Source organism: Thunnus albacares, chromosome 4, assembly GCF_914725855.1.
Source record: "Thunnus albacares chromosome 4, fThuAlb1.1, whole genome shotgun sequence".
NCBI classification, from domain to species: domain Eukaryota; kingdom Metazoa; phylum Chordata; class Actinopteri; order Scombriformes; family Scombridae; genus Thunnus; species Thunnus albacares.
Window position 1 is genome coordinate 16,826,489 of NC_058109.1, and position 466,001 is coordinate 17,292,489.

The 466,001-nt window shown below is 40.1% G+C and overlaps 24 protein-coding genes and 4 long non-coding RNA genes across 56 annotated transcripts; 20 read left to right on the forward strand and 8 right to left on the reverse strand.

Annotated features, from left to right (window-relative positions):
• Positions 1–3,239: 3,239 nt before the first annotated feature.
• Positions 3,240–85,097, forward strand: foxj3 (forkhead box J3). Of its 3 annotated transcripts, none has more exons than XM_044347681.1 (14): positions 3,240–3,526; positions 36,335–36,426; positions 38,084–38,430; positions 39,127–39,635; positions 63,172–63,246; positions 66,895–66,978; positions 68,494–68,595; positions 72,489–72,617; positions 74,484–74,658; positions 76,582–77,097; positions 77,711–77,812; positions 78,420–78,611; positions 79,848–79,940; positions 80,047–85,097. In XM_044347681.1, the coding sequence occupies exons 4-14, from the start codon at positions 39,315–39,317 to the stop codon at positions 80,157–80,159; spliced, it is 1,902 nt and encodes a 633-aa protein (XP_044203616.1). In that variant the 5' UTR covers positions 3,240–3,526; positions 36,335–36,426; positions 38,084–38,430; positions 39,127–39,314; the 3' UTR covers positions 80,160–85,097. The 3 variants fall into 3 exon arrangements, with proteins under 3 accessions (XP_044203616.1, XP_044203619.1, XP_044203618.1); XM_044347684.1 differs by having other exon boundaries at positions 38,088–38,430; XM_044347683.1 differs by lacking the exons at positions 36,335–36,426; positions 38,084–38,430.
• A 1,065-nt stretch (positions 85,098–86,162) lies between these two features.
• On the forward strand, positions 86,163–94,505 carry LOC122980593 (fibrous sheath CABYR-binding protein-like). The gene is made up of 4 exons (XM_044348732.1): positions 86,163–86,328; positions 87,410–90,166; positions 90,518–90,627; positions 91,463–94,505. Exons 1-3 carry the CDS (start codon positions 86,256–86,258, stop codon positions 90,619–90,621), a joined length of 2,934 nt encoding a protein of 977 aa, XP_044204667.1. The 5' UTR covers positions 86,163–86,255; the 3' UTR covers positions 90,622–90,627; positions 91,463–94,505.
• A 2,316-nt stretch (positions 94,506–96,821) lies between these two features.
• Positions 96,822–113,878, forward strand: prdm2b (PR domain containing 2, with ZNF domain b). 4 transcript variants are annotated; one of them, XM_044348491.1, is made up of 9 exons: positions 96,822–97,225; positions 98,614–98,672; positions 98,780–98,897; positions 100,918–101,021; positions 101,285–101,437; positions 102,714–102,840; positions 105,530–105,634; positions 106,725–111,292; positions 112,134–113,878. In XM_044348491.1, exons 3-9 carry the CDS (start codon positions 98,783–98,785, stop codon positions 112,149–112,151), a joined length of 5,190 nt encoding a protein of 1,729 aa, XP_044204426.1. In that variant the 5' UTR covers positions 96,822–97,225; positions 98,614–98,672; positions 98,780–98,782; the 3' UTR covers positions 112,152–113,878. The 4 variants fall into 4 exon arrangements, with proteins under 4 accessions (XP_044204426.1, XP_044204424.1, XP_044204425.1 ...); XM_044348489.1 differs by having other exon boundaries at positions 96,822–97,089; XM_044348490.1 differs by having other exon boundaries at positions 96,822–97,030.
• Positions 113,879–115,323: 1,445 nt separating this feature from the next.
• Positions 115,324–229,882, forward strand: kaznb (kazrin, periplakin interacting protein b). Of its 10 annotated transcripts, none has more exons than XM_044348869.1 (15): positions 115,324–115,501; positions 116,529–116,633; positions 118,475–118,635; positions 119,651–120,270; positions 120,426–121,214; positions 121,332–121,427; positions 143,844–144,001; positions 171,989–172,196; positions 206,851–206,958; positions 221,995–222,186; positions 224,167–224,303; positions 224,677–224,847; positions 226,215–226,395; positions 226,561–226,694; positions 228,237–229,882. In XM_044348869.1, the coding sequence occupies exons 5-15, from the start codon at positions 120,986–120,988 to the stop codon at positions 228,405–228,407; spliced, it is 1,785 nt and encodes a 594-aa protein (XP_044204804.1). In that variant the 5' UTR covers positions 115,324–115,501; positions 116,529–116,633; positions 118,475–118,635; positions 119,651–120,270; positions 120,426–120,985; the 3' UTR covers positions 228,408–229,882. The 10 variants fall into 10 exon arrangements, with proteins under 10 accessions (XP_044204804.1, XP_044204805.1, XP_044204809.1 ...); XM_044348870.1 differs by having other exon boundaries at positions 119,651–119,853; XM_044348874.1 differs by having other exon boundaries at positions 119,651–119,764.
• A 1,142-nt stretch (positions 229,883–231,024) lies between these two features.
• On the forward strand, positions 231,025–234,569 carry LOC122980652 (kazrin-A-like). The gene is made up of 7 exons (XM_044348879.1): positions 231,025–231,450; positions 231,564–231,682; positions 231,774–232,005; positions 232,271–232,372; positions 232,846–233,012; positions 233,195–233,291; positions 234,255–234,569. The coding sequence occupies exons 1-7, from the start codon at positions 231,349–231,351 to the stop codon at positions 234,414–234,416; spliced, it is 981 nt and encodes a 326-aa protein (XP_044204814.1). The 5' UTR covers positions 231,025–231,348; the 3' UTR covers positions 234,417–234,569.
• A 2,146-nt stretch (positions 234,570–236,715) lies between these two features.
• tmem51b (transmembrane protein 51b) lies at positions 236,716–246,184 on the forward strand. Its single transcript, XM_044348880.1, has 3 exons — positions 236,716–237,014; positions 243,423–243,855; positions 244,840–246,184. The coding sequence occupies exons 2-3, from the start codon at positions 243,437–243,439 to the stop codon at positions 245,300–245,302; spliced, it is 882 nt and encodes a 293-aa protein (XP_044204815.1). The 5' UTR covers positions 236,716–237,014; positions 243,423–243,436; the 3' UTR covers positions 245,303–246,184.
• A 2,576-nt stretch (positions 246,185–248,760) lies between these two features.
• Positions 248,761–282,924, forward strand: skib (v-ski avian sarcoma viral oncogene homolog b). The gene is made up of 7 exons (XM_044349530.1): positions 248,761–250,045; positions 278,799–278,912; positions 279,160–279,263; positions 279,364–279,608; positions 280,095–280,369; positions 280,484–280,714; positions 280,811–282,924. The coding sequence occupies exons 1-7, from the start codon at positions 249,152–249,154 to the stop codon at positions 281,018–281,020; spliced, it is 2,073 nt and encodes a 690-aa protein (XP_044205465.1). The 5' UTR covers positions 248,761–249,151; the 3' UTR covers positions 281,021–282,924.
• LOC122981038 lies at positions 276,898–279,431 on the reverse strand. The gene is made up of 3 exons (XR_006403149.1): positions 279,347–279,431; positions 279,119–279,214; positions 276,898–278,437 (listed from the first exon to the last, which is right to left on the reverse strand). It is a non-coding gene; the product is annotated as an uncharacterized LOC122981038 (long non-coding RNA).
• A 1,288-nt stretch (positions 282,925–284,212) lies between the features above and the next one.
• On the forward strand, positions 284,213–295,131 carry plch2b (phospholipase C, eta 2b). 2 transcript variants are annotated; one of them, XM_044349959.1, is made up of 21 exons: positions 284,213–285,533; positions 286,643–286,789; positions 287,667–287,910; positions 288,083–288,212; positions 288,955–289,125; positions 289,778–289,871; positions 290,020–290,223; positions 290,342–290,462; positions 290,551–290,722; positions 290,814–290,924; positions 291,020–291,103; positions 291,260–291,357; positions 291,448–291,536; positions 291,662–291,847; positions 291,966–292,073; positions 292,156–292,280; positions 292,409–292,493; positions 292,581–292,727; positions 293,419–293,498; positions 293,585–294,653; positions 294,788–294,905. In XM_044349959.1, the coding sequence occupies exons 1-21, from the start codon at positions 285,182–285,184 to the stop codon at positions 294,802–294,804; spliced, it is 3,834 nt and encodes a 1,277-aa protein (XP_044205894.1). In that variant the 5' UTR covers positions 284,213–285,181; the 3' UTR covers positions 294,805–294,905. The 2 variants fall into 2 exon arrangements, with proteins under 2 accessions (XP_044205894.1, XP_044205893.1); XM_044349958.1 differs by lacking the exons at positions 284,213–285,533; positions 286,643–286,789; positions 287,667–287,910; positions 288,083–288,212 and adding an exon at positions 288,669–288,827 and having other exon boundaries at positions 294,788–295,131.
• Positions 287,941–290,220, reverse strand: LOC122981304. Its single transcript, XR_006403209.1, has 3 exons — positions 290,142–290,220; positions 289,045–289,107; positions 287,941–288,102 (listed from the first exon to the last, which is right to left on the reverse strand). It is a non-coding gene; the product is annotated as an uncharacterized LOC122981304 (long non-coding RNA).
• On the reverse strand, positions 294,914–302,493 carry si:dkey-183j2.10 (glutamate receptor U1). Of its 3 annotated transcripts, XM_044349961.1 has the most exons (11): positions 299,836–302,493; positions 299,321–299,397; positions 299,057–299,145; positions 297,854–297,885; positions 297,576–297,755; positions 297,162–297,385; positions 296,872–296,969; positions 296,457–296,674; positions 296,111–296,330; positions 295,768–296,012; positions 294,914–295,496 (listed from the first exon to the last, which is right to left on the reverse strand). In XM_044349961.1, exons 3-11 carry the CDS (start codon positions 299,139–299,141, stop codon positions 295,392–295,394), a joined length of 1,407 nt encoding a protein of 468 aa, XP_044205896.1. In that variant the 5' UTR covers positions 299,142–299,145; positions 299,321–299,397; positions 299,836–302,493; the 3' UTR covers positions 294,914–295,391. The 3 variants fall into 3 exon arrangements, with proteins under 3 accessions (XP_044205896.1, XP_044205897.1, XP_044205895.1); XM_044349962.1 differs by having other exon boundaries at positions 297,854–297,876; positions 299,321–302,493; XM_044349960.1 differs by having other exon boundaries at positions 299,321–302,493.
• A 509-nt stretch (positions 302,494–303,002) lies between these two features.
• brpf3a (bromodomain and PHD finger containing, 3a) lies at positions 303,003–312,992 on the forward strand. Of its 2 annotated transcripts, none has more exons than XM_044349080.1 (13): positions 303,003–303,794; positions 305,335–306,858; positions 307,087–307,243; positions 308,333–308,464; positions 308,598–308,726; positions 308,832–309,144; positions 309,259–309,606; positions 309,736–310,278; positions 310,369–310,423; positions 310,553–310,641; positions 310,848–310,945; positions 311,092–311,246; positions 311,339–312,992. In XM_044349080.1, the coding sequence occupies exons 2-13, from the start codon at positions 305,354–305,356 to the stop codon at positions 311,520–311,522; spliced, it is 3,708 nt and encodes a 1,235-aa protein (XP_044205015.1). In that variant the 5' UTR covers positions 303,003–303,794; positions 305,335–305,353; the 3' UTR covers positions 311,523–312,992. The 2 variants fall into 2 exon arrangements, with proteins under 2 accessions (XP_044205015.1, XP_044205016.1); XM_044349081.1 differs by having other exon boundaries at positions 303,006–303,794; positions 310,872–310,945.
• Positions 312,993–314,772: 1,780 nt separating this feature from the next.
• Positions 314,773–322,628, reverse strand: mon1bb (MON1 secretory trafficking family member Bb). Of its 2 annotated transcripts, none has more exons than XM_044348154.1 (6): positions 322,540–322,628; positions 321,138–321,232; positions 320,427–321,020; positions 318,958–319,750; positions 318,030–318,177; positions 314,773–316,124 (listed from the first exon to the last, which is right to left on the reverse strand). In XM_044348154.1, exons 2-6 carry the CDS (start codon positions 321,214–321,216, stop codon positions 315,897–315,899), a joined length of 1,842 nt encoding a protein of 613 aa, XP_044204089.1. In that variant the 5' UTR covers positions 321,217–321,232; positions 322,540–322,628; the 3' UTR covers positions 314,773–315,896. The 2 variants fall into 2 exon arrangements, with proteins under 2 accessions (XP_044204089.1, XP_044204088.1); XM_044348153.1 differs by lacking the exon at positions 322,540–322,628 and adding an exon at positions 322,417–322,533.
• A 347-nt stretch (positions 322,629–322,975) lies between these two features.
• On the forward strand, positions 322,976–326,329 carry tcta (T cell leukemia translocation altered). Of its 2 annotated transcripts, none has more exons than XM_044348160.1 (4): positions 322,976–323,060; positions 323,819–324,046; positions 324,130–324,181; positions 324,960–326,329. In XM_044348160.1, exons 2-4 carry the CDS (start codon positions 323,836–323,838, stop codon positions 325,000–325,002), a joined length of 306 nt encoding a protein of 101 aa, XP_044204095.1. In that variant the 5' UTR covers positions 322,976–323,060; positions 323,819–323,835; the 3' UTR covers positions 325,003–326,329. The 2 variants fall into 2 exon arrangements, with proteins under 2 accessions (XP_044204095.1, XP_044204094.1); XM_044348159.1 differs by lacking the exon at positions 322,976–323,060 and adding an exon at positions 323,087–323,713.
• A 223-nt stretch (positions 326,330–326,552) lies between these two features.
• Positions 326,553–331,138, reverse strand: glyctk (glycerate kinase). 4 transcript variants are annotated; one of them, XM_044348157.1, is made up of 6 exons: positions 330,916–331,138; positions 330,678–330,760; positions 328,093–328,479; positions 327,861–328,012; positions 327,601–327,776; positions 326,553–327,509 (listed from the first exon to the last, which is right to left on the reverse strand). In XM_044348157.1, exons 3-6 carry the CDS (start codon positions 328,446–328,448, stop codon positions 326,619–326,621), a joined length of 1,575 nt encoding a protein of 524 aa, XP_044204092.1. In that variant the 5' UTR covers positions 328,449–328,479; positions 330,678–330,760; positions 330,916–331,138; the 3' UTR covers positions 326,553–326,618. The 4 variants fall into 4 exon arrangements, with proteins under 4 accessions (XP_044204092.1, XP_044204091.1, XP_044204090.1 ...); XM_044348156.1 differs by having other exon boundaries at positions 330,893–331,138; XM_044348155.1 differs by having other exon boundaries at positions 330,678–331,138.
• Positions 331,139–335,142: 4,004 nt separating this feature from the next.
• Positions 335,143–340,366, forward strand: wdr82 (WD repeat domain 82). The gene is made up of 9 exons (XM_044349409.1): positions 335,143–335,540; positions 336,778–336,875; positions 337,949–338,015; positions 338,136–338,235; positions 338,347–338,463; positions 338,575–338,730; positions 339,054–339,123; positions 339,452–339,594; positions 340,129–340,366. The coding sequence occupies exons 1-9, from the start codon at positions 335,380–335,382 to the stop codon at positions 340,156–340,158; spliced, it is 942 nt and encodes a 313-aa protein (XP_044205344.1). The 5' UTR covers positions 335,143–335,379; the 3' UTR covers positions 340,159–340,366.
• A 928-nt stretch (positions 340,367–341,294) lies between these two features.
• On the forward strand, positions 341,295–349,857 carry LOC122980946 (twinfilin-2). Its single transcript, XM_044349408.1, has 9 exons — positions 341,295–341,667; positions 345,750–345,928; positions 346,854–346,949; positions 347,077–347,181; positions 347,340–347,354; positions 347,592–347,717; positions 347,818–347,968; positions 348,472–348,593; positions 349,108–349,857. The coding sequence occupies exons 1-9, from the start codon at positions 341,571–341,573 to the stop codon at positions 349,273–349,275; spliced, it is 1,059 nt and encodes a 352-aa protein (XP_044205343.1). The 5' UTR covers positions 341,295–341,570; the 3' UTR covers positions 349,276–349,857.
• Positions 349,858–359,403: 9,546 nt separating this feature from the next.
• On the forward strand, positions 359,404–361,749 carry cish (cytokine inducible SH2-containing protein). The gene is made up of 3 exons (XM_044348897.1): positions 359,404–359,771; positions 360,434–360,597; positions 360,763–361,749. The coding sequence occupies exons 1-3, from the start codon at positions 359,752–359,754 to the stop codon at positions 361,257–361,259; spliced, it is 681 nt and encodes a 226-aa protein (XP_044204832.1). The 5' UTR covers positions 359,404–359,751; the 3' UTR covers positions 361,260–361,749.
• Positions 361,750–361,890: 141 nt separating this feature from the next.
• hemk1 (HemK methyltransferase family member 1) lies at positions 361,891–368,496 on the reverse strand. Of its 2 annotated transcripts, XM_044348895.1 has the most exons (11): positions 368,126–368,485; positions 366,706–366,879; positions 366,518–366,609; positions 366,338–366,431; positions 366,107–366,235; positions 365,140–365,204; positions 364,957–365,006; positions 364,766–364,871; positions 363,058–363,153; positions 362,661–362,771; positions 361,891–362,439 (listed from the first exon to the last, which is right to left on the reverse strand). In XM_044348895.1, the coding sequence occupies exons 1-11, from the start codon at positions 368,186–368,188 to the stop codon at positions 362,376–362,378; spliced, it is 1,044 nt and encodes a 347-aa protein (XP_044204830.1). In that variant the 5' UTR covers positions 368,189–368,485; the 3' UTR covers positions 361,891–362,375. The 2 variants fall into 2 exon arrangements, with proteins under 2 accessions (XP_044204830.1, XP_044204831.1); XM_044348896.1 differs by lacking the exons at positions 364,766–364,871; positions 364,957–365,006 and having other exon boundaries at positions 368,126–368,496.
• A 280-nt stretch (positions 368,497–368,776) lies between these two features.
• On the forward strand, positions 368,777–373,579 carry nprl2 (NPR2 like, GATOR1 complex subunit). The gene is made up of 11 exons (XM_044348894.1): positions 368,777–369,151; positions 369,904–369,995; positions 370,133–370,301; positions 370,410–370,518; positions 371,318–371,454; positions 371,768–371,865; positions 372,180–372,216; positions 372,588–372,681; positions 372,825–372,942; positions 373,030–373,172; positions 373,249–373,579. Exons 1-11 carry the CDS (start codon positions 369,071–369,073, stop codon positions 373,314–373,316), a joined length of 1,146 nt encoding a protein of 381 aa, XP_044204829.1. The 5' UTR covers positions 368,777–369,070; the 3' UTR covers positions 373,317–373,579.
• Positions 373,580–374,537: 958 nt separating this feature from the next.
• zmynd10 (zinc finger, MYND-type containing 10) lies at positions 374,538–380,568 on the forward strand. Its single transcript, XM_044349259.1, has 12 exons — positions 374,538–374,762; positions 376,418–376,526; positions 376,620–376,736; positions 376,821–376,874; positions 377,055–377,207; positions 377,319–377,407; positions 377,853–377,947; positions 378,084–378,256; positions 378,737–378,862; positions 378,943–379,064; positions 379,162–379,287; positions 380,076–380,568. The coding sequence occupies exons 1-12, from the start codon at positions 374,674–374,676 to the stop codon at positions 380,173–380,175; spliced, it is 1,353 nt and encodes a 450-aa protein (XP_044205194.1). The 5' UTR covers positions 374,538–374,673; the 3' UTR covers positions 380,176–380,568.
• A 385-nt stretch (positions 380,569–380,953) lies between these two features.
• Positions 380,954–392,324, forward strand: LOC122980443 (ras association domain-containing protein 1-like). 2 transcript variants are annotated; one of them, XM_044348471.1, is made up of 7 exons: positions 380,954–381,232; positions 382,524–382,876; positions 383,907–384,031; positions 390,309–390,413; positions 390,504–390,789; positions 390,911–391,026; positions 391,146–392,324. In XM_044348471.1, the coding sequence occupies exons 2-7, from the start codon at positions 382,558–382,560 to the stop codon at positions 391,290–391,292; spliced, it is 1,098 nt and encodes a 365-aa protein (XP_044204406.1). In that variant the 5' UTR covers positions 380,954–381,232; positions 382,524–382,557; the 3' UTR covers positions 391,293–392,324. The 2 variants fall into 2 exon arrangements, with proteins under 2 accessions (XP_044204406.1, XP_044204407.1); XM_044348472.1 differs by lacking the exons at positions 380,954–381,232; positions 382,524–382,876; positions 383,907–384,031 and adding an exon at positions 387,567–388,072.
• A 98-nt stretch (positions 392,325–392,422) lies between these two features.
• tusc2a (tumor suppressor 2, mitochondrial calcium regulator a) lies at positions 392,423–396,531 on the forward strand. 3 transcript variants are annotated; one of them, XM_044348474.1, is made up of 4 exons: positions 392,423–392,902; positions 393,410–393,652; positions 395,560–395,680; positions 395,776–396,531. In XM_044348474.1, the coding sequence occupies exons 2-4, from the start codon at positions 393,504–393,506 to the stop codon at positions 395,839–395,841; spliced, it is 336 nt and encodes a 111-aa protein (XP_044204409.1). In that variant the 5' UTR covers positions 392,423–392,902; positions 393,410–393,503; the 3' UTR covers positions 395,842–396,531. The 3 variants fall into 3 exon arrangements, with proteins under 3 accessions (XP_044204409.1, XP_044204408.1, XP_044204410.1); XM_044348473.1 differs by having other exon boundaries at positions 392,423–392,650; XM_044348475.1 differs by having other exon boundaries at positions 392,678–392,821.
• Positions 396,532–398,404: 1,873 nt separating this feature from the next.
• Positions 398,405–400,892, reverse strand: LOC122981384. Its single transcript, XR_006403227.1, has 3 exons — positions 400,695–400,892; positions 399,195–399,233; positions 398,405–399,079 (listed from the first exon to the last, which is right to left on the reverse strand). It is a non-coding gene; the product is annotated as an uncharacterized LOC122981384 (long non-coding RNA).
• Positions 400,893–400,977: 85 nt separating this feature from the next.
• On the forward strand, positions 400,978–405,160 carry hyal2a (hyaluronidase 2a). Its single transcript, XM_044350081.1, has 4 exons — positions 400,978–401,237; positions 401,619–402,588; positions 403,173–403,262; positions 404,031–405,160. The coding sequence occupies exons 2-4, from the start codon at positions 401,662–401,664 to the stop codon at positions 404,421–404,423; spliced, it is 1,410 nt and encodes a 469-aa protein (XP_044206016.1). The 5' UTR covers positions 400,978–401,237; positions 401,619–401,661; the 3' UTR covers positions 404,424–405,160.
• A 427-nt stretch (positions 405,161–405,587) lies between these two features.
• On the forward strand, positions 405,588–419,495 carry hyal1 (hyaluronidase 1). Of its 2 annotated transcripts, none has more exons than XM_044350247.1 (4): positions 405,588–405,843; positions 406,169–407,079; positions 408,906–408,995; positions 419,076–419,495. In XM_044350247.1, the coding sequence occupies exons 2-4, from the start codon at positions 406,171–406,173 to the stop codon at positions 419,400–419,402; spliced, it is 1,326 nt and encodes a 441-aa protein (XP_044206182.1). In that variant the 5' UTR covers positions 405,588–405,843; positions 406,169–406,170; the 3' UTR covers positions 419,403–419,495. The 2 variants fall into 2 exon arrangements, with proteins under 2 accessions (XP_044206182.1, XP_044206183.1); XM_044350248.1 differs by lacking the exon at positions 419,076–419,495 and adding an exon at positions 411,824–412,636 and having other exon boundaries at positions 405,592–405,843.
• LOC122981502 lies at positions 410,222–411,642 on the reverse strand. The gene is made up of 2 exons (XR_006403255.1): positions 411,179–411,642; positions 410,222–410,815 (listed from the first exon to the last, which is right to left on the reverse strand). It is a non-coding gene; the product is annotated as an uncharacterized LOC122981502 (long non-coding RNA).
• A 445-nt stretch (positions 419,496–419,940) lies between the features above and the next one.
• On the forward strand, positions 419,941–423,761 carry LOC122981053 (hyaluronidase-1-like). Its single transcript, XM_044349558.1, has 4 exons — positions 419,941–420,051; positions 420,409–421,316; positions 421,418–421,507; positions 423,316–423,761. Exons 2-4 carry the CDS (start codon positions 420,411–420,413, stop codon positions 423,643–423,645), a joined length of 1,326 nt encoding a protein of 441 aa, XP_044205493.1. The 5' UTR covers positions 419,941–420,051; positions 420,409–420,410; the 3' UTR covers positions 423,646–423,761.
• Positions 423,762–466,001: the final 42,240 nt, after the last annotated feature.

Sequence of the window (466,001 nt, forward strand, 5' to 3'; positions counted from 1 at the left end):
AAGTTTGATGTCCATTTGCATATTGCAACTCTGTGGCTTGGAACTGCAACTGCAGATCCTGACACCAGCTGGATTCTTTGGTCTTTTACTGTCAGTGCTACCAGTGGCTTTAAGCAGTGATACCTCTGCCGCTCATGGCATCTTTGAGGTAAATGGTGTTGAGGCAGTATAGTGCGTCAGTTACTTTCAGTTACTTTCTCACTTTCATATGATGTGTCAGACTTTGTGAAACATTTGCATCACCAAGAGGGTAGAAGGGGGATTTCTGTAAAAGGGGATCTTTTGGTCTGGACTCTCCCACTGACTCAGCAAAGTGTCACAATAGAGAAACTTGATGGTTTGATGCTGTTCTGGAGTATCTGGACCTCATTAGATTCTTTTATTGAATAGTTTTAAATATTAGGAACTTTCTCAGAGATGCTGGTTGGATCTGGGTGCATGCTCCATTGCACATTGTTTTCCTTATAATTTGCATCAAACATCTGTGAGTTTTTGGTGAGTTTTCTACCTTGAAGGAAGACAGGGATAATCCAATTTCAATTTTCTTTTTACAAAATGAAAAGCAACATTATACTGAATAACTTTTAAATATCAAGTAAAGTCTTATGTAATTTCTTCTGTCATTCCCAGAAACTACAGAGTTTACAAAAAACCTCATTTAATTTCATAATTCATAATTATAAACCAAAAGAACTACTGTTGGTTGTCAATTTCTATTTGATTTACAAAGGTACATTTGGAAAACCAAATTCTGCACCAGGCAGCTAAAAGAAGAAATTATTATTAACTTTCTTTCTTTCTACTTTTGGCTTTTTAAATATGTATCTAAATAATTTAAATTTTATTACTTGATAAGTTGTGTTAACATTTGATCTAAAAATGCAACATTCTCATGAATTTGCAATTTTTTCACAAGTTAATGGGGGGAAATTGTTGTCCTGAGACTGATTGGGAATTTATGGTTTAAATAACCTTCAGACAAATTTTATAAACCCTTGTTAGTTTCTCACATAATCAGCACGATCGATGCCTGTAAAGAAACTTGTTTAATTTAACCATACTGTAGCAAATTTTCAGGATTTATTAACAGCAGTCCCTATTATCAACCAACAAGGGGCGCTGTTGCACCGCTGAATAGACAATCACAACATTTGAACAGGAGACTGTAGTTCATAATACTGCTTGTTGATTGTATTGATTAACCTGTGATCAGTTTCGGCACATTTTGTTGATATAGATGATGTTATGTTTATAGAAATAGCCTTTGTTAAACTACTTCTTAAAGACCAGTTAAAGGAAGTAAAGTAAGAGCTGGTTCAGGTTTGAATAAACCCATCTACCTGGAATCCTTTGTGTCTTGCACTTGAAGCACTTGAAATAGTTTTAGGTTGTTTTCTGTTTGGTTGGAAATGATGCATAAAATCAAACACTGGTCAAAAGTCAGTGTTTGGTGCAAACTATAGACATCTGATTGGGGAATATTTAGTATAGTTTATAGTTACCCATAAAATAAAAACACTGCAAAGAGATGTGTTGTTTTTTTTAAATATAGGATAATATTTTTCTGGATTATTGTTTTCCACTGAGAGCCTTTTTCAAGATACCAATGTTCTCTGGTTTTTGACAACTTTATACACTAATACACTAACTGAAACTTAAGTTGAGTCATATAAGTGGAGTGAAATTACAACCAATTTAGTAAAACCATACAGAATTCTTTTAAAATCTTACCAATAACATTTTTCCATTCTTTGACAGATAGACTCATGTCTATCAGTCTTCTTGACATAAACCACATCTTGTACATACAGAGATATGGAGGGGGGTGTGGGGAGTGGTGGTGGTGGTGGTGGTGGTGGTGGGGGGGGGGGGTTATAATAAATATCACAGTAATAATGAAATATGATGCAGACACTAAATTCAAATATACCATTAAATGAGGTAAGAAAGAACAGTTAAGACCAAGGTCATCATGCACTCATTCGACTACTTAGTACCAGTGCGTCCTTAGTAATTTCCCTCTGAGAATTTAGAGGTTTATTAAGTAATCTGAAGTGCAGTTTAGATTTTACAATGAGCATTTAGACATGGTGGGTTTTTAAAAGGTGAATGCAAATAATTTTTATACTTTACTGCATTGAAATATGACCACACAAAAAAATAATGAATGAAATAATTCAGTGTGTCAGCATCAGGATTTTGAAACAGCATTTAGATCATAGTGTAGGAAACTCTGGGACATATTACTGCATTGAAAGCGAACAAATAAATAATTGCTTGAGAGACTAGAGACAATTATTTTTTAGGTAGTCTCTTTTTTTAGTTACGCAGTGTTGTGGAGACATAAAAATATCCACATAACAGTGGTCTATGGAACAAATTGTGCAATAAATCTTTTATACATGCTGTTTCTACCATTGTCAAAGGCAGTAACATTTCTAGTGCCTAACATCAGCATATAAAGAATATTGACAAAATGGGGGCCATAAGATATATATTTTAAAGTACCACTTTCCAATAAGGCAACCTTTATAAGGGGTTTGTAATTTGCAACTAATGGCTTCCTAATAAATAACTGTTTTATTGGTAATGAGCCATTAATAAGAACAACTTTTTGAGGTTGCCAGCTTGTGTGTGTCATCCAACAGGATACTATCTTTCTGGGGGAAAAAACCTAGAAAGTGTGAACCTCACATGTATTTATTAATGGATTAGCATTTACCATTAACACATAAAACTGCATTAAACAGGAAAGATAAACACCGACCAAGAGGAATTTTCCACAACCTGGCAACCTAAAAGTTGCTCTTGGCTTTAAACTAGTAAATGATTTATTACTCATTAATAAAGCCTTTAGTTTCAACTTATAAAGCCCTTTATAAACGGTGACTTATCAGAAACTGGCTCCCGTGTGGATTATCTTCTACTTTCTGCTGCTTTTATGCTGCGATGCTGACTTCTTTTATTGTGTCTTTTCCAATCCTTCACTTATTAAGCTATATTTTACGCTAGAAGGCACTTTGGGTCACAATCACTCACAATGCAGTTGGTTTATTGATTAAGTGATTGATAGTTCACGTGTGGGCGCAACCCCGGCTGCTATCTCCACTGCGGGCTTGCGTTATACCGCGCGCTAGTTTCTGTGGCGGCAGGGTTGGTGAGGTGAGAGGGACAGAAAAAGTCTTCATGTGCGTTGTCGTATGTGAAAGTAGTTCCGGGCATTTAACCCAAACGAGAGGAGGGGGGGGGGAGAGTCCCGGATGTTGGCTCGGCTGCCGAGAGAAAGGCGAACGGGAGAAGGCGGAGAGAAGCTGAGGAGGGACGCCACGGCACCGCAGGCACACCGGCGAAGCTACGGCTATAGCGGGTCTTTGCACAGGACAATACACGTCAAGAGCACAGGACACTCCCGGGGGTCCCCCCGATAGCTGTAGAAGAGGAGGTGGAAGGAAGGGGAGGGGGCAGTTACTCTGAAACTACCGTGAGGATTTACAGAGAGCCGCCGTCACAGCAGCTTTCTCCCAGAGTAAGTGAGCTACACGGGCATGGAAGTTGAACTAAGGCCCACGAAATGGACGACTTTAACGGGGAAGTGAGCTGCACTGAAGTTCTGGGGATTGAGCCCGGTGAACAGGCCCTGACACACACGGCTTTCCGCTCGCTGTGGCGGGGCGTGCTGGGGGGGGGGAAGAGCCAGTCAGTGTTTCCCCTACGGTCGGTGTTAGTACACCCCCGGTCGGTGTTGCTGTATAACTCTCCCAAGTTGACAGCTCTTGCGTTAGCCTCGCTAGCACCGACGTGCAACCGGTGACAACTGACAGGGGCAACTTTGACAGCTAGCTAGCCAGTTTTGGTTGCCGGCTAACTTTAGCTGAGCGTTGTCAGTGCTTTCTCCTGGGCCAGGACTAGGTGTGTGTGTTGGGTTTTTCCTCGCCTTAGGTGGATATAATGACCTATATCCCAGCCCTCCAACAGCTATCGTTAGCTAGCTGTTCGGTATGTGAGACGCTGTGTGTCCAGCATGAAGTGTGTGTGTGTGTGTGTGTGTGTGTGTGTGTGTGTGTGTGTGAGAGAGAGAGAGAGAGAGAGCCCAGTGTCATTTGGCTTTTCTGCGTGCACCGATGGTATTTGACTCACAGCTGTTGCAGTGTGTTTTCTCGTCTGTCAATCGTCTGTTTCTCAGGCGGCTAATACATTCCTCCAGAAAAAAAAAAGATCCTTCTATGTAAAACTAGTCGACCTGTGCGAGAAGGCGGAGGTTTGTCATGTTGGCTGGACACTCAACAAGTGCAAAGCATGTTTTCAGGTGAATTTTGTGCCGCTGAATTTGATCTCGGGGGCTGCCTTTTTTGCCTCTGGTGGTGTATGTACCCTTGGCACAAATGGTGTTGCAGCTAGATATGAGGTCCTGTGTGCAAGACATTTCTCAGGGCATTGCTTCCCTTTGCTTTGATGTTTCACCAGTTGGTGTGTGTGATCGCAATAGGGCAGACACTTTATTAGTTAATGCTACGACTTTAAACCTCTGTGGCATTTGCGTGCAGCTGTGTACAAAACAGTGTCCTTGCTTTATCCTTTACGGCCTTTTTTTTATTTGAGGATGGATGACTGAACTCCCCCCGCTGTCAACTTGTGCAAGTTTTTATCAATGAAGTCACGGTGTTATTTTAATGATCGAGGTGCAACGAGGTGAAATTTATTAGATGATACTCCCATACTTTAGTTTATTTTGCCATAAAGTGAGCATCAAAAGGGTGAATTTATGACTAAAACAAAACATTATAAAATTCCCCACGAACATCCCAACCCTTGCCAGACCTTATGCTTCAACCAACAAAATGCCCATAGTGTTAGTCAGCACCCACAATCAAAGGTCAGACCTGGTTTGCTTCTTAATCACCCATCCTTTAAATAGCAGGCCTACAGCGGGCTGTCTGGATTGAAGCTATCTGTGCATGCAGCTATAGATGACACATGGTGTTTAAGTTTTGATGTTACTCCAGCCAGGTAAGCAGAACCTGTAGTTTCATTTAACATATTTTATCTAGCAGTGCATATGAGCATTTGTCTTATTCTGTGAATTGTCTCGCCACTTTCTGATATTCTGATTGATTTTCAAGAACTGATACTTACGAGGCTCCATGTGCAGTTTACTGTTAATTGCCATCTCATTGCAGTGTCCTCAGTCTTGACACTGACAGATGTTAACCCCTGCACTACAAATACTTTGGACTTTGATGCCATTCATAAAAAAAGCAGATTTTTAGAGAGAGTTTTGCTTTTGTGAGCAACTATGTATAATAAAGCAGTGGAATAATTGGTATACTGTAGGCAGCAGAAGTGACGTTTTGCTGTTGTTTGCTGGCTTGGCTGATAAAGAATAGACGAAGTGTGTAGATAAAGTGTGAGCTTTTTACATATTGCATGCAGAATCACGGCATATTTGGTCTTTAGAGCATTGCTGTTCCATCTATCTGAGCTTATCAGTTCATAAGCAGTGTGGTTAAGATGTGGCAAAAGGGAAAAAAAAAAAGATGTTGTGGCAAGGGGCACGAGGTTCCTGTTTTTGCATATTTCTTGGGCGATTTACTGCACAGACATTTTCAGATATTTGACGATTCGTCTTTGCTGTTTCACCTGCGATTGCGCCAAGCAGAATTTGTGACTTCTTGTTGATAGTTTTTTTTTTTTTTCAATCAACCTTGAGGTTCTGATAAATTCTTCAGTTGTGAAGAAAGTATAGAGACGATTACGCATCTGTTTATTCTGACAGTAAGTGATAAGTGTGAATGGGAGGATGTGATGCAGTTTCTCTTTAGTGGTGGTTTTTAGTCTGCAGTGGTCTTTGAAAAGTCTATTGCCTAATGGCTTAAAAACATGGCATCTACACCTCCAAGGTCTTCTTGTTTTTTTGTGTACAGACGTGGCGGCATATTCATCCATCTGAAAAAAAAAAAGCCTTTATCATCATTTGTCGAAGACAAGGATTATATAGAATAACTATGTTGATATTTCATCATTGTGCCACGGATAATGTTCAGCGGGGGGGGTGATGGCGTTTAATTTAGTAGATTAAATAGAATAATGACTTAATATGTGACTAATTTGGATAGATGTCAAGGGTCAGCAAGCCAGTAGAGCAGTGTGAATTTAGAACGGGTTTCTACTTTTTTGAATACCAGCACCTCATTTGGAATTCAGTATGTGGCCCCGTGCCTAGCCCCGACTCACTGAGAGGCTTTTTAATTTCTCCCCTTGTTGAAGTGATTATTCAAATGGCCATCCGTGAGATGCAGTTATCAGACTCCTGGTGGTAGTTGAGCCTGTGGCAACATGAATGCCCATCACAGCCCACCCCCCCCCACCCCCCTTCCCTCCCTCACCACCCTGTGTAGTTGGACAGCACCCAACAGGTACCCTCTGTAGCAACCCCTATTAGACCGCCACATCTTACCCCTCAGGCTGAAAACCTATTGTGTTAGGCGATTGGCAGATGGCAATTTATTCATGAGGATGCTGGTATATTTTTTTGGCACGGTGTAGTGGTGATGCTTTTGGTCAAAGGCCTGTGTTTTAGTATTTTTATGATGACTTATTTTTGGTTTGAATCTGAATAAATAAGAAAAAGAACTTTATTGATCTTGAAGGAAATCCTTGAAGCAGATGAAACAGAAACAGGGTAGAGAAAGACATTTCTTAGTCAAATCTAAATACTATGTACAATAAATAAAAATAAAATGAATAAAGAGTAAAAGATAAAATAAAAAATACAATAAAATATTTAGGTTGCTACTTACACAGTACAGCTATAGACATGTATGTGGCAGTGCAAAATAAAAACAATGTAGTTGTCAGCGACAATTTATATTAATATTGAATGATAAAATTAATTATGGCCACAATATTGATAGCAGAAGCAAAACCTGATACTGCATATTGCAGATATAGCACTCAATGTAGATAGTAAATTACTTCCATCCAAAATGGGCTTGTTTCAGTTCTTCTCTACTCAGAAATGTGAAGTTATTTTAGGTTGGAGTTTCTCCCCCCCCCCCCCCCCCCCCCCCCAAAAAAAAACAAAAAACGGATTTTCCTTTTTCTTTTCAACAGCTGCTTACACTACACGGAGGCGAGGCCGTCCTCTAATGCAGCTGAGTCCATATGACAGGACAGTTTTGAAATAAAAAACCCCCCCTCACACACGCGCACACACTCTCCCCCACATATCCAGTGTGAAGTTTTGCTCTCATGGAAGCCGTGTTGGTGAGGAGGGACTGGTTCAGTCTTCATTAGCAACGCTGTGCATCACTAGAATGCAGATGAGCTATGAAGCCATTCATCTGCTGGAAATGCCTCCCTGATTCCAATTTGAATCTTGTTTGCAGTCACATTGTGTGAGCCCACTTCTCCATGTTAAAGAAGTCTCTTTATGTGAGAGATCAGAGGGGGATAATTGCACTTAAGTGAACCTCATTTAGTGCTGGCCAGAGCAATTACTGTGACTGCAGTTATAGGCGTTTTTTGGGGCCTGGAGCAGCTGTCATTGAGTCTCTGTAGCTGAGATATCAAATAGTGAATAGAATGACATTGGCATGGCATCATGGGAATGTCAGATCCTTGGATGGATTTTAATTAGTTTTTGCAGGTTTTTGCTCAGCTCTTTTTTTCTTTTTTTTTTCATCTGAAGAAAAGCATAATTAAAAATGACTATTAGAAATGCATCATTTTAGTAATGATTGAAAATAAATTATTCTCAAGGTGCTGTAAGGTGAAAAAAGCCAGCACTCTTTCTTCAGGCAAAACCCCCTGGGCTTGAGGGAGATGTTTTATCATTAATGTTATTCAGGAGCCAAATTTTGAGTTTTGCTCAGCTGGGTGCTTTAATCTATTTTTGCTGTAAATTAATGAATTTTTAAAGAGCCCCTCGCTGGATACGGGTGGATGTGGGAATGCAGCACTGGTTCAGTTTTCAAACGAGCCCCTACTCCACCGTCACCCCCACCCACCCTCCTCACGGGATGGAGAGAGCGAATTTACTGAAGCACTACACTTTCATTTTTTATTCATCCAGCAATACACTGCCTAGTTCTCCTCATCCCACCTCCTCCCAGTCTGCTGAATCCGTCAGCGAACTAGTCCTATATGCTCCAATCCATGTTCTGGGTTGGAATTGGATGTGGACTTGAATCAGTTAGGGAATCATGTGATGTTTAATTTAACTGGTTCGTTGCCTAACGTTATTGGCACATTTGCTCAGATGCATGTTTTATCTGAAAGTGTTTAGCCATTTATTTCCCCATTCTGACTAATCAGGGCACTTCGATCTACAGGGGAACTACTGTACCTACCCACACTAGAGCTTGCTGGGTAAGTTTAGAAAGTGTAGGAGAAAATGGTGGTGGTGGTGGTGGTGGTGGTGGTGTTGAGGGGGGGGTGCCGCCGTGCTCCTGTAGTGCATGGCGGTTTCTGTGACTCATTCCAGCCACATGGTAGCAAAAAAGATTGATAAAGTTTGTGGCAAGTTTATTGCAAATATTCAATTTGATCTTATCTTTGTATTACATTCACAGCGGAAGTATATTAGCATAAGTGTTTATGTAAAAAAAAAAAAAAAAGATAACGTCTTAGGCGGTTCTAGTGCACATGCACAAATGAAATCAGGGCCTACAAATCAACTCCATTTAAGGGCAGTTAATGTGGTGCTTAATGGGATGTAAAACAAAGACGATTTAAGAGTGAATTCAGTATACGTATGTGTCATTTGAGATTTTACTTAGTCAGGTGCTAAGAGTCCTAAATGAATAAGACTGACTTGACTTTTGTATGTCTTGAAGACTTTAATAATTAATCATATTGTATGCTTTGTCCTTGAGTTTTGATAGGCCCTCAGAATCGGCATATTTCTCTTAAGCTTTTTTTTTTTTGTTTGTTACTCAGTAAAAGTAATTGATATGCTTGTATGATTCATACTCTTAGGAGACTTTCGAGCTGCGTGCAGGAAGAAGAGCTTACTAAGCTGACACAGCTTAAGTAATAAGAACAGAGCTTTCATCATAGTACTTGGTAACTGTTTTAATCGTTACAGTGGCTCCTGTGGCAAATACATAATTCACTTCCAGGGAAAACGGCAGAATAATCTAGAGACAGTATTAATTAAGAAGAGATGTTTGAATGGAGAATGGTAGCACCAACAACTTGTGAAACTACTCAGCCTTGTCTTGTGTATGAGCAACCACAGAGCTGTTATTTATGACAGATCATAGAAATGAGGGCAACAGCTCCTGAGCTCCACCAAAACCTCTTCAAGAAATTACATTTTAATAAAATAATATTCCCTGATGTTACCTTCAGCTCCCTACTGTGGACTATATGCATGACATGACAATTTAAAGGTCATGTCATGGCAGCGACAAACGAAGCGTCCGCCACAAACCAGACGTGATTGAATATCGTAATCTCACTGTGGGGTGGTGGTTGGTGCGTGCGTACGAGCCCGAATAAACAATGCATGTTGTCTGGAGTTCATGACTGTTACAGACATAATGACTCTTGACTCAAAGAGATAGGAGAGTTGTCTTGTCAGCCACAAATTTACAGCCCAGGAGTGTCACTATACGCCCAAGAGTCCAAGTGAATTAGTACTTGCTTGTTAACTTCAACAGTATTAGTATTCGTTAAATAAGTGTGATGCAAGTTGATGTTGGATATCATAGGTTTATTGGTGCACTTTTTACAGTGAGTACTGTGTGTGTGTGTTCATTGTTCAGCAACAGTGAAGAATTTCTCACATGTCTGAACGTCAGTCTGCAGACTCGGAGAGGAGAGTCAGACGGGGTCAGGTTTAATTAAGTCCACAGTCCTAAGACTGCTTTGTAAGGTTAAATAGTGGAGTCTCAGGATGTGTTTTACTGCCACATCACTCAAGTTTATCTTCTGCTGACAGTAAACTCGCAGGAGATTGATCATTTATCATGGAATCACAAGACAGGGCGCGTTTCAACAGCCTCGTGTCGGTTGATCAGACCTGAAGTCTGTGTGTATTTTCTCCATTTGTTTTGTGATTTCAGACAATGTTAATGTGGGCCGGTCCAGAAATAGCTTTATGTAGAAGTTGGAGACTGTGTGTGATGTGGTGTGTGAAGCTCATGATCTGTAGGGGCGAGTGCCAAGTTTTGCAGATGTGGTATTAGTTGGGAAGGAGCTGTGGTGGATCTGTTAGACCCGATGATTTAACGCTTTTCTTCATACCTCTTGCCTGTGCCTCACAGTCCTCTGCATGCTCAGCAGAATCGCACGTCAAAACCTCTCTCTGTTGTCGTCATTTGCCCCCTTTTTTTTCTGTGTGAAACCTGATGGATTAGCTTTTGATGTAGTACTTGGAGTCTCCATCTGTGATTCAGAAAACCCCTAATAGAAGCCAAGGATTCACTCGCTGGAGTTGGAGGAAATGCTGAACTGCGTGGACCAGAGAACCCACACAAGTGATGACTCGCTCTTGCCCCATCATTACCACCCCATCTCTCTTTCTTGCTCTCACACATAGTCTGTCTCTTGATTATTGTTTTATTTTGTGTCCGCGCTTCTTTTACTTTACCTCTCTCCGCGCCATACTCTCCTGTGCTCTTCACTTAGCAAACAACACGTCTGTAGAGAATTCTGAAGAATGCATCTTGTTACTTAGATGAGTCATACTTCCTCTGGCCTGCATGCCTCTCCCTCAGGGTGGATGAATGAGAGGGCGGAGAGGTTAGCTGGAGGAGGGGCTCAGTGGCTAATGCGACGTGGTCTGTGCCAGTTGCTCAATGTTATTAAGAAAGTATCTGTGTGTTGGTCACAGGACCTGAGATGTGCACATCAAAACGTGGTTGTCCCTAGGTGGCTGTGTGCCTGACGGGTTCGACCGGGCTAAGTCACCTCCTTCAAAAAAAAACAACAAAAAAAAAAAAAACTGTTAGGAAATCTCAGGCTCAGCTCTGACCCCACAAGTCAGCCACTCTGCCAAGGTGCCTGTGGCCCTGGGAGGAAAGCCCGGGGCCTCGGCTCTGGAAAGGAGTGAGGCTGCACCTGCAATCTGAGAAATCACTCTGCGTTACTGAAGGAAATTTATATGTTGGGATGAAAAGACTGTAGAGGAGTTTGCATGCAGTTACTAGGCTTAAATGTTCCTCAAGAGGCCTGACTACAACATAATTTTACGTGTCTAAATTTATGACATCGCATACAGTTAAGTGTGTAACATTCCAGTTTTCTGGTTTTAATTCCCTAAACTTAATATCACATTGTGTCATAAAATGCGCAGAGTTACAAGTAAACTTGATTACCTTTTTATAATACTGATGAAACAGTATCAGTATAACATTAGGCTCCTCTCAGCTTGCACTCTTTCTCTCCCATACCTGCTCTTCTTGGTCCCCTGCCAAAATCTATGACTCACAGGAGACTGAGTGACCTACTTTTTAAGTCTTCTAGGAGTGCCAGAAGATCTTTTTTTTTATTTGCAAGACAATACTGTGGGTAAATATAAGTCAATTAAAATGCACTTAATGCACCCATTTTTGGATTTAAGCACCTAAAGGCTGTGTCAGCATGGCAGCCACCTCAGAGGATTCCCTTCATTATCACAAGGAAAGAAGATACATAGTAAACAGTTGAGCTTTGATATCTCATTAGAAGCAAACTGAGTTTAAGGCCGCACTGGCTCTCATCAAGCCAATTTAAAAATATAACTCATTTAAGGGCTCTTGTAATCCTGCAATATTTGTGTGCTTTTATATTTCACATTCCCAGTTTATCCAGGTTGTCAGAGATTATGGTTTCTACGTGTAGACAAAGCGTTTATCTACATGAATCAGTGAAAGTAGCCTGGAGGCCTAGTCAGTTTGTTTTAGTAATGATAGAGTCTTGGCTCTACTGTCACGGTAAAGTTTGAACAGTTGCTCTTAATATTATATGGATTAGGACAGAAGATAAAAGTTTGGGTACAGAAGCAATCTCCCAAATGCCTGGTTTACAGTTTGCCTACCTCTGAAAAGAAAACAAGGATGGGATCAAAGGCCATAGGATCCCTCAGATGGTTTGATGGTTTGAGCTGGTTTTTGATTGGAAAAAGATGCCGCTTTGCAGCGGATGGAATTTCCACTTTAATCGCTAATTGCTGTTTTTTAGTCGTGTTGTCTCTCATTGAAGCAGAAACAAGCTGTGCAGTTGAATGCGGTGTCTTGGCTGCTCTTTTCCCTTCTACAAGGCTTGGCTGCTTTGATATGTCAGTTTTGTTTTAGTCTGCCGCCTTCGTCTTGACACGATTGGCCCCGCTCGCTCCGACCTCCTGGAAACCCCCCGGCATGCCCGCCCCAGGGTGTGTGTTCAGTCATTTATTCGGCTTCCTCTAAAAGACTGCCATGCCTTCACTTCCCTTCTAGTTTCCCTCCTCTTATTAAGATGTAGAAGGCAGAGCAGCGTTTGGTCTGAAAGGCTTAGTGCTGGGGGGGGTTACTGGTGTGTACAGTGGGGGGTAAGGGAGGGACTACGAGCATGGGGACTTTAATGACTTAATGTGCACTGTACAGCCCGGCCACACTCCAGCTAAGTTCTGCAGGCAGCTCACAGTGCTCCGATTTCTGTCTTTTTGTGCGAGTCCAGTCAAAGAAAATCAAAATGATGCTCTGACAAAAGTGACTATAATTGGAGAGGAACACATTATCAAGACTTTGGTTAATGCTGATTGCTGCTTGGGTTTATGCCTGATAATCCCTATTTAGTCATCCGAAATGACTGCCTTTTTGAAACCTCTTTTTTATCTTGTCTTTTCTCCAATGAATTTTGTCATGTTTTTGCTTCTTTTTAAGAAGTCACAGTGGTGAACCACTTTGACCACCACTCTGGCATTTTGATTTCCCTTTTTTGTTTTATCAAACATTTTGCTTTCAGTGAATACCCTCCTGGTCTCTGTAAAGCCCAAGCGTGAAATTTTCCAATGGCACACCTACGTTATCACCTGTATACTAGATGCTCAGTCTGCTGCAGTGGCATGTCCTTGTGTTTGCTGCCTGTGTGCTTTACTAGAATATTGCTACTGAACCAAAAGGCAGGGTAGACACTGGTGGCGATGGTGCCAGTTCACTTTTTCTGGTCATGGTTCCTGCGCAAATCTGGTCACACCCAAAAATTTTCTTTGGCACTACACATAATTTGTCATGGAACCACTGATCTCACAGGAGTCACAGGACATGCAAATAAAGCCGGAACAAGCTGCAACAATGAATTTTAATTAACATTTTGAATGCATTTCAAGGAGAGGTCATAGAAGTCACCAAAAGCTGCACAGTGAACACATACACAGACATTAATTATATTTAATAAACGCAACTGCTAATGATTTAAAATAACTTAATATAACTAGATATATTGTAGCTGCAAATGACAGTGACAGCTCTCGCGCCTCTTGACTGGAATCATCCGTCATCGCCAAATCAACATCTGATCTGACATGTTGAGATTTATTTCGTGTTTTGAAGACACATTTGGAGAGAGCGCCATAGGCCTGATGTGAAACGTTGTACGCTTCATTTTATGTATGCGTTAGCTTCTGGCTGTGATAGTTTGATTTACTATGATTAGACTACAATGTGCAACATACTCTACTTTTAGTGGCACTCAGCCTATTATGACATCAGCCTAAAGTAGAGATTAAAATAATGTATGTTTTTACTTTTTTATCATATCTTGAGCCATAATAAACATTGTGGCTGCTCTGTCCATACATTGCAGCAATTGCTAATCTGTCAGACGTACTGCATAAAAATAATAATGACAGCTTGAACAAGAAATTGCTTTTGTTGTTAAACAGGAACAGCCGACAAACTATAATCCTTTTGTCGTACAGTAGGTTTAACTTATGACATAAATCAGAAAAAGCGCCCTAATAAAAAAAGTCCCATTTGAGTTTGTGGGAGTTGCATGTTTGGTTATAAGCTATATGTTGTGGTGGCAGTAGGATTCTTATGACGTCAGTGCCACCCCAACCACGACCGCTGCCACCTTTGAATCTGGGAAAGTTCAACCCAAACAAAAAAAGCTTTCAAGGTAAAACGCTGAACTCTCATTTCTGAATAGCAGCGAACACATTTATTTTTTGTGGTTTCACAGACACCTCGACATTCAGTCAAGAGGTATCAATTGTGTTCATTTGTATTTATATTAATTTATGATACACCCTACTAGAGGTTGACTGATATGTTTTTTTCAGGGCCGATACTGATTATTAGTAATCAAGGTGACTGATATTTGGAAGCGATATACATTTGTAGTAAAAATTAAAATCTTGGTGTCAAAGCTTAGAATAACACAAACTCCAGCACAAAACTTTGTTGAAATGCCTTTTGAGCATATGTTTAATTAAAACACAGCTTTTCAACATTATTTTAAAACAAAAAAAGTGCAGCAATCTCCAAGCAGCATTTCTCATAAAGTTAACTGAAATTCGAAATAAATAAATAAATAAATAGCTCCCCCAAAGTTTTATAAAGTAAAAATAAATAAAACTAGCAAAACTTAAATTTGTACTGAAATCCGAGTCTCAATTAGTAGTCCCAGCTCAGCAGCACCAGATTGTGGTGCAGAAAGCAGAGTTGCTCAGCGTGCTCTCCAGTGACCTTCTTTGCATGTGTTGCAGACTGCCTTCCCTGGTGTTGGCTGAGTGTAATACTCCCAAACTGCGCTTTTAGACCTTTGCTTTAGTGCGTTCATCTGCAATGAGGGTTTAGAGAAAGAGAGAGAGTTAAAAGTGGGGCCGCAGGCTGACATATGTTTAACGCATGATTATGCTTCATTTATTACAGCAAAATAGCTTTGGAAAACCTTTAGTTGGTTTGTTATTTAAATGTTATATATTAACAACATGTGATAGCAGGGATCCTGTCATTCAAAACTAGGATATTTCATTACTAATGATTACTATAGCTGAATATGTACAATAGCAATAGAAGTGACAACTGTACACCATCCATGCACTCCGTGTATGGATTAACAGGCCCTAGATGCAGTTCCCTTACATCTAAAGTCTCTTACAACAATATCCTGCATCTCTCCACAAGAAACAGAGTCAGAGACGGCTTCAGGACACACTGCAGTAACGTTACTAGTAGTCGTGGGTTGAGACTGAGAGTATGACTGGCCCCTGGTAAGTGACATGTAAGAAATACGTTATATCCTATCAATTTTTTTGCTAGTCAGCTGGCTAAATTATGGATCAACAAATGAACTTGTTGACGTTCCCTATCGCATTCAAGTTAGCTCTACGAGACTCAACATTAGCTTACGTTATTATGACCATCCGCTACTTATAACATGTAAAAACACCAACTCATACGGGCGAGTAATGTTACTTTCACAATATAGTAGCTAAAATAAGTTCCAGTTGCACTGGCACCAACGTTACTCAAAGATATAGCTATCGCTACATAAGTAAACTCAATTATCTCGTTATAGTTTACTGTATGTCACTGCAACAAAGTGCATTTTCAGTGGTGTAACTGGGAAACTGGGCATCATCATAATCATAAGATTGTGATGTTTACTGCAACTTTAGACCTTCGAAACCCAGCTCTGCTCTCGCTCACTGGAGCTCCTCCAGTCTACAAATGCGTCCTCTGTGCCCGTCTGTGGCACAGCAGCCTTCAGTGTCAATAGGCTGTTACTCGTGACGTGTAACCAATCAGACAGTGCCGTGGGCGAGACATTGCTCGAGACCACAGAGTGGTGACTACAGCTACAGACAGAGAGAGGCGGCTACATCAGAGCCAAAATAGGACATTTTTAAATTAATTTATTTTATCAGCAATTAGATAAAAAAATAAAGATTCAGATAATTGTAAAAATGTTGAATAATCAGATCAAATAATCGGCCAGCTCGATAACCGGTTGACCCCTACACCCTACACCTTGTTATTCGTCTGGACACTTTTCTGGTAGAATATTGTGTTAAAAGATAATTTAATTTTAGGCAGCACAGTGGACAACCTCTGGGTTTGTGTTGGGGTAATAATCATGTTATAATATCTTCAAATATTCAGTGTCCAAATAGAGTGTGTTAGTAGTGATGAAGTTGTTTTCTATCATCTGTAAATATATATATATATATATATATATTCTCATCCTAATGATGCAACTTTCTGAGAATATGGATCTGAAAGTCTTGAATCAAAAATACTGTCCAAGTTCTCATTTTTGATTTCTCTTTATTTTATTTATCCACTTAGTAAGCAGTCATATCCTTATGAGTCATAGTGTTCGGAGTAGGAATTTCCTCGTCGATGAGGCAATAAATGCATTTCCAACAGCACAATTAGACTGTTCATAGCAGCAGGATGTGTTTGTTGATTTAAAGTAAATGAATAAAATATGGACATGAAATATGACACATAAAACATGTTTTCTGAGTGACCTTTATCTTCCATAGTTTGCAGTTCAGTAAGGGTTAGTGCTGCTTTACTAAAAGTGAGGTCTGTGGTCATTGGGGAACAATACAGGTCAGGTCAGCGGCATAGGTCTCTCTGCCCTTCTCTTTCACAGTGACTCATGTCTCATGGCACATGATGCACCACTTTCACCAAGTGAGTCATCCTGAACAAGAGCACCTCATTTGAAGTGGACCAAGAACAAAACTTGGACTTTTATTCCCTTTTATTGTGGTTTTGCTATTTTTTTTTTTTGTGTGTGACAATTACTCACTGCTGACCAAGAAGCTGACACGCTATTTGTGTTTGTGGTTAAAATTTGCAGTGGTTAAGGAATGAATGGTAGTATCAAAATGAGTTAGTTTATGCATTTGTGCATTGTAAAATGCTATTTTACCAACTTTTACTAAAAATGAAGATGATGAGTCTGAAACGCCCGTCTCACTCCAACCAGTGACTCCAAACAGCCAGTCAGTCATTCTTTCAGGAATTTTGTGGTTTTAGTGTTTTTACAGTTAAACCACATGCGAGTAGAGCACGGTGTAGATTGCTGTAGTTCATAGAGGTTAGTCATATTAACAGCTACAAATCCTGTGAACTGTGATGAAACTCCGTCTTCCCTCTGCTGTTAAAACTAGAGGCCTGTGATATGGTGATATGCCCTCCCCCCCCTTTCTTTTTAAAGATTATTTTCTTTTGGCTTTTTGCCTTTATTTGACAGTCAGTGCAGAGAGAAAAAGAGGAAACACAGGCAGTGTTTCCCCTAGGTTGACTGCGTTGTTGTCATATGCAGAGGACATATGAAAAACTCAAGACAGAGACTCATCAGCCAGACATTTCTCCGTTCTCTGTTAAACAGCGGCTGAGACTGACACTAAAATGAGAATTGCTGGTCCACCTTAAAAGTCAGTCCACCTTCAGTGAGCCTGGTCAAGTTAAGCTAACGCATTGTTGCTAACTTTGGGGCTAACCCCCTTCAATAGGTGTGTATTTTATTTGTCTTGAGGAGCTGCAGCATTTAGTAACTGACAAACAGTCTGTACTGTACATTTACTGTCAGATTGACAACTTACTGCTAAACTTTTCCTCTGCTCCGCTTGTGTTCACGTCATGTTTCTGCCGCTCGCCCTCTGCGCTCGCGCAACTACACGCACACATTTACACACACACGCGCTGCCTTATTGCCTTTGAAGAACGAAGAGAAGGAGGATGACTAAAGAAAATCCACAATAACGTAGGGTGTTGCACAGTGTGCGAGTGAAAATCATTAGTAGCTCGTTGATATTAATGATCGTCTGAAATTTTAGCAATGCGCCGCTGCTAAATGAATATAGGGAAAACACTGACAGGGATCGAGAGAGGGGTGGATATGGACACAATTATTATCACAATAATTATTAGAGGAGAGCATTATTTCTAATGTTACAATGTTCATTATATATTCAAAATCACATGGTTGGGTTTAACTATAACAGTTTCCCGTAAGGCTCCAAATAACGGTTATTTTCATGATCAATTAATCTGCAAATATTTTTTTGATTAAAATAGTTAAGTTGATAAAAAGGTCAGAAAATGGTAAAAAACAAATAAACAAACAAACAAAAAAACCCCAATTCATTCAAGGTAATATCTTTAAGTTGCTTGTTTTGTCTGACCAACAGTCCAAAACACATAGAACAGTCATCATGGACATTTCCACGTCTTTGTATATATTCTGGGGCTCTACTGGAATATTTTTGCATGATTTACAGTTCAAAAAACTCCCTATTTATCTGACACTAGCTTTTATGCAGCCCCTCGCACTTCTTTTCCCCTTTCTTAGATCAAAGTTGCAAATGAACTTTTGCACACTGTCTAACTTGCGGTGCAGTGGTAGTCATTGCAAGTTAGACAGTGTGCAAGGGTTTGTTTGCAACGTTTTGATTCATTCGTCCCTCTCCTACGCATCTATCTCATGACAGCGGGTATGCACAAACAATATGATGTCATCACAAGGAGGAAGTAGCGATAACTTTGCAAGCTAAGCATTCAGAGCAGGCTGAAGCCCGAGCTTTTGACTTGAAGGCAGCATTTTTACATACGTTTACTTCATGTTTTGGAACTTTGACTGTGTTTGAAGGTCGAGTCGGTCATTCTGGGAAACGGCTGTTGATATTTGAACTAAACACCCAAACAAATACACCCCTCCCTTCATGCTCCTTCAGAAGGTCTGCCTCCCCAAATTCATGGATGCACCTTGCCATGGCAAGCTGTGTATGAACACCAGTTTTAACCAAAACACAGAACAGACAGCTAGCAGACCGTGAGGAGATGTTCGCTGAATTTGACAAAAAGTGTATTGAGCAATCTCTCTCTAGAATCACTGACTCTACCTTTTAACATAGACATACAACATCATAACAGTATATAAATGACAGAAAATCACATACAGCGTGAAATGTCCCCTATAAGTTACAATGATATAAAATAGAGAAAAGCAGATCCTCAAATTTCAGAAGCTGGGACCAGCAGGAAAGCCCAAGAATTGTTGGCAGTTAAATCAGTTGAGTAATGGACTTGTCGTCTGATTACAGCAGCGCTAATATTGTACAAAAAAACCCCAATATCCTACACTTAAAAAAGCTCTCAAGTATTTAAGATTGCATGGTAAGACAGAGTTTGTTAAAACTGAAATGATCTCAACTTGAGAATTTGGTCTTGATACTATTATAAAGATTGTTGGAAAAAAATTACTGAATTATCACCCGGCTGTCTCACAAATTTGCTGAAATAAAATCATAAGGACGGGTTTAGAGACCAAGATATGCAAATGAAATAGATGGTCATTGGTCCTGGGTGGGATCTCAGAAGGATTGCTGACTGATGAGACAGTAACATGACTTGTGGTCTCATCCTTCTCAGCTGAGCAGGCTTGATTGGTAACATGCAGGGAGGGAAGCAATGCACTGGAAGGTAGACTTCTGTGTTTCAATTTGTTTCCTGCATATTGATAAATTTAAACTGAATACTGTGCAGCGTAAATTCTTTCCGGGGCAGTATCTTTGTGTTTGTTTGTTTGTTTGTATGTGTGTGCATGCGTATGGCCCCTTTAAGAAGCCTGCATTTGTTTACTGGCTGTGTCTGGGGCCCAAAGTGGAGCTCTTTCTGTCAGATGAGTGAAGCTCTGCAGAGGCAGCCACTGGGAGTTCTGTTTCATCTCCTCTCATACGGCTCCGGAGCAGACATGCAAATCCGCTGTAATGAGCGCAGCCTGTGTGGTGGTGGTGGTGGTGGTGGTGGTGGTAGTGGGGAGCGAGGAGGGAGGAGGGGGGGGATGAACTCAGGAATTTAAAGTGGAGAGAGGGAAGGTGGGGGAAAAGGTGAGACTCTGACAGCCGTGCCAGATAGCAGAGCACGAGAATTTAAGGGGTTTAGGAGAGGGTTATGTCAGGATTGTTGGAAGTGACAGGAAGTCTTCTCTTTCAAATCAAACATTCATTAGCCTGCTGTGGCTGCTCTCTTCCCTTTGCCGCTGAAACACTGAGGTAAAGATGCAAATGGTGCCACGTTAATTAGCCTTATCTTTTACACCAGCAAGACGTGGTGTGAAAAAAAAAAAAAAAAAAAAAAAACAACAAAAAAAAAACCTCAGTGCATGATCATCATCACTGTTTGCAAATGTAATGAGGCTTTTGAATGGATTCTGTTAAAAGTTTAGCATCCTAAAACACTTGTTAATGTAATCCGAAGATCTGTGTTTACATTTTACAGTTTTCTACAAGTAGGTAACATGTTAACCTATCACTAGGGATGGGTATTGTTAGGATTTTATTGATACCGATACTGCTTATTGGTACTGATACTTATTGATACTCTAAAGACATGACATGAAAAAATGTGAAAAGATTCAACAGTTATTTATTTATGACATATTTAATTAGAAGTGCTTAAAACCAGCACTGTGTCCTAAGTTAATAACTACACTTATTTTTATAACGATTAGTGCTGTACTCATCCAAAGAAAATCTTGGCTGACAGAAACTCTACCTACTTTTCAACCAGTGGATTTGTCAAGGGCGGCGACATTCATGTTATATAGTAAACAAGCAAAGTTAGCCCTCTGAGCTAATGAGTGCTATCTCCTTAGCGGTAGTGATGTCATGGTGATATGACATGGTGATGTCATGGTATTGGCAACAGTTTTTGCCAACACTAGATACTTCTTGACAAACAAAAGTCAGAGACTATTTTGTATTAAGTTGCTATGAGCTGTAAACTCAGCACCTAAGCAGAAGGCAGAGGATAACGTCATCTTGGAGCCTGACAAGCCCGGGCAAGGCCTCTCTTCCTCCGGGCATTGGCAACCAGCATTAAGGTGCATTTCCAACACCTACGTCAGCTATGTTAGAATGAATTAACATAACAACATAAATACCGATAGCAGCGCCATTTGTCCAGGAGCTTATCAATATTTTGGTATTGACCAGTTAGGAACCGGTACCAATTTAGCACCGGTTCTTGATACCCATCCCTACCTATCACTACAAAAGACGTTTTGAGTGACCGTACCTCTTGATAAGAAGGATCACACTACTAATTTCAAGATAAAATCACAGAATTGAAGAAAACTCAGTTGATTTACAGTGGAACGTTGACTCATAGTGTTTCTACAGAAGTTTTCTTACCCTTCCCTACTAGACGTGAGTTATGAAGATGGTTGGGTAAGGTGCTGTGGACATGGGTTCCTTGACTAACGTGAGGATGCAGCAGGAATATTTCACCTGTCATCAACGCTGCAGTCCGTGAAGTGTGTCATAAACCCCATTAGTCTGTGCCGGGCTGTCCAATAGCTTTGTAAATGTGATTTTATTCACTCATAAAGAATTAAATCCCCAGTCAATGTTGGGATGCGTTGGCCTCGGTCTCCATCCAATAATGTAAAGCACTCAAGACTTTTGATGAGCTCTGCAGATCGATTGGAGGTTAACAGCCACTTCACATAAGCTGACACCTACAATATGTCAAGGGGTCTTTAACCCTCTATAACTATTCATGGGGCACAGTAGTAAGACTTGTGGTCCATTTTGACCCAGAAACTATAAGCCTCAGGATCTAAAAGTGAAGAACTAACTCATGAGGATTAGGCAAATTACACCGATAATGGATTAAAAAGCTTTGTCTGACACAACAGAGAGTTGTAATGTAATGTTGTGCGACATATTGGAAAGGAGATGTGCAGAGGCTGAAAGAGAAAACCCTAGAAAGACTAGACATCCATCCTCAACATAGAGAGGATCTGCTGAGTGTTTAGTACATAATCAGATTGAAGCAATTGTCAAATACAGTTAAGTTTCATTTCTCACACATGCTGCTCTTTGCTTATTTACTCTTCTTTTTTAAACTAGTCAGCTAAATAACTGTTCATCAGCAACATTAAAATAATTTAATTGGTATCACTAGTCCTAATATTAATGAAAGTGACAACCCGTGCTTTGTTGCTGTCAGAATGAATGCTATACACACTTGTAGTCTGAGGCTTTTGTTTGTGGCGTATTTCTCACACCACAAACAGAAATACAAACTTCCCACACTGACAGCAGGGACTTTTGGAGGTCTGGAAACTTAAGTTGGACCAAGGTTCCTGTGGTTGATATACAGGTAAAATACCCGAGTCTCTCAAAAAAGCTCTTTGCCGTCAAAAAGTCAGTATCTGATATTAAATGAGACAATAAAGTGATCAGTGTCTCGAATGTTCTGACATATTTGATATTAACTGACTAAACAGATGCCAGAATCAACCAATTTCACAAGCTGATAGGGAGGCTGTTGACCCATCGTGGCCAAAATAATGCTAGAGCAGAAATTAAATGTCAGCTGCCCACACAGCGTCGACACCTTCTTCCTCTGAAATTAGAGGTTCCCCATTGGAAACACCACAACCAATTTCACAATATTACTACAGTATCTCCTTCTGCTCCAGGCTGCTGTCAGACAAAACTCTCAGATTGTTGCCTGGCTGCGTCTTCACACTGAAGGGAATTCCTGTGTTACTTCTGATGGGCTGGGCTATCAATGGGAGTGCTGGGTGGGGACGTCATCGGAGTTCCTCAGGCTGTCTGAGGATGCTTTGGCCTTTACTTGTCACAAACTGACTAACAGGTTGAGTATTGCTCATTCTCAGTAAACATGCGTGCTGAGTGGTAAATGAAGTCAAGGGTTACTCGTGTTGTTTACAACAAACTGAGCAACAGCATCAGTTTCATTGTAAGTAATATTGAAATTTAGGTTGAGAATGTGTAATATTTGTTGTTTAAAATGATAGATCTAATACAGTTCAGTGTTAGGATTTAGCCAACTAGCAATCTTTTCCTTTTTCTACACACTTGCAACTTTTTAATAATCTAGGCCCCTGCATGTAGTCTTAGTGTTTTGCATATTGCCCAATACATCTGATAAGAAAAGTCTGATAACATGGTGCATCCATGTGCTGGTGCGAAATAGCCAGTATCTATCTGGTTTGATTTTGGTAAGTGTAAGATAAGGAGTGTAAATGATAAACCGTAACACTTTTCAGTAATGTTTTCATTTTTCAAATAGCTGCTATTCTGTAGCAGTGTGGTGTTCTCTGATAAATCTAAAAATTGTAGTTTTTCCTTCAACACCTAAAGCATTTTTTCTTACTTTTTTCTAGAATCTGACCAAAATCAATGTACATAAGAGATGTGTAATTCAAGGCCATAAATTGTGTTGGATGATAGATATATATCAAGTTTAAATTTGTCATGATTTGTGCATATCTTCGTTTCTCTGCTGTATCAGGATGGCACGTGTTGCTGGCTTGCTCATTTGTGACTTGTGCCCAGATAATGCCAGGAGCAAATCCATCATTTGCCTGATATCTCCTTTTCAGAGGCATTAGTGGTTTAGTGTCACTGTTTTTGAATTGAAACCAAATCTTGTCTTGTCAGTTAAGAACTGAAAGCCAACAACTTTTGATTCACGGCCTAACTCACGTTTCTGCTGTTATTATGTGTAATCCTCTGGATTTATGTTGACCTATTGTGGCTCTTGTAAGGCAGTAACCTCATAGTGATGAATCCTTTTTTTTTTGCCAGGAGGTATTTTCACTGCAGAGCTTAAACCAACAATGACTGCTGCTACCTCTCCCCCATCCACACCCAGATAAATAGATAAATAGCAACATTGTCTCCAGGAAACCAAATTAATTGAAATGATGTGGACCGAACAGGGTGAAGAGAACAGGTATAGACAGCGACAGCTGTCCGTTCCACGTGTAAACAAATTTCTGGTCTGTCATACTGTGCTGTAGCAGGCCTCAGTCTCATATTTTACTCAACTTTTCTCTTCTTTATCAGCAGTAGACGAAAACAAGCTTCTCCAAAATTACCACGGAAGTCATCTGGAGAATGCCCAAGGAATTTATTAGCTTGTATAAACACAGACGATTCCTAGTGACGTAAGACAGCACTGGTTAAATTCAACAGCTGATTGGAGTGTCTTCATATTGTGTCCTGCAACACTGCTTAGACGGTTTCTGTTGTAACCGTCTCTGCACGTATGTGATTTAATTTGATTGAGCAGACGGTTGATCAGTCGTGCTATATTCTAGGAGTGGGACAAAAAAATTCATATTGAAACATATTGCGATATTTCCACTTGCAATATGTTATCGATACACCGGCGCCAAGTATTGATTTTGATGCAAAGAAGCAAAATGGCAAAAATGGCTCCAACCGTTCCATTTTTCCATATTTTGACGTGATAGACGGAGTAGGCACGGCTGCATGTAAACAGGAATATTAGTGGAATATTCATTTTCATTAGCCATGTAAACAGCTTAGTAGGAATATTGTCATTTTTGGAATAAGGGTAAAAAGAGTATTTTGTGCATGTAAACGTGGTCACTGTTGTGATATTTATACTGAAGCTACAGTCATCAGTGTTCTGATATTTATACTTGGCGGCATTTCTTTTCAGTGAAACAAATGTACTGTTAAAAATTGTACATTATTGACTATTTCCTGCTCTTTGAAATATTTTTTCTTTCTTCAGTTACAAATATTGTGATATATTGTTGATTATTTCTTTGTGATATATCGTGTATTGCAGAATTGCCTTTGTTGTGATATATCGTTATCGTGGGAAGAATATCTTGATATTATCATGGTATTGTGAGTTCATCTGTGAATCCCACCCTACTATATTCCACTTGGCTTTGTGTTTGCATGTATATGTTGATGTGTCATTGTGTGATAGTGAATGAGTCTGGAGGTTAAAACCTGATACTGGCAGAGCTGTCTGTTCAGCTACAATATCTTAGTAAAGCAGAAGATGGAGCACCAAGAAAATATGAAACTACTGACCTGTGACTTCTAATCCCTCTAATTTGTTCTGTGCCGTGTTGTTGTGCAACTTCCAGTGCAGACTGCATTATCACTCAGGGGAAAGGTCATAGATTTATGCCGGGTGGCCGCCCCTCAGCAGCCCTGAAAACCTTGATCATAGATTTCTGTTATTTCCTATTTCTGCTATTTCTTGTAGAGGTTGTGCATTCAGTAGACGTGCGAAAGCCTTACATTTGTCACGTTCATGTTCACTCATGTAGTGTTTACGTGTTTCATCTTAAAAAGGCATGTCTCAGTGAGAGTGTACACACTGCATGTTATCGGTGGGCTGTGTTATTATCTGCAGGTACAGTATGACTCTAGGAGCATTTTAAAGAGCCTGTACGGAGGCGCAGTAAACCAGTGAAATGGGACATGAAGAGTCAAAGAGCAGAGCTTCAACAGCTTAATGATGTAGAGGCATCCAGCTCCGTCAGGCAGTAAACTCTTTAATACGCTGTTAATTATTTCTGAGAGATTGAATATTGATTAAAAAGCAAAACGATTTTAATTATAACCCCAGCTCTAGTGCCATCCTAAATGAAGACAATTTTAAGGCTTTACGTGAGAGGAACATCTAACAACCTACCAAAACCTCAAGCTATTTCAACTCTTTTGAATTTTGTTTTTACTTTGTATTTTATGGCTTTGAAAGTGGAGTACTCTGTCTTAGTTAAACTGGTGTTGTTGCTGCACCTCTCAGCTCCAGCTTCAGAGCTGCCAATGTTGATCCACTGTCTAAATTTGAAATTCATGACCTGATTCCTGCTCTGTGTAGCACTCTGAGAACATGCATTGCCCACCCAGGTAATTCCTTTAAATCACGCTCGGGTAAACCTAGCATGGTTTCTTTTTAACACATCTCTGTTGCACTTGAAAATGAGGCTTATACACGGCTGTTTCTGAGAAGAGTGACATGCCACATTATATCTGAGTTCAATAAGAGGACAAAAAATCCTTCTTAGCTGAAACGGTACTGTTTTATCATTAAGTACACACTGTATGTTGTAATTCTCATCACATTAAATATTTGAACATGCCTTTCACTTGAGGCGCAATTGATGATTTTTCTCAACCGGTTAATCGCTTAAAAATGTCATAAGTTAGTGAAAAAAGCCTGTCACAATTTCCTAAAGCCCAAGTGAACATAATCAAGTAGCTTGTTTTGTCCGACTATTAGTTGAAAATCCAAAGACCGTCAATATATTATCATATAAGACAAAAAAAAGCAGCAAATCCTCACAACTGAGAGTTCAAACCAATAAATGTTTGGCATCTTTAACAAAAGAAAGATTTAATCAGTTATCTAAATATTTGCAGATTTATTTGTTGTCTACCAGTGAAGCGGTTGTTTCAGCCCTAGATCAAAACTACGTTTACTTTTGTCCGTTTAAACCATGAAATAGCTGAATTGTACTCCCAGGTGGACCAAAGCTCTCTGGCTATGAGTTTGCTTTGGGCGATGGAGTGAATAGCCTGCTGCTCCCAGGCAGACAGACCCAAGCTAAACTTCCCTCACTGCTTGCCTCAAACATCGGCTTAATATTTAACATTGATATTGAACTAGATCTAGCGAATGCATATGAGGATAGACCCTCAAGACTGCCACCAAATTGCTTGCCCTGCCAGTGCCTTAAGTGATCTATTTGTGATTCAGCAGCAGGATCTTGCTGGCTGCCAGGCTGGCAAGGAGTCAACCTCCCAGGGGGAGTGTGTTAATGTGGGCCCCCAGGCCGTGGGACCAGGGTAATTGGGTTCGCATGGTCGGTGTCAGGGCACCCCTGCCACCTCCAAAACAAAGGCCACCTCCTAGGCAAGCTGTTAGGGACAGAGAGACAAACCCCTCCTGATCACTGCACTGATTCACTGGAAAGGCTTATTCAATTACTGGAATGCTGTATGTGGGGATTTTTTTTGTGTGTGTGTTGACCTGCAGATTGCACAATGAGCTGAGGGCCCTATGCTTGCGTGTGCTCCCTTCATCTGTCTCTCTCTGTTCTTTTATGTATATATGCATCCACCCCACCAAACCCACATTAACATGTAAAGTGGCTGACTGCTGAGAGCATCTCGCTAATATCTCTAATATGTAACACTGCTGCATCTATCCACAATTTCTCTCTTGGTTTGACAGTGTCTGCATTCAGGGGTCATAAACCCTGTTGCTTGCTTTGTGGCCTCTCCAGACAGCCTGAAGCGGCTCAGTTGATCCACAGCCAACTCCCAGATCCTCCACTACTCTGATCCTCCGTCCCTCTGCCTGGTCTGCCTGCCTGCTGCCTGTCTGCAGCAGCTGGATGCATTTTCTCTTTACCACGTACTTAAAAGACCTCCCTTTGTTTGGCACTGACTAATAAGACAAAGGTGCCTCTCTTGCCTTTTTAGGTTCAGTGGGTTTAAAGGAACTCAGGGTCTAGCTTGGCTTTGTTGACAACTCTCTCCCCTCAGCGTTTAACTGCCCCACAGCCACAGTTGCATTGCGCTCCCGATTGATTGGCAGAATAATTATGGACTTGATTTGTTCAACCACAGGCAAAGTGGGATTGAGGGAGTAGGGGAGCAGAAAGAGCATGTATACCATTTTTTCTTTTTTAAGAGTACAGCAGGAGAGGTCTGCTTGCCTGCCTCTTAAAATCCAACTTTAACACAGCATAGCCCACTAATAACACTGAAACATAGATTGCACTGTAAAACACAGACACTCTTGCACATACTGTTAGCAGCGAGGAGGCCCCGGTTGGCGCCCGGCTCGGCTGTAGGCTGCAATAAGCTGAACAATGTGCTCAGCCGCGTGAGCGGTGAAGCGATAATTGACACATCCTAAAAATGCAAGTAAGGAGTGGGTTATTAATGCTTTCTTCCTGGGAGTGGTTTCAGCGGAACCATTAAGCCTTTAATTGAGAAGGAAGACTGACATTAAAAGCTGTTGCCTTGGCATTGCTGTTACCTACTTTTTGTTTTCTAATGAAGATGAGGCTTAGGGTAGTTTGCTGCATGATTACATTGCAATCACAATACACAGGCACACTGCTATTTTAGTGTGTGAGATCTCAAAAATATCTCCCTAAGTCCTTTGCCTCAAGGGCTGGAAAAAGTGAGGAGTCTCCTTTTGACTGAGGGGCAGGTGAGCAGAGTTCCCACCCCTCCCTTTTTTTTTTTTTTATCCCCCTTGCAATCGCTAGGAAAACAAGGGCTTCTCCCACGCTGGATATAAAGCCGTTGATATGGAAGGTATGACCTGGGTTTCGGTCGAGAGTAAAGATGCCAAAGGCTTGTTACCAGGTTACATCACTGTTGTTGTTGTGAGTGCATGTGCCAAATCTTCAGGCATAACAGAGGGAGCACGCTTAGCGATTCCCCTCCCTTTTGCCAAGTTACCATCACACTACAGGAAGATTCTTGTCATAATAAGGTGTCTCTGTCTCTCTCTCTCTCTCTCTCTCTCTCTCTCTCTCTCTCTCTCTCTCTCTCTCTTTCTCTCTCTCTCCCTCCCTCTCTCCCTCTCTCTCCCTCCCTCCACACACCAAAGTCTGGGCAGCATTTAACAGTCAGTCGTGTAAATATTTATTGTGGTCTGTTTGAATCCTAGTGACATTGTTTTTAATGCAGCGTTCAGCACGTCTTCAGTTCTGTGGCAGCATATACGGCAGTACAACCATCACAGGTCCTAATGGTTGCGTCTGTGTAGCTGAGCAGACACATGCTGTTGGAGTGTTACCCGTGACGGATCCATGACTGCAGTAAAAGGGGATTAATCGCGGAAATTGCAGATAAGTGCAGGAGAGCACTGGTCTGGTACCTATCAACAGTCCTGTGTCTGCAAGTGGGAGTGCGTATGTGAGCTGAATAACCTACTCTTTTCTCAGAGAGGAAATGATGACAGTAATGCACAGGTATTCAAGGGGAAGTTGTTCTAGGTAGGCAGATAGATGTTCTAGGTAGAAAATAAAATAGGCTAGCTGTGGTGGGATGTTAATACGTTTGTGTGTATTTGTGTGCACGTAGGTGTGATTTCATAGACATCTGAGTTGAAACCACAAACTGGAAACTCAAAATGGCACATTACAATCTATGAAGGAAATTACAGTGAAAGTAGAATAATCCTTACGTTTGATAAAAGCAGCTGCACTTGGTGCCAGTGTACTCAAAATATATCCCAAGAGAAATACCAGCCTATCAAGAATCAATAGCAAAAGAAAAATCAGAATATTTGTAACAGTGTATTAAAAATGTATTACATAAGTACGTATGATGATATATTGCTAAAGCTAACTGATTCAGGTGTGGTGAAAAGCTTAATTAATTTGAATTTGTACTTAAATAAATCCAACACTGGTGGAAATATTTTATTTAATTCACTCTAATATCTGATCATTGGAAGTGATCCCAGGGTAAGACAAATAGTTTCCTACTATGTTTTATTACTACAATGGGCTACTTAACAAAACAGAGCTCTTCTTTTTCAGAACCCTTAAAAATTGATGAGTATAATTTAATTAAACACTAAGACATTGATTACAGAGTGTGTCTCCAACCAAAAGCAATGTTGTGACCAACAAGGGAATTGATAATTTGGGAATGATCACATTGTTTGAGTTGATTTTTAGCTCTAATCATGCTAATATTTAAACTAGAATATTTGTAAAAACCTGTATTGAATCATGTACATAGTGCAGGTGTCTTCTACTTCTTATTCAACATGGGTTCAAGCCCCATTTAAAGTGTTATGTTATTGTTACATTATTATATTATTATTATAACCAGCTTAGGCTATATGTAAATGATGTAATGTGGCATTGGTCAGTGCTGTGTGTACGTGTCCCTATTAAAACAAACATACAAAAAATAGTAAATGTAGAAGTAAATGGGCTCAAATCTACCAGAACAGGTGAAAATCAGATTATAAAATGCTATTTGCAGCACAAACATTCTATAGTTTAACCATACGTTGTTTTTTTTAATTATTATTATTGCCTTCAGGGATTCTGGCTGATCATTGTAAACAGACTTGGGTAAATGTGTCATACTTACTGTTCATACACAAGGTCAGCAACTGCATATTTATACAGTACATGCGGCTGCTAAAAAGTGCAATGTTGCTGCAGTGTAGCTGTGTTGTTTCTACACGGATTACACACGGTGAACAGTGCAGACAGAAGAAAGGGAGCTTACTCAGGCGATTGGTAATGTGACGGAAATCTGTATCTTGTTCACTTTGAAGTCAAGTTGTTGGGTCACACTAAGCAGCTTCCCTTTTTTTAAGAAAAGTGGAAATTATGGCTAACAGCTAATATTTGTGTCGTCGCCATAGGCTGCCATAGTAAGCACAGACACAATGACACAGGGGACCCATGTCAAACAAGCTGTGTTGACTCATTCACACCAGCAACAAACATGGATTTTTTTTTTCCCCCCTCCCCTAATACTACATCTGAATCTGTCCTTTCTGCCTTTGCTAGCAGTTAGTCCGCTACTTTCATCCTTGCATTTTATGGTCCTGTATTCACTTAGCTTACAGGTAAACTGATTTGGTTAGTCAATCACAGCACAAATTAATTCAGTCGAGTTTATTGACCTCACTTTATTAAACAGAAATGGCAGATGAAAACATTAAGTGTGCATGCTGTCTGTTTCGGTTAGGCTACTTATCCTTGACTAACATTTCCTGTGGGGTGTCATGTCATGTCTTTAAATGCTGTTCCCCACTGGGAATGTGTGCTGCAACCAGATTTTTGTTTATGTGATTTTCTTTTAACTGAGAGGACCTGGAGTGTAGTTCAAACAGTAAAACCAGCTTTATTTACCTTTTTCGTTTTACTTACTTCCCTTTAGTGTACATCCTCTACTTCTGCTTCAGTCAGTAGTTCCCTTTGTATTGCAGAATGTCTTTTGCTCAAAGCTAGAAAGAGAGAGGGTGTTAGTTTCATTCATAAGGTGAATAAGGCTGAATTTGACTAGAGAGGCGGGAGTTTATTATATAATATTTGATATTTTGTGGGTAGGTTATCTCAAATCTTGCAAATAGGCTTGTCTTTTAGTAATCACAGATGAGTTCATCATTGTTGTTTTACATGTAGGGGAATTTTTAACACCAAATATTCAATATTAAAGGAGGATACTGTAAGATGTGACAGTTTTAACATTTCTAGCGATTCTAGTGACAGTTTAGCATCCATTTTTGATGTCCTGGGTTTCAGAGCTTCACAACAGAACACAAGATATCAGCATTTTTTTTAATGAGCCACTATAAAATAATTTTAATAAAGGCAAAATTGAGCATGTTCGCTAAGATGGATTACCTGTCTCAGCAGGTGTCAGGTCTTCTGCAAGGTGTTTTTCATACTGTACCATAGAGTGCAGAAAAAAAACACTTTCAGTGATTTAGAAACACCCACTGTATTCTCTGGAAAAAGCTCAGCGGTTTCATAAAGTATAATGTTACATCATTCTGTTGGGACAGGTCTTGCAAACAACCTTTGGCTATAAATGCTGTGGTATGTGGCGTTGGCCAACGCTGTGTACGTGCTCCTATGAAAATAAACATACCAATTTTTAGTCAACAGGCTGAAACATTGCACAAGCTTGCTAAGGTGAACTATGTATTAGCAGCACATACATTTTGTAGTTTCACCACTTATTATTTTTCTTTACATTAATAATTTAAGGGACTCTAGATGATCTGCAGTGTTATCAGCAGCTCATGTGGGTTTACTTCCCCTATCTACCCAATCAACATTGTCGTCTTGCAGCAGGAAATGGGGGGAAATTTGTTAAGAAATGGTGGAAAATTGGTAAATAGTAGAAAGAACAGGCCTTACATCTTTTGTAGTAAATGTTAACTGCATTGCATTTACCATAAAGCATCAGTCTGTAATCATGCAGATGACAATACGTTTAAAATGTTGCTCACTGAACACAAAACTTATTGTAACATCTGTATTTTACACACATTAGGGTTCTTATCTATGATTATATTATGAAACCAGATCAGTCAGATTCGTCTTACGAGGGTGAAAAAGCTTGCGTTCTGAACTGACTTTTCCTGTAGTTTTACTGAAGCAGAATAATGTAGTCAGTACAAACTGCATGCTGCACCTGCGCGCTCTATTTAGGGAGGCTGTTGATTATGTTTGGTCACTGCTGGACAATAGATCATCACAGTAAAAGAATTGATGCAATAAAATAATAATTAAAACATGGAACACTATAATTACCATCAGGCTCTTTTTGCTGTGGCAAGTTGTAAAACCGGTTAACGTCCCATCCCTGTTGTAAGTGAAGGCAAAGAAAATGAAAATGATATGCTCTCCTTGGTGGTAATGAAGCATTTACGTGGACACGGCAAGAAACTGTAACACTAGATGTTGTTGCTAGCCAAAAAAAAAGAGACACACAAGACAAAATCACTAAACATTTCCTGCGGATGTGCTGCATTCTGGTGGATGATATTTACAGTACTTACCAATCAAAATACCATGGTACACAGTCATTTACAGCTGCAACGATTAGTCAATCAATTCATTAGTCGATCGGCAGAAGATTAATCAGCAACAATTTTGATGATAATAATAATGGTATTAGTCATTTTTAAACAAAAATGCCAAACGTGCTGGTTGCATCTTCTCAAATGTGAGGATTTGAGGCTTTTATGTGTCATACATGATAGTAAACTGAATATCTTTGGATTTTGGATTGTTGATCAGATAAAACAAGACATTTTCAATTTTATAGACAAACAATTACTCGAGAAAGTAAATAGATAATGAAAATAATCACTATTTGCAGCCCTAAAATAGTTGCAAAATCCTAGAATTAAAAAACATGTTATGTGTCCAAGTCATAAAGATGTTCCCATGTGATCATTTCGGTAAAATTGGGGCAGCTGTGGCTCAGGAGGTAGAGCGGGTCATCCACTAATCGGAAGATCGGTGGTTTGATTCCCGGCTCCTCCAGTACACATGCTGATGTGTCCTTGGGCAAGATACTTTACCCCAAATTGCTCCTGATGGCTGTGCCATCAGTGTATGAATGTGTGTGAATGATTAGTTTCCTCTGATGGGCAGGTTGGGACCTTGCATGGTAGCCCCTGTACCCATTCAGCATATGAATGTGTGTGAATGGGTGAATGTGATTTGTAGTGTAAAAGCGCTTTGAGTGGTTGGAAGACTAGAAAGGCGCTATACAAGTACAGTCCGTTTATCATTTACCAAAATATAACTATATTTGGATGCAGGAACTGTGAACTCTAAAGTTTCGATGTGAGAATTTTGTCATGATATGATTATGTAAAAAGCTTATAAATTGTTACATGAACAATCGCCCAATAGCTTCTTTGAAAGTTGTTTTTCTAATTTAGGTTGCAGCAGCACACCAGAGAAACCTTGCCCAGTCAGACCAAAACCTCCCGTGTGAATGAGTTTGAACCTCTGCACGTAAAGCTTATGCTAAAATTAAACTGGTTCGTATGATATTTGTCTGACCACATCCGAAACAAAAGCATTTGTAGCTGGTCCAAATGGCTGCGATGTAATAAAGGGCTGCCCTTACACAGAGAGAGAGATGGGATTATTGTTCATTTGGGGATAACAGCACACAGCCTTTCCTCCTAGGCATTCATGGTGTGATACAAGTTGTGAAGAATTAACAAAAAGAGAGATCTTGAACCCTGCTTACTTTCTTCCCCTTCACACACTTGGCTAATCATGGCCTAAAGTCTGTGTGATTGTTGTCGGTTTCAGAATCTTACAAAAATTGTTGGATGTAGCCCTCCCACCGTCAACATCGAGATGGTGTAAGGGGAGGAGGTTTTCGGATGCTGTTGGATCACACTGAGCACTTAGTTTAAAGCATACTGACCCAATTACAGATATATACATACAAACACACGTAGACACTTAAAACCTCCGTACTTCCCAGTTAGAATTAGATTAAGTAGCTGTTAATCATTTTACGATATAAAATGTTGAAGACAGTAAGTGTCATTCATTGTAACAGTATCATTCTTGAAATATTAATTACATATTGTTAGGGGTACTAAAAATTTTAAGTGCTTGCTAATTTTGCAATAGTGGGCATGGGGAACTGCATTGATTTTATGACGCAGTTGCTGACTTGCATCTCAGTACGCACTTGCCAAACACGATGACGTTGACGTAATCTAGTATGTTGTGTTGAGTAATCCCTGGTTGTTAGTCAGCTTTTTGCCTCATTGGGAATTCTTGAATAAAAGAGGGCCTGGCACATGTTTAATAATCATGCTGTCAGTTTGATCGACTTAAGCCTAGTCCACACATACACGGGTATTTTTGAAAACATTGCTTTTTCTATGCGTTTTGCCTCTTCATCCGCATGCAAATTGCATTTTAGATCACTGAAAACTGACCTTTTGGAAAACTTTTGGCTTGTGACGTCAGAGTGTGCGGTTATCTCTTTTTGTGTAGACGAGGTGACATTTTGTGCAATGGAGGATGTGGCCAAAATAGTGCTCATTCTAACGTTGCTAACAGGACTTTTTATGTTTACACATAAATTTACACTTCCTCTTCCACTATATTGAGGAACAGAGGTGTCAGAATGCACCATTGCAGGAAGTCTACTGGAAATAGCTTTTTTTGCAGGCTTCTGATTGGCCAACATGGCTTTAGGGTTTTGGTTATATCACTGTCTGTTGGTTTGGCACGTTCTTGACAGTGTTTCTGCGTTTTCGTTTCGACAGAGGTGTGTTTTTTTTTTTTTTTTTAAACTGTGCTTGTATGGATTCTTGTGAATGAAGAAGGGAAAAACCCCGTTATCAAAAATACCCATGTACGTTTGGACTAGGCTTTAGTAGCTGAGACACAAAACACAATCACTGATTTGCTGTCAATGCTCTGTTGGCAGCAGAAACGATAAGTCCTGTCAAGAACTTAAATTAAGATGTTTCAAAAAGGCTTTCAATTTCTCATTCAGAATTAAATCTGCCATTAATCCCCGGAGGATAAAGAAACTTTGAGTGTTGAATAGAGAATGAATTTGACCGTCCATTTCTCCCTCTCAGCCCTCGAAAATGCTCTCAGTGCTCCACTCTAAAAAACAAATTAAAGTTGAGAGAGGGATAAATAATTTTTCTTTTTTTCTTTTCTCTCTCTCTCTTTTTTTTTTTTTTTTTTTTTTTTTTAGCGGCAGTGACAGTGACGGAACCCCATTTTCCTACAGCCAGATCAAAGCGGCTTCGTGTGTGCGTGGGATCACAGTCTGCTCCCTTTGGGCTCATAATCATAATGTCTGAACTCGTGGCCCCGATGCAGACGCTGTTGCTACTTCTGCTCTTTACCAGGCCTGATGCCAGCATCACTGTGCCCTTCACACCCTCCCCTACTGCTCCATCTCCCCTGGCTTTTCTTCTCTAACTCAGACAGTCCTCTCTGACGCGGCAGCAGGCTGGGGCTTGTCCCTGCTCTGACTGTCCCGCAGCCTGGTAGGTTAATGAAGGCAGCAGGGGGGCCGCCTTACTGCCTGGCTGTGTTGCGCTTCATCATTCCTGCCGCAGCCCAAGGTTCTCTAATTAAGACACTGACTTTGCCCCGCAGATTATGTAGCAGCTGGATCATTAGCGTGGAGGGTCAAATGGCATGCATCTCCGTGTAGCGGGCGGAGTGCCTTTCATCAACCCTTGCCTCTGTCAGCTCACCTCCGGCAGCCACCAGAAGGGTCTGCCTGCTTTCTCCTCCTTGCTACCCCCATTCACACTCAGGGTTCTGTGTTTACACCGAGGCCACCAGGAGTTAAAATTTTACAGATACTTACACTGAGCTGCCAGTTATTCTGTACACCTACAGTAGCTAAATCTACTGCAGACAGCTCTGCAATAATCTTTATGAAGATTATATTCAGTTTTTTCAACTCTGCATCACAGGAATGAATAAAATCCCTGGTCATTTTGAAGGCTGTGGTTTGTAGTGCTGTTGAATTGTTTGCTTTAAATTGAAAGGTGTTGACAAAGTATTAGATATGCCTCAAGAAGGAGGTGACACGTTCTGCATATCCTACATATCTCTCAATGTCGTTAACAAGCAAGTGATGTCTTCACTGTAGCAGAATAGGTTAAGATTAGTGATTGTTGCTGAAATGTCAGCTTTTTATGGAGCTCTATCTGTGGTGTGAGTGTTGAATATTTCAAACTAGAAAGCTCTGCGTTGTTTATATTAACAGTGTGGTAAACGTTTAATCATATGTACTGCAGACTGAACTGTGATCAGTGTCTTTAACATTAACAGCGAGATGGATGGAGCTTGATTTAAAGGTGTACGTTAATAATACATTTGGGCCCTTTTGAGTGATGTTGCGGATATTCAATTAGGCAGGTATATAGATACATATTCAAAATCTAATTTGTTTTATATTTCAATAGGCTGCCATTCAAAGAGGAAAATTACCGCCATTAGCTGCCAGTGAGTCACCTTTTTATTTCAGTTACAGGGTGGAGATATTTTGTGTTTCATTTGTTTGTCTTTTCAGGGATGAGGAACTGTTCTCCCATTCGGCTGACTCACCTGTCGACAGTCGGTTAGCAAGTCTGCTCATCTATCTGTCTGCTCATGAGTGCAGAGGTTAGGAATTGCTTCTAACCTGTGAATAAACATGATCCAAGTGTTAATGAAGATTAATGCACAGTGAAAAGTAAATAACCAGTTCTTTTCCAAGTGAACAGACAGACGTGAAACCCCAAATCTGTCTTTTGAGTATCAAGAGAATTGAGAGGTGGCTGTAAAAAGTTTGTTGGATTTTTATCATTGAAGGAGAGAAATGTTTGTTTTTTTTTTTTCAAACATGGCTATTGACACTGGGAGTAAAGTATCAAAACATCTCAAACATCTTCTGCACAATAATTTGCGTCCCTTCCATCCATCTTTCATGCTTGGTGTGTTCAGAACATTCAATATTTTCCCAAAATATGGCTAAATGCACTTATTCCATGTCAAATTGTTACCCCTCTTAAAGCTCTGAATCAACAAAAGTAGCATATTCGGCCATAGTTTGTCAAAAATATTATTGTTTGAAACATGCAGATGATTATACAGATGGATAGAGCAGGAGTGAATTATGCTGCAGGAGCAGTTTGAGAAGATTGTACCTTTGGCGTTATATTTCTTCCATTAAAGACCTCATTTTTTTTAGGTGACTATAGCTGCTGTTCTCCTTTTAGTGAAGAAACTGCAATATATTCACAGCCATCTTTTGAGCCAAAGGGGGTAAACGTTTGATACTCAAAGGGTAGATTTAAGGTGAAGTATCACTTTGAAATAAAGGAAGGAAATCAAAGGAATAAAAATTTAAATGCATTTTCATCCAGAAAAAAAAAACAACAACTTTAATTTGAAACTTTACTGTGCCTTATTAACCCCAACACTGATCATAAAAGAAGATTTTAGGATGTAACAGGCAAATGTTCCAGTCCATTAATGATCTCCCCCAACTGGATTTGGTCTTTCCCTTCTCAGAATTCTGTTTGGATGTATGAAAAATGCCTTCATCATCTGGCTCTGCCTGTCTACACTGATAGCTAACCCCCGCTGTGAGAGATCAATTGAAAGGGACAACCACAAACTGCTTCTGACCAACTGCCGCCAAAGCAGTTTGTCCAATTTAGGAATTTCTAACTATTCCTGCTGTACCTCATATTGACAGCAGAAGCCCATGAAATTGTTTTTTTAAAATGTATGCACCAGCTTTTTGACTTGCTGATTAACTAAATTTCAGATTTTAAATATTACATGTGAACCGTGCCAATAGATAATTTTTGAAAAAGTTATGTTTTCATAAAGACTAAAATTATCAGTGTCATTTTGATAAATAGTATTTAGCAAAAATATTTAAGATTGATCTCGAACAGGTTGATAATGTGTGTTAAATGAATTGGATACATTTCCACATTGCACACAAATACTATTTTTGAAAGATTTGGTATTTGACCTATTGAGTGCTGTCAAGACTGTATTTATTCCAGGCCTGACAGCCTGAGTGCGCACTCAAGCTTGCACATGCACACATACACACACACACACACACACTTAATTGTGTGAGCATGTTCAGTCAAAAGAAAAATCCCACAATTTAGGAAGGATTCCTCATTCTCCTTCCTGTTTTAATATTCCCCCTCAACCAGATTACGGTGTCTTTCTGCTCAGGTTTTTTATTTTCCACAGATGCCCACGTTCACCTACGTTTGTAACTTTAGGCCTTTCTACTCTGCTCCTCTATTTTAAGACAGGGAGGGCAGTGTGCCGAGAGGGACAGAGAGACAGGCTGTTGCAGGCTGCACACCGCACAGCACGGCAGACACGAACAGGGCTGAGGACAGTTTGCAAGACGACACTGGCTGGCTTGTTTACGGCAGAGGCTCCGTTTGGGGGGGGGAGGAGGCAGTCGAGCTGGAAGGCAGGGAAGAAAGGAGAGGGGGTTTACTACCCTCAAGAGAGTCGGAATTCCTCCTGAGCCATTCCCCCATTTGGCTGGCAGTTGTGAAAACAATTGCCTGGCATTTACTCTCTCTCTGTGCAGATGGAGTCCCAGCTATGAGTCAGCTTTGAGAGCAGCAAGTGGTGCAGAAAGTGGTGGGCTTGTGATCTCCTGCACAGCGAATATAAGCATACCGCACAGAGACACTTGGTTTTTGATGTTGGACGAGCTGTTCACAGTTGCTTCCTCACTTACATTTCTTCGTGATGCTGTTATCTGCTAGCCTGGCATCGTCAGACTGATTCGCAAATGCGTATTAGTCTGGAAACTCTCAGTTCATTTTCAATTTCCAAGGGGGCGTTATGAACGGGCAGACCAAAATGCCTCTGGACGCAATTGGATAGTCCCACAACCAATCGGAGCAATGAACTGGTGACGTGACTTTTCAAATCCAGACTTAACTTACAACCGATCAGCGCAAATTACAGCTTAACGGTACACTAAAACATGTTCATGAAAACATTTGAAGTGGGAAATTGGCGGTGCAGTGACTGAATCTTAATTCATATTTGATCAGCACTGCCTAGTTTGACGGTTTGATCTGAGTTTCTTGAGGCTGGTTTGTTGCACTCTTTGCATTTTTTTCCCCTCAACTTTATTGACAACAGTCAAACTCAAACAACGCACAAACCCCCAAACCCACCCCATATTACAAAGACGGTTGTGATTGGCCCGTCCAGTTCCAGGCAGTACTGTTGAAATACATATTTTTTTTATTTCCAATGTTTAGTTGCTTGTTGTAACAAAAAGCAGTTGACTGATAAAGGCACGTCTGTCTCCTGTTTCCCCAGAGTTCACCTAGAGAAGACGCCATGCTGATGTCCTGAGCTGAGGGAGCCCCGACTTCATCCTCAACCCGTCAGCTGTCTCCATTTGTTATTCCATACCTGGTCCACTCTCCATCAGTCACCGAGCTCCAACAGCAACTACCGTCACCTCCAGTTTTTCCCCACCCCCTCCTGTCCAGCCTGCCGTCACCATGACGTCGGAGCTGGAGAGTAGCCTGACCTCCATGGATTGGCTTCCTCAGCTGACCATGCAGGCAGCCATCCGCAAAGCGGACGCCCAGAATGCCCACGGACCAGGCATGGGCAAGAAAAGTACCCTACTGGATCCTAACACCACGCTGGACCAGGAGGAGGTGCAGCAGCACAAAGACGGCAAGCCGCCCTACAGCTACGCCAGCCTCATCACGTTTGCTATCAACAGCTCGCCAAAGAAGAAGATGACACTGAGTGAGATCTATCAGTGGATCTGTGATAACTTTCCCTACTACAGGGAGGCGGGCAGTGGCTGGAAGGTGAGACAATGAGACATCTGGCCTTTATTTTTTTTTTTACAGATATGGCAGATGTTCCAAAGATTATTACCATCATGATGACTGTAGAGTTGCATTCTGATTATAGTGGGGCTTTTGCCATGAACACATACTCTGATGTAATGTGAAAAATGACTTTACATATTATTTTTAGTGCTTTTGAAAGTTGAAATTGGATGTTGTGACTTCTGCAGTGGCACGCCTACCTCGTGTGATTTCAATTGTGGAAATTCCTCTCTGACCTTTGTAGTAAGCTGTTGACAGTATTTTTAGAGTTGAAATTGATATTCCTTGACTTAAATCATTGTTTTGTGGGCACTGGGCATCTTAAACAAAGTGAGATGCCATTGGTAATCACCACTGTCACTTCTGAGAAAGCTTAGAGACAAACTATGAGTGTGCCAAATCACACTAAGTGCCTTACTCCTCCGAATGAAAAATGGTGCAGCCCTGAGAGAACCATATGAAGTGTAAAACCCTGGATTAATATTCACAGAAGTGGCCCCTATCTGTGCGAACACAGACTAAATAGCCCATTCATGGGTGGTATTATTCATTGCAGATGCCTTGATAGGAGAAGGCCATTATGCAGAAGCAGAGAGCCAGTGCTGTGTCATCATCTCAAGGAGCCCATGATATACCGAGATGAAGCTATGCTGATTGCCTTTTAAAGGGCCCAGATGGAAATTGATATTAGAATGGGTTTTCCAATCAGTCGACGTTTATTGGAAATAGAATCTTAGGCACTGCTTTATTGCAGTCAGACAAGATGTATGAAGCCCATTTCCTGGGGCGACAAGATCTGGCGTGTGTATAGGCCGTACCGAGGTGTGTGTGTGTGTGTGTGTGTGTAGGTGAGGGGGAGATGAGAAAGCATGTGTTATTGTAAATGGATTGATTTTAGCTTTTGTGGCAAGGCCTTTTGTAAGGAAATGAATTGTTTTATTTTGCAACCTTTGTTCCCTCTTCTACCTTCATCATCCCTTATTTAGTTGTCAGCAACACAGCAGCAAGTGCTGTCCGTCCCATTCTTGCGCTGAGTTACAGGTATTTTCACCCGACACTGACATCAGCCCTCTATTTTATATACCGCCTACCTTCTTTGGCATTGAATTTAACCATTCATTGCATACAAACAAAGACACTTCTCTCTAGACACTGGTACAAGGTTGTAGCAGTATTTTATCTTTGTTGCTATGTTTTAAGGTTGTTAGCTAAAGATAATGAATAACATTAAAAATTTGGAGATGTCATGAAATTCTAATGATGCCAAGTTTTTTTTAAATCTTGACTAAAATACAGCTGGTCTGGTCAACAGCACTTTTATATTTTTGGGATTTTTCTCATGCAAGAGTCTGTCAGCAACAACCTATTTGGTAGCTAACCAGCGAATGGGTTCAATCCTCTTTAGGATTAACTGACCAAGGCAAGTTTCCAATATTTGAAGTCAAGCACGTACTTTCAAGCAGTGTTAGATCATGGGAGGTGTTTTTTTTTTTTTTTTTTTCCCCTTAATTCAAAACATTACCCCATAAAGCTAAAGTGATTGTGCTCGTGGAAAATATACCTGTAGGCAAGACAGAAACCACATGTCAAATGCATGGTTGCAAGTTCTAGTCCGCAGTGAACAAAATATCGAATTTAATATGAAGTCGTTGCTGAAAGGTTTTGGAATTAAGTGTGATAATTCTGATGTACTGTAAGGGGTTATGTGGATTAAATTTAATTCATTTTATTTCACTAGGATAACCCACTGAGTATCAATATTGCTCTCCTGAGTGCATAATATATAGCATTCAATATGTCTATCCCATTAATTACTTCTGCCAAGGCCCATATAGTTTTAGATTCAATAACATTTGGTGGACAGACAGGTCTTGGATCAAGGAACAATTGATTAAAGATTTTATTGGATTTTTACCATCAGATTGTTTTTTTTTTGTATCCATAGAGATGAAACTAACAGAAATATAAAATGCTGAAAGCGTAATGGTTTGTTTTCAGTTTCAACTGTAGTGTAGGTTTGACGTAATTGAAATGATGTCTTGGGTATAAGTGCAAGTTACAGGATTAGTCAGCGTCGGTGGAGATTGACGCTCGTCGAGTACTTTCTAGTTTAGTAAAGGATTGCATAGATCAACAGATTCTGGTCTAAATGTGGGCTGTAAGTGTAGAAATACCCCTCACATTCAAAAGTGTGAAAAACCACATCACTCTAACCAGGATGCTGTATAGCACAGGAAACATTTAGAAAAGTGGTTTGAAGATGTACTCAATTGGCTTCAGCATGCGTCATAATTTTTTTTTTTCTCATTTCTTGTTAATAAGGTGTTTTCCCTGTCATAGTTTTTTTTAGTTTTTCTGAGAATCTAAATAACTAAAATAACATGCATACAATATGTATAAAATGATTTAATTGCAAGACATTTGAATGAAATCCAATAGTACTGTTTCCATGCCCGGGGCATTTGAACAAGCTCCAGTAGCCTTAGGTTTGTTCCTAATGTTTTTGTGGTTTGAGAATTTTCACAACCCATCACAAATGATATTTTCATCTATTCCCGTGCAAAAGCCTGGGAAAAGTTTCTCTCCCAATCATCAGGAGGTTACTAGGAGCTTGTACTGTTGTGAGAGCTTTAAAGCCCTCGGAGATGTGTCTTCGAAACAATGGTATAACACCTAAAACACCTTGAAATTGTGTATCATGCATGCAGGAGTAACGCTCTCCCTGCTCTGTGCCTGTTACTATTCTATGAATCCACCTATAGTGTGACTGAGTATCCTTGTTTGTGTGTGTCATTAGTTGGAAGCAAGCATGCCTGGGTGGGGTGAATGTAGGTCGGATGTAGTCATCGCTCCTCTGTTCCCCTGGAGATGTCAGTCGCAGGAATTTGGGACTCTGCACACGCATGCGTCTGTTCAGTATGATAATGCAAGCTGTGCCGGCAAGATGAGACCGGGCTAATCCGGGCACCAGCAACTCATTTAATCATCTCAATAGAACTCCATTAGCCTGCGCTTTTAAGAAATATCAATAAGTGCTGTCAATAAAAACAGATAATTCATCAAGGTCAAAAAAATGTGAAAGCCGCCTTCAAGAGTGCAGAATATGTGCTTCGCATCTATGAGCAAGCAATTAGACAGTGCTTTTCTTAACACCCTCTTCAGCTCTCTGAGGCGCTTTTGATTCATTTTTTTTGCAGGTTTGTCTAAGCGGTCTTGTGTACGATTCAGCAGCTCATATACTGTAGCATCCGTGTCCCTCTGTTCTTTTTGTGGCAAGCATGGCAAGCTTTTTGAAAGTCTGCCAGATTGCTTAAGGATATTTCAGGTAGAAAGATTCCTAAACACATATTTCCAAGAAAAGTATAGACTTTTGCTTGCAGCACTTTTTTTTTATGGTGCAGTATACTGTACTGATGTGCTCCTGATTTTTCATTTTGCTCTTTGTCTATTCACATCTGTTGCTCAGTCCTTTTCATCAAAGTCATTACAGGAAATGTAAGATGGCCCAGTGACTCCTCTGAGATTAAAAACGTAAATGGGAACAGTCCTCTCCCTCTTCAAGGTCAGAAGAACCTGTCTTTCTGTCAGGAGCAGTTTGAAATTGACCCAAAGTCTTGAAAGCATTACAAGCCTTATCTTTGCTATGATCTTTTCTATGACCTAACTTTACCTTTATTTATTTATTTATAAAGTTGATCTTACAGAGAAGATTTAAAATTTGGAAACTTTTGTATTAGTAATTAAATCAACAGAATATGAGCTAAATATACTTTAAGTACAACTCTTGCAACTTCTCCTATCTGCTCTTTCTCTTCACGGGTTGCTGTCTCGCGTGTCATGAATGGCGAATCAGCGCTCTCTCACTTTCACTACAACTGTTTGTGGTGCGATTGCTGCATAAATGATTTGCAGACATGTGGCTTCGACACACTTCAAGGAGACAGCTGCACAGAAGGGGGTATACCCTTAGTCATCTTCTACCTGCATGCATCCATGATAGGCAAAAGAGAAGACCGTAGATCAGTCTGAATGAAGTGTAAAGGTTAAGATTTTATTGAAATTACTGTGGTGCTTGATCAGTCAGACGGATGGAGGAGAGGGGATATTTATTTGTGTCTGTATCATTTTCTGACATCATCAAATTGAGTACTTTTTAGGTGAAGTCCTGTGAGATGTTCTCTCTATGATAAGTGATATGTGTCATTTTTTTTTAGCATGTCATCTTTTGAGTAACCAAATCAGTGTGGGGGTCTTAAGACAAAGGCTTAAGATATCAAAAAAACTATTATTTGATGGGAATAATAGCCATAAAACATGTGAATCAGATACATTCACTCACTCAGCCAAACGATATATCCAGGGAATACATTTAAGCAAATATTTTATTCTACTACTTTCATACATTTTAATATTTACTACATAATATTGATATTCGCAAATTATATGATCCCAAAGTAAGAATCAAATGCAAGATTTCAGGTGTTGCCCATTCATTTGATTGATGCCAGTCTGGCGGCGCACATTTGCCATGACGCGACGGGGCATCAGTCGGCAAGGCGCTGCGTTGACCATTCACATATTTGCAAATGCACATTCCTGGCAGATTATTTTCTAACATGAACCACCATTTTCCTCCATATGAAAGATGAAATGGTTGCCGCCGTGATCATTTTCCAGTGTCGTAAAATCCTGTCTCTGAGTATTATAAACTGCTGTGCATCTGATAAGCCTTCAACTTCTCAGATCCAGTACTCAAACTGGACTTCCTGGATCACATTTCGCTACAGCTGACGCATCGCTCTGGATTCCACCATGTTTCTCTTTTGGTCGTTGCCTTGGCAATGCGCATCCATTTAGGGGGGGCGGAGTTTCTGAAGGAGCATGAAGGGAGGGGTGTATTTGTTTGGGTGTTTACCTACCAACCTCTACCTTTAATCATCTGCATGGAAGTCTTCACCCCCACTGATTGTGTGCAGTCCTTCTCCAAGCTTCATCTCTGATCAGGCGGTCTGAAAATGTGAGACTCACCTCAGCTCAGCTCAGCCAGAGACAGAGTGACACTGTGTGATTTCTTGTCTGGTACATTTCCTGTGAAGAAAAAAAAAAATGGTCAGGAACAGTATTGAATAGACGACTACACATCCACTCAACGTTGACCTCCATGCTCATCTCAAACCTACTTCTGGCTTCTTGTAGGCTCACTTCAGGCAAAGTGTGTAAATTCCCCTCTGCATTTCTTCCAGGTGAAGAATGCCAAAGAAAATCTGGAGCAATTCTCAACCAGTTTAAAAATGCTTGAAATGTTTGCTCTTGAACTTTAACTGTTGAGGAGATTGTTGCTACTGGCATGATTTTATTTTCTTTCTTTTCCACACCTGTGTACAGGAAAGAGAATTAACTGGAAGACAGAGTAGGCTACTGTCGATTTCCTAACGAACATTGAATCTCCCACCGCATTTTCACTGAGGTCCATAGCTCTTACATGATCTTGTTAACAGGGAAATATAGCTTTGGTCTGTAAATCGTCCAGTGTGCAGAGATGGGGCACAGAGCTGCCTTCTGCAGCGGCCCTGGACCTTGCTTTGATCTCATTATAAAATGCAAATACACAGTACCCTAAACAGATCAAAGGTTCAACTTCCCATTGGATCTGAGGCTTAATAATAGCAGCCTGGAGCAGTTTTCTATTTTTTTAAGAAGCGATTTGGGTAGCTACTGGTCCTCCAGGACATTATTTACTCTGGAGATAATGTTCCTGCCTCTGACTTGTGACTAGCCACAGCGCAGAAAATCCCTGCTCCTGTTACTTATTTAAATTTTGATTTCAAAGATTGGTCAGGTATGAGCATTTGCACTTCCTGCCCTATCTCCCACCTCAAGCTCAGGTTTGCAGGGCCTGGAATTTGAAAGTGTAAAATTGCTGCGGTGCTAGACTCTCTGATACCTTCATCTACTTTCTTAGCCTGTATCATGATTACGCCGTAAAGCAAGCATTTAATTTTAAGCGCTTTGCTGATACTGAATTTTTCAGCAGCACTGGTGCATATTTAGAGCGCTACTCTGTTCCTTTTGTAACCTGCGCACCCCCCCACTTCCAAGATGATCCTTTTTTTTTTTTTTTTTTTTTTAAGTTCATAAATTTCTCTTTTCCAGCGCAGTGTCATGAACCTTGGATGGGGTGCAGTCTGATGAGTAATGAGGTGATACGGCAGTATTTTTAGCACTTTTGTCTCATCCTGGATTCGTTTTTAATTGCAGAAACAGCAAAAGTGGCTGCGTGCTGGCCGGGCGCTGACTTTGTCAGGTGGTGGGAGGGGTAGTGATTCACTCGGCAGCCAGTTTGATCCTGCTGTGAGGCGGGTTCCCATGTCAGGAAGCTCCAGCCTGGCCACCCGCCCACCAGCCTCACCTTGCACCCGCCTACCGGCGCCCCACCGCTCACGCTCTGGCCCTCAGAGTGGGCGGGGAGAGCAGGCTGGCAGGCCTTGGCACGGATACTTTTTGGCAGGAGCTGCTGTCCCCACACTCTGCTGAGTGAAGTGCTGACTGCAGTGCAGAACATAATAGGCCTGAGGCTTCTATCGCTTCCTCTCGTGGCCTGCAGGCCTGTGTAGAGATGTTGGCTTCAATTTTACTTGAAACTGTCTTTTTGACAGTCATGGCTATGACCTCACAGTTCATCCCATATGTGTGTGTGTGTGTGTATATGTATATATATATATATATATATATATATACACACATATATACACGTGTATGTATGTGTGTGTGTAATATATATAAAATATGGCTTCTGTTCATTTTAAACAGTCATTAACCCTTAACAGCTTCCTCCCATCTGCTGTTTTTGCTCAGCGAGATGTGATTCGGCAGCTTGTTATAAAAGCTGTTGACTATGGTCATCAATTGATTCAGTGAACTTCCTCTCCTTTGATAATGAGATCTGTTAAAGTCGATACCTGACTCACAGGCCGGGACACACCACTTATGCTGCTGCGTCCTTTTTTTTCCTTCTTCTTTCTAAGAATAATTTCTAATGCAGATAACACCGGACAATGACGGCTGTTGATTCCTGCACACATTCTTGGTCACAGCTTCAGGCCTTTGAATAAACACTTAATCAGTTTGCATTGTTGAGACATGCTCTTCAGTTGGCAATTATGGAGAAATATGAGAGACCAAGGACGTTATGCTGTTGGTAGATAGTTTTCCTGCCCTTTCCTGGTTAGTTAAGGCTTGGCCTTTGTCTTAGTTGGATAGGGGTTTGGATATGAGAACTATAGAGTGAAGTATTTAGCTGACTGGCATTAATGAGACCCATAAGAGTCTTTAATAACTGAGGGAAGGGGTCAGGATCTGCATTTCTATGTCTTTTCCAGAGCTGTCCATTTATGTGGTGACTGAGATCATCACCTCTAGCAGGCTGTGCCCTTGCTTTGTCACAGATCTGTAGCCTGAAGCGCATTTGGGCAAGAAAATCATCCCGGTGTCACAGTTAAAGTTATGAACTGCAAGGAATTTGAAGCACATTTCAGAACAACTCATAACTGGAAAAGTCATTAGCTAGTTCTTAGATTCTTCAGAGGGGAAGATGAAGGGCCATAGGGAGCTGCTCAGAAACTCTTTAGTCATTGTTCTGTGGCTAGAAAGATTTAGACAAAAATAGCACTTTGCTCTCCCTGTATTTTAACTTAGTTTTCCCAGTGAGTGGCCTTTTGCCCTTGTATCATTTTTCTACTTTCAACTTGCTGTTGCCCTTGTGTAATGTTGTGTATGTCCAGAGTTTTTAGTTCAGAGCTTAATAATGCTGAGAATGTCTGTGAATGTTGACTCGCCATCATGGATTTTCACAGGAAAGCCAGTGTTTTCATCTGTTTTCAAATAATGTCTTGTCCTAAAAGCCCAAGCAGTAATTTTGACCAAAGGACCAAATAAATTAAAGGTGTATTCACATTAAATTAAGAGCTTTTGATCTAGTCAAAATATTAGTTTTGCATTTTTGTTTATCATTAAAAAATATATCATTTTTACTCATTTATTTACAATAACTCTGGATGAAAACAAACCTTAACTATATTATACATTATAACACTATTATTCCATTTATAAGATTTAATTCTAGTGTCGGCCCCTGTATTCAAATACCATGTCAACTGAGCCTTTGTGGGCGGACCTAAAGCTGGTGACATTGTCATGCTGAGTCAGATCAATGGCGACATTCTGACCATAAGTGAGGTTAACAGTTTAATCACTGTTTTAAACCACTGCCTGCAGTATATTAAACTGTATGTAACCAAAGAGAAAACGCTAATGAAATGTGTTCATGGCCTTAAGTTGATCAACTTGGCTAAGTACGTTTTTAAATGTGAGCAAGCCAGCCTCAGTTATCCTCAGGCTTATAAAAAGGTAGCAGACAAACTAGATTGAGCAGGTGCAGCCTTCAGTAAATCCATTATTTCTTTGATAAGTGTCCACGTTATAACAACAACAATGCCCTCTGAGGTATCCTGATACAAGAAAACAAAGGACTCAAACCATTTTCTCATATGAACTCCAGAAAATGTCCCAAGAATCAGGTCCAGAGTGGCCGTTTCAAACATGTGGCACGCATCAGGAGATTGTCCATGTCGGACACGTTCTTGGTTTAGGCGAGGGGTGACGCTTGGGTAGAGTGAGCAGGAGGCAGTCATGTAGCCAGTTTGTAATTTGGTCATAAACAATCGAGTCTCTTGATTTTGGTGTCGGCCCTTACCGACAGAAGTTCCCAAATCTCTCCGGTTAGACATTTTTGTTGGCATCTTCATGTAAATGACCCTTCTTCTTCCGGTTTAGTGCAAGTCGCATGATAGAAATGTCATCATCACGCTCACTCGCTCGCTGTGAATGACCTGCTGTATTCACACATAGGCTCAATCGGACATTACGGACTTTGCACCAGGGAGCTGGCAGGGTCATGTCCGTTTAATGTCCGGTCCAGCTGATTCGGACAATCGTTTTTCTCACATACAGCTCCTGCGGGTAATGTCCGGATAACTTCAGGGTTGCAGTGCATGTGTGGAGGTGGCTTCAGTGAAGGCGGGTCTTATTTTAACACTATGAAAATATTTGACTCTGCCTCATGTATTATCTTCCTGCACTAGGACAGTCCGCCATGCGTGACCACTTATATCAAAAGCTAATTGTCTTTGCATAAACATCTATTGTCAATATCAGCAGCTGTTCTCTGTAAACGTGCTTGACTTACACTATCTGTATGCAGGCTGACAGCCCAAGCGTGTGGATACATTAGTTTAGGGACAGGTTGGGGTAAAAGCAAATCCTCACTCCAGAAAGCTGATAATAAGAAGGTAATGTCAGACTTCATGATAGAGTGAGGAGTATTGCTATTCAGTCTGAATAGCAGGCTACCTTTTTGTGTACATTGCGATTACAGATGGTGCCTTTCAACATAGCCGCTTGTATGTGCACTGATTTTTGCCCTGACAAGCAGTGGGAGAATGAAGAGGGGTACGCTGATGAATTCTGCATGCTATAAATAGAGCTCAGTCCTTGGAATCCGCCTTTAACACTGAATCTACCCTGTTAAATTCATCTAAGCTGGGTTAGACCTGCTACTGCTGGACAGAGAGGTTGATACATCCTGTCTGAGTTTTTGATTCACATGGAGTTTATATTCCTTTCCTGTTACGTGCCCTGTGTCCTTGCCAAACTACATAAAATGTCATTTTCACAAGTGTTTCAAGTAAACAAGGTGTGATGTAATATTAACAAATATCTTTTAATATGAGTGATTGATGATTTTTTTTTTTCCTCCTAGTCTTTTCATAAATGTAATTAATAATATTCATAACTAAGGTAGTCTGCTCTTCCTGAAGAACGGTCGCCTCCTGTGAAGCTTGCTGCTAATTTATCTGCCAGCACTGTATCGTGCATGCTGCGTTTCATTTTTCGAAATGAAAGGGAAAAAGGCTGCAGAACTAATTAGCAGAGGCTGGAGAAGGATCTTTTTAAAACATTGACAGCAACCTGAGACTGCTGATAGGGTCAAAGGTCTGTAGCTGATTGAGGTAAGCCCTCCACTGAATATCCACTTAGAGGGACCGGGAGCTCAGCCACTGGTCATTCACATCTGATAGATATTTTAAAAGGAGTAGACCGGCCCTGATGATTAGCATGTAGATAAAATCTGTATGGCAAGTAATTATCGTGGGAATACGTCTGGCTGATGTTGTTCCATTTCATCTTTGTTTTAATCCACACTTTCTCTTCTCCGGCAATTATTTAACCCCCATCACCTTCTGTGTCAGTCTCCCACAGCTAATGGCTCCACTCTGCTGTTCACAATCCCTGCTTTTTTTTTTTTTTTTTTTTTTTTTTTTTTTAGATGAAAGGCAAGCAGCCATGTGTCTTAACAGGGCTCTGCTGCTGCCTGGCATTAAATGCTGCTTATTGATAAAGATGTCACCGTGGCGGAGGATATGTAGGAAAAGGTTTTTTTGTCCTCTGCCTTGTCAGTGAAGCAGGATGGCTGCCTCTTATCCCAGAGAGATATTTGATCATCCTGCTGGTGCGTCCTCAGTGGGGTCAGCGGCCTGTGAGAGACAGAGAGACAGTGACACAGCTGTGGCAGCCGAGTGGAACCAGTGATGGATGACATGCCAGAATGGGCCACGCTGCCTTCCCAGGCGCCTGTATTGACAAGCACAGCTCTCGCATCTCACATTCAGCATTAGCAGGGCTAATCGCGGGTCATGCCGGCCACAGATGTGACACATGAATATTGCTCCTGTAATTGCTCATTTGTCAACGTCACATTCCTAAAGAGCAGGTTTACGCGGCTACATTGTTGAATGAAACTTGTTGTAAAGGACAAATGTAAAAAAAAGAATAAATTAAATGGGCAGTGTAACGATTTCACACTTTGTACCTTCACGCAGATTCACTGTTGCTACATTCACATGCTGAAGTGGCCCAACTCAATTCTTTTTCTGCCTCCAAGTGACTCAGATCTGTTTTTTTTTAATGGAAATATGAACAAAACAAATCATCCTTGCATATGTGGTCCTAGATCTGATTCATATCCGATCTCAGGCTATGCGATCACTGTCAGAACAGTCAGATCAGATTTTTTAACGTCTCACTTCTCTGCACTTGCACATATCGGTCAATGGAGAGACGAGGAAATTTCAAATTTGTTGGACATTCATGGAGAAGCCTCTATTCAAGGCAAACTGGAAGGAACTTATCATAACCACATGCCGGCACAGTCGTGTCATCCATGTTTAAGATTTAACTGTCGCACAAATTATTGTTGTTATTCTTGTTGGCATGCAGCTCACATTTCAGTTAAATCTGCGCATGTGTTGCTGTTAAGGACCTCAGAGGTGTTCATACCGGAGCTGCATACATGAATGTGAACCATCAACACACAAAGACTAAAAAAATCTGAATTGATCATTAAAGCCTGTTATATGTACGACGCCTATAAGAATGAACCTCACAGCATAAAAGTATCACTGGTGTTTAATTGGTGGACAGTATTTCAGTGAGACAGATTAAAACAGATATTTAGCTAAGGGCCACTTACAAACAGCATTTCTAGGGATAAACATGATGACCAGTGTAAATGATATTCATTAATTTTCTTATGGTGAAGGCTACATTCTGTGTCACTACAAATGTGTTGGCTCCTTTCTAGTAGTATGTAAATTGGTGTGTGTGTGTGTGTGTGTGTGTGTGTGTGTGTGTGTGTGTGTGTGTGTGTGTGTGTGTGTGTGTGTGTTTTCATGTGTGTGCTCATAGTGATTATAATCCAAACCCTGGCTCTAAGCCCTTCAGCCTGTGCTCCAGCAGCCGCAAGGCCACTGCCTCTCCCCACCAGTTAATTGCATCTGAATTAGTCCATTAATGTGGCCGTGTAGAGGGATGAAGGGGTGCATGGAGGTGTCTGGCCTCTTTTGACCACTGCAATGTATTATTAATGGGTCAGCAAGTCTGGCAGCTCTGCATTAACTTGGCTAATGGACTGTAGGGTGGGTCTGTGATTCCCTCTCTGAAGGAAATCAAATCTAATGCATAATACAAAAAAAAAAAAAAAAAAAGCTTTCTTCAGACTTTTTTCAGAGTTTGTTAGTGAGAGCAGCGGTTTAAAACGAGGCTTGTCTTTCCTTTGTGGATTTGCTCCCCGTTGACAGATTCCTGTGGGGAGTCCAAGGTTACACTGAGTCATCACCTCGTGTCTATCGTTGACATGTACAATAATGTACTCATGAAAAACTAAGTATCAGATCAGATTAATAGGGATGTTGGTAAATGGCTTACTTTACTCTGCTTGTGTAGTAGCCTTCAGGCTGAGTGTATTCAAGAGCCTGGGGATGAGTGTAGTAAATGTGAGTGAGCTGCGTGACAAGAACGCAACTAAGAAAATGAAGCCCTTTTATGTAGTTGATCCTTTTGCCACCAGACACCCACACTTTTTCGAAAGATATACGCAATAGCTTTTTCCGAAGTAGACTTAACAACACCAAGCAAACAATGCACGGTTGTGATGTGAGCAAACAGACTCTGGTGAACTTTTTTCCTTCAGCATGAAAATGAAATGTTGTATTTTAATCTGATGCTGGGATATCTATTCTTACTCTTCAACTAGATTAAAACTAATGGAATGATTTTTCTCTTATTTTCCCTACACAGAAATAATAGTTGTGTATAAACATCTACAATCACTATATGTTTCTCAACAATCAGCAGTCAAATAATATGACTATGCAAAGATAGGAGGTTAAGGAGTGCATGTGACAGTTTTATTTATTTGCAGTCTGAGGGTAATGTGCATATTGAGCAGCAGCATAAGCTCTATAATGTTTGTGTAGACATGCAGGAAAAATAAAAGGTCACAATGTCTGTTTTTCCTCTACTCGATACAATGTGTTTTCAGTAGACTTGTTGTGTTTTGCATTTTATCCTCCCTACATTGCATCTTACAGCTTAGTATTTAGACACAAAAATTTGCCCCTTGCTACTTAAGCCTAAAAAGAAAAGAATGTACGTTGAAGCAGCACATGAAAGACTTTCTGTGCCATTGCTTAATTTGTCTAACTCTTAAGTGGACAGTTGGCACCACCCCGTCACCATTAGTAGCTGCAGTCAGTTCTTCATTGTTAGTGGGCACAGTAGTCAGCAGGCTGCTGTGAGCCATTGTCAGAGGATAGCATCAGAGGCTCTTCTTCTGGCTGATAATTAAGTGGCGTACTGACAAACTGCTTTCATCAGATCCCTCATGTGGAACTGAGAGCATGCGAAGGCTTTCAGGGAGGATAAACCGGAGGACGTCACTTTGCCTCCAATCTTTCATGGCCTTGTGCTGCCTCTGCAGTGGAGGAGGAAGGGAGAGAAAAAGGCGCCCTGTGTAGCACAAAAGTGCAAAAGCCTGCGGAGCCAGACTCAATTTACAGAACTGTGCAAGGCGGCTCTCTTTGCTGATATTGTCAGTCTGTACTGTACCAGTTTCCCAGTTTGTCTCAAGTGACCAAGCCTACTGTATGTGCAACGTCTTTTTTTCCCATTTGAGAATCTGTCAGTTATTTTTTGTTTCTTTAAGGCTGATATAACTTGTGATGACTTCAGGCGCTGAGTGCATGGGAGTAGATGTAGCTGACGGAGTTTGAGCGAAAGAACACTATTGTGACAAAGATCCCCTTAAAACATAAAATGTTCAGTCACTATAACCTCCCCGCGCCCGGTAATCCATCATAAAAATCAAGGGCAGGATCAATGCTAAATGCTAAAAGCAGCCTCTTTGTTTTTAGATTTTATAAACTTATATATTATAAACTGCTGGCTGTTACTTAGTGAACATGTATTCCAAACTGGTGTGTATATGTTGTTAGCTGATGTTTGCTAACATTTTGTCACCACTTGTGTGATTAAGTCACTTTAAATATAACTCCACTTTTGAATTTAACAATTAGAATAATGAAAAGGTCATTTTAAATGTTATAGTAATGTCGCTATTATCAGTAAATGTGTCTGGTTTTCCAGTTATACACCAATTTTTAACTACTTTGAAGTTGACTTCAACCAAAATACTGATTAAAATATATTTTCAGTGCACAGCCCTGGTGAATCAAAGGGTTTTACTTTCTTGTTCATCCTTTTTTTTTAATCCATATGACTTTTAATTACCTAAAAATTCTTATTTGTTTAGTGTAAACAACAATAAAACTGGTTTATTTTGTTATATATCCAGTATAATATGTCTAATAACTGTTCTCATCATTTTAATATTTTGTACAGTAGCACTTATCGAGCTTGCTGTTTTCAGTATTGTTTGTTGCCCCCTTCGGATGCAGTGACCCGCTAGAAAAGTGCTACTGGGACCATTTGACCCGCTCCCAGACACTCCTGGCTCAAACACCGTGCTGATTTCCTGATTTCTGCTGGTGGATGTTGCACACTTTCATTTTATTTTCTCGACTTGATTTTAATCTTTCCATGTCTCAACCTTTGGTTCCAGTCTAATCTACTGTGTTGTATTGACTGGTTTACTGTTGAATGGTGTTATCTATCACTCGATCCTGCCAATTTTCAAAGAGGTCCGTGCCCATCACCGTTTCTCCTCAATTCTTCTTGGTTCATTGCCAATGACAACCCTGTCGAAGGTCAGAGATGCTCTGAGATAATCCACTTAAAGGAATCATGCTTCACTTCTGCACGCTGCACCGTGCAATAGTTTAGCAAGTGTAGCAACATCAGAGGTTGTACAAAGCGCTCTGACTGTGTGCGGTTTGGCTTTGAGCAAGAGAGAGTGAGACAGAGCAGGAGAGGCACAAATATCTGCAAAAGAGAAAGAAAGACAAAGACAGATAGCTCTCTGAAGGACTGATCAAATAGGCCTCATATGAGAGGCTCAGGGCTTTTGTCATAGTGTGACCTGCCATTCAGTGTTGCATTAAGTGAATTTTTCCCCCACAGCTTTTCAAATCTGCAGTGACGGCCTCCCAATTTTGAAGGGGGGGGGGGGGTGCTCGAATTTTAAGTGTAGCATTCAAGCCAGGGCTGTAACATTGAGTGCACCTAGAAAATAATGCAGAAGTTGTTTTTTTTTTTGTTTTTTTTTTCCTTTTTTTTTTTCCTTGAATTTCTGCAGGTCCGTTCCAAGGTTGGCCTCAAAGCAACAAAGCAGGTAGAGAAGGGAATGTGGATGCATGTGTCTGACTGAGATTGAGTTCAGAACATTTATATTGGAGCTTTTGGTCTCTAACCCCACTGCTACTGTTGAAAAGGGAACATCCTTGGTGCAGCATTCATAAACTTCTAATATGCCACTAGAGAACTATGAGGGTTTTGTGTTGGCTCAGCCTATTGTCTGAGCTCTATAGGATGCAGTATCCTTGGATTACCCTCAGAAAAATTACTTGGCAGCTGGATTGCTTTGCTTACTTGGTGTTGTGGAGGATTCCACTGTATCAGAGTAGTCAGGTAAGCTCTACTTTTACTTTATGACTGCAGATTTCTTTGGTTAATGTGTATCTGACAGTGGTTAATATGTAGACAACTTGGTTCTCAGGAATTGTCTAGTGTTGCTGTAGACATCTGTTAACTTGCTTTTACTCATCCAGAATAAAAGTCTGCCATTACACGTGTGTCCGAGGTAGCTTTCTTCCACTGAAGAAGCACATTTTGTACCTGCAGCCTACCCTGTCTGTCCTCTTTACCTTTCCTGCAGTTTGGATGTATGGCGCTGGCCTCTGGAAAAAATACACCTGTGGAGACTGATGCAAACCAGTGACCTCAGTTGTCATCTCAATTGGCTCCCCTGTAGTTACAGTCGAACTTTAACAGCTTTAATTCTTTGTTTTTTCCTTTGTTGTTTTTATTTTCATTAATTGCAGCCTCTAGCTCTTAAAAAAAAAAAACTTAACCAAAAACAGTCCAAGCATTTCACTTTTGCTAATGCTCTGAAAGGTTTTCGTTGCCGCCACTGTTCTCACTACTCTTGATAACATGTTATTTTTGAGTCCACACATGTAATCGCTTATCAAGCTAATTTCTCTCTTGCATGTATTGCCCTCATTATATGAGTCTGCCAGTGAAAAATGGGTTTAATTTAGTCAAATGCTCACTGTTGGGGGGGGTGAAGAAAAATACAATTTCCCTATAGTGTCATCTCCTTTTGCAGAAGTAGCTGTTGAGTTTTAATTACTATAATACCTCAGTGTACCACGCTAGATGACCTGCGTCTACATTGGAAAAGTTAACGATCATTTAGATTTTTTCTCGTTTGCCGGTTTTCTTTTGTCTTACATTGTAGGCATAGACATAGGGCTCTCTAAGCACGGTGTAAAAGGGTTATTATATTTATGACACATTTCACCTTGGCATGTATTTTTCTGCGGCAGGCAAGCAGACCGTTCATGTTTTATTAAAACTAAATACAAGTGAGTAAAGATCAGAGACTAAGGGGTTTAAAACCTAGCATGCCAACACATTACTACTAGATGCCAAGGGAGGCAGATCAAATGCCTTTGAAGATAGTTAAAAAAAATCAAGTTGAAAATCGTTATAGTTGACTTCATTGGTATTTGAGTGTGGGCTTTGGGTCTCTCGGTAGCTTTGCTAGATGCGAGAGAGCTTTTCGGTGTGTTGGGCGGCGTGTGTTGGCAGACTTCTTGAGTCTGACAGTATGGTGTCGGTGGGGGAGGGGTTGTAGTAGTCAATAAGACTTAAGTAGTGCAAAGTAGAATTAAATATGGCTTTAATAGGTGTTTTTTCTAATTATTTTTGGCATGGAAGTCATGTAAAACCTACTTGACAGCTGATACTCTAAATTCTGACACTTGGAACTTTTTTTTAAAGACATTTGTACTTTTTGAAACAGGAGGTGACAGCGGTTTTAAGTTTGCAAAGAGCTATAAGTGAAGCATGCAGCATCCTGGCACTCCTTTGTCACCATACAGCAGCTTTTCATCCAGTCAGTCAGAGGAGCCTCATCCTGATGGCCTCAGGGTCGCAACTCTTCTCGCAGCTAACAGGATTAAAACATATGTTGATTGCACCTGGACGAACTTACCTTTCTCTACCTGTGCATATGTGTGTCCAAACGTTGGGTTTTTTTTTTTTTTTTTTTTTAAAAGCAGTGCCTTGCAGAGCGAATGCTGTGGCATCCCACATGCCTTCCCACACCCACTACAAATAGACAGCGAAGGTGCTACATTCCGTGGCCTTGGTGCAGATCCCCGAGGCTGAGGAGTATGTTCTGTGTTGGTGGGCATGTCACAGGGTCCATATGAAATAACAAAGGCCTAAAAATACAGTTATCTACGTGTGTGTGTGTGTGTGTCTACTGATTCAAACCCTTTTTCCTATATTGTGTGTGTTCTTGCTTGCTGCACTCTTCATACTGCCTCTTACTGTCACTAATTCTTTTTCTTTCTGTCTGTGTGTCTTTCTTTCTTTCTTTCTCAGGTCTAAATTAATGATATATTTACTATTGCCCAAATACTACCTAAATACTTGAGAATCGTAGGATTTTGTTTTGAACATTTAACTCCATAGGATAAACATGATTTGAACATGACCATGTTCATTTTAAATACTTTATTGGAGGTATTTTAACCCTCCGTTGGGTTCTGTAGGGCTTCAGCTAACGATTGTTCATGTTATCGATAAATCTGCCAATTATTTTCTCAATTAATGTTTTTTTTTTTCTGAATCGGAAACAGGTTTATCGCCCAGTAGGGTTGCACATACAAGGATTTTTGCCTCGGTGTTGTGGTGGATAACAATCAAAAAAATGGAAAGAGAAAACGCATATAAACACTACAACCTTTTTCTATTAGATGTCAGAAATGATCATTTCCCAGAACCGACCAACAAACTCAAAGATTTCCAGTTTAGTATCATATAAGAGAAACAACAAATCCTCACATTCTACAACAAATGTTTAGCGTATTTGCTAGATGAAGGAATGAATCAATCGATTATCAAAATAGTAGTCAGCTAATTTTCTGTCACTTGACTTAAAGATTAATCAAATTGCTTTAGCTCTTATTATCTGATAGATAGGGCAATAATCATTTTGTGGCCATCCCCATTCTCTTGGTCATATTTTCTTGGTCATATTGTTTAGATTTTAATGTGTCTGATTTCTGTTATAATTCTGCTTATTGATAATAGTTTCTACTGAAACATGGTTTTTGAATAAGAAAACAAAACTAAATAAGTATGTCGAAGCAAAAGCCACCTTTATTTTCAGCAGATTAGACTATCATCACTTCCTTTTGGTCACTATCGGTCTGTCTTTTTGTTCTTCTCGCTGATGTTGTCTTATTCATTCACTCTCACTCACTCACTCAATGACCTGTTCTTCCTCTCCCCTCTCCATTCATTCATCCAAGAGATCTTATTTCTGTATTTTTTAACAGATTTAAAGCAGATATCTCAGCAGCAGCTCAAGTCTTTTATATCCTTCCATCATTCAGATTTGCTGACAGGTCAATTAGAGGTTGAGGTCCTGTCCCGCAAGCAACGGTACTTGCAAGAGTGTTTTCTTTGGTTTATCTGATTATTCATTCTCCCTTTCTCTGTACACACTTTATACAAGATATTAGATGTGGCAACACAGGCCTGTGGAATATTTTTACTCTGCTGATTTCTTTCACGCTAAAAAGCCCTGTGGTACATTCTGTCTGTTTCATTGTAAATGTGAAAAGACACATTGATTTCATACAAAATGGGATAAACTTAAACCAGGAGGAGTACTGTAATTGGACACACAATGTCACCTAAACTAACATCACCTTACTCTGAGCTGGTAACTGTACACCCTGTTGCTTTTCTCACCAGACCCACTGGTTTGAAATGTAAATTGAACTCAGGAATCATTTTTACTCTGAAATATTTGCCTTTATGAGCAGCTCCTGCAGTGGAGGTCATTGCAATGTTTAACCACTGGTTCCTGACACCATTCACCGCCGCCTATTTTCCCACACAACTGCAGTGCTAAGGCGAACACTTTGATCACAAAGGCAGCAAATCCAGCAGCATTTAAGTTCCCCTCCATTTGGAGTTTAATCTAAACACTTTAAGAGCACCTCTAGGTCATCTCAGACTCTCACTTGGCTTCAGGAATGCTTCAAGTAAACTCACTACCGGAGTAATACCTCTGTGTTGCTTTTTGTTAGTTGTGGGAAATAAAGGAGTGGGCTGTGTGTTGGTTGGTTAGAGCCCCCGCACATTTTATTTTTCCTTTGTCCAGAGGCAAAAAGTTGCAGGAAGATGGTGTGAATGTGGGAAGGCCAGGAACCTACGGGGGCATTGATTTATTCACGTTTGACGGCAGTGTGACTCTTCCTCTCCCCTGGTCGCCGGTGTTAGTCCCTATGTCATAACTGGTATGTGTGTAAACGTGTGTCTGTCCCAGCATACCGAGTTCGCTCCCTTGGGTCCCTGACCGTATGCACAGGGTGCCTCCTCCTCCCCAGCTGTGAAGAGCAGGCTTCTGACATGGCCTGTCCCTTTAGCTCACTCTGAACGTTTGACACGCCGAGCGCAGAGGTCAGCCTGACCTACTTTCCCCTGGCGGCCCTTCTGCTGAGCTGCAGCGCTCCTCAGCAGGGGGGGCAGCGAGGGCGGAGCTGCTTACGCCTCCACTGCTGTCCTGGTGTGTTAAATCACCGCCATTTGTTAGGAGACACGTTCCAGTGTGTGTGCGTGTATTTTATTTAGGTGTGTAGGAGGCATCACACATACACAGACACACACACACACACACACACACAAGCTTGTGCTGAGGTAGGATATGAAGTGCTCTGTGGGGGTTGCAGGTAGATGCTGGGCAGCACTTGGGCAGGACCCCTGCAGTGAGCTCTGTCTGACTCACTTTGTGTACCACTGCTCACACCCTCTGACCTCTTCTGCCTCCTTCACTTCCTTCTGTACTACTGTAGATCTACTTATACCAACTTATAGCCTGCTGTCTTAAAGCAAAGACTTTGTATTCAGACAGACTTGGACAGTAAATCTAAGGAGCTGCTGCTCAAATGCTGACATATTGTTAATATATGCTGCTGTAATTGGCCTTAATTTTTCATCGGCCAATCGTTGTTTTGCTCTCCCTTTTCTCTCCTACTCAGCAAATACACCGTGATCTATCAAACGCAGCGACTGTCGCTGTCATCATGTTTTCTTTTTCTTCCTCTGCTGCTGTCGTAGTATTTTAAAGTCCCTTTGTTCTGGTTCATCTCTTCCACTACAAATGACCCACCGCCTGTTAGTTTCACACCACAAATGTGTCTAAAGCGGTGGAAAGAGTTTGTTTGACACAATGCGGGACGTTCGGCGGGCACAGGGCCTGTCAGGAGGAGAAGAGAGCAGGCAGGCAGAATTCATTAAAAAGTAAACTTCTAATGTAGCGGCAGGCCTCGGCTGCTTGACTGTATCAATGATTTAGGCCCAGCAAAAAGGTCCTTAATGGATAGAGCCACCTCTCTGTGCAAGTTCAGCTGCTTCTGTCCGCCTGGCATCAAGTGGCACACACAGAGGCTGTGAGGGGAAAAATGGTTTTAAGTACTTGAGTGTGTATGGCCATTGTACAGCATGCATCACACATCCTCCCGCTCAGATGCTCCCCTGTTGAATAGGTCTCAGGATTTTAGACCGGCTAAAAGGAGAGCAGCATATCTGTTTGTCACCATCCACTATGCATGATCACACTCTGCGTTCCCATTGTTTTATTCATTTGAACCGATGTTGAACTGTGACGCGGCAAGGGACAGAGTGCAGCTGAAAGGACAGGGCCTGTATAATGGTGCCGTCACCGCAGCCTATGAGCCTGAGAGCAGTTAGGATCTCTGGTCACATTTATGTGTACTCAATGTCATGGTCGATCAGTAACACGTGTTTAGAGACGTGTCGAGTCTATGTGACCATTCAGATCTGATGCTACAGATTAACTTTTTCTGCTTAAAAGAGTTGCACGTTCTCACTTGGAAGAAAAGTTGCTATCATGTAGCTTGATTACATTCAGACCACATAAGGGATTTGATCGCAGTGCATGCCTGAGTGTTCCCATATCTGGTTTTGAGAGATCTGATAACAGTGTGACCAAAATATATTGTGGTTTGAGACCGTTCCCTGAATGCATTCTGGTGTGGTTTTAACTAGTAAGAGAGGCCATAACATTTGTTATCGAAAAACTTTTGAGCCTAATATTTAAAATAAGAAACACTACATATTTTTTTTTGAAGTTGGTTAGTTAGTAGGGATTTTTTTTTTTATTTCTATTCCTGAATGTCTTGTGTATGGGTGTAGGACATCCTGATGGATTATCACTTGTGAGACTCTGTGTCTTGTTACTCTGTCTTTTGTATTTTCTGCTGTTTTTGTGTGTTGTCTGCTACAGGGATTTAATTTCCTCAGTTCAGGTATTTGGGTGTAACTCAACCCAAAATCTTTTGAGTATCAAGCACTTACACCTGTGGTCTTGAAAGGCAGTGGTTAAAATTTCATATTTTTAGCCCCGGCTGCGGTTAGCTTGAATTTGTGTCAGTTATATTGGACAGTGGTGGCAAGATAAATCAAATCAAAATATCGGGCAGTGTAATCCAGTTCTCTGCTGCCCATTCTCACGCTCAGCATGTTGCAAACACCCACATTTTGTCAAAATTTGGTTATTTACTCTACTTCTGGTATAGATTTTAGGTAGGATTATGACATGGAAGGAACATCTTGAGCATTATTTCTGTGAAACCATGACTTGTTTGTAACATGTTGACCATAGAGTTGGACAGGATAGTAGTGGATTATGATTCAAGGGTGTTTCAATTGACATTTTTAAAGATTTTGCCAGCCCTGAAATCTTGTTTTTTTTGTTTTGTTTTTTTAACTTAACATTAATTTAGCAGGCGCTTTTGTCAAATTTGACTTGCAATGAGTGTATTCGACCTTGATAGGAGCAAGACCTAGATGTCATCAAAACCTGGAAGTGCTTCCATCTCAAACAAACAAATATAAGTGTGTTCAGTGCTTTTTAAGACATGAGATTTAAGTGCTGGCATGGAGGATTTTTTTTTTTTGGTGTAGTCTGAAAAGGTGGGTTTTGTCCTGACCTCAGACAAGAGTTCATTCTACCACTGCAGGGCCAGAAATGAGTAGAGCCTTGGCTGAGATATGCAACCACAGGGTCCTCGATGTGACTCAGAGAACTGTGGAGGCAGAGGAGAGCAATGGCCACGCCGGAGTGAAGGGTTTGATCTTGTAATGGAGGTAGGAAGGAGCAGTTCCCTCTGTAAGCTAGCACCAGAGTCTTGAACTTGAACTGGATGCAATCTGCTGAAGGTATCCAGTGTCGTGAATACATTTTTGTAATCCACTGTACTGAAAGTGAAATTCTTTGTGAAGGAGCAAACCGCAAACCTTTTTGCAGCCATCTTTCAAGCCTATAGGGGCGAGTGTTTGATAATCAAAAAGATAGATTTTGGGTTGAGTTTCACTTTCAGAAAATATTCCCTTCTGGTACAAGAACATAATTATTTTGACTATGGCACCGGTTTCCTCCTCTATATTTTCTGTTGGAGAACATTGTTAGACTTCCTTTGGATTACATTGGCATTTCAGAGTGATTTAAGTAGCAAGATTGACAGCATTACAACGAGACTGTCATTATCATCCCTCCTGTGGTATAATTGCCTATAGTGTTGAACAAGCAGCTCCCATCTTGTGCACTTGGCGGTCTCTCTCTGTCTCCCTGCCACTCTACTTATCTCCTGCATCCGTTAAACTCATCAGAGAATCCTAAAGCTTTTTAGTGTGGCCATCTGTCAATACCACTCCATAAAGTGGAGTGGAGAAACGTGTGCATTCATTGGCTCTTCTAAGCCCTCGGCTGGCCTGCCTCCAGCTGGTTCTGAGGGCCTTGCTGTGGCTGGTTAACCCAGGCCTGGAGCATCGCTCTCCAGCCCTTGTGGCTACTTCAGCCCACCTCGCCTCCCCAGTCAGGCAGCTGGATGAACCTCCCTCTTCACCGCTGTGGAGTAGCTTGTAACACTGTAATGAGTTAACTTTCAGAATGATCTACATAATTTATTTCCTGCCCCCACAGGAGCCCGCTGGAGCATTAATTAATATCAGGCCCTGGTATCAGCATCTATCCCAGTGTGGGATTCCTTCTGGCTCCTATTTTTGGCACCCGTGGAATTCGATATGTTGTGCAACTAGAATGCAGTTTGTTGGACATTGATGAAAGATATTGCTTCCTGGTGGCTTTGTACACAGATTGTGCTTCTGTATGTGTGTGTAGAGTGAAATCTAGAGACAGTTGTAGGCCAGATCTCGTGCCACTGAAAGAGGCTGACCTTGATGACAGGAGCTGTGACTAAACCTAAATGATACACGCCAACAATTGTATGTTCTTATTGCTGCTGGCAATGATGTTTTCCACGTTGAAGTTTTTTTTTTATGTGTACACTCACCTCACCACTTTTCTCTCTCTCTCTCTCTTTTTACCCCACAGAACTCAATACGGCACAATCTGTCATTGAACAAATGTTTTCTCAAAGTGCCTCGCTCCAAAGATGACCCAGGAAAGGTGAGACTTTTAAACATGAATTTGATCAATACAAGACAATGCATTTAATTATGAAAAAAAGACACATAGAGGAATATGTTTAGTTCCTACTTAGTACTCACAGCTGGCACTATTCACAGTTACCACATTTTTTTGGTTTGTATCATGCTATCTGTGGTAGAAAAATGTTACCTTTGAATAGCTGCCAGGACTCTGACAGTCTGGAAATGCATGGCATGCTCGTAATCTATTATGAACCTCCCTCCCCCACAGAATTGCATTTCCAATGCAAGGGGAGACTAGTTTTTGGACCAGCACAGACAGCAGATGTGGGTGAGGTGAAAAAAAGCCAAAGACTGGTAGAGATGGGGCCATAACAGGGTAGAAGTCAGGTCGAAGTATTTACTCAAGGTGTTAAACCTCAGGAAAGAAATCAGACCTCATTTGCTCTTTACTCAGCTTCTCGTCTCCCATTTTTCTGCTCTGTAAAAGGATTTATAGTCCAACATGTTAATTTGACATTTAAATCTCAGTAGGACCACCTACAGTTGCTTTTTCAGCCTGATTTACTTCACAATCTCTAGCGACATCAACCTGATAAGTAGTTTCCCCTGATCCACTGGGTAGTTCATGAAGAATGTGCCGATGGGCCTATATTTAGTATGATGGTGCACATAGGTCTAACCATATGTAGCCTAACCTAGATTTCATCCCAGCACTGTCAGAGCATACGCTACATATGCTTAGGGAACCGCACAAATAATTACACACACACACACACGCACGCGTGCACATACACACCGACACATGCATGAAGAGCTACGCCTAGCTGTGTAGAGGATGGGGACTGAATGCTAATTTCATGTTTTGCTGTAATCCTCTGATATTGACACTCCTGGGAGCTGCTCCACTAAATACAAAATAATCTATTGCTGTATGGATCCCATTCCAAATGCATGGCCAACATGCTCGCATCCTTAATGTTTAATTTGGAATTTTCCTCACTCCCTTCCCCCCCGAAGACAACTTCAAAGAGACGCTAGCCGCTCTTGATATGTTGCATCAATATTGTAATGTGGCAGGAATATGAGAACTGCTGGTTGGATGAGATAGGAGAGTCATGTCGCTCTCTGTCTGTCTCTCTGAGATGGTGTAAGAGATGACAGTTCGTATTGTGCATATACACACTTCGTCTACCTCGGAGGTAGAAATGCTGCCTGTGAAGGCTACCGTTAATAATCTTTATTTTAAAGGGAAACTTCCGTATTTTTCAACCTGGACCCTGTTTTCCCATATTTTTGTGTCTAAGTGACTAATGGGGACAACAATTTTTGAAATTGGTCCAGTATTGAGTGAGAGTGCTGCAGCCGGCAGCTGCGAAACAGCCTGCAATGTAATCCGACGGGGCAATAGCACACCGTTAATGTACGTCCACTAAAAGTGCTTGTTTTTGCCACTGACATGCTCAGATTATTATTATAAGTGTCTGACAACATTATAGAAAGAACCATACAGAGAGATGAAACGTTTTTCTTTACCTTTCACGTGATCTGGTCTGTTTATTGTTGTGTCTAACCAAGTCTCGCTCAAGGAGTAGTCTCGTTCTTAAGCCTCGTGAGGGTTGCGTTGTCGTGGAAATCAGCTAAATATTCAGCCATGACTTTGAAAATCTTTTAGATAACACTAAGCTACACTGGCTGTACTCCAACACAACAAACTCCTCCCGGCACTCCTCTCTCCAGCTCTGCCACGGCTGAATATTTAGCGTTTTATTTCTCTGTAGGGATCCTGTCCATAATGTTGTCAGACGCTTATAACTTATAACAATCTTAGCCTGTCGTCTGCAGTGCTCTCGCTCAATACTGGACCCATTTCAAAAATTGTTGTCTCCATTAGTCACTTAAAGACAAAAAGATGGGAAAATACCGTCCAGGTTGAAAAATAGTTTCCCTTTAATTGGTCTTATGTCTCGGCCCTGGAGTTTCTGGGATAGCAGGCGTACTTGTTGTGTTTGTCCTTTCTTGATATTTACACACAAATGGGGAAGTACGTGACATAATTTATGTTGATGTATGAAAATGAGCTGCGTCATTTTCGGGAAGAGAGCGTGTGGACTACATCTGTTATCAGGATCTGTTTTTTTAAAAAGCAGCCTTTGTTTTATGACTGCAGAGAATATTGCGGTTTTGCTATGTTGTTGCCCCAGACTCCACGGACACACTTCGCTTGGCATTGCTACAGTATATTGCAGTATATTTGTGAATAATTTAATGACTCTTTATATGTTTTTCTTTTTTCCTGCCAACTCTCGGGGGGTGGGTGCAGGGAAATGCAGAAACTCCCCTCCCAAGAGGGTTAACTTAAAGTGTTCTTCCCCCCCTAATTAAAAGAAACACGACCCAGCCTGGCTTTGTCTCTGTGACTCCTAATTGCGAAACATCTGCATCTGAACTCCTGCATTTTAACACAGAGATGGATCAGATGTAGAAAAAACATGTCTCACCTTTCTTCTTCAATGAAACCTCTTGTTGAAAACATGGGATGTATAATAAGGCTTCTGCATTTTACTGTAACTTACATCAATATGAGATATTTCCTCTTATTTGGTAGATTGTGCTGTGAATTATTCTTCCCTCTGAGGAAAATGTTAATTGACCCCAAAGCCTCGCACATATTAAAACTTAATAATAATAATTTTAACCCCCTGACAAATATAGGCCAACCCTTGCTTTTCATTTTAACAACTGCAGCAGTGGGGTATGTGAGTTGTGAAAATAACAGATTTGTTGGCTTTAACAAGAACAGGCCAATGTGTATGCAGCAGTTATTGTATAGATACTTGAGATACAGTTTGTTCTATGGCCTCTCCTATTGTTAAGAGAATTTCTTATGGAAATATCAATTATTCTCTCTGCTAAGGAAGTAATTTTAAAGGTCCTGATCTCACTTTCTCTTGACAATTGAGATTTTATCGGGGGTCATATGAAATATTAAAAATAAATTCACAACTTGCAGGGCCTTAGGGTAAAAATCTCATTTTTAACAACTGTAAGCTGCCTTGCTGTTGGCTTCGAGGAGGAACACCATTGGAAAAATAAATGAAATGGGGCTGAATGCAAAGATAAATAATGCAGCCTGGTTGTGGAATTGCTAGCTGCAGCCCCAGAGCCTGCCCCAACTGTTCTCTTCTTGATTAGCCTTGCTCAGACCTTAGAAGAAAGAAACACGGCTGGGCTAGCGCTGCCTCGATTCCTGGGCTGAGACTGAGGAGCCTTCATCCTTGGCAACAGCGCACTGACTCAGTACCTGAGGCTGAGGAAGTACAGCTTCAGGAAAGGCTTAGCATTTCACCACCACCAGCTGCCCTCACCATCCTCTCATTGAGGAGCAGCCGCAGAGGAGGAAAAGCCAAGTCTTTCTTACTAACAAAGTCCACCCACACGCCGCACAAGCTCTGAACACACTGATATCAACTCAAATAAAGGCTTTAGCAGAGCAAATTAGGCCTCTGTGTTTTTAAATAATGTTGTACCGAAGCTGGAAAGTCAGGAACGCTTGTGTGATGCCAGTAAGCAAGTGTCTCAGTCCAGTGCAAACATGGCAGGGATGTCATGTGAGATAGCAATCTGTTGTGTTTTATCAACTCACGGGTCTTTCTTCTGTCTGCAGGGCTCTTACTGGGCCATCGACACCAACCCAAAGGAGGACGCCTTGCCCACGCGGCCAAAGAAGAGGCCGCGGTCTGGAGAGAGGGTGAGTGTGATGAGAGAAACTGTGTCACACTGCATATTCTCATGAAAACACATTTTCTCTACATATGCTGTTCTTCTGCTAAAGCTTCTGCTTCCATCTCTTATTTGGTTCAGTCTTTTTTTCCTGTGCCTCTTCTTCTCCCTCAATACTCGTTTCCTTTTGCCCTCCTTTCTCTCCCGCTTTCTCCCACTCTTTCTCTACCACATGCAGACACACACATGCAAACAGACACACACACACACACAGAGACTCAGTAGGAGTTCATATCCAGACTTTATGTAACCGCCTCTCCATGCTGCTTCGCTAGCCTGTCATGAAGTGGGCTCCTTATTAATAAACTATGCCCCAGGCAGCCATTACATACATTACATTCTGCACTCACTTTTTTTAACAAACATCAATTAATGCAGAGCTGTGCACGCCAGCTATTCTGAGCGGGAGCTTTTGTCTTTAATTATGGATGAGCTTCGTCCAGCGTTACGTACAGCTGCACAGGTTTTAGTGAGCCGCTCAGATTGACCTGGCCCTAGGGCATCCCAACACAGCGGGCTCTTGACTCCTCCTTCCCCACAATGTGGTTGACCAGAGGCTACGAGGAAAGGAGGATTCTGTTAAGCTGGGGAGGCAGACTCGTCCGCGCACACACACTCTCACACGCTATTGTCTACCACACACATACACAAGCACCGAGACGACATAAAACTTAACATGCCAGTCATGTAATTGCCCTACAGCATTGAAATACTATCACATTCATTCACCAAACTACTTTTCTTTGCTGGGGAGATTTTATAAACAAGAAATACAAAGTAACAGGTAGAGTACGTTGTTTTTAATATGCTGCTCAGAGTAAGCAAAAGCTCTCCGTATACAGTTCTGTTCATTTAGGCATGACACAATAGGACGCACCATGTGAAGAGTTTTGTATTTTCTGTAGGACACATGCGTCGCGCTCACCCTTCCCCCCTCTAGACACCGTCTGCCTACAAGGCATTCCATTAAGAGTCAGACATTGAAATTGAGAGTTTGTGAAATCTCATTTATGTTTATCATGAATTAAAAATGGTATTGTTGGCAGCCAATCCTCTTATAGTAAGCAGTTTTGGGAGACAGGCATGGCAGAGTTATCTCTCACAACAGTGCGGCAAGACGAGGGTATGCATGTGCGTGCGCGGCCGTGTGTATGTGTGTGCACATGTGTGTTTGGGTGGGAGGTGAGGGTGGGGATGGGGGCTGTCTCTGTCTTTTCAGAAAGCACAGTTCAAATGTGACCTAAATAAAGGTGTTGCTCTGTCATATGAGAATGGTCTTGGGTTTGTTTGTTTTTTTTTTTTTTTCCCCGCATCTTGCTGGTGGATATGTATCTGACGCTGATCCGTGTAGAAGAATTGTCAAAAACATAAAATGGGTCTTTCCATGAAACCTGCAGTGGGATCTCGTGTGTTTGATAATTGGATAATGTTTGATTTATTTTATTTTTTTCTGCCTCCACACCCCCGCCCCCAACCCCCACAGGCTTCTACGCCGTACAGCCTGGAGTCGGAGTCTTTGGGGATGGAGTGTATGATCTCTGGAAGTGCCTCTCCAACGCTGGCAATCAACACTGTGACTAACAAGGTACTACAGCCAGCCATCCAGCCTCCAGCTCCAACACACACCTGGCTACACGGCTGCACCCTGACCCCACCCACTTCTCCAACCACCTACAGCACTATTCCCCACAGAGAGAGGAGCACTCTTGTGGAGGGGAGATACACGCACACATGCACACGCTCATATGCCTAAAGCTTCTCTGCAATGCAACCCACACCAAAATACACAACTATCTGCACTGCAGCACCGTTTTCCTCTACAACAACAGGCAGCAGGCTCTTGTTATCTCCAGTACGGAAATATGATGCTCACACTGATACTTAGCGCTTTGTAACCTGATAGACCTTACACACTCCCGTGCAGACTTGCAATAGGATACTCCTCATACTGCATGGGGTTTCTGTATTCGCACCTGTAGTGGAGGTTGACGCCCAGCGTCGTGTTGCTCGTTCTGCGGCCACATTACGCTGCCACACAACGGGTGATCACCCCTGCTGCTGGTTCCGTCTGCTCTCAGTAGTTTTTTATATATGTGTAAAAGCTTGGAAACACTTGTACATCACACAGCAAAGCAACAGGGACTGCTAGCTGTTAGCTGTGAGTGTGCTGCTCACTCTGAAATTTAAATAGGCTTTTTAACCTTAAGCTCTCATCCTCTGGGCCCAATGGGGGCAGCTCTCAGGAGTACTTTTAAAAAGCCTACAAGAGTCGCTTATTCATTTGCTGCAAGCATTACAAAAAAAAACAACAAAAAAAAAAACAGTTTAATGTGAACAGGGATGTTCATAGGAAAGAAGAGTTAGCGTGTATGTGACGGGGCCTCTTAAGCTCTGAGTTTGAGGCAAAAGTCTGAGCATATGTCGGCTTGTGTTATAACTTGTGTGCACATGTATGTAGAGTACGTTACAGAGTGTTTCTGCTTGTTTTGACGAGCATGTCATTGACAGCTAGCCAGGAGCATTGTCTATAGAGAGCATGTAGTTTTTCATGTTTCTGTAGCAGACAGATTCACAGGCCAAAGTGTGGAGAAGGATGAGCCTTTTTCCTCTCTGATTGCAACAAACAAGCACTTGCCACAGCACCGGTCTCCACTAGTAATGACTGCATAATGAGGCCATAATATAAAGAGCTGACAGCTAAGAGTTTGGATTCCTGCTGTCAAATACCTCCAGTCACATAACTCAGAAGTGTAACAAGCACAACACTTTAAAACAGCACAAATGTGACTACTGAAGAGTCAGAAAGTTTTGATTTGCCTCTTTATGTTCACTTGATTGTGAGGGAAAAACTAACAGTGGTAAAGTGAATAGAAGACAAAGTGGAATTGCAACAGATCTGAGCTAACTCCTCGGAGAGAGCTTGTTTCTCACTGTCTTACACTGTAAACACACGACAGGCCACGCCTCTTTGGTGCAGTGTGCCAAGCCACAGGAATTCCCTCTCTCTGTTTTTCTCTCTCTCCCTTTCTATTCCAGTCTCTCCCTCCTTCCCGCCTTCTCAGATAGACCAATGAGAGACGCTGGAGGGATGACTACTGAACCAGCGAGAATCTCTTTTCTCTCTTCTTTCTACCGTCGGACATTCCTCACAAGATTGTCCTGCTCTCCCTCTCTCTTTTTTTGCGCCTTTCTCACATAGACTCAGACCCCCCCCTCCCCCAAAGGTTGTGTTCTGAGGCGGCCCTCAACATTCGCGTGAATGTGATGAAACTCTGGCACTGAAGTGTGATGATGAAGGGAAAGAGAGGATTGTTGGAAGTCTGTTTGCTGATGAATAGTCTGGCCTTTTTTCCCCCCTCCTCTCTCTCTCTCTCTCTCTCTCTCTCTCTCTCTCTCTCTCTCTCTCTCTCTCTCTCTCTCTCTCTCTCTCTCTGTCTCTCTCTCTCTCTCTCTCTCTCTCTCTCTCTCTAATATCGCTTCCTTCTCTCTTCTTCTGTCTGTCTCTGTCGGCTCAATCCTGCATGCAGGGATTGTGCTGAACACTGGCTGGCATTGTTGGAGACACCTGGGCCAATCTTGCTTTGATTTCATAATCCATGTCTCATGCTCCAGATTAGGCCCCCATGTAAAAGACACCTCTGGCTTTTTACTTAATTCACTGCTAAGAATAGAACTGACTGGTTTGCCTGCTAACTAACACCGTACACAGTATTTACTGTGGAGCCACTCCTGCCTGTATGAGCATGCTTGCCTTAGTCTGTGTTTTTGTGTGTGTTTTTGTGTGTTATCCTACCTTTGTGCACATATGTAGCCACAGAAATGGGTGTATTTGTGTGCGTCATACGTTTGTGCATGATTCTAAGAATGTGGGTGAGATGAGACTGGGTGTTCGTCTGTGACGATGCGTGCTTGAGTGGGCGTCTTCGCTCAGGGGACTGTGGGGTCTGCGTAAACCACAGAGCAGTGAGGTTTTGAAATCATCACACTTTATGGGTGAGTGGAGTAAAAATAGATTGCGGTGAGGGACTTAAGGCTAAAAGCCTGTTTTATGACTTCATTACACATAACATTTATATTTCTGTGGCGCGCTATTTTTGATTAGCATTGTAGGGCTGATTTTGTAGACATGCTTAAGCCTTCAGTCTTTGCTGCTCATTGAATTCCCCTTCACGCTAATGAACACTGGAGCCAAGCCCACATTGAGTGGAGGAAGGCTAGAGTTGCCTAATGAGCTTCTCTTACGATCCTCCCCTCCCTCAGCCTCACTCCTCCTCCTTGAACAGTGTTGCGTGGATTTGCGCCCTCAGTTTCATAAAATCACGTTATTTCTATCTCATTTTACCAGTGCGGCAGCCAAGCCCCATATTAAAAGCTTAATATGATTGGACGCTCTCACTTGGCATGCGGATTCAAACCAGGATGTTAGTCAGTCAGTCAGCCAGCCAGCCAGCCAATCAGTCAGAGCAGAGAAGGCAGTCAGGGCTGTCTGGGTTTCCTTGCCTCCTCGTGGCCTCTGTGGTCGCAAGCTGCGGCTCAACAGAAAGACAAGAGGCTTCAGTCCACTGCTGCTGCTGAGGCAGGGCGCTGGGCAGGGCCAGCCCAATCTGCCTGCCTGAAGGCTACTGCCACTGCTGTCTCATTGTGCTGAGCACAGAGCCTGCTCTGTTCCACTCACAGTGATGAGCAGAAGCCACCATGCTGCTCTCAGTCATGGACGAACACACACACACACACACACACACACACATCCTAGGATACCAGGCCCTCTTCCACTGCAACACCATCACTGCATTAATACCATTCCTTTCTCACAGTACAAAACTAAACACATTCCCTATTCTCTGTGGGTATCATTATATTCAATATCTGGATTGTTCTTCTTATTATTGTTTTAATTGTCTAACGGCGCACTTTATTTGGGAAGGGTGGGAGGGCTTAACCTTGTTAGACCGTAATTAAGATTGTCGTCCTGAAGTGCTTTGGCTAGTTTCGCTGCTATATTGAAAGGTCAGTGTCTCGGCAGCACTGAAATCCTTTGTTAGCTGTCCCAAACGGATTTGCGCTTGGTGAGCAGATGTGGCTGACATCGCCAGTAGTGTGACCTTTAGTGATGGGAATGTCTCAGCTGTCTGCAGACCCCTTTACACGTTCAACAAGAACCCCTCAGTGACTGTGGGTGGTGTTGAGCAGCACCCTGTGTCTCCCACACACACACTCTCAATAACGGGAAAAAGAAAATACTCTGCCATTATGACATGTCATTGCATGCAGCACACGCACATTTCCACAGTGAATTACATTGTTAACTATAGACCAACTTTACCTTCCGTACCCATTATCTCAGAGGAATGCTGACATGCTCCACCATTAGCAAGACTTGAGATGACAATGGTAACAGTAATTTGTGTGTGCGTGTGTGTGTGTGTGTGTGTATGTGTGTCTGAGAGAAAAAAGCTAATGTACATTTATGTGTTTCAGGTGGCGTTGTATAACACAGACCAGGAAGGGAGCGATAGTCCAAGAAGCAGCCTTAACAACAGCCTGTCTGATCAGAGTCTGGCCTCTGTCAATCTCAACAGCGTGGGCAGCGTGCACAGCTATACACCGGTAAGAGCAACGTCATTCACTCCACAATGATGGGGTACATTTTTAGAGGTCTAGAGTTGAAATTCTGTACTAATAATCAGTAATCAGAGAACTTGATGCATCAATTAATTTTCAAGAAAAGACGCTCTTATTTAAAAGGGGACCTGCGATGCATTTCATTTTGCCTGCACTTTACAGTTCATACTCTCCATCCTGTGTCAGCTGATAGTGAGTCTGCTTGGATCTACTCGGGTATTAGACATATAGACACACAGGGCTACCCGACCCATTTAGATTGGACCCTGGATCATGGTCTTGGTTACAAGGATCTGAGTCTATCAAGCTGCACTGTGCACTGGTTCAAACATAAAACAACAAAGGTTCTGCCGTAGCATCTTGGTTGCTTTTCTACAAATATAGCGTGGCTGAGTAGAGTGTAGGATGGTGGTAATTTCAATTTCTGTCAGTGTTGCAGCTCATGAACGTCTCTTAGTTGGATATTTTTAACAAGATATTTATATAAATGTATTGTAAATTATGTTTTTTGAGCACTAAGCGCTAAGGCCAAAAGATAAATTCTCATTCTGTTCACATTTTTCAAGCTATGGGGGAGCCTCACTCACTAAATGAATGAAAATGAAACACCACCAGACTTAGAAAGTGTACTGTATCCCATATTTCATCTGATCAGAAAGCCCCTGGAGGTTCTGTTCAGAGAAACCAGCTGTAGACAGCAATAGACCGAGGTTCAGCACGGACATGCTCTAGAGTACAACATCAGGAAGGGGGTTAAGGGAAACAGAGAAAAATGTGCACGCTCCTGGAAGCCAGACAAAGAGAAGCGCTTCCTCTGATGTCCTCCCACCAGAGATGCCCCCTCTTTGGTGTGGTCCTCCCGCATCCTAGAGTGCTCCCTGCTTCAGGCGCTGGGCATCGATCGGCTCAGCCTGATGGATGTGCTCTCTCTCTCTCACAGCCAAAGCAGCAGCTCACAGTAAACACTCTGGCTTTATTATCACCTCTCACTCTTATCCAAGCCAGACTGTGCGCCATGCACTTCAGCAGCCTGCCCACATCTTGGAAGAGGAAGATGTTATGATCAAAAATTGGACGTGACTTCTCTTGTAAATGCTAGCCCAAAGTGGACACAGGTTAGGTCCTGCTTTGTGAAATAGCAGCGGTTTTGCATCGCTGCCCTTGTTGTGATGAATCTCGTAGGCAAACTCGTTGCCGGAGGGAACACAGCTTGCTGTCTCACACCCAGGAGCAGTGCATATGATAACATTGACTGCCCACACAAATAAATGGATAAAATGGCTGCTTATTTGTACAAGGTATTGCTATTGATTTTGTTTTAAATACATTTTGCTTTGCCACCTGAGTATTGGCTTTGTGTCCATTCGAGTTGCTCTCTTAATGTTGTGTGAGCCAAGGCGGTAAGCATTGACCTGGATTGTTGCAGTTTGTGTAATTGTGCTTTAAATGTTGTGTGACTGACACCCCTTCAGACAGAAACAAACATTGTTTACAGTGGTTCCTCAGAAGAATCAAACCACCCTCATATGTGTGTGTCTGCTGCGTGTATTCACACTTTGCATTAAATATTCTAGAGGTTTTCTGTTTTCTGTTTTTGCGGCTCCATGACCAGATGAGCATGGCGAGTATCTTTGAAAAGTATGTATATTATTGATGTGTATATTTGAACATTATAGTGCGCCTCTCTTGGCATCAGTTGTCCCTGTAGACAGTGTTGCAGATGTAGCAGAACTCTAGCCAGTGTTTTTATTTTCAGAAAATCTCACAAATTAAACATTAAACATCTTATCTTGCACTCCAATATTGCTCCATTTTGTAAATCTTTATCCTCTTCATCTCCTCTGTCCCTAGGTGACCAGTCACCCAGAACCCGTGTCCCAGTCTATGAGCCTCCAGCAGCCCCCCCAGTCCCAGTACAACATGCCAGACAGGGACAAGCAGCTCCTGTTCTCTGAATTTGAAGATCTCAGTGCCTCCTTCCGCAGCCTTTACAAGTCTGTTTTTGAGCAGTCCTTCAGCCAACAAGGTGAGTGGCCTCACCGGAGCATCAAGTGGAAACCTAATCGAGAGCCTAAGCTTCACTTATCAAGCTAGCATATTGGAACAGGATGATTCTCAAAACGATTTTCCTAATGTGGCTTTGCTCTTAACAGCTGGGCTATAGAGAGTCTTAAGCCACTAATTAGGCTTACTGAGAAGTGAACAGGTATTCAACAGACTAGTCTATAGAGCAAATCTATACTATGTATTTTCATGGTCCTCTGCCAGAGCCATGTGGAAAAGACCTCATTTCACATTCAATAGCTGAGTCTGAGAATTCATGTCATAAATATTTCATTAGAGAATATAAAGAGACATTACAGCATTTATTATATGGTTAATTCAGAATTGATACAGTATCCTTCTTGCTTTATATTTTTCAAATTACATGAAAGCTATCTGTGTCTTGTCATGTTTTGAAATGTTTTCTTGTGCAGGCTGCGTTTCATCAGAGTGGAAGAGGTTACAGGCAGCCCAAGTCCTCAGTAAATCTGTTGGATTGAGGTTCATTTGTCATAATGATGGGGAATTTGTCTGATATAATGCATAGTGGTGGATAGAGCACAGCTTTCCAAAAGCCTGTGAGTCCCAGTAGAACAAAATGCAGTTTTGCTTGTAATCTGATTGACTGATAAACAAAGAGCGCTTGACAAGCGGGTTATGAGCAAAGTAGACTGAGCTTTCTGTGTATAACCTACTTTCACAAATCAAATGCATTTCATGCTAATGTTTTCAAAGAGTTCCTCTCCTTTAATCTATCATCTATGTTTCATTAGTTGAAAGTTGTTACCTTTTTTATGCGCATAAAAGTGAAATCTCGTAGTCAGACAAGCTCTAGCAATTAAAAAGCGTAAATAATCGAGCTAGAGGATTTCACACTCTGCCGCTGTAGACAGTGAGCTAATTCACTGGCTTTGATAATAGGTAATGAGCTCGCATTATTATTCTGGTGCTGCGTTAATTGCTTTCTGTATTTCCCTGGTTGGACAATGGGCTTTCTGTGCCGATAAGAGATGCACCTTTGTCACCCCTGCAGTGAGTGTTACGTGCCGATTGTGGAGGTGCAGGGCTAGAGTCAGCTCTAAAAGCACTCCAGTGAAATAGGTTTACTGTGCCAAAGCTGTGAAGGACAGGGCCTCTTAAGACCACTCCCCGCCACTCAGATGATTGCAGTTTGGGTGTGCAGATGTTCATGCTCCAGTCATGTCTGTTAAAGAGCCGCGCAGCAGCACAGTGAATTTGTCAAAGACAATCCAGAGCCGTGTAGCTGGAGAGGAGACAGCAGCTTGGGCTCGTGAACCTCAGAGACACAATTGATGCTGAGTCATTCCCTGATACAACAAAATGGCAGCTGGTCTGTCTCAAGTGCAGAACTACTTAAACACAGGAGGCCCACATCCCATTATCGTAAGATGTTAAGATATATGTCCTTAAGTAGCCGTTTTTACTTGTGACGAACCTGGCACTCTTTGTATTTGTGCTGAAGTGTATTATGCTAATTTAGAGATGAAACAATTAGTCGTTTGTAAGCAGGTATAAAGAAACTTCCAGCCTCCCAAATGTCACAATTTTCTGGTTTTCTAAACCCTCTATGATATTAAAATGAACATCTTTGGATTATGGATAGTTAGTCAGACAAAACGAGCAATTTGAGGATATCACCTTGGGCGCTGGGAAATTGTGATGCACTGTTTTTACTGTTTTCTGGCATTTTATAGCATAGATATATCTATGTTTTATAGATCCATTGATTAATGAGAAAAAAATGATCAGCTGTTAATTAGTTGGGCTGCAACTAATGATTATTTTCATTATCCATGAATTTGTCAATTATGTTCAACTAATCAGTTAGCATATGCTATCATTTCAGTACTATTACAGCTTTTAGTTTTTGTCTTCTGTTTTCCAGGTCTGATGGGAATACCATCAGATTCCTCCCAGCAGACCCACACCTCCTGCTCCTATCAGCACTCCCCCAGTGGCACCATTAGCACTCAGAACAGCCTGTCAAACAACCAACCCAACAGCCACCCCAACAGCCACTCCGCCAACAGTGGCCAGGTGCCCCTGTCCCATCCTGCCCAAGCCCACCCTGGCCACGGCTCACCCCACGCACAGCACCTCCCGCAGCACGGTGGCCCCCACAACCAACACAACCAACACAGCCAACACGCCCAGCACAGCCAACACAGTCAGCACCAACAGCACCCACAGCACTCCCAGCACCCGCAGCACGCTGCGCACTCCCAGCACGGGCAGCACCCATCGCAGCACCCATCCCACGGCCAGCACCCACAGCAACACACGCCACACCCCTCCCAACACACGCAGCACAGCCAGCAGCACCCTTCTCAACACGGACAGCAGCATCAGAGCCTCTCCCTCCAGCCCCATCCTACCCAGCAACAGATGGCCTGCAACACAGGTACGACCCTCTGTCCGTCATTGTCTCCCTTTGAACCAGCGTCGTCATATTGTTTTCTCTTCATCCTGTTCATCACACAAACACGTGAGCGAGAGCTAAGACGAACACTTAACACTTTTACAGCTGAATCCGGTTCCTTATCAGCCCTCATTTTTAGTCATAAAGCATTGAGAAATTATTTCAGGTGCTAAACAGTAAATCATCATCTGATTTATTATCTGTGATGTTGTGAGAACAAAGCAATGCTGCATCCAGTGACTTAAGCTGCGAGAACAGCAGCCTTTACAGTCAACTGGCTCCTCCTAGTGGCCACCGTACAGTACTGAAATGCTTAAAAGCCTGAAAAACTGTTTCATTCGGTGTTACCTTTCATTCATTTGGCACTACAAGAACGCCGCACAGCTATAAAAATGTGATACAGTGAAAATACATCATCTGGCCTTATTGCCTAACCTTCAGTAAATGACAGTTTCTGCAGCGATTACTCTGCAGTTGTCTGTAAATCAAGTAATTAGTAGTAAATTTGTATTTTTCTGTTGAAACCAAAAGTAACTGTATTCTTCACGTCTCCTATCTTGTAATGTTACAGATAGTATGCTGTGTGTTTTTGCAGGTATACTGTCTGACTGGTACCCAAATCTGGATGCACTGAAAGAAAGCTGTCGTATTGCTAGCAGCTATAACTGGGCTGATGTCGACCTTTCACCTTTCCAAGGTGCGGTTTGGACACTATAAGTAGATGTGATTGCATTTACAGATACTACAAAAACAATAACTATTATTTTTTATTTGATTTATTTGTCAGAGATGAAGACTTTTCAAGATTAGACTGTTAGATGTACCTCCTGTGTACTCAAACATGATCAGAAGAAATAAACGTTTAAAGCTAGTAGCTGATAGAACTGTACTGCCCCAGCTTTTGATTGAGTGCTGAAGTGTTGACACTGTGGAGTTGATTACGAGTTTAATTAAACTGAGCTCTTCAATTAAATAACACTGCCTTCAAGTTTAATTACCAAAACACCGAGCTCAGCAGGTCAGTTTATCCAATTACAGTCTAGGATTGCAAGGTAGGATGTTTTTTTAAATATCACCCACTGAAGGTTACAGACATAATGAATATATATTGCAAGGAAAGTTTTGTGTCATGTTTTTTAATTGGTTTCTCATTTACTAAATTTATATTCTTTGGACAGTTGGTTTGTGCAGTTTCATACATTTCATTGTCACAAAGGCACTTAAGTGTAGGCAAACGCTGTCATGAGCTCTGATAGTAACTCTGGTTGTTCTGTCTATATAAATGTGTGTTTTATATTCCTCAGGATTGAGAGAAAGTATGAGACAAGCAGAGTTGAACAACTGGTCCCTGGAGCCCACCCAGATAGCGGACCTCTGCTCGTCCATCAACCAGTTTTTTGCCCGCACCGGTGTAATCCAGCCACAAGGGGCAGTGCAGTCTCCTGTTTGTCATAGCTCCATGCACCCCAACAAACCCAACCAGCACCTTGGCACAGGTTAGACACCCGCTCCTCAACCCTACGACCTTCAGATTCAGATTACACTTTGAGCACCGTAGAGTTTGTGCAGTTGTTGAGGCTGGTTTTGGTTTTATGACATTTATATCATCATATAAAGAACGCAGCTGTGTCTTTACCTCTGATGGGAGGTATTGTATCTTGAAAAATTTAAGCATTTAGACTTTGGCCCTGTTGCTTTATTATCTGTTGGTCTGCTGACCTTATTTAATGGATTTGGTGTCGATCATGACATTACCGATCCACTTCAAATATGGTTTTTTTGTCAATGTCTTGTTTTTACTAACAGTTACTTCCATTCATTCATACTTTTCATTCCTCAACCGGTCAAGGCAGATGGCCGCCCACATAGAGCCTGGTGTTACTCAAGGTTTCTTCCCGTTAAAGGGGAGTTTTTCCCTCCAACCGTCGCCAAGAACTTGTTCATGGGGGAAATGTTGGGTCTCTGTAAATTCAAGAGTACATACTAGACCTGCTCTTTGTGCCCTGAGATAACTTCTGTTGTGATTTGGCGCTATACAAATAAAACTGACTTGACTCAGACATGGGCTGCCTTTTTTAGTGCCACATCCCTGGTGTCATGTTACCCTATATAAAGATTATTCCAGTGAGTTCCACATTGTGAGGTATTCAGATTTTAAAGGTAGGAAAAAGAGCACTGGTATTGGATGGGGACTTTCTCTCCTGATTGGCATTATCAGGAGAGAAAAAGTCAGATCGGTGTATCCCTATTTATTAATTTATACTGAACTCTGAATCTTATAGGTCTTTAAAAAACCAACACACAAGCCCATTTTCTAATGTCTTTATCTCATTGACAGTAGTTGTTTCTTATAGAGCAAACACTCTGGAGTCTTGTTGCACACATCCTCAACGTGTCCGTGCTAAAATGCACCATGAACAAAATTTAATCCGCTTTTTACAAGGTTAAGTACCCACAAACTCTAAAATGTTTGTTATAAAAATTGATGACTGTGTGGGAGAAAGTCATGGATAATTTGACAATAAGTGTAGAAAAGTTTTATGTTTTTGGCATTCAGCTGATTAGAGTATCTGTGTAAATGGAAACAATCATGACATTTTTATCTGTGCGTATAAGTTTTAATTTGACAAAGCAATTAGTTTTTAAGGCTTCCCCCTAAAAATAATTGTGTTCAGATGTTTACTTGAGGTTTTAAATGTTTGGGGGTTTTTCTGTCATGATTCTCTTTTCAGGAAATCTCTACATGGACTCCAGACAGAGCATGTCCATGATGGGTCCCCCGGGATATCCCCACATGCCCCCCATGAGCAACGCACCCACTATAGGTGAGATAAAGTTATAGGAGGGAAAATGATTACTTACAGCCATTCTGTCTCCTTACACATGTCCCATGGATCTGACTCTGCTTCCTCTCCTCTGTACTTTCTCCAGGACACCATGCACAGATGAACCAGCAGCACATGATACCTACCAGAAACTTCCAGATGCATCGTATGCCAGCCGACGACATCCAGGATGATTTTGATTGGGACTCCATTGTCTAGCCCCCTAGACGTCCTTTTGCAAAGAAAAGGGAGCGAGGAGAGGAGGTGGAAGCCAGAGGAAGCCAGGCTGAGCTGAAAGGCCACAGGAGGAGGAGGAGGAGGAGGAGGAGGAGAAGGAGGAGGAGGAGGAGGCCACTGTGGGTGGGATTGCAGAAGAACATTTGACAAGCTTTGGAGAAAGACAGACTTCAGAGTCCTGATGTTTTTACAAAAGCAAAACATAACTAGAAAATGTTACTTTGAAGACAATCATATTTAGTCGGACATGTTAAAGTGATTGCTTACGTACTTGTCTAGAGACAAGTAGAACACATTCACGTCTAAACCACATGCTCCTCAGCCAGCCCTCTCCCCATCCCTAGCCAGCAGCCTTCCAAAGTCCGAACCCCTCTCCCCCTCCGCCCCCCCCGCTCCGTAACTGTTATGTGATTTGAGCGACGTGTTCAGCTTGTAATTCTTCTCGTGTTGACATTGGCCTCAGCTGCCTCGTGGATGAGTTAATCTCTCTTTTAACATTTTTTTTTTTTGTTTGTTTGTTTGTTTGTTTTTTATTTTTGTTTTTAAGAAACACAGGCCGTCTCTGTGAGTAATGTGATGGTGCTCGATGGTCACTTTTGGGAGAAAGTGGGCCCCACTGTGGCTGAGTTGGTGGTAAAGTTAGGTTTACAATAATAGAGGTTTTGAACAGGGTGTTAAATGTTTAAGCAGGATTGATATTAAAGAAACCATGAGAGAGAGAGAGAGAGTGAGAGAGAGAGAGCGCGAGAGAGAGAGAGAGAGAGACGTCACAGAAAACATCACAGCCAACCAATGTGATCAGGCAACAGACTTGTTATGGGAGTACAGCAACTTTTTTTTCCGCAGTTCTCTTTCTCAAGCACTTCAAGATGAGTGAATATGATGAGTGTGAGTTGAGTCGAAGGTGATAGCAGGGAAGTCAGATATTTTTTTGTCTTTTTAAACTAAATCAACCCAAAGTAACCTGAGGGTCATGTTCTCTGTGTGCATCATGTTGGCTAATATTTCCTCCACCAATCAGAAGCTTTTGAAGACTTGAAAAGTTCACATTTTCAAGCATGTTTTAACGGGAAAGTTAATTATTCTCAGATTAGCAGCCTATTGATTATTGAAGGAATGGTTCAATATTTAGGAAATGTACTGAAATTGCCCTCTTTTCAAGAGTGATATGAGAAGATTGATACCACTGTCATCATGCATGAGTATGAAGGTGATTAGCCTAGCTTAGCATAAAGACTGGAAGCAGGGGGAAACAGCTAACCTGTTCAAAAATACCTCTGCCAGCACTACTAAAGCTCACTAATTAACACTAAATACAAACAAACAAATTAAAAAGCTAACTATTTATTGGCGAAAAAAACAAAAATTGTTGCTTTTACATTTCTTTTTGTGGAAGGATGAAATAAATGAGATACTTGTTAATTAGTGAAGTGCTTAAAGATGTACTTTTGAACTTCAGACTGAGCCGGGCTAGCTGTTTCCCTACTGCTTCTGATCTTTATACTAAGCTAGTCACCTCCCGGCTACATAGTCAAAGGGGAACTCGGAAGTCTGTTTACATGTCTTGAGGAGTAGCATCTTCTAGAATAACACCCCAAATCTCTGACTGAACTGTCAGTGGTTGAGTTGCATTTTGGGTAATGTAGGTGTCCAGTTTTGACAAGAAGAATGTACTTTTTAAACATGTAGTGGTATCAATCTTCTAATCTAACTCTTTAAAAAAGAAAGTGTATAAGCATGTTTCCCAAAGTGTTGAACTATTCCCATAAACAAGCCATCATCATCATCATCATCATCACTCAAAAACAATGAAATAGTTTTCAAACCAGTCTTGTTTATATGTACTATTAAGGTTAATTGGGTTTGATTGTATTAAATGATTACACCTCGAATTGAGTGCTAAACATCATGAACATTTATAGTAACAGTAAAACAAAGTAAAATGTAAAGACCATTTGAGAGTAGTGATTTCAAGTTTCACTAACTTAAAAGATCTCTAAAAATGCTAACCTAAGCAGGTTCATACTAACCTCTCAACAAGCTTCTTAACTGTCCTCAGACTTTGATTGATGATCAATAGGATATGCATCAGATGTTGAACTTTCCCTTTCAAAAAGGGCAAAAATGCAAGTTCGTTTCTTTGGTTTGTAGAATCCAAATTTCTGCCTTTTTCTGCCTACTGTACATCAAAGTGCGTTTCAATGCTACAGTCAGTGTTTAATGTCACTTCTGCCATTTAAATGATGGAGATATGATTCTTGTTTTAACTGCCCAATGTTTTGTTGTGATAGAAGATTTGCTATTACACAATCATAACAGAATGAGAAATGTGACTCATTATACAGTACATACTGTGTGTGTGTGTGTGTGTGTGTGTGTGTGTGTGTGTGTGGGTTGAACATATGGTGTGTGAGTGTGTCTGTGTGTTTTGGTTTTATTGTAATTTTAGGGCTATGATTGATTGCTGCAATCATCTCTATGCTATCTATGAGCACAAAAGCAGATGCACACAGTGATTAAAGACTAGATTTGAGACGTGTTTTTGTGGGAAGGGTTTCTCAAGCACAGAACAGGGAGATTGGCTGTTCTGGAAACCTGTCCTCTGTGTCCTGCAACAAGTGGCTCCTCAATCAGACAGCTGCTGAAATTTAGAGACACTATGTTAAACAAATAAGCCCCCCGCACACTTATACTTTTTGTTGATCTTTTTAAAATGCAAAGCACCTCCTGGATCTAGAAAGCTTATCCCTCACATACTCACACAGTCATTCATTTATTAGTTCACTCACAGTTAGACTATCTGACCCCTAGTGGCAATTATGAGGCATTGTCTGCTGTTGACAATGAACAGGATTATTTCTCCTCTCTGCAATACTGCTTAACTGTGTATGATGCTTTGCATCTATGACACTGTGTGTCTTTGTTTAGAGGAATAGTTTTGGGATTTTGGGGGAAATGCGTTATTTCTTTCTTGCAGAGAGTTAGATGAGAAAATTGACACCACTCTCATGTCTTTAGGGTTAATATGAAACGACAGCCAGCAGCTGCTTAGCTTAGCTTTGCATAAAGAACTGGAAACCGGGCCAGGCTAGCTCTTTCCCTTTGTTTACAGTCTGTATGCTAAGCTAAGCTAACCAGCTGCTGGCTATAGCTTTATATTTAACAAACAGATAAGAGAGTGGTATCTATTTTCCCATGTAACTCTCTGCAAGAAAGCAAATAAGTGTGTTTCCCAAAATATTGAACTATTCCTTTAAGACAATTTAACTACTAGGAACTCCAGTGGCGACTGTAGTTTTTATTTCATATTGATGACAATCATGGATTCTTTTTTATGATAATGCATAATGTCTTTGTTATTGTGAGAAAAGGCACTTTGAAGTCTCACATGATTGTTTATTGGACATTACAGAACCATACGTTTTAACACATAGAAGGTTATTTGAAACTAGAAGCAGCCCAGTTTTATACTGTCCAGAGCTGACACAGTGCGCCTCTGGACACTGAAGTCAAGTTTTCCCTTTTAACCGTTGATACTGCCTTTCATTTTTTTAAAAATATTTTCAGCTATGGTTTTGTTTTGTTTGTTGTGTTTTCACTGCCAATCATACCTGTCCACTCCCGCTTCTTTCTACTATATTTTTTTCTGTCTTTGTGTCACAAATGTCCGCTGTATGTAGAAGATTGCCTTGCCTGTGGATCTCAATTTTTATATGTTTTGTTCAGCTGCCAGAATTTCATAATTAGTGCTCAGACAGAGCACTTAGTCAGTTGAGTGACGCAAATTATTTGAGATGCTCATCTATAAGTGAGTGTGACTCTTTTTTTAGGTGAGTGTGGGCCAAAGGACTGCAGCTGAAGACGGCAGTGAAAAAGATAATCAATGTGTATTCATTCTATGGACCTACAATAGAGAACATCCTGTGAGTCCTCGGCTTGTGTGAAGGTGAAGTGTGTTTCGGTTCTTCCAGGTGAAGATTGCGAACATACAAGCTACTCTTTGAAAAACACCCGAACACATCAGGCCAAGGGGGAAAAACATGGAAACAATTCGAGCGAACGGATGTGGCTAAAAAGGAGGAGAAAAAAAAAAAAGGTGAAGACAATGACTGGATCACAATCACAATTTTACATTACATCTGTATGTGTGTGTGCGTGTGTATTTGTGTGTTTGCTTGTGTGAGTTTAAGTTCTTTTTCAAAAGACAATTAAGTTTTGAAATACCGCTGGACATGTACCTGCCAGAGAGATTACTATTAATGGGGGAAAAAAAAGATGAAAAGTTAAAAAAAAGCCTTGTTACAATATGGGAGAGAACTGCCAACAAGTACTGCTGATTGGGGCCTATTTTATTCAGTGCTGGTGTGTCGTTGTGCTTGTACATATATGTCTTTTCAATCATCCCTTTTTTCCTCTTGGGGGGTGGGGTATCAAGGCAGGGGGTGGGTCTTGCTCATGAGAGAGAAGAGGGAAAAGAATAGAGTATTTTGTTATTGTCCAATCAGAGGGTGACAGTATGTATATATCTATATTGTATATATGTGATGAAAATGCGTTGGCTTTTTGTGTGACACTACCTTTTACCTGTACTATGGTTCTACATTCAGTGTTTCAGTGTTGATAATATATATTTGGTTTGTGTTTAATTTTTCTGTTTTTTTTTTTTTTGTTTTGTTTTTTTGATTTTGTCTTTGTCATTTCTTGTATTTTTTTCTCCTATTTGTCCTTTTTTTGTTTATTGCACGGTTTATTACTTTTTGTTGTCCAATGAGGTGACACAGCTACTCTTTGTATTCGTTTAGTGCTGTAAAATAACTCAAGTGTTATTAGAATTGTCGATACCACCGCCCACCCCACCCCCTTCCCCAATATGCATGAATGGCACTTAAAGAAATAAAATATGGTAACTTCACTGTGGAATAATGTGCTGTTTGAGCTTTTTTCCTGAAGACTTTTAGTCTCACTAACATGATCGGGCATTTGTCAAAAGCTGGAGCGTAGAGGTGACTTATCAGTATCTATAGAATATGAGCTAAATGCTAATGTCAGCATGCTAACATGCTTATGCTAAGCAGGTGTAATATTTGCCATGATCACTATCTTAAGTGTAGCACGTTAGCATGCTAACATTTGCTAATTGGCAGAAAACACAGTAGCAGCTGAGATTGATGGGAAGATCATTAGATTATATACCAAACCAAAACAATGGACAAATTGAGATTTGACCTAAATGAAAAGTTCACAGACCACAAATGTTTTCACATTTCATCCTGAGTGTGGGGGGCATGATTGTCTCTCTAAATGTCTTTGCAACCCATCCAATAGTTTTGGACACATTTGTCTCGATACCATAAATGTGACACTAGACGTAATGTCGGCCTTTAAGCTTCATCGTCTCAGAACTATAAATGTGTCCGTAAAATTTCAGTCAGTCCATAATGTTAATGTATAGATATTTCACTAGATCATGTGAAAACACTGACCTGCTGGTGGCGCCACAGGAGAAGTCAAGAGATCACAAAAATCGGTAGGCTTCTTCCTCTGGAAACAATGAACAAACAAACAAAAAAAATGTCATGCCAATCCACTGAGTAGTTGTTGAGAAATTTCAATCTGGACTAAAGTGGCTGATGGGCCGATAGACTGACATTGCCATCACACTGCTCAGTGTCTAATCAGAATACACTTGATCTAAAATCAGTTTTTTATGCAGCGTATCATGGACAACACTTTTGCTTTGCCATTTTGAAGGAAAGTTCAACTTGACTGTAGGGAAGTATCAGGACCAGGCTAAGAGAAGGCCGGTGTATATGTCTTCTGGTACAAACCTATACATGATCATGTGTCACATACAGCAAGTTTCTCATTTACCCACCCAGCCCTCAAAATACCCTCCCAGTGTTCCCATGTGGTGTGACACTTCATAACGTGTGTCCACACTAACATATTACAGTGCATATGTGCTTCACCCCTGTAGGATATTCACTCTCTCAAAGCAGGCGCACCAGTGTGACCACAGTATTGGATTTATTGGCGGTGGTTTGACTCTTATGGAAGGACTCTGACAAGACAGACATCATGTTCAAAGCTTCCTCTTTGCTCCTGGTGACCCTGGTCCTTAATGTTCAGCTGTATTCATCAGCTCCGATACGTAAGCTATATATTTTGTCTAAACTTGTAAAAAGATCAATCATTATCAATAGAAATTAGACATGGAATGGTCAATTTATGTCATGCAAAATTAATCCAGAACTAGTATTTGTATTAACAAGGAATTGCCCCTGAAGAATAATGTGGGCTTCATAACATAATATAGGCAGTTAATAATGGGCAAATGGCAAACTGTATAACATCCCAGTATCACAGTTTTTAGATACAATACATTCTCTCACACACACATACAGTATATAAAGTATATATTTGGGTACATTTTCAAATTATTTTACAAATTATTATTACAAGCAACTCAGCAGATAGCTGGAAAAAGAAGTGTCAGAATAAGTTACGGTTTGTCTTCTGTTTAATAAGGCAAACCTGTTTGGTGTTACAGAATAGGTCAACTATTTAGTCAGCCTAAGACAGTGAGGCAAATAAATAATACTTTGCATACATACAGTATTTTCCAATTACAAATAATAGGAATATGCAAATATGACCCATGTCACCCTCAGTTCACGTGTGAATCAAGGATAAAGAGCCATGTGTCTGCTTGAATGTAAAGAACATGCAAATTTATCTCAAAATACTTTCACGGCCTGTTCAATGACACACCTGCTCCTGTAGTATATTACCCAGTGAGACATTTGACCTAAACATTGCTCACTACACACCCTCCATGTTTGTATCAGGTCACAGGGAGATCCTCTTTAACTGTTACATAATTGCCCGTTGTTAAATTTGATGCCATTTTCAGAGTTACAATATAGGATTTAGTTTATGGAACTTGGGTGGGCACATATGTTAAATCTCACACCACTTCAATGTACTAGTATGTCATGCGTGTTAGCTTTCAAATCCCAACTAATTTATATGTCACATAGAGAGAAACAGAAGACATATTTGAGCCTTTTTAGCAATATAAAAGTATGTTTCAATGACTAACTTTATGGGTAAATTCTAGGACTAATTAAAACATTTATTATAATATTATCTATAAATATACAGCACCAGTCAAATTCCTGCACTGGGAAAACCAGTTCAAGTTGTTGCTGAGCCACTTACTTCTATTGCAGCTGGTGAATTCCTTCAGTCTTCAGTTGTTGCTGAAGAACAAGAGAAAGTTGCAGTGGAGGAGGGACATTACCCAGAAGAATCCATTCAGAAGAAACTCATTCCAGTTGTTGCAGGGGAATCAGCTGCATCCTCAGCAGAGAAGCTAACATCTGAGGAACAGACAGCCAAACAAGACATTCCAGCTATTGAAAAAGATCCAGAACCTGTTGTCATTGGAGATCAAGTCAATGCTGACATTGATGAAGTTGTATCTCAAGAATCTGCCCCTCAGGAACCTTTGGCTGTAGCTCCACAAGCATCTTCAGAGGAGGAAATTGCCCCAGTGCAACCTGCCGTTGCAGAGGCATCTCCAGGTGAAACTACAGTTGATGTTTCCCTAGCTGTTGCTGTAGAGAGTGAGTCTACAGAACAGCATGATCTGGAGGCTCAAGCTCCAGCAGCACCGATCCCCATCATTCCTTCAGAAGCATCAGAAGATAAAGCTTCAGAGGAAAATGCACAAGTCGAAGAAGCTCTTGCTGTAGAAAGTACAGCAGAAGAAGCTTCTCCAGAGGGACCTTTACTTGTAGTCTCTGATGAAAATGCTGAAGTTGAACCTGCTGCTTCTCAAGAACCTCTTCCTGGTGCAGAAGAGAAATCTGTTGTCTTCGACCCTGCAGAGGTCAAGACAGAAGAGGCAGGTGAAGCAGTACCTGCTGCAGAGGAAATAGTGCCAGAACAGTCAGGCCCAGAAGAACCTGATGTTATTCTTGGTCCAGAGGAACCTGCTCAACATGAGCCAGATCCAGAGGAACCACAAAAAACAGTCCCTATCTTTTCTTCAGAAGCAAAACGAGGGGAAGATGTAGAGGAACATACAGAAGAAGTAGAAGCAGCTGTCCTAGCAGTGGTGGAAGAAAAAGCCGAAGAGCCCCTTCCCAGTAATACAGAAGAAGAGGAATCTGTTGTTCTCTCTCCTGTAGAGCTTGAGACAGAAAAGGGTGATCAAGTGGAACCTGCTGCAGAGGAAACAGTACCACAGGAGTCAGCCCCAGAAGATCAGGTTGTCATTGCTCAGGTGGAACCTGCCGAAGGGGAGCCAGATCTGGAGGAACAAGAAGACACAGTGCCTATCATTTCCTCAGAAGCAAAACAAGAGGAAGATGTAGAGGAACATGCAGAAGAAGTAGAGGCAGTTGTCCCAGTGATCCTGGAAGGAAATGCTGAAGAGGAACCTGCTACAAACAAAGACCTTCCACCAGAGCAAGAAGAATCTGTTGTCCTCTTTCCTGTAGAGCTTGAAACTGAAGATGCAGGTCTAGCGGAACCTGCTGCAGAAGAAACAGTCCCACAGGAGTCAGCCCCAGAAGATCAGGTTGTCATTGCTCCTGTGGAACCTGCTGAAGGGGAGCCAGATCTGGAGGAACAAGAAGAAACAGTGCCCATTATTTTCTCAGAAACAGAAAAAGAGGAGGCTCCAGAGGAGCAAGCAAAAGAAGTAGAGGCACCTGTCCCAGTGGTCCTGGAAGGAAATGCTGAAGAGGACCCTGCTACAAACAAAGACCTCCTACCAGAAGAAGAGGAATCTGATGTCCTCTTTCCTGTAGAGCTTGAGACTGAAGATGAAGGTCAAGCCAAATCTGCTGCAGAAGAAACAGTCCCACAGGAGTCAGCCCCAGAAGATCAGGTTGTCATTGCTCCTGTGGAACCTGCTGAAGGGGAGCCAGATCTGGAGGAACAAGAAGAAACAGTGCCCATTATTTTCTCAGAAACAGAAAAAGAGGAGGCTCCAGAGGAGCAAGCAAAAGAAGTAGAGGCACCTGTCCCAGTGGTCCTGGAAGGAAATGCTGAAGAGGACCCTGCTATAAACAAAGACCTCCTACCAGAAGAAGAGGAATCTGATGTCCTCTTTCCTGTAGAGCTTGAGACTGAAGATGAAGGTCAAGCCAAATCTGCTGCAGAGGAAACAGTACCACAAGAGTCATCCCCAGAAGATCCAGCTGTCATTGCTCCTTTGGAAGGGGAGCCGGATCTGGAAGAACAAATTGAAGAAGAATCCATCCCCGTAGTTTCCCCAGAAGCACCAGAGGAAGAAGCTCCAGAAGAACACGCAAAAGTAGAAGATGCTGTTACTGTAGAAAGTGCAGAGATGCCTGTTCCAATACTCCCAGAAGAAGACGCTGAAGAGGAGCCTGCTACTGATGAAAGACCTCATCATAGTACACCAGGAGAAGAAGAAGAATCGATTGTTCCTGTTACCGCAGAACTTGACTCAGAAGAGGAGGGTCAAGAGGAAACAGAACCACAAGAGTCAGCCCCAGAAGAGCCTGTTGCCGTTGTGGAACCGACTAATGAGGAACCAGCTCCAGACAACCCAATCCTCGTATTTCCCCTGGAAGACTCAGAGGAGGATGGTCTAGAGGATAACACAGAAGAAGGAGTAGAAACAGCTGTCAAATCAGATCCTCTCCCACATGATCCAGCCCTGGAAGAGGTTACAGTTCCTCAGGAGACTGAACCAGATGGCAGTGATCCAGTCATACTTACAATGCCTGTCACTGATTCCCCATCTGAGAGCGAGACCATAAAGGAGGTACTGGATCCAACTGAGGGAGTCACAGCAGCTGCAACAGAGATGTTAACTGAAGCTCCAGCTGTCACTGATGCAGAAGTAGAAATTGTCCTTTCTGCTGTGGACAATGGTTATGGCACCAGAATCAAAAAACTGAGAGAGGATTTTAAAGCTGCTATTAAATTGATAAAAGAGCAACCTGTAGGTAAGAATCCAACATCTAGTTATTTTTACAACCTGTGTTCTTAATATTTGTAAATTTGTCTCATCACATTTTAAACATTTCCGTATAACATGGGTCTCTTAAAACTAAATGTTTAATTTTTCCTTGTACTACCTTTAAACTTTCCAGGATGTAATTACTACCAATCATAGTGACATTCAGAAAAAAAAATAAGTGGGAAAGGGCCTTGGTTAATTCCTGGGGCACATACAGCGCTGTGACATGTTAATGCCTCCTTCAGAGCTCACAGTGAGAAAAGTTAAATATCACTGCATGTAGCAATTATGAATGTTGATTTCACTAAAGACTAACTAATGAGTTTTGATCTCCCAGCCAAGGTGAGAAGAGGAACGGTGCTCGGTGCAGCATTCTTCACACTGATGTCTTTTATCGTTATTGGATATCTTTTGACAACTATATCCAAGAAACTGCGGTGAATACAAGTGAGTACAACAATGTCACCAAATTGAATGAACTTGAATCCATAATTAATCATTATATAGTTTAGTAACATTACTTATTTTTCTTGTTAAAGCCCCTGAAAACTTGGCTTCAAATCATAAGTATTTCTCTGTAGCATTAAATATTCAATACTTCATAAGCAACATCAATGTTCAAACATCCTTAGATATTACTTATTAAGAGTTTAACACAAGACATGAACCAAAGTATTGGGCAAATTAAAAGCCTGAAGGGAACATGAATGTCTCTGCCAGATTTCATAGCAACACATCCAATAGTTGTCAAAATATTTCACTCTGAACCACTGATGTGAACCTCATGGTGGTGCTAGTCAGGGAATCTCCAGTCAACAAGATTCATCGTCTTGGTGCCGTTAATATCTATATATAATTGTGTAGTAATCCACCCAACACTTGTTGAGATATTTCAATCTGGACCAAAGCAGTGGACCAAACAACCAACAGACTGACATCACCATAGTAGTGCTAGCAAGAAAAAAACCCCAGTTATTCTTCTTCATGAGGACATTGTGGACATTACAACTGTAATTGGATTGGTGAATAGAAGTACATGACATACCTTCAGCCCCACCCACTTCAAACCAGTGACCAAGGAGCACAAGGAACAAAATAAATGCCGATATCTCTCGTTTGAAATAACCAAAACTGTTCTAACTTTGACTGAAAGTAGTGTGTTCATAAAGGATCTCATCACTGATCATAAGAAGCTGATGTTTTCAGGGGCTTGAAGGCTCTGCTTTATGGCCAAACAACACTATTGCTTAATCTGCACTTATAATTCTTCCTCCTATTTTAGGACACAGAAGAACTGACAGCTGGAATAGCTGTTTGGAGAAATATGGGGCAACTGAAGCACTGAGCTGAACAAATTTCACAGCGTTGGATCTTTGCTTAAGAAAGTCCTCTGAATGAAATCATTGCACTACAGTTTCTTCAAGGTTTGGATTCTCAGGAAGTGGATTTTTCCCACAAACACACACTCTAATGATGGAATCCCTGTCAAAATATTATGCTTACACACCCTATCTCTCTTAACACTGTGTCTTTACCTAATGTAAGCTGTGGGATGGATGTTATAAGTAGAGATGATTATTAGCTACTTGAGACGTTACTCTTGTGTAAAACATTTGGATATATCTGAGTGATGTGGTAGTGGTACTTTTTTATGATAAATGAATGTGAGCATGTGACCAACCTCGTGAAAAAAAGGTAGTTGTGATCCGTAAAATGTGATGTGTATTTACAATGAGTTTATGAATATTGTCGTTTCATCTGTGTGATCATGTTCCGGTTTTTGAAACATGATCATGGTCATTTAAGTTGCACAGAGATCAACTGTGTGCAGGTATACTGAATATATTCTTTCTTATCAAACAAACAGTGTTCAGCCTTCAATCACAAAATGTTCTTTACATGCAGCATGTACATTTCCAGTGGCCTCGTGACCCATACATACAGTACACCACATGCATGAGCCAAGTAGGCCTATCACTTTTCCTGTTCTGTCATGCAGCATGGGAAGCAAAGCTCTCCCATCAATCACACTTTGGCATGCTGCAGCACCAGCTATATGTTTACAGCTCATCCTGCACACCATAAATATTTTTAGGATGGTAATGGGGACACGGTGTTCCAAATGAAAGCTTTAAACTGTTTTCTGTTTTAAAACTGCACCCAAGTACAGTAAGTATATCCCATTGTAATAGTTGCCTGTTTTTATTGCGCTTGCTATAACTCTAAACCCCAGAGTCTGTATGAAATAAATGCAGATTAACAAGACCTGCCTGGGGGTACAGATTCTCATAACTTGTACACATTTACAGCAGGTACTAAAGTGGGGTCCAAAAGTCTGAGACCACATTGAAAATCTCTAATGATTTTCACATAAACCTGGAAATAATCAGAAAGTTTGAGGATTCAGAAACATTTAAAAACACAAGAAGTTTTGACATGTAAAATGAAGAAATATTTAAGATTCTGCACTATTTCTAGGTCAGGAATCAAATTTAAGCAAATTTGTGGCGCCGACCAATTTATCTCCTTTGTACAAAAGGTCAGATTTCTTTGAGTTGTATCCCTTCTGCTGAAGCACGCGTTCAGATGACACTCAGGTGGATTTGACTTAGACATCAGAGGCTTGTTCAAGTACCTCAACTTGCAGCCAGTGTTCATCTGTTATAAATGTTATAAATATGAATATGTGCCTCAAGTTTCCAGCAGATCATTGCTTACTAAGTAGCATTGTAATAGTGGTAAACATGGCATCAGAACTAAGTGAAAGTGTCAAAAGTCAAATTGTTATTCTAAACAAAGAGGGTCTTTCTCAGTGTCAAATCATGGCTAGACTAAAGGTTTCTTAGGGGGCACTGCATGGAGCTCTAAATGCTTTGCAGAAACTGGATCAGTTGTATCCAAAGCACGATCATGCAGACCAAAAGTGACCCCACCATCAGAAGATCAATACATCAAACTTAGTTCCCTGAGAGATAGAAAAGCAACTTCATCAAAGATACAGAATTTGCTGAATAAAGAACGTAAGACTACAATCAGCAAAAGTACTGTTAAAAGAAGGCTGTCTTGTTGTGGTCTCAGAGGACAAGCAACAGTTTCTAAACCACTTCTCAGGAGGGGAAACAAGGCTAAATACTTGGGGTGGGCTATGAAATACCAGCATTTCACAGTGGATGACTGGAAAAAAGTCCTATTTATTGATGAATCCAAGTTTGAGATGTATGGCAGTAACAGAAGGGTGTATGTAAGGAGACGAACAGGAGAGAGAATGAAACTGCAGTGTATCAAACCAACAGTGAAACATGGTGGTGGGAATATTCAAGTCTGGGAGTGTTTTGCCTAATCTGGAGTTGGACACCTGCACTGAACTGATTACACCCTGCAGACGTACCAGTCCATTCTTCAGAGACATGCTGTACCCTCTGGTTTGCATCTTTGTGGAGAAGGATTCATACTGCAGCAGGATAATGACCCCAAACACACCTCAAAGCTTTGCAGGAAGACCAAAGAAGTTTCCTCCACAGTCACCTGACCTCAACCCCATTGAACATTTATGAGGGCACTTGAAGACTGAGGAAGCCAAGCATTCTCTGGCATCACAAGAAGCACTTTGGAACATTGTCAAATCATGCTGAGATAACAGGGGTCATCAGGTTTTGCACAAACTTGTCCATGCCAGCTCGAGTGCATACTGGCATTAAAGCAAAAAGGGGGACATGCCAAATACAAGATATTCTGAAATTTATTTACATTTTTCAAAGATTCAACTTTTCACTCAAATTATTAAGCTGATATTATCATTTGTTATGAAAAAATAGTATTACATTTGAAACAAATGCAAAATAGAAGTATCTTGACTTTTTAGACCCCACTGTATGTCTTTTACATACTTTAGAAGCCATAATTCACATATTAGTGAAGCTTTTATGTATTCAGGAAGTCTCATTTAGATTAAGAGTGATCTGAGAACAAATTGCTTTTATACAACACGCAGACACACTAACTAAAACAATTACAAATGTTATTTGAAGTACCAGTGAGTAAAACTGTATTTAAATTGCCAAGTCTTTTAGGGAGTATTGTGCCTTAATTCTGGATTTGTGGTAAATTTTCCTTTTAAATGTGTTATGTTTTGTTGTGTATAACTAAGAATGATCCTGAACAGTTTTGAAAGTCTTGTCAACCATACAGATAGTTCAGATGTTTGACTAAATACATGTTGTGTAATTCACAGTACGAGGTAGGTTTATCTGTAAAATTCTGGATTATATGTCTTTGTCATGAATGCCAAATGATGACTATGTTTGTAATGCACCTGAAGACCTTATTTATTAGTTCAAGTTTTCAATATTTACATGGAGTTTGGTGAAGCTGTGATCCTGATACTCTCTTTGAACTTAAATAATCATGTAAATAAAGTGATAAATACATGTGAAATCAAGTGTGTGTACTTTCATTCTACTAGTAGTGTTGGATAGATGAGGACTTTTTAGGTTTCTTTGGTGGAATTTAAATATTCCTGTTTATTCTTGTTTGTTAACATTTAAGGGAATCTGATGCAGTTAGTTTAAGAATACTAGTGTTTGACGGACATCCTCATACTGGCAAGAAGGAGTTACCATCATAAAAGCAGAAGGACGTGAGATATAGCTGTCAGACTGATGGACATGGGAAGGTCATCAAGGTGGAGCAGGGGTGGAGGAATTTGGTACTGCTTGAGTGGTAGAGGTGAAAGCTTGAAAGCTGGAAAGGAGGACAAGAATCAGCACATCTGGTTGAGGGATGCTTTAGGCGCTGAGGTTACAGTCATTAGAGAAGCAGACATGTACATGACAGGCCCACAGTGTGAGTCCTCTCGTGTAACAACATTACTGGGATATTTTGGAATGAATAGAGATGGAAAACTCTGAACAGAAGATGCAATTTATATATATATATAAAAAAACCCTGGCTGAGCGCCCTCAGGTGCACTGAATGCCAGACTTGTAGAGTAAGTACTTGCCAACTGTGTCCTAATGAGGCATGAAGTCACGCCTTAAGAAGTCGTAACACATATCCTTTCATAATCATTAACAGGAAGAATCGCGTTGCTTATTATTGCTGTAAGGTTTACGTGAGGATACACAACTATACAGAGACACTTTGTTGCAGGGTTCAGAGTGTTTACTGTGCAGAAACATCCTCTACAATTAAACACACACATCACACATCTGTTCACTGGTGTCACAACTTAGTCAACACAGTCTTCTCAGATGTAGCGCTGCTCTGATTTTGTTCAAAAATGGCATGAATTAAATATATTTGTCCTTAACAGTCCTGCTCTGATAAGTTACAGTTCACAGATCTCCAGGAACAGACTTTCATGTGAGAGGACACAACCCGTTTATGGTAGCACAGCAGCCTCTAGTGGCTACTAACATGAGCTGTAAATAATGATAACAGTCATGATTGCCTAGTTTGTCCTCTGACACCAACGTGACAACTGTATGTGGAAAGTCACAACATAGCTTAACAGGAACTTTACGCTACTGAGGCTTATTCAGCTCTCAACCCCTGCAGAAAACAGCAAATCACCTCAGAGGAAGCCATGTTACTCGTCTTGAGACTAACAGAAGTAAAAACAGTTTTGTTTGAGTTGTTTTCATGCTCAATGTGATTAGAATAATTAGACTAATTTCTTGTACTTCTCAATAGAGGCAAGGGGAGGGCAATATACTGTTATTGTCATTTTGCCACATCATTGGCGGCTATCCCTTTAACACTGTATTAGGTTATTGTGCAATTTTGCAAATCAGTGAGCTGGACTGTTTAATGACAATATTGCATTATGATTCTTGCATCACTTTGATGAAGTGCTTTGATTAGTCAAGTATTTAATTCACTGGATTAACCAAACCAAACATTGCTGTCTGATTATCTCACCCAGTAGCTGTTTCTCACTTTCAGAAAATATTCTATATGAAGTTGTTTATCCACAGTCCAATATAAAATGTCGGATACCGTGATAGAGCATTTTATCCATCTCCCACCCCTAGTAGAAGCCTTGTTACACTAATGTCTAAAAGAAAGGGTTTTTAATTTAATGCACAATGTTTTTACTGACTTCTGATGAGTTTTAGAAAAAAGGCATCATATCTTAACACACTTTTCTTTTTGTGTACTGAGACACTATAAAACCTCCTCACATCTGCCTAAAAAAGTTATTTTTGTGAAGAAAGATCATTTTGAAATGTTATTTAAGCACCAAATCTTTGAGCAGCATTTTTCCAGATAAACCTCTCATTTACTTATAAATCATAAATAAATAACTGGCTTGAACTTTTATCCTTAAATCTTTTTGCATCAGTAAATCACATAAGCAGATGTTTCTGAGTAACTATGATGGGGAAAAGGGAAATAGAACACACATAAATGACAGCAAAGCAGTAAAAAGTAGCCATGGGCAAATCATTTCATAGGAAAATATTAAAGTTTTTTAATAAGCCTTTTTTAAAATGTATTTTATGGAGTTCCTCTTAACTATTCATGGATGCACAGATGGCACCACCCTACAGGCCCATTATGCTCACTGATGAATCTAAGCAAGGTACCTAATTGGCATGGTTTCATGTTAGGCTGCAGTGTGGACAGGACTTGAGCCACTGCCTGCAGCAGAGGCAATCAGGGAGGCCTGTCGTCTACAAAAAAAAAAAAAAAAACAACCTCCTTGCAGCCTTGACTTTAACATTATTGCCCCATCGCTGCGTGCGTGTGTGCACGGGTCTGCCTCTCCCAACTCCACTACACTACGATCCGAGTTACTGAAGCTTTCGACTCAAGCCTCCATCCGCCATTTTCAACAGATTGAAAGCAGGTAGAGCAAAAAAAAAAAAGAAAAAAAGAGAATCACAAGTCCCCGGTCAAATAAAGCAGGTAAGTGCGCGCATGAGTAGCCTAAACCCAAAAAACCCACCCTACGACAGGCAGCATTAAGGAGAAAAAAGCTCCAAGCACCTTCCTCCGGCCAGCATCGGGAAGAATAAGGGCAGCAGACGAGTCGCCTACAAGGGTAACAATAAACTGCATCCCTCAGGCGCTGTACGGTTTAGATATCCGTCTGTTTTATTTGTGTTGGATAACTTTTTTTTTTATGATGAACGCAGACTAAACGCGTTAAATCTGCTTTACGCACACGCACACACCCACATAGAAATCTCTCGCTCCGTTTGTTGCTTGAACTTAAGAGGGATTTAAAAATGTCTGATCACAACTCCAGCACCAGCGGGTTATAGTAAGGAGAAAAAATAATCTGATGAACTTAAATGAACTGGCTAATAAAAGTTAATCTATATCCCCCCCCCCCAGGATTTACAGATGAAGAGGTTGGATGTTTAATAGCCTGAACTGGTGCAACACAAACCCAGACAATAAGATGAACTGTCACATGTGACAATGCCATCTATCTGCTTTTGAGTTAATGTGAAGATGGAAACATCAGGTCAAGTTAAAGTCTTCAAGTCAAAATATCTGCTGGTGAAATGTGTGGAATATTTTATATTTTTAATTCAGCATGCAGGGACCAGCACAAAGACATGTCAGCAGCTTTTTTGTGCTCCTTAACAATTGTCTTTTACTGCCATTGGGACAAAAAGCAAGTAACTAAAGCATAATATGTGCTTGTGAATAATCAATATTTATATAAATGCAAACCTCCTGACAAACATATGAAACAGATTAGTTGATTGACAGAAAAAATATTCAGCAAATACTCATTTTCCAGGCAAACAACTGACTGGTTTCCGCTTCTCTAATATGTAAATGTGCCACTTTTCTCTCTGTTGTGTAATTGTAAATTGAACATATTTGGGATTTGGTCTTTTGGTCAGACAAAACAAGCAGTTTGAAGATGTCATCTTTGGCGCTAGCAAATTATGATGCTACATTACAGTTTTCACTCTTTTCTGACGTTTTATAGGTCACATGGTTAATCGGTTAATTGAGAGAAATGAGCAGGGTAATTGATAATGATAATAATCAGTAGTTAAAGTCAGTCCAGCTGCATGACTTCATCAGTTCATTGACTACACCTCTTATTTGCTGTATTTGTGAAAGGACATTGCTGCATGATTATTCAGAGCCATAACCTGTGGTTAAATTTGCATTTCACAACTTTCAAAAAGTCCATGGTGAAGTACAAACACAGAGGTCTATTGTCATGAACTTGGCAAACCAGAAGCACTATTTAAATAGTTCCTAGTAAATTCTATTTTTACTCAGTATCATGTTTCAGTTTTATGCAAAAATATAAATGCTTTAAAGGAAACTGGTGTTAGATGGTTGGTGTGTTTCCCTCGCTGATATGATTTCCTGTCGTGGGAATGAATTCACTTTGAGATCATTCAGTTAAGTGACTGCGCTGCTGCTTTTTTAATCATCTACTCTACATTTTATTTACAGTTCATGTGATAGTGACTGAGACTTGGTGCCCACTGTCTTGTGGAAACCCACCTGAACAGGTGAAATGTTTGACAAAATGAAGCTATTATCTACTGATTGAGGATGTTTGACATTTTCACAGGTTTTTAGGCTTTTCAATAACACAAACATGTTTTACGTATTTTAGGTCATGGCTATTACTGGTGGGACAGTGGAAACTCTGGATGAAGTTCCAGCACACGTGTGGACAGGTCTGCCTAACTGTTTGAGTCTTGGACCTTCTGCTATAAATCAAAGCCGCATTGGTGAGTAAACAAGTATCTGTGGCCTGTTTAGATAACTGCAACTTCAATAAAATATTTTAAAGACTTCTAGCATGTTGATTTCCAGTGGTAGAAGAAGTACTCAGATCCTTTACCTAAGTAAAAGTACCAATATAGCAATGTAAAGACACTTCATCACAAGTCCTGCATGAAAAATCCTACTTAAGTAAAAGTATATAAATATTGGCAGCAAAATGTAGTTTACGTATTAAAGTAAAGTAGTGGTTTGGTCCCTCTGACTGATTTATTATCATATATATGACATCATTAGATTATTAATACTGAAGCATCAGTGTTAGAGCAGCATGTTACTGTTGTAGCTGCTGGAGGTGGAGCTAGTTCATGTACAGTTAGCTAGTTTAGTCCAGTGGTTCCCAACCTAGGGGTCGGGCCCCTCCAAAGGGTCACCTCTAATCTTTGACTTTTGGTGAAATATTGGACCATTCAAACATTTATTGAAATGAAACCATGTGAGAAGTTTAGAGGGAAAAAACAGTATTTGGTGGAGCTGTTAACAACACATAGACATCTGAAATGTGACCCTGACTACACACTGCTTTTTGTAAGACGTCAAAAGCCAAAAAGGTTGGAAACCACTGGTTTCATCTTTAACAATGTGTTGTATTTTAAAAGCTTGTTATATTATCCATCGTGTCAAATCTTCATCAGTAAAGTAACTAAAGCTGTTAAATAAATGTGGTGGAGTAGGAAGTACAATATTTCCCTCTGAAATGTTGTGGAGTGGAAGTAAAAAGGAGCATCAAATGGAAATACTCAAGTAAAGTACAAGTACCTCAAAATTGTACTTAAGTACAGCACAGAGTATTTAGTTACTTTCCACCACTGTTGATTTCCACTTGCACATGGATGTACAACTCTGGACCACAGTGAGACCAGGTTAAACTTTGAAGTTTGTTAATTTTTTTTAACAATTCTGAGGTAAATCTGCAACGATTTGCAGATTAATTGAATAGTTGATCGACAGAAGATTAATCTGCAAGTATCTTGATAATCGATGAATCACTCTGAGTCATTTTTAAAGAAAGAAAGTCCACATTTCTGGTTTATTTAGCCTTCTATGATGGTAAACTGAATATCTTTAGGTTGTGGATTGTTGGTTGGTTGCTATATTTTATAGGCCGAACGACTAATTGATTAATAGAGAAAATACTTCCGAGATTCTGAGTGTAAACAAAAGTGAAGTAGTGAATGCCAGTTGAGTCTCAAATCAAAAGGTTTTCAACGTTTTCTGCCGGACAGACTGATTCTGTAGGGAGCCTTTTAAGATAAATTATCCCTAAACCTGCTAAACAACCATAATTCAGACTTTATTTATTCCACATTGAGCCTCAGAGGAAGTATATGGACACATACACATGCAAGAAAACAAAAGAAAGACAAATTAAGTAAGTGGATAGCAAGACTTGTCAGTAATTGAAATCAAACTGAGCAAATACAACAAAGAAGAAAATGATAAGCAAAGACAAAAGTAATCATTATTATTTTTTACAAATTTAGCAAGATCGTTTAAATCTTTGATATATTTCATATTGAAAGATTATTATTTTCAAATTGAATAGTAATTGTACAACTCATATATCATCATCATATCATATCATATCATGTCATATCATATCATATCATATCATATCAAGAAAATAATCTTACACAACCTGTAGTTATTACACTGAGGGTCATTATATACCTCATCATGCCAATCCTCATGACCCATATTCTTGAGTCTAAAGTTCCCCTAAAATTTAATGTACTCTGGATCGACGTCTACCCAGTCGTACAATAAATGATTATCCACATTCATCAAGAATGTTTTAACCATAACAATCTATTGACTGATATTCACCACTGTCATATGATGAAAGTTAAACACAGTCCAGGAAATCTTTTGGGCACCAATATATCTAAACACTGTACATAAACTGTTTAGTGATGAAAATCTAACATGTAACAGGTATGAGATGTTTTTCCTCATATTTATTTTCAGGTGTTTGGGCCACGCGGGCCATTCCTAAAGGCAAGAGGTTTGGTCCGTTTGTTGGAGAGAAGAAGAAAAGGTCCCAGGTGACCAGTAATGTTTACATGTGGGAGGTACGTTACAGGCTGCTCTGCTGGATCCTTTCCTTAAAACACTCACCTCCACCTTTTGTGTTGCATAGCTAAAATGAGCCCAACTATTATCAACCATAACACCTCCAGTTCAAAAGAGTAAATCAACACAAACTTCTGCCATTTTTAAGGCACAACTTTAGGGAAAAAGAGAAAAAACTGTTAATGTTATTACATTTCTATGACAAATACTTATGTTTTACATATATTTTAAAACATCATATTTCTACCTTTTTGTCTTGTAGATATATTTCCCTGCACGGGGCTGGATGTGTGTTGACGCCACAGACCCCATGAAGGGGAACTGGCTGCGCTACGTGAACTGGGCACGCTCCAGTGAGGAGCAGAATCTTTTCCCTCTGGAGATCAACAGAGCCATTTACTACAAAGTTTTAAGGGTAAGATAAACATATTCACACAGCTCAACAGTGGTACATGGACTGAATTATGGTGAATAAGTTGAAGAATGAAAAATCTCCTGGATTTGGATTGTTAGTGATGAAAACACTCTGGCACATTGTTATGATCTGTGAAATACAGTATGATTATCCAAACATAGTCTCCGTAAGGATATATTGGCATGAAATGGAAAAGTACAACTGAGGTTTAATCAGTGTTTTTAAGTTTTTAAGTTACCTTAAACTTCCTAAAAACTCCCGTTAAAAACATCTTAAATCCCTCCAGAATTGCACTGTAGCCCAGTTGAAGGCTACAAATGTATTTTAAATCACACTCCTGTGCTTTTTCAAATTTGCAATGTTTTGACCTACAGGGTCTTCATCTAGTAAAGACTTTCAAGGTTGAAATGTTGCATCGATCAAATTTTTTTGGGAGCTTTCAAAGTTCAGTGTGTGTACAACTTCTCTTCAGTCATTTTCTACACATGCAAGTTGGTTAAAACTCACTTATAGAGCATATTTGTGCTTTGCAGTGGTTGAATATAGTGTAAGTACATTAACTCAAGTGCTGTACTTAAGTAAAATTTTGAGGTACTTACTTGAATATTTCCATTTTATACTACTTTGTACATCTACTCCGCTACATTTATTTCACAGCTATAATTACAAGCTACTTTTCAGGTCAATATTTCACACATAAATCGATCGGTTAATAAAATATGCATCGCAGATTAGATTAGAACAGTAGGTCTACGTTGACCCCCCTAAAATACTTATTACATGCACTATATATATCAACAAATTGAAAGTCCAATAATAAACATGATAAATATGACAGTCTAAATGGGACTATTTTGTATAAAGAGTACTTTTGATACTTGAAGTACATTTTGCTGGCAGTACTTCTGCAAGTTCATTTAAAATAAGGTTTTAAATGCTGGACTTTTACTTACAATAGAGTATGTTTTTTTTCATTGTGGTATTGCTTTGTGAAGCTTGAGTCCCTTTAACATTAATGCACGTTTTGCTAAGGTGATTAAACTGAGTTATGGTAGCTACAGTACATCCCTTTCACATGTAGGCTTACTATCCAAAAATGTGGGCCAAACAGTGAATATACTGCAGACTGTGGTTAAAAAACCCTGTCAAATTCCATACACCCCCCTCCACCCCCTTCAACTCAGACAGATTAGATGCACAGTGGCCCAAATATCCTCCTTGCCTCACAGCAAGCCGGTCTGTGATTGGTGGCCGTCCTCATCTCTCATTGTTGCAGCCTATCGGGCCGGGAGAGGAGCTGCTGGTGTGGTACACTGTGGAAGACAACCCTGAGATAACAGCTGCACTGGAGGAAGAAAGAGCCAGCAGTCTGAGCAGGAAAAATTCACCCAGGGCGAAGCGAGGTGAGGCCTGCCTTTCTAACCGAGATGACATTTCAGCTTTTGATCCTTGTCTTTGCTGCACAGCCACTAAGTTAGCCACGAATTGATTTTTCCCCCCCTTACTTCGCAGTCGAAGTTGTAAACTGGCGAGCTAGTTAGCTACTAATGAAGGAAGGCTAGTGGAGGCTAACGGTTGCGATGTGTGGGGCTTTTCTCTACTTTCACACCCGACCTCAAACTCGTCGCTGCGAGCAGATTTGGCTCCCAATCGGCCTACACGTTCACGTTAAATATGTAGTTTAACTGTTAAAGGAGCATCCGGGCAACTTTTTCGCAGCTTTTCCCTCCTCCTCTGGGTCCGGACGGTGTCGAGGATGTGACCTTCCTTGAGTTCCTAAAGCATGAAAGCCATCCATCGGCGAGCCTCTCCACTTGATGATGGCCTAGCAGGTTAGCTAACGTTAACTAGCCAGCTGCCTTATCCGACTTGCCGGCTAACTGGAGCGCAGGTATTGGATAACAACCTAAAATATAAGCTGTTATAGCTCGTTGAGTGTGTCTAAATTCACCCTGCTCGTCGTGTTGGGTCCAGAATAACCAGCTCATCGGGTTGTCAGACTTGGTGTTGCATGCTAGCTTAGGCTAAACGGCTAATTAGGTCTGAACGCACGGACATCTCGGTGTGCAGTCTGAGCAGATGGCAAACTGAAGTCAATTGTTATTATTGTTATTATTAAAATCTGATCACATCGACCTGCTGTAAAGACAGCTAATACAGTAGCGTGCGTTATAATAAGGTTATTCTAGTGTTATAGCCTGATTTGATAGAGTTAACATTGTGGTGGTTGAGACATCAAAACAAAGCCCAAATATAAAGAGACAGAAACGCCATTTCGCTAACTGTTGGTGCATTTGTGCAATAGATGAATTTCTTCTGAAAAACATGAATCATGCTCTTAATAAATTAAGTCATACGCCATCAAGTGAGCCCCTCATTTTGTAAGAAACAGTCAACCTAGCTGTGTAATAGTACATTTGTCAGTATGAACTTTGGACATAGTGTTTTCATAAAAGACAATTAGATCATGTAGGGTATTTCTATGCGGGACCACGAAGAAGAGGGCAAATTGATTAAAAAATATATGTATTTAGCGTCTGTTCTCTGCTTTTGATAGTTCTTGCTTCACCTATTTATCTACGTAGTGAAATCTACGTCATGGAGGGGAAATGGGCGTTGTGTCATGTGTGGTAAAGAAGTTATTCTGAAACATTGTGTAATATCACAGGTTATAACAGCTCTGATGTAGACAATATGTTATTTAGACGCTTGCAAGTGTCATTTCTAAAGTCTGACTCTTGTTGGATGTAACTGCATCACTTAGAAACAGGCAACATACAGAAAGCGCGATTAGTCCCCAGAATCATCGACATGTCTGTTGAATAAGGTAGAAAATAAAATTTGAGGACTGTAAGCTGCAGGTCCTGAGTCACATCTGTGAAATATTTGCCATAATTTTAAAGGCGTGTTGATAAAGGGCGAGTTTCTTTGTGTTATTTCATGTGAGAAGAGCCAGTTTAAGTGTACAGGCTATAGCGTCTCCTCTTTGTACACTGTAGTGTAGTTGGTAGCTTTGGCAGCTCTGAATTAAACTACAAAGTCACCCTCAATTAAGTTATCTGATTTGCTTCATCTTAATATCAAACAGCATGCATGTTGCCTAACCGATGTGCTCAGAGTTGGTGTGTTTGACATTTGACGTTTTGACTGCTGAATTGAAGTAAATTAAGCCAGAAAAGGTTTGGTGGGATTCTTAAATGCTACTGCAGTTAAATTATACACATGTTTAGGTAGTTGAGTTGCTGCTGTAGCTTTAGCAGCCTCTAACCAAGCTGGTCAGATGACTGACCTGCAGCATGTGTTTCTCTGGTATGAATTAGGCTTTGTAGGCCAGGTCAGATGACCTTTTTGTGGACACACACTGCTGATGACAAGGTGCCAGGGAAGCCTCTTGAGTCAGATCAGGCTTAGAACTTCAAAAAAAGTCATGTTAAACATAGCCTGAGACTTATTTATCTATTGTTTAAATTTCTGATGCCCACAAGCCCATAATTATGAACACAATGTTTACTTAAGGATAGGCTACAAGGTTAATGCATACATATCATTTTGACTTCCAGAAGCAGTCGCTTGTAAGTTTTCACAATGCTCGTTTTAAAATCTAGTAAAGTGAGTACAAGAGATGTAAAAAAAAAAATAAAAATAAAAATTGAGAGTCAACTTCTATATGGGTCTAGTAGCTGCAAAGAAAACAATATATCTTACAAATCTGTAGATGTTTAAGTTGGAAGAACACAGTATTGTATCCCTCCAGATACAATGCCATGTAGCCTAACTGAAGATTTTTTGGGTCACTGGATTTAGTTTGTTGTAAATAAATTGAGGCATCATAACTAGCCAAAACCAAGATCCTGTAATTTTTTTTTTTGGGGGGGGGGGTCCTGTGGGTAAATCCCATTTTATGCCAGCTATATTGGTGCTTTGTTGAGGAAGATTCTGCTCATGAAATATTTGTGAGACAACCTAACACTGGCAGATACTGTCATGACATACTAATATACATTTTTTACACATGCACTTTCTTGTAAACCTGTACTTGCCAAATCTGATACACATTCGCGTGTGTGTGTGTGTATGTGTTTGTACTTGCAGCCAGAAGAAAGCTGCTGGAGAGAGCCAAACAGGCTGGTTTGGGTGAATTCAAGAAAACAAGTGGAACCAAACCTACTGTCAAGGACATGTGGGATGGGGAAGAAGGTAAGTTGAGTCATTGTCATGGATAATCATGTTATTGACACTGTAAATGAGTGAACAGGTTTATTTCTGTGTAAGGACTTTAACATGACCCATCCCTCATAGAATTACTCTATTACGACTTCATACAAATATGAATAACCCAAACAAAATCCATCCATTCATGTTCATTAAAATATGACTTACTTTGAACATGCCTGTTGCCTGTTTTTTATCATGTCTTGAGTAGTTATTTGATTTTTAAGTCTTACTTTGTGTTTGTCTTTATTTAATCAGGCAGTCTCATTGAGATTAAAGATCTCTTCTCCAATAGAGACCTGAGAACAAGAAACATTCATAACACAAGAACACAATCAGCAGACAGAAACAACACAACTACACAATAAACAAGAAATTAAAAAAAACAGTTACAAGAATCATAAAAAAACATCATAATAATGAAGATAATAAAGCTTTAAAATCTCCAAAGGGAATGTAAGACTCAAGTTTGAGGGCAGTTTGCAGTTCATTCCATTTAAAAGGTGGAAAGTACCTGAAACCAGTTCTGCCAACATTAGTGCGTACATGAGGGATATCTAAAGTCAAGTAGTTACTGGATCGTGTACTGTAGTTAGGGGATTTAAATGAGAGAAGAGATGTGAGGTAGGTTGGAAGCTTTATAGATGAATAACCTCAGATGTTTTTTTCCTTTGTGACTGTAAGCAAGTCCAACCAACCTTGTGATTCAGCGAACAATGATGAATACAAAATCTGTCATTTGTAATAAAGCGTAATGCACTATGATACACAGGGTTTACACAGGGCAGCATGACAATACAGAATATCTCCATAATCAAGGACAGGCATGAGGGCTGACTGCACAATAGTTTTATGGTTGGAAGAAGACAGACATCCTTTGATTCTGTACAAGAAGCCAAGTTTGATTTTTAATTTTTGAGTCAATAGTCAATCGTTTGAGACACTGGTGGAGATGGAGAATATCATATACTTGGTCTTTTCTGCATTTAAAACTAAATTGTGATCAAGGAGTGATAATTGGAAAGCATGGTTTGATGAGAGAATCTGATTTTAATGCTCCCGGTATTGTTTACAGGTCTGAAGGAGGAGGAGGATGAGAGGTCATCAACTCAAGGGCCTTCACAGGAACTCCAGGAAACCCATCCCATGGGAAGCACTGACCATAGAGATGTGCAGGACATGTCAGCAGCTATGACAGACCACGGAAATGGGGAGGAGGAGGAAGAAGAGGAAGAGGAGGAAGAAGAGGAGGACGCTAATGATTTGGAGGATCCAAATGAAGTACAGCAGCAAACTACTCAACATTCATCTTTGACTGATTCCATGCAAAATAAGCAACCTGCCTCCTCTCTGAGCTGTGGTGAAGAAAGCCATAAAGAGTCACAGGTGAAGCTGGCGTCTTCCTCGCTTCCGGGGAAAGATCCGGAGGTCGATCCTGATCTTGATCTTGACCTTGACCCTGATCCTGATGGTGACCTTGAAGAAGATACCCAGGGAGAGTCATATCCCTGTCAGCACTGTGAACGCCACTTCTCCACCAGACAAGGTCTGGAGCGCCACATACACATTCATGCCATCACCCACCAGCAAACGCAACTGTTCAAGTGCCGGTACTGCAGTAAGTCCTTTGGCTCACAAGTGGGGCGGCGGCGGCACGAGAGAAGGCATGAGAGTGGGCCCAAGAAAAGGCCCGGCTCCCTGGCTGGAACTGCCAGTCTACTCAGTCCTGTGGTGCACACTGATGGTTCAAGTCCTGACTGCACCAGCCCAGCTAGTCACTATATAGCCATAGGGGCTCAGTTTACTGGAGGACCCCTGCACAACTCTGAGATACAGAGAAAGGAGCTGGGGCCTCATGCTGACCGTCCCTTTATATTGGATGAAAATGGGGAGTCTAAGGAGCTCCATCCTTGCAAGTACTGTAATAAAGCATTTGGCACACACACAAACATGCGCAGACACCAACGCAGAATACACGAACGGCACTTGTTACCAAAGGGGGTTCGCAGGAAAGGCATGCTGCTGCAAGAGGCGTCAGCACAGCAACAGCAGCTGCCCGATGAGTCCCCCAGCACCAGCCCTCCGCCTGTCTACGTGCCCAGTGCGGACACAGAAGATGAGGCAGACAGGGACGATTATGCAGTTGACATATCCAAAAACATCTCTGAGAATCTGAGCTTCTACATTGACGGCAAGATTGTGTCCACCAGTGCAGTGAGCAGCTGTGAGGTGATAGAGGTGGACTCCAGATCTGCAGCTCTGTTTGGTCTGGACACAGTCCTGATCAGCCCAAATCAGATCAGTCAAGCACTGAAGGCGGAGGGTAGAACCGGTGCGGTGAAGCAGGTCTCCAACATTGGCCAGCCAGCAGCAAAAAGAAGAACATCTACACCCCCACTTGTTCCCAGCCTTAAAGTGGAGACAGAAACAGCGTCTTTCACAGCCTCTTCGTCATCTTCATCATCCTCTACATCTTCCTCATCAAACTTGCTAGTGGGCGGACTTTTCCAACAGGCCGCAGATTCATCAGCATTTCAACGAGAGAAAACGGTTTATCTCTCGCCTAAGCTGAAACAGCTCCTCCAGACACAAGACATTCAGAAATCAACCATCGCTCTGTTAACAGAAAGCCATAGACTGGCCTCCCCGCAGTCAGTCACGTCACTACAAGGGGCTTCAGGCAGGTTTAAAAGAAGAACAGCATCTCCCCCGTCATCTCCGCAGCTCAGTCCTGCATGTAAAACAGAAAGCTGTAAAGCCGAGGTGGCAAGCTCGTACACCCTCAAGGTGCCAAAGCTGGAAAACCTCAGTGTGTCACCTCCTGGAAGCGTACTGGACAAAGATGATGGGGACACCCTTAGCCCTCCTGGAAATAATGTCCACAGCCAACCCTCTAGTAGCGGAGGAAATTCCTGTAATCAGCAGCCCTTAGACCTGTCAAACGCTGTCAACAGGAGAAGTGACACTTTGAACAAGGTGCTCGGGGATTCAGCTCTTGATTTAAGCTTGCATCGGAAGAGCAACGCTGAGCCCGAGTTAAAGGGAAGTCCAACACCACAGCCGCTAATAAAAAAGAGAAAGCCTAACACCAGCATGCTTGAAAAGGTGCTGATGAATGAATATGTAGGTCTAACCTTGGCGGGAGAGGAGGGCCCCTCGACCTTAGCGAACCTAAGTTGTTTTCACTCTCGCTCTCCAAATGTCGCATCAGAGTCTGCCCACCCCTCTCCGCCCTCTTTGACCCCTGTCACCATGAACCCCTCTTCACCCGGCACCTCCAGTGTCACATCCCCAACACCGCCTCCCCCTGTACTACCTACCATACCCTCTCCGCCAGCTATGCCTAGCTCTCCTCTCTCTCAGCCTTCAGACTCCTCCACACTGAGACCTCTTCCTGTCCTCTCGCCAAAAATGTCTCCAAGATCGGTTGAGCACAAACACCTGTTAGAGTCAGAAGAGATTTTGTTAGATGAAGAAAACAAAGACGAGGAAGAGAACCATATCTCTGAGCCACTGGACTCCCCAAACACTCCACTTAAAGATCCCTTTTATCGTTCGACACCAAGCCCTCCTGAGCCTACATCGGTAGATCTGCCCACTACAGATGATGTTTCTCTGACTACGACTTGCAACAGTCTGCTAAATGGCAAAATGAACCAAGACCTCGACTCGGTAACAGAGAAATCTTTGAACACAGACTTTGCTGCTCTCTCATCCCAGCCAGAATCCTCATCTTCCTCAACATCTCCGCCTCCTCCACATGATTCATCCCCATCACTGCTTCCACAATCTCGTCCTCAGATTAAGATAAAAGAAGAGCCTCAGCACGGCAAAGATGAGCTGTCCATTATGAATCATGCACCTCAGGATGGTGTTGACTCTTCACCTCAGCCTGCTGCTCCTGATAAACCGTCTGATAAATCCTCTGAGGCAGAGGAAGTCGACTCGACATACTGCAAGACTTTTGTGTGTAATGTCTGTGAGGAGCCGTTCAACTCCATGAAAGAGCTCAGCGGGCATATCGCAGAGCATGCTGCAGATTGGCCCTTCAAGTGTGAATTCTGTTTGCAGCTGTTTGGTGATGCCCCGGCCCTGCTTGCTCACCGAACAACACTACATGGAGTGGGCAGGATCTTTGTGTGCTCAGTTTGTTCCAAGGAGTTTGCGTTTCTCTGTAACCTCCAGCAGCACCAAAAGGATCTGCATCCAAACGAGACATGCACACATACCTCTGTAGAGAGCGGCAAGCTTAGACCACAAAACTACACAGATCCATCCAGAGCCAAAGAGGAAAGCAGCCCCTCAACACCAGCACCAGAGATGTCTGAAGAAGCTGCTCCACACAATGACTCTGATTCAGTAAAAGATGAGCCTGATGTTAATGGTAATCATGTAGAGGATGGAGCAGAAGACCCCAATGAGGAGCTGTACACTACAATAAAGATCATGGCCTCAGAGGGAGGGAAACCTAAAGGCCCAGACGTCCGCCTTGGCATTAATCAACACTACCCCAGTTATAAACCACCCCCCTTCCCTTATCACAGCCGTTCCCATGCTGGCTCTGTGGCCTCGGCTACTAACTTTACGACCCACAACATACCACAAACTTTCAGCACTGCCATTCGCTGCACCAAGTGCGGCAACAGCTTTGACAACATGCCCGAATTGCACCAGCACATATTGGCCTGTGCCAATGCTAGTGATAAGAAGCGTTACACTCCCAAGAAGAACCCCATCCCCCTCAAGCAAATAGTGAAGTGTCTAAATGGAGTCGTGTCACCCTCAGCTGCCACTCCAGGCCAGAGTGCTTTCCGTAGAATGGGTCAGCCAAAGAGACTTAATTTTAATCAAGATACTGGTAAAACAAAAATGAGTGCCCTCAATAAGAAGAAAAACCAGCTGGTCCAGAGGGCTATTTCACAAAAAAATAAAGCTGCCACTACAGCAAAGAAGGCTGCCATTAAAGTTGAAGAAGAGCAGGCCTCTAACATCTGCCCTCACTGCAGTCGGGAGTTTACCTATCCTGCGAGTCTCAATAAACATATGGCAGTCAGCTGTCCCATGAAGCCTGTTGTTAAAAAGGGCAAAAAAGGTCTAGCAGAGGTGAAAAAAGAAGCAGCGTCTGTGGTAGATAAAAACATTAATCTTAGGAGGAAAGCTTCAGACTGTGAAATATCGCCAACAGAGCCAGAGCCTAAACCCCTGGGAAAGACCAGAGCTCGTAGCTCCGGTGCGGCAGACCCAGAACCCTCCCCAGCAAGCAAAGGAAAAACGGCTGCTACGCTGGGTCGACTAAAGAGGCCTGCTTCATTCCCAGCGCCAGTGTCTGCTAGGAAAAAAAGGAAGAAGGGCCAAGTTCAGTCTCTACCTCCCACCCCGTCAGCTCCTGACACTCCCAATGACACTGCGCAACGGCCAGCCATGAGAATGCAGCGTATGGGCAAAGAGGCAGCACCCAAGAGATTAGCAGAGGCCAAATCACCACCACCACCACAACAACTGAAGAAAGAGGAGCGGTTCTCCCTTAGAACAAGGGAGAGAGTTGGTGGTCCAGTCACAAGGAGCTTACACACGGCCAACACAGCTCCCTCTGCTGATGTCAAAAGTGAGGAACCACCAATTCAAGAGCCAAAAGAGACTCAGGTGGGATATGGACCTGTGTTTTTATTTGTTTGTGATTTTTGTGTCACACTTGTCTTTATTAGCACTAGAGCAATAAATCAGCCGGGCCAATATTATCTTATTGCATATCTGTATTACTGAATGTTGGCTGATGAATGACGAGATATGTTTATTGTTTAGAAACAGTGTCTCCATTACGTAATTGTCCACCAAAAGAGCATCGACAAGTTTATTTTTCTACTGTAAAATATCCAGCTCAATACATATTAGTCAATTTACAGAAAATTAATTGGCAACTATTTTGATACTCGTTTTTGTCATTTTGAAGCAAAAATGGTTTCAGCTCCTCAAATGTGGTGATTTAAAGTTTAACTTTGTTATACATGACAACTAGTTATCTTTGGGTTTTGAACTGTCACCTTTGACTGGATAATTACGATGGGCATTTTTCACTATTTTTTGACATTTTACAGATAAAATGATTAATCAAGGAAATAATCGACAGATTATACATTATACAGCCCTAATACATATCTTGGTGACAATTCTTTTATAACAAGATTTAAGGGGAAAACATTGCTTAATCTGTTGTTTTTATGTATAAAATAGGTGTTATCTTTTTTTATTTTTATTTTAACGCTCAAAAATCTCTATCTGTATATCTGGCCTGTAATCTTTACATCCTGTTTCACAGACAAGTGCTGCTGGACATCTGAATTTAGACTTGATGAACAAATTACTAATGCATGAGTGCTCATGTTCCACTTTAGATGTAGATTTTTAAGTATTTTCTGTGATGTAACAGCAGTGACAGATTATGCAGCTCTGTGTTGCTTAATCTTATTTGTCTTGTGTGTTTTAGGAGGTGCTGATGAAGTGAGCCATGTTGACATTGTTGGGCAGTCCCTGGGAGTACGGCGCTCACCTCTCAGGCAATGCTCTGGACTAATCAAGGCACTGACAGCACTGAGGTTGACCTTTTTTGTCGTGGGCTTATTCACTCAAACCAAGTGAAGTCTGCTTATCTCAACTGCCTTGCTGGATTTAAAGAGGGAACTCTTCTTTTTCTTCCATCTATCTTTATGAACTGAACTGAGCCTCGATTTTAGCCAGCCTTGCAAAAAAAAAAAAAAAAGGAAAAAGAAACTGTAAATGGCAATGAGTTAATATATACAATACGTGTCATTACTTGACCCAAAACAGTAACATTAGGGCTCCGTTATGTTGGAAAGCTGATATATTGCAAATGGCAATCATGTATCAGTTAGGGTTAGGGAAACTTGTTATTCTTTCGTTCCGTATTTTCTCCATTTGGTTGTTTAGATTTTTGGATGTTTCCAGAGTCTCTTAATGCATGTGCTGAATAGAGTATAATCTAGATTAAGCCAATTTCCATGTCTCTCCCAACAGGCACCTACTTCAGTTTATACATTGATTTGCAAAGTATGTATGTTTGATTTAAATTTATGTAGTCATTATATTGTAGAATATATCTTATCGGCCTATTTTTGTTTGGGAAACAAAAATGAAAATGGCAGTTGTGTACTGCAACAATTGGTCCTCAGGAACACTGTATATGTGTGTGTGGTAAGTATGTGTATGGTAATGGTTGGATGTGCGGCCTGACAGCTATTCCTCCGGTCTCAATCTCAAGTATGTCTCATGTTTTTACTCGCTTTCTCATACTTTTTGTTTATCTGTCATTAGCAGGTAATTCCAGTTAAGTAAAATGATGGGAATTATGTTGTAGTCTCCTTTTAAAATAATGCCTGTCATGAAAAGAAATGAATATCACTCATACAGCTCAGTGTTCTTACAGCACTTTAAAAACAAACTGCCAAAATTTCTAGCTGGATCAATAAGATTGGCTTAATAAAACGGTGAATAATGGAATGTATTCAGGTCTGTTGCACTCTGTAGACACTGGTAATTTGTACCAAAGTAGTGCAAATCTTTCATCTAAAATACTACTTTTACAGCCTTTCTGCCAACAAAATTAAATCGGTTGTCTTTGTTAAACAATTTGACACATGAAAGTGACACATGAACCAACTTTTTTATGCCAAAATGCATGATAATGACTCAAATCTTAGAAAAGTTGAAGACAGCAGTATTTTGTATTATTTTTTTTGTCCGTTGTAAGTGGACTTGTGAAAAGTTGCTTCCTGTGTCATTTTTGTTCAAGAGCCATGCCACGGCAATGTAGCTGAAAGACTTTTTTTCTTCCGAAGACAAAGTCATCTTTGTTTCAGTGAGTCAGTCGATATTTTTGGTAAGACTGTACATGATGAAAATGTCATTAAGTCCATACCAAGGAAAAGCTTGTTTTTAGTTTATAGTCTCCAGTCACCCCACTTTCTTTCTCTTGACTGTATCCAATTGTACAACTGAGACACACAGGCAGTGCTCAAACGCTTGTAGCATGTTATGGGAAAGTAAATTGAACAATATGATTTGAAGCTAATTTATATTTCCACAAGAAAATCTACATGTTTTGCCTTTCAGCATCAAGATTATGTATTTAAGGATGAACAAAGACAAAAATCCCGAATGACCTCAAAACATTGCTGTAATTGACATAATAAAAAAATCAATTGTGTTAAGTTTTTTTTTTCATTGTGGTGGTTACATGGTTTCACAATTATACCCAGCTCTGCAAGCTGTGGGCATAAACAGGACAGAAATATATTGGGTGGTCAGTGGTGGAAAATAACTAAGTACTTTTACTCTGTACTGTACTTCGTTACAGTTTTGAGGTACTTTACTTGAGTATTTTAATTTTATGCTACTTTATACTTCCACTCCACTACATTTCAGAGGGATATATTGTACTTTTGAACTTTTTACTAATTACTATTCAGGTTAAAAATTTACATAAAATAACATAATGATGAGTTTATAAATTACACTGCATTGTGAAAGATTAGTTCCCAAACAAACCCAAAGAGGTAAAACTCTCCAATATTTCTCAAAAACATAAAGATTAAAGAAACATTTTTGAAAAATTAACCCAAATTTATATAGCAGAACTGTGTTTTTTCCTCTTACCTACCCAATCTATCAATTTAAGACCCCTCAGATTTATCTTGTGACCCTTATAGCAGTTCAAACTAGCTCCACCACGACCAGCTACAATAATAAAATGCTGCTTATACATTAACTGTTAAATGTATTCATGTATGTATGTAATATATCAGTCACAACCCAATGTTCTTCAAAACAAATACTTTTACTTTAATCATTTTAAGTATATTTAGTTGGTAATACTTCTATACTTAAGTACGATAGTGAATGCAGTACTTTTACTTGTAATAAAGTATTTTTACCTTTTGGTATTGATACTTTTACTTGAGGGTCTGAGTACTTCTTTCACCACTGTCGGTGGTAGAATTGCTCTGATGTTGAGCTGGAAAGGAATTTTCATCTTCATGATTTATTGTGCTGGTTTAATGTTCTACATTATTAAAGTTTACTAGTTATGTAAAACTCAACTATTACTTTGTGGATGTAGGAAGGGAACATGAGCCTAACTTCACTCATAAGTGGCTCTGACTCCTTGCAGGCTATTTTATTCACTAAGGATTTTTTTGGCTGGATTGTAACATTGGGGCCAGCATGGGCCAGCCCCATGTTTGAAGCTTTGAATTTGCTTTTTGACCATGGCCATCTTGGATTTTTGGAGCCAGAAGTTACCATATTTGGACAAGAGGGTGGTGTTGACCCTAATGCTAGCTGCTAGCTTGGTTAGCGTGGTTGACTGTAATGAACTGAATACAATGAGCTAAAATAGCAACGGCTATGGCTACGCCTATACTCTGCGAACCTGGGGTTACACCATGGTTACATTGCCTAACCAATGTTGTCGCTGGGGCAGCGACTTTCCTGTGATGGCAACCATCTGTCATTCAAAGCGGCCGTGCACTTAATTATGCATAACTTTAAGCATTGATAAAATTTAAAGTGGGTTATATAAATAAATAAATAAATACTAGCCAATCAGAGGCAGAGTAGGGTGGGTCGTGACCGCCATTATGGGGGAAATAAAATTGGCCACTTGGTCTGCCTGACTGACTGACTGAGTGATAAAGTTACACCATTGGTCAACCGACAGTTGGCAGCTCGTTTCAAATCTATCTTATGCTAACTGTACATTTTGCCACTCTTAAATACTACTGAAGACTAAAGACTTCTGACTTCATTTGACCAGACCATTTTGTCTGTCTCTCCAAGGTAAGCAAAACGCTTCATTAGTAGACATTAACAGGTAATGGACTCCGGTAATTTGGACATGTTTGAAGTTAATGTTACACAACTGTGCTTTAGCTTGTATGAACAATGTGGCTGAATTTGGTTCCCAAAACTCTGGTAATAAATTTGGCGAGACTGCATCAACTTAGTTGACTATTAACTCCCATAAACACACAAATAATGGCCATAGCACCAGGCCTTTACTACACAATTTTAGGAGTTTGTCAGTCAGTACCCATGAGATAACTTCTGTTGTGATTTGGCACTATACAAATAAAACTGACGTACCATACTGAATAATTAATTCACTCTAACTAACTTACTACCAGTGAGTGTCATTTGCTTTATTATAAGTTCTCTTTCAAATCAAACATCTGGTTGTGCACTGTAACAGTCCAGCATAGAGCAGAGAAGGAGAGAAAACATTTAAAGCACCTGAAATAATCACTCAGATTGAAAGAGCAGAGGGAATTAACAGATAATTAACCTAGTTATATTTACATTTAAAATAAGTTCTCTATAAAATCAAACATCTTAAGATATGAGTGGAAAGTATTGTTCTTGCAACTGCATTTATGCCTTTTTTATTTTTCAATCGTAGCTTAACCATGTCATGTAATTTGCTACTTTAGTGCACTTTAACAACAAATATTACTGGGACCACTACACAAAATTGCAGATGAACATTTAATATCTATGAATTCACATTACAGACACTACCACTGACTATCCCTGTAACAAAGTGACCATAATTCTGCACACCTATAGCCAGTCCAGCCATATAATAGGTTTTGACCTAGTCTTGTTTTTTAACATAATAGATGTCCCTGTCACTACAGCTATAATCAAGTTTTCCACATTACATTTTCTCATTGCCTTCTCCACTTACAACCTGTCAGAGACCTGCAAGATTATGAAGAAGACGTTTTGGTTTCTATTTTTATTGTAGTTTGATAGAAGGTAGCATTTAACATAAATCATATTTTAAGTTGCTGCATTTACTCTGCAGGTCAGCGAGCAGCTACCAAAGGGACTACGGCCATCATCAGATTGCTAGTTGCTGCGAGATGTGTATCTATTTTGGGAGCAGTGCACTTGTCAGGGAGGTTGATATGTGAGTCATACGGTACCTTAAATTCTTACCTCTGCTGTGTAGCTTCATTCGTGTGGCTCTAACATGGTAGTTTGTGGTAGATTTTTGATATTTGGTTTCAGAGCTTTACTAGGACATATCACAAAAATAGAGACTTTTTTTTTATTGGATTAATTGCTTTTAGTTAGATTTTGAGCAACTTAATATAAAATGTAAATGTTTGTAATGTAAAGATAAAGTCACATGAACCTGGTTATCTCTCATCTTTTTACTTACTGAGTAAACACCACATTGTAGATACAGTGTTTTATAGATAGTGGTGGAAAAAGTATTCAGATTCTTAAGTTAGCAATAGCATCATGTAAAAATACTTTGTTACATGTAGAAGTCATGCATTGAAAATTTTCCTTAAAAGTATCTAAGTATTACAAAAAAGGTTACATAAAGTATAAATTTAGAACACTTATGATGCAGGCAAAATTGTCTAAGTCAGGGTTATATATCATATAATTTAAATATTACTCATGTATTAATATGTTAACAGGATTCTAATGTTACGGCTGTTCAAGGACGATCATTCTAGCTGCTTTATATGCTGTTTAATAATTGAATTTACTGTATAAAAATGCACTGTATTTTATCGCATTTATTGAACACTGAACATTTAACACATCATACACAGCCAAGAAACAAACAAACAAACAGGCCAGACAGAAACAGATAAATGAAGAGACACAATGTTAAGAGACCATCAAAATGAAGAGACCCAAATCAAGGCTAGGAGAAGGAAAAAAGTTCTTTTAACAGAAAAGAAATAAATATATTTAAGTTGTGTGAGTCTATTCAACACAGAGCAGCTGAACACCAAGCATTAACAGTCTATTTAGTAGCACTATTAACTCTGTATTTTACATGCTTATATGTTTTTTCTGCAAAGTAACTAATAACTCTAGCTGTCAGATTTAGTAGTGGAGTAAAACGCCAAATATTTGTGGAGTAAAAGTATAAAGTAGCAGAACATTAAACTACTAAAGTAAAACACAAGTAGCTGAGAATTGTACGTACGTAAATGTGGTTACTTAACACCACTGCTTATTGCTTTATCTTTAGTTTCTTTGCATGGCCACTGCTATACATAAAGTCACTGTCATGTGTTACATTCATAAATCACAGTAGGACTACACAAAAATGTTCTGTATTATGCTCACAATCGTCAATTATTCATAATAATTCAGTGTGTCACATTTTTGTTATTCTCTATGGCGGCAGCACATATAAAATATTAGGCCTTTTGCATGGAAGACCAAAGGATCTCAGTGTCACTGATGGTGCATGTGTCACCATGAATACCTTTCAAGGTCTCATCTGGCCGGTGTGCATCTGCTGAGATTATTTTTGTCCGGAGCCCATCCGTCACACTCATGTACATTAATGAGCTATCAAACCCACCAGACAGGCTGTGTGTAACAGCTCCCAGCACTGGAAACGAACTGACCAAAGAATTGTGATGTCTTGTTGACTGGATTCTCACATAACATATGAGGTTATTATGTTGATGGATGGGTTTAGGAATTAAAAGCAATCTGTGTGTTGGATTTGATCCACAGGACGGATTTTTCTTTATTCAGTGGGATGGGGGGGACGTGTTTATTTGCCCCAGTGCCATGACGGTGTGGTTTATGGCTTATGGCTGAGTGTAGTTTATAGGTGTTCAGCTGTGTGTGTGTGTGTGTGTGGAGAGGTGGGCACTTGGGCGAGTGCTGCGCCATACTCATACTGTCAGGGTGAAATATCACTGCACTCTCTCTTGATTGCTGTGTGTGGTGCTTCAACCCTATTCATAAAAATGCAATTCCATGCAGGTCTGTGCCTGGCTTGACAAAATAAACTACGACACACCGGAGAGGCTGATTTAAGATGTGGAGGAGCACTGAGGCTGCTTTAGGGGATTGCTACTCAGTTACCACATGCAGAAGGTTCGGGACAAGCATGTATTTGTGAAAGAACACACAACTTCAGGATGGTATGCACTAACAAAATCAAATATTACAAAATGCTTCACTATGTAACTTCATATCAGTAATATAATTGTATTTTGTTGATGACTTTTTGTACTTATTGCTGTTAATGTGGTGATTTTTACTTTTTCAGATAAACTGTGCCATTAAGTGTTTCTTTATTGGGGTTTTCTGCTCTAGAAGCTAAATAAAACATTTAAAAACCTATTGGATTATCAAAAACATTTACAGGACAGTAACAATATATAAACATTTGTTTATATGCACATTTTTTAATAACAATCATGTTACTGTAGTGTTGCATTTAAGGCCTGGAAAAGACAACATTTAGCCTATATCACAATATCTCAACTACAGTCTCACTTGATATTTAACCTCTGCACAACATTGGCATTTTTGCCCGAAAAGTATTAATTGATTTATCAAAATTGTTCCCATGTAATTGTCTCTTCATTGACCGATTGTTTTGAGTATAGAATGAATTGTCGTTCTAGCTATCAAAATGTGAGTTCCTGTTTTTCCTTTCTTACAACAAAAGGTGTGGTTGAATATAAGGAATCCGGATCAGACTACATATCTGATATCAAACCAGTTATTTGTCTTCCAGTGAATGATAGCTGCCACTGATGGGGAACACAGTGGGAGGGAATGACAGCTGCTCATACATGACAATATAAAGCCTCCTAAAAATCTCACTATGCCGCTACTTCCTGTTCAAAGAGAATGGCATTAAAGCTGATGAAGATGGAGAGGAGATTTATTCTGCTGGGCATTAGTCTCTCAGACTTGAAAGCGAAACCTTTTTGTTTGTGAAATGTATTCAGTTTGACCATGGCATTTTGCACATCTCAAATGGGTTTGTATGCAGTCGCATTGTTTGACTTTCAAACTTTCAAGTTTCGATTTAGAAGGTGCTTAACCTGCTCTTAAGCAAACATACTTAATGTCACAGTTATGTGCTTTCACGCTGTAAATGCTGTGGATGCTTTTCATGTCTTGTCTTTATCTTTTCACCTGCAGAACCACCTGCTTAAGCCGACCGACGAGCCGAGCATTCCTCCCAGCTCCCACTGTGGCCCACTGAGCGCCCTGCCATTTCCTTTCAAAACAGGAGGATGTGATGCAAGGATGTGAGTGAGTGCTGCGGTCAGGTCCCCGGTGTGCTCGCCTTGCAGAGCAGCGGTGTGAGAGATGGCTCCATGACAATGGGCTTCCTGGCAAAGGTTTTTTCTTTTTTGCACAGGAGGAAATCGGCTGTTTAATGCAGGAGCCGGTTTACACGCTGCATAGAGGTTATACAGTGCAGAGATGGCCTGAGTGTTGTAATATGTTGGAGAAACTGTGTCAGAGTCTTGTCTGTGGTGGAGGTCTCCATGCCAACCACTGCACAATGGGCACAACACAAGCTAACTGTGCCTCCAAGGCTTGAGAGGGTATTTTAAGATCTTGTAACATGTGCTCATTTGATCTCATGGCATTGTTAATTTTTTATTACAACACCTTTGTGTACCTATTTGCTGCAGTGAGTGGAAGGTGTTTTCACATGTTGCAGTAAATCTCACTTTTCATTGTGCAATGTTTCACCAGAGCTGTTGTACCACACAGCGAGGGAAGTAAGAGTTTATACGAGTTATTTTTCAGTTGAGTATGAGCTAATTTTTATTTTATACTCAGCAGTTTTCTACAATTCCTTTTCAAGATGAAGCCTCTGGAAACCACCAGCCATACCAGCCCTACTTTTCACTTTTTATACAACCCCTCCACTTTCTCATCTTCCTTTTTTTTTCCTCCTCAGCACTGGGGGAAGATGAAGCGCTCGAGTTTGCTAGAATCTGTTTCCCAGCAGCGGCCCGAGCTTTAAGATGGATCGAGGGGATTTGCATGGGGTGGGGTGGAGAGATGTGAAGGAGTACAGGAGAACAAGAGAGAGAGAGAAAGAGATGTTACTGCTGAGGCACAGCAAATGAGGGCTGTAGAGGGGGGAGGAGGGAGAGGGAGGAAAGAAAAGTAGGCATACTCACACAGATCAGAAAACAACAGTCCCGTCCTGTGCCCAGAGGACAGAAGCTGCTGTCTACTCACACCGAGAGTGGAGAGGGAGGATTGACTTTTACCTGCTGTACACGCTGCACTCACCGCTCTGCCTCCCCTCTTCTTTGCTCCCCTCTTCAACACAGCCTGTCTGGAGCTGCAGAGGACTGTCAGCCCGTACAGACGAAGCACAAGATCAGAGTGCTGGCAGAGCAACTGTGCCTACAGCTCTACCGCCCTGTATTACTCTCCCTCACACATGCACACCAAAATGCTCTCACAGGCACACGTTCAGAGAACTTTCTCTCGCGCACACACACTTACATGCTGACGAGCAGGCAGCCAGGCAAGCACACCCCCTCCCATTATCTGTGTGGCGAGCACTTCTGCTCATATTGGTGTGAGCAACGAGGGGCTGTATTTCGCTCCTCAGCAGCAGCAGCAGCAGCAGCAGTAGCAGCAGCAGTAGCAGCAGCAGCGGCAGCAGCAGCGGGACGCGTCCAGAGGAGAGCTGTCATCACCACAGATCACACTCCAGCTTCTACAACTGAAGGCAAGCCTCCTTCCTCTCTCTTTTTCTTCTTTCTTTTCCTCTCTCCTCTTTTTCCTTTCTTGATGTGACGCAGTGTTGCTGACCTTCCCTCATCCCCCCCCCCTCCTTTCTCCTCAGTGTGTGCCAGTGGGACAACCATGGAGGACACCCTCACCTGCAGCCATGCCACTTTCTCCCAGGTGTTTGGACGCCAGGGACAGCTCATGCAAGCAAGTGAGTAGCCACAATTACACCTCCTGTCTCCTTACAAATCATTAGCCAGCTGCATGTCAGCGTAACTGATCTCCACCCTCAGCATTTCTCCCCGATCCCGTCCTTAATCTTATTGCCATTTTAATTTAGCTGATGCTTAGAGGTGCATCAAACCTCTTTTTAAGGCACTAAAAGATTATCAGCTAAAATCTTTCCGGGCTGCTGCTATAATAAAGCGTAGAGTTTTTTGAGGAAAAAAAGAGAAACTGGGTTATTTTTGTTCAGTAAGGGAAGAATCTCAGGGATGTGCGTGCTTATGTAAAGGGCAAGAAGAAATAACCATTTCAAGGTTTTTGTTTTACTCACAACATGGATTATGGGGTTGTGACTGTGGTTGATGTTTCTGTTTGTGCAGCAAGTTGCTGAGGAGCAGGTTGGATGCGTTAACTTGTTTAATTATGGAAAAGAGAGGTACAGAAAGTAAATCTTTTTCAGACAGGTGTGGGACTCAGCTGTTTGTAGGGCTTGCATTTTGGGAAATGGGGCATTTTAGAGGGGAATTCAGTGCAGCAAGATAAATCAGTTTGGCTGTTAAACTGTGGATTATTTATTATTGTGGTTTGAGAAGACTTGTGAAGATTGTGATTGTTTTTAACAATTTGATTGAATCGTAAAGTAGCAGATGGTTACTGTAGATATTCCATCTTCACTGTGGGATGCAAAACCCGTAACCCCACTTCTTGCTGAAAAATATTCATAATGCAGGTGCATAGTATTAGTGCGGTTGAGTCTGACAGACTGAGACACCATCAGAGATGCTGCAGAGCTCAGACTGATGGTTAAATTATTGAAAACTGAATATATCAAGATTTTCAGGGATGCAGAAACATTGAATACAACCTTGAACCACTGCAAATGAAGCATACTTCAGTGATATCTTATTATGTAATGCACATGGTCAGAATACATATTCCTCCTGGGAAAAAAAGAGGGAGACTGACTTGCCTCCAGAATGAAAGTGTCAGCTGCATCCTCCCTCATCTGGCCTGGTATCTCTCCTCATGGAGCCACGCAGAGAGAACTTAGTCAATGCCTTTGATGCCATAAATGCAAAGTGATTGTTCACACAGTGTTATGATGGATAATGAGGAGAGCCCAGGGCAGATATCAAAATAAAACTATCTTTAGAGTTGCATCCCATATGTTGATTTTGCCACATTAATTTTCAATTCCTGTTTCCTGTCATCACCACCTGCAAAGACAAGTGTCTGAATGGATTTCCAAAGCAACTGTCATGAACAACAACCCAGCTAAGACAGCACTTTTTGTAGCTAATAATAGAAAAACATCAGTCATTTTTTCTTGAGCTGAAGAACTTGTCTGTGGGTTTTTACACACGTGTTTCTTAATAAGCTGTGTTGCAGGATTTCATCTGCTGGGATTTATTTAGCCTGTTTCATATGGGGAGTTACTTGAGAAGATAAACATGACAATCTGGCGCAGTGGATTGTTGTTGTTTTCACTGATATTCTTCACCCCCTCTTTGTACAAAAGTACCCTTTTATAAATAATGTACTTTGTTCGAATGTATCCGAGGGTTTAATACTGTGTTGATAAGAGGATATCACTGTTAAAGGGTTGCAGGGCCCTGATTAATATTCAGCTTCGGACTGGCAGATTGCTGGAAGCATCTTAACTAAATGAGTGGTTTTGGAGTGCTGCTGATCTGCAGTGTGTCGTGTTTTTGTGGTGAGCAGAGAGGATGACCCTCTCAGGATTTATACGTAAATGATATGAGTATATATGCTTATGAAAACACAAACACTGGAAAACTTATAATGCAGTAGTACCCAAACATATGCAGCATTTTAAAGGTGCAGTGTGTAGAATGTAGTGGCATCTAGTGGAACGGACTTGGCAGAGATAATAATATTTATAAGTATGTTTTCATTAGTGTATAATCACCTAAAAATAAGAATTGTTGTGTTTTTGTTACCATAGAATGAGCCTTTATATCTAGATAGGGAGCGGGTCCTCTTGGAGCTCGCCATCTTGCACTACCACGTTTCTACTGTAGCCCAGAACGGACAAACCAAACACTGGCTTTCACGGTTTTTGTGAGTTTCGCGGCCACCATAGGTTCTTCTACACACTTATACACTACCAGGGGTAATGAGGTGGTTGCAATCTTCAGCCTTACCACTAGATGCCACTAAATTCTACACACTGGTCCTTTAACACACACTGGCCTTGTATTTATCTGTGTGCCACATATACTGTATGTGTTTCACAGTATGTGTGGCTGGGTGAGTTTATCAGTATAAATTGAAGGTTGGAGTGTGTGGCAGTTATCACTTCGCATTGCAAGTGTGAAAGTTTTAGCAATCTGATGATGATCAAAATCCATAGTGAAACAATTATAATTGTGAAGGGAAACTACAGCTGTAAAATACTGCAGATATTTGGCTTGTGACCCTTTAAAGCAATGCAACTTTTACTCATTTGAGTTGAGAGCAGCTCAACCAAAGCCATTTCCCATTCTCAGTTTGTTTCATTTAATTGTTTTTGGGGCGTGAAGAGAAAAGTAAAACTATTAACAATCCCCTCCAGACATGTATTAAGACATATAAAAATACTTTGCTAATTATTTCAGAATAAAAACAACAAAAATTTGAAAAAAAAAAACTACAGAATTTTTATTCCCCCAACCATGTTGGAAACCACTTTCATATGGCTACAGTATATTTAAAGCTTAAAAATAAATTAATAAACTATATTAAGTTTTAATGAATTCCTTCACAACACACATGACTAACTAATCCCTGAAAATGCCGTATCTGTTTTCATTCAGCCCGCTGTGCCTGTTTTATCATGAAAGACCTCATGAAATTGTTGTGCGATGTGTACGTACTGTATATACACAGTCTGCCTCATACAAATTCTGTTTGATTGGGCCACAATGAGCGGGTTAGTTGTCAGAGTGGATGCATAAGAAAGAGGGGCAAATCTAACAGATATGCAAATCACAGTTCTGGTTAGGCTGCTGTTGTGGTTTGATGTATTGAGTTGGAATTGGGTTTTATGCTAAGTGGCTTTGAATTTTTTTTTTTTCAAAGAAAAAAAACATATCTATGAGAAAATTAAGTTATGATGAGAAGAACAAGAGCTGTTAGTGTACAATCGAAGCAGCCTCTAGAAATTATAAATGTGTTCGTTTTCAGAGATAAAACCTCCTCCTCCTCCTCCAAGTGTAGAGCAGTAGAACTGTGAAGTGCTTAGTCTAATACTTACATGGACAACATATATTAAGCAAAACTCTAGCAAGTCTGTCCTCTTGTCCCTAACAGCGTTTTTTCCTTTGTGTGTCTTTGCTACAAGTATAATTTCGCCCCGAGCAAATGGCAAGTGAAACTGCTGTTTCTGAGAACTTCATGTATTATTCACCACATCTTGACTTTCTCTATGTAGCCTACTCATTGCTGGTTGAATCCTCTCCTTTATCTTTGCTTTTAATTTTACAAACATTTTGTCCTAGGTTTTGCCCTCAAACTGCTTGCGGCAACATAAAGTTCACAAGGCTTCACAGCCACATGAAAAAAACCTCAAACACAGCATCACTGCGTTTGCAAAAATCCCTGCAAGCTCAGGCTCTGTCTGCTCCTCCTTGCCCACATGGCTGTGCCCTGACAGTGCAGCGGTCTCAGTCACCTTTCTGCTCCACTGGACCACAGTGGTGTGAGGACAGACACTGTGTAAGGTTATTCGAAGTTGTCCAAGGGGTCCACAGAGGCCTATAAACTCTGAATATCTTCATTCCTCCGGTGTGGGCCCATCCTCATATCTCTGCTCAGGGAGGTCAAGGTGTTGGCTTATAGCCAATGTTCTCATCCCTATTAGACCCTGGGCTGCTGGCCATCAAACCTAATAGTAATATAATTCACAAAGGGAAAGGCTCTTTTAAGTGCTTCTTTGATTGAGTCATTTTCAGTGCAGGTGTGTACTGAAACTAATCCCATAAGTGCTAAATGAATTTTGCTAGATATGATCAACTTTCCTCCTCCTTTTTAGCCCGCCGTCTTCATGGTAAAGGTCCAGTCATATATTTTAAGTAATTTCTGTGTTCACTGCTGAATTTGTAGTTGGCCTAATACAGCCCTCACTCAGATTTATATATCCTTACTTACATTATTGATCCTAGTCCCCAGGTATCCCCAGCAGCACTGAAAATCACTCCATCAGAGTTGATACAGGCCCAATTTAGATCTCCCTCTCTGTTCTAATCCCCATATTGGATTTGAGAAGCCCTGTAGAGCTTCAAGTGGCAGTCCTCGCGTCTCTGTCAGTGAGCACATCCCAATTCAAAGCGATAGCCTCAGGCCAGTCAGAGCAACTGCGTTCTATGCAAATGCTGCTGTAAATATGCTGTTTCAGTTTAAAGTAAATTATTAGTTGATAAAAATCGATCAGGACTATGTTTAATATATTGCATTGTGCTGAAATGTATTGAGTCGTTGTTTATAATTACATTTACATGCATATGCTCCTTTAGTTCTTCATGACAGGGAATCACATATATCTTCATTAGTACACTTTCCCTCAGGATGGTCAATAAACCAATGGAAGTTCACTGACAGCATTAGTTCAGTGTTTGCTCTCACAATCCACATGTCTGCTGTCTGACAAGAGATCAACATTTTCTCCTTGACTGACAGGAGTGTCCTCACTGAGTGAAGATACTGTGATCTAGAAGATGCTGAGCTTCATGAACTTCTGATCAATCACTCACAGAGTGATGAGACAGACGCTTGACTAGAGCACATGTGGTGCACTGTATGATGGAGCTCCTCACAGACTGACTGTGAGTTTTATGGCACGAAACATCCCACACAGTGAGATAGATGGCACTCCGAAGAATAGACTGCTACCATATTCTTCCTTTCTGATAGATGTATTATAATCTTTTATTATATTATTATCATTAACTATTGTTAATCTGCTGTTTTGAGAGGGAAAGTTTGAGAAAGTTGAGAGTTAAGTTTGAAGACGTTACTGAAAGATTATTGGGGAGAAAGTTGCAAGAACATATATATTTATTTGACAATCTCACCACAAGGTCCATTTAGTAGCTGTTCTGGAGCTTTATCACACAATCTTCTTCAGCAAATGGAGTTTGCCTGGTTTTTAGAGTAAAGAATGAACTTTCAATCTCACTGTACTGTATTTATTTATATTTTGTATGCTTTATATTTCTGAATAACGGACACAACATAATGCTTCACTTTACTGTGCAAAACTCATTCTGAGCTAATGGCTGCTGCATAACTCCCCGTCCCACAAAAAGCAATTTGTTGCTGCAGCACAGCAACAGACTTGTGAATTTATTGAAAACGAAGTGCTTTGCTGTTTCTGAGGCATTTCATACATTGCCGCATTGTTTCAAAGGATTGTCTTAATTTCTCGCACTTTGAACTGTTGCGCCTCCTCTCGCTGTCTTTTTCTTAATCTCCCTGTCTCTGTTTATCTCTCTCACACACACATACACACTCATAAAAAAGTGAGGTTATGAAAACTGAGGTTATTGCTAAATTTAAAGTGGATGCACATAAGCTGAATACTGTGCGCTCAGCGAACACATCTCCCGGATTTAATAGTCACTCATCTCCACCACTTTAAAGCAGCTAAATTTGTCACTGCTCGATCTGCTCTGCACACACCGAGCTGCCAGGAGAGTGTTTAAAGTATGAACAACAGCAGCTTTCCCAGGAGGGCTAATCCTGCTCATCTCGGTGACTGTATGATTAAGTGTGTGTATTTGTGGGGTTTTGTGTAATTGTGTGAATGTGTGTGTGTTAGTTCATGGTGAATATAGGATGTGTGTCTGACTGTGCTTTGTAAGTTTGGGTGAAGATTCAACTTTCTAGCATGGTAAAAACACACACACACATGTGTGTATATATATATATATATATATATATATATATATATATATATATATATATATATATATATGTATATCTTAATTAGGTGCTGAACAGATAAACAAAGCACACTCAAAGCTGCTCTGATGAAAAATCTTCCTCACAGATTTATACACCTTGAGAGCTGTTTCCAGTGTGCCGTCCCCGCCGTGTTTTCTGCGTCATTGAACTCCCTGCCTGAGTGTCTGCTGACTCCACATATCTACCTCATCGTGCCCAGTACGGCTGGCCTTATTTTCCCTCTCTGCCTGCCATAAACTCCTTAACTGTTCATCCCCACTCTGCAGCAGTGTTGGGAAGGTTACTTTTGAAATGTAATAGGTTACAGATTACTAGTTACCCTGTTAAAAATGTAATAAGTAATGTAACTATTTTAATTGCTTCATCAAAGTAATGTAACTTATTACACTTGACTAGTTTTCTAACAGATGTTTTAAACTGGGTAATAGAGCTGAAAAGTCCTAAAAACATCAATTTAAACCAGGCAGTGTGAACCTCACAACAGAACTCAACACTGATTAGTGTCAAACTTTTATTAAAAGTTCTTCAACTGAACTTGAATTAAGATTGGAATGTTTTGATTTTATAGCACAACCACCAAAATAAATCAAAAGTATGTAGATCACAAACAACAAACTCTGACTGCAGTAAAACAAAAAATGTAACCATAACCTCAAACCAAGTTCACATTCAGGTCAGGTTGCTTAAAGGAATGCGCATTGATTTTATTGACAGATGAGAGGTGGTGCAAATTCAAACAAGAGATCCGATCAAAAACAACACTCAGAATTTGAATGTATACTGCCAAATGAACAGAGCCTGTCTAGATGTAGAGACAGTTGCTTGTAAGTCGTCCTACCCTTGATGGTGTTGCACTTAAATTTGCCCTAATGGCTTTGCTGACCCGTGTTGTCCAGAAATATGCCAGAAGAAGGCATTCCTGCACAGTGAAAAGATGCAAAGCAACAGAATGAGTGTTATATTCTACATATAAACTTTTTTAATAACTGTAATTTAATTACATAATTTTTTCCTGAGTAACTGTAACGGATTACATTTACATTTATTTTGTAATTTAATGATTATGAGTAATGAACACCATTACATGTAACTAGTTACTCCTTGATACTGCTCTGTAGACACACACTGAACTGCTTCCCAAATCTACAGTGTTCATCTTACAATCCACCACAGAGCAAAGAGACAAAGTGAAGGGAGAGAGACAAGGTGAAGTAAAAGTCGAGATAACGCAGTGAACACCTACAGCACAACACACAAATTGAAAACTTAAACTCAGAAAATAAATTTCTAAGGCTAAGCTGCAGAACTGTCACCTCACAGCAGCTAACATAAAGTACCTGATCTGAAAAAATGTTTAAGCCTTGTTGATACAGCTCAGCATGAGCATAAATACTATCAGACATCCCATTTCTTATCAGTCATTGCACTACAGCACAGTGATGCAGAGAGCGATCCTAAGAAGAATCTGGCGTGCTCTGAGTCGGTATAAATTTGCATCAGTAGTTAGTGCAGGTGCTCCTTTGGTGATGAAATATAGTCTATTCTCCCGGGTGCTTTTCTTTAACATGCAGGGCACACTGTTCGCGGATGGGAGTGACAGCGCACACTGCGTGTACATCAATGTTACAATGAGAATACGATAGCTCCACTCAAATTGATTCCCTGCGTATGACCAGAAAATATTAACAACTATATATTACTACATATATTTGTGCACAGTTTAAAAATACAGATCCTGCATGTCCATGGTTCTTAAAGGTCATTCCTATGGATTATAACAAAGAAAGAGCAGCACACTTTTAGATAAAGTACGTAAAGTACAATGATGTTTTGACTGTGTAAAAGCTAATGCTGTGTTTGAACCCATATACCTATAAGTAGGATACAGTATCCTTGCAAGTTGAGGTGCTTGACTGTACTATACATGTGCTGTTCCATCAATTTATACCACAAAAGGAGGAAAGGTTTCTTAACATGTCTACAGAGAGCGGATGTCAGAGTTGGATTTAATTCAAGTCTCCAGATCAATAGTGACCTGAATCAACCAGAGCTCATGATAAGCAACACTTGATAAGAAAGGGCTCAATGTGAAACCCACTCATGAGACTGTTCGTCCTTCTCTAATGTACAGCTGCAGCTGAGAGTGTCTCTATGTCCATCTGTGAATCAATAAGCACCCACAGTGACATCTTGCTCATGCTTCAATGCCGACTTTGTACACATGCCCTTCAGTAATACATCTTTATACGAGTGTAGAGCCACTGGTTTGTCATATTACATTACATTAGCTGCCTCTTTTGTTTAAGGATTTGTTGCTGACACCAAACTCACCAGAGTCAACGCCTTCACTGAGGTCCCATGTCAAACACTTAATGCTCTTATAAAGGTCTCCGGTGAATTTTGTGTAAGTCTGCTGAGCTGTGAATCCGCTTCTTTCAACTTGTTGAATAACCCTCACTCCCATCTCAGTCTGCTGCAGAGCACCTCAAGAACAGAATCACAGGTTTGAGCGACAAAATCATCTGTGCTTTTCTGAATTATCTCGTCTTTAATTGTGATTCACCTCCTAATGCATCACAGCACCTGTCGGGCACCACAGCCTCGGCATTGGCCCTTTTAGCAACCAGTATAAAATCCCATAACAAAACATCCTCATCCTGCATCTTAAACACACTGTTTAGGGAAACATCCCAGCCAAAAAATACCAGCCTCAGTACTGTGAATATGAAGCACAGTGAGCCTTAAGACTGGCTAATTGGACTTTCTTTTTTTTTTTTTTTAATGTTATGCTAACAAAGCCAGTCTACCTGGGCCACACTCAAAATAAAGCAAAATATTACCATTGGTGTAAGGCTTTATGCAGTGGGTAGCAAGAATAAGTTAACATTTCATGGAAAAGCACTTTGCTCAAGTAAACAAGTTAGAATTAGACCGGGAAATTAGCCCTTTGATAAGTGAGTTTTTAGAACCCACATGAGAAAACAGTCAAAAATAAATAATTAAAAATAAAGCTCGGTGCAAGTCTACTCACTCTTTATTTCGATTTTTCCTTTCCCTCTTTCAACTCCACTGACAGAGGGCATCCACACTTTTCAATTCAACTGATTATGAGTTGAAGATGAGCCAATCATCTTGTTGTTGTCAAACCTTGAAGTCCAACTGAAATTAAAGCATCATATCTGCTTTGTAAATCACATGTCCTGTGTTCTCCTTTGAGAAAAAAAGCAGGAACCAAAAGGGAGAAATTTATATTTTAAATTCTTTGATTTCATGATGGTGCCCCCTACAGTAGTTTTACATCATATTGATGAAATATTGTTCCATCATCTGCTTACGTAGCTTGCGTCCTTATTTCGATAAAGCAAATCAAAAGCTCTATCACAGAGCAGTTGGTCACACTGAGCCTGATAGCATCCTGCTACACAACACAAGAGCTACAGACTCTGAACAACAACCCATATTAGCTTTCCTGCTAAAGTCCCCTTCTTATCTAACATGAACACATGTCTTGTCCTGCACCTTAGCTTGGTGAACCAGCCACCATACAAACCACAGGGGAAAAGTGCCCCACTAACGTCAGTTTTCAGGCTAGATAGCTAATTAGCTGCTCAACTGCAGCACATTAAACAGGATGTTAACATGTCATGTCATGAAAATGTCACTTTGGTCCATTTAGATGCTAGTTTGGTCGTTGCTCTTCAAAATCCATTAGCAACACACTGTCTGTCCATGACTTGTAGCTACAGCAGTTTGTTTACTTTGTCTCCGTTCTGTACAGTGTAACACCCGTAGCCTGCCAGTTGATGTCAACTGAACAAGCCTCCAACACCCCAAACCCCACCAATCTAGGCTTAATTTTTTCACTCTTTCATCACCGGTGTTTAGACTTCATCCAGGACATGTTCCTGTACAGCTCATGACGTGACTGGCCTATAAAAAAGATGATGTCACAATGGGGTCATATTGCCAAAGATACTCACATATCTCCTCTCTTCTCTTCTTCTACATGTAAATTCCTAAAGAAAATCACATTTTCCCTATGAGTTCTATGGCCCTTTTACCAAAATACTTTTTTGTCACATTTAATTTTTAATTTAATTTAATTTAGCAATAACCACATTTAACTTAATTTAATTTAATTTAATTTAACTTTTGCACATGTAATACATTTTTTTGTTATTGTGCAGACATGTTTTCCTATGAGGTGGTAATGTGACGTTACATGGTTGACCTTAGTAGCCAAGTTAAAGTCCTGCCCTATGAATTTTTATTACTTTGTCACCCCCTTATGTGTGAGTCGTACCAAACATGTGGACGGTGTTCGAGCAGAGCTGAGATCAGAGACTTTGAACATACCCAATAGATCAGAGGCGTAGGCTCCGTCCTGGGCTGACAAAGTCTCAACTGCATCAGACCAGCAAGCATGTCAAGTGATTTCTGCATCACAATTCTGATGTCATCTTAGTCGGAGCTGTCCTCCACAGACGTGTACTTGGAGAGACATGCTCAGCATCATTAAACAGTGCTCAGCTCTCTCCTCTTCAGACTCACGAGTGGCGGCCATGTGAATATGGAGAGGGAGCACAGTTTGGAGCGTTTGATGTGCGAGAGAAGTGAAAGAGCCCGCAAAATGTGGCAGCAACAGTTTTCTGCACACAGGAATGTCTTACTTGCTAATGTGTTGCGTTGACACGCCTTTGAACTCTCAGAGTTGTTTACCCTCACAGAAATGTGTTAATGAATGATAGTGGTAATACCTGCAGTCTGAACTCAGAGTAGCTTATCTACTATTAGAAACCTGCCCTGAAATTTAATTTTGAGCATCAAAGTGGCTGATAATGAGAATGAACCGTCACCTCGTATTAGAGCAAATTTGAAGTTCAGCTATTTAATCTACATCTGTCTCATTTTAAGTTTTTGAGTTGTGCGCAACCTGCCATTGTGCTTTGAGATACGCTGCCGGTCTGACCCACTTTCATCCACCCTGAAAGACAGGTACAGTCACTTGCTCACAAACAGTCCTAATTGGCTGCAGCCTTGTCACCAGTGCTGCCTGTAGCCCCGGCTCTCAAAAGGCACTCCAGCGTGCAGCCTCTGGATTTTGAAATGCCATGTTTGAGCTCACACAGGCCTCCTCTAACAAGCAGTGTTTACCCTGACTCTGTAGAGGACAAGAGCAGCCTTATTTCCACTCTTTATCTCAGCTGATGCAGAGAGGCTTCTTCTCTTCTGTCTGCCAGTTGCATCTTGAAAGTTTCTGCTTAAGCTCATTTTCATGCTTTGTGACTGCTGCTGAAAACAGCTATTAACAATGCACCTTGCCTTCCTGGGTCCATTTTGTGCTGCATATTTCTTATTGCTGCGGATCACCAGACAAATGTTGACATTGTGACACTGTGTTGAGATATTTGCAGCACAGTTGCAACAGACTGGCAGTCATTTTTTCAGCTAAAACATCAGTGGAGAAATATATTGTATTAGAGGAGGATGTATGAGCTTCTGCAGTAATTGTTTTAAAAGAACATGATGCAAAGGTGGTGACATGTTTTGTTTTAAGTGTACTCCTGTCTTGAGCTGTCACAAAAGCAATTTTTCTCCACCTACACACCTTACTCACATCTCAACGTGACATGTTCATGCCCGTTCTTATTAAAGTTGATAAGGGGAATATTTGAAAAATTCTAACTGATGTTGAGTAGATGGAGCAGGTTGCAGTAAAGTGGGTACGCCAATAAAATAGATTAAAACACAGTAGCTCCTAGACTGCACAGAGCAACAACAAAGGATTGTTATATAAGAGGACCTGAGGGTGGATTTACCTCTAACTTAATATGCGGCTGTTACAGGATTTCAATGTTTTCTGTGCTGCCTTTACCTGCTCATTCTCTCTAACTGAACTTTTATAAAAGAGTGATTGTGGATGCAAACATTAATTAACCCTTAACTCTGAAAATCAATTTACAGTAAATCATTCAAACAGTCCTCCTCCTGACCCCTGACCTTTTGCGCAGACAGCTACTTGCCCTTCCTGCCATTACATGCACCATTACAACTGATATCATCTAGAGCTGCTCCTTATGAGTAAATTAATTACCTGTGTGTGTGTGTGCGTGTGTGTGTGTGTTTGTCTTGACTGAGTGGAGGACTTTCAGTGAGAGTCATAATACTCCAAGTAGTTTCATCAGGTGTTGAGGACCTGCCTCAGGCAGATTATCAAAGGGCTATAGGAGGCTTTTATATTCAGCCGATGGTTCAACACTCCCCCTGAGATTTGTTTTCTAAAGTCTTTGACTCAAAGGAAGAAAGAAAAACCGGGTACGCTCAGTGCTGATCTCTTGTACTTCTCACTAGGTGGCACACTGATCAAAGTTATGCAAAACCAGTGGCGGGCACTTTACCCCGGCTCTCTCTGGACTGTTAAGGACTTTATTTTAATTAAACGTCAGTAACAGCTTTTGGAGAGATCAGAGATGATCTTTTTCTTGTGATAAATCTTGTTACTATTTGGAGATAATTACATTTTTATTATTAAAAGTGCAACTTGTTGAATAGATGAAATGAATAGATTCATTCATATGAATGAATTAGGATTCTTTATTCAGCTATAGTCAATTAATTACATTTTATTTAACTATGAAATTAGAATATGTAATGTTCTAGATGAATTCGTCTGGGATAACTTAATGCCTTCACTTACTGGAGGCAGATGTTTTGAAGGGTCTAACATACACACATCTTTGTCACTGCTTCACTTCCTGGAAAATGCAGCTGTTCAGACCAGTGTCAGTGACGAGGGCTGAGAGAGAGGCACTTTTTCATTTCATGTGGTTGTAGCATGTATCAAAGCGACCAGATGGTGGCAATGTTGCTGTGGGCAAAATGAAATCCCTCCTGCAGTTTCTGCTTCCACACTGGAGCTTCATACTTGAATGTAGAGCCGGCTGATACTGTAAGATGCAGCTCTCTCCATCCCCAAGAGGTCTAAAACAGTTTTTACCACAGCTGACTATATACGATTGAAAAGGTCAAAATGAAACTCATACCATATACTGTGCATTTGTACATTATAGATTGTGCAGAGATGCTGTTCTGAAAGATAATGTGGTAGATTTTTAGAAGTAAAGCCTTTAGGATTTGAGAGAAGTGTTTGATCTGGTCGGATGCTGGTATTTTCAGAAATGCAAATCATACATTGCATCATAAACTAAGAATTTAAGGATTTATTTATTTTATGTGAGGCAAAGTCTGTGCTGATCTTCACTATATGGTCAAAAGTATATGATACTATAGGACAAATGCTTATAGACTTGGTTTTTCATGCCCCTTAGTTCCAAATAAGGGAAATCTTAAAGTGATGCTCTTTTACACTTTGAGATCAGTTTACTTGTCATGATTAGTTCTACTTGGTGTATCAGAAACAGTTGTAAAATGTCTTCTGTGGCTTTTTAAATTTTGAGAAAATGACCCTGGCGATGTCATCATCGGTGTTGTGTCAGCTTTGGTTTGCAGACTTCTAATGTTTGAACAGAAAGCTTTCATTATAAACTGGAGGTGTATAGTTTAAAGTGGACATATCATGCAGCTGTGGCTCAGGAGGTAGAGTGGGTCGTCCACTAATCGGAAGATCGGTGGTTCGATTCCTGGCTCCTCCAGTCAGCATGTCGATGTGTCCTTGGGCAAGATACTTAACCCCAAATTGCTCCTGATGGCTCTGCCATCAGTGTGAGAATGTGTGTGAATGATTAGACTTCCTCTGATGGGCAGGTTGGGACCTTGCATGGTAGCCCCTGTACCATTCAGCATATGAATGTGTGTGAATGGGTGAATGTGATTCGTAGTGTAAAAGCGTTTTGAGTGGTCGGAAGACTCGAAAGGCGCTATACAAGTACAGTCCATTTACCATTTTTGTAAATTTCTGTTATTTTCATACTGTTTTAATGTCAATTGTCTACAATGGACATCGCCAAAGTTCCAAAACATGAAGTGCATGTACATGTAAAAATGCTCCCAGCAAGTGAGGAGCCCAGGGCTTCAGCCTGTTCTGAACACTTCATTTGCAAAGTTACCTCTACTTCCTCCTTGTGATGACATCAGATTGTTTGCACATGCCCACAAACTGCCGTCTGCTCTGTAGCCTTCGTTGGTAAGGTTGTTCCATGGGTTGCTCACGTTGTTATTGTTATATTTCGGATCTGATTTTGGCTCAAACATGCACGGATGTATTTGAGAAGCTGACATTTTGTGTAAAGAACAAGAAAAGTAGTAAAATCTTACTACTACTGTTTGTTTACGTAGCCTTCGGAGCCAGGGTGGTATTCCAGAAAGCGGGTTTAGTGATAACTCTGAGTTTGTTAACCCTGAGATGAGGGGAACTCTGGGTTTTCACTTCCAGAAAGAGAGATCACTTAAACTCGGGGTCAGTTACCATGCTAACCTGCTCCCTGGCAGATTTTCTTCAACAAACTCTGAGTTTCTGTCTGTCTCCTCCTTCTTACAGACCCAGACACGCTGTTTCATTTCCTCATTCATTCAGTCAATATGAAAGTGTGTATCGAAGTGCATTCATTAATAGTGGTTTACTGTTAAGCACTGAAAGGACTTTCTAAAGTCACTGCTTTTTCAGTATGAGCATCAGTCATGTCTTTGAACAGTTTTTGTTCTTAAATTCAAATATTACACAGTGTGAATTCAGCCTCAGCTCAGAATAAAACCTCTTCATGTCCTTCTATCGTAAGACTGTGACTCTGTGCACACAAGACAGCTGTCAGTTTGTTAGAGCAGCTCCTGCACTGAGATGTTTGTTACACATAATGTGTAATCTCAGTTCAGATTTAAAAAATCAGTATGAAGCTTTAAACATGTGGGATCAATGAATAATTAAGTTATCTCTATCACTCATGATGTGATTGGTTGCACTGGTGGAACATCAATCCTATAATGTTGGAGATTTTATGTTAATTTTTCTGAGTGAGCAGGATTGAACAGCATCACTGCATACTGTTGAACCAAGATGTTTAAAATTTTAAAATCTACAGTATTTTAACCTTGACGCCTTTTCAAGTGCAAATCACCAAACACATTATTACTGGATCAGACTGTGAGCTCACACTCATGTCTCTATGTCTTTGATCTGTATATTTTTTAAATCTTTAACTATGTTTTTTTCATCTTCAGTTGCTGCCTCCTGTGTTTTGTTCCCATCAAATTTAAACTGAACAAATATATTTAAAATGTAATGTAGGCTGCAGCCTGATACACAGTCAGATACCACTTTATCATCCATTAAGGAAATGTAAGTCTGGTAAATGATGAATGTACAACACTGAATAAAACTTTGTGTTAACTTATTGACACTTTTCCCTCTCTGACTCAGACTCTTTTTTTTTTAAAGATAAATGTGCACCGTCCACATACGCTTGCCTTCATATCTCTATGTTCACTGGATTCGAGTGGAGGCTCTGCCTTTTATGTACCTGTTGCCATGGTGAATCATAGTATTTGAGCTCTATTGATGGCTTCTTTCATTCATCATGTACTCGCTTAACTCAGAGTGAACATACTCAGAGTTGATTGAACTGACTCTGATCTGCTGTTTTGGAAACAAAAACTCAGAGTTTCCTATCTTTGGGTTCAATCAACTCAGAGTTCAGGGTTGGACTCAGAGTTTGTTGAACCTGCTTTCTGGAAAGAACCCCAGAAGTCTGCCAAGGAGCAGCTTCTGGAAGTTGGCCAATCAGAAGAGACAGGAGCTAAACCAGCCTGTTTCAGACAGATGCTGAACTGAGGGGCTGCATAAAGGGCCAGTGTAAGATATGTAAAGAGTTTTTTTGAACTGTAAATCATGCAAAGATATTCCAGTAGAGCCCCAGATTATAAAGATAGTATATACTATATTTATAGATCTGGAAATGTGCGTGATATGTCCTCCTTTGAAGATTTATCTTTACCCTTACTGAAATATGCTATTGAGTTGCATTTTGGGAAGTGTAGCTTGAATCATAAAAGTGACCAAAAGTCCTTCTATTATGACCATTCTTTTTTATTTTTCTCTTTTGTAAGATCCCCAACCTTAATGAAGTGCAATACTAAATTGCAAGAGAACCGTCAATGCTACAACATACAATGATATTTTAGACAATAATGTGCATCAAACTTTGTGGCAGCATTTCGAGGAAGCATTTGTGCCAACTGCACAAAGCAATGTCTGTAAGGAAATGGTTCGGTGTCTGGTCTGCAAAGAGCCTTGTCCTCATCCAGGACCATTGGGATGAATTGTGACATGAATGTGACCTCACTGATGCTCTTGTGGCATCAGTGAGAGTGAGAGCAAATCTCTGCAGTCCAAATTATGCAGAAACCCTTTCCAGAAGAATTGAGGCTGTTACATTAGCATATTAATGTCCAGGACTTGGAATGAGATGTTCAAGTATAGATGACATTTTGAGGTGTCCACATGCTTTTAGCCGCATCTGTTTTTATTCATCGACAACAAGCTTGTGTCCTGTGATGCTTTGAAAACAACTTGTGCTTAAATGAGCAGCAGTGTTCCCTTGAGTGGTTTTGATTCATGTATAGGTCTGTCTGCGAGTTAATTAGCACGCTCTTGCACTGTAAGATACATACTGAACAAATTACTGTGAGTTTATGTGTTGACAGACTTGAAACAGCAGGGTTAATTGAATCCTTGATTTGGCCAACAAAAACATTAACAGGATGTATGACTATATGATGAAAATGTGAGTTCTCAGAGGGAAGGTTTTATGTCTTTGTCCTATTTAAAATTTGGATTCTGTGTTTCTTAGTGAATTTGAGGTGCAGAGAATCTGTAGGGAGAGCCAAAAACTTTTCCTGCCCTGCGGTTCTCATTGTGAAGATGTTTTCCTCCAGGCTGCCCTCCAGGTCTCAACTGTCTTACCTTTTACGGCTTTCGCTTGTTAAATAAACTGAAGAGCAAAAAAGAAAACTAAGACGCTGTTTGAGGGCAAATTAGGTAATTTAATTAGCAGCTGTATCTCGAGCATAACAGGGCTGTGTGCACACTCTTTTCAAAAACCCCAGTATTAACTACTCTGAGGCTTGAAACCTCTAGAAGAATCATGTGAATTGTTTGACGAATTGAGTAATAATTTAGATAAACAGTTTTTATTTTGAATTTAATTTGGATGACTATCTTCAGGGTAACCCAAGACAAAGACTACATATAATACTGCAAACAGTATGCTATGTATATACTGTATGTGATTAGGGTGCTTCCTAACATCTGACCAGGGACCTTTTAGGTTAACTCTGGCTCATTAACAGCTTTTTTTCAATCCATGCTCAATGTCCCATACCATAATGTAATAAGGAATAAATAAATAAAGAATAAATGTGTCCAAAAAAAAGCTAAATAAATACAATATGGTATTATACGTACATGCAATATAATATGATATAAAAATGCCATGTATTAGAAATTTTGAAAGCACAAATTATGCAAATTTGGCAGAGGACCATAGAGTGTTGACATGCACGTTACAAAACTAAACGTGTTTTAGTGTATTCTCTTTGCTATCACAGATAAAACAATGTCCAAATATTTACATATTTGTTCATAAGTGAAGCGTGGAAAGAGGTAACTTCTATATAATGTATCATGTCAACTTATGCAGAGAAATGTTGTACAATTTGAAAGATTTCTGAAAAAAATGATTTTAATGTGGAATAAAACATCAACTAAGATTCCATGTGTATTTTTATTGGATTATATTCCAGTTTTGCTTTTGATTCTCAACTAATTACATGATTCTCTTGACATGGCTTACCTACTAGTAGCACAAAAGTCCTACAGTATGTAAATTAAATATTTCACACATACATAACTGTTCATTAGGAGCAGTTGGAAGGTGTTTGTTAACAAGCAGTAAAGCAGCATTTAAAGTATGCAATAGATATGTGTGGTATTCCTCTCTGGCACCGACTGAATCAACTTAAGTGTCTGGATGCAGTTCTGATCTGACCTGATGTGACACAGTTTAGTATCTAAACAAGCCAAAACATGCTGTCATGGGAACTGTGTAAATGAGAGTGTGATGCGGACTTGGGTTCCTCTTGCTCACCATGGACAGAGAAAAGACAAGAAGACGCCTGGCAATCTGCCTTGGCTCCTATCTGCCTGATTGTTTTGGGCAGATTTCTGTGATTTCTCAAAGCTTCAGTTTTGGGGGAATGCAACACGGCACAGTAAAAAGCCATGCAGGGCCCATGCAGTTTGTTTTCCACAGAGGTCAATCTCCTAAATCCACTGTCACAATTATGCACTCCATGTTCACATATCCCCAGCTTTGCAGACAAAGCTCTGCGCACACAAAAGCCTCCATCTGCTATGCATCAGAAATTAGTGGACACTAGCCAGAGGGAAAGGATCAAATGCTTTTTGAGGATGTGTGTGTGGGAGCGTGACATTGGAGTGCAATATCAAGTATTTGCCATTTATAGAGTGTGTGTGTGGTAGCATTTACCAGAAATATAGATAAAAAGATTCACAGAACATACTGTAACATGCTCGCAATGCAGAATATGCTTCCTTTAAAATGGTCAGAGATGCCATATCCTGATAACTCCAGATGTTTTCAGAGTATTCCTTTGGGGAAAAAATTGTCCAATTTCTCAGGGGAATTGCAGTGCCCACACAATCACCGCGCTGAATTGGGCACTCCTGCAGATAGTGATGCAGAACAATGAGGCAAACAGCAAAATTACAGGCCTGTGTTGATGCTGTTAGATACAGAGAGGGATTTGGTTATTTCTATACAAAGCAAACTTTGGTAGGCTATAATTGATCTGTCCAAATTCCTGTGTTAGAACAAACAGTTTGGAAAACATGCCACTGCAGTTAGCTTTACAGTGGCATGTTTTCCAAAGCCTCAAAATGAGCATTCACTAGCTTCTATCCTGAGAGCGAGAGAGTGGTGTAACACCCTTGGTTTAGGTTCAGTGCAGGCTTTTGTCCCTCAACAAGATTGTGTTGTGTATTTATCTGGCATCGGTGTAATTGAAATGTAGCCGAGCTCTCTCTCTCTCTCTCACGGGATTGCCTCAGATTCCCACAGATTCTCCCGTCCTCTCATCCAACTACGGGCCTTTAGGCTCGAAGTGTGAAGTTCTTGGAGCTTCCTCACATTGCCTTGGCAGAGCTGTCTGGCTACTGTGACTGTAACCAGCAGTCCCTAAATCCAACAGAAGCAAAAGAGTCTCTTTAAATATTTTTTCTCATCACACTTCCTGGTGGGACAGCTCATTTGAATATATTTTAGTGTATTGCAGACATCTGCATTAAAAAAAGACTCCCTTGATTATATTTTGTGAGATTTCACAAATTAACAACAATCACATACAGAAACTGGAACAGATATTTTTCCCGGAGGACGGATTGCATTTTATGAGTGAGCTCTATTTTCTTTTTTTTTCAAATGCACATTATATTCTCCTTTCACAAGGACTGCACAGGCTTGACAAAACACCAACATGTCTCATTAGAGTTCATTGTTGATCTTGTTTTGCTCCTGTGGGTGGCTACAAAGATTGTAATGAGCTGTCCACATCTCACAGTCACCAGCAGCACTGGGCCACCTGTGTGGGGGAGTGTTCGTCATAAAAAAATACAATATCCCTCTGATTTGAATGATTATACATATTATAATTTAACATAAAAAATGCAGATGTGAAGGAATATGAACCTGATTGGGTGCATCTTGTATGTGCACATTTTTTTAAAAAAATGCTGCGGAATAGAAGATATAACCATAACAAGTTCTAGGGATTGAAAGACTCAGTGATGGAGACATTTTATACAATTATTCATTAATGGAAATTTCTATTTCTCAATAATCCATGTTTTTTTTTTTCTTATCAAGACTCCTCTCCTGATGTTTTCTCTAATGTGGCCTGTATTATTAAAACGCAGTCAGCTTCACCAGGCCATTTTCATGACTTACACTCTTTATTGTATCTGACCAGTGATGTGAAAAGAAGGTTTGACATTTCCTCACTTACACATTTGCTGCAGAGGACGGGGGTGTGCGATCATCTCTGTGCTGCTGCCTCATCTGGTTTGCTCCAAAAGCAGACGAATATTAAACGTGCAGGCTTGCAAATGTACACCTCCAGACCAGAACTGCTGTCAAACCTTGATCAGGGTTGTCAGCCGCCTGGAGAAGAGTTTCAGCATTTACTGTAATTCCATGAATGAGAAGCCATCAGTTATAACTGCTTCAACAAATTCAAATTTCTGCATCATACCTTGTCTGATGCTTTATGTCTTCAACCAGGAGCTGTGGCATTTGGGTTGCAATGTGGTATGTTGACATATTCAGGGTAGTCAAAGTAACATTGCTTTAATAGAAAGCCACATGTCCGCTCCATCGTGCATCACAGTGTGTGACAAGATGCATTGAATGAAAACTGAAAGTGGAGCAGAGAGAGGAGGAGAGGGTGTGTCTGTTCTCCGAGTTTGACAGCATGTCATTTTCGACAGCAGCATTTCATTACCTGACGCGTTTGCCCGTCTTTGGGGCAGAGAGGTACACCTTGTAAATGTTGAATGTGAAATTAGAATCCAATCGTCAACCTCTGTCGTAAACATTTTATCCCCTCCACCGTGCACTGATTTGATGTATTCCGTGCTGCCTGCGGGGCTGCTGTGTGATCGTAAACATCCCTCTTTTTTTCCATGGCTCCTGCAGTTCAAGAGAGGGCTGCAAGGTGTGGCCATAAATCTTTAATCATCCTGCTGAAGAGCTGACCTTGGCTGTCGTCAGTGAGTCACACGTTGCCTGAGTCGCTCTGTCACTCTCGCCCAAATTGACCTCAGTTGATGTGTGTGTGTGTGTGAGAGAGCGAGAGCGAGAGAATGATGCCTGACCTCCTTCACATATGCTATCTCCATGGTGACTAATGCTGAAATGATAAGTCAATTAAATTGTTAGTCATTTGACAGGAAATTAATTGACAATGATTTTTATAATTATTAAAGTAATTTTTCAAGCAAAATTGACAAACATCTGCTGCTTCAGCTTCTCAAAAAGCCAAAAAATATAAATGTAAATTCATATTTTGGGGTTTGGGTAAGTTTGTCGTACAAAACAAACATTTTCAGATTGTCACCTTTGGCTCTGGGAAATTGTGATGGCTACTTTTCACGTTTTAGACTTATTCAACAATTCAGCCCTTAACATAACTCCTGTTGATTGTCACTAAAGATGGAAAACACAGTCACTAACACTACATGATACTGATAGTATCACGTAATATATATTATGTCCGTTGATTGAAGCTTAATGATGTTTACACTGAGAAATTTTCAGTCAGAAGACTTGTGTATCATTTTATACACTTCTACAAAAGTCAACCTGCCATATTTGATATCTTGGCACACTAATGAGCTTCTCACAATTTGCCTCAATCATAGAAACATACATTTATCACCAGTTGAATGTTAAAGTCTTAATTGACTTTGTTCTTATTATTTATTTATCTCCTGTTGCTACTGTTGGTGGCAATGTTGTATTTTATTATCTATTTACATAATTATTATTTGGATAACTCAGTAAACAGGGCATTGCTTGTTGTTTCCCCTGCATGAATAAAAGTGTCCATCCATCCATCCATCCATCCCAAACTTTGGGATCTCAACTGGAATTCAGAATAAAGTTCTGTCGGTTTGGACAGCATGAGTTGATGTGAGTAATTATTGGCTCACTGGCAGACTGCCACTTGTTTTAATTAACTAATTGAAAAACATGATCCAAAGAGTAATTGCTTATGAAAATAATGATGAGCTGCAGCATGAGCGCTGACACTAATACTGTATCTTACTATATCTGTTTCTGTATTTGGTGGGCTGCTCAGACAAAATGATCCTCTGTCACCCTGCTGACTTTGTGTGGAACTTGAGTGAAATTTGTCAGTATTGATCAAACATTTCTATATTACCACCCACAGGCTTTGACCACAGACCATAATGGAGACCTTGTGCAATCTCTGACCAAGCTCTAAGAGACAAAGATGTTTTTCTAAAGTGCATACTGTGTTGAAATAGCCACTAAGTTAAAAAAACAAAAAAACAAAACATAATAGCATTATTACTGAGACTGTCTCCATGAAAAATGGATTATATGATGGGGTGAATGTGATTTTCTGTGTCTTGGTAATGGGTTTAGCCTAATGATGCCCCTTTTGTCCAAAAGAGGGATTATTCTGAAGAGGAAAGCAGTGGAAACAGGCCAGCTGTGGACGGCAATAGAAGTCAGCTGTCTGAATGAATGAAGTGTCTCAAATCACTCAAGTCTGATCCACTGAATTCCCACCAGAAAGAGTTGTGTTCCTGTTTCTTTGAATGTGTGTGTTTTCATTTGGTTTGACGTTTCTCTCTTCCGATTCTCTTTTGCCTCTTTTGCAGCGGTCCAGTCTCTCAACAGCCTTAACGATCAGATCGCTCAGTTTATGGTGACCAGACCTTGTAATCTGCCTGATGAAGATGAGACCTTCATCCCGGGAGAGAGGGACACCTTGAGGAAGTCCATGACCCTGATGAGACACCTGCTCATGGATGCTCAGGTACAGCCTTCACCCTCTCAAGTTGGTTATACAGTAGGTCACTCTGTACATGCTTGTCCCTCAGGACAAATTTGTAGATTTTAAAGAGAAACTACAAATAATGTTCAACCCCTCAGACAGCTATCACTGTAATGCAACTGGGATAGATAACAACATAACTAATTATTGTTATATAACAGTGAGTTCCCAAAACACACAACAGGACAAGTCACTTAACATTAGAAAACAGGAATTTTCCTTAATTAAATTAAATTATCTCTACCTCAGACATACAGGATATTTCAGTTATACTTGATGTGGTTTTTAAAGCACAACTTAGATTTACAGAAATTAAAAACTGTCTCACATAGATAACCCACACATTTTTGCTTTGCTCGCTATCACCTGGTCAGGCTCAATAGGAGTTTGACCAGTTTAGGGGTGTCATCAGATCTGCCTGTAGCCAGCTGACAGACTGCATACTGAAACATCAACATGAACCCTTCCCGTACCTGATTGGAGAAATGTGCCCCAGGCATTATGTTTTTTTACGTTAGATGTTAAAACCGAACCTCGAGACATCATATTTTATATAAACTAATCACTTAAATTGGTTTTCAAATTGATCTGATTCAAGAAATAAGCTATATAGTTATCAAAAAGTGTTATATGACAGATATTGCATATGAAACCAAGCAGGTTGTTGGTTTCTATTGTTATTGTTTTTTATTAATTCTTGCACACTAAACATGCAATTTCGTGTGAAGGAAATACTTGTGTGTTGATTTCTCCACAATGTCTCTGTCAGAAATCATTGTTTGACCAATAAAATCTGTCTATTTAGTGACATTAATGTACGAGGTCAGTGGTGAGGTAATAGCATGTGTTTGTCATCGTTCTCAACCTCCCAAGTCCACACAATAATTTGTGAATTATCTAAGTCACAACCAGAGCTTGAGGTCACCCATAACAGCAAAAGCTATCAAATAAAGGCAACAGGAAGAGGTGAGAGTTTTCTTTTTGCTCATATACAATAATATACTTTTTCATTCATATCTGTAAATTAAAATATGATCCTTCCTCAAACACACTGCAGCTGACATGGTCATACAGTAGCTTGGAGGCTCAGCTTGTTGACCAGTTGCATAAAAAGCAAACAAAAGTAAACATGACAAAGTGCTCATTTTTGTTTGTGAAATTTATGCACATAAATGTTTTGCATTTTCTCATTGGACTTTCAGTTCAGTCACTATGTTCAGCAGCTTTAACAACATAGTTTGAGTCATGAGATGACAGATTAAGATTCAAAACACAGCACTGTTCAGTGTCGTCATTATCTAAATCAGTTCCCAAAGTTTGCTGATTGCTCTGCCTTCAAGCTGCAGGGATTGTTTGATTCTCAGTGGAATTTCCAGATTAACATCTTTTAGTAAAAACTGTAGTAAAAATACATTTTAGCAGGTTTTGTGAAGCTAAAATCCTGATTAGGCACATTAGTTAGATTAGTAAAAGACTGGCATATCAGCATCAGATTAAACTGCAGTTTTTCCTGCAATCTAATCTTTTTGTCCTGATTAGATCTTTACTGTATTTTACAATGACCACTTATTCCACTAGGTCTCTTATCCCGGCATACTCTAGCAGAGATGCTGTTATAAGAGAAAAACAGACATGATGTGTCTGTTTTTCCCACGACATGTCAGTGTGACTTGCTACACAGGGTTGAATCCAGTGTGTGTTCAACTCAGAGCTGAAATAAAACCTTTGCCCTTGCACACAGTACAACCAGTCCAACACTGTGAAAACTTTGGCAACCTCTGCGATGTTGTGAACAACTGACAGTTGAACTGTGAAACGTTTTTTCTGTTAATCCTCGGGATCCACCGAGGGGAAATGCTTGTTTCTGTCCAGTGAGCTTAGCTGCATTTTCTTCAGAATTACTTTCAGAGCTTTATGAGTTTCTTTTTCTTTATTGTAAAGCCAAAAATGGGTGTTTTAGTGTGTTTTAAAACATTGGAAAGTAATAAAATCTTTTCCTCTCTCTCCTCTGCTTCAGATGAGGTGATAATTTGTCCGTATAGTGTTGCTACCATTTGTCCTTTTATTTATATTCCCTCTGCGTTGTGATGAATTTTAGATGAATCTTGACACAGTGATGCATTTGAGTCATCCATCGCAGACTTTTATGATGGATACTGAGTCCCCCCGCCATTCTCCTGGAGATATTTTCTCTGATGCATTGTCATTGATTAAAGAGAAGGTAATTCAGCAAAAGGCCAGTGCTTTCACCTCCGCTCTGTGGTATGCAAGCCGTCAGAGTGAAGCATTGTTAGTTCGCAGTCAGTCTTTCTGTTACTCAGGAATATAACACTAGGAGGTGAAGGATGAGTGGGATCCTCAGCCGCGAATGGAGAGTCGATTATCTCCCCAAGAATTTGTTCTTGAAAAAAAAAAAAGTTTGCCGGTAGTTAAATGTTAAGTGAAGCTCTCAGACACCAGTCAGCATGACAGATTTCTATTCCTGTTGGCCTTGTTTGTGTCAGACAGTACACCCACAACCTGTACATGTTCCCCAGTTTATTTCTTCGAAAGCATGACAGTTGGAGACCTCTGTCAGTCGGGGGTTTGTTGCTCTGTGCTGTCAAAGGACAACACATATCACAATGGGATACTGACTTGTCACTGACAGTTGCTATGGCGATATGTTTGTTTACTCTGAGGCTATGACGAATTCCCAAAGAGAGATTCTCTGTCCCAGGCTGGGTCCTTGTCCCCAATTCATTCAAATTCTAAATAGGTTTTGAGTATGTATTCTGTTCACATGGGAAATGTGACAATTTTAAATATGGTTGATTTTTGACTGTGCTGTCAGTGGACACTTTTATCCCACATTGCAATGCACAAAGGAAATGGAGGAGCTGCTCACAGCTGAAAAAAAGTGAATGCTAGACAGCTCCAGAAAAATCCTGGAAACAAAAGAAGTTGGAATCAAATCTTATGAAAAACATGTTGTTGTCTTTTTGTGAAGTTGAATTTTCTGTGACGATCCAAAGTCATAGTTTGATTGATATCTGATTTTGCACATATTGCATCATCTTCTATTACTATTAAATGGCAAAATATTTTTGTATCTAACTGCTAAAACAGTACACTATGATGATTAATACGTAGTATACACTGTATAGATGAATATGGGTTGTAGGTGGAATTTAAGTAGCCTGGTCACCACGCATGCTTGAGGTCATCCATTTTGCGGGTGTCCATAGAGGTGAATGAGAGATGGAGCAAATATTCATAGGATGGAAATATAATGTGACTGCATGATAAGTTAACATGTTTGTTGTCTGGTTTGGCACTCATCCAAAAATTGTTTATGAGGGAAAGGAAACATCATTCTTTAATATTCTGCATGCACACTATAACCACAAGTGTATCGTTTGTTTTTGTAGTTCAACCAGACCAGCAGAGCAGCAACTCTCCATCAGAGAAAAAATCTTGTGAATCTCACAGTCAAACTTTCAAGCATATCATATCAATAGTCTAAGCTGATCAATAGTATTGAATCAGGACCTCCAGTATTTGGAGCAAGTTGCTTGTAATAAGTAATGTGTGCAAAAGTAAGTAGGCTACGTCTGTTATTTCAAGGTGTCAGATACGTTTAATCAACATTTTGTATTTTCTCGTTTTTTCTCATTCACCTCATTTTCAGGTTGTAGCTGTTGTGAACTTTAACTAGGCTGCCAACAAACACTGTTTCCTGCTTCTCACACAACAAAAGCTGAATGGAGGTCTTTGAGTTTTAGTTACTTATAACTTTGACATGTGGGGTTCGGAAGGATTTGGATTCAATAAGTGAGTTTTCTACTGGGTTCAGACTTGATAAAATACCATCAAACATTTTAGTCTTTGTACTTAATCACTATGTTTGTATCAATCACCAGCAGGATTAAGCTTTCAGGCTCGCTATCATCACTCACGCTACAATCGACGGACAAAATAATTGTAGCCGTATTATGCATTGGATTTCTTTGTTCTCTGAGTCTCAGAGGTCAAAGTCAAGTGTGATCTCATCCCACATTGAGGAGCTCTTCTCATCCACAGGCTTTTGCATTCATGTAGAGTACCATTGCTGCTGTCAGATGGAATATGAAATTAGTCCAGTCTTCCTTCTCTTCCAGTCTTTTAGCTCTGGTCTGGATGCCTGTTTCAAAGAACTTGATGTTCTCTGTGCAGTTTAGGCGAGGCAGCAAACCAAGATGCGCTGATGTCCAGTATTTAATGCTGCCAGTAGTGTGTTGAGACTTTTCCTGCTGGACTGGAAGAATAAATAACTCTCAAAGGCTTTCTGTCAGTCCAGAAACCTTGATGTTTTGTATATCTTTTGAAAACATTTTCTGACCCCAAATGGTTTAGTTTGTCTGTGGAACTCAGGGTAAAAACATCATCTGATGAATTCAGCATTAACATTTCAAGTCCATGGCCACTAAAAGGTGGAAAATTAATTTAGAGGGGATTTGAATAGTTTCTCTTTGAATGCTGTCCCAGAATTGATTGCCTCATTTGTCATTTGCACAGATGAATTATTTATGTCCCCGTTGCTGCGCTGGGGTGACTAATCAAATGCATTTCAGTGGGTGTGGAGGCTGTGAATTGATGTAGTGGAACGTTGCACTGCATTAGCTAATTTGGTTGAGAAGTCAGCGGGGCTACAATAGCGGCCTGATGATGGTGTGACAGAGGAGACATTGCTCACTATAATTCCCTAAAAATGCACAATAGTAACTGTCTATTCATTTAAAGTTGGTGTCTTCTTCTTACTCCGGGACAGTGGATCAGTTCTGTGCAGGTCAGTAACCACTAACAGAACAGTGCCTCAGAGAGTTGGTCTGTGTGAGTCTGAATAAACTGAAGTACTTTACCTGAGGGCCCATCAGAGATTTCCGGGGCTTTATTAGCGAATAACTGATTGGTCTATTGTTGGCGGGGTGTTACTTCAGATCAGAGAACCAGAAGTGATTATAGTAAAAAATAATAAAAAGAAAAATGTCCCTGATCCATTGGTAGGGTATAGTGAAAAAATCCAATTCCAAGCAGTCAAGTGGATGGTTAAAAATAAAAAGCCTTTGATAAATGAACTAGTAGATTATAACTATACTAAGAGTCTACAGACATGCTAGCAGCTCTGTGAGGCTGTACTCAGGCACAGTGGTTCTTTGAGCTAAATGCTACGTCAGCATGCTAACATATTCATAATGACAATGCTAACATGCTGATGCTAAGCAGGTATAATGTTTACCATGTTCACCATCTTAGTAAAGCGTATTAGCATTCTAACATCTCCTAATTAGCACTGAACACAAGCTGAGGCTAATGGGAATGCCAAAGTACTGGACAAATTAAAATTTTGGCCTGATGATGGTGCTAAACAAAGGCTCAGAGGATCAGGGATATGAATGTCTGTACCAAATTTAATTGCAATCCATCCGATAATTGTTGAGATATAATGGATAAAATGGACCGACTGTCCAATGTTTCTGTCCATAAAGTCATGGCGCTAGCTGGCTAAAAATACCCCAGAGTGTACTATAATCAACTCAGGTGAAATTTGGGAAACTCTTCAAATTCAAAAGAATGAGATGCTTGCCAGAAGAGCTGAGTGGGCCGTGCTGTTCAACTGTGCTTTTGTCAGGGTAAGATCCTCTGATGGTACACCAGAAAGTACAAGAAAAGGGCACGGTTCAATTGTCCGACCTGCAATCTCTGAATAGACTTCAAATATAGAGGACCAGAATGCTGTTAGGCTGGGACATGACCAAAATATATGATAAAGGCTGACAGGAACTTGCTTGCATCTGTCACAGGAAGGACTAACCCCAGGGAAAATTTATGAAAGCTTAACCCTTGACATATGAAGCTGGTGTACTATCTTAAATTGAATAAGGCCATGCTTCACATAAATAGATAGAGAGTGAAGTATTTTAGACCACTGATCTTCTAATATGTTGGTTTCAAAATCATTCTCCCAGTTTTCCTTGAACATGATGACAGTGACAAGTCTTGGATATTATTTCCTTAACCTCTGGTTTGGTTTCTGGATTAAAGGTAGAGTCAGTCATTCTGGAGAAAGATTGCTGATATTTGAACTAAACACCCAAACAAAAACACCCCTCCCTTCGTGATCCTTCAGAGGCCCCGCCCCCCAAATTCATGGACGCACATTACCAAGGCAACAACCGAAAGAGAAATATGGTGGAATTTGTCAGCTGTAGAGTCACTTCTGTTCCTCTCACACGTTATCACGAATGGGAAAAAAATTCTCTCATGTGAGCACAACAGTCCATCCACACTCTCTGCCTCTCTGCAGCCTCCCCACTTCTCACTCGACCTGCGTTCAGCGTCTCTGTCCATCTGTCAGCTGCAGCTCCTGGGAAGCTGAGAGGACAGCGGCTGGACAAACTGCCTTCACCAGGCTGACTGACAGCAGAAATTTACTGAACTAAAATTTAGTTTGCAGTAAGTTAAAAACACACATACAGCTGGATATTTGTGTGATTTAAACAGCTGCCTGCTCCGATTATGCTTCACTAAATGTGACAGAAACAGACTTGGAGCATAAAAAAAACGTGAGGCGTCTCCGTGAGACAGTCTCAGATTCAGTGTGGATTGATGCATACAGACGGGTGACAAATTAAAAGAAAAACTGGTACAGGACAACTTTGTATAACCTCTAAATGCTTGACCCCTACAGTGAGGGGATCCGGTGGCTCTGTTATGCTGTGGGGGGCATTTTGTTGGCATGGTTTGGCTCCAAACATTTAAACACATTTATCCTGATGGGAGTGGTCTCTTCCAGGATGACAATGCCCCAATTTGTAGAGCACAAGGGGTCACTGAATGGTTTGATGAGTATGAAAATGATGTGAATCATATGCTATGGTCTTCGCAGTCACCAGATCTCAACCCAACTGAGCACCTATGGGAGATTTTGGACTGACGTGTTAGACAGCGCTCTCCACCACCGTCATCAAAACACCAAATGAGGGAATATCTTTTACAAGAATGGTGTTCATCAGCCTTAGCATTGGTTCTACAAGTCTCTGGAACTCTTCTGGAGGGATGAACACCATTCTTCACCGGAAATTTCACAGTCGCAGTGCATGTGTGAAAGGGGCTTTAGTCGGGTACAGAAGTCGCCATGGGTTAGACATCGCACATGACTAAAAAACTTTTGATGCACTCAGATGTTTTTGATTTAGTAGTTGTTCTATTAGACAGTTTATCCCATTAAGGGTTAATCACACAGTTAAAGCCCCCAGGTAAGATTAGTTGAAGGGTGCCTAAGTTAGACAACAGAAATTTGTTCATGAATTGAAAGTCTTCCCAGTTTGGGGTGTAGACACAGGCAAGTATCACAGGTGTGTTATGGAGCCTTCCAACAACAATAACAAAGCATCCATCAGTATCTGAAATTGTTTCAGATGCTGCAAATGGTATTGACTTGTGAATCAAAATCACCGCCCACCTGCTCTGGCCTTACTCTGAAAGCATGAATGAAATATCTGTCCAACCCAACCCCACCTCAGACTAACATAGTCTGAACTACACATGTGTGTCAAGGTGAGGAAGGCTATATCTGTTGTCAAATGCTTAACGTGGGCAAGTACCCTAGTATGTTTAACGATGATGATGATGATGATTTAGTCTCTTTACATTCTTTGCCTTGCTCCGCCCCCGTGTCCGGGCGCTAATGAGTTATTGATCCTGGAAGTTCGAATCTGTGAATATATTTCCAACTTTACTGAACCATGTTGTGTCTTGTGTCTCATACCAGGTGTCTGCTCTTTCTTTGACTATCCCTGTTTCAGCTCTGCAGCCCCCTGGAGTGGATCCAAAAAAAAAAGAAAAAAAGAGCATAGTCTTTTCATGAAGTTATTAAAGGTTCAAAAGAAAGCTTTGTATCGAATGAGGAATAATGAAACTGAAAAGTCTCTTATGAGCCAAAAATCATAGCTGATTGCAGCAGAGCAATAAGCTGCCAGTTTAGTCATTTCAGTTACAATGTTGGCAGATCTACCTTAATTCATTATTGACCAGCGAAGAATTAAAGGAGGAATATGAGCCTGAGCTCAAAGTAAAATAGATTGGGAGTCTAGATTAATGATACAGTGAGGTTTGGTTTGTCCTGCAGCTGTTAGTGAGACAATGGATCAGTTCAGATCTGGTACATAATGAACTCATAAACTATTAAGTGAGAGAGAAAGAGACGTCGTCTACAAAGACGACAAAGGTGGTCCAGGGATTGCTGAAATCGATTCCTGACTTCTGTTATTTTTATTCAGCCATTTTGCGTCTCATTGCCTGCAAGATAAGTAGGTTGTCATTTATGAGATCCTCTTTATGTGAGGCTGTCTTTGTTCTATAAGTGTCTTTCGGTGTTTGAACACAAATAAACCGTTATTACCTGAATCTGTTGGAGGCTTTCATCTCATGCCTCATTTTGACTTTTTTTTTTCTTCTGACTCCATTGTGTTCAAATCCTTTACATCCATTTCAATGTTACATCCTTTATGTTACAGTGTGAGCTGGAACAAGCCGGACTTCAAAGAGCTGTGGTTGCTCTTTTTGAACAACAGTTTCAGCCGGTAGCCGTCTCTCACCAGTCTCCACATTTCTACCCACTCAGAAACACCAGGGACACAAAAAAGATTAATGAGTACACATAAAAATGATTGTATTGGAGGTGACTGCAGGGAAGATTTTTTACAGCTGCTGATTAGACAAACCTAAGTGCAGGGATAAAATGACAGTGTTGATTTATATTTTCTGAAATGACATGACAGATGAGGTAGTTTTTCCCAAATGCCATGAGGCTGACACATTCATTTCTTTGCATTATTCCCAGACCTTCACATATTACACATCATCTCTCATCCGATCAAACAAATGCTGTTTGCGTACATAAAGAAGGTATCGTTCAGTGGATCAAACTTTTTCTGTGGATATTTTGAGATGACAATATGGCCTCCATCAGATGAAATGATGCATGCCAGAATGTGAGACTTCATCATCCTTCAGCCTCTCAAGAAGCCATCTGTTGATGCGGTTCAGGATGTTAAAGTCTGGTGTGTTTGGACGCGCATGTTTCTATGGAAACCCGGTGCACTGTCACAAAGCTGATCTGGATCACTACACGCATCTTTCTGCAGATCAAAGGTGTTCACCTCAATTTCAGAGAAGTTCGGGTGATATGAAAGGCCCCCTCTCTCTGTCAATCTCCTCTTGAGTGACAGACAGTGATTGTACTCTTAGGAGCCCTTTTGTTGTGGGGTTGTTTGTGTCTGGCTGATGTGTATAAGTCTCAAGGATTGGCTTGCTTACGCATAAGTCTGAGAGTCAGCGCAGAGGTGGCTACACGTCCTCCAGTGGCTTTCTCTGCTAACCACAGAAAGCTTACAGTTCCTGGAGAGATTTTTCATGTCAGATATGTGAGCCCACCATCTAGTTCATTCTGTTTTGATGCATTCAGAGGGAAGAAAGCACAAAGTGATCCACTTGTCCATTATTTATCAGTCAGCCTTACGTGAGCTTCCTTGTGGTGATGTTGCTAGAGTCCCCTCCACAGGACTGACATCCTGAATAATTCATGAGAAAACATCAGCCTGTGTACACAGCAGACACAAGTGGGGACATTAATTTGACATGGAGGGACACTGGTATGCCTTTTGTTTCCCCTATCTCAACTTTTTCCACATGACAGCTCAGCCTCCTAAACACAGTTATTCGCTGTCGTCCACCTCGTCTTGTTTACTATAAAACCCTCTTGCACAACCCCTCATCAAAGGCAGAATTTCTGCAGAGACGAGAAGAGTGTGGAATCAAAGATGGAATACTTGTTATCAAAGCCATTGAGTTCCCTGTTGACCTTAGACGAGATTTAAATGCTCCCTGCCTCCACAGCTTGTGGGGTGGTGCAGGAAATATAAATGACTCTCCCTTCTATCTGATTCCCTGCCAGAAGCAATCGCTCTGAGGAGTCGGGCCAGGCGGGCATCTGGCCCAGAGCTGCTCCACACACCTTTTTTTTATCTTTCTTTCTTCCTTTTTTTTTTTGAGCAACACACACATTTCCAGGTTTTTTGACCAATGCACCTGCAGTTTGACCACAGATGACTTAGAGCGCTCCTAGCTCACGTTTCTTTGAAAATCTACTCTTTTATTGCTGTGAAAGGCTGCTTGATATGATGCATCTTTAGACGCACAACTATTATACCCTTTTGGATTCATATTAAGATCATGCGATCAATGACTGATAAATGACTTATTAATGTTTAGATTTTATCTAACAGATTGAAATACGAAAATGTGAAATGGGTCTTACGGAGGTAGTATGAAACAGTAGTATACCTTTATAATCAATGAAATAAAGAATTTTAGGAGAACAGGCTCTTATTTGTTAGTTACAGTCTTTTTGAGCCATTTTCTCTCTTTTTGTTATGATTCTGCAGCTACACAGGAAAACACTGTCCGTCGAGCCACAAAGAGGGAACTGTTTACTAAAAAAACTGTAACTGTGGATAATATCTACTTTATTTGACTAACTCAAACAGATGAAACCTTATTTTAGCTTCAGATAAACTTTTGAACAAGTTTTTTCTCAAAACGAAGAATGTGTATTCTGTCCCCCATCACTTACATTGTAAGTGCCTTTGACAGGGATCTTCTAATGGCCAGTACGAACAGAAGGAAAGATTACAACAAGCAAATCCTGTGACCCATTTCACTGTTCATATGGGCACTTGACTATTGTTTTAAGAGAGACTTGAAAAATTGTGAACCTATCCTTTACATATGCTTTTTTTTATTACTGTTTTAGAGTTGATTTAATCTTTTAATCCATTTATCTATCTATTAATCTATTAATCTATCTAATCTATCTATCTATAATCTATTTTATTGTATGCTGTAGCCACAAACTGTCACCAAGATCACAAAACAACACATTTACAGCAACAGTACAGTAATTCAACACATAAGACAACACCCAAAACCAGAAACAACATATGAGGTCTCATGATATTAAACAACAACCTTGTTCCCTCTGATGATAATCATGTAAACCAGACAGCACTGGTGGTGCACAATCTTGTAATCTGGTCATGTAATCTGGAGTAATGCAATTAAACTGAGAGGCTATCTGGCTCTAATCCCACCATGTAAATCAGGCTCAGGAGGTGCAGGGTGTTATAGACCACCAGTCCTGAGTACTGGTGCTCAGGATTAGCCCTTTACCCGTCATTACACCTGTCTCATGGGTCTAGACACAATGATTAATTTGGCTCTCCAGTACACCACCAGGTGATTATTACACAAACACACCCCATCAGATTAGGACAAATAGCTAAAATCCATCAGATTAGACTGGACCTCATTGTGTTGTTTCTATGATTATTTAATGTATTTCCTTCTGGAGGCAGTTTTTAAGTGTTTAAGTGTATATTGGTGCATGATTAAGAAGCTATTTAAGATACACCCTTGGGTCTAAATGGCATTTTTACTTAAAAATACAAGAAATCAATTTTTGTAATTTTGTTATGGCAAAAAAGTCATTCTAAATTTTTCAATTACTTTTAAAGCGGCTATAATCAATATTTTTTATCCCAACAATGTATCAAAATGACAATGTGTAATGTCAGAAGTGCCAGTGAACCAAAAGAGAATTACTGCACCACCACACTCTGCAGCTCCTTCGGCTTTATGGAGCTGTTTTGGTTCACCCTCACTGCTTTCATAGTGTAATTTTCAGCCATGGGAGGCAGCTGTTTTCAGAGAAAAAGCACTAAAAATCCACCGGACACTACCTGCTCAGCACCAAACAGACAAAACCTGGCAGGCTGGTGACCATAGTGGGGCATTAGCAGCTAAAGAGACAGATGTCCCTCAGGAGTTGAGAGCAAAAACACAGCTAAAGAAAAGGGAATATTGGACTTACATTCTCCAGGTAGACAGAAACATGATAACAAATAAATGATAACGTTGCTCTGTGACTGCTGATGTGTAAATAAACAACTGTTTCCTAACAAGTTTGCCAAATCAACTTAAATGATGAAATGACAGTGTTGTGTTCACAACCTGTTTCTGCTGCCCCCAACTGGTCAAAAAATCAGTAAATACAGGTTTAAGAGGTTTACTGCTCTAATATACAGTATCTCACCTGCATGTGCATTCACTAAATGTTAAGGCTGTTTGTACATTTGTGTTAAAGAGTAATGAACCCAATGTCTTTATTGTCTGTGGTGTCTGCAGAGAATTACCGCAGGTGCTTACATGTACCTTTTCAAAACTGTAACTGCCGTAAGAGCCACATATTATGCAGAAACATGGAAACGTGCAGTAGTCTCACCTTGATGGCTGTTTTTCTTTTGATTCAAGAAAATGAGACATCAGGGCACAATAACAGGTTCAAATGCAGGTGCCCTTCCTTCCACTAGACAAAAAATGTTACCTTTATCCACCAAGCTGTATTCTTGTTGCAGCTCTTTTCTGATTGAGTTAAGTATGGTGCAGAATGACTGTAGTGCTACAGGTAAAGTCTACATAATCTTCTGTCATTCCCTTCAATGAAGGAACCTACAGTTACACCTTGAAGTATAATATAGACTTAAATCCTTAAATCTGTGGAGACTCCTCTCATGTTTAAGTCATTTAAATGTGTTTATTTTGTGCTCTGTATGCATTATACTGTAGTATATCATACCGAGAGCATTAAAAGGAAAGATTAACTGAAGAAGTACGGGCGAAGTGTAAAATGCAGGAAATAGGATCAGAAATGTCAAACACAAACACTCATAATGAAAACCCAATTTCAGTATATTTTTATAAGCCTATTATTAAAACGGAAGTGGTTGGTTTTGATTGTGCCGCATATGTCTTCTTGTGTAATGAATCGTGTTCTTAATGTGCTGTTCTGTTCTTTCCCAGCCTTGTTAGTATTCATGAGTATGATTACAATTGCTCTCCTCGACTCCTACTCTGTATCCTCTTACGTTCTCCCAGTTCTACATGTATGAATTTGTTAGTGTGCTGTGCGCTCTGCTCCGCCTGGATGCTCCACTTATTGCAGTTTGACTGCTTCAGTGAGAACGTGTTTCCAGGGATCTCAGCTGAAAGCCTATCAGCATGCATAATCATACATCTTCTAATACCGCTGTTACCAGAATACTGAATCTTAAACATTTTTTACAACTCTTTGGAGATACATTCTGCACTGTCATGAAGCTTTGTGATTTTTTTTTGAGAGCAGATGGTATTTTAATGAACTCCACTATATTAATGTGATACTTGTCCTCGTGTAGCCCTGACATAAAATGCAAGGCAGGTGCTTTTGAAAATAACTATAATTGTTATTCTTTGGGGGCAAGGCTGGCCTCTATATTTCTGTTGCACATTGTGAGTCACCCAGGTAGTCAAGAGGTCAAAATTTGATCATTTAAAGATTAATGAAAATGTCACAAATAACATACGGATCAACATTGCAAGTGATAGTGATAGTTACAAGAATTATAGACAAAATTCTACTGTATTGTGAAAGTTTTTTTCCATCAAAAGTTCAAACTATTCTAGTCTTCCATTCAGTCTTAAGTCCTTTTTCAGTCTGAATTATTTCTTTTTATGTTGCCAAAAAACTTCCCAAGTTCCGTCCACGTGAGCCCAGCAGGTTCCCACTAGTTTGTTCATAGCTTGAAACAACTTAAATTATGCTTGTTTACCATGCAAGATAGCATGCTAAAGAAATGTTTGATTTGGAGCATAAATGTTTGGAAATGGGCCCCCAGTGGACCAGTTCTCTCTATCCCGCTGCTCCCTTTGGTTTTCTTTGACTCCTGGAATGATAACAGTGAAATAAGTTCATGTGAATAGACTTTTCAAGTTTCAACTGGAAATGTGGGCTTTACTTTAGTGTGAGATTTGGCTTTTGATTTATTTCTCATAGAGTGTAATGTATTTATTTTATTTGTATTTATTTCAGATGTGGGTTGTATAAATTGAAGAATCATTGCATAGATGCAACCCTGTCTCCAAAAAATATGTTTATATAGTTGAAAGAGCAATGAACAAAGTTTCTGATCATGTTTTGTCACCATAATGAGGAAATGTTTTTATTGAACGTATCTGCAAAACAAACTTTTGACAATGTTTTTCAATTGCTTTCTCTATAACATACTTGTGGCAACTTCAGCATATTTCAGCATTATTAATGGTTTTTAGGTTATGTTTAGGCACTCAGGTTAAGGTTAGGGAAAGATTGTGGTCCAGGTTAAATGATGAAAAAAGTTGACACTGAATTGAAACACAAGACTGGATGTGTTCATTTGTCAATATTTAACTAAAACTCATTTCCTAACCTTAACCAAACCACTATGTTTTGCTAACCTAACCTCAAGTAGTAACCTTAGTAGGCTAAACCTAACTGCACAAGGAACTCAGGACGTGAACCCCCATCTCCAGTGATCTTTGTACACCCATTGTCCACTTTGTCCTTCCGTACAGTCTTTGCAGTACAGGAAGGTCACACTTGGACTGGAAAGTGCCGGTGAGCGTAATCCAGTAAACAATTATGTTTCCTCCAAAAACGTATTGGCAAAACAATTTGGCGGTATAGGAGAAAGGGATTATAATGTACAAGCAGGTAGTGGAGCAGAAAATAGCTTGAGCATTATAGAAACTAGTGCAGTGTCCTTTCAAAATGTGCCTTTTTGGAACTGGCCGCATATGTATCTAACAATTGACAGACATATGAACTAAAATGGTAAGGAATTAATAAATTAAATGGTTTTAATCCAGACAGAAACTTCAGCAGTGAGACTAAACTGAGGCTGAACTGTAGAAGCAACCGCATATACAGTAAATGTATAAGTTGGTTGCAATGGCAGAGTGACGCTGGCCATATTTCTACTTGTTGACACCACAGGCAGAAGATGAAGCAGAAGCAACGTTGTTTATGAGGTATTTTTTATATATTTCTCTAGAACAAATCATCCAAACAACTTCACACTCAACACGGTACTTCCTTGGGTTCTCAGCAACACACCTGCCAAGTGTGAAGTTGATTGGATGAACAGTTGTTGAGATATGCAAAGGACACACATACATGCATACATAGATACATACATACAGACAAACAGACAGACTGAAATACAGAGATCCCTTCCTTTATAGTTAGATTAGAAAACAACATAAAGATGACAAATCCTCAACAACAATTCTGCAATTTTATGAATCTTATACAGGTATTATACTTGTGTTATACTATACTAGTATACAATATAATTTATTTAAGTGCATGTTCCATCACTTTATTTAGATTATAAGTGACATTAGGATAAGAGTTTATATATGTCAGCAGGGTGAGGGTGGAGGACTTTTTGTATATTTATCCAACGTGATGTAATTGCTAACCAGCTGTGTTTTTAAGTGTAAGAGCTCTCAACTATATTCCCCAGCGTCTCTACCTCATCTGTGGTTTATGTTTAGACATGAGATGTCTCTTCAGGGACCAGCAGAATGACCATGAAGCTTTCAAAGACTTGTGTAATGAAAGGTAGTTTTTAGGTCTTGAGGAACTGCAGTCTGTCCTTTTCCAACATCATTGTTATCCTTGGTAAACAAACTGCCTCTGATTGTGGCTTTAAGCTATGGTGATAAACAGCTACTCTTTTTGTCCTCCTCCTTCCTGCTTCACTCCCTCTTTACTTTATCTTGTTGTGTGTTTTCCTGCCACAGTCACACATACAAACAGCAAGACAGCAGACATGTTTACCCAAATATGTGTGCACATACAAAGCACTCCAACAAAATCTTATGAGGTACACAAACAAATTACAAATTACAAATTTAACATTTAAAGGGGACATATTTTACATATTTCCAGGTCTATATTTTTAATCTCAGGCTCTACTGGAATGATGACAGTTAAAAAAAACCCTAATTTAACTCATACTGACCCTTTACGCAGCTCCTCAGTTCAGCCTTTGTTTGAAACGGGCCGTTTTAGTTCCTGTCTCTTTAAGGCCCCCCCTCCCGATGACCCCACTCTCTTTTGATTGGCCAACTCTCAGAAGCTGCCCCTCGGCAGACATCTGGCTACGTCACTGGCTGTTGACAGCTATGTCAACAAACCATGAAACAAACTACAATAGTAGGATTTCAATACCTTTTCTTTCCTCAAAATTTCAACTTTTCAAATACATCTGTACATGTTTAGACGGAATCTGATCTGAAATATGAGAGTGGACGACACAAATAACACATGGAACAACCTTAGCAACCAAGGCTTCAAAAGAGACGGCATGAATGGGCATGCGCGTCAAGTCGATGTCAGCAAACAAAGTGTTCAGGGCATGTTGAAGCCTGGGCTTTTGTCTTGCAGGGAGCATTTCTACACATTTTAACCTCACATTTTGGAATTTTGACCATGTTTAACATAGTTATTCAACATCATCACAGTACATAAATAACAGAAAACCAGAAAAAGCATGATATGTCCCCTTTAAATTGTCAAGGACAATAAATGCACAGGGACATGTCTGCAAGGAAACTGTTTGGGTAAATACTCTGGAGCATATTCATTTTTTCTCAGCATGACTGTAAAATGATACTATGGTAATTAGTTTGCCCACATGCAAAATTTTTAGAAAGAGAAAGGAACATTACATTATTTTGCTTTCCATGGATCTTAGTATTAATACCCTGTTATAATCCCTTACAAGAGCTCAACTCCCTGAGCCAGACAACTTTTGGATTCAGACAAACTAATTTAGCATGCAGATTAATGCAATTCCCAGATCCTGCAGGAGCCAGCTTATTAAACACATTTAAATCACATACATTTACAATAAGAATAAGTTGGAGCCATTAAATAAAAGACATAATACAAAAGAAGCTCATCAGCACAGTTTGTCTCTCTAAACACATTTGCATAACTGCTTTGCCCTTTTGCACTAACGCATATGTAAAGTGCCTTCTAACTGTAGTTGTAGTCTAAAGCAGGTTTTCAGCAGGAAAATGAACCGCCTTTCCTTCAATTATATTCATGGATGAGTCAGCCATATTGCTCTAATTAAAAAAATCAAAGTCCTGCTGTCACGTTGGCACTTCTTCGGCACTGTTGTGGCTTGCATTTAATTGCTTTTGCATTTTAATGTTCGAGCTACTGTATCTCTGCGTGTGCATATGTATGTGAGTAAAGGTGTGTGTGTGTGTGTGTGTGTGGTGCATATATGTGTATGAGAGGCTTTCCATGCAGAACAGTATGCTAAGCCTGGAATACTGAGAGACTTTCTGCCGGGTCTGGTCATCAGTGTTCCTTTTACTGACTCTCTACTGCACGCTTGAATGTCTTTCAATTTAGTCCCTCTGATAACTCGACTCTCTCTCGCAGAGATAAATGTTGAAATATAATAAATGACTTTGCAACTTCACATGTTTTGGCTCCAACCTCCTCTCGCTCACACTGTCTCTGTGCTCTTCCATTTGTCTGCCTTATTTATTTTTCTCTCCACTTCCCTTGTTGCTCATTTTTCACCATGTTCCAACAAGTTTCATATCTTGTAGTATTAGCTTAAGCAAATAAAGAAAGTAATTCCCAGTATATGGCAACTTGTAGTTCATGGGGATAATTTTGAATTCTCCTGGTACCACTGTTATTGTTGTAAAATTCAGTCCAGTATGTTATCATTTTGAAAAGTATTTTTATTCTTATTGTTGTTTCCTACAAAAATTCAGACATTGCAGTGACAGTCATTGGACAAGAGTAGTTTTTTCCGCTTGCAATATGTGTTTCTGATAAGAAGCGGACCAAGGATGTCAATTAGACATAAAGAAACTGGAGAAAGTGTACAGCGTATTGGCATGCATACAAAGTAGCTGCATGAGGACAGCGATAAAGCGGTGATGGAGTGATCATTGTCTCTAGTGTTGCTATTTATTGGAACTGTCCTCTAGAGTGGGAACACATGATAGTGAGATGAGACTCTTAATCAATAGGCTCTGCAGATGTGCCTTTACAAACACCGACAAGGGGAAAGGCTCCTTAGCAATACACTATACCACAACGGCTCTCCATCAGATATGGACCAATCTGTCCTCAGTACTGCATAGTTCTTTTTTTTTGCCTAAACCTATATGTTTAATTATTTGCCTGCATTGCTACAGTAAACCTGGCTGTGGTCTTTCCCAGTCTCAGCCACAATGCAGAGTGTTTTCACTGCACACTGCAGTTTAGTTGGCCTGCATGGCATCTGTTACTGTATGCTGTTCACTAGCTTTGGTTACTTAAAGGGATAGTTCAGAATTTACATAATGCCATGCATTGCTTATTTGCCTTCTGGCAGAGAGTTAGATGAAAAGATTTATAACACTTCTATATCTGTATGGTAAATATGAAACTACAGCCAGCAGCTGGTTAGCTTAGCTTAGCACAAAGACTGGAAAGAGGGGTAAACAGCAAGTCTGGTTCTCTCTAAAGGTAACAAAATCCACTTGCCAACACCTCTAAAGCTCACTAATTAACACGTTCTATCTCATTTGTTTAATCCTTACAAAACCCAAAGTGTAACAACAGCAATTAGCCATTTATATGCCGGACTATTTATCGGCTCGGAGCGGTTGCCAAGCAGTCACTAAGCTACTGGAAAAAGTCCGGCACATAACCCCCTGCAAGATGCAGACTTTGCTTTTTTCACTTACATACTGTGTTAATTAGTGAGCTTTAGAGATTGTGGTGGGCAGATTTTGTTACCTTTGGACAGAGCAAGGCTGTCGTTTCCCCCCATTTACAGTCTTTATATTGAAGGATATGGCTGGTGATTTTCTATATTCTTCTTATTGTCGACAAATCTCATCTGCAGAGCCAAACCAGCAATGACCTGATCGACTTACAAGTATTGTGTGTGCATCCACAGCCTGATATATATTATTCCTTTGTTCCGTAGACCTCCGTTGTTGTCCAAAAACTATTAAAAGTGAGTCAGTGAGACACACCTTTGCACTGGGTGATATGTTCCTTCCCCCCAAAGACTATGGTCATGTGAGTTTGTTTAGAAATGCCTCCAAAGACTAATAACAGCAATCATGTTTTTGGTTTCCGGAGAGTAGTTCCCTGTAAGGCAGACACCACTGTGCATGCTCAGGAATGTGGTTCCGTTTACAGAGCTTCACTAGCTTGTTGTGCTACATACCACAACCTCCATTTTCCACTGAAGTCTTGAGTTTTACTTGAGTTGAGTTCAACTTCTGCTTCAGTAGAACTCAAGATTTCAGTACAAAGGAATTAGATATTTCAGCCTTTGGATACACACACAATACATGAAAATAAGATCAATTAATTTTGGTTTGGCTCTGCACATGAGATTTGTTGACATTAAGAAAAATATAAAATCACCAGACATAACCTTTAAGCTAAGCTAATCGACTGCTGGCAGTAGACTTGCATGAAAATATATGAGAGTAGTATCAGTCTTCTCATCTAACTCTCTGCCAGATAGCAAATACAGGTAAGCATATTGCCCAAAATGTCAAACAATTACTTTAAATTAGCTTCCTTTCTTTCATTAAAATGAGATCAGGTCTGTGGCTTTGACAATATTGACAGAAAAAGCCAGGCAGCAGCCCTGCCCCTTCATCTCTCTATCCAAGGCTAGCCCTGTTATCTTCTGGAGGTGTACTCTAACCTGCTCTCAGCAGCCCGCCATGATTAGCCAATAAATAACTAAACGTATATCATAAATCAACAGGGAGAGCTGTGTCAGGGTGATTTCCATTGCGGTTGCTGTCTGAAAATCACTCTGCTGCTGAGAAAAGAAAAGAGAGAGATGGATGGAGGAAGGGTTGGCATTGAAAGAGGTTGTCCGTGTGTTGTAGAAGATGTTTTACCTTGAGAGAGATCCTCTCGTAGCGTTGCACAATAAAACAGCTGGTCAATAGTTATAACCTGTTTTTGTTTTTTTTTTCTTGGATCAAGGCTGCGATAAAGCTGCCACTAGCTACTCCGGATTCCATGTTTCTTGGAATCATTTAAATGACACTTTAATTATGTTGATGATTATAACACTGTCAGCTATCTTTCTCATCTCCCTTCGCAAGCTAAAGGCACATCTCTTGGTCTCTCAGCATCACCATGTAATTGAACCTCCTGCAGAAGAGAGAAGAGAACAATGACAGGGGTGAGGAACTCAATTAGACAGCGGCAAAGTGGCTGAGTGTGTAACGCTACATGCAAAACATGCACCTTTTGTATCGACGCTGTGATCTCACCATGATCTGTATGTCATTAGAGATGACTGCAACGTTCCTCTCTGCATGTCTACATGCTTCAGTCTGAGGGCAAAAGTATGGCAGGATCAGAGCGGGGATGTGCAGACATAATGGGCTGATGCCTAGTAGTGGATTCTGGTGACCACTGGGAGAGGAAGCAATGACAGGAAGCAGCCAGCAGGAGCAGAAGTGAGATCGAGAGGAAATGAGGCAAGAAGCGAAATGGGTCTCAGTGGAGAGGAGGAATGTAACTTTTTTTTTGCAGTTTGATTCTCCCTCAACACGCGTCTATTTCTCAACTCGCAGGTCTTAAAGGTCATGAGAGCCCACCCCCCTCCTTCATCCCTGCATACTCTCTCCCTTTGAGTCCTGCAGACAGGCCTTTATCTTGATACTCATCAAGGCCTCTGGCACCGCGTTTCATCCACAACTCTGTCGACCGTTATCTCCAAGTGGAGAGGCTGTCGAATTGTTTATTATAACCACACTATCAGAGATGGGAGAAGGATGTGGCTGCGAGGCGTTGGAGTGGAACATGGGGAGGACTTTAGGTGACAGATGTGCTGAGTTTGACAGCAGATAATAGGTGCTTCTCTCTAGGTCTGATTGCAGCCTCTGTAGGCCAGCTTCAAGGATCTGAGTTTTTCTGTCTGTCAAAGTTTAAGCAGCAAATGAGGACTGTTCAGAATCCTGTTGATGGTAAACTGCTGAAGGTTTGAATGAGCATTTGATGATAAAAGACCACAGTGCTTATGATGACATCAGAAGCTGACTGGATTGTAGGCAATAGCGTGGCTTAAAGGGCTGGTATGTTGGAAAACAAGCAAAATTAGCTTTGGGATGAATTGGGGTGATGGTGGAGGCCCTCCTGTGCTGTAAAATTACTCAGTTCTATCTCCTGTCTTTTTAAGTTGAGGTGGTGTTGAGTCAGAACTCATTACTACGTCACACCAGACAGTCAAATCAAATATGCTAGGATGCTTTAGCATGAGCACACCTCTGCCATGACTTCTGTAGTCTGGATTTGCATTTCAGCCGGATGACAAGCAAAGCAGGACACTGGAAGTGTTGCTGGTTGTCCAGCAGCTAGAAAGTCTTTACATAGCTCTCCAAAGGATGGAAATTTACATCAGGTATGGCTGAAATTCATTTTTGGAGACAATCTTCCCTCCTTTATCAGCAAGTGGTTGTGTGTGTGTTCAGCACATTTTACAGCTGACTGTCTGCTTAACGAGACTTATTATGCTGCAGGATTTTCAACTTTTTCATCTTCAGTCTTTTGGTGAAGTTTTAAAGTGTTTCTTTCTGTTACTCAGCTAAAGGAATATATCTGTGCTAAAGCTAAGCTAGCGACGTGTGGTTATATTTGAAAAAAAAAAGACTTTTACTGTGCTAGGAAACTTAGACATGATCTTACCGTTCTGAAACATCCTTTTGAAATCTCATCTGTGCAGCATTAGGTTCTTGCCCTTCCCATTCAGGATCAGACTCCAGTTCATAGACCGCTATATACTGTCTTATGTCTTCAGCTGCAGCCATTACTCCAGGTAAAGATGTGGTGTAAGGGAACTTGCATTATTCATTAGGTAATATTCCTATTGGCTGGGGGTGAAGGTGGGGGCCACATCTCCAACCAATCAGAGTAGGTGGTCATTAATAATGCCGATTTTATTTAAATAGCTTCTGAAGCAGCCTGCTGGGGGACAGAGGGGAAGCTGTAAGGAAAGATGGATTTAGAGAAATCTAAACAACTTTGGTGAATAAAATGTCACAGATATGTTTAAAATTGACTCAGCATTTTTTTTTTAAAAATGGCTCAAAAAGGCCATAATCCCAGATATTTAAAAGGATGACAAGTCTTCCCTCTGATCTTAAGTGTGCTGTGTCAGATATTGTTACTAAATAATTGTTAAATTCAGTTTCTTTGACTGCAGCGAAACTGAATAAAATACAAAGAATAAAGCTTTTATAAGTAATAAGATTAGATAAGATTATAAGTGATTTCCACTCTTGGCACCCTAAGCTTTTACCTTCTGGGAGGCGTTATAAACACTAGAGACTCTTAATGATTTTTAATGATTTATTTCAATAACTGCATCTGTGTCTTTTAATGTCATGTTGTTTGTTGATGTTTTGTTCTTTATTTATTGTCTTTTGTTTTTTATTTTTATTTTATACAATGTGGTCAAACCAAAGACAGTTTCCACAATATCAGATTTTCAACATCATGGCCAATAAAGTTCCCAACTAACTAAGTAGACAGTCAGTGAGGGGAGATAGTTAGAAAGGGATCGAGAGGGAGGAGGAGAGAAAGAGTTGAGTTTCCGCTCCCTGCCATTCACTGTTTATTCCATCAATGCCCCTCTGTCCCTGTGTGTCACCACTTAGGGCAAAAGGCCTTCTCTCAAGCTGTCACAGACATAAATACCCATTTTATCCTCCTCCAACTGTGACATTTGCATTTGCTAAATCTGCATTCTGTGTGTGAAAATTCAAAGCTGTATCGAGCAGGAACTCAGCTTTCAGAGTTTCTGTCTGTCTGTCTTTTTTTTCTTTTCAGTCACTGTCCGGTAATGCATGCTTGTAATGATGATTTGATGATCAGATTCAATATTAAGTCTCTTTACACAATGCATAAGTGGTATTTAGTTACAGGTATTCTTTCATTGTATAAAAGTCAACCACCATGGTAGCACATGTACAAATGTGTTGATGATACCTTTCTGCACTGGGAAACTGGTGTTCTATTTGATCCAACTAACAAAGGCAAATTTTGTCTGAAGTGTCTTGTTCATCATAAGTGCTGGAAAAAGAAAGCAAAAGGTAGCAGAACAGAAAACACTTGTTTTAATTTGGAACTTAACTCTCACTCAAACTCTCCCTCTTCATCCTTTTCATGCAACACTTTTCTGTTTCTCTTTGTTTTTGCTCCGCACAAACACATACTAAACTGACAATGAATAGGCAAAAGTGAAATTCAGATGTCAATTAACCTCAAAGTAAAGAATGAAAACTTGTATACTCTTTGATGTTGGTAAACAGTGTACTCTGTAAAGAAAAACCCATAAAAACATAAACATAAAATGTCCTGAAACCTGCTGTTTTGTTTCTGTTCCCAGCAGATTGAACATTCTGACGAAATTCAGAAATTCATAACTGCTGTCTGTGAAGGTTTAGACTCAGACATACTTTCTTAAGTGTCTATGTGGAATATACTGTATAAACAACCATAATGTTAGCAGCCTGCTGTAGAAAAACCCTCCAGATATGAACCTCGTCTGTTGAAGGGGCCTCATTCCTAGAGGAAAAATTTTTGTCATTCTCTGTGCCAATTAAGGAAAGACGCCTGTAATTACTTGACCATGGAATGAACCCCAAATATTTCAGTTCCAGATCTGCCCTAATCATAAATGAGGAAGCTTAATTTGAAAAACATAATACATTGTTTTTAAAGTCAATTGAGAGGCCGTTTATAGAAAACACAAGATGACAGTGTCTGTTTTTGCTAATTCTATGAATATAAAACCTACAAAAATTTTAATATAATGGTGCCATAAAGCAATCCTGCCCACAGATGTTCAACAGTGCCTGCAATGACCAAATGCAACAAGAGCTATTTAAAGTTGTCATTTTTTAAAAATTTAAACAATGGATCAAATGACAATGTGTGATGTAAATGGGGTCTCTCACCACAGAAAATTATCACTTGACTCTGCAGTTCTCCTCAGCTGTACTGTGCTTTTTAGTGTCCTTTAACTCATTGTTTTGGTTTTCCAGCCCGCAACTTTATTGTTTCTCTTTTGTGTCGTTTTCAGCCATAGCAGGCAGTGGTTTTCAGCAAACAAAGGTCTAAAAACCCACTGTGCCCTACCTGCCCAGCACCAAACAACAGACATATTACATTAGCAACTAGCTGGTGAACATAGTGGATATTTCCCTCAGGAGTTTGTAGAGACCAAAACAGAGCTACAAGAGGAGTGCATATTAGATTTACATCTGATGGCCAGAAGCATAACTCCAAATGAATGTCTCATGTTATCTTGTAACATTGTGCTACGTCACTGGACATTAAATTAAAAAATGAGGCTGCGGAATCAGGAGGAAAAGGACAAACAAATCGCAAATGCAAGGGCACCATTTTCTGGCTCATTTAAGCCATTTATTTTTCTTTCTCTTGGACTAAAGTCAAATCCATGGTTGTCCTGTAACTCAAATATCTCAGCTTCAGTTCTAAGGGACAGCCTCAAGTTGAGTTGTTACTGCATTTAGACCCTATGTGCAGCACATGTCTTGAATTTTACTGTAAAACCAATTTACTCTCTTCCTGAAGTGCAATGTATCTCCTCTCACCTCTCACCACTGTGTGCCACAAAGCAGCTAGGTGGGAAGAGTCCTTGATCGGCACTTTTCTGAGGTCCCAGAGTCAAGTGTCTCTCCTCACCCTGATGGATCTTCCTGTTCTCACATCATCACCCTGATGGAAATTACTCCATGAAACATGGTTGCTGATCTCTTATCAGCTCAAGGGTGCACATTAACCGGCATGGAGTAATAAACACATAATTTGGGTGACATAACACACCTCCTAACACACATTTTTAAAAATATTTTTTCTTCTAGTCTTCAGTTTTACACGTCACACACCCTGACAGGCAATATATCTTTCTTTTTCTCATAGTATATGATGGACATTAGTAAGTCTAGTAGAGGAGAGTGGATATTTTTTCCAGGCCCCTGATAAGACCTGTATAAATAGTCGAGCAGGGCATTATATCACTTTGCTATTGGGAAAAAATGGAAAGCATTCCAGTGCAGAGGATTAGTCGATATTCAATTAACCCAGGCAGACAGTCATGGTGACTGTTTATCAATACCTCTTTTTAACTGCACACCCTTGGCACACTTAATTAAACTTCCCATTAATAGCATCAAACAGGTGAGCAAACTAACAACACAAACACTCAGCCAAGTTTGAAAAGTGAGCCACAAAAGCAGTGGTGGATGAACCGGTTACTCAAGGGAATTAATCAAGTCCCCATGCTGGTCTAAGGTCTCTGCCATGGCCATACATGGTTTCAGTCCAGTTGTGGAGACAGTGGAGGACTTTGTTTGGAACATGCCATAATTATGCATCCTCAAAGTATTTGTCTGGTTATTGATGTGTATCTGGGACACGTCCTGACCCTTGACCCTAAAATCACTGATTTCCTCGCATGCCACAGTTGAGCGTATGAAAGCGTTGCCTCACATAGTTCAAAGCAGACAGCAGTTGTGGTCTCATATGAAGGAAGCCTTAGCTGTCACGCTGAAGAAAACCAGTTGCTTTGGAATAACAGGATTCTTCTGTGCAAAAGGAACTGGAGACGACCTTCGTCTCTGCCCTGCGTTACAGGCCGTGCTACATTTGTCCTTTGCTAATCATCTACAACTCAGGGCTGGGGCACTAATCGAGGACAGTGATGTGACTGTCTAGACGGTGATAATGATCTGCTAACATGTGATGTGATCAAACATGCTTGTGGTGGTGTGGATCTTCTCTAGCAACCGTAACAATTATCCCGTTTGTGTGTCATTGGTTGTGAAATGAAATGCAGAGATATTGACAGAAAGATGAGACATTGAAGAGAGCATGAGGACAGATGGAGAAAGCAGGAGAAACAAACAGCAGCATGTGATAAGAGAATGGTGACTATGGTGACTGTATATGTATTAGAGGAAAGCGATATAGAAACTGTTTGGCATTTTTGTGACATAAATGAGTTAAATTGATTATCAAAATGTTTCTAGATTAATTTCTATCCACCAAATAACTGACTGACTAATCATTTGAACGCAGCTACTATCACAGTATGTGTAATTTTATGAAAAACAATGGAGAAAGCGCTATTTGGTTCCAACAGAGATAAAACACAAAGCAGGGGTTCCTCTGGCAAATCTTTGTTCCTGGTTATTCCTGTGATTTTGGAATCACATGTTTTTCAGTCCATATCCAAATCAGAGTCCACCTGTTGAGTATGTATGGTGTATATGTTCATGTCACCAAGCCCCAAATGTACAGAGCACAATAGCCGATGAAAAGGCCAGTTGTAATACTCAGGGGCCACACTAATGGGCTCCTGTTTAATGCTTCATCATAAAGCAACGGGCAGAAAACAAACTACTAGTGTAACTAACAAGTCTTGCGTCTCATACAGTTGTCAGTCTCACTCGCTTGCAGTCCTGTCTTTGTTTGTCTCTGTCTGCCATTGTGTGAATACCAATGAGCATTGAGCCGTTATCACCCGAGCCTGGGATGACAGTGTCAGAGTGATGTATCACTCATCTGCCTCAGTTTCTTGCCAGAGTCGGGATGTGTTTTCTTACTTAGGAAATGAAATGTCAAATGCAGATTCAAAGTTGTGATGGCTCAGCAGTATCTGGGTTTGTTTTGAGTTAAGATGAATGGTCTACCCCCGTCTCTAACCTTTTATGTGTGTGATGGAATTTCACAGTTGTACAGATAAGAATTGATGGTGGTGGTGTTTGTTTTTTTGGGTCCACGGATAAGCAGAAATATAATCCTTCTAACTGTTTTTGATCAAAGTAAAGCTCCACTATGTTCACGTTACAGCTCGATTGTAATTCTGCGGGCCTCTCCTCTTTGTGTTTAGCCCATTAGAGGGCTATGCCTCTGTCCTCTGCTAAGTTTGCTCTCAGAGTTGAAATGTTTTCCCCTTGGGTGCCTTGAGCCAGCCCCCTTCCCCTTCCACCGATGTGGGGGTGAGCTTTCCCAGGACAAAGAGATGAATATATAATGGAATGAAAACAGAGGGGGTGGGCGAGACAAAAAGACAGTGGGTGTTTGAGTGAGAGGGAGGAAGGGAGAGTGGGAGCGGGAGTGAAAAGATATAGAGGGCTTGACAAGTGCTTGTCAAAGGGTTCAACACTGCTGCCAAGTTCTGAGTGTGGAGACACGGAAAGAGGAAGAAGTAGAGAGAAACAATCTGTACTTTTCCCCTATTACAGACCCGATTGCTAACTCATTACAGACTCCATAGGGTGTGGGACACACAACACACTCTCGTTAAAGAGTTTCTGGAGAGCAGTTTAGTCCAACTGCATCCCCCCCCTCTCCCCTGGTCCTCCAGCACATGGTACAGTCCATTTAAAAGGCTGCATGTCATCTCAGTGTGTGCTGGGTCCTCTCTGAGAGCAGCTGCTCAGAGCACATTCTCCTCGGCGGGAGCACTCACTTTCCCCTCCGCCTGCTGGGCTGCATCTCTTTTTCTCCTCTTCTCTCTTTTTTTCTCTCTGCTCTCTTTACATTCTCTCTTCCTCCCTTTCTCCCGCGCTGACTCTGTCTTTCTCCTTTGCCCCCACCACACACACACACACACACACACACACACACACACATGCTTTCTCTGACTGTGTAGTGCTTGGCCACACAGACGTTATTCTTTATGCAGTAACAGGTAGACATCATCTCTGTGCTGCTCAGCGGAGAGCAGAAGAGGGACCGGCATTTTTTTTATTTATTTTTTTTATTTTTTTTTATGTTTGAAGTAAACTGTAAGAGAAGAAGCACAGGTGGAAGAGGAGAAGAAGAAGAGGGGGATAAGAGGAGGAGAGGAGGAGGAAAGGGTCTCAGCTTCACTCCCCTCCCTACCTCAATGCACCACTTGACACCATGCTGCTCTGTGTGGATTTGGTCCTCAGGGGAAAATCCTTAAAATGATGGAAGACAACAAACAGCTGGCACAGAGGATTGATGGGGCCATCCAGTCCGCCAGTCAGGAAGTGACCAACCTCCGCTCCGAGCTCTCTGCCACCAGCCGCAGACTGGCAGAGCTGGGCGCCAGCAGCCCCCCTGCCTTGGAGAACCACCACCAGCATAACCACCACGATGACAGCCTACACTACCGGGGTGAGTGTCACAGCATGTGCCTGTGTGTGTGTGTGTGTGTGTGCGTGCATGCATGTGCGCCTTGCCTGTGTGTGTGTGTGAGAGTGAGAACATGAACATGTGTGACTGTTTTGAAATGAGCAGTGGGAAGAATCCTGGGAATGTGACTAATATCATTCCACTGACTTATTTTTCCCCAAACTCAACACCAGAATGACAGTGGAAAAGAGAACAAGAGACACACAAGAAGTGTTGTTATTAGGAGGGAGGGGTTGGGGTTAGAGAGCGTGGGCCAGAGCCGGTCCGGTTTTGGTTTCCCAGGCTGCAGCTGGGCTCCTTCCAGCTCTGGCTCCTTCTCTGCGCTCTCCCCAAGTCTGGCAAGGAGTTTCAAACTGCGCTTAAGGCCCAGGAACTGTATGCCAACATCTCTGACGGGGGCTGGCGACACCATGGCACCGTAGCTGGGAAAGAGATGTGATGAATGAGGAATGAGCTTTAAACTGAAGTTTTCATGGAACTACTCATTTTGGCTTCATTTGCTCAAAAATAATTAGTTAAAATCTCAAGTTCTGGCTTCCTGTCATGTCATGTGCTTTTTAAAATCACTTGTGCGCAACAGGACCATGAGTTATAAGTTTTTTTATGTTCAGTTGTTGCATGTTTATATGTTCTTCTGCTTGTGTAAGACTGTGGTCTGTGTCTAATTAAACCCTCTAACAATAGATTGTGGTAAGCTACTTCTATGTAGCTCACATCTTGGATTCATTAATGATGAGCTTTATTTTATAATGATTGCTGTGGGAAGTCCCTGTGATTTTGTTTGCCTGTTGCCCTGACGTGTGAACTGAACAGTAAATACTAATGTTTGTGATCAAATCAATTTATTGAACAGCTAATTAGTCCTGGCTATCTTCAAGCTGTTAACAGAATATAGGATGACTTGACAGATTCATCTTTCCATCACCTGCATGTACAGAAGTTTGGCATGCTGAAATAGTGAAAAAGTTATGTAGCAGGTTTTTGGCCTCAGGGTGTCTGTCTTCTGCATTTGACTTGGGGAGTTTAGATCCTGGGGGTTATTGAGACGATACCCTGCCAAGCAGCTCGCTGTCAGTGTCCATTAAATGGCTCCCTGTGTTGGACATGTGGAGTTTTGCAGCAGGTGATTCCTCCTATCTACCCATCTGTTTGAATTGTGGCTTTAGAGCACTGATATACTTGTTTAAGTGTTCACATAAGCTTCCATGCATACTGTATCCTGTGTACCATATCCTGTCCATGATCAGTTGTATGTCCTCTAAGAAAACAACCCTGATGATGTCATAATAATGTCAGCAGGGTTATCTCGATTTGGGCTTGGAGACCACGGATTTGTAACAGAAAGATTGCCTTACATTCTGGGAGTGTGGAGTTTGAAAAATGTGGGAGTTTACTAGGCAGGGAGGGTTTAATTAAAAGATGCTGTCAAGTTGCATCATGGGAAATGTACAGTGATTTTGGAGCTTAACCCGTAGTCAGGACTAAAAGTGAGAATATCTCTCTTTATGTTGCTTCAGTTTTGACCATTTAAAAAAAAAAAATCTGTGTTTTGCAAGTTCCTCAACTTTATAGAAGTGGAATACCAAATCGCTCAAGTTCCCCATTGAGCACATGAATGGAAGCAGTATATCAGGATGTGAAGTGATCAGCAGCTGACACTGAACAAGCCACAACAAATATGGCAGAAACTAAAAGAAATGAATAGGGCTCAGTGATACTGCCACTTTTTTTTTTTTGTCATGATCTCATTAATATTATGTCCTCGAGTGTTGCCCTGTTTAGTTAAGCTCACACTGTGCAAAATGTTGATATTTTTTATACCTCACACACACACACACACACACACACACACACACACACACACACACACACACACACACACACACACACACACACACACACACATTGTTGACAAGTATGTGAATAATGCATTTCACATTTCAGCTGCTTTTCTACGTGTATGTGCCATTACAAGCAAGTGCAGTACATCACAAGCCTTAAAGGATAACGCTGGCAATTTTCTATATTTTTCTTATTGTCAACAAATCTCATGTGCAGAGCCAAACCAACAATGAATTGACCTACTTACAAGTACTGTGTGTGTATCCAAAGCCTGATATATCGTATTCCTCTGTGCCGTAGAGCTCCGTTGTTGTCCAAAACCTATTAAAAACATGTTAATGAGCCACAGCATGGCACTGGGTGACATGTTACTTCGGCACAAAGAGTATGGGCACATTAGTTTGTTTAGAAACGTGCTACATATCAGTTGGGTAGTGTTTCCTGGTCTATGTGACTGGTGAACTAATCCTAGTATCTGAACAGGTACAGTTTGGCAGATCTGTCAGATTCTCCTCTCTGAGAGGGCGTTCAGAACAAAAACAACCCTGTTTTTCAAAAAAAATACAATGTTTGATGGGGGTGTGATGTTTCAGGTACTGGTGAGACATGATATGATCCAGGAGGTCCTATTTGAGTAACAGATCCACACCAAAAATACTGCACAGTGGTTTATAGTGTTATGAGGAGGGATTCTATAACTCTGTAAAGTTATCACAGGGGCAATGATGTTATCTTTTCTCACAAGACTCATGAGGTAAACAGTACAAATACAGCATTTTTGCTATAAGAATTTACAAGGACTGTGCCGTTGTATGTATTTGATTGGACTCATTTGTTTGATGAGGGTGTAAAGTCAGTCTCAATGCAGCCGTGGTGTTTGGTTTTTAGGGACGGAAGAACTCAGCTGCAGTGAGTTATTTGTTGTATACGTCCTGCTTGCTCTCTGTCTCTTTTTCATTGCAGCAGTGTTAACAGGCAGCCTGACATTCCCACATTCCTGAATGTCAGGGCAGTGATGTCATACTTCCTGTTCCCAGAGGCCTGGCCAGCAGTCAGGTGACTGAGAGGCTGATCAAACTGAACAGAGCCACAAAAAGTCCTCCACCCTCCTTCATTTCCTTCAGAGCCTAAACTGACAAACTAACACAGCCAAGCCCTCACCTCGCCTGCATAGAGAGATGCAAAGGATGTTGGGTTTTTTTTTTAAGATTTTAAGTTCAAGATGATTCGTCTGAGAGATCTCTCAGGTTAGGCAGTGTAGTGTGTGTGATGAGTCAGCGTCAGCAACCAGTGGCTTAGGGAGATTAAATGTTCTTTAGGTGTGTATCCCTCTCCAGGCCAGGCTGTTTGTTAGTCCATTTGTTGGCTCTGTTGTGTGCTGGATCAAAGCAGCTGTACAGACAAGGTTATTTAATATGCATGACCTGACTTTCTGTAAATATATTATACAGTGCCAAAATGTCAGAATTTTTGCAGTGTTTCACCTCCCTGTGGAGCCTCAATAACATCTCTGACAGATGTCCAATAAGGCTATAAACACAGCACTTCAGCCTGCTGTTCCTGTTGGCCTTGGAGTCTGTCCTTACTGAACCAATTGTGAGGAACAAGAGATTAAATCACTCCCCAAAACTTTAAGTCTCTACATCCTGCATCAGAATTAACTTCAGTACCATTTTTCTTTTTTTCTTTTGCACATTATGTTTACAAGAAATGGTTTTTGTATGTCTTATCTTCATATTTAGAATACAGTGAAGTCAATGGAAAAGTCTTTGGCTGACTGTTACAAACAACCTGCCTCCTTTTATTTAAGCCACTGACAGTAATGTATTCATTGCCAGGGTGATGACACCCTTTTATTATTGGCCCTTCCTCTTAATCCATCACATTGATGTCAAGGCCTTGTTTAACATTCCTAAACGACACCGATGCTTCAGTACCAATCGACTGCATTGCTGCCATACCTAATGTCCATCTGACTGGAAAAAAAAAAAGCATCTTACTGAATTGGTCTCAGGCAACAGAAGCTGTATGAAAATACTTTCTCTTCTAAAATCAATGTGAGCTAACCCTATGAGCTATTACATTATTTCTACTGATCAGTGGCCTGCAGTTGGTTGGTGAAAAAGTGCTCATCACGGACTCATGGGAATCTGCCAATACAAATCCATAAACCTCTCTAAAACATAACCATAATTCAGCTGTTAGGGACTCATACAGCATGAGGAGTATGGATGACTGCTGTTAACAGAACAATGTGCACAACAGAAAGGGAGAAAGGAGTGATATATGTATACATTTTCATATTTTCAATTTTTCACTTGTCCCAGAGCATCGTTATTTCAGGTGTCATTTTCTGTATAGCTCATGTCAGATGATTTGCGGTTCCAAGGCTCGGATTGACAAGAAACTCACCCAATTGAATCATCAAAAAAATACAAAAGATGAGAAACTGTGGTTGAAAATATCTAGTTCATTGAAAGTTAAAGGTACAAGACATAAAGCCTACTAGTAAGAGGAGTGTTCTGGTGAGAAACATTTATTTATAGAGCTTACAATTCTGTTGCATGCGTTGCCAACAGCAAGTTGAAGCTAAAGATTATGCTTTGTTGAAAACTGATAAAACATTCAGCAGTTTAAATCAGTTCACTTTCAGATTTGGGGTCAGTTTTGGATGAATTTGGCAACTATAGCTGAGTGCTTGGTTCCCCGTTGCACTGACAAATTGTTCTAAATTTGCTACAGTTGTAATTCTTGCCTGTAAGCAGCTTCCTCTCCATAGTGACAGAGGCAGACACTCATTGTTATCTTAGTATTTATAACCATTCACCACAGAAAAAAACATGGTTTCTGAGAAACAAGTTTAAATAATTTAAACTGATGGTCATACTGTGGTATTGTTAAATTATCAAGGAAACCAAAGTGTTTCTACAGGTTTCTAAGTGTTGGTGTCAGATCTGAAATATAATAAAGACATTTTATTACACTCAGGACTCAAAAACACTCCCTTTTTTATGTTGTTACAGTATGTTGAGGAACATTGAAATATATTATTAAAAGTGAATCTTCAAATGGGAATTTAAACAATACTTCCAGAACCAGCAGCTCCTTGAACTTTGCAACCCTGTCATAGCTGCTATTGAGAAATGACAGTACACTAGGATACAGTATTCAGGGATAGAGGAAGATTACACAGCTGAAACCTTTAAAAAAAAAAAGTGTTAAAAAGCTTGCTGTGTTGATTAAGTATTCTCTTAAAAGACTGTGATAATCTTTTCTCCGTAGTGGAGAAGCTGAACTGGCTCTAATGCTCTTTGCTACAGAGTAATTTTGGGGAAGAATCCTCTTCCCATCTGGCCTGAGTTTGTCAGAGGCCCCGGGTCCCTCATTACTTCATCGTGCACATGAGCAGGGCTGGGAACGGAACGCCAAACTACAGGGGCAAATCCCACTCACTCCAACTCTCTCTTTCTAAAGTTCTCCGGAGACCACCCGCCTTCCTGTTCGCTGTCCACATGCAGAGAAAGTATGCAATGCGCTTTAACCTTCCCTCTGTATCCACCACCACCACCCGAATACCTCACTCCCCTGCACCCCCCTCCTCATATTCCCTGCCTGGCCTCCCTCAGCCACACCCTGTCTGTGGTCAATGCAGCGTGAGAGGAACTGTGTCCAAACAATAGCCAGGGAGAGGCAGCCCCTCACTCCCCTAACATTTCTCCCTCTCTCTTCCTCACTAGACTTCCTCCAGTAAAAGAACTAATCATGGCAAAGCGGGAACTCCTGCGGTTCCAATACCAAATGAAAATGCCGGCGCTGGTTGGTGGGAGCATTTGCTCTTATGTTTGGAGAAGATGCAGACTACAGTGATGTTTCCAAAGACATAGACAGTGATCTAACAGTTTGAGCTACAGACCTCATTATCCTCTTAAATGATGGTAAACTAATGGTTATAGTTCCAAATTAGGAGTTTATGACATTTTTATTGCGTTACTTTCTTGGGACATAGCTGAGATTAAATACAAATTCATATAGAAAATTAACTCATTACGTCTAATGTGTGATTACATTAATTTGTCAAGGATAACTGTAAAAATGTGACAATCAAAATAAACATAAAGTAAGTTGAAACCAATAAACAGAGATATGACAGATACAGTAAAAGGAGGGAACAGCTCATTTTTGTGCAGCCTTAACTAATATGAGCCGTCTTTACTGCAGTGTTTGCATTTTAGTTACTTCTCAGCTAAGGACTGTTTGCATTACATGTTTAATGTATTTTGTCTTATGTATTTTCTTTTCAATTTTAGCTGAGTGTGTCTTTGCTTAATAGCTGAACAGGGTTTCAGAGTATTCACTGGCACATTGACGGCCTTTGTTCTACAGTGCTAGGTAATGGCCTTAAATAAATAATGACTCTGTGGTTATTTGTTTTGCTTTGTAATGGAATGCAAGCCCAGTAATGAACTGACAGAGCTGCGCAGGCTGTCAGTGGGAGCAGAAGCCGCGTGGACTTGGACTCATAAAAGAGTTTCCACTCCATAAATTGGCTGCCTACAGTGCCGGGAGGACAGCTGGGTGGCACATACCCACTTTTGTGTTCATAGAGGGGCAGGGGAAGCTGACCTGTATTGTTTCAAATCACTCTGAAGTCTTTCCAAGTTTGTGGTTCACCAGGAATCATTGTAGCGTGTACTGATTTCATGTTGCAGCATTCATAAAGGGTCAGAGGTGACTGATGACAGTTGACCCTGACATGTCTTGGGTATACATTGTAAAAAAATAATGGATGTAGCTACTGTGATGTCACCCACTGGTTTGTGGACTCCCATTTTGAAGCCTCAAGTTTGCCATTTTGACCATCGCCATCTTGGATTTTTGGAGCCAGAAGTGACCATATTTGGACAAGAGGATGGAGCTGACCCCAGCGCTAGCTGCTAACTTAGTTAGCACGGTGCATTTACAGTCTATGGTTAGTTGTAATAATGCTAATGCCAGTTTTCCCGCTGAACAAGTTTTTTAAGCCACTAAAATGTTACAATTAACTTTCATGAACTGAAAACAAACTGAAATAGCGATGGCTAAGGCTACGCCTATACTCTTTGAATCTTGGGTTACGCCATGGTTGTTGGTGCAGTTTTCTCATAGACTTCTATACAATTGGACTTCTTTTTGGAGCCAATGGAGTCACTCCCTGCTGGCCATTAGAGAGAATGTAGGTTTAAACACTTCTGCATTGGCTTCACTTTTCAGACCCAAGCCCAAGCCAATAGTTGGTTGGGCTTGGGTCTATTAGCAGAGGACAAAGGAGTAAGGTCTGCACACCGTTAAGCTCCCAATAAATAATTTCATTTATTTATTTACTCATTATTTATTTACTTTTTTGAGGCAACGTTTCAGTCTTCCTCAGATCAAAACGTTGCTTCAGAAAAGAGAATAAAATAATTTATTGAGCTTAACAGTGTGCAGACCTTACTCCTTTGTACCCTGAAATAAAAAAAAAAAAAAAAAAATGTCTTGCACCTGAATAATTTGCCTGGATGTGCACACACTTGGTTCTTCTTCCATAAGCAGAGGAGACAGAAGTGGTGTTCTGGACGCCAGCTGGTGATGGCATTCCTTCAGTTATGTGGCAGATGGTTGTAGTGCCATCACCATGCAGCCCATGATTTAAACTGTCACCTAAGAGAGAATGAGCGGGCAGAAAGGCAGGGAGGCAGGTATACTGGCAGCCAGGCGGTGGAGCAGAACCAGAAAAGGGAGCTGCAAGAAAGATGCCAACTCTAAGACAGAGTACAACTCCAACAGACATTCCTTTGCACTTAAATTTTCCAGGCGGGCTTTATCTAAATGAAACTTCACAGAGCAAGTCAGTGAAAGCCAATTCAAGGAGAACTGAGAAGTACTTTAACCGTGACACTAAGCATCGAATTGCTTTCCGGTGTGACACTCTGCCTCTGAGATGATATTCTTTCTATCAGTGAGACTGATATGTCTCCATATGCTAATTAGATTCATGAAAGCCAAATAGCTCGTTTAACTATTTCCTTCCCAGTGCCTCAGAACACACTTTGTTTCCCACATGATTTTTGATGAAGAAGATAGTGTTTAATATGGAGTTCCTGTGTGTAGGTCATGGCTCGGGTTAAGAGCACATTATGAGAGTGGCTTTTATTAGCTGGGGAGTAGAGAGAGGGATTGACTAATGAGGATATTCCTCACAGTTATCGCTCCCTTTTTAAGGTACTTTTCTCCCCCATTTCCTTCACATGGCCCCCTCATCATAACTTTGCATGCAGTGAAGCACTCTATAGTTTTTTTCATCAGAAAAGGAAATGGACTGTGGGAAATGAGAGCATAAGGACTCTGCATATCTTCCATGGATATCTTGTAGTTATCACCGCCATATGTCAGACTAGAGAATTCATCTTATGGATTGGGTGTAGTATCACTTCCTGGTGGTGATTTATGGACCTACTGCATGTTTCATCTGCATCATGTGCATCTGGAGAGGATCAGACTGTGGGTCCAAGATTGGGAAACTTGCAACGAGCAGCTTACTTTAGAGGATTTCTTTGATTCTGCTGTGCTACTGAGGTAATAGAAGATACTGGGACGGGACTACAGTTGAGGTCCGATGATAGTACAGGTGTCTGAGTGAAGACTGATACAGGAAACTCTCATGTGAGGGAGGATATGTGTCTCCATTAATGATACACACTGGGCCAACGAGTGAAAAAGATTAACTGTATGTCTGCGCTGAGACACAAAATGAGTTCTGACAGTGTTTAGTATAATTCTCCCAAGTGGGGTGTTTCAAGGCCACTGCCTGGGTGTTGTGGTGCCCGCTTCGCAACAGGAGGCGTAGATAATGATCAGACTTGAAGAACCCAGCTTCCTCGTCTCCCCCATGCCTCCACTCTACACATCTAAACCTTCATTTTCACCTTAAATCATCCAAATCCCCATTGAGTCCAAACTTCAAACGGTGTAACTCTCAGAAAGAGAGGATGAGACAGACAGCGAGGGAGTGGAAGCCTGGTTGCCTTCACAACAGTCTCAGCTCATCCTATTAAAATGCCTCATTGCTTTAGCAGTGGCGACTTTTTATTGCGGCTGGTACATATTGTTGCCTTGGCTAGAGTTTAAATCCATTCCCAGACGAGAATGGACTAGGCATGGAGGAAAATGAGTTTTGAGGAAGTGCAGAACAACCCCCCTGTATCCAAAGGACGCAAAGCGTGACATTCCAGCAGAGCGGAGGATAAGCAGAACACTTTGCCGCTTCTCCAAATCATCTGGTTCACGCAGTCCTCTTACAAGATTGATGGGCTGAAGACATCCTGAACACCGGGACAATGTTGTGCACTATTAAACGCACCCACATATTTGGCAAATTCCTTTCATTGCACTGTGATGGTTCCACCCTTCCTCAAATAATGTAGCCTTTAAATAATTTGATTTACAGACATAATACTTTTTCAAGATTAGTGCTGAAAGAATTGCTGAAACTTATTACTTGATCAACAGAAAGTTAATTGTCCACAATTTCAATGTTTTTCTCTGTTTTATATCATCGAAAATTGAATTGGTTTTAGTTTTGGACTGTTGGTTGGATGGAATAAACAATTTGATGATGTCACTTTGGGATCTGGGGAATGGTAATGGAGATTATTGGGCGAATTATTGTAAAAATGTACCAGCTATTTTTAAAAATAACCCACTGATTAGCTGATAGTAAAAAATAATTACTTGCAGCCCTATTTGTTATATGCAGGAGGACTCTTTTTGACATTAAAGTGGACTCAAAGTCTTTGACATCAGTTTACTGTTTATTACTGTTCAATTAACAGATTTGACAGATTGTTAATTGATAAACATTTTGATAATCAAGTTATTACTTACACCATTCCATCAAGCAAAAAATGCAACTTGTTTACTGGATCCAGCTTCTCCAATTTAAGAATTTTCCTCTTCAATAATGCTTTTGAGTAGGTGATGTCCTTTGTTAAACTGTGGATCCTCTGTAGGTGTGTAATAAACAGCTCTTTAAAATCCACTCTCTGTTTAATGTCACTTTAAGTTGGTTGGACAAAACAAGCAATTTGAATAATATTAGTTTGGGCCCTGGAAATTCTAAAAAGCCAAGTTTCACTATTAACATTTCGCACTGTAGATTAAACAATTATATATTGAACATTGAATCAAAAAGATAATGAATAGAAAATTGCAAAATTGAAAGTTGTAGCCCCACTCAGAATACAAGTCTGCCAAAAGGATTCTGGTGTACAGTTGTGGTTGACTTTCCATATTGTTCTGTATGTACAGTATGTTCGTATATCTCCACAGTGCTTCTGCCAGACAACAACAGATGGCTCACACTGCAGCACTCTTCACGGTTTACTTTCTAGTGACATTCCACTGAGCGCCACTGCTCAGGTTGTTTCCAATTACTCTAAAATGAATCAATTCAGTGTTTGAATTCATCATTAGGGAAAACATGGATCTCACAAATGAGATTACATACCGCTGGCAAAGCACGACATTGAAGTTGAAAAGGATCTGACTAAACTTTATCTGTTTGTGCCTGTCTGGACTAAAGCTACTTGTTATCTATTAAAACCAGTAACTTTATCAGAATCACATTCTTCTTATCCCAACTCTTCTTTAATTGTTTTAATTGAATCTATTTTTTTGTACGAAAATCTCCTTTACTCATGCAATTTATTTAATAATGTTCCCTTTCTCGAAAAAGAGCGAGTCATTTCAAATCAGCACATTACATTTTAATGTTTTTGTTGACACATCATCAACAACTCCCTAGGCCCCCTGAAACGTTGACATCAAGCATGTAAGTGGGCTCCATCCCTGAATTATTTTTGGTCTGCAGCCTGAAGGCATTAGCGCTGAAAGCATGCCTCTCTGTTTTCTCCTGCTGAGGAGGTTCTACACAAATATTTATCAGGTCGCCAATTACTGTACCCGGTGTGCTCAGGCACATACACACACACAAACACACTGTGCCTCCGTTGAGAGGGTTGTGTATATGCATTCCAGTAAATTTGTTTATTGTTTGCAGTAAGTGTCTGGCTAAATTTTTACCTGAAACCAGATGTACTGCACCAATATCCCAGGAGACAGGGCTTCTATGTGTGTTGTTACAAGCATGTTTGTGCATTTCTATTTCAGAGGAGCCAATTTAAAGAGGCGTTTTTTTCACTAGGACTCTTAAAGTTGCTCACAGCTAGCGGGCAGTCAGATCAATGGTCAGAGAGATTGCTGTCTTCTTCTAAATAGTTTCTATTTTTAACCTTAGTTTTCCCACATAAAAAGATCTGATTACCATGTTTATCTCTAGTATGCACAGGTTAAATGCAATCATTCTTTTCTTTTAAATATTAGGATACATACACAAACATCAAAAATAAACAAATTGATTCCAAATTGACTATGGATCTACAGTATGCATAGACAGTTTGCCATGGGCCATTTGATCCAGAATTATGCAAATTGCAAAAAAAAAAAAAAAATTAAATTAAATTATCAGTAGTTTCTATTCTTTTCAGCATTTTTTTTCTAGCTTTACACTATCCCGGTCCCATTATGACTAATAGCAAGACTATAAAAATCTGCATTAATATTCCCAGCAGGCTACTGCTGAGCTAGACTCATCATTTGTATCAATATCATTTCAGCTGTCTTGCATAGCAATAAGACAATTTCAACTCTATAGCTTCACACTGCGCTGAGATTCATGCTCTCACTTTATTTATTCAGTGGCATGTTATTTTCTGATCTGATGAGTCATTCTCAAATTTGATATTTTGATTAAAATGTTCTTTAGATCCTATTTTAGACCCTAAAATATGCTTGTTATGGTCTTTGTCATCAGAGTAACAGCAGTATGTCACGGGGGGACTTTATAAGTAGCTCTTTTTTTATGACATATCATCATAAAACTGTATGTTTTGGCCAAAACAGTCAAGTCACCTCTGTCAGTTGGCCTTGTACCTTAATTTATATCCTTTCACCTTGCTAGCACAGGTTTATATCTCAGGCTTATGTGTCATTTTTCACTGCTCACAACATCATATCTTCAGACGTGTGTGTGTGTGATATACACTGTACAACTGATTTTTAGATGCTCTCAATCATGTTTGGACCCACCCAACATTCAAACCTTCATGGTTTAGTATTGTAGTATGGATCTGATGCACCAAAAACAGTGGATCCTATACTACCCATGATGCGACTATGTCATTTCATTAGACCATCCCTGCCTGGTACCTATGCAAAGATTGATTACCAACTAGGCACAGTGAGTAACCGCCCCAGGACCTCAGACCCCACAAACCCCGTGTTTTTCTGTGTGGCATTAAGAAATGTGTTTAATCAAATCACCACAAACGAATTACCACACAGCAAACTTCCCCTACTCAGGGAAGGGTGTTATGGGTAACTGTAGGATGCACATGCAGGCTTGTAGAGGAGCCTTTGCCTTTTTCTAGGGCTTGCACCTACGCCTCTCAAACTTTAAGCTCTCAGTTTGTATCGAAGGCTTTCGGTTAAAAGTCTATTGACTCTAAGCCCAAGCGAAGATAGCCTCAGTGATGGCATAAGGGCTATTTTTTCAGACTTGACAAAGCTCCATCAGAGGCTGACTACTCCTTGTAGCTATAACTTACTTTGATCTGTAAAATCTGTGGATTGCCCCTTTAACTGCTATCGTCCTTCTACTAGTCCCTCCTCTGTGGCTTGTTATTCTTACTGTGGCTGCCCTCTGGCATTGGTCCTCTCATACTGTAGTTGGGATGACAGCTCCGACGACTGGACGTAAGCGATGGAATCTTCTGTCCTGGCCTCTGAACAATGAGTTCCATTCAACGAGGCCACCATTACTTGAAGTGGTGTGGTTTTTTTCAGGAGGGGAAGGGGGGTCAGATTCAGGGGTTTCCCACAGACTCCCCTAATTAACCACTGCAAGAGACTCGGCTACTCTCTCCGTCCAGGAATGTGCTCCCAAACCCCCAAATATGCCTCTGTTCCATCCCTGTACTCGTTCCTTATTTCCAAATCACGTGCACCAGAGACTCTGATGAGAACATTAGTATTTGTCTGCTGTGGAAGGATATCAGTCACCTGCCATACCTGCGTGTTTTACTGAGTCAAGTTTACCTGTGGGCCTTGGAGGTACTGGTGCTAAGATACATTTTTTCATGGCTATTGTGTGTCAGCTCAGACAGGCTCTATTACTTTCCCTTTATGAGGTTAATGTGTGCCACAGGGCTGCAGAGCATCCACTGCTTTGTCAAAGGACTGGTCTGAGTGAGAGGAGTTGGGTGTGTGTAATTTACCGTCCACGGTGGGGTCCTGAAGCAAAACCAGAAAAGAAGAGGTGAGGCAAGGGTATAAATATTAGAGGTTATGAGCACAGAGGTTATGAGAAAAGGGGAGAGAGGAGAGGAGAGGAGAGAAGAGGAGAGGAGTTTCAAACCGAGCTCCATTAATAGACCCTGTGTGCTGCTGAATTGATTTTGAGGTCAGTCCATAAAGCACACTGCCTTAGCACTGTACTAACAGTGGCATCATTATGGTGTTATTAGAGCAGAGGGGGAGGGCTGACAGAAAGGGGAGGCTGGTAGGGCTGTGGGAGTAATTTACAGGTGTGTTAAACATGACTGCTGTTCTAGAAAGAAAAATAAAAAAGAGCTGAGGTGGTGGTCAGACCGCTTCTGTCACTCTGCTTTTCGCTAATTATCTTCAGAGGTTACGTGAACAGCGCGAGTCTCTCTTTTGTTATTCTCATATTCTTATTTTCTGCATTCATATATGCTTTCACATGAGCTCCAATACATTGAGCTGCACATGTAATTGACTGGATTACCAGGTGTCAAGGATTCATACATTTGTCAAAGCACACCTTCACAGTGTACAGTAAATCCATCAAAGGTGAAGGAAGCAAACGAACAAGGTGTTAATTGTCTCTGGCTCACACCTCATGGCTACAATATGAGAGATAAATAAAGTAAGTTAGAATTCAATTAAATAGAAATAATCTAAACAAAAACAAAAAGTAAATCTAAATATCCCTACGAGCAGGACCAACGGGACCCTCTACAGGCCCTGCTTTGCTGTATGGACTCATTGGCTGCTCCATCTGGGCTCAATTAGAGGTCCTGGTATTCACTGTTGAGCTCAAGTGACCATTAATTCCTGTTAATCGATGCAACTTTTCCTTATTAGTCGTGTTTTGACCTTTTAACAAGTTAACAGAGGCCCAGTAGGGATTGAAATGGGTTCTATTCACACTGTGCTGCCTTTATGAATAAATGAAAGGGTATATGCGAGTACCTGGAGCAGAGAGCTGTACAGTAATTATTAAGGCTGGTTTCACTTTATAGACCTACAGCAGTATGTGATGCTGATTATGAGTCTTCTTCTTAAACAGACATAACTATAAGGAGCTCTTGTGAAAGTAAAACTTCTTTTTTTTCTTCTGTTCCCTTAAACTGTCATACTTTCTCTCTCTGCTTAAAACGTATTCTTCTCAGCGCCGCTACAGTCATGAGGGGAATTCCAACCATCTCAGTGCTGAGTCAAAATGTGCTCTGATATTACAGCTCATTTTTGAGAGGTTTATGGTTAAATGGATTGCAGCGTGTTTTGCAAGAGGGAATGTGGGAATTTGAATCGTTCTAGATATGTCATCCATCTCACAAGGATAAACTGTTTAGACAGTTTAAGCAAGGCCATACACACACTCTGCCTGCGACATGAGCTCAGCCCTTGTACTCCAACATCTGAGTGTTTTGTTTAATTGTTCTGTGCTGCTACAGAAAAGAGGAAATGTTTAGAAGCGAGCCTTTTGTCAGTGTCTGTGCATTTATTTATGTTTTGATGTCTGCTTTGTTTTTATTTGGCACTGACGGGCATTTCCGTGTATCTAATTCTCACAAGTTCATGAACAGTATTTAATTCTTCTTGTCTTTGTGCTGATGATAACTTAAACTGTAACATATGTCCAAACTGATCTATAATCATTCACAGGCACAGATGCTATTCTCTGTAGGTCTGCTGACGGGAGAGTATTTTTGGCTGCCGCCTGTATTTCCGTCTCTAACTGAGAGAGAGAAAAAGAAAGAGACAAATAGAGAAAGGAAGGGAAACAGAGCGCCACTGAGAAAACCAGAAAGACAGACGAAATGGAACAGACAGGATGATAGGAAAGGTTAAAACCCAGAGACTTTCAACAGACCAATGAGCTGCGATGCCAAGAGCAGCAGAGCACTGTGAGAGACAGGTAATGAGTGTGTGGTAATACACCTCCAGACCTTAATTGGTTTGAATGAGCAGGCTGGAGAGGCTCTTCCATCAGGCTGCGGATGAGCTGACTGTCAGGTGACAAGGCGTTGAGAGAGAACTAATTGGTTCTCTCCTCCAGACATTGCTCCTGTCTTTCCTCATGTACAGTATCTGACAGAAACCTTATACGTGGTTGGCTTAGTGGGTTGCTACAAACCTAAAGCCGTGTCGATCAGATCTCTATCTGACTGTTTAGAAAATGTGCTCACATTCAGGAACAGGCCGAACGAAGCTCTGTGTACGCTCAAATGTCACTCATTTTTATGCCTCCGTGCCAGCGACAGCCGTGGCCGGAGGCATTATGTTTTCTGGTTGTCCATCCCACCGTCCGTCCTTCTATCCCATTCTCATGAGCGTGATATCTCAGGAACGCCTTGAGGGAATTTCATTACATCAGGCACTAATGTCCACTCGGACTCAAGGATGAACTGATTAGAATTTGGTGGTCAAAGGTCAAAGGTAACTGTGACCTCACAAAACACATTTTTGGCCACAACTCAAGAATTCATACACTAATTATTACAAAGTTTCACACAAATGTCTAATAGGATAAAATGATGAAGTGATGACATTTATATCCAAAAGGTCAAAGGTCAACTTCACTGTGACATCATAATGTTCTGCAAAAAGACTTTTCTGGCCGTCATTTAAAGCCATAACTCAGGAACAGAAGGGGAGATTGTGACCATATTTCACATTTGGTCAGATACTGAATTGGTGACACTAATCTTGGGTGCTCACCTTGAAACTGTGGTGATTTTATTAAATTCCTTCAAAGTCTTTACTACAAATATTATATGAGTCTGGACAGACATGGATGTAAACTGCAACTTGACTGGTTGGTGGAGGCAAACAACCATAAGGTGGTATTTTTAATTCTTATTTGAACCCATGTCTACAGTATATTAACTAGAAAAAGCTTGCTGCTGAAATTTTACAGTTTTAAGTACTAATAGATGTTTAAAGTTGCAGATGAAAGACAGTTTCTGAGACAAGTTGAAATGGCAATAAAAATGGTGGGACTCAAAGAAGTTGAAGTGTAAGTGTAAGCATTAAATGAAATTCAAGTGTCAGTGTTGAGAGAAGTAGAAGTATCATGTAGATTATGCATTGAGCTGAAATTTTCAGGTGAAGTGGAAATCCTGAAAGAAATTAATGCCAGTTTATAAACTAAAAATAGATGTCATTTGAAGTGTCAACTGAAGTGTAACCACGTGAACAGTGGGAGATGTGGACTGAAGCATTGAAATTAGTCGAAATGTCAAAAGAAAAGTTCAAAAGAAAGAGATCAAATGAAATTTCAGTTGGTATGTAAGTGTTGAAAGCAGTTGAACTGTCCAGAAAAAGTGTAAGATGAATTATAATGAAGATATAAATACAAGAAAATGAGTGTGCATCACTGAAAGGGAGCACACTAATAATTATTATTATCGTGCCCAGTGTGCCTGTACTGTAAATACACAAACAAACAGTATCTCTCACGGTGTTTACAGTATTTCAGCACACATTATGTTGATTTATCTGATTTCTGCAGTTGTACAGTGCTGCGTAAGTACTCTTAGGGGACACAGTATATTGACGTCATTTCATTTCTTGGATCTGAGACATGGAAGTAGCTGTTAAAATGCAGACTGTGGCTCCAAGGGTGTCTCATTTTAATTTTCAAATGTACTCGTGGTATTAGAGGAGGTGAGGACATTGTTGCTGCCGAACTCTGCTCCAAGTGGAGTGGATGCGATCCTTTAATACTGCTGATATCAGAGGATTACACCAAGATTGTCTCAGGCCTTACATATGTCTCTGTGTTACTATCAGGTATTAGCTTTCTAATACAGTGTATCTCAGCTGTCTGATTACACAGCTGGGGGGTGAGGGTCCCGGCTTAGGAATGACTGTAAGCCAGCAGCGTATGCATGTTTTTGGCCTGTAAAGGAATGTCCCATCTGCCCATCTGCCATACTGGGATTGCTGGTGGAGCAGAATCTGCAAAAGGGGGGGGGGGGTTGGGGGGTTGGTGAGACCAGCAGGGGGTGGGCAAGACCATTGCAGGGTGGTGGTACAGGGTAAGCTTTAGCATAGCCGATAAGGACAGTACAGTAGATGGGAGATGGAAAAAAGGGAGGGCGTGGACTGATTCCCATGATAATCTGTGTCCCATCCCTCATCTGGGCTCCTTGGTGCAGTAAGCAGATGCTGCAACGGTGAGAGGGTTAAGAGTGAAAGAGAAAACGCAAAGGAGGAAGGACAGATATGGATTTTTCCTTTATGTTGAGGGCTGAGAAGATGTTGCGGCCCAGCTGTGTACCATGGGAACTCCATGGACCTGCGATGAATGGAGAAGGTAAAGCAGCCATGTATTACTTTACATAGCAGGGTCATGCAGGCTGCACCGGCTGCTATCACGTCCTCTCCACCTCTGACCTCTATGAGTGTCATGCAGCTGCAGTGCAGTAACTTCTGATTTATGAGGTTGTGTTTCTAGTGCCTTGTAATGAGATACGCATGGATATGCACATACCATGCTATCATTTAACTTTGTGATCTGCAGTATGTGGACATCTGATACTGAAGGCCTCTTTTTTATTCTAAGGGACAAAGCCCGTGTGTGTATGTGTGTGTCATTCGCGCATGAGCAAATGCACATGCGCGAATGACACATTTCAATTTAATTAGGTCTGTGTCAAAGGGGGCACAGACATGTCATGAAACAGGAAGTGAATGAATGTGAATCATTATGCGGCGCTGCTCAGTGCTACTGATACAACAGTCTGACACAATAGAGAGAGGAGTTGTCTAAGGCTTTAGTACCTTCTTTGTACCTCTTATTTCTGTGGATCCGATAGCTTCTTGATTAAGCAACCCAGCAATTAGCTAATCTCATGGTATCATCTATTTTGATTCTGTCATTTCTGTTGCACTGTCATAATGAGCTAGCCAAATGTGTTGAAACTGAAATTGTACTTTTGCCATTTTCTGACATTCTTAAGCACTAAATTAGCCTGTTTAGCTCCAGTCCTGCTGATCCAACAGCAGCCAGCTGCTTTGACATTTCTAGACCAGGATCAGGTAGGGAGATGAAAGATGGTTAATTTAAGAAAGGCCAACCACCCACTGACTTTGTTATTTCAGTGCACTTAGGTGCTAGAAAGACCTGCTTGAGGAGCTTAGGAAGAATCCGTTTTATCTCTTAAAAATTACATTTGAAAGTTAACTATAGATGTGACTATATACATATAGGATGTGTCCTGCCCTTTTATTTGCTATTCTGTTGTAAAACAAGAGCAGGTGGACTTGCTATATGGTAGGGGTCAGCAATTAGGTTCAACCATGGGCCATTTTTTTTGCAATTTTTTTCATTTTGGGCCACTAATCGGTTCCACTGACAGTTCATTGTCACACAACCAACATTTTGCCTTCTATGTTTATATTTTGGCTCAATTACCCTTAACTATTTTATGAATATGACCTTTGCTTTTTAAAGTGGTGGGTAAGAGTTTTTTTAAGTGCTATATACTGTACATAAATAACGTACTGTTCTCTTCAATTTATAGTAGATATCAATAGCTTAAAAGCTTATTAATCAATAGCTTTATCGGCTGGTCACTTACGCTTTTTAGATTTGCTGCTCTCTGTTAGAGAATTACATTTATTGTAACATATTCTGTAAATAAAATTGTTTGTTATGAAACAATTCCTTGTAAAATTTGGGAAAATTTATATTTCAAACAATAATGCAGAAGAAGTGAGTACAACTACATTTGTACCAAAAAAATGTTTTAATTTTTTTTTTTTTTTTTTTAAATAATCCAAATGAGTGACATTGGTGAGCCAGTTTTGAGAGCTTCAGTGTAGCGATGAGGGCAGCAGTGGAGAGCTCAGACTGTTTGTGTAATTTAATGAGAGTTGGGAGTTGAACACTGAGGTTTCGGAACAGGTCTCATGAAGAGTTTTGACTTTTAATACTTCACATCAATCGTTTGATGGCTTCCCTTCCAGCCTTTACTCATCAGTCATGGTGTATTATTAGGAAGGCTCTACTTTCTCTGATGTTCCTTAACATCTTCTTTAGAAAGAGGATTAAAGTTTAAGCCAAAGGTTGCCTGAACAACTGTTACTTAGCAACCCTGGTAGGACAGAATACCAAAGAGAGACAATGGTTGTGAAGTTTGTCCGGTTGCTTAGTTGCTTTCAGTCATTCTAAGGCAAAAAAAAACAAAACAAAAAACAATATTTTGATACTCTCTATGATACTGTTTACATTAATGTGTCAGTATCAGTATGATGTACATGATGAAATTAACTTTAAATTAAATTTGACATGAAAGAACTTAAATCATCTGTAGTTTAGGGCTTTACATATTAGAGGTGAAACACTTAATTGACAAATATTAACCATTCTTTATAATTGATTAATCACTTAAGTCATTTAATCAAGAAAAAATGTAAAATATCAAACATTCTCTGGTTCCAACTTCTAAAATGTAGTGTAAGGGATTATAATGTGAAATTCAGTAGCTACATTACAGTTACCTTGACAGGTTGGGAGTCGACTTGTTTGATGTCTTACCAGTAGTGTGATGGACGGTTGATGTCAGTTTGGTACATGCTAGTTTGGTATAAGGGCTCGAGGTGTGGGGGCTTGGTTGGCCACAAAAAGAGAAGAAATGCCACTCCAGGTATCTGAAAAGTTGTCTAAAGCTCCTTTTCCATGACATGGTACCAGCTCAACTCTACTCTACTCTACTGGCCTTTTTTGGTTTTCCATTAGGCAGAAGTTGTGGTTAGTACCTGATACGTGAAAACACTGAAGACCACCTGATTGGTCAGTCAAAACGGCATAAACCAATAAACATTAGCAAGCCAGCTAAGAAGACACAACATTGGAGGGTGTGAGAACAATGCAGTGACACTGAGGAATTTGGACTCCATGCAGTCACTGGGGCTAACGTTACGCTAGCTGTTGATGGTCAGTAAATACGTCCAAACTGTAGGTTTGACTGCTTGTTAAACCACAACTTTTCGTTTTCTTTTTCTACACATATTAAACACAGAACATGTGAAATGTGGGCGCAGAGGCTTTGAAGTTTGAAGCAGGGCTGAGTAACAAAAGTAAAGTAATGAGTAACTAATTACTTTTGCTGTTGGGTAATTAGTAAAGTAATTCGATTACCCTTTAAAGGAGTAACATGTCATGTATAAATTACATTTTTCAAGTAACTTGCCCGACACTGCTCCAATGTGAGGACTGGCTGCTTTTCTCTCATTTCTGTCACTGTAAATTGAACAACATTTAATTGACTAATCGATCAATCCATAAAATGATCAACAAATTAATCAATACTGAAAATAATTGTTAGTTGCTTATCTAATACATACTGCTGCTTTCTTTATCAAAATGTGCACTGGCAAGAAAACAACATCACTCTCTTGCTTATTCAGCTCGTCTAAATACATTACTTTTTTTTATCTTTCTTTATCTACCTCTAAGGAGGTCTGGAGCTTATTAAACCCGTTCTGCAGACTGGCTTCAGCTACAGTTTCCAACAGTAAATATACTGCAGTTTGCTTTCAGATATGCCGCTCCATCCCCCTAAAATAATTTGCAACCAGCACTGTAGCTAGAGGACATGTTTTTCTGGCAATTTGGTGGCAACCCAAGGAGAAATTTACAGTACACAAATACACACAACACAATAAATTAGTGTTTTGCAAGGCAGATTCTGGTATATTTAGAGTCAATATTGTTAAATGTGACCATCTTTAAGCCAAGATTTAAATTAAGATACAGGGATTTTGTATTTTTTTCCACCTTGTGGAGAGAGCATTGTAACAGGAAAGTTAGACCACCGTGTGGAGAGATTAACTTTAGAGAATTTAATGAATGTTTAAAACATGCAGAAAAAAACAAAAACATTTTCAAAAAAAAATTTTGGGTGGAAATAATTGTTTTGGAGAGGTGGGGTTGCGGTGGGGAGATTGGGACTCATTACCTCAGGATTTCGGAACGCTTTGTTAGGACAGATTTTGACGATTGATACTTTTGCTGAGCACATGATTCATTTTAGTCATAAATGTTTTAGTGATGATGCTTTTGACAAACTCTGTTATGCTCTGGTGCATCTGTTAGGCTGATTTCATTGTGTGTGTGTTTGTGCATTTGTTTTTGTGGTTGTTTTGTCTTTAAATTTTAAACTTGGCACACTGGTAGAAGAGGACTCTTGTTTCTCATTGTATTGTTCCAAGAGTGAATAAAAGCTGAATTGAATTGAATCTCCAGAAGATCTAGGAATGCTTATAAAATCAGTGGGTAAAATGTTATCATAAGCAAAAGGATTGATGGCTTAAACAACAAAATACAACCCGCATTGTAACACAAACTGAATTATCCTTTTAAGTGATGAGACAGAGGCAGCACTGACCCATAAAATTACATTTCTGATAATTCAGTGAGATATAAGTTGTGCTATTTCCTTCAGGCAGTTGAGACACATTTTCCTGTCTGTGAATTCTAAAGTAATCTTCCGCTCCGCACAGGAGTAAGCATACTCTTCCCCAGACGAATCTCACACTGTAACTTTCATGGTAAATTGATCTCTGGTGTTGAAATAGCAGTTTTCTTTGGCTCTTCAAAGAGAAAAAAAAATGGTTATAGTATGAGGTTGGCCAGAGGCTCAGCAGTGTCTTGAGAGGTTTGCCTACAGAAATATAGTGCAAATAGGAAACAAAATGGTGCCTCAAGAATCTGAGCTGACTGCTTGTTAATTAACCAGACAACACGGTGGAAGAAAAGGGAACCGCTGAAGGTCTCCAGTCGATCCAGTCTTGTCCCTTGAGAGTGCACCGCCTTGGGGAGAAACAGGATAAGAAAACTCTTGTTTCAATGTCTCTGATTCTGACGACAACCACAATGACTCTGCCATACTTATACTCCGCAGTGGTGTGACAGAGCGAACGCTGGTGTCATCATGATAAATGGAAAAGAGAAATGGATGTTTGTAGTTTTAGCGTTGAAAATTTTGACTTCTTTTCTCATAGACTTTCTCATTTTCATTCTGCTCTCCCTGTTCGACTATGTTTAAGTGTCTCTGACTTCATGGCTGACTTCCCCGCAGGGCGCCGGCAGTATGCATCTCAGAGCCTCTCTGCTCTTATTACTGCAGTTACTCTCCTGGGAAGAAGCCTCAGTGGATCGAACGAATGGTGATCAGTGACGCAGAACCAACTGTGGGGAGGTGGTGAAGGGGGAGTAAAGACAGAGAGAAACAGTGACAGAGAGAGAGAGAGAGAGAATATCTATCACTGCAGGAATTACAGTACAGGGACAGGAATCTTAATAATCATGAGGAAAAAAAATCCTAAGAGAGAAAGAACTAGATGAGTTGAGGGATTTGGGGGTTTTAAACCTTTGAGAAGAGGTTGATTGATGAAGGAGGGTGCAGGAAGAGAGGGCAGTGAGGGAGAGGAGAAGCTAGACAATTGCAGTGTCGGCGGCGACACACGAAAAGGCAGGACGGATAAAGAGTGTACACACTGACATATGGAGAAAGAGTGCCTGTCTTGCCATCAGCAGTTTCAGCTCATACAGCTAATGAGATGACATCAATCACTCAGCGGACCACTAAGCCAATGGGCTATTGTCTGCACTTTCGATATACAGTATCACACAAAAGGTCAGCTTCCTGGACAGGTGGAGGAGCTTTTTGGATTGTTGCCCACTTACCCTGCTTCCTATCAGTAATTATCATTACAGCCTGCAGCAGGAGTGCAAGAACATAGAGTGAGGATGTAAAGAATACTGTCTGTGAACTGGCAAATCACCATGAATGGCAACAAGGTAATGATACAACAACACCAGCTTGCATCAGACAGTTGTCCTGACAGCTGCTGAGGAAGTTGTGCCTTCTTCCCCAAGACATAGTTTCATCAGACAAGAGCACTTTCAACTTGGACATAAAAGTTTCACATTAGATGACCTATACTGGGTTTGTAAATTGCTTTCTTCCTCACATTCCACTGCTGTTGGTGAACTTCCGCTTCATTTTCCAGTTTGGCTTTTCTCCCTAATGAGATTTCTGTTTCCACACTGTAATTGGCTAAATTATATTAGCCAATGTGAAACTGGTGCTCCCTGCTTGTGCTGGGGATGCAATACAATCCCAACACTTTGTTACAGTAAAGCACACAAAGTTGAAATTCCTAACTCATAACTCTGAATTAGGGAAGAAAATTTTAAGATACTTGAGAACAGACTGCTAGATAGATATTCCACTATGTTAATGAGCAAGTATCTAATGATTAGTTATCTGTGAATCTGCATACTAACCAGTGGCATGGTGTGGGAAGAAACTATGAGAAAGCCAACTGAGACAGGACCTCTAAAAAATAAGGCATAAAGTGGGACATGTATCCCTGCGGGTATTGTTCCGAAGTTAAATGAATTTGAAGCACAGTTACATCATGCTGGAGCAGAACAAACCATGTAATAGCCAGTAAATAACAGTTTGTTGTTCAAACAGCAGCAGCACACCACTAGTCAAAATGGCATACAACTCAGAATTGGCATGTGACACTAAAACAAGAGCGGCGCACCATCAGCACTGCTGGACGCCCACAGATTCTGTTCTCTGTCAGTAATATCTCTGTGCAGCTTTTTTCAACCGAACTCCAAATATCCTCCCTCCATCTCCGCTTCCTGTGCAGTTTTCCAAAAGTACGGCAGCTAATGACATTAGTTAGCAACACTGAAAAACTGCCTAACTTAGTCTCCGATGTCTGATGTGAGATGACAATCCCACAGTGAACAGAACCTTGTACCCTGAGACTCACAGGTATTCAGTGCAAATAAAGTAGCTTATTGGAGGAAACGTGAGGGAAGGTGAACTTGAAACTAGCAACAGTTTGTGAGAATTTACAGTTGACAGAGGGGCTCAAATAACAAAAAACATGACAAAATTTGGGGAAGCGCAGGTAAATAGCGCATAATTTCTTCCTCGCTGATTGGTTGCAATGTTGCTCTCCTGCATTAAGCTTCCCATTGTTAGTGGGAAACTACAGTAGTAATAGGGATAAATTACATAGTCCTTGATTAAGAGTTACTTAGAAACTACTTGTTAGCTATTCATTAAAAAGCACTAAAAAGCACTGATATATACAAGCATATAGTATATTATATTGTATAGTATATTGATTCATGAGAAGCAGGTTCAGCAGTGGATTCAATATAAAGTCTGACAAATGTCTGACAGGGGTGCTTCAGACTTCTCAGCTGTAAAAGTGTGTTTGTATTTGTCTGAGAGCAGTTGTTTTGTAACAACCAAGCATTACCATCCCACAATTTGTTCCACAAATTAGTTGCAGCCACCATTATGAACAAGCTGCTTCAGTCTGTGTTTTTTGAAAGTTGGGATAATTGCATAAATGCAGGACATCTGCCATATTAATTCAATCTAAAAACGAAGGGGGGAGAGGCTTGAGAAAAAAAGGACATTATTTTTTCCAACAACCCCAAATAGAGATCATCATTTTAAATAATACTAAGTGTTAATAGCTGCAGGTATGGAAATCTTCAGTAATTGGTGCAGTAGATGTATAAAGTGCATTATGCCAAGAAGAGAGAGCCAGTTTGTGTTGTGGTGTGTATATGACAGTGAGTTAGTAAAACTTAGCTGAGATGCTAATTAGCGCTTCCACTGCCATCCCTCTAATTACAGTCCCATGTAGGCTGCAGCACTGACAGAGAGAGGATCGTTAGATTTTAAGTGTGGACACTCTGCTACACTGGAGCTCATCTCTTCACTGCTTCACTGCCCAGTCTCGAGATTGGGCTCACACGCTGAGACATTAGTCATCCTGAGCGGTGCATACTGCTGAGTGAAAAGCTGATTCAGGTTCTTATAGAATTGTAAGGTATTGCAATGCAGAAGACGGCAACGACCTTAAAGACTTTAGCATCTATTGTAACACTAGCTCCGAGCAGAAGTACTGATGTGGATGGCTCACTGGGTCATTTTTCATTTGCTGAATTTTTCACCATTACTGTAAAACTCTGCCACCACAATGGGTGATTCATCACCTCACCAGCAGAATGTAATTCAGGTTGATATACTTTATTTCTTCCTCCAAAGGATAACAGAGTGACTTATTTGTATCTCACACACTCATACAGTATGTCCCTTCCCTATCAAAGCTTATTATGAATTCGAAATATGAGTAATAACCAGAGGGATTGCACTGGTTGTGAAGGATTCCTGCATTAATCTCAGTGTGTCTGAAGGCTTCTTCTTGTTTGACCAGGTCCAACTCACTGCAGTGCTACAATAAGTTCACAACAGAGTATGATAAACAAGGCTGTAACACACACTGGTATAAATATAAAAGCTGGTGAGTTTTAATACCAAATAAGATACATTTATTCATTTTATTTATTCATTTTGAATATTTATCTTAAGTAATAAATGATAAATTCATAATTTTACATGCAGGAAAATAGTCTGTGTCAAAAAGTATTCAGACCTGCTGGTAAATTTGCGTATAATAAATACAATTTTTCACCTCTCATAGACTCCTAAGATCATTGTGCGCCTGCCAGTTTGAGGATCATTACAGCAAGAGAACAAATTTTGACTAATAGCTCCAGACTGTGTTGGTTCCAAGATATCAGAAGAGCACTTGTGGCTGTTTTTCATATTACGCTTTATGCCAGCAGCACAGCATGGCTTTTGTTTTCCCTCTGCTTTTCTCCTGCAATTAGCAACTGTAACAGACAGCAGTGGCAACTCTAGCAGGCAAACACCTTATAACAAGAGCATGATATGTCACACTACAGTAGCTACTTTTAAAATCAATAAATCACGTTGCCATCTGATTTGACTGATCTTTTTTGCTCCAACAGCAATATAGGCTGGTAGAGCTGACAGTGCGGGTTCCCTAACTGGGTGATTCCCGTCTTTCCGTTAGTAGCTGGTTTGTCTATGCCCAGCGAACATGGTAGTCTCAGTGCCAGCCTGTACTCAAAAGAAAAACGACAGTATAGATTGAAAATTCAGCCAGCAAAAATGATCTATAGTTGAGAGACAGAAGCCATCTAGCAGCCATAGTAAACGACCTGAGGAAGTGACGCAGTTCAGATGACATCAATATAAGGTGACAAATTTCCGTAATTGGAGGTGGCAGGTTGGGTGGATGGCTAGATAGATACAGTAGATGGCAAAAGGTGGACTTAGCTGCAGGAGACTGCTGTTCACTTCCTGTTCCCAACCAAGAGTTGGGACAGTTTTTTTAAAAACCATAACTACAATTGTCGTGGTGTTTACTGGGGGGCGGCTGTGGCCCAGAGTTAGGGCGGGTCGTCTACTTATCGGAAGATGTGAGTGTGTGTGTGAATGGGTGAATGTTGACATGTAGTGTAAAGCGCTTCGAGTGGTTAGAAGACTAGAAAGGCACCATATAAATGCAGGCCATTTACCATTTACTTTTGCCATGATGACAAAGGTTGCTGAACTTTAAGGAAGTAGTAACTTTAACCCATACCATGTTTCAAGCGATCATTTTAACCAGAACCATCTTTTTTTAACCCTAAACAAGTGGTTTTTGTGCATAAACATAACCAGACGTTAACCACAGCGTTGTCACACCATAAAACATCCTTATTTTTTTAACAGTGATTTGTAACAGTTTTGGAAAGCACTGATAGAGGCAGCATATTAGAAAACGCTCCTATGGAGTTCAGTGGTACAGCCGACCTATGTGGTCGTTTAATTATGAGAATATTCTTAGTTCTATTATTCACACCTTTACTTGGCTTGTCTCTTGATCAGCATTTCAAACTGTGCCTCACATACTACTACAGCTATTATACTGTAGCAGCCCCAACAGAAAATCTCTGTGCTCTGTGTGTTACGCCCACCACTGACTCCAAGGGCTATGTTACTGTGTTGTATTATTCAGCTTGATGAGTAGTGACGGTTTCCCTGGGAGACAGGGCTCCACTCTCCCACTGGAGCCCTTCAATCTTTCATTATGATGATGTTTTGGAACCCTTTTACTCATTCCAAACACCTTTTATCTCACTAACAAACTATTAATTCGCCCTTTGGTTGTGAAGACTGATGTAGAAAAAGAAGGGCCGGTTTTGAAAAAGCGCAGTCAAGACTTCTTGAACCCCCTCTGCTTGCATCTCAGGGTAGGGCGGATGATGCCCAGTCCATCCTCTGTCTCAAACCAGAGAGAAGGGGTCTTTTTTGGAACCTGCAGAGGCAGCTGGGAGGGGCGTGGCAGGACTGGCATGTGTGAAAAGAGCGCTAATCAATTCCCAGGCCTTTAAGGGGATAGAGGTCAGCAAAAACATCTCACATTTTCCAAATGTCCCTGCACACTCGAACATTATTTAAAAAAAGCCGAGCCAGGCCAGCTGCTGCCATCATCACAGCTTTTACCAAAGGCAGGAAAAGCCTTGGCACAAGGAGCTGCAGGAATTTTTTTTTTTTTTTTTTTTTTTTTGTCGGTGCTGGATTTCTTCCAAGCAGATTTTCCTGCTTAATCTTCACTTTAAATCCGCCCTCATCTAGCCTTCCTAGTCCGGCAAAGCTTTTGGGTTATGGCGGGCCTGCCATGACCAGCTGTGACCCACAGTATCAACCAGATGAGCCATGAAGTCTGTGTGTGTGTGTGGGTCAGTAAGAGAGGGACTGTGTGTATATTTTTTCTATTTGTGCATATTGGCAAATTTGTATCCATGGAGTGATCACTGTAATTGTTAGAAAACTGCAGCTTTTACGACGTTATTTGAATAGAAATAACTTCATCTTTTCTCCTATGATTTATTTCATTCATTTTTTTAAATGTCAGTCTAACTTTCCTTTGCTCCTTTGCTTATGCATTTGGAAATATGATTCAAGTAAGGCTATATTGTAAAAATGTCTGGTATTTGCCACAACAGCCTTTCAGTCTGGTGTCTCTGAGGAGAAAACCATAACTGCTGGTGGAAAGGAGAAAAAAATGAAAGTTATGAACTTGTACTCCACCACTGTGGCAGAGGACAGGTCAATGCTAGTCGCTGTGTGATCCAACCAAACCTTGAGCTCACTACGGTGCTTTTTGAGGAGGCTGTGTTGGATTAACTAGTGTACCACTGACAGTACTGTAGATAATCCTGCAGGGTTATAGAAACATTTATTATCTAGGCCATAATGGATTCCGATTTTTCACTGGTTGATCCACAATGATAATGATTACAAATGCTTGATGGACTGACCTACATCTGTCCTACATCTACATCTATAGGTTAGCCAGCATGAAGGATGATTTGTTAAGCTTCAGTCTCTTACTATTCCTGTTTGGCAGGTCAGCCCCACTGTGATTATTCATCAGCGAGCGTACATCATCATACCAGTCAGTATGAGATGATACATAAGTACATATGCATCATCCCATAGTGACTCCAAGGTTAGGCATCATTCCATCATCCCATATTCCTCATGGTATTGTTATGAATAATCAATTAGGTAGTTTATGCTCTCTTGAGCCCTTTAGATGTTTTGGTGTCAGCATAACAACAGAGCTCTGTTTAATAACAGGGTTGAGCCCTGCCATGCTATTGTTTTGAGCAGGTGTGGCAGCATCAGGGATGTGATACTGAATTAGTGATTCAAAGGATAGTCTTTTCAAAAATGCCTTTGTCTACTCACATTGAATACTGACCCCAAATTATATGTACGTAAAGCTCACAAACTGTCAGTTGACACGATCCACATGAATCACTCTATTCTCTTTTTATGATATTTAATCAGACATTAAAATGATGCTGTAGTGAAAATTTTGCAGCTACAGATTAATACTGAACATGATGTCTGACGGTTTGTGAGTGCCTCTCAGAATCCTCCACCTCTCAACATTTCAGATCCATCATTCGTTCAGACATCATTAGACATCAATAAAACCTCCGACTGCTGAGCTGAGCAACACCAGGCATAACACTGGTGACCCTGGACACTCATCTTCCTCAAGCCATTTCTCCTCATTGATGTAATGGATGTGTCCCTGAAGGGGTTTTTTTTTGCACGTTTCTTCAGGGCAGGCTGCTGTTGTGCTTTTAACGGGGACAGCATCCAGAGGCTATGGATCAGAGCAGCCTTTCAGGCCTAATGTTCTGTGAGTGCAGGGAGTATTGATTCACTGTGTCACGTATGATTATAAACACAGATTAATAGACAGTAAGTTTTCAGCTCCAGGCAAAATAAAATGTTAGAGGAATGACATTTTGCTGCAGTGTTTTGGCTGCATGTTTGGGTTTAATAATGGAGATGTGACAGCACGACCTTGGATATATAGCATATAGTTTCACTCTCAATCTGTCCCCAGGGAGAAATTTATCAGTTGCTTCTCTTATGGTGTAAAGAGTGTGTTGAATATCAACTCAACCTTCCCCCAAAGTATTTCATCGCTGATGTTAAATAATTATTTGACATGTTTACAGCCCTTGTTTATGGAGGCTTCAATTTGTCAGTTTCTGGTTTTACAGAGTATTTTTAGTACAATTTCCTGATTTCATATCTTGCTCCATCCTAAAAGGCGATTTATTTTCAATTTATCACTGCCATCTGTGTCAAAGGCTGTTAATGATACCTACCAGTGTAGAAGCATAGTGCTGTGGGAGTGCCATGTCAGCGCTCTTTTCACTGGGATTTGGATGAGCTTCATGTGTCTGTGCCTGATAATACCAGAAAGGACCTGTGAGAGTCAGGGTCAGGGATGAGCAGTCTCCCTTGTGAAATATTCAAACACTAAATATCTCAACCGAACTCAATCACATTGTCTTATGTAACCAGACGAGGTTTTCTGGCTCAGTCTTGCGCCACAGGTTAGAAACCAGAGGCATCACATCATTTAGCTTTGCTAATTTATTCACTGCCAGCACTGCTGTGAAATTCCATTTAGATAGTGTTTCAAATTCTTCTCACATTATATTGTGTCAATTTAAATGCATGAGAGGAAATAATAGAAATTTGAACACTATGGTTATTGTCATGCCAATGGGGAATAATTACCGTGTACCACAGAAAATGGTTAATTTCTTCAGGGCTTTACATTTTAGGATTGTGACAGAGTCATTTTACCCATAAAACCTCTCAACTCTTTTTCTTGTCCCAGTGTTAATTATCATTTAAAAATGATTTTGTTGTGATACTTTCTTTCATCACCTCATCTCTAAGCTAAGTACATAAAATAAGTGATTAAGTAACAAAAAAAGGCTTAAAGCTGCTATATCTTGATCAGCTCTCCTCCCCTAACAAAGACATTTTAGTCTTTGAGAATATGTGGAAGACATATGCACATTACAGCAACCTTTTTGTTTCAGAGGGACTACTCTGATTGCTAATCAACACTCACTCAAACCTAGCCTGCTCTTTTACACACAGTAGACATCCTGGCAATTACATTGTGTTTCCAGTCATTGTAAATTATTGCAAGTGATTCCTGTACAGGTTTGCCTCAGTCCCTCAGAATGATACTACACATGCAGCCATGTTATTGCGCTCAGCAGGACTGCATTTTAGGGTGTTGTGACTACACAGCAGCGTGGTGATGTTTTCCGGTGCAATGACTGATACAGGAATGAATGTGTCTGCTGACGGATTGAATGCCAGAGTAATTAAAGGTTGGCTGAGGGTGGGCAAGGATGAGTTGTCTGCACACCAATGATAGTTGCCTCCTATTTCTGCTTGAATGCTCGCTCTGACTCTCACTGAGTGTTTGTCTCCTCTCTATCATGTCCCATGTTGTCTGTATCCCTCATCTGACTGTTAGCTAGGAGGGGAATTTCTGTCAGATGAAGCCTCTCTGACTTCCTTCCCCACCTGGGGGCGTTTCTGCAGTCACACATTCTCAACATACTCATTAATAACTAGTGGGAGTTTTCCCTTGTGAAGCTACTACGGCAATGTTGTTCGCCTGTTGTTTGCAGTGAAGTCTCTTCATTTTTAAGATATCTCCAATTTGTCTGTTGTGTACCTGCTTTATTTGTCTTGTCTCATCTCATCTCATCTAACACTAGTACAAAAAAGTAAGAGATTTGTAGTAACTCTTTCAAGTCCCAGTGAAACAAAACTATATATTTTTTGGTACAGTAACATAGATCTTTTCTCTCAAGGAGATATCTTGTATTCTCTTTAGAGGAAATCAACCAGAAAGGAGAAAAACTTACCTTTAATATTTCTTGTCTTCCTAAGGTGCCTCCTGTCTGTACTCCAGTAGGTGTGCCGTTGTGAATTCATCCTTGCAGATGGAGAACTTATTTGCATATGACCAATCAAAATGTTTGCACAAAGTGGTGCTATCATTGTCCTTTCATCAGCGTGACTGTGACACTGACTGATAGCCAGGCTCACAAGCTACAGTTACCAAGAACAATTTTGTTAAACTCTGCATCTCCATACGCCATCTCACAATTTCAGCTTCTCTCTCAGGATGAACCACTGGTGGAATACAAGCATTTTAAAGTGAGGTATCTCATTCTGTTAGATAAGAGTCATCTATTAAATTAAACTACAAAATGTGTTTAAAAAGTTGCAGATTATTCAGTCAGGTGGGAAACAACACAATTGGGAAATTGGAGTATCAGTACAATAGCATAAACTTGCTTTAAAACCCATAAAATTAGGTCAATACAGAGCAAAATGGACTACAAGTCTTAGATCCTACACAAGATGGCACACCCACACAGATGTTTTCACTTATTATGCCTGATTAGACCTCCGCTCAGGACTGTGTGGGTGTGTACAGACTGTGCTTGATTGACATCTGTCTGAACTTCCTATCAGATTTGTTGCACATGTTTTAATGGAGGAAGTTACGTGTTTATCATTCTTTGCAGTTTGTGAAGGTTTGATGATGTCATGTAATTGAACCTGTGCAGAGGTCTAATCAGCCAGAGTAAGTGAAAACACCTGTGTGAGTATGCAGGGTCTTGGTCTGGTAGAGGTCATTATATCATATAAATATATACTATATTAGATTATAAATTCAGAATGATATACCTTATTTTTAAGCATATTTGGTAGTTGATTTTAATCCATATCCCCGTCAGACAGAATGAGATGCTTCAATTTAAGCAAGCAAGCAAGTTAATTTATATAGCACATTTCATACACAGAGGAAATTCAAAGTGCATTACATAAAAAATAGATAAAAGATTTTATTCCAGCGCATCCTGAGGGAGCAACTCAAAATATCAGACCACTGTCTCAACTGCCAGTTAAACACACAAAACAGCTTGACCCTGCAGAGACTTGGGGGCTAAAGGGACGTTTCATGAAATACAGTATCAGCCAAAACATTTTTATCTTTCTTCAAAAATTAAAAAATGTAAACAATGAATTTGTCATCAGTTTTCTCATTTCAGCTGACTTTAATAGTAAATGCTGTTGGATATGAATGTATCAGACAACGGGCCTAATTGTCCTAACAGATAATTTTGTAGATAGATGAAGCATAAGATTTGAGATAACTATAGAGACATAAAGTTGTTCTAGCGTTGGCTGAGATCGCAGTCAACAGCCTGTTGCAGCCTGATCCGGTCAGTTGGGTTAAAGATAGCTAGGCCTCATCATTTCCTTAACCTTTAACCTCTCACAGCAGAGGTTTAACCAAGCATAAATGAGGTGGTTGATATACTGTTCACCCCTCAGGATATACCCATTCACTCCAGCACACATTCGCATACTTACAGCACTAACACAGACACAATGAGAGGGTGTTTTCCTCTTGAAATACAATGGATAATGGCTAATCGAAAAACCCTTTGGGAATGGGAGGTCATTTGAGGCGGGGAAAAGTTCAAGCAACCAAAATATGTTGAAGTACCACAGTGAAGCATATGAATCACATGCAGGGAGGCTTGCATGCAGGCTCACATATCCAAAATACATTGTTCATTATGTTTAGTGGCTACCGTTGTTGTTATAACCGTAAATTTATGTATTGACATTTTTATTTTTAAGCGTACAAAGAGCTGACACCTTCGACTGAGTGCTTACATAGACTGACTGTGAATTTGTCCCGCTGCCAGCAGCTTCCACCTCTCCATCTCCCTCTAATTATTGTTGGAGCTAAGTAAAGCAGCCTTAGAGCGGCCGAGCATGAGCCTGCCTGTTCTCCAATCTCCATATTAAAGATAGAAGAAAAGGTCAGCTTAACAACACCTAAATAGGTATCGACAGGTGAGGAGGACAGAGGAGGCGAAACGGGAGGGGAAGGTCAGTGATCTAGATAAATACCATACGGTTATGGAATTGAAACTGTCAAAATATGCAGATGAGGAGGGAAGAGTGAGATCGTTGTTGAGGAATAGTGGTTGTGCAGATGGTACAGCTTAGAGAACACCTGAGAGTGTAGATGCCTGTCGCTGTGCTCATGAATGAGACTTGTGATTAAATGAGAGACAGTGTTTCATTTAAACATTGCATTTGCAGTTATTCCGGCGGTGCGGTCATGCCTTTTAACTGGCATGAAATCCAACATTTCTAGCCTCAGAAGGATGTATAAGATCAGCAGAATTACTTTCAGCTTGAAGATTTCAGATCAATACAGCAGGATCTAAAGCCCACTTCAGGAGGAAATCATTTCCATTGTAATGCTACGGTGTGTCTGCTCGATGAAAATCGCTCCCTGGCACAGCGAGGATATTGCTGCCTTCAATAACCGCTGTCATCTTTTATAGCATTTCTTGCTTTACACATGGAGGTGAAACATTTAGAAAATGAGGTGGTGGAGAAGAGGTGGACAGGGAGACCTTGATGATTTTGAAAGAGATCCTTCACTCACATTTTCTTCTTGAACTCGGTGAAGAAATAACTAAATGAAAGGAGGGAAAATGATGAGTAGATGAGCCTCAGAAGTCCTTCAGTGTCATTAGTATAGAGCACAAAAATAGGTCAGCAGGGTATAATGGAATCACATAAATGGATGGATTTTATTAGAGGATAGAAAAGACAAAGAAAAGAGAAAAGGTGCGAAAGATTTTTTTTTTAAAAAAGCAACTGAAACTGAAAGAAAATCGAAAAGTTAGCTGAGCATTCTGCAATAATGGAGAAAGCGTGCATCATCATTACAAACACAGTTTGTGCCTTGTTGTTGCTTTGAAATGATGATCACAACTCCAGGGATTTCTAGGAGAGATTCATATTTGCAATGTGTCTGAAAGCTGAAAAGTGTATGCTGAATTGACATTGTGTCAGAATGAATCATCTGATTCCACAGGCATGATAGCTACAAGGCTGTACACACATACATGACACAAACACACACACACACGGCATTATTAAGATGTTAGAACAAACTAGCTGTATGAATACGAAGTAGAAGTTATAATGAATTTATAAACGTTTTATTCAACTTACTCTGTGAAATCTCATTTACTCTTCATTTCCCTCCCCTGCAGATCCATCGGTGCATCATAGACAGAAGACAGTAGTGACAGACATGTGCTACCCGACGGAGATATCCAGCTTGATGGACTTTGGCACTCCAGACTGCTCGCTAGGCAAAGGTACGGTGTTGCTCGAAAATACAAGGTGTTGCCTTGGTGACAGCAGGAAGTGTGCACGGTGATTTATCCTGGCAGTTAAAAGACACAGAGCTGTCAGCTTGACTGAGAGGTTAACTCTGGAGCAAAGGCCTGCACAGGCTAAGAATGTGAGAACAATCAGATAACAGCTCTTGGTGCCGGACCACGAGGGCCTAACCGTTCACTGCAGGCTTTTGATTTATAGCGGCAAAATAACATGTTCTGTCACCCAATACGGAGCGTATAAGACTGTGAAACTTGATTGACTTCTTGCAAGAGAAAAGTATTTTACTTTACAAATTGCTTTAATCTGAATAGAGCTTTATAGAGGTTTATTGCTCTAGAGTTGTATTGTAATGTGCATTTATTGCATCGCAGCAAGGCCACTTATTTTCTCCAATCACTGTCATCAGTTTGAGAAATAAAGTATTTTATAGGGAGGCCTGTGTGACTGATAATAGTCTCTCTCAATCTCTTGTGTGTGGTAATCAAACTGACCAGCCTGTAATAATACGCTCCACAAAAGGTATTGATCATAAAGTCTATTGATCACGTGTGTATTGTTGCTTAATCTATAAGACTTTTGTCCACTTTCCTTTTTCTCGTCATAATGACTGCTATTATTCTCCGTTGTTCTCACACTGATACCAAACCAGGGAGTCTGCACCGTAATTGTGATTCCAATCTCTTCATCCAATCTAGCCACTTGAAGCTGGCGGAGCATGCTCAGCGGCTATTAGACAAGCTTCAAGTCATTTCCATCAACAGTGGGCAGCAACAGTGGTGACCTCAGTCACTCATTCTCCTTCTCTCAGTGCCCATCAATGCTCTCAGTCTCCCGCCTCCTCTTTTTTTTTTTTTTTTTTTTTCACCTCCTCTTCTCTCTCAAGGCTAGCTAATATTTTAATGCCTCTCTGTCCTGGCTCTCTATCAACACTCCCCAGCTCTGATAATGCAGACGGACAGGTCAACCGTGTGCAGCTGAGAGAAGAGAAGAGCAATACAGTGGAGGAGAGCGGAGGGTAGAAAAAGAAGGCTTTTAGGATTTCTTCTGGCTTTAATGTGAGCAAAGCAAATGAATGACATAGTGATACAGGGAGTTAAGCTGAAGAATAAGGACACTGAGGAGTGGAAAATTTCAGACTGAAGAACTGTCAGGATAAAAGCAATGCTGTGAACAAGATTCAGTGTAGCTGAGAGGCAGGCTGCAGCATGACCTTGGAATTATGAAGTGCTACATTTGGTCAAAAATGTGTTTTTCATATAAAAGACAAGCAAAAAGCAGCAGTGGGTATAATTAGCACTGCTAATTAGCACTATGAGCCCTTATAGCTATAATAATACAGTGATGGAATATTATAAGCTGCTGTGTACTTGTAATATATGCATCACTTTCTAATGAGGAGCTTATTATATCCACCATAGAAGAATTATTGTTTTCGCTCAGCTCTGATCAGTTAGAGAGAATGAGCCCAGCAGTAATCCTTGAGGTGTCAGCATGTGACTGACAGATCCATTGCCTCCTGTGACAAGTATCTGGTTAGAGCACATCTGATCTTTGGACGGAGCTAAAACGCTGAATGTCAACCTCTAACAGGCAGGACAAATGGCATGTTTGCTGTGTATGTGAACTGCTGTCACATCTTTAAATGCAAGAGTTTAACTCATCTTCCTCTTGCATGCAAACACACACATACATAATGCTTACTCGCTCATGCTTTAGTATGCTACTTATGTTACTCAAGTGCTCATAAACCAAAAATTCCATTATAAGTTTATATCCGACTAAGCTCTGCAGGCAGAATTAATTCAGGTGAAGTCCTATCTGTTTTTTTCCTCATACCACCTGTTCCTGCCTAAGGCTTTCAGGCCTAAAGAGCCCTGTGAGGCAAGCTGGACCAGCCTTAACCTTATTTACTCTGTAATTGTGTCTGCGCACATCCGAATTCCCATCTAACATGACACACACTGTCCTTACTCAGCAACAGGCAAAAGAGCAGTGCATGGAAAACTCCCTGGTGGGTTAAAGATACCATGGGAGAGCTCATATTAATAATCCGATCTCGGTGTGTAGAGTGAACCACTAAAACTCGAGGTTATTTAAGGAAATTTGGCTAGGAGCATGAGCTTCATATCACTTCAGCGCTGTCATGACCCTTTTTTTTTTTTTTTTTTTTTTTGAGGCGTTTATGTTGGAGTTTACACTCACAGCATTTTTATTCAGAGTTTACATTCCTACCTCCTCTGGCCAAAACACACATTCACATTCAGGAAGTGAGTAATGTAAACTCATGTAGGCTACAAAGGCATTGTGGGCTCAGACGGAGTGCATGGCTTTCATACAGAGGGGTGTATTGTTCTCTGTTTGGTCGGTGAGTGTAATTGCACACTCTGTCCTCTGCTAGCTCTCGGCCATCAGGTGGAGTGAGAGCTCCACTGACTCACCTGCTTCATTACCTGAAGCCCTGAGGTGAAGTTTGCCTTCCCCTCCCCCTCCTCCTTGTGTGTACATAGAGGGTAGTAGGGGGGTAGCGAGGGGAGGGGGGGGGGATGAAAAGTGGGAGTGGATATGAGCTGAAAGTTGTGCAAACTGCTTTTAGGCGTGTCCCAATGCAGGTACATACAAAGTGGGGGAGAAAGAAAGGCATATACAGAGTAAAGAATGAAAGAAATGGAACAGGAAATGTAGCTGAGTGGCTCTCAGGGGACGGGCGACTTCCTAGTAACCTGTCTGGGAGGAGCATCAGCGAGCAGGGCTGGGAGCGGGTGGCTTTGGTGATGTGTTGTGTATGTTGATTTGAATGGTGTGTGCACTGGTCTGTACGTATACGTATGTGTGTTTTCCTTTTTTTTTTTTCACCTGCTATGAGAGTTCACACCACAGTTAACAGTGGAGCCGAGTGGAGCCTGTGCCGAGGAGGACATGAGGTCCGAGAAGGAGGAGGGGAAGGCCGGTAGGTGATAGAGTGGAGACAGATAGAAAAAGAGAGAGAGGGGGGAGAAAAGACGTTTATGTGCGTTGGAGGGATAGTGTAGGTGTGTTCACATGTGTGTGAAGTGGAATTTGAGTATCACAACAAAACTGCTTCATTTGTAAAACTCCCCATGTTTGTCATGGGATTAACTTAAGTACAATTTTGAGCATTTTCAGTTTTTAATTTATTATGTCTGCAAATAACAATTCCTTTCAGTATTGATTAATCTGATTATTTTCTCGATTAATTGTGTTGGTCTGTAAAACATCAGAAAACAGTGAAAAATGCCAGTTACAACTTCCTGTTGCACAAGGTGACTTCTCTTGTTTATCTCAACCAAAAGTTTATATCCCAAAACTATTAAATTTACTTATGTTCGAAGCTCAACCCAAGAAACTGGCATTTTTTCTTGAACAATGACAATTATTTGATTATCAAAATAGTTGTTGATTATTTTTTCTCTAGACTGATCAATCAACTAATTGCTGTAGCTCTTCTACATTTCAGGTAGAAATAATGCACTTTTTACTCCTCTACATTTATTTGAGAACTATTGTTACTAGTAGTTTTGCAGATTAAGGGTTTTCATTCAAAACATATGATGAATTAATGAAATGTAATATAATGTTACAGACTAAACTACCCAACAATTGTTTGTAAAATAGTCTAAATTAGCCCAACTTTGACCAGCTGTAACATTAAAATGTTGCTTAATGCATCAGTAATTTTAAAAAAAATCCAATAATATAAAAAATATAGCATATAAAAATAAAATATTTGAAAAGGGTCTATTCTACATGATGAGAATTTTTACTTTTGATACTTATAATATACAATATGTTGCTAAAAGTACTGTATTACTGTCCTGTACAGGACTTTAACTTTTAATGTAGTATTATTTGACACTGTGTTATTCTGACTCTTACTTTATGAATCTGAGCATTTCTTCCAACGTTTTAAATATGTTCTCACTGAGAGTTATTTTGCATGTTTTGTTTTTCTCCATCAACTCTTTGGTGCTGCCTTTTAAGTGCAGATTTGTTTAAATATTTTCCATATCCCAGTCTTTATTTATTGTTTCACTTAAGAACTAAATTCTGACCTAGATATGACATTTTCCTATGGATAACATGGTAATCTGTTAATCTTCTACAGTATAAGCATTGTAAATAAACAGAGTGGTATTTGGTCAGATATGGTGCAGTATTACAGACTTTAGTAGCTCAGCTGACGTTCTAAGGCTTGCATAATTTACATTGACTCTTGTGTTTGGAACCAGACAGTATATGAAGAGGCATTATGGATTATTGGATATGTTTAGAGAAACTATAGATATTTGAATTCTATTGAAGAGGCTCTGTCTTTGAGAAATTTGCCACGTTTTTGATGTTTGTATGTATCCGTGTGTGTGTCTATACATTTATTTGGGCTCATGAGTGTGCTGACGGCGGTTTATGAATGGATATAGATGAGTTTGATCCCACTGTGTTTTGCGTGACAGTGACTGCTGTGGCTGATCTACTCTGCACCCTGAGGTCACCACTCAAAATTGCAGAAGATAATGAGTTTGACCGATTGCGCTGCAAGAGACAGATGGTACCATCACTCTCAGCGTCACACTCAGTTTTGTTGTAAAGGCCTAGTCTTTCACCAAGACCACTAGAGACAACATATGGCACATCTCCATATAGAGCATCGAGTTATTTTCCTTTGTTTTGTTTTGTTTTTTAAGCATCATTTCTTTTCAGTCTCTGCATGAGCTAATCAGAGACCATTATTACTCTCATCATTTCCACAAGTGTCTCCACACTGAATAGTAATGAGCACAGAACAGGTTTTATTGCCATATTTTACAACTCCGTACTAAGACTTTTAAAGTTTCATACACAAGCTTCAGTAACAGCTCCAGCTGCAGAGCAGGCACCTTATGCAGCTTGTGGGATTGTTGTTCGTTGCCCCAGGACATGAGGGAGGTCGTATATCAAATCATCTAGATTTCCAGTTCTCCACAGACCAGATCCTGCTGTTTCTGACAGATGTTTAGTCTCCACTACAGACTCAAAGCAGAGACAATAGGCCCTCAAGCATTTTGTTCCTCAGTGGCTAATACAAGTTGGTCAACATCATGGGCCCCACCCCTGTGCTGATTGCTCTGGTCACGCAGTTCTACCATATGTAGAAACAGTATGTAGACAGACTTTGAGACACGTTTCTGCTAAATTCAAGAAGCCTCCGGACTGTGAAAGTGTTTGAAGTCTCTCTGGTTGACTTTTGAGTCATTTATTCACACTTTCCATGAGCTGGCAACTCTGCTGTGTCTCAAATTCATACTACATATTAATATATGTATAATAATAAAGCAGGTTCTGAGTATGTAGTATGTTCATACTGAAAAAGTGACAAAATAAAGTAAACTCAAATTAATACAATGTATGACGTATGGAGTTGGGATGCAGCTTTTGTTTAAGGGAATAACACACAATGCATTTACGTAATGCATGACATTGACGCAAGTATACGGTTAAACACACATGTCACTAACCAGCTTTATGTATGTGTACTTTTTTGTCTTATGACACTCCAGGTCAATTTACCTGTCATGATGAGTAATGTGACAATAGTCGTATAATGTCTTCTGTGTCTCTGGAGGGAGTCTGAGAAAATAACCCTGCTGATGAAGGGTTATTAGTACGCCTGAGGTACAAACTGGGAGCATAGAGTTTAAAAGATGTTATGTTATTGGTTGCATTATGGAAGATGTAGAATCCAGTATTTTTGGAGCTTGACTCATACGAGGGACTAAAAGTCAGGATATCTCAGCATCTTTGGCTATTTTGACCATTAAAAAAAAATCTGACTGTTGTGAGTCTCCCAACTTTACAGAAATGCAATATTAAATTAAAAGAAATATGTGACTAAGTAATGCAATTTCACTAAATGCCTAATACATAAATTCCTCATACAGTGTTTGGAGCCATCCCACCCTCCTGCACTTGACATAGCTGACATCAATTGAAGTCTGTCTCCGCTTTGTAAATAGCATCCATGTAAACATCCAAGTCGTCACTACGACTGGGAAACTCTTTTGTGAAACTTCTAAGACTCGCCGCTTACAAATATGGAGACCTCACATCAGCCAAGGTCTGTAGATCAAAGTAATTACACCGTAATTTAATAGATAAAGTGTTATATTATCAATGCACAGTATTATTTTTATCCTCACAAGACAAACTCTGCAATCATACAACTGTCTTGATTAATCTGATGATATGATCGATCTCTCCAATCTCTGATACGATGACATCAGCCTTTAGCACGTTGATTGGCTGCTCAGACGTCTCACCTATGAGAACAGGAGGAAATGAGAGGGTGGAGTTTGAGAGGGACAACCGTTATCATGACTGACTAAATTGAAAACTGAGACATCCGGTGATCATAAATACAATACGTCAATACGTCACCTCATTGTCGCGTGTTTGCCGACATGAATCAAAGAACTCCTCTCCAGAGCCGCCATGTCAGCCAGGTTAATCACTGGCTGATTCACTTCATGTAAACTAAGAGGATGATACCAGTGTCAAGTGACAGTGAGGGTGTGTTTCTTACAAAATGACTTGACAGTGGTATTAGAAATCTAAATACCCTTGTCCAAGTTCTCAGTGCTCTTCCAGTGGCACATCCTTGGCAGCGTGCCTAATCTGCACATAATAAACGTGTAAATCAATTACAGCTATCTGCACTTGGCATCCTTGCACTGACCCCAGTTGTAATGTAAACCCACAGGCAATTAATTAATGTAAGCTGTTCACAAATGATACCGTATACTCGCACAGATATACTGTCGACAGGTCACACACACACACAAATATGCACACACATCAGCAAAGATGTACATACATGCAACAATATGGGGGATATCATGTTTGCTTGATTTATTCTGATCTTCTTCAGAGACAATATTAGCATGTTATTTGTTTTCAAGTATAGTATGTGAAGTATTTTATATAGATATATATATATATATATATATATATTACATTTTTATAGATGTACTGAACCAGATTGTGATGTTTCCTTCTGCAGACCATGATGAATTACCATTAAGTGTTGAGTACTCTGGTCAGGTGGGTTTGAGAGCCAGAAACATGCATTATTTATGCCCATATGTATTATAGAGAGGCAGCGTAATACGCTGAGTGGGAAATGGACCTGACCCTTACATGCAGGGCCTTTTCAGAATGCAGGAAGTACAGCGTTTGGCGCGGCAAGGCATCGGGAATAAGGTGTTAGCTCCGGGTTCTTTCTGATATCCTGGTGTATGAGACGGAGGCTCGTCACTGCTTTTATCATTATTTGTTGCTTAAGCGTGTCAAATCCGACTCTATACAGCCTACACTGGTCTATGCAACCTCTGTTGCATCACTGTACAAGTTGTTCATGTGACTATAGGACGAATTAACAATAAAGATGCTAAATATAGCCCTGTCGATTTTAAAAAGGCTCCTAATTGCTGCAGCCTACCTCTGCCACCCACCCACCCACCCGACCTCCAAGTAAATTGAGACTCAGCAGGGAGCCGCTGACAGAGAGAATGTGTTTATTTGTGAAGCCGCTCTGTCTCTGTCTTCTTTTCTCTCTCTTTCCCTCCTTTCTGTCTTTCTGTCAGGTTTGGGCTTTGTGTTGATTTGATGCTAGTCTTTCATGAATCCTTAAAACAGTATTTGGACTGTCCTCTCCGTCTCAAGTTGTAAACAGAGAGCCTTAGAGATCACAGAATATTTCATCTAGGGCCAACTCCGAACAGACATTTTTCCAGTATGAGGTTTTGTGAGAAGACTTGAAGACAGGAGTTGAACAAGAGAGGATTCTATGTTTGTTCTGTTCGTTAGCTGCCTGATCTTGTAAAAAAAAAAAAAAAAAAAAAAATGGATGAGGAATGAGTCATAAGGAGGTACCTCGAAAAAGACAGGCTGTGGCGAATAGTGTTCTCCATACAACATTAAACATATTGTCTCCTGCACAGCGTAAATCTCTTGAGACAGGCAGTATGTCATATGAGGAAGCACTCTAAAGCAACAGAGATTATTAATATGATGAGGCTTATCGTACACTCGTCAACACATAACTTGGATGGGTTATTTCAGTCCACACAGGCTGTTTTTCCTGCCTGTCAAGGCTACTGTGTTACCTGGATGATGGGTTTAATCAAGAGCTGGAGCAGACTGCTGTCTTCTCCCAGGGCAATCTCATCTGATCTTTATACTGTAATTAGTGGAGGCCAGAGCTCAGCAGACATATGCTCCTTTCATAATACAGTGCAGAAATAGCCAGCTGTGAGAACATACACACACACACACACACACAAGCTCACACAAACACAGATCAAGTAATCCAGCAGCAACAGAGGAAGACATTTCACTACATGGACTAATATAATGATGAGTATGTCCTCATAACAGCTTAGATAATATTATATACAGTATATGATGCCAAAGCTACTTGGCATTTTATAGCTGCTTTGCCTTCTGGCGTTCATTTTCTAAACTGCACTGTGACTTAAGAGTGAAATTAATTGACTTTTCATGTCTGCATTATCCACTCCGTTTCATGAATGCTTGATGGATTCTAACATGTTTAACCTTATCCTTGATTAGTTTTTTGCTGTAATAGACATTTAACTAATCAGGGAATAGTGTGATAGTCTTGCAGACAAAACATTGCAGAGCAATTGTATGTCATATGTAATGTAGATTAACCATGCAGGTAGAAGAATTGCATTTTCTTCATCTATGGATCTACTGTTGTCTACAGTTATTCAGATACTTTAGATTTAACTGACAATAAGTGGAGTAAATTTGTGTAGCTTATAAATAATTAAGGGGCTTTCTTGCTGTCATTGGTATTTTAAAAAAAATGTTTATGTCCAGCTATCATCTTTATTTCTGGTTTCACTGTGCAGGGCTCACATCAATGTAATGTCCCAGTGTTTTTGATTGAAATACTCTGCTTATTACTTCTCGTGTTTGCAAGAATTTCAGAGACAACCATGTTCTAGAGAGAATAAGTCACTGAGGATGTGATTTATTGTGTCACGGAGCTCATTTAATCCAGCGGTCATCAAATCAGCTCATAGTTGTTACAGAGACGTGGTGCCAGCTCTCTCCCCCTCAGGGACACTGACAGTTTGAGTCAACACAATCACCTGCAATGCAGGTACACACTTATGTAATGTTTCCTGTTTCAAAGGAAGCCTCTGAGCAGAGTGCTGTCCTGGGAAAAGAGTTTTTGATGTTTTTATTGGTTCACTCTAGGTAAAGTTTATCAAGAAGAGAAGCTTATGAAAGAATAGCTTATGAAGAAGCTTTGATGCAGCCTTTTAAAGACTTTTCAGGTTGTTTGAAACAGCTCTGCTCATACTGTATCAGCGAGTTACAGAAAAGCTTTTGTTGTTTTGCTGGATTTTTTTTAGCCTCCTCTGCATCGCCAGTGTACATTTGTCATATTGCTTATAATTTTCTTTAAAGGAAACTTTGATATAGGTGCCCTTGTGTTTACTGATTACATTTTTTTGCTGCATAGTAATTTTTATGAGAAATGCAGCATTAAATGATGTTGCTTTGATCCTTTGGTCCTGCTGTAATAGCTGTACCCCTCCCCCACTCCCCCGCAATGCTATAGTAGAAAATATCTCAGCACTTTCTGTAGAAAGTCATTACAGTTTTCATCCTTTGGCTCCTATTCCCCTGAACACCCCCCTCCCTCTCACTCTCTCTCTCTCTCTCACACACACACACACACACACACACACACACAACCACCATCCACCTTATAGATAGCGTATTATAACTGTGCACCAACACGACAGGAGCCAACGGGGGAAAAGAAAAATGTGAAAATTCTACAGGAGCAACCAAAACTCCTTCGGGCTTTGTTTCCACATTATTGTGAAAACTGACAACGAAAGACTAATCCCAGTGATTATAATTGCATTCAATTCTAATGCTCCAGAATAAAATCTCTCTGTGTTTTGCTGTTTGTGTACTGCCCAGCACATGTAATAAGGTTTAATGAAAGCTTGTGGAGATCACACAGGATAAAACATGGCGAGGCTTTGAACATGTATTCTTCTATGAGTCTCAGAAGATTGAAGCAGTTATCACCGTTGCAGCTTGAGCAGTGACTTGCTAACACGTTTGTTCCATAGAAGCCAAAGCCATTAAACCAGACTGAGGAGACAGACTGATCTGATCTGCCTTTCACACAGCTGCTGAGGCCCTGCAGTGTGTGTAAGTGGGAATGTTATGCTGTGTAGTCGTCTACAAGGTTGATACCGCTGCAAAATAAAATTAGACCTTTTAGGAAATACCAACATAAGGAAAGCACCTGTGGTTTGTTGTCTTCCTATTCTTGTTTTTATGAATGTTCATCAGATATTTCAAGGTAAACGAAACAGGTGAAGATAAATCTATTGAAAGCAGGTCATACATTTTTAAGCCCTTGAGTCCTCCAGTGTCAAGGGTCTTCTGTTAAAAATCTAGCTTTAATATTTATAACATCGCTGTAATCTACATACTAAAGATGTAAAATTGTGTGTGACCTTGTTGCAACTTAGTCTTACTGTACCTGAGAGATTAGGGGAGAAGGGAAAGCACCATCATCGCCTCTGGCTTTGTCGTAGACAGAAATAGCAGAGCGGAACCACTGTTCTAACTAAAATTACACAGATTTGACTTGTCAGGGAGACTGAGGTGGAGAAGTGACAGCCATGCACATCAAAACTCCTCGGGGCAGAGCAGTTGGCTGATGTCAGCGCAGAGATGTTTGACACCCTCCTCTGTGGTCCTATTATTTTTATGATTTTGCTTTCATGGTCCATGAAACCTAAAACATGTTTTATCACACGGCTTTTTAGTGAATTATATAGCCATGAAGATAGTTTTATTTGTCCAAGCTTTTATGATTATTTGTCTCCATAAACTTTCTGATGCTTGTGGTTCACACAGTATTGAATAATTGAATAATAGTCTTTCTAGAAACAGTATCCCGGTTATTCTGGATAACCCACAGACCTCACTGTCAAAAGTTTACATTCAAATTACTTTCTATTAATCCAGAAGAAAAAGAAGACTTTTCATAGTGAGGCCTGTGGATTATCTAGAGTAACAAAGTCATTGTTCCTTGAAAGAGATGTTGCTGTAATATTTTTAATGTCATTTTTGGAAGAATTGGATATCTCAGCATTGGGCAGATAAAAAACTGCCTTACTGGATGTAACAAGAAGTAAGTGAAAACAATCTTTAAATTAGATTTCTTTGACAGAATTGGTATGGAAAGAAAAAAAACATTTCCAGTACTCTAAATTGCTACATCAGATTGCTAGAATCTAAATTGCTGGTTCAGATCAGGCAAACCTGCTTTAATGATGGGAGCCAATCAAGACCGAGTCCACTCTTTGATGTACTGAGAATAGTTGGTCTGAAACTGCTTTTAAAATACAATAGGGGCTTTGCAATAAACCTCTCCAAACTCTAAATTCAATGCGGCTCACATTAAACATCTTTGATCATTCATGTATATAAATGGGGTCTTAATCCTGCATCACGTTCACAGAAGACTAATTCAAGTCTTTGACCACCAATCCACAAATTTCAAGCCCTCTCTTCACCTTTGCAATCAGAAAAAACCGTGCCTCTGCTTTTTCTCAAACCTAATCATGAGCCACTATGCTCACTCTCTCTCCTCAGCTGTGTGTGTGTGTGTGTGCATGCGTGTGCGTGCGTGTGCGTGCGTGTGTCAGTTGGCTTGTGACAGCTCTGCTATGCGAAGGAAAGGGACGGGGAGTGATGGCCTGGTCCTGGCTGGCTTTGATGGACACTCTAATGGGAGGCTTGGATGAGAAGTTAATTGAATGGGCCACTGCTTAGTGGGAAGAAGAGTGGGCTTCTCTTTTTCTGTCAGAGGACTCTAATAGCTTGGCCAGGCTCACCACACAACCACTCAAGGGTCAGACGTTAGAGGGCCCACATGATAACAGTATATACAGACTGCTGTGTTTATGTGACTCTTGCCATTTTAAATTGCTTTTCAGATTGCATGAAACAGTATATGTGGAGGTAAATTATCTATAGGTAGATGGCTCGCCAGTGCCCTTGATGCACATGTCGGTGTGCGATGAAGAAGCTTTGTTGTCTGTGTCCCTTCATACATTTATCAGTATATTTCCAGGGAAGATTAGAAGCTCCTGGGGAGTTTTGTTTGCCTTGATTTCACCCTCAATTTGAGACAGAAAATTTGAAAGAGGAAAAAGTGTGTGTGTTTGTGTGTGTGTGTGTGTGTGTGTGTGTGTGTGTGTGTGTGTGTGTGTGTGTGAGTGTGTGTGTGTGGATATGTGTTTATTATCAGGCTCACACAAAACATAACATATGTGTAATGTGAGGTAACTCTAAGCTGCTTAAATATTCAGAGATGCTGAGTACAAAAAGCAAGATTCAGATTGCCTAATTTGAGAACTGATATGAGAAACAAAGCTAAACACAACTGCTGCTGTGCGTGCTAAGTTGACAGCTAACAACAAGAGCAGACCAACCTTCACATCACAGCAAGTGCAGATGATAATTTATTCAGCCTGTTTGGAGATAAAGATTAAGCTGAGCACAACACGGCACCTCAAAAATGCACACTTCTGTCCAGCGGCATGAAAAGCAGCAGCTGGGCTCCCCGCGACAAATATAGGAGAGAGCCTGTAGGTAAACAGATGAATAAGCGGATTTAGGCTGCAAGAAGGCCGTGAAAGATTGCTCTCTCAGGGAAACAAACTCTTTTTGTCACATGCAGCACAGAGCTGCCCGGTGTTTCCATAGTACTGAGTCGACAGAGACTGATGGACTGTCCCTTTCTCTCTTATCGGAGCTGCTGCAGCCCCACGACGTCTGGCTGCAGGCCTGCAGAGACCTTCTCCCTTTTTTTCTCCAAGTCACACACACGCACACACAAACACACACATACATACTTCCTTGCATGCACATTTGCACTTGAATTTTACTTAGTTTCACAGGAAGTCTTATAGGCATCTACATAGAATTAAGGCCACACGCTACTTTTTTACTTCTATTTTTTAGCCACTCTAGCAGCATGGCTCCAGGGGTGGCAATGTCTGTCGGTCACTCAGTCCACCACTTTGGTCCAGACTGAAATATCTTAACAACTAGCGGATGTATTTCCATGAAATTTTGTACAGACATACATGATCCACAGAGGATGAGTCCTAAACACTTTGATGATCCTGTAATTTTTCATGTAGCCTCATCATCAGGCCAAAATCAATGTGCCCAACACCTGCAAAATCAACGACATTCCCATCAGCCTCAGCTGTACTTTGTGTTAGTATACTTTACATGTTAGCAAATGTTCATGTGTGACTTTAAAAAAAGACTGCTGACTTCTGACAGTTACCACTTTTACTTCACCATGACAGTTAAAGTAAAAGAAAAAACCTTAAACTTTTACCTAACAGTTTGGTTTACAATGCGAATTTAAACCCTTACAGTGCTGCTAGTGTGACTGTAGACTTGTTACTTTTTTAATATCGCTCACACACAGATGCACTCTCACACATTTATCTTCATTTTTATTATCCCAATTGGTTTGCAGTGTGGGCACAAAATGTAACTTAAACAACTAAAACATACACAATTTTACAAGTAGAAGTCACCAAGTTTAGGAATGCAACTTGTTTGGTGATTACTTTCATCAATGATTTATCTGTCAATCATTTTTTCGGTTAACTTATTAATTGGTTTGTCAATTAAGTGCCAGAATGCAGTGGAAAATACCCATCACAAGCTCCTAGACCCCAAGTTGTCATCTCTAAATTGCTCGTTTGAAAACAATTCAAACCCCAAAGATAAATTGCATTTATAGTCATGAACAGCAGCAAATCCACACATTTAAGAAGTTAATAAATGCCTTAAATGATAATTTACCAAAATAGTTGTCAATTACTTTTCCTCTGATCTACTGCTTTATTTTTAATCAGCTTATTATTTCAGCTTTATCCAAGTTGCTTCTTCTTTTGCTGTCATCTTGTATGTTATTGAGGTATCATTAACGTTTTTGCTGTTAAATTACAAATTTATCATCAGGGGTTACAGATTTTACAGTGTAGTTGAATGTTTTGGTCGGTTGTCATTTGTCTTTGTTCTTATACGAAAAGCGTGCATTGTTCTGTAACAGACCGTCTACCCTTTTGTGTGTGATATAAATCACTATGACCAATTGTTCGTCTTTCGTTTGTACGGATTTCCGTAACTGGACTAAAATTCAGTTATTTGCCGTGTGATGAAAGAACTCATCTTTTTCATCTTTTCTGTCTTCTTGCTCTACAAACGTGACCACCAGCTCCCATTAGTTCAGTCTTCAGTTCACTGTGTCCTCTGCTCAGCTTCCTGCTCCTGTTTGCTTGCCTGTTTTCCCCGAGGGGTTTGGGAGGGCGTTTCACAGCAGATGAGCGGATGGAAAACACAGCACTCGGGAGCACGACTCAAGCGTGTGTTGCTGATATTTTATAAAGTCTTATCAGTCTGCTGTCTCTCATTTAACTGCTACCCTCGCCGGCTTCAGTCCCGAGTCTGTCATTCATCATTTATCTGAATTTCTAAAACACCTGTGGCCTCAGCTGAGGGGGAGCTGTGAGTCTTGATGTATCGATTTGAGCCTATATTTTATCACGTGCCTCATAATCACACACCCCCTCTCTAATTCCAGCTGCTTGATACTACTTCCTCAGTATCCTGCTGCTTGTACATTTGCTCTTTTAACCTCCTTCCATTTTTTCTTGTATCTTTTTTGCTTTTCTTTTGATCATTTCCCTCCCTTTCCATTTTTCTTATTTCCTACTCTTCCTCACTTTCCCTCTTGCTTCTTATTCTCTACTTATCTACTTGTCTTCTGATTCTCCCTCAGTCCCCCCCACCCACCACTCTTCCCTTCCTCATCTCTCTTCTGCATTCTCTAGATTCCCAAACCCTGTGTTTTTCTCCCCCAGTGTTGTTGCGTGAGGAGGTGGCCCAGCTTCAAGAGGAGGTCCACCTGCTGAGGCAAATGAAGGACATGTTAAGTAAGGACCTAGAGGAGACCCAGGGAGGCTGCACAGCCAATCTACTCTCCGCCACGGAGCTCCGTGTGCAGCTGGGTGACAAGGAGCAGGAGCTGGACCGTGCCAAGGAGGCCTTACAAGGTCAGGAGCCAATGTAACCGTCTTGACAACTCACCTAATCCACCAGAGTCCCTTCTCTCCAACAGCTAGTTAGCAAACAGCTGCAGGAACTTTTAGTTGGAAGTTGATGGAAGCTATATATCAAACATAAAAAATATAACAAGACATCTTCCAGCAACCCATATACAAAACCAAAAGAACAACATCAGATATTATCATTATCATTCAATAAACTGTCAAATATCATATGTCTATAAATTTCTAATAAATTTTATGCTGAGTATTAGGAGAAAGAAAAAAAGCTACAAGTCCAAAATTTATTCCTATAAAAGGCTTTTTTCCTTATCTGCGATGTTTTCTCCAGGTAACTTGCTAACTTGAATGTTTTGTATGTGAATCATCAATTTGTGCATCATCCATGCTTAAAAATACATTTCTGGTTTTATCTTACTAAACAAAGTATTGTTTTATATACTGGTTCTCAGTATAGAAACAAAATAAAGCTCATTATCTTTTACATTACGGTGGCACATTGAACAAATCTGCTTTTCTTCTTGCAGACTGACATAACGTCCAGAGTAGTAAGATACCAGTGGCTTATGTGGGTACATAAAGATGTTTGCTTCTTAGATAAATGAAATACAACATAATTCTCTGTACTGTACTCATATTTTATCATCTTTAAAGTATGTAGTTTTGGTTTAGTCCATATGTCCACATGATGACAGCCCACTAGTCTTTACTCTGAGCAAACAAAAAGAAAAGTTCAGCCAATAAACAGATGTTACTGTGGAAAAATGTCTTCAAAATCTGTTTTAGGGTTCATCTCTTATCATCAGATATAATCCCAGTTTCATATTGTATGTGCCAAATGTATGAAATATGTGCACACAAATGACACCAATTCACAAATTCTTGAGAGAAACATGTAACTGTTATGATTAGATCTTATTTTTGGGAGGGTCTGCACACCAAACAGATACATTATAAGCGTACATGTTTCGACATGCAGCCAAGTCGACTCCAGGTTCACCTCACTTTAATTAAGATCCATCAATCATGACAAAGAGGCTTTACTTTAAAATATAAATGTGGTATTGATGTAGACTGGAATGCAGTGCTGATTATGTAGCATGAGATTGCTTTCATTTCTTGTATGAAAACAAATCCAACTATTATGCAGTTCAACAGTCTTCAGGAAAGAAGCAAAAATATGTCACTCCTGCATCAAGGATGATTGCTTGCCATGAAAATAGAAGGGAAACCAATTGTGGATTTAGCTGAATTGAGCACTACTGCTTTGCATTGCTCTCTACTCTGCCCAAAGAATCACAGGTGGTGAGCTGCATGCTTGTACACTGTGTTGTGTAACTGCTGCAAAACAGGTTTGAATGTCAAGTGTGAAATATGAAGAAGCTGAACGTTGACGGGAGGAATGCTCCCTGAGTGACACATGTGTTCAGTTATGAAAAGTACTGGTTTCTGTCCTGCCCCTCTGTTGAGCACAGACTCTCAGGAGAGCATCATTATTGTGTTTGTATGCAAAGAGCTCCACCACTTGCATCATCACTGTTGAGTTGCTTTGATAAGAGAATTTTTAAAGAAATCTGACCCGGTCGGTCTTCTCAGGGATGAGCCAACAAGGTCTCCACATGCCAGCTGAAACAGTTTCATGTATGAATGTATAAGTGCCACTGTGCCACTTATCTTTTGAGGTGGTTACATCATTTTCTCTGGGCAATTTCTCTCTGAAAAAAAAAAGAAAAGAAAAAAAACACCAGTTTCGCCCCCCCCCCCCCACCCATTAACAGAAGACACAGTGTCACCTAGTGGCTCCCTGCTGCAGTTGCAAAGCTTTGTCTCTGACTTAAAGGAAACCAAATCTCTGATGTATTGAAAGTATTTGTTAGGTTTGACAGTAAAATTGGCGTTTAAATTACTCATTGATATACACATGTATATGCTGCTAGGTGTGTGAATGGGTTTGTCTGTGTGTTGCAGCTATGAAAGCTGACCGTAAGCGTCTAAAAGCGGAGAAGGGAGACTTGGTGAGTCAGATGCAGCAGCTGTACACAACACTGGAGAGCAGAGAAGACCAGCTGCGAGAATTCATTCGCAATTACGACCAGCACCGAAAGGTAACACTTTTATTGCAGACATAAATATATATATATATATATATATAGACAAGAAATGTCAGCACAGAAATGCTAAAGGCATGTTTGAGGTAATTTAGAGACAAATCAATATTGGTATTTACCTCAAAAATCTGGTATCAATTGGGCTATAATCTTAATTTTAGAACAATACAGCTGAAATAATCTGTTACTCTAGTGACGTCACTTACTCCTCTGTCGAGTTTGGAGAGAAAAGTGCAAGTTTTGAAAGAGATTATAACACAAACTATAGCGGTGACATGCTTCTTGACTCAAATTTGGAGCTCCGTTGATCATTCAAAGTGAGATTGTTGGGGATTAACTATGTCTGTGTGTGTGCGTTTGTGTTGTGCAGGAGAGTGAGGATGCAGTGAAGGCCCTGGCAAAAGAGAAAGACATGCTTGAGAGAGAGAAGTGGGACCTGAGGAGGCAGACCAAAGAAGCCACGGAGCAGGCCAACATCCTGCGTACTCAGATGGACATGAAGGAGAACAGGGTCAAAGAACTAGAGGCCGAGCTCACCATGGTGAGTCACCCTGCATACAGACACAACTTTGCTGAATTAACTGGAGTACAATGGTGCCACCTAAGTGTTATTGTCTGTTATGTAGGACATAAATGCAAACAAGATGTGGGCTTGCAATCCTATCAGTGCATTCATATCAGTTCAAACACATGCAGTAAGCTCCTCTGCTATATATCCTCATCCCTTCCCTCTCTCAAAGCATTACTGGGGAAGAAATTCCTGCCTCCTTTCTGTGTTGCTGTGTGTCGGTCTCTCAGAGGTACAGTTGTCAGTCTGTGTGTCATTAATCTCTCTCCTCCCTCGGCAAGTCATAACCACCCACAGATCCTCACATCAAGCTGTATCACAGATCAGATTTGTTAGCACATCAGTGCCAGAGCTGCATCACTGTCAAGCAACCCAGCTGCAAAACATCATTCTATCTTCTTTTTCTTTCTTCTTTCTCCTCTTTTCTCTATTTAAAATCTTACTGTTTGTACTTTTTGTGTAGATGCACACACACATGCAATCAACGTTTGTTAGTTTATGTAAGGAAGTTTATTTACAGTTCATACAAAGAGTCAGTTGGACAGTCTTTTTCTCTGCAGTTCATGGGAAAAAAATTAAAAAGCAGCACGAGACATTTAAAAACACAAATAAAAGCAAAGAAACATATTTAACATTAACTTTAAAAAAGATTAAAACCATTTGTGTACTGATGTGAGTTTGTGTATTTTACTTTTTTGTGATTTATTCATGGAGCTGTTGTATGTTTCCAGTGGCGTAAGATCATTCTGGCAGCCATACTGATACCCACAATTAATTTAACTCTATTTATTCACTGTAATGCTTATTTTTATTGTTATTGGCAAGTTCCTCAACAGAGGAAACAATAAAACTATTGAATTAACGAACCATTTGTTTATTATCAACCGACTCACAGTTTTAGTTCAGTTTATTTATTTATTTATTTGTTGCCAGACAACAGAACATTTTCTTCTTTCCTCTGATTACTGCAATATTCAGCTTTTGTGTTTCTCTTTTTCTTTTTTAGTAACACGATTTCTTAGACCATTATACAAGCTCATAACAGTGTTGGAGCAGCTTCTCCGTGCAGTTGGAGATGCAAAATGTTTGTTTCATAAGTTCTCGAAGTGACTCATTTACCCAGGGTAGTAACATTTTCCTCAGTTATTATGCTTCCTGAGAAAAACACCAACAATCTCGAGCCATATTCAGTAATTCATCACAAAATGGGTTCAGGATAGTCGGTTTGAAGATTTGAAATTACTGTAAGTTATGAACAAGACAAAGGTAAGGTGATAACAGACGAGTGTATTTTACTTAACTCATGCCTGGTTTTTTTTTGTTTCCCTTGTGTTTCTCAGGCCAAGCAGTCTCTGGCCACCCTGACAAAAGACGTACCGAAGCGCCACTCGTTGGCCATGCCTACAGAGCCTGTGGTGAACGGCAGTCAGGAGTGGGTGATGCAGGCCGACCTGCCGCTGACCGCCGCCATCCGACAGAGCCAACAGACCCTCTACCACGGACACACAACAGACAGACAGGGTAGGCTCTCTGATCAGCTCTGCCTCTCCATGCTGCTTGGTGTTGCTTTTACAGGCTCAATATACTAATAAAGGGTTTCCTGGAGGTTTCTAATACTAACTGCGGGTGTGAATATATGTGTGTGTGTACGTATGTATGTGTGTGTGTGTGTGTGGCGACCTCCAGCTGTGGTCAGGATCAGCCCCTGCCACTCTCGCCAGCCCTCCGTCATCTCTGATGCTTCTGCGGCTGACGGGGACCGCTCCTCCACGCCCAGTGACATCAACTCACCTCGTCACCGGACCCACTCCCTCTGCAATGTAAGAGCTGCCTGGCCCCCTCTACCAAGTAATCACACCTCCCTCCTCTTCGTCTTCTCCTGTCTGTGTCTGTCCCTCTGTCCTGTCGGCCTGCTGGGTGTCAGCCTGCCTGCTTGGTGGTGGTGGTGTTATTTTGCATTTAACTCACTTTTAAGCAATAGTTTGACATTTTGTGAGATAAGCATATTCGCTTTCTTGTCCAGAGTTTGATGAGAAGATTGATACTACTCTCATATTTGTCTGCTAAATATGAAGCAAACAACAGCAGCCGGTTAGCTTAGCATACAGACTGGAAACAGAAGGAAACAGCTTGCCTGGCCTTGTCCAAAGAGCTTTAAAGGTGCATACCAGCACCCCTTTAAAGCTCAATAATTGAGATATTATATCTTGTTTGTTTAATCAGTACAAAGTGTAAAAAGACAAGTTGCGGTATTATGGGGATTTATGCTATTTCCTGGTCATGTTCAGTAACCTCCTGAGGTCTTGTTGTCGGTGTGAGAATGTCAGGAAACCACCAGAGACTCCTAGAAGTCACTGTGCCCAATGACTCGCCCATAAAACCACTTACAGTTTACCATGTACATACTATATTTTTGCACGGATTACACAGTGGAGATATAACCTGTTAATTTGTAAGTTTCCAGGTGTTGGTAGCTTAGACTGCATATAAAGGTGGACATAGCCAAGTCACCATTTGGTTTGCATTGGAGCCTGCTTGAAGCCCAGAGTTGTTGCTTATTGTTCCTTCCAAATAAATAAAGAAGTTCAGAGTGTTGCCTTTCTCACTCTGGAAACACACCCCACTACCTCAGACTGAAGCGAACCCTAGCTTACTGGTAACAGCGAGCGGTGCACACTTGGGCTAACATTAGCTACTTTAGTTAAATTGTGCTAACAGGGCAGGTATCGTAATCAACATTAAACTTACGAAATATTGCAACAACAGTTCAACTCAGAGTCCCAGAGCCAAGGAGAGCAGCAGGTTAGCCAACTGTCAATCGACGCCTACATGGCAGACATCAAAGCTATTATAAGTCTTCAAATCTTATTAACGGAGCAATAATTACCAAAATGACCACCAGCACACTTATTAGAGGGCTTGAATTTAGTGATTGAGACCCAAAAATAAGAAGATTGACTCAGTATTTCTAGAGAGAAGTTGACAGTTTTGGAATGGGAGTTAATTGAAGCCATCATCTGGTGGCCATCAGTGGCACCTTTACTCCTTTACTCCTCACTTTAAGGTACTTCTGCATTGGCTTCACCCTCAAGCCGTAGTAGTTGCCATTTGGTTGGTTGATGGGCTTTGTCATATTTCGATGAAACCAGGCTAGCTGTTACCTCCTGTTTTGTGCCTTTATGCTAAGCTAAGCTAACAGGCTGCTGGCAGCAGCTTCATATTTAGCTTACAGACATGAGAGAGGTATCAATCTTCTCATCAAACTCTCAGCAAGAAAGAGAATAACTGTATTTCCCAAAATGTTTTAACTCAGCCACATGAGAGCACTAATCTTAACTTCCTTTCCCCTCTGCCTGGTTTAGTCCATGGAGGACCTGGAGGACCAGAAACGTAAGAAGAAGAAGGAGAAGATGACTCTGGGATCTCTGTCACGGGTGTTCGCTCGGGGCAAGCAGCGCAAGTCACTGGAACCCGGCCTGTTTGATGGTACAGCCACACCTGATTATTACATAGAGGAGGATGCCGACTGGTGATGCTGAGTGTGTGTGTGAGCGTGTGTGTGTGCGTGTTTTAATGTTTGAATATGTGTGGATATCCACCTAGCTTTAACTGTGTGTACAGAGCATTTTGTGTGTGGAATTGATTGGATGGGGGAGGGGGGTAAATTTTAAAAGAAAAGCCTAACAGAGACTGCTATCCCCATAAATGTACAGTATATTACCCTCAAATTGTATGTTTGTAAATTAGATATATATTTATAGATGTACATGTATGCATCTGTATATATGTTTACATGCATATAAATATATACATGGGGTTATTATTATGTGTAGACATGTTTATGCTGTATTATCTTCCAAATGTCTTAATGTTTTATGGTTTTTTTTTATAACTGGAGACTTGAAGGACTGCTGTTCATATGTAAATAGGAGTTATTGTGAAACTAGTGTTTTTACTGTCAATGTCATTTGGCTTTTGTTACTTTGCAGTTGCTTTTATCATGCTTTTCAACATTGATTTCTAAGTTTCTTCTAATCCCCGATCCTACTTGGCCTAATTATTATTATGACAGAGGAGACATTACCTGATTGGCTTGGAAAGAAATGGATATTTTGGAGTTTAATTCACCAAATTCTGTTGTTTTAAAGTGTTTGTTGATATGGAAACACATGCATATTTTATATTTAGATCTGACTGTGGTACAGAGTTGTACTTTGAGGTTTCTTTGCTGATAATACATCTGCAACATATCACAATGTGGGCAGCAGGGATCCATTTTATGATGGAAATAATTACCAATAAGTGTTTTAGAGTCAGTCTTTCTTAAAAAATTAAATTGTACTGACTTGAATACACAAACAAAAATGAACAGTAATGAATATTCAGGCACACCTCTTGTCTGCTGTTAAACCATGTGCAAGTGCCAAAGGTTAAAAACACTCATCTTTGAAAAATCTGCGCATCATTCTGTCACTGTTAGCACTAGCCTCGTAACATTGTTTATGTCTGATTCATCTCCTACTGAGAGCTATCTAACATGTGCCAATATGAGACAAAGGAATGTGCATTAAACACCTGCATGATCCCTACGTGTTGCTTTGGTTAGATGTTCATTCATTGCCAATCAAATTAATAATCTCCACAATCCTGTGTTGCTCCCATGTTGCCCTGTCTCTTTACCAAGTTATCTTTCCTTGCATTATGAATGCACGGTCCCTTTTTTTTTTCCTTTTGCTGTTTTTGTTTTGCGTTGTGTAGAATCCCTCCTCATTTCTTGCAAATGTGGCTCTAATAATTCTCTGTTAAATGCTTTGTAATTTAGGAGATGTTGCGTAAAAGATTAAATCTATTGAAGTATTTTATTTAAAAAAAGACAAACCAGAGGTAACTTCAAATATTTATCTGCTGCAGCTGTTGCAGCCAGATGTCGAGGAGGTTTTAGCATTTTCAAAATGAATATAATTGAAATGAAATCTTATTTTAAAAATAAAACTAGTAACTGAATACATACTATGTGGCCGTTTTCTGTTCCATGAGTAATCTTGTTCTTGTGTCCCAGTCTAACGTGTCTCTCCCTCTCCTGCCATTTCTAATGGCATCTTTCCTGCCAGTGAGTAACTCCTCATCTGTGATGACCAGCTGTCTGTTTCTGCACTCTGGGGATTATTCATATCACTCAGGTCCATTGGAAAAGTCATATTTTGTGGAAACTGTTTTGAAAGATGATGGACTTTGCATGAAGCATTTTTGTCAGCATGCGGGGGCGAATCAGGTAAACACATGGATTTCATCCTGGATTTGTTGGTTCAGTATGAATCAGTGTTTTCCTGTGGTTGGGATGGGCGGTTAATGGGCAGGAGCATGATGTTTTATGAATAATCCCTGTGTCTCTAATACATTATCCTAATGGTCTTAAGTCCCCTCATATCATCAGATAGTTACTGAAGTATTTTAACACCTTTACTAAACATGGTACTGTAGTTTAGAACTGACCAAACATCTAAATTTTCATATCACAAAATAGCAATTACATCTGTTATAAGATCCACATAACAATATTTTGTTTCATTTTGTATGAAAACCTTATTAGCCATTGCTATGTGGACACAGGAAGTGTACCGCCAGTGGATTACTTTGGCTCCATCTAGTGGCCATGTGGTGCAATGTCAAGACACTTTATGTCAAGGTTGGATAGATGAAAGGTATCTTAGAGCTGTTTTTTTATCCAGTTGACTGAACTGGAGGAATCTCAGTAAACACGGGAAGAAGAAAGAAAGACACATTTCTTAAGTTGCTGCAAACTGTGACACACTGAGGTGAAGGTGTATTTCTTATGCCAGAGGTTTTCAAAGTGGGAGGTGGGCCTCCTCAGGGGGGCTCCAAACAGTCTCTGAGGAAGCTCAGTGAGTGGAAGTGAAAAAAAAAAGTTATTACATTAGTTATCAAAAGGAGATCACATATAATAGCCTAAATGTATGTGATTTGGTTAAAGAAATAGTTCAGAGATATGGTAGTTTGGGGGAAATTTACTGTTTTTCCCACTTTCCCAGAGTCAGACACAAATAAATGCCTTCAGAAAGACCTTTCATATGTATTTGTTGTAGTCGTGGCTCAATTGTTGAGTGTCTATGGGATCAAATAACATAATCATGATCTCATAGGCATCCAGGAAAGCAAGCAAATAAACAAGGGGGAGGGGGGCCTTTTTCCAAGCTTAGTCTGAGGGGAGGCCCACAGTCTCAGACTCTGAAAACCCCTGTCTTGCTACTACCCTTTGACTTGATGTCAATTGTCTCCAGATAAGTCATTTCTTTGATTTCCATATCCCCTCTGACCCCTGAATCCCTCCTGTATGCCACACCATAACTTCTCCTGACCAATCCAGACTCTGACAGCCTCACACAGCAGAGCCTGTCTGACGGAGAAGAGCAGCTGGACCGCCTCCAGCAGGCGGAGCTCACTCGAAACGCATGCATGTCACTGTGGAGGGCAGGTGCAGTCCAGGCCTGGCTGGAGGTTGTCATGGGAATGCCCATGTACATCCGTGCCTGCTCTGAAAACGTCAAAAGTGGCAAGGTACACTTTTTGTACACGTGGTTCTTTTGGTTTGTTTGCCTTTTGCTTGAGAACAGATGGGGATGTTCAGGTGCTGCTCCTGTTTGATAAAACACCTGATTTCTGCTGTTTAGGTGCTGCTTGTCCTCACAGATGAGGATTTAGAGCTGGGTCTGGGTATCAGTAACCCAATTCATCGCAGGAAACTAAGACTGGCCATCGAGGATTACAGGAAAGCTGAAGGGGACCAAGGGTGAGCAGCACCAAACAAAACACTGAAGAAACTGTAAATTGTTTGATAAAAAGTTAATAGTACTGATCAGAGGTATGTATTCGTCCCATAGACTATCAAAAGCATCTGAGATGGAGCATCACTGGGTTGCAACAACATGGCTGAGTGATGTGGGGCTGCCTCAATACTCCCAAACTTTCCAGACTCACTTAGTGGACGGACGGGTGCTGAACTCTCTCAGCCGCAGAGACCTGGAGAGATTCCTCAACATCAGTGACCAGTTTCACCAGACCAGTCTACTTCTGGCAATCCAGCTCCTACAGATGCTCAGCTTTGATAAGGAGGTCAGTTTGTGGATCAGATGAAAAGGTTTTGAGTAGCTTTTTTTTCCAGCAGTCAATTATCGTGTGAACTTTTCTACTTTAGCTACACTGACAGGACCGCATGTGATTTCCATTTTTACCACCATAGCTTGAGGCACACAGAAGCTCATGGTGCTGCATTATCTCAGAAGACCCTCATCCTTCCCTGACCTCTCTCTGTGTTTTTCTTGGCCCCCGCCGCAACATTAGTGCTTCCGTGGTTATCTGTGTGTTTGTGTTTTCACAGGCCCTGCAGGCACGGCGGGCAAAATGCGAGCACCAAGACCGGGACCCCATTGTTTGGACATGTCACAGAGTAATGAAGTGGATTAGAGACATAGATCTCAAGGTGGGTGGGAGGTCAGTGATGGTATTCCCTTTGCTCTGGAGTTTTCTAAGGCAGACTGGAAACAGATACCACATATTACTGGTCTGGGACTCCCTCAGACATACTGAAAGCTTTGTTGCTTTGGTGCCTCACCACCGCTGAAAGAAATACAGAAGAAAAACACTTTTACACAACTAGTGGTTAAAAAAACATAGAACAAATCAGCCTTATGAGTGCTTATATGAACAATACTTTGCCAGAGTTTAGTCTATACAAAAACACTACTTTTGCTCCAGAATTAAGCAGCAATTTGTTTAAGTTTTTTTTTTTTTTTTTTTTTTTTTTTTTACCAGAGTATACATTTATTTCCTGATTAATTTGACTTCTGTACCTCAAAGACTTTTGAGGACTAATAAAGATAAAATCGGAAGTGATTTTTCTCAGCTGCACTGCTAACAAAGGTACATGTTCTGTCTCTGTGTTGTTCTGTGCAGGAGTTTGCAGACAATCTTCAGGGTAAAGGGATTCACGGTGCTGTGATGGCTCTGGACCCGTCCTTTGACACAGATGCCATGGCCAAAGCCTTGGGGATCCCCAGCAACAAACACATGCTGCATCGGCACCTTTATGAAGAGATGAAATCACTCGCTGTGCCTCACAGGTAGATTAAAATCTCCTCAATCCTGCAGTAGTTACACACCAACCTTTTGGCTCTTAATTACATGATTTTGTTCTGTGCTTTTAAAAATGAATCTTCTCTAGTTATTTCAAATCTCAAGAAAAAATCATCATATTGTGCACATAACAAATAAATTAATGTCTTTTAATGCCTTGTATTCACAGCAATGCAGAGCAGAGCCTTGAGGTTGTCAGTTCCTCTTCGCCTGTGGCTGTTAAACGCTTTGCTGAAGAGAGGGTGTCTATGAGAAGATCAGGCAAGGTATGTCATTTCACTATCATAAGATTGGACTATATCATATTAAGTGATTTATGTAATAATAGTAAGAGAACCGCTGAACATGTTGCAAAATATATTTACACAAAGTCAACTGTTAAAACCACTATTCAGTGCTGTGACAAGTTTTTAATCAATGTTACTAGATTTACTGTAGTTCATTTCTAAAATATTGTTCACATATAATTAGATATACTGTATATGATTATTCAGCTTTGTAGTGGTGCAATGTTTTCATCAGTCAGTGTCAATTTAAAAAATATATTTCACATATGTAAATACAGACACAATGGATGCAAAGTTGTGCAACACTGCAAAATGACGGCTGCATAATACCCCCAGGTCCTTTTTCATACATCAATGACAACTACTCGACTACTATTTTACAACACACTGAATCAGCAGCTGTGAAGCTCTGACAGTCCTTGTGTTTTCAGCATATGACCATAAATTAACATAGTGAAATATCATTTTGAGAGCATGTTTCCTCAAAATGACGCCTTTCCAGTGGAAATGGGATGTTTGGGCAGGACATGACACATGAGGGGTGCTGGAATGTCAGTTAGGGAGAGGAAGTTTGATTTGGTGAAGAGTTTAGAGGGGTCACATTGTTTAAAACATCTTGTATGCAGCATGATGTCACAATTTTCTGGGTTGTGAAAGGATTTGGATATAAAAATGAAAGATACAAAGTCTTGTAAAATAGGTGCATGTTGAAAAGGTCTCAGCCAGACACTTCATTGTGACTTCAAGATTCAAATGACTTTTTATTTATTTTTGGAAAAAAATACAAATGAAAGTTTGTTCAACTAGTAAATTATACTGTTGTTAGTAGCTTTTATTGGTTTTACTTTAATGTCAGCAGATAATATTTGATGGAAGGTGTATTTGGGTTCAGAGTCTTGCATGAAACTGCATATTTTGTGTTATGCCTTTGCATTTTTCCAGAGTCCGCTGAGGTTACGTGCAAACAGCCACTCGGTGGAGCGAAGTCACGGCTTCCACGGCAGCTGCGGCTCTCTGCCCAGAGAGGCCAGAGTTCAGGCTGTGCCCCGGGCCAAAGGCAGCCCGATGCACACCTACAAGAGTGTGGAGATCACCAACGTCTGAACCACTCTCAGCCATCAAGACTGCTCACATTGTTACTATTGTTTACATTGATATTGTATCATAGTTGTTTACTACTGAAAAAGACCTACACTGCTCAGCATATCTGGAGTATAGGAAAGTTGATCGATAAGTTGTCTTAAAGGATTCTACAACTTAATTTAACAAAAAATAGCTATTTTGGCCAACATACAGTATAATAGAACAACACATCCTCTGAACAGAAACAAAAATAACTTTTAACCTGATAGAGCTGTTGTAAATATAATGATGATGATTTTGTGAATGCAAAGTTCTATTGTTTTTTTTCAATTTAATTTCCAAATTTGTTTTATATTATGAGTTTTATACATTATAGAAAAGACTGATATCAAAGATAAGAAGGGTGAAACATAACCTACAGAAATAACTGAGTGTTCTCGATTGATGCCTTATATGAAATAGGTCTCACAGCACAGTCACATCATTATTTTGTTTTTTGCATATATAAGAATTATGCTTGAGGTATAGAAAGATACATATCCTTTGTTACTCTTCTGAGGAGACCTGAACTATGTCACGTCAGCAGCAAGAGACTGTTCAGAGTTTCTGGCTCAAATCAGTCCCACAACCTCCTCTAAGCCCTCTGCGGGGTCCATTCAAGTTTTTCATTTCAATTATTATTATTTCTTATTACTCTGAGAAATAGTGGACCTTAGTTTAAAAAAAAACAGTAAAAAATGAAATTCTGACATGTGGAGGAGCTGAATTTGCTGTCACCAATATATTAAAGAGGCACAGATTTTATGAAACTGCACATCCGTGCTATCACATGCAAGTGTTGATAAAAAAAAAGAGAGTTACTAAAAGAACGATATGGCTGAATGTTGGTTTTTTTAGAGTGATAATGTGTAAGATTTAAGCAAATTGTCTTCAGTTTATGTTTATACTGTATAAGCAAATTGACAAAAAAATGCAAACAAATGGACAGAATGTACCAGTATATTTTGTACAGTTTGATCATGTTTTATAACACACAGTTGTACAATGTTTGCTGTTCCTGAGCATGAAAACACACACATGAAATGTCACCACCCTCGTTGTGTGCAGCTGAAAGCCTGAAGTCAATCTAAGGAATGAGAAAAACAGGTTTGTCTGCTGCTTTGTGGGCGTCTCCAGTCACCAGAGCAAAACCGTTTCAGCGGGAAGGTTGGACCAGTTCAAACCTGTATAGAGACAGAAACAAGGGAAGGACTGTTTGCTTTTAACATCTGTGTTAATATTAACTGTCCCTCTGCGCTAAGCTGTCATAGCGTTTCATGTAGCAACATTAAAGGTGAAATTATTGTCAACTGTTGCACATATGAAAGTCTGTTGTTATTTTTCAAGACAAATGGAGTCAAGTCGGTGTTAACAAGCTAATCATAGAAGACTCATAGGTTTATGTTTTCCTGCATTGATTTTGGATAAATTTGTATGTTTCTCCTGCAGAGTGGTGTACTATAGTTTTGTGATATTTCAGAAATAGACTCTACTTTGTTATGATGAATGTTTGAATTCAATAATCATAATTCCTGTTTGCATTTTATGACCCTGAGTTCAAATGATTTTTTTTTTTCTTTTTTACCTTTTTTCATCAGAGAATTTTCACTTTTTGAAAGACTCTCTGTTCACACTCACAAAGTTGCACACATTCACACTTAAAGGTACCCCATACAACCACAGTGGGGTCCACTGGCCACTGAGCAGCTTCACTTTAGAAGGTGGGGTGAAAGAGAGAGAGAGAGAGAGAGGGATAAGCCTTGCTCTTTCACGTTCCCCCACCCAGATTTATTCAGCTGGTCCAGGCATCAATCGTATAACTTTCTGCTACTCGAACTTTTAGGCCACCACTTCTCCTGTTGTCAAAAACAAACAGATAAATCTCTGCAAGTAGCACTAAAATCATGTTAGGCTACTAATTTTCATTGATCCAATTAATCACAGAGTGAGTCCTCTTAAAATCACTGCCTTCCTCCCTCACTTCACTACATACTTTGGACCACAATATGTTACAACAGCTGGTTTTCTTCTTGTACATTACAATATAGGACCGTTTGAAAATAATATAATAATAATAATAATAATAAGAACAATGATACTAATATAAATAATAATTATAATAATTGCTATCAGAAAAGTGTTGTATAACTTCAGATGAAACTAAAATTAAATGGAGGATTTATTATCCAGCATATTATTGTATATAGTGATATTATTCATTATCGGTTTCATTTATCAGATGTTTGGCCGGATGTCCCTGTTGTGCCCAGAGGAAGCTAACATGAGCGGCACTAGGACCAAGAGGAAGACAGGTCGCAGACGCACTTTACAACCAGGAGGACGGTTTTCAGTCCGGCTGGAGTTTAGACAAAGTTCCCATTAATTATATTGCTATCTGTAGCTGTGATCACTATAGGAAGAAATACACTTTTTAAAATATCTCAGGTGAACGGGGCGTCAGGTGTTGCGTCTATGTTTTCTTCCTCTTCCTCCGCGTCTGTGATCTTCCTGAAAACACCTGCGTGATTCAGGTAACTCACCCATGAAGAGGGAAGTCCCTGCGCACTGAGCGGCGAAAAGGTAAGGCCTCTTCTAGATCACCTTCACCACTTTCGATCATGATTATCAGTTTAACCAGAGCTAATAAATTTATTTTCTCTTTGAGTTGTTTATGAGGTGTTAAATTAGTCAGGTTGAGTTTATCCACCTGTGAAGGGACAGGTCTCCTCCCTCTGAGGTATCTTCCCACTCCACAAACAATGAATGCGCTGCCAGTAAACTGGCTGAAGGACGGAGCCACCCGCACTAATTTCCCCCTTTACTGCGCCAGTAATGTCTCACTGGTTGAGCTGTTAATGTACCCATATTGTAGCCTAATAGAAACCGCAAGTAGGCCCATGTGCATTACAAGAAAAGCTGCTTTTTAATGCTGATGTTGAACAGGACACACCCATGCACACTGACCAGCAGGCCTGTAGCATGCAGGACAGTTCAGCATTGAAGTTAAGGAGCCATTAGAAGTGACACTGAAGGTCTCATGTTATGCTTTAGTCTGACAGAATCACAGGTTAACTCACTGCTATACCTTCACCATATTGATAATGATCACAATGCATGTGGCTCTGCAACAGGTGACACTGTAAGTCAGTCAGCTGCATTACATATATGTATGTTGTATCTAAATAAGTGGAGAAGAAAACAGTCTCCAAAATGGCAGCACAACTTGATGTCCTTTCAGTTTTACAGAGTTTTATAAACATTGATCCAACTTATTTTTCTCCTCATACTGATTCCAGTATCTCAACTAGGGGGATCGGTCAGTACCGGCCCGATACCAGGACTCTCCTATTCCCTAATTTAAAATCTTTATATTTCACTGTCTGGAAATGACTGGGATCATTATTATGTAAAGGTAACAAAAGTCCAGGGGAGACTGATTCTGCAGTTGGTGTGACTGAATGATTGTAACTGACAGCAGAAACACTGAGTTTTATAACACCATTGACAAAGAAACTGTAATAATGAGTCATGTTAAAAAAAAGTTATGTCATAGTCAATATTCAGTACACTTAATATGAGCAGTATTGGTGTCAATACTGCTCAAGTGTGTCGATGCGTGCCTATTTGGGCTGCAGTTAATGATTACTATTTATTACTGGTTAATCTGCTGACTACTTTCTATTTTCTTAATTAGTCGGTTAATATTGTGAAAAATGCCCAATAGGATTTAAGATTTATTCAAATGTCTTGTTTTGTCTGAGCAACAGTCGAAAACCAAAAGATATTCAGTCTACTGCCATATATGACAAAGAAAAACAGCAAATTGTCACATCCTTTGTAATACAGACAGTGTGTCATCATTTCAGTGTCAGAGTCGCCGAGTAATAAAAAGTTGAACTGCCGGAAAGCAGGTTAACTGTGTTCAGGAAAGGAAGGAAACACATGCGTCACATTCACAAGTAAATGCACTGAGTTACTGGGCGATACTGTAAGGACAACATATTCCAAGAGACCAAATCATAACATACCAGAGTATCAGTCATTTCTCTCACCGTTACCAGTCCCAGCCTCTTTGAATCACAAGCACAGAGCCTGCAGGACCCCTCTATTACCATCTTTCTGAAGAAGACAAATTGCAGGGCGCGCTCTGTGCGAAGGGTTGGACTAACGTTCTGGCATTTATGCATGTGGCAGACATGCTTGATATACTTTGTCATTAAATTTATACATGAATATTACATCAGTTCATGTGTCAACACGGTTCATGTGTGTCTATTCTACCCTGAGAATATCAAGTGATTGAAATCAAGTGATTTACTTACTTGAATAAACTGGATGAACTTATGGGTCACTTTATAGATGCATTTCTAATAAGTAGTCCCCAAATTATGGAATTTCTGAATGATATTGTGAGCTTACAGAGTCAATTTAATTATAGTTATAACGTAGATGTTCAGGTGCCCTGGGCCTAGTGACAAACTTTGATAAAGTACTATAATTGTTTGTGGTATATTTGAAGATTTTTTCCAGAAGTTCATATTTTGTTTCAACAGCATGTTTCAATCTAACGTTCTGTCATAAGCAAACATTTAGTGATTTATCATCCATGTCATTTCAGATATTTGTGTGTATTTACATATTACTCTGAGTGGGTCTGTCCTGCCAGAAAAAGAGGTGACTGGCAACCATAGCTGTAACCATTAGTTGATTAATCAATTAGACTATTGCACTATTTTTATAATTTGTTTATTATTTCAGTCATTTTTAAAGCAAAAATGACAAAAATCCCTTAGCTCCAGCCAGTCATTTATGAGGATTTGCTTAGTAATTCGTGACAGTAAATTGATTGTTTGGGTTTGGGGCTGTTGGTCTAACTAACCAGGCAATTTGAAGATGCTGCCCGAATTTTAGGAAACTTTGATGGACATTTTTCACCGCTTTCAGGTGTTTTATAGAACAAACAGTTAACCGATAAATGGATGATGAAAATCATAGTTAGTTGTGGCTCTACTGAAAATAAAGGTGCAGTGTTCTTAGGGTTAAATGTCTTTTCTCCTTCAAAACACCTTTGTCATTGTGGCCAAATAATTCCATCTTTGTGTCATCAGACCACAAAACCCTCCTCCAGAAGGTTTTTTGTTTGTACGTGTGATCATAAAATAAATTTGAGTTGAACTTTAAAGTGTCGATTGTGTAGAGGAGCGTCTTTCTTGCCCAGTAGCCTCTCACATCATGACAATGTTGATGCATGTGTCCCAGATGTCTCTACATCACGGAAGATCTGTTTTTGGTGATTCTTGGATTACATCTGACCATACCGGACCTGACCAGTGGTCTCTCAGCAAGAGAGTGACCTTGTGAAAGAGACCACTGTTCCCATTTGTACAGTACAGTATTTGTCCCAGTACTTGTACTTGCGCTGATGATCTTGAGAGCTGAAGTTGCTTTGAGAAGGTCCCAAATGACATTCCTGACTTCTTTTAATCTATTATGCAGATCTGTACTCAGCTCTTTGGACTTTCCCATTGCGATGTTTCTGTGTCAGTAATGCATGAAGTCAAACACGCTCTACTTATACAGACGCAGAGATCAGATTTAAAATAGTCAAGTAAATAGTCAAGTCAAGTTATTTACAGAACACATTTAAAAACAACAAATGTCGACCAACAAGCTTCACAAACAGATAATTACAAACAAATAAAACCAGACATAATAATGAGTATTGCATAGAATAAAAAAATAGTACTTTAAGTTACTGTATGTATATTTTTGACCCATCATTTGACCCATTTTGTCATATTTTCAGAAGACCCACAAAAAATAGAATAAAATAAAAGCAAACCTTTTTTTGTTTTGTAACAAACGTACATTTCTCAATCATTCTGTCACTCACAAGTGTCCTGACAAGTTTGTGGGAACGTTTGGCCACAACTGTATTTATGATATTTAAATTCCATAATATGGTAACTATGAGAGATGATAAATGATACTGTAATACTGACATACTGCCCAGTCTTAATGTGAACTATATACAGGAGGATTCCAGGATTCAGATTCAATCATAAAAAGTTGCTGCTTAAACAGTTTGTCTTGAGCTTAGCTGTGGTATAATAACATCTTCTACATAATGTTTGATCACTTAGCATTTTCTCATCCTCTTTGTATTGATGGATGTTGGGTTTATTTTTTATAGCATCGTGGATTTTGAGATAATTGTCACTCATTACCATTTAATTCATATGATCATGACTTCTTAGAATATAACAGCTGAAATTATTATGATTTATTTCAATAATTGATTAATTGCATTGATTTTTAAAGCAAAAGGGATCTTCTGCTTTTCTTTGTCTTATGTAACTGAATATCTTTGTTTTTGTGGACTGTTGGTTTGACAAAACAACCACGTTGGGCTTTAGAAAATTGTGATGGACGTTTTCTGACATTTTAAAAACCAAACAATCAGTTAATCAAGGAAATAATTGGCAGATTAATCTATAATGAAAATAATTGTTAGTTGCAGCCCTACTGTATATTATCACACTGTGCTAATACACAATTAGATACTGTTTCACTAAATATCACAATGAGCTAGAACTATTTTTAATGTTTTAATTTAAGCAAGCTTCATCATCTTATAATGTTACATAACAGCTCAGCACCACAGTGATGCTGTATGCAGGAGGGCATCTTAGGACACACAACTCATCAAACATTAAAGCTCCTACAGTAGATTACAGAGACAGATGACTGCTGCATATGGATATGATTGCAGAAAGTAGTTAAAGAGTGGAAAACACTGCCTGGCTTCTTGCTGAGCCAGAATATGGTCTAATCAGTATGAATATGTTTCCATCCGGCCCAATGCGAGAGGTAAAGTTAGTGCTACATACCACAGTGTGGTGGTATGAAGAACATTTTTCCAGCACCTCCAGTCTAAATGGAGCATTTAATAAACACCACAGCACAACTTCAGCATTGTTGCTGACCAGGTGTGAACCAGATGTGGAGCTTTTATGGCCACCGTGTACTGTTTTGTTTTTTTTTTCTTCTTCTTTAAATGCATACTCCCTGCAGGATGTCATTAAATGAATATGTTTCCAAACACTCACTGCAGTCAGTATATTTCAGATGAGACATCAGTAATATTTTACAGCAACATGATCATTAACATGTAGGTTGGGACTCATATGTATATGTATAAAACATATTTCAGTTACTCAAAATTATGCAAATAATGGTTATTATTTTCTTGATTAATCGATTAGTCTTTAAAATGTCAGGAAAATGGTGAAAAATATTGATCACTGTGTCTCAAAGCTCAAGATGACGTCCTCTAATGTCTTGTTTTGTCCTTACCAACAGTCCACAACCCAAAGATATTTGTTTACTGTCAAAGACGACTAAACAAACCAGAAAATATTCACATTTAAGAAGCTAGAACCAGAAAATTTTAGCATTTTTTTCTTAAAAATGACTCAAAATGATTAATTATCAAAGTAGCTGGCGATTGACCGATTGATTAATCGACTATTTGGGAAACAGTGATTGTCATTTTTAAAAAATTATTTTCAGACATTTTTGGTTGAACTACTCACAGCTTTGTAAGTGAGTAAATGTTGCTTTGTTTTAAAGAGTGACAAGCTGATAAAGCAGGAATTTCCCTCCAGTAGTTTTGCTTTACCCAATAAAATGGATTTATACATTAAATACACAGTGACACAATAACACTTAAAAAAAAGTATGGCCACACAAATGATGAGAGCTGAAACTTCACTTCTCGGACTCTCAAGAGAAAAAAACAAACATAAGAAGCTTCACAAAGTAGGAATTGTATAGTAGGACTGTTGGATTAGATTACATTGCACAGGTGTTGATGTTATTAGATTCAGTCTGTTGCATTGTGACATACTGCATACATCATAATGTATGTTGAGTAACATGTTTGCATCAATTCCAATGTTTCTGCCAAATACCATCAACATTAGCATTTGCATTTTTGTTTCACATCATTCTTTGAGTGTGAGTCATTCCTCTCTGTGATACCGCATCTCAGCTTCATGTTTTTCATGTTAAGACTTGTGTGGACCTACCACTGGACTAGTTGTTTTCTTATAACCTGTTTTCTCACCACACCTGGATGTTTTCTCTTGTAACCTGTTTTCCCACTCCCTCACTCCTGTTCCTCAGAAATGAAGCCGTCTTAACACTTGTATGCAAACCAGACTTTAATTTATTCACAGATATAAGAATAGGAGTCACAGAGCTGCCTGAGATATACAGCAACATTAGAAACATGAACATTGTATCAACCGAAACATTCAAATGTCATATTAGCTGGTCTAAATTTCAGATTTTGGGCCACATAAATAAACTTGACTCATGCAGATGGTCGTCATGGTCACATATGATGGACTTTATATGAAACATGAGACTATTAATCCACTTTTGTCTCTGCCTAAACTTCCATAAGGCTCCATTGAAGCATTAACTGGTGTTTTCTTTATTTATTGTGCATATTAAACCAAAAGGAATTCATGTGACTTCCTCTGAACTCCCTTAACCTTGGAAGTGCCGTTTATTATTTTCCCAGAAGGTTTTCATTATCATCTTATGCATGTGGTGGTAAATATAATGATAAATATCAGCTTATTATTTGGAGGTTTTTCCTTACATGTACTTGCTGTTTGACACAAGCTTTACACCACCTGTTATGACAGGAAAGAACTTCTTCAGTGGTGGTGCACTTTAGTAATCATACGTACTGCACAAAAACCTTTTTTCAAAGAGAAGGAAACAAGCACCATCTTCTTCATAAGAGTTGCCATAGCAACCAGTAAAGTGTAGCAGGTGTGCTTAATAGCAGTACAGCATTGCTGCAATACATCTTTGTCCAAGCACATTACTCGAATAATTTTAGATTATTACATGATGGCAGCTTTCTAGTTAGAATTTGTTTGTGTCTATTTAGCTCTTTTTATCTTCTTGCAGTTTGTCCTGCAGGGATGTGTTCCAGTCAGGGTATTTGCGGTGGCAACAACCGCCCTCCCAACAGATCCTCCAGCTCACAGGGCAGCGGTTCAGGAGCCCACTATGCCCTGTGCGCCCTGGGAGTTGGACTCATCGCCTTGGGTATTGTCATGATCGTGTGGACTGTGATACCCATGGATGGAGAGGCCTCAGGCGGCTCACCCACTCCGTCAGGCAACTCTACCACAGACAGCTCTGATAATGACGAGGACATCACAGAACAAAGCAAGTCCTCGTCGGTGGCTATGGCACTGGTTGGAGTTGGGGGAGTCATGTTGCTCTTGTCCATCTGCCTCGGGGTGAGAAGCAAGAAGAGAGCTCGCGAGATGAGAAACCAGCCAGCAGCAACAGGAGGCGCCCTCTTGGATCATGTGGCAGGAGAGCAGGCAGAGCCGTGAGTCATGACTCTTACTTCTGTTTTCATATACTGATTTATCTTAGATATCGTCAACTTCCATTATTAGCCAGGAATATTTAGAAATGTTTGGTACACATATTATTGATTTCCAACTCATGAAACATTTTAAAAGTGGAAAAATTCCTTACATGGGTGTCATCAGGTGGAAGTATCCCGCCTAGAAACCAACACAGGATGAATGCGCTAAAAGCAGCACACACTCACCAGTTTACATCAGGAATATCACATTTTCTACACACAAAAACCTGCCTTCAGAATAATTTGAAAGATGCCATAATCACTTAGAGTCTACTTAAAAAAAATAGAAAAATATGTTTTAAATAAAGGGTTGTTCATGCATTACCTTATATAATGTCTAGTTGTTAATCTAGTCTGTGGAGCAGGATATGTTTTCTATTTAACTTTTCTGATAAATTTCCAGAACTTCTGTGAATCTGTAGCACAGATTGATGTAAATTGAGCTGATCTGGGTTTTACTTCACACCGTGATCCGGCTAAACTAGTAATTCTGCCTCACAAGACAATATTCAATTAGTTTTTCTGGAAAAGGTTGTCTAAGATTCAATCACTGACAGTCGTACCTCACAGATATAAACAGGATACATCATACACATTATGTTATGTTATGTGTACCATTATCACTGAAGTATCAAATACCTTTTCGTTAGGGGTGCACTTATCTGACCTGTCGATCACTGATCTTATTAAATAAACCTGGTATCAACCAGACGTGACTGATCCACATTCAACACAGTTTTTTCATTAATATCATCATGAAATTCACTGTATTTTTCCTCAAGTTACATTCATTCAGTCAAGGACGGTTACTGACTCAAGCTTTAGTGCCACAGCAATCCCTCGTCTTCTTTGTCTTGAGTTTCATGTATTTAGGAAGCAGAGGTCTTGAGATAATACGTGGTGTTTTCTCACTGAGTGTCACCTAATGCATCTTTTTTTCAGAGCTGCAGATCCATCTACATACAACGTGCCGAGCTACGACGAGGTCGTTGGCAGCGGCGATTACCCGGTCCGTCAGAGCAACCTACAGCACAGCACCTCCCAGCTGCCATCCTACGAGGACATCATAGCTGCTGTGGAAAACGAGGGAATGGAACCCACTAACAACCCCACTGAAGACACCCCTCTTAATGATCCCGCACCGGCTCCCGCGCCGTCTGCTGTTGCTGCTGCTGAGCCCCAGGCCGACCCTGCTGCCCCCACGTCAAACCCCAGGCTGCCTGCCCGCAGCAGCAGCCGGGCGAGCCGTTTACTGCGGCCCCTACGGGTGAGGAGGATCAAGTCAGACAAACTGCACCTGAAGGATTTCCGCCTCCAAATCCGTAGCCCCACACAGAATCCAGTGACCATTGAGCCCATCACTCCGCCACCTCAGTATGACAATAAGATGCCTGAATTAGGGTAGAGCCTCCCCCTTATGTCTTATTGCCTGTTCCTGATGAATAACAATATCTCTGGATTAAACAGACTAATGATAACATTTCTGAAAACCCATTTTCAAGGATGATGTTAAGTAGGTTAAATGTTGCTGGGAGCAGCGTGATGGAAGCCATGCAGACACACCCATGAAATTAGGAAATTTCTTTCTCTTCTTTGCTATAATGCAAAGGATCGGCTGTTTTTTAAACATCATGCCATAAGTTATGTCAAACAAAGGACAACATTTCAGTTTTATTTAATAGCCAGTTGTAACGTGGAGTTATGGATAATCTCATGTTTTTGACCTTACTAGGAATTATCATCATTACTGTGTTTTGATTCTGATTAGTTTTGAATTGTGGTTATTTTGAAGCCGTGTGCGGTGTTTCAAGGGGGAAAAAGGGAAACCAATTACCTTTTTTTTTTTTTTTTTTTTTTTTTTTTTTTTAAAGTTCTATTAAGTATCATAAGCATCAGATGTGCAACCTTCATGTGATTTGTATGACTTTGAAGAAAACACACCGAGGCCAAAGATTTATGAATTATTTTCTGTTTGTTTGTGAATGCCTTTTGAAAGTTGTTTTTAAATCCTGTGGTCTTAAACAAACTGGTTCAAATTACCTTTTTGAGCCAGATATTAACAGAAGTAAAATGGAAACTGGATATAATATGTGAGATTAAAAAAAACACTGTTGAACAGTAAAAACCAGTAAACTGTTGGATATTATGCTAAAGAGATGTGGCATTAGAAATAAAATATGCATTGTTTCTCAGAACTTTTATATGTTTAAATCCTTTAAACTGTGTTGTAATATTTGTAAAAAAAAAAAAAAAAAAGTGGTGAATAAATGTCTTTCTATTTCATTTAGGATCACGTCATGGTTCTATGTTTTTTTTGTTGCAAGATGAGTTCAGCTTTTACTGCTCCAGCATCTTCTAAGATTAATAATAAGTAGATCTACAGTAGATACTAAATAAACAATAAACCAAAAGTAGATTTATTTTATTGATCAGTTTTCTGATATTTTCTCTTAACTGCATGCTGTATGCTTTGATAGAGCTTTATTTATTTTGAAGAAGATGAATTTTGTCTTTTTATGTCCCTATAATAAAATATAACTGTAGATATTTGTTACTTTCTATATTATGTCACCAGGACAAACTCTCTCTGTGTGACTTTCCACGTATTTTTTATAATTTATATCTCAGCAGTCATTGGTTAATATTTAGTGCCCTCCAGTGGTTCAAAAAGGTAAAAGACCAAACTGAGCTGAATTCAAAGTTAAAGTTTACTTGGTTCTCTGTTATTGAGTCAAAACTGAACAAGTTGTTTCTTAGGAATAAATGAAACCAAGAATTATGAAAGTGCAAAGTGTAAAATTATCTCATCAATGTGAAGTGTGGATGAATAATTTTTTAAAAATTAATTTAAGAGGACTTCATACTATCTTATCTTTATTATATAAGCTTAATATTGAAATTATATTTCATCAGAATCTTCACTCTTCCTTAAGTGGGTCAAAAATAAACCTTATCAGTTTTTGTTTGTTTTTAATAAAAATTTTATGGAATCTTTATAATGTTACTCAACATAATTATTTGAATTGAAGGTTATATTATTGTATCAGTAAAACTTGTTTGTCATTTTAAATGTATAGAACAAGAAATAATTTGTATGTGTGTGCGTATGTGTGTGTTTGTGGTCTGTCATAGGTTACATTTGGGGACAAATTTGAGACTTATGACCAGGTAACTGTAGACGGCTTGTCCCCAATTTGGGAAAAGCTTTGCGTCAGTGGTTATTGTTAGGGTTAGGTTAAGTCTCCAGGAAATTAATGTAAGTCTATGTAATGTCCCCAAAAGTGACCATGATCTGATATGTGTGTCTGTGAGAGAAGGAGAAAGAGAGAGTAAATGTAAATGTGTACAGCTTTATCAATTAATTTAAGATATCATTTTTCTGAGGTAAGAAATATAATCACATGTATCAAATAGGAAATTGTCTGGTGTGTAAAATAATGATGCTAATAACAGTTGAGATGTGGTCCACAGTAAATATACACCAGATATACATAAGTGATAAAGATGAATTATTCTCATAAATTTCCATATAGGTAATGTATGTGGAGAAGTTTGGACCCAGGGCTAATATTACAAAACAAGTTTTCTGAAAGAAAAATAGAAGTAAAAGAAGTAAACAAAAAATTTAAGTAATTAAGGAATTTCAGAAACAAGATTTTTGAGGAATAAAATGTATATGAAATGCTTAAAATGTAATTTAAGGATCTAATTATTGCTTTTATGGGTTAAATTAAAACTGTTTTAAATTAAAAATCTGTATCTAACTATGGTGTTATTTTACAAGTAATATTTTTGGATTTATAAATAGCTTAATTTTGCAGTTTGCAGTTCATATAGTAACAAAACCACAGTTTTCCCCTGAGGGTTTGCCATCTGGATTTTGGTCTAAGATCTTATTATGACAACGAGTCCCCCAGTCTCTATAGTTTTGTAACATTTACCCTTCTTGTAAAAAATGTTTTTTCCTTTCCTTTGTTTTTTTGAATTCCCTCGATGTTTCCATTGGTGGAGGAAATATTCAGACCCTTTACTGGTAATACCACACTGTACAAATAGTCTCTTATAAGTAAAAGTCCTGCACAGAAAATGTGTAAAATCAGGCAAATGTAAAGTAGTCAATGCAGAAAATACTCTGTGAGTGTTGTACTGTTACTGAACTGATATGTTATATCATTATTTTATTAATGTTGATGTATTTATGTGTAAGCAGCATTTTACTGAGCTAACTTTAACTATTTTAAATACTGTTGTGTAGTTTAATGAATACCATTTCATCATATTTCATAAATCATATGTTTTGTATGTCATTTTTTAATCTATTAAGTAGTAACTTTAACTGTAATGGGGTTTAAAAAGTTAAATATTTCCCTCTGAAATGTAAGAGGAGTAGAAGTATGCATGTTTTCACTGTTCCATGTTGATCTTCATTAGAAAATGTAAAGCATATTCTACATCATCTCATCTAAAATGTTTATATTTAAGAACAAGTTTCTGTTAAAGAGAAACTAAACTGCTGATCTGCAAGTCTAAAACATCTGAAGAAAAGTTTATTTTTATATTTTCAAATCAACTATATTTTCCTAAGCTCCACCCTCGCCTCGGTTCAGAAGGATTTTTCTTTTTTTCTTTTTTCTTTTTTCTTTTTTCTTTTTTTTTTTCAATGTGCAGCTGCCATGTAGCAGAGGGAGGAACAGCTGGCTGAGGGAAGAGCCAGCCCGGGGAGTCAGTCACATTCCTGGCTGGGATTCAATGACTGAACCAGACACAAACAAACAGAGAGGGCGAGGGAGAGAGAGAGCGAGGGAGACAGAGAGAGAGAGAGAGAGAGAGAGAGAGAGAGAGAGAGAGAGAGAGAGAGAGAGAGAGAGAGAGAGAGAGAGAGTCACACATTGAGTGAGTGGGGAGACAGACTGAGAGTACGCCAGACTGAGCAGACGAGGCATATTTCGGGCGCACATTAGGAGTGCGTAAAACCACAGGAGCGCATAGAAACACAGTACCCGGTGATTGTGCGTTGGATAATACGAGTTTTGAGTCTAGGAGTTGTCGACTTTAATTGCGTCTGCTATACAGGAACAGCCCCTATGAATTCAGCAGCCTTCAGTTTTCTGAATGGACGCGCTGGGAAGCTTCTCCGGTGACATGGAAATGCGCGTTATTGAGCGTGTAGCCGGATGCTGAGGACGCCCGATCCGATAAGTCAATTTCAGCTTTCATTTTGAGTTTTGAACTCTCTTTCCCAACCGGCGACAACATGGAGGGCACCAGCTTTCAGCCCCATCCCGGACTTCAACAAACTCTGAAGCAGTTTCATTTGAGTTCCATGCGCTCTCTCGGTGGACCGGCGGCGTTCTCCGCTCGGTGGCACCAGGATTCACTCTTCTGTAAAGATGGGAAATCTGCAGAGATGATGCTCACCCTGCCGGCTCAGACACCTCCAGTAATGTCCGGTCCACTTTTCATCCCGTCCGACCGCTCCACGGAGAGGTGCGAGACGGTCCTGGAGCGGGAGCCCATCTCCTGCTTCGTTGTCGGTGGCGAGAAGCGGCTGTGCCTGCCGCAGATTCTCAACAGCGTCCTGAGAGATTTTTCCCTCCAGCAGATCAACTCGGTGTGCGATGACCTGCACATCTACTGCTCCAGGTGCACGGCGGACCAGCTGGAGATCCTCAAAGTGGTGGGGATCCTGCCCTTCTCGGCTCCGTCCTGCGGGCTTATCACTCAGACGGATGCTGAGCGCCTCTGCAACGCTCTCATCTACGGCGGTACTTACCCCCCTCACTGCAACAAGGAGTTAGGCTCCCTGGAGTTGGAGCGAACCGAGAAGAGCTTCAAAGTGTATCATGAATGTTTCGGAAGGTGTAAAGGCTTGTTTGTCCCTGAACTGTACACCGGCCCGAGTGCTGCCTGCATCCAGTGCATGGACTGCAGACTCATGTTCCCACCTCACAAGTTTGTAGTCCACAGTCACAAGAGACTTGAGAACCGGACAGTCCACTGGGGGTTCGACTCCGCCAACTGGCGGGCCTATGTGCTCTTAGACCCGGACTACACCGGGAAGGAAGAGAAGAGTCACCTGGAGCAGCTGCTTAAAGAGTTAAAAGGAAAATATGATCTGACGGGCAAGCTGTCCAGTAAATCGTGCAGAGTAAGTCTGTTCTGTTTCACCCTGTTATTAACCATCACTCTTTGTCTTTGAGGAATGCTTCACTGTTTGTATCTGTGGAAATTTCATCAGCCCCAGGCCTACTACAGGATCTGCATTAATTAACATGAATGTTCAGAAGACTTCCTTCTCCTTATGTTTGACAGTGTCTATTTTGATTGATTGTTTGTATCTTTTCCAAGTGTTGCCAGTCTTATTTGGCACCTCCCAATAGAGTAATAATGCAAATCACATGTCACATCACATCTTTCCTATGTTTGTCCCTCTCTTCTTCTGCACTGAGAAACATCTCATACATGTAGAAAGCCTCATTCACCTCTCTAAAACTCCCATGTCCACCCCCACAGGGTTACCCAAGGGCATCTGCATTATGATAAATGGAGTCCCAATGATATATTTTATTAGTGGGAGACAGGAGAAGGGGGGCAGGGGAGCATATAATGGTGCCATGAGGTGGGGAAGGGGATAAGAGTTTAATGAGGTTTTGGATATGGAAATTGTGTGTGTGTGTGTGTGTGTGTGTGTGTGTGTGTGTGCGTGTGTGTGTGTGTGTTTGTGAGAGAGAGAAGGGTTTTTGTGGCCTGTCAGGATAGGATAAAAGGTGTGTGTGTGTGTGTGTGTGTGTGTGTGTGTGTGTGTGTGTGTGTGTGTGTGTCTATATGTGACCGTCCTGGCTCCTTGCGTGGGTCAGAGATGTTTAGTATGGACAAAGGGAGCCAGGAGACGAGGTGGCTGTTCCTTCGTCACAGAGCAGCTGTTGTGTGGGACTCTGCTAATGAGCGGACACCTCTGTATGCATCACCATGGTACTGCTCCAGTCTGAGCAGGAGCCAGGAGATGTCTCACAGGGAAACCTCAGTACTCTCTTTTAAAAAAGTACTCAGAAAAAGTATTCGGCTTATGGAAACATGCCTGAAAGTGATAGAAAAGGTGAAGCAATCGTTAAATATTTCATGTTTTAGTTCTCAATTTAGAAATATTCACACTATGAGGTCCTGAAAGCATCCACAGCTGATTTAGAGCATGTTTTCCCAAGAATTCAACACACACTCCTGACAAAAATCTTTGTACAGTCATGAAATATCTGTCTCGCATTGCACCTGTGGCTAATTTCTTCCCTATCTGCAGTCAGCAGGTTTTGATGTATCACCTGTGTGTTATATATTTTCCAAAATGGTGAGTCCTGCGCTGACAGTCTTTCAGTGTGTGTGATATACACAGGGGCTGAGCATCATGGAGAGAGCGTGGCAGAGGGGGCAGTGCATGTTTGCTGTGGTTCACTGTCAGTTGTGTCCCAGTTAGCAGACAGGCCCGGTCCTCGGGGAGCTGCACACCAGCGCTCTCCCATACATCAGCCTGACAGGCCAAGCTGCTGAAAGGCCGGACGGGGGGCTCGCAGACAAAGCTTGGCTCAGCTTACCCATGAAACAAAAACTCAATGTTATCGGTCTGCCTCAGCCTCCCTCTGATGTCAGAGTGTTTTATTAATAAGAGAGTGCCTGGAAGTTTACCTCCTCTGCCGGTATCATCTGTCTAGACTCCCACCTCATGTACGTGGCGGTTAGTGCAGATACAGCGCTGTCAAGAAACTGCTGAGAAGATTATATTTGATGGAGCAAGTGTTATTGTTTTTTTGTGGAATAGTTTTGAAGTTTTCTTAAGAGATTTAAGTGTGATTTAGAATGATTCCAGTTTTTATTGATAATCTGTGAATGTAGAAACATAACCAGTCATTTTTGAAATACTGCAGCCGGCTCATGAAAGCAGAAGCCGGATCAGAGGAGGGAATGAAACCAGTGAACCATTGTGTCTGTTTTGCATCAAATCCAGCATTTGGTCATTTAGCCCTTTGCCTAATGTGCAGATGAGGGCAGATTGCTTAGCGGAGCCTGCAGACTCTCTCATTCAGAAGATGCAGGGTGTTTGAGCCAGGCCTTGACATGTGTTGTCAAAGGGCCATAACCCCTGACCTTTCCCCAAAGACACTGACCCAGCCTTCCCCCATTCTTTTCACACCATCCAATCACATGCCCTTGTGTCCAGTCCACTGGCCAGATGGCTGTCTGATAAAGGATGCAGGGTTATATGTACAATGGACAGATAACAAACATTACACTGAAATGAAGCTTGATCCCAATAAAATTTCTCATTTTTGGGATGGGTACAGTAATGTTTATCCAAGATCCTGCGTGATTTTTACTCTCACACTGCCAAAAAATTTGGAAACTTGAATTTTGAGTCCTTTTTTGGCTGGACCACAATAACGGGGCCAGCCCTATAAATGTGAATGTCTGTCTCTGACTGACTGACTGAGTGATGAAGTTACACCATTGGTTGGCCGCGCTGCCTCCGGGGCTCTATATGTACAGATATCACCACATTTCAATACATATAAATGTATTAAAATGAACAGATCAGTCTATAATAAATTTTGTTTTATTTTATTAAGTTACATAACAGTTTGGATTTTTATTATATCTACATTACAGACTGAATATCATGATTTACTGCATCTCTCTGTCAATGATTTTTTTTTGCGAGGAATAAAATGCTAGTGGAGCTTTGAGTTGAGATTATTTTATCACAGTACAGTCAGGTAGTTGTGTTGAAGCTGATCTGCTGCTATCAGCAGGCAGAATGATTGTACTGTGTCCTCCCGTCCTCAGAAGTTTGTACTCCCAATTTGAACTTGCCAAGTCCAAACTAGCAAGTACGCAAGTCCGAACTTGGCGTACTCGGTATTAAGAAAGGCCATTTATGTATATGAGAAAGGCCCTATATCAAATTGGCTTCAGTCAAAGCCCAGCGCACTTCCTTGGGGCTTGGTCGCTATGTGTTGCCACTTCCTGTATCCATCGTTTCAAATTCAAAGCCCTTTAGCGTTTCATATATTAGGTTTTGATCTAGTCTTTTTTAAAATGAGTTGCTGCATTGTGCTGAACCTTGTGTATAATAATTCAAATGTTAACTTTTCTGATTAGCATGAAAATCTCAAAGAAAGAGGATTTGAATTGCAAAACCTTCGTTTTTTTTTTTCAATCCAAAGTCAAATACTTCTGAGCATTAACTGTAAAAAAAATATATCCCTAAGAAGTAAGGGCAATGCGATCAATCATCTGAGCAAAAGAGGACTCTGGAGAACTGTGTAGACCCTCCTTAATGGAATGGATATTAAAGCCATTCAACTGAGGCCAATTTATGCCGTTTTTCATCCTATTGTTCTCCTCACTCAATGAAATTAGCCTCAAACCTGGAGCAAACCAATCAAGTGTGTGTCGAAGGGTAAAGGGTTGTGTGTTTTCGGTTTATTAACTGTTATTAAAGTTGATGGATTAATGAGAAATCCTACCTTTCTTCATCAGGTAAAAGCACGAACTTGTTTGCTTGTATGTCCGGGTTTTTATGTGTAGTGAGTATACGAGTGTGTTTGCATGTAAACAGGAGCGTGTAATGACTGGATCAGCTGTGCGAGCCAGATTAAAATGAGCTCACTGCCGGCTCATTTCCATTCCCATCTGTCTGCTGACCTCTAGGAAGCCCTGAAAGCTGACATGGTGCATCCCTTTGGTCCTTGATGGGCCTGTCTGCCCAGCGTTGACCCAGCCAGCTAAGACCTGACCCACCCAGATTCAATTTAGAGTCAGTCATTTGATTCAGATTTAGTGTTTTTCTACATCGTAGTCCTGAAGGCTTTTTATGGTGCAGCAAATCCATGTTTTTGGTAGTTTGAGGCTTTAATTTTCTTTCTCCTCCTCACTCTTCTCTCGGAAACATCATTCTTTTGAGAGCAGTCGCCTGAGTCCCAACCCCTCCCCTCCCCAGTGTCCAACTCCCCACTGACCAGCCCCCCCAGAAGACCATCACCTCGTCTCTGCAGTGCACGCTGGACAGAGCGTTCGGCCAAAGCAGGGACGGCATGTTAGGGGCAAAAGGGTGTCAGGAGCTCCCAGGGGTTGTGGCCTCCATTCTCGCAGCAGTGACCCCATGTTAAAAGAGTGTCAGCTGGGGTTCTGTCATGGGTGATGTGTGCGAAAGACCTGCCGCCTCCTTTGTCTGAAGGCCGGGCTTTCAGAGGCTGTGAAGTGCAGCCATTTCTCTTTGTTAGTGCCTTGTTTCTTTAGGTGGTGTGTGGATAGGTCTGTAACCTCCAGCCTCTCCCAGGGTGGGAAATCTTGTGTCACTGGCTTCCTGGTTCTGTGCTCAAAGACAGATTGGAGCCCAAAGTGGTGTCTGCATGTCTGATAGAGATAGGGATGGGCAATTATTTCAGTATAATCATTAATCGACTTTCAGCAGAATCACATCATCACGATTTGATCTTATTATGTTATATTTATACAAATTTCTATTGTCCAAATTAATGATTCTGGGCATGTCGTAATTACAATTTAACAAAATTAGTTATTGAAGTTCTTGTTTTACACAAACAAAGAGCTTGGCTCATGGAATTACAAACAGTATGTGATTTTGAATGCACTTGTCATATTGTGACATGTGTGGATGTTATGAAAATATCCTTAATAGTATTGTGGTAATGATTTCAACCATACTGTTGTGCCGTACATAGATATATACAGGTCTTATCTCACATTTGTTTAAGCACAGGGGGCCATTTTGATAAAATTGACCACATCACAATATTTTTTACCAACTTTCTCCATAACGACACTGTTATATGTTACTGTTGTTGTTTAAGAAAATATTTACACATAAAATTCATGAGAAAAATCATTAGTTGACAATTAAGACAAATATGAGAAGGATAATGATATTTTTTTTATTAAAAATGGTTTATTGATATAGCACTTATCAAAATCAATGGTTACAAAATGCTTTACAAAAGACAAACATGAAGCAATAACAAAAAATCAAATGAGCAGTGAAAATTTAAACAAATAGAAAAAACACAAGGAGGAAAAAGGACAAATAAAATAGCAATACATGTATATATATATATATATATATATATATACACACACATATTTATATAGGCATGTTATAATATATAACATATATATGATATGTAACACCTTTAAATAAATATGAGAAATATACTGTAGAACAGGATACTGGTCTTACAAGTCTAAGTAAGAGAAAATATGTTACTGTAAGCAGCAATAACTGGAAAACTGAAAAGTCATATTTAAATGGCTGAATTTATGTGACGCTTTTATCTAAAACACTTTACAGTGTTTCTGCTGCTCATTCACCCGTTTACGCTCACATTCACACACACACACTCACACTGATGCCAGCGAGCTTCCATGCAAGGTGCTGGCCTGACCATCGGGAGCAATTTGTGGTTCAGTATCATATCTATCTACAGTAAATAACAAAAACATCAGACAATATTTAGTCGCTTGTGTTGCAACATAAATATTATGCCACTATACTGTATTGCCCATCTGTATTTTTAATAATTTAAAGCGGACGATGTTTTGCTCCGTTCATTCCTCTATAAACCTCGATGACACAGCACAGTGCTAATGTGTGAAAGACTTCTTGTATAACTCGCGGAGTGAGGGAGGAGGATGATTAGTGTTGATCGGTGATGATGAGACGAGGGAGGAGATGAGCGCTGGCTGTGACTGCAGTCAACAAGCCAGTCAGCCGGTCCGTTAGTGGCAGAACAGATGCCTGTTTCGGGTTAGTGTTATTCCACAATCATCATCAATTCCTCCTCGATCACCTCCTGATTTCGAGCTCTGTGATTAAGAGTCAGGCCCATCTGGTGCAGAGACAGGAAATCCTGGAGTCTGCATCTGCTGCTGGCTGAGCTACTAAGCTGCTGCAGTCATGGGGGGTTGGGGGGGTGGTGGGGGGGTTAAACTCTGATAATCCTACATAACTCCTGGAATGCAGAGACCACAGTGCACATCAAAACCGTCATCTTCTCTGGACAGCGTCTTCAGGAGCAGACTCAGACAGACTGAATGTCAGTTGCTTTACATCATCAGCCATGGACTCTCTCCTCCTTCCCTGGCTCGCTCAAAGCATCCTCACAATTTATAACCAGTCCCTCTGGAATTTTGTAATTAGAGCATGAATTAGATATACTGCAGAGAATATGTAACATGGAGAAACCAACAGTCCAATTGCACGTACCAACTCAAGTGCTTTTCTGATGAGACTACAGAGGCCGAAGACACCAGCTGAATTGCAATATTTATCCCCTTAAATTTTCTCTCTGTCTCCTTAATGACCCGCAGCTCTAAGCTACATAACTGTTAGACCACATTGGAGATGTGCTAATGGAGCTCCAGCCAGAGCAGAAGTAGGCCCTGCTGGTGCCATATGACAAATCGGCATGCTGCTCTCGCCTACAATCCGCCCACCGACCACCTCCAAAGATATCAGGAGGATTAGCTCACGCAGCTAAACCAAACAGACTGCTCAGTGTTCAGACAGCATTTGCTCCAAGTCTTGTTCGTGCCTCCTGTTTTGATGGCTAGCAGATCACAATCGGAGCTGCTATCAGTTCACTTGCAACTGGTGCGGTGCCAAGCTGCTGTACAGTTCTGTGTGTGGCTGCGGGAAAAGAGGAAAATGAATGTTTTAGGGATTTACACGACTCCCTTGCTCTTTGGGATATGCATAATTTATTTTAGGATTAGGATGGTTTAGATTAACTTTGAATTCTCTGCTGAGTTCAGAAGACAGAAGGGTGTGAATGCACTTTTGTCTTTGTCTGCTAGTGACATAAAAGCTTCGAGTGCAATTCGGCAGAAATAGTTTGCATTACAGACCTGTTTTGTTTATGTTTGCGCGTGTGGGCAGGTATGTACCTCAACATTTTGAGGCCTCTGTGAGACTCCACACACGCAGAAAGGACTCGTCCTCAGTTGGAGTCTGCTCCGTGCGCTTGTGATTGGAGGGCGGCTGTGGTTGCTAAGCAGAGCTGCTCTTCCTGTGCTAAATAAGAACTTCGTGCTCTCTGGCTGGTGGGCTCAAAGAAGCGCGCCAGAGCACACACACACACACACACATATGTGCGCACAGACCTCACAGTGCATAGACCTACAGTACAGAGACCTCACCCTCCTCCATTCACTGCCCATCCTCTTTCATTGTGACCTCCACACTGTGACTCGACGAGTCTATCCTCCTCCTCCTCCTCCTCCTCCTCCTCCTCCTCCTCCTGCTGCTGCTGCTGCTTTCCTTTCTCCAACTCAGACCTCCTCCTCCTCCACTCTGCATCACACACACTTCTCCCACAGGTCAGCACTGTATAAAGCTCCCCTCTCCATCACTGAGACCTCCTTGTCTGACACCTCCTCTGCCCCGCCACCATCATTCACCTCCTCCGTTTGACACCTCCTCGACCCTGTAGGACACACACACACACACGCAGACACATACACAGACACAGGCTCTCCTCCTCTCCTCCACTGAGATCTCCTACTGCACTCCCCCTCACTCTGCTTTATACTTAGATCTCCACCTCCACTGTAGTGAGCACATGCTGTTATCAGTCTGTATTCAGACTGGCCTACATACGCCGCACATGTTTAACTGTACTGCTCCAGGGGTGTTAGATAGATAGATAGATAGATAGATAGATAGATAGATAGATAGATAGATAGATAGATAGATAGATAGATAGATAGATAGATGTGAAGAGGCACCGCTACTTTGTCAGGATGACCTCATAACCATCCTCTATCGCCTTCTCCAGGCTAGTTTCAAGAGTGCGCTAAATGAACAAATGAGTGGGATCCACAGCTCTCTCCTGTTTCACTATGTGCCATTACAGACGCCTCTGTCTTCTCTCTGACAATCTGCACGTACAGTACCGTAGAGCTCTCAACCAACCATCTCCCAACACGGTTTATTTCTCTCAGCTTTAGTTTCGCAGGAGGTCAGAGCTTCGGTGTTGTGTAGCAGAACAATCATTCAGCGTTGGTGAAAAGCTGCGAGCCCCTGTGTGTTCATCAGACCAGCTCGACATGCTTTCTTGCAGAGACGGAGCAATGCAGCATTGTCAGCAGGCACCCGTATCAAATGAATTCAGCACAGCTGTCCTAGCAGACTCCAATGCAGTGAGGGGGGAAAGTTATTTATTCAGTATTACAGTCACCCCAGGATCCGTCACGGTCACTCTTTGCCACAGCATCATCTGGTCAGGTGGGCTTTTTCCCTCTTTGACCTCGTTAGCCTTGTTTATTACCTCATTCAAAAGCAGAATGTACTGTATCTCGGCTCATTTTTTTTTGTTAGCCGCCGCCCCACCCTGCTCTCCCTTTGCTCTTTCTCTCTGTATCAATAAGCGGAGTCTACATTTAGAGAGACAGGCGTACAGATGGGCCATGGTTGCTCACACGCTGGGGACACCTCTTCCCTCCCACTCCCCCCTTTTTGCAGGTGTCTAATAGTTGAAGGGTCGCCCGCACTGTGCTCGCTGCACCGGCTGCCCAGCAGGGCCGCCTGCCTCCCTGTGCTTGTGGCGTTGACAGGCGTCTGGCTTTATTTCCAGCCAGTCGACAAGCGCAGACACAGACAGGCATGGCCTGAAATAGAGCAGGCTCACCCTTTATCCTATAATGAGGAGACTATTATAGCCTTGTGTCTCAATAATAATAAATAACAATACTAACACATTTAATTTGTACAGCACTTTTCATTCATAGGGTAACTCAAAGTGTTACAGTATTAATAATATAGAGCACACAACATAAAGAAGATAATAATACAAGTTAAGCAGAAAAAGCTTTCCTGAATAGAAAGATTTTCTTTTTTAAAAGAGACGAGGGTCTGTGCTGCCTTCAGATGGTTAGGAAGGCTGTTCCACAAGCGTGGTGCAGCAGAGCAGAAGGCTCGATCCCCCATGGTGTGGACCTTAGTACAGGGGGCCCGGAGGAGTTGGCAGGAGCTGGCAGATCTGAAGGTGCGGGTGGAGGTTTGTGGTATGATCAGTTCCTGTAGGTAGGGAGGCGCATGTCCATTGATGGATTTGTATGTGAGTAGCAGGACTTTGTAGCCAATCCTGAAGGAGACAGAGAGCCAGTGCAATGAAAACAGAATTGGTGTTATACATTCGTGTTTTCGCACGCTCATCAGAATTCTGGCAGCGTTGTTCTGAATGTACTGGAGCTTCTGGATGCTCCTGCATCAAGGATCCCTTTGAAGAGCATATTGCAGTAGTCCAGTCTTGAGGAGATGAAGGCATGGACAGGTTTCTCTGCATCTGACAGGGTTAGAGAGGGGCAGAGTTTACAAATGTTTTTAAGATGGCAGAAAGTGGTTTTGCATAGATGTCTTATATGATCATGAAAAGTCAGCTGAGGGTCAAACCTAACACCCAGATTAGTGACTGAGGAGGTACTTAAGCAGAGTATGGCTGATGTCAAGAAAAGAGTTGAGCAAGTGCGCACATCATCTTAAAAAAAGTTCAAGCTGCTTTTCAGATTATCATCAAAAACTAAGTAATCACCTCTCCTTTTGGCGCCAACGGTCTTAATCTGCCGCACAGGAGTATGTGTTTTAGTGCAAGGTCATGTGACCTTTGATGATCTGAGGAAACTTTTCACTCAAGAGAAGGGAGCCTGCTAAGAATAAATATGAACCGCCATTATATGACCGTTATGGGCTAAAAAAGACAAAACATTCAGATATTTTGAAGATAATGAATTCACTTGTGACCTTGTATCAGTCGAATGTGTTTAATCAAATGCAAAGATGATAGTCTGGTCAGGGCATCTGTCCCATATGGAATGTATGAATAATTCCAGAGGTAATAACAGGGCATTGTTGGTGCACTCATCTTCACAAAGACGCCCATCTCTGCATGTCCATATTTAATTCACCCCTTTCAGCTGCTGAACTGTACAGGCTGCTGATATAATGAGTCCCTCCAAAGAGATTAGTCGCCCTATCATCAACGCAGCTCCCTAATTTCTCTTCCTTTGTTGTGGTGCACGCTGTACGAAATGGGATAAAGGGGCTTGGCCGGACACAGTGGGAGGAAGTGGCTTTTGTGTAGCTAGCAGGTGCAGTGGAATGACAGTGGGGTTTTGGTGAATGTGTGCGTGTGCGCGCACTACTGCATGTGTACGTGCATGCAGTTCTGTGTCTGGCCCCAGCCAGGAGGGTATGTGCTCCATGAAGCCGAGTGCCGCTGAGATACACCAGGAACCTCTGGAGCTCGACTTGAACCCTCAATCACAGGGCTCCTCAGGGGTTTGCAGTAAATTCTTCAGGCGAATGGTTTTCTCTCCCCTTCCTCCTCCTCCTCCTCTTTCTCTCTCTTTCTGCACACATCTGGTGAACAGCGCTAGCACCCCTGTCATCTTTTACTGCGTTGAGGTCATTTCCACCCTATCGGTAAAGTGGAAACACATGATGTGCAGGGTTCGGCCTTAATGGGGTGGGGCTGGCATGGACCAGCACTGACACAGCTTTACGGCCAAGAGCTGCCAAAACAGCCTTTCTGTGGAATGCTTCCGACTTCAAAATTAAAGACATTTGTAGTAAATAAAGTTGTACTTATATTTACCCGACAGATATATACTACTATAATTATTTACATTTTTAAACATGTAGGATGTTTACATGTTTTTCTTCAATGCATGGTTTTAAAGATGTTCTGTGATGAGATGGAGCTCATACCAGCCTGCAAAAGCAGCAAAGCAAAGCTGAACATGTCATTCATGATGCTTTGAAACTGCAAAAAAAAGAGCAAGCATTGTTTGGGCTTACAGAAGGATATTAAGTGCATAATGAATACCAAGTCCAGGAAGACATGTTTCTCCCTTTTGACTTTTTCTTTCTCTGTTCCAAGTTTTATTTTTGCAGTAAAATTCCTCCCTTCAAATGCTTTTTCTTTCTTCATCACATTATTGATTCCAACTGGTGAGCTGGAGAGTTGGGTAGACTTTGGCAGACGCTCTAGATAAAGGGTGTGTCCTCATGTTTAATTGGGATTCTCCTTTAGCAATAAATTATGTGGATTTCCTCAATTCTGCGCCCATTCTTTTCAAATACTTCACACCACAGCTCGCAGTGTTTGTCATTCTCAGGAATCTTAGCTTGTGTCATTTGCGCCATCTGACACATTTTGGTTGATTTCTTGACAGTGCGTGTGAATTAATTGCTCTGCCACTTTTTATGGGAACATTTATTTTTTTGCATTGCACTGAAATGTCTCTGTTTGCATATGAGAAATGTGCAAGCTGTATTTTTATCTAATGTAACCACTGTTTGCAATGACTTAAACAGTTAAAAACATTTAGCCACACTTAGATAATTTGTTACCTAAAGTATTTAAATGGAAATAAACAGTTTTAATGGCGTTTTACTAGCTTGCTACATGGATCTCAATGTGTCTCCAAGCAAATTCCAGTCCACACTGTGGTTTCCATTTTGTGGTAGACAGAGCTGCAGTGTAAAAAGGGTGGGCTGCAGTCAGTCAGTTACTGCTGTCTGTGGGTAGACTACAGGCAGAGTGGCTGCTAGGAGCAGCTGCATGGATTTTTATTTGTGCTGTCCAACAGGACTCCATCATAGACTGCAGCAGCACTCGTTATTGAGGGCACACACTCCTGTACTGCATGCCTCTGTCCTCATTACCTCTGCAGCAGCTTAGCTCTCTGCCTTTGTTCTCTCTCTTGGCTTGAAACTGGAGAATATGGAAAGAAGTGCTGAGGCTGCAGTTAGCTCGGCTGCCCACAACTTCTGCCGCACAGGAGAAAACATAGCACAGACAACCACCGCCACCCCCCCCCCCCCCTTCCCCCTCCCCCAGCCCTCTTGTCTACATATTTCCACAAAGCCAACGCACAGGGGATGTTCTACTTTGATTCATCATCCTGACTTGGATGTAGGCTGGTTTACTTGGTGCCTCTTATATTCTGTTTGTAGTCCTTTATTCCCTCGGCTGCTTGTGTCGTGTGTCTGAATTGAATATTTCATTCTTCCTCTCAGAGATTGTAAATGTATTTGTGTGTTGGCCTACTGACCAAATGCCCTCATGGCCAATCTGCTGTGTGAAAGGTCCCATAGACGTGTTCCTCAGAGGCGTTAAACAGCAGCCGTGCAGAGTGGCTGGAGGGACAGTAAACTTTTATCACACTAATAACCCACAGTCACAGCTACCCTAATGGCTTAGGCAGCCATGCCAGGGGTTGCCTGGAGGTCAGGTTGAATTGCAGGACATAAATGGTAGATTCCAACTGGTAGAACAAATAAAGGAAGAAGAAAAAGGAGGGGCATCTGAGGTGAGCAAAGGGGGAAGAAAGTTGTTATTGGAAGAGCAGATAATCACTTAAATTGATTTGCAGTAAAAGGAAGCCATTGATTGGACCGGCTCTTTTATAACGAGGCGATCTGTGGCCTTTTAACCCGCTTTCCCACCCAACTCTGCACGCTTGCAAACCTTGGAATCGGTCCGAGCATGCCGTCAAAAGGGCACAACTCCTACACAAGTGACAAGTGAGTGAAAAGATTTGTGCAGAGTTTGCCCAGTACTTGGTGAAAACATCGGTCAGAGAAGTAGCTGTGTGAGAGAGGGGATTTGTTAATGGAGTTCAAAACTAAACTTTTTCTCAGATTCCTCTCCCTCTGGCTGAGGTGACTGGTCTTGAGAGTGTTTGTTTTAGGTGAAGTCAGTGCTGGAACAGAATGTTGTGAACCGCAGGCCAGACTGTGGTTCTGCGGTTCAGCTTCGACCTGAATGCAGACGGCTCTGTTTGTTTTGCCTCTCCGTTTCTCAGGGAGAAATCTAGACGCTGCCAAAGTCCTGCACTCACACCCAAGGCACGCAAATAAAACCCCTTCACACAGAAAAAAAAAATGTACCTGGGTGTAGCCGCTACATCTGGACTGCACCACCCCAGTGCAGGGGTACATATCCATTGGTGTCTCTGTCCTTCTCTCATCTTGTAAAAGGGCTCTTTGGGAGATGAGATGGCGTTTGATTGTTTCAGTGGCAGGATGTTTGTGGGTTTTGTTCCAAGCCTTTTCATAAATAGCAGTTTTTATGTTGCTGAGGTCAACTGGTTTTACTAGACTGGAGAGGCAAGTCCAGAGGCAAGGAGGCCTCCCCACCATCTGGCAGCCATAAAAGGGGGAGCAGGAGGTTTTTAGTGGGGGTTTATGGGATGGTAGGGTGAGACACTGAGGGGAGGAGAGACAGAGTGGATGGTGGACTCTGGTTGCCCCCGAGCTGCAAAGCTTCCTCTGCAGTCTGAATGACAGGTCAGAAGTTCATTGCCTTTTTTTCATCCTGCATCTGCCTTGTAAGGTGAAGGAGGTGACGGTTGGTTCAAAGTTCGAGGGCAAAGGAGAGAACGTCTCTGTGAAGCTGTTACTGCTGCCGTGAATAAAAATATATTGATTCAATGAGCTTGCTATATTTATAAGTGTTTCAGAAAACTGTAGCTCAGTGTAGCAACGAGTCCCCTTGTTGTTGCATCGTCGTCAGCTTGTTATGTTATGCAGAAGATGAGACCTGAGTCCTACAGATGGTGCAGAATTATGTGGCTGCGTAAACACTGGTGATTCAATGGCTTGGTGTTGTTTGGGTATGCGTCACCCTCTCAAAGCACTCTGCACACCACAGAGTAACAAACAGTAAGTTGTTTTGTGCGACTACAGACCCAGGCTCTCTCTTCGTCTAGAGACAGTCTTAATAGTCAGGTGGCTTTATTTTGTTTGCACATCTGACTTAAGTGGGAATAACAGCAGCGTTAAGCCATGAAAATACTGGAATTTGAGGCCAGTGAGATTCTCATGGAGATTTCTGTGATGAAGACACTCCTGAGAGTCTCAGTTATGTTCTGCTGGAAGATTTCTTCCCCAGTTTTAAGAGCCGGAGCCGGAGCTGCCTGGTCCATCTGAAGCTGGATGCTCGGCTTATAGGTTTTCCAGAATGGGGTTATCATTGCAGAAGACTGTGCTGCTTTGCTGACTCTGGCACTGATACCTCCCATAGAGATTTCATCTTTTGTTATGCTGCAGCTAAGATGTGTTAACCCTTTAGCCTCTTTGAGATATTTAGGTATTAGAAGGTTATGGAGCTATGTTATCTACTTTGTTATTGTGTGTACATATATTTGTTTCCAATACGAACTCTCTCATTAAAAAAATAAGAGTAAATGTGTTTGTTATATAAATTAGCTTTATTGACCTCTTTCTCTAGCCAGTCAGGGGTCGGGTTTTCAGACCCTCTCCCACTTAACACAGTTCGTATATGAAGAGAAGAAAAGTGCTGACAGCAAAAGAATGAGAGCGTGTTTGGCAGGCACGCCCTTGTAGGTTTCTGTGTCACTCAACTCTATTAAATTTTTAATCGTTTCCTTGCTGTGGTATGGAGCTCAACATGGCTCTGCTCAGCCACACACTGTTTAGGCGGCTTATGCTCTGTTCAACTCATATGATGGGAGAAATAAAAAATGTACAGTCGGGATTTTCTCTCATTAAGACAAAACAATAAAACTAATACAATTAGAGAGTTTTTGCATGTAGCATGTGGTCTCCTCACTTGTATAGGAGATTTTTCAGCAGCATTTTACACATGGAGAGCAACTTTTTAGCTTTTTAGGTTGACTGATGCAAATTAATGGAGCAGGAGTTGATGCTGAGCTAAAACCGATGCTATGTGTCTCAATGGTACGCTCTGGAGCAGACACCACAGTGTAATCTAGTCTAACACCAGAGGCAATTTATATAGCAGCACACACAGTGGTGGCACTGCTGTTCCAAAGTCCTTATTATTGGGTTTATTGGAGTTTCTCCAAAAATTATCATGACAATGCTGTTAAATATACTTCCATTGCCAAGACATTTGATTGCACTTGACAAACTTTAAAGAAAGCATCAAAGGCACCTTCAAAAGCAGCCGCAGTGAAAGAATCCAGCCGGAGATTCACTGAGAGACTCTTAACATACTTCGGCCTGTTTATTCACTCACATTTTGCGTCATGTCAGAGTCTCGAGCACTAAGAAAAGGAGTGAAATAAAGCACTGGCCCTTGATTGAGAGGCTGGAAATGAGGGACTCTGCTCTTGCTTAGTGGTTCCGTCCACTGCAGTGATTCAGGGGATAAAAATGTGGCCTGTGTCTCTTTAAGAGCGCTGGCCTGTCTGCAGAATGCATCAGTCCTGTGGAGCAGACACAGGCCAGGAGGAGGAGGGGGGTGAAGGGAGGAGCGTGGGGCTGTGCGGAGGGAGGAATGAGGACAGGAGGGAACAGCCACAGTCTGGGCTTCCAGCCTCCTGGCTAGACTGCTGAAAGTTATTATTGAGTTCCTGTGTAGGGCCTCCCCTCCCTGTGGCATACTCCTCTGTGTTCACTATGAGGTAGACGGGGAGTGCTGGAGAGGCAAAGAGAAAAATTGGCAGCCTACCATGCCCCTTTGCAATGACCTTATATGCAACAAATAAAGGATAATTTTGTTTGATTCTGTGTTTTTGCAAGGGCGAAGCCTCTGAAAGCCTTGTAAGACTGAGAGCAACCACACATGCTAATAGCCTTACAGCTGCTCGACAGCAGCTGAAACTCCGACCTAGCTCACTGTTGTCTTAAGTTACAGTTTAGCAGACATGTCCTGTTTTCTTAGGAATGGCCTTAACTAGTCAAGACAAGAAGGTTGACGGTTCACCAATGAGAAAGCAGCGAACTAAATCCTCTCCTGGCGTGCTAAGTGATGAATATGATTCAAGGACAGGTGGTGGGAGGACGACAGTCTCCTTTAAATAACTTTGTCTTCACAGTAAATGACAGTCATGAATTTGAAAATATGACTTTTTTAAAGCATAAATGTATGAATAAAGACCTGACAGACCAAGAACAGCTTCTCCAGAGTTTAAATGTTAATTGCAAGACAAGCTAGTTCACATTTTTTGCACTAGTTTGTGTAATTAGTCACTTGTAGGTCATCTTGTCCTACCTGCTGGTCTCAGAGACTGGCTGTCCAGTAAAGGCCATGGAGATTACATAGTTACACACATGCCCTCCTCTCACGTCTGTGCCTGCCTACAACACTAATCCCTGGTCTGCCTTCCCATTTAGCAGCTACATTAGGGCCACAAAGCGCCTGCGTCCTTACAGCTCAGCTCACCAAGAGAGAGACAGACTTTTATGTAATGCTCTGTCCGGTGTATTTGTTCTGAACCTGCTGTTGCTTTAAGCAAGCTCATCTCGCTGACCAGGCTCCCTCAGGTTAACAGCACCCAGCTGCTGCCTGTCCTACTGTACCGAACTTGTCACGGCTCCGGCTCGCAAAAAGCCTGAACCCTTGCAGCACCTGAGGCCCAGTAGGATCCTGCGAGGCCGTTTTTTCCTGCACATATCTCATGTAGGATGTCACATATGTGCCCTGATTAATCCCAGCATGTGTCTTCGTTCATGGTCAGCGCAATCATTCGTCCAGCCTCTGTATTAAAGCCGACTCGGGCAGGGTTTGGAGGAAAGCTGGGCGAGGGGGAAAACCCTGGCGCTGAAATGGGTATTTTGTGGAGTTCTGTTTGTTGAGTCAGAGCTTAGTTGGGCTCTACTGTTATGTGGTTGCCATGGAGAAAAACACAGGCTCTTGTGCAATAAAATCATTCAGGAAAAGACATTTCCAAGAATTTTTTAGAGTCAAGAAACAGACGGCAAATTGCAGAATTCATGAGGTGCTGCGGTCCACCGCCCGCCTCTTTCAGCCCTCCATTTTAGAGCGCTCGTATTCATTTTATGGAAGCTGCAAGGCTCGAGCCCTCTCACCTAATTACTTCTGTAAGCAGATATGTTTTCCTATGAACGGAGGAGGGAAACAAAACCAGTGTTTAAGGATGGAATGTGTGATCTTAGGAACGGATGTTGTGGGTGTTTTATCCCCTATTTCCCTTACAGACAATTCCTTGAACAAGTGGAAACAAGTGAAATGCTATTTGATCTCTGTCAAATATTACTGTGTACACATACTCGCGCTGTGAGGCCCTCGCACATTTGAGTCAGACTGTTGCTCTGCCAGAGAGAGCAGAACATATTCAGAGGCAAATACTCCCAGTGTAGTTTTGAAAATGTGTTGACAGTTAATTGGTTGAACGCTTATAAAACCCACTGGCTTTCTTGTATTTTTTTTCTCAGTTACGTCAAGGCTTCTTATTGCTCTTTAATATGAGGTATTTTATTCTTCCTGTTTCCTGTCTATCTGACTGGACCCATAGCACTTTTCAAATAGAAGAGCTCTCTGGTTGTGCTTCCTTATGTAGCGATGTGGTGAAAAAAGCAAATGATGCTACGCTTTCTGGCTTATTTCTAAATTTGAAGTTCAAAGCTAATTAAACAAAAAGTGACATCAAGTGTCTGCAGCATTAATTTACTCTCAAATTGGTACTTTGATAGCACGTCATTGTTTGATTGGTTTAAAGGGAAACAACAGTCGTGGAGCAGAGATTAGGTTTTCTAACCTGGTGACCAGGGAGGCAGCAGTTCACCAGAATGGCCAGAATGGTATCTATAAATTTCAGCAGGATTTATTACCTTGGTTCAACCAATTAGCTCCCGAGCCGTTCTCAGGACATATTCTGTGTTGGTGAAATGACATCACATGGGACCCTGAGTGAGCACTGACCCTAACTTCACCTCACCCTCTCACAGCTTTTATGGCCTCTTCCCCTAAATCCCCCTCTGCCCTGTCCCGTCCTCTCACACCTCTTAACCTCTGGTATTCATCCCATTTTCATCTTTCCAAATAAACCTGCCACCTGCCCTCCTCTCAACTGGCCACTCAGGGGGCACGTGGTCATGTGGCTCAGCTTACCAGGCACGACGGCACAAACCACAGCTCAGCTGACTGGTGAGCTGCTTTACCGTTTAAAAAGATTTCCAGCCCTGGATGCCTGATTGGTTGCTGGGCTGTTGCTGGTTTGTTTATTGCTGAAATTAGCTGTGTGTTAGTGTGCTGATGATTATTTTTCTAAAATTAATGTCCCCCTCCGCTCCAAATCGTGTTTTGTCTCTTGTTCCTACAGTTGACTGTTTGAGCTTCACTGTGCAGAATGATATACGCACAGAGTTTGACACTAGACGACTGTTTTCACATTTATCTGCTGAAGGGCAAAAGTTTCTCTGTGCTTATTGAAAATCCAATCTCAAGGGGCAGGCCTACAAGCATGATTTGTGACATCACAAATAGTTTAGAAGCCAATTCTGGTCCAATGTTCAACTTATACAACTGTGATGTGGAAACTTGAAGCCTCCAGTGCACACACACCGAGAATGGACTTTACAGTGAAGTAGGAGACATCTTGTGTCCAGGAGTTAAACTTTTGAAATGAAATATATTTGCATATTCATAGATTATGTCATTTTTAATGAGGGAGAGGGAGCAGATGCTATTAATTTTTTTTAACAAGATAATTTTACCTTTTTTTTAGGGAAAAACTATATCAGACACAAATTATTATTCAAAGTGGAGTATTTTATATACATTGTAAAACATGTCTGGAGGGGATCTTTAAATCATTTAAAGCACCAGCATTGTCAATTTTAGTCTGCAATATAACTCAAACTATAAAAGGAAACAAGGTCTAGGTTAGATCTGAAACAATTAGCCGGTTAAGTGATTAGGTGATTGGGAGAAAAATAATCAGCAGCTATTACATGTATTATCATATGTATTATGTGATATATACGAGAATGATTAATACTTTTCAAGCAAAACTTTCTCCAGTTCCAGCTTCTAAATTACTACTTTTCTCTGTCTTATGTGATAGTAACTTTGTGTTTTGGACTGTTAGCAAGACAAATAAAAGGTATTTGATGACGTGACCTTGGGCTTCAGCAAATTGTGATCTACATTTTGCACTATTTTCTGCAATTTTCATTAGTTGAAGTGCTAGTCTAGTTTAATAGAATTGCATGAAGACGGCAAAATGATGGCCAGAAAAAATCCCTGTGAGGATCACACAGGTCATGGAAAAAGAGAGAGTTTTGATTCATTTTGGTTATAAAAGAAAATGAATCTGAGTGTCATTAAGGAAGAAGGTGGTTTGTTTTATTCCCTGTACCCCAGTTGTTAACATGGAGATCTGACTGTCCATCTGGCCTGTCAATTTGTCAGACACTGGAGGTCTAGACCCCGGCTGAGCCTGGTCGGTTGTAACTAGCAGTCCCCAGTTGCTCTCCCTCCCCTCCGTCGTTCTCCCAGGCCTCCTCCTGTCCCGACTTATTCACCGTATCTGCCCTGCGAGGGAGGTGGAGGGGAGTCATCCAGTACCAGGTACAGCGAGTGATATAATGGTCTGTGTATTTGGAGCTGTTACTGTTTGGGTTATGGAGAGGTTATCCAGTGACATTTTAATCGTCTTTCTGCCTTATTTGCCGAGGTATTAGTATTAATATGCAGGATTAAAACTCAGCCGGTCAGACGCTGGACTTGCTGTTTTGTTGTAGAGCAGAGGGGGAGCATGCTAACAGCCAGAATGGCGGCAAAACACTTCCCTGCGTACGGGCAGGGATGTGCTTATCAGTGACAACCCAAGGTTTTTCACTCTGGAGACATCAGACCTCTGACAAGAAGATGGGTCTGTTAACACATCCAACTGTCTCGGAAGGGAGAGAGTTTATCTGTGAGAAACCACAGATTTTCTCTCATCTCTGTCATTACTCTGCTATTACAAACCTACACCACTCTGCTATCCAGTATTTAGACATAAATACCTATTTTTCACTTTTGTTCTTCAAATAATTGTCCTAAAAAAACACTCAACCGATTATACACATAAAGACCAGTTTACTTGTAGTGGAGAGTGCTTCTCAGCCTGTAAAAACAATTGTATGAGGCTCTGGAGGAGCTTTCTGAGGTCTGAGAAAATAACACTGATGATGTCAGAATTTGAAAATTGGAATTATTTGTCAGAAAACCTGCGTTACAAACTGGAGGGTTTTTTACAGACAGGGAGGCTTTAATGAAAGACATTGTGTGGCATCATGGGAAATGAAGGATCCAGCATCTATGAAGTATGACTCTTTTTTTTTCAGTAATCTGTCTTGTACATGTCCCCCAACTTTATGGATGTGCAATACTAAATCACTGGAGAGCCCTTTAAAAGAAATCTATTAATAGACACAGATATTTTGTAGTTGTAATGTATTGAAACTCTGAAGCTTGTTCCACTTCTTGCAAAAAAAAAAAAAAAATCCCATGTTGAGATTCAGTTACATTTCTGACATTATTACAAACATCAAACCAAAATAAAAATTAAAAAAAAAACCTTTGTCAGATATTCACTGTAATCTCATCAAGGCAAACAGTGCAGTAGATTTAATAAATCACTTCCTTGTTCCTCTATAACAACAAATCATTAACGGATGTCCAAGATAAGAGTTATTGAATCAAAACTGTATTGTTTACAGTGTAGTTGATGATACTATAAATGTTGGCATTGCTCATCAGAGTTTGTGCAGAAGCTTTTTATCTGGCATCTGGTTTTTACAGTGTTGAATGACAGAGTATGACAAAGCAGTTTAAACTGTGAATTATAATTATGTCCTAAATTATTATATTAAGTGAATGTAAGGTTACAGATAATTTAAATACACAGATGCACCACCGGCAGATGAGAGTCAGTGTAAAGCCAAGGGATTAAGCTTGCATGGCAAAGATGGCGTTGGCACTGCTGCACAACAGAGATCAGGTTCTGTGAAGGCATGCACACATGCATAAAAGTCAGGATACAGCCAGAGAAAACTCTGTCAAATTTCTGCAATACTGCTGCAGGAGACTTGATGAAATTATGAAAAAATGTTTTCGATTTGTAATTTCGAAATAACAGTAAAAGCAGCTAGATTGCATTGAGAGTTTCTGTATTTTAAGTGTGAGAAGCACTCAGTCAGCCTATCTGGAAACCATTTGAGTTTAACCAACAAAAGACTCTTTCATAGCTTTCACTAAACTGAATTCAAGAGCACGTGGGCAATCTTATTTACCACTGTGTATTCTAGTGATGTTGCAGCTAAAGCTACCTGGTCAGAGCTCTTTCTTGGATCCTGTTGAATAGAAATGAAAAATATCAGTAGCATTTACATGACTCCAAATATTTAATTTGTTTGGCTCTCCACCTGAAACAAATCACTCTACTCAATTACAGTGAGACGTTTTATACCCAGAATCAACCAAAACCAAAGTAGTAATTGGCTTATAAATCTAATTTCCTCGCGAGTTCTCAGACACTCTTTCTTCTTTTATTCATGATGTTCCTGAAAGTTGCGTGAATAGACTTCAAGTCAGAATTCATTTTGGTCTTTATGAGCACTCAATTCAATAAGCGTAGGTCAGCTTCCTCTTTCTCTGTCTTTCTCGTTAACCTCTATCCCCTCCGGCCTCCTGGTTAGCACTGCAGCTGCTCCTACGTTATGAGTGTGCTAAATGTGAATAGAAGCATAAAGGCATTGTGTATGTGTGTGTGTATGTGTGGTATGTCCCAGTGAATGTGCAGGAGTGTGTGTGTGTGTGTGTGTGTGTGTGTGTGTGTGTGTGTGTGTGTGTGTGTGTGTGTGTCTGCCTTATTGGTTTGCAGATACAGTCTTGTGTCTTCCTTCAGATCATGTGGTCTGATGTTTAATTCTCTTGTTCCAATAGTACAGCGGGGGGGCCCAGACAACTATCTGCTGAATTTGGCGCTATGTGCGTCTATAAATACACCAGTCACAGAGCACGTTTCATTTCCTAAGATAACTTTGTCTCACAACCATACCAAACATGCTCATGCTAATAATGTATAATCTGCAGCGATATCTATTTCATGTCTTTTAGTTTAGGGTCGCCCCCGTCTGTTGAAATAACTCATGATCCCTTTTTACTGTGAGGTCATCCTCTGAAAGTGAGAGTGATTTTGACACCACTGTATACATACTGTAACAGAGGCAGGCAGGTCCTGTTGTTATGGTTGCCATGTTTGGACCTGAACTGGAATTCATTTCTCACCGAGCAATAGTACAGTAATCTTTCTTTTTGTTTGCTGTCACCAGTCAGGTGATCTTTTTGCACACACAGGCAGTTCATTGTATTCAGAACATTTTTTTTCACAATGAAAACCAGAATTAGACATGTCATCAAAAGATTAAAGAGAATACAGTGTGTCTTAGTTTTGATTCACATCTGTGTGCATTGTATGATTGCATTTAATGAAGCAAATTAAACCCCAAATAATACATAAACAGTATTTCTCCACTGCCAAAAATCTTCTCCACCTTATTGCAGAGCCCTAAAAACAGCTTTTTTCATTAATTTTACATAAATCAGGTCTTTATCTTGGAGCAAGGTTCAGCATTAAGATCAAGAAAATGAAATTCCACTTTAGAAAATCCATTAAAACAATGTGATTTTAATTGGAAATATATAACTGGCAGATATGTTCACTCATTTTAGGGGTTAAGGACTCTATTACAAATAGAAATAACTTGATGAGAAAGATATTTTCTCAGTGTTAAAATGACGATAATCCACATTTTTATATAATGATGGATCAAATAAGTAGTGTGAGTAGCTGGTAGTGACGAACCCACCTTACAGAATTATCGCCGACTCTACAGTTCCCCTCAGCTCTACGGACCTTTATAGCGTCTTTAAGCTCTTCGTTTTGGTTCACTCTCACCACTATCATACAGTAATGTCATTTCTGGATCCAAAAACTGACTGTGTGTTACTGACATAAAAGTTAGCCACTAGCTGGTGAATTTAGTGGAGCATTTAGCAGCTAAAGAGCCAGATATTTCCCTCAAGTGATGAGTGGAGACAAAAACAGACCTAAAAGGAGAGTTAATATTGGACTTATATTAATCAAATTAAAGCTAATGTTGCTCTGTATGCTAACGAGTTCCTCTTATCCACTTAAAACATAATAATATGTCAGTGTTTTGTTTATGGCTTGTTTCCACTGCCCCCAAGTGGCCAAAAATCAGTAATTGCAGGTTTAAAGTTAAGTTAGTTTGTTTTTATAGCTCAACATCACAGTCTGTAGAACATGCAGTGAAACACAACACTACAGTATATCTTTAGACCTTGGATGAGGAAGAAACCCACAAAAAATTAAAAATAAATACACATAGAAACCTCAGGAAGAACAACAGAGGAAGGATCCAATATGTGTATATGAAGTAGAGAGAAGAAGCTGTAGTAAAATGACAATATGGAGAAACAGAAACAAAGAGCAAACATATATGAAGACTGTTCTGAGGAATGACCCTAACTGGATCCTCAGGGGTCAGTAGATCTTGCGTAGTATTAATTTTCCACACACAGCTCACTTATGAATGGTTGACACATGCAGAACACTGCTTTAACGCTGTTCTCCTGCCTTGAAGCTATATGTGTCAAGCTGTATGGACCCGATGAGATATTTTCCACCTTTAGGAACAGCAGCTCATCCTGGGTCCGCCTCATCAAGTCTCAATCCCAAAGACAATTAGGACAATCCAATAAGCTTTACTGTAATGCCGACCTTATGTCAAGCCCTGCAGCTCTCTTTGTATGTCCATACTGTCGTGGCTCAGTTCAGCTACATAAATAATATACCCTAAAATGAACAGCAGCAGCATGATGAGGACCTGGACACAGCAGAGACAGAGCAAATTGATAAATTAAGCTAAGATTTAGAGAGGGGAAATGGGAGCTTGTGCCGTATCTGTTTGGAGTAGGGATGAAGTTTCAGGGATATTCTGGGCAGACACCAGTAATTTCCCCCCAGCTGTTACGAGGTGACCACAAGGCTTTATATAAATCAACGGACTGTCGTACAATTTATGCAGAGCGAGAGTTGAATAGAAAGCTCAAGGCATCCCTGTGACCATCCACACCACTACAGGGATCAGATTACTCAAACTAGTATTCTCTCACTTCCAACTAAGGCCGTTACCCGAGCGAGCCGTGCCAGTTGGTGTGCCCTTGAGTGAGACAGCGCCCCACTAAGCACATGTCGATCTGGGGATTACATTCAGGGGTTTAGGAGGGGAAAGGAGGCCGTAATCTGAAACTGTTGTGTCTTGTTGCTGTGCACTTTTCTTAATGCCATGCTATCATGCAGCATGCGTCGGTATTGTATGACTGTTGCCTGAGGAAGTTCAGCTGGGGAGACTATTTTTGTCTCACCAGATGAGTGCTGCTCCATGTTTTGTTCCTCGCTAATTTCATTTGAGTTTTTTTAGCGCCACCACAACAGATGCTAGAGGTTTCGATTTTAGCCTGCCATCACTGGCTTCCCCGTGAGAAAGACATGAAAATGTCATGTCAAGATTACATAAAGGGTCATTAAGATATTAAAGGAACGGTTGGACATTTTGAGAAATATTCACTTTCTTGCCAGCAGTTAGACGAGTAGATCAACACCACTCTCATGTTTATACAGTAAATATGAAGCTACGGCCTGCTCTGTTTAAAGTTAACAAAATCTGCCTACCAACACCTCCTGGAAGTTCCAGCCCAGAAATATAGTCCAGCACATCCAGGTACACAATAGACATGTAGGCTATTCATTGCTGAGCTTCAGAGGTGCTAAGCTAAACTAAGCTAACTGACTGCTGGCTATAGCTTCATATTTATCCTATTAACATGTGGTATTGATCCTCTCATCTATCTCTCAGCAAGAAAGCAAATAAGCTTATTTTCCAAAAATATTCTGTTAATATGTTAAAGGATAATTACAATTATTTTTGTAGCTTTGGCTCATTCCTATAGTAATATATAATATTATGTATAAAAATAAATTTGTACTCAAGTTTTTTGCTGAAATCTGAGAGCACAGCGGGTTTGGCGAGACAAGATTCATGAGCAGTCAGACAATCAGACAGGTTCTAAAGAAACCAACAGGTTAGTCAAGCTTATTTAGAAGAGAAAACAAAAGTGAACAACAAAATTAGTATCCAAAAATCCGTCACATATTTACTTTGTTCAACTTGTTTCAACTTTGACCTACTATACTCGTGCAGTTTTCCTGTGCAATGAAGGATTATTACCAACATTTCTCGTGCCCTCACTTTGAGTTTTACCTCCAAATAAATTGGTTTAGCTAAACTTCTGGCTTTTTCACAACCTGTCTGATTGTTCATGCTTCTTGCCCTATCTGACTTATTACTGTAAAAAAAAAGAAATCCAATTTATTTAACTCCTTTGTACAGGGGGAAAGCATACATCGCAGAGACAGATATCAAAACCTGGGCAAATAAAACCAAAACTATCTGCATAAAATGTTATTTTCTTATTTTTTTGGACTGACTCTTTAACCACCAATCACTGTGGCATTGTCTTTGCTAATGAAGCTTGCTAACCAAGTTCAAGATATTAAGGTTAGACTTTTTTACACACCAGTCCATGCCACAGCTGGTTTGGTCGTAGAATTACTACACCAGAGATCAATAAACAAATAGTGTTGATTAGCTCCATATTCAAGTGAAATAACAGTTCAATCCCCATCGCGCTCCAGTTAGCACGACATCGACAAATTATTCTTCAAGCAGGTCAAACTCTCCGCCGTTAGAATAGATATTGATATGTTTGCAATGTGTTGTGTGTCTGTGATTATCTGCCATGCCAGCATGAAAATAGCTGAGGCTTATCCCAGTATTACCATGCCATTATATGGTACTAATTAAAAAATAAAGCATGTCTACTCTTGCCCTGCTGCTATTAGACCCTGTTTAGCCTACAGGTTTGCTTTGAAACGCTCCCTCATTACAGCGCCTCAAAGAAATATCATACAATAGCGAGTTGAAAAGGGCAATGCTTGAATGGAGTCTTAAAGGGGAGGCTGTACTTGGCCTTCAAGTATACATTCCTTCAGCTCAGTGCTTCCTCTGTGGTCCCGCTCCCCTGGCCCACTCCCCTCCCACTCAAGACTCAGTTCCCACAGGGGACTTGGCCAAAGCAAACTCCTCAGAGGAAGTCTCCCTCTCTTACCAGCGAGAGAGAGCGAGAGAGAGAGAGGGAGAGGGAGGGAGAGAGAGAAAGAGAGGGAGAGGGAGAGGGAGGGAGGGATGTCCTATCATCTGGCTCAGTGGGACCTGCTAGGCAGTAGGATGTGCGAGGAGGGTGTTATGACTCCGTGGCCATGCTATGTCTATGATGTGGTGGTGAGTAAAGCCTGTGCGGCTGCTCTCCTGTGAGGTCAGTGTCAGATTTAGCCAGCAGGTCCCTTGTGGTGTCTGGGAGTGTCTGTTTTCTGACTCTATTATGTCTAGCGCTCATAGCCTTCCTGGAGCTGCAAACCTCAGGGTAGAAATAGTACCAGACAGGCAGACATCCTTTGTCGGGAAAACAACAGTCACGTCAGTAATTACAGACTCTGATTACACCAGGGCAGCAGTTCTTAGGAAACCACTGGCCTTGAATCAGGCAGGTGAGGGGTCGAGTCACCATTGCTGAGCCACGGCGGCGGAACACAGTCAGTGGGAGGTCTGGGTTAAAAAAATTAACCTACAGTAGCAAAAACTAAACGCTGCACTTGTGTGTGTGTGTGTGTATGTGTGTGTGTGTGTGTGACTGTGTGTGTGTAATGTGGTGACTGGTTAGACAGGTAGAGGAGACATATGTGAGTCAGAGCGACATGAGGGGAGTGTCCAGACAAACATGTCACGTAGGTAGATCTCATGAAGCAAAAAAAAAAAAAATGACGGTATGAAGAGGCGCACTAGAAATGAGAAGTGTTGTTTTTTATATAGCAGACTAGAGCTGAAACTATTATTTTAGTTATTAATTAAGCTTTTAAGAATTTAGATTTTTTTAGTCAAGTCAATTTATTTATAGAGCACATTTAAAAGCAAAAAAGTTCACCAAAGTACTTTACAGAAAGAAGAGAAAAATACTATCAGATGAATATATGAAAAATAATGATGAAAATCAATAATTATGGACAAAAGTCTAAAACATTATAGGCTTACTGCACAGAGAATTAATAAATAATAAAAAAAAAACCCAGATCAATTATGCTTTCATAATGACTATCAGAATATAACCAAAGAAAAGAGATGAGTCTTAAGACATGTTTTAAAGATACTAGTGGAGGAGGGAAGATGTTTGAATGTTTAAGGGCAACAATGGAAAATGCTTTTATTCAAAGAGAGCACAACACGTCTTTGAGTGTTTTGAAAAACGTGGAATGAAGAGCAGTGATTGGCCAGTAGATCTGAGGGGTCTGGAGGTATATATAGATATAGATTAGTCTATAAAATATCAAAAAATAGTTTTAAAAATGCTTATCACTATTTCTGAGAGCAAAAGGTGATGTTTTACCAATCGCCTAAAACCCAAGGGTATTTCATTTCATATGATATAAAACAGAAACAAACAGCAAATCCTAACTTTTGAGAAGCGTGAACCAGCATATAGTTATAAGTTTTCGCTTCATAAATAACTTAAATTGAAACATTTATTAAAACTCTTATCAATTATTTTTCTCTCAGTTGAATAATTTTGTTTCAGTGTTACATCAGACTTCAGTATCTGTTGTTCAGGTATGCGGTGCCAGACCTGACTAACACCTCCACCCTTGAGCAAACTGTACCAGACACACACACACACTCCTACACACGCATACCCTCCCACACGCACATATGCATGTCTACACTCGCACCCACCAACTTCCACACGTGTTCCGACCTACTCACAGCTGCATGTACATGCACACACACACACACACACATATACAGAGCGTCTGGTTTCGTATGGAAAAACTGTGAGACGTGATTCATTACAAGCAGGGTTTCTCGCTTAATGCTAAATGAGGTTTGTCATTAATTTCCATCTTGAGGTGATTACAGCGAGCAACAATTAAGGTTTCACAACTACACGCAACCCTGCAGGAGTGATTTCCATTGAGGATTTTGAGGGAAGACAGAGTAATCATTTGTCTTGAATCGCACATGCAGACGAGAGGATGGGAGTGTTTGTCTTTCCTGGAGGCAGAATGTCATAGTAGTGAGTAAGAGAGCAGCAGGCAGGTCTGTGCTGGCCTCTGCGCCTGCCTCGGTAAACATATCCTCTGTCTGAGATAGCTGGAGATAGCTGAGGAGGTTAGCTATCTCAACACATAGTCTCGCAGCTCGCCACACACACACAGACATACAATATAGATTCAGTATTTTGTGGCACTTAACAAGACTGCAGGCTGCAGGTTCTCCAAGTTCAGTCTCTCTTAAATGTTGCATGACTCTGTAGCCGTGTGTTAATATGCAACTCTTTCGGAACACTTCACCTCAATCGTCTGTCAGATCTGAGTGCAATTACTTTAATTTGTCTCCTTCGCTGTCTGCCTCTGTCTCTATATTGCAATATTTCTGTGGTTCGGGGAGTCGATCTGCTCCACCTGACGGCGCCTCTTCTGCCTGGCAGGGAGCAATGTAGCCCTACTGGCTGCCAGCCAGACCAGCTTGAGTGTCTGCTCAGCTCAGCTCAAAGCCCTGCACATACACACACACACACACACACACACACACACACACACACACACACACACACACACACACACACACATACACAAACACACAAACAAACATGCATACATGGTGAGCTCAGGTCGACATGTAGTTTTCTTCTTTTCTGTGACTACCTGTTTTTTTACTGTAAGACTGAGTTTTGTTGTCTAGTTCTGACAAATCTGTGTGTTGCTTATGAATAACACCAGTTACAGTCATACAGTTACATTTTTAGAATTTGTGGGCTCTTGAAATATCCACTGTACTCCATGATGTAATATCTGCACTTTATCACTGGGAGGATCATGATGATTAACCATCTATTCTCTCTCTCTTCTCTCCCCAGTCTCCCAGCCCCATCCCGGCCAAGAGGTCCAAATTCGACAAACTACAATCCCCATCAGCTGAAAAAGACAGGAAACCTGACTGGTTACAATCGCTGTCAAAGTCTGCACACAAGGTTTGTACGCTTTGTGTACATGTTGCTGGTGTGAAACAGGATTTGCTGTTAAGCTCAAAGGTCAAAGGGGTGACGTAAAAGCTGTTGTCCTTTTGAATCATCACATTATCATCTATGTATGACCTCTCGTCATTCGACTTGTTAAATGAAGAGGGGCCTTTGAGTGTGTTCGTCATGGCTGATTAAATGTTCTAGTGGTAGTTTACTGTGAGTTTATCCAAGCTTGTTGTTTTGTTTGTTGTTCCAGGATCTGAAACAGGTCCAGCTGAAACAGAGGCCCTCTGCTTTCCGCCCATGGTCTCCTAAAGCAGCAGAAAAAGAGAAACCAGCTACTCAAAATGAGGTTGAGAGGTGAGTCATCATGATAGTTTTGGTTTTAAAGATAGAATATCTGTTAAATCAAGCTTAAAACCAATGAAATGCTTTAAATATACCTGTATCGCCTCCACAGGTCCTACTCAAAAAGTCAGGAGACTTTGGCAGCTCCCAATCTGACACTAGCTCCCCTGACCCCTCTGGTCCATCCCAGGGACAGCCACGCTCCTGGCAGGGGACCTGCAGCCATTTCCAGGCCACCGCAGGAGCTGCATAATGGTGATGCACAACCTGCAGCAAAACTTGCCCCTTCCAGTATTGCCAACGGAACTGACGACATGGACACAGATGGAGAGATTGATGTGGATGACTGTGACGATTGTAAGTACCACCCATCATCTGGAGTTTGGAATAATCAGAGAGACTGAAAAGTTGAACATTATAAGAGTCCATCTATATAAAACAACAATTTGACTATTGCAACTTTTATTAAACAAGTCTCACTGGAAATGAGCCATAGCAGAGCTGGTTCACTGTGATTACTATGCAACTGCGCCACCTGGTGTTTAATGGTAGAAGTACAAGAGAGACAAGTTGCTGTCTGCAGACTTTGCTGCTTTGTAGCCACAAAAGTAGGAAGGAAGGAAGGAAACATTAGTTGTGGTTTGCTGCTTGGTTTTCTTCTTTATACATGCAGCTATGAAACTTTCTGTGAGCATAGAAAAACTTAATTTTAAAGCCTGAGAAAATGAGGTGAATATCAACAAAAGCCCACCTTCACATACTAAATCTTTGAGATTAAACACAACAGTATTCTTGCACTTTAATCACTGTCTTAATAATGTTAAAACTCTCTCTCTCTCTTAGATCCAGTGCCAGCTTCCTCCCTGGCTTCACCTCCCTCCGCCTGCACCAGTGTGTCCCAGACTATGACCCCTCAGAGTGTTGCTCGATCTCAGGAGGGACCCGCCTGGCTGTCAGCGACCGTTTGCCCAGAGTTGGACACCCTAAGACAGATGCTGTACTCTGGCCTGGACACCAAGGAAGCCAGAGAAAAACTCCTGCAGGAGATTGTCAGGATGAGAGTGAAGCAGGAGGAGAAGCTGGCAGCTGCTGTGCAAGCGAAACGCAGCCTTCAGCAGGTATTACAACACATTTAACACATCTAAAATACTGCATGAAAAACACTTAAATGACAGCACAAGACTTTCACATATGAGTGTTTTAAACATGAGATATTTGTGATGTTTTTACAGGAACTGGAGTTTGTGAGGGTGGCTAAGAAAGGACGTCTTCGTGAAGCCATAGAAGCCAAGAGAAACCTGAGAAAAGAGATCGAACGCCTTCGTGTGGATTGGGAGAGGAAGATGAGGGACGCGGAGGAGTCTTGTGGGCGGCTGAAGAGAGAGCTGGAGAGGGAGAGACAGTTGCGAGTTTGTGACAAAGGCTGCGAGGCTGAGCGTCTCCGGGTCAAGTATTCCACTCAGGTAAGATGCCTATTATCACTAAAAGATTGTTGATCAGATCCTTAATTAGTGTTTCAGTTATTCTGACTGCTGCCTGTGTTCACTTGTGTCGTGCAGATTGAAGAGTTGCACGTGCAGCTACAACAAGCAGAAGCTGACCGGGAGCAGCTGAGGCAGGAACTGCAGCAGGAGAGAGAAGCTCGGCAGAGTCTGGAGAGTATCGTTAAAGACCTGCAAACCCAGCTGGCCCTGCAGGCTGACAACTGCCCTCCTGGAGACTCCATAGACGCACACAGACAGACCACACAACACATCAATGGATCCTAAAGTTGCACAACTGGAGTAAAAGACTCAATGAAAAGAAGCATGGTTAAGGACTTTGTTGCACCTCCTGTTATGGAAAAGAAACTCAGCAAAATGCAAAGTCAGTTTTGTAGAGGAAAAATCTGTCATATATAATATGATATGATATAAATCAATATTATTATGGCAATATATGAATTTTATGAAATGAACTGGAAAGTAGCATGATGTCTGAGCATGTTGTAGAGCGTGAAACTAAGAAAGACTTCTTCAGTGATGAACACATCTCTCCAGTGACGTCAGAGCCCTCAGTTAGACACCTGACGCTGTCCAACGGTTTTATTTTGGTATAAGCTATTCTAAGATGTGCAAATATAGCCACATAACACTACTTGAATATGAAGGGAAGAAACATGTTGCGCCTGGTGAAACATGAGTAGATGATGAAACTCTTGGTGCCACAAAATATTGGTACACTCAAAGGTGTCGTTGCAGACCACTGGAAACAAGAGACACCAGTTTACCACTATTTACTTTTAATATCAGCTTGCTTTTTATAACTGTGTAGAGGATGTACTTTTTAAGAAATATTTGCTTGCGCAGCACTGTTATTCCACAGGCAAGAAAAAAACATCCATATACAAACATGTACGCATGTATACCAGCTTGTCTACCTTTTGTATTTTATAAACCTGACGTATTGGAGGTTATGTGGGCCGCCTTCAGGTCCACCACTGTTTTATGCTTAGATATTTTATGGAAGTGTTACTTTTTAATATTATGACACGACTTCATTTGTTGTTGTTTTCCAGTAATGTTTTTGCAACCAAACCATGTGATAAATTGCAAATTTTCCTCTCACATTAGTGCAGATAAGTCTACAATTGCCCTCCTAAAAGAAAAAAAAAAAACTCCAATAGCTGTCTGTTTTTGTTGAAATGCGGTACTTCTGATTTTCTATTGAGTATTGTAAAATAATTTATATTCTATAATAATTTGCTGCCTATTGACAGAAAGCATTCATTTTTAGTCACTGGTTTTAGGGCTCGTAAATCAACAAATGCTGTTTATATGAACAACATTTCTACATATATACAAAATATGGATATATATTTTTTTACTTTAAGAAAAGGAATTGCACTTTTTAAAAGAAAAGAACCTTGCATTGTGCATTGTACTCCCTGTTACATTTTTCAAATCACAAGTTAACATGAGCTTTGAATTTAAACACACTTTCCCCTTCGTATCCTCTGATGTAAATACAATGATATTGTAAATAAGATATTTGTTGGTATGTTTGCTTGCTCCAGACTTAAAATTGATTATGAATATTATTTTTTGCTCTTACTTGAAACCAAAAAGAGTCTATATTTGGATTTGCTAAACTGCATTTTCATTGTTGTATCCCTGAGTATCATTGCAATCACAGGGCATTTACCAGAATGGATGGACGTGTCGGTTTAAGGAGGATGGAACCATCAATGGTCGTGAACTTGACCTATCAGTAGTTTATGTAGGTTCGACACACCAACAGAATATTATAATCTTCCCCTTGATTTTGTTTATTTGAGAAGATCTTTATTTGCTGAATTATAGAGTATATATTACACCACAGACCAAAAACTGAAAAATGGAATTGAAATCTCTGCACCTCCCTCGTCAGATAGAGTAGAAGCGACACCTTCTTCTTCAATGGTTTAAACCCAGGTGCTCTCGTATATTTTAGACAAGAAACACTTTTATGTCTTATCATTATGATACCCTCGCTCAGTATTTGTTGGGTACAGTGTTATAGCAATATCCATTTTGTTAGCTGATGCTGTTGTAGTTTTGGTTTGGAAGTGGGGTTTCACTTGCCTCTTGTTTCAATGTTTTCTTTTTCCTTCAGAAAACTTGTATAATACCCATTAAAATCTAAATCAATCCTATGGTGTTGTGAGGAGTGATTTTTACGTTTTCAATACAATAAAAACAGTGTGTGTGTGTGTGTGGGTGTGTGTGGGTGTGTGAATGTACTTTTGTACACTTTATATAAGAGGCTGCTATTGGAATAAAGTGAAGAGCACATTTAATTATCTTTTTTTCATAAGAGATATAGTAAGAGTGTGTTTCAAGCTGTTGGTTTTACTTTAAAACCGTCCTCAGGAGCAGGCAGAGCTATCAGGGAACAACAGGCAATAAATAGCAGGTGTGCTCAGTTGCATCAGTTAGGCTGATGATGTCACCGGCCAACTGTTTGTGAGATTGAATCATTACATATCAACCATGGATGTATTATGATATCAATGCCCAATGCACTCAATGCCATCTAAACAACTATAGTTCCTTAGAGGCTTTAAGAGTACAGTTCATCTGCTAAAACAGCAAATGCTTTTAGAGAAGACCTTTTGACTTGTGAAAGTAAGTGTAATTAGGGCATTATCGATTAATTGAATCGATTAGTCGTTTGGTCTAAAATGTCCAAAAATGGTGAATGATTGTGAATAAAAGGTATTGCTTGTATAAATTTGGCTGAATGAATGAAGAATTCCCACAATAATAGTAATTTTTTAAATATAAGACAATAGACTCTATTCATTGCAGACATTTTGACTTGTCAAAGCAGAAAAAGCACAGGTGGAATTAATAACATTAATGATGGCTGCATTCCACTTAGGTGACCCAGTTCAAGCGTTCTGCAAGCTCGCTCACTGGCATGACTTACTGGGATACTAATAGAATGGACCCATTGTTAATATTATTTACACCTGTGCTTTTCCTGCTTTGACAAGTCAAAATGTCTGCCTTGAAAAGGGTCTATTGTAACAGAGACTGTAAACAAACATATCTTTCCAAAAAGCACTTGAGAAAGAAAGAAAGAAAATGTTGTCAGTGGTTTTGATATTGTCTTTACAGAAAGTAAATTATGTTCAATATTAAACATTTTCTTCAGAAGCTCATTAAAAGGGCAAATTCCATTTAAAACTTTTAAATCAGTTCTTTAACTATAGGACCCACATCAGCCATTTCTTACCGAGAGACTTATCATACATATTGTTTCTGTTTTAAAGGATATTAAGCCAGTGAAGATGTTAAGTAACAGTTACCTATCGATGTTAAATCTAAAAGCAGTGCAGGTCTGTCACATCATCATCATAACTGATGCAACTGATCACACCTGGTATTTATTGGCTGTTGTTTTCTGATACCTCTATCTGCTCCTGATGATGGCATTGAAGGCGCTGCACACTCACACAGGTGTTTTCCGCTTTGCATGGCTGCTCAGGTTGAAATTAGACAGAGCTGCAGTATGAAGGGAATTACTTGAAGTCAGCAAACTGATAACTATAAGTTGTCCCGCTGTAACAGCTGCAAAAACATCCAAAAGAGTGAAGAAGATATCAATCAAACATACCCACAAAATCTTGAAAAAATAAGTGAAAACACATGTTTGGGTGTGGGTTTGTTACAAGTGTGTAGAGCCTTTGAAGTAAAACTTAAAGCTTAAAATAGAAAATACACTTCTGTCTTTTTTGAGTAACTCTACTCATATATTCCAAATATCAGTGGATCTCCTTGTGTATAGTAACATTACGTATACATGCTCTGTATACCACACTGTTGCCTCTAGGGGGAAATCATTACACACAGTTGAAGAGTAGAGGCTTCAAGCTTGTTAATTACCAAATGCACCAGTGTGATTAAATCACTATACTATCTATCATAAGGACAGTCTGTTAAATCTACTGTAATTTCTGTACTCTATTATGATTAGGAGAGCCATAAGCGTTGCTAAATGAATATTTGCACCCCTCCTCTTCCACTCTCTTTCCTCATAGGCTTACTGGTTGCGTGAAAATCCCTCCATGAAAGCAAGGCTGAAGCCTCACTCCAGGATTACAGCTTGAGGAAGATTTAGTGACTGACACCAGTTGCTCACTTCCTTTCTTCAAGCCTTCTCTCGGTGCAGAAATAAATAAATAAAGAAGAAACTATATGGCTGTTACACTGGATCACTGGACACAGGATGAGGAGGAATGAACCCTCAGGATGGGAAGACTGTTCCCTGATCCCACGTGGGAGGACTTCAACTGGGACAGGAGGATATGCTGACACTTTGAAAACTGCATGAGAGAGGCTGTGCTAACAAGAAACTCTGTTGAAGAGTCCAGCAGAGTGAGGGGAAGGTGGGTTCATGTGGTGTGAATGGGACAGGAGAGTTGGACTCAAATGTACAGTTCAGGGATGAGCATCACCCCACCGATGGCACCTTTGTCTCCAGGGCTGAGCGGCAGCCCGCCAATGGCTTCTCTGTCACCTAAGAAGACCACCTTTCAGTCATTAGGATCTCTGTCATCAGGAAAGTTCTCCCCCTCGCTGGCTAAGGGCTCCTCTCATGAAGCGAAGCATGCCTCAAATCCCTTAAATTCGCCCACACCGTCCATTATGAGCTCCCCAAAACTCTGGCAGAAAGCATCCATCTCCAGACTTGCAGAGGAGTTTTTCTGGATTGGTGGCAGTGTGGTCGCACAGCCTAAATGGAGGCTGGGTCAGATAGGTAAGATTCACCAATGACTTATTCAATATTTTTGCCTTCAAACTCTCAAATTACTGCAGAATGTCAACAGGTTGTTTAGCTGATGGAGCTACAATCTGCTGCAAACTGAAGAGGGAATTTTTAAATCATTTGTCCTTACTGGACCCAAAAAATACATTTATTTGACATTTTAAGAGCAGCAGCTATGAATTTGAAACTTAAACCATGTTGTTTTATTGCTAGAGTCGCCCAAAAAGTGTGAACAACACATGTAACAGAAAGGAGTTGCACAGAGGCCTGTGAGTAGATAATGGGCATATGGATAGTAGACAATCCTTTAGGATTAGCCTGAATGATGTTCCAGGTTGCGTCACTTGCATCTGAGCTTCAGATTACAAACAAAGGTTACCTGCTCTCAGCACACACACCACCACCTCACCATGAACAAGAAAGACCTGAATGTTGCATGAAAATTGTTGGATTTGACATTTTACTCCAGCACAAACACTGAGTACACACCATTCAAAAGTGACAAGAAATGTCAGCAAAGGAAGAGAAAAAGCTTAAATCACTGTTATGCAACTAATAATTAATTTATTTTTGTGTTTTTGTTTTTAGTATCTTTTCCTTCAAGAGTGCCTCTCATCATTAACACTTACAGTATACAGCCACTTAAATCCCTGTGTGACGCAGCCTATAATCTCATAAACAACTTTAAATCTATCCTTGTGTTGACTGCTTCAGGGATTCATTTTAGGGTTATCACTTCCCTACACAAAATCACAACAAATGCACTGGAGTATTGCAGATAGTATAAATTTTCTCAGCAGAAATTGCAATAATAATAAAGCACTTTTGACAAAATGAAGGGAAAAATGACTATTTTAGCCACAAAAATGCTACATTTTACTTAAAAACATGCCATGTAAAGTATAGTTGAATGGCGAAAAATGAGAAATTCTTCACTACAGTTGTATATACAGTACAATACACTGAATATTTGATATGTAGTCTCCCTTTGATGTTAGCAATAAATAAATTACAATGTGACCTGGTGGATTTCTGACAAGCTTGACTAAGACAGTACCTGCTACTTGATGATTAATATGTCTCCTTGTGCTTTCTGGAAGTGGAGAGGTGCATGTGCACAATGCAGACCGGCACTCAGATGACCAAACTGAAGGGAAAGAAGAAAGGACTCGTCCGATTCTTTTACCTGGACGAGCACAAGTCCTGCATCCGGTGGCAGCCCTCCAGGAAACATGACAAGGCCAAAAGTAAGACATCAATGTTCTGAATTTTCAGAACCAAACATCTGATGAATATGTGTTTATCACTTGTTAAATATGTGTTGGTTTTGGTTTGATGCAGCCCTCAAGATGAAGTCACTGTGTGCTGATCACATGGCAAGAGAGTAGTCTAACTACTGTAAAGTCAATCAACATCACTAATATGCTAATTAGATTTAAAAAAAAACAATTAAGAACAATTAAGAGAGGAATAGATAAATAGATTGAACGTCACCTTTGGTTGTAACCCCTTGTTGTGTGTTGTTACGGCAATTAAAGCAACATGTGCACATACAAGTTTGGTTGTACTCTATTATACAGGACTTAATGGGAGAGAGAGGCTATAAAAAGTTAAAACGCTAAATAGTTGCCTGTTTTTTCTATTTTTCATAATGTTTTTGTACACTAGTGATATTGTAGGTGTTGACCTTTGACCTCTATGAAATCGGAAAGCTTAGTAGCACGGTTTGACTTGGGTAGAAGTTGAGCAAAACTTACTTTGAGTAAATGTTTGTTGTAGCATTTTATCAGTTTTTGTCCATGTCATGATGTTTATCTCTACTGATTCAGTGATGCTTAATAAAGTTATATTCCACTGACTCCTTAACTCAATAGATTTAATTGTGCACCATTTATAGCCTGGTAGATATCTACTCAAAAGATTATACTGTGCTAAACTCAAACACTGATGGAAATTTACTTAATAGAATTACAAATAATCATCAATCATATTTTCAGTGAGTTCTGCTCATAATCACAGGAAAAACAGTTTCTTCATGAATCAGTGATAGAAAACAAACACTAAATTTAAAATGAAGGCAAGCTCTAAATGACCATCAGAACTGTTCTTGATCATCTGTTTCAGTAACTATTGATTCCATCCATGAAGTCTGCGAAGGGAAAAAGTCAGAGATCTTCAGGCGGTACGCAGACAACCGCTTCGACCCAAACTGCTGCTTCAGCATTTACTACGGGGAGCGTGTGAAGTCCCTCGACCTGGTCTCCACCAACGCAGAGGAGACCCGCACCTGGATCACTGGGCTGAAATACCTCATGGCTGGTATTAGTGATGAAGACAGTTTGGCCCGGAGGCAGCGCACCCGTGATCAATATCCTTAATACATTCATACATTTTTAATTTATAAATGATACAAATACATGACTATATATTCAACTGATTATTTAAAAGAAAACAAATCAAATAGGCCATTTGTGTGAGATGTTGAGAATAAATCTGAACTGATCATCATCTGTGTAGTTCAGCCTTAACTGCAGCTTCACGTGGTTACAGCAGACTTTCTCTGAGGCCGACAAAAATGGAGATGGCACCTTGAGCATTGGAGAGGTTCACCAGCTGCTCCACAAACTCAACGTGAATTTACCCAAGCAGAAAGTCAGGCAGATGTTCCAAGTAAGACTGCATATCCTCAAAGCTTAATCATGCAATTTATAATAGATTTAATGTGCATAATCCACCATAAAAGCTACCTCACTGCTTGTTTAATACTTCTGTATGTCTGGTTTTGAATATCTAGTATATTTAATACAGTGCCTAACAATTGGAAATGTTTTTTCATTCAGTTGTGGCTAGATGGCTACAAAACATGATTCACTCTGTGTTAAGCTACATAAGTTCATAAGGAGAAGCTAAGAAGCAGATTTAGAAGGTATAAATGGCTAAACAGGTTTGTTAGTTCATTGTAAAACTAAGGCTGAAAATTAAAATATCAAGACTTTTAAGTTAAAAGAAGGTGGAAAATCCTTGCTGTTTACTTAAGAGGCCTATGTGATCATCACATTATTTCAGCCAGAGAAGCAGTCAGACAAGAGAACAGAGGCAGAGCTAGCAGACAACATGTATATACAGTATTTTGGTAGAACAGTGCAGGAGAGTGCCACAGGAAAGCCATATGGCCACCGCTGAACAGATGGCTTTTGTTGCACTGCAATATTGCATCGGTTCAGAAGCTCAATGTCCTCCCCTCCTGATGATGACAGTCCCTGTGAAATTTACTTCAACATATTGGTTGGTTTTAGAGATATATCCTTCAGATGGCTATGTGGGACATATTTTCTTTCTGGTGGGGTGGTTATCTGAAATCACAAGTACTGAGAGAGCCTTGCTCATAAAATACTTTTGTGGCTATCTGTAGGAAGCAGACACAGACGAGAACCAGGGCTCTCTGGGATTTGAAGAGTTCTGTTCGTTCTATAAGATGATTTCCACACGCAGAGACCTCTACCTGATAATGATCTCCTACAGCAATCAAAAAGAAGTCCTGGATCTACACGACCTTGCCCGCTTTCTGGAAAATGAACAGAAGGTACAACAAAGTGTAAAAGTATTCAAACCAATCTTTCATGCCAAGTGGAAAAGTTGCCCTATTGTGTGTATATATTTTTAAGAAATAATATGATACTTGGAAAATTCACTTATTCGAGTGTTAGATGAGAAGTTCAGTTACGCACTCTATATGGTATATATGAACCTACCACCAGCAGCCAGTTAGCTTAGCTTAGCATAAAGACTGGAAGTGGAGGAAACAGTTAGCCTGGCCCTGTCCAAAGGTAACAAAATCCACCTATCCGCACTTCACTAATTAACTCTTTATGTCTCATTTGTTTAATCCGTACAAAAATCAAACCATAAGAGACAGTGCCTGTCCAAAAAATATTGTTGTGTTTGTACAGATTGAGGAAAGTAGATATAATGTTTTAGAGGTGTTGGCAGGGCTAGCCTTGCCCTATTCATATTTGAATAGGGCATTCATATTTGAATAGGGCAAGGCTAGCTATTTCCCCTTGTTTCCAGTCTTTATGCTAAGCTAAGCTAACCGACTGCTGGCTGTAGCTTCATACCTGAGAGTGTTATTGATCCTCTTATCTAACTCTAGGCAAGAAAGCAAAATGTTGAACTATTCCCTTGTGTGTAAAATATTGGATTAGTTGATACAAAAGTTTTTATTTTATTTGCAGATGCGAGGTCTATCCAGAGAGTATCTAATTGACATAGTGGCCCAATTTGAGCCATGTCCTGAGAACCTGCAGCGTATGGTCCTGGGTATTGATGGTACGAGAAACTTGCTTGTTACAACTGATTTAATAATGTATACTGACAATTATTGATAGCATCATCAGGGACACATCTGTCACTATAGGTATGACTATTACCATACATGGTTACAAAAACACTTGGGTCTGAAACATCCTTCCCTCAGGTTTCACCAACTACATGCGAAGTCCTGCAGGTGATATCTTCAACCCTGATCACAACCAGGTGAACCAGGACATGACGCAGCCTCTGTGTAACTACTTCATCGCCACATCGCACAACACCTACCTGACAGGAGACCAGCTGTTGTCTCAGTCTAGAGTGGAAATGTACGCCTATGTTCTCCAGGCTGGCTGTCGCTGTGTGGAGGGTGAGAGCCAGTAAAAACAGAACTTCAGCTGTCATCGCTGTAATTTCATGACAGTACAGATGTGGTGATTCAATCATCCTTGTGTCTGTGGTTCTGTCTTTCTTTTTTCTTTTTTTAGTGGACTGCTGGGATGGGCCAGACGGGGAGCCCATTATCCATCATGGTTACACCTTGACATCAAAAATCCTCTTCAAAGACGTCATTGAAACGATTAACAAATATGCCTTCACCAAATCACCGTAAGTGCTCCTTTGTCCTGTAAAAATCATCATGCCTGTATGTCACGCTGGCTCAGTGGCTCAGGTATCATCACTCCACCCCCCACAGGTACCCAGTGATCTTGTCCATAGAGAACCACTGCACTGTGCCTCAGCAGAAAAAGATGGCTGAGTACCTGAAAGAGGTGCTACAGGACAAACTGGACTTGTCCAACGTCAATGTGCATGAATGCAAGAAGCTGCCCTCCCCTGAAATCCTGAAGGGAAAAGTTTTAGTCAAGGTAAAGTTGACTCCAACAGCATGTTATACAGCAGTAAAAGACAAACACTGTCACACATGAAAAGTTTGAATAAATGGTTGTTGTTTTTCAGGGAAAGAAGCTGCCTGCAAATCTTGATCCTGATGCAGAGGAAGGAGATGTGTCTGATGAAGACACTGGGGACGAGGAAGAAGATGATGATGATGAAGAGGATAACTCACAGGCAAGTGAAAGATACCTATAAAAATATAGATAGGTAGAAAGGTAGACCAATTGATTGATGAATACACATATTTACACTATGTTGGACTATTTTAGGATGAGAATAGTGCTACCTCTGCCAATCAACCTAAAAAGAAGAGGCGATTTGCCAGATCGATCATAAGGAGCTTCAAACGAAAGGTCAGCTTTGATTACTTTCTCCTATTTTTACATCTTCCTAATACATGATTTTCATTGCCGCTTGAACAAAAAGTTTAAATAATCAATGTGACAGCTTTCTGTTGAGATTAGTTGTATAAAAAACTTCCCCTGTAAGTAACTTATCTCTTTTTTCAGAGGAAAAAGAGAATCAGAGTGAAAAGTAAAGTTGTGTCTGATGGAGAATCAGACTACAGCGGCAGCAGGGAAAGGACACAAATTGTTTACCATCCCAAGTAAGGCTAATCTTTGAATTGAGTAGTATTAGGTATCTTATCTTCTCTGTGTTATTTATAACACTTGTATGTCTACAACTCTCCCCTCAGGAAGAGGAAAACAATGAGGCTGTCCCGAGCTCTGTCTGACCTGGTCAAGTACACAAAATCTGTCCGTGTGCATGACATAGAAACACAAGGTAAATTCAAGCATCATCACAGTAAAGTAAACATCCAACTTGAGATCTTTGCATATGTGTTACCATGGATGTCACAGTTTTGGGGAATTGAGGTTTAATGTTTTTGTTTTTTTTCTGTCTGGCAGCATTTGCGAACAGTTGGCAGGTATCATCCCTCAACGAGACGGTTATGAACCAGATCTTACAGCTGAAGCCGGGTGAGTTGGTCCGTTTTAACCAACGTCAGCTGCTCAGAGTCTACCCGTCCAACTACAGAGTCGACTCCAGCAACTTCAACCCACAACCATACTGGAATGCAGGATGCCATATGGGTAAGACTGTCACAGAAGCTATAATACTTCCTACTTTTTCAAAATTACAATGAGAGGTCTGTTTGGTGTCGTAGCAGCTTTTCATTTGTGTATAACATATGTTAACATTTCATTTTAGTTGCAATGAATTACCAAACGGAGGGACGTATGCTTGAACTGAACCGAGCCAAGTTTTCAAGCAATGGAAACTGCGGATATATTCTGAAGCCTAAATGCATGTATAAAGGTATGCATATATGCAGATTGTGCAGCATGAGTGGCAACTGTCCCGGTGTGAGGAGGTGGTAAATTTTCTTGGTTTTCCTCAGGTGCCTTTAACCCCACTATGGAGGATTCTCTACCAGGACACAGAAAGACTCAGTTAGTGCTGAAGATCATCAGTGGACAGCAGCTTCCCAAACCCAAAGACTCTATGTTTGGGGACAGAGGAGAGGTGAGGTCAACATATGACAGACATAATCTTAACTATATTATAAATACACCTTTTAAATTATGTAATATATAAAATAAAAGAGATGTCTGTCTTTTTTTAATTACATAAATCTGTTTTTGCACCTCCAGATTATTGACCCCTTTGTGGAGGTTGAGATAATCGGTCTACCTGTTGACTGTACAAAGCAGCAGACCAGGGTGGTGGATGATAACGGTATGTGCACAAAATCCATCTTGGAATACAAAGTGACAACATTTCATTGTTCCGGTCTGTGTAACTTCCATTTTTACTGTCATTCAGGTTTCAACCCTATGTGGGAGGAGACCCTCGTCTTCAATATTCAAATGCCGCAGGTCGCCCTGGTGCGTTTCCAAGTGTGGGATCATGATCCTATTGGTCGAGATTTCATTGGACAGAGGACTGTAGCTCTCACCAGCATGATGCCAGGTAGATTACATGATAAAATATCTGTTATGCACACTCGGGGCGGGGGGGGGGGGGGGGGGGGGGGGGGCTCAGAGAAAAAATACCTTTAAAGATCCACTCCAGACACTGAACAATGTGTATCTGTTATGATTTTCCCAACTAAAAGTTAAATTAATTAGTTAAAAATTCTTAAAAGCACATCTGATCCTTCTGTCATGTTGAAAAATCCAGAATATAGGCAATTATTTTTTGTTTCAAAAGTTTAACTACTGGACACAAGATGTCTCCTACTTCACTGAGAAGTCAGTTCTAAGTGTGTGGGGGCTGGAGGCTTCAAGGTTCAAATTGACACATATACAGTTGTATATTGGTCCATGATTGGCTGCCAAACTAGTTGTGATGTCACAAAATAATGCTCATTTGTACTCATCTTAAATTTAACTTACACAGAGAAAATTTTCCCCTAACACAGCTCTCCAGTGTCAAACACAGTGCAGGTAAAACATCCGAGTGAAGTAACAAAGAGCAAAATTCTTGAGTGGATGGGGACTTTAAGTTTAATTTGTTATAGTTTCAACTGTATTCAGTTTAAAGAAACAAAACATCACAGAGCTACAGAGCTTGTTTGTGTTTTCAAAATATCTTTTCTGATGAGACATTCGTATGACATATGTCATGAGTTAACATGATTCTTCTGATGCTAAACTTGTAGGTTATCGGCATGTGTACCTGGAAGGGATGGCAGAGTCGTCCATCTTTGTTCATGTCGCCATCATTGATATGACAGGAAAGGTAAGCTACTTCAAATAAACTAACACATTTAATTTCATCTTTAATTTCATCAATCTTTAAAACATTCGGTGTCTTTTATAAAATAGATTAAGGCCACAAATGCTGTGAAAGTGGCCAGGAAACACATCCAAAAAGCAGCCCAGAAACATATCAAGGGTCATCAGAGGCATCCTTCTGTAGACTTCTCCGTGCAGTCCTCAGAAGACGGACGTAATCTCTACTTCCGCAAGGATTTAGACTCCATCTCACAGGACAGCAGGAATGGAGAAATGTCTTTTCTTGTGCAAGGGCCAGCAGCCAAGGCTGCCATCCACAAATTGGCCATGAGTGAGCCAGTGAAGCGTGCTCACAGAGTTAAAATTCATGAACCACCAGAGACAAGGAGAGGGATCTTCAGCCGGATGTCCTCCACTGACTCGCACCACGTGGTGGTGGCTCCCCGTGTGATAGCAGATAGCTTTGACCTTGAGACCTCTTCCCAGGCTTCCTGTCCTGATAGTCCTGCCCCTGACAGCCAAAATCCAATTCAAGCTGAGTTGGAGAATGAACCCAAATCACCACAAATAAACTGCGCTGAGCAGCAGACAGTTCAGAAAATTGAACCAGAGCAGCCTGAACCATATGAGGAATTACCAACAGAAACAGAGCCAGACAAGGAAACTACCCCTGAACCAGATCAACCAACAGAAACTGATTCAGTCCCTGAGCCCCAGTCCGTGCCACAGCCTCAAGCCAAATCCTCTCCACTTATCCCTCCATCATCCCCGGCCAGGGTCAGACGGACTTTGGAGGCTCCAGCCACCCCCAGACCGTCCACCCCAATTCGAACAAAGGCCCGCTCACGTAGTTGCCCTCGAAAACCAACTACCTCCCCTCATACACCCATGGTGAACCGCAAGCTTGCTTCCCAGTGGCAGGCACAGCGAGCACAAAGCTACGGCAGTTACAGCAAACAGGTGAGACCGATACCCAACGGTCTCTGCCTGTCCGACAGCACATCCAGCAGCGATGGCAGCACTGACAGTCTGGAGTTTGTGCCCTCCTGTGTGCCAGCTGGCACAGAGCATCGCGAGGGCACCTTGCAGAGGGAGATGAAGGCCCTTTTTGATCAGAAGATGAGAGAGATCCGCTGTAAATCACCGCTTTTTCTAGATGGTGAGTCATGGATGATTTTTGAATCATATTTGCAGAGGTAAAATGAAACATTGCAATTGCAAAAGTTACTGTGTTTCTCTCTCTTATGTGGCTGTATTAAATGACACTTTTATTTGTACTGTTTTATTTTCTAGATCAAACCACAGTTTAGATTTGTGACACCATCAAGATTCTTCAGAAGATGATGAAGAAGAGCAACAAAAAGGAGGTTTGAGAAGACAAAAAAGATGAAGGAGTCACAAAGCAGCGCTGATGCAGAATTACACAATTAGACAGTTTTTATTACTTTAGATGTGCTGGAATGTTTACACACAACACAGTTTTTATGCATGATGATGACATTGCCAACTGTACAAAACAGCAAGATGCAGAGTCACACATCACTATTTATTAGTCACCTTTTCATTTTTCAAGTATAAAATTGATCATTTCAACAGTTATTTTTATAATATTCAAACTTTAATGTTTGCTTTTTCGGTGAAATTTTAGAGTTCGTATTTGAAAATCAATAAAATTATTATTTTAATAAAAATGTGAGTTTTTTATTTTAATTTTAAATGTAATATATTTTATTTTTTATATGATGTATCTACACAAGTCAGAAAAAATAAAACCTACAATTAAGTTAATGTTTCTGTCAAATATTAGGATAAATTCTGAAACAACTCTCAATCCCAAAAAAATTAAAAGTTAAAAGAAAACACAATTTTCAGACTTATCAATGTTTCTAGGATGTTTCTATGCCTTTTCTTTATCTTTATCTGCAGCTTCCTGGGGTTTGTTTGCATTGTTGTTCCTCAGGCGCAGACTGAGTTCCTCAGTCAGGACAGTGCAGCAGGTTTTCTGGGGGAAAGACAGTGAAACAAAACATTTCAATATGATCAAGAATTCAGTGTAAACATGGGTGTGTACGTGAGCGAGTATGAATGTCTGAGTCTGTGTGTGTCTTTTGCATTTTGTTCTAAAGCTGATGTGAAAACCATCTGAGGACAATCTAAAATCCTATTGGAAAAACTCAAATACAAGCTAAAGACAAGACTGTTTGGTTTAGTTTGAAAACACTGAGGAGTTTTTTCGGCTGACAGAAGTGATTTGTGTATGCGTTTGCACGTACCCTCTGGTCCGCTGCACTGCTGCGGCTCCTGGAGGTGAGCTCCAGGACAGCCAGCAGTGTTCCCAGCCCCAGGCCCAGGGAAAGAATCAGAAACATCCCCTTGAGACTGTGCGGCTGCACAGCTGAAGACTTGGCCTTGCCTGCCATGCAGCTGCTGGCCCACCACTTGCTTCTCAGGTATGCCAGCTCTCCTGCCTCGCTCAGTTGTAGGATTGCAATACTGAGGTTCTTTATGATGGGAGAGCCTTAAGGAAATTGATAGTTTTGACATGTTAATTATACCATTTTAACATCTTTTTTTAAAATTTCATGTTTACTGAGGTTCCAAACTGAGTAGCCTCACCGAGTGGGGCAGCGATGCTATATCCCCTCATGCCAATGACTTCATGAGCTCTGACCAGTTCACAATGGCGTGCTACTGCCAAGTCCAGAGAGACAGACTCTCCAATAAAGGCATAGTTGCCCTCTTTTGCACGCCGGATTCCTTCATCCATAGATGACACAAAGCTCTTAGTCCTCTCCATGTGTTCATGGATTCTGCGGTACACGGGGTTGTTTGAATTCTGGATGAAGGAAAAAAAGAATAAAAGAGAATAGAAACAGCTGTGAGATAAGTGATCCATCAGTGATCCAATGTACAAACTGTCTTTCAATCTTAACTACAAGGAGATAAAGATCCTCATATTTACCCTGAAGAAAGCAAGTGTGGAGGAGCCAGCCAGGCAGCCATACTGAATTGTGTCCTGATTGGCCAAGTCCTCAAACCCTTTCACCGTCAGGTGAGTGGACTCAGAGCTCTTAGAGGAGCTGAGATTAGAGAAATAACAAGCCAAGAGGACAATGGAAAATAACCACCAGCTGCAGCAGATGACACGTCCTGAAAGAGCTCTGGGGTGAGGACCAGCACCTGACAACACAAAAAAAGAAAAAAAAAAAAAAAGTCAAACGCTAAGAGGGAGAAATTTTGCAGAAAGAAAAAAATATGAATAATCTAAAAGAAATCTGAGAGAAAAAAAGAACAGCAAGTGAGAAATTTAGTTGAGTGTGAAGATTCTCCTCTCTATTTCTTGTATTGTTTTGACATACAAAGTGTTTGCTTTTTACCTTGCAGAGTCAGAGCTCCAGCTGTGTACCAGAGGCTGTGGATGAGACTGAATCTGTTCTGCTCACTCTGAGGCTGACTCCACTCACATGGGCTGAGTCTGTATTTGCATAAAAATATTAATTATTAATGTGACAGCACTCAAAGGGATTCCACTGCCAGCAAAATATGTGGAAATATCCACAAACATGAAGTAGAAATTCACAATTAAATTCACAGCACATCAGTAAACATCCATAAATAAATAATAATTATCACTTTTTAAAAGAATGACACTACTTGCATCACCAACCTGGCAACTATAAAGATGCAAGCAGCTGTCCCCAGGTAGGCAATTAGTATGCCGACCCAAGTCTCTGCTGTAAAGGGGGTCAGGAAATCAAAGAAGCCTGCTCCCTCTGAGATGTCCTTCCTCAGCAGAATGCTGATTCCTGTCTGCATGAATGGTTTGGTCATCCCCACCGCTTTCTCCCGAGCTGCAGTGAGAGTCAGCGGAGCAATTGCAAGGTCTGCCTCCTGTAAAGAATCCAAAAATATAGTTGACATGTAAGATATATTAAGTAATTCAATATTTTTACCAATAACATCCCTGTTAAGGTTACACATATACCTGTATTTTTAATGCATTGATCATGAGTCACATATGCCAGTTGGGATATTCAAGCTGCCCTTTGACCCCTCCAAATGTCCGCTGTCATGTACTCACCCCTCTCACCACCTCTCCGATCATCCCATTCCAGTTCCCACTCTCATCCTGTCGGCCGTATGAACTGTCTCTTACCAGCTGCACTTTGTACTTGAAGCCCAGCTTCTTGGCAATTTCAGACAGCAGGTCCATACAAAAGCCTTCCAGTTGTGAGCCTTTGGACATTGTATACGGCTCTTGCTAAATGGAAATATGTTAAAAGATAATCAGTGGAATTTCTATTATCGTTTATTTTGTATTCAGAGTTACAATAGGCTTGACATAAACAAATGAACTACCTTTATCGTTGTAATTCTCAGCTCTGACGGCACTGATGTTCAGGGGAAAAAGTAAGGAACATGTTAACTTTTAGATACAAGCACGGTAAATATTTGAAAGTCAGGAAGGAAGGTCAGTAGATGATTAAAGGAATAAGAAAAAATAAATATCAGCTACAGACGTGTTTATTTTTTCTGGCTTTTCTCTAAAAGACTCTAAAAAAATCTTCAAATAGGACAAATCTGGGAAGGACTGTGATGAACCACACATTGGTTCAATTTAAGGGGAATTACTGGAGTAAATAATCGGAAAACATTAAAGTAACAGAGCCAATGAAATATTTTTTTCTCTCTCAAAAGTTCTTCACAGCTGAAGTCCATCCTAAATTTAGCGAAATCAAAGACTTCTTTGTGCGCTGGCCATCCTTAGATTTTACTCTGACATGCAGAGATGTTTGAGGTGAATTTCAGGGCGCATGTATTGACCTTCTAGTCACAACTGGCTTCCGGTATCCTACAGATCTGGCTGCTCTCGTCTCCTCCTTGAAAACAGTTTGTAGAACACAATCTATTTAGAGCAGCGTGTTGATTCAAAGACTCTCAATGCCATGGCACTGTGAGATGGGAGGGAAGTCAAAGAGTATCAAAAGCCTTGATTCAGGCCAAGGCCTTGGGGATCCATCACCACGGGGTGATCCTGACAACCATCAGATCCTCCTTTTCAAAAGATGACACGTATACAAGCTCTTCAAGCCCCTGTCACTTTTTGGCTTCTCTGAAACACAGGGCCTTTGTTTGCTCCATAGAGTTGATTTATTACCATTTTTTTTTGAGAATGTCAACTGGCTTGCTTCCTTTTCTGTTTTTCTACAAGAGTTGGACAGGATGTGGCGCTACACTTTGATGCTGAACTGAGCTGACAGTTTATGTATTTATGTCTTTTCAAGCCTGAGAAATTTCAACTAAATCCCGCAGTGAAAACACGAGGAATTTGGCAGAGAAAAAAAGCAAGTTGCCACATACTGAATTACAAATGCAGTGACCGGGTCAAACTTTGACATATCAGTATCCACAGATAAAACATGTTTTTTGAACGTTCTTATGGTGTTAACCAGACCATCTTCTACATAAGTGCACACTCACGTTCATTACAGTTTGAGATAAAAACGGATCAGGTCAGGTTTGGTAAGTGTGTTAGTACTATTTCTGCAACAAGTTCCTTACCTGCAGTGCAAATTCCCACATTGAAGAAGAATCCAGCAGATAATACAAAGAGGCCGAACAGCATCCTGACTGTCTTAGTTTGCATCCTTCTAGTTATAAAAAGACAATTAGTGGTTAGTAGTGCATCAAATGGATAAACTACAATAAAGGTAAATTAAGACTTTTCTTAATACAAATGCAAAGACCTGTGTCAAATCAAAATATTAAGTAATTAAAAGAAAATAACTGACAGTCAGTGTGAAGAAACGTGATGGATGTTCTTACCACGGCACCTGAAAAGAGTCCAAGATGCGACTGCTGGATTGGCACGTCAGGCTTCAGACAGACCCCAGTGAGCTCGACTGTGATACAGCGTGATCCGAAGTTTCCAGATTCAAATGTGATAAAACAGCCAATGAAGTTTTGGTGGGTGGAGAATGTGGGTGAAATTTGAAGGGGTGGGGGAAAATGTAGCAGGATTTTAGTGCGAATATTTAGCATCAAACATGGAATAAAACTGTAATTTAAATGAACAAAATGACCATATGTTACTAATACAAATGATTCATCATCATCTTATGTCAGAATATTAATATTATCCTTGTATTGCTATTGATCATAGTTTGCATGATATTTACATACATGTAAACAAAGTTTAATATTTGAAGCTCCTGAAGCAAGTAGCAGCTCTCGTACACTGTGTAAAGCTATATTTTAAAAAGCCATTTACATTGCAAAAAGCCATAAACATTGTACAATGTTTTACATGCGCATGTGTAACTTGCATGAATTAAACGGACCAACAACAATATGGGTGGGGTGTTACTTGTGTTTGAGATGCATTTGGAGATGTTTCTGCAAGACATCAAACGCTCATAAGAAAAAAAAACAACAACATTAGTTTTTGCAGCCTTACAGTAAACTCTCTGTTTTTTCACCAAAACACTATAAAAGGGAAAATCGACCCACAGAATTGACTGACTAAAATCATGTGAAGCCCTGGAGAATAATCAAAATGTTGCTACACAGAAAGAATAAAATAGATATATTCATGCAGAGAACCAAACATAGCACATCTTTTTGGTATTTTGGCTGAAGTTCAGTTAAGTGTTGAATAAGTAAGAAAGCCTTTATTGTAGCATGGGCAAAGATAAAACTACTAAACCCTCTAAAGCTAACAGGTAGCAAAGGGTTGTTTCTTCTGTAGAGCTCCCAAATCAATATTTGATACAGTCCTCCTTGTCTGGTTTGGTTTTGTGGATGACTGACCTGACTGGGAATATATTTTAAAGGATGGTTTAATTTTTTTTTAATACTTACAAAATAGTAATCAAAAGCAGATGGTAGACATGCAAATAAATACAATGTTAAATGCAATGTTTGTTTTTTTTTTCATTTGTATTTTATCATTAATGTTTGAACCAACAGGCAATATGGCTGCAGGTTAATAACAAACAGTCTGAAAGTTATAATCTTAGAGTTAATACTGTATATGATTTACGGTCAGAAATTCTGACAATTTAGTAGCTCAAATGATTTTGTATATTATATATTACATTATAAATTCAAGTTACAATGGAAGGCTGTGAAAAACATGATATAGCTTAACATTAATAAATCAATTTGAGTGTTCAGGCAACAGGAATTGTTCCTATAGTGAGACATTTTAATAAATCAGTCTCTTTGTGAGCTCAGCAGGCATTTTATAGCTCATGTGGTAAAACTAGTAACCAGAATAAATGAGTTAATCAGTGATCAGCAAACACAGCGATCAATCTGTGTTTTGCAGTTTCAACTGGAACAATGCAGACTATAAAATAAGAAATTATATATTCAACAAAAGGCTGCTGACATGATGAAATGATTGTAGCTCTGCACTGGCATATGATCATCCTGTAATTTGAAGTAAATGCATCAACTCCTGCCAGTGAATGAACTTAATTTAGCAAAAATCATTGTTGGCTTTGACCACATTGTTGTCCTCATAACACCCATAATATTACTGACAAATCTAATACAAACTGAAACATGAGGTCATACAATTAGATACACTTACTCTAATGGGATTATTTTTTGTTAAGTCAGCTGATGGAAGTATAAAGAGTCTACGTGAGTGATGTAGGTAGGATTTTAGAAATAATGTATTGAGGTCATGATTCCTGAAGACACTCTATAACTTCCACTTCACATCATATTTATTCCCGCCATTCTAATCTTAATCCTCTTTCAAAGAATTGTCCACATTGCCAGGACTATAATTCTGGTGGAGAAATACACTGTCCCTTCTTTTAAACTTATTATTGTCTTGCATAAAAAGGTAACATTTAAAAATACACAAGAATATTATATTGGAAGAATATCGGAATCAGTTTTCTTAAATAAAAGTTTAGAATTTGTCTGTAATTATAGGATGTAAACCCAAACAATTAATTTAAAATATACAAAATTACTGACTAATGTTACTTGAATTATATCTGTACCCCTTTAGTTATGTTTTCCTCCTCTTGTGTATTATTTTGTTTTTATTGAAAGTAAAAAGCTTTTAAAAAAAACTTTTTTTTCTCTGGCACTTTGTTTCCTCTTTTTGTTATTCATCTTGTTTATGTACTGTTTTTTGAATTTGACTGTTTTCAATAAAGTTGAGGGTGGGAAAAAGAAAAAAAAGTCATTAGCAAAGATGAAAACATAACTGAGCTGGCATGTCAACACATCTATCTCCATAACGACTGAGAAAAGTCAAGTCAAGTCTCAACAGAAAGTCAAAATGCAACTACTTTGATAATGAATTCATTGTTTCAGTCAACAAAAATCACTCACTACTTCCACCTTCTCAAATGTGAGGATTTGCTTCTTTGTCATTTATGATAGTAAACTGAATATATTTGGGTTTTGGACAGCTGGTCGGACATAACAAGCAATTTTCACAATTTTCAAAAATTTTTGACATTTAATTGATTGAGAAAATAATCAGCAGATTAGTTAACGATGAAAATGACCATTAGTTGCAGCCCTGAAGTGGACCTTGAGTGGGAACTGTTAAAGCTACTACTGCCAAAATCAAGAATGATCTTCATAGTGGGGATAAAATCTACAGACAATATAATTGAAAGGTTAACTGAGTAAGTCAGATATGACCTCAGTATATCTAAAGTCATGGCTCTGGCTCTAGCCTTATTAATCAGGAAAATTGCAAACCTACAACGTAGATAATGTGAAATCTCATAATCTTGTACTTGCACATCTGTGATTTATGATGACATGACCCGTTACATTAACCTAACTTGAATTATTGTTATTATTATTATTATTATTAATAGTAATAATAACAATATTTTGTACATTTCATTTAATTCTCCTCAATTTAAAATTTTAACCTATAGCAGTTCTTCTGACTTGGAATATATTTTACATATTATTTATTGTAAATGTCTCTCTTTCTCGGGTTATATTATTTAGGATTATTTAATTTTGTGTATATTTTTTACTGTTACGTACCACAACACCAAGGCAAATTCCTTGTGTGTGCAAACCTACTTGCCAATAAACCTGTTTCTGGTTCTGATGTACATAAAAAGACACACTAATGTGTTTATGAGTATTTCGATAAAAATTGGATTGTTCCCTAGAAACAGCAGGCAGGGCAGGGGTAGACTTTACCATTAGGCAAGGTGGCGACTGCATGAGCCCCCAACTAAAAAGGCCCCAAACAGCTATACATTTATTATGGTGTTTGTATATAAAAATATTGAATTATATTACTATTCTAACTCATTGTAACCCAAAATAACTCACAAAAAGCCCCCATAGCACTTAAAAAAATATGCACGGGTACTTCTACTTCAGAAGAAAACATTTACCTGACAAATGAATGTTACGTTGCATATTCAGATTTTACTCACGAAATATTATTATTGATTAAACTATCCAGCATTATATAAGATTTAAAAGATCCACCTTCACCACAAGTTAAGTAACTTTAAGTACATTGATAATATCTCTCTTTCACCATTCATTTTTATGTTAAAATTTGGATGCAGGACTTTTACAGTATTTTTACTGTTTGATATTAATAGTTTTAATTGATAAAAGTTTTGAGCACCTCTTCTACGACTGCCAATACCAACATTTAGTTAGAGAAAGGCTGAAAATAAAGCAAGACAGAGTTTGTCTGTGGCCCCTAAATCATTAAATCCGCTTCTGATAGCAGGTGTATAAAGGTGCAATATGGGCTCTGTGGGAAATGAAGATGAAGCCATAAGGCGCGCAATATATGTTGAGTTGTTTTCCTCATCGCTTTTTTTCTGTCATGAGCTCCAAATTGAGTGCGATGTCATCGTTTTATCGCATTGACCAATCAGATATCAGTGCGAGTTGCGTGCGAGGTGAAGCGGCGACTTGCTATTGGCTTAGGTGGTTTTTTCCAAAGGGGCGTATTTTTCAAGCCATCTTGACTGAATATTTAGCCTCATCCAAGGTACATTAATTTGATATCTTCAGGATTTTGCTGCCCCTAAATTGGGAACCAGCACCGTTTGAAAGGTTAAAACCACAAGTATGTGACCGGGTCGAGTTTGTGTGTTTGACCGCAGTCACAGCGGAGAAATGAAGTGCTGAAGATGACGCTGTCGCTCCTGGATTTACCGGCTAGCTAAGCTAACGGCTAGCATGTCCGCCTCGGTTGTAGTCTGTCACTAGCTGACATTTAGCTGGGTGCAGTTATTCTCTTCGGCACTTGCACTGCAGAGGACGGTTTTACAAGGTAAACGACTCTGGTATTTTCAACATTACAAGCCTGACTTGGGTAAAATTTGCCCTTTTCTTATACGACTTCTGTGTGTCCTGTCCGACCGAGTAACGTTATCACATCAGCCTGAGACGATCTTTCTGCAGACGTTTGGACTACAAAGCAATGCCCGAAACGCCGCACACTGCAGTGTCGTGATCTAATGTATACATGCAACTAATCAATGCATTTAGGCACGGTGCGTACAGTGCGTCTGCTTTCTGGTTGCTGTTGGTATGTATAATTGGGCTGCTAATCAACTTGCAATACAAATGTTGTCTCTGCTGTTGTGCGCTTAAAATGGCTGACAGATGTTAGATACTCGGGTTGGTATTTAGCGCTCTTCAACCGAACTACGCACAGCAACAAGGAAAAAAAATAGAGGATGCTGGCGTTTGATTGGACAGAGAGAAATGTGGCGCTGTTACAGACTCTTGATTGGACCAATGGGGAGACAGCTGTGGTGCATACATGCAAGCAGTACAGCTTACTGTAGTTGTGTTTGTGCAGTCAAGAGTACTTGAGGTAACATGCTGTGTTGTTATTACCACAGAACCAGAGTTGACCCCTTTACATGTCTAGGAATAATTTTTAAAAAAATACAACAAATCTTACTAATAATGCTCAAGAAGACGACGCACCTAATATTTATTATTTTATCAATTAAAATAAAGGAATAAAGCAGGATTAAATTAAATACGGATAGATTGTAAGACTAAAACTATGAGGGCAGGATACAATACATTTTTGTAAGCAGTTAAATTGATTATTAATGGATTATGCAACATTTATGAAGTGTACATAACGATTTAACCCAGATGCTTCTTCTCATCTGCAGTTGAAAGTTTATTAGGGGTGCAGTAAATTATTATTTTATTATCAATTAATTTGGTGATTATTTATTCAATTAATTGTTTAGTCCATAAAATGAGAAAACACAAAATACCCATTAAAATAATTTCCTAGACGCCAAGTTGAGGTCTTCAACACCCAAAAAACAGAGAAGAGCTGCAATTTGTCACATTTGAGATGTTGGAACTAGATAATGTTCTTTGTTTTTGTTGATAAATTACTTATCAGGTATCTATATTGTTTACTTTTTAATGTCCTGTTTATTAACTAAAGTATCAATCAACTAGATGCCCATTTTAGCATGTATGTGTGCACAGTTTAAACGCATACTGTATGATGTCAACCACAGTTCTTCATAGGAATGTCACAATACTTTATCATCACCAGCCCTCATTAACCTAATGGGAAGTGGTGATTTCCTTAAAATTTGCAAGGCATTACATTAGTTTCATGTTAAAAGAGGATGACATTGACTGGCTGCTGTTTAAGAATTAACATTTATTTACTGTAGGAAGCACTCTTGTTTCAATAATAACCTCACACTGATAGTTATGTCAGAGTAAAATCAACTATGAACATACAACAGTTACTTTACCACAAATTTAAAACACACATTAACTTGAATCATTGTATTAAATATTTTTTCTTCCTTTCCATCTGTTAGGGAGCTGGTGTAAACTCCCATGCGGAAGGTGAGGAGGTGGGAATGTGAGACAGTTATTAGCGGACTCAACATGGGTAGGGGCCGAGGTAGAGGGAGAGGAAGGGGCAGGGGCTCATCTGGCCAGTTGCGGCCCCCCTCGCCCTACAGACTGCAGCTCTCTCCATCCAGGGAGACACTGACATATGCTCAGGCACAGAAAATAGTGGAAGTGGACCTAGATGGAAGGCTCCATCGGATTAACATCACAGATCCTTTGCCGGTCATAACCGAGGACGAGATGATGGCCCAGGACATTGCTGAGTGCAACAGCAACAAGGAGAACAGTGAACAGACGCAGAGTAAAACCAGGTCGTGGAGGAAACCTTCAAACAGTAAAGGCAGGAGGAGTAAAAATACTTCTCACCAGAATCAACGCTCTGGCTCCCAGCAGCAAACCGGATCTACTAATTCCCTCCAGCACCCGTCCCAGCAAACCCCTCTGCCTGAGCCCACCTTCCGTGTGCTGAGTTCAGTTTGCCCTTCAGAGGCACCTCCTCTCCCAGCAGCCTACTACCGTTACATAGAAAAGTCAGGGGAGGAACAGGACAGTGTGGCTGAGTACGACATGGACGAGGAGGATCTGGCCTGGCTAGAGATGGTGAACCAAAAGAGAGTGTCTGACGGCCATGCCTCTGTTTCTGCGGACACTTTTGAGCTGTTGATCGACCGCCTAGAGAGGGAGTCCATCCTGGAATCCCGTAGCCAGGCACTGTCACAGAGCGCTGTCGACGAGGATGCCTTCTGCTGTGTCTGCCTGGATGACGAATGTCTGAACAGTAATGTCATCCTGTTCTGTGACATCTGCAATCTGGCTGTCCACCAGGAGTGTTACGGTGTGCCATACGTCCCTGAGGGCCAGTGGCTGTGCCGCTGCTGCCTGCAGTCCCCTTCCCGTCCTGTAGACTGTGTGCTCTGTCCCAACCGAGGAGGTGCCTTCAAACAGACAAGTGATGGACGTTGGGCCCATGTTGTCTGTGCCATATGGATCCCAGAGGTGTGCTTTGCCAACACAGTGTTCTTGGAGCCTGTTGAGGGGGTCAAGAACATCCCTCCTGCTCGCTGGAAGCTCACCTGCTACCTGTGTAAGCAGAAAGGCAGGGGAGCATCCATTCAGTGCCACAAAGCCAACTGCTACAGGGCCTTTCACGTCACCTGCGCCCAGAAGGCCGGCCTATTTATGAAGATAGACCCGGTCCGGGAGACGGGTGTTAACGGTACCACGTTCTCTGTGAAGAAGACCGCTTTCTGTGAGCATCATTCTCCAGTGGGGTCTCGGCGGGATGGGTCTGGAGACGAGTCAGTTGAAGGGAGACTGGTGGGCGGTAGAGGTAACCGCGGTCAAAGGTCCTACACTCAAAGTCCCCCGCCACCACCGAATAAGAAGGCTACCAAGGGCCAGAAAAAGAAGAATACAAAAGGGTCTGGTGGGTCGACACGTCGCTCAACTGTGCCTGTGCTGCTCGTGCCTCAGATTCCCTCTCACAGGTATGATATGCGAAAACTGTCAGAATTTACATACCCAGCACACTATTAATTTACTGTTGTGTCTGTTGTCTTAAAAGAGATGATTCATATTCTTCCAGGGATCTGCAGGAAACTCTTAATTGATATTCTAAATTACCACTGTCATACTATCACAAGGTATTTGTGTTATTGTCACCACCAGTATTTCCACTGTTTGAAGTGCTTCATTGTAACATTTCATCTCAACAGGCTGAACAAGATCTGCACAGGAGTTGAAGTCCAGAGGAAGAATCAGTTCATGCAGAGGCTTCATAACTACTGGTTACTGAAACGACAGTCTCGAAATGGGATGCCTTTAATACGCCGACTGCATTCCCATCTACAGGCGCACAAGACTGCAGAACAGGTGAGAAAAGACATTTAAAAATGAACACAATACTCTAAATTATCTCCAGTACAGTCATGTCATGCAGTGCCTTTTGTTTTTCACATATTTGTGACCATGTCCTGTTTCACATGAAAACGTTTGAATGACTGACAGTAAACTAAAGTCACCATCAGCACATTTAGTCCGTTGCATTTTCACACATTTGACTGCAGGCAAAGCACTTGTGGTTACTTGACACATGTGACTTTGCTCATCGCTTAGACTTATTTAAAGCTACACATCGATTTTGAATCAATTAATATATCCATCTGTGTGTTATAAAATATTAAAACCAGCACATTTACAGTCATTGGAAACATTATCTATCAGGCTTTCAGAGACCATGAAGTCTGTTCAGCCAGGTCACTGGAATCAAACATTTCATACCATGTTTGTATTCTCACACACTGATATCAAGCATAAGCCCAGACATCACACTCTGCAATGGCTGTCTCAGATAGATGGCAGGCCTCCACACAATCCCTCACAGTTTTGTCATCTTTGCTGTAGACCCCTCGCTGCTGCAGAGGGCGACAGCATGTAAAACATTATAGATACTGGTTTTAATCTATTGCCCGCTATTTTTAAAATAGCAGTGGACACCTTAAGCAGTTCTAACCATTAAATTCAGGTTAATTGCAGGTGGTTAGGACTGTTAAATACAGTTTATGATATACATTTTGTCCCTTTGTTAGCTTTTAATATCAATTTGAACTTTGTTTAATATAAAGATTATTTCGTTTCAGTTAAAGTGTTTATTGTGTGCAAATTAAATTGATATGTTTCAAATTTTGACTGTCCAATTTTCATGTTAATGATTAATTTACAGCTTTGGCTGTGTAACTGCAAATGTGACAGACGACCTGATGATTGATTTTTATAAATTTCCCTTTAAAAGCCAGAACATTGTCCTGCAATTGGCTCAGGAGCACACTTATGTTTCAGAGCCCAAATTTCTCCTTGCTGTCCCTACATCTACAATGAAATTCAATAGGAAAAACTAATTATAATGGATTTTAAAGTTGAACCTGGAGTCTAATCTCATTGTGTTTGCTCTTTTGTGTTCAGAAAGAGCCTGATGAGAAGCTGTGTGCTGCAAGAGAGGAGCTACGATACTGGCAAAAGCTGAGGCAAGACTTGGAAAGAGCCAGGCTTTTGGTGGAACTCATCCGCAAGAGAGAGAGGCTAAAGAGAGAGCAGGTGCGTTACAGACTAATTTGAGACAAGCTATAGTTATTTGGGGTATTTTTATAGCATCTTTGTTTATTTTAACTTTTAAGAGTGACCTTGCTTTTCCTCTACTCTCCTGTTTGTTTATGTCGTCACCCTTAAGATGAAAATTCAGCAGGCTGCTCTTGAACTGAAGTTGACCCCTGCATTGGTGCTTCTCCGATCAACCTTGGAGCAACTGCAAGAGAAGGACACGGCCAAAATCTTCTCTGAGCCTGTCAATCTATCAGAGGTTGGTGCAGTTAGAAAACAATCTGTTTAAATACTCACTTGGAAGCATTTTTTCTTTGGCTTTACTATGACACAGCTAACATTCTTCTTTTAATGATTCACCGAGGTCCCAGATTATCTGGAGTTTATTTCCCAACCCATGGACTTCTCCACCATGCGTAAGAAGCTGGAGGGACACGCCTACTGCTCCATCGCGGACCTTGAGAAGGACTTTGACCTCATGATCTCCAACTGCCTCAAGTACAACTCCAAGGACACCATGTTCCACAGAGCAGCCTTACAACTGCGGGAGGTGGGTGGAGCTGTCCTCCGCCACGCCCACAGACAGTCTCAGAGCATCGGCCTGGACCCCAGCACTGGCATGCACCTCCCAGAGTCTCCAAACAAACATGGCTTCTACCACTGTACGTGGGATGACGGTGAGTCAGGAGGGTTTTTCCTCAAGAGAGTAAAAATGAAGCATTTCCTCATGAGCATAACATTTATTCTCACACACCTACTTCCTCTTCTTTTTCTTTTTATACTCTCTATAGTTGACTCTCTCTTGGACCCAGAAAACAGACTTCACTTGACCACAGACGAGCAGCTAAAGGTTTTACTGGATAAACTGGACATGGTGACATCTATGCGTTCCAGTGGCGGCAGAACCAAACGCATCAGGTTACTGCGCCGAGAGATCAACACTCTCAGGCAAAAGATGAACCAGCAGCAGCAAAACGCTCAGTCCGTGAATGGTAAGGACAAGGACGATGAAGGAAAGGAAGAAGAGGAAGAAGAGGAGGAGGAGGACGATGAAGAAGAGGAAGAGAAGGAAAAGAAAAAGCAGAAGACAAACATTGTGGATAATGGAGTTTTGACAACAGTGTCCAACTCCGGGGCAGGTAAAAAGCGATTTTTGCTCTAAATTATTTCATTATTTGAATGGCATTTGGCTTTATGGCATTATTAATATAATTATTATTTGATTATACATGATTTATGACCATGACATAAATCTCTCTTTGATCCAGATGACTCTCCGCCTGTGCTAGAACTTACATGCCCGGTGTCATCGCCGCTGCCGGGAGACGCCCCACTCGAACCTCCTGTCCTGGGCATCGTACCTGGAGGACGAAGGTCACCCGGGCGCTCCTACAAGCGCCAGAGATCATCCCGCAGTGGGAGCAAAAGCCAAGGTGAAGATGAGGCTGAAGTCGGTGAAACACCGTCTTTGCAACCGGAGGCTGTTCACGAGGTCACACCACTGGGGACGCCACCAACTCTGCCTTTGGTCGGAGTCGGTCGCCGTACGTCTGTGCTGTTCAAGAAAGCTAAAAATGGGGCGCGAGTCACAAAGAACAAATCCCCGCCACGACAGAACGGAAAAGCCACAAACGGCTTGGGTAGCAATCCTGCCAGCCCGAATTCACCAGGTGTCACCAACATCACCACCTTACCTCCGACTCCAAACGCCTCCCCTACACCTCCCTCTCCTTCCTCGCACCACCTGAGATCCAGAGGCCACAGTTCAGAAAGTGAAGCAGACAAACTCCCTCCACCACCCAGAGAAGGAGGTAAGGAAAAAATATATTGTAATATCACAGAGAGAGATTGCTGAGATTCAGAGAAGTGGTCACTTTGATTTATATTTATGTTTTTGCTAGGCCTGACAAATGGAAAGCACACCTCCGTTGACCAGGACGATGACCAAAAACTAAAGTGAGTATGGAGTATTAAGTACATTATCTTTTAACTCTTTGGTATCCAGTTGTAGGTCTACCCTTATCATAAATTGTAACTTAACTTAAAAGTCACCTTTCTCTCATCTTTCTCTCCATTTGTTTACAGCTGTAGCGTCTCCCCACCCAAACGTAGTCGGGGTAAACCTGCACTGGCTAAAGTCCCTGGCAGTGAGAATGGAGACATCTCTGGGGCTGGTGTGTATCATGAGAGGGCAATCAAAACACACTGAAATGCCTATGTTTCTTTATGTTTATTTGATGCATACTGTAAAAGTCTGCAAACAAAAATTTTAAATCTTCCAATTTTCACGACCAACATAATTCCAGTAAATTCTCAGTTTGGGTTCAAGAGCTGTCACAGACGCAAATTAATTGGATATATTGGAATATCCTGTTCACAGGAAAGTCTACGCTTCTGTCTTTAGATAGCGAGAGGGAGCTCGCACCTCTGGACCTAGTTTGGGCCAAATGCAGAGGATATCCATCATACCCAGCAATGGTGAGAATGTATTTGATCTTCCAGTTCATGCTGCGCGTACTGTAGCTTTCTTTTAGTTCATGATGCCAAGTGCCAGAGTTGGCATAAAGAAGTACTGAAAGATTAATTGTTCAGTGTGCTGTGACTGACATAATCCATTGTTACAGATTGTTGACCCAGACATGCCCCAGGAAGGGCTTCTTCACAACGGCATCCCCATCCCAGTGCCTCCTGTGGAGGTGCTCAAACTGGGCGAGTGGAGACAAACGGAAGCTGGCGATAAGCTCTTCTTAGTGCTGTTCTTTGACACCAAAAGAACTTGGTAAGATTCAGGCGGAGGAGATGATCCTCATGCTGAATTTTAACACCATCAGGAGAAGTCGTGTTATGAAAACTGTCCCTCTTTGTTTTCAGGCAATGGCTCCCTCAAAATAAACTGCTGCCGATGGGGATGGACGACACTGTAGACAAACTGCGCTTGATGGAAGGAAAGAAACCCAGCGTTCGCAAGTCTGTACACACTGCGTACGACCGGGCCATGGTGCATTTAAACCACGTGAGAGGAAATCTCAACTTCACTCCCTCCAATTTTATATGAATTTTAGTTTCAAGATTTTATCATCTTTAACCGGCTGCCTGGTTATATGTATAGAAGCTTCATTGATACTCTTAAAAAGGCGGGGAAGTAAAATGTTTCTGATGGTTTTCTGCGTCAAACTGTTGCTCTGATTTTAAAAGGTTTTCAATGGAGTGAGAGAAAAGGCGCTTGAAGACATTTTCGTAGATGAATCTGCACATATATATTCATGAGATTTTTTTAAAAAGGTTTTACACAACCACTGTTGCTATGTGTTCATATAAAGTTTTTATTTTAGGCCAAAGTGAGTCAAGACTTAAATGAGAGAAGTGTAAATATTTAATTGTCAAAGGGATTGTCTTGATTCAAAACATATTTAGATTGTATTTGCCATTGAAATGTCACTGTGTTTAATGAAGTGTGGAAGTCTCACTGAACGTTCACTTCATATCTGGACTCACAGGGTTGGTTTGGACAGCTATGGACAAAAAAAATGTAAATTTTAGCCTTTGAAAATTGTTGATAATATGATGTAAACAGGTATTTTCCAGTAAGGTGCACAAGGAAACACTTTAAAGATCCACAGAATCAAATTTAGCCTTTTCAGTGAAATTGGCTCAAATTATACGTCACAGTAAGCGTTAAAACTATTTCAAATTAAGAGAAATACTGGAGAATTTTAATCAGTAGGCTGCCAGTGAAAATATTCTTCATATTTTAGTCCAGCTATGACGTGTTGTAGGTGGGACTTTAGAGGTCTTTACTTATTTTTCCATATTGTGAAACTGTATTGATAACTAGAATGTGCAGCTACTTGGTTAGTAAGATGTGAAGCCACTAAAGAGGTGAAGCTGATTATATTTGTGGTTATGACAAAGTCTACTGCGATCACTCACTCACTGAAGAACTTGCAAATTGTTCGCAAATCTGGCTGAAATGACTTGAAAAGCACAATCAGTCTGTTTTGGAGGGAAAAAAAGAAAAACAAATTAGCGACGCCTGGAGCCATATGAGTGGCAAAAATGTGTATGTGTGTGTGTATATTATATACATATATGTATACGAGCTCAGTGTAGTTAAGGTGCATGTGTATAGTTCTGTAAATATGTAAATGTATGTTTATATTGGCTTACATGAAGTAATTTAAGGAATGCAAAAATCAAATTTAGATTTTAATTTATAATTTGTGGCAGTTGAGAGTGTTATTTAAAAAAAAAAGTAAATATTGAGAAGATTTATGTATGATGCTAAGTAGCTCTTTGTAATAGTGATGGTCTTCACCAACATGTCAGAACATATTCTCTATAAGTGAGGCGGCACAGGACCTGAGAGCTCGGTAGGCAGCAGTGACCGCGCTCGCCTGCTGGAGGCTTTTCTTTCTTAGGTGTTACAGGAGATTTTTTTGATCTTGTCATTTGAATTGTACTGCAAGATCTATAATCTGCCTGAGACAATATTTTCTCACACAAGAATAAATGCTGTTTGAAACAACTGCATTGTATGTCTTTTTTTTTTTTTGTTAAGAAGAGTTCATATCTTGTCTGATCAATTTATGACTCAGTTTCCCTCAAGTCAAGGTTTCAAGATAGAATCCAACAAGAAGATTAGATAACAGGAAGTTCAAATGTATCCAAAATTTCTTTCAGCGTCTCCAAGTGTTGTTTGAGAAACACAGCCTCTTTTTACCTGAATTTGGAAGACATGATAGTTGTATAATCAGTTGTGTGCAGATCAGTGTTTACGTGATCCTCTTCAACTCATCAGGAAATATTAAGTAACCATGTTGTTTACAGTATTTGTGTTCAGGATATCAGACACTGTACTCCATTGAAATACCCTGTAAGTCTGTCAATGGAAAGCCAGGCATTCACTTAACTGTTTTTTCTTGTTAGACAAATTCAGACAAATTTGTATTAATATATTCACCTTTAACTTGGAACTGTATTTGTTAAATGTCACAGCTCTAATTTTAAATGTGGGTATCCTGAAACTGGTATTTACACTTTGTTGGCTGTTTGAGTGGAAGTTACTGGTGATAAACGCTGCTTAAACACATAAGTTTTCATTTCTGAGAGGCTAGACTACAACAGTGAGGAAGGAGGCTCCTGCTCAGGCTGCCCTGGTCTAGATCAGCCCCTGAAATCAGACACAGAAAATGACACCAGTCATGCCGGTAAGAGTCTCTTTAAACGTTAGTAACGCTTGATTTTACAGGTCCTTAAAGGATATGTTCACAATTTTCAAGTCTGTCTTAAAACATCAGTCAGGGGCCCATGTGACCACTGAAAGAGGTTTTCCTTGCTGTAATCATTCCTCCTGTTCATACTGGCTGTTAAAAGATCCCCTTCAAATGTGCTTCAATGTAAGTGATGGGGGCCAAAATTTACAGTGTGTCCACAGTCATTATGTGCAAAAATGCATTTTAAAGTTTATCTGAAGCTAATATGAAGTTTCAGCCATCTGAATGAGTCAAATTAAGTAGATATTTTTCAACATTTACAGTCTTTTTACCATCAAATTCCCTCTTTGTGTTTCCCTGTTGATCTATGGTGGAAGTATAGTAACACAAAGAGGGACTTTGGCACTAAAAAGACTAAATGTTAAAAGATAATTACTTGATTTGACTCATTTGGACAGCTGAAGCTTCATATTAGCGTCTGATAAACTTTTAAATACATTTTTGCACAGAAGGAGGCTTGTGGATTTTGGCCCCCACTTATGTTGTAAGTGCATTATGAAGGATCTTCTAATGTCCAGTAGGAGGAATGATTTTGGCAAGAAAAACCCATTTAAATGTTCATTTGGGCACCTGACTATTGTTTAAGACAGACTTGAAAAACTGTGAACCTGTCCTTTAAAACCTCATCATTTTCTCAGATGTTCTTAGAAATGACGTGATGTGGTGTTGAAAGAACCGCTCCGTTTAAACCCCAGTAAATACTTGTTCATTATTGGTAACTTGCTTCCTCTTACTTGTTGAAGTGAATGCTCGCCTGTTGACAAATCTCCAATTTTTACATGTTAAGCTGACCTGCTGAGCACTGACTAAAAGACTCTCTAGGTTACATTAGCAATGAACTGAAAATGAATTAATATTAAGTTAATCAATTCTCTCTATTTTTCCAATAATTTGTTTCAAATTACATAATTATTTCAAGCAAACTCATAGGAAATAATTAAAAGAAATTACTGACCATAAAATAAAGCATTACTAAAGGTCATTTTTGCAACATTTGATATAAAACTTTCCCACTTAATTAAGACAACTGTATCTTTGTGCAACCTGGGATTTATTTCATAATACTATAGACATACTCTTAAGACTTCAATTGACAGGAAATTCCTCAGAGGACACAAGGATGAGGCTACTGTTTATAGACCATCTTTACAAAACTATTATCCAAAAAAGATAAAGTCGTCTGAACTCATTAGGAGTCAAGTAACAACTGTACTAGAAGTATCTGCAGAAAAAACATTGTGTGACTCATAAGTTCCGACTTGTAGCAATGAAAACACTAACAGTGACAATGGTAACGTGATCAGGTGTAACAGGCTGGGATTTCCTACTTGTTATCTGCATAAGTGTTCAAGTTCTGTCACAGTGAGGTGCAACCAAATTCATGGAGGGCTGTGAATTTCCATTTCAAGATCATCACGTAATTTTGCTGTTGACTCGACACGAGGACCTCAACAGCAGAATGAAATAATATCTTCAGTTAAAATGAAAAATTGTCTGCTCTTTAGCGCTCTGTGACACATGATAGCCCATCCCTGTTCTGTCAGTTCCAGTTGTTGTTATTCCAGTTTATAACGCACCCAAAAACACAACATAAGTTCATTTCTTGCATATCCTGTTTTGTAACATTTAAATGTTTTTGTGACATGAGCAAAAAAAAAAAAAAAAAAAAAAAATCGACATATGAAAACTAGTCTGAGCAAGGTAGTTCATGTTTCTCTTCGTCTCCTCTAAACTCACACAAGAAAGAGACCATGTATAATTATAGCATATGCGAATGAACTGTCTGTGATACATTCACTGTCCATGAGGAAAATTTCTGTCTTGTTTCAGTAATAAAACAATATAAAAACATTTAAATATCATTGCAATTATATTCTACCACAGTTCAATTTAAAACTTACTATTTCGCAACGCTGTTTTTGCCCTGACTGTTTCTGATCGAAAGCAGTGATGCAATGACATGCTTTCTTAAAGGTAAAGAAATAATACTAGTTTCAAAGAGCTCTCTTAAATAGTGTAAAATGTAGTGTTTGATTCCAGTAGTCAATGTCTGTCAAGTCCAACAAGTGTCAAAAGAAGGTTCAAAAATATCTCGGAACCAGTGTACAAACTATTGTTGAGTGAGGCAGAGCCACTATAGTAGCGCTAGGAGAGTCTTATAGAAGAGATAAGAAGCCATTATCTGTGGAGTCTTGCTGGTCAGATTTTCCACCTCGAGAGCTCTTGCTGGGGTTTGGGGTGGTTGAATACTTTGGGGGGTATCTGATGAAGAGGCGGTCTTCCTCCTTTTTGATCCACCTCAGAAGCTTAGTGATAGCAGTAATGGCACAGGCCTTTGTCACCAGAGGACTAAAGCAGGTGTACAGCTCAAATTTACTTGTGACCTACAGCAGGGAGGAAAACGGACATCGTTAGGTGAAGACAACAACAACTGGTCGTTCACATGCACTTAAATATCTGGGTTACAATCGGCTTGATCAAGCAGATTTCTTCAACTTCATGTAACCTTTTTTCCACAGCTAGATTTCTCCTAGAGAACCCTGTAAACAGGTAACCAGACTTCTAGTCAGCTTTTCATAAGTAAACATGTGCTTGACAAAGACTTCACACAGGGAAAGTAACAGCGGAGCATTTGTGCTGTAAAGAAAAGTTGGGTACACACACACACCCAGGAAAATAAAAAATAAAAATAAAAAAGCAAATTGCGTCACTACTTAAAATAAGTTTGCAGTGCTTCCAGATTAAATATGTAAACCAGGTTACCATAGTGCATGTAAACGCACTGTCTGGTTACCTGTGTAACCTGATTTCTTGAGTTTACATGTAAAAGTGGGTTAAGTGGTTACTATGTGACTGAAAAGTCTTTAAAAGGTATAATATGTAATTATTCCACATTGAAATGTCTAAAAACAACTAGACCTATGTTATATATGTTGTTGAGTTGTGTCCTTACATTATACCAAATGTTTCCAACAATTTTCAAACCCAGAAAATCTGTAATTTAATCAAAGTAACGGACCGTTTCATTTGGTCCCATGTCAATGGCGTCATACCTCCTCTACCAAAGAGTAAACACGCACAAGATGCATACGGCGGCGCTGTGTTTGTCCGCTACAATGGCGTCAAAGAGTAACTTACACACTTCCAAGATAATAGATCGCCGTTGTGTTTGTTCCACAGAAACTGTTATTCTTGACTTTTATACAGTTTTAAGCCACATTTTCATAATAAATTTAGGTCGCTTTTAACTATATCTTTTAGCCGGAAGAAGGATTTTAGTCATTGGACATCTGGATCTTAAGTGATCAGAGAAATAAACTGGGCAAACGTTAGCAGCAGCTCGGCTAACAGCCCGTAGCGGACGTCCAGTGGTCGCCAAACATCGTCGGAGAAATATTGATTTTTTTAAGTGAAACAGCTTTAAATAGTATTTTTAACGATTTTAATCTGCCTGTACGTTTGGAGACCTCTGCGGATAATTCGGCTCCCGGGACAGACCGACCGAACGTCTGGATCTTACGTTATAAGAGAAATAAACCGAACAGGTGTTAGCAGCAGCTCGGCTAACAGCCCGTACCGGACGTCCGGTCGTCGCCGTACATCGTCGGAGAAACACTGATTTTTTTTTTTTTTTTTTTTTTTAGGTGAAACAGCGTTATTCAGTGTTTTTACCTGTAATCTCCGGGTCCGTTTGTTCTGGAGAGAAGGAGACCTCTGCGGGTAATTCGGCTCCCGGTAAAAACATCCTAAATGATTAACACTGGCGTAATCCGATCCCGGTGAAGGTAGTTATTTAACAGAACTGGATACAGCATGAGACGGGGTCCCGACTTCCCGGTATGAACGTACCGGGACCTTCCGCATAGTGCGGCCCATAGACCGTGTGCACTAGTGACTTTCGCTCGTTCTCTGTATACATCCATGATTTAACAACGAGGACAACAACTCCCATGATCCCTTGCTACTTCACACCGTCATCACACTCCGTCTTTTGTTATTGTTTTGATTGAGAGACCCCTAGCGGCTGAAATGACATATTGCGCGTTTAACTCTATTTAGACAGACCTCTGTCAAGTAATCCACTACACACAAAAACAGTGTTGAGAAGCTGCACAATATAACCTTTTATTCTTCCTGTTAATGTTCTCAATTATTTATCTTTTTTTATTGTTATCTTTTTAATGTGAAGCACTTTGAGCTGCATTTTGTATGAAAGGTGCTATACAAATAAAGTTTATTACAATTATTATTATAACAATGTCAATGTATCCCTAAACACAGATACATACCCAGGCTAGCAGAGTTTCCCTCTCAGCGACATGGTAGATGAGCTTGAGGGGTCGTGAGGTGCTGTGGATGCGGCTGTGCATATAACGATAAAGATCCAGCAGTCTCATTTTCTCCTCTTCACTGCTGTATGGTGCCTCCATCTCTGGGCTACATGTAGCAACAAATTGGATGTCAGGGTTAGACACAAAAGAAAGCCTTTTCACTTAAAAAAAAAAAAAAAATGCAGTGATATGCAGAGACATAACAGAGGGGCTATGATGCTGAATTTTTCCATCTTTATTTCGCAACAGTGAGGAGACGAAATTGCACAGAGCCTAACAAAAGGCAGCTTCAGACATAATTTTAAGTGAGATTTCTTGCTCTTTGTGACATTGTTCTGAACAGTGCTATATTGTATAAATAAAATTATTTTAAGTGTAGCTCGATGATTATTTGTATAATTCCATTGTCAAGGTTTCAACTGGCTGCTGGCTCCTGTAATAGGACACCTCATGCTTTCAGTTCAGCTCATTATGAAATAAGTGAAGTTAAATGGGAGGATTATTAGAAGATCATTTAAATGTCTTTCCATTTTTATTTTTAAGTGTCTTTGTGACTAGTAGGCCTATTCCAGAAACACTGATCTTCTGAGTTACCCAGTGAAATGAACAACATTGTAAACTGTAAACTTCAACAACGCTAAGCTACATTTTTTCTTAAAAGTAAATTGGCTTTCATACTTTCTCCTACACAGGGAATTTATTTTGTGCAAAAACCTTCAAAGTATTTCTTTTTCCTTGAAATTCTAAGCAGTGAGCCATCATCATCGTCCCATCTTTTTGTAATTTAGAAAATTACAAAAAGATATTAGGCGTTATTATTTAATTTTCTAGTTTAGGTCCACATATCCCTCCTGTAGTTGCGAAGACAATGACACAACACACAAACCTGGTGAATTGAGTGAGCTGGCGGTAGTTGTCTGGCACATCAAAGGGCTTGTACATGAAGTGTCTGAGGTCTGAGACGCCCACCTGGCTCACGCTGTACGACTGGGCTTTAGCGATGAGGCTCAGGGAGTTTTGAGCCACCATGGCCTCCTCTATCTTCCTCTTGCACTCGGCCACAGCGTAGAAAGCTTCCTTGTCTGTTGAGAGCAGCAGCAAACAAACGGTGCATTCTGGAGGGTCCAGGTAAGAAATGTATGCATAAAAGTAACAGTCAGGATTAAAGAGAGGGAGGCAGATGGGAGTCCAGATCTCCCCAGCCTGAAAGGCAGAAGAGGCTCCGATGAGGTTGAGCAGGAGGTGGACGTCAGCGGGCTCCAGCCTGCTGTCCTCGATAACGTTTTTTTCTTGGACGATGGTGAGTAGCTGGTTCTTGGCAATGAGGATGGAGAATACCAGGTTGGGGGTGATCGCTTTCTGCAGGATCTGGCTGAGAGAGTCCCTGAGAGAAGAAGCTAGGGGCAAGCAGTGCACTGCAGCCAGCAGGAAGCTAGGGTCCGAATCCACCAGGTTGAGAAGGCCATCCAGAATCTTCTCCGAGCCCGCCAGTAGTCTCCTCAGGTCGTAGTTTTTCTTGTGTTCAAAGATGCGAGATATGCTGGCCTGGGTGAGCATACTGATGATCTGATAGTACACATAGAGGAGCTCTCCACGCAGCTGCTGCTCAGATTGACGACTGCTCGAGACGCACACCAGCACAAGAGGCCCTTTCTGTAAGAAAACCACGGTGTGCTCCTCTGATGGAAAGAAGAACATTTTTAAGAAAAAGACACAGACAAACATTAAGGATCATATTGATAATAAAGTGAATGTCCATAAACAATAATCAACACTCTGTGCTCAAAAATATTGTGGACGTGAGTGTAAATGTGGTGGACATTTACCAATAAAACACTGAATCAAATAAATACAAAGTGAATGTTAAAAAATACTGTAAATGAAGACATCTCTATGATAAAATAGACATTTTTGTATTGGTGATAAATGATCCAAAATAGATCAGATCTATTAGGATTTGATAGATAGGGCTGTGTCTCAAATCACTCCTGATTCTCTCTATAGTGCTCTATATTTACTGTACACCATTTTATCTGAGTGTCCAAATTCTAACTGTGTACATTTATGCCCTCAAAAATTCCCACAACAGAATAAAAAAAGAATAGTGTCCATGGCATACGCACTACTGCTAACAAGCCCACAATGCATTTTATAGATGTGTAAATTGTGAGTGAACAATGAGTGTCTATTTATATAGAAAGTAGCAGTAAATGAGCCCTGCTCTCACACATGAGTTGAAAATGTCAGATCACCTGTAACATTCACAGTAATGTCACAGAACCTACAGTCTGCAGAAAATAAATAATTATGGATAAAATCTGTCAGATTTGCATCATGACTGATGCCTACTCTCACCTGAATACACTGAGCGGATGATATTATCTCCACTTTGGACAAAAGACACCAGTGCCATCATGACTCCCATTGTAGATGAAAGAGCCTCTTCACTGCCGTACCGGGAATAGATGGGCTTGCCTGCTTCACTAAGCACAAAAACATGCTTTCTGTGCTGCCGCCAGCTTTCAGCTGTCACATCCTCGTCACGATGAGACATAAATGCAGGAGATTCCTGGGTGCCTGCCTCCAACAAAGGAGATGACCTCCCCTTCACACCTAAACCCTGCTCCTCGAGCTTGGCCTTGGCCAGCATTGTAACAACAAACTCCCCAGAGTCATTCTGGTCATTGTCCGCGGCATCCTCGGCTCCTCTGTCAGGTGGCTGGGTGGATGCGATGTTCTGACACTCAGGGTTTTCCGTCTCATCGGTGTCTAGCTTTGTTACCTGGTTAGAATGAGGCTCTGCATCCAGACTGGGCTCCTCTGCGGTGATGTCTGAAATGAATGAATCTGCAGGCTCCTCTTTGTTTGCAGTGCCACTGTCGCTTTTCTCCACCGGATCAGGAAACATGTGATTACCCAAAAGGGAGAGAGAAGTTGCCAAGGTGTACACTGAAAACAAAATTAGATCATGAAATGAGTAATGAAAGTGAAGACAGGCGAGCTGAAAAATTATTATGGCTTTAATGAACTACATTCATCCCTTCTAACTCTTGATTATTTATTTACCTGGTGGATTGCTCTCAGAGGGAGGATCACAAATCTTCACTCCCTGTGCCTCTCCTTCTTGATGACTGTCTCTCTCCATGATACCATCCCAGTCACTGAAGGTAAAAAGAAACACGAATAAAACCTCGAAAGTCCAAACTCAAAACATATTCTAGCCGTGGTAACTTACTAAGGATAGGTTCACAATTTTTCAAGTCAAGTTTTTCAGTCTTCAAACAACAGTCAAGGGCCCATATGATCACTGAAAGAGGTTTTCCTCACTGTAATCATTCCTCCTGTTCATAATGGCTGTTAAAAGATCCCCTTCAAATGTGTTTTCAGTGTACTTGATGGGGCCAAAATTCACAGTGTGTCCACAAATTTTGTCTGAAGTTTATCTGAAGCTTATACGAGACATAAAGAAGATATCTGCCACATTTACAGTTTTTCCTTGTTGTGTTTCCTCATACAGTGTTTCCCTGTTGAGCTGCGATGGAAGTATAGTAACAAAAAGAAGGACTTTGGCACTAATAAGACTGTAACGTTGAAAGATATCTACTTGATTTGACTCGTTTGGACAATGCTTCATATTAGCTTCAGATAAACTTTAAAATATTTTTTTGCACAGAAGTGGATGTTCACATACATTACATTGTAAGTGCATTATGAAGGGATCTTCTAATGGCCAGTATGAACAGGAGGAATGATTATGGTAAGAAAAACTTATTTCAATGTTTATTTGGGCTCCTGACTGTTGTTTGAAGACAGACTTGGAAAACTGTGAACTCGTCCTTTAAAACCTTGAGACAGACAGCATGCATCTTGAGACTCTCATGAATAGCAGCACTGATGCTGGACAAGTCGTCTGGTCACATGATTACAGTGGAAAACTTATAGTGGAGAATTACAAGAGCAGAACAGACTCTTGAATTTACCAGCAGCCTGGCTGATATTACACTACAGATAAAGAACAGTCGGTTGCACGTAGAGGAAAAAAGTAAGTGTTGTTTGACCGCCAGACCTGGCGAGTTAATGTTTGTTAATTAATTAGTCTACATTATCTATTAGGCTAATGTTAGCTTGTCGCCGTCAGGGAAGGTTACTTATCCATCCTGATAATATTTGACAGTAAATTCTGATGCAACTCAGTAAATGTTGACAGTAGTTATGCGGCTAACCTGCTAGCAAGCGACACACACACACACACACAGATCAATTTCATGGCCTCGGCTTAACACTGAGCACGCAAGCTGTCGTGGTCAAATAAAACTAGACAGGTGAGACAAAGAGTAAAACTTACGATTTGTGTACCGTTGAAACGTCGGGTTGTATATCTAATTTGCTACATTGACTTTCATCGGCGGCCCCGGGTTGCAAACAAGCTGTCAGGTATGAGAAGCAGAAAAACAAATTTTCCTCTTACCACAGCAGACATCCGGAATCTCTGATGACATGCTTAGCTGACCAATCAGGCTGCTCGGATGCCGCGGCTGGTCCCGCCCCTCAGGATACGTTCTAAACAAACCGCAACGTGACGTACGCACGTTGCGGGTGTTCCGCTTCAACGAGTGACCGTGTTAATGGTGTGGTTGTCGCGGTCACGGCAGCCGTTGAAATTACGAGCAGAACACGTAGGTGTCCTCGTGAAAGCCTTAAATTCTCTTAAATTGAATGTTGAACACAGTATATGTTCGGCTGGTCGTTTTTGTCTTGCATTATGTAAATGAAATGGTGTCGTCAACAAGAAGCATTAACCGTTCTTCAGTTGTTTTTCTGAAATTAATCTTTTTCAAATATTAGCTTGTCAAGAGTAGATGTAACGCTGAATCTCGTTCCCACATCGGTGGGTCACAAGTTAAATAGACGTTTGGTTGATCAAACCGGATGGCTACAAAGCTGCATAAAATCCCAAAACAGGCTGTAACTGCACTGCCAATTTATATGGTACGTTCTGTTTCCCACATTATAAGAAACATTACGATAGGTGAATGCGTCTTGCTGAGCATAATTTAATTTACGTAAACTATTAGTGTAGATAATAAACAATTTGAGTGTATATTGATCAAAGTCAAATTGATCAGGCTTATACGAGGACAGCTACGTGTTAGTGTTTTCAACGGCTGCCGTCACTGCGAACAACCATGACGAGTCACCAGTTAACACGGTCACTCGTTGAACCAAAACACATGGACACAGTATTGTGAATTGAAAAATACACAAAGTATTTTTGGGGTGTTTTGGTGATTTAATCAAACGTATTGAACACCGTCTCCAATAAATATCTCTGAATTTCATCGCTTTCCATGATCAAACTCGCCATCTTAGCCAAGACAATTTCACAGACAGCCGACATAGCTACTAGTTAACTTAATTATTGTGTCGGTTTGAGAACAAAACGTTCCGTGATTCATCGTTAATAAGTAGATGTATAGTAGATACCGAAATACTTTTGTATAGCAATTATTGAACATATGGCTTATCTGAAAAAGAAATGTTAGCATTTTTTGTTGGATCTTCATAGTTGTGAGCTAGCGGGGCTGCGCTACGTAACCTACGTCATCTCCTATTCTTCAACCGCTGACACAAACATCGTAACGGTAGATATGGCGAGCAGGATGTGTTATGCTACCTAGCTACATCTAGATTGATGTTTTTATAATTATTCAACGGACTGAAAGTTTTCTCCGTTTATCCCACAATAGCCGGATAAGCCGACACTATGGAGGAACCGTGGGACTTTGAGTTTTTATCCCGCATCGCCGACAGCTGCTTGTCGTTTCTCTCCGAGTTTGTGGACGACTGGCTCGCCAACGACATGCGAGTCTCCATATTCAAAATCTTATTAAGCTGGTTAATTTTTAGTCTCATCGCGATTCATTTTGCATGGAAGGTCTACGGGGATACAGTGAACGATATGTATTATCGACAAGGTGAGTTGTTATTTTTTTTTTTGTCCTTTTCTGTATCGCTTGCTAATCCAGTTACTTCATTAACTGTGTGTTTTGATGTTCAGGGACTGGACAAAACGGAGGCACACCTGATACTGTACCTCACCTGAGTGGATGGTAGGTGTCAGAGCATGCAATACGTAGCCCACCCTGCTAACACTGTCTGCTATATATTTTAATTCTCTCTCTCTTTTTTAAATAATTGTAAATACTTTATTACATACTCTAAACGAAGAAGCCAAGTTTGACTAGTTTTGAGATCAGTGTTTTATAGCCTGAAATATGATTGAGTTAAAATCTTTAATTGTTGAGTAAGACTGCCTCTGGTTGCAAAGTTGAATTGATAGTGTGAATATAGTCTCTCATCTAAACCAGCAGGGCTGCAATCAACGCTTATTTTCATTATTAGATCAGATTAGATTCAATTTGTCATTGAGTACTTAACATCAAGATGCAGTTGGCATCTAACCAGAGTGCAATTTAGGCATAAAGTGCTGATGTGCATGATATATATTACTACGAGCAGTTTAAAAGATGAATAAGATGTAGATATACAGATCTACACTTGTGCAGTGATGCAGTGTTATAGAAAGTGATGCTGCAGTGAGTAAATAGTTCATCATTATTGATTAATCTGTCGATTATTTTCATCACTCTTTCACAAAGCCCAAGATACAAACAAAAATATCTTGTTCTGTCCTGACTAGTCCACAGCCCAAAGAAGTCAAGTTTACTATCACAGATAGTAAGAAAATATTCACATTTAAGAAGCTGGAACCAGAGAATTTTAGCATTTTTCTTAAACAATTCTTTAAAACTATAAATTGACAAAGCTATTTTGTCATGCTTCAGTTGTACTATAGTACTATTTTGTAATGTCATTTTGTCGTTGCAGGGAAAGCACAGCAGGAGACACCCTGAAGACTCATCGAGATTGACAGGACAATGGTCTTCAGATTTTATCCAAGTGCAAGCTGGACAGTAAACATCTCCCAGAGACACTGAATGCACCCTCAAGTTTACTTAAAGAAAAAGCATCATCATCAATGCATTCTGGATGGACAAACTTACTGACAGCTGTTCTTAGAAATACCCATTGTCACTTTTCATGCATGCTAACAGTGTCATACAGGTATCTGCATAATTGACCTCATAGCATCTGTGAGATATTTATTGTGACCTGTCAACACTGGTCTTTGAGCAGAAGTTTATTCTGCATACCTGAATTTTTCATTTTGGCTTCATGGTCTACATTCTCTCCATATCTTGCAAGACGTTACAAATATGAAACATATTATTGGGTTTGCTTTCTGTTTTGATAACAGACATAAAACTCTCCGTGCTGAGACCATGAGCAAGGAAAAAATATGGACTTGATTTGAATGGTGCACACATGAGCATGTGATCAAATGTTTACCGGGAAGGTTAAATTGCATCAGCAGGGGTACGTGCTACATGGTGAGTGCTGTGCATGTGCCTAGTTATGATTAGAAAGATTATTTGTGGTGAACAAGGTAATTTTTATCACTGCTATTTTATAAATGATGCATTTGGTCTGTTGAAAGACAAATCCAGGAAAAGCAGCACATCTTACATCTTTCCATGAAGTTTTATGTTTAAGGAGCATTGTGTGCTCTTAATGAAAGATACAGAGTGCCTGTCAAAAGAACAACCCCATTAGGGTCCCACCCCCATCCTTTGAACTTTATTCAGTAATTCTAACAGAATCATAGCAAACTTCTGTGTCAAAGTGAAAACAAATCTCAATTACAAATATAGACAAAAAGTGATTAAGCACACAATCATTTTCAGCCCATTTACTATAACACACCAAAAGTTGAATGCAAATCTCCTGCGTGTAATAGTAATGAAGGTGGAACTGTGGCGCAGTGGTTATCACTGTAACCGTCACTGTGGTCGTTGAGAATGGAGACACTGCAGATAACAGCTTTTGCCTCGATACTTCACCCATTATAGATTTATGGCTACTGAAAAAAAAAACTGACAAAAACTACTAACTTGAACAACTCTTCTAACAATATAACAACACTGTTGTAATGGTAAAGGCAAATCTGTACAGAATACAATGTACTGCAGTGTGCATTTATGAAAATGTTTATTGATGTACATAATCCTTATCAAATGATCTTGAGACGAAATGATCTACATATTTCAGGTACCTGAAAGTATGGCAGCAAAGCTAGAAGTTTATACCTCTGTGCTAATAACTTGATTGATATTAAATTTGTTTGTTGTACTGAAAAATACAGTTTTCATTTATGTCTCATTGGTAGAGCTGTGTTAAAAATGATTTAAGTCGCTGTTAAAATCATTCATGCTGATAACAACCCTGTCATGCTCCTTGTGGTAGTTAGGATTTAATATTGCAACACAAATCCTGCTTTCATTTAGGTTTACGATGACTTCTAGAGATATGGGTGTAAAATGTCTGTGTGGTGGCGGTAAAACCAAGTCTTACTGTACAATATCAAGTCAGATAGAGTACTTTATTTGTCGAGATCCACTGGATTTACATCATGTTGTGAGAATGAGTTTATCTTATGTTAATAGGAATTGGTGGAATAAGCAGCATGTGCACATCCATCACATTGGTGCAGGTTAAGCCAGGTGAAAGTAAACGCTGCCCAGAGGAAAGACGTGTGAAAAAAGTGAAAGAATCATTGTTGGTAAGGAAGTTGTTGATGTCCAGCCCCTGTGCTTGGGCTTCTTCATACAACCCTCCATCAGTGATGGCTCCTGCTGCCTCAGTCGGTCCATCTTGACCATCAGTTCCACCACTCAGAAAGACAGGACCCTTAGGCGGGAGCTCCAGACCTCTGAGCTCTAGTCCCACTCGTAGAGCCAGCTCCTGGTTTCGACCACCTCGACCTTTGCCTGTCAGCTCCACAGTCGGCTCGCCCCCAGCTAAAAGACACGTGGCACCCCATCCTTCTGTTCGCCCCTCACCCAGGACCTGCATGGTACGGCACAGATCCCAGCTCTCTACACCAACCTCAGGCCCCAGCCTCAGCACCTCAGCAGCGATCTCAGGAGGAGGCTCCTCACGAGAACAGGCAAAGCGGGCCAGGAGGCCGTAAAGTCGGGAGACCGACCTTACATCACCACACACTCCTGGTGAAAGCACAACAGGGCGGAAACCTAGCTCTCGTACCCGGCGACCTGCACACTTGAGGGCAACGCTGTTGGAGCCGATCACAACATTGCGAACATGTTCTGCCTTATCGCTTTCATCCTTATTCTCCTCCCACCGGGGACTCGATCTCCCAAGGACCTCCTTTACCGAGGCTGGTACAGAGTTCAACAACTTGTAACGCTCAAGAACTGACAGAACTTCCTCAGGCCACACCTCGCTCCGAACTGTAGGGCCGCTAGCTATCAAGTCCAGTGGATCTCCAATCACGTCGGACAGTATCAGTGCAACCACCTGTGAAGAAGCAATGAGAGGAGTGATATTCAAAGTATAATGCTGGAATGAGTTCACCTGTACAATAAAAGGCTGTTTTAAAATATGTTACCTGTGCTGGGTGAGCACAATGTGCGAGCCCTCCACCCTTTAACAAAGAAAGGGCACGACGCACAGTGTTCAGCTCCTGAATAGTCGCACCAGCAGCTGCAAGTTTGCGGGTAACCTCAAATTTCTCTTGCAACGAGACTGGAGGGATGGGTGCAGGTAATAGCGCAGAGCCCCCACCTAGACAGTTTCACCGCCTTGTGTTAGAGAATTACATTTTAAGAAAGATCTTGTAAAAGATAAACAAGAAAAAAAATATTTTACCTGATATCAGTACAAGCAGCAAGTCTTTCTCCGTCAGTTCGTTGGCTAACTGGGCGATTCCTTCAGCTGCCTTCTGGGCGTCAGCGTCAGGCAGGTTGTGTTTAGCTCCCTCCATTACTTTGATGCGACTGTTTTCTTTTAACAACAGATGGCTGCGATGAGAGTGAGAAATGTTATTATGCTTAATCTTATTTTCTGTGGAAGTTGTTTACATCTTAAGACTTTTGCTTACTCTTTCCCGTGCTGCTGCAATGTCTGCTGAATCCCATGTGGAACGCTTATGACCCCCTTCACTAAGTGATCCCCAATAATCCTCTCTGCCTCGGCAGCCATACCCAGTACAGCTTTTCCAAAGCCCACCAAATGCAGGTTGTGTTTGAGTGTGAATTTGTGACCATCGATGATGACTGAGTCATCCTTGCGCTCTATACTCTGTCGCACTACAGTGTCTGGCTGCACAGCCTCCACTGCTGCTGCAAACACCTTGCGTGCCCGCGAGTCCAATGACATTTTACACAGCGTTGGTTTCCTCCTCCCCACAAGGGCCAGAAAAGGCTGAGGCCGGAAGAGAGAAAGAACACGTGCCATGGACAGTTTAGTGGGTCCGAGCAGCAACTGCCTGAGGGAAAAGCAAGTCATAGTTTAAAACACCTTAGTGTGGAAAAAAATGAATATAGTCAGCAAAAAAGCACATTATTTTAAAAAGAACACATGGAGGATATGAACAGAGAGAAAAGGTCAGCTGTTCTACAGTTACACTAATATCTGTCATGTAAGTCATGTAATGAATCAGATGGTTACTAAACTGATTAACTGATTATTAAATTATACATTATTGTTCTATCTGGACTCCTCCAAAGAACACTTGACTCAAAATCCAATATATTATGACATTTTGTGTTGTTGGAAGTAATGTTATATGATGCAGTGTTGAAAATATAAATTGATTCAAGCTGCACTGAAAAGAGACGCAGACTGAAGATTAAAATGCAAGCAACTCTTTCAATAAAGTTAAAAATATTCAGTTCCTGAGGGTTGAATCCAGCCCAAAAGCAATTTTCTCTGGCTGCAAGAAATTTATACTTAATAGTAATATTGTACTTTAATTATAAGTTGCAGAGAGCTTGCACTGATCGGTGGCTCAGATAAAATCTTGCCCATAAACCTGAGGACTATTTTGTTCATGTGTTGCCTGCTTGCTTGATTTTAAATGCTCAAAAGAAAGTTAACACACCATAGTTTTTTTGTGTTCATATAAACCAAAATCTTACATACATAATTACAATTATCACTCAAAGTCTGTTACACATATACCTGTAAAACTGTCTTGTGAGGCTGCCTACCTGTGAAGGTTGTAAATTGGATATAAAGCCTGTGGATTCCTGAGGAAGCCTGTTTTGTGTGCTCCGACTTAGTAGTCAGGGAGTGGAGCAGAAATCTGACCAGAGACTAAAAGGAGTTGTGTACCTTGTGTGTAATGATTGACTTGAATGTACCACAGGACACATCAAAGCACTGATCAACAAACGCTGGTGTTTGTCTCTTTAGTTGTTGTATTTTTTGCTACCAACAAAGAAGGCTCAGTGATACCAGGAGTTAGTTCAGCGTGGGTATAACATTAAACACAGTTGGGAAATTCATGAGCACAATATCTGACAGATTTTGGAGCCATTAATAGTCTGGCACAGTTCAAACAGTACACAACTGAAAGCTGGTTTATACTGAATTCATGTGCACACTGGCTGCATTTCTTGTTTTCTCTGAGCTGTGAAGATCTGTTTTAACAAACTAAACATGGGCTCAATGAGGCGTATAAGCCTGACTGTGCTTTGTTTGTTAATGTTTGTCAATGAGAGCTGAGAGCATTACTCTAACTAGTAGAAATGACAGACAAGCAAGTAAATTTTATGTTACATTTTGGTACTGAAGACTCACTCATCACCACTTGAGTATTTTCATATAATCATTCTTGTTGGAAAGATGTCTTTTTGGTATATTTTGTCTATATGCAGTACCATGTGCAGTGTAATGCAACAGTATGACAGTTTATCAGGAGGCTGTTGCATATGGACACTGTTAGTATTTGATGTTATATAATGCAATACAGACAAACTTTTTAAAATTAGATTATTTAGAACAAACACTTAAAGGTAACAATGTAAATTAACAGATCAGTCTCTTAACGGTTTTACGAGAGGTGGATAAAATGATAATACATACTGTAACATATACATTTGTCAAACATCACATATCTTTGGTCTTACCATTTATAATGTATGTATTAGGCAAAGCAGGGCTACTTCATGGCAATAATGGATATAATCCACTAGTTGAGCCAAAAGTAGATATTCCAGTCTGGTTATATTAACAATTTCTCAATTGATTTTACTATATCATCATATATATCAATATAGTGATAAATTACATGCTGTATATCATGATAGATGATTTGATCTATATCATTCCTACAGCCCACAATTGATCAAATCTGGAATATTTGAAAAAAAAGTGCTATTTAAAGACAAATAACACAAATAGAACTATGTTTTTGTTTGTTTTTTGTTTTAAGTGTTAGTGTGGGTCAGTGTGGGGCATGACAGACAATATTTCTTTCATCTATAAAAAAAAACCCCATCAGATATTACAGATATACAGACACAGCTGTTAATATTTCAAGTTAAGTAATCAGTTCGTCCTGAATGAGTTATTATCTGGAGAAAGGCCCAATTATGTTTTCATCTTTTACTCTCTCCAAGCAACTTTGACACTGAACAAAACACACACGGCGACATGTTGACAATTAAAGTTGGTCCATACCTCAGACTTTCCTCTCTGCGAGGTCTCTGTTCCTGTTATTTTCTCCTTCACTTCTGCGTCCATTTTGCTGGCAGCAGTAAAACCTAGAAGGTGTCAGAACAAGAGAGTAGACACACAAACACACAAACATACAAACACACGGACCACAAACACGCTGCTGCCGTGTTGTGACAGAAAGTGCTGGGCCGGAGGAACAGCTGCTAACACGGTTTCACCTGTTTGATTTAGGAAAACTGACCCGATCAAAGGGAGGGACAGAGAAACTGATTGGGACCAGTCGGTAAACAAAACTCTCAAACAAAAAATAATATAATCGTACGCTCAACCCGAGTTTAAAGTGGGATAATCTCGCTGTGTTTTCATCACTCCTGTTGTTTACTTTGCTATCATGGTTGTATTAATAACAATATTATAACCGACGGTTGCTGTGAACTATCTTCTTCTTCTTCTCTCGGTTTACTGGCGGATATCAAACGTCTTAAGGTAAATACCGCCCCCTACTGTACAAGAGCGTCTGACGTCATCTCTTCTTCTTCGTGTAGTTTTATTGGTGGTCGGCAAACAGCTTTCAGTTGCATTACCGCCACCCACTGATCTGGAGCGTGGACTAAAGATGTACTTTCTCTCTAATATTTAAACCAAACAAAGAATCACAATCAAAATAATGAACAAAATATTACACAATTAAATAAATAAAAAGGAACTAAATAAAAATAAATAAATAACTACTAATATTTCTCAGATTCTATTCATTAATCTTGTTGATCTTTAATACTCTAGTAGGAGTTTCCAGCACTTGACACCTGAAGGTAACATCATGTCATTTTATCCATTTTATTTGTTAAATTCTACCCACCAACTTTGTGTCACTTAATGAAAGTGAAGAGTGCTCTCCTGGTGACTCTCACCCCCTATCCCCCTCCCCCTGTTCCCAGTATCCCCATCAGATTCCACACCTATCCCGCCTCTTATCGTGTAACCTTTGTCTTTCCGCTTCATACATGGTACAATGCAATATGATATGTTCAATGTACATGATGACATGATTCTAGGGGCGCTGTCGAGCCATTTTGCCCCGCCTTTTTGCGAGACCCATAAAATATTAAATTTTTCACCACTTCTGATGTATGTGCAAAGTTTAACAACCTCAAAAATGTGTTTGTTTTGGAAGAATAATAGAGAAGAAAAATAATAATTCCTTCAGATCCAATAGGGCCTTTGCACCGCTTGGTGCTCGGGCCCTAACAAGAAAGAATAAATCTCAAAAAAACAAAAGGCATTCCACAATAATCAGGCAATTGTATTTAGGCTATACCGCCAATGGTTCCACAGTCTAGATGAGAACCTGGCGGAACTCATTTCAGGTTTGGTCAAAGCTGAAACAATATCATTAACGGAATCAGATAATCTGCACGTACATCTATATGTAAGATTTCGTATTACAGCAGAGCAGGTGGGTACTCCAATATTAACAAACATTTGGCTTGCGCTGCAGCTTCTTGGAGCTTTAAGCAGCAGCCTCATACTGTCATTATAAGCCACTGTGAGTCTCTGTATGCTGCCTTTTCTGTAGCACCGCCACAGGTGCTACAGAAAAGTTCCTTGTTATGACCAACTTTTGTATTTCGAGATACCCCCTTCCTTACTGGTCTTCCTCCCACCTTTTCTGCCATATCTCCATACCTTTCCTCTTAATCACTGCTTTTCCTTCTCCTTCTTCCTTTTGCAAAGCCCTTTTTGCTAGTTTATCAGCACACTCATTCCCTTCCAACCCTTCATGTGCTGGTACCCAACAGAACTGTACAAAGTTCAATGAGTAAATCTTCTCTGACAGTTGTGTGTCTGTTATCTGCTGTGCACACATGGAATAAAACTGCAGCTATCGAAATAATTATAAAATCATGTGTTTTTTTCCTTTCAACTTTATTGTTATTTATTCACAACACACACAAATAATACACAAATAAAGGAAAACACACAAAGCAAACAGTCAAACAAATCCATAAAGGGCATAAAACAACATAAAAGGTACAGGAATAGAATAATATATTTAAAAAACAAAACGAACAACAACAACAACAAAAAAAAAAACAAGAAATAAGAGAGCTGAAGACAATAAATAAGTAAATAAAATAAATAAAGATTACATGTATACATAAGTGAGTTCTGAGTGCTGAGACAGTTGTAAGGCACTTTTGTGGTTTTTCATGTGGCTTATAGACTGCAGGAGACTTCGAATTTCTGTGAGGAAAGGCAGCAAACTAGGTGGGGATTTAGAAAATTTGCACTTGTGGATACAAAATTTAGCCATGAAAATATATATTTGACAAATATATATGTACTGAAAGGAACTGTTCCTGTGTCGGGAAAATATAATAACATCATATAAAGTAAAAGTATAAGGCTCATCAGTGAAGCTGAAAATACGGGTTGCAAGTTTTTGCCAAAAGATTTGTACCACATCACAATTTCTGGTGATTACGAAAAGTACAAAGATCTGCAATGTCCATGTATTTTGCAACAAAGACATATATGTACATATGTAGAATTTTAAAATGTATTTTCTTGACCTTTTTAGAAATAGGATATTTATAAGGTAGAAGCCAGGTTTTATCCCAACTTATGTTATCAATGATCAAAGCCCAATAGAATTTACCTTTTGGAACAATTTTCTCTTTGTTGTGAAGAATTTTACGTATAAATTAATTGCTACATTTCTTATCAGTTAGTTGAACACCTCCTAAGAGCTTTTTAGTCTAAATAGTGAAAGATCCCTTCCAGACATGTAAGACATATAAAAATACTCTTCTTTTTCCACAAAAAAGTAGCCTACAATAACCATGTTAAAATCTTTAAAAGGGCATCTACACTTCTCTCTCCGTAAAAATTCCAGAGTCTATGAATATGCAAATATATTACACTTAAAATGTTTAACTACTTCATAGAAGATATTTCCTAAGTTAGTTCTCAGTGTTTGTGCACTGGAGGCTTCAAGTTTCCACAACACACCTGTGTTAGTTGAATATTGGACCAGGATTTGTTTCCAAACTAGTTCTGATGTCACAAATAATGCTCGTAGGCCTACACTCCTTAAATCTGGATTTTCAGTGAGCACAGACCAACTTCCTCCACTTTCAGCAGATGAATGTGTAAACAGCCTTCTAGTGTCAAACTCTGCACATACATCATTCTGCACAGTGAGGCTCAAATGTTCAACTGTAGGAACAAGACAGGGGCAACCCATGACATAGGCAACATAGGTGTTTGCCTAGGGTACCTCACGGGGGCGCTGCAAGATGAAAGTTGTTTATTTTTTTTTATAAGTGAACTATTATAAGAGTCTGGCCACCAGAATGTTACATTAAAAAATGAAGTGGTGTTTAGTGTTTAGGGTTGGGAGGGAGCCAAATCTAAAATCTCGCCTAGGGCTCCAACACTGTCAGGGCTGGCCCTAGAACAAGAAAAAAAAACATATTTTTGAGTGGAGGGGGACTTTAATGTTTCCCCAGAGCTAAGATGGGATTTAACAAGATGTAACAGACCACAAGGAACAGCTTTAATGACTGAATTAAATTGTCTAAGAGGAATGGGGAATTGAAATATCGTGTGGTTTCTGACCAATGCGCGTCAAGACCTACTATTTGAAATAATGGGAATACAGTCACGAGTAATAAAACAAGGCACTGTGGTTACACTCATTTGGGTTCCTGTGCGCACACATTATGGGTAATGAAAGACTGGATAAACTAGCCAAACAAGCTGTTAGAAAAGAAAACATAAAAACCATAATTAAACTTTCAAAATCAGAGGGAAATGGTATTGCATTGAAGAAAATCAGTTAAGAGTGGCAGCAGCACAGGGATCAGGAGACGGGAGGAAGACAACTACATGCAATACAAAATAGAGTGGGTATTGAGAGAAGGAAGATAGGGGAAGATATAGAAAAGAGGACATATTAAAGACCAGAGTAGAAAAGGACACAGTAACCTCAACAGGATTCTCCACTTTATCAGGAAGCATCTAACTGGACTTTTTGAACATTGTCAGGTGCCAGAAACAGTAGAAAATTACCTTTTTAACTGCAGGAAATATACCTCAGAAAGAAAGGATTGATGATTGATGATTGAGGGAATGAGGAGATCAGGGCTGACAGGAACAGGTTTAAACTGGGCATACTGGAGTGTGGTGGAAGTGGACAAGGCAGGAAGTGTCTGGTCAGCTTTCTTAAGAGAACAGGACATGGATGTATTATAAGAGCCCTATCCAGCTCTTATTATACATCCATGGAACAGGGTTGATAGAAAAATCTGACAAACCGGACCACTGTAGGAGTTAACTAACTCCAGAAGGTGGCAGTAATGCGACACCAAGGATGCAAGTTGCTGTTCAACCCCAAAGAAGAAGAAGAAGAAGAAGAAGTAGAAGAAGAAGAAGAAGAAGAAGAAGCCCAATGCGCGTTACAGGTGATGAATATGCGCGTCCCCGGCGTGGCGAAGGCGGTGCTTTTCCCTCCCTCCTCCTCACTCCCGTGGAAACACTGGCGGGCCTTCGTTGCTGTTTTTGAACTATACTTAATCGAAAGAACAACTTTTGCCACCATTGCAGTTCATATATATGAACAAAAACATTATAACGGACGTTTTGTGAGCCGTTTACAGTGTAACAGGAGGGCCTGCTCCCCCTCACATAGACAGAGGCCGTCATGAAGCTCACGGACAATGTGCTGCGGAGCTTCAGGGTTGCTAAGGTTTTTCGAGAAAACTCAGACAAAATTAATTGCTTCGACTTCAGTTCAAACGGAGAAACAATTATTTCCAGCAGCGACGACGATTCCTTAGTCTTGTATGACTGCCAGGAGGGAAAGTAAGTAATTTTACGCTAATGTTTTTGACGTTAGCTACTTGCTATGCTAGCTAGCGAGGCCTGCTGCTAATAACGTTAACTTAACTCCGTAGCGATTGTATGATTGTAGGTGTGTGAACTGTGTATATATCAGCATGCAGTTTGAAAACATAAGCAGCATTAATTCAGCTTGCAGTGTGAGTGATGTGCTATGTGTCCATCACACTGCTAGTAGTAGACTTTAACCTGATAAAATGAGTAATGTGAGTTGTACAGTTGAATGGATGATCGACTGTTAACGTTGATAAAAACCTCATGTTGGGGCTGCAGGGCCACTACTAACTCATATTGTTATATTGAATTAATCTGTCAATACTTTTGATTAATAGGCTAAAACAAATGATTTGTTTTGATATGATTGATTGATTTTAAATGACAACAAATTTATTCAACAGCTATGTTGATAATATTGTTTAGTGTTCAGCTTCTCAAATGTGAAGATTTGTTGCTTTTCTCGGTTTTGTAATGCATGTATGTTTAGGGTTTAGATTAGAGCTGTAACCAACGATTATTTTTATTATCGATTAATCTGCTGATTACTTGCTCAATCAATCTATAACACTGTGAAAAATGCTTTTTAAAAACTGTTAAAAAAACGGCATTCACAATTTCTCAGAGGCCATGATGATGTCTTCATATTGCTTGTTTGATCTGATTAACAGTCCAAAACCTAAAGATATTCAGTTTACTGTCATATATGACACGGAAAAGCCTCAAATCCTCAAATTTGAGAGGCTGCAACCACCAAATATTTGGCAATTCTGCCTTAAAATTGTCTAAAAAAAACAAAACAATTATTTGATTATCAAAATAGTTGCTGATTAATTAAACTAATCAACAAATCGTTGCAGACAGAGACAAGTTGTGTATATTGTTAAATGAAAAATTTAATTGATAATGTTAGCTGCAGCCCTATAACAAATGCTGATTCATCAGAGCTCAAGCTATGATGATTATAATTAAAAGTCAAATTGTTTTTAATTATACAGCAGTCTAATAAACCTGAAGGTATTTAATTAAATTTAAAAGCAGGCAACTCTGCATTGAGACTGTGGCTAACTTGGACGTGATTAGTATTTTTGTCAGTTAAATGACACTAAAATATTCACGAATTTTAATATGTAATTTTTCAGCAATGGTTATTTAAATTATTTTTTCCTCTCTTTTTTTTCCTCTCACATAATCTGATTTATGGCAGACCCAAGAGGACTCTCTACAGTAAAAAGTATGGAGTGGATCTGATCAGGTACACACATGCTGCTAACACTGTGGTCTACAGTTCCAACAAAATCGATGGTATGTTGATGCACAAATACTCGTTGGTAGTTTTTGTCTGATAACTTCGCATGAATGAGTTTGAATTTCACTTTGTGCCTGAGATGATGATGATGATGATGTTTGTATTTTACAGCTGTGTAATATTTAAGAGTCATGTATCACAATACTCTTTTGACTTAGTACCTCAAGTGATGATGTAATATGTTTTGGGTATGAATATTGTTCCTCCTAAGTGTCTAAGCTGTTTTAAGAAACTTTTACCACCGTAATGAAGAAAAGACTCAAAGACAGTTGAGGAAGAAATTCTAATTAACTCTCGGCTTATGAAGTTGTTACAGCTAACATAAAAATATTAACAGATGTACATATCTGGTAGGCACAGAGCAACACTGACATTCATAAAAGTCCTCTTGGTGACCACACGTTGAATATAAGGTGGAATATTAACTGCAATACTATCCCTGGTTTGCTCTGCAAACCACCAAGAAAAATATTTGTATCTTTTTGGCAAGATAGAGGTTCTCTGCCTTATGTTTTTGTTTGAATAGTAGTAAAATCTAATCTAAAAAAAAAATAATCTCCCAATGGAGCTTTAAACTAGGAATGAGCAGTGTGTTTTTATTTTTTAAAAAGCATTAAAAATGTGAATATGAGCCAAACAAGTAGTGGTTTTTTTTGCTAACCTCACTTGGCTAGAGCTGTCATATACATTCAGGCAATATTATCGCTGCACTATAATGAAGGAGGAAACATTTAAGATATATTAATAATTAATATTTCCAAACATGATCTTTTCTTGATATATCAACTGTCTATCAGACCTCTGTGGACTACTGCTGGATGACGGGTCCCCACTGCTCACTTTGGTCTGAGGTAGTTGTTTGTACAGTTTGAGGGTCTGTGATTCTGCCCCATACAGGAGCTAACTGTACAAGTGACTGCCTTGCCCACGGTTGAGTCCACTCATCTGACCTGCCGCTAATCAACTTCACATGTGGATGCTAGCTTGGTTTTTGCTGCTGCTGGTCATTTTCTTATTGTATGACATGCCATTATTTTTCCTCACTGTTATTGTGTTGTTATTCTTAAAGATACCATCCGATACCTGTCCCTCCATGACAACAAATACATCCGCTACTTTCCTGGGCATAACAAAAGGTGAGGAGTGGATTTATTCTCATCTGTCATTGTTTTGTACTTTGATTTGATCTACTCTATTGTGTTGAAAGTTGCTGTTCTCATTTTTCCCCTGTTGTTTTTTTTTTTGTTTTTGACCAGAGTGACATCTCTCTCCATGTCTCCTGTGGATGACACGTTTATTTCTGGCTCATTAGATAAAACTATCCGACTATGGGATCTGCGATCGCCCAACTGTCAGGTTAGTCACAGTTATAATTTTGTGAACATCCATTGGTGTTGCACTAATACGTTTATATTTATATTATGATATAATAGATACTGACCTCCTCTTGTCATCTGTCAATTTTAGGGTCTCATGCACCTTCAGGGGAAACCAGTGTGCTCCTTTGATCCAGAGGGTCTCATTTTTGCGGCAGGAATAAATTCAGAGATGGTTAAACTTTATGATCTGAGGTCGTTTGACAAGGTAAGAAGGTATATTAGGCACATTTAAGATCGATGTTTTGCTAAAATTTGAGGTAAACGTTTTTTTGTTTTTTAAATGGAGCAAAATAGCCATGATCCCTTTTGTCAACAGGGTCCCTTTGCAACCTTCAAGCTTCAGTATGACCGGACATGCGAGTGGACAGGACTCAAGTTTAGCAACGATGGAAAACTCATTCTTCTCTCTACAAATGGTGGAGCTCTTCGCATCCTCGATGCATTTAAGGGTGCTGTGCTACATTCCTTTGGGGTAAGAGATAACCCATTGTCATGCACAGTTTGTGGAAATATTCATTACTTGAAAATAAAACACAAATAAGACACAACTAAATCACACTGGTGGGGCAGTGTGTGAGTGGAAATTAAAAAAAACATTAGTTAAAAAAACACTTCTCACAGTCAAATCACCTCAGATTTTTTAAATCAGTATAATTCATATATGAAAACTGAGGATAATGTTAGCACTACGAGGATCTGGACGAGTGCAGGTTTATTTTATCTTACTGCAGATCACTGCTGCTAGTAATGAGCACAAAATAATTGCTTATCGATGCTGATGTTCTTTACCTACAGGGCTACAACAACAGTAAAGGTGTAACACTGGAGGCATCATTCACACCTGATTCTCAGTTTGTAATGATTGGTAAGTTAAGATTGCTCTCTCTCTCTGCTGTTTTTGCTTCAGTATTGCTGAAGTTACAGGTTTATCACAAGACATGAATTACAACTTTATCACAAACATAAAAAACACAAATCAAATACTAAATCCTTGAGGAAACTACATAGCATAGTGGTACAATATGAAGCAGTCAACCTTTTAGAAATTACTGTTCCTCAAACGAATGCCACCCTTTACTATCATATAACAGAACATGTAATCACATGCTTGCACAGTTGTAAAATATCTGTATTCACAAAAGAAGTTTATAATCTAAAGAGGTTTTTGCTTTTGTTTTGTTTGTATATTTCAGGCTCTGAGGATGGAAAGATCCACGTGTGGAACGCTGAGAGCGGTATGAAGGTGGCTTTATTAGACGGGAAGCACACAGGGCCGATTACCTGCCTGCAGTTCAACCCCAAGTTCATGACGTTTGCAAGTGCCTGCTCCAACATGGTGAGTGGAGGCTGCAGTGTGGACTGAAGAATATTAACTATGCTTTTTAAGCTGTGTTAGGCTGTTTAACGTGTTGGCCATCTTAACTGTCTTGAAAGGAATTTAGTAGTGATCAGACAGCCATGTAATGTGATGTCACTAAACTATGCAATTCATGGACTCTCTTCTTCGTGGACACTTTATTACACTGTTTGGTTGTGTTACTTTCTACATTATTGCTACAATGACTCCAACCTAAATTTGAGTGACTGTGATATAATGTGACATGAAGAGTCACATGTGTTCAGTTCATTTCCACCCGTCAGTAGATGGGAGGAAAATGGAGAACAAAACAGCGTGAAAGTGAACTGGATGTAGTTCATTTGGCTTCAGTAAAAGAAAGAAATGGAAACACTTGAATACTTGATGCAAACAAATATCCATTTAATTATAAATCTATTGACATTTTTCAAAGCTTGACGTGATCTACATGCGCACATTCAAGCGCATAGCTCTAATGTGACCCTCAATGTTTTGTTTTTGTCATGTTTTCAGGCATTCTGGCTCCCCACCATCGATGACTGAAGACGGCAAAGTGAAGTCCGAGGCTTCTGTTGAAGGCCAAAGTCGAAGCAGAGTGACCAGCAGGGGTCAGCACCGCCAGCTCTTTGTGGATTTCACAGGAAAAGAGTGTTAAGTCCAATGAAAATTGTAAATAAGTAGTTTGCAGAACGAGATCGTTTGTCTATTCTTTTTTTATATTTCTATTTAACATTAAAAAAATTCTTGGTAAGACTTTGATTTTGTCATTTTTTAAAACTTATTGCATGAGTCGTATTTTAAACAGGTGACCAATAAGAGATTAAATGTGACATGAAATATTTCAGAGCTGGAGGAAAATGTGTTTCTTTTTGTCCTTTAACTTTGGTACATGCTGAGAAATCATCCCAAACCCCAACATGTAGCACTTTTGAAAGGAAATCATTTTATGAGGTAGAAATGATTCATGTTAATACTATTCGAGTTTTTTAGATCATTCATATCTGTAGCTTCTTCTAAATTTTTTGTGATATTTTCAGGTTTTGACTTTCCGTGTTTAGATCATTCAAAGCAGGAATTATAGAAAAAAACTCTAATTGTCAGTTGTGCTTTGTAGGTCTGAGATTGGGAAAAGCTTGGTGGCGTGTTTTATAGCACCAAAAACCTCTTACACAATCTGTTGACCATCACAGTTGTCATGTGAAGTAAGTTGAGAAGTTGAGTTAACTTTCCACAGCAGCATTCTCCTTTTTGATCTAAGAAACCGCTGATTTTGCTCTTTTCCACTTTGACCCAAATTATTGTGACTCATATGTCAAACACAGCAAAACAGTTTTTTTTTTGTTTTCTTAAACAATAGGTTGTAAAGTGAAAGAAAAGTGCTGTCCATGTCACTGTAATAATGACAGAAACAGTAGGGAAGGCGCCACACATGTTAATTTTACTAATAGCTCAGGACAATAGATCTGACTGAAATTGTTGCTGGGCCAGAAGTTGGTAATTAGGTTTGCAGGTCACACTTTCCTCCTCCCGTGATGGTCCTGGTGTGTGGTTTTGTGGTGGTGGGGGTTTCATAGGCCAGCACCCATGGCTGGACAGTCAGTGGGAGCTAAATTTGGGATAGAGGTGATCAGGTTCCCTCTCTGTGTGCACATGATACTGTCCTAGTTACATGAGCTATGTCCCTTCACACACTGTCACACTCTGTCAAAGAGTCCAGACACACTCAGCGATCCTCTTCTCCGACAGTCAGAACAGCACTCAGTCACTTAATCTGATTTAAAGGACTTTTTTTTTTTTACAGTCCAGCTCCTTCGGTTGGACTTTAGTGTCTCTTGACTGGACTGAATATTTGGGCCTGGTGCTGCGGAGCTCCAGTCCCGTCTATTGCTTCTTCTCCGTCTCTCAACACACCTGCTACAAGCGCCTGGCAGGAGGAAGAGACTGCTTGACCTACCATGTTTCTAGCTTTAGTGGTGACGCCAGAGCTGAGGGAGTTTCTGGCCAGGGCAAGAGGTGGAGCGGTGCGCCTCATCAAAGTGTGCATCCAAGACGGTGAGTGACCCAGGACAGTGGAGCTATCAAAAATGGGAATAAGCTGGCCCAAAGGGGACGGGAGGTAAACTATAAATCAATCATTATGCTAGTTTTATATATCACACTGTTTTATAGAGGTTAATATTTGATTAACTTATTAGTGAATGGTAGAAAAGTCATGATCAATTGCTGTAACACTGAAGAAAACCATTAGACAATCTGCTTGTGTGTTACATGTTGACACTCATCAATCACTCATTTTAAAAACAAACACTAGCGCGTCTTCTTACTAAGATGCATCCTTCATAACATCATCTACCTCACCTACCCAAAACAGATCCGCCTTCACCCACAAACCTCTGGTGCAGCTTGAAAAGTTTCCAAAACAGTCATGCTGTTCCTTTGTCATGAGCTAAAAACTCTTTGTTCTAATATTGTAGGCCAGTGTTGCCCAACCTGCGGGTCGGGGCCCCTCCGGGTCACAAGATGATTATCGAAGTAGGAAATATTAAAACAACTAAACTCTGCTGGACAAAAGTGTTTATTTTTCAGACTTTTCTCTGGTCTTTTTTCTTCTTGTCAAATACTTTACATCTTCAGCTCTCTAAAACGTCTTACTTGAAATATTCTGAGAATGAAAATTCATCCTCAGTTTGCACTTAGACAATGCTAGCTGTTTTGAAAATACCAGTGATCTTTGAAAAACCCAGACTTAACAGTTACTGTTGTTAAAGACTCTTCTGAGCATCTGGATGCAAAACTATTCTGTCCATTGCATGACTCAAAAAAAAAAAAAGATTTTGAACCCATTTCTCAAGTTGCAACTTTGCCAGAAATGACATATCCTTGCTCATTTTGTATGACCCAAGAGAAATATAGCATAATACAATGTAACATACAAATATAATGATGATAAAACCTAAATTTGTTTTCCTTTTGTATTGTACAAATTGAGCACAGACTTTTGTAATTACCAGCTACCCCTTTCCATTAAGAAACAACTTGAGAAAAGGTTTAAAAATGTCTTTGTTTTCCATCCAGATGGTTGGAAGAGTCTTAACCAATTCTGGAAATATATTTCAGAACAATGGTTCACGTTGTTACACGACCTTGTGGGTTTTTCAAAGATCCCCGGGAATGTATTTTTCAGAAAAACAGATGCTTAGCTCTGGGGCTGTCTCCACCACTGCTAAAGACTATTTGACTAACTTCTAGGAAAAAAGGATTGAGGCAGCTGTTGTTCAGCTGTGAGAGAACAGGCACAGCCAGTCAGCTGAGCAGTCTATGTAAAATGGTCAGTGAGGCAAAAGGTTTCTAGGGAGCTGATCATGGATGTGGACTGATATGTTCATGTGGTGTTTTGTTTTGGTATCTCACCAATGCCACTCGGTAATATGATTCATGACAGAGGCATTCTGGGACTTTTTGGGGCTATCTTTGTGGACTGTGCGTATCATATTAAATATTTGGTCTTAAATTTTGAAGTATTAATGTCGACATTGACAAGCTTCAGAGACAGACAGTCTGGCAGCAGAAGGGTGCCAGGTCCGTCTCGCCTCCTTACGAAAGCACTTTGATGTCTGTTCCAAAAGAGAAACAAGATCATTCAGGCCGATTTCATCACTGCTGCCACTTCAGTTTCCTTTCACCCCTGACAACTCATATCTTACGATTTTACAGCTTTGTTTTAAACTTTAAGAAGTCAAAGACAATGCACAACACCTATATATGTCATTTACATGCAGTTTAATACTCACATGGTCCCATGAACACAGGTACTAAGAGAGAATGGCTGATGGAAAGTATGTATGTGTGCAGAGCTGGAATGTGTTGCAGCTCAGAATAGCAACTGCCCCATGAGACAGTCAGGAAATCCCCCTGCACCCCACAAGGACATCCAACTTTAGGTTTATGTGTACGTTTTTGTGTATTTCATTAATCCCCGCTGTCAGTGTTTCCATTAAGTTGTTAGGTTCTTACGGCTCCACTCAGAGAGTTGACCCAGTGTCCTGTCAATTCAGTCAGAAACTCCAGTAATATTTTTAACCCAGAGGTCGGTCTTTGCCTTCTTTCACCACAGCACAAGGAGCAAATACAGCCAGCAAACAGCGAGACCTCACAGACTCTCAGATGAGGTTTTGAGACTGACTTTAGCTAAGTGACTTTACACATGAAGTGGTGAGCAATGAAGCTTTGATACTGGTTGGGAAACGATTAGTCGATTGACAGAAAACTATTCAGCAACTATTTTGATAATTGATTAATCGTATGTCATTTTTTCAAGCAAAAATTCCAGCTTCTCAAATGTGAAGCTGTGCAGTGTTTCTCTGTTTTGAGACACTGTGAACTGAATATATTTGGGTTTTGGATTTGTGGTCGGACAAAACAAGAAATCTGAAGATGTCACCTTGGGCTTTTTCACAATTTTCTGACATTTTATAGACCAATGCGGGGAACCTATTAATAGAGAAAATAACTGGCAGAGTTCACCAAAGTTAAAAGAGTTGAGATTCTGTTCTCTTTTCCTTTTGACAACATGGATTAGGTTGGGAGCCACCACATGAATGTACACTAGTCGTAATGTAATCATAAATGCATACACTAAAATTTAGAGACTTAGTCAATGTTAAAATGGTAAAGATCATATATAAAGTCAAAAGGAAATTACTACCTGAAAGTGTCTAAAGTTTGTTTAAAATGAGAGGAAATCAGTATAACTTAAGAGGAATATGCATGTTTAAGAAACACATTTTTTTTTGTATTTCAGTGAAAAGGGTATTTTCATGCAGCTATTGTATAAAAATATTTTAAAATATTTTAATGAACTCCAAAGAACAAATATAAAAATGAGCATCAGGATTAAGATTATACATTTTGACTGGTGTTAGTTTTTGTCATCAAGGTTATGTATTGTAAAATGGATATGGACAATATGCTGAACCTTCAGCCTACACTTTTTTGGTTGGTTGGTTTGTTTGTTTTTTCTTTTATCCTACATTTCTGTGTAAATACATTTCAGACAAAAATTTATTTCTCAAATCTATATGAATAATCACACCTGAGAGGTAAAATAACATTCATTCTGAAAGCACTATTCCATGGTAGCACGTTTAACCAACCAACACGTCATAATTGATGTATATCAAGTATAACTTTAGATTACAGCTGCTTTTTATAATCAAATTATAATAATCCGTTACTACTGATCATGACTGTGGACCAGAGTGACTCTTATTGTATGCCGGGCCATTTTCTAGCTTTTTGGGGGGCCCTGTGCAAAATCTTGTTTGCCCCCCACCCACCCCCCATTTCAAGCTCTCATGAATACACACCAAATCTGAATCATATTCCATATGCATATAAATGAGACCAAATGCTACTTTTTACATATAAAAAACTTATTTTAATTTAAGGAAATTAGCTGCATTATTAACATCATCATCATCATCATCACCATCTTCAAAACTTTTGCTTCCTAGATTTTTTAGAAGTGAAATCATCAATGATGCATTCATAGGACAGCTGCTGGCCAATCTCATGATTGATACTGATTATGGCAAGACCGCTGAGGATGATTTGTTATGTAACCCCTGCAACGCCTAATGACCACAGGCTAGTTTAAGGAATATTGGACCAGTGTCTAAGTTCATGGGGGAGTTGAAGATAAGTAAAGGACTCAATGAGTAGCTGGAGCCAGAGAGCAGGTTCAAGAGACAATTGTATTAAAACTTTTCTTATGTAAGAAAATAAAAATGATACAACCTAAGCTGGCATTTTTGACAAAAATATACCTTCTTTAGGTGCAATTAAACTGTTTCACAGTACATCTATACAAAACCCATCTTTCTCCACAATATTTCAGCAGATAAACATTGTAACAATAAGTAACTTAAACCAATTCAACCTCTTAATAAACCATATAGATGTCTTAAGTTCTTCTGAAGAAGAGTCCATTATGGTGTAACAAGTTCAGTTCTTGGTATCTTCAAGTTTTCTCAGTCCTTAGTCATAGTCAGTCTTTTCAGTGTTTAGGTCAGTCAGTTCTGGATCCGTTCATGTAGGGGGGTATGGTATGTGATGAGTGGTGGTCTGATTTTCAGAGCAGCTGGTGCTGGGGGCCTACAGAGAGCCAGAACAGAGCTGGGACCAGGATTATGATCACTTCCTCCTTCCTCTCCTGGATGACCAGGAGCCCTGTTACATCCTATACCGCCTGGATTCCCAGAATGCACAGGGCTACGAGTGGATCTTCATATCATGGTCTCCTGACCAGTCTCCAGTATGTCACACCACATCCTCTTCATTCTGTAACATATACTATACATAAACACATCGCTGTTGTTGGGAGAAAACTGCAGATTTACAAGTTGTCATTTAACTTAAAGGGGTATTCCACCAATTTAGTTTTGCACTTCCATAAAGTTTTGGGACTTAAGAGAGACATATAAACAAGAGTAAAAGTCTGCAGCCTTGTGAATGGCCCTGAGCTAAATGCTAATATGTTCACAATGATGATGCGAGCATGGTGATGTTGAGCAGATATAATGCATGGAAGTATTATAGGACCTGGTTACCAGCTTCGAAGATGGCAGCTATTCACTCAAATGGAAATTGCTCACCTGGTGCATAATTGCTTTTCTAGGCTCAGGGGAAAGTTTTACAAATATAAAACCTTCATGGATTAAAAATTCACAATACAAAGAGTAATAATTGACCTTAGCATGCTAATATTTTTTAATTAGCACTAAACACAAAGTACAGCTGAGGCTGCTGAGAATGAAGGTTTGTACCAAATTTCATGGCGATCCATCTAATAATCGTCAAGATATTTCAGTCTGGACCAAACTGACAGACCATCATTGCCGTCCCTCAATCCATGCTGCTAGCATAGCTAATCTAATGGTCAAAATTAAAGCAGACAAGGGCAAGATATCCTGACTTGTAGTCCAGAGTATGTGTCAATCAGCAACATCTTTCAACCCTACTCGCCCAAGTTTTCTGTCAAAAAGTTGATGTGTAAAATTGGTGGCATGCCCCTTTAAAACCAGTCTTGTTTGTAGTGTGGTGATCATACCTAATTAAACCTATCTGAGATTTTTAATCTAATTCTGTCCTGACTTCAGTCTTTTCTGAAGGATAAGTTTTCACCTGACAGCAACAAATATACAAACAGTACATTCAGTTTTCCTCTCTAATGGTTGCAGGTGAAACAGAAGATGCTGTATGCTGCCACCCGTGCCACAGTGAAGAAAGAGTTTGGCGGTGGCCATGTGAAGTATGAGATGTTTGGCACAGTTGAGGTAAGAGCCATTTAACTTCATTATAATCTACTGTGACAGTTTCTCTGTTTTGCAGCGATGATGTGTTTTAGAGGCGTTTGTCCTTGTACTTCCTGTAAAGGGCCTCTTGTTTTGCTTGCAACATTAGGAGGACGTCTGCTTGCTGGGCTACCAGCGTCATGTGTCATCCTGCTCAGGTCCTGCCCCGCTCACACTAGCTGAACAGGAGCTCCAGAGGATCAAAATCACTGAGGTGAGAGGTCAACATGTCCTCAGCAGTTGTCATCATTGCACATACTGTAGCTTTGTTTTTGGACTTCTTCTTCTTGAACATATGCAGCTGTCTGCTTGTGTCTTAAATAAAAGCTTCACTGTTTGAATCTGAACTTTTTGTTGTTTTTTCTCTTTCAGGGCAGAGTTAAACAGGTATGTTGAAAATGATTTACTGTATGTGTATATTTATTTGAATGTGAATTCAGAAAACACACAGAGAGAACCTTTAATTATTGGTTGTAATAAGTGATAACTCTTATAAACACATTAGTATTACAGCATAAAATGTACAGTTATATTATCTTATTAAACACTCTCTGGATCTTTCTTTAGACACCTTAAGAGACAAGTCAAGTCAAGATTTGTGTGTATGCTTGCTGCCCCCCTCAGGTGAAGACAGAGATCAGCGTGGAAAGTAAGCACCAGACACTTCAAGGCCTCGCTTTCCCACTGCAGGAGACGGCCAAAAGAGCCCTACAGCAACTCGCCCAAAAACGCATCAACTACATACAACTGGTGAGCCTAATGAGCTGATAGATCAAACCTCTGATATTCTTACTTCTGTAGACAAACTCTGAATACTGTGTACTTACAATGACATTCACTGTGTCTTTAGAGGTTGGACATAGAGAAGGAGACGATTGAGCTGGTTCACTCCAACCCGACAGAAATTCGAGATTTGCCCTGCAGAGTTCCTAAAGACACTCCCAGATACCACTTCTTCCTCTACAAGCACTCCCACGAGGGAGACTATCTGGAATCCGTCGGTATGTCATTGATCTCTGCCTGTCCTCCTCCTTTTACATTTACGTCAGGAGCACAAGAATGTGCATCCACCAAGCAAACCACAGACATGCCAGAGTTCACCACAGAGACACCATTATTGCATCCCATATCATATCAGGTTTGCAACCCATTAAAATGAAGTACTGTCAAATTGTGAGTTGTGACCCTCATCACAGATTATGGCTTATTTTATTGACAGCATTTAAACCGACCAATTTAAATGCTGTCTGAATTGACTTTCTAGGATAGTTCACTTTGAGGGTTTTTATATGCCTAAAGAGGTGAAAGTATCCAGCATTTCACAAGAAAAAAAATATAAAAATACATGAGAAATAAATATAATTTAATGTAGCTGAATTATGTTTGTCTTTATTATCTTGTTAATCCTCCAATGACCCTTGATATTTATGGAACCAGTGATCTATATCAACATAAAATATTTACTTATAATAAGGTATTTCTTCTTCTCTTTCCCTGTCTATAGTGTTCATATACTCCATGCCCGGGTACAGCTGTAGCATCAAGGAGCGGATGCTGTATTCTAGCTGCAAGAGTCGATTACTGGAAGAAGTGGAGAGAGATTACCATTTGGAAATTGCTAAAAAGGTAACAAATGTATAGATATATGGATGGATAGGGAGGTAGACAATTAGATAAAGTACTGAAGCTGAGGTTTTAGCATATTGGGTGGAGCTTGCATTATACAATAAACAACTTACATGTGGTAGGTATATTAGAGAATGTTTAGTGTTTTTAGACTCAAAAACCCCCAAATATGACTACTCTTAGACCTACAAAAATAAACAAATATTCAGTAATGGTGATAGGTTTTGACATTGCATTTAGATCTTCAAGTTGGAGGATAGAATTTACAGAAAATACAGTATAATAGAACCATTAATAAATAAATTATAAAAGATCAAAAGAATTGAAACATAATCTTGGTTGCCACCCAGGTTTTATACAAACTTACTCATGCTGACTGATAATTAGTTAATGAAGTTATGTAGGTTCAAAGATCTCCTACAGATTTCAGGACATAGCCTAAATTTTGTGTACTACATTTTGTGCACCTGGGTACACCTGCATGCTAATTTTCATTATTTCCGTCTATGTTCAGTTGGAAATCGACGATGGAGATGAACTGACAGACAGCTTTCTGTATGACGAGGTCCATCCCAAGCAGCACGCCCACAAACAGGCCTTTGCTAAGCCCCGTGGCCCGGCAGGAAAAAGGGGACACAAGCGCCTTATTAAGGGTACGGGGGAGACCATACAGAACAGTTAGAGGTGGACAAAAATTCTCCTGGACGTGTCTGCAGTTCCAGCCTTCTCGCTTTCCCCACACCCACTCACCAACACATGCCAGGCTCAGAGGAAAGAGCACATTATTGGTTTCCACTGCCGTTTGTGTACTGACCACAGCAAACACTTGTGATATAATATCTTGTTGTTTTTTTTGATGAAAATATGCCGTTAAGTTATCTTAATCTGTTCCTCTTGTTCAATTTGTTGCAAAATCTCACAGACAAATCAGGCAAATACATATAGATACTTAGAAAAATGCTATAAAATCAATAAGAAAGAAATAGTCCAGTTGAAACTAAAACAAGTGGTCTTGATGATATGAAACTAATCTGTGTGATTTTTCCTTTATTATGAGTTATTTCAAAGCAGATTCACAATACATTAACAGTTTACAATATAATAGACCAGTACAATAAATCTGTACTGAACTGGTGTTAATGCATAGTGTTTCAGCGCTCATGTAAAGCCTCAAATACACATTTTTTTATCAACATTGTTTGTAAGATAGAAGCAATATGAAAGCAGATTCCAAATAAAATCTTGTTTATACTGTGGTATTACACCTTTTTGGTTCAGATTTGTGTATTTTTATTCAGCACACAGGTTTTAATGCATATGGACAAACTTCCTCTTACATGTCTAATTATCCTACTTAGGATGTAGTCAGTGTTGTTAGTGACCTGTTATGTTGACATAAACATGGCATAACTAATAAGAAAAATGTCACCCAAAGTAATTTGTTCTTCCATCACAGAGTTTTTGTGAATTAAACCATCAACTGTACATTCAGCCCTCTTATCGTGGCAATAAAGCAGAGTGAGGCTGCCACACTTGAAAAACTGCCCTGTATTGAATTAACTGCATAAAAATCAATTCAGCAGCAGTACTGGCCAGGGTGTTCTGAGTGCACAGAACAAATCTGCATCCATGGGTGCACCATCAAACGATAAAGATTGATTTCTGCTCTTTTAAGCCTCTGAAATTACCTCATCCGTAGGATGTAATCTGTGCAATCTTGCCTTCACAAGCTTCCTCTGCTGCGTTGCACACATGTCTCTGCAAAGTACAGACGACACACTGGACTACAAACTCAAGGTCACTCGAGGTCTCGAGATCGCTCTACTACTGAGAAGAATAGTTCCTCTTTACTTGTAGTTGAGTCAACTAATTGGCTGAAAAAGTCTTGATTGATAATTGATTTAAAACATTTATAGGTGATTATTGAGGGGGCTAATATTACTCAGTGACCATTTAAAAAAGTATTGTTACGTTTTAAACATCAGGCCTTACATCAATTCACAAATATCCACAAATAAGCGCAACATTTTAGTCCTCCTGCATGACTGTATCCATCTGCAAAGGGACAATAAAAACTGAGATTTTTTTAAACTTAATCAGATAATCAATAAGTTTAAATTCTATCATTGGATGCATTTTTTTTTCAATAAAAGACAGCCTTGCTCAGCGCTTCTTTCCAGGCATGTTCCCAGTGAACAAAGCTGTGTTGATGAATAAGGTTTTCTCTCCGAACGTACAACGGATGAATTTATGTTGCTGATTCCAGGCAACTGAGGCTTTTCTCCGAATCCTCTGGAAACCCCTATTTTTTCCCCTACGTTGGAAGACGACAACAGTTATTCATTGTTTCCCACATCATCATTCCACATAATAATTCTTAGTGAGTTCTGAGTAAGTAGCGTGTTCACACAGGAAATCTTAAGCACATTCAAGATATCAGGATGCAAATATGTGGCGGGAGTGGTGTTGATTTGCGGAGTGAGGTGCTGACAGGCACTATTGTTCTGCAGTCCAATGCCATTATAGAAATGAAAGAGTTGCCCACAGCTGGAAATGATTTAAATTAATTTGTGCACGGATGTGGTGAGACAAGTTTAGGAAGATCTTGGTAAACAAATCAAAGAAGATCTTTGAGGGAATATTTTATTCAATAGGCAGTAATGTTCCAACTGCTGATATTTGCTGGTGCAATTCTTCTAACACTTCCTGTTAGTATAAAATGGTAAGCTATACACATTTTTGTGCACTTGTTGCAAAAAGAATCATGCATATTATTTACAGTTAGTAGTGTATGTAGTATGGAATTGCAGTTGTATGTGAAACTATTGCCAAGGGCAAATTTCCCCTCAAGGACAATAAAGTATATCTTATCTTATCTTATCTTATCTTATGAACTGGGAGACAGCAGCTATGTGCCAAACAACAGTGATGTATTAATATATGAGAAGTAGTGCATACCAACAAAAGCAATTAATTGGGGTTGTTAAACTATACATTGAAAACAACTAATAGTTATGCAGCACCTTTTCCCTTGTTTAATATGCTTTAAAATGGGTGTACCAATAGCTACAGGTGGCCATCATGGAATATATATACTACCAAACCATTTTGTACCAAACCATGTAAAGCCTCAAATACATATTTTTTTTTATCAACACTGTTGTAAGATAGAAGTGATATGAAAGCAGATTCCAAATAAAATCTTGTTTATATTGTGTGGTATTACACCTTTTTGGTTCAGATTTGTGTATTTTTATTCAGCACACAGGTTTTAATGCATATGGACAAACTTCCTCTTACATGTCTAATTATCCTACTTAGGATGTAGTCAATGTTGTTAGTGACCTGTTATGTTGACATAAACATGGGATAACTAATAAGAAAAATGTCACCCAAAGTAATTTGTTCTCCTATCACGGAGCTTTTGTAAATTAAACCATCAACTGTACATCCAGTCCATAGTCAGCGCCCTCTTATCGTGGCAATAAAGCAGAGTGAGTCTGCTGCATTTGAAAAACTGCCCTGTATTGAATTAACTGCATAAAAATCGATTCAGCAGGAGTACTGGCCAGGGTGTTCTGAGTGCACAGTAAAAATCTGCAACCATGGGTGCACCATCAAACGATAAAGATTGATTTCTGTTCTTTTAAGCTACTGAAGTTACCTCAGCTGTGGGGTGTAATCTGTAAAGATACTGTAAACATCTTCCCTTCATAACCTTCCTCTGCTGTGTCGTACACACACTGCTGCAAAGCACAGATGACACTGGACTACATACTCAAGGTCACTCGAGGTCTCGAGATCGCTCTAGTACTGAGAAGAATGATTCCTCTTTACTTGTAGTTGAGTCGACTAATTGGCTGAAAAAGTCTTGACAGATAATTGATTTAAAACATTTATAGGCGATTATTTGTTTTTATTTTCTTTCTATTGAGGGGGCTAATATTACTCAGTGACCACTTAAAAAAGTATTGTTACATTTTAAACATCAGGCCTTACATCAATTCAAAAATTTGCACAAATAAGCGCAACATTTTAGTCCTCCTGCATGACCGTATCCATATGCAAAGGGACAATAAAAACTGAGATTTTTTAAACTTAATCAGATAATCATTAAGTTTAAATTCTATCATTGGATGCATTTTTTTTCAATAAAAGACAGCCTTGCTCAGCGCTTCTTTCCAGGCATGTTCCCAGTGAACAAAGCTGTGTTGATGAATAAGGTTTTCTCTGCGAACGTACAACGGATGAATTTATGTTGCTGACTCCAGGCATTAGAGGCTTTTCTTCGAATCTTCTGGAAACCCCTATTTTTTCCCCTACGTTGGAAGACGACAACAGTTATTCATTGTTTCCCACATCATCATTCCACATAATAATTCTTAGTGAGTTCTGAGTAAGTAGCGTGTTCACACAGGAAAAGTTTAGCACATTCAAGATATCAGGATGCAAATATGTGGCGTGTGTGGTGTTGATTTGCGGAGTGAGGTGCTGACAGGCACTATTGTCCTGCAGTCCAATGCCATTACAGAAATGAAAAAGTTGCCCACAGCTGGAAATAATTAAAATTAATTTGTGTATGGATGTGATGAGACAACTTTAGGAAAATCTTGGAAAACAAAACAAAGAAGATCTTTGAGGGAATATTTTATTCAATAGGCAGTAATGTTCCAACTGCTGGTATTTGCTGGTGCAATTCTTGTAACACTTCCGATTAGTATAAAACAGTAAGCTATACACATTTTTGTGCACTTGTTGCAAAAAGAATCATGCATATTATTTACATTTAGTAGTGTATGTAGTATGGAATCGGGAGACAGCAGCAAACAATTAATAGTTATGCAGTGCCTTTTCCCTTGTTTAATCTGCTTTAATCTGCTTTAAAATGGTGTTAAAAGTAGCTACCAATAGTAATATGTGGCCATAATGGGATATCTACACTACCAAACCATTTTGTGCAAACAAATATAAAAAATATTTACACTGAAACTGGAGATGCACAAGTGTTGCTGCACCTAAGGAAAGAGGATGTAAGTTTTGACTGATGTGATAGTTAAACTGTCACAGGTTGTTCGCTACATTTCACTGGAGAGCTCAGATTATTAAAAACAGGAATGACAAACATGGGGATGAAAAGTGTAAAACCTAATCCCGTTTATTTTAGGAAGTGTCCCAAAATGACCTTTGTTGCCAGATAAATCAGATAATGTTATAATTGCCTCTGTATGCCTCTAGTTCCAGCATCAGTACAGTATAACATCATTATAATTGAATCTACATGATGGTTGAAATCCAAGAAAGGAATGGGTTTTAAGTCAAAAATAAAAAAAGAAGACTCTGCACACTTAAGCTCAATATAAATATTTAATAATAAAGCCAAACATTCGAGCACTAGACCTTCATCAAGGCAAATGTTTGATAAATGGGAATTTCAAAGCTTATAATTACATTAAACTGAGCATAATTGTGCTTTTCTATGCAAGTACATGTGGCAAATGCATTTCAGAGTTGAAGCTGCTAAAGTTCAAACTGGAGCTGAAACAATTAGTTCACCTACAGAAAATAAATCTGCAATTATATTAATAATCTATTCATCATGTAAGTAATTTCTTTAAGCAAAAATGATCTGCATCTAGCTTCTCAAATGTGAACATTTTCTATTTTTTTGTCCAACATGATGGTAAACTGAATATCTTTGGGTTTAAAACTGTTGATCGGACAAAACAAGACACTCTAAGACGTCACTTTGTGCTCTGTGTCAAGTGGCAATTAAGCAGGTGAACCCAAGTGCAAACACTGACAGGCCAGAGACAGGGTTGGAATGAAAGGGTGTTTATTTTCAGAATGGCAGGGTTATTCAGCCAGGTGAGGCCCAGGGAACAGTTCACATCAGAGCCAGGTGGAGATCTAAAGGTGAAGAATGGAGCTTGGTGGGTCCAGGTTAGGGGAGTGGAGCAGACAAAATGAGGCGAGGTCCAGGAGACAGGGGCCAGAGGGCAGAGTAGACAGAACTGCAGGGAAGAGGGAATAAGGTTCAGACTGTGTATGAAGCAACAAACAACTAGCAAATAAGATCAGGAACAAACAGCTGGAAGCGTGGCACTGACTCAAGCAGAGACTACAATCTTGCAGAGTGGATGTGGCAGAGCTGAGAATATATAGGCAGGGTTGATTACAGGATGAGGTTCAGCTGGTGGTGCTCTGCTCTGACTCCGGCACACCTGTCTCCACTCAAACAATCAGACACACACACACACACACACACACAGGGAGAAGAGGAGGGGAGCCACTGTGACTGTCTGTCATTAAGTGACAGTTAGGATAACATGGAAGTAGATGTGGAGGGAGTGTCAGGGGAGACAGCAGGAGTAGATGTAACACTCTGGGAACTTGTCACAGGTATTTTTTGCAGCCTTTGTCCAAATTCACAGGAAACTCCAGAAATACAACAACCACAATTTGGACTTTAAGTGTGCGGATCCTTCCTCTCTTGCACTGTCGTGAGTGCAATAATCTTGTCAAAATGAGTCAGTCAAAAATATAAAATTGTGCTCAGGTATGAAAACAAAAATGGGACATTACTGAGAACATGGAGAAAGGGAGGTTCATTTTCATCTTTGGATTCTTGGTAAACTTCCAGCCTACCTTATAAAATGTTCTCCAGTTACCAAACGAGATCATCCAGATGGCTAATCTTTAATGTTCCCAGAATCTGAACATGACAAAACTGCCTATTATGCATTTGGGGATTGAAATAAAGTACAACACCCTTCACTTAGAAACACTGCCATCACGCCAAGCATTCAAACATTGCTCAAACATTCACAAAATGCTTTACGAGGACTGTAATTGCTTTATATAGACAAGCACGTTTGTTTTGTAATGTTATACTGCATGTGATTGTCTTAAACTGACTTTATTTGTTCCCATGCTATTTCATGTAAAATAGATGATAGTGTAATAGTCAGGTGGTTTCCGAGCAATTTCATCAGTGAGATGCATTTTCAGTGCACTAACGTTCTGAATATTACAAACGTCAGTTGGTCCTGTACAGCAGTCAAATAGCAGGAATTACATGCTAACGTTACTTAATTGTTTTCAGCAAAGTTTCTTGTGTGAGGGGGAGCTTCTGTGCATTTAATTTTTACATGTTAGCTTTTGTTTAAATATTGTTTTGTGTGGATTTGAATGTGTTCACAATTTAATATTATTCAATATAATTCAAATTCACTGATTGGCGGTACCTTATTGTTGCTGTAACGGTATTATATTGACAATTTTTTTTCTGAGCTAAGCAGTGGTTCTATTTTGTATGTGCTCTGCCCTCTAACGGGCTTTGCTATTGGTTTACCCTTCAAAGCTCCGCCTTGGCACCTGAGACAGATCTTTGCACTCAACATCTAGTAAGGACAGAAGGAAGCAACCACACACCATCCTCCCACTATAAAACCCCAGCGTACTCGCTGTTCGTCTCCCTTTTTCACTCAGCCACCTAGACTATGGATCTCTGCAAGTTCAAGTCACTTCCGGCCTACTTTACACATTTCCACCCCTACGGCTGATGATACCGCTGCTCCACAAGACTCGGATGTAGCACTTATCTGTGATTGAGGTGACGCCAGAGAGTCTGGGTGCCAGGTGTTTCCTGGACCTGATCCAGTTGGCAGTATTGGGTCCATGGCCAATTTCGGACCTGACCTGAGGCACGGGGTCCCATTCTCTCATATCCTGTTCTGAGATGGCGCCTTAGGGTTGAGAGGGAGAAACTGAGTGGCTTTGGCTCCTGACCAAAAGGCACAATTCAAAATGCAGGTGCCTCTTCCACCTGTAGGGCTTATAGAGCATGCTGGCAGGTGTTTGCAGGCTGGCATGAGACTAAGGCTCTCAATACGTGTCCGTGCCCCCAGTATTCTGGATTTTCTGAAGAGCCTGTTTGACGGAGGTCGTGCGGCATCCATCTTGGGGGTGTTTGCAGCAGCGATTACGCTGGGCCATGATGGCTTTGACTGTTTCACAACCAGAGGCCATCCAGTTGTGAAATGCTTCCTACAGGGGGCCCACAGACCCAGAGGCCCTCTACCCATCGCCTTGTTCCTCAGTGGGACCTTGAGACAGTTCTGGACCGTCTGTCAGGGCCACCTTTTGAGCCACTGGAGCAGGTCGACCTGGATGTGCTGTTTATCAAAACACTGCAACTCTTTGCTCTCACTTCAGCGAAGAGGGCGGGGGACCTCTGTGCCTTATATGTGTGTCCCTCATGCATGCCCATCAGGATAAGATTGAAGTTACACCCAAACCTGTCCTTCCGGCCCAAGGTCATCAACACCTTGTTCAGGTCGAGGGTTATCTGCCTAAGATAACTCTCCTCACGCTAACAGGGAGGAAGAGCACCTTCATACCCTGTGCCCTGTGCGAGCGACTGATACCTTTTCTTTTTTTCCAGCTTGTCTTTCTCTCTTTGCAGTTTGGTAATCAATTGTCAGACTCACTGCTATTTTTTCTTTGTCTTTTGCCAGTTTGTGGCTGGGTCCGGATTAGTGTTCAGTTCGGGCCCAGCTGGGAGTACATCTCATCCCTAACAGCCTTCGCCTTTGGTGAAAACCAGTGGTGAAGCCCGTTAGAGGGCAGAGCACGTACAAAATAGAAATAGTAGTTACCAGGATGTGACTCTAATTCAATGAGTACGCATGGAGCCCTCTAACTACAGGCCCAGCTGGTACATCTTATTTTTGTTGCAGAGTTTCGAAGGGAGATGAGCAGTGAGTATGCTGGGGTTTCATAGTGGGAGGATGGCGAGTGTTTGCTACCTCCTGATTGGGCGGTGAGTGCAGAGATCTTTCTCAGGTGCCAAGGCGGAGCATTGAAGGGTAAACCAATAGCAAAGCCCATTAGAGGGCAGAACTCAAAGAACTGGAGTTACATCCAGGTAACTACTATTGCTTCAGCATACCCTACTGGTGATACGTGGTTATAACACATCTGTCAAATGGCTTTTTACAGTTACTGTACGTTCAGTCTTGTGTTCCTGCATTACTGACATTACTTGTAGTGACTATCCGAAAAACGAACTTAATTAGTCACTTAATGTTTGCTTGAGGAATGTTGTCGACGCATATCCACTTAAAATAAACAATGTCAACAAGTGTTCTTTGGGGTGATGTTCCCATTTATTGCAGGGATTGAATATTTACAAAAACAGTACTTTACTGCTTATGAGGTCTTGTTTGATGCTGAGTTTGAGACAAAGCTGGATTACGGTAAGAACCGTGTGATCCCCATCACCTACAGGGTCATACTCTGATTGTCTGTTCATTTAAAACACCTGTTGCTGTGCTGCCTATAACCACATGAACAGAACCTATACTACACCCATGTGGTCAGACTGAGCTACATACAGACACATTTATTATTCAAATTCAAATGGATCTTACATTACTTGTTTGTTACTCCCCCACAGAAAAAGTCCCCTCCCCCCCCCCTCCCAAAAAAATAAATTTTCACCAGCTGCCACAGATAAAAGTGTGTAGTCTACAAGATTAATAATAAATAAAAGTATACTTCACAAAGATGATTGCGGTGTCCTTTTTTCTTCCTGAACTAGAGTACATAATTGTTCAACCGCATCCAACAGGGATAGATAAAGTCCACAAGACTTCTCAGAAAAAAGCTCATTTCAGGATTTCTTGGAAAAACTTGAGACTCAGCTATTCAGTATCAACACGCTCTAGTGGACATGGCTATGATTATGATACAAAATAGTTTCATGTGTTGCTTTGATTCCAACCTACCACATGTGTGTGTGATGGCTCCGACTATTGTTGGAATAAATATTTTCAAAACGTTTGTCTTGAACAGGATGTTCCTCAGATTGTGGTAAAAAAAAAAAAAAAAAAAAAAAAAGAAAGAAAGAAAGAGAAAAAAAAATCGAGCATCAGAACTGCACTCAGAAACCTTTATTCTGGCAACTGTGATAAGCTATCATGCAGGAGAAAGAGGCAGGCTGATGTGGAAGCAAGGATTTCCTAGATAGATTCCCTAGAAAAGAAATATCAGGAGAAATTAAATGAGAAACGCACACTTTACATTGTCAACATTATAGGAAACTAGCCTACTGCAATCACCCGGTTTGACAAATCAACCCTAATCCAATACAAAAAGACACTTAGAAAAAGTGGAACCAACCGTGAGCAAAATGTTATCTGGCCTAACAGTAGAGTTAACCCATTTTTTAGTTTATTGTCACAATAACAACTTGTTTTCTCGAGCGTGGCTAATTACTCCGACAAACCTCCGAGAACCAGGATCGAGGGAAATCTATATTACTGGAAATTGCCTGTGTGCATTCCTATTATCTTTAATGTTGAGGCGGTGAATTCCCAGAATGAAGGCTCTGTCAGGGCCGCCCGGTGGGGCGGAGTCAAACCCTGCGATTATTCCTGGAAAGCGGATAGGGAGAAGCTGCCGCGCGATTCCTGGGAGCGAGCGCCGGTTCAGCGAAGGCAGAAGCCGCCGGGTGAAACGGAGGGGGGTTGGGGGGGTAGAGATGAACCACAAAAACACGACACATAAAAAAAAATAATAATAACGAGGCTAGGGCGCTTTTACTCCGAAAAGTCACCATAAAAACAACCCGTTTCACCTGTTAAAAACTCGTCCTTTCGTATCCGAGTTGTCGCAGCGCGGTGCGACCGGCGGCGGTTGATGCGGAATAGGAGTTGGTGCGGCCGGCGTGACGTCAGAGCCGCCGGTGCTGTGAAGAGTTCTCAGAATAGACTTCTAGGAAACGGTAAATTTTAAAAGCCAAGCCTTTACACTCTGTCCTTCACACATTTGGATCCCATTCTGGTGACAACACACTCCAAAGCGCAGCTAGAGAGTTCATGTTTTAAATTAATCCAGTTTTTTAAAAAATCTTTAGATTATAAATTGTTAGTGTTATATAAACTGCAGGACCAGACTCTGGTTGGTAACGCGAGGCTCTTCGTGTCTTTATATCGCGTATAATAGGACTATTCATACCAAAAAAAAACCCGATGTTAAAGCTTATTCTTCGTAGAAGTGTTTTTTCGTAGACATAAACTCCGTTTTTATCGGTTTTCGCTGTTTTCGGAGGAAGAATTACTGGCTGGATTTTAGTCCAGAGGATTCAAGAAATAGCATGATTCTTTGTGTACCAGGGTGAGTAGACTTGTTTCTGTTTTCTCTTCAGTTGTCTGTAAAGAACATATCGGCAAATAAATCCATTCGTAAAAGAAGTGTACTCTTAATTAAGGTTAAGTTATAAAGTAAGAGAACTAAACTACATTAAACAAATCCTCAGAGAGGGAACAATGAGTCCGAATTACATTAACTAATTATAAAAAAAATAAAATGACCTTTATTAGAAACGTATTAATACAGTTTGTAGTAATGATACAGTATATGTATTCATTTTTATTTAACCAAGAAAGCCTGATTGAGATTTTAAATGTTTTTAAAGAGTGTCCTGGTCAAGATACGCAGCAGTAACAAATAGATCAGATAAACACAAAATGTGTCACAAAACAGGAATTAAAGACCAAGATCAGATTAAAAGTGATTTTAAATCATGAATAATAAATCATACTGAATATTCACATATTTTCTGGTTGTTAAGATAATACTGGACAGTGATTTGACTGTAGTGTATGTCTCCTTCTTATTAATATACTTCTCTATTTGCTATAATTATGAAGCAATAGACAATGAACTATAAATAATACATTATTTTTATTCATGAACAAATGTGGAGAAGCAGAATGACTATTTATGGTGTTTATTTATGCATGTTAAACCATATCTATCTTCCATTTTAATTCCAGTCCTAGAGCTCTTCTGCCCGCTGTTCCATCCACTGAAGCCCCACGGGGCATGCGGGCAGGGACTGTGCCTCCTACCCCTTGCCTTCAAAGCACCCCTCCGCTATGGGACCCTACAAAAGACCTGCGAGCGATTGCAAGCAACTTCTGCTATCTAGAAAATTCAGGTACAGTATGCACACATTTGCACAAGCCTTTCCAGGGCACATTTCAGTCCTCTGCTGTAAGAGATTTGGTTTTTGGACTTAACTGCTAAATAAACATCAAGCAACATGGAAAAAAAAACATTGAAATCTTCTGAGTGACTAATACTTATGAATTTGTGTGTGTAGGATGGTACTGGGGAGCTATTACTGCAGCACAGGCCCATGCTGCTCTTCAAGAGGCATCTGAAGGAGCTTTTCTGGTACGGGACAGCAGCCACCCTCTGTACATGCTGACCCTCTCGGTCAGGACCGCACGTGGTCCCACAAGTATACGGATCCAGTACAGCGGTGCCCGGTTTTTGCTCGACTCCAGCTCCCCGGCCAGACCCAACCTGTCATCCTTCCCCAACGTGCCCAGCCTGGTGCAGCACTACATGGGACCACAGAGGAAAGCAGAGGAGGGGAAGGTGGAGGAGGAGGCCCCTTCCAAACCCTCTCTGCAGACAATTCAGGAGACATCTGTGGTATTGAAACTGAAGCGGGCTGTGTACAAGCCCCAGGGCCTCCCCTCGTTACAGCATCTCACACGTCTCGTCATTAACAGGCACTCTGACTGTCCTGACCAGCTACCACTCCCGAGGCCTCTCCTGCGCTTCATACAGGACTATCCCTTCAAGGTATGAGGAATCCCTGAACTCTCTTACTCTGGCTGAATCTGCTTAAGTATGCTGAAGTATACTTAAAGGAAAAAAAAAAACTGTCAAAACGGGTCCTTTGTGCCTGTAAATGACATTGCTGCTCCAGACGTTGGAGGCCAGTCACAAAAATACTGGACACAGGGTCATGTTTTTGCTGACGAAATATGTACAAATTCAGTTGATACTGACGCGTCTGGTTTCAGACTTAATCTGTCAAGGACTGGGCTGTGAAGCACCCTCGAAAAAGATGACATGCGAGCAAACCTCAGTACTGTAATCACTTATTTCATGATAGATGTGGAAATTGTCCACGTCTGCTTTACCCTCATCAGTTCTGGATGTACATACTGTTCCTGAGAAGTACACTGATTCCATTGAGACATCTTTTGCGCCATTTTATTTTTCTCAGTAAAGCATTTTTTCTACCTTTTACATGTGTACATTTTTTCTATTAAAGTAACCATTTGGAGTCTAACCTTGCTGTCTTTATCATCCTTTTCTCTTGTATTGCTTAAAATGCCAGTATTACTCACCGGTTATAGAGAAATACTGTGATCATCACCACATGATGACTGCTCTTGTGACATTTGTTACGAAATATTTTTTGCCTTCAATCACCTTTGAAACACAAAGACTTTGTGGCCTTTGAGCTTTAAGTGTGTGAGACGCAGATTGTGTGAGGAGGTAAAGGCCACATTGTGTGTTTTTGCTCAACAATGCGTACAGCTTGCATCTGAGTCAGCGCGTGGACAAGCGAAGGGGAGGACCATTCATCAGCGGATTCACAGAACTACTGAATGCTTCCTGGGAGGAGGGTGAGATTCTGAGAGGGAGGGTTCTAAGAAAAGCCTTGGTAATTACCTTCAGCTTTGAGCTGCTTTTGTGCCATCTCGCACACATATTTATTGTGGCGCAGGATGTAATCACAAATGTTAACAGATTGAAAGTGCAACAGTGACATGAAAATCATTTGAGCTTCTACAAAGTGTGAATTTAGAGTGATTAAATCAGTGCGAATGCATGCTTGGCAGCTCAGTGGGGGTAGGGGAGCAGAGGCTATGGTGACCTGGACTAAAGCCAGCGTAATAGGATCTCAGTTTCTCAATCCAGATCCAGCTCGTGGTCCTTGTTTGACTTCTTTTTCTGAAGGATGCAGAATCGTGGCCTAAGAAACAAAAACAAATCAGTGTCATAGAAGGAAGCACAGAGCTTAATTTTTTAATTGAGTTAAGATTTTGTCGGTGCAGCTTTTTACTTTAAGTCAAATAGACTCTGATGGGCCTACAGTACTGACTACACTTCAGCATAAAGTCACAGCATGATGGCAGAATGATTTAATGATGCTGTGGTGTCGGACATAAAGGCTGAGAGATTCTTTGGACAGACCTGCCGGTGATGTCGTGTCGTGTCTCCACATAATGCAGCTCTTCCACATTTACCTCCACCCACTGTCGAATGAGCGGGGGGTGTTTGGGGTCCACCTCCAAGTAAACACGACTGTTATTCACAAGAAAAAGAACACAAAATTGATTAAAATGTAATTATCAACAGGACAGGATTATCAGAATTAGCCCTGAGAGGAGCGCAGTGGCACATGTCTGGAACTGTATTCACTGGAAGTCTCTTAAAAAGCTTAACTCATTAAAGAGGCAACACGATACATGTGTTTTTCAGAACATGCTGTTCTTGTGACAAGCCGCCGCCGCTGCCGCTGTTAGGAATTAAACCCAGGTGCATTTGTCTGTGTGTGTGCTCGCTTGTGCCGGGCAGCGGGGCTCCTTACCCATAATTTGATAGAATCTGTGGAGCCAACGTCAAAATCTGTTTGATCACTTTCAAGCCATCTTTGCCTCCATCTAAAGCAGTGTGGTCTTCAAACCTGGGAGAAGCAGACAGATTTCACTCAAATACATCCACTCAATCTCACGTGTTTAAAAAGAATACAATTATATGGACGCTTAATGCACTGGCGCAAATAAAGGTTTTTAAATTTAAGGCATTTTCAGACTTTATCTTTTGGTTAATGTGAAAGAAACATCAGATTTAATACATACAATTTCATTTTAGCATTTATAAGCAGTATATAAACAGTTCATACTGTTAATACTGCACATTATAACACACTATACTGTCCTACAAAGATGAAATGCAGTAACTACATATTTAGTCAAGTCAATTTAGTCAAGTCCATAATTTCACTTGTTGATATGTTTAATATGTATTTTTTTTTGTATAATCTGAATGAAAACAGCATGTTACAACAAAATACAGCTAAAAACCAAGAGAGCTAAACCCAGTTAATGTTAAAGCCCCCCCCCCCCCCCCCCTTTCCCCTTCCCCCAATCTTGCTGCATCCTGTTGTTGAAATATATTAATTTTGATTGACTAACATCTTGGTTATTTAGTTTATCATAACATAAATAAGGTAGTATCTAAATCCGGTCAAGTAACTGCCTAGTTTAGCAGAGTAGCATTGTGCTATCTCAGCTTTTGACTCCAGTGGAGTTGGGCAGTTAAACTACTTTTAAAAATACATATTTAAATGTATTCAATTGCAAATTAATTTATTATATTGATTTTCCATTAACACACAGTGGATGGAAAGCTGAAAGAAACTATTTTTTCACTTTAGATAATGACCCACAAAGTAGAGCAGGATTCTTCCCAATTTACAATGTAATTTTCTGTAGTGGCTGTGTAGCAATACAGTACGTACTGATGCAGGTGTGAGTCAAGGCAAGATATGAAGTTAGGGAATAAGGGAATAACAATCTGGGAATTTATACTGTAGGTATACTAACAGCCTACCTATATTCTAATGTTAGAGGGTACAGTATAACAATCTGGTGTTTGGGAGGAATTTTAATTGAGAATTTATACTGTAAATATGTTTTACTACCAGGCACCTATTCTATTATGGGGCATCTACATGTATTTATTGGTACATATTGTACTGGTACACTGTTATTGCACCATATTCCCTTTTTTTTTTTTTTATCAAAGGCAGCATGCAGTTTTAAGGTCATACATAGTTGATATCAGTGCTTTTTTGTTGTAAAATAAAAATACATTACATCCTATCCATCTGTTACCCAGTTAGCCCGAAAACATTAAACCCTTTATTCTCAACTTCAGCTTTTCTGTAATTAATATCTGCCTTTGTAGGGCTGTATAATGCCACTTATATGCAGATATAAGGGCATTTTGTAAGGATATGCAAGGATATGTTCATGTGTGTAATAATATATCATTAAATATGACTACAGCAATGTTATACAATGATTCATTAACTGTTTATACCCTCAGTTATAGAAGCTTTACATTAAATATTTTAATAAACACTTTTAAAATGCCCTTATTTTTCTTACAACTGCTTTAGAGTTTGTTACAGTGTGTTATAAACCATTTCAGTGTTTCTAAACTGTTTGTTAATGGTAAATAGGCTGAAATAAAGTGTTTCTAAATTACTACCAATTACCAGTCTTAGTCACCATAAAATTTCAGGTTCCAGTGACGTCATATCCTCTGAGAACAGATACGGAGGGTTACTGACCAAAACTGAAACAGGGTTGCAGAGGCTCAACACAGTTTCTGCATCTGACAAAACACAAAACATTTTCATCAGCAATGTGTTTAGGTGTGTTATTCAACAATACAGCATTTACACTGCGTTCACTTTCACCTTTTAAGACATCGGTATGATGAATCTGTAATCTGTCCTGAAGTCCCAACCTGTAGAAGAAAATCCTTTATCAGTATTTGTGCATATTGTGTACAACCTGATTTAAAAAAGCATTCATTCTTAGTCTTTAACTTACATGCAATAAAGGTAAAGAATATTTACAATGTGATATGGAATAATTACCTTAACGCATTCTCTCTTGTTAAATCCACCGCATCCTGGCTTTGATCCAAGGCAATGACTGTAAGCTAAACAAACATAGAAATCACCTGCTGTTTACTCTTTGGGTTCAACTACCATTTGTCTCCATGACATTTTTATTACTTCACATTCTGTTAATAGTGGAGACATAAAAACTATGCAGACATGGCTAAAATTATGACATGATACTATAAAGTAAGTAATCATGTGGACTGCACACTGGCTCGCTTACTGCTGAAATATTCATACACACCTTTTTGCTCTACATAACCTGGGGATGCAGCTACCAGTTATTTTCATTACAGATTAATTTCCCAATTATTTTCTCGATTAATCGATTATTTGTTTTGTCAATAAAATGTATGAGAATTGAAACTCAACCAATTAATTAATCAACTAAATGTTTCAGCTCTAACACGACCTTCGGCAGGTAGTATATGAACAAGCACCACAATCGTTCCATATTCATGCTGGGTAGATTATCCAATCAGAGGACCACAAAAATTAGGTCAATTAGTGAATGACCTTTGTAATTTTCCTTTTGATAGAATAATGAAAACATGCGTTCTAAATTTAATTATCTAGATAGCAATGTGTGTGATTTCTTAAGGCGTTTCATTCTCTAATTAATCAAATTTTTGTGGTCCTCTGATTTGCTCATTTACCCAGCATCTATATATATGTAAAGTACTATTGTGGTGCCAAAACGTAAAAAATATACCAACAGTAAGCAAGAAAGTTAGTGAGAGTTTTAAATTTATATTCAAGTTTCCACACTTTCAAGTGTGCAGAGATTTTTTCAATACTTGATATTGACCACAACAGTTACTTAATTATTGGAATTGTAACAGATACATTTTTATCTATTGATCTGTTAATCGACTAATCATTACTTATTACTATACACTAAAAAAATGAATCTGTTGCCTACAGTGAATACAAACCTAACCTGAGGTAGACTATACAGCAGACTGAGAGAAATGGCACCAGAGCCACATCCCACTTCCAAGCACGTATGCTGGACGTCTCCATCCGTTTGCTTCATCTGCAGATCGGACAGCACAAGTTCGACCAACTCCTGCACCAACAAACAGAGAAAACACAGCTCTGGTTATGTGTGATAACTGGAATTTCACTGTACATTGTTTGCTTGTGTGGCCTGTTTTTGTCCTCTCCAAACCTCTGTTTCAGGTCTTGGTATGAAGACAGGAGGTCTCATCTTCAATGTCAGATCTCTGAAGTCCCACTCCTCAATCACATACTGCACAGGCATTCTACACCAAACATATGAATTACTAAAAGTTAAAAAATAACACCTGAATACATGCTTATACGGAAGTTTATGTAGAAACTTAATTACCTGGAGAGGCGTCTAGTGCAGAGCTTCCATATCTGCTCTATTTTTTCTTGGCTAAGAAACTCTGTTAACTTCTTCTGTTCAAGAATTTCTATCTGAAAGAGGTACAGAGAGACATGCTTTTAAATGTGCATGCGTGTTTTAGGACATTATTTCTGGCAACATAGAGTGAGCTTAGCAAAATGTCTCACAGTTTTAGCTCCGAGCAGATGAGCAATGATGTACTGGCTGGAGTGGTCGGGCTCAGTGACACCTTTCTCCTCAAAGTGTCTCTTCCATAAGTCCACTGCCTGAAGTGCTGTGATCCTGCCTGCAGGGAAGGCTGGAGCGCTGCATGCACGCACTGCATGGGAGCCCCAAAATCCCTAAAAGCATTGGATTTAAGAGTTTCTAATTAGCACAAATTAAAAATGATCATGCATCCCAACAGTGGCCTAATTTGTTGATATCCCTAACCAGCACTTCCTGAGGGGAAGTGCTCAGACACCACTGATTGACTTACACTCAAGATACATATCTCACCCACAATGTATTGTCAGCTTGAATCACTTCTTATTGACGAACAAGGGATCTTCCTCGATGATTCATGATCATCAGCTTGATCAAGCTTTGACTGCAACGTCTATACTGTTTGGTTCAGCTAGTAATCATGACTCAAATAGCTTTTTATGGTGTTATTTATTTGTTGTGTACTGTGAATGCAATGTCTTTGTTGTTTGCTGTCTGTATGAGTTCACTTGGTGGCAAATAAATTTCCTCTTTGAGGATTAATGAAGCCGTCTAATCTAATCTAAACTGTACACAGTTACCAGTTAATTAAATACACAATCTAATGCAATCCAATGGAGAACTGCATGATATAGAGAGGTGTTTATAATATTTGGTATGTCATGCGTGTAAAAAAAACTTGATATTGTTTCAATCAATGATCATTTTTGGAATCTTTTAATACACTTAAGTGAGTTAATTTGCGGCTTACAGCTTCTTCAATGTAAGAACTTTTTATTGTAACTGCTTCTTTTTTGAGTATTGGTCAAAATAAATAGGTTTAAGGCATAATTTTGGTCTATTTGAAAACTTGTGAAGCCCATCTGATTTTGTAACATACTATATATACTAATCACTTCGTTTTGCATGAATAAATATCTTATTTCCTCTCATATGCATGCCTATTTACATTTTTATTTTTTGCTCCAACCCTGGTGATGAAATCAGTGATCCAGGTATCTCTAGTGTTAAATGTGCACAGATTTGATCCAATGTTTGTCCCTTAAATCTTGGCTTTTGTTCAAAATCAATGCTGCCACTGACCCAGTAGTGAGACAACTTGCAATGTAAATAAATGAGGCATTATTCTTGTACTTACATGTGCACCAGTTAGTAAGTTAAGTGGTTCAACCGCTACAGTTACAAACTGTACTTGCTGCTAGTACTAATAATTTAGTACTGCTAGTTATTTTTCATTTATCATCAAACCCGTGTTAATTTGTCCTTTCTTTATGCTCATACTACTTCACTACAATAAACATGTATGTCAGTGCAAAGCAGGTTCGCTCCACTGTCTATTTAGCATCCTATTGCACCTGTACAAAGATCAACTGAACCGCTTACCTTTGGCCCAACACTCCTGCGTCCAAAACATCTGTAGCCTGCGCGCAGCGATCTTCTCCACATGGTTACTCTAAACAGACCCTGATCATTGTTTACACAGCGTGTATACGCATCAGCTGCACCCTCACAGCACTCTGTTGACCTATCTGTACAATTTAAAGGTCACTTTTATCGCCCACTATGTAATTTTAACAACATTTCCTGGTACGTTATTTGAGGTTGTTGGTGATAGTTTCTTCACACGGTACGCCGGTGGTGAGAAACGTGTCCACATGCGTCGCAGACTGCGCAGCACTGACTGTAGTGAACAATGTTGCCTTTATGTACAGTCGAAAATATTCAACTGTGAAGCACTCAAACAAAAACAGTAAAGTGGCGATTAACACTGTAAACAATTAACTTTAAAAAAATCTTAACGTTAGGATAGCCGAGATAATGTAAACCAAGTGAGAAGCTGATAATAAAGCTGAAAAAAATAAGCGTTACTTTCTGTATCTACCTCAAAATAGCAAGAGGATACGTTTCCACTGTACGACGCAATTGCAGATGCATTAAATACGTTAATAAAAGATTACATTTGGCTTAAAATTATTTCAATGTGTTCCCACTGTCTACATAGTGTTTACAACGGCCGTCATTGGCATTAGTAGTTTACGAGGAGCACCTGAAGGCATCATTGTTGTTATTCCCCAGTGTGGTGTGTTGGATGTGACGAGTATTGGAGAGTTATCGGGTAGTTTTTCAATTTAACAGATGAAACTTTAGCAAAGTGCAGTTGTAGCACAATTGTTCGGACGTTATTTAGACATAAAAAGTGCTAAAAGTATTTCACACGGCGTCGCTAGCACGTCGTTTAACATTAAAGCTGCAAGCTAGCAGCTAGCTTTGGCGGCTAGCACAGACAGGGAAGACACACAGGAGACTCAAACCCTCAAAAACAGGTCTATGATGGGCATGAACACACGAATAGAGTGTATATTCTTCAGTGAGTTTCACCCAACTCTGGGACCAAAAATAACGTATCAAGTAAGTATGCAAATGAGTCCAACATCACAGATTTTTTAAATGAATAGATATCAGTAATTTGATCATTAATCATAACCAAAGTCACTGCCATTATTATCCTCATCATGATGGTAAAGTTATGCTAATCGTATGATTTGGTATCAGAAACTTCAAACAGAAGGACATTCATGTATAATATCCACTTATTTTTTTAAATGAGTCAGGTTTATGGGACACTTTTTCAGGTAGATTTACAGTGTTTTCTCCATTGGTAGGAATATTTCACATATTTGATGTAGTAGTTATGCTGATCCCAAAGGTCTTTTCTTCACTTTTTACCAAAATACATCACAGTAATCAGCATCCCCACCTCTGACAATGAAGTTAAAGTCTTTCTTGGAATTCAGTCACACTTTATGTTAGAAATCTTTTCAGTTATTTCAGTTGCTGTGTTAATTTGCTATTTATTTATTTACTGTTGAGTCCTTTAAATCTAAACTTAAATTGATCTCCAAAGGTGTTTCGGTTGATCATATTCTTAGAAAAAAATGCATTGTAACCTTAAAACTCCAGTAGTGGCACATTTTGTTGTGGGACAGTTGTCCTTGTGTTTGACTGCATGTATAAAGACATTAATATTAGAATAATTGATCTTATTAATGGTTAACAGGTATTTAAGCCCTCTACATATTCTTGTGGTTTAGAGGTGCACAGTACTGCACATAATGTTCTTAGTCTATCTTATAGGATGTATTTTTGTCCTCTCCTGACAGGTCCCAGAAGAATATATTTCAAGGGAGCTCTTTGACACGGTCCAGGTTTACATCATTACCAAGCCAGAGCTTCAAAATAAATTAATAACAGTGTATGTTATGTTTTAAGTCTTGTGATTTATTCATTTTTATATCTTGAAATCAGTGGGGGGGTTTTTACATTTTCTTGGTAACGTCTTTCTTGTCATTATCAAACTTAACATCATCTATCCTATTTATTGCTGTTTAGCACTGCCATGGGCAAAAAGTTAATCGGGTGTCCTGTGTGCATCGAACATAAAAAGTATAGCCGAAACGCCCTCCTGTTCAACCTTGGCCTTGTTTGTGATGCCCAAACCAACACATGTGCCCTCGAGCCAATTGTCAAGAAGCTGTCTGGGTATCTCACTACTCTAGAGGTAGAGGGAAAGTTGCATTCTGCAGTGATGTACTTATCACATATTTTATATGTGTATTGTCTCCTACAATAAGATTATATTACATCTTTTTTCTTTGTTGTGTTGCAGCTGGAGAGTGGATTCATATCCACTGAGGAGAGCAAGCAGAAACTTCTACCCATTATGTCGACCTTGTTAGAAGAGCTTAATGCCACAGGAGCCTGCACCTTACCCATAGGTATTATTTCATTTCATATTCTGGTTTTATGTGTGGCAAACAGGCATTTGTCTCTTTATTGTGACTGAATGTCACTGAATGTGGAGGTAAAATGTAAATTACGCGTGTGTGCCACAGGAAACAGCCCTGGATGAAAAAGTGTCAGTAGAAAACATTTTCTTCTTCATTCTGTTTATATTTAATTTTGAGAAAATGTGGCACCTAAACTCACTGACCAAAAGGTGAAATTTGGCAATAGTTTGGCGTCAAAAGGGAAAACCTTGACACAGCAGCACCACTTTGCGAACAGTTATTTAAAGTGTGTGCTGCAAAGAGAGAAGACATATTAAAATTTGTAAAACACATTTTCATTAAACACAAATGAGGTTCTGTCGTATTTCAGGGATGCGAAGGTTAGTTTTCTTGTTGAGTTATTTTTCCAGCTGTTTAAAGACAGCATTCAAACTCAAATATTTTGTGAAAAATCAACATATGCTGCAATGTATTTTTAGAGAGGGATATATCTGAACAATCTCAAAAATATCGAGGGTGTGGTATCTAACAAAGTAGACCCTTACCTCTTCTTAAAGAGTTAGAAGGGCATCACTTGCCAAAATGTATCATTTTTGACATTAACGTTAGTGTCATTGCTTTAATTTGCTTGTGATTTGTCTAAAATCTTTTGTGGATTAAGCACAGTAGTGGCTTTGAGTAATGAAATGTATGTCTTGGCATTTTGTATGGCAGCAGCAATAGTTCTCAGATAGTTTTTTTTAAATACTAGTCACACTATCTTTGTCTGTTCTGTGTCTGTTTGTAGATGAGTCTAACACCATCCACCTAAAGCTGATCCAGATGAGAAAGGATCCGCCGATTGTCCAGGAGTACGATGTGCCTGTCTTCACCCAGTGCAAAGACCACTTTATCAAATCTCAGTGGGATCTCACCACTCAACAGGTACACCTCCATGTGTCTGATATCAAGTGACATGATAAGAAATGTGCCAAAATACTAAGAAACACCAGGAGAAAGATAACGATTAAGAGCCTGTTATCAGCTATGCACAAAGTGATATGAATATCTCTGTCACGTTTGTTATTTTATGGATGGAAAGGAAACATTTGTGTGAGAGAAGGTGCCATTCATTCACTAATGTGGTATTGTAATATATGATATGTAATGATGAACAGGATTCTATCACATATAATTTAGATGGGGTTCATTAATCCTCAGTATAAACCAGCAATGTTCTTCTGTATTTTAACTGCAGATCCTCCCCTATATTGATGGATTTAGACACATCCAGAAGATCTCTGCTGAAGCAGATGTAGAGCTGAATCTTGTTCGTATTGCTGTGCAGAATCTCCTGTAAGTACATTTCAGTAAATAACAGACAACACACACCAGTGGTGTCTGAATCACATCAAAAACACCCTCGTGCATTGTTTCTATGCACAATAAGATTTCCTGATGCACATCAACGTGTCAGGATAAGCTACTATTCTGTTTCCCAGCACTGATGCGTGTCAGCTCTTCAGGAAAGCTCCTAATTTATTGCATTTGTTTCCTGGATCAGGAAGTGCTTCACAGTGCAGCTGGTGTGTGTTGCACTTCAGTGTGGTAAGACTTTTATTTCCAAATGAACCCACAAAATATATTCAACTGCACCTTTTCATTTACAGGTATTACGGTGTTGTGACCTTGGTGTCAATATTCCAGGTACAAAACTTAACTCACACAGCACAAGATAGTGGAGATAGTGGAGAATTAAATCAAAATACTGCAAAAAAAAGTACTAGTATTTTGAGAATTAAGTCTTAATTTTATGAGGAAGAAGTCACTATTTTACAAGAGAAAATCTTGATATTTAAAAAAAAAAACCTTGTTATTGGTTAAACCTCTAACTTCAAGTCATCCACATACTTCCTTTGACACATTACAGCTGACAGACTGCTCTCTCCTGTTTTCTGAAATGGAGCGTCAAACTCAAAATATTACCTTTTTTTTCCAGTGTTCACAATAATCTGTCGTAACTATGTAAGGGTAACTTTAGTTTGTTGACTGTCTTGTGTCTTTTTACCTCCCTCCAGTACTCTAATGTGTACTGCACCACCCCCAAAGTCCAGAGCCTCATAGATGACAAGTCCATCCAGGAGGAGTGCCTCAGCTACGTCACTAAGCAGGGTAAATAAGGCCCTGTTCACACCTGGCAGCAACATGTGTCTTGGGTGATCCAATCACAAAGGTCATGATTGTTAAACGCAGGTGTTGTTTGTCCTTTCATTGACATTTATTGCATAGGTTTTTTTTTTTTCTGTCGCCGTCAGGTCAGAAGCGCGCCAGTCTGAGAGACGTGTTCCAGCTGTACTGTGGTCTGAGTCCAGGAACCACAGTCCGTGACCTTTGTTCTCGCTACTCGCAGCAGCTTCAAAGAGTTGATGAGAGGTCAGCATCTCTCACTTGATTAGTTACTAAAAGCACTTTATGGTTCTTAAAAAATCAGGTCAGACATGGTTCACATGTGTGTTTCAGGAGGCTGATCCAGTTTGGACTGATGAAGTCTCTCATTCGACGGCTGCAGAAGTATCCGGTGAAGGTGATTCGCGATGAAAGGAGCAGGCCGCCTCGACTCTATACCGGTTGTCATAGTTATGATGAGATCTGCTGCAAAACAGGCAGGTTTTAGGCTCTCTCATTAGCCTGTAACTTATGGTAGTGAACAAGTCTGCTTACAATGTGTTCATTTTACAGGGATCAGCTACCAGGAGCTGGATGAACGTTTGGAAAATGATCCCAACATCGTTGTTTGCTGGAAGTGATGTCACATGAACTGATGCAGACTGGTGCAGGGAGCCGTTTGAATGTAAAATAAAGATGCCTCAACCAAAGATGCCTTCATAGAGTTGGAATAACGTAAAACATTCATAGTCTTTTGTAATTTTTATGTCAGGTTAGTGTTTTTTTTAATTTCCTTTTCATCAATAATTGTCATCCACATCTGTTTAAAGTCAAGTGAGGAAGGTAATATTTATTAATATTGTACAAAAGAAAATATGTGATTAATAAAAGAGATTATACCACAGTGTGATAGTTTGTCTTAAATCTGCAAAAGATGTCTTTTCATGTTGATTCATTGTTGATGTCATAGTCTGTATCGTTTCAACTGTAGGAATTACCCAAATTCAACTATTTCCTATTACATGACCTACATACTGACATCAGGGAATTCCCATCCACTCTACTCAACATAATAATCCAGATTAGAGCTACAGATTCTGCTTCACCTCTGCAGTGCCACAGAAGCTTTGGCAGGCCTGTCCACACAAAATAAGTGTTCAAATGCATAGAGTCTTATTTTAAATTGTAGTTGTAGTGGAAATCTCATGGAATACAACAATACTAAATAAGAGGCTGGGACATGGGGAACAGTTCAGAAAATGACGCTCAAAACTTCTAAAATATTATATTTGATGTCATTTTCCACCCATAAAAAAGCTTGAAGCACTGGAACAAGTAGATATAATAAATCTAAGGTTGTCAAAAATATTTTAGACAACGTTGAAACCCCAATGTGAGACAATGTCAACATAAATTTTCAGTGATGGATTGTAATTTAAGTACCTTTGCGAGTATTTCAATTTCATGTCTACAATTAAGAGGGAGATATTGTACTTTTTACTCCACTACATTTATCTAGCAAGTATATGAGACAGTTAAAATAAGTTCCACCTCGACTAACTACAATAGTAAATTTTACTGCATAGCATTTGCATCAGTAAAAATAATATGTAATCGTATAATACTCACAGAGGCCATCTTCTGCGATGAGTACTTTACTAATTACTAGTTACATTTAGCTAATAATACTTCCTTTTCAGTTAGTTGTTGAGCTTGTTGGTTTTACACACTGACTGTATATAAAGACAAATATATTTATATACAGTCGATGGTTTTACCTCAAGGAGCCTGTATACGATAGGTTCCTTGTTTTACCTGAGGGTCTACCGCCTCTCTCTGGCGACAGACAGCTCTGCGCCTGCGCTCTGTGTGTACGGTAACCATGACAACCACAGGACGAGAGGCTACAGAAACAGCTCCACTGAAGTGATAACTGAAATTTATTTATTTAGTTTACTTGATTGCTTGTTGTGTTGTTTAGCAGTCTCCTACAACACAATGGACACGTCAGTACTTTTACCTGTCGAAGCAGAGGGTTTTATTCAAAGTCTGGAAACTTTCACCCTCAAAGAAGTGGGCTCTACGAGGTAAGAAGGACCAATGGACAGCTAATTTAGCTAGTTAACGTCAGCAAGTCAGTTAAGATAAGTGATACAAATGACCTTATAACTTATAACTTATTACTTATAACTTATTCCGTTTAGCGTAAAGTCTTAAGTTCAGAAAGGTACTTTATTAGAAGTACTGCTAAATATATGCAAAAGAAGTAACTTTAAAAAAAAAACTGCTACTACAACAAATACTGTATGTATGGGTCACCTACCAATTAAAAATCTGAAATTAAATAATATCTCATATCATTTTTACACAAAAACAACATTGACTATTACCAGACATCTTTAAGTTAAAGGATGGGTTCACAATTTTTCAAGTCTGTCTTAAAACAATAGTCAGGGGCCCATATGAACACTGAAAGCTGTAATCATTCCTCCTGTTCATAGTGGCTGTTAAAAGATCTCCTTCAAATGTGCTTCCAATGTAAGTGATGGAGGCCAAAATCCAATGTGTCTACACTGTCATTTTGTGCAAAAATGCATTTAAAAGTTAATCTGAAGCTTATATGAGACTTCAGCAGTCTGAGTTAGTCATATCAAGTGGATATTTGCCACATTTACAGTCTTTTTAGCATCAAATTCCCTCTTTGTGTTTCCTCAGACAGTGTTTCTCTGTTGAGCTGCAATGGAAGAATAGAAACAACAAGAGGGACTTTGGCACTAAAAAGACTGTAATGTTGAAAGATATCTACTTGATTTGACTAATATGGATAGCTGAGGCTTCATATTAGCTTCAGATAAACTTTTAAATACATTTTTAAACAGAAGGAGGACTGCGGATTTTGTCCCCCCATCACTTACATTGCCAGTGCATTATGAGGGGATCTTCTAATTATCAGTGTGAACAGGAAGAATGATTATGGCAAGAAAAAACTATTTCAATGTTCATTTGACCTCCTGACTGTTGTTTTAAACCGTCCTTTGATAGGATGGTAACATTTTCACACGATCAAACTCCAAATAATGTTTCAAGTCTTCACAAACCAAGTCAAGTGTGGAGTCACACTTGGGTGAAAGTCATGTGTCTTGAGTTCCTGTTATTTTTGTCCAAAGCAGATGTTTGTGTGTTTTGTTTGTAGGTCTTCTTGTTGTGATTAAAGGTTCTGTTGACAATAGAACTGTCTGTTGAATTTATGTAACAAGATTACCTGCTACTGCCCTGTAAACACAGGCAGTTTTCTGTCATTTAGAGAGGCAAGTATGCAATTGGAAGTGTGATTTCAAGAATATTATTATTCTAAAAGCAAGATAAGTTTATTTGTATATCTCATTTAAAAACAAAGGAATTTAAAGTGCTTTTTATAAGTCATAAAAGATATAATTGATTAAGATATGAATGAATAGCTCCAACTCTAATTTAATATAAGGGAGTGACAAACACAAAAGTTTTCAGCCTCAATTTACCAGTAAAATAAATTTGAGTTGCAGCAGACCTCAGGTTTTCAGGGAGTTTATTCCAGATATGTGGTGCATAGAAACTGAGTGCTGCTTCTCCGTGTTAAGGGACAGTAAACAGACCAGTCCCAGACAACCTGAGAGGTCTGAACAGTTCATAATGTAGCTGTTTATTAAGTGTAGCCTAACACTGCAGTTGATTTTTCATTATTTTTCTCTTTGTGTGTTGACAGGTGGTTCAGACAGCATGAGTATATTGAGAAACTTAACATGCAAGCAATACTGAATGCTTCTGCCATGCATGATGAGTTCATCAAAGAGCTCTTGGTGTCATACGGAAAGGTGAGTGTTTCCTCAATGCATACTGCATACATGGTAGAAACATTTAAACAGGCAACCATTAATTCATCATTTTCTCTTCCACCTCCTCTGTAGATACCTGTCCTGGTCCACGAGATGATCTTAGTTGAAGTGTGGAAGCAAAAAGTTTTCCCCATTTTATGTCAACTGCAGGACTTCAATCCAAAGAACACGTTTCATCTTTACATGGTGGTGAGTGGAACAAGATTTAAAATGATGATCAGCTTGAAACGCTCATAACTGATTTCATGTGTCCTTTTTATGTCTCCCTCTTAGATCCACCATGAAGCCACAATCATAAACCTACTTGAAACAATAATGTTTCATAAGGTCAGTGTGTCCACAAATTCTGATATTAATCTGGAGCATTTTTTAAATGTGTTTAAGCATTATTGTGATCAGACAGAAAGACAGTTTTGACTCTCTGTTATCTCTCTCTATAATTGGTTCTTATTGAACTATAAATAAAGCTTTATGTGATGTCTTTAAGGAGATCTGTGTGTTGTGTAGGACTCATGTGAGGCAGCTGATGACTCTGTTCTGGACTTGGTGGATTACTGCCACCGCAAACTCATCCTGCTGGTCAGTAAAACCACCAGGGAGGGCGCTATGACTCATGACCAACACAACCTGACAGGCAAAACAGTTGAATCCTCTACAGAGGTAAAACAGTCTGAGATTTATGGTTCTTCTATTGGTTTGAAACTTGATTCAGACTGCAGGTGGGTCTTCCTTTCACTAAAATTGAATCACTCAAATCTTCGTTTGGTGAAGGAGTTGCAGATTCAGAGTGCAGCTCTGGAGTTTGAGATCACCCTGAAGGCCGTATCTGTGCTGCGCTACATCACTGATCACACTGACAGGTATGACACTGTCTGGACTGGACAGTAAGTTTAACAGCTTACATGAGAGATACAGAGAGTTCTTCATATAGTTTAGGCACTTACACTTAAAGCTTTGCATTTTTATAGATGCTGAAAATGCAGCTGACTAGGGCTGCAACATTTTTCATTTATCTGTTTTTTCAATTAATTGATTCATTGTTTTTTCTGTAAAATGTGAGAAATGTGTGAAAAATGCATCTCAGAGCCCAAGATGATATACACAAATCGCTTGTTTTGCCCGACCAACACCCAAATATAGTTATATTAGAATTATATAACAAAGAAATGCAGCAAATTGTCACATAAGAAAAGGTGGAACCAGAGAATGTTCTGCGTTTTTACTGTAAAATTGACTTAAAAGATGAATTCATTATCGAAATTGTTGCAGATGACAGAAAAAGATTATCTTTTTTTTTCTTTGCAGTATCAGTGTTATCAATCGCATGCTATGCACCCATAACATGCCCTGTGTACTGGTTCAGCTGATTGACTGCTGTCCTTGGAGTCGCTGCAAAGCAGGTATGCTGTATATCACACCACTTACATATCAAATATATCCTTATATTTACTTATATTCCTCATCTATTAAAAATACACATTTTTGCCTCATAAGTGACTCTCTGCTCAGTTTGTTGCCCTCTGCCTCCCGTTGTAGGTGAGATAGAAAAGTACATAAATGGCAAATGGCAGAAGATTCCTGTGGAGGACCATTTAAAGATGACAAAACTAGACGGGCAGGTCTGGATTTCCCTTCACAATCTGCTACTGAAGGAAGACTGCCAAAGGAAATACGACTTCAACAGTTTCAATAAGAGCCAGCTTCTAAAGGTGTAGTAAAAATGAAATGTTGACTGACTCCTTGCAGCTGTCAGTGATTTTCATCATTCCTTCACGTTGAGAGTTTAGGTTGTGCTGTTATCTTAGGATGTGTAAACTGATTTTAAATTCTATCAATCGACCCCTTTTCTTCCTCCAAGTGGCTACTGGGTATAAGCTGTACATTGAAGCTCAGGAAGTGTCTTGAGTGCCAGACTATTTTCCACCAACATCATATCTGATCTCCTCTCCTGTTAGTACACAGATTCAGTCTCTAAGGTTGTTTTGACTAAGATGTTTCCTCCTATTATACGCTTTCTCATCCTCTTCCTGTCGCTTTAATTATATAACCAGAGAGTCTTGTGCATCCTCCTGTAATCACAGTGAGTTTTTTATACAGTCTGTGTCACTCGTGGTAGATAATTCTGTTGAAGTTGATATTTTTATACTTGTTGATGTATTATTTGTGGGCTTATCCTGAATGTGCCAAAGCTCCGGGGTTTCTTGACAGAGGTGTTGATTGATCAGCTGCCAAACTTGGTGGAACTCCAGCGTTTCCTGGCTCATCTTGCTGTTACTGACCCTGCCCCTCCAAAAAAAGAGCTAATTTTGGAACAGGTACACTCAAAACAACATATCTTTATACCAGACAACAGTATGTCCCCATGCATTTACCCTCAGCTTTTCTTTATGTATAGATCCCTGAAATGTGGAAAAACATTGTGAGTGAGAATTCTGGCAAGTGGAAGGCAATAGCTAAGTATCAAGTCAAAGAAACTTTCAACCCATCTGAAAGTGATCTCAGACTACAGGCGCAGAGGTAAAACCGTAAACACAGGTGTAACTGAGCACTGAAGGCTCATGTAAACTACACTATCTTTGGGACTTGGCATAATTATTGTTTTATTTTTAAACAGGCTGGCCCAGACTTATAACTTGGATGTGATGGAGAGTTTAATCCCAGAGAGGCCCAAGTGTGGATCCTGTGGGAAAGAGGCTGCAAAGAGATGCTCTCGATGTCAGGGAGAATGGTACTGTCACAGGTAAGATTTTGGTCAGTTTGACACAAACCTGTAGTTCAATTCAATTCATCTGTGCTCACTCTGACTTATTATAAACAAACCATGAGGTGTAAACATCAAGTTATATTGACTGACATGTAACTCATTGATTGGACAGTTTTGGTGACTCTCATCAAATTCTTGTGACTGACAGCAACTCGTGCAGCACTCCACTGCACCTTATGTACTAATTTATCTTCTCTGGTGGTCACAAAGAGCTCACAAAGAAATAATTAATTATGAGCATTATTAGTTGAAACTACAACTGGAGCTTATGTGTCATAAATAATGATGGATTGGTTGAGACAGGACAAAAAAAGAGGTCTTGGTTTTGTGTCACAATTCCACTGAAGGAAAACTACAGAGTATGACACAAGCATAACAGTCTGCTAAAATGAATTGGTGTTACCATGGTGACCAAGTGACCTTGCATAATTATAGAGATCCCTTATATAGATCCTTCACAGTTTCAATGAGCAGCAGATAGATTTTAACAGTGGTTTGAATTTATGCTCAAATCACAAAGTTCACTGGTTTATCTGGGTTTTTTTCACACCACCAATGAACCGAGTCTGTTTAGAACTGAAACTACACACATCCTGTCCAAACGTTCTCGGTTTAGTTGTTTGGTTTACACCACTTTGATTGATACCAGCCTTAAGTAAGTGTATTATAGTGAATATAATACATATTTTTGTTGTATATTAATATCATACCTTAAGTGTTTGATATTTTCCTGATAGTCTTGTTCATCTGTTTGTTTCTTGCAGAGAATGTCAGGTGAAGCACTGGCCAAAACACAAGAAAGCCTGCCAGCTTATGACAGAGGCCTCAGAGAAGATCCAGAGGGACCTGCACATCAACAGATGAGAGAGAGACTGCTGGAGCTCCTGTATGGACTGGTGGCAGACTGGAGATGAGACTCCTGAGTCACCAAGATGTGAAGAGAACAGATCAATATGTGAGATTCTTCTACATTTTAAGAGGAACTCTTGATCTGATTCTTTCTTTTATGCTGGACTGGTTTATGCTTTTCCATTTTTTAAATACTGTAATAAAGTTTTAACCTATGTTTGTTTCTATGTTAGCCTTTTGGTCTACTGTTTTATTCAAGTGTCTTTAATGAAAGAGCTCAGGAGGCTTTCTCCAGTTCCTTCTCTGTCAAGAGATTTTATACTCCTTATTTGATCTCAGTGTGTGACGGCGTGGAGGTGCATCACACTTCATTACACCAGCAGCAAATAAATTGCTTTAATGACTTGCTCTACTTTGTCTTCTTGCCCATTGCTTCTAGGATCAGCGAGAACCCTGAACTCTCTGCATGTTGAGAGTCCAAAACCTGTATTACAGATGTCAAATACATATTTAGACTCACTTACAGTAGCCAGGAACTAGTCAGACTTCTGGTTTAATATTCCTGCTAGTTCAGGCTGAATGATGTTGACTTCCTGTAAATGGTCTGAGTTGTTAGTAAAGACATATAATGTAATATAATTCAGGTTTGCACTGCTGTGGTAAAGGAAACCCAGGTCCATCACTGAGAGACAGTGGTTGGAGGGGTGGAGGACTTTGAACGCCCACTCAGCTGTGCTCCGGACTCAGAAGCACCCCCTATGTGAAAACATTCCGGATGTCTTCACAGCTCAGTCTCATCTCACTCTCTCTTTTTCATGATAAACCGTTTCCTCTTACAACACTGTTTGAAAGGTGTTTGTCCTGAGAAGCTGCTCAGGTACCGCTTGCAGCCTCATGTCTCTTGATGTGAGCTGGAACCGGGCCTGATGAGAGGTTATTTCCAGAGATGTGGCCGCGGCTGCACACCTCCGTTACTTGGAAACCGTCAGAAATGTCTGCGGAAAGTTTTCTTCGGATGGAAGAAGTTTTGAGACAAAGCGGTTGCCACGGGGCTGCTTCCTTTGCTGTTTAGGTAAGTTAGATCAAAAGATAATGAAGATTTTTACTTAACATATTTGAAAGTGTAAAGTTTAGCTTGTTGTTTGGGACTAAACATCTGTGTGTTCATGTTCCGAGCCTTCCTAAATGCATCTTTAATTGATTTATTTAAACAAATGGAGCTGGCCAGGGATAATGTTCAAATACACTTTAGGTATGAGCGTAAACTTTGTGTAATTGGTTTTAGATGAAGACATTATGGCGGCTGTCATACCCTATTTTACTTACGCTAAGTTATGCTATCATATATTACTGTACAGTGTGTTCTGACATAGCAACGTGTCCTATACTAAACATAGGTAATCAAGCACCATATACAAAACATATAATGTGAAATTCAATGATGAGTGAGGTCTACTCCATATTAAAATGAACTAAAGTAAAACAAACAAGCATTATATAACAAGTACACATAATCAGTGGTAGAATGAAGTGTGTTTACTGTAGCACTCTACTTATGAGTGCAGTTTACTTGACTATGACCATTTTATGCTATTTTATACTTCTACTTCACTGCATTTCTGAGGGAAATATACATTTATCTGTCAACTGTAATTGCAGATAAGGATTTTTACATGTAAAGTATATGTGTTACAGATAAAAACAGCTCAGCAGTATATAAAGTAGAGCTTCTACAATTAGAAATCAATCAGCAACTATTTCAATAATCGATTCGTTTCAGTCAGTTCTTTATGCCCAAATTCTGCCCAAACTCTTCAATTTGCTGCCTTTCTCTGTTTTATATCATTGTAAACTGATTTTTTTTTTTTAGTCTTGGACTGTTGGACAAAACAATACATTTGATGGCATCACTTATGACATAGGGGAAATATAATGGACATTAATAATAAAATAAATAATTAATGGAGTATTTTTAAATTGTGGCTTTTTTTACTTCAGTAAAGTATCTGAACACATCACCATAACCACCAACACAACAGCCACCACCCTATAAATGTATGTTTTTTGCAGTTGTTTTTCATATGTGAAGGCAGTCTAAAAGCTAATATCTCCCTTGATTTTTTTCTAATCATGTTTTGATTCTTAATAGATCAAAGCCAACATTCAGAATCCATAGAAGCAAATGTAAATGGTACCTTTTCAAAAACACCAAATAAATATTAATAGACAGCCTACAGAATACCACCAATAGTATAAAAACCTTTGCAAATCATTATAATTTCAAGATCACATTCTTAAATAGAGAAAATAGGAGACAAATTGTATAATTTGCAGCATCTTTCAGCCTGTTTTTCTGTCTGTAGTGATGATGGAGGAACACAAGGTCTGAGTGACACAATGTCTTTGGGGGAGTTCATCGAGCTCCGTGACCTTAGGCCCGGCAAAGAGAAGATAGAGCTGACTGGCACGCGCTCGCCATGCTCACCTCCTCGCCTGGAGAGAACCAACGCTCTGAGGATCAGCCCGGGGAAGGTCCCAGATCTGCTGTGCCGGGTGGGCATCATCAGAGTCCTGAGCAGCTCCCAAGACCCCCAGCTCCCAGAGGAGAAGGGAGAGGGACACAACTTCCAACCCTGCAGCCACGCTCAGCCCACGTGGTGTGACCTGTGCGGAGACTTTATCTGGGGCCTTTATAAGCAGAGCCTGCGGTGTGTCAGTGAGTTGGCTTATGTGGGCTGTTTGTGCGCCTGCAGTGTGTGCATGTTTTACTGCTTCTCTGCATATGCATGATCAGGAATGAAAGCAAGAACAAAGTGAGCACAAGAGATATTTGGTTGAAGAGAGGAAGATGTAGCCACAGAGATTTAAAAAAAACCTCTGTATTCAGCTGGTTAACTCTTAGACATCTGAAGTTTAACTGCTTGATTTACCAAGTAACTGCTTGATTTACCAAGACATAAATGTTCTCAATTTCTTCTTTACATTTATAAATAGTTTGTCAGAAAGGCCTAATGCTAGGACACTATTTACTGGGTGTTAGCTGATTGTCAGTGTTTCCTTTTAACTCAAACAGTATCTAGCCTGCCTGAAGTTGTTTAAGTGGTTTTGGTGGTTTGGTCATTATCTAGGCTCTGGGTCTGCTGACAACCTGCATGCTTTTCATGCTCTGGACTCATCTAAGAGAATGAAATAAGTCTTTAACTTCCTGTTGATAAACTGAAACCCACTAGAATATAGATGTGGTTTGTGTAGCACTGAATGTACTGAATGTGCAGGAAAACAATATCTGTTAACAGTAAATTGAAACCACAATCAAATCATCATGAAACATGGACATGTCACAATGTTGATAACAGCATCTTTCCAAGACCACAATCACTCAGTAAATATATTCTCACAGAATGTGTGATATTTTTGACACATGATATTTTGTCATGACCTCAGTATTCTGTATCTTAGATGCTGTTTTTTTTCACAGCTACACTCAACAGATGGTGTATTGATATTTGTGTATCTTCAGTGTTTTTTCCATTTATTTATTTACATTTTTTGAGACACTAGAGAATAACCGCAGAGAAAGCAAACTAACTGCAGTAACCATTAACGGCCAGTGGAGGACATCACACATTTAGAATTGCCCTCTAATATAACATGTATATTAACTTAACTATTTTTGACAGCAGCATTATATGTATTTATGTGTTTGGTAATGTCTGTTTAAATTTAATAATGTTCCACTCTTACAGACTGTAAATTCACGTGCCACTACCGCTGTCGTGCCCTGATCCAGTTGGACTGCAGCTGGGACCGAGGATCTGTGGCTGACCACACATGTGTTGTCGAGCACACCATAGAAACAGACACAAATGTGGTAAGGACATTTGTAGCTTAGTATTCTGCAATAGTTCTATGTGCAGCCTTGCCTCTACTCAACGCTGGTAGTAGTCATTGTTTATTTCCTTTTATTACATCCGCATCAAGAAATTATTACCAGATTGAGCCACTAATGTTGCTATTAAACACAAGACAGTCACTTAGGAAACTGGTCACTTCTACAAGCCTCTACATTGCATGTGCACTTGCGTCATAAATCTGCTGGATTGCTTTACGGAACAAATCAGTTGTTTTATGGGCAAAAATAGGAACCATTTTACACGGCAGTAAATGCACACAGTCCACCCAGTTCCACTATTCTCACTTCATAGCTTCAACTAAACATAACCTGACCTTGTCGGGATTTACTGTACATTTACTGTTACCAGTTACAGCTGTTCTTCAAAACAATAATTGTGGGGCAGCACCAGGTACTGTCGAGTTGGACAGAGAGCGGCATCATATCTGTGAGATGAAGTAAAAGGATTTGATGGGGAAGTTTGTCACTGTTGAGAAACATGAAATGTTACAGGCAGAACTTTTTGCAAGTTTGTTGATTGAGAAAATCTGGCAATGAGCACGGTGTTGCACACACATACACAAACATATACTATACTAGAAGATGCATATAAATCAGATGACATTTATGATTTATCATAAAACATCCTCATTTCAGTTCATTAAAAGACTAATATTCCCTGTCTAGATAAACAAGCTATACCATTAACTGGTGACTAGTGTAGGAGGTTCTTGTTTGTTTCAGCAGAGTCAGGCCCGTGCTGTTGTATCTAAAATCTTACTGGAATAGCGTTCCTCACCATGTGTTTTTCTGTACCAGAGTATTATTATTTATAAAGAGGGAGATCAAGGTATAAGCCAATGGTTACTCAATGCAGCAGGGTTCTGGGTTTTATCAAGCAACTGTTGCTTATCAAAGGAGGAATGTAAAAACTTCAGCAAGCTGTTCAGCCGAGCGTGATAACATGACCTGAAATATTGTTGGTGCTTTGGTTGTCACAGCAGGAAAAGCACAGGTGTAACCAGTAACAGTAATGATTGCAGTGTTCCAGTGAGTCATGCACACACAATATTAGAACATAATTAGTGTTATAAGTAACATCTGTGCTTTTCCTGATATGAAGTATTAAACTGCCTGCCATGAAAACAACCTGTTGCAAAAAATACCAACAAATCAAATAACAAAAGGAATAACAAAACATGCAGAAATCATTATGTTTGGCATCAGAATAAAGGCAGAAAATGGTAATTTTTCTCATTTTTACTTCTGTAAGAGTTTACAGAAGTTAAAATATTAAGATTTCTGCTGTACTATTGGTTACCTTTGGTTCAACAAGGGTTTGAAATGTGATCATCAGTCTGGCAGTAATTCAGGGCCTGAGCTTTTAGTTTTTATCTTCTCCTTGAATCACAAAATATTTAAAAGGCTACAGTAAGAGGTGCAGTGTCGTAGATGAATGAGAGGAAATCTTTTCAAAACACAGCCTCTAAAAGAAATAAAAGATTATTTTATCAACAAAAATAAAATTGTTAAATGGTGGTGAGACAGCTCCAGAAAGATCTTGGAAAACTAAAAGTTTCTGTTTCTTATTTGTTCAGTTTAATTGGAAATAACATCCCAAAGTTTCATTCCTGTTATTATAAAATGGTAAAGTATGTTGATTTTTATACTTACAGCTAAAACAAAGCCCATACTATGATGATTAGTACTGTATGTAAAATATATAATTAGTATATTATGGATTTGAGACGCGACATGATTCCCTACATCTTTACAGTCACATTATAGCATCAGTTTAAAGTGTTCACATTGCTGTATTTGAAATTAAAGCTGCAACTTATGTTTTATTAATTAATATGCCTGTATTTTCTCGATTAATAATTTTTCTATAAAATGTCAAAAAATATAAGAAAATCAAAGGTAACATATTCATAGTGCTTGTTTTGTCAGACTTAAACAGAGAAAAGCAGAATATACTCATATTTAAGAAGGTGGTACCACCAAATGTTTGCTGCTTTTCCTTGAAAAGGTGACTCAAATTATTAATTAATTATCAATACAGTGATCGATTAAAGGGGCACTCCACCAGTTTTACACACTCCTTGTGCTCCGGGAAACAGTGATCAACATTTTTCACCATTTTCTGACATTTTATGGACCAAACAACCAATTGATTATTCGAGAAAATAATCAACAGGTTAATCAATAGCTGCAGCCCTCATTTTGTGTGTGTGTGTGTTTGTTTGTTTGTTTGTTTGTTTGTTATCTGCCCCTTGTGACTTCCCTGATTCTATGGAATTGATTCTTTTATTTTCTTATCAACTCATTGATTAATGGACTAATAGTTTATTGTTGACTGGAAATATTGCACCAATATCAGATTATTCTGTTGCATATCAGTAGTCTGCACACTAAATGGTGGCTTTTAGGGGACTCTGGTGGGCCATGGCCCCAGGGTATCTGCCCCTTTCTCTCAGATTAAAGCACTCTCAAGTATCTTAATGTTCCCCTCCACTCAAAAATATGTTTTTCTTCTTGTTCCTTTGGTTTGATGTTTAAGCTTCACTGTGCTGAATGACGTGTGTGCAGAGTTTGACACTAGAAGGATGTTTTCACATTCATCTGCTGAAAGTGGAAAGTTTCTCTGAGCTCGTTAAAAATCTGATTTTAAGGGGCAGGCCTAAAAGCTTGATTTGTGCCATTACAAACAGTTTGGAAGCAAATCTTGGTCCAGTAATGAACTTTTGCAAGTGTTATGTGGAAGCTTGAAGCCTCCAGTGCACATTGTGAAATAGGAGACGTCTTGTGTCCAGCAGTTAAACTTTTTAAATGAAATATATTTGCATATTTACAAATTCTGGATTTTTTTTAATGAGGGAGAACCCCCTGTCAGACACAAATTATTATTCAAAGTGGAGTATTTTATATACATCCTTAAACATGTTTTGAGGGGCTCTTAAAGATTAGTATCTGTACAATTGACATGCTGAGAGGAAGTAAAGTCACATGTTGTCCACTGCTGTGTGTGGTGTGACCCATGAATGTGTGACCAGTGTTCCATCATCACATGTCTCCGGAAACACTCAACGGCGGGGAAACAGCAGCAGCATCCCTGGGAGGGAGTCGTTTTTTTTCTTTTTTTTCCTAGGATGGCGAAGTCATGACCCGTCCTACTCTGCCTCTGATTGGCTTAGCGTGATATTCTCACCCCAACCTTAACCAATCTCATTCCTCATGCCTAACCCTGATTAACCCAATCAAAGAAGGCAACGGGTACTAGCCAATCAGAGGTAGAGTGGGGTGGGTCATGACTTCGTCGTCCTAGGAAAACAAATCTGGCGAGAAGGAGGAGGCGGCAGCGGCAGAGAGAGGGGGCAGGGTAGGGTGAAGTTTCTGGTATTTCCCTTCTACGTCCAATCGCGACCGTCTGCGGTGGTTTTGTGTATTTTCCAAACTCAAACTCAACGGCCTGGGTGGGGCCACAGCGGGGGGGGGGGAGGAAGCGGTGCCGAGGGCGGGGGTCTGAATACATCCTGTTTCACATAGCTTGTACCGTGGAAACGTGGCCGGTAGGATAAGTTAGTGGGAAAAAGTCAGTTGGATTTTTTTGACTAGATTTGTTAACAAGACGCTTCAGAGAGATCTCGTCGCCTGTGAGAGTAGTTATCTGTAGACATTAGCGACCGTTACCGTTAACAACGTATTGAGAACATTTTCTTCCGTTTGGTCAGTTTTGTGTCGGTAAAATCCACATCAGACTTAGCGAAAAGTGGTTTATTTACACACTTTTAGTCGACGTAAGTCAAGTGTAAGTTAGAAAAGTTTAAACAACAGTTAGTCAGCATGACAAGCGAGGCGAGAAGCTCGGACAAAACTCCCTCCTTCGAGATGACCTGGGGCAGCTCCACCAGCAGCGGCTACTGCAGTGAGGAAGACTCGGACACCGAGTTTGAGCAGTACTTCACCGCCCGGACATCTTTCTTCCCCAAAAGCCGGAAAGCTAACGTGAATGTTAAGAAGGTGAGAGGGAGAACTGATCATAAATAAACAGTAGAAGTGCTAACTTAAATGTGAAAGTAAGTCAATCTAGAGGGATGGGTGGTGGGTGATTCATTGAGCTGTTAGTCTCGCGTTATTTGATGTTTCAGACCCCGTTGTGTCAGTTATTTTGTTTAAATTGAATACTTATTTCATGTATTTAGGAGTCATAGGTCAGGACGAGTTTCTCAGTAGCACCCCTGCTGCTGGGAAGTGTGTGTTTTGCTTAAGGGTCCCTGGCAGTGCAGACAAGTTGCTTTCCAAGTAAACCTGGGGCTTTTAGGCTAATGGGTGGAGTTCAGGTTCCTCCAGTTTTGAGTAAACACACTTAAGTCCTCTGAACTTTGTAAAATACATATCAGCACTGGCCTGCCTGTATGGGGTTTTTGGATTAAAAACATACACACACACACATCAGCGCCGAGGCCCACAGTTGACCTCATACCGAGAACAACCGAAATGCAGTGTTTCGTGACGCACACCGGCTCCTCATGTTTCCAACCTCAACACCCAGCATTCAGTCACTTGTCTCTCAGGTTTTTCACACTAATTTCTTAATCACAGATGAGTCATATGCTGTTTTGGACTTCTTCATTTTCTATTCCCCTTTTGTCATTCACACCCACTCAGCTATCGGCTTTCTTTAGTGAGAAACAGACACTGTTTACTGTATAAACTCACTGACATTCATCATCCTGCGTCTCTACAGAGTCTGTGTTTATTTTATGTTGCTGGCACATTCTACGCAGTATTTATATGACACTCCTTATGTGGGCATGTGGAGAGACAGTTTACTTTCCATATTGGAAAGCTCAACTTGGCCCACATATTGATTTATTGGCTGGTTAACAGCAGCACATTAACTCTTCAGTCTTTCAATCTGCCTAAGGATTGCTACTATTGATCTTCTTCCGCTTGACATCGATTTATAGGCCACACAGTTACTTGCAACTTTGCTTGGTTTATTTTTCCATTAGGTAGTCTGGAGTTCAGCAGCTCAATTAGATGGAGGTAGGACAAAGGTTAGAGAACAATAGAGTTTTCCTGTATTTGTGCTGAAACATTAGTGTAAAAATGACAAATGTGCCTTAGGGCCAATGTTGGCCACATCCATAAGATTTAATGGATATTGATCTTTGGATTTTACTCCTACTCCTACCAAGAGGAAATAGCTGGCATACAGTATGGAAAATAGATTTGTGCTGCCTCACAGTTTTGTTTTTTTTTTACACAGGAAATACCAACTGGTCGTTAGACACAGGAAAAGCCTTAATTCAGCCAATAGGCCCAATGTGCATGACTGAAACATGAGTGAAGCATGACTGGGAGAGTGCGGTTGATGAGGCAGCTGACTTCACAGGATGTGCCTGTAACACAAGGGAGGGCATTGTCTCTCCCACTTGGGAGAGCCTGAGAGGGGAAGCTATTTTTACATGAATACCATGTCGTGGAATGCAATGCGGGGCCGTTGGTCGCAGTCATAGCAAACAGCTGCAAGTTCCACACGCCCTCACCTCGTCCTCTCTCTCTCTCTCCCCTCCCGTTCAGCCCTCCTACGGCAAGAGAGCAGAGCATGTCGAACAGGATTGGGCAGGGCTGACATCATCGTTTTTTTTCGCCTCTGCTACGTTGACAGGAAGTTTGCAGTCTGATGCAACTAGTGCTCACTGTTTAGAAAGAGTGTAACCATACAGACAGCCAACAAACAAAACCTTTTTTTAAAGTGTTGGGTGTTTGTGATTCTCCTTCACACATCTTCAAACAATCCTGCTGGAATAAAAAACTTTTTATATATTGTGTTAAGATCATATTTTGATCACAGTTTCTGTTCCTGTTGCTCAACAGTCTTTTTGAAGTTGTCAAGTTGCCTTGACTCTAAGCAGTAAAAACACATTCTCAATTCCTCCCACTGAAAGACACACTTTAATTAAACAATATGTCGTCAAGGGATTATTTTCCAATGTGAACGCCCTTGTGAACTGCTCTTTCACAATCAGAAGCGCCGTATTGTGATTGGATAGATACAGGGTGCCCCTAATGTTTTTGCAGAATAGAATGTGATATTTTTAAGGAACAATGTTACAACCCAAGGTCGTATCAAGTGTTCCTTCTTGTACTGGCGTATCGTCTGTGTCGTGCTGGGCTTGTTTTCCTCTTGTTTTGATTTGGAGGGGAGCACTGACACCTGGTGGTTAAATACTGTAACTGTTTCCTCTAGGATGAACAAATTGATTTGGGGAAGCAGGAGTTGACAACTGCAGATATCCAGCAGAAGTTGAAGGAATACAACGCTCAAATCAACAGCAATCTGTTCATGAACATGGTGAGTATTGTTTTTTTTACTGCACCAAGCTCATGTATTTTAACATAAAAGTGTTCTTCTGTCAGTGTAACATTTTATTTTTCTCAACAGAACAAGGATGGTTCCTACACTGGCTTCATAAAGGTGCAGTTTAAGCTGGCGCGGCCAGTGTCGGTTCCACAGCCGAAGAAAGGAGGACACGACACTGGAGCGAGGAAGGCTGCTGGAGTGAAGCGCCGCACCTCTTTCTACCTGCCAAAGGACGCATCCAAGCACCTGCACATCAGCTCTCGCACTTCCGCTCGTGAAGTCATCGAGGCTTTGCTGAAAAAGTTTACTGTGGTGGACAATCCTGGCAAGTTTGCTCTGTTTGAGCGCAGCGAGCGTCATGACCAAGGTATTACTCCCTTTTTTATAACATTTACGTGTTGAACTCTTGTCTTTTTCTCATTATACACTTTTTAAAAAAAATTGAAATGTGTTTTTAAATCGAGTATTTTCATCTTTATCTCCTTAAGTTTATCTTCGTAAGCTGCCTGATGTTGAGCATCCCCTCCGCCTGCGTCTGAATGCCGGACCCAATGAGAAAGTCCTCAGTTTTGTTCTGAAAGAGAATGAAACTGGAGAAGTCAATGTGAGTATAACATGAACATACCTGTTAATAACAACATCAAAACCACATGTTCGAGCCTCCAAAGATTGTTTATGTACTGAACATACATTAATGCAGTTTTTCCTGCTTACTACCTGCAGTGGCACGCCTTCTCCATGCCTGAGTTGAAGAACTTCCTGCGCATCCTGCAGCGCGAAGAAGAGGAGCACGTCAAGCAGATAGTGCAGCGATACACCCTGGCCCGCATTAAGATGCAGGAGGCTTTGGCTGGCTCCACTCCCGGCTGAGACGACTCTGCGCTCGGGGTTTAAACGTGCACCTCATGGCTGGACAAATCACCTGATGATGACCAGTCATCGCTGCATCCAAAGATCCCAGAGAACACAACTCAAAAAACACCTCTTCGGTGAACGAGAGAGTGAGAAAGGGCGCAAGACAATGAGAGAGAGAGAGCTAGCGCGAATGTGCGTGTGAGATGATGCGAGAGATGAGAAGTGCCTTACACCTGGAGAGTCTGATGTGCCTGAGAGAATGAGTTGAGAGAAATGAAGACTGGCAGATGAGACGGTGGTTGTATCCAGTAATTTCATTAATTATTGGGTACCATCTGATTATCCTGTGCACCTCAGTTGTGTCACTTTAACTTTAACGAAAACGACAGTGATGATTTTGTCATTTTACAATATTGAAAATCCATTTGGCAGTTATGCAATTTTAGAAATGGTGCCAGATTCGAGCACTGTGTTATTGCATTCCTGTTTTGCATAATATAAAATTGGTATCATATGTAATCAAAGTTTAAATACATTCCGTTTAGTCCGAGATTAACTCACCCTGAAAACCCTGCTTTATAATCATCTTGATGAATGTTATCCTGTCAGAAGTTAAATGCATTTGTAGCTGAAAAGCATATATGGATTTTCATTAGACCCCGTCTCAAAAGTCTGCCATGTCCTCTCGACACCCCTGATGGGTGCAACTCAACTTTTTTTATTTTAGTGTCAATTTGCGAGTATGACTGATGTATGGACATTTGTATGCAATTATGAATGTCAGAGAGAACCGTGTCAAAGTCACTCTGGTTGACTGGAATCTTGAATGAATTTTGATATTATACATGTTTCACTGACTGGAAGCTGTTTGTCAGTCTTTATATATTTGTTTTTCTAGCCTTTAACAAAAATGTTTGTCTCCTGTTTTTTTTCTCCAGTTCACTTTCATTGTATCCTTCTATGCACAAATTTACATGTTGTAGCAACCTTCAAAATGTCGTGAAAAATGTGCACTGCGATCAGTAAAGAATTTTCCAGTTTTGTCAAGTTTTTGTATTTTTTCAGATGTCATTAACATGAATGGAAAAAAAGATCCTGAAAGAGTTACTAGTAAACATTTCCTGTATTTAACATTGAATTACGATTATGTAGGCTGTTTAAACACTAGAGACGATTCAAATGTAGACAAATAATTGAAAGCTAGAATGAATTGAAGTTTAGATCTTGGACGTTGAGTCGTCACTGAGTCGCTGCCGCCTCCCTGTCAGATCAGCTGATCGCCTCGTCGCAACGACCAAAACAGCTAACGCTAGCTAACGTAGCTGGTGCTTAAAGTTATGACAAGACATGAAGATTTAACAGTAAATCATAAGGTAGGATGTTATCCAGAAGAGTATATCGGTAGTGCTGTTTTAGTGGCGTAAATCTAAGATAATCCTGTGTATGTTTCACAGACATCGCTCTGCTTTTTCTGCTAGTTTAGCCACTTCAGCTAACCTGCGTCAGTGGCAGAAGCTAACAGGCTAGCTCACCTAATTGTGCAGGTACCGTTAGCGAGTTATTAATAGTGACGTTGAGTGGATACCGGACGGACGCTTGTATTAAATATAGGCAATGCATATTAGGTACGTTATGTCAAAGACAGCTGTGTTTGTATGAGTTAATTAAGCGATGTAACCATAATTATGAATCATTGCGTTTAGAGTTCGGCTGTTTGGCCCAGTTCGTTAGCTTCCTATAAAGCTAGCATAACGTAACAATAATCGAGAATAAAATAAGAGGAGACCATGTTGACATGTTATAAAATGTCATATTTAGTGAGTTGATATGTTGATAATAGTTTAATCTAAGCTTGAGGGTCTTAATAATTATTGTGTCAGCATTTGGTTTGATGCAGCTGCGTCTACATTGGACAAACTGGGTCAAATTGGCATTAACCATATTGATACTACTGCTAACTGTACATTAAATATATTGCAATCGATAAATAAGATCCAATCAGTCTCTTACTAAATAAATTATGCATTAAAATAGGCAGTAGCATTACTGAGGTGTGTCCACTATTCAACAGTGCCAAGCAGTGAAAGTCTGATTGGAAATGTGTCCTGTCTTTGTGCACGTTTACTTTCCAGATCCTGGCTTTGGTAAGGAAGTGTTGAGAGTGTCTGGTCACCATCCAGATTGAAAGCTTCAACTGGGGACTAACTATGCCTTATCTCTGAGAGAATGGGAGGAAGTGGATCCAAAGCCAAAGGTGTCTGGCCTTTCTCAGGCAGTGGAGCTGGAGGCGACTCTGCCACTGATGGGAACGAGCAGTCTTTGGCCCGGCTCAAAGGTTCCAGAAACGCAACACCATTTGTATTTACCAGGCGGAGGTAAATACTGCATTATTAGAAATTAGGGTGACTTGGTGTTTACTGCCACAACAAACCCTTGGCTTCTCTTTCCTTACATAAAAATAGTACCAAAGAATTACACACAGTGGAGATTTTAAGTTTGGGGAAGAGAGAGTACTGGTATCAGATTGGTACTCAGTGCCAGCGATACCCTCTATTGAGGTATCAGAATCAGGAGAGAAAAAGTGCGATACATCCCTATTGGAAAGTGTCGGGTCAGTCAAATCACAGCATGTTTTTTTCATATCTCTTGTGGTATGTAGTTGCTATGCAGGTAGTTTGTGTTTTATCTTTTGATGTTTTAAGATATCCAGATATCAAGAGCTCTGTATGTTTCCAGAGACATTGGGCCTCATTCACAAACATTGCTTATGCACAAATCTGTGCTTTAACTGTGAGTATGACTAAGCACAAACTCAGGATTCATCAACATGTTCTGACCTGAATTTGTGCATACGCACAAACCATAAATGTCCCAGGGTCTTAAAAAAATGATACAGTCAATATTTATTCAATGTGAACAGTATATTAGAGCCACAATTATTTAAAAAATGATTGGGCCTAAATATACAACATTTGAAAATATGAAATTGCTAATAATACACAATTTATTTGCAAATTATAATATTAATAGCTAAGACGTGATCCATAAATCATCATCATACATGTAAAGAAACCATTAATATATTGAAATTGTCCTTTTCCCATGTTTAGATGACAGTAGCCTAAATATCTATATTGGAATGTGACATTAATTTCACCCGTCAGATTTGGCTGTCATATATGCAGCTGGTTAACCAGCAGCCTGTTCAATGTCCTCACAGCCTGACAGTCCAGTAGTGACACAGGGAGGGACGCTCTGCTTCACTACTACACAGCCTGTTGTGGACAGAGAGGAAACACGTTGCACACCTGGTGCAGCAGTAGGATTTTATTTAGATCAATTCCACAGATTTACACATTTACCGGCTTTTTATTTGTTACAGACGTACTCCCTCGTCGTGGTGCAATAAGTATGCAGGCTGTGTACAGGGTTCACAATCGGGCTCCAAACAGTTGTGCCAATGACATGTTTACCAGCCAGATCTTCATTTTGTAACTTTTACTCCTGAAACTGTTTGTATTTCACCAGCAGTAAAGTTTTTCTACATTTTTACCATCATAGTCTTCTTTGCAATGAGTGACAGCTCTCTCCACTGCTGCACCGCTCCAACACAGCTTTCCTCATATAGAGAAATGGGGGCGTGGTAGTGTGTTAATTACTGATAGCGGGCACACAGCTGTCAATTTAGAATGATTCTGATTCACTAACATACACACAGAGGTAAGAACAAAATTGGCCTGTGCATGTGTCATGACGGTTATTTTGCATGTGCATTTATTTTGTGCGCCAAGTAAGAACATTTCTACGCACATATTAGTGAATGAGGTCCAATGTCTCAGTTAAACAGGATAAATAACAGACTTGACTGAAGAAATAGTCCTAATGAAAACTGTCCACAGTGAGGTGTGTGGATCAATTCAATTTAATAACTTCATTAATTCCTAGAGGTGTACTTAAAGGATCGGTTCAGTCAGGTGTCCATATGAGCACTGAAAGAGGTTTTCCTTGCTGTAATCAATTTTCCTGTTTCAATGTTCATTTGGGCACCTGACTGTTGTTTTAAGACAGACTTGAAAAATTTTGAACCTGTCCTTTACCTGTAGAACAAAATAATACAATAAATAGTTAAAATACTAAAAAGCAATTTGTAGGCACATCAATCAGTGAGGGTGGAACTCTCAAAAACTTTGCACATAAAACTGAAACACACTGAAACAGTTGATGCAAGTTGCCTCTTCTGTCACACAGTTTCAGAGTGTTTGTTTATTTGTTTTGTCGGCAGTTCTTTGTATTACGACGAGGACGGTGACCTCGCCCATGAATTCTATGAAGAGACGGTGGTGACAAAAAACGGCAGGAAAAAGTCCAAGTTGAAGAGGATTCAGAAAAATCTGATTCCACAGGTGAGCTGGGGCCAAATTTTATCAATAATGCCGACCTTGTTGAACAGTGTTTTGAATGATTTGTCAACTTGAATATTGTTGTTTATATCTTTCAGGGCATCGTGAAGCTCGACCACCCATGTATTCATGTGGATTTCCCCATCGTCCTCTGTGAGGTGTGAAATGTTGCACAGGACAGATCTTATATGAAACTCTGCCACAGCTACTCTTCTCAGAAAAAAAAAAAGAGTCGGACCAAAGTCTTGTTCCAATCTCAAGTGTTGTGGACAAGACTGGGACTGTGTGGTCCGGAGAGAGAAAAAGCGATATTCAATATGACATATTCAACTGATGCATTGAATGAAATGTTATACATTTGAATTCAACTATCATCAGAGGGTGCCCTGTTTCACTAAAATTCATATTTTGACATTCACAGAAGTAGTGAAGGTAACAAGTTGTGTTTCCACTACCCAGCTGATATGTAAGCAGTCTTAGAGATGACATCAAACTGAGCTGTATCTCTCGTATGAGTTTTTTTGCAGGGAAAAACATCCTTGATGTGAAAAGGCTTTAACGGTTTATGCCTTCTGTGAGACGTAGAGTGGTAGAAACTGTATGTGTCTCTGTATGTGTACATGTGTGCAATTTAGGTTTGTTTGGGTGAATGTGTGTCAGAGGGATGCGAGTTGTAGTTCCAGGGGTAGGATCATGAAGGATTGTGAAATTTATTGTATATATCGTCACGTTCTGTATTGTCATGTCTGAGTCTGTCTCTGAAGCTCAGACCTGCACTAGTGAACATAATGTACTGTACATAATTTCAGATTTCTTAGTTGGAAATACTTGAATAAATGGTTTACTGAGCTGAATGTCTTGAGTCAAGAAATCCTTTATGTTGTGCCCTCCAGTTATCAGTGGGATATCCTCCAAGCAGTATTTGTGTACACATAATAAACGGTCTTTGGTCACATACACGTCTTACTTTATGTAAACGGGTGGTGGGCATGTTGGGAAATGTGCTTATTTGCATAGAGTTAGATGAGAAGATTAAAGGACAGGGTCACAATTTTTCAAGTCTTAAAATAGTCAGGTGCCCAAATCAACACTTAAACAGGTTTTGCTCACCAAATACACTTCGAATTTAAGTGATGGGGGACAAAATCCACAGTCTTGTGCAAAAGTGTTTTTAAAAGTTTATCTGAAGGTTAGTCAAATAAAATGCATATCTTCCACAGTTACGGTCTTTTTAGTTTCCCTAATTGTTTTTCCCCGGATAGTGTTTTCCTGTTCAGCTGCAGTGGAAAGATTGAACAAAAAGAAGGAATTTGGCGCTAAAAAGACTTTAACTTTCAAAGATATCCACTCAGTTTGAAGCCTCATATTAGCTTCAGATAAACTTTTAAACAGTTTTGCACAGAAGGACTGTGGATTTTGTCCCTCATCACTTATATTGTAGGAAGACGTCTCTTAATGATCAGTATGAACAGGAGGAATGATTACAGCAAGAAAAACCTATTTCAATGTTCATATGGGCACCTCACTATTGTTTTAAGATGGACTTGAAAAATTGTGAACCCACCCTGTAAGCTGTTTCCTCTGTTTTCAGTCTTTATGCTAAGCTAAGAACCAGCTGCTGGCTCCAGCTTTATTGTGCACAGACATTAGTGTATAAGTCTGATCTAAATCTCAAAAAAGTGAATAAACATATTTCCCAAAATGTCAAACTATTCCTTTATTGCCAGTGATCCACAAAGAGCTTCAGTTTTATACTTAAAATCTTTGTCGTTTAGATTGAATCCAATCAGTTGGTCACTTTTAAAATATAGTCAGCAATTCCTGTACTTCCACGACAGCTGTAAGTATAACCCTGACATCTCCAGATTCTTATTTTTAGCTTTTCCACATTGCGCTCTTGAACTTCGGTCCGCCTTGCTGAGCTGTAAGGCTGCTTTGTGCCACTGAAACCAATTTTTTCCCTTATTTGCCCATCATGCAAAGATGGAGATAATCTGCAAACAGTATTTTGAAATACAGTTCAATTGCATTGCTGTAATATGTAAGGTATGCCACCTCTAGATGGCAGCAAAAATCTATACCTGCATAAAATTTCATGGGTTCATGTTTGATTTTGTGTGATGTTTGTTGAATCGTGTCTGTTTACTTGCTTACCTCTAATCATAATCCTGTGCAATTTTACTTTTCACAAACTGACGCTATATAATTACCAGCTGTCTGAGGTAAAAACTAAAACTGAAATCGTGACCAGTGGAAGACAGTGTTGCCAGCTGGCACCGTACCAAAGTTTGATGGCAACATAAACATATTTGAGTGTGCGCGGATGAGACACCTCCACAATAAATGAGTAGGGCTTCCTCTCCAGGCATTCTCTGGTGTCTGTAATTGTGTGGAATGCGGTTGGGTGTGTTTTTGGGCCAGAGGTCAGTCACTTTGATGTATTTCCTCTCCACTGGTCTTTGATGTTTTGCTCAAATCCGGCCGGCATTAAAAGGATGAGCCCTTTCCCGTAAAGCCACACAAATTTATGAACTTTCTGAATATCACTATTTGATCTACATGATGTGTTCTCAAGTGTATACTATGTGTTTGTAATGGGAGACGTTGCTGTGGCTGTGGTTGAGAGAGGGTCATTATGAATTATCTTCAGCCATGAAAAAGAACTAAAGCATGCTTTGAATTACAGACAGTAAGAGATTTATTGTTTTCCAGGGAATCATTTAGCATACTGTACCAGTTTCAAGTGAACTAGCAGCGCTTATTGCAGCCTCTTTTATTTGAATTCACAGCTGGTTTATGTTACTGTTTACTGCGGTTTAATGTGATCATACAAAGTGCAAATAACTGACAGAGTAACTAAAAGAAAACAAAGTGCTTGAGGAAAATTGATACATAAAGACAAAATGGAAATAGATTTAGGTGCAAACAGAAGTAGTGAAAAGGGTGTGTGCCAGTCAATTTACATTGTCGGAGCATGCATTTTGATGCTTCAAGGCTCATTTTGGTGACTCTCAGCCACATTTTAATTGATTTATTTACAAATTGGGTGTTTTGTAACATGTATTTCGGTCAGTACAGTCAGTGCAAACGAGGTAGTAAACTTTTATCAAGGTCAAACCTAGTTGTTCCGGTGAATTCCCTCCACCCCAATTCATCAATTCATACAATCACCCAAAAGCATTGTAATCCAGAAAGTGTTTTGGAGGCAAAGTGAAGGTGGAGGAGTGTGTTTCCAGTTTCCCTGCCATTGTTTTCGCTTCCTGACGGTCTCTGACTTCTGCTGATGTAATGTTCAGGAGGCGGAGGTCAAAGGGAAGCTTAGACTCAGGGGAATCCAAGCTGCTCCTTTGTTCCGTTTCCCTCCCTCTTCTTTCACATGGGTAGTTCATGCACTACATTTTCCTTAAACACACAGAAATTGATGACATGGTAAGGTAAGTCAGCAAAGCTCGGGAAACAAACTGCGGAACGGACTCTGACACAGGAAAACATCTAACTTCCAGACCCCCCACCTCACCGCAATCATGTGCTCAGGCATCATTCAGTTGATGTGTGCCTGCAAAGAAAGAGAAATCACTTTTTCGTTACGAAACTCGCCCGTGGACAACCAGGCAGAAGTAACAGTTTTATTAGTGATGACAGAGGAACAATTTCAACAACTGCTGGATTTCCTGTTTCCTCCAGTCCGTCAGAGGATGAAAACAGGTTTTTCAATTGGTTAATTACATGTCACCGCTTGGCCTCTACCCTCTCCTCCCCTGGCCATTATTTCTCATGCCTAAACACGGCTCTGCACTATGCTATCTGCTGTACTTGGCAACATGACAGCATGTGGTACTTGGTTCGTTCACTGAGCTATTGCCAGTGGCTGTCATCACGTGCCTCAGGCAGAAGTGACATCTGTATGCCAGATGCCTTGTGCCCACTGTCAGAAGTGTGCTAGGAGCATTAATGGAAGAAGCATTGAAACTCCTCACTTAAGTAGCAATACTACAGTGTAAAAGTACTTCATTAACAGTAGCAAAAACTGTATTCAGAACTTTACTTCAGGACTATCAAAAAATGTACTCATGTATGTCATTATGAATCTTACACTGTGGCAAGTGGCAGTAATGGGTATATAAGCAGCATTTTAAATTTCGCAGACAGTGGTATAATAGTACTTTCACTCAAGTGTATTTACTCAAGTACAACTTTGTGGTACTTTTACTTCAGTTGATTACTTCTCTTTTATGCTACTTTATACTTCGACCTCACAGTTTCAAAGGTAAACATTGTACTTCTTACTCCACTACATGAATCTGGAAACTACAGTTATTATGCAGATTTCTCATTTTCTGTATAAAACTTATGATCAGTTAATAAAATATGATGCATTGTTATAGATTAAACTAACAAACAGTATATAAAGTAGTCAAAATTAGTTTTACCTCCACCAACTGCAACATTAGGATGCTTAGATTACTGCATCAATAAGAATAACTGAACAATTAAATACTTTATATAATAATATAACACTGGCAAAGGCCATTCTGCTCCATAAAGAGGCTACTTTACTTTTAATACTTTAAGTACCTTTTGTTGATAATACTTCTACTACTAATTTATGATCTTTATGTTTTCCATCTAAATTTTTACAGAGTACAGACTTCTACATATTACATAAATGCTGTTTAGTAAAATAAAAAAGTACAATGCTTTCCAATACGTGTCATCCAATACGTTCGAATACATGTCAATGTGAAGGTAAAGTATAAAAGTTTTGACTTGTCCACAAGTAGTTTGGGAACCAATAAAGGCTCAAGGATCATCATAATCATAGTTTTTCAAACTGGAAAAAAACAGTCTTCACATAATCTCTAAATGGCATATTATTTACAAGGTACATCTGATTGTATTGTAGCTGAAAGGTCGCCGGAGCACAGTGCTCATTTGTGGGCATGATCTTATATTTAGGGATGTGGCACACTGGCCCGCTGTGACCTTCTACAGTATGAATCTTGACATTGCTCCGTACAGTGTATCAGTTTCACGGCAGCGGCGGCGGTGGTGGCAAAACTTCTTGGACTGACTCATTTTGGCGCTGTACAGGGACGCGGGGACACACCTTTAAACACACGACGAAACCAAAGGCGTGGGGCCGGTCGACACATACCTGAAGTTAAACGTAGATTTGAGGTGAGGAAATATCGTCACTGTACCACATTAGACACGCTTTAAGAGCTCGAAGGATGTCCGGTTTGTTTCGCCACTCCCCCCCTCTTCCCCCCAGTGTGAATGGAACATCCTGAAGTGGTTTGGCTCTGTGAGTAGGCGAGCTGCAACTGACAACATCGCAGGGGGGCAACTTTGCTTCTCTTCAGCCGGAGCGCGGAGCTTACAAAATACCTTTTCTGCAACGCTTTCTGTTGTAAAAAATTTCACCGTCGTCATTTTCTTCCTTCTGCAAAAGCAATGTTCATCTTGATTTTTTCCTATTTCTTTTGAGGCAACACAAAATGCGGCTTCAAGTAGCGGGCTTCTGGGTTTTTGGGAATGCTTCTCCAGACTGCCAGTAAAGGTAAGTTTGTCCAGCTGCAGGGAAACTGATGTCAATTAACTTTTTTTTTTTTTTTGACCTAGTGTTTTGATCATTCATGCTGAAATAAGAGCAGAACAGCATTTAAATTGAAGCCAGATTATGTAAAACAAACGGGGAAAAAAAGGCTTTGAAGTTGAGAGCATGAGAGATCTGCACACGAGTTGTATGGGGAAATGTTTTCAGTAAGTGAAGATGAAAGCCACCATGAGTTTGCAGCCAAATTGCACTGTAATGTAAGAGTTGTAAAATTTAAAGCATTACTGTAATTTAGCCATTTGAAATGATTACTACACTGGGAATTGTCACTTAGTGGAAAAGTGAACTGAAAAACACAATTTCAATCTCCTCTGTGAATTATAGAGAAGAGAGTGACAGTCCTTTCTGTCAATTCACACCTGAAGACATGTGCTGGACTCTGTCTGAGTGGAAAGTACTGCTGCTGACTGTGCTGCTGTGGGACGGCCTTCATGCTTTGGGACTGAAACCTACGAGATGGCCACTGTATTCCCAAAAGCCTCTGCTCCTCGCTTGGAATGCCCCGACTGAAGACTGTACCCCAAGGCATGGTATTCGCTTTCAGCTGGACCAGTTCCAGATCGTGGCTTCACCCAATGAGGGCTTTGTCAAACAGAATCTCACCATCTTCTATCAGGACCGACTGGGCTTGTACCCCTACTTTCAGCCAGGTGAAACACCAGTGAACGGGGGGCTGCCGCAGTTGGCCAGTCTCACACAGCACCTGGAGAAGATGCCGGAGGGAGTGCAGAAGTATATACGTGAACCAGGTGCCAAGGGTCTGGCAGTTATTGACTGGGAAGAGTGGCGCCCACTTTGGATACGTAACTGGAAAACCAAGAATGTATACCGCGAACATTCTCGTCAGTTGGTGCGCCAGAAGAACCCATCCTGGCCTTCGGAGCAGGTGTCAAAAGTGGCCCAGCAGGAGTTTGAGATGTCCGCCAGGAAGTTCATGCTGGAGACGCTTAGGGAAGCCAAAAACCTGAGGCCCAACCAGCTGTGGGGGTTCTACCTATTCCCTGACTGCTACAATCACGACTACAGTCGCACTCTGGAGAACTACACAGGCCGCTGTCCTGATGTGGAGGTGGCCCGCAACGAGCAGCTGAAATGGTTGTGGACTGAGAGCACAGCCCTCTTCCCCTCCATCTACATGGCAGATGTGCTGCGTTCCTCAGCCTATGGACGTCAGTTTGTCCGGAACCGGGTAAAAGAGGGGATGCGTTTGGCATCATCAGGCGATGGGTTGGCACGTCCTGTTTTTGTGTACACCCGGCCCACCTACACCAACTCCCTGGAACAGCTGACAGAGGTGACGCTCTAACTTTATTGGCACTGCCGCTATTGAATTTGATGGTGCTTCCTGACATATTTGCTTCTCCTTTTTTTAAAGTCTTTTCCATTTCAGTGACTTTTGAAATTACTAAGCTCCTGTTCAATGTTTGGTATGCATGATACTAAACATTTTGGAAGCAGAGGATAAGGATTTTTTTTCTCTTAATCTTTTTTTGTACTTTCAGCACAATCATTCACCTCTATCGCTCTCTCCGTCTGTGATCAGTGCATGCTGCATGGAGCTATAGCTCTCTGCTTTTCCTTATCGGCCGCCACAGTCCTTTCCTGTTTTAGTAGCAGACCGACGACATCCCAGTACCACACATTTGTGTGGAGTGGGCTGGATGGGTGTTGGTCAAGTTAGATATCTCGCTAACACCCTATCGTCTATGTCCTTATGGGAGAAGGAACAGATAAGAGCTGGCACTGTAGGCCACACACAGAAGCTTACATCTGACTAACATTTTAACCCTGTTATATTGATACTTCACAGTGTATTTTCCCAGTGTTTGACTTTTACTCTTAGAAATGTATAGTTAAACTGCTGCATCATTTTTCCAGATGGACCTGGTCTCCACCATCGGTGAGAGTGTGGCTTTGGGAGCAGCTGGAATCATCCTGTGGGGAGAGGCATCTTATGCAAGCAGCAAAGTGAGTATTCAAACGTTAATCATGCAGCAAACACGTAAATCACTGGAATAATATCCACAGGCAAGGATGAAGTTAGACATTTTTAGAGCAACGTCTCTTTAACTCTGATGAACAACATGCTTTGCAGCACCGATTGGTCTTATATGAATATAGAATTTTAAATCCATTTTAGCATTAATAAGGATGTAAGAGTTTTATATATATATATATATATATATATATATATATATATATATATATATATATATATATATATATATATATAAAAGATATGAACATAGATATTCTTTACTATGGATGTGACAGCACTGAAAATAAATTGTAATCCTCCTTTGTTCGTCTTTATTTTAGATAAACCAGCATGTCCTATGCTGAATGTGTAACTTGAATTTATGAGTGTATTGTCTTTGTACTGTCTAGTTTTTTAATATTGCTAGTTTATTCAGAATCAACACAGGTACATCTCCCACTTGATACAGGTGGATATGTGGCTCACGAAGAAATAATTAGAATTAATGTAAAAAGATTACCTCTGTCAACAAAACCAATATCTAAAGTTTAGCTTGAAAATATTTTATTTTAGATTAGGGCCCTTTAACAGGAAGCTGTTGTGGTTTTCTTTAAATGCCTTCATGAGTCACCTGAACCTCACATTCATGAAACGGGACAAGTTTGGTGTTTAACGCCCACATCCATTGTGAATCTTAAATGAAGTGAGTAAAACTTTGAAATATGTTTCTCTCTCTCTCTCTCTCTCTCTCTCTCCAGAACAGCTGCTCAGACCTGGATGCATATCTGCGGGGTCCTCTGGGTAAATACCTCCTCAACGTTTCCACGGCAGCAGAGCTATGCAGCCAGACGTTGTGTGGTTCTCACGGCCGCTGTCTGCGCAAAAATCCAGACAGTGATATTTACTTGCATCTGAACCCGCTCACCCACAGTGTCATCAGTGAGGGTGGCAAGCTGACAGTTACCGGTGAGCTTGGCGAAGCAGAGAAGATGAGTTTCCAAACCCAGTTTCAGTGCCAGTGCTACAGCGGCTATGAAGGAGAGGGCTGCGATCAGACAGACCCTCTGCACCAAAGAGGGGCGGCATCTCAAGCCGTGGCATCAGTACTGCAATGTGTGATCTTACTGATTGTTTCTCTGCTCTTCTGTTAGTGTATCTTACATACTGAAGACACATTTCAAAATACAGGAGCGTACGAGATGACAAGTTGGAGAAGTTTTTAGAAGTTTTTATCTTTTAATTGCTGTAAAATATGGATGACATGAAATGAATTTTTTAAACAAACACTGTGGAAATTACAAAGTTTTATTTGTTCTTAACTTTTAATCTTTTTTTCTCTTTTTTTTTTTTTAAACAACAGAGGGCTTGCTGGAAATGACCTTGTTTACATTTTGCTCTCAGTTTCCTCTCCCTTGTGCTATCAGTCACTGTTTCCCAAGGTGTCATATTCCCTGTTTCTCACAGAGAAGAGGTTTTTTTTTTGGGTGGAAATGTGATGAATGAGTGGATGTGTATCAGTTGCTGTGTGTTAAAAGGGGATTTGATGCTCTGGTAATAGCACAATATATTTAAAGTGCCTGATCTTTTCCTTCACTACGACCTCTCTCTCGGATGTTTTGATGGAGGCAATTACACCATTACTATTTATTTGAATGTATTTTTAGGTGTTTTATATGATATTTCTATGTCCAAAACATGACTACTACTTAAAATTCACACCACATTACTCCATCCGTGCCAAAAAATAACAGCCTCATGTTTCAGCGGCTATTTGACTTCAGAAGCACAAACGATGTAAGAAGCAAATTTCTTCCACAATTTCACTGACTCTCTGTGTGCTGTTTTCTCAAATCTGACTTTTGCCAAAGTAAATAAACTTCTTTGTTTAGCTCCTTGTGTATTTTTCTTTTTGAGATACACCAAAAAGATTATTCAGATATGGTTTCGCTGTTTACAGTCAATTAAAGTTTAGCTTCGGAGGGGAAATCATGTCACCATCGGCCACTGAGCGGAGGCAAAGCCAGCTTGTCCTAGCTTGTCCTCCACATGTTGCATGGCTCCAGCTTCATACCCCCCTCCCCATTTAATTGTAGGGTGCTGTTAAGCCAAGAGTTATTTTTTACTACTTTTAAGAGTTGAGGGAGGAGGAAGAGTTCATTATGGCTTGCTTGACAGTCATTCAGAGTAGAGCTGCAAAGGCTACTCAGTTTTTCCAGGTCAAGTTTGCTGCTCAGTTAGCCTTTTTACCTTCCTTTATATTTACATGAAAGATATGATGATGGGCTGAAGTTTTAACTCGCCTGTGACTTTAAAACTGTCTCCTCCAAAAGAAAAAAAAAAGCCTGCATGTCTCGTGATTGGTGGTTAGAAATCCTGTGGGCACATCTGATTGGCTGCTGGAAAACTTGCACACACTTCTGATTGGTTGTTAGAAATCCCCCAGGCACTTCTGTTTTTCTTCCTTCCCCTTTTCATGCATGTGTCATTCAGATCATGAGACTGCTCGCTGTGTTTTCCTGCGAATTCAGACCACAAAGTACAAACCAAAATCCTTGTCCAGTAGTTAGCTAGGTAAGTTCTTTATCATTTTGTCTGAAATCCATTTTGCACTTTCCTTTTTACACACTATATCATATTATAATATATAACTATATAGCCACACCATAACATTTGTGGTTAACTACAAAATCTTGCAGGATTACACACATTCTGAAAGTGGACCTTATTTGCTTTGAATCTTGTTTGTTTTTTGTTTGAGACTCCAGTTGCATCACAACTTTTTTAAAAAAAATTTAGTGACAGCACAATTCATCATATCATATCATTTCAAAGTTTCACAACACAATTCACTGATATCAGCAGTGATATAAGCTGTGCCGTCTTTCCTTCTTTGCAGGGATGACTTTCTTTCATCATGGTGTGCTGCTGTTCTTAAATACGATCAGCCTTGTTTCAGGCCTGCAGGAAGCAGCATCACCTATTTCCCAGTTGCCTTTCTTCAGTGTGTGGAATGCCCCTACAGCCAACTGCCTCTCTCAATATGGTGTGGACCTCGACTTGGGAACATTTAGCATCGACCAGAACCAAAATCAAACCTTTATGGGTGACAACATTACCATCTTTTACTCTGACAAGCTTGGTCTGTATCCCAGGTACTCTAGCCAAGGAGAGGCTGTTAACGGTGGGGTGCCACAGAACGCCAGTCTTGACATGCATCTTGAAGCTGCATCTAACGATATCCGCACAGATATCCCTGACAGGGATTTCCATGGCCTTGCTGTGGTGGACTGGGAGAGCTGGAGACCTGTGTGGGAGAGAAACTGGGACAGTAAACAGGTGTACTGGGAGAGATCAAAAGCACTAGTGAAGTCCAGGCACCCAGACTGGAGTCCTGCACAGGTAGAAGCTGCAGCCCGGGTAGAGTTTGAGAAAGCAGGGAGGAAATTCATGGAGGAAACTCTGAAACTGGGGCAGGAAGAAAGACCAAATGGGTTGTGGGGATTCTATGGTTTTCCCAACTGCTACAACTACTACAGCGACAAAAGCTCAAATTACACAGGAGAGTGTCCAGCTCCAGAGCTGAAGAGGAATGACGAGCTGTTCTGGCTGTGGAACACCTCCTCGGCTCTGTATCCTGATATCTACCTCAGCCTTGAGATGCGTGGCCTCAGCAGAGAGGTGCTCCTCTACAGTCATCATCGCATCCTGGAGGCCATGAGAGTGGGGGCTCAAGCGACTGCATCAACGCCACCTGTGTTCCCATACGCTCGCATCGTCTACACCTATACACTAGATTTCCTCTCTCAGGCAAGAAGCAGATGTTTTTTGATTTGATTTGTTTTTGATCTCTTTTAGCCCATTGGCTAATTTTCCAAGAGTCCACATGAAAATCATTTAAACATACAATAATTCATAAATAATTCAATACATAATTGTTGACACACACGTACCATATACATAAATGCATACATACACACATATAACCTACATACATTGGCACATATACTGTAAGTACCTACATATATACATATATTCATCTACATATGTTCACATATAATACCAATAGACTACAAACCTACTGACAATGCAATACGGTAGTATTATGAGAACATTTGAATCTTGAGTGAGTTATTGTAATGAATTCCATTATTTAACAGTTCAGAAAATGAAAAGTCCATCTTTCCATTTCAGTTTTTATTTTTGGTAGTACATGATGATTTTTTATCTCTTATTCTTATGTTAACTTGATGTACCAATAACAGTTTGTCCTCAATACTAAGTGGCATTTTAAACTTTTGATTAGTACAATATAGTGTTGTCTCACATGCTCTACTACTGGGGCCGTCCCATTATAATATGTAGGTCACTCACTTCTTTTCCAAACCCACGCCTTAAGTACATTCCTTCTGCCTTGTTCTCCTCATATCTCTCTGAGCGGCACTGCCCAACACCGCACGGCAATAATTAATATGACTGTTGCTTAAACTTGTAAACTTGATTAAAATTGTGTTATCTATAAAAATCGAATGCTGCAGTGAAGTAAAGAAGAAGTAGGGACACAAGTTAACCTTGATCAAAGGCACTTAGCCATTCATCCGTCATATGTATCAAAGCAGTTTCGTTAGAATAGTTTTTACAATACGCATGTTGAGCATGGGTTAGAAGGTTATTAGTTTCCATATATTTCCAAATGTGGTCACTTTCTACTCTTGCCAAAATTTTGCTTAAGGATAATAAGCTAATTGAATGACTAATGGGTGCAGTAAAATCTATTTTAGCATCCTTGGGAATTGGTCAAATTTTTGCATGTCTGTATTCTGTGAGAAACTTTCCTTGTTGCAAAGAAAGATTAAATAGATACTTTACAGGTCTACATATATGGGGCTGCAGATTTCAACAATTTCTTGTTAATAATATCGGACTCTGGAGATTTCTTATCAGGAAGTGAAATCAAAACTTTCCCCAACGTCATCTAATGATATATCTGGTAATGCAAAGCTGCAGTTTTTCCCCTTCATGATCTTTTTGTCTGTTTCATCTACCTTTTAATTAATTTGTGGTGTTATTATTCATATTGGACCTAAGATCATTTAACTGGCAATGTCTACTGGTTTTGTTCTGAACTTGCCATCAACCGCCACACTAACAGGACTTGTACTATTTGACCTACCAAGCAAACCATTCACCGTATGCCATATCTGTTGCGAATTGTTTCTGCATCCCTCCATAGCTGTTTTATAATATAGGGTCTTTTTCTGATGATTCAATTTGCAACAATGCATAATATCTGAGTCTGATCTTGACCTAGATGCTACAGCTTTTGCCTCATCCCTCTAAGATATTTTGTCTCTTAGTTTTTTTGGTCAGGGAGCTCCGTGACTCACATTCAAAGATGGCTTTATTTTCCTTGCGGCTTGATATTGTCTATCAATGAAACTTTTCAGAGCCTCTATTGACTCAAACAAGAAGTTAATAACTAAATCCAGAGCAAAAACACCCCAGCAACACATCAAGGGTGCAAACACACACCAGATGGCCTGCCTGTTTTTTTTTTTTTTTAACTCCAAGCAGTTATTGGATTGTCATGGTTTTGTCTGAATCCTCTGCTTACCTCTTGTTTTTTCCTCCTGCAGGAGCACCTGGTCTACACCATTGGAGAGAGTGCTGCTTTAGGGTCTGCAGGCATAGTGCTCTGGGGTGACCATTTCTTCTCGAAATCTCAGGTACACCAACACAACAACTTTCAATGATTAACTCTTAAGATGAGTAATGCAGCAACCATGCACAAAGTATCATCTGATACTGAAACCTGCCTACACAGCAGTGTAAGCAGAACAATTTCAAAACAGTCATTCAAAAGTAGTGTTAGAATTAAAACATGTTGCACAACTACAGTACTCCAGACCTTATTCCCTAAATATTACTGAAGATTTTTAGAAATTAGAATTGTAGTATAAGTATAAATAGATGGAAGAGATTTCAATATACTGTGCTTGAGTCTTTTAAAACGTTGGTTGTATTGTAAAGTCCTGCATATTCCTCTTGACACTGTATTTTGTGAAAAGTACTCAAAAAGCTACCTTGTGAGGCGGCTGGATTCACAAGGTAAGACAGTGATAGACAAATGATTCATCCAATCACCTGCCAAGTATTTTTTTGAAAGTGCCTACCCTTTTCCAAACAGTTTCCAAGGACGACTTCTCAGATGGTTCCGTGTAACAAACCATCTGATGCGTCAGGTTACTCAAAAAGCGGATGATAATCTTTTTCTGTGTACTTAGTATCTATAGTGATATATCAGTCACATGTCACAGACACTGATTAGATGAAGGCAAGATAGCCAAAAACATTTGGAGAAGAATTGTGCAACGTGTGGTCTGAATCTCGCTGAGTGCATTCTCAGAATTAGGCCCTTCCTCAGAGAAACTTTTTTTTTTTTTAAAAATATTTCAAAACCATTACCATTACTTCCTGTTTCTTTAGTTCATACCACGCAAATGTCAAGGGAGTTAAATGTGGGAGGGATATTTCTAGTACTTCCCTTAATTTTAATGTTTTCTACATCCTCATACTCATCATATTCCTTCTTGTGATGCACCTTCAAATAATCGAAATGGATTTTCTGCAGATGGCTCCTCTGATGTCTGATAAACTGCTTAGACCAGAAAAAAATGTTTAATTAGACTCAGTGCACTTTTTTCACATGCTGTGAAGTAAGTCACATGATATCCCACCTGTTGAGAAACTGCTCTTTTTATATAATGGTATCACCAATATTACATTTTGGAGCAGTGGCAGACTCTGACTGTCTGAGGGAAAGGGACAAAAAAATATAAAGGACATCTGATACATTCAATGGGCCGCCATCAGCAGAGAACAATGATCCTTGTTTGGTAAAAAGGCTACATCCCCAACTAAGACTGAATATAAGGAAAACAACACCTCTGTATTAAAAAGGATTTACTTTTTAAACATTTATTTTGCAAACATCTCTGTAATAAAATACAGGGAATGGGTAACGTTTTAAATGTGTATCTCTTAAACACATCTGTAGTAAAAACATGGAACTATGAACATTTTGAGAATTAGCTGTTTTTAGCAGTCTTGTTAGGGAAGCAGGAAGTGTTGGGGAAGCAAGAAGCAAGACTGGTGAAATCAAAGGAGAATTCTTTTGGCCATGAGATTATAAATGTTAATGACCTTGTTATGGTCAGTTGGGATGTCCCTCCCAATGGACAACAGCAGAAGATCTGAGAGATTTCCTTCTCCACATCTGTTTCTAAGCTGGGTCTTGATCAGCTTCAGTTTGGAGAATGATCGGTCAACTGATGCAGTTGTCACTGGCAATGTAGTATATACTTTGAGGAGTTTTGTCCTTTCAACATGCCTAGGCACAGGTTTAAGTTCTACTGGGCATCCCATCTAATTGCTAATGGCTAATGCAAACTTACCCTTATCTCTCTCATCTCCCCCCTTGCTGCCTCTAGCTGCATTTTGCAGATCCCTTTGTATAGTCTTCAATTTTCTTTCTCTTCTTGGCATTCTGTAATAATAGGGTAACCCAAATGCTAATCTACCTCTCTACAAAAGCAAGTAAATCCAAGCTAAAAGATTGTAAATGCATTTTGAGAAAAGAATGCTCTGATTTACTTTTAAGGGTTTACTACATCACAAGGTTGATTCCCAGTTTGTTCCAAATATTTAGTATAGAGATGACTAAGTACATATCTAGCTAGCTAGCTACTGTCCATCTAGCACATTGTTTAGCATGTTATACAGCTTTAGACAGTCCTAAACATAAAACCAATTTAGAAAATACAGGCTACATATATTAGTAATGTATCTTTAATAATATTTAATCCGTAGACTTGTTTTAATTGCAAAAAAATCTTGCTAGGTGACCTACCTCACAAAATGTCATAGTATCAAGGTTACAGCTGCGCTGATCCAAAGAAAAGAGAACAATCTGAAGGGGGTGTGACTGAGCAAACTAGTGAGTAGTACACCCTAGAGGGCACTTCACCATGTTTTTCTGTTATTGAAAGGGAACCCAATTCTGCACTTCTGTATGTTAGTCTTAGAGGAACCCTAAATGGCACCTTTCCCAAATTTTTCCTGTTCACTTGAAGGGCACCTGCACAGAACTGTCAGCTCATCCCGTTACAACGGCAACTCATAGGGCACTGTATTACATCTTGGGGGGTACTTTACAGGGCACTATCACATTTTCATCTACTAAAAGGGTACCCATGAGGGCACTTCAGTCCAGATTGTCACATATAGAGGTGCTCTAGGGCCCTTCATCCTGATTTACCCATAACTGAGACAGCGATTACATAACATGTATGTTTTCTCCTTTGTGCAGGCACATTAGATGGCATTTTATCATGTTTGCTGTACTGTGCTGGCACCTTAGAGGACATTTTATCATGTTTGCTGTACTGTGCTGGCACCTTAGAGGGCACTTTCATGGTATATTTTTGTCCCTCGAGTCCACTAATGCTTTGGAGCATCACCTGTTTACTGTCCCCTGTTTCTTTTCTTTTCTCAGGCTACTTGTGAAGCTGTCAAGTCTTACATCGACCAGACTCTGGGTCCCTACCTGGTTAATGTAACATCAGCAGCTGCTCTTTGCAGTCAGACCTTGTGTTCCTCAAAGGGAAGATGCGAGAGGAGGAACCCAACATCAAGGACCTCCCTCCACCTTGACCCTGATGTGTGGAAGGTGGTGACTGAGAAGAAACCAGTAGGGGGACCACACTACAGGGTGCTCGGGCAGATGAGGACAAATGACTTAACACGCATGAAGTCTCAGTTTCAGTGCAAGTGTTACTCCGGGTGGTGTGGGGAGAGCTGCTCCAAGCCGAAAAAGGGATAAAAGATTTTTTCTCACAGGAGAAAATCTAATGACAGTATTAGTCCAATAAATAGCATTCAAGTATTTGTAAGTGTAAGTGTTCACTGTGATTGTACTTTATAAACTTGATTGATTGATTGATTGATTGATTGATTGATTGATTAAAGAATGAACCACTCCAGAAGTAGACTGGGGCTCGTTCTGTGGCATGTGGTCTGCTGTGAATGCAAATTTCCAAATCTTTGACCAATGTATTTTCTTATCGAATACATCTATGTTTTTTTCTAATTCATATGAATCAATGTTGTTTGTTGACCTTTTCTTTTAAAACAAATCACTAATTTACAAAGCTTGTAGACTAATTTCTACTTTTCATAGCATGTACTATAATAAATGAAGAATGAATTATTCAATGAAAAAAAATGTGTCAAATCTTGTTACTATTTGAGTTCCAGAAATCAGTCTGAAACTTTCAATGAAAATAAAGTTTTACTTATTGTTACTTCACTTGGATGTTTGAGCTTCACTTTGACACTAAAAGGCTGTTTTCACATTCAGCTCACCTTAAAACTGAGTTTAATTCGTCTTTGGATGAGCATGAATTTGTGACATCACAACCAGTTTGGATAACAATCACGGTTCAAAATGCAACTTATATGTGTGGTAAATATGGGAACTTGAAGCTTTCAGTGCACAAACACTGAGAATGGACTTCACAGTGAAGGAGGAGACATCAAGTCATCCAGTAGTTAAACTTTTGAAATAAAATTGTTTTGCATATTCATAGATCATCTGTTTCTTTCAGTAAGGGAGAATGGGAAGATTTACTTAAAACAACAATATGTTAGGATTTTAGATTTCAAATAAACACCACTTCATTTGGTAATGAAATACTTTTGTACTTTTATTTAAGCAAAATGTTGAATGTAGGACTTTAACTTGAATAGTGGGATTCCATACTTTTACTTAAGAGTACTTCTTCCAACACTGAAACTTTTATTATAGATATTTGTTCTTTGGTTCATGACCAGCAGGTGGTGTTGTGGGACAGTTAACTAGAGGAAAGGCAAAAGACACCAAGGTCAGAGCTTTGAGTTGTTGACAGGCAAGGCATTTCATACGCAGAGGTAGACTCAAGGTGCTCTACAGAGAAGTTAAAGCAACACAATTCAAAGCAAATAAAAGATTATATATATATTTATAAAAAATAAATAAATAAAGACATACAATAAAAGAGTCAAATAATAATAGATAAATAAAAAGATTAAAAATAATACAAAATACAAAATAAATACAATACTAATAAGATGTTGCGTTTTAAAAACATTTAGTTAAAAGGGCTTGAGAATAATATGGTTTTCAGTCTGGATTTAAGAGCTTTGAGGGTTGGGGTGTTCCTGAGACCATCAGGCAGTTGGTCCCAGCACTGTGTTGCATAATGACTGAATTGTTTGGATTTGTTTAGATTTTACCATGAGCACCACTAACAGTCCACTCCCTTATGATCTAAGAGGTCTTGCAGGGTTATATTGCTAAAGCATATCAGTCATGTATTCAGGGCCTACTCCCTGTAGAGATTTATAAAGAAGTAATAAGAATTAAAAAATCAGTTCTGTGGCTTATTGGCAACCAGTGTAGAGATTTAAGAACTGCTGATGATTTGGGCTATCTTTTGGTTTTTGTCAGAGCTCTTGCGGCTGAATTTTGAACAAGTTGCCTGATGGTCTTTTTAGGAAGTCCTGCCAGAAGTCCATTGCAGTATGAGCATGAATCAGTGTTTCCAAATCTTGTTTTGACATAAGGTCCCTGACTTTGGCTATGTTTTTAAGTTGATAAAATGCTGATTTTGTTATTGCTTTTACATGACTATTAAAACTCAGGTCGGAGCCAATTAAAACACAAAGGTTCGTAATCTGCTCTTTTGATTTTAGTGCCTTACTGCCTAGTGAGCAGCAACCCTGCGCCTCTAATCTTTGCTGCCAAATAAAATTACCTGTTTTTTCTTTGTTTAATTGCAAGACGTTTTGAGACATCTAGTTATTTATTTGCACGATGCATTTGCATAATGACTCTATAGGACTGTAGTCATGTGATGAGAGAGCTAAGTAAATCTGAGTGTCATCAGCATAACTATGGTAGACAAGGTTATTGTTCTGAGGGATGTGGCCAAGTGGGAGCATGTATAGGTTAAACAGGAGCAGGCCAAGAATTGACCCTTGAGGTACACCGCAGGGCAAGGGCATGCATTTTGAATTATGGTTCTTAATAGTGACAAAATAATCCCTGCCCTCCAAGTATGTTTTCATTCATTTTAAGATTGTTCCAGAAAAAACAACTCAGTTTCCTAGTCTATGTAAAAGTATACTGTGATCGATGGTATCAAAGGCTGAACTAAGGTCTAAGAGAACTAAAACTGATGTCTTGCCTGAATCACTATAAAAATGAATATCATTAAAGTCCTTTATAAGAGCCGTCCCTGTGTGGTGATTGGCACAAACGCCTGATTGAAATTGATCAAAATAGTCATTTAAAATTGAGCAGTGTGTTAGCTGATTAAAAACTGCTTTCTCTATAATTTTGCCTAAAAGGGTAAGTTTGAGATGGGTCAGAAGTTCCTGAGGGTAGAAGTATCTAGGTTGCCTTTTTTTAAAATAAGGGCTTGACAACTGCAGTTTTCAAGGATGAGGGAAAGATGCCAGACAGAATTGATGCATTCAGTATGTTAAGGTTATCAGTTTCTATGGAGTTAAAAACATTTTTTAAAAAGTTAGTGGGAAAACTGTCAAGAGAACAAGTGGATGAATTTAGGTGCTGCACTGTTTCTAATCTCTGTTGATGGGGCTGAACTCTAATATCAGGACTGGTTTCCTTAAAGGTGTAGTTGGGAAGATGAAGGTTTGGTTCAGCTAAGAGCTGATGTCGAGTCTGATACTGTCAATTTTATTGTTAAAAAAGGAAGCAAATTCATCACACTTATCAGCTGAGGGACATTCAGAAGCTATTTGCAGGGCAGGATTTGTCAGTCTCTCTACCGTTGCAAATAAAGTGCAAGCATTATTTTTATTTTTGTTTATGATACTGGAGAAAAAGGTTTGTCTTGCTTTGCAAATTGTATTGTTGTAAGAGTGGACCATGTCTTTGTAAATATTATAGTGTATATGTAGTTTGGTTTTACCTTTTTTTTTTACAACCACAGGTTGTTGTCGGATTTGTAGATTGGATGTAATAAACAAGTCGAAAAATAAACAGAAATGATCCAATAGAGTCAAGTCCTTGACCAGTGTTGAAATATGGAGACCCTTAGTGATGATCAAGTCCAGAGTATGTCCTTGAGAGTGGGTGGGCTCCTTCACATACTGACATAGGCCAAAAGTAGTAAGTTCATTAGCGTAATTATCCTTTGGGTTATCAATGTGGATGTTGAAGTCACCAGCGATTAGGAGAAAATCAAAGTCTGTGCAAATCACAGATAAGAGTTTGCTCAGCTATTCGAAAAAATGTTGTGTCTTGGCGGTCTAAATAATTACAAGTAGAATGGAATGCAAGGTGAGCATTTAAGGAGAGCGCAGAGGAATTCAAATGACATAAAATTACCAAATGACACTTGCTGACACTGGTGTGAATCTTTAAATATGACTACCACCTCGCCCCCCCTCCCCCCATCCCCCTTTCTGCCCTAGTAACCACAGAAGTGTCAAATAACTGCAGAAGAAACACAATATTTGACTCAGTATGTCAGATTCTGATAATGAATGATTCAACCCAACACTGCAGCAGCTGAAGTGCTCATAATGAATTAAACCTGACCTTGTGTGGTTCTCAGTGAGGGTGGCAAGCTGACAGTTACCGGTGAGCTTGGCGAAGCAGAGAAGATGAGTTTTCAAACCCAGTTTCACTGCCAGTGCTACAGCGGCTATGAAGGAGAGGGCTGCGATCAGACAGACCCTCTGCACCAAAGAGGGGCGGCATCTCAAGCCGTGGCATCAATACTGCAATGTGTGATCTTACTGATTGTTTCTCTGCTCCTCTGTGGTCCATCTTACATACTGAAATTGGAGTTTTATCTTTCAATTGCTTTAAAATATATTAAATTATTTTCCTTAACAAACACTGTGGAAATTGCAAAGTTATATTTGTTCATACTTTTTAATCTTTTTTTTTTGCTGGACATTACCTTGTTTACATTTTGCTCTCAGTTTCCGCTCCCTTGTATTATCAGTCACTGTTTCTCAAGGTGTGATATTCCCTGTTTCTCACAGAGAAGAGGTTTTTTTTGGGTGGAAATGTGATGAATGAGTGGATGTGTATCAGTTGCTGTGTGTTAAAAGGGGATTTGATGCTCTGGTAATAGCACAATATATTTAAAATGCCATCACTACGACCTCTCTCTGACATCAGATGTTTTTATTGAGGCAATTACAGTATTACTATTTATTTGAATGTATTTTTAGGTGTTGCTAAAAATAACAGCCTCATGTTTCAGCGGCTATTTGACTTCAGAAGCACAAACGATGTAAGACGCAGATTTCTTCCACAATTTCACTGACTCTCTGTGTGCTGTTTTCTCAAATCTGACTATTGCCAAAGTAAATAAACTTCTTTGTTCAGCTCCTTGTGTATTTTTCTTTTTGAGATACACCAAAAAGATTACACAAATATGGTTTTGCTGTTTGCAGATGATTAAAGTTTAGCTGAGGAAATCATGTCACCATTGGCTACTGAGGGGAAGCAAAGCCAGCTTGTCCTAGGGAGGGACACATGTTGCATGGCTCCAGCCTCATACCCCCCTCCTCATTTAATTGTTGGGTGCTGTTAAGCCAAGAGTGATTTTTTACTACTTTTAAGAGTTGAAGGAGGCATACATTTACATTTGGAGGAGGAAGAGTTCATTTTGGCTTGCTTGACAGTCATTCAGAGTAGAGCTGTAAAGGCTACTCAGTTTTTCCAGGTCAAGTTTGCTCAAACTCTTTAACCTTCCTTTATATTTACATATTTTACTAAAAATAAACTGTTAGTGAAATATAGTATGAGTGAATGAGGTTTTAACTTGCCTGTGATTTTCTGACTCCTCCATAAAATGATCTGCATGTCTCTCATGATTGATTTTTAGAAATTCTGTGGGCACATCTAACTGGTTGCTGGGAAAACCTAGAAGAATACTCTGATTTACTTTTAAGGGTTTACTACACCACAAATTTGATTTACAGTTTGTACCAAATATTTAGTATAGAGATGACTACGTACATATCTAACTAGCTATCTAGCTAGCTACTATCCATCTAGCACATTGTTCAGCGTGTTATACAGCTTTGGACAGGCCTAAACATAAAACCGATTTAGAAAATACGGTCTACATGCATTAGTAATGCATCCTTAATAATATTTAATCCATAGACTCCTTTTAATTGCAAAAAAGCCTTCATATGCGACCTACCTCACACACTGTCATATCATCAAGGTTACAGCTTAGACTACACTAACCCAAAAACAATAGAACAATCTAAAGGGGGCGTGACTCAGCACATTAGTGAGTATTACACCCTATAGGTTACTTCACCATGTTTTTCTCCATAGACGTCCATATCTAAAAATATGGATGTAGTCACCGTGGTGTCACCCATTGGTTTGTGGACCGCTGTTTTGAAGCCATCAGTTTAGCAATTTGACTTTCGCCATCTTTGATTTTTGGAGCCAGAAGTGACCATATTTGGATGAGAGGGTGGAGCTGACCCTGGTGCTAGCTGCTAGCTTGGTTAGCACGGTGCATTTACAGCCTATGGTTAACTGTGACAATGCTAATGCTAATTTCTGCTAGTGAAAAACAGGCCTAAAACCATTGAAACTAAATGTACTTTCTGGAAAAACGGAACAGCCGATTCCTTAGAGGGTCTTTTATCACAACCAAACGCTGAACAAGACTTTTTTTAGGCGACCAAAATGTTACAATTAACTTTCATGAACTGAAAACACACTGTGAAATAGTGGCAGCTATGCCTATACTCTGCGAATCTGGGGTTATGCTATGGTTATGTTACATTATCAACATTGTCTTAGTGGTAGCGGCTTGTCAATCACAAGGTAGCCACGCCATAAAGCATACCCTACTTTATCATCTATTTTACTCTAAATGGGACCATAATTTACAAAATGAACATCATGCTGTATTCAAGAAGACTTGAGACTAACGTTTGCGACCATAATCTCATTAGGAAAGTGTTTAATGAGGTAATAAATCAAGTGATAAGTAAGGTCATTTTCTCATAGACTTCCATACAATCAGACTTCCTTTTGCAACCAGTGGAGTTGCCCCCCTTTGGCCATTAGAGAGAATGCAGGTTTAAGGCATTGGCTTCACTTCTCAGACTAGGAGCTACCCGCTTGTTTTTCTCCAATACCATGCAACCTAGAGGGCACTTCACCATATTTTTTCTTTGATTGAAATGGCACCCAATTCTGCACTTCTGTATGTTAGACTTAGGGGAACCCTAAATGGCACCTTCTCCACTTTTTTTGTTCACTAGAAGGGCACCAATACAGAGCCGTCAACTCACCCTGTTACAACGGCAACTCATAGGGCACTGCATTACATCTTGGGGGGTACTTTACAGGGCACTATCACATTTTCATCTACTAAAAGTGTACCCACGAGGGCACTTCAGTCCAGATTGTCACATATAGAGGCACTCTAGGGCCCTTCATCCTGATTTACCCATAACTGAGACAGCGATTACATAACATGTATGTTTTCTCCTTTGTGCGGGCACATTAGATGGCATTTTATCATGTTTGCTGTACTGTGCTGGCACCTTAGAGGACATTTTATCATGTTTGCTGTACTGTGCTGGCACCTTAGAGGGCACTTTCATGGTATATTTTTGTCCCTCAAGTCCACTAATGCTTTGGAGCATCACTTGTTTACTGTCCCCTGTTTCTTTTCTTTTCTCAGGCTACTTGTGAAGTTGTCAAGTCTTACATCGACCAGACTCTGGGTCCCTACCTGGTGAATGTAACATCAGCAGCTGCTCTTTGCAGTCAGACCTTGTGTTCCTCAAAGGGAAGATGCGAGAGGAGGAACCCAACATCGAGGACCTCCCTCCACCTTGACCTTGATGTGTGGAAGGTGGTGACTGAGAAGAAACCAGTAGGGGGACCACACTACAGGGTGCTCGGGCAGATGAGGACAAATGACGTAACACGCATGAAGTCTCAGTTTCAGTGCAAGTGTTACTCCGGGTGGGGTGGGGAGAGCTGCTCCAAGCCGAAAAAGGGATAAAAGATTTTTTCTCACAGGGGAAAATCTAATGACAGTATTAGTCCAATAAATAGCATTCAAGTATTTGTAAATGTAAGTGTACACTGTGATTGTACTTCATAAACATGATTGATTGATTGATTGATTGATTGATTGATTAAAGAATGAACCACTCCAGAAGTAGACTGGGGCACGTTCTGTGGCATGTGGTCTGCTGTGAATGCCAATTTTCAAATATTTGACCAATGTATTTTCTTATCGAATAGAATGAATAGATTATAGAATATCGAATGTGGGCACATTAGACAGCATTTTATCATGTTTGCTGTACTGTGGGGGCACCTTAGACGGCATTTTATCATGTTTGCTGTACTGTGGGGGCACCTTAGGTGGCATTTTATCATGTTTGCTCTACTGTGCTGGCACCTTAGAGGGCATCTTATCATGTTTGCTCTACTGTGCTGGCACCTTAGAGGGCATCTTATCATGTTTGCTCTATTGTGCTGGCACCTTAAAAATCCTGTCGGCACATCTGATTGGTTGCTGGAAAACCTGCATGCACTTCTTATTGAGTGTTGGAAATCCCAGAGCGCACTTCTGTTTTCAGGAGACTACTGGCTGTTTTCCTACAAGTTCAGACCACAAAGCAAAATCCTCATCCAGTTGTCCGGTAAGTTGTTTATCATTTTGTCTAAAAGCCATTTGCACTTTCCTTTTTACGCACTATATTACATTATAACATATAACTTTATTCCAGTATAGCCACACCACAACATTTGTGGTTAACTAGAAAATTTTGCAGGTTTAATAGATGAAGAAAACAGAATATTAGGTCAAAAGTCTTACACATTCTGAAAGTCGACCTGATTTGCTTTGAATTTTGTTTTTTGATACTCTAGTTGCCTCACAACTTTAAAAAATCTTAAATGCACAGCACAATTTTGCAATATCATCTCAAAGTTTCACAGCACCGTAATTCAGTGATATCAGCAGTGATATAAGCTGTGCTGTCTTTCCTTCTTTGCAGGGATGGCTTTCTTTCATCCCGGCTTGCTGCTGTTCTTAAATACGATCAGCCTTGTTTCAGGCCTGCAGGAAGCAGCATCACCAATTTCCAAGTTGCCTTTCTTCAGTGTGTGGAATGCCCCTAGTGCCCACTGCCTCTCTAAATATGGTGTGGACCTCAACTTGGGAACATTTAGCATCATTCAGAACCAAAATCAAATCTTTATGGGTGAAAAAATAACCCTCTTTTACGAAAACAAGCTTGGTCTGTATCCCAAGTACAATAGCCAAGGGGTGGCTATTAATGGTGGGGTGCCACAGAACGCCAGTCTTGCCAAGCATCTTAGAGCTGCCTCTATCGATATCCAGACAGATATCCCTGACAGGGATTTCCATGGCCTTGCTGTAGTGGACTGGGAGAGCTGGAGACCTGTGTGGGAGAGAAACTGGTCCGGTATGAAGGTGTACAAGGAGGGATCGGAAGAACTAGTAAGGGCCAAGCACCCAGACTGGAGTCCTGCACAGATAGAAGCTGCAGCCCGGGTAGAGTTTGAGGAGGCAGGGAGGAAAATCATGGAGGAAACTCTGAAGCTGGGGCAGAAGGAAAGGCCAAATGGGTTGTGGGGTTTCTATGGTTTTCCCAACTGCTACAACCACTATGACCAAAGCACAAAATACACAGGAGAGTGTCCACCTATAGAGCTGAAGAGGAATGATGAGCTGTTCTGGCTGTGGGACACCTCCTCAGCTCTGTATCCTGATATCTACCTCAGCCTCAAGCTGAGTGGCCTTGGCAAAGATGTACTCCTCTACACTCAACATCGCATCCTGGAGGCCAAGAGAGTAGCGGCTAAGGCAACTCAATCAACACCACCTATTTTCCCATACTCTCGCTTTGTTTACACCTATTCACTAGATTTCCTCTCTCAGGCAAGAAGCACAAGTTTTTTTTTTTTTAACTCGAGGCAGTTATTGGATTGTCATGGATTTGTTTGAATCTTCTGCTTACCTCTTGTTTTTCCCTCCTGCAGGAGCACCTGGAATACACCATCGGAGAGAGTGCTGCTTTAGGGACTGCAGGGATAGTGCTCTGGGGCGACAGCACCTACTCGGCATCTAAGGTACACCAATAATAACAACTCTGACTCATTAACTCTTAAGATGATCTGATAATTTTTTTGCTCTAATACATGCACACAGTATCATTTGATACTGAAATCTCCCTACATAGCAGTGTGAAAACTTTAGAAACTGTCATACTGTAGATAAAAGTCATACAAAAAGTTTCAGAATTAAAACACATTGCACAACTGCAGTACACCAGGCATTATTTACTAAATGTTGCTGACGATTTTTGGAAATTAGTGTATGAAGAGTATGAAGTATGAAGAGATGGAAGACATTTAAATATACTGTGCTTGAGCCTTTTAAAAAGTTGGTTGTATTGTAAAGTCCTTCATATTCCTCTTTAAAATTTCTTTAGATAAAAAACTGTATTTTGTGAAAAGTACTCAGAAAGCAGACAATAATATTGTTTTGTGTACTTTTTATCTATAGTGATATATCAGTCACATGTCACAGACATCAACTAGATGAAGTCAAGATAGCCAAAAACATTTGGAGAATAATTGTGTAATGTGTTTTAATTGCTCACACTGAACCTCTCAGAATTAAACATTTAGACTAAATGTGCTTTTCTCACATGCTGTAAAGTGAGTCACATGACATCTCACCATTGCTCTTTTTTATATAACTAGTGCAGTGACCGTTCAAAACATGCCCGTTAAGAACAGGCCAATATCTTGGCCTCCGGCCGCTACTTCAACACATAGAAAAATTAATACAGTTGGTGTGAGGTGTGAATGAGTATATACACCAACAACATGAAAGAAACATTCTATTATACACAGATGATATAAATAATAGGCAGTAATTTAGTAATAATAGTAAAATAAGGGCTGCATTTAAAAATAAAATAATGTGCATCCTAAAATAAATTGGATCGATCATATTAGGCTCTTAGATCGTTCCTATTTTCCGTCCCTTCAGTTTGATTTCAGTGAGTATGTTTACTCCAAAGATTTGTGCTTTGTTTGTCGTGGTGCTTGACAATCATATTTGTACCAAATATTTAGTATATAGATGACTGAGTACATATCTAACTCGCTAGCTACTGTCCATTTATCACATTGTTTAGCATGTCATACAGCTTTGGACAGGCCTAAACATAAAACCAATTTAGAAAATACAGTCTACAAACATTAGTAATGCATCCTTAATAATATTTAATTAATAGATTCATTTCAGTTGCCTTGCTATGTGACCTACCTCACAAACTGTCATAGTATCAAGGTTACAGCTGCACTGACCCAAAGACAACAGAACAATCTAAAGGGGGTGTGACTGAGCAAACTAGTGAGTAGTGCACCCTAGAATCCACTTCATGTTTTTTCTTTGATTGAAATGGCACCCAATTCTGCACTTCTGAATGTTAGACTTGGGGAACCCTAAATGGCACCTTTTCCACTTTTTTTGTTCACTAGAAGGGCACCAATACAGAACTGTCAACTCACCCCATTACAACGGCAACTCATAGGGCACTGTATTACATCTTGGGGGGTACTTTACAGGGCACTATCACATTTTCATCTACTAAAAGGGTACCCATGAGGGCACTTCATTCCAGACTGTCACATATAGAGGCGCTCTAGGGCCCTTCATTCTGATTTACCCATAACTGAGACAGCGATTACATAACATTGGTATGTTTTCTCCTTTATGCGGGCACATTAGAGGGCATTTTATCATGTTTGCTATACTGTGCTGGCACCTTCGAGGGCAATTTCACAGTATTTTTTTGCCCCCCCGAGTCCACTAATGCTTTGGAGCATCACCTGTTTACTGTCCCCTGTTTCTTTTCTTCTCTCAGGATTCTTGTGAAACTGTCAAGTCTTTCATCGACCAGACTCTGGGTCCCTACCTGGTTAATGTAACATCAGCAGCTGCTCTTTGCAGTCAGACCTTGTGTTCCTCAAAGGGAAGATGCGAGAGGAGGAACCCAACATCAAGTACCTACCTCCACCTTGACCCTGCCGTGTGGACAGTTGTGACTGAGAAGAAACCAGTAGGGGGACCACACTACAGGGTGCTCGGGCAGATGAGGACAAATGACGTAACACGCATGAAGTCTCAGTTTCAGTGCAAGTGTTACTCCGGGTGGGGTGGGGAGAGCTGCTCCAAGCTAAATAAGGGCAAATGATTTTTCTCGCAGAAAGTCTAATGACTGTATTAGTCCAATAAATAGCATTCAAATCTTTCTAAGTGTAAAGATTACTGTGATTGTACCTTATATGATGACAAATAAACTTGATTTATTGATTGATTGACTAAAGAATGAACCACTCCAGAAGTAGACTGGGGCTCGTTCTGTGGCATGTGATGTCCTGTGAATGCAAATTTCCAAATCTTTGACCAATGTATTTTCTTATCGAATACTTCTATGTTTTTTTCCTAATTCATATGAATTAATGTTGTTTGTTGACCTTTTCTTTTAAAACAAATCACTAATTTACAAAGCTTGTAGACTAATTTCTACTTTTCATGGCATGTACTATAATAAATGAAGAATGAATTAAAAAAATGTGTCAAATCTTGTTACTATTTGAGTTCCAGAAATCAGTCTGAAACTTTCAATGAGAAAAAAGTTTTACTTATTGTTACTTCACTTGGATGTTTGAGCTTCACTTTGACACTAAAAGGCTGTTTTCACATTCAGCTCACCTTAAAACTGAGTTTAATTTGTCTTTGGATGAGCATGAATTTGTGACATCACAACCAGTTTGGATAACAATCACAGTTCAAAATGCAACTTATTTCTGTGGTAAATATGGGAACTTGAAGCTTTCAGTGCACAAACACTGAGAATGGACTTCACAGTGAAGGAGGAGACATCAAGTCATCCAGTAGTTAAACTTTTGAAACAAAATTGTTTTGCATATTCATAGATCATCTGTTCTTTCAGTGAGGGAGAATGGGAAGATTTAATTTTAGGGAAACACAAACACAAATTATTATTCCAAGCAGAGTATTTTTACATCTAAAAATATGTCTGGAGCAGGTCTTTAATGTAAATTGTAACAACAGTATGTTGGGATTTTAGTTTTCAACTAAACACCACTTAATTTGGTAATGAAATACTTTTGAACATTTATGTAAGTAAAATCTTGAATGTAGGACCTTCACTAAAATAGTGATCATCCATACCTTAACTTGAGATATGAGTACTTCTACCACTGAAGATAACCAACTTTTATTATAGATATTTGTTTTTAGGCTCATGACCAGCAGGTGGTGTTGTGGGACAGCTAACTAGAGGAAAGGCAAGAGACACCAAGATCAGAGCTTTGGGCTGTTAGCAATCACAGAAGAGTCAAAGTCAAATAACTTCAGAAGAAAACCAATATTTTACTCAGTATGTCAGATTCTGATAACTTTATATCCCAACTCTGCAGCAGCTGAAGTGTTCATGATGAATTAAACCCACTAACATCAAACAAAAAAGAGCAAAGAGGGCATAAGGTGACCTTGATTGATTTACGAGTGGCGTGTACAATGTTGTCTTCTTATCTGATAGCCACTGCCGCTCCAAACTGGTGTCGTTGATAGTAATTTCCCTCCTCTGTCCCCTTGGGACAGGCTTGGCAGACTGGAAGAACAGACTCCCACAAGGCCCCCGCCGTTACTTCCGGCTTTATCGTTGTTTGCTGGATGGTGAGGAAATGAGGAGGAGATAGGTGCTTTTTTTGAAAGCTGTGGAGAGACATCTACAGCCTGTGCTTTTTAAAAATAATTTTGGTCTTTTAAGTAGAGTGTTTAGTTTGCTGAACCAGACAAACTGAAAACAATTGGTTTTTCGAAGGCTAAAGACTAAATGTTATGTCTCTCCTAAAATACTATATTTGCCTGTAGCTACTTGATAATTTCAGGAACACAACAGGGCTCTCATACTGATTGACATTCAACACTGCTTGTCAGTCTGTTCATTTTTAAAAAAGTTTTTATTCACCCTCACCACCTAACACCGTCTTCCTCTGAGTAGGAATAATATTTAAGCTGTGTTGTTTTTAATAGACTTGGGTTCATTAAAATTGTTTTGTTTACAATATAAAAATCATATTCAAAACCCAATGTTATAGTTGAACTTGACTATGAAAATGAAAAATTCCACTTGCACTTGACTTTTTACAGCAGTTTGAAACATCAAATGCAGTATTATTTTGATATTACAGTTTCACAGTGAATTTCATACATCATGAGCCTCCTTTTAAAATAATATCACAGAGTTGAAAATTGAACTTTCAGTGTCATAACTGCCTGTACACGCTTAGAGGCCACTCTGATCTGTTTATCTGGCTTGAGTGTTCCTTCTCTTTTTCCTCCTTCCTCTCTGTCCGGTCTGGCAGGCCCTCTATCTCTCTATCCTCTCATCTCTGCATTTCTTCATGTTGGCGTCTTGCTCTGTCACCCCTCCATGGTCACGTCTCTCCTTTCCCTGCTGCTCGGTCTAGAGATCGTCTCGCTCGCTCTTGGTTTAATAACTGTTTTGTCACGCTCTATGTCTGTGTCCTTCAGAGGAGTCAACTCTCTGATCAGGTTTCTTAAAGATCTGATGCACTTGTTTACATGATTTATGTGCGTATATGTCACCAAAGTCATGGCGGCATGCATTGATTAGGCTATTAAAGGCAGGATGATTCCCCATGAAAATGTGACTTAAAGGAATAGTCTGACAATTTTATTCACTTTCTTGCTAAGAGTTTGACATTGGTGCCACTCTCAATTCTGTACACTAAATATGAAGCTACAGCCAGCACGCAGTTAGCCTAGCTTAGCATAAAGACAGGAAACAGGGGAAACACATCTACAGATTCCTAACATAATACAAAAAACTGAAGTGTAAAAACAACACTTTGTAGTGTTACATGAGTAAAACATAGACATTAAAAAAAAAAAAAGTGACATCACCCATTGGTTGGTGGATTTGTGTTTTGAAGCCTTGAGTTTGCCATTTTGACCGTCGCCATCCTGGATTTTTGGAGCCAGAAGTGACCATATTTGGACAGGGTGAAGCTGACCCTAACACTAGCTGCTAGCCTGGTTAGCACAGTGCATTTACAACATGGATGTACAAAGAGAACTGGATACAGGAAGAGCGCCAGGCTTTGAAGCAAATTTGACATAGTGGCCAAACCGTGTAATTACAACGTCACATGATGCACACTGGCCCAAAAAGACTTTTTCTCATAGACTTACATTGTGAAAGAGACGTCTGTAAATCAGCGGATACATTTTTCTGAGCATCACAACCCCCGCGAAATGACTTGTCTCACTATCAGAATTAAATCTGTTCGATCATATTTCAAAAGCCTAGAAGAGCCGCATTATTGAATTGTTTTATCCCCGTTCAAGTTAGCTGGAGGGCTAAACCGGAAGTAGCCGACTCGGCCGAAAGTCACGAGTGCACACACTCTATGGGCCGCACAATGCGGAAGATCCCGGTACTTTGACACTGAGAAGTCGATTTTTTTTTTGCTTCATGCGCCACTGAGCAACTTTCATAAGAATGAATGGGGCCCCACCTCTGACGCTGTATCCAGTTCTCTTTATACACCCATGATTTACAGTCTGTGGTTACTATTCCTTCAAAGAAAACAGGAAAATTCTGTTTTCTATCATAAGAAGTAGAAAAGCAGCAACTCCTGAGTGAATTGACATTTTACTGTGTATTATTTCACACTAAAAGCAACTGATTGTGAGGGAATAGGTTGTAAAAACTGATGGAAAGCGATATTTGAATCAAATTTTATCACATCTCCATGTAAGTAAATGAAATCAGTGCGGGGAATCGGAGCCATGAAATAGAAAAAGGCAAAAAGGCGGAGTGTTGGAGGTCACGGCGTCCTATCTCTCAGGAGATGGAGCTCTGATATGTTTCCACTTAGTTGCTGCTTGTTGACTGGCAGAGTCACTGCCATGAGCAGCAAGGCCACATCCTGCAGTAGCGTGTCGCATGGCTGGATGCAGACGGTGATCAACGTATTTGTACGTGAATCAGTGCTGCCTTTGTACAAAAAAAGATCAGAGAGATGTACAGCAAGAAAATAAAGATTGTGAGCTTTTTTTGTTCAAGTGTTCATGTGTGTATTATTGATGTTGAGGACTTGCTTTCTCTGCTGTATGCCTCCTGATGAGAAGTGACCTGACAGACTGTCACATGTGACTTATCCTGCGACGGGCAGCACTCTGCTCAATCCTACCCCCCCACCCCCCACCCCCCACCCCACAAAACCCCATCTGAGCTGAAGAGAATACCATTTAAGAGCAAAAGGAAGCTCACACTCACACACTTACACAAAGGTGGCTCCTGCCAAAGTCACACAATGAGTGTGTGTGCCTGCGAGCCATTCAGGTGGAAAATTACACTGCCCAATCAATCGCTAATAGAAATTCTTTCCTCTAGCAGCAGCCAATCAAAAGCTCACAATGTGCTTTCTCCTCAAAACTACGGCCAATCAGTTGCTCACAATGCTTGTCGTTGTCATGTTGATCCTGATAAAATGTAATTATTCTGTGTTTTCATGGACACATATTGATGAGAATAAATAAATGCAAGCTAAATAGAAAATAACTAGGAAATGAAAGGAGAATAAGCGTTTTTGTCAATCCTGGTGCCCTTTCAGTTTGTAATTAATTCAAATATGATTTTTTTTTTTCTACAGGCATATAATCCATTTCAGCATTTTTCTCATTCATTTTATAGGATTTGATCTTGGCTCATTTGAATAAACATTTTGCTCCATATTAGTCTGGGTAATGAAGTGGATCTCAGAAGAAAAATGCTTTTGTTATGAGTGGAGACTGCTGTGGCACAAAGGAGTGTCACACTGGTCACCTCAGCAGGGAAATTACTGATTGGATACCAGATTCAAATCTAATGCAGAATACCAATAATGATTTGTAATTTCTTGACAGAGTAGGAATGTCAAGAGTGAGGAGCAGGGTGTTTCAAAAGTGGGAAGTGGGTCTCATTCACACAAACACAAATCACTATAGATCTCAGTCTCCATGTTGGCTTGTAGAGCAGAAGCCTTGTCACAAAAAATATTTGAGTTTGTCTTGCGGTTGTTGAGGTTGACTGTCTGGGTGATATGATCGGCGTAATTTCCAACTGGCACCAACAAGATGATCATAACTATATGAACAATATTTTTATGTACTCTTGATCCGGGGCTGTTTTTCATAGTTTCCAATTAAGAGAACTCTTAAAAGCAATAGTTCCACATTTTGGGAAATACGTTTATTTGCTTTCTTTCCGAGAATTAGATGAGAAGATCAGTACCACTTTTACACGTGTCTGTAAAAGGATAAAGCTGGCATCAACAAATCTCATGTGCAGATCCAAACCAACAATGAACTGATCTACTTACAAGTATTGTGTGTGATTCAAAGAATGTGCTGCCATTGTTGTCTAAAAATGATTAAAAACACGTCACTGAGCCACACCGCTGCACTGGGTGACATTTTCATTCACCATGAAGATTATAGTTACAATAGTTTGTTTAGAAACACCTCCAAAGACTAATAACAGTGATAAGATCGTCACTCTCAGGAGAGAAGTTCCTTGTACTGCAGACGCCACTGGAACACGGTTCCATTTATAGAGCTTCGCTAGCTTGTTGTGCTACAATTTCACAACCTCTTGACTTTGTGCCACACTATAAATTCCTCAAAGAACTTCAGGACAAAGTCAAGAGGTCGTGATATGAAACACATTTGTTCGTATTCGCGGCAGCAGCTGCTGTACAAGGAACTTCTTTCCTGAGAGTGACAATCTCATCACTGCTATTAGTCTTTGGAGCCGTTTCTAAACAAACTAGTGTGACCATAATCTTCTGGGTGAAGGAACACTGAGGTGTTTTTAAAAGTTTTTGGACAACAGAGCTCTACGGCACAGAGGACTGTGATATATCGGACTTTGGATACACACAAAATACAGTAGTAAGTAGGATCAGTTCATTGTTGGTTTGGCTCTGCACATGCGATTTGTTGACAATAAGAAAATTGTATCAATATCCTTTAAATATGCAGCTACAGCTAGGACAGGGTTAGCTTAGCTTAGCATAAAGACTGGAAACAAAGGGAAACAGCTAGCCTGGCTCTGTCCAAAGGTAATAAAATCCACCTACTAGCACATCTAAAGCTCACTAATTAACACATTATGTCTCATTTGTTTAATTCGTAGAACACCAAAGTATTGTTGTGACTGTGAGGTTGCCAAACAACCAGCAGAGACTCCAGGAGGTCATAGCTCCTTGCGATGAAATAGTAATAAAATGAACTGTAACATGTTGATTTTTACAATACAATACTTTATGCGAATTTTAACTTAATGTAAATAGTTAAACTTTTTAAAAAATGTAACCAAATCCTGACCTTTCTATAATTATTTTCTACCATGCGTGCAAAGACGGCACACAGGAGTCAGAGGCAGCTGAGAAAACTGGTATTTTTATATTTGTGTGAGTGAAAGTAAAGTTGAAAGAGCTCAGATGAAGCTGGAAACCTTTCAGCACCATGGTGAGATGCCACAGGCTCTCTTTTTCCCTGCATTTATAATTCACTGAAATTACTGTCCTTCTTACCATGTCTCTGATTTCACTTTTGAAAACTCAACGTGCTGGGCATTTTTATTGATGCTCAGTTCCTTCATTTTCATTAAAAAAACATTAAAGAGTGACAAATAAACTGATATCTGCAATAAAATGTTGGTTTTATTCACTTCTTTATATTATATGCTTATAAATAAGGTCGAAAAAGTGGTACAACAGTAATTTCCTGCCTCTGGAAAGTGTTGTGATCTCAGTGCAGCTGTTTGAACCTAAAACATATAAAGGCAGAATGTGATTTAATGGGATTCATGACTCCTATTTCACTATCTTAATCGACTGTCTGTTCCATCTATTTTGATTTACCCACTGTTACTCTTTATTCCATAACCTTTTATTATAAACAAGAGAGTATGGAGCCCATACACACACTCACATAGCAGGGAAACACACACAAACACGGCACTTATATGAATTCAAGATTAGTCCACAGGAATCTGGGATTGCTGGGTCTCAACAGAAATGTCATGGTGAGTCGTAACCTTTACTAGAGCACGTTATCTGCTCTGATAGCGTGGCCGGGCCCGGGACGGGGACCAACGTGATGCAATTGGATTTGAAAGGTCCCCATCCAAGTCATACCCACCGGCTATCTTGCCTCCACAGTTCAGCAACACCAGCACTATACGGCGCGCAGCGAAGTTAAGGATCTGATCTGTCCCGCTGTATCTGCATCTCCCTGCCCTCAATTAATCAGCTGTGGCTGGAGAATAGGAGCTGGGTCATTCTGTGTTTGAGAGGCGAGGATGTAAGATGTGAAGGAACATGACACAGAATGTGATCCTAATGATAGAAAAGAATCCATTTGATATGTCTCAGCAGTTTTTTTTTTGTTGTTTTTTTTTTTGTGGATGCTTTTATGAGTGGTAGGGGAGTAGGATATGAGAGAAAGGCTGTGGGAGAAAAGACGGATGTAGTAGGCGGTATTAGAGGCAGATCCGTTTGCAGAAGTGCTGACGTTTATCTGTCACTACCGGTCATGAGTTACGAAACTGACAATGGCAGCTCCTTGCTTTAACCACAGAGATCAGAGGATGTCCTCGATGTCAGCAAGGATAGACAAATGGAGATCTGCATTACATTGTTGTTTCTTTTTGAGGGTGCTGCAGGGATGTTTTCTTCCATGTTAACCTTTTCCTTGGGCACATTGATCACAGCAACAGTTAGAGTAGAGTAATGTAAGGAAATAGTTTACCCAAATTTGCAAAAATAATTCATTTATACACATATTCTGTTTTGCTATCACTGTGACCTACTTTCAACTTTTAAACTTTAACTTTATTATCCTGACAGACCAATGTACTATACATCGAGCCACACTGCTCAGCATGGCTAAAAATGTGTAAAACATATTTTAAAAACACAGGCTCAAATAAAACAATGTAGATGACACAAAAACCTGGAGTACATCCAACCCAGCCACCAGCTGTTAAAACACTCTCCAATTTCCTACATGGAAGACTGGAACAGTTTAGTATGAGAGATAAAATAATCAGTTAGTCTAATAGGTTAGAGCTGACCTTTGGTTCTGGAGATGGAGCGGACACTCTGAAATGACTCTAAAATGACTCCAGCCTTTGAAAAATGATTGATAATTTAGGACAGATCAGGCAGTTTATGATATAGATTATCCTCTAAAAAACCATAAATTGTTACAAGAGCTCACACTGAATACCTTTTTCTTGAACCTTTTTACATTTTCGAGCACTTTCTACTTTTACTGTGGTTGATTTTAGATTAAGTAGCTACTTCGACAAAGTCAAGAATTATATATACATATATATATATATATAAAAGCCTAGTTATTTCTATTTAAATGTGTTTTGAACTTCATCTTGTGAATGAGCTTTTGAGAGAGCTTCCTTATTAAGAGTCAATCATCTCTTTTGGAGAGCATTACAGAATTTATTACAGTCAAAAGGTCAAAAGGTTCAGGAAAATTACAGTCAGGATGCCATATTTAACCTCTCAGAGTGCACATATGTCTACTGAATAGTCTTCAACAGAAGTCATCTGGCTTTGACGTCAGTATTATTTCAGTGAAATAACATTACCTCTTCTTTGGTAGGATATTCTAGTCTTCTGTCCACTGCTGGGAAAAGTGTTCACAGTATGCGTCACATCAGGGTCCAGGTTATTCCCACAGCAGGGGGCAGTAGTGAATAGCGTTTCGACTGAGAGACACAGCCACAAAGTCTACCAAGATGCCTGTTTTGTTTCAGTGTTTCTGGGCGAGGTCATAAGTATTTTTTTTCCAGTGAATGCTTTTCCTCTTCTATAGGGATAAAACCGGAGTGTGATGAGTGTGCTTATATACTGTGTAGGTGGTGGTAATCTCTAAAAATGCAAACAGATGTAAGCCAGTTGTAGCCACAATTTCACAATCAGGAACTAATGGAAAATAATTTAACATAAATTTTGTATTTTCAGTATTTTAGTTTATTCAACTATTCTTGAATTTCAAATCACGGTGAGGCAAAGAAATGTTAACTGCTGGAATATTTTACCATAGAAAAAAATGTGAAATTTCAGAACTGTTGACTTCAGACAGTGGCATGTTTTCTGAGTTCCACAGTTACTGTATTTTTTCCATGAATTACACTGAAGATGAGGATTATAACATCAGGTGGTCTCTCTGCTGTTTCTCGTGGTCCTCGACCCCCCAGTTTGCTTGAATTGCAGCTTTCAGTGCTTCAGTGGAGCAGCGTGGCTCTGCAGGGTGACATTCGTTTGGCATGCTGTTGTTCTGGGGCGTTGCTAAACGGTGGCTCCCGGGTTGCTCAGCCACTTCCAAATCCTCCGTTTCTGCGCCTGTTTCCAAGACAACTGACATTTAAAGGGGCGGCTCTGGTTATTGACTGTTTGCCCTTGACCAGCACTCTCTGCTTGCACTTGAAAAACTGTTTGGTTCAACTTGACTGTTTTATTTTTTCCTCCCTGAAGTGCACCAGAAACTCGGGGGGCGAATTCACAAAGACTGCATTGTGGCTGCTGATAGCACCGTGAATTGCGCATCATCCGCAACCGCTATTTTCCCTGTCTGAAGATCCGATTCACAAAAGATACCGCGCTATTTATATGTCAGCGCAAACACGCCCATAAAGTTTTGCAGCTAAGCTAAATTTGCCCTTGTTTTGCGTCTGATCGGCTTCAGGCTTTTCTCCACATTTCAGCACACAGATTGGTCCATAATGAAAACTGCAGAGAGCTCAAATTGCATTTCTTCAATTAGCAGAGGTGGGCACACACAGAGCTCTCCACAATCATAAACCAACTTTCAATTATATATCTGACTCAGGCAGGTCTGAAACGTGTTAGATTAATATCTGAATCAATGTCGTTCAGGTGTCACTGTCACCGGGATTTCACAGAAACATCAGTATTGATGTTCTGTTCGTTACCCACAGCCGGCTGTGTGTCACAGCTGGCTACAGCATCACACAGCAGCTGCAACGATAAGTGCGTCTCCCAACTGAGAGAGAGGTTGTGCGCATTTACGCACGCGGCACAGCAACGGTATCTGCATTAACACCGGATCGGTCGGCATCTGACGGTAATTAATGATCTGTGATCTGCTACACACCTACACAGGTCAGCTTTTACATACAGACAATTTTATATGGTGGAATTGTTTGTGATAAAGCAGCCCTGAATCTTGAGCTCCATCAGCGCTATCAGGACATTTCTGAAAGTCCGAGATAAGCTTTTTTGTATTGCTTTTTGTTTGTATTATATTGTTTTTGTATTGATTTTTTTGTGAATTCGCCCCTTAGTGTCCCTTCATGTGCGCTGAGAGTGGCTGTTGTAGAAAAGCAAACACTTACAGCTGCAAACTGCACATTAACTCTTCACTTTTGGGTGAAGCAACAGGATGGAAAAATAAAACAGGAGAGGCTCCAGCTGGTATTTTCACATTTTAACCTTGTCTGGTGCACTTTAATTCAAGAAAAGATTTCCTCTGAGGGAGGATTTGAGTCATAGTTTATGCTTAATGTGGGAAATCAGCCTAAATGGAAAGTGTGGCTGAAATGAGCAAACTAAAGTTGGCAGCACAGCACTTGTGTAGGTGTAGCGTTAGATTCAGTTGAGTAACTGAATAACAGGTTTATGTAGACATTGGCACCCAATAGTGTAACCACCACACCACCAAATCAATGTTAAACCAGATGAATGTGATGGAAAGTCGTCATAACTCCTCCTGCTCTGATATCTTGTGGTGAAGTCCTCCTTAAACCCTCCTTTATGTTATCAACACAGAGACTGATGTCCCAATCTGGCAGTCCATCTCCTGTTTCCTCCTGATGATTATGGCGAAATTATTCACTAACAGGTGAAACCAGTCAAGCAAAAATAACAGGATTTCTCACCTCAGAATAGCAGCACTGGTTTTGTATCTGGAGAGACCTGATATTCTACCTGAAGAGCAGCACATCAATGACAGAGAGGTAAAAAGAAAAACAGAGAAATCATGATGCACTGGTTATTTTAATGAGGAAGAAGCCGTTTTAAGACAAAAATGTGTAAATTTGTAATTCCATCACCTTAAAAGGGTTCTACAGCAATTTTGTATTGCACCTCTGCAAAGCTGCAGGACACAGGAGAGGCAGATTTTAAACAGGATGGTCAGAATTCAGGCAGCATATGCTGAGATATCCTGACTTTTAACCCTGAAATTCTGTTCAGCTCAGTATTTTTTTTCTTCAAGTGACCCAGAATATACAAAAATGGAAATATTTCAACTTTTTAAATTTTCATGCAGCTGATACAGTGTTCTGGGTTAAATGTTTTATTCAAAAATGTTGCATTCCTAAAATTCAATAACATCTATTGAAATCAGGATGGCTGTTATGTTTATCCTGTTTTATGTAACATAGGACCATTATACACTCAACAGCCACTTCGTTAGAAACACCTGTGCAATCCAATGCAATCCAATACAACAGCTCTGCCATAAATTCTACATTTATGAAGCATTTTCAATTTTGTTGACATTGTCAGAAAGGTGATAATTCTCCTTTATGTTTATTATTGAGGTTGTAGTGTGTGGTGGTGGTTTACTGAGTGTATTATATTGAAAAGTGTTCCTAATATTTTGCCCTCCTCATGTATGTTAATGGAGTGGACAAAATCTTAGGAACACCATTCAATAATATACACTCCAGTACACCACTACCACCTACTATGACCTCAATAATAAACATAAAGTAGAATTATCACCTTTCTGACAATATCAACAAAAAATGAAAAATGTATAAGCTTCATAAATGTAGGATTTATGGCAGAGCTGTATTGGGTTGCATCAGTTTTCTCCATAAACCAATAGTGTAAAACCTAAAGAATACACTCTTGCTGCTTGTCGAAAGCTTAATTAAGGATTAACCACCCATTTATTAATGACCGATAAGAAATGTATAAATAAAAAAATAGATTTGTGGTTCAGAACTTTGGTAAAGAGACTAATTATGAAGGGAGACTGTGAAGGGTCAGAATATGAACAGTATGTAAAGTGGTTAAGATGGATTTATAGATGTTCAGCATTGGACCCATTGGTGGAACTACCATTAAACACTAAACTGGATTGCATTGTATATGATCAGGGCTTATCGTGCCTTGTCTCATCATTGAATGGGAGACTACTGCTGTGCAATTGCTGTGTTTGTGCTCTTTCATTCACTGTGATAGGGCGGCAATCACAGCAAGCAGAATGTTTGAAGTGGAGATGTCTTCGCTAGACGTGCGTTACTGAAAAGAAGCAAATTACTGAGGCTTTCTTCAACTCGCTCAATGTTCTCTTCACTATCAACAATCTATACCGGCAACTTGTAGGAGAACACACAAATAGTCCGAGCTGCAACCTCCATGTTGTATCTCTACAGCCCCAAAGTGTAGGCGCACATACTTGAATTTTCAATTGAAGTGAACGAGAGACGACATCGATATTCATAAGATAGATAGATGCTAGTGCTGCAATTTATGAATCAAGCTAAAAAAAAAAGAAAACATTTCTCATAAAACAACCATTTTTTCTTTAGACCATCTCTGGAAAACTGACCCTGATGACCCACAGAAGACAGGCATTTTAAAACTGTTTTCACAGGCTGTGTAATCAGTAGTCCCTTTAACATGAACAATTGTTTTTTTGTGTGTTTTAAATCTCCTCTGGTTTATGGATTTGACAAAGAGGTGTTGCTCTCTTTTCTTGTATGGTGATAGTAACGTTTCAGGACCATTACCCCATAGTTTACGCCCTTATTCGCAATGTGTTGTTTCACTGTGTTATGTCTTAAAATCTGTGTGGGGACCATAGACTGTATAAAGATGGACGTAGCGAGCTGTGATGTCACCCATTGGTTTACATTGGAGCCAGTTTGAAGCCCAGAGCTGCTGCTTACGGTTGGTGCCATCTTTTCCGTTTGGAGCCAGTACCTTCTAAATGAGGAGTGTGGGATGTTGCCTGTCACACCTCGCTACCTCGGACCGCAGCTAACACTAGCTTACTGGGAACAGTGCACACCTGGGCTAACGTGTCAGTAGCTACTTTAGCTAAATTGTGCTAACAGGACAGGTATCATAATCAAGTAACATTAAACTTACTATAATAGTGTGACAATAATCCGACTTAATGCGAGTCTCGGAGCCGGGGAGAGCAGTGGGTGTGTCAATCACAGCTGTCAATCAACACCCACACAGCAGACATCAAAGCTACTGTAAGTCTTCAAATCTTATTAACGGAGCAATAATTTCCAACATGACCACCAGTACACTTATTAGAGGGCTGGAATTTAGCGATTGAGACCAAAACAATTTGTTGAAAGAAGAAAGATTGACTTTTTAGAGAGAATTTGATGCTTTTTGAATGGGAGTCTATTGGAGCCAGGGATTTTTTTGAGTGGATCTCCTGAGTAAGTCAAAACGGTCATTGATGGTAAAAAAAAAAAAACTGTTCAGTTTATCAGGTAACATTGAGCAGGCTGCCTGTAAGAAAAAGGAGCACTGTTTTTGGATTAAATTTTGAGATATAAGTCAAATCACAGCTCCACATGGATTCTATTTTACAATTACACAAATTTCATAATTGTCATTATTCTGTTAATTTTTTTTTTAATCATTTTCTCAAGTGAATCAATTACAGCGGTTATGCTTATAACAAGAACAAAGAGAGGAGACATTTTCTTTTTAATTTTATTTCTTTCCATAAAGGCCAAGTTATTAAAATGTTATTAAAAAGATTAGATAGATACAGTAGATTGGACCCAATTTATTTTCTGAACTTTTAACTTCCTCTAAAACAGCTGCAGGTAAAGCTATTTTTAGTGCTTCAAACATCAGCAATAATTCCAACTTTACTCAGATTATTCAGAGTTATGTTTACCTGCTGTTACTTCATTAATCCTGTAAATTATTGTGTCATGTTTCACAGTGAAAGATCAGGGTTTTTTTTTTAGAGATTACAGAGATTATATAATTTGTGCAAACTCATGCTTTTCCTAATACTCATTCCCTGCTTTGCTTCACAGTCAGCACAACGCTGTTTGGATCTCAGTGTAACACACCCAAAATAAACAGTAAGTGCCAATTTACTGAGTCATTTCTGAGCTGTTACAACATTCATTTACAAATTTCCAATTACAGCGAGCAAAAAAGTAATTAGACTGAAGACTTAAAGCTGTATGAAAATTAGTCCCGGAGTCATCACAAAGAGACGTTATAGGTTTAGTCAGTTAATTCTGTCTGAAGTCACATCAGTCTGTGAATTGTTGAGTTTAGTGGATGCTTTGTGAGTTGTTCCAACTAATGAAGCGGTTACAATGTCGAAACCGGGAATAGCGAGATCAAACAAATACATGAAGATGACAGAACTAGATCATATAAGCTGCTTTGCTGCATCTATTTACATTTTCATTGGTTTAGTGTCAGAAAAAGATTCTTTTATCTGCGTGTTTTCTTCTTGATGAGTTCAGACACAGCGTTATGTCCACAAGGTGTATGGGGGCTTTCTTTTTTTTTTTTCATTTTATGCAGGAGCAACATTTTCCAGAAGTTTCATGCCAGATGGATTCATCCATTCAAGAAACTCACTTGAATCCTTTACAAAATGTCATATGCTGTTACAATGTCCAAATTTCCTTTTGATGCCATATGACGTGCCGTTGTAGGTCATGCGTACAACATATTGTCATCTAGAAAAAGAGAGATTGTGAAGTCAAGGAAAGACAGCTGAAAGATAATCAGGCGGAGAGAAAGACAGATAGACATACAGCGGGTGAAAAGAAGGAACACTTGATGCATATTCATTCCAACATGCTTCCCCCTAACAAGAGCTTTCAAGGTCACCAAGATGAAAAAGCAAAACCAAAATCTTCAAGTCCCACTTTTCCCTCTCCCTGACTAACACCGCCCTCCCTCCTCATCTTTTTGTTTTTTTCCCCCCTCTTTCTTTCTGTCTCTTTCACTCTCCTCTCCCTCCGTCGTCTGCCTGATCGGGCGGCAGACAGCGTGTAAGTGCTCTAACCCAGAGAAGTCTCCAGGAGCTCTTGTGATTGGCTGTGCTCTGCAGCACTGTTCACAATCGATTAAGGCACGGTGAGCTCCCGTTAACAGCTTTTCTCTGCTGCTCCTGTGGCTTTGATACTGTCACATAGACTCCAACTTCGCCCTTAACCCTTCAACCACCGTCTTCTCCCTTTCTCTTTGTCTCCTTCACTCTCTCTCTTTACACTTTTCCTTTCATTTTCAAAGCCCCAGACACCCTCACCGTATTGCCACTCACAGACATTTTTTACGATTCTCACTCCAGGCTTGTGTTACTCTCTCTTTTCTCGTTTTTTTTTTTTACTTGCAGTTCCTACTCTTAAGTCACTTAGAGCCTCTTCTCCCCTCGCTCACCTTGTCCTGTCATCCTAAATTTCAGTCACTTTTCTGTCCTCAGGGAGAAAGAGCAAGAGACAGAAAGAAACACAGAGGTAAAAGAGAGGAATGTTCTTTATACCAATCATGAAATAAGTTGCCAAACTTCATAGGTGAAGTCATGCATAATGATGGATAGAGGAGGACTTAATACATGGGTGTGCCTGCTTATCTGCATGCAAGGGTGTCATAGTGCGGTGGATTACTGGAACTAACTTCCCAGGGCCTGACAGCCCAGTATCCCTAGGACGTACGCTTATATTGGTCAATTCTGCCCCCTCACAATTTAAGCCAAATGTTAAAAATGCAGAAAGTTGATTGCCCTTTAGGGTGCAAGGTAGAAAGTCAGGGGGGTGGATGGGCATGTTGTAAATCCAATGTTCATGTGTGAGACCAGAATTTGCATCCTGTCACAGGCCTAAAATATATATTTTTTAACCATATCCACAGTATTTGTGGGGTAAAGATCATGGTTATGGCAACCTTAACCATATTAATGTTAGGCAATATATGGCTAACCTTAAAGGATTTGTTTTTTTAAATTTTTCTCATTGTCAAATCTCATGTGCAGAGCCAAATCAACAATGAATTGATCCTACTTACAAGTATTGTGTATGCATCCAAAGTCTGATATATCTTATTCCTCTGTGCTGTAGACCTTGTTGTCCAAAAACTATTAAAAACACATCAATGAGACACACTGCTGCACTGGGTGACATGTTCCTCCACCTTGAAGAGGACACATTAGCTTGTTTAGAAACAGCTCCAAAGACTAATTAAAGCTGCAAGCAGCGTCGAACAGGCCCTCGCGCCTTTGCGCACATCAGGCTGCGGCGCAGTCGAAGCGCTTCTGTCACGGGCATGTAGATGTCTTCAGACCCGGGCTGTTTTCAGACAGTGCAAGAAGGAGAGAAACATCACTTCCTTTGTCCACTATTTTGCCTGCTGCTGGGGCTGCTTTGCTGCAATTTCGTAGGGGGCGCTATTCAGCCAGTTTGCATCACTGACTGAATATTGTCATGAGGACGTGTTCAGGCCGGGACTCTTATCAAACATGTAAAGTTTGGGGCAGACTGGAGCATTTGCACTAAAGTTATAGCAACTTCCTCTGTCATGGCGAAACATCAAAACTCAACGCCACGCCACGGCCACACGCTTTAACGATAGCTATATTATAGCATATTAGGCACATTACCGCCACCCTCCGCTTCGGACTGTAGACCAAATATTAAATCCTACACATCAATCCTGTCTGTCTAATAAACTCAAAAAAAACCCAAAACTGCTACTCCACCTACTTGGCAGGTTCATTAAAGTTTTAATGCTGAGCTCCACTCCTCCTGAGTTCTTCCATCATATATTGTCTTTTTTGATCATACTTAGTACAATAAGAGCGATCACATTTTAACCGTCTGGAGGGTAGCTCCTTGTACAGAAGATGCCACTGCGCATGCACAGAAATGGGGTTGTGTTAACAGTGCTTCACTAGCTTGTTGTGCTACATATTACAACTTCTTGACTTTGTATTACACTGTACATTGTAAGTAACTTTACTATAAAGTCAACAAGTAGCTTAGACAACACTGACTTAGTTAGTTAGCGAAGTACTGTAATTGGAAAGGTTTTTATGCATGCACAGTGGCGTCTGCCCTACATAGAAAGAAAGAAAGAATTTTAAAACAAGTGACATGAGACATGAAAAAATACTGAAGGTAATCCGGGGGTTTTCAGAATCATTTCAAATTTTTGTCTGGCATTAGGGTCTGTCCCCAGTATTGTGAGAGTCCTCAAGAAGCCTGGAATAAGAGCCTGTTTTCATCTGCAAACTATCTTGAACTGTGATCTTTTGTTATGAAATACAATGACCCTTTCTCAGTTTTGAGGACAGAAAAGTAAGTCATTCGAGTGGAAAAAACATTCAAGTGTTATGTTTCCAACCGCAAGTCGGGATATTTTTTTTAAAAAAAAAGTAACTTTGTGGTGTTTACTGTTGCCATGATGATGAAGGTTGCATTACTTTAAGGAAGTATAAATCACGTTTCAAGTGATCATTTTACCCAAACCATAATCTTTCCCTAAGCCTAAGGACTCTTAAAGGATAGGTCCCTAAGGTACCTATCCTTTAAGAGCTTCCTTCTATGCTTAGGGCAGATTTAAAAAAAACATTTTAATGTTCAAAGAAAAGGAAAAAATGAAATATTCAGAGAAAAGCTTATACAGTATCACATATTTTTATTTATATGTGGTTTAAATGGTTCTTTACTCATTTTAGAGAATGAATGGAGATCATATTAGCTTCAATTGAACTGAAATGCATTTTTGCACAGAACGAGAACGGTGGATTTTGTCCCCTATCACTTATATTGGACTCATGTTAGGAGGGGATTGCGTCATGGCTGATATGGAAAGGAGAATTGATTAGTGACCAGTGAATCTTAAAATAAACATGTGGCATGTGGGTATTGTATGAGGATAGACTTTAGAAATCCAAACCTATGTTATAACAGATGCCCATGTTACCCAGGATGAAAAATGTGGTCAGGAGGCATCATACCAGAGTTTGATGTTGTTGTTTTTTCCTTTAATGTGGAAAAACTGTTTGGTTGAGGATGGGATTTTAGAATGTAAATGCTGTACAACACAAATGATTTTATTTAATGCTTATAAATACTCATATATGAATTCCACATTTGTGTGAAAAATATAAATGGATGTTAAAAAAGAAAAAGTGACGACTGTGACCTTCTGCTTGTGTCTTCAGCAGTGGCTCGAGCCCTGTGTTTGAGTGTACTTCAATATGACATCAAGATAAATATCATACACCAAAATCACCGCCTTTGCTTTCGTTTTGTCCTTGCCAGCAATTAAATCATTACTCTGTCGCTGCCTTTCTGTTCTACCATGTCATCTCCGCCTCCTCGGGATGAAAGAAAAAAAATCTGTATGTTTATGTATGAGGAGAAATGCAATTCATACTAAACTGCTACCAAAATGCGCAGTTTTAAATTCCCAGCTTTTTATGAAGCTGTTCATGTAGCAGCTAGCAATGGAAGAGAGCATTGCCTGAAGAAAATTATGTGTTTTTTTTTCTCCCCATGGTTTTTATTGTCAAAAGGCGGTGAACCATTTTCTCAGAAACACAAAAGATGTGCAGTGAGAGAGGCCAATGGCTCGATCTGCCCAGACAGAGTGTTCTTTTCTTCTTCGTTTTTCTATTTTCTCTATTGTGGCTCACAGAAAAAGCTTTAAGTGGCATTTAACTCTTCTACTCGCTGCTGACATGGCCTACAGCAGCTAAACTCTGCGATTTTCTCTCCATGTATATGTGAGCATACCTGTATCCCCCAAACATCTTTCTACTCTATTCTATTCAATTCTAGAGAGATTCTATCCTATGAGCTTCATTCCCAACCTTGGAAACACATCTGTGATAAAATATTCTAAACTCAAGGTTCATTAGCTAGCTTTTTCTGGATCCCCTGAACATATGGGCTTTTTCAGTGAATGACTTGAACACCTTCCCAGTCCACCTGTTACCTCGGGCTTCAGTCACATGGTAGCACTGAGCAGGTTCCATTTGTAAAACCAAGAGACATGGTCAAAAGCTCTGGAAAAAGCTAGTAAGAGAACATTTACCCCATTTACATCTGGCTTTAAAATGCGATCATAGATTGTAAAAAAATATGGACATAGTCACCGTGACGTCACCCTTTGGTTCGTGAAAGGCCATTTTGAAGCCTCGTGTTTAGAGAGTTGACCATCGCCATCTTGGATTTGAACATCACCATCTTTGATGTTTGGAGCCAGAAGTGACCATAGTTGGACGAGAGGGTGGAGCTTACCCTAGCGCTAGCTGTTAGCTTGGTTAGCATGGTGCATTTACAGTCTGCGGTTAACTGTGATAATGTTAATGCTAAGGCACGTTTTTACTAGCAAAAAACAGGCCTACAGCCATTAAAACTAAATGTACTTATCAGAAAAACCTAACAGCCGACTCCGTAGAGGGTCTCTTAGTACAACCAAACGCTGAACAAGACTTTTTTTAGATGACCAAAATGTCTCAATTAACTTTCATGAACTGAAAACACACTGTGAAATAGTGGCATCTACACCTATACTCTGCGAATCTGGAGTTACGCCGTGGTTACATTACTTTATCAATGTTGTTACCGTGGTAGCGACTTGTCAATCACAGGGTAGCCACGCCCTAAGGCATACCCTGCTTTATCATCTATTTTACTCTAAATGGGACCATAATTTACAAAATGAACATCATGCTGTATTGAAGAAGACTTGAAACTAGCGGTTGAGACCATAAACTCATTAGGAAAGTGTTTACTGAGGTAATAAATCAAGTGAGAAGTAGGGTCATTTCTCTTCCATACAATTGGACTTCTTCTTGCAACCAGTGGAGTGGATCCCTGATAGCCATTGGAAAAAATGCATTTTTAAGGCACTTACGCATTTCTCTTCACTTTTTAGACCAGGAGCTACCTGCTTGAATTCAATCTGTATCTGGAAACGTTATCTGGATAAGGCGAATCATGTTATTGCAAGTTGTAAATGCGCGCAGCAACACATTGGAATCGGAATGTGATTGGATCAGCCAGACTACATATGGAGGTGGCCAGGCTCACATTTTGATCGGATCTCAGCCAGTTGTAAATGCGTGACCACAGTTATAAGCACAGCGAGTTGAAAGGTCACGTAACTCCGCCTCTTCCTGTTAGCTAAAGCAAATAAAGCAAGCCCTCACAAAAAAGGGATTTAGAATGAATGATATTTGTGGCAACACTTCTCTTGATCTGGGATGTGCCATGTTTGTTGACAAGTCCACCAGCCTCAACTAGCTAATCTTCATATTGAGATCCGATCACAATGATCAAAACTTTAAAAACTGAGATAACGACAACGCACTTTAATACCAGGTGTAAATGAAAAGACGCACGGATCAGATGTCATTATCCGGGTAATGTATCCAAATACAGATCACATGTTACTACCAGGTGTAAATGGGGCCATATTCTATTCTTTTCTTTTCCTAACACCTACAGTAACTTTATTTCACCCTGCGTTGCCTGTTTGGTGATGATGGTTGACTCTGTGGCTTTTTGAAAAGTTTGTGTGAACTGTGTTTTTCAGTATTTCATTAAAGGTTTTTTAGTCAATTATGTGTCTATATGTTGTCTTCTGTGTGCCTCTGCCTCACGTTGTGTGTGGTATACCTTGAATGCAGTAGAGAGAGAAGATGACAGATTCGATGCCACACTCCTCGGTCACACTTTCTCCTCTCTGTTATCATCTCGTCATCGCCAAGATTAGAATATTTCCTTCACTCTCCTGCTGTGTCTCCATGATTGTTATTTAACAGAATTGTCACATGCTTTCCCAAAAGATGCAGACCTGAGAGGATTATAGCAAAACAGTAGGCTATGTGTGGTTTGTGACAGGTGATGAAGATCTCCACCACAGAATGGCGCAGGACAATCAACCTGTCGGCATCTAATGTGTGCCCAGAGCCATCTGGGTGGTGTAGTTTGTACTGCTCCCTCCATTGGTATCGCAGCTAACAGCTCTTGATGGCAGGTGCCGCATGTAATGGAAGGATGAGGATGTCGCGCTCTCGGAGCAGACATGACCTCCAGGGCCCCGGCTCATCGTGTTTGTTTAGAGATGGATCTTGTTGGGACCTTGCCGGTGTATGGTGTCCCCTGCCTGGCTCCTCTCTCCTCAGAGCTGTAATCACAGCAGACTGCATGTCACAGCGCCCTGCTCTAATTGGCCTGTCACTCTCCATGTGCTGGGGGGGAGGGGCTGGCCTTTGTGGGGCTGCCATGGCGACTGGGCCATTTAATGAGAACGAGCACGCTGTGACTAATGACATCCCTGAGCCCATCGGATATACTGCAAATGGACAATTTGCTGCATCACTCACACACTCGCACAACAATACACAAACACAAAGGCACACACCTCAGCATGGTCACTGAATGGACGACAGTTTCTCCTCTGCCTTTTTTCACCATGAATCAATACATGACAAGTGGACTTAAGTATTAATGCTAAGGCTATCATCCATATACATACACTTTTAAACATTAATACTACTACCTGATAAGGCTACTGCTAATGTCATATGGAGATATTAACTACAGCTTAAGATGCACATTAACTATTAGTTGGGTCATTGCTCAGGAGACCTTAATGGGAGACATAAGGCATATCATCCATAATAGGAATATGGATTTGAAGCGAGGCGTGATAACACAGCCGGCCATGTTTGCAGTGGAGAGAGAAAGAGACATTTACTCGATCATCTTCCATATCTTCCCATCATCCTGTTTATTGGTCCATTAGTGACCAAGTGACAGCATGAAATGCATGGATATCTATCAAGTATATCGCTCCCTGAGCTGGACGACAACCTGCCGTATTTTTTTATTTCTCAGAGGGTAACGACGCACCTAAAACAACAGCCATTCGCGAGGTTTAAGGTCATGATGCATTCAAGTTTACAAGGATAACACAATTCAGGGACCTGAACTGCCTCATACAGTCGTGCCTGAGGTCTTATTTATTTATTGGTGGGCTATGGGATTTAGTGAATACTGTACATGGATATATGAGGCCACACACAATCAAAACAATCTTTTTTAGTTAAAAAATTCTGATATTTAGCACTCTAGGTGGACCTGCAGACAGAGAACAGGCAGATGGAGAAATAGACAACAGTCAACTTTAGAAAACCTGGAAAACTGACAGAAAAATTCTACTAAACAGCTCACATCTTGACAAACATGCAAAACAGACAGGGACTATTTGCCTTTAAAGAAGACTAAGAGTCTACGGACATGCTAATGTCAGCATGCTAACATGACCACTATGTCAATGCTAACATGCTGACATTTAGGAGGTATGATGTTTACTATGTTCATCATCTTAGTTTAGCGTTTGCATGCTAACATTTCCTACTTAGCACTAAACACAATGTACAACTGAGGCTGATGGGAATGTCATTAGATCTGTAGGTGTTTTGTTATAAACCAAAGCAAAGCAATGGAAACACTGGTAGTGAATTCATGAATACAACCTTAAAGGTACTCGGTTGATGTGTTTGTAAACTAATTAAAAAATTGAAAATGTAATTAATAGAATTTCACCTGCCACTACTAATATAATCACCACTAAATATAAAGCTCCGCGTTTTAATAAACAACTTCATCTTTTTAACTCAGAATTGAGAAAAACTTGGCTAAACTTTTTTTCCAATATCAGCAGCAAGGACATCAGCAATCCACAAATTTTATTTCCAACTATTGATAAATTAATTAATCCTCCCTCTCAAATTGCCCCTTAACTCCAATAGATAAATGTAATGAATTTGCCTCCCTTTTTTAGCGATAAAATAAAACTTATTAGACAGGCCGTCACTAACTCCACATGGAAGACAAGCACTTTCCCTTTATCATCGAAAGTCAAAGAGAGTGACATACAACTAGCACAGTTCAGGTCCATTGATTATAAACAGTGGAGACATAGTAAGGCAACTTAATTTATCCACTTGTTCATTAGACACAAGTTTAGTCTGGCCAGTGAAGGACTCAAGATTGTTAACATGTTGCTTTTAACTGATCACTAAAATTAATTAAATTAACTAAAACAGCCTCTTTTTAAAAAAAGTAACCTTTATATCTCTACACTTTCAAATTACAGATATATAGCTAATCTCTTCTTTCTTGGAAAGATTATTTAAAAGGCTGTTTTTAATCAATTTAACATTTTTGAATGACAATAATCTACTTGATGACTCCCAATCAGGTTTCCGGGCCTTTAGTACCAGACTGGACGACTGTAATGCCGTTTTCTCAGGTCTCCCAAAGAAAACTTTAAAATAATTACAACCCATCCAGAATGCTGCAGGAAGTGTAATTACCAGAGCAAAAAAACCAAACACATCAATCTGTTCTTAAAACCTTGCATTCACTTCCAATCAGTTTTAGAATCCATTTTAAAATCCTTTTACCTGTTTTTAAATGAGTTAACAGCTTTTGCCCTAAATACATTTCTTAAATGCTAATTTTTTCTGAACCCGCTAGAACCCTCAGATCACCAGGGCTTGGTTTATTAGTTGTCCCTCCGGTTAACAGTAAGCATGGAGAAGCAGTTTTTAGTTACCAAGCTGCCTACTAGTGGAATCAGCTTCCAGAAAATTTAAGACAGGCCCCATCTGTAGATACATTTAAATCCAGACTTAAAACTCACCTGTTCCCCAAAACCTTTTACTGAACATTAACTTAGACCACAGCACAGTCACTTTAATCTCTTAGCATCCACTGGGTCACCAGTGACCCGCTTAAGCCAGTTGTAAGCAGTTTAACATCACACAGTAATGAGCATAAGCAACTGGCACAATTTGGCCACTTAGAGACATTTTGGATAGGTTTGGGGACACCAGTGATACCTTAAACTAAAAACTCCCTAGCTCCCATGAGGTTAGGTCTAGAGGTCTGAAATTTTATACAGGTGTGGTTGACAAGATGTAGAAGGTATGTGGTGATAAAGCATGTCCTAGTTATTGTTATCCAAATATGACTCATTATAGATGAGGACCAAAATCACTTTTTTGAGCCATATTTGAACTGATGTAATTTTGGTTGTGTTTTAGCTACATGCTAAACAAGCACATTTCCAGAAACTAAAAGATGTTATCTTTTAAATGAAGCCTAATACATGGCCTCACAGTCCTTTTGTTATAAGCGTTTCCATTTGGGTATGCCAAATAGTTGAAATTTTTTTTTAAAAAAGGGTGGATGTTAAGAAGTTAAAGGTGCAAGAATCAGAAATTCTTTCTCATTAATGACACCGTTAAATGAGCTGCAGTCAGCATCTTGTTGCTCATGCTCACACGCTTGCTCGCACTCTGTCAGTGCGATTGAGCAGCGGTGCTAACATTAGCCACCTAAAACCACAATATCACAATATATTTCACATGCTTTGCAGTAATGTTAGCTTACTTGACCAATGGGAAGAAAGCAAGCTCGGGGTCAGATGTTAGCAGACTCCCTGTCTAGGCTAACTTTAGCTAGTGTTGCACCCTGTTGGCGCTGTAGGGGGAGAGAGGAAAGACACTCGGGAGTGTGAGTAAACATCACATCCTTTGGATTTTCCTGACAAAACCATCCAGAGTCCTTTAGATAGAAATCAGTCAGCTGTTATAGGCAACTGAGAAAGTCAGGGAAGATCTCATTTCATTATTTCTTCACTTTCTGTTAATAATAATTTTAGTTAATTTTTGAATGTTTTAAACTAAAATTCTTACATAATTCTTACATGTCGCACCTTAACATGTGTGTCTACATAGTTTTAATATTCAGTTTTACATCTTTCTAATTTGATTGTTTTAATAGTTATTTCATTATTCTCACATTGGTGTTTTTATTTGATGATTCTGAATTATTTTTGCTACAATATTCTTTTTATTTTATCTTCTGTCAAGAACTTTAGTTGCCCTAGGTATGAAATGTGCTATATAAATAAAGTTGCCTTGCCTTGTCTTGCCTAATAATGGTTCACATGACTCCTTCTAAAGGAGTCACTTGTAGTAATGAACCCACAGATAATTATCGACTGACTCTGCTGTTTCCGTCAGCTCTACATAGTGTTCTAGTGTCTTTTTGGCCACAGGCAGCTGTTTTCAGTGATACAGCAGTGACAAAAACACTGTACAATACCTGCCCAACACCAAACAGCAGACAGACAAAGTAAGTGGCTAGCTGGTGAACACAGTTTAGCAGCTAATCACACAGATATTTCCCTCAGATTTTAGTGGATACCAAAAACAGAACTGAAAGGAGAATGAATATTGGGCTTAAATTCACAAGGCTGCAAATGCTACTCCGTATCAGTGGCAAATAAATAAATACTGAAGAACTGTTTGCTTTTATTCACTTTATAACATCATATCACATCAATCCTTGTTTCGGCTGCACACAAGTCACCAAAAAAATAATTGATTGCAGGTTGTTGGTGAGGCTATAGTTGGTGCCAGCCTGACCCTGGCACCAACTACGCCAGGAGTGACGTACAGTACACTGGTCTGGACAGACATACTGGGGAATATAAAGCAAGGGACACTGCTGTTATCTCAGTCTGCACAATTAGGCTCATTACCATTAATTAGTGCCTTGGTGAGGCACATATCCAGAGTTCAACATGCTTGCAAAATCAAAACATGAATCGAAAATGCCAGGGAAAATTTGGCCCTTGCTTCAATCCCCAGTTAATCAGCAGTGATAATGTTTTGCTAAACTATAATCTCGTCTGTGAATATTAATAAGGGCTCTAAGGGATCTCAGCCGAGTGATGAGGGAGCGCTCGTGCTTCCTACCTGAAAAGTGGCCAAACCATCGAGACAGATTGTTACACCACTCAGATCTCACTTTGGCTGTCTTTGTTTTCCTCAGTGGCACTTCAGTGTGAAAGGAGTACGTGGCTGTGTTTCAGTAACAGCAGAGTTTTGTCAACAACCGCCATTTTGCATGCAAAACCCACACCAAAACACACATACACACCCTGCGCACAAACACGCACACATGAATGAACACAATGAGATGACATGCATGAGATTAGAAAGTGTACCTCTCTGCATAGTGAAGCCTGTTCTTACACGTTTGAGCGTCCCGGGATGATTAGGTGTGATATCTCTGAAGGGCATCAGGAACGTTTACAGCCCATGTAGCCTTTGAGAATCGATAATGACATGAAGACCATGGGCAGGTTAATGGTGTGTGAAGGGACTGTTATGTATAAAATCCAGATTGTTACTTGTAGAAATGGCGCATGCATCACATCAAAGTATTGAAGTCTGACTTCTGTGGCTGATCTAACGCTGGCCCATGACCCTCGTCGAGATGCACATCAAATAAGCAGAATCAATCATGGAGACAGGGTTCGGCCATTACAGACCAAATGAGATGACCAATGCAGTCAGCCCTGTGGGTTTGACTTGATTTAACAACATATTATAAACACATTAATGACAGTTGTGGATGAGTGTGAATGTGTTCTCAAAGCGCCATCCCAGGTTAAGTAATCATAACAATAAACCATAATGGAAAAAGGGTAAAAGCACCTTGAGATCAGCACCGAGGGGCAATCGCAGCCTGACTCTTGTGGCTAACCAACTATGGTACGGTTTCTGGCAGGGGCATCCCCAGCTGATGGGACATGCAACCCCTTGGAGATGAAATTTATTGGTATGGATTTTGTGCTGCTACTGGTGCATTGAATCAGTGTGACCAAGCAGGCGGGCAGAGGGAAATGGGGCTGTTCTGAGAGTGAATTATATGCAGTCACACACTCAATTTACCCCTGCAAACCTAGTTAGGGAGGGAACAGCCATGGAGGCATACACATGCAGTGGAGTAGCACACATGTACACTTGACACGTATGCATCCATAAACACATGCAGTCCACATTAGTTAACAGGATTAAGAGCATTAAATCAAGACAAAAATTAAATCCAATTTCTCATGTGTGCATTGAATTCAAATTACAGTATCTCAGACAATGAAAGTAAAATTTCTCTACTCTGAAAAAGGCTAATACGAATGTGTTCAAAACAAAATAAAACATAAAAAAACAGCTCTCGCAAAATGAATCCAGCCATTACTGATTAACATATAGGTATCAATTAGTTTGTATCATTAATTTCCAGTAAGAAACAAATATTCCTCATGCATATTAAACCTCAACTCTACGCCAGCCCACCATATAATTGACCGTGTTACAGCCGGCAGCCTCTCAAACAGACAGTGGAGAACTAGGTTGCCAGGCTGTTGTGTTTGATCTGGATGACTGTGTTGAAACCTCTTAATGCCAGTTCATATAAAATATTCATCTTCATTACGAAGGCCATGAATCATCAAGGTGTTTCTGGCCCTCCGCCCCCACTCCTGTCCTGTGGCGGAGCAGACAGCTGTTTGAAATTAGACACCAGATTGTGTTACTTAAACCGCTAGTAGGAGTGATGCTGATCGCTCCCTAACCCAGCGAGCAATCTGTTAGCGTGCTGAATCGTGGGAATGTGATCAGGGATGTGCTCTTGTAGTATTTAAAGCCTGGCCTCCTTCCCAAACTACAACTCGCTGGAAGCCGTACTGTATATACAGTGGTGCTGCTGTATCTGGATGGAACGCACCAATTATTGAAACTGACATTTTACATACATGTTATGGAAGGAGGTTGTGATTTTATCAACAGTCTTGGGGGAAAACTATTACATGCTCACAGTCAGTCTTGCTGGTTTTCAGTTCTTTGCTTCATCTATTAATGAAAAATGTTATTTATTGATAAAATAGCATCCAAAAGAGTGACGTTGAGGAATCCTCTTTCATATTTCAAAGCATGAAGTAGAGGCAAGAATGCATGGTGCTAACATATTTAACGATTGAATCTTCAAAAAGTATAAACTGTTGTGTTGTGGAGATGGACTAGCTGATGGGTTTGTCATGCAGGAGTAGAATTAAGTTTTATTAAACCAGATTTTTGTCCACTTGTTACTAACATACTGTAATATTGATAATGCTATTTTTAATTAAAGTGCATTTTCAAAACCCAAGTTACTACATGCTTCACACAAAACTAAAAAACTAACCCAGATAGCAAATTTGCTGTGGCCCAGATCCAGCCCACACCCGACACTTTCGGCACTCTCATCCGGCCCACATACCGTGTGGAATGATGGCACTTGGGTGGTCCGCTCCTGTTTCCCATATCTGGGCCACAAGCAACCGTCTGTCAACAAAGAACAAATCAGATAAACCAGAACTGGCCCACACCCAGAATACATACACCATGAGAGCACCGCATCTTCACCAAAAAAGGCCCACATTTGATTTGGGATATTTGGGCCATATTTGCTATTTTACATGTGGGCCATTTCAGGCTCACATCCATTTTGTCCTGGCCAGAAGAAGGCCAGCAGTGCCGCATCGTTGCCTGAAGTGGCCCACTTCCGTATGCTATCTGGGTAACTTAAAGCTAAATTAAAATCAAGAAATTATTTAGTAATTTTATCCTTTTAAAAATTGATAGAATAGAATAAAACAGATAAAACCAATTCCATTAATGTGAGATAAAAGACAATGTATGTAAAATCAGAATAAGATCTAAAATAAAAGAGATTCAAAAGATGTTACTTATAAGCAACATTAGCATTTATTTGTACACCTGAAGAATCTGAGTTGAATATTCACTCTCCTTTTAGCTTTAAGTCTCCACCAACTCATAAGTTAAATATTTGGTTCTTTAGCAGCTAAATACTCCACTATGTTTACCAGCTAGTCAACTTTATCCGACTGCAGTTTGGTGCCGGGCACATTACTTTTTTTCTGGCAATAAAGCTGGCTTCTGCTGCTGGAAATGACAATATGAGAGTGGTGAGAGTGAAACTAAACAGTTGCTGGTTATTAAACAAAAATAATGAACTGAAAGACACAGAAAAGCTCAGTAGAGCTGAGGGGAACTGCAAAGTCAGGTGATAATTCTCTAGAAATGTGATCTATTGGTAATAAAAAATATTGATAGATGCTCTAAGTTTATCCTGAGTCTGTACTAATGCACTGAGAATTAATGCTATAGGCCAGAAATATGGCCACTAAGGGTCATAATCCTGGGCTTGAGGGCTGCTCATACTATACTCTTTCTGTTGTTGCTGGACTCTATAGTGTGGCCCTAAACAGTTTCAGGGATAACTTTTCAAATAAACCATCAAATCTGCATGTTAATAAGTCATTAATAAAGCGTAACTATTAATCCTGCAGTTACAGATGTCAGTGAAATTATTAATACAGGATCACGAGATTCTCCCTGTCTGATAAGCAGTCAACAAGTTAGTAAGTCATCTGCAATTGTACTGTAAATGTTATGGTTAATCGTAAATGGACTGCACTTATACAGTGTGTTTCAACCCTGTAGGACTTTAACAATTTTGCCTCTTATCACTCATTCAGACTCTGATGACGGCGCAGCAGCCTGCCCATTAGGAGTAATTTTGGGTTCAGTGTCTTTCTCAGGTACACTATGAAATGTGGTCAGGAAGAGCCAGGAGCGAGGCCCTACTAAACCACTGACAATTTTACTATTATTATTATTATTATTATTATTATTATTGGATAGTTAATCAAGTCTGCAGTTGTAAAATGGATTGTGGTCCAGATGCACTGCAACCCTTAATTTTCCAGAAGGCCAGAGGCCACATTGGAGGAGTGAATCTGATGAACTAAAAAGCTTAAAAGACACTAACTAAAGAGGCCTCTAACTAATCTGTAAAGCATCAATTAATCATATTAATTTAGCATCAGATGTATTAATTATTAATAAACATACAGCGTGTAAACCTTTCATGAATGGTAACATTAGAAAATGTTACCCTCTTTGAAATGTTTTAACCAATGTTTTTAGCTGTCTGGAGTCTGATTTGCCAGATAGTTGATTAGTTTGTGCCTGAGGTGAAGCTCATTGATCTGCTTCTCTTGAATTCTAACAAATTACCACTGACAACTGAGGAATTGTTACTCATTCCTTCAACGCTTACTTTTACTACGGGTTAGAATTAGTCAATACTGTGCAATTACACGCAGGATATGATGCCAAATGATAATCCCCAGTGGCTGTCTTGTAAAATCAATCAGACCATTGAAGCCCAGAGACAATAGTTGTGAGACGACTGGTGAATACTGTGGTCTAGTAAGGATGAGCAAAGGCTTTGATAGATGGCCGTATGCTCTGAAGCGGGCAGGAACAGATTATGATTAATTCTTTAACAGAGTGATTTGCCGGAAGTAGTTAAAAAGATTGCTGCAGCTATTTCCCCTTTTCTTTTTGTTAATGGCGTGTGTACACGATTATGCGCCTTAATGCATCTTTTTCATTTTCCACGCACAGAACTGAGCGGTTGTAATGCAAATCACAAAGCCACTCACTCACCTCGGTCTTCTTATCATTTTAGTGATCCTCTCATAATGAAGTTTAAGAGGAAAATGAATAAGTGTCCTACACCGACAGCCAGTTTGGCGAGCATTCATTCATAACAGTTGAAAGGGATCGAAGTGACACATGAGCTAATCAAAACTGGATATTAGGTATTGAATTGAGGCAGGCCCCTCTCAACAGTCAGTTCTCATAAAGCCCTTTAATGTTTGGTTACATGAATCAAATTCATATTAACCTTCAGCCCTGTTTTTCTTCCCAGCATTCACTGCTTCCTCTGATTGTCACAGAACCTGCAAGCAGTGTTTTACGTCTCAATGTGTGTGCAAAACAGACAGCATTTTAGTATTAGTAAATGTGGCTTGTTTATCCTTCAAAAGAAACCATTAGTCAAACAAACAAAGAGCGGTATGTGAGCAGACGTTACTGGCAGAAAATCCACTGCAACTCTCTGCCAGGTTAGTAATTGCTCTTTTTATGGTGGTAATTATTTCCTCTAAGGTGCGCACTGTTGCACACTGCAATTATACATGTGCTGCTATCTCTGTGTGGAAAAGAATGTGGGTGGAGAGATGTGGGAAGTATTCTGAAAAATTGTACATTTTGTGTGTTGCGGATGTGAGTTTGTGTGTGGGTGTGGGTGTAAGTGTGTGGGATGTGCAGTGAAACAGAAAAGAAAGATTGAGGCTGCTGAGATCTGAATTGATGCACAGTTTCTAACAAGACAACAAAAACAACAAAAAAATCAAACAACGGTGTGATATGTGGCTCTGTTTTTTTTTTAATATATTTTTTGTATCCTTGCCTTCAGATAAGTCTACGCTTCAGTAACACAATCCTGCTGAAAGGCATTGTAAAGAAAAAGCCAGCATGTTAGGCATGATAAGGCCAACAACCTACTATTCATAATTCTGTTTCCTTTGTCCCACTGTCCCCTCTCTCTGTCTCTTTCTCAGTTGTTTTCCTCTGTTTGCTCCAGACAGTGTGACCTGCACGACCAGGCTGGAAAACGCCGTTACACAAACACCTCTCACAGATAAGGTCTCCCCCGGGAAACGGTGCAGACACTGTTTACGGATGTTTCTCAGATGCTGCGAGGACGCGGGAGCCTCCGAACAGCAGAACAGAGGGCAGAAATTCATATGGATGATTCTGTGGAACTGCAGCCGCAGCAGCACTCAGTAGTTTCAGCTGATCTAAGGAGAAGAAAATCTTATTAGCATATTATTCAGTGCAATGGCTATCTGCACCTTTGTCCCACTGAGTGTAGTGCAAATATCCAGGTGGGCTTCTATTTTTTTTTTTTTTTTTAATGAAAAGATTTCTGTATTAATAAATGACCAAGTAGTGGAGAGAATAAAATGTATCAGTGATCTAGCAGGTCTACACTATAAGTAAAAGAAAATAGTAAACAGTAGAGAAGAATGATTAAAACATTTTTGATCTTTCTGACCTCTAATGACCAACAGGGCAGGGTTCAAAATGGATTAAAGCTGGAGTGAGAGTATTTACAAAAACAGCCGACACATGTTTACGTCATAGGCTCCGCCGTAGCCTACTCCGTAGCTACTGTTGCAGTGACCTGTTGCAGCTGTAAAATGGTGGATAAATTGTTTTGAGCGTCACACAACCCCCGCACAATGATTCATTTCACTATCAGAATTTGATCCGCTTGGTCCGATAACTTTTGGAAAGTCTGGAAGAGCCGTATGATTAAATTATATTATCCCCATTCAAGTTAGCAAGGCGCTAATCAGAAGTTAGCCAGCTCGGTCGGCAGAAGTCTCTAGTGTGTATGCTCTGCCCATACAGCATGCCCAGCCAGGGTGGGAATGTCAAACCCAACACCAGATTAAAAACTCTGTTATACTGTGAAATACAGAGAGATTTATCTGGTGGTGATAGGCTTACTCAGAATTGTGTGAACCCGTTTGGCAAGGGCTTGAATGTAACAGACGTTCATTTATATGCAAAAGTTCCGCACTGCAGGTTTAAAGAGGCACAACTGGACGCCATAAAATAAAGTGCACAAGCAAAGTAAAACCAAATTACAAAAACATCTCTTCTTTGCTGAGTGACCCTTTACTGCAAATGGATTCACAGAAAAATTGAGACATCAGTTGAAAGGATCCTTAAGTGAAAACAAAATTGCCAGTGGTGAAGTAGAAGCTGCTTTATTAAATATTTTTTCATGAACAACAGTTCAAATGACCATGTGCAAGGTGAAGAGGGTTCACTCATGGTGATAAACCCACAGAGAATTATCACCTGACTCTGCAGTTCCCTTCATTTGTGTCTTTCAGCTCCTCGTGTTTTACAGCCCACAACTTATGATACTAATAAACCCACTGAACACTTTCTTCTTGCCTTGCTAATATCTTAGCCATATCAACTTTATATGGAAATAATACTTCAAATGTGTGTGTTCAACTTATCGTGGAGTTCAGCCCCTTTGAGAGTGTTTAACATGTAAGCAGTATTTTAATGTTGTAATGGTCCAGTGGAGCAGCAGGCCTGACTACTTCATTAACTCTGCTGGAGTTTAAACTATAGCAATGCATCATGTTGTTATTGCCTGGTGAAAACCACATATCCACAATTTAATCAGATCATTTGAATACATGTCCCTGCACAGTTTGAGAAAGCTCTCTCACATCTTCCTAGAGTCCAACCAGCTGCTATTATTTTATCAAATATGTAACTGTATCAGCACGTGTCAGATGATAATATGTTCAGGTAATCCCACTCAGTACACTTTCTTTTTGCAATTCTTTAAAGGGGACATATCATGCTTTTTGTGATTTTCAGTTATTTATATACTGTTATGATGTTGGATGTCGGTGTTAAAGTTCCAAAACTTGAGGTGAACGTATGTAAAATGCTGCCTGCAAGTCAAAAGCCAGGGCTTCAACCTGGTCCAAACGCTCCATTTGCAATGTTACCTCTACTTCCTCCTCATGATGACGTCAGATTGTTTGTGCCCACAAATGGCCGTTCGTTCTGCAGCCTTGGTTGCAAATATTGTTGCTAAAGATGTTCCACAGGTTGTTTGTGTTGTTCACTCTTATATTTCGAATGGGATTCAGGCTCAAACATTTATGGATGTATTTGAGAAGTTTATATTTTGAGTGAAGAAAGGGGAAAAAGAAGTGAAATCCGTCTATGTCCTGATTCAGACAGAGGCTGAACTGGGAGGCTGCATAAAGGGCGAGTATAAGATTTTTAAAACTGTAAATCATGCAAATCATTCCCCAGAATATAAATATAGACTTAGAAATGTGCATGATATATCCCCTTTAACAACCAAATTTAATTTCCTAATCAGAAATGTTTGTTTATGTCTATGAAATTTGAATTTTTTTTAATCCAGAATCAGCTGGGATCTAGTTCTTACTCTCTCTAAAGCCCTTAAGATAATGTCAAAGATACATGAAATCATATTTCATAAAAAGCAAACATTTTGCAAACAATGAGAGCATGTTGTAAACCATATAAAAAAAATCCATAAATGTAGGATGGCCATACCTCATATTTACGACTGTAATAATGACATTATCTACAGGAATCAATGATAGTGGCTCCCAAAATTGATATATTCAATATACCAATGGGTATTAGTGTACTAGTAAGTAAGAGTAAGTGTATTCAACTGATTTAAAATAGTAGTTCACCAAAAAAATCACTCAGTTACATCAGTATCAGTGAATGAATGTTTCCACCTTTGATTTTGTCTGATCCTGGTGACAACAGTAAGAGCCCACAGGGCGTCTTATCAATCACTGAGTGTGGTTGGACGAGAGGAAATGTGATAATTGTCCCTTCCTCTATCTAGTACGGTATCATAACCTAATTCTGAGAGATACCATCTCCAGGGAGGATTCTTTATGTCGTCACACTGCTCTAAATTCCCATTCAGCTGAACTGGAAGCTATATTTATCTTATTTTTCCCCGTTAACATTTGGAGGATTTGTAATCATCATTCAACCTGAGATTTGCTGAGCGGCTCCCAATTAACCTGACTCCCCTCTCTCTTTGACCTCATCAGTACGCCATTAAACTCACATGGTCACCAGGGCCCTGTGCCGTATCACAAATCTGTATGGTAGAGAGGCAGAAAGAAAGAGGGCTTGCAGGTAAATTTGTGCCAAAAAAATGTTGTTGTGTACCTCAGGAACTTGTTAGATCTGTGCCTCAGTGTGTGTGTGTGTGTATGTGAGCACATGCGTGTGTGTGTGTGTGTGTGAGGCAGTGCAATCGAGCAGAGCAAGGTCTGAAGATAATTCAGCCTTCAATTGACTTTATTCTTCATTGTATCTAAATTCTGTCCAACCTCTGTCCACCTCTCTTTAGTGACCTCTGTCTCTCTGATATGTTGAATCTTGTGTGTGTGTGTGTGTATGTGTGTATGTGTGTCTGTGGATTGGAATGCATTAGCTCGCTCCTCCCAGCGGAGTGCCAGTCTAAACTAAGCAACGTGATGATGACGCTCTCTGTGAGCTGACACAACCCATTTGGCAAGGAGGAGCTGATCTACACCAGCGCTGATCATTTACAGTTTGGGAGGGGGGGAAGAGGGGAGAGGAGGGGGAGTGTGTGGGCAGGGGGCGTCTGTCTGTGTCCACCTCGCCCTCTTGTCCTTGTCTGGGTGTGAACAGCACTGATAAAGAGAGAAAGAAAGAGGTCACAACTCGAGCATCATCTGTTGAGTATTAAGTAAACTGTAAGCGTGCATGATGAGTCTACAGAATATTGATTGCTCATTTGTCAGGATTGCAAATATTTAACCTGAAAAATTATTGCAGACCCCTCACATCCTGCACACAGCCTGTTTTAACTTCTCCCCTCTGGTTGGCAGTACAGAGCAGTGTACAGCAAAACAAAAGCACAGACACAAGGACTGTTTCCTTCTCCGCACTACTGCACTTATGAGCACTTAAATCAGCCATGTAATGTCTGAAAACAATTCCTGTTATCCCAAATTATCTTGTTGTACATCTATGTCATATAGACTAGCGTAATATACACAAATACGTTGTTTTTATAATAAATAACATGTTTTTATTGTCACTATAGAAATCTATTCATCAATTGATGCACATAAATCACCTTTGTGCTTCTGTAAATGCCTTGTACGTGTCAACATACTTGGTCTTTTGATACAGCATGACTGGATTAAATATCATCTCTGGTTTTTAATAAATTTTTTATTGTCAATGTGCATTTCCACATATAAGATATATATCTTTTAAGTATATTTACTGATCTGATTTAGTTTTTATAAAAAGGTGGCTGTACAAAATGTCCATAAATTCCAAATCGGAGAGAAATGAGAGGGAAAATTTATGGAAGTAAATAAAAAATTAAGTAAGAGGTAACCAGTGTTTGTGTGAAAAAATGGATGAAACTGTTAAATTATTTTAAGTCTAAGAATAATTTTGAAATACTACAGGTATAATACTACTATAAAACTACTACTTCAGGTTTGTTGAGTTTTTGCTGTCACTGTGACAGACAGATGTTGATCCAACTCTGGTAATATTTGAAGTTGTAGTCTGTGCTGTTGTTGTACTGGACAGTGCTATAATGTATAATATTCCCACCCTTTAATAATTGTTACAATGATAAGTGTTCATAGTATCGTGTCGACAACAAACTAATTCAACTACAAATGAGTCGAATGAATAAATAGCTTGTTGTTCATATGTATCATCAACATTGTTGTTAATCTGATAAGTAGCAATGACTGTTATCGTTTGGCACTATGAACTGACTGTGTTTATTTGTATAATGAGTCATATTACAATAAACACCCAACTGAGCAAACTGCAATCTTAATGAGGCAATATCACTTAGGAATCAAGATCAGTGGCCCTGGAACCAAGTCACAATACCATATCTGCTTCCACTTCCCTCCTCATTGTAAAGCAAAAAAGATAAAGAAAGAGATGGAGAGAGGAGGGCACGGAGAAACAAAGAGTGTTTGTCTGGCCACAGCTCAAATAGGAAGGAAGCTTCCTATTAGCACTGATGAGATAAAATCCAGGTGGTGAAACTGCATTACTAAGAATCTTGGCAGTGTGTTTCATCTGCACTGGGAACTCACCAGCCAATGCAGCTCAGGACACTGTGGACCACTGTGTGTGTGTGTGTGTGTGTGTGTGTGTGTGTGTGTGTGTGTGTGGGGGGGGGTGGGTGGGTGGGTGGGTGGTGGTGGTGGGGTGGGGTTGTAAAGTCCTATTTTTCTTGGACATTTACTAAAAAGACCTGCAATTCGTGTACTTACGAAAATACAATTCAACATACAGTATATGAAGAATAATGTTTCCAAAGATGAATAAATGATGATGAGTAAATATTTATTTGGGTTCAAATGGAACGGTTCTTTCAATGAGATTTCTCTGAAAATCAACCAGTTTCAGAACTTTGTCCCTATTTTCCCTGTAATTAGTACCAAACTACATACTGTAATTCTTGCCAGGAAACATTTTAGTGTGTAGCTCCTCTGCAGACTTCATTCATCCAAATGAGACACAGAAAGGAAAAGCAACACAACTCCACTTGAAGCAGACATAACATGTTTTTTGTGATTTTCTATCATTTATATACTGTAATAATGTCAATTGTCTGTGTTAAACATGGTCAAAGTTCCAAAACTGGAGGTGAACGTATGTAAAAATGCCACCATAAAGTCAAAAGCTTCAACCTGCTCTGAAAGCTCCGTTTGCAGTGTTACCTCTACTTCCCCATCAAACTGACATCAGATTGTTTGTACATGCCCCCCCCAGCCGTCTGTTCTGAAGCCTTTGTTGGTAAGGTTGTGGCTAAAGTTGTACCATGTGTTGTTTACGTCGTCCTCGCATATTTCTGATTGGATTCGGACTCGAATATGTACAGATGTATTCAAGAAATTTATATTTCAAGTAATGATTGGGGAAAAAGAAGCAAAATGTGATTACTACTGTTTGTTTATGCAGTTTCTGCAGGCTGGTCAATCAGAACAGAGTGGGCTCATCGGGAGGGGGTCCATAATGAAACAGGAGCTAAAACGGCCTGTTTAAGACAGAGGCTGAACTGAGGGGCTGGGTTTTTTTTTTTTTTTAACTGTAAATCATGCAAAGATATTCCAGTAGAGCCTCAGAATAAAAATAGACCTGGAAATGTACAAGTTATGTCCCTTTTAAATAAAATAACTGAACACTAAATGAGAGACAGTATATTCTACCACAATCAACTCAAACAAATGAAACATTTTCACAATAACAACATCAAATCATTTTTTCTTGTAGCTCTGCTCAATATTGAAATCGACATCTTCATATCCTAAACTAAAATGCCCCCTAAATTCCCACTCCAGCCACCTTTTCTGTGTGTGTGAATGGCTCAGGCATCTTTAAAGGTGCAGATGAACAGCCTTCACTTGAGTACAAATGACCAAATCATCACACAACTGCTGCTTCATTGTGTTCATAATTGTAATCCCTTGGACTGATGAAAGGGACGAACTATGCTGGTTAATTAAAACTGCAATCAAATTTACCCCTTAAACTGGCTGCAAAAAGGGACCTCATTCAATTAAATCATGCATCACTTTCCTTTCAATAACGCACAAACAAACAAGTGAGGGGGAAGGAGTCGTGTAAATCCACACGCTTGTTGATTGCCTTCTACAGCTGGGATTTTTTTTAATTTGGTAAACAGTGGCTGAGGTGGCGCTTGAGGTGAGTCCGGGGAGCAAAGGGGATTAAAGACCCTTCCATTGGCCATAAATTGGCACTTGTCATGCACTTAATTTGATGCTGTAATTAACTTTTGAAATCTCAAGGCATTTCCAGCATGTGTACACGGGATTCTTTGCAGATAAATGCAGAGCTGAGGCTGATAGGAGAAAGTAGCTGACTGCTGCAGAAAGCATTTCCTGTTTATCTCTTCCCCGCTACAAGAAAGAGCATGATCCCTGAGCCCTCTGAAGGCCTAATGTTATACATCCACAGTGTGAGTGTGCGTGTGTGAGCATGTGCATTTGTGTGGAGGTAATTATATTGATGGAATACCTTGTGTTTGCAATGTTTCCTTCCATTTCGAGCCTCACTTTGCACAGCAGATGTTGTCCACCTGCTACTTAGTATGTGCTTGCTTGACTGAGAGAATATAAAACAGTCAAGGACCTACTTGTGCGCAGTCAAGAGTATATAAAGTATTTTTGTACTAACATACACCAACACACACATGCACTGAGCAATGTATGTGACCAAACAGATCTATTCAAACAGGCACACACACACACTTTCACATAGGTAAATCAATTCACGCAGAAGTGTTTAAGAGAACGGAGAGCAGGGCGACTTTTTCGTGTGGGCTAGCCAATCATGCTATAATTGCTTTGAAATTAAGTACCTTTTTGTGTTTGACTAATAATTAGCTGATGAAAGAAAATGCTCAATAAGTCATTAACAGAAACCTAAAGGAAAATTAGTGCTTTAAAAATGTTAAGTTCGTTTTTAAGCGCTAACTGCAGATAGATTGACTGTTTAAATAAGAGTAGATAATGAATTGCTATTGACCTTGATACACAGTCATTACAGTATAATTAAATCAAATGTTGCCCTGTTGGTTATTTACTGTAGCTAGTTGTAGATTAAATTTAGCTTAAAATCCCCTGTTTTAATCTAAAAAAAAAAGAGACAATATAATGTATTTTAACACATTCGGCTTGTATCCAATACATATAGAAAAGGTCTGGTCCATAGAGCTCTCTTTGATGTTGCAAAAGCGCAGCATTTGTATGGTTAATTTCACATTTCAGCCCTATCGCCCTCTGCACCTCAACCCTTTGCTCTGTTGCTGAGCTGTCTGGGTCATTGAAAAACTTCCCATGTCAGGCTTTTTCCTCTTTTTGCAGCCTTGAGATAAGAACGCTGTGTGTGTTCTGTGCACATCCAGCCTCTCCCATAAGTAATATATGCATTACTTAAGAAAAAATGGAATAAAACATTGAATATCATTTGAATATCTTCTTTGGAAAATGATTCTGTAAATGCATGGAAGGGACCCTGCTGAACTGTTGAGATGTGAGCACAAGGGCACAGTGAAGGGGCAACAACAAGATAAAGTGTCTGTATGGTTTGTGTACGTGTTATGAGTGCATGTCACTTCGTGTGTGTGTGTGTGTGTGTGTGTGTGTGTGTGTGTGTGTGTGTGTGTGTAACAGACGAAAGAGAGAACGCCACCTGCATGAAACACAAAAGGATGTCAAAGTAGCTTCTAAAAATTGTTTGTTCTGTATTCATTTTTTTAGGCAGTGTTTAGAAGTGCGGTGGCTTTTGCTCTAGTTTTATGAATGTGTGTGTGCTTGTGTTTAAGATGACTGTTATGTCCCCTCCTGACATCCTTTGGCCCAGTCATTAACCTGGGATTAGCCTGGCAGAGATGGATGTCAAGGGTCAGGGAGTAAGTGAGTCGCCCCGCTGCACAGTCTGGCTCACAAGCCTGGAATTGAAACTTAATGCTTCCCTCTGATATTTGTGAAAAAAGGAAAAATAAAAATCTCTCCTTACTTCAAGGGTATTTGTGTAAGTGTGTATTTGTGTATAATAACTATGGGCATCAGTGCATCAGAGATTTGTTTGAGTGGATAGTGGAGGTTTTTTTTTTAACTCCTTTTTTAATCTTTAACATTTATTTTTGTGATGCTCAGAAGAGTACGTGTTTACGTGCTGGAGAGTTCGCACAACGAGCTAAAAGTTTAAAGTGAGTTGTGACTATTTGGCTGCCGTGGAGATATGGGAGTCGGGGTGTTGGTGGTGGAGGGGGTAGAGTTTGGCTGAAGCTTCTGAAGGGGGCAGAATTTGTTTTATGAGGGTAATTGATGCTTTGCTGCAGGAGAAGAGGGCAAAGCAGGCATGAAATTGTGCAGGGGATCAGATCCGTATCGGAGCATACGGGAGAGCTGAGGGAGAACAACGGAGCCTGGCAGCCCAGGGTGGCTGGATTAGGGTGCCGCTCAGCACTGAGGTACAGTTAAGAGCCAATTTTATTCTCTAGCAACCCAATCAGTGGAAAAGCCCTGTATCCTATTAGAGTCAAGTTTAGGGAGGAGAAGCAGAGCTGCCGGAGAACAGCCATTAAGACATAGCCATCAGAACAGACGGGGGGGATATGTGGCGACAGGGAAGAAGAAATACTCTACGTATGGAAAGAACGATTTTAAATAAAGCGAGAAAATGCAAAACATACTTCGAAGAGGCAACTTCACTTAAAAACTTCACCGCAAAGCAAAGTCTTGATATCTTAAAACAGATAGAGTGAAAACTTCATGCCAACATTCAGGGAGTCATCCAGCACTAAAGGCTAAGAAAATGAAGATCTGAGCAGGTGGTAGGTTGGTCATTTTACACCTGAATAACCAGCTGATCTCCCATTGTGTCCAAGTTTACACCATATGAGCACTGAGCAGGGTCATCGGTCCAATTCCCTCTGTGTATTCTTGCAGTGGTGCAATGTTATTGTGCTTGCAGGCAGTGCGGAGCTCAGCGTTGACAAATGCATAGAGGGCACAGCTCATCAGGATTCCTGAGCTGTCCGTCTCTGAATAAGAAGAGGGAATTGGCTGTCAATCCCTAATTAATAAACTCTGCTCCTCTCCCCCCACTCTGCACGGGGTTGTCTGATCAATAACCATTGTGCGCTGCCTCAGATGGAAGCCATTCAGATTTATCTGCTAATATCCTGGGTGATAGCCAGAGCTAGACTGGAGATGACAGTAGGCTCAAAGCCCATTACCTCCTTATTTACTGTTTTAAATTCTGCTATAGTCACAGCCAGTTGCTATCTCCAGAGTAACAAATAGGGTAAAATCTTCTCTCTTCCTGGGACGAGTCAAGGACAAAGCAGATGGAAAACGTATGAGTGTCTCTTCATTTCAGCTCATTTTCGGAGCAGGAATGTGTTTGTAAACACGTTTGCGCATGCTGATGAAGACATTCTTGTTCCAATGTGTTTAATATAATATTTGCAATTTAAAACTGCTGACCTGCTTTCTATATATACGGCAAAGATTTGATGGTGATCAATTCTCTCCTTCCCCCAACTTGAAATCAATGCTGCCCCATCTCCTCCAAAAATGACACCCTATTTCAAATCATGCTGGTTAATTTCTAAATCCTCATCCTGTTATAAATCCTGCTGTTTCCTTCTCTTTTTATCTCCCAGCCCAGTCAGCAGCATTGGGTCTCCACATCCTGTTCATCTGTCTGCCAGGTTTGACAGTAGGACAGATATTCCTACTATTATTCACAGTGATCTACAGTCGATGAAAATCAGACATACTTAGCAAAAGTGCACGCTCCGCTCAGGAACACAGATGGAAAGCCTCACGCTTAAAACCGATCTGACAACGGTGTTTACTCTGGTGTCACATGAGAGTGGATTAATGAGTCCTAACCTTAGCTCACAGGTCCAGTGTTTATTTGAATTAAAGGAAGATTAACGATACGACTTCCTGGTTGCATCTGCTGAGCAAACGGTTAATTATTCTGCACAATCCTCTCCGTGTCATTTTGTCACAATGAAATGAGCACAAACATTTTTAAACAATGAATTTATGCTTATTTGATTACAACCCTGCAGTCCTATTTTTAATTCTGTGGTAGCAAATATGGTTTTATGCACTCTATTTCTGTTTAACTCAGTTAAAGGGGCAATCCACCAATGTTACACATGAAGTTCAGTTTACTCATGAGAATTTGTAGTAAGAGTACAACTCACCCTTTGAAAACAGTTGTCAAATGTCTGGAGACTGTCCTCCCAAGAAAAACATTTCGGCTAATTCCCCAAAGCGAACTATGTTTTTAAGTGACAAAGCCCTTTAGCAATCGTAGGAGGGATTTGCATAGAAATTATGACTCTTGTCCATCAGGAGCAAAAAGAAGAAGTCAGATGATGTTATAATAGATTGACAAAGTCAGCGTAGGGAGGAGGTAGGGGTGGATGGA

Coding starts and splice junctions, on each gene's coding strand:
- skib (XM_044349530.1), top strand. CDS start 249,152: ATGGAGGGCACCAGCTTTCAGCCCCATCCCGGACTTCAACAAACTCTG. Junction 250,046..278,798: donor TGTCCAGTAAATCGTGCAGA/GTAAGTCTGTTC, acceptor TTCTCTCCCCAG/TCTCCCAGCCCCATCCCGGC. Junction 279,609..280,094: donor TGTGGATGACTGTGACGATT/GTAAGTACCACC, acceptor TCTCTCTCTTAG/ATCCAGTGCCAGCTTCCTCC.
- tusc2a (XM_044348474.1), top strand. CDS start 393,504: ATGGGAGGAAGTGGATCCAAAGCCAAAGGTGTCTGGCCTTTCTCAGGC. Junction 393,653..395,559: donor TTTGTATTTACCAGGCGGAG/GTAAATACTGCA, acceptor TTTTGTCGGCAG/TTCTTTGTATTACGACGAGG. Junction 395,681..395,775: donor AGAAAAATCTGATTCCACAG/GTGAGCTGGGGC, acceptor TATATCTTTCAG/GGCATCGTGAAGCTCGACCA.
- LOC122980652 (XM_044348879.1), top strand. CDS start 231,349: ATGTCACTGTGGAGGGCAGGTGCAGTCCAGGCCTGGCTGGAGGTTGTC. Junction 232,373..232,845: donor TTAGAGACATAGATCTCAAG/GTGGGTGGGAGG, acceptor TGTTCTGTGCAG/GAGTTTGCAGACAATCTTCA. Junction 233,013..233,194: donor TCACTCGCTGTGCCTCACAG/GTAGATTAAAAT, acceptor TTGTATTCACAG/CAATGCAGAGCAGAGCCTTG.
- si:dkey-183j2.10 (XM_044349961.1), bottom strand. CDS start 299,141: ATGCAAACTAAGACAGTCAGGATGCTGTTCGGCCTCTTTGTATTATCT. Junction 296,970..297,161: donor TGCATCTTTATAGTTGCCAG/GTTGGTGATGCA, acceptor ATGCAAATACAG/ACTCAGCCCATGTGAGTGGA. Junction 295,497..295,767: donor GCAGTGCAGCGGACCAGAGG/GTACGTGCAAAC, acceptor TCTTTCCCCCAG/AAAACCTGCTGCACTGTCCT.
- mon1bb (XM_044348154.1), bottom strand. CDS start 321,216: ATGGAGAGAGACAGTCATCAAGAAGGAGAGGCACAGGGAGTGAAGATT. Junction 318,178..318,957: donor CAGCTCACTCAATTCACCAG/GTTTGTGTGTTG, acceptor TGCTACATGTAG/CCCAGAGATGGAGGCACCAT. Junction 316,125..318,029: donor GGGAAACTCTGCTAGCCTGG/GTATGTATCTGT, acceptor TCCCTGCTGTAG/GTCACAAGTAAATTTGAGCT.
- LOC122980593 (XM_044348732.1), top strand. CDS start 86,256: ATGTTCAAAGCTTCCTCTTTGCTCCTGGTGACCCTGGTCCTTAATGTT. Junction 86,329..87,409: donor GTATTCATCAGCTCCGATAC/GTAAGCTATATA, acceptor CTTCTATTGCAG/CTGGTGAATTCCTTCAGTCT. Junction 90,167..90,517: donor GATAAAAGAGCAACCTGTAG/GTAAGAATCCAA, acceptor TTGATCTCCCAG/CCAAGGTGAGAAGAGGAACG.
- tmem51b (XM_044348880.1), top strand. CDS start 243,437: ATGTGTTCCAGTCAGGGTATTTGCGGTGGCAACAACCGCCCTCCCAAC. Junction 243,856..244,839: donor GCAGGAGAGCAGGCAGAGCC/GTGAGTCATGAC, acceptor TCTTTTTTTCAG/AGCTGCAGATCCATCTACAT.
- LOC122981053 (XM_044349558.1), top strand. CDS start 420,411: ATGGCTTTCTTTCATCCCGGCTTGCTGCTGTTCTTAAATACGATCAGC. Junction 421,317..421,417: donor CACTAGATTTCCTCTCTCAG/GCAAGAAGCACA, acceptor TCCCTCCTGCAG/GAGCACCTGGAATACACCAT. Junction 421,508..423,315: donor GCACCTACTCGGCATCTAAG/GTACACCAATAA, acceptor TTCTTCTCTCAG/GATTCTTGTGAAACTGTCAA.
- hyal2a (XM_044350081.1), top strand. CDS start 401,662: ATGTGCTGGACTCTGTCTGAGTGGAAAGTACTGCTGCTGACTGTGCTG. Junction 402,589..403,172: donor CCCTGGAACAGCTGACAGAG/GTGACGCTCTAA, acceptor TCATTTTTCCAG/ATGGACCTGGTCTCCACCAT. Junction 403,263..404,030: donor CATCTTATGCAAGCAGCAAA/GTGAGTATTCAA, acceptor CTCTCTCTCCAG/AACAGCTGCTCAGACCTGGA.
- glyctk (XM_044348157.1), bottom strand. CDS start 328,448: ATGGCACGTGTTCTTTCTCTCTTCCGGCCTCAGCCTTTTCTGGCCCTT. Junction 328,013..328,092: donor TTGCAGCAGCACGGGAAAGA/GTAAGCAAAAGT, acceptor CTCTCATCGCAG/CCATCTGTTGTTAAAAGAAA. Junction 327,510..327,600: donor ATTGTGCTCACCCAGCACAG/GTAACATATTTT, acceptor GCTTCTTCACAG/GTGGTTGCACTGATACTGTC.
- LOC122980443 (XM_044348471.1), top strand. CDS start 382,558: ATGTCTTTGGGGGAGTTCATCGAGCTCCGTGACCTTAGGCCCGGCAAA. Junction 390,790..390,910: donor CAGCGAGCGTCATGACCAAG/GTATTACTCCCT, acceptor TATCTCCTTAAG/TTTATCTTCGTAAGCTGCCT. Junction 391,027..391,145: donor ATGAAACTGGAGAAGTCAAT/GTGAGTATAACA, acceptor TACTACCTGCAG/TGGCACGCCTTCTCCATGCC.
- tcta (XM_044348160.1), top strand. CDS start 323,836: ATGGAGGAACCGTGGGACTTTGAGTTTTTATCCCGCATCGCCGACAGC. Junction 324,047..324,129: donor CGATATGTATTATCGACAAG/GTGAGTTGTTAT, acceptor TTTGATGTTCAG/GGACTGGACAAAACGGAGGC. Junction 324,182..324,959: donor GTACCTCACCTGAGTGGATG/GTAGGTGTCAGA, acceptor TTGTCGTTGCAG/GGAAAGCACAGCAGGAGACA.
- wdr82 (XM_044349409.1), top strand. CDS start 335,380: ATGAAGCTCACGGACAATGTGCTGCGGAGCTTCAGGGTTGCTAAGGTT. Junction 336,876..337,948: donor CAGTTCCAACAAAATCGATG/GTATGTTGATGC, acceptor TTATTCTTAAAG/ATACCATCCGATACCTGTCC. Junction 338,016..338,135: donor TTTCCTGGGCATAACAAAAG/GTGAGGAGTGGA, acceptor GTTTTTGACCAG/AGTGACATCTCTCTCCATGT.
- hyal1 (XM_044350247.1), top strand. CDS start 406,171: ATGACTTTCTTTCATCATGGTGTGCTGCTGTTCTTAAATACGATCAGC. Junction 407,080..408,905: donor CACTAGATTTCCTCTCTCAG/GCAAGAAGCAGA, acceptor TTCCTCCTGCAG/GAGCACCTGGTCTACACCAT. Junction 408,996..419,075: donor ATTTCTTCTCGAAATCTCAG/GTACACCAACAC, acceptor TTCTTTTCTCAG/GCTACTTGTGAAGTTGTCAA.
- foxj3 (XM_044347681.1), top strand. CDS start 39,315: ATGACGTCGGAGCTGGAGAGTAGCCTGACCTCCATGGATTGGCTTCCT. Junction 66,979..68,493: donor GGCCGCGGTCTGGAGAGAGG/GTGAGTGTGATG, acceptor CAACCCCCACAG/GCTTCTACGCCGTACAGCCT. Junction 79,941..80,046: donor GAGCAACGCACCCACTATAG/GTGAGATAAAGT, acceptor TACTTTCTCCAG/GACACCATGCACAGATGAAC.
- brpf3a (XM_044349080.1), top strand. CDS start 305,354: ATGCGGAAGGTGAGGAGGTGGGAATGTGAGACAGTTATTAGCGGACTC. Junction 308,465..308,597: donor AGAGGCTAAAGAGAGAGCAG/GTGCGTTACAGA, acceptor GTCACCCTTAAG/ATGAAAATTCAGCAGGCTGC. Junction 310,946..311,091: donor ATCCATCATACCCAGCAATG/GTGAGAATGTAT, acceptor CCATTGTTACAG/ATTGTTGACCCAGACATGCC.
- cish (XM_044348897.1), top strand. CDS start 359,752: ATGATTCTTTGTGTACCAGG. Junction 359,772..360,433: donor ATGATTCTTTGTGTACCAGG/GTGAGTAGACTT, acceptor TTTTAATTCCAG/TCCTAGAGCTCTTCTGCCCG. Junction 360,598..360,762: donor CTGCTATCTAGAAAATTCAG/GTACAGTATGCA, acceptor TTGTGTGTGTAG/GATGGTACTGGGGAGCTATT.
- plch2b (XM_044349959.1), top strand. CDS start 285,182: ATGGGACAGGAGAGTTGGACTCAAATGTACAGTTCAGGGATGAGCATC. Junction 285,534..286,642: donor ATGGAGGCTGGGTCAGATAG/GTAAGATTCACC, acceptor GCTTTCTGGAAG/TGGAGAGGTGCATGTGCACA. Junction 290,723..290,813: donor AGGGAAAAGTTTTAGTCAAG/GTAAAGTTGACT, acceptor GTTGTTTTTCAG/GGAAAGAAGCTGCCTGCAAA.
- prdm2b (XM_044348491.1), top strand. CDS start 98,783: ATGGCTATTACTGGTGGGACAGTGGAAACTCTGGATGAAGTTCCAGCA. Junction 101,438..102,713: donor TTTACTACAAAGTTTTAAGG/GTAAGATAAACA, acceptor TCATTGTTGCAG/CCTATCGGGCCGGGAGAGGA. Junction 105,635..106,724: donor CATGTGGGATGGGGAAGAAG/GTAAGTTGAGTC, acceptor TATTGTTTACAG/GTCTGAAGGAGGAGGAGGAT.
- zmynd10 (XM_044349259.1), top strand. CDS start 374,674: ATGGACACGTCAGTACTTTTACCTGTCGAAGCAGAGGGTTTTATTCAA. Junction 377,408..377,852: donor ATCACTGATCACACTGACAG/GTATGACACTGT, acceptor TTTTCTTTGCAG/TATCAGTGTTATCAATCGCA. Junction 379,065..379,161: donor CTCAGACTACAGGCGCAGAG/GTAAAACCGTAA, acceptor ATTTTTAAACAG/GCTGGCCCAGACTTATAACT.
- hemk1 (XM_044348895.1), bottom strand. CDS start 368,188: ATGTGGAGAAGATCGCTGCGCGCAGGCTACAGATGTTTTGGACGCAGG. Junction 365,205..366,106: donor TGCTGTATAGTCTACCTCAG/GTTAGGTTTGTA, acceptor ATGTTTGTTTAG/CTTACAGTCATTGCCTTGGA. Junction 362,440..362,660: donor CGACACGACATCACCGGCAG/GTCTGTCCAAAG, acceptor TTTGTTTCTTAG/GCCACGATTCTGCATCCTTC.
- nprl2 (XM_044348894.1), top strand. CDS start 369,071: ATGATGGGCATGAACACACGAATAGAGTGTATATTCTTCAGTGAGTTT. Junction 370,519..371,317: donor AGCCTGCACCTTACCCATAG/GTATTATTTCAT, acceptor GTCTGTTTGTAG/ATGAGTCTAACACCATCCAC. Junction 373,173..373,248: donor TGAGATCTGCTGCAAAACAG/GCAGGTTTTAGG, acceptor TTCATTTTACAG/GGATCAGCTACCAGGAGCTG.
- kaznb (XM_044348868.1), top strand. CDS start 120,986: ATGCTGACGAGCAGGCAGCCAGGCAAGCACACCCCCTCCCATTATCTG. Junction 172,197..206,850: donor TGACAGCCTACACTACCGGG/GTGAGTGTCACA, acceptor CCTCCCCTGCAG/ATCCATCGGTGCATCATAGA. Junction 226,396..226,560: donor ACACACAACAGACAGACAGG/GTAGGCTCTCTG, acceptor GGCGACCTCCAG/CTGTGGTCAGGATCAGCCCC.
- LOC122980946 (XM_044349408.1), top strand. CDS start 341,571: ATGTTTCTAGCTTTAGTGGTGACGCCAGAGCTGAGGGAGTTTCTGGCC. Junction 345,929..346,853: donor GGTCTCCTGACCAGTCTCCA/GTATGTCACACC, acceptor TAATGGTTGCAG/GTGAAACAGAAGATGCTGTA. Junction 347,718..347,817: donor GCATCAACTACATACAACTG/GTGAGCCTAATG, acceptor CTGTGTCTTTAG/AGGTTGGACATAGAGAAGGA.